Genomic DNA, 566916 nt, shown 5'->3' with positions numbered 1-566916 from the left:
ACTTATGCTTCTTCTGAAATATGCCCGGAACATTAATAAAAAAATTAAAATATTTAAAAATTTCGAAAAACATCGATTTTTTTTTTTTGTTTTCTTTGCTTATAACTTTAAAACAATTCGTTTTGGAACAAAGTCATAGAGTAGTAAAATAAAGATAATTGAATTTTGAATGATATACGACTGGTAAAAACTGTCTTAATGTATTACCCTTCCTGCAATATAGCAATAAATACAAAATAAGGGGGCAAAATAAGTCTGTTGTTATTCAATATTTTTTAACCACTTTGGTGGAACTTAGAACCTTAGTAATTCGCTTAGGAAATTCTTTGTAACATACTTAAATCGTGTACAAAGTTTCATTAAAATCGACCTAATAAATTTTGCATAATAAATTTGCAATCTAAATGTTTTTAAAAAAGTTCAAATTTTTTCAAATCTTTCTGAACAAAAAGTAGACCATTTAGAAGTTGGCTAATTTTTTTACATATAAAGAGGTGCTCTACCTATCTAATACACTTTACAGAACTAAAATCGGATTATTCAAGGGGCCCCAACAATGTTTTAAATTTATAAACAATTTTTTAGCTTATAAACAAATAGCTTTGTTTAGTAATAAAAAAATTAGTTTTTAGCAATGCTAATTAAAACCGATATAATTTGACATAAACTTTCAAATGCTGTCAGCAGAATTGCTATTTTATTTTTTAATCAAACGTTATTCGCGTTCAAAAATTGCAATTTCTCGATTTTTTGAAAGTTCCACCGCGTTTATCTCGAAAACTATGCATCCTACGAAAAAACTTGTAAAAACATTTTTTGCTTAGAATTACCCAAGAAATACAAAAAAATGTTTTATTTTGCGAAAAATTGTTTTTATGTAATTCCTTAAGTTCTTTGTTTATAACAATCTTATCGATATCCGGATCAACTGTTACCCAAAAAATTCGTGTTCTACGGGTCAAAATACATAAAAAAACTTGAGTAAGTCCATCTAAATAAAGGAGCCCGTAGCACCCCCTCCTGGCCACAGCACTAATTTGTTTATAAACCAAAAAATTGTTTATAAATTTAAAACATTGCTGAGGCTGCTTAAATAATCCGATTTCAATTCTGTAAAGTGCATTAGATAAGTGCAGTACTTCTTTATATGTAAAAAATTTGACAAATCTTTGTATTTTCTAGTTTTTGTTGTGCAAGATTTTAAAAAATTTGAATTTTTTAAAAAAAGTTTAGATTGCAAAATTATTATGCAAAATCTAGTAAGTCAATTTTAATGAAATTTGGTATACGGTTTTAGCACATTAAAAAAATTTCTAAACGAATTAGGAAGGTTCCAAGTCTAACCTAAGTGATGGAAAATCATTGAATAACGACAGGCTTGTTTTGCCCCCTTATTTTATATTTATTGTTATTTTGAAGCCAGGGTGATAAATTAAGACATTTTTAACCAGTCGCATCTGATATAAAATTTAATTATCTTTGTTTTATTCCCGTAGGACTTTATTTTAAAATGACTAATTTTTAAGTTATAAGCAAAAAAAGAATGTGTGTGTACTTTGTACGCACGTAAGAAGTTATACTTCTATTATATGATTTAAACGAAATTAATATACTCTTTATTTATATCTTGTTTAAATATTAAACTAATTTATACTTACTACTTCTCAAACATTTTTATTAGAACAGTGCCAAAAATTAAAATAATAAAAGGATAAAACACACACAAACACATTAAACAAGCCACAAATGATGTCTGAACATTAATTGTCGAAAATTTTTTTAACTAAATACGTATTTTCTGGAAATACAATTATATAATAAATATACTTACAATCATAAAATGTATTAAAAAAACAAAAAAGAAAGTTTCTATTGGGAATCGAACCAGCGCTGATAAGAGCGGTTGGTATTGGAATTCATTCACCTTCTCCGCTTAGCCACGGACACTATGTGTCATTATTTACGAAGATCGACTAACTAAACGGATTAAACTTGTGCTATTTTGATATTTTGAAAATTGATCAAATTATTTTAATTTTGAATTGAAATGATTTAGAATTGAAAAAATACAACAAAACATAGAGTAAGAAAACAATATATTAGGTGAATATTGATAGAAATTTTGATGGTAATCAAATTATATAAATAAAAGTATTACATACTATGTATTTTGGCAGATCAAATAGGTAGCTTTATACCCATGATACATTAACAATTATTACGTAGCTCTTGCTTTTAAAAACTATTTAAAAGTCACTACAATATTATAAACTTTTTTGTTTCTGTCCTCACAACAATAAAACTAATATATTATACATTTGTTTACCTTTACCTTTACCTCCAAACCACAGCTGCCATATCGGATAATTTTTGACATGCCATTTGAACATCCAATCAGAACAAAGTTATAATGCGCATGCGCCGGGCTGATAGGTTTTAACATATAAAAAAATCACCCTCTATCGCCGGTAAAGAAGTATAACTTCAAAAATTAAAAAAAAAACGAACTTTTTTGAAATTTTTAAATATTTTATTTTTTTATTAATGTTCCGGGAATATTTGAGACGGAGCATAAATCAATTATTATTAAAGAAGTTATCACCTAACTTTATCCTCAAAAATCTGAATGCCACCTCTCACATCCACCTAAAAACAGATCCTTACTGGTCTATAACTAAAGTTATTATGGATTATAAGATAATATTTATAGGTGCGACATATAGTCTGGGAAGATTATCTAAAAAAGCCATTTTAGGAGAAGTTATTTACCAGCTATTTTATTGCTGGTAGAGCTATTTTATTGCTGGCTTTAGAATTGCGTAGGTATATTAGTAATATACATAGGTATGCAAGGTCCGTAGAAAGTGTGATATTTTGTTTATAAACAAATTAGCCCTCCGAAATATGTTTTCAATTATCTGTGCACTCTATCGTCTAGAGTTGATATAATTCCTTTAAACTGAATTTTTATTGATTTAAGAACTTGGAGCCAAAATGATCCCTTCAGGCTTTCTAGGTAGGTATGCTAACCCAGACTTTCTATTGTTAATTTATTTATTTTAGTCTAATCGAATTTCCATTAATACAAAATAGACAATCTACAGAGCGGTTAGCATCTAAACATTCCGTATATGTATTTGGAACATAGGAGTTTTCTATTGGTTCGTTGCAGCACGCGGTAATATTTTAACCAATAGGCGGCGAGGTTCCAGATGCATATACGGAATGTTGGTCGGTCTCAAATTCATATACGGATTGTTACAATATCGTACACCGAAAAAGATAAGTCTTTTAAAAGGAGATTGATTTTAAAATACTTGTTACTGTATTATTAAATAAAAATAAAACAATTATAGTATTTCGAATGTTATTTGGTGCGAAATTCATATGCGGAATGTTAATTATTCGTAGACCAAAAATGGGACTTTTTATTAATCAGTTAAAGGAGACTGATTTTAGAATACCTATTTTATTGATGTATTATTAAAGCAAAATATAACAATGATTAGGTACCTATTTGGTGCAAAATTCATAAATCGGATGGTATAGATTTGAGATACATACATATTTCTTTATTTGACTATTTCTCAGAATTTTTAATGACTTGCACGTGTTGTTAAGTATGTTTAGATCTGTTTCAGCTATTCAATTTAATTCTGTTGAAGTTTAGGGCTGTGTGCTATCAGACGAAAATAAATGTTAACTTGGTTATAACGTTTGCGGTTGTGTTTTAAATATTATTTATTCTGGTTTATATACAGAGTCTGTAATTTGGAATAAATTCAATATCTCAAATACTAATTGTTTTTTTGAAAATTGCTCAGACCAGTCGATTAGTATTACAAATTGTCCTTTTTGACATACAATAATAATGTATACAGGGTGTTCCAATTTAGAGATATGACGTCATCGTTGATTTTCTTAAATGGCAACACTATCATTTTGATAGCCATTTTGATTGGGTGTATAAAGTTATACATAACTGCAAAATTTCAAATTGTTATTCCCTACCATATACAAGATAATAAAAAATAACAAAGTAATAAAAAATAAGTAATCAAATAATAATTGAATTTAATTATTTCAATTAAGCAAATGCTCATAATGTTGCCCTCAATTATTGTCAAATGGTCAGTTGGCAATATTATGAGCATTTGCTTAATTGAAATAATTAAATTTCATTATTATTTGATTACTTGTTTTTCATAACTGTTATTTTTTATTATCTTATAAATGGTAGGGAATAAAATTTTTTAAATTTTGAAGTTATGTATAACTTTACACACCCTGTCAAAATAGCTATTAAAATGCTAGTGTTGCCATTTAAAAAAATCAACGATGCCGTCTATCTCTAAATTGGGACACCTTGTATACATTATTATTTTATGTCAAAAATGACAATTTGAAATACTAATCGACGAGTCTGAGCATTTGTCAAAAAAACAATTATTATTTGAATTATTGAATTTATTCCAAATTACAGACATAACTTTGTTATTTTTTATTATCTTGTAAATGGCAGAGAATAAAAATTTGATATTTTGCAGTGATGTATAACTTTACACACCCTATCAAAATAGCTATCAAAATGACAGTGTTGCCATTTAAGAAAATCAACGATGACGTCATATCTCTAAATTGGGACACCCTATATAAATTATTATTGTATGTAAAAAAGGAAAATTTGAAATACTAATCCACGGGTCTGAGCAATTTTCAAAAAAACAATTAGTATTTGAGATATTGAATTTATTTCAAATTAGAGACTCTCTCTGTATTTATTTTGGTCTACGAATAATTAACATTCCGCATATGAATTTTGCACCAAATAACATTCGAAATACTATAATTGTTTTATTTTTATTTAATAATACAGTAACAAGTACCTATTTGAAAATCAATCTCCTTTTAAAAGACTCTAAAAGAACTTATCTTTTTCGGTGTACGATATTGTAACAATCCGTATATGAATTTGGGACCGACCAACATTCCGTATATGCATCTGGAACCTCGCCGCCTATTGGCTAAAATATTACCGCGTGCTGCAACGAACCAATAGAAAACCCCTATGGTCCAAATACATATACGGAATGTTTAGATGCGAGCGGCAATAGGGAAATTGTCCAGAGGAAAATAGACAGTACTGATTTGACATCAAAAACAAGATTTATGTTTAACTGATTTTTAATATAGTCTACTATTGTTAAAAATTATTAATATAGCGAAATGTTTAATTTTAGTATACAGGGTTGGTCGAAACTCGGAATGAGTATTCTCTGAGTTTTCTTAAATGGAACACCCTGTATTTTAGTATTTTATTGAAATAATATTTGATGGTACTTTTTTATTTCTTGCGCATCTCATATACCTGGCTGCTTTCATTTGTAAGTTATTTGTGATTCTTTAAGCCAAACATTAATAATTGCATCAAAAATACTGTTTTGAAAATAAATACGTATTAATCTATACTGATCCTTAATTTATTAATATTGGATAAGATATCAAAATGCCTACCGTTTTGTTCAAATTTTTGTCAAAAATAATAATAAAAATATACAATATTGCATCTAGTGGGATATGATTTAATGGCAAAAAATGTGCTTAAACATTTGATATTGTTCTGTTTTTATAGTTTCAGTTGCTTTGTTATCATTACTATGTAATATAATTTTTTCTAATGAGGAACTGATTCATATGGTTTTTCTGCTAGGAGAGTATAACAAAAAAGTGCTACTAGCAAGAGAAATTTACCGTCAGCAATTCCCTGACAGGATATAACCAAGAAGAAAAACTTTTCATAGTTGACTAGAACCATTTCAACAGACTGGATAAAATTAGAGTACGAGAAATTTTATCGAACATAAACTATATAGGCCAGGGTAATAAGACAAAAATATACCCTGTTCGTGACACTTCAGCAGCCAGGGTACTGAAGCGTTTTTTCGACAAGTAACACCTATGAGAACAAATTGTAACTATTTCCTGCGTAGGATCTGGCGGCCATTTTTATTTATAAACAACTAACTGTCAAAAAATAGCATTTTTCCCTTTTTTTTTTCAAGTCAATGGAAAACAGTGAAACTTATGATTTTTTTAGTACAAATATCTTTGAGATTATGGAAAAAGCTTTAAAATGACATATTACAAAGTTTGATATACTCATTTATTGTTAATATAATTGCGAAAAAAGTCGGAATTGCAAAAAAAATATTTTCGCAATAACTATTGTAAAAATTACTGTACAGGTTTGAAATTTTTGTCAAATGAGGGTTCTTTGGTGCTTAATACGTGATAAAAATTTAAAAGCGATTCATTTAATTGTTTAAATTTTATTCGAATTGTTTATCTCAGAGAGCATTTTTTTGCAATAACGTAAGTCAGAAAAAATGACTTTTAACCATCCCACAGGTGTCAAATGGAAGAGCATGAGCTATGTTTTCAACTGGTTTAAAAAGAGCAAATAGAAAATGCATTTATTAGTAATAAATAACTATGCAAAATATCGTAAATCTATCCTTATAAACATTTTGGATAACTTTTTCCAAAAAAATTACTTTTTACCCCTTTTAAGTGCACAACTACCAAGTAATGTTATTTATATCATAATTGAAAAAAATTGTAATAAATATATACTGGGTGGTGAATCGTAGAACGGACCATAGGAAACTCAATGTAAAATTCTAAACTGTTGAATTCCTGCTTCCCTAATTATTTTACATCAAAAGTCATGAGAGAATATTTGTAGAGGATTGAAATCTTTATTAAAATCAAAAGTTCATCGTTGAACGTTCATCAAAAGAATCATTGTCTACGATTTAAAGGCATTCCAAAATTTTTAAAAATATAATAAATTTGCACAGTAATTACAGTCGGAAAAATGAATATTACATATAAAACACACTGTATTTTCCTGTCACTGTGTCACAAAGAAAATTGCCCAGCGCAAGTTCATGTAATAATAATTATTACATGTACTTGCACTGGCCAATTTTTTGTATGACACGATGACAGGAAAATGTGTGTTTTATATGTTTGTTCATGGGTATTCTTTCATTTTTCCTACTGTAGGTATGTGTGTAAAAGTTAGGCTACACGTTACTATTTAACTGAGAGTGCTCACACCATTGACTGAATAAAAAATCTTTATTATTAATACTTTCTCCGCAACTGAGGGTATCTTATCAACTGTATTGTTTTTAAACAATAAATGATAAAATAAAAATATTGACAGTTTAAAAATGTAAAAATAATAACTTCATTGTGACACATGATTGCACTGTGTGTGGTCTAATTTTGGGCTGAAAAACTGAAAAATGTATTAAATTTTTACAAAATCTTGGAATATATTTAATTCGTAGAACAATTTTAATAGTTGTTTTCCATACAGATTTCAATCGTCTACAAACAGTTTCTAATGATTTTTGATGTAAAATAATTAGGGAAGCAGGAATTCAAGAGTTTAGAATTTTACATTGAGTTTACTATGGCCCGTTTTCGAATTCACCACCCGGTATAATTTCTTATATAACAAAATTAAAAGTTTATAAGGAAAGATTTACGATAGTTTTGCATAATTATTTATTACTAATAAATGCATTTTTAATTCGCTTTTTTTTTAAAACAAGTTGAAAACATAGCTCATGTTATTTCATTTGACACCTATGGAATGGTTCTAACGTCATTTTTTTCTGACTTATGTTACTGCAAAAAATGCTCTCTGGGATAAACAATTTGAATAAAATTTAAACAATTGAATGAATCGCTTTGAAATTTTAATACATATTAAGCACCAAATAACCCTTATATGACAAAAATTTCAAAGCAGTACACTAATTTTTACAATAGACATTACGAAATTAATTTTTTTTGTAATTCCGATTTTTTTCTCAATTATATTAACAATAAATGAGTAGATCAAACTTTGTAATACGTCATTTTAAAGCTTTTTCCAAAATCTCAAAGATATTTGTACTAAAAAAACCATAAGTTTCACTGTTTTCCATTGATTTGAAACAAAAAGGGAAAAATGCAATTTTTTGACACCTAATTGTTTATAAATAAAAATGGCCGCCAGATCCTATGCAGGAAATAGTTACAATTTGCTCTTATAGGTATTACCTGTCGAAAAAACGCTTCAGTACCCTGGCTGCTCTAGTGTCATGGGAAAAACCTTATTACCCTGGACTAATAATTAAGACATAGTCTGGGCAGATTATCTAAAAAAGCCATTTTTAGGAAAAGTTATTTACCAGCTATTTTATTGCTGGTAGAGCTATTTTATTGCTGGTAGAGCTATTTAATTGCTGGTTTTAAGATTGCGTATGTGTATTAGTAATATATATATAGGTATGCAAAGTCCGTAGAAAGTCTTATATTTCGTTTATAAACAAATTAACGCTCCGAAATATTTTTTCAATTATCTGTGCATCGGAAGATTTTAACTTTAAACCAAAAACACTCAAATAAAAATTGACCGCAGTTTATTTATGTACAGTAATATTTCTTCCGATTTCGTTCGACGAAAATTTTCCTCGGAAAATCCGGGTTTTTCTAACAAAATCTTTAATTTTCAACTAAAATTTTAGACAAGTAATTATTTATCAACAATTAAACACCTTGGCAACATGAAATATTCTTTGTAGTAGATTATATTTCCGGAAGTAGGCGACAATCTAACAAATAGTTTATAGACGCGGTGGTACCGTCGCGTCGCACCCGTTAGCGAAATTATTTCGATTCAATTTTTTTGCACATACTTACTCAAAAAGAGATCCTTATAACAAATACATAGGGTGCCGCGGTCAAAAAATTTTTTAAACATTTTTTTTTAAACTCAACTTTTTCACTTCTTATAATTTTTTTGCTTATATGGGTCATTCTGAGCAAAAAATGTCTGTTGAGATTTTTCTCTAAAATTGATTGTTGTCGAGTTATACGCGATTAAAAATTTTTTTTATTTAAATTTATGTGTCTCGGCTGCAATGGCCATTAGCCCAGTAAATGAACGGGATATTCGGCGATACCGTGTAATTTTCAGGGGCAACTCCCAATTGCATGAAAATTTGGATTTAGATTCTATTTATCCTCCACTTCAAAGTTGAAATTGTGCCGTTGGTTGCTTTTACTTAGGGGGGTGACAGTCACCCCTTCTCGGGGGTGAAAAAACATACGTTCAAGATAAGACCGGAAATGGACAAATTGACTGATTTTAAGCAACTTTGGTTCTATAGAGTTTTTTACCTAAGTCAATAATTTATTTTACAAAAAAACTACGTTTTCAGACGGTTTTTCGCAAATAACTCAAAAAGTAAATATTTTATCGAAAAAATATCCTTAGCAAAAGTGTAGCTTATAAAAAACCCAAAAAATGGTGTATCAGTAAAGTCTATCAATCAAATAAAAACAAAGTTGTAGCTCATGAAAAATACGTTCTTATTCGTCTAATTCCAAATCGAATATTTCAAGGTGAAATCACCGAAAAATTAAGGATATTATTTTCACTTTACAGGAAAAACCCATTTAAACTTTTTTAAAGTGTTTATAAAAAACTTTGTTTTAATTGTTAGCAAAAGTTTTAGCATTAAAAATAAGCGAGTTACGCTCAAAAGAAAGATGGCCCTCTTTTTTTGTAAAAAATCATGAAAATCTCGCTGTGTTTAGCTCCCCAAATAAAATAAATCGCTACCGCTTTACAATAAATTTACTTACCTATCTATTTTTTATATGATCTGTCAGTCTCACCGGTTTAAGGGGTTTATTTTTGAAGGGGTTATAATTGAGAAAGCTTGAATGGGTCACTAATTACGAGTGTATGCATATTTTGCCATATCTTAACCAATTTTTGTCTTACGGAGAAACAAAATGGAACTAGCATATTTATAATAGCAAAACCTACATTTTTTTACTCTTTAAGATTTTTCTTATCATTAACACTTTTTAAGTAATTTTGAAAAAATGAAATTTTTCAAAAATTTTTAGAAAATGTTTTTCACTGTAAAACCAAATGTTTTCAAAAATAAGCACCTCAAACCAATCAAACACAGATCATATAAACAATACACATACAGTTAAAATAGATGGTAAAGCCAAACGATTAATTTCATTTAGGGTGCTAAATAGAGGGAGGTTTTCACGATTTGTTTTACCAAAAAAAAGGGGCCAACTTTTTTTTTTCAGTGTAACTCGTTTATTTTTGATGCTGTAATCTTTTATAAAAATCAAATAATAAGAGTTTTTTCCATACTTTAAAAATGTTAATAAGGTTTTCCCGAAAAATGCTTCTTTCTTCGGTGATTTCGCGTTGAATTAGTCGATTTGGAATTAGACGAATAAGAACGTATTTTTCATGAGCTACAACTTTGCTTTTACTCAATTTGCAGATTTTACTGGTACACCATTTTTTTCGTTTTTTATAGGCTACACTTTTACTTTTTTTCGATAAAATATTTACTTCTTGAGTTATTTGCGAAAAACGGTCTGAAAACGTAGTTTTTTTGTCGAAAAATCAACATTTTAAATCGCGAATAACTCGAAAAGTATTGACTGACGTAAAAAAATTTATAGAACAAAAGGTGCTTAAAATAAGTCAATTTATCCATTTCCGGCCTTATTTTAAACACGCGTTTTTCACCCCCCGAGAAGGGGTAAATGTTACCCCTCAAGTAAAAGCAACCAACGGCACAAATTCAACTTTGAAGTGGAGGGTAAGTAGAACCTAAATCCAAATTTTCATGCAATTCGGAGTTGCCCCTGGAAATTACACTCCAAAAGGGTCATTTATTGGGCTAAATTAACACAATTAAAAAATTTGAAAAATGCGAAAATGGCCATTTTCAGGGCTTAATAACTCGATTAAAAATTATTATTATTAAAGTTAGAAAGTAACCAAATCAAAGTTTAAAACCCCTTCTTCAAGATCCTGTAGAAATTTTTGTCATTATTGTATTACAACGCTGTTATTTGTAATTATCACAATTAGCGCTATATAATTTTACAAAATTGAAATTGAACTATTCGAGTGGAACCAGGAATGTTTTAAAATCATAAAATAAACTAAATTAAGGAAACGGTATTAGAAAGGCCGCGGCAGGAAGCTTCTTTTAAAAGAAAAAAAGTTGAATTACGAGGACGAGGAGTGGAGTCTGATATACAACAGATCAAATTTGAATGGCATTTGCGACGAAATTATAACCAATAGGATGATAATCTTTACACCATTGCCTTTTTATTTCGGTCCATTTTCTACATACAAATCTTCATATCTTTACGAGACTCATAACATAGTTTATAATAATAAAAACGATAGGTATTACGCAAGAAAAATACCAAAAATACCAAAATTCCAATCATAAACGTAGTTGAAGAAAAAAGAATTTCAAAGTTTACAATCGGTATAGGTTAACAAATGTATTTTCGCGGCTTCCTATACAGCGTGATTGATTAGTGGGGTAAAGCTCAATTGATCCGCTTTAGTAATAGATGGTAATAAAAGTTGATAACAGAAATTGTAGATAACTTTGAGCTTCACATTATAAAATTGGTTAGAATGTTACAGGTTGTTCGATAACACATTGGCAGACCAAACTTATGTTTTTTTTGTGTTAATAGAACACCCTATATTTTATTTTATATTCGAAATCCTGTTAACTTCTCTATCTCAAAAATATAAAGGTTTGCTATGTTATACTGGGTATTTACAAAGTTAAAACCAATTTTGTATAAAAATCGTAACAAGTTCAACTCTCTGTATAAATATAAACAAGAATAAAAAACCGCTAAACGCCGTAAAAAAAAATGAGTGGCGCATACAATATTCCAGCTACGAAGATCTGATATGAATATTATAGTCCTGTCGCCAGGAGGTACAACGGCCTCCTTTATTCAGATGGAGTTACCCAAGCATTTTTTTTATGTATTTTTATCCGTAGAATACGAATTTTTTGGGTAACAGTTGATCCGGATGTCGGTAAGATTGTTATAAACAAAGAACTTGAGGAGTTACATAACAGCAATTTCTCGCAGAACAAAACATCCAGTAACAGGTGATCCGGATGTCGATAAGATTATTATAAACAAAGAACTTGAGGAATTATATAACACCGATTTCTCATAAAACAAAACGTTTTTTTTTTGTATTTTTTGGGTCATTCTAAGCAAAAAATGTTCCTACAAGTTTTTTCGTAGGATGCATAGTTTTCGAAATAAACGCGGTTAAACTTTCAAAAAATCGAAAAATTGCAATTTTTGAACCCGAATAACTTTTGATTAAATAGTAAATTACCAATTCTGCTTACCGCATTTGAAATTTTAAGTCAAATTATATCGGTTTTGATTATTTGCATTGCTAAAAATTTATTTTTTATTGTTAAACAAAGCTATAAACACATAGTGTTTCCCGTGCCTAATACATGCGTTTACATGCATGCTACGTAGAAATTGTCTGGCTTGCACTTGTACCTACTCTACCTACTCGTTCGAATTTAAATGATAGATCATTGAAAACATCACTCAAGCACTAGGTGTTTATAGCTTTGTTTAGCAATAAAAAAATAAATTTTTAGCAATTCAAATAACCAAAACCGATAAAATTTGACTTAAACTTTCAAATGCGGCAAGCAGAATTGCTATTTTATTTTTTAATCAAAAGTTATTCAGGTTCAAAAATTGCAACTTTTTGATTTTTTGAAAGTTCAACCGCGTTTATCTCGAAAACTATGCATCCTACGAAAAAATTTGTCAGGACATATTTTGCTTAGAATGCCCAGTAAAAAATACAAAAAAAAGTTTGGTTTTGCGAGAAATCGCTGTTATGTAACTTCTCAAGTTCTTTGTTTATAACAATGTTATCGACATCCGGATCAACTGTTACCCAAAAAATTAGTGTTCTACGGGTCAAAATACATAAAAAAAAACTTGGGTAAGTCCATCTGAATAAAGGAGGCCGTTGTACCCTCCCTGGCGACAGGACTATTACGTGGCGAGAAAATGTATTTTCATTTAGATGCAAAATAAAATTCTGGTTTTATTTTAAAAGACTTTTTCATAATATTTGCTAAATTTGAAGTAAACGCGCCACAAAAGAGTAACTTTGATACAGTTTAAATTTTGAATCCCTTGTGTGGCGCGTTTAATTCAAATTTAGCAAATATTTTGAACAATTTTTTAAAATAAAACTAGAATATTATTTTGCATCAAAATGAAAATACATTTTCGCGCCACGTAATATTCATATCAAATCTTTTGTAGCTGGAATATTGTATGCGCCACTCATTTTTACGGCGTTTAGCGGTTTTTGTCTTGTATCAGGAATTTTTCAAAGTTATTTATAAATTAAATGTGTGAACTTGAATGTAATGTTTCTCGATTACACGTTAAGCTTTATAAATGGTCGCCTTTGTCGTAGTATCTCCCAAAAATGATCTAGTGTACATTGAATGTACACTACATTTTTTTTCTATTCGAAATAAATTGAAAAAAATATTAGGATGGCCGGTAAATGAACTCGGATTGCCAGTTGCCCGATCAAATTTAGTGTCGTAGCCACTACAACTTCATAAACCATTTCGGGGATAATGGTTAATTGGATTATACTTTTGTAGCTTAAAAACTTCTAAACGGCTTAACCGATTTTGATCAATAGACATGAGTTTGAAACGTATTGAAAAGCATCTGATATATCTAAGGTCAACTATGATAACTGAAGGTATTACAGGAATTATTGAGCTTGAAAAACAGGTTTCCCATAGGAAATAAATTTGATCATACTTATGCCCACATAACAATTTCATGTTTTTATTAGATTCATAGAACATACTTTTCAGAAAAAGTATATACTGAGAATATGCGTAATTACCATTGCGAATGTGCAGAGCACATACTGAGTATATACTACATTACAGTACTTAAACGTTCTATGTATATACTTAGAATGTACTACCGCAATTCTTTTCAGTATATACTACGAATATACTTTTTAGAACATTCCAAGGGCGTGCTATAAACCTTCTATTTATATACTTAGAACGTACTACTGCACATCTTTTTAGTTTATACTAAGAACGTACTTTTTGGAATATTCCAAGGAAGTGCTATAAACCTTCTATTTGTATACTTAGAACGTACTGCTGCACATCTTTGTATTGGATGAATATGAATATATTTTTAAGGATATTCTAAGAAAGTGCTATCAAGTGCTATATTGCTCAGAAGTATGTTTTCAGCATCACCTAATCTCATCTTAGGTTCTACTGGTTCTACCAAATACCTATTATATTTACATATTTTAATGGCAAATGAGAATGTAGTTAGTACCTACATTCTGTAATATTACTTAAAAAGTAAGTACATATTTATAAATTTTAGTTTCTAAATCTATATAAACTATTATATTATAATATTTAGCTAAACTAAACTATGTATGAGTAATTAAAATTTATATACTTATATGTACTTACTTATATGTATTTATTAAATAATATTGAGTTACCAAAATAGATTATTTATATTTTGAAGCACCGCAAACAAAATAAAAGGAGATTATGTATGTTCTTTAGTCTTAGTACTTTATCATTAGTTTTCGTCCTTAACACTGCATTGCTTGGATACAAATAATGTCTATTTTCGATTTCATATTTTACCGTTGTTCAGGTAAGAAATGGTCAGAATAAGACAAGACGGGGTTAGGGGGATGGGGGATTATATATTGTGGAATAACAACATCGGTGCACCGGTGGTTATAGTGTTGCTAAACGGAGGGAAATTTCACTTTTTGCGGGAATTTTCAACAAAAAAGGTGATAAAGGGAAAAGTTAACTGAAAAGAGAATTTTTGTTCCAGTCCAAATTGTAAATTATTAAAAAAAATCAAAATATTTGAAAATAATTAAACATATTTTCTAAGATTTTGTAAACAGGAGGGAATTTTTTTATAAAAGTGGGAATTTTTAATGTTGACGGAAAAAGCTTACTCGACGGTTGGCAACACCAAAGCCGTGGGTTTTGGCCATAGATAAGGGGGTGGTTTGGCTTGGCATGCTTTGGTTCTGGAATGGCCCATATTGAATTGAATGTACCTAAATTCAAATTCCAACGATGTAAAAATACTCTTGATAAACTCGAAATAATAAATTTATTTCAATTATGAAAACAAATTTTTAATAATAAACGTTAATACAATTAATGTTTAAACTTTTTTACCATACAACAATTTTGAAATGAAATTCGTCCAATACTACCTACATACATAAATTTTATTAATTAATTAATAATTATATAATAAGAATAATTATTCTAAAATATAACGAAGTTGATAATCTATAAGGCTAATATTCATACTTCCTATACATACATATTATTTTTAAGATATTTTAAAAGTATCTACTTATAAGTATGTGTTAAGAATGTACTTTTAAGTATGTGCTAAGAGTATTCGATAAAGGTGTATTCTAAGAATAGTACATATCTACTTATAAGTATGTGTTAAGAATGTACTTATAAGTATGTGCTAAGAATATTCGATAAAGGTATATTCTAAGAATAAAGTTTTACGAATATTCCGAGTTACTACGTACACGAATGTACTCAGTATCTCCGGTACGAGAATATACTTTAAAGTATATGCAAAGAACATGAAATTTAGAATGTTTTTTAAGGTACGTGCTATGCTTGTACTACGCATATACTAAAAAGAATATACTCCGACGAATGTTGGTAGTATATGCTTAGAACATGATACGAACATCATTGTTATGTGGGTGAAGCCTATAATTCAAAAATTCGAATTTTCCCGGATATGAGGTGTACGTAGTGTGACCAACTAGCCCGAAAATCCGGAACATGGCCCGAATTACTGTCCCGGACGAAGCTTCCGGGCCATCCTAATTTTAAACGTTTAGGTAAAATTTTATTTTGAAATTTTGAATACGTTATTCTTCTAAGAATTCAACATTTTCTTCTCATTTTTAAGCAAATTCTAAGGTAATCAACATAAAACTGTTCTGAAGCTAATTTCTTATGGCATGTTTAACAATTATATTTTTGATGGGATTAAGCGACAATTGTATGATAATTACATTTTTACATTAAACTAAAATTATATTGACATTAAAATCCAATATCAGTTGATTTTCTAATTTTTTCTTTTTTGAGAACGATATCCGGATTGGAAGTCGAAACGTCAAAAACTAACAAAAATATAATTACCATTACAACCAATTATGGCTTAATCCCATAAAAAATATCATTGTCAACATAAAAATGGCCCGATTTTCATTGAAAAGTCCCGGATTTCAGGTATTCTTTTCAGCCTTGTCCCGAATTCCATTGAATTGGAGTTGGTCACACTAGGTATACACCGTTAGATGAGCCTAGAGCCCTTCTACAAACGGTCAGTTAAAGGCGCAATTTGTAGGTTGAAATTTTGAGTAATTGTCGAAAAACCAAAATTTTCAAAGTTTAGTTTTTCAGTTTTTCGGCTCTACTGAGCCGTGTGTATGTCTAATTCTGACGGCTTAGACAACGTTTGAAAGCTTAACTCAATACTATTGATTTGGTGTATGTGCGGTTCTTCTGTCTCTTATTGGGCAATCCAAACCACGTGACTTCTGGTTGGCACACAAAGTTACAGAGGATTTGTTTGTATTTATCTATTTTTCATTGTTTATCACTTTATCGTCGTATTTTGTCTATTTTGGATTCATTTGGATTTCGTTTGCTGTATTTTGTGAACTTTATAACCACACTGCAAAGTGATCATTTAAGGAAATTATTATTATTGGAAACTCAGATGTTGCGAGAAAGGTAGGCGAAACAATTTTTATTTACTGTTCATTTTGCCCCGATATTTATCAATAATGATGAATTTTGCAAGCAATAACATTATTTCTTTTATTGTTTTAGATATTTATGGAATCTGAAAATAATTGGGGATTTAGATCCATACGCAATTCAGTCGAAATTGGATTTTACAGTAAAAGTGCATTCCATCAAGTTACTATTATAGATATTTATACATATCTGGTAGAGTCTCACAGTTGCTACTCTAAGCAGCAGATGAAAGCATACAAAAGCCTTCAGGCACATAAATATTTTACAGCTGGATTTGTTTTGAAACTTGGAGTAAAAATTGTTAATGATTTCCTGATTTCCATATTATTGTTGGAAAGGTATGCCTTTATTTTATTTATTCACCATTAAGAAATATATGGCTAACAGTATTAGTGTCTTTTGGATAAATTGGTTCTAAATATTAGATTTATTTACGTTTATATATCTTTATGAAACCAGACATATCGTCGTCCTAATCTGTAAACTGCGTAACTCCATAATTCTCTGAAAATGATTTATTACTACCATCTATTTGAATTACTGTCATGATTGTTTGTTCTAAAATTATATTATATGAATGTCTCATTTCAAATAAAATATTCTCAATCATTGTAAAGGACGCAAATACTCTAATAAAAATAAATTTTTGTAGTTGAAGAATTTCCAAAAAGCTAAAATATTTTTTTTAGGTGAATCATTTCCAAAAAGCTAATGCTAAACGACTAAATGCTTGGGTGGGGTGATAGCCAGTTCTGATGACATAACAAATGCACATTGTATGCGTATGGCCAGTAATAGTGAAGTCTGCAGCCACATTGCAGCAATCCTATTTTTAGCTGAGTATGCCCACGGCAAGACAAACGAAGAAGAACCCAATGCATGTATATATGTTACAGCTACATGGTTTGGAGATAGCAACATATGCATTCTCTGATGAAAAACTAATGAGTTTTGAAACTATTCGGTCAGAGTGCTTGTTGCGCTCACTAAACGAACTGAAATATAAGACGGCTTTGGCATTGTGTTGCAGCGATATGAAAATGGTTATTCATTTTTAATTATAATGTACTTCTTCATCATGAATAATTATGTATTGGTCTTTTAAGTGTGTATTTATTTTTGTAATTAGTATCAACTTGTAATGATAATATACATTTATCGTTTAAGGTATGACTAAGTTTTGACTCTAAAATAAATGTTTTAAAAATCGAATCCTGCCTCTTTCTGTTAGTAACTACCCATGGATATCACAAACTTGTGCTAACTGATAGGTTTGTTCGTAGAACGATCAGCAACTCTTGCCAACCATCAGACACATGCGCATTCGTAGTCTATGAATGCTAACTGTTAACTGCACAACGCTAACTGTTAACTGCTCATGTATCTGATGGTTGGCAGCAGTTGCGAATCGTTTGTGTCGTACTACGAACAAACCTATTAGGTCTGGATCCCGTTTACCAAAAAAATTGATTAATAGCAAGCTGAAAATTTGTTAATAGCTTAACGGTGTCCAGTTGGACAAACTTTGATGTATCGTGACACTGGAACAGGGGTAGTTTTAATTGTGAAACAGTTTGGAAACTCAGATTTGGAACATCAGATTACGAAAACATCCCATATATTTTGTCGGACAGAACATCCAATTGATCTGTTACCCTTTTATTAAATTCTCATGCAAAAATCAGACTGCTATTACTAACCAACATGATTCCTGCCATTTGACATGGTCTTCGTGTTCTACTCATTAAAATGCCCAGTTGGTGATTTTTTTACCAGTCTGATTTTTGCATGAGAGTTTAATGAATTGGTAGCAAATTAATTGGAAGTTTTATCTGACAAATTACATAAATATTTTCGTAGTTTGCCGTTCCAAATTTTTAACCTGTTCCACAGTTAAAACTTCCCCTGTTCCAGTGTTCCCATACATCAAAGTTTGTCGGACTAGACACCGTTAAGCTATTAATAAATTTTCAGCTTGCTAATAATCAACTTTTTTTTTGGTATGCGGGATCCAGGTCTATATGGAATAAATAAATAATAAAACAAATACCCTGTTAAAACTGCATTTATTTTGAATGGAATGAAAAACACAATAATATTCTTTTAACAAAATAGGGGATAAATGTTAAAATTTAGTATTAATAAAGTTTTTCACATTGGCCTAAAATTAATGTCACTAGTTACGTTAGTAATAATATTAATAAAAACCATAATTGCTCTAGCATCAGTACCTCCGGTTTTTTGATAATATAGTTAGGTGAGGAAACATAAATGAGTTTCTAAGAGGGCTTTCATCGATTGTCATTTGTTTCGAGCTTCTGTTAGATGTTGTATAATCCGTGTATAATATTACCATACACGGATTATATGACGTATGACAGAAGCTCGAAACAAATTACTGTGAATGAAAAGCCCTATAGAGGGAACACGAAAAAAATTAACATTATCCGATCAGCTCGACTTCCACAGTTCACTACTATACAAGTTACAGACATGTTTTCAGCACTTAAAATCACCAAAAACGAAAAGTTTATAAAATAATTAATCTAATGAATGTCTTTAAATAGTATATTAAGCTCAAAATCACGACAAAAACAAATTAAAATTAACATTATTCTCATCAGTTGGACTTTCACAGTTCACTACTATACAAGTCACAGGCATGTTTCAGCACTCAAAATCACCAAAAACGTAAAGTTTATAAAATAGTTAATCTAATGAATGTCTTTAAATACTATATTAAGCTCAAAATCACGACAAAAAACAAATTAAAATTAACATTATTCTGATCAGTGGGACTTCCACAGTTCACTACTATACAAGTCACAAGCATGTTGTCAGCACTCAAAATCACCAAAAACGAAAAGTTTATAAAATAATTAATCTAATGAATGTCTTTAAATTCTATATTAGCTCAAAATCAGGACAAAGAACAAACTAAAATTAACATTATCCCGATCAGTTGGACTTCCACAGTTCACTACTATACAAGTCACAGGCATGTTGTCAGCACTCAAAATCACCAAAAACGTAAAGTTTATAAAATAATTCTAATGAATGTCTTTAAATACTATACTACCTCAAAATCACGACAAAAAACAAATAAGAAAAATCAATAATTACATTGAGTTTAGGTTAAGAACAGTTTTGTGTGCCAACCAAACATCACGTGGTTTATCTTTGACAGGTCGATGGATTGCCTAATTGAACCGAAGATATTCGTGGGCAGTCCGATAAGTACTTAGCCTACAAAAGAAAAAGGAAACTTTTGGAAAAGTGGCAATTTATTTCTCTACATAGCCTCCTTTTAGCTCGATACACTTGACCCAGCGATGCTCCAACTTCTTTAACCCGTCTGAAAAATACCTTTTCTCGAGGTCTGCAAATGAGGCTTCCGTGGCGGCGATGACCTCCTCATTCGACTTAAATTTCTGCCCAGCGAGTGTCTTTTTCAAGTTTGGAAACAAATGGTAGCCGCACGGGGCCAAATCTGGAGAGTACGGTGGATGGGGCAACAGTTTGTAGCACAATTCGACCAAATTGGCCATGGCGACGGCGAAGGTGTGAGCCGGTACGTTGTCATGGTGGAAGAGCACTTTATTCTTTGCCAAATGGGGTCGTTTTTTCTTCAATTCGGTGTCGAATCGGCCCAATAATTCGGCATAATAGGGCCCTGTGATCGTTTTGCCCTTCTCCAAGTAGTCGATGTAGATCACACCTTGTGAATTCCAGAAAATCATGGTTGTCACCTTCCTGCCGATTGGACAGTCTCCACCTTCTTCGGAGCACGTTCGCCGGGTGCTGTCCAATCTTTCGACTGTTCCTTGGTTTATGGTGTATACCAGCGAATCCATGTTTCGTCGATGGTTATGAAACGACGTAAAAACTCCTTTGGATCACACTTAAATAGAGTCAAACACTGCTCTGAAGTGGTCTCACGTTTGCGCTTATTGTCTGAAGTAAGCAAACGCGGCACCCATCGCTCCGACAGCTTTTTCATGCCCAAAATTTCATGTATAATATGACCTACGCGGTCTTTTGAGATGCCTACTGTGTCAGCTATCTCGCGCACCTTCAATCGGCGGTCTGCCAATACAAGATCGTGGATTTTTGTTACGTTATTCTCCGTGGTAGCTATTTTCGGGGCACCTACGCCTGGCTCATCAAAAACCGACGTTCGTCCACGTTGAAACTGATTAAACCAATTTTTGATAGTTGCCGTCGAAGGAGAAGAGTCATCGCACACAGCATCCAAGCGCTCTTTGATTTCGCTGCCTGATTTCCCTTCCAAAAACAAGAATCGAATCACCGACCGATATTGCTCTTTTTCCGTTTTATTAAAATCCGCAGACACGCTGAATTTCACACGCAATCACAACAATACTACAATTTCGATTTGGCTGAGATTTTGACATTAGCCGTCTACGAGAACGCAGTAAATGATAGTATACTTCATTTGCGATAGTGGCACCATCGGGCGGAGAGGCTAAGTACTTATCGGACTGCCCTAGTATATACCCCCAAAATATATGCCGTTTTGTAATTACAAAGTCCTATACCTGGCTTATGGGTGGTCAAAAGTCACAAACTACACCGGTTCTGAATCGACACTGACACCCTCTTCAAACACGGAAAAAAAAATCAGATCGGTTTAACTTTTCCACATACATACATACATACATACATACATACATCCACAAACATTGTCCCTTTTTTAATTAGAAATTGAGTCATATTTCTGAGCTTCGTAACTTTTGAGAGATATAACCGATTTTTAAAATTAGGCATGCGTTGGAAAGGTAATGATCAGTACTATCACAGGCCGCAAAGGTCGGACTTAAATTTTTGAAATTTTTGGGGACGAGAACGAAAAACAGACCCTAAATAGGAAGGGCCGTAAAATGCACACCCTTGGACCAAAATGGATGGTTGATATATGGATGGGTGAGTCTTTTGCTGAAGTTTAAGGTGGCATTTGGCCCAATTTTCAATTCAGTCAGATTTAAAAAATCGAAAATTTCGTGTACATAATATAGTGTCGCTTGTAGGGGGGTTGTGCGCCACTGGCGAGAGCTGCCGTTCTCTTGGGATTAGCACAACAGCAATGGTTTATTAATGTTATATTTTTTATTTATTGTCAAAATTTTCAAGAATTATGGACATTTTTCTTTATATCAAATACAGGGTGAGTCAAAACGCCAGTACATTATTTTCTCAGTAATATTAAATAGAACACCCTGTATTTTATATCATTATTGAAAAGTGACATTACCGTGCTTTAATTCTTATATACCATTCCCCATGTCAAAATTAATTAGTTTTTGAGATATTTTCATTATTTAGAGCAAATTCTTTTAGGAATCTTAGTTTATCTAAATTTTAAGTAAGCCATGACTGAATTGACAACTGAGGATTACTGATAATCAATCAATGTAACAATGCAGCAAGTAAAGATAAAAAAATAATTTTTTCTACGGCCGTGCTAAAAGAGCCACTTTCACGCACGCATTTCGTTTTCGAAAGTTGCATTTTCCCGCACGGCGTGCGGGAAAGTAAAATACCTTGTAATATGGCATTATAATATATTATAATACATGCCATAAACTAATATTTAGATACTATTATTTACTAATTTATTTCAAATTTATCTTATTGTGTTCATGTTTTAATGAAATTAGAGCGATTATTTCATTCATAGGAGATTCTGACCAATAGAAAGCTACAGAAATCTGAATTAAATCGATAATTTTTGATAATCTCCCGTCGTTAAGTATATTACGTCAGATGCCCTTCGTTGCTACGAAAAAATACATTCAGTGACATTAATGACAATTAATGTTTTAAAAATTATAAAGTGACGACTTTCAATCGTCAAATATTTATAAAAACTGTGTGTTTAATGGTACTTACATAAATAAATTACAATAAAATTTTGGTTTTGAACAGTTTTATTCATGAAATAATCGCGACAAATTGCACTCGACCTCTAAAATTAATATAGAATTTTTGCTCTCGTGACACTTTGAGATAATTTCACTCGCCTTCAGCTCGTGAAATTAAAACTGTCAAAGGGTCACTCGGAAAAAATTCAATAATTTCAGAACTCTTGTGCAATTACTACTGATTATTTCATTCATAGGAGATTCTGACCAATAGAAAGCTACAGAAATCTGAATTAAATCGATAATTTTTGATAATCTCCCGTCGTTAAGTATATTACGTCAGATGCCCTTCGTTGCTACGAAAAAATACATTCAGTGACATTAATGACAATTAATGTTTTAAAAATTATAAAAGTGATGACTTTCAATCGTCAAATATTTATAAAAACTGTGTGTTTAATGGTACTTACATAAATAAATTACAATAAAATTTTGGTTTTGAACAGTTTTATTCATGAAATAATCGCAACAAATTGCATTCGAACTCTAAAATTAATATAGAATTTCAGAGCTCTTGTGCAATTACTACTGATAATTCGATGAAATAAAATTATTTTGACATAATATTTAAAAGTCAGATCAATAGAAAATTACAATGGTTTTGAATCGTCGTCACGGAAACCAATATCGTCGTCGTAGTAACACATTATATTGAAAGTTTGGTTTTGACAACCTTGCCAAAGAATTAATTTGTGCATTTTCACTTCTAAATAAAAATTGATATAACTCTATTTTTTGTGGCTTTTTTCCAAACGTACGGCTCTAGAAAAAATATTGTTCCTATCTCATGCGGAAAGTGTCTTCCCCGCACTCGACTGCTTGCCCGAACTCCGCTATCGCGTCGTTCGTCTCAACGGCAGTCTGGTGCGTGAAAGTATCACTTTCCTCACTACTTAGGAAAATAACTATATTAGTAATACATTTTACAAAAAAAAAACACAACCACAACATGCAACATTTTTGAATCAATGTAGGTAAATATAACAAATAAAGAAAGAAAATTAGTAATAAATTTTACAAAAAAAAACACACAAACAGAAAATACAACATTTTGTGAAGACAATTAAACACTACTTTTGTATGTAAATGTAACAATGTAACAATTAAAGAATGAAATATAATTTATCAGTAATACATTTTGCAAAAAAACATGTATGAAAAAATTAGATGCTACTTTTAGTAAAATATTTTTAATATTTAATTACAATTACATAATGTGTTCAAAATTACCTCCTAACACATTTATGCACGCCTAAAAACGATCATTGAATGAGCTACTTACTCTACGAAGCATTTGTAAATTAACACCTCGAAATACACTTTGTATTTTATTTTTCATCTAATCCCTTGTTGTTGAAGGTATTTTATAAACTTCATTATTAACGTAACCCCAAAAAAATCAGTCCAGTTTATTAAATTCTGGTGATTTGGGTGGTCACGCTACTGGTCCATTGAAAAATGAAAATATCTCGAAAACTAATAAATTTAGACATAGGGAATGTTACCTAAAAATTAAAGTACGGTAATGGTACTTTTCAATAGTGATATAAAATACAGGGTGTTCCTTTAAAATTACTGAAAAATAATGTACTTTTGACTCACCCTGTATTTGATATAAAGAAAATTAGCAATATCAATCATTCTTGAAAATTTTGACAATAGGTACGTAAAAAAATATGGCTGTTTTGCTTATTTTTATTTATACAGCGACTTAAACTTTATCCAGATTTAGCCATACGGCTCACACTCCCTCTAAGGGAAAAATTTACTCATCCCAGATACCTTACTTACTTACTTAGTCCTAAGCCTTTCTACCTTTAGGTGTAAGGCTGGTGGAGTTGAGTTTGGCATTGTAGTCTCCATGCTTTCCGATCTTGCGCTAGGTTTCTTGCACTTTCCAATGTCAATCCCTTCTTCTCGACTTCTTTCCTGATTTCATCTACCCACATAACTCTTGGTCTCCCTCTTTTGTTTTTCCCCTGCACTCTCGTTTCGAACACTCGTTTTGTTAGCCTCTCGTTCGACATTCTACACACGTGCCCGAACCATCTAAGTTGTCCTTCTACTATTTTTTCATTGATTGGTTCTAGTTTTAGGTTTTGTCTAATTGTTTCGTTTCGTATTTTGTCTGTCCTTTTTCTGTTTGCTATTTTCCTCAGGAACCTCATTTCCATAGCATTGACTCTGGATTTTTGTCTCCCCGTCAATGTCCATGTCTCGCTGCTATACATGATTGTTGGTCTAACTACTGATTTAACGACTGCCGTTTTTACTTTTTCCGGTATCCCTTTTTTCCCAAAAAATGTTGTTTTCATAGTGTTAAATAAGCTTCCTGTTCGTCCCATTCTCTCGTTTATTTCCATGTCTTGTTTACCATTTGATTCGATTATTACTCCTAGGTATTTAAAATATTCCACTTGCTCTAGTTGTTTCCCGTCTAATTCTATTGCGTGTGTCTTCCTCGTATTTGAAATTATCATTGTTTTTGTTTTCTCTGTATTAATTTTCATATTTATGTTTGATAGTTCTTCTTCTAGGATTTCAAGATTGTTCTGTAAGTCTTCTCTGTTTTCTGCTATCAATACCATGTCGTCTGCAAATAGTAGCTCCGATAGTTGAGTCTGTTTCATTTGCCAGTATCCTAATGTTAGTTTTCTCATTCTTCTCTTGGCTTTCTTTATCGCTTCATCCAGTACCACTGAGAATAGCAGTGGACTCAGCACGCATCCCTGTTTGACGCCTTGACTTGTAGAAAATTCTCTGGATTCCTCGTTATTGGTTCTTACTGTATTTGTATTATTTTTGTACATATCCTTTATTACTTCTATTATGTGTCTGTCGACTCCCCTTTCTGTTAGTGTCTTCCAAACGTCCTTTCTTCGGATTCTGTCAAACGCCTTTTCCAGGTCAATGAAGCACATATGTATCTCTCTATTTTTCTTGATTACCTTCTCACTTACTTGTCTTAATGTGAATATTAGGTCTTGCGTGCTTCTGTCCTTCCTGAATCCACACTGTGTGTCTTCCATAGTTGTTTCTATTTGTGTTTTTATTCTTGTCTCTAGTATTCTTGCTAATACCTTCCCAGGGATACTTGATATGGTGATACCTCGGTAATTATTACAGTTTCTCTTGTCTCCCTTTTTGTGTATTGGTAATATAATGTCTTTCTTCCAGTCCTTTGGTAATTCTGCTCTATTTATGATATCATTCATTAGTTCTTTCATGCTATCCATTCCCTCTGTCCCCATGAATTTTATCATTTCCGGGGTGATATGATCCTTGCCTGGTGCTTTGCCCAGTTTTACTCTTTCTATTGCTTTCTCTAATTCCTCTCTTGTTATGGATTCCACTTGTTGTTCTTCATTCCTTTCTTGTATCTCCCCTATGTTGTCCTTGTCTACATGAGTTAGCTCTTTGAAATGTTCTCTCCATCTTTCCATTATTTGTTTTTCTTCTGTTAGTACGTTTCCATTCTTGTCTTTTATATTCGGCATCGTGTGCTCTTTCTTTTGTCTGAGTTGTTTTAATGCGCCGTAGAAGAGTTTTTGGTTTTCCCTATAATTTTTTGTCATTTTTTGTCCAAATATCTCCCATGACCTTTCCTTTCCTGCTTTCACCGCTATTTTAACCTCTTTCCATTTTTCTTTATATGCTTCGTAATCTTCCGGGTGTTTTGTGCTTAGGTATCTTTTCCATTTGTCTTTTTTGTTCTTTATTTTCTCTCGTATTTCTTCCGTCCACCATTCTGTTCTCCTCATGTTAGTGTTTGCTATTTTTGCTTTCCCGCAAGTTTCCTCAGCTGCTTTGATTATGCTGGTTTTTAGATATTCCCATTTTTTTTTCTATATTTGTATTTTTTGCCCTACCTTTCAAAGTATTATCTAATTTTTCTTGGAATTTCTTCTTATATATTTCCTCTTTTAATTTGTAACTTTTTATTTTTTCATTTACTACCTTTCTTCTCTTTTCTTCTTTTTCCTCTGTTGTTCTCATTCTCATTATTACTAGATGGTGGTCACTGCCAATCTCCGAGCCTCTTTTCACTTTCGTATCCTGTACTCTTTTCCATTTGTTGCTGCTTACCAAAAAGTAATCTATGATTGATTTTTCGTTTCTGCTGTCTTGTACTCTCGTGTATTTGTGTACTTCTTTATGTTTAAATTTTGTATTTGTTATAACTAGTTTATTCTCCATACATATTTCTATTATTCTTTCACCATTTCTGTTTAGCATTTCTTCTCCTTCTTTTCCCATGCACTCCTCTATTCCGCTGTTGTTGTTTCCGACTCTACCATTTAGATCTCCCATTACAATTATGTTTTCTTCCCCATTATCAATTTGCATTTGGAGCTCCTCGAAAAATTTATCTTTCTCTTCCTTTCTTGCATCTTCATTTACTCCGTAGGCTGTTATTATTGTCCATATTTCTTCGTCCATCAGTTTAATTTTCACCGATAATATTCTCTGGTTAACATATGTTTCTTCTATAACGTGTTGTAGTCTATTCGGTGCAATTATTATCCCGACTCCTTCTTTTGCTCTCTCTTTTGTATCCGCTCCTACCCAAAGTAACCAATATCCTTTGTGTATTTTCTTAAGACCTTTTCCTTTCATCTTCGTTTCTGTTATTCCTAGTATTTCTATTTTTTGTCTTATCATATCTTCTACCAGTTCTTCCTCTTTTCCATTGATGCTTCTCACATTCCATGTTCCCATTTTTATCTCTCCTTTTTTCTGCAATCTAGCTTTCCCCTTTTTCCTATTTTCATCCTTGTTTACCTTTGCATCATCTTTTTCCCTATCGCTTTTCCCATTCATTGCCTTGGTTGTCATTGTTGTGGGTCCGGTCTCATTATTTTCTTTTAGTTTTTTGAAGTCCCTTCCCCGATATTTCTGTGAGTTAGTATAAGTTTCTCTTTATTATGGTCCCATTTCCACTCCTTTCCATTAATCTCCAGTTTCATATATCCTATCTTCGTAGTATTACCTTTGTCTTTTTCTTCTTTTGCCATTTTCCTAATTTTTGCTTGTATTTCCCTTTCCTTTCTTGTTAAATCTGATTCTATATACACCTTTTGTCCCTGTAGATTTTTCAGTTTTCCTTTGTTTTTTAGTACACTCATCTTATCCGTTAGGTTTTCCATTTCTGCTACAAAGATTTGGTCGCCGATCTTCACCGCTCCTCTCAGTCTGACCTCTAATTTCAGATTTCTTCCTATGAAGTGTTCTACTGACTCCTTTACAGGCTTTCCGTCGGTAGCATCTAGTGTTAGGCCTTTTAATACTATATTATTTCTCCGTCTATCTTTTTCCAATTGTTCTATTCTATTGTTTGCCATTTTTAAACCTTCTTCCAATTTTTCGTTTTTTTCTTTCAGCTCCTTAATATATTCCATCGTTTCTTTTTGGTCTTTCCGTATGGTTCTTATTTCTGCCATCATTTCATCATTTTTCCACATAACTTCCCGCATCATTTTTATCATCTCTTCATTTGTGTCGTTGCTTTTATTCGGTGTTCGTCTCGTCAGGTTACTCTTTTCAAAATATAATTTATCTTCTTTTTATTTTTTCTTCTTAGATTCTTCGTCGCCACTATCAGATAGTTCTTCATTATTTCTATAGGTTTCCTTTCGGATTGTTCCTGTTCCGCCACTGGCCATTTTAAATTAAATGTTAACCTCAGCACTAATATAAATATTATTATTATACACTTAGAAGTTTATTTTTATTTCGCACAAGAACGCTTTTTAAGTTTAACGATTATCGATAACGATAGGTCTTTTAAAAAACCGGTGTTTTTATTGTGATAGGTTTCGAATTCGAAATTACCTTATCGCCAATACACCTGCCACACGACCTCTCGCCTCGCTTGCCAAACTCGAACTCCCCAGATACCTACGGTATCAAAAGTATTGAGCTCTGGTGGGACTCTTTCCATGTTATCGAGCCCTAGGTGACTTGGTATGCTGGAGTTTCTCCCAAAAATTTTCGTACGCATCTGGCCTTCGCGAGTATTACAGCTTTCTGCATGGTCTTATAAAGGTGTTCATTAAGACCCATCTTTTTTATGCTTTCGTGGAGGGTCTTCGGAATGACTCCAGTAGTAGGCATAATAATCGTTATCGTCTGGGTACTTTGCATTCTCCATTGCCTTCGTATTTGAATTTTCAGATCTCTGTACTTGGCGATCTTTTCAGTAAATTTACTACGTAGATTATTTTTGTTAGGTATCGCCACATCAATTAGTGTTGTTTGTCTTGTTAATTTATTAACTAGTACGAGATCTGGTCTACTATGTGCCACTGTTTGATCTGTGAGCACAGTGCGGTGCCAGTATAGCTTGTAGTTGCCATCCTCAAGCATACTCTCGGGGACGTATTGGCACTGCGTCATGCAGTTCCTTGTATTCAGTTGCAGCAAATGCCTGTCAGCCCCCTGTAATATGTTGGATGGTTTCTTGGGCTTGACATCCATATCGGCATCTGTCGTTTTGAACCTGAGGGTCTTTGATGATATATTTCAGGTAATTTCTGGTTGGTATAACCTGATCCTGAATGGCCAGTAATGAACCCTCCGTTTCAGGGAACATCTTTCCTGATGTCAACCAATAGTTCGACGCTGTATTGTCGACATAGTCTTGGCTGACCTCATTGGGATTTCGCCCGTGCAGAGGTTTACCCATCCAGGTGCGCATTTTTTCGTCTTTAGTGAGGTGGTTTATGCGCATTTCTGGTTCCCTCAGTTTGATCGGTGTTGTGTGGTCTACTGCGCAAATAGCACGATGTAAAGTAGATGTCTCAGCTTGCATCTGAAAATAAGTTCTTAAATTAGCAATTTGTTTATCTAATTGCTCACTTATATCCATAAGTTCTCTTCCTCCTAGATTCCGTGGTAATGTGTCGTTCTTTCTACTGCACTTTTGGGATGGTGTTTTTGTGCCTTTGTGAGGTGTGTTCGTACTTTTTCTGAAGATTTTTTATATCTGTTTTTGTCCACTTTATCTTCCGTTACTCGCGATAATTTTTTGTGATCGAATACTCGCGCACGGTGCAGAAGACCGGGTCCAAAAATATGGGTCAGCAATATTAAATATTTTTGAAAAAAATTTTTTTGCAAAATTGTGTACAATTATATTATTTAATGAATATATGATCATATAATTTTGTAGATATGCGTTTGTGTCAACATTATATTACTTTAATCAAAAGTAACTTTGGTCATCACCATCTTCATACGTTTCCTCGTCAGTCGATACTTCCTCAAATAATTTTAATAATCTTTGTTTCTCCTTTTCGTAATCCATATCTAAATATAAATAAATAAATATATAAACATTAAAAATAAGAAAATGATCTTAAATTACCTTACTAATTAAAACTTACTACTTTTAATTACCTTACTAATTAATAGGTGTTGCCTAATAACAAAAGTACAATACTCTTTTTTACACTGCACGTGGACTTCACACACAGTTGACTGATGACTGAAGAGGTATATGCAGCAGCAATTCAAAATCTCCACTACAAGCAGAGTTATAGGAAGTTATTTAGAGGGCCGGTCTCATACACCGGACTTCAGTGTTCACAATTTGTAACAGCGCACCTAGTTTCTTACAAGAGTTTATTCGTGGTAGCGGTGGTCTGATAAGTGGATTTGTTCCATTAAACTCTTGTACGGCACGAGACATTTCTTTTGCTAGTTTCTAGTATGGGAATCTCAGGAACCTGCTCATCAAGGATTTCAATACGGACTTGATCTAAAACTAGCACTTGGTTATTAATCTCCCGTTTGACTTCGCTTTTCATCGTATTGCGTCTAGTTTCTGGGATAAGGTTGTTTCTTATGATTACCCAGTATTAATCTAATACTCTTTGCTCCGATACTTGAATATCTGGGTAGTTCCTGCAAAATTCGGCATACAGCTGTTGTCTGTAGCCGATCGTTTCTTGACCGAGGTTTGTCACCTTATAATAGAAGCGCAAAATGCTTTCGTTAATGGACACAGTCCATTTCAAGCGCTGCCTCGGTCGTCTCGCTTGAGTGAGCTCCGGCTGATGTTACAGCGCAGCACCATCGGCGGGTGGAGCCCTTGTTGTTGTTTGGCTCGCTTGTGGTTGTGGTTGGGCTGTAGCTGATTGTATGACAGGGGCCCGTCACCTTAACACCCTGCCACCGACGTCCCGCATGCTGTCCAACGCCGGCTCCAGACGTGCCCTGGCGATCCTCAGGTAGCGATCCTAAACATAAATCAATATTCTCCATATTAATGGTTGTGCATTTTATACCTACTGCCAGGTGTCAGTTTTTGTTCCACGGCAAGTATCCCTGCTACTCTCTGGGTATTGGCGCTAGGAATACCCAGAAAGCATCCCCCATTCGCAGTGGACCGCGCCTGATAGAAGAACTGACCAAAAACTCCCACAGGCAAACTTTATTATTATTATTATTATTAACATTCAATAAGAGTAGAGGATTAGAATCCTATTATACTCTAAAAGCTAAACAAATTTTGGTACTTAGCTGTTTTACACTTAATCTGAATTACATATAATTAAATTAAAAATACAATTAATTATTATCGAGTCTATTCTTAAAACTATTTGTACTAGGAGCCATAGCGACATAAGCCGGTAATGAATTCCAAGCATGGAAAACCCTATTTGATAAAAAGTTTAACCTGATGTTGGTTCCGCAGAGTTCTATTCTTAGCTTTCTGGGATGGCCTCTTAACCGCTCATCTGTATTTATTGTAAAGAAATTTCTGAGTGAAGAATTCCTAATCTTTTTAAACTATGGTATACAGCCAACTATTGGGATTTTCCCATTGATTTTTTTTTTTTGAAGAAATTTCGTAATGAAATGAATTGAATGTTGTAATTAAGTCGCCTCTACGTCTGCGGGCGGATAACGGAACTAAACCCATGATCCTTACTTAAACGATCTTCATAATATGAGGGACGCACCAATGAATACGGGATCCGTGTTACTCGTCGCTGTATATTTTCCAGCATATTTACGTCACGCTGAAGAACCGGGCACCACACTGAATTAGCAAATTCTAATATAGGTCTCACATAAGTTATATACAATTTTGCCAAGGCTTGACTTTCAAAGGTGGTTTGGCCCGAGTAAAAAGAAGGGATCACCCCACCTCGCTCCAATGCCCCAGGCCATCCATTCCCCGCCCCCCCCATAGCACGCTGATGCGCGCTGGGGGCACAACTATCAGCCAAATGCTCTTTAAAATGGAATCCTGGGTAATAAGATTCCTTGTGGTGTCCTAATCGAGTTCAAAACTAGGCCAGCTTGAAGCGCTCTATGCCTTTATCTTCTAATTACTTATCCGCGGTACTAAAATTGCTTGCTTGGGCCCCAAGTCATTGCACCAAGCCCCACTGAGCTCGGTCCAATGGCTTGGAACTCAAGAATTCTTGTTTTTTGTGTTTTTTATGTTTTTTTTTGGTGGCTTACGCCTTTTTTTTTGTTTTTTGTATTTTTTTGTTGGCTTGCGCCTTTTCCTCTATTTTCTTACAGGCTGACTTTACCTGGTCGTGGTGTTGGACCTACGTTTGGGTTGCGTCTTTCTTCGGCACTTGGTGTTTCGAGCTATGAACTAACTACTACTTTCACGTTTACTTGTTCTTTTACTTTGTCACTCTTTGTTTGCTTTATTCGATTCACTTTAATCCACTATTTGCTGTTTAGGACGTTTGTGCTTCCATCGGTGGAAAGCGTCATACCTTAGCATCTCTCGCAGTATATGACTTGGGTGGTGCTCCAGCTCCGCGCATTTGACCCTTGCCTTATCTGTCATCATTTCGGTCACTCTCACCTGTTGTAGTTCTTTGAACAGGAATCTTTCCGCGACGTATCTTGGGACTCTGGCTGCTTCTCTTAAGCTGCTGTTGTAGACCGCTTGTATCTTCTTTTTGTGGGTGTTGCATACTTGCCCCCATGCGAGAGATGCGTATGTTAATACCGGTAATATTATGCTGTTTATTAATCTTAACCTCGTTTTTAGTCTTAATTTACTTTTTCTGCCTGTGAATCCTCTTAGTGTTGCTCTCGCCATGTTGGTCTTCTGGACTGTGGCTTCTACGTGTTTTTGGAAGGTTAATTAGCTTAGCTTCGTTTTTCCACTCGATGAGGTTGTTTTGCACCGTCAGCTGCTCTTCTGACTGTTGTCTTCCTTTCTTATATAGTACCGCTTGCGTCTTTTCGGAGTTGATTGCTATCTTCCATTTTATACTCCATTCCTCGATGTCGTTTAACGCTGTTTGCAGGTTGTTCACTGCTATGTCTACGTTTCTGTGTTTGGCCGCGCTATCGCTGTATCGTCGGCGTAGAGCCTCATAAGGGTACCTGTTGTTCTAAATACGTCGGCGGTGTATATTGTGTACATCAGAGGTGACAGGACCGCTCACTGTGGCACTCTAGCCTCCGGATTTCCGAGCTCGGACAGGACTTGTTTTTTCTGAACCCTGAAACTCCGACCGCCTAAGTACGAGGAGATCAGTCTCGTCATCGCCCCGCTGCTGTACCCATAACCTCGCATTTTGTATATGAGCCCCTTATGCCATACTGTGTCGAAAGCTTTGCTTACGTCCATGAATGCTGCTCTAGTGCACTGCTTGTCGTTGAATCCAGCTGCTATGTACTCAGTTAATCTGAGTACTTGTAGCTCGCTGGAGTGCTCTGCTCTAAATCCGAATTGAGCTTCTGGGATTATCTCTAATCTGTTTGTTTCCGTTTGCAGTCTGCTGAGAATAATTCTTTCCACTATCTTGCTGATCGCTGGGAGTAAGCTGATTGGCCTGTAGTTCTGCGGGAATGTGTGGTTCTTGCCAGGTTTTGGGATCATAATGACATGGGCCTCTTTCCATCTGTTCGGGAATATTTTGTATCTTAGTATCGCGTTCACTATGTTTGTAAAATACACTATAGCTCTTATGGGCAAATATTTTAGGGCTCTATTTGTTATTTCGTCTAGACCGGGCGCTTTTCTCGGTAAACTGTTTCTTACATGTTCGTTTATTTCTTCCGGTGATGTTGGGGAATGATGTCTTCTGGGTCCTCTGGTCTTTATTCTTGCTCTTCGACTTCTTCCATGAAGTCTACGTCCTCGTCTGGGTGGAAGTTTAACCTGCATTCACTTTCGAGCGTAGACCTCATCACCTCTGCTTTTTCTTCTATGGTATATACCATGCCATTTTCTCCGTGTAATGGGGGGATGGTTTTCTGTCACTTCTCATCATTTTCTGGAGCTTCCAAACATTTTTCATGTTTGAGTCTAGTTCTTCCATCTCTTGTACGAAGTTGTCCCCTTTTTTAGTGCGGTGTTGTCGAAGAGCCGTTTTGACCTCTCTGTTTAATGTGTTTGCCCAGGTTTTTCTACTCGGTTTCTTGTTCTTCTGGCTATTTGTTTCGCTCTGTTTTTTCCCTTATCAAGTCTTGTACTTCTTGTGGTATGGCTTTGAACCTTCCCGTGTGGATCTCGACTTCTTCCTCTGTTGTGCTGTTTCTAATTGCTTCTTGGATGATTTTTTCTAGCTCTAGGACTTTTCTTCTATTTTTTGAGCTTTATTTATAACTGGCACTATACTTATTCCTTCACTCACTAATCTTTTGTAATCCGTCCACTTTATTTTCTTTTTTATTCTTTTCGGCGGGTTTGTTTCTTCCCATGTTCCTAGTTCTAGTAGAATGGGGTTGTGATCTGTTGTTCCCTCGTTCAAGGTGATTAGTTCAGCTTGTAGTCCTAGGTTTTTAGCCACAGCGATGTCGATGTGGGTGGGAAGTACATTGCCTGGGAAATGTGTTGGTTCTTCTGGGCCCATTGCCACTATGTCTTCGTTATTTTCTATATATAGCTATTTCGTAGTCGTCCGTTTCTGTTCGTAGCTCTATCGTTCCAGTTGGGGGATCTTGCATTCAGGTCTCCTATTATTATCGATGTTTCAGCGATGTTTAGGAGCACATCTAGGTCATCGTCTATTAATGGGTCTCGCGGTCTTACGTAGGCTGATGTTATTCTGACTACGCCTAGCCTCATTTTCACTTCTATTGTTGTTGCCTCCATGTTTACAAGTGGTGGGGTCGTGAATCTTGTGTGTTTAATTCCGTTCTTGACTAGGATTCAAGTGATTTAGTTTACTACGGGTTTGCCTTTTTAAAGTCTTTAACTGAAGAGGTTGAGGAGTGGGGAGCTGTTTGTCTCTAGTTGGTCATTCAGAATTATATCTGTATTTTTTAATTTATTAATTTCCATATATTCTAATAAAGATAGCTCAAGTCCTTTGTTTTGAATACGCAGAATTTGAAACTCTTCATTAAAAGAATGATTATGATCTAGACGGTGAAGTGCGTATGTAGAAGTGTCTGTTTTGTCTGTATGAAAGCCTTTTTGTGTTCTGCTATCCGTTTGTCAAAGGTTCTGCCAGTTTGAGCGATGTAAGTTTACGGACAGTCACCACAAGTTAGTTTGCAAACACCACTCTCTAGTTGTTTTCTCTTTCGGCTCTTATTGTGCTTAATATACTATTTGCTTAAGTTGTTGGTAGTTCTGGAAGCTGGTGTTATTCCTTTCTTTTTTACGTATCTGGCTATTTTTGTTGTTATCTTGCCCCTATATGTGATAGAGCAAAAAGTACTGGGTTCATTCTGTGGTGGTGGATAGACTAATTTCAGGGCTTTCTTATGGAGTTTTTGGTTTAAAATTTTATTAATTGTTTGTTCGTTACAGCCATTGTTTACTGCTATTTGTTTAATGATGTTCTGAAGCCCTGAAATTAGTCTATACGCCACCACAAAAAGAACCCAGTACCTTCTTCTCTATCACATATACTGGCAAGATATTAAAACAAAAATAGCCAGATACACAAAAAGAAAGGAATAACACCAGCTTTCAGAACTAACAACAACTTAAGCAAAATATTAAGAAGAATAAGAGCCGAAAGAGAAAACAACTACAGAGTGGTGTCTACAAACTAACTTGTGGTGACTGTCCGAAAACTTACATCGATCAAACTGGCAGAACCTTTGACAAACGGATAGCAGAACTCAAAAGGGCTTCCAACAATAGAAAAACAGACACTTCTACATACGCACCTTCTAGATCATAATCATTCTTGTAATGAAGAGTTTCAAATTCTGCATATTCAAAATAAAGGCCTTAAGCTATCTTTATTAGAATCTATGGAAATTAATAAATTAAAAAATACAGATATAATACTCAATGACCAACTCGAGACAAACAGCTCCCCACTCCCCAACCTCTTCAGTTAAAGACTTTAAAAAGGCAAACCCATAGTAAACTAAATCATCACTAACCAAAATATCCCAGGTACTCGGCTGTTTCTCTATGCAGACGACACGACTCTGCTCTCAACAACCTCTCGATACAACCCAAGACTCCTCTTCAGAAGAGCCCAGGCTCTGTTGGACGGCGTCGGCGAATGGTGTTGTAAGTGGAGAGTCACGCTGAACGCGAACAAAACAACAACAATTGTGTTTCGCGCCCCTTCTGTGTCAAATAGAATTATAGCCAATGAAGACGACCAATATCCACTGAGACTGTTGGGAGAAAGGCTTGTTGTTAGCCCGACTGCGAACTATTTGGGAGTACTGTTCACCAGGACTCTCAATTGGAACGCAGATCTAAAGGCAACTTTAGATAGGGTAAGGAACAGGACCAGACTTCTCAACGCTCTCTCGGGAAAAATTGGCAAGACACACAAGAAGACTCTCATTCACACTTACAAGATCTTTATTCGACCCGTCATGGAGTACAAATCATGTATCTACTCTCTTTGTTCAAGACAAAAACAAGAGTGGTTGTTGAGGACAGAACGTAGAATCTTGCGTAGATGCAACTATGAGCACTGGCGATATCCCTCAAACGAAATCCATAACATCTCGAACACCCCCAAAATCACCGAGAGAATAAACTCTCTGAACAGGAACTTCACAATCAAAGTAATCAACGGCCCCCCTTCCGACACACAAGAATCTCTCAAATGTTTCTGTTCATCTTCCGGCCACGTACTCCACCGAAAGCCCAAACGCAAAAAGATTCATGTACCGTCCGCTCTAATGCAAACATGCATTGACGAACTCCCGGTGGAGTACGAAAACATCCTTGAGGCTACCCCGTTAGCCTACCGTACCCACCTCTAACATTTCCTCTTCCCTACCCCGAACAGGGAGAAGTTGGTTTTTTGCGGTTTCCCAACTTCATTGCACAATTATACCTGTTCGTCCCAAGAAAATAGCCGCAACTATTTTCTCCACTCGAACGCACACTGTCCACGCTGCGCTCAAAGCCACCTCCTGACCGCCGACGAGGGACGCAGGTTCGCCTGTCGTTGTACAATGGTTTCTAGGGAGACTGGTCGAGAGCAAAGCACGGACAGTACACGTAAATGTCTATGGAACCAACAACAATCCATCAAACTTTCTTCTCTGTTGACTTCTTAGCCTTCTGGACACCACCGTCCGGCATAACCCAGGATCCAAGAACACCAGGACACGGCGCTTGCCCCAGTGTGTTTTTCGGACTGTTTTGCTTTTGCTGCCAACACTACACATTCACTACAAACCCTGAAGAGGACAAAATCCTAAACGGGGAAGCACATTGAACGCATTTCTTCTAAGCATTATCTAGACAAGCAAATCAAACAATGTGATGATGATGTAAACTAAATCACTTGAGAAAGGCACTCTGTCGAAACAGCTGTAGTCACATAGTTATAATACATTTTGTGGAAGTATAGAAAACAATCCTTTTCAGTGTTTTACTGTTAGATAAAATGAACTTCCATCAAGTAACGGTCGAATCCATCAAATATTTATACAAAAAATAAGCATAAAACAAAAAATATTTTGACAGTGTTACCTCAAGGAATGTCTAATTCCGGTATTTTCAATCAAAATCCCGTTATTTTGATTGCCAACAATCACAGCAGCCATATCTCTCTCGATTGTTACAACTTCTGTCGTGAAAATGGAATATGTAGTTCTACTCTCTATCCCTTCACATACCTCGCATCGGCTGCAGCTTAAAGCACTATATATTTTGTTATTCTTACCAACAAACATAATAATTACCAACAACAATAATTAATCAAATGCTAGAATAATAAGTACAAGTGGAGTCCGCGAATCTTTACCCGTGCGTCATCATTTAAAGCATACGAAATAAGTCTATGATAAGTCGGAAATTAAAATTTATTAATCGCAACAGCAAGTCACTTGCTGTTGCGATTAGTAAATTTAAATTTCCGACTTATCATCGACTTATTTCGTATGCTTTAAATGATGACGCACGGGTAAATATTCGCGGAATCAACTGTATTCTTTACTCAAATTTCAATGCTTTCTGAATGAAATAAATGTATATACGAGTATATAATCAGTTACTCGTTTTACCGTAAGGTGTACGAGTACTGATTGTAGTAGGTGTACTGAATGAAGTAGATGTACTGAATGAAAAAATAACTAAAAAAAATTTGCTTAAGTGAGCGCAGTTCCACCTGCCGCCTATAACTCCTCCCAAGAGGAGCAAGAACTTTTTAGAGAAAGTAAGATAGCAGCCAGATCACCTCAACATACAGTTAAAGCTAAGCAATCAAAATTCAATATAGATGAAATCAAACAAATATTACTTGAATTATTTAAAAAAAAAGCCTGCTGCAGGATAATATGGAAGAAATAAGGAAAGAAATTAAAAACGATATCAGGGCAATGAAAGAGGGCATTATTGTTATCACTCCAGTTATTTATAGCGTTCTTCGCCTTCCAGTTCTCAGTTTCCAGCTTCGTCGGTCGTTCCATTCACCAGGGTGAAGATTCCTTTCCGACATTGCCTTCTGAATGCCGCCTAGCCAGGATTATTTCGGCCTTCCTCTCTCCCTTCTTTCCCTTGGCGTCGATTTTAAAATTTGTTTTGGCAGTCTGTCGTCTTCCATTCTTGATACATGGCCAGACTACATCAGTTGTCTCCTTTGAGTTTCGTCAACGATGGTTGACTTGACTCCCATTATATTGTTACACTTCTTCTATAGATCTTAATTGAACTCAACAGAAATTACAAACTGATAACTGCAAACTTCAAAATCTGAATTACAACCAATGAACTGTCAATACGGATGGAATAGGCACAAAGACAACTAATGCAGCCACGATACAAGAGAGAGGTCCTAGAGAGAGACAGACAAGGTGGTGGAAACTTTGACAGGCCGTGTAATTTGAGTTGCCTATATCAACTTAAATCGGGGAAATATAAAAGTCTAAATATAAAAGTAACATAAAAACATAATCAAGGACTTCTTCACTTTGTATAAAACAGTCACTAATTTAGTATTTAAATAGTTTTAAAATTATTTAACTCCCAAATACTTTAGGAAAGTAGGTATTTGTTTTGATAAATACAAATAACAATTCTGAAAAGTATCTAAACACCAAGTATGCCACTGTGTACTCTATTTATCCCCTAAATACAAAAAAGTGGTTAAATTTTGAAATATGTACTGCCAATCAGCATTAGGCCTTAGCCAAGTTAAAATATAAGTTATAATATTCAACGAACTGTAAATACTGATTCAATCGGGTCCATTTATATAGGCAACTCAAATTACACGGCCTGTCAAATTCTCCAACACCTTGTCTGTCTCTCTCTAGGACCTCTCTCTTGTATGTTGGTGTCAATCTTGCTTCACTATTTGAATGGGACATGGCCATTCCATCCGTATTGACAGTTCATTGATTACAACTGAACCTGTAAAATATCAAACACATATGTTTATACAGATTTATGGAGTTCTGCACGTCACCAGACATTTCTGGATTATTCCATGACATACAGAACATTCTCGTACGTCACTACTTCTTCTTTTACGTCAAGGGACTTTTTCTATGTAGGATCAATCTACGGAACTGTCATAACACTGCTCCCTCCTTTATAGTTATTCGCCTCGAATAACTGGTCTATCAGGGTCTGGTTGAAGCCAACAGGGTGGATCAGTTCCATGATATGGGGCTAATCTCTCGATTTGAACTTCTTTGGGTTTACTTCTAGCTGAAAACTGGATGCGGTAGACTAGATCATTTATTTTCTTCAAGACGGTGTACGGGCCTTCCCAATTTCGTTGAAGTTTCGGACAAAGTCCTTTCTTGCGTGTGGGATTGTATAACCATACTGGGTCATCTCTTTCGAAAATTGTCCCAGTAGCATGCATATCGAGCCTGGACTTAGCTCTATCACTTTGAAGCTTCAAACTTTTACGAGCAAATTCGTAGGTTTTTTCCAATCTTTCTTTTAAGTTTTCAACGTAGGTCAAGGATGAAGGTTCTTCTTCGAAGGGAGGCAATCTTCCGAAAATAAGATCTTGATGAAGCTTCATTTCTTTTTCAGTGATCATCATCAATGGAGAATAACCAGTTGCTTCATGTTCAGAACCTCTGTAGGCTAACAAGAACAGAGGAATTAGGCTATCCCAATCTTTTTGATTATCAGCAACAAACATTGAAAGATATTGACAAATAGTTCTATTATGTCTTTCGATCATTCCGTCTGATTGTGGATGGAGAGGCGTAGTTCGAGTTTTCTTAATACCCAAGATTTTCAATAATTCTTGCCATAATTCTGATTCAAAATTTCGACCTTGATCAGAATGCAACTCTAAAGGGACTCCATGTCTTGATACGACGTGTGTTATAAATGCTTCTGCTACTGTAGTCGCTTCTTGATTAGGAAGGGGTGCAATTTTAGGCCATTTCGAAAAATAATCCATTGCAACCATTAAGTACTTGTTTCCTCTCTCTGTCAGCGGGAGTGGACCGAGAATATCTACTGCAAGCCGTTCAAAAGGCTCTCCGGAAAGATATTGTGCTATTTTACCGCGACTTCTTGTTCTAGGGCCTTTTCTACCGTTACATAAATCGAATTTCTTACACCAAGCTTCTACATCTCGACGACAATTTATCCAATAAAATCTGTCTCGAATTCTGGCCAGTGTTCTTTTTACTCCAAAATGTCCTCCAGACAGGCTGCTATGAAGTTCTTGCAACACACTTTTAATGTGTGATTTTGGTAGTATCACTTGTTGAACTATACGTACTCCATCGGGACTTTCCCACTTCCGATATAACAGACCATTCGAAAGATCAAATAGGTCTTACTCCATTTTTAACCCATTCCCTTATGATTCTTAAGTCATTATCTTTCTTTTGACACTTCTTAATATTTTCCAGGGAAGTCTGATCATTATCTTCATCCTGCTCAACCGTAGTCATGCAGAGACTTACTTCTTCGGAAACACTCTCTTTTTCTTCAAGTCTTTTACAGTACTGACATTGTCGTTCAAAACAGGGTCGTTTAGAAACAATATCGGCATTGTTATGGAGACGCCCTTTTCGATGTACTATGTCGAAGTTATACTGTTGGAGTCTCTCTATCCATCGAGTTACTTGTCCTTCTGGCTTTTTAAAATTCATTAGCCACTGCAAAGCATTATGGTCAGTTCTGATTGTAAAATTTCTGTTATAAAGGAAGGTATGAAAATATTCTAGGGCTTTTATGGTAGCTAAGAGCTTTTTTCTGGTAACGCAATAATTCTTTTCTGCCTTTCCTATTGTTTTACTAAAATATGCAATAACTTTTTCTTCGTCTTCCTGTTCTTGTGATAATACGGCGCCAATTCCATGTTGAGATGCGTCACAATCATCCAACAGAAATTTTCCATCTTCTCGTGGATAGGCGCTGTTGTAAGTCGTTTTTTTTTTTTAATCTACGAAGACATTTTGACAATCCCGTGTCGTCAAATTCAATATTGTTTTCGGTTAGTCGATGAGAGGGCTTAGCGATGGGCCAAAATCTTTAATAAATTTTCGGTAATATGAACAGAATCCAAGAAAACTTCTGATCTCCTTTTTATTTCCTGGTTTGGGCCAATCTTTAATAACTGAAATCTTCTTTGGGTCAGTTTTAATTCCTTCTGCTGAAACAATATGTCCTAGATAGTACGCCTCTCTTTGAAATAGTGAACATTTCTTATAATTTAGCTTTAAATTGGCATTTCTCAATGTATAAAATACCTCGTTTAAGTTTTTATGATGGTCATCAAATGATTTGGACATAATCATTATATCATCAAGGTACACTAGACATGTTTTCCAGGTAAGTGCTCTTAAAAGCATCTCCATCAGACGTTCAAACGTAGCTGGAGCATTACAAAGATCAAATGGTAGAATCTGGAACCTGTAGAGACCACTTCCAGTTGAAAAAACTGTTTTGTCTCGATCATCAGGATTTACTTCTACTTGCCAGTAGCCGCTTTTTAAATCTAATGTTGAAAACCATTTAGCACCTGATACAGTGTTTAGTGTATCATCTATTCGTGGCAATGGATAACTGTCTTTTTGTGTAACTTGGTTTAATCTTCTGTAGTCTACACAAAAACGAGTAGATCCGTCTTTCTTAGTTACTAAGACTACTGGTGAACACCAGGGGCCCGAAGCTTCTTCGATGATATTGGAGTTTATCATATCTTGTATTATGTTTTCAACTTCTTTTTGTCTAGCAAACGGTAATCTCTGTAGGGCTTGACGAATTGGTCTTGCATCTCCAGTATCAATTCTATGTTGAACTAAACTAGTACGCCCTGTAGCTTTATCTGATTCAAAAATGTCGTATAGGTCTGGATCCCGCGTATGAAAAAAAAGTTGATTAATAGCAAGCTGAAAATTTGTTAATAGCTTAAGGGTGTCTAGTCGGATAAACTTTGATATATGGGAACACTGGAACAGGGGCAGTTTTAATTGTGGAACAGGTTAAAAATTTGGAACGGTCACACCACGAAAACGGCACATTTATTTTGTCCGACAGAACAGACTTAAACTCTTCGAACAGAGATTAAACTCTCATGTAAAAATCAGACTGCTATTTATTACCAAATGGGCGTTTGAATGAGTGGAACATGTAGAATATGTCAAATGACAGGAATTATGACAGGTGATAAATAGCAGTCTGATTTTAGCATGAGATTTTAATCTCTGTTCGGAGAGTTTAAGTCTGTTCTGTCGGACAAAATAAATGTGCCGTTTTCGTGGTGTGAACGTTCCAAATTTTTAACCTGTTCCACAATTAAAACTGCTCCTGTTCCAGTGTTCCCATATATCAAAGTTTATCAGACTAGACACCCTTAAGCTATTAACAAATTTTCAGCTTGCTATTAATCAACTTTTTTTTCATACGCGGGATCCAGACCTAGTAGTTCTCGTTTATAAATTCATAAATTTTTGCTAATTATTCAGTTGTTCAGTGATCAACATTTTTAATCAATTGTTTCGCGAAGTTAGCGTCAACTTGGTAACTTAAAGCTGTATTCATTTTCAAATATTTTCCACACTTGATTACCTTTTCTATTGGCGTCCATAATGCTATTTATTGTTCCTTCTTCAATTTAAAAGGCTTTTTAGACAAATTAGCAATTCTTACAGGAATCGTCTCATCTACGTTAACGAGGCATCTAGCTATCAAGATTCCGTCATTAACAAGTTCCTCGCTTTCCACAATGCCAAAATGTAGACCTTCAGGTTTTTAACTCAATCTCGCCAGGACAATATTTTCAAAATTTTAAGGAATTTCTGTATCTTCGGTCACTATAACTCTTACTTGAAGTATCGAGTCTTTAAAATTTAGGACAATTTTTTCATTCTCAATAAAAAGAATTTTATTTTGAAGATCTATGATAAATTTGTTCTGCATAATATCCATCCCAAGAACGCATTCATCTTTAATATCAGCTACAAGAAACAGGTGTTTTATTAAGGTGTTACCAATCTGTATGGTTGCCGTTATTTCTCCATGAATTGGAATAGTGTGACCTGAAGCTGTCTCAAGGACTAAGTTTGTTTAAGTGAACTGTAATTTTCTCTTCAGAAGTCCGGTACGAATAAACGATTTTGTTGCACCGGTATCAATGGGTGCGTTCGGACGACCATAGCGGCTGGCTGTAAAGTTCAGCGTCGGACGCTGAACAGTAAAGACGTGCCAGCGGAGCGGTGCAACAGCGAAGAGCAGCCGAACGAGGTGGGGGTAGCTTGACTGTGGACTTCTCAGTCCAGTTGCGGATGTAAGCGCAACACCAGTTGAGCGATACTCACTCTCCGAGGCGAGAAGGAGAGGCAAAGGCCGATTGACTGGATGCGGTGAAACTTAGGGAATTTGATTTTATTGGATTCTCTGAGACGCCGTAGCTAGACAACGGTTAGCATAAAAAGCAAGACGGGCTCTACTTGAGCCCGTCACGGGATTTCTACTGTGCCTCCGTAAGGGTATCGACACTGCAAGGTGTAGTTCTTTGGAATCTACATCGGGCAGCCCCGGCCCCTAGGTCAGTAGAACGAGAACAGCAAGAGGATCCCGTACTCAGTTCTGTCTGAGTACGTGAACAACCGCGCCACTGTGCAGGGAGCCAACCCTGAAGCCGACGTGGTGTCGGACCAGTCGGCAGACAAAAAGGCTTCATCAAAATTAGATAAATCCGTCCCCAAACCCCAGATGAATCGAGCTAGATCTCGATCACCCCCCCGTTCCATGGCGCCTACCCCGCCAACTTATGAGGACACACGTAAAGTGGGTTCAAACGTGTTTCAGAGATTAGGTTCGGAAGAAAATGATGGATACTCGTCCGTGGACGAGAACGCAAAAACCGATGGTTTTAAACTCCCCAAGAGCGAGATAAAGAAGGAAAAGTCAAAAATAAAGAAAGAGGAGAAAAAGAAAGAGAGCGACAAGAAAGAAAAGAAAAGCTCGGAAGTAGAGGCCATGGAGGAAGAAGTTCCCGATGAGGCAGGCAGAGGTACGACCAAAAGAGCACGGACATCAAAATCCGAGAGCGAAGATGAACCGAGAGACAAAGTAGCAATCCTAGAAGAAATAATAGAAACAATGAGGGCCAGGTTTCAAAATGCCGAAGAACAAATGGCAAAGAAAGAAGAAGAAAACGAGCGACTAAGAGCTGAACTCCGGAAGATGACAAACCGATTGGACGACCTGTTGACAGAACAGAAAGAAACCAGAAAACTCATGGAACAGATGCAACAACAGCTACAGCAGATTAAACCGAAGCCACAGCCAGCCTCTGACGTGAAGAAGCCACAGCCAAGCCCTGAAGATAAAAAGCAAAAACCAACTGCTGAAGAGAGATTAAAAAATATCCGAAACGAAGCTAAACCAAAAAACAAAGATTTCCCAGCGCTGAAATCACCGATTTCAAAGGAAGAGGCGACGGCATGGGAACTCCAAGCAGGCAACGCTATGAGGGCAAAGTCTCCCCAGATGCAAGACACCCCCAACCTGCCCCAAGGATCAGTTTCCCCAATCCATCCAGCTACGAGCGCAGGTGGCGACACGCCTGCCCCGAGACGTCCCAGTGTCTCAGAGTCAGAAAGTCGGATGGAAACAAACGAAGACGAAGACACCGCTGTGTTGCCTGAACAACAGGTAACACATCACCGAAAACCGCCTGTAATAAAATTACAGAGCGTGAGCGAGACAGGGGCCATCCTCAGCATCGCCCAAAAGAAAAAAATAATCACGATAAACAAAATCTCCAGGAGCGGTAGGGAAACCCTCATTCAAGCAAAAAGCCCCGAAGATTACAGAAGCATGGTCAGGATAGTGGAAGACTATGCAAAAGCATACGACGCAAAAGAAAAAACCAAAAGGCTACAATGGATAGCCTTCCCGTTAGACGAGGATAGAAAACCCAGAGTGGTTTTAAGAGGGTTACCAACGAACACCACAGAAGAGACAATAAAAGACGAAATGGCAGCACAATATAACATTGTCTGCCATTCGGCAAAAAACATGTCCACCAGAGCCGGTCCCAAGAGACAGCTTCCGATGTTCGTCCTGACTCTGGACCACGAAGACGTTGAGGGTGCAAAGCGGATAACCAACCTGTGCCATATGAAGGTCGTGGTAGAGGACCTACGAAAGGCAAACGGACCAACGCAGTGCTTTAACTGCCAGGGCTTCCATCACGCCCAAAACGCTTGCCACAAAGACCCAAAGTGTGTTAAGTGCGGTGAAGACCACCAAACAAAAGAGTGCAAACGTGTCAGAGATGTCAAAGCAACTTGCGCAAACTGCAAAGGCAGCCATCCAGCCAGCTACAGAGGATGCCCTAGGTGCCCAATATGGGGAAGACCACCGCCAAGGAGGCCACAACACCAACAAGCACAACAACAAAGACGACCACAAGCAGCCGGGGTTTCCTACGCCCAGGCCACACAAAACGCGCAAAACACCACAGCGATCCCAGACGAAGACTACATAGTCAGAATAGTGACTAGGGTAGTCAGAGAGGTGATATTGGGCACCAGGGAGGCACAGAAGTAATGGTGACAGAAAGGGGATACTTGAGGATAGGTTCCTGGAATCCAGGCGGTATTTCAACCAACCAAAACATCCTAGATGAACTCGTCAATAGATACGAGATGGACATCGTAGCAATACAGGAAACCAAGCTCACTAACAACTTCAACCTAAAGTTTCCTGGGTACGATGTTTACAGGAACGACCACACAAGAAGATCAGGAGGAACGGCCATACTAGTCAAGAAGGGAATTAAACACACAAGATTCACGACTCCACCACTAGTAAACATGGAGGCAACAACGGTAGAAGTGAAAATGAGGTACGGCGCAGTCAGAATAACATCAGCCTACGTAAGACCGCAAGACCCATTAATGGACGAAGATCTAGAGGCGTTCCTAAACATCCCAGAACCATCAATAATAATAGGAGACCTTAATGCAAGATCCCCCAACTGGAATGATAGAGCTACGAACCGAAACGGAAGATTATTAAACAGTTACATAGAAAACAACGAAGATACAGTGGCAATGGGCCCAGAAGATCCAACACACTTCCCAGGAAATGGACTTCCCACCCACATAGACATCGTTGTTGCTAAAAACCTAGGACTCCAAACAGAATTAATCACACTAAATGAAGGAACCACAGATCACAACCCCATTCTACTAGAAATAGGAACATGGGAAGAAACAAACAAACCGAAGAGAACTAAAAAGAAAATAAAGTGGACAAATTACAAAAGACTAGTTAGTGAAAGAATAAATATAGTACCAATTCTAACCGACCCAGAACAAATAGAAGAAAAAGTCCTAGAATTAGAAAACACCATACAAGAAGCAATTAGAAACAGCACAACGGAAGAAGAAGTCGAGATCCACACGGGAAGGTTCAAAGACATAACACAAGAAATAAAAGATCTTATAAGGGAAAAGAACAGAGCGAAGCAAATAGCCAGAAGAACGAGAAACAGAGTAGACAAAACCTGGGCAAATACACTAAATAGAGAGGTGAAGACGGCTCTTCGACTACACCGCAGCAAAAAATGGGAAAACTACGTACAAGAGATGGAAGAAACAGACTCAAACATGAAAAACGTCTGGAAGCTTCAGAAAATGCTAAAAAGCGATAGAAAACCCATCCCCCCATTACACGGAGTAAACGGCATAGTATACTCCATAGAAGAAAAAGCTGAGGCGATGAGGTCCACACTCGAAAGTGAATGCAGGCTAAACTTCCATGTAGACGAAGACGATGACTTCTTGGAAGAAGTAGAAGAGCAAGAAGAGGTACCAGAGGATCCGGAAGACATTATTCCCCCAACATCACCGGAAGAAATTAACGAACATATAAGAAACAGTTCTCCGAGAAAAGCGCCTGGTCTAGACCAAATATCAAATAGAGCTCTGAAATACCTTCCCAGAAAAGCTATAGTGTATTTTACAAACATAGTGAACGCTATACTCAGATATAAAAGATTCCCAAACAGATGGAAAGAGGCCCATGTCATCATGATCCCAAAACCTGGCAAAAACCACACGTTCCCGCAGAACTACAGGCCAATCAGCTTACTCCCAGCTATCAGCAAGATAGTGGAAAGAATCATCCTCAGCAGACTGCAAGCGGAAACAAATAGATTAGAGATAATCCCTGAAGCTCAATTTGGATTTAGAGCAGAGCACTCCAGTGAGCTACAAGTACTCAGACTAACTGAGTACATAGCAGCTGGTTTCAATGATAAGCAGTACACTGGAGCGGCATTCCTGGACGTAAGCAAAGCTTTCGACAGAGTATGGCATAAGGGGCTCATTTATAAAATGCGAGGATATGGGTACAGCGGGGCGATGACGAAACTGATCTCTTCGTACTTGGGCAACCGGAGTTTCAGGGTTCGGATAGGACAAGTCCTGTCCGAGCTCGGGAGCCCGGAAGCTGGAGTGCCACAGGGAGCGGTCCTGTCACCTCTGCTGTACACAATATACACCGCTGACGTACCTAGAACACCAGGGACCCTAATGAGCCTCTACGCCGATGATACAGCGATAGCGGCCAAACACAGAAATGTAGACATAGCAGTGACCAACCTGCAAACAGCGTTAGAAGACATCGAGGAATGGAGTATAAAATGGAAGATAGCCATAAACTCAGAAAAGACGCAAGCGGTACTATACAAGAAGGGAAGACAACAGCCAGAAGAACAGCTGACAGTGCAGAACACCCCCATCGAGTGGAAAAATGAAGCTAAATACCTAGGTGTCATCATGGACAAAGGATTAACCTTCCAAAAACATGTAGAAGCCACAGTCCAGAAGGCCAACATAGCGAGAGCAACATTAAGAGGACTCACAGGAAGAAAAAGTAAACTAAGACTAAAAACAAGGTTAAGATTAATAAACGGCATAATATTACCGGTATTAACATACGCATCTCTCGCATGGGGACAAGTATGAAACACCCACAAAAAGAAGATACAAGCGGTCCATAACAGCAGCTTAAGAGAAGCAGCCAGAGTCCCAAGATACGTAGCAGAAAGATTCCTGTTCAGAGAACTTCAACAGGTGAGAGTCACCGAAATGATGACAGACAAGGCAAGGGTCAAATTCGCGGAACTGGAGCACCACCCAAGTCACATACTGCAAGAGATGCTAGGGTACGATGCGTTCCACCGATGGAAACACAAACGTCCAAAACAGCAAATATTGTGAAATGGGAAAAATAGTGAAAACAGTGAACGGTTCGTAGCTCGAAAACAACAAGTGCCGAAGATAACGTAACACACGTAGGTTCAATACCACGATCACCTCAAGGTAAGACAGTAATAGAAAATTACAGAAGGGCGTAAGCCCCCAAAAAAATATATAAAATACAAAAAAGGCGTAAGCCCCCAAAAAAAAATAAAAAACCAAAAAACACTCAAAAAAACTCGAGCAACAAGTCATTGGACAGAGCTCAATGGGGCTCGTTACAATGACTTGGGGCCCAAGCAAGCAATTTTAGTTTCCGCGGATAAGTAAGTAAGAAGATAAAGGCATAGAGCGCTTCACGCTGGCCTAGTTTTTTGCATTCGATTAGGGTACCACATGGAATCTTATTACCCAGGATTCCATTGTGAAGAGCACTTGGCTACGATAGTTGTGCCCCCATCGCGCATCAGCGTGCTATGGGGGGGAAAGGGATGGCCTGGGGCATTGGAGCGAGGTGGGGTGATCCCTGTTCATACTCGGGTCAAAACACCTCGCTCCAATGAATTGTTACACCCGAATGTACTTTTTCGATAGGGTGGACACATCCCACAGGTCGGGTTGAATCAAATTGCTTGCTTGCTTGCAGCGGCTGGCTGTCAGCAGAAATCGGCTGAGTGGTTGTATCCAGCCGTGATAGGGAAAGCTTAGTAAATCTCTCAGCGGCTGACTTCCAGCGGTGACGTCTGACAGCTACTGCTGGCTCAGCTGTCCAGCCGCTGTGGTCGTCCGAACGCACCCAATAATAAGGGTGCATTTTTGATTGTCAACGTGGCGCTTAAGTAATAAATTCTGTTTATTTTTATTAAAAGTATAACTGCGAATTTGGGGGCTTTCGTTAGGTACAGCCGACGCCCGCCCCTTAGTGTCGACTTTTATTCGTTTCCCTGATCATTGCTTAGACATCTGTGGTCAGTTGTGGGGGATCGATTTCTTAGATACCTATCTCTACTAGTATTTCTTGTAGGACTATGTGATGCGCTTGTGGATGTCGATTTAGGCGACCTTCTGACCTCGGTATTTGGTTCTTTGCTTGACTGGGATCGGCATCTGCAATTGCTTTGGAAATGTCCCATTCTTCCGCAGTTAAAACATCGTCTGTTTTCATTTCGAGGTCTTTGTTGAATATTTTGTAGTATGCTTAAAATTTGGGATAAAATAGGTTGTTGATTATCTGAGGTTGTGACTTCTTCGGTTTCTCTAAATCTTATTTCTTTTAATTTTGGGCGAGGTCTGGAAATACTTTTTGCCGCTTCAAACTCCTGAATTGAGATTAGTGTTCCATTTAGTGAGTTGTGGTGTTGTAATCGGAGAGCCTGCTGCATTTAGGTATCATGTAGTCCATCTATGAAAGCCTGTATCACAATTTGTTCCAGAAAAACTTTAGGTGCCTGAGGGTACGCTAAATGCAATAATCTTTTTATATCGGCTTCGAACTCTTGCAGGCTTTCGTTATGTTTTTGATGCCTAACTTTCAGTTGACTCTGAAAAAACAGCTTTAGATGCTGCTGGCCAGGTCTTGTCTCTAAAGCTTGTACGAGCGACATATAACTAACTGCATCCTGAGGAAGAAATTGTAAAACAGTTGCAGCTTATCCTCTAAATGACACTACCAAAGAAGCTGCCATTTCTTTCTCAATCCATCCATTTGCTCTGGCTGCAGCTTCAAATTGGAAACGACACTTTTCCTATGCTGTTTGGCCATCGAAAGTAGGTGGTTTTAAAATTTTGGTTGTTCTAATTGCTGGTTCAACTATGTAATTTGATGAAGCTGTCTGTTCTGGTTCGATATTAGTTACTGAAATAATATTAGGCAAAGAAGCTTGGGTTTAAATATTTCTATCTAATTCAACTATTTGCCACTCTAAATTAAATTTAAAATCGTTATGTTGTTGCTTTATATTTTCTAAATCGTCTTGTTGCTGTTGTACTAGTCTATGGTCTAAATAATTTTGTTGTTCGTCTATTTTGTTTGTTAAATCAATCTTCAATTCGTTTTGTTGCTCTACAAGTTTATTTTCAAAATGGTTTTGTTGTTCCTCTAATCTATATATTCTACTAGTAATTTCACTTACGTCTAAAGTAAAGTTTTCGTTAAGTTGAGATAAACTATTTATTATTTTCACCTCTACTTGTCTACGCCTCTCCTCCTCTTCTTGTCTAAGCTTTTTCTCTTCTTGCCTGCGCTTCTCTTCATTTTCTTTCTTTTCTTGCCTAAGTTTTTCTGCATTTTCTTTCTCTTCTTGCCTGCGCTTCTCTTTATTTTCTTTCTCTTCTTGCCTGCGTTTTTCCTTCACCTCCCTACGGTGCTCCTTTCCTTCTTCCATTTTCAAAAACCATGCTGGTGGTCCGGACGTATCCATTTCTTTTTCTAATTTAGAGGATCTTGTATTTACCATATAAAAATTACTTAGATAATGTCTTCTTGTCCCACCGCAGTCACCAATGTTACACTTTTTCTATAGATCTTTATTGAACTCAACAGAAATTACAAACTGATAACTGCAAACTTCAAAATCTGAATTACAACTGAAACTGTAAAATGTCAAACACGTAATATGTTTATTTCTAGCGTTCTGGACGTCACCAGACATGTCTGGGTTATTCCATGACATCCAGAAAATTCTCGTACGTGACAACTTCTTCTTTTACATCAAGGGACTTTTTCTATGTAGGATCAATCTACGGAACTGTCATACCAATATTTCTGATTTAGCCATTGTGTATTCTTTCAAGACTTTATATTCTAGCCAGTCTTCTCCAGAAGTCCATTTCCGATGCGAGTAGGCGTCGTTCCAGGGATTTAGTAAGTTGCCATGTTTCGCATCCATAGAGCTCTATACTTTTAAAGATGAAGTTAAAGATGAGACGTTGTCTTTGATTAGATAGTTTTTTTGACCATAGCATCGGATTTAGGCATCCAATCACCCTTTTGCCTTTCACGATACTTTTCTCTATATATTTTTTTGGTGCGCCCACTGAGAGTGCACCGAGAGAGGACATACAGTATTAAAAAACAGATACAGAAGAATAGATCAGAAATGAAAAGTATAGCAGAGGAGATCACCCACTTGACGGAGGATTGGACAAAAGAAAAAGAAGAACTACATAGTAAAGTTAAAGAAATGGAAGACAGGATGGAAAGAAGGAAAAGACAAAAAATACAATGGATGCTGAAAATGAAGATATACTTTAGGCATGAAGGAAATAGTTTAACTGTAAACTCGCTACAAATTGACACTAAGCTTAGAAAATTAATATACAGGGTGCGTCAATGGAAACAGTTTACCTCGATATTTGGCAGTATTTATTAGATTTTAAGGAAATAAAAACACAGGTCGTTTTTGGATCTAAGGGGGAAACATTTTTACGGTACATACATCTGTCATTTGTCCACCTCTCCCTTTCACTTCCCTCAGCCCGTATTTTTAAATTGGGAATAGGGGTCGTGTGCTAGCTCATTTGAAAGACCCATTGAAATTCTCTATTCAGTAATATTAACATTGACATAATTATTTATACAGGATGTCCAAGAAAAATTAATTTGAATTAAATCAATTAACACAAAAAGAAGAATGTATGTAATTTATTTAACTCAAAATACATTCTACTGCTGACGTAAAACAGAAATTAATGTTTATTTGATAAATAAACATTGTTTGTATTCAACAAATTCAATATTCAACCTACCAAAAGGCAGATGGGTGGCAGCTTGAACATTGAAATTAAGAGAAAGACAATGTTTATTTATCAAAAAACATTCTTTTCTGTTTTGTGATAGCAGTAAAATGTATTTTGAATTAAATAAATTACATATATTCTTCTTTTTGTGTCAATTAATTTAATTAAATTTTTTTCTTGGACACCCTGTATAAATAATTATGTTAATGTTTATATTGCTAAATAGAGAATTGAACAACCTTTCAAATGAGATTGCACACGACCCCTATTCCCTATTAAATAAGGGGTGGGAAAATGGTAGGGAGAGGTTTGACAAATGACAGATGTATGTACTGTATAAAAATTTGTCCCCCTCAAATCATGAATCGACCTGTTTCGTCATTTCCTTAAAATCTAATAAATACTGCCAAATATCGAGGTGGACTGTTTTCATTGACCCACCCTGTATGTATTTAGCTATTTAAAACAACATTATCTAAAGTATGATAAATTATTATTAATTCTAAAAAAATTATGTATTTAACGTATTGGCGAAAGTTTTATATAATTTAAAAATGTCACCTACAATAATAATAATGGTAGGGGAGCAAAGTATGCTAAATGTGCGGTCACTCTAGCGTTATGGTGACCTATTGGGTTGTGAAGAGTAGCTCCTAAAACCAAAAAAGTTAAGTAAAGTTTTCCATTTTAGTGGGGACTTTCCATTTTTAGTTTAATTTTCCATTTCCAACAATCATTTTTTTTTTAGATAATAGCGCCATCTATCCATAATTCAAAAGAATGTCTCGAATTAGACTTACTTATTTTTACGTAAGGAATCCAAATCTGCAATAAAAAATGGAAGCTCCCATTTGAGATTTCAAAGTAACCCCCCACCCCACCTCCGTTAGGGGGTCGTTTTTGGCGCCATTCGATAGATCATTCAAAAATATTGAGTAAGTGTATTTTTCCGTTTTTCGATGATGTTCATTTCGCGAAATATCGCGTAACTCGTATTTAAAATTTTAAATTTACCCCCACCCCTCTCCGTGGGAACTCATGTCTGTCATTCATTTCGCGAAATATTCGCTTTTTTCTTGTGAAATTTTGGGACTCCAATCCATTTCCTTACGCCCCGCTTAAATCGTCCGATTTTTTAAATATACACTGTTTTGCATGTACTTAACTTACCTTATCCTAATCTGACGATTTCGAGTTTTTCTAAGGATACATTTTTTCGTCCCCCCCCCCCTTAACGAACTCCCCTGCGTTAAGAGCCAATATATGGCAAAGGTAGATTTTCAGTGTACAAGGTCTCTCCCCATGTAATACTTAATCTGACGCGCCCGAGTAACTGCAAAAATCCCCGCTTGGGCTCCCCTACCATAATACCTATACTTTTTTTGAGATGAGGTTGTTCAGTTCAGTAGATAGCTTCTAAAAACATAAAAAATATACGGAATGTTTATACTCAAATAAGTTTAAATACATTTAAAACAATAAGTTAAATAATCGAAAGTTGAGTCAGGATCAAATCTGAACCATCCTTTCTTTTCTTTTAAGTTAAATAAGTTTATATATCATTGTAATATAACACTGGCCTTGTTAAACTCTCACACTAAGTAAGATTCATGCATATATATGTCTACGTTGTTATTGTGTCTAAAGAGCTTTGTCGGTATTAGCAGAAGAGGTATTTTCACATTGGAGTTATTAGTGATTTGATACAAATTAGTAGTGTACTGTTAAATTAAGTCAAAGAAACATTTCGATATAAACAAACATAACTTTGTTATAAAGAAATATATTAATACCAAATGTTTGTATCGCAGTAAAAATATATGTGGGCCTATTTTTTACAGTGTAGAATTACCTTGCAAACGCGCATATTCGAAATGGCTTTCTTCGCCTATCGAACGGCAACCCGCAGTATACGTTGTGAAGCGGCGTCGCAACGGCAAGAGCGTCGGAATGCTTTTCGCATGGTGGGCGTACCGAATGCAATGTTTTTGACAATACGATTTTCTATCTCTTTTGTACGCATTGACTGGGACAATATCCTTCGCCCTCCTTGGGCTGCTTTGTGCCAAAATTAGATTTAATCGGTTTTTGTTGAGATTTTTTTTGAGACGTAACACGTTAACATATTTTTTGAGACATTTCATGTCCTTTTTTGGATTGTAAAGATTAATATTTTTAAGGTAAAGTGATGTATGATTAGGTAATTCTAGTTTTATTTTCATTATACTGCATTGAATATAACCTATTTTTCTTTTATATGAGGTCTAGAGTTTAAGCTTTAAGTTAAACATAAATATATAAATTAGTTAATAAAAAAATATATCCATTGCGGTATTTAAGTTAACTCTTCGTAAAATATGAAAAGCAGTTTAGCGTTATTATAATAATATATTGTAGCAGTATGACTAAACAAAAGAGAGATGCAAGACCACACTATAAATTCTACAGCAATTCGTGATTCACCTCTTTATACACGATTTAACTCCATACCTATTGATTAGACATTTTAAAGCTATATAATAATCACATTTATTATAGTCCAGAGATATAACGTTTTTGTCGGGACATTTGAGCAGCCAGGTTGCAAATACAGGTTTTCTGGGTACTATATACCTAATACATTATAAATACAAAAATGCCCGTCACAGTTCGAACGAAAATTTTAGTTATTAACAAAAAAGTATCAAAAATCGCAGATTTTTCGTTTAAATCTCTACAGGTAAAACAGGGTAATTAATATATTATTTTGAGCATTCACCTTTTAGTAGATGAGCAAAGGTTCAAAATGGCAGTTTTTGAATTTTGGTCCGATCATTTTTTGCTTCGCTAATTGAAAAATAAGACTAAAATTTCGAAAATAAAAAATTTGCTATAACTGCTGCGAAAATGAACTTAAAACTTTGAGATTACATGAAATGTTGAAACAACCAGTACATATCATACACAAAAAATTTCAAGACGATTCGTTAATTAGTTTAAATTTTACACAATTTGTTTATCCCAAAAAGCTTTTATTTGCAATGTTATTGTTCAGAAAATAATAATAATACAGCAATTCTATGGAAACCTCGTGAAAGAAGAACACTTATAGCCCAGGAACCGAAACTTTTCACCTCATAATTTTTACAAAATGAATCGATTTGCTTGAAAATTTGAGAATAAGTAGTGGATAGTCCAAGGATCAGAATCTATATACGATGCCGAAAGGCGCTTTTACCATGGGGGTGGTTGCCACCTGATCTCGTGGTAGAAATTGTTTATTATATTTTGGCTACAAAACTTGATAAAAACGTTCATTCTAAGCAAAAAATGCTCTATACATTTTTTTATAAAATTAATAGTTTTCGATTTATTCGCTATCGAAAGTGTTAGTTTTATATCGAAAAACATAGGCCCGACTGTACATTGGTGGCTTAAGCGATCGCTTAGTTGAACCGGGTTCAATTTTGAGCTTCGGTTGTTTAACTTCATTCGGGTTGTTCAATGCCAAGTTCAGTTAAGCCGAGGTTCATACAAATTTTGGTTAGGTTGGCAACGTAAGGAATGCTTATACAAAGCAATTCCCCTCAATTCTTGACATAAATTTTCCCGCCTAAAATAAATAGTTGTACCTATGTATTAGTTTAAATTTCTAAATTTTAAGTTAACAAATTATTCATGCAAAAGATTTTCAACCCTTCCTACGTTTGACAAATTGTATTGCTTCTCATGATTCTCTAGACAGTTAGATTTTCTAAATTTTTGGCTAATGCCATTGCTACTTCCTCTTCTTCATGTATAATGGCAAAGGGTTATTAAAAAGCATTGCAATATTGTGTAACTTTGATATTCTAATTAGCATTGAATGGGTCTACCGAATAACAAGTGCCATGTGGTTCGTTTTTAAGAAATCGAACAAAAACTGTTAAAATTATAATAATGGTAAATTTATACATTTTAAGGATTAGTAATTAATTACTTCAGCTTAGTACCATCTGCTTAATTTCAGTACTTAAATTACATCTCAACTGAACTAACTTTTCTTCGTTATTGATATTTTATGAAGTTTACGGTCTTTAAATGTATATTCTTCTTAACTATTCAGGTTTTGACTGGCTGATTGACATATAGTCCATGCCATTAAAAAAGGATTAATAATACCTACAGTACAGTTAGTTACAAACTGTATTAATAACTAACCCTTAAATGTATAAATTTACCATTATTCCAATTTTAACAGTTTGATTTCTTAAAAACGAATCACATGGCACTTAACAATTTTTATTCGGTATACCCATTCAATTGTGTCTATGCATTCTGCATTCTCATTGTGCCTCATTAAATAAAATTTCAGCTTGTGATGAAGGATTGCGTAACTAATGGTGTTATTAGGTTTTTCTTGACTCCGTAACCACTATCACCAACGAAGATACTAATTCAATCTTCACATTTTCTCTTCTCATAAATATTTAACTGTTTACAGCTATGATTTCAAATTTAATCAAAAATGTTAATATTTGCCTTATTCTAGGGAAGTAGGAATGGTATTTAAATAATTTTAGAATGTAAATTAATTTGTAATCATTATTAAATAAAGTGATATGTACCTATACATAAGCATGGTACAAATATAATTAATTTTAAATTTATTAATAAATTATGTACATTTAATTTAATAGATTAACAAAATCATTTTCTACATTTGCTTCAAAATCATCCACAAGTTGCAAAAAGGAGCCTGTTGCTTAAAACTGATATGGGTCCACTTCACTGCATAAAACATTACATAATTTAGGGCAATAAAAACCATGTTCTTAGAAGATACAACTTGGTTCTTGAAATGTCAATAACAAATTTGCCACTTGTTTTCGTTCTTACCTATCTGTTCGATTTTTTATTCTATGAGCAATAGTTTCATGCAAATAGTGAACAGCACAGCATCTTAGATATCCAAAATCTTTGCAAAAATTCATTATCATTCCATTTTTCAAAATGATTTTCTTTAATCCTACACTGCTTTCTGTGTTCTCCTTCCTTCTACAATATTTATCATTTCCAGAAAATCTTCATTACTAGTTAAAATTTTCAGTGAGGTTCATTTTTAAGGTGTAAATATTATGATTGCCGTTGACAATGACAAAAATGTGAGGTTAAAAATCCTTGACCCAGCGTTAAACTGCCGAACATCGACCGCTCAGCTGAACCCGGGCTTAAACCGAGTTCAAGAATTAAACTTTGTATGTACAACTCACTTCTTGTCCTGAACTCGGTAATGGCGCTTAGCCGGAGTTGAAGTTCGATTGTACAACCGGGCCTCAATGTTTTACCAATAGTTCTTGGGAATTAAATAACCTAAAATTTCATATTTTAACATTTTTTCGTATCTCTGATATTAATCTTTTTATTCTAAAGAAAATGGCATTTTTTACCAAACTACAAAAATTCGTCATCCGCTTTTAACTCCAGTTTTTTAAAAACCAATCATTTTAAGCCACTCAACCTTCTAGAATCTATTAATAATACATAAATAAAGAATGAATAAGACCAATGACTAAAAACACCGCTAACTTACATTATTATGCTTCCAATTGGATTTCTCCTTTTTTTTTCAAAAAAATATATTAATTTTTTAATTGTAACTTTTATTTTTGATCTCAGAAAGTTTGGTAAAAAATAATTTTGTAGGGTTTTACAAGATCTATAAGGGTATTATTATTAAATCTTTTAAAAGTCCTCAGTCGCAAAAAGAGATGACTTGAAAGGGTTGGTAAAGATGGCTTTTGCATGTTATTACAAGTTTTAATTGTCAATAGTTCACTGAATGTTTGCCGTAGAAATAATTTTTGGAAACCAGGCTCCTGGAAATTAAATAAGCTACAATTTTATTATTAAACATTTTTTCGTATCTCCGATGCTAATCTCTCTGTTCTGAAGAAAAAGCCATTTTTTTCTAAACTACAAAAATTCATTATTCGTTATTAACTCCATTTTTTTTAAAACGAATTATTCTAGGCAGGTCAAACTTCTAGAACCTATTAATAATACATAAATAAAGAAGACCAAATAAGGTCAATGACTAATTTGAATTAGGGTGGTGACTAGGGCGGTTGCTTCCAATCACTTTTTCGCTGAAAAAAATAGGGACTGAAAATATTTTCATTATAAGTCACTTAATTTTTGAGCTAGAGACCTTTTTGCTATTTCTGGAGATAGATATTTTTAAATTCTTTAAATTAGAATGAACAAGTTATCCTCTGCGAATGCAATAGTTTTCCCGTCTTTTGACTTTTATACTACAATATTTAGCATTTGACGAAGAAGAGCTAATATATAATAAAGTATAGTTCGATTACTATTGGGCTTAAAGAAAATTTAAAGGATGGTTTTGTTTATTTTTTCAAAAGGTACATTTCTGGTAAGTAAAGTAGTTTTGATGAAACGAAAACTTTGGAGTTATTAGTAGAAAACTTATTAAAAATATTGATTTCTTCGATATAAAACTAACACTTTCGATAGCGAATAAATCGAAAACTATTAATTTTATCACAAAAATATATAGAACGTTTTTTGCTTAGAATGAATGTTTTGACCAACTTTTGTGGTCAAAATATAATAAAAAATTTCCACCCCCCCATATGGGATGGCAACCACCCCCATGGTAAAAGCGCCTTTCGGCATCATATATATTTTGATCCTTGGACTATCCACTACTTAATCTCAAATTTTCAAGCAAATCGATCCATTCTGTAAAAATTGCGAGGTTTTGTCCTATTTTAAGCTTCATTACCTGGACTATTATGTGTTCAAAGTATTTAAAAAATCAATAAAAAGTAATTTTTATCATTCTGAAAACATTTTACTAAAGTAGAGTTATTTTTTGATTAAAAACAATTTGAATAGCTTTGTTAGTATTGACTGTAAACTCTTCGTCTAGTCTAGGTTAATTGCGGTCAAAGTTAGCCACTTTTATTATTTAATTCACAGTTGCTTCTATATACATAAAATTCTCCTGTAATAGTATTAGTTACCATACTCCTCCGAAACGGCTTGACCGATTTTTATGAAATTATACACGTATATCCTGTAGGACTAAAAATAGGTTTTAATCCATTTTTCATACCCATAAATTATAAGAAGGGTTGCCCCCTGACATATATTTTTATGTTTTTGGACAAAATTGTCTACCTTAATTTTATATGGTGTAGAATTAAAAAATACATACCGCCCTTAATTTTCACTCTTCTATCACCAACCCCTATTCTTTAATAGCCATCTTTATATTATTTACATCTATAAAATTCTCTTCTCACAGTGTTAGTTGCCATACTCTTCCGAGACCGCTTGACCGATTTTTATGAAATTATATATCTATATTCGGTAGGTCTTAGATTCGGTCGTAATCTATTTTTCATATCCCTGAGTGATAAGGGGGGTTCCCCCTAACATTTAGGTGGGGATATGCGTACAAAACTTACTCTACAAGACAACGAGTACAAACCAATTAAAAAAAATATCATTAAAATCCATAAACAAGCTCCGGAGATATTAATCTCAGCATAATATATATGTTTGCAGAATCAATTTCATTCTTTGAGTGCACGGATTTTAGTAATTCCCCTCCACCGACCATGAATCGATTTCGTTAGAACGTCATTTTTAAAGCTTTATTAATCACTTTGTTGAAGTTCAAAATTTACTTAAACTTTTACATATAAACTATATGTATACCTTGAACTTCAAAATGGCTCTAGTTAGGTTGCTTAATTGTTATAAACAAAGTAGCTCTGAATCAAGTAAAAAAAGTGGCTAACTTTGGCCGTAATTAACCTAGGCGAAAAGGTTTTTTTTTAAATTCGTGTAAAAATATCAGCTTTTCAAATCCCAAAGTAGTTTTAGTCTAGAGTCAGTATTAACAAAGTTATTCAAATTGTTTATAAGCCAAAAATGACTCTACTTTAATAAAGTTTTGTCGTAATGATAAAAATGACTTTTTAATGATTTTTCTTAGATACAATAAAAATATAACTATTCTTCTTTCACGTGGTTACCACAGAATCGCTACATCATTATCATTTTCTGAACAATAGTATTACAAAAAAAGCTCTTTGGGATAAACTAATTGACGAATCTTCTTAAATTTTTTTGTGCAATTTAATATGGACTGTTTGTTTTAAGTTTTCATGCAATAAGAAAGTCTTAAGGTAATTTTCGCAAAAGTTGTAGCAAATATTTTATTTTCGAAATTTTAGTTTTATTTTGAAATTTTCGAAACAACAAATGATCGAACCAAAATTCAAAAACTGCCATTTTAAACCTTTGCTCATCTACTAAAAAAGGATACTATAAATTATAAGATGTTTAGTTACCCTATTTTTACCTATGGCGATTTAAACAAAAAAACTGCCATTTTTGACACTTATTTGTTAATAACTAAAATTCTCGTCCGAACTCTGACGGGCATTTTTGTATTTATGATGTATTAGGTATACAGTATCCAAAAAACCCATTTGCAACCTGGCTGCTCTGCTCAAGTGTCCCGAACATGGTATAGTTTTGCCTTAATTCCCTGGCGTATTATTCTACCATTTTCTGGTTGCTTGTGTACAAAGATGTGTAATTTAATAATTCAAAGATAATATAAATACTTCTTATACACACATTATGTTTTTGATTAAAAAATACAATCTCATTTTTAAAAGATAAATGCTTTTGTAAATCACTGTTTTATTTGTTCTTTCTTCTTCTTTGCCCCATTCTATCTAATTTTTTACATAGGCCTTCCCTAAATATTTCCATATCTATCTGTTCTTGGCTGCACTTTTCCCATGAGTTCCTTGAGCTTTTACCGCCACCACCAAAACTTACACTCTGTAACTCTTTTGTAGACGAAGTTTTGTAGAATCTTGCTTCCATATGATGAACGCTATCCAGATGTAACCTCATACAGAGTGTTAATTTTGGTGGTGGCGGCGTATTGCTATGGAGTGTTATTTCTTTTAAATGAGATACCGAACTTGTGGAGGTGATTGGGTGAATGACAGTTGATAATATGTGCATTAAAAATATTTTAGAAGATCATGTTTTGCCATTTGCCAGCCCTATTGGATAACAAATTCGTGTTAATGCACCATGACGCAGGTCTTCATCTCGGTAAAATGGTGAATACTTACCTTGATGAGATTCAATCTAAAAATTATATTGGCCACCATATAGCCCATATCTTTAAATCGGATTATACCATTTGTATGATACTTCTAAACATCACATTCGGAAAAGAAATCCTATTCCTATGACATTGGGGGCAGCACAAAACGTTTTACTTCACACGTTAATTTCAAAATATGTATGCAATAATTTTGTCCATGAGTGTATATTTGTCAACGACTTCAATATTTTATATATACTTATATATTATTTATATTTATACTTATTCTGTCATTTGTAGGCCTATTTGTCATGATTTTTGTTTTACTCGTGTTCATTTTTGATCCTATCTTTTCTGATGTCTGTGCTAATTGAGTCAGCATTGTGGCTAGTTCTTCTTGGTTAATAGTAATAAGAGCAACATCATCGCAATATCTGAGGTAACTGAGTTTCTTTCAGTTTATGTTGATACCCACGTGTTTCCATTTTAGTTCTTTAAGGACGTCTTCCAGAGCAAAGGTGAAGAGTTTTGAGGATATTATATCTCCTTGTCTTATGCATCTATGGACTATTTGTTATGGGATTAGTTTTGTTTGTTTTATTTTCCCATATGACTGTCACAGCTGCTGTTTTATAGATGTTATGTACCAGTTGCCTGTACTTGGAGTCTATTCTGCTGTAATTGAGAGCTTTTCTATCGCCCTTATCTCGACTTTATCGAACGCTTTTTTTAGTATGAAAAACTAAACATAAATTTAAGTTTTATTCTTTTGCCTTCTCTATCAATAGTTTCATAGTGCGGAGATGATCTATGGTACTAAACCCTTTTCTGAAACCTGCTTGTTCAACTGGCTGATAACTGTTCATTTTATTTTTTAGTCTGCTGGTTATATGTAATTCTAATAAAGTGCTTTTACATTCAGTTCAGAGAAATAAGGAAAAAAATATCCTGTTGGTGATATGCCTATCATCATAATCGTCATCATTCTCTTTGCCTTATCCCTATGCGGGGTCGGCTTCCCTAATTGCATTTCTCCACACAATTCTATCTTGGGTCATATCAATGTTAATCCCCTTTACCAACATGTCTTGCGTTATCGTCTCCTCCCAGGTCTTCTTTGGTCTTCCTCTTCTACTCCTTCCAGGAATCTGCACTTCAGCTATTCTTCGTATTGGGTGATTAACGTCTCGACGTTGAACATGACCAAACCATCTTAACCTATGCTCTCTTTTGGCATCAATTGGTGCCACACCTATACTTCCCCTAATATACTCATTTCTAATTTTATCCTTCTTTGTCACTCCACTCATCCATCTAAGCATTCTCATTTCCACCACATGCATTCGTTGTTCCTCTTTCTTTTTCACTGCCCAACATTCAGTTCCATTCATCATAGCCGGTCTTATGGCTGTTTTATAGAATTTTCCCTTCAGCTTGATTGGAATTTTTCTGTCACACAACACACCACTCGCTCCTTTCCACTTCATCCATCCAGCCCTAATTCTACTGCATGCATCTCTATCTATTTATCCATTACTCTGTAATACCAATCCAGGTACTTAAAACTATTGCTTTTCACAATCATTTCACAATCCAAAGATACCATTTTATTTGTAGTAACTCCATATTTAAATTAACAATCCAAATACTCTGTTTTTGTCCTACTAAGTTTTAAACCTTTTTCTTCCAGAGCTTGTCTCCACTGTTCCAGTTTTTGTTCTAAGTCTCTTTCACTATTTGCTACTAACACTACATCATCAGCATACATTAGGCACCATGGAATACTACCCTGTAGTTTCGCTGTTATCTGGTCCAAAACTAATGAGAATAAATAAGGACTAAGCACCGAGCCTTGGTGCAATCCTACTTTCACCTGAAATTTATCAGTCTCTCCCACACCTGTTCTAACACTAGTCATTACTCCCTCATACATATCTCTCACAATCTTTACATATTCGCCAGGAACTCCTTTCTTATTGAGTGCCCACCACAGAACCTCTCGAGGAGCTCTATCATATTATGCTTTCTCAAGATCAATGAATACCATATGAGCGTTGGTCTCTATATTCCTGTATTTTTCCATCAGTTGTCCTACAATGAAAATTGCATCTGTTGTTGATCTGCCCTGCATAAAGCCAAATTGATTATCGGATATTTCGGTTTCTTCACGTATCCGTCTATCAATTGCTCTCTCCCATATTTTCATGGTGTGGCTAAGTAGTTTTGTAGCCCTGTAGTTTGTGCATTGTTGTATGTATCCCTTGTTTTTGTAGACAGGTACTGATATACTGCTTCTCCATTCGTCTGACATTTGTCCAACTTCCATAATTCTATTAAATAGACCTGCTAGCCAACTTATTCCTGTCTCTCCCAATGCTCTCCATACTTCCCCAGGAATATCATCTGGTCCGACTGCTTTTCCCTTCTTTATTTTTTGAAGCGCTTGAGGCACTTCCTCGTTTGTTATTCTGATAACCATTGTTAGTAACCATTCTGTTGGTGATATACATAGTTATAAACAAATCAAGATCAAAAACGGTAAATTTTCGCTTTTTTCGTCTATTACCAAAAAGTTAATCATTTTAAACAAATTTGAGAGTAAAAACTAATAAATTGTATAAAAAACTTAAATATGACGTTCGCTGAATATGTCCGTTATTATTGGTTGCTTAAAAAATTGCAAAATAATTCATAAATTTTGAGTTTTTATAAATATTCATAACATGTAAAAATTATAAATAGGTTTTTATAAATTATATAAAGGTTTTAAAATCACGCCAAATACCCCCTAAAAGAAAATGAAAATGTCATTATCTAAAAGTGAAGTACCCCAGGCGAGTAGGAAAAAACTTCCAAAATCTCGCAATAAACTGATAGTCTGTCCCACGAACTCGGATTCTGGGGGGGACAAGATTATGACAAGTAAACATACCAAACATAGAAAACCCTTAAAACTCAACGTCGCTACATATAATGCTAGCTGGCAACTGAAGAACGAATCACAGAGATGGAAGCAGAAGTGTCAAAAATTAAATGGGATGTGATAGACGTTAGCGAGGTAAAACAGTAATGTTTTAAAAATTATAAAATTAATGACTTTCAACCGACAAATATTTATAACAACTGTTTGTTTAATTGTACTAATTTGTACTTACATACATAAATTATAATAAAATTTTGGTTTTGAACAGTTTTATTCATGAAATAATCGCAACAAATTGCACTCAATCTCTAAAATTATTATCGAATTTTTTCCCTCGTGACACTTTGACATAATTTCACTCCCCTTCGGGTCGTGAAATTAAAACTGTCAAAGTTTCATTCCGGAAAAATTCGATAATTTTAGAGCTCTTGTGCAATTTTACTGTAATTTAAAGTAAAACTGGCGAATTCACTTTCTTAAAAATATTTATAGTGAGATTATCTTGCCAATTTATTCGAATAGTAAGTATTTATTTAATAAATAACTAAAATAAGTCGTATGTGACGTTAGTGAAATGGAGAAATGTCAGTTCATTGGTCGAATAACTTTATTCATAGAATAAACTACTATTTGTCGTTGGTGAAACCGGCCATTAGAGATTTTAATCAGACTTTATTTAGAGATTTTAATCAGACTAAAAAATATTGATTTTTACATAGTGTTTTATAATTTTATAATTGCTGATCTTGCTGTCCAGTACGTTCAAGTCTAGTCCAGCAATTAAGTCCAGAATGTTCAAGCGGTAGCCTCGTGTTGACTCCACGTGGTAGAATTTACTGGATGGTCGTTGTACTATAACTACTCCATGCCCTGAAGAAGTTTTGTAAGGGACGAACAAAACTTTTGGATTGGCATCTCCTGGAATTTCGTTGCTAGAATTTGTTTTTGTATCTGTAACATATACAAGGCAAATTATTTTAATAAAAATCTATACAGGAGTTAACTAAAAAATGGCCATGGCTATGGTTCCATAATTTTGGGTTTCCGTCGAAATTTGGAAGAATGCATAAATTTTTCACGTCAAATTGTGGAACTGTCATATTTTAAAAAAAAAATTTCGATATACACTGTGTCCGTAAAGTATGGAACAAATTCTTTTTTAGCTAAACAGAGCATTTTAATAAATAATCCTGAAACACGTCGATTTTTGATTTTAATTTACCGTATTTTAAAATAATATTCTAATATACAGGGTGAATTACTTTCGAGTAATGACGTCACCATCATTTTTTTTAAATGGAACGCCCCCATTTTGTTTCAATTTTAGGATTACTCTAGCTGAGCTGATTCCAAAAATGTATCACATGTTGATTCAAATTGGTACAGGGTGGACAAAAATACAATAGCTTTGTGTGTGTTCATAAAGTAACGCGTTAGTTAAATTAACAATATTATCAAAAATACTTATTGTATTTTTGATATTTTAATTAATTTTTGATTTTAATTAATTTTTGATATTGTTTAATTTAATATTTTAATATAATATCAAAAATTATTAAAATTTAATATTATGAGTACACACAAAACTATTGTATTTTTGTCCACCCTGTACCAATTTGAATCAACATGTGATACATTTTTGAAATCAGCTCAGCTAGAGTAATCCGAAAATTGAGACAAAATGGGGGTGTGCCATTTAAAAAAAATGACGGTGACGTCATTACTCGAAAATAATTCACCCTGTATAGTAGAATCTTATTTTAAAATATGGTAAATTAAAATCAAAAATCGACGTGTTTCAGGAGTATTTCTTACAATGCTCTGTTTAGCTAAAAAAGAATTTGTTCCATACTTTACGGACACAGTGTATATATATAGTCAATAGTCAAATAAATATAGTAAATTTCAAATATATCAATCTTAAATTGCTTATTGCCTATCTATTAATCTCTAGTGGTTATTCATATATAGTATTTATTAAGATATTCAAATTTTTCCTTAAAGAAGTTTTTAAATTTGGCTCTAAAGTCAATCTAAGGACTTAGAGTAGATATTTCTAATTATTTTAATCTTTCTATTTATCTATTCAAATCTTTGTTTTTATCTTCTTAATCTAGCTCTGATTCAATCTAAGGACACAGAGGAGTCTGATTTAATAATATCTCTTTCAAAAAAATTAATGTTCTTAATTCAAAGTAATATTAAAAATCGCTTACAAGATAAAGACGATCCCGATGTGCATTCCTTTGCTCCTGAAGACTTCTAACTTATTTTCTAACTGCTAAATCCCTCGGGTGAACTCTTCAGACGGTTTCCCTGGAGCTGGTTCTGGGAACAGTGGACAAACACTTAAAAGTGACGAGGATCTAGAAAGACTCTTCCACTTCCGTACTGACTCTGCTCCAGTTATGAATGTTCTTAGGAAAAACCCTTTTTTAAAAACTGAACTCACAAATTTAAAACTTTTATTTTCGACTTACAAAGATTTTAGTAACAACACAATAGTTCAGAGAAATAAGGAAAAAAATAGCCTGTTGGTGACACAACCCCCTCCAGGCCGAAACCAAATTTTTTGAGTAATATGGATATCTATAATAATAACCTATATATTTCCTGCAGCCGATTTTGATGATATACATAGTTATAAACAAACGAAGATCAAAAAACGGTAAATTTTCGCTTTTTTGGTCTATTACTAAGAAAATAGTCATTTTAAACAAATTTGAGAGTAAGAAACTCATAAACGGTATAAAAAAACTTCAATATGGCGTTTGCTTAATATGTCTATCCTTATTGGTTGCTTAGAAAATTGCAAAATATATCATAAATTTTGAGTTTTTATAAATATTTATAACTTATGTAAAAATTAACTTAGAACCTTCTTATTACACAGAATGCTGAAACTTATGGTGCTTAATTCATATCCTAAATTTCGAAAAAATTGGTCAAATAGTTTAAAAGTTATTTAATTTGATTATCCCAAATTTAGTTTTTTTGCAACACTGTAAGTCAGAAAATGATGAAGCTACAGTAATACTTTGGATAGTTTATGGAAGAAAGAAATTTACAGTATTAATTTAATTAAAAAAAATTACAAAAAATAATTATAAATATTGCAAAATTATTTTGCAAAAACATGTGAATTAAATAAATGGGGGGCTAACTTTGTCCCTAATTGTCCTAGGACAGTTGTTTTTCTTTCTAAATTTGTATAAAAATTCAGTCTTTGTAAATATGAAAAAATAATTTTTCTACAGGTAACGGTTAAAAAGTTATTCCAATTGTTTATAAGTAAACAAAAAATCGACATGTTCTTTCAAAATAATTTTACACTGTTTAAAATTATTTTTTGTCATTTATTTTTAATAATGGTAATAGTATAAATGTTCTTCTTTTATAAACTGTCCGAAGTATGATTGTAGCCTCATAATTTTCTGACTTGTAGTGTTGCAAAAAAATGAATTTGGAAAAAACAAATTAAATAACTTTTAAACTATTTGACCAATTGCTTTGAAATTTAAAATATAATTTAAGTACAAGAAGTATCAGCATTCCGTGTAATAAAAAGGTTCTAAGTTAATTTTTACATAAGTTATGAATATTTTTTAAAAACTCAAAATTTATGATTTCTTTTGCAATTTTTTAAGCAACCAATAAGGATAGACATATTCAGCGAACGCCATATTGAATTTTTTTATACGATTTATGAGTTTCTTACACTCAAATTTGTTTAAAGTGCTTAACTTTTTGGTAATAGACGAAAAAAGCGAAAATTTAGCGTTTTTTGATCTTCATTTGTTCATAACTATGTATATCATTAAAATCGGCTGCAGGAAAGATATAGGCTAATAATATAGATGTCCATACTACTCAAAAAATTTGGTTTCGGCCTGGAGGGGGATGTGTCACGAGAAAAATCTTATTTCTCTGGACTACAATAATTTAAAATCAGACTTTACTTTAATATTTAATCAGACTTTATTTAGAGATTTTAATCAGACTTTATTTTGAGATTTTAATCAGACTGAAAAATGTTTTATAATTTTATAATTGCTGATCTTGCTGTCCAGTACGTCGCAATTAAGTCCAGAATGTTCAAGCGGTAGCCTCGTGTTGACTCCACGTGGTAGAATTTACTGGATGGTAGCGGTCGTTGTACTATAACTCACGTTATCTCCCAAACTCTTTACGGCAGTACTTGAACATGCTTTCAAACAATTGGAGTGGGACGCCAAAGGAATAAATGTCGACGGTTAAAAGGCTCTCCCACCTACGATCCGCAGACGACATAGTTCTTATAACAGACAACTTAAAAAAAGTTAGAACTATGCTTACTGAGTTAGATGCCGCCTGTAAAAAAGTTGGTTTAAACATAAATTTTGAAAAGACACAATACATGACAAATCTGGTACCAAGCGAAAATCCAAAAGTCGACGTCAACGAAATAGCATTGGTCAATAAATATAAATACTTAGGGCATGAAACCCAAATTGCCAGGGACAATCAACTGCCGAATTACAGAGAAGGATCACCTTAGCGTAGACCGCATATGGAGCTCTATCAGACATCTTCAAGAGCAACTTGCCAAATTATTTGAAAAGAAGACGTTCATCCAATGTGTGCTTCCCGTCATGACTTACGGCGCCAAACATTATCGTTAACCCAGGCCACAGCAACGAAACTTAGAGTGGCCCAAAGAAGAATGGAACGGTCACTACTTGGACTGACTCTCAGAGACAGGGTCAGAAACGATTTTCGGATTCAAAAAAGCGTAAGTGTATAGATGATAAATGTATAACTTGCAACGTAACAGACGACGCGGAGCATTTTATCTTTAGATGCAATGCGTTTGCGTCAAAACAGCACACAATGCGGTCAAAACTAGGGGAGATATCACCTGATAACTTGATGCGTATCGCTATGGAAAGCAGATCTATCTATATCCGCAGATAGATCTATTCCGATGGGTGAGTTGCGGAATTTAATTGAAATAAATGTAATAAAAATAAATAAACAACGAACGGTAATATTCTATTTATTATTGTGTGTAAACAAGCAGTGTGTTGTTCACCTACATAATATCGACGCTCGAAGGGTGTGCCTTATGCAGACGCTGGTAGAAAACTGACCGGCTCGAAACGAACCCCCTACCGTTATGTCAAATGATCTGCGGTTTCTTAGATAAAACAGAGACAGCCATAAATCGACAAGCTTTATGGATTTCAAGAATTTTTGACATTAGGAGGCTGGGACATCGTAATCAATTAAGAAATGTTTCTTTGAAAGAAACATTAATCTTATACAATCTGTTCAACGTTTCGTTTAACATCTGCCCTGTGTTTACATGTGAATTTTGTCATTTCGTTTTGCGAAAGGTTATTAAAAGAATAAGAATTAAAATTAGCAGAAAATAGTAATTACAGCGTAATGCTATAAATCACATAACAAAAATCATGAAGGGAAAGTCCATAATAGAGAAAGCAATTGAGACAGCATGACAAAGATATGGATTTATATATGTATATGTACGAAATTTGGACACCCCTTAAAAATTTTATGGGGGCTTTGTTCCTTTAAACCTCCCAAACTTTTGTGTACGTTCCAATTTAATTATTATTGTAGTACCATTAGTTAAACACAATCTTTTAAAAACTTTTTTGCCTCTTAGTACTTTTTCGAAAAGTCAGTTTTTATCGAGATATGTTGAATATTTGTCAAATCCACCACATATTTGTATATGGTATATGGTAAGTACGATTAGGAGACTTGGTAATAATATGAAAATTTATTTATAATTTACATTTTTAGGTACATTTTGAACCATATTAAAAAAGAAGCCACATCTCGATAAAAGGTGCCTTATCGGAAAAATACAAAGAGGCAAAAAAGTTTCAAAAACGCTGTGTTTAACTAATGGTGCCGCAGTAATAGTTTAATTGGAACGTCCACAAACATTTGGGGGGTTTAAAGGCACAAAACCCCCATAAATTTTGTATGTAAACATATTAAAAAAGAAGCCGCATCTCGATAAAAACTGCCTTATCGAAAAAATACTAAGATGCAAAAAGTTTTGAAAATATTGAATTTAACTAATGGTACCACAATAATAATTTAGTTAGCACATACACAAAAGTTTGGGTGGGTTTAAGGGAACAAAACCCCATACATTTTTTATGGGGTGCACAAATTTCACTATAATTTTTCTTTAAGATGTTCCCGCCATAAGAATGCCACATGTCTATTTTCAATAAAAAATCTCTAACATTTTTCTATATATTAAAGAAAATCGATTTTCATTTTGTAATTTCAAAGGGCTGTAACTTTTTTTTGTGCATATTTGTACAAAGGTAAGTTAGCTTCATTCGAACTATTTTTGGTCCCAGATATTCTTTAATTTATGACCTATACTTTTGTTACACCCTGTATATACAGTCGAACCCGTTTATTGGAATAGCCTTCGTGCCAAGCAAAAATATTCCTATAACCGAGATATTCTAATATCCGATCCTTGGTGGCCAGTAGAAACGTTTCGGGATCAGAAATTTCTATTCCTTAAAGCGGGATATTCTTTTAACAGGTATTCTAATAAGCGGGTATATATGTGTATATATTTTTTTCTTATTTTTACGTTGATATTACTGATATTGCTATCTTGGAGGCCAACTCTTTTTTCTTAGCTCCACATGTCCATCACAGACACTAATAACATTTAAACTCCAATGTTATATTCATATTTTTTTTTCCCTCGGCTCCTTAACGCTTCTAGGTAAGAGCCGAGGCTGCGCAAGGCACTGCTAAGTTTCGTTCGCTAACTGAACACGTACGGGAGTGTCTTGACGAAGACGGGTGGTCTTAGTTGGTAGGCAGGGTAACAGGAGGGCATCCGTTTGCAGGATCTCCCTACACGGGGGAAAATGGACTCAGATGTTTTCCTCTATTCTAAATCCAACACACGCCAAGTATGGTACGGTGTTTAGAACATTTCCCACCCAAATAAAAAAAGGATCAGAAACGAAGAAATCAGAATAATGACAGGCGTAACAGATGTCATAGACGAGTAGCATGGCTGAAGTGGAATTGGGCGGGCCATGTAGCCAGAATGAAGGACGAGAGGTGGACCCAAAAAATTACAGTATGGAGACCAAGAGACGACAGAAGAAGTAGACGTAGACCACCTACACGATGGACAGACGACTTCAAAAGAACTGCTGGGAATTGGTTGCAGAAAGCTCAAGATCGACAAAACGTTAAGAAATTAGGGGAGGCCTATGTTCAACTTTTGATGCACAAGACTGGATGATGATGATGTAAAAATTAACATATAACCTTCTTATTACACGGAATGTTGAGACTTCTTGTGCTTAAATCATACCCTAAATTTCAAAGCAAAATTGATCAAATGGTTTAAAATTATTTAATTTGTTTATCTCAAATTAATTTTTTTGCAACACTATAACTCAGAAAATGATGAAGTTACAGTAATACTTTGGATAGTTTATGAAAGAAAAAAAATTGCGCTATCAACTTAATTATAAAAAATGACAAAAAATAAATTTGCAAAATTATTTTGCTAGAACATGTGAAGTAAAAAGGGGGGGGGCTAAATTCGTACCTAATTGTCCTAGGAGAATTATTTTTCTTTCTTAATGTGTATATAAATTCAGTGTATCTAAATATAGAAAAAAATATTTTTCTTCCAGTAACGGTTAAAAAGTTATTCTAATTGTTTTTAAGTAAGCAAAAAATCGACATGATTTTGCAAAATAATTGTACACTGTTTAAAATTATTTTTTGTCATTTTTTTAATTAAGTTAATAGTATAAATGTTCTTCTTTCATAAACTGTCCGAAGTATTAGTGTAACCTCATAATTTTCTGACCTATAGTGTTGTAAAAAAATGAATTAGGGATAAACAAATTAAATAACTTTTAAACTATTTGACCTGCTTTGAAATTTAAAATATAAGAAATTTAAGCAAGGAAGTCTCAGCATTCCGTGTAACAAGGAGGTTATAACTTAATTTTTACATAAGCTATGAACATTTATAAAATCTCAAAATTTATGACTTATTTTGCAATTTTATAAGCAACAAATAATGATAGACATATTCAGCGTACGCCATATTGAAGTTTTTTATATGATTTATGAGTTTCTTATTTTCAAATTTGTTGAGAATGCTTCACTTTTTAGTAATAGACGAAAAAAGCGAAAATTTACCGTTTTTTGATCTTCATTTGTTTATAACTATGTATAGTATCATCAAAATCGGCTGCAGGAAACATATAGGTTATTAATATTGTAGATGTCCATACTACTCAAAAAAGTTGGTTTCGGCCTGGAGGGGGATGTGTAATGAGAAAAATCTTATTTCTCTGGACTAATAATTTGTGAGCGTATTGAGATAGGTCTGTAGTTTTTTAAGTCTTTTTTGTCTCCTTTTTTTGAATAACATTATTGTAATACTCTCATTCCAATCGTGAGGTATTTCTACCTTGTGTAGACATCGATTAAATAGGAGTTTTAACTCCTCTATATTAGCTTGGTTTCATTTCCTTAAGCATTTCAGCAAGGATACCATCTGGACCGGTAGCTTTGTTATTTTTCATTTGAGATAGGACGGCTTCGATTTCATGTACGGTCTATATCTGGTAGAATTTTAGAGTTGACATTTTTAATTTTCCTTTTTAGATTTCTTTTTGTGTTATTACCAGGCACTTGTTTTGTGTCATATAATTCGCCATGAAAGGATTCTACTATATTTGTTATTTTCCTTGAGTCAATTTTCTCCTCTCCATCTTTGTTTTTAAGTGATATTATGACGTTGCTTCCTAGTGATAGGTTTAGATATTTTACTTCGCGATACCCCTCTATTATTTTCTCTACTTCTGTTTTGTTCTGTTTAATTATATTTTCTGATGTCTTTCCTCACTATTCTTTTAATGGTTTTGTTGAGTTCTTTATATTCTGTGCTGTATCTACTGTTTGTTGCTAGAAGTTGTTGTCTTGATTCCTTAAGTTTTCTCGTTTCTCTGTTTATTTTGTTGTTTATTTGTTTCGTTTTCTTAGCAACCTTTATTCCTGCTTGTGTAAGGGTATTCTTTAGTGTATGTCTGTTGTATCATTTAATATTAGGTTAATAAAACAGTAATTTTAGGAAAACCTAATATTACTGTTTTATTTATGGGTTCATGTATTTGTCAATACCTGGGTGATTTAAAAAAAAATGATCAAGTACATACATTGCTCGTCAGAGAAAACGGGTACCCCAAAAACTGGGTTATTTTTGATGTTTCGTATGGGAGCGTTCAAGTATTACGTAACGCAATTTTTGAGTATTTTTGACCCCCCCTCCCCCATGTAACGCACCGTAACGTTTTTATGTACCCCCCTCCCCCTACCTAAACGTTACGTAACACCCAAGTGGCCATTTGGACCTAAATGGAAAACGAGGTTGCGAAAAGTACCGGAAACTCGGTAAAAGAACTTTGTTATTATTTTAATGGCATTTGAGGTAATAATAAAAACTTACAATCATCATTCAGCCTTAAATGTCCACTGCTGAACATAGCCTCCTCCCCTCGTTTATAACCACGTCTATCCTGCGCCGCTCTCATCCAGTTTTTATTTAGCTTTCTTAAGTCGTCAGTCCATCTTGTAGGCGGTCGACCGACGTTTCTCTTGTCTTCGCTTGACCTCCATTCCAATAACCTTTTTGTCCATCTCCCATCTATCATTCTGGCAATGTGTCCTGCCCATCTCCACTTCAACCTGGCTAGCCTTTCGATAGCGTCAGTCACCTTTGTTCTTCTCCTGATTTCTTCGTTTTTGATTTTGTCTTGCAGAGTTATTCCTAACATTGAGCGCTCCATTCTTCTCTGCGTTACTCATAGTTTGGTAGCCGAGGCTTTAGTTAAGGTAAGTGTTTCTGATCCGTACGTCAAGACTGGGAGGACGCACTGATCAAATACCTTTCTCTTTAGGCATGTGGGCAACTCACTTTTAAAAGTTTCTCTCAGTTTTCCAAATGCTGCCCACCTAAGAACGATTCTTCTATTCAGTTCATGTGTCTGGTTATCCCTGTCACTCGTAATTTCATGTCCCATGACATGAAATATGTTCAAAACTTACAATAATAATCTTTTATTATTAATTTCACATTTACATTTACATTTTCCCCACTTGGCCCCATCCTTACATACATTTTTGGTTTCATTCTTTATTGTTCTTCTCATGCATTCTTCTATTTTATCTTTTTCAATAAAAGCTTAAAATAAAATAACATATTTATAATTTTAATATTTTATTTTGCTTAGTAAAAATTTTTGTATAACGAATAATATACGATGTTACCAGTAGTTTCAGAAAGATAGTGAAAAAAATGTGTAAAATTTTTGTTCTTCAACGCCCTGTATCGTGAAAACGCATGCCGTTACCAAAATTATTTAGTAAGCAAACCCCAATTATTTTTTAATTTTTCACCTATCCTAGAGATCGTGTTGCCTTTTCTGAAACACCTTGTATATATATAAGAAGGCACTTATGGAATAAAATTATTTCTGTCCTTGTTTTAAATAATTTTAAAAACGCTGGGACCCGTAGATTTTCATATATAAAAATGTGTGCTTTTTAAACATAAATTTAAATGTAGGTACAGGGTGATTCATGCATATACTGCATATACTGAAATTAAAACCCAATTATAGCCTCAGGTTTTCTTAACATTTTGTTTTTCGATTGATTCGCTTATGTTGGATAATACAAAAGTTAAGTACTTTAACAACTAGCCATGTTCCTCATCAGTACATGGTCTTTCTAAATAAGTGCGATAAACACTAAGGAGTAATTCTGCATTAAAAAATAATGACAGTATGCTTTATAATCGTATTTCCGCAAATGCTTCGTTCCGAGATACGGGATGTTGAATGTTTTCTTTCAAACTGACGCTTTATTTAATCCTTTAAAACCGGCTGAGATATACAAATAAAATTTGGTGGGTTTTAAGACGTAGGTATTGCACATTTTTTGACATACAACTAATAATTTTATATTTATCTTTGGCGTGCATACGGGTAATATGATCGGTCATATTACCCGTATGCGCGCCAATGGAAAATATAAAATTCTTAAGATAAAGGCAATTTTTGTTTTTATATTCTTGATAAAATTCTTACATGTATGTCAAAAAATGCGCTGTAACTGTCTCTTAAAAACTACCAAATTTCATTTGCTTATCTCAATCGGTTTTATGGCAACAAATAAATCGTCAGTTTGTAAGAAAAATTTCAACATCCCGTATCTCGGCAACGAAGCATTTGCGGACATATGTTTATCAAGCAAACGGCCATTATTTTTTCATGCAGAATTACCACTTAAATTTTGTCACACTTATTTAGAAACACCCTATACTGATGAAGAACATGGCTAGTTGTTAAAGTACCTAACTTTTGTATTATCCAACAAAAGTGAATTAATTAAAAAACGTAATATTAATTAAACCTGATGCTAGAGTTGTTTTAATTTTAGTATTTTTTAAATGCTATAATATTCCACAGGGTGTTGAAAACTTTGAGAAAAAAACACAGTTTGATTCGTACACCCGGTCCCGGTATACAATGAAAATTTACATTTTTAGCAAGAGTAATATTACAGCAGTATTGTTAAAGAATAAGGCTATGTAAAATGTAAAAAAAAATCACTTAAATCGGACAAGTTTAGAAGATACGAGACATCAAAAATGATTCATTTTTGGGGAGCCCGTTTTCTCTGACGTGCAGTGTATATATTTTTTGCATTGTTTATGTACTCTTTATCATCGACATATCCATTTAATTTGATAAAATCGATGGAGGTTCAACGAAATCGGAGGTGAAAACCTTCAGTGACTGCAGTAGGTGTGTTTTTTGATGATTAATTTTAACGGTTCTGGGTACATCCCATCTTCACCTGGATTTATTTGGACCTTATTTGTTTTGAGTCATTTGATGGCATTTTTAATTTGGGTTTACAGAATTTGTCATCTTTCATTGTTGGTTTCAAATATTTTTAGTTCTTCTCTTTATCGTTAAAAGTCTTTCAATATAGCTTTACGGTACTTTCAGTTTGTTTTCGGTCGACTCCAGCAATTTGCCATCCGTGTTCAGCGTGGGGTGTGAGGTTATTCTCTTGTTGGCAGATGTAAACTCATTTGCGTTAAACTACACAGACTACCTTACGCAGAAATAAAAATTTTATAATCCTTTTTAAATAATTATTTTTCTCTTCTTCTTCAGCCTGTTTGCATCCACCCCTGGACAAAGGCCTCCTCATGAGTTCTCCACTCTTCTCTGTTTTGTGTTATTTGGTGCCAGTTTCGTCCCATTTTTTCTTTGATGTCGTCTAGCCATCGTTTTTGTGGTCTTCCTCTACTACGACTGTGCTTGTGTGGTTTCCAATCTACAATGTTTCTCGTCCACCTTTCGATGTTTTGTCGTGCAACATGTCCTACCCAGTTCCATATTATTTGCGAAATTCTTCCAATTACATCTTCCACCTTCGTCCTTCTTCGAACTTCCTCATTTCGTATATGTTCCCTCAGAGTTACTCCTAACATAGCTCATCCGATCACCCCCTGTGTCGTTCTCAATTTATTGGCTGATACCTCTGTAAGTGTCATGGTCTCCATTCCATGGGTAATAACTGGTAGAATACAACTTTTGAATACCTTTTTTGAGATTTATTGGTATCTTTCTGTTTTTCAACACATAACTGAGTCTTCTTACTCAGGGCCGGATTTAAAGGGGGCAGGTTGGGCAGCTGCCCGGGGCCTCCACAAAACCTAAAACGTAAGAGGTGTTCATTTAAGCAGATATTGGCAGGAGATATAGGAATCAGCAATTCGACAATGTACGACAAGTATAATAAAAGGAAGGAGCGTAATAATACATTGCTCATGGTTATGTTTTTCAGCTTCCACTGGGCGAGTGTATTGCTTCGTTTAAATTATTATCTAGTGTTGGTATACATTTTAGCCACAGCGGATTTTGTTACTGGAAATATGTAGGTAGTAGGCTTATGGATCACGAAATGTCTAAAGCGAACCTTAATGCAGTGTAATTACCGTGCCTGTAGTGTGAAAGAATTGGAGTGTATTGATACTGAAATAGCAAAGCAGGCCGAAGAAATAGAGAACTATTGGAAAATGGTAACTCAAAAAAGAATGCTAGAAACAGTAGAGATGAAAACACTTCGAAAAATCGATGGTAAAATAGGGATTAATTACACAACATTAATAACTGGTTGAAAAACAGAAGAGTAGAATGGAACGACCACATAAGCCGAATGACAACAAATAGAGTAGTAAAGACAGCGAGAGACGGTTCCGCAATAGGAAGACGATCAGTGGGAAGACCACGAAAAAGGTGGAATGATAACCTACTGGAGGCACATAGAAAAACAGACAGAGTCATGTCTACACAAAAAGAAGAAAAAGAAGAGAAAAACTAATTAATGTTATAAGCTTTATTTGTGAACGAGGTTTGGGGAGTGCAATTAGAACGAAAAGATAGAATGTTTCGGAAAAAATCAAACAAGGTTATATTTTTCTAAAACTTTTTTTGTTAGTTTATAAATATGTTAAAGTAAAAAGTTCTACTCACAAATTTCGCCGCTAACTGTTTATTAATTGTTTAAACAATAACAATTTTTTTGTAAAAATAATGTTAAGAATATGGGTGAATTCAACATTTTAGTTTGATAAAAAATGTTTTTAATTTAGTTTTGATTATGCTGAACCCGAATCTGACATTACAATTTGCAAATTCAAAATGGCGGATTCAAAATGGCGGTTTTTTTCCTAAAAATCCTTAAAAAGTAGTTGTAAAATCCGAATTTTTTTTATAAAACGTGTTTGTTTGCATATATGTGGATATTTTTGAGAGCTTGCTGAACCTGAATCAAATTTTGATAATTTAAATTATAAAATGGCAGATCCAAAATGGCGGATAACTTAAAAAGTAGTTGTAAAATCATAATTTTTTTACAAAATGTATTTATTTCTACATATATTTATTTTTGAGTGCGTTGATAAACCTAACTTAAATGTTAACATTATAAACTATAAAATGGCGGATCCAAAATGCGGATTTTCTAAAAAGAACATAAAAAGGAACATTTTTCTAAAACATTTATTGTCTTTATTTTTAACAGGTTGTTGTATCTTAATTAAAGATTAAAAATTTAAATTTCAAAATGGCGGATTTCATTTTTAAAAGAAAAAGATAAACAAATAATTTTCACAATAATGTTAAAAATTAAAATGTATTAGAAAGAATATTAAAAAAAAAACAAATTTTCGATTAGAAGGACATAATTACATGTTGGAACATAGTTTTTAATTCCAAACAACTTTTCTTTATAAAAATTTTCGATATTGTGAAACATAAAGGTACTTTACTCTTGAGTGAACTTCATATTTTTTGACATACCTCGTACAAAATTAACAAAATTTGATATTTGATGGTTGCATCTTATGTTATATACGATTCGAAGTATTTTATGAAGAATAACTTTTTTTCGTAAAACTGATATTAAAAAAGTTATCAATAGGTTCCAAGTTACGCAGACACACTGTATAAGAGCTAAAAAAAAATTTTTGTTGAACATTTATTATTGTTGAAGCTTATTATTAAATGTATTTTAGGTAAGTTTTACAGAAAAAAGTTTTGATCACTCTGTATAAACATTTTTTCAGCTGGTAATTTTCGGTTTTTGTATTACATTTTTGTTATCTTTCTTAATTTTTCTCAAAAATAAATTGTTTATTATATTTTTAAACTAAAATAATGCATTATTTTTCAAAAGATTATATCCCAAGCTTTAAAAAAAAATAGCAAAAAAATTTTATTAGATTTATTCAAACTTGAGTAATACCGTCTTAAAATGGTGGTAATTCTGTAAAACTACGAAGTTTTCAAAAATTACATTTTTTGAGATATCGTATTATTAAAATTCGTATTAAATTTTTGAGATTTTTTTTTTGAATAAAACATCGTTTAGAAAGATGATTGAGAGTTAAGATGTGCAAATTTGAGAGTTTTATATGTAAAATTTTATTAGTTACACATTTTTAAATCATTTTTAAACAAAATTCATGTAAGGCTCATTTTCCGCCCACACCGTACTTATGTCCATATATTTTATTTTTTTTTATTACTACCATAAGATAGCCTATTTCATCTTCTTTCATGTACAATTTGTAAAATTTTTGTTGATCCATTAGTTAAAGAATTACATTAAAAAATCTCAACCGTGCACTTCTTCCAACGCTAGTTTACAGTGCGCCAATGTGTGTGAGAAAGGTGACTTTAGCGTTAAAAATAAAAAATTACAGAAGCTAGAGATTTAATTTTAGAAAAATCTTTATATAAGTTTTTTTTTGTAAAATTTTCTGGATTTTTCAGTGGTCAAGTCAGTTTTTTTCTAAAAATTATATTTTCGGAGTTATTTAAAAAACATCTAACTTCGCTGTTCATTTGTTTAATAAAAAATGAAGCACTCACTTCTCCAGTAGAACTTTTTGATATGTTGTTTATTAAACATTTCTTAATGAAATTACAAAATGTTTTATCTTGTTTGATTTTTTCCGAAGTGAAAATCTAAATGCACTCCCCTATTAGCATTTCGCGGCGAAAATGATTTGTCGGGTTCATCACAAAATGGAAATTATTTGGGAATATTCGAGTTGTTAGGGGAATATGATTAATTTTTGAAGCACCATTAATAAATATTCAAATCCTGGAAGCGGACATGCCAACTATCTTTCGTCAACCATATATGAGGAAATTGTACATCTGATGGCCCAAAGCGTATTAAATTAAATAGTTTTAAGGATTAAGAAGTCAAAATATTAGTCAGTTTCTCTTGACTCGACAACTGATCAATGGCATACCTATCAATTACCTATGATATTTTGTGACATAGTTTTCACTCCTGTTAAAAGGTTTACCATATTTTTTCCAAATTGCGATCACAAAGCAGAATATATATTTAATTATCTAATGACATTTTTTCAAGAACATGGTATCGATTTGAAAAACTACAGGAGAGAATCCTACGATAATGCGTCAGTTATGAGTAAAAAATACAATGGTGTTCAGGCTAAAATTATATTCTAGAACATATATCTTAGCGTTATGTATTCCTTGTTCCGCCCACTCTCTAAATTTAGTTGCAAAAGCTGCAGCTGAGTGTTGTCTTGTTGCTATGATTTGTTCTTTGATTTCTTAGAAGAACTATATTATGCATTTTTCATTTACTCTATATATAAATACATAATCGAATGTTTAAAAGCTGCGTCTTTAAGCGAAAGCAACGCAGGCCGTGGAAGAAATATTATTGTTAATAAAAGAGTAAATACTACGAGATGGTCATCTAGAGGTGATGCCGCAAAAAGAACTAGTTAAAGGTTATAATCAGATTAAAGCAGCATTATCCAAAATTTCAGAAGACGGTGAGCAAAAATTTAAAACTAGTAGCGATGCAAATGGTTTGTATCTTGAAGCACGACAAATTAGATAAACATGTGATGTACATAAACTTGAAAAAATTCGTGCTACATAATTTGTAAGCGCTCCGGCTGCTCTAATCATTAAGAGATTTTAGGGTGAGAGTTCATACAAAAATATTTAAGTTAAAGACAAGAAATTATTAATTTTTTTTTTGGGCGCCATTAATAGATCAGAATCTATTGCTATTTATCTATATAAAAATTACAAAAATGTTACGAAAAAAATGGTATCCCTTTGACTACTAATGGTACTTACCCTTGTTGTCTGTGGTAGGCTGCATTTCCTAATACAATAAGGATACATAGATGGATTGTGCGAACAGAAAAAGACGAAATAAGTTTTAACATAGTTACCATTTATTTAGATAGAAAATTGTCATTAAACTGAGTTGATTAGAAAAATAAAAAAAAATAAGTCTTTCGCGTTTCATCTTAAAAGTTCAAAAAAAAAGAAAAAGGAACGAAACAGTTTATCGCAAAATACCTGGTGATGATCCATTGTTGTTGAATTGCTGGAATCGGGTTAGCTCGCCAGAGTTGTGGATACGACGAAATCACTTTCACTTTTCACTTTCATTTTTAGAGTTAAAGTACTGTTACATAGTTGATATTATATTATACGAAAAATAAAAATTCCATAGTTCTTTTTGTTTTATGAAAAGAAAATAACTGCATTCATGATTATTAGTGATACTTCTCACTGACTTGATAATTAAACATATTTTATTTAGATCATTGTCTTTAAAAAAAATGGAACTGCGTTCCACGAAGATTGAATTAAGTGCGGTTTATATGATACATATTAAACGGAAGTCTTATCCGCAAATGTTGAACTGAGTTCTGTTTGAACGAAACATATTACACGCCGTACTAAGAAAACTATTATTTTATCGTACCGGACACAACACAGAGAATATACCGGTATGGTATTTAAGACAACATATCGCACTTGCGATTTTCACGACAGAATCTTTAAGATTCCATTTTGCCTATTTAGGCACAGACAAGAAAAAATGCAGGTCTTCACTGCATGACCGCTAGAACTTAATTGATTCCTTCTTGTCCTAATCTCGGACAAGATTCCTCTCTGCTCTCTATATTCACCTCCCTTTTTCACAGCTATCACCTAATTTTACCAATAATCATCATTCCGAAATTTTCGTACCAATCACATAGCTGGGAAATAATGTTTAGACCAGCCTTATTATGATCATACGTTTCTTTTTCGGCCAATCACCACGAGTGTCCTTTTTGTAACCGTTTAAGGATTCCCACGAAAGTTACTGCGTTGTAACCTTGTGGAATTCTGAGATTTCTATCACTCAAACACTTAGCAATCTTTCCTATTCTTCTTTTTATGAGGCATATCCTGTGCAAAGTAAATACTTTTAGGAAAGTTTTCTTCGAGCCCTAAAGTCTCTTTGTCATTTTACTGCCTGCAATAGCTAAATGACCAGCTTAGGCGTCTAGAATTTCTTAAAATATTAATCCTTCCGCTTTCTTGTGGGTGGCCTAAGAGAAACGCGTTGGGAAGTACATTTCGTCTTACTTCTATCTATAACGCAGAGACGGACTTTTGCGATATTTAGATTGTGATTCTTCGAGCCTGTTTCACTGCCTCCCCCACGATTTCAACTTCGTGCTAACCAGTTTGAAATCGGAAACGAATTAAAAAAATGAAACAGCAAAAAAAAATGAAAACCAACATTTGTTAGTCACCATATCGTAACATCGTTCAGAGGCCTTGGGCTTTCTCTAACGATCAATACATGTCTTACAATCTAGACATGGACGCGTTAATCATAACACAAAAAATTCACAAGAATACAACGACGCAATTCGTCATCGTAGACACAAAAAAAAATAAAAACACAAAAATAGGGCAAGATATGTTAACGTTTTTTCGGATGCATAGGTTTCTTTCAACCTAGACTAACACCACGAATAACATAAGAATAATGATGTCTTAGCATCATTAACGCCATAAAAAATTAACATGTTATCCTTGACTTGGATGCATAAAGTCTCTCATTCATGACTTATTCCAGAGATAACACAATATAATAACGCCATAGGCAGTTATTACTTACGGACAAAAAAAAAAAAAAAGGGAGTTACTGATAGTTCTAAGTTGGACCTTGTAATTCTATAAAGATAAGCCTGTAATTAGTTTATTGTGGAAAAATGGACACATTGCTTTTCAGAAACTTACTACTCTTTCAAGAACAGGGGGGATTAGGAAAATATTGATATTTTAACTTCGTTGTGGTAACCAGAACAAGCGATAACTGACGCGTATCATACGCCTATCATAGGAACATTTTCGGTGGGGTCAACTTAATGTAGGGTCATAGTCGGTAGAGTCTATTATTCAAAGTTACACAACCAAACGGAAGTTTTAGGAAATGACATAGGAAGTCATCACCTAAGGTCTGTGGCTAAATTGCGATTATGAATGGCTTCTCATTCCGACGAGTCAACTGGCGGGAATCCGCTCACTTCATCCCTAGCCTTTCTCAGTGTCTGGCCATCCATACCGTAAAGGGGGTTAGACAACATATTTTAATAGAGGGGGCTGAAATTCATAGGTCCTTGAAGTAAGAATAAACTTAGGCAAAACAAATAGGTTCTATTACGAACTATCACTAGTAACTGTATTAAGGACTTCTGATATCAATCTAGATACCAAAAAAAAATAAGAAACGATTTTCAAAAAAAATATAAAAAACATTTTCCCTAAGCTTAAGCTGGATTGCATATAAGCGAAGGTAGTATATCCTAGAAGGATACCAAAAAAATAAAAAAATAAAAAAATCAAACTTTTTATTATGTAAAAAAAAGTTTTACTTCTATATCGGACTAACGCACGACATAAAACATTTGAAGAAGGATTTTTAATATTTCCTTTCAACAAAACAAAAAAATTTTATTCTTATAACTAGGTAAAACAGTTCAAAGAACTGGGGTGTGAGCCAAACTGAGTTGCTCTGGAGATCAACGTGCGGAATCCCCTACACTACTTCCAGAGGCTCGTCTCCTTCGCGACAACATAAAATAAAAATATATCAAATAGATAAACATTGACCGCAGCGGGACAATTCCCTACTATTGGTCTACATCACACATCAAAAAAAAAGGTTGTCGAGACAGCTCTAAAAAATTTATGCGCGTCTCTCGTCCTGAAGGGAACGAGGCACTTGGGGACGGTTTTGCCGAAGCAAAGTTGTATTCAACGTACTACGTACTAGGGTATCAGTGCATTACTGATCCCACGCCAAAATTTGTTGGAAGAGAAACAAATCCCTTCCAGGAAAAAGTTCGCAATTTGCGCGACTTTTCCTTTAACACGGACCACGGAGGAAATGGGGTGTCGCTAAAAAAAATTACCGAAGTATTTAGATTATAATAGGCTTTCAGATCAAAAATTCATTTGTCCAAAATCATTTATTTGAAATCACACTTTCCAAAATTTAAGAATTTCGACTAATAAAAAAATTTGGTGCACAAAACACAAAAAAATTATTTCTCTCAAAAAAACTTTAAGCACCTGTACTAAAAAATAGAAAAAATCAAAAATATCTAAAAAATTATATTTAAAGTTGGTTCATATCGCCCTGTAAATAACGGAATATACATTTCTATTCGCTATCGGACAAATCTGAAGCATCTGACGAAACATTGACGGATGAATAAGCTTTTAAATCTTTAATATGCCAATTTCCAGCATTGGAACCATCTGGATTCCTAAGAACGTAAACTAACGAGGATAGTTTTTTAATTATGGTACATAAAATATATTTGGGAGCCAATTTTGCCATGAAATGTTTCGGGACGCTAGATAAAACCATATTTTTTCTCCAAACTTGATCGCCAACGTTAAACTGTACGTCGCGTTTACGCAAATTATATGTTTTTGCATTTCTCTGATATGCACGAGACAAATTTTTACGCACGGCCGTGAAAACTTCTTTTATTCCCGTTACTTCGGACGCGTAATTATCGCGATCACCCGGTAGGATTTCTATATCAACAAAATCATGGGGTATTTGACCGTAATAATTTCCAGACAACGGTACGTGTCTAGCGAAATTTAAAAATGCCGGTGAATATTTGGTTACTTCATGTTTCGCTGTGTTCATGGCTTGCCGAATTTCATGTATGTGTTTGTCCCAATCGCGATATTCGTCAATATAACTTCTGATTGCCGTACCAATAGTACGATTGCTCCTTTCAACAAAATTTACTTGGGGAGAATAAACCGCAGAGAACCAGATTTTTTGGACTGCATATCTCTCACAAAGATCTTTCATTATTTTACAATTTAAATTAGAGGCATTATCACACATAAGATGTTGTGGAACTCCAAATATGAGAAACACCTGTTCTTCTAAAAATTTACAGATATTTGAGGCAGTAGCCTTGCGAAGAGGATGTAACAAAGTGTACTTAGAAAACCAATCTGAGACCACCAGCAACCACGTAAAACCGTTTCTACTTCTGGTTAAAGGGCCTATTAAATCAACGGCGATAATTTGCCATGGGTATTCGGCTTTTTTCTCTTTACCCATTTTACCCATTTGCGCCATATTTGGTGCTTTTTGTGCTCCACACGTTTTGCAGGCACGGACATATCTAACAACATCTCTTCGCATTTTTGGCCAGTAATAATTTTCTTGGATTCGAGCAAGAGTTTTATAAACACCAGGATGGGCACAAGTTGCAGGATCATGACACGACTTAACAACATCCTCACGTTGAGGTTTGGGAACAAGGACTTTCCACTCGATTAAATTTGAATTAAAAGGAAGACAAGCCGGAATAAATTTGTATATGAGGTCGTTCTCTACTTTCCACTGTGGAAAACTTTCTGGGTTAGACAAAATCTTTGTACGCAAATCATCGTACCAGAGATCGATGCGATCAGTATCAACTTCAAGATAAGCAATTTGATCATTCTCATGAATCCTACTAAGTGCATCAGGCACCTTATGACATGCTCCTTTACGATGGACGATTCGGAAATCAAACTGTTTGAGACGCATAGCCCAACGAGCTAAACGGCCTGTGGGATTTTTTAAATTTCTAAGCCATAACAACGAATAATGATCAGTGATGAGGGTAAATTCAACACCATCTACGTAAGGACGAAATTTTTCAACAGCAAACAAAGCTGCAAGGGCCTCTTTCTCGGTGGTTCCATACGAACGTTCTGCTCTTGTCAAAGACCGACTAGCATAGGAAATCACCTTTTCTCCACCGTCTATTTCTTGAGTCAATACAGCTCCTAGACCGGTGTTACTTGCGTCACACTGAATAGTGAAGGGACGAGAATAATCGGGTTGTACTAGAACTGGGGAAGATACTAAAGCTTCCTTTATGGCGATAAAAGCATTCTCAGCTTCTGATGTCCAAACTATAGGTTCTTTCTTTTTCTTTCCTTTCAAAAGATCATTGATAGGGGAAACAAGGGTAGAAAAATCTTTGACGAAGCGTCTATACCAAGAACAAAGACCAATAAAACGTTTAATCTCCGTTGTGTTAGTTGGACGGGGATAATTAACCATAGTGGAAATTTTGTCGGGGTCCGACCGAAGAGAGTTATCACCAACGATATAGCCTAAATACTTCAAAGTTGTTTTGAAAAATTCATATTTGTCTACATTTATCGTAAGGTTAGCATCCTTTAGTTTATCTCGCACTTGTCCTAACAAGGCAACGTGTTCCTCAGCAGTGGAAGAACAAACAATAATATCATCCAAGTAAGTAAAAATAAAAGGTTCGAATTCTGGTCCAAAAATTTGATCTACTAATCTTTGCTGGGTTTGAGCACTATTACAAAGACCAAAAGGCATCACAGTAAATTGAAAATATCCACGGCCAACAACAGCAAAAGCAGTTTTTTCTCGCGAAGATGGATCAAGAGGGATCTGCCAAAAAGCTTTTTTCAAATCTATCGAACTTATATATTTAGCGTTACGCAATAATGACAAAGTTCGGTCAATATTGGGGAGAGGATATGTGTCATGACGAGTAACTTCATTAAGATTCCTGCCATCAAAACAAAACCTAAACTCGCCTGTCTTTTTCTTTACAAGCAAGACTGGACTACACCAAGGACTGTTACTCGGTTCTATAACTTTAAGTTTGAGCATCTCATCTAATTCGCGATTTAAAATATCTGACATGTATGGCGACATAGGAAAAGGACGTTGTCGAAAAGGCTTTGCGTCACCCGTATCGATAGTCATTTTGATCTTATCTGTTCTTCCTATACCATTCTTTTTGTCTACCTCTTGAAAACTATGGATGACAGCATCCGCTAGAGGTCTTAACTCGGCGGCAAGAGAATCAATCGAACACAAAGATTGTGGAAACGAAACATCGCCTTCAGGTTTTGAAGTTACTATCTCACAACAAGGATTTCTGACACTCCATTTATTTTGTTCGAAATTTATCGCTAAAGAAAATTTTGAAATGAAGTTACTTCCTAAAATAAAATTTATTGGTAGCGATGGCACTACAAGACAACTAATCACATGACAAATTCCATTCGCCACAAACGGCAAATCTACAATACCGGAAACCTTTTTACTCGATCCGTCGGCTAAAGACACATTCTGACTACACGGTAAATCGATCTCAATGTTGTTTCTCTCAAGAAAATCCAATCCCTTGGATCCGACTACAGTAGTGGAACACCCGGTATCTAATAAAAGCGTAAAGGGTTGCGAAAGAATTTGAATCTCCAAGTAAGGTCTGTTATCGAATGGCTTTGAAGCTATGACCGGAGATAATTTTGACGAATGTTTATAAAAATTTTTTACTGTACCTAGCCATTTGTACCAATCAGAGACATTAAAATTTTCTGGAAACTTATTATCGGCCGCAAAACATGAATGTTCGGGGTTTGAAATTTTATTGTGAACACTCTTACCGAACTTAAGGGTGTTGGTTATTCGTTTTTTGAAGGTTTGACACAGTTTGGGCATGTCCTTACCGTAACATTATCTGCGCCACATCGGAAACAAAAATATCTATCAAAACGCTGTTTACAGTCGTTGAAATTGTGCCCGCGTCTTCGGCAATTAAAACAAACGATCATCTTCGATTTATTCGAAGTACTTTTACTAGGGTTTTTCGCCTCAGAATTTCGCGGAGCCGAGCGATCGTCATTATTTTTAAAATTTGCTTTTCCGTTAGGAACATTGGCTTTTCTGGAGGGACCGGGGAACTCATGATTAACATAAGCGACGGACGTTTCCTTCTTGACACTAGGCACGACCACATTATTCTCTAGTTTACGAATAACAGCAGACAACTCCTCAACAGTATTGGTATCGACTAATGCAATCAACGGAATATATTCAGGGATAATATTTTGCCTCAAGTGTTTCACGATAGTTTTCTCTAAAGGCTGCACCGTCAGCCGTTTTGCCAAAGACATAACCTGTGCCTGAAATAAAGCGAACGACTCATTTTTCTTCTGCTTCCTGGATTTGATCTGGTTCCATAAATCCTCGTCGTAGTCTTGGGGAAGAAACGTAGCCTTCAAAAGACCAATCAATTCGTTCCATGAAGAAACGGTACTACGAACACTCCTGAACCACACAGCAGCGCTACCTGTAAATAACTCGACAGCTGATCTGAAAAGAACCTCTTGTCCTACATTACGGGATTCAGCCAGGTCTCTAACTTTTTCTATGAAAGGGAAAACTCCTTTAGAATCTCCACTAAACTTAATGTTCCAATCAGCTAAATTAGTTGGATGCGACACCTGAACGACGGGAGCTGGAATATTAACGACCGGCTGTGAAGGAATTATATTCGAAGAAACTAATGGCCCAACAGGAACGACTTTGTCATCTAATTGCCCTTCTAAAAGTAAACAATCTGCAGAAGCCTCTGCCTTATACTCTTCTTCTTCCTCAAATTCTACGGGTAACCTAGCTATTCTAAAAGATAAATGCGTAAGATGAGCCTTTGCCCTACGATAGACCGAATCTCTAACGTCTCCTTCGAAATCTCCAATTAAACTACGGATGTCAACAGCAGTTTCGTCTATCTGCTTCTTCTCATCGTTTGAATATTAACCTATTTTCCTCTAAATCAATAACGGCCTTTTTACTAAGTAATTTACGAAGCATTGTTTTTTTGTCACTAAGATTTTTCTTAGTCTTAACCCCTCGTATAAACAATTCATAATCAATTTCGTCATTTTTTAAATATTGAACCACGGAGGATTCCATTTTGAATTATATTCTCTCAAAAATTATGCAAAAAAAATTCAACAAAACTATTTAAACTTAAAATTTACTGTAAACTTGGAATTGAAAACTAGCAGTTATTATTTTATTTACCTTTGGAATTTTCTCTTTTCATATTTACATTACTATCTTATTTCTTATCTGCGCATCCATCGAAATTTTATAAACAGTATAAAATCTCTATTCAGACACCTTTAGACAACAAGGAGCCACATTTTAAATTAGTGCTGGGAAAAATACCATTTACGTGTAAAACAAAAAAAAGGAATGCAATGACGTTGTTTTTAAGTACTCGTTAACACGGAGCAAAAAGAAACAAAAAAATGACAGAAACCTCTAGGTGCGGTCGCCGTTTTATGAATAAAACTTAGGTTGCGTTAAAAATTAAAAAACCTTTATGTGATATTACTAATTAAGAGTTACATGAAAAACTTAGCGTTATTTTATGAATCAATAATGAGCAGAACAACGTTGACAAAATAAGAAAACAAACTAATAAGAATTAGACAAGAGATAGCCCCACATGTTGCGCGCCATTTTATGAAGCACGACAAATTAGATAAACATGTGATGTACATAAACTTGAAAAAATTCGTGCTACATAATTTGTAAGCGCTCCGGCTGCTCTAATCATCAAGAGATTTTAGGGTGTGAGTTCATACAAAAATATTTAAGTTAAAGACAAGAAATTATTAATTTTTTTTTGGGCGGCATTAATAGATCAGAATCTATTGCTATTTATCTATATAAAAATTACAAAAATGTTACGAAAAAAATGGTATCCCTTTGACTACTAATGGTACTTACCCTTGTTGTCTGTGGTAGGCTGCATTTCCTAATACAATAAGGATACATAGATGGATTGTGCGAACAGAAAAAGACGAAATAAGTTTTAACATAGTTACCATTTATTTAGATAGAAAATTGTCATTAAACTGAGTTGATTAGAAAAATAAAAAAAAATAAGTCTTTCGCGTTTCATCTTAAAAGTTCAAAAAAAAAAGAAAAAGGAACGAAAGAGTTTATTGCAAAATACCTGGTGATGATCCATTGTTGTTGAATTGCTGGAATCGGGTTAGCTCGCCAGAGTTGTGGATACGACGAAATCACTTTCACTTTTCACTTTCATTTTTATAGTTAAAGTACTGTTACATAGTTGTTATTATATTATACGAAAAATAAAAATTCCATAGTTCTTTTTGTTTTATGAAAAGAAAATAACTGCATTCATGATTATTAGTGATACTTCTCACTGACTTGATAATTAAACATATTTTATTTAGATCATTGTCTTTAAAAAAAATGGAACTGCGTTCCACGAAGATTGAATTAAGTGCGGTTTATATGATACATATTAAACGGAAGTCTTATCCGCAAATGTTGAACTGAGTTCTGTTTGAACGAAACATATTACACGCCGTACTAAGAAAACTATTATTTTATCGTACCGGACACAACACAGAGAATATACCGGTATGGTATTTAAGACAACATATCGCACTTGCGATTTTCACGACAGAATCTTTAAGATTCCATTTTGCCTATTTAGGCACAGACAAGAAAAAATGCAGGTCTTCACTGCATGACCGCTAGAACTTAATTGATTCCTTCTTGTCCTAATCTCGGACAAGATTCCTCTCTGCTCTCTATATTCACCTCCCTTTTTCACAGCTATCACCTAATTTTACCAATAATCATCATTCCGAAATTTTCGTACCAATCACATAGCTGGGAAATAATGTTTAGACCAGCCTTATTATGATCATACGTTTCTTTTTCGGCCAATCACCACGAGTGTCCTTTTTGTAACCGTTTAAGGATTCCCACGAAAGTTACTGCGTTGTAACCTTGTGGAATTCTGAGATTTCTATCACTCAAACACTTAGCAATCTTCCCTATTCTTCTTTTTTTGAGGCATATCCTGTGCCATTGATTATAAACACACACATAGATACCGTAAAATGGGGTGAGATTGATCTCCCGGGGTGACATTGATCATTTGTCGTTGTATCACATATACGTAGATACAACCGGCAACAATGTAAAATTGTTTCTGGGCGTGGCACTATTCATTTCTTGGATCTTGACTATGATCAGTTAGCGTCGTTGTTAGTTTGCAATTGGCATTGGGAAGAACTTCTGTGGCTTTGAAATTAGCCATAATTTTTGGCCTATTTTTATAGTTTGTGTACTTTTGATGGTAGAGAAAGAACAGAGGTAAGTTCGCTATTTCTAGTGCTATAAAATTGTTTTGTATGGTTCTGTAATAATAATTTTAAGTATCTAGCATTTTAACTAACGCCTGCTTTTTTAAGATGGCGGATAATATTGAATGGGGTGACATTGATCAAGTGATCAATCTAACCCCACGTTACGTACGTTCCATAAATTAATTTATAATTTTTGTCACAGATTTAAGAATATCAATCACAATGGGAAGAACGTACAAAAGACAATTAGGCAATAGAACGTATGGCAATTTTAATGAAGAACAAGTTAATCAGGTGCACGATGTATTGGAAAATGGATTATCGCTAAGAAAAGCCGCAAAAAATACAAATTGTCCTACGGAACTTTAAATAACAAGTACAATGGAAGGAAGATTAATAAAACGGGTGGACAATCTGTATTCACATAATATGAAGAAGAAGTAGCCATTTTAACGTGTGCAGATTAGGGATATCCTCTAAGTGCAATGGATTTGAGAATGTGCGTCAAAAGTTTTTTGGACAAAACTGGTAGAAGTGTATCTAGATTTAAGGAGAATATTCCTGGAATTGACTGGGTAAATAGCTTGTTGAAGAGACATGGAGGTACCTATTGCTGATAAAAGATTAGCAACTAATATTAAAAAAAGCCGAGCAAAAGTATCTCCGGACCTGATTAAAAAATACTTTGACAATTTACAACAAACGATTGAAAATGTTCCAGTTGAAAATATTTTTAATTACAACCGGTCCAGCGTCTCAGATGACCCCGGAAAAAAATTGTGCATCTACCGAAGAGTATCTACCTATGTCTGTCAGGTAAAAGGAGTTTTAGAAGGAGAAGAAATCGAAGTTCAAGGCCTTAAATCAGCAGGATCGAAGAAGATTTTCAAAATAATTAAAAATGACATATCCACTGTTCCCTTCAAGGAAGTAGTTGCCTTACTACCAGATCCAACACTTGAGACGATTTCTGATAGGATACAAAAATATTATTTTCGCGGAGAAATTAATATAAAAGAATGTTAAATCAAATTTTCTTTTTTTTATAAATTGTTCTGAATTACATTTTTAGTTGTTAAAATATGTTTTTTTTTTGTATAAATAAAAATAGTACAATAAAAATAGTGTGATCATTCTCACCCCGCATGATCAATCTCACCCCTTTGTAAACATTCGAAAAGCTGTCTGACCGAATTAGTCAGGGTTAAGATTAATCATATTCTATTTAAAAGCACTACTGTTTTATGCTATAAAATCATCATGATCAATCTCACCCCAGTCACGGGTCTAAGATTGATCACCCTTTTTTTATGAGATAAGTGGATTTTCTTAATAATTAAAACAAAACTAGTGTTAAATCACTACTCTTTAGATATTAATATAACACGTGAATTGTTTAAATATAGAACAGTAACAAAAACGTTTAAAATATAAATAAAATAAAGTTAAAATTGATCAATCTCACCCCACTTCACGGTACCTCACTCTAAGGTAAAAACGAATTCAGTGTTAAACTCCGCCTACTTACACCTCTTTACCCCTCAAGCCTAAGTACTACCTGACTGTATGGTGGCGACATTAATTGAAATCTTTGCCAAGATTGAAAAATAAATTTGAGTTACCTGCTCCAGCCATTGTCCAGTGCAATAGACGACAATATAAGGGTGGCATTCAGCATTTTCACAAATAATTTTAACGTGCTTGTAATCTATATTATGGAATTCCGATTTTACTTCAGAAAAAACGCTAAAAATTGATTAATGAAAACAGTAGAGGATTTTTAAAAATTATTTATTTATCAATACACTACAAAAGAATAACAAAATATAAAATACATAATAAAATTAGCAGTGATAAATTACATGTCATGTAAATTACTTTTTTGTAACTTTTCAAACAAATTAATTTCCAGAATTGATGCAAACTAAAATATTTCAAGCTAAGATACATAATTTATTTCCAGATTTAGTCCATTCACTCACGGTAAAATATTGCAAAAAACCTCCTAATTTTAAAGAATCGCTTGGATTGACATGAAATTTGGCTTACGCCTAGCTAAGATGTCAAAGAAAAACAAATGATGTACCGATGTGTGCTTTGGCCCTATGGTTCAGTATCACCCCTTCTCGGGAGTGAAAAAATATATGTTCAAGATAAGTTCAGAAGTGCCTAAAATCACTAATTCTAAGCAACTTTTGTTCTATAGAGTTTTTTCACTACGTCAATACTTATTTCGTGTTATTGAAAAATAAGTTCTTTTTCGTCAAATTCCATGTTGAATATTTCAACGTGAAATAATAAAAAAAATGAAGCACTTTTCGACGAAAACTCATTACAACTTTTTTTAAAGTGTTTAAAAAAGGTTTATTTATATTATTTTTGTTAAGTTTCTAGCGTCAAAAGTAAGCAAGTTATGATCAAAATATATTTGGTTCCTATTTTTTTGTTAAAAAATCGTGAAAATCACCCCCTAATTAGCATCCTAAATCAAATTAATCGTTACAACTTCACAAGATCACAACTTGCTTTACTCGTGTATGTATTGTTTCATCGGTTCAAAGTGGAAATTTTTGAAGTAGCTCTAGTTGAAAGGGCTTGAACTAGTCAAAAATCACGAGTGTATGCAAATTTTGAACAGCCACATCTTAACCAATTTTTGCCTTACAGAAAAACAAAAAATCCAAAATATTCAGAAAAGCAAAACCTACATTTTTTTTACTCTTTGTGATTTTTGGTGTCACTAATAAATTTTAAGTTATTTTGAAAAAAACATTTTTTTCAAAATAAAAAAAAATTGTTAAAAAATAAGCCCTTTGAACAAATGAAACTTACAGATCAGTACAAATAATACATAAGTAAAGTAACTTGGGAAGCGGTAACGATTAATTTGATTTAAAATGCTAATTGGGGGCTGATTTTCCCGAGTTTTTTTGACCAACTTTATTTTGAGCGTAACTTATTTTTATGCTAGAAACTTATTAAAAAACAAAAATGAATATTTTTTTGAACACTTTAAAAAAGTCGTACTGAGTTTTCCCCAAAAAGTGTAAACTTTTTTGGTTATTTCACGTTGAAATATTTGCTTTGAAATTTGACAGATATGAAACTATTTTTCATTAGTTACAACTTTGCTTCTACTGGGTCTAGAGAGTTCATACATACACCATTTTTTTCTCTTTTTAGAAGCTATATTTTTACTGGAAACCTTTTTTTCGGTAAAATACATATTTACTTTTTGAGTTATTTGCAAAAACCCACCTAAAAAGTGTTTTTTTTTTGTTGAAAAATGAACATATTTACTCGCAAATACCTCGAAAAGTATTATCTTGCTTAGAATTACTTTTCTTCTTTCCTATATGTATTCCCAAATTTCGTGTCAACCCAAGCGGTTATTTAAAATTTGGAGTAAAAACCGTGATTCAATGGTATTATTGGTTTCTATTATAGTTTTCTACTGTAGTTTTATAAAATAGTTTTAGCTATAGTTTTATAATAGTTAAGATTATATTTAGAAAATTGTATCATGTTGTGACTGGCTGTATGGCATTTACCAATGCCAATTAAATAAATAAATAAAAATTTTATAAAACTAGACAATAATACTACTATAACTACAGCTAAATTAATCGCAATAGTTGAAGTATTCAAATATCTACATTATTAATTTACCGAAAACAAAACCTAATATATAGCTATAAATTTTTACAAAATAACTGCAAATATGTAGGAACCTGGGTAAATAAAAACGATGACCAATATGTATCTATTAGAGAAATCAGGACAAGCATTGAAATTGCAAGACAAGCATTTATAAAAATGAAAAAAATGTTTGTTAATCGAGATCTTCCTCTGTAGCTGAGGATAAGAGCCTTAAGATGCTACGTGTTCTCGACTTTGTTACATGGAATGGAAAGCTAGACACTAAAAGTAGACAATATAAATAAGTTGGAAGCATTTGAGATGTAGTGCTATAGAGGGATTTTGAAAATACCTAGATCTAACGAGTTACAAATGCAAAAGTATTAAGAAGGTTACAATGTTACAAAAGGATTGCGATATGATAAAGAACATCAATACAAGAAAGCTGGATTTAGGCCAAATTACCAGAGGAGCGAAATATGAGATATTAGGCTCATAATGCAAGGTAAAATTAAGGGTAAAAGATCCATAGGTAGAAGAAGAATTTCCTAACTGAGAGACTTAAGAGAGTGGTATAGTTGCAGCTCAATAGATATTTTCAAAGCAGGCGCCAATAAGGTACGGATAGCTGTAGTGATGGCCAACCTTCGATATGAGAAGGAACTTCGACAAGAAGAAGAGGATATAAATGTTGTTCTGATAGTAACATTGTACTACAAAAAATTGACAATTTATCTAGAAAAGGCAATATAGAAGTCTGTGCAAAATAAGAAATTGTACAGAGGTGAACTAAAATCAATATGATTTACTGTTCGATCGCATACTTTTTACATTTAAAAATTATCTAAGGACTTTCTAGAATTAAGACATCGATGTTTTAAAAAAAAGTAGTGGTGAGTACCAAATACAATAGATTATTATCTTTCTTTGAAAAAATACCACAAATTCCCAACGTTCAAAATGAATAATGTAAGTACATACATATCTTGATAAAGTGACAGGGAATTTCCAACATATAAATAGTTGAAGGCCATTTGCCTAGGAACAATAGGTAAAAGCTGGATTAAACAGACAGGATTAGAAAGTTTAAAATGTCACTAATGAGATCATATTTAAAAACAAAGTAAATAAGTATATTTGAATGTTAATTCTTTTCAAACTAAGATCACAGTATAAAGAGGGAACCTCTATATACTGTGATAAGATTGTAAAATTAAAATATTGGGAAAAAAAGATATATATTTATTATTTCTTTTTCTGAAGAAGTACTTTCATTGTTGACAATATTGAAACATTTTATTATTATTAAAAGTCGAGAACAATTAAAAACCACGTTAATATTTATATGAAAGTGCTTTAAAAATGAAGGTATATGACTCTTGAGAAGAATTAATATTTTTTAACAAACTTGGTATACGACTCATAATATCTGACATCTGATTCTTTTATTTTTAGTTTTGAGACATGCAAGTTTTTATCAATAATACATTTTTCCCTAAACTTAATAAAAAAGTTTTCTATATGATTCCAAGATTTTAAGACATACTGATATTGTTTTCCTGATATTATAAAATACTTGTTAATATCTACTGTATATAGAGACTAAAGCTAATAGTGTAGTTTAACATACAGTTAAGTCCACGGTTATTTACCCGTGCGTCATTCATACCCGGCGAGATAAAACATATACTTTTTATCTAGCATCATTCTCTTCCACGCATGAAACTAAAGACAAACCAGCTACCGCCTGTTATTAAGTAAAAACACATGTTATTTTTATGAACGCACTAAACTCAGTACATTGAAAAGATCTAGGTAGAAAAAAAGACGTTTTCATATTTTAAATGCAATTTGTGACGTTTCTGGTTTGTTTACTTTTGTGGCTGTCAGTCTGTTGAATTTTTTGCTGTTTATTTGTCGAATTTTTGCATTTTGATGTTTGTTTACCTTTACTTTTATCGAAAATAAGTAATTTTCTGTGAATCTTTTCCCTTTTAGTTTTCTGTTTGCTTTCATTATCGTTATACCACTGACAAGTTTTAAAAAGTTTGATTTTTACCAAAAATTTTATAATTTTCCTTTTATGGTCTTCGCAGCTTTTAAGCCAATTAGTAGTTAATAAAATATGGTTAGTCACATAGGTTTCAATTTTTTCGAAAACTGCATTATCTACTTTAAATAAATTAAAAGCCTCGTGAAACTTTTCTAACAATATTGTAGTAATAGTAACAAACAAATCTGATGGTCTCTGAAGAAACTTTATTTCTTCATTTGCGCCATAATCTCTGAAAAGTAACATTAATTCGTGTTTCTGTAATAGAATTTTGTTGTCTTTTAGCAAGTCTTCCTGGCATTTACTACAATTCAAGTTCTTTATAATCTTATAGTAAATATAACCAGCGACATATGTAACAGCACACGTTTCTAAATTTGTTATGCTACATTTGCTGGAATGTGCCGTGCTTAAAATTTGGTTGTCATTATTTTCCTTTTGCATGTCTAAAGATTGTTCTACATGAACTGTTTGGGTTTCAATGGACTCGTCAGATATTTCGACGCTGGTTACTTCGTGGGTTAAATCTAAATTATCAGTTTGTGCTATTTCACAATTTCCATTGTCTAAAGCAATTTTTAGTTTAATATTTGTGTTATGCTTAATGGCAATTCTTAACTGACTAACACTAGGTGTTGGATTGTAACCACCCCGATTGCGCACAATAGAGAAAAAATTTTCTAGAGGATCTTGGTTCAGAAAAGATGTTAAAAGATATGACACATTATATTTTTGAAGTTCCTCCCACAAACATAAAACTGACAAAATTGTCCACTGAAAGCCGTGTAGACAGTGAATATTATTTCTCTCTTTCTGATTTTCAAAAACTTTAATTTTTTTAAAATATTCTAAACCTGCTTTTAAGTTTTCAGTTGACTTGCTTAAAGTTGACATTGGCTTTCTGTTTGGGTTACTATCACTACAATATTTGCTGTTAAGACCATCAAAAATATTATTTATAATTTTTAAAAATTCGGCAGTATGAGGAGCCGTTTTGGTGTGTAACTGGCCTACAGATTTTGCTGTTGATATTGCTGAGGCAACTGAGTTGGAAAAAATTTGGGCTGCTAATTTTACACGCATTTTTTGGAAATTATTAGGGTTTATGTGAACGTCTGTTATTTTCACCATGCATCGTGCTCTCACATTGGTTCTATCGATGTTGTATGTGTATTCAATATCTTGCCACGATATCTGGTTAGAATCGGCAAAAAACGTCAACTTTTTGTTAAGAAAATTATTTCTTAGACTTTTTAATAAGTGGGGTGTATCAAAAACAGTGAAAATCCTCTGATTTCCTATTTCTATTGCAGGCTGATCCTTACATGCGCCTAACAGCTTAAATAAAGCTCTATTATTAGATGCTTGATCACACACTAACACTTTTGGTATATACCCAATAGTTTGTAATTTTGAAACAACTTCAACTACAATGTTTTTTAAGTTGTCGCTATGTATTGGACCACCTGTAACAAAATAGCAAATCGGAATCTTCCAGTTATGTAGCAAGCCGCGCATCATGAAAACCAGACCTGTGTTGGCAAGTTTGTTTGTTCTTCCTAAAGCACCTAAATCTTGAAACCCTTCTATAATGTCATCTAATTTATTGTACTCCAAAGAAATTTCATCAAACATTAACACACAAATTTTTTCCAACTCATCCATTGTCTCTGCTTTTTTCTTCAACTTGTCAATTAAGGAAGTGTTTAAACCAGTTCTTAATTTTATGACACGCAACCAAGTTTGAATTGTTTTTACTGAAGGTAATATAAAGTTAAGAGATCTAATTAAAAATTTGTAACAACTAGGAGACTTATAATAAATGGCCAGAGCTAAATCCTTTTCATTGTGGCTCCATTGTGAACGAGTTTTGTGTGAAAACTGCATATTAACAAATGTGTGCACGTATTTGCTTTTATTTTCTAACAGTACCTGTAACATGAATTTGGTTGCCGATTTTTTGTTTTTTGTTGTTCTTCTACAACGCTGACTGTTCTTCTGACGGCACTTCTTCTTTAAAGCATTTACTTGTTACTCCAATTTTTTTACCTACTCCGTCAATTCAGTTTCAAGTTTTGTGGGCAAATTAATTTCAAAACTGGAAATATCACTGAGACTACTACTTGATCTCTTAGGCGATGGAGTTGACCTAACCATACAATCGTCACTTGTAGATCTTTTACGTTTCGTACCGCAATAAACATATGTAGAGCATACTGGTGGGATATCACCTAAAATAGGTGTAATCATTGAAATGTATGTGTAATTTTAATTAAAGCCAAACAAGCATCATCATTATTTCTGGAGTGATAGTAACAACGCATTCATATTTAAAAAAAAATCTCTTTTGATTTAATTGTATAAAAATATTTAAATCATTCAATATCCACTGATTTTATATAAAATATATTTTAATAGTAGTATTCTCATTGACAAAGCGCATTAGGCAAACATAAAAATATTTATAAAATTGAGTACTCACCTAAATCAGTTGTTAACTGTGTAAATTTTAGAGGAACAGCATTTTTCCTTAATAACTTTCTTTGGCCACTTTGGTAAATATGTTCCACTGCAAAATGATGCTGGCAAATTACCCTCTGTTTAAGGTCAGTGATATCCATCAATAAAATATCAATGTTCCCCAGTTTTTTTGCCAAATTTTTGTACGCTCTACGTCTTTCAGTGGAAATTTAAAGAAAGATATATTATTATTTGTTCCATCGTTTCTTTCAAAACATCCCGCGTAAACACACTTATGAGTTACAGAGGCCATTTTGTCTAAAATATGAGTCCTTTTTTTATAAAATTCCGCTCTAATTTGTCACAACACCTGCCTGTCACAGATAATACACCTATAGGGTAAGTTCGGCCCTGACACTACTCCTACCTCCTCGCAAGTCAGAGAGAGAATGAGAAATCTCGATACGGTTTTCGAGTAGCGCCATCTACTTGTTGATACGTCTTTCGGTTACCAAGAGGTGAGCTATCTATGGGTGTTTTTAATCAATGCCTGTGCAAAGTAAATACTTTTAGGAAAGTTGTCTTCGAGCCCTAAAGTCTCTTTGTCATTTTACTGCCTGCAATAGCTAAATGACCAGCTTAGGCGTCTAGAATTTCTTAAAATATTAATCCTTCCGCTTTCTTGTGGGTGGCCTAAGAGAAACGCGTTGGGAAGTACATTTCGTCTTACTTCTATCTATAACGCAGAGACGGACTTTTGCGATATTTAGATTGTGATTCTTCGAGCCTGTTTCAACCTATAATCGAATGTGTTTACTGGAAACAGAGAGGATCTTAGAAATGAAATCTTAGAAATGAAATCTTAGAGAAGACATTCAGCACAAGTCGTATTCTACAAGATAAAAATATTGACCTTAATTCAGGAGTGGCGGCACTTAGATCATAATAAATATCATAATAAAATAATTTATACAGTGAAAACGTGACAACTTTGAAAGATATGAGAATATCAGGGAAATTTAGGGCTCAAAATTTTATCGCTATTATAGATCACTTTATTAACTCTGTAAGTCAGCTTTCTGCTTATGAATCCATTCATTCCAATTTTGGGTTTTTACATCATTTGGAGAATTCAACTCTCAATGAAATTGTAGTTCACTCTCTAAAGCTTACCAACATCTCTATAGCAATGATTTAGATGAAAACATAGGTGTCGATCAGGTACAACCTGTAGAAATCTTCAATTCATTTAAAGAGGAAATCGGCTCGTCAAATATAAGCAAAGAAGGTTAAGGTGACTCTTCGTTTATATTTAGTTCTGATCCAAACTAACTGCAGTGGGTAGAGTTCATTCTCAAAACTTAAGTTAATTAAAAATCGACTTCGGTTTATGATCATCCCTCTATAATGAGCATTGAACACGATGTCTTAAAGCAACTAGACATGTCTAACATAACCAAGGAATTTTCTAATAAAATATCTCAAAAAGTACCCGAACTTTTACCATTCATCTTACTATGTTTATTTTTAATATTTTACTGTAACAAGTTGCAGCTCTTGTATTTTTTATTATTTAAAGATATATTTATAAAAGTAGATCATAACTTTTTAATGGTAGGAAGTAGGGTCACCACACAAATCTGCTCAGGGGCCCCCACTGTCTTAAATCCGGCTCTGTTCCTACTGCTGCCCAAATCATTCAGATTTTTCTAGTTATCTCTGCCGTTTGATTCTGTTTGCCTAGCTTGATCGTGTGACCTAGGTATATATACTCTTCGACACTTTCGATCTCACTTCCATCTAAGTCGATTGTGATATCTTGATTTGTCATCACTTTTGTGTTATTAAGTTCATTTTTAAACCGATTTTTTAGATTCTTGTTTAAGCTCCTTTAGCATGTAGATTAGATCTTCTCTATTGTTTGCTTATGACTACTATGTCATCGGCAAATCTTAGATGACTTAAAAATCTGTCGTCGATCTTAACGCCTCCTATTTAAATAATTACTATTACTAATAATATACTTGGCGAATTGATTTAGTGTCCGCAGTCATATAAACCCAAATAAACAAACAACAATAATATACATACACAATTTCTTTATTCAGTGCATACTTATGAAAATTTTGCGGTGTAAATAAAGGACGTATAATTTCTAAAATATTTTAATAAACATACACATAAAGGTAACTTGTGAGGCATACTGTCTTTATAATGAAATGATATCAAAGAACACTTTCCTTTTTAATAACGACGTAGCAGATTTACGTATTAACCAAGCAAAATGAACAGAAAATAAAAAGTAATTGGAAGTAGTGATTAGTAGAAATAATGGCACTCCTTGTCAGAGATCAATAATTCGGTATGATTCATTTTAAATGCATGAGAAATCATTAGTCTAGTTTCCGGGAAAATTGACTGGCGAAATACGGATAAAGGATATCGTGGTTGATTTCATTGAGGGATACTTCATAGATTTATTGAAATTAAATATACAAATGAACTAAAAAATATTATCACAATAACTAACACGTGGGTTATAATTTTCGATATAATTAAGGTAAAATTTTAGGTAAAATTGTGGCTTATTTGCCATTTGAATATACTTGATTATAATTAAGGTAGGAATATAATATTTCTATTATTTTAATAATTAATAATTGAGCTTAAAAACTTTTAGTTAGAAATTTATTAGGAAAATTTAGAACTTATAAAGAAATAAAATTTGTATTACCGAAAGAGCAATCGAACGATCAATGTTAGGCATTTCTCGTAGGGATCGAATTACGAACAAGTAAATAAGACAAAGAACAGGAGTGACAGATGCCACAGAAAGAATTATGACCCTAAAGTGGAACTGGGCAGGGCATATAGCTAGAATGTCGGACAACAGACGGACACAGCGAATAATACACTGAAGACTAATAAAAGAAGCATATCGAAGTAGAGGCGGTCCGCCAATAAGATGGTCTAATGACATAAAACGAATCGACAAAAATTGGATTCAAACTGCACAAAACAGAAATACATGGAAAAGGCTGAGGGAGACCTATATCCAGCAGTGGATAGATCCAGGTTGAATGATGATGATGACTAATTAAAAGTTGAAGGTAATATTAAAATTTCAATTAGCCTTCCTCGATTAAATGGTCTATATTCTATATGATTTAAATTCAAGAGATACAGCCGATCACAAATAGTACTGACGCAAAATAATCCATGTTGTATAATATTATAGATCTTTACTATTAAAGAGAATCGACGGAAGAGAGAGGTTGGTACAACTCTGCTAAGAGACGGACATGGTTATGACTAGAGCTCGGGAAATATGCACTTAAAAAACCCTAAAATATGCATGCAAATATGCACAAAAAACAGTTGAAATATGCACTAAAATATGCTTTTATGCATTTAATGCATATAAATAAAAACAACTTCAAAATTTTCTTGTTTTAAAGGTATATAAAATTATTTATTTTATGCCAATGGCCTTACCCTAATAGCACACGACGTCCTTTGGACGTCCAAAATAGGTCCATTTTTGGTCCTTACGTCCATGGACTATAAACGGACGTCCTTTGGACGTCCCATGTTGGACGTCCTTCGGAAGGAATAAATATGGACGTCCTTTGGACGTCCGACGTTGGACGTCCTTCGGGCGGAATAAATATGGACGTCCTTCGGGCGGAATAAATATGGACGTCCTTTGGACGTCCGACGTTGAACGTCCTTTGGACGTCCATACTGGACGAAATACGGACGTTTTATGAACGCTTATATATTTTATATTGGACACATTATTACGGGATCAAATAGCAAAATAATTCAATAAAATATTAACTTACGCGTTAACTTTACGTTAATGAAATACAGTCAAACCTGTCAGTAACGGCCACTAAAATGAAAGAACTATTGGCTGATATAGAAAGGTGGCCGTTATTGCCAGTTTTTGTAGTCTAGATCTACAGTAAAACTTGTGTTACTGGCCACCTGATAAAATCGGCCACCTGTACTAACGGCCAATTTAAAAATTCCCCAAACCAATTATATCTAGACTACAAAAACTGGCAATACCGGTCACCTTTCTATATCGGCCAATAGCTTTTTCATTTTTAGTGGCCGTTACTGACAGGTTTTACTGTAATTGGTTTGGGGAGTTTTTAAACTGGCCGTTAGTACAGGTGGCCGGTGTTTGCAGGGGGCCGGTAACACAGGTTTTACTGTAGTTTAAATCGAAAAGATTAAATCTTAATTCTAAATTGTATATATACAATTATTACAATTATAAACTATATATAGTTTAGTATCCAAAACATGTTTTTGATTTTATGTAATGTAATGAAAATCTTATTTGTAAATTATTGGTTACAACTGTTTAACAATAGGAAATATTCAAGAATAAATAAAATAAAAGTTTAATCCTAACAACACAAAACATTCCAGGAATGTAGGTACTACCGTTCTATTCCGTGAACATCTATCTGATTAAATTATGGGTGGAAAGTTACCACAAGATATTCTATGAACATAGTACAATGTCTTTCTGGAGGGGTAAAATTTTCCATTACAGGATTTTAAGAGAGGCCATTTACTATTCAATTTGCGTTCATTTTCAAATTTGCCGCGCGAGTATCTATGTAGCGTCACGTGGTCAGTGGCATTCATTGGTCATCACATTTCATATATTTATTTCATTTTCATGGATAACCGATAACCTAAAAATTTAGTAAAAATTTTGATTGGAAAAAAATGCATCGATAACTGTCGATAAGGGGGTATGGGAAATGGAAATTAGTGGCTTTTTTGCTGTACTGTCTGCCAGTTTTTGCTCTGGGCTCTGGCTGGATCTCTTGTTTAAACAATTTTGTAAGTATTATAAAATCCGTTTTCAATTTTCTTTATTCTTTATGAAACGAATCATTTATACATGCATATTATTACCTGTAAATAGGTACCTATTTCTTTTGATTTTTAATTGTAAAGAATAGAAAAATTACCGTTCATTTTAATTTTTTTTAGAATCAGCTGAAAGTGGCCTACAAAAAAAAACCAAGAAGGAAATGTATAGCCTTGTGGCTATGAAAGGCAAAAGAGAGATATAAAAAGTGTATTGGCTAGTTGGAAGAAAGTCCACATTGTCCATGCATAATAAGTTATTACTTTATCAACAAATATCAAGAAGATAGCAGGGTCACGAGCATCAACTTCATGAGTTCAAGAATATCGAGGAAATCCAGCTCCTCGATACTACTGGGCAAACTAGAAGATTGAAGAGGACAAATCCTTTTGAACTAGTTTGAGTGATAGGTGATAGTGAAAAACGGAGCATAGTGCTTGTGTGCTGTGCCTGTGTACCTATGTTAGAATAATAGTGCACGATCTTGTTAGATTAGATAAGAGACGCTATGGGGTAAGCTCTTCATTTTAAGAAACAGTAGTAATTTAGGTTAAATTAAAATTGCTCATTGGTCAGTTATGACCAGATTGTTTTTTTATGTTTGGCAAAAAGGACTTAAGTCAGAATTGCACATTGATAATGTTTTGATGATTTCTGGACCAGAAAAAAACTGTTGTAGATGTAAACTGTATGTACAGTAGAATCTACTACAGTACTGTAGAAATCATCAAAACATTATCGATGTGCAATTCTGACTTAAGCCCTTTTTCCCAAACATCAGAGAATTGTAATGTACAATAATTCTCCTATCTGCTTTTTCATGAATTTTGTAGGAGACGAAAAACCATTTTTAGGATCATCTGCTTTCACATGTAAATTTTGACATGTTTTGTAGTAAATAGATAGTTGAATTTACTACAAAACATGTCAAAAAATATATGAAAACAGGAGGTGACTATAAAAAAAGTTTTTAGTCTCTCTTACAAAACTCATGAAAAACAAATCGGAGATATGTCACATCGGTGACTATATCCAGGGAATGTCTAAAAAATATACTTTGATGTCCCAAGAACCAAATATAACCTACAGTCCATCTAATTTACTTATTGTTGCACGTCATTATCTACGCCAGAGATCTAAGTTGACATAGTTGCCAAAGTATAAAAAGATCCTGAATCCATTTTAAATCAAATTTATCACATAATTATTGTAAACGTGGATTATACAACAAAACAAATTAATATTCAATGTACATAAGTAAAAACTTAAGAAATAGAGAACAAGAATTAAGTTATAATCTTTTAAGATTTGCAGTGCAAGCGTTTTTGCACTGCATTGTTAATAATTAAAAAACGGCAACTCTTGGCAAAAAGCCGGTAGGTTTCTTTGTATAAGTATGTCTACAATAACAACTAAAAAAGTTGTCAGATACCTCGATTATTCCAAGTCGTTATAAAATTAGGTGAAATTTATATTTTTATAGTAGAGGATCTTTTTATAGTAAAGTAAATAATAAAAACAGTAAATATAATAAATAAAACAGATACTTATAGTAAAGAATATAAACAAATATGAAGTGTCATCACCGCAACTGTCAAATAAATGTTACCAATTTATTCTAAAATGTCACCTTCGTTCGATTACAGTTACAGTGTGATCCGAACAAATCTGCTTCATAAAAACACTTTATAATCTATTTATAGAAATTAAATGAAACATATTATTGTGTATTTCTTTAGGTTAACATTAATAGAAATCTTCAAATATTATTTCTACGCGTATATAATAAAATATGTCTAGTGGCTGTAATTCCAGTGTACTCGGCAAAGTGATTCTAAAAAAGAACACACCTACCGCCTAAATATTTCGTGTTGGTATCATGCGACGTCACAGGCTACGATGCGGATGACGCGCAACAGTTTTAGTAAATTAGACGAAGTATGTAGATATATACAGGGTGTAACAAAAATACAGGTCATAAATTTAATCACATATTCTGGGACCAAAAATAGTTTGATTGGACCTAACTTACCTTAGTACAAATGTGCACACAAGAAAAGTTACAGCCCTTTGATGTTATATAAATATTATATATATAATAGCACTAAGGGCCTTAGAGGCCCATGGCTTGAAAAGTTTGTTTTTTTTTTCTTCATTTTCACGTTTCTTTATGTACTGAGATCTTCTCTGGCTTGATATGTGATTTTTCTTCATTCCTTCCTGTTATTCATTTTTCTTTTCTGACCCTGTAGCACCATTCTTTCCAAATATTTTTCGACCTCTTGCTTCCATCTATTTTTCGGCCTTCCTCTTCTCTTTCTTGAAGTTGTAGTGTAGTTTAGTACCCTTTTTGGAGTCCTCGTGTTTGGCATCCTTTCAATGTGACCTCGCCATCTAAGTCTCTGTGCCTTTATCACTCATTTGAAGTTACAAGATGAAGTGATTTTTTCCAATATATCGAAAACTATTAGAGATTTTTTATTGAAAATGGACATGTGGCATTATTATGGCAGCAGTATCTTACGAAAAAACTATAGTAAAATTTGGACACCCCATAAAAATTTTATAGGGGACGTACCATTTAAACACAACGTTTTAAAAACTTTTTTGCCTCTTATTGCTTTTTCGAAAAGTCAATTTTTATCGAAATATTTTGAATATTTGTCAAATCCACCACATATTTGTATATGGTTAAGTACGATTATGGAGACTTAATAATAATATGCAGATTTATTTATGCTTTACATTGTTAGGTATATTTTGAACCATAGTAAAAAAGAAGCCAGATCTCGATAAAACGTGCCTTATCGAAAAAATACAAAGAGGCAAAAATGTTTTAAAAACATTCTGTTTAACTAATGGTACCTCAGTAATAGTTTAATTGGAACGTACACAAACATTTGGGGGGTTTAAAGGAACAAAACCCCCATAAATTTTTTATGTAGACATGTTAAAAAAGAAGTCGCAACTCGATAAAAACTGCCTTATCTGAAAAATACTAAGAAACAAAAATATTGAATTTAACTAATGGTACCACAATAATAAAATTGAATTGGAACGTACACAAAAGTTTGGGAGGATCTAAGGGATCAAAACCCCCATAAAATTTTTATGGGGTGCACAAATTTCACCATAATTTTTCTTTAAGATATTCCTGCCATAATAATGCCACATGTCCATTTTCAATAAAAAATCGCTAATAGTTTTCGATATAATCGAAAAAATCTATTTTCATTTTGTAATTTCAAAGGGCTGTAACTTTTTTTATGTGCATATTTGTACTAAGGTAAGTTAGGTTCATTCGAACTATTTTTGGTCCCAGAATGTGATTTAATTTATGACCTGTATTTTTGTTACACCCTGTATATACAGCCCATTACGCACCACCTTAAAAATTGGGCATTTTTGATGTCTCGAATTTCCTAAACATGTTGCATCTAAGTGATTTTTTTATAATATTCTAGCCTAGGCCCTAGGCTATAGGTTAAGTACCTCCTTATGCTTGTCATGCACGGGGAGCTATACTGTATATATTATATCACATCGCTCTCTATAGTAATGAGTGAGCCTGCACATACGGAACCATTTGTTTCCTGTCTGCAGGCTCACTCATTACTATAGAGAGCGATATGATATAATGTACATATATTACAGCATAGCTCCCTGTGCATGACAAGCTTAAGGAGGTAACCTATAGCCTAGGCTATAATATTATAAAAAAATCACTTAGATGAAACAACAGGTTTAGGAAATACGAGACATCAAAAATACCCCATATTTAAGGTAGTGCGTTAATTTCTTGGAGAAGTGTATAGTAATTTAATGTAAATAATGTAATATCCAATAATTGTAATTTAATATAAGATGTAATATAAGTTCCTTAAAAAATATATTTTTTATTTCCCACGACATTAGATGGATGTTCGGCAGCAAGACATTGGACCAAACTGGGATGTCCTATGAAGGCCCAATTGACGTCCACCGAATGTCCCTTCGGATGTTAAGTGGACCTCCATTGAACGTTTGGCAACGTGGCATTTGGACCAAAATTGGACGTCCTGTTAAGGTCCAATTCACGTCCCCTAGGACGTCCGGTTAAGGTCCAATTTACTTCCGAATAAGGTCCAATTTACGTCCGATTAAGGTCCCATTTACGTCCGATGAAGGTCCAATTTACGTCCTATTAAGGTCCAATTTACCTCCGATTAAGGTCCAATTTACGTCCGATTAAGGTCCAATTTACGTCCGATTAAGGTCCCATTTACGTCCGATTAAGGTTCAATTTACGTCCGATTAAGGTCCAATTTACGTCCGATTAAGGTCCAATTTACGTCCGATTAAGGTCCCATTTACGTCCGATTAAAGTCCAATTTACGTCCTATTAAGGTCCCATTTACGTTCGGTTAAGGTCCAATTTACTTCCGATTAAGGTCCAATTTACGTCCGATTAAGGTCCAATTTATGTCCGATTAAGGTCCAATTTACGTCCGATTAAGGTCCAATTTACTTCCGATTAAGGTCCAATTTACGTCCGATTAAGGTCCAATTTACGTCCCCTAGGACGTCCGATTAAGGTCCAAATTACGTCCGATTAAGGTCCAATATACGTCCCCTCGGACCTTAGATGGACGTCCAATGGACGTTCGGTAGCGCGACATTTGGACCAAAATAGGACGTATAAAGGACGTTCCTCGGACGAAAACGGACGTCCAATGGACGTCCCTAAAGTCCGTGAAGAACGTCCAATGGACGTCCATTGGACGTCCTTGTGCTATTAGGGTAGTTGTCGAGGCATTTAAGCTAAATAAGAAAAAATATTTAAACAAACTGGAACATGAAGTAAAAACCACTTCTATGTAAAAGGTATATTTACTAAAAATTTTTAGAATCCCAATGGATTCAATAAAATGAGTTCATCAGAACGTTTTCAAACCTATCGGTCCATCATCAGTGATCTAAAATCAAATAAGTAATCCCACTATTAAAATTGAAAAGATGGTTGAAATTGTGAAAGTTAAAAAATGTGGTTATGATTACTTACTTGAATACTTGCAAAATAGCCCCAGAACCAAACAATGGTTGTGATTATAAATAAATCTACATTATGTTGAAATAAATTTAAAATGGCTAAACGCCGATGTTCAAGGATTAAACCTCTGGGAACATGGTGAAACTCTACCCGAGGACCCAATCAACCATCTTCGGTCAGCGATGACTACTAAGTGTCAAAGCTATGTAAGGAAATGCTTGATGTGACATTGACAGTTAAGGAAGAAGGTAGTCGATTTTCTAGGAATTTTAAAAACAAAGTCATGATCCAGACGAAGATATGGTAAAGCTTTTAATACCTGAAATGGTCTGTTAATTAAATCTATTGTTTTTTAAAATTTAAAGATAATGTGTTTTACAAAATAAAATTATTTTAACTGTAGGTAACTACAAATTGACTGTATCAAATAAAATTAACCTGATCAAAAAATTACAATATGATAAAGTGAGCTTATTAGTAGTAATAACAGAAATAAAATTAAATAAGTGGTGTTATAGAAGAAGTTTTAAATTTTGAAAAGGGATATTATTATATCAAGAAATTTATATGTCCACAGCATGTGTATTGATGGTAGTATAGGTAGTAGGGAAATTATTGTTTGGATGTAGGTGAAAATTAAAAAATTTATATAGATTGGAGTTACGATAAAGTCAATCTGATAGTAGAAAATGTGATTCAGGAATGCAATTATTATGGAACAATTTTAATGAAATTGAGAAAATTCATGTGGCAAACTGGTGAATATGTAAAATTGATAATAAATAATTGTAGGATAACAGGTTGCCCAGTTGATACAAACTAAAATTTAATTAGTATAGAAAACAATAGGTGTAATGAATAAAATAGAATTAATAAAACAAAATTAAGAGAATGAATATTGTTATAATTTGATTAAAGAATGACTGAGTTTAACTGTGATAAATGAAATAAAGTGATGAAATGTTAGATGTGAAGATAAAAAATATATTTGGAAAAGGTCAAAGACAAAAAGCAAAGGAGTGTGATGTAGGGTCAAAGCATAGGTGAAATGAGTGAAAGAGAAAGATTGGAGAGTTGGGTATGAGGGTTGAACTGAATGAAGAAAAGAAATGAAAGAAGTGTGAAAAGGGGGTATGGTAAATTAATTAGGTTTTGATTAAGAGGAGTTCATGTGGTTAGTAATGATTAGTATGTGTAAAGGAGTTTGGAGCCAGTAAGGGAACGAAGAAGATAGTTGACAGTGGGTAAATAGGATGAAGAAGATAGCAGATAGGATAGGAAAAGGGAAGGTATAACAAAGTAATAGGAATTATGAAAATAATTGACGGTGAATGGGGACAAAATTGCGGTTAAGGGATGTTTGTCGGTTAACACAATTGGGACTTTTCTTTAGGTCTTTGACAATTTCCAAATCCTCGTATAAGTCTAAACGGAGTGTATTTTTTTGTTGAATGTTGTATATCAACTGGACCCCATCAGGAATCTTAAGTTCGTGTTTATTGACTTTTAAATGGTGTGAAAAAGCTGAAGTGGTATCTCTCTTACTGTGTTCTGCCGATCGGGTGAAAAGAGATCTATAAGTTCTACCAATGTAGGTAGCATCGCAGTCTGAACAAGAGAGTCTGTATACCCCACTACGGCTCATGTAACGGATAGGGTCTTTGGTGTTAGTTAAGCTTTTATTGAGGGTGTTATTGACTTTAAATGAGATTTTGATGTTATCACAAGAATTAGAAATGATTTGTTTGACTCTTTCAGATAATTTGGAGTTATTAAACGGTAAGGAGGCATAAATTGGAGTAGTTGTGGAAGATGATGAGAAAGCGGATTGTTGAAGTAACTTAAGTTCTCTTTTCTGTTGAAGTTTATGGATGATGTCTGGGTCATAACCATTGTTAACTGCAATTTGTTTGATGATGTTCAGTTCTTTGTTAAATTCAGTTGTAGATAGAGGAATAGAGTTTAATCTATGTATAAAACTACGAAATGCAGAAAGTTTATGTGAAAGAGGATGGTTAGAAGTGGAATGGATAACGTGATCAGTCTGTGTAGGTTTACGGTAGATACCAAAGTTGAAGTGGTCATCTAGTCTGGTAATAGATATGTCCAAGAAGTTAATGGAGTTAGAAGATTCTAGTTCCATGGTAAAAGTGATTTTAGGATGGATTAGATTGATTTTATGAAGTAAGTTGTGAGCTGAGTCGGAGTTACCAGATATGAGGACTCAAATGTCATCTACATAACGAAACCAATGTAATATCTCTGGATTTTTTGTGATATGATTGGATTCTAAATGATCCATAAAGACATCAGCTAAGAAAGGGGATAAGCAACTTCCCATTGCTAAACCATCTGGTTGTTGATAAAAGTTGTTGTTGAAGACAAAGTAATCTTGAGATAGGCAGATTTTGAGAATGTTTATAATAGACGAAGTGGTAGTGGAGGTCACCGAATTATTTAAAAGAAGCGAGTTGACCAGACTAATCGATTCATTTTTTGGGACTGAAGTGAATAAATTGCTAACATCAAAAGACAGCATGACGATATTCGGATTAAGATTGACAAGTTGAAGTTTTTCAACTAATTGGCGAGAATTCAAAACAGTAAACTGTGGGGTGAAGTTAATAAATTAATTTGAATAAAAAAAAAAAAAATTTTTAGTAAATATACCTTTTACATAGAAGTGGTTTTTACTTCATGTTCCAGTTTGTTTAACTATAAGGTATACAGCCAATCCAGGGAACTAGCCTTTTTAAAAAATATTTATTTTATGCTAAAATAAAGTCATATAAATTTTTATTGAAATTTGTACAACCAACATCATTACCTATATTAATTTATTTTGTATATTTATCATCATTGGTTGTTATTTATTATTACGATTAAAACTATACATTATTAAATATTTTTCTAAATTTCCTACACAAAAACTGAGCCGTATATCTCATAGTAATAATTGTTAATACACGGAAATACTTCTTTCTACTTCACATGAAGTTAAAGAAACAAACTTAAAATATTGTATAATTGAGGGATCTCCCTATAAAATTAAATTATTTTCACATTTCCCCATCTTAATAATATTATTTATTTGAATTATTTTTTGCTATCCCTAATTTTTTTTTAACACCCTGCAGAATTTTTGATACAATTTATTCGTTTCACCAAGGTGTTTATTTTTTTCATTTAATGAATTGATAATTTCAATACTTTGGTCTAAAGAAATGTTTCGCTTTTCTAATTTTATAACTGGCTCATCAATATTTACAAATTTAGAAAATTGGTTTGGATATGTGTCAAATTATTTTTTAATAACGGTTTTTTTAAAACATCCACACATTTTTATAGAACTTGAAACTACAAATGACGTCTCTAATTGCCTAAAAATTATCGGTTATCAAATTTACAGAATTTTACCATGTCCCCATATAGTTGTCACAGGTTCAGTTAGTAAGGGCACATTAGGTAAATCTTGATACAATTGTACTCGCTAAATGGCTTTTAAACAAGACTGTATCAAATATAAAAACATATTATGTATTTATATTTGATACAGTCTTGTTAGATCACTGTTGGACACTTCACACACTGGTTTATTTTTGCGTTGTAATAAATAGTCATGAGTAAGTCTTATATGGCCAATACGGAGGCGGGTAAGTATCACTTGTTCTCTTCTGTCTTTTATTTTTGGTTTCCAAATATGCGGGTGTTTGTTGATTTCGTATAGCCTTGGTAGGTAATGTTCCAAGTTTGTTACCATTTTTGAATAATTTTTTGTTTTAAGCGTGGTTTTAAATCGTATTGTACCAATATGTTACTTTCTTCGGACACAGGGTTAGTTGAGGCACTTTTAGCTAGTTTATCTACAGCTTAGTTAACTTGTTGAGTGGACTTGGATGTCGGATGTTCTTATTTGAAATAATGTTTTTAAATTCTTTTTTAATCAGAAGTAGAAGGGGGTTTTCACAATATAATTGAGTCAGTGGGGATAATGAACTTAGGGAATCTGTGATTATTATGCACTTTTTCCTGTTTTTGTTTTGTATTAACGATAGTGCTTTTAGAATTGCAAATAATTCAGCCGAAAAAATGGTTGTAGTTCACGGCAGTTTGAATACGTTGTAGGTATTGCCGTATCTGTTTAATAGTGTATGAATCTTTTGTTTTATGACGATTGTTGATATCTCTGATTTTCTTAGCTTTGTTAGACTGATGTCAATAGTAGGAAGAGGTATTGTCCATGGTGCAGGGATCTGGATTGAAGAGGTATCGTAAGTTTTTGAAAATTGGAAATTTAATTTGGATAAACATAATTGTATACGAAAATACAATGATCAATTTGATGTAATTGTTGAAATTTATTTGTAAATCGATCTGCGAAAACATTATCTAGTACTGGAATATTACGGTTTGATGACACTGCAGCTGCGTAAAATAGGCTCAGATATTGTCTTCTAAAACAAAGAGGAAATTTTTCAGTTTCCCAATAGAGACTTTGGATAGGAATTGTATAGTGAGTACCTAAAGAAATACTAGACAAGTATTTTGGATAGTATCCAGTGACTTGGAATGGTTTTTTTTGGAATAATTGTAAACAATGGATCCGTAGTCGAGTTTTGATCTAATTATTGATTTGTAAGTAAGTATTAAAATTGAATAATCAGCACCCCAGTTTTTGTGGGCAAGTGATCGTAGTAAATTTATACCGGGTAGACAGGATTATTTTTAGCTTTTGAATGCCTGTCTTCCAAGTTAACTTTTTATCAAAAGTCATAACCAAAAATCGGATGTCTTCTACATAATCAAGTTTTTGTCCGTTTAGATATAATTCTTTTATTTGGATTTGATTTCTCTTTGAGAAACATATTGTTTTTGTTTTTGAAGTGTTCAACTGAATTCCACTTTTGGCTGACCATTTTTCAATGTGTGTTAATGTTTTTGAATATGATTGTGAATTGTTGTTTTTCCTCTACAAAAAATAACTTGGTCATCATACCATAGGCTGTGGGTGAAAAAACTTGATATAATTTAGGAATTTTTGAAACCTACCAGGTGTTGTAAAGGACGATGGCAGGAATAACTTCTACTAAAATGTAACCAAAAATTTTGTGCGGTTTTTTATTTGTCGTTTTTCATTCGTTAAATTTGCAATTCTTAAAGATTTTTTTCTTACAAAACCTACAATTTGAGCTATGGCAAGTTTAATTTCGTTAACACGTTATTGCAAAACAGCCTGCGAAATGTCCAAAGTGGCCGTTTTTGCAATTGCATCATTTATTGTAAAAATAACTCTAATGTATTTTTTAAGGGTTTAAAATAAAGATCTTTCAATACTAAATTTTAAAAAATTTGTAGTGCCCGATTAGTTGACTTGTTGCTTATATATTATGACTTGTTTGTCCCAAGGGGTCAAATGTCGAAGGCTATAACTTTTTCAAAAAAAAAATTGTAGAGTTAATCTAAAATCCACTCTCCTTCTAAAGACTTATATTTTCGTATTCTGATGTAAATAAATGCGTATAACATTTTTCAACCTCTTATTTCGGGTTTGAAAATAAGGGGGCAAATATCGTTATAAACATTTAGAACTAAAGCCGGCCCTGTACATCCTATGAGTTTCTAACTTGCAGGTTAATGTTACTGTAGAAAAAATAAAGATTCAAAACCAAATAAAAATTTTTTACAACCAACTGGAGCCGAGATAATGGTTTTTGTTTTCTTAAATGGTAGTGACTTTATTTATAACAATTAAGAAATTATATCACAGTCATTGACCAAAGAAAGACTTATATTATCTTAAAATAAAAATTATTTTAATCGAAAATTACATTTAATCATGTATTAAAAATGATTTTTAAAGTGTAGTGGATATTTATTTTTGGATTACTTGAACCACCGCTTGGATTGATATTAAATTTGGCAAACACATAGATAACATGACAAAGAATAAAAATGATATTGGGCCTCTGTGGCTTCTGTCCCGAGGGTGAGTTTCACCCTTATAAATATGAAAAAATATATGTTCAAAATAAGTTCGGAAATGGATAAAACGTCGAATTCTAAACACCTTTTGTTCTATAGCATTTTTCATAATTAAAAATTAATACAGATTTACTTTAAAACCATTTTTTAAATAAGGCCTTTGAACCGATGATACTTACAGATCAGGTACATAATACATGAGCAAAGCAATTTGTGAGGCGGTAATAATTAATTTGATTTAAGATGTTAATTAGGGGGTGACTTTCCCGAGATTTTTGACAAAAAAAAAAGAGATCAACTTTATTTTCAGCGTATCTGCTTACTATTGATGCTATAAGCTTTTTTAAAAACACATATAGTTTTTTAAACACTTTAAAAAAGTTGTAATGAGTTTTCTCCAAAAAGTGCATGATTTTTTGGTTATATCACGTTGAAATAATTCTCTTTGAAATTTGACGGATATGAACCTATTTTTCGTTAGCTAGAACTTTGTGTCTACTGGGTCTAGAGATTTCATGCATACATCATTTTTTTCAATTTTGAATTTGCTATATTTTTGTTAAAACTCTTTTTTTCAATAAAATGCTCACTTTTTGAGGTATTTGTTAAAAACCGCCTAAAAACGTGTTTTTTTGTTAGAAAATGAAGGTATTTACTCAAAAATAGCTTGGGTATAAAATAAAGGTATTAACTTGGTGATAAAATTCTATAGAACAAAAGGTGCTTAGAATTAGACGTTTTAGCCATTTCCGAACTTATTATGAACATATATTTTTTCACCCCTTATAAGGCGCGAAACTCACCCCCAGGACAAAAGCAGACAGAGGCCCAATATCATTTTTATTCTTTAACATGTTATCTATGTGTTTGCCAAATTTCATATCACTCCAAGCGGTGCTTTAAAATTTAAAGCAAACACCGTATGTATTATAAGTTGCTAGCCGTTGCTAAGAGCAACCGACACAATAAAGCACAGTGGTAACAAAAATAAATCTCCACTACACTTTAAAAATTATTTTTAATAATTAAATGTAATTTTCGGTTAGAATAATTTTTATTTTAAGATAATATAAGTATTTATTTAGTCAATGACTGTGAAATAATGTCTTAATTTTTATAAATAAAGTCACTACGATTTAAGAAAACAAAAACAATTATCTCGGCTTAGGTTGGTCGTAGAAATTTTTTATTTGGTTTCGAATCTTTATTTTGTCTTCAGCAATAATAACCTGTAAGTTAGAAACTCATAGGATGTACAGGGGCGGCTTCAGTTCTAAATGTTTATAACGAAATTTGCCCCCTTATTTTCAAACCCGAAATAAGAGGTTGAAAAATGTTATACGCATATATTCACATCCGAATATGAAAATATAAGTCTTAAGACAGAGAGTGCATCTTGAATTAACTCTGTACGATTTTTTTTTCAAACAGCTATAGCCTTGTATATTTGACCTCTTGGGATAAACAAGTTATAATATCTAAGCAACAAGTCCACCAATCGGGCACTACAAATTTTTTACTACAAAGTTTAGTATTGAAAGATCTTCATTTTAAAGGCTTAAAAAATACATAAAGGTTATTTTTACAATAAATAAGGCAATTGCAAATAACGGCCATTTTGGACATTTCGCAGGCTGTTTTGCAATAACTTGTTAACGAAATTAAACTTGCCGTAGCTAAAATTGTAGGTTTTTTAATTTACTACAATTTTTTATTTAAACGTTTTTCTCTCAAATGAATATCCTAAGCTGCAAAATTAAAAATTCCTTAAAAATTGCAAATTTAACAAATGAAAACCGTCATAAATAAAAAACCGCACAAAATTTTTGGTTACATTTTAGTATAAGTTATTCCTGGCATCGTCCTTTACAACACCTGATAGGTTTCAAAAATTCCTGAATTGTATCCTGAAATCGACCTATTTTTAACCCACAGCTTGGACTATCAGCGTATAATCTACATAGCTTTAGCTGGCTTTTGACTTTGTGTTAAGATCGAATTTATTGCTACTAAGAATAAAGTTCTGCTTAAGTTTGATCCTTGTGGAATACCATTTTGTTGAATTTTTCTTTGGGGATATATTCCGTCAACTCGAACTTGAAATTATCTGTTTTGAAGAAAGTTTGAAATGTATTTTAAAATGTAACTCTTATTGACCAGTTGCTGGGAACTTTTTTGATTGAATATTTCCAAACTGTGTCGTATGCTTTGCTTATATCAAAAAATATTCCAACACAGTACTGTTTTATTGGGGATGCTTCGTGAATTTCCGATTCTAAATCAACATGGTTGTCTAAAGTTGAGCGATGTTTTCGGAAACCACATTGTTCTGGAATAATTAATTTGTTTGATTGTAAGTACCGCATATTATAGGGCAGTCAATGAGGGTATTTGGCTGCATCGATTTACTTGATATTTTCACACTAAGTAGGGAATAGCTCAAGAAACAAAGTCTACCCTATGCCGATGTGATCTTTTATCTTGGCGGTGAAATCTTTCCCACCCCTTCTCGGGGGTGAAAAATGTTTTGGTTAAAATAGCCACGAAACAGGCTAGAGAATCCAATTGTAAGCCAAAACTGTTCTATAATTATTATGTTAACAAGTTTAAACAAAGAACAAGATTACAAAATAAAAAATAAATACAAAATAAATAAATAAATACTATAAAATATTTAAAGGTGAAAATCATTTATCTTGTTTTTGTTTTCACAAAATCTGTTAACATTTATTTATCAAATATTTATGTTCTTTATACCAACATTTTTTTAACATTTAAATAGCTTTTAAATTTTTTATTTTTTATTTAACTATTGAAATCAAATTCAATTTACTAAAAAATATATGGATGCATTTATTCAAGGATATGAAGTAGTTGATAAAAAATCATGCATACTAGAATCAATGACAAACTTTAATACTTTAATTAATAATTTATTACAACCTCTTAATATTATGCATATGAATATAAGAAGTTGTAAAAAAAATTTTGATGCTTTTGTAATTTTTCTATCTGAATGTAAAACAAATTTTGATCTTATAATTTTAACGGAAACTTTTAAACAAAATGATTTGGACTTATTTCAAATTGAAGGTTATACATTAATATACAATTCAGGTACATTTAATAAAAACGATGGAGTAATGATTTATATAAAAAAGTATATTAACCATAAATACAAAATAGTAGATATAACAGTAACAAAACTAGTTGAGTTAGAAATTTTAATTAACAACAAGAAGATAATTTTAACAGCTCTGTACAGGTCACCAAGTACTTGTCCAACAACATTTAATAATAATTTAATGAATTACTTAAATAATATCAATAAATCCGATATTCATATTTTTGCAGGTGATATAAACATTAATCTTTTAGACTGTAATGAAGAATTCGTGGAAGAGTATAAAAGTATCATGAGTGAGTATGGATTTATATCATATATAAACGAATATACACGTCCCGCAAGTAAAACTTGTCTGGATCATTTATTTGTCAAATGTTCTTTAAATTTTGAGAATAATATTACATCTTATATTTTTAGATACCATGATATAACTGATCATTCACCTATAGCACTCAGTATTAATAATTTTAACAACACAAATATAAATGGCATGCAATCAAAAATGTTTAAATATTTTATCAATTACGAAAAACTAAAATTAGATTTAGAAAAAGAAAATTGGTTTTTAGTTTACTCTGAAACAGATGTTAATAAGTGCATGGAATGTTTTATTAAAAAACTACAAAATTATATAAACATTAATACTAAGAAAATAAAAATTAAACACAAAGAAAGATACAAAAAACCATGGATAACACCATCGTTACTTAGATTAATAAATGAAAAAAATAATTTATACAAATCATTAAAAACTCATCCCGATGATAAAAATTTACAGAACAGTTACAAAGTAAGTAAAAATAATTTATCAAAACGTATTCAACAAGCAAAAAAAACTTATGCAGAAGGGTTAATAAATACTAACAAAAATATGTCTAAAAATTTATGGAGATGCATAAATAAACTATGTGGAAAAACAGTTTCAAAAACAAACATAAAACTGATAAAAACACAAAATAATGAAATACTAACTAACAAAACAGACATATCAAATGAATTTGTTGACTACTATACCGATTTAGGAAAACGATATGCAGAAATGATCCCTGAACCAACTGAATTTCGAGAAATCATACTGGAAATAAAAAATAGTATGTACCTGTCTCAAACAACTGAAAATGAAATTGAAGAAATTATAAAATCTTTAAAAAATAAAAAGTCACCAGGGCACGACAATATTAGATCTGAAACTTTAAAAGAAATAACAAAACAGATTTCAAATCCCTTAACATACATAATAAATTCATGTCTTAATTTAGGAATTTTTCCAGATATATTTGTTTAGGCAATACGTAAAGTATCCTTAACAATAGTAACCTATACTTATTGTACGGTTATAGAGTATATTCCCATAGGTAAGCTGGTTAAGAGTAGATAACGATTTTTCATATGTAATTTAAAGTATTATCTGCATAAATGGCACAAAGAATATTTGCTACGAGAGGTATATGGTTCAAAATGCATACAGTATCACGACTAATAAGTTATGTTCACATACATGTAGAGTACTTACAGTTTTATTCCTTGATGACGTGTCACATCAGAGCTCTGATTGAATTCCATAATCCATTTGGTTCATTTGTAAGGCACTCACTAATACGCTAAATAAATCATCGTCGATAATACTGAGCAGATTGAATTATCTGAGCGGTATAAAACGATAGCAAAAAAAGCCGGTAAAATGCGGCCTTTTTACGAATAGCGGGAGCGTCGATAGATTAGAGATGATTCTCGTTAGGAAGCTTTTGACGATCTGCCCCGGCGAGGGGTTCAAATGCGAGTCTCAACAATAACCTGGAGTCTCCAGAAAGGTTACATAAATACTACTTGAATTTTAAGTAATCAGTAGTACAGGGGCGTAACTAATTATTTTAGTGAGCCGTGTATAATATATTTATTGTACATATTGCCGGGGGCGACAGGCGAGAGAGATGGCCTATATCACCTCGAAGAGAGGGGATTGGCAAAGATGTGCACAACGATAAGAAATGTTTGAAGAAATTAGAGTTTATATACACAAGGGGTAACAACGATAAAATGGAGGAAAACGATAAGTTTTCCCCCTAGGGATAGATTTTAATCTTCCAGGGGAATCACAGCGATTTTCGTAATACCACGAAGAAAATCACCGTGAGTAGTGTGAATCTTGACAGTACGAACTAGACCATCCTTACCAGGCAATACATCTATTACCCTGGCAGTTGGCCATAAGAGTGGAGGAGTACCATCCTCCTTCAACAGAACCAAATCCCCGATCTTGACAGGGTCAGTAGGGTCGGTCCATTTATTTCTTTGCTGCAGGAGGCAAAGATAGTCTTTTTTCCACAATTTCCAAAATTGCTGTTGAATTTTACTAATACGCTGAAAAAGATTCAACCTATTTTCAGGTATCTCTGAAACACTTGGTTCAGGGGGCGCGGTTAAACTTCTTTGAACTAAGAAGTGAGCTGGAGATAGGAAAGCGAAGTCATTAGCGTCAGACGACATCCTAGTGATGGGTCTCGAATTTAGAATAGCCTCGATTTGGCATAATACTGTGTTAAACACTTCAAAGGTGAAGTGGGAATTTCCTATAATTCGATAGAGGTGATACTTCACACTCTTTATTCCTACCTCATGGAGGCCGAATTGATGGGGGTTGCGGGGAACACCCATCTTGAAAGTTATGGAGTTTTGAGTACAGAATTCCTTAATCTGTTCCGAATTATTTTGATTTAAGAAAAAATCATAGAATTCGCGCATTTCATTTTTTGCCCCATGGAAATTTGTGGCATTGTCGCTCCAAATAATACTGGGCGTGGATCTTCTGGCAATAAACCTTTTCAGAGTAAGAATATAGGCTTCTGCGCTTAATCCTGTGACGAGTTCGATATGAACACATTTAGTGCTCATGCAAATGAAATAGGCTACGTATGCTTTGTAAAGCGGTGCCTTCCTCAAATGTGAGGACTTAATTAAGAAGAACCCCCCATAGTCCACTGAGACGACTTGGAAGGGTCTAGTGGGGAGTACACGATCGGGATGCATATCTGCCATCTGTTGAACAGAATTGGGTGTCATGAATCGGAAACAGTTTACACACTTACGAATTAAGCGTTTAATCTGTCTTAATCCGTCAATTGGCCAGTACTTCATTTTGACATACGAAAGTACTGTTTGCGCGCCTGAATGTAATAACTTATGATGAGCTTGAGTCAAGATTAGTTCTACAACTCGACATTTAGAAGGAAGTAGAATGGGGTGTTTTTGATTATACGATATGGGGGCGTGTCGGAGACGTCCTCCCACACGAATCAGCCCATCATTATGTTGTAGGAAGGGGTTGAGTTTACGAATGGCTTTATTGGTCACGAGTTTAGCATTTTTCAATTCAAGAATCTCTTTTTTAAAGTAGATACTTTGGATATACCTGATGATCGCGTGATCAGCGATCTCCATTTCGGGTGGCGTCAATATATCCGTATCTCGTGGAGAGTTATTTATTTTCTTTTTAATATTACTGATGAATCTAAAAAGATAAGCGACAATTCTTTGAATTTTACGAAAAGAAGAAGATTTAGCGAATAGATTTTCAAAGGTGTCGTTGAGTTCGTGATTTGTTGCTATGTTTGAGACAACTAACTTCCTTAATTCAGGAAGATCATCCTGAAAATGAGGAATTTGATGAAGAGAAAAATCGATGGGATTGTCTCTAATAAAGCTAGGTCCGCATAACCAGTCTTCGGTGGTCTGGGGATTATCAAAGACATTTATCCCTCTGGAAGCGGGGTCAGCGATGTTTTCGTGACTTCTGACGAAATGGAAATCACAAGGAAAAGTTTCCAACAAGGAATTGACCTTTTGAATTCTGTTTTGTACAAAAATGTTCCAAATGTGTTTTTTAGAAAGTATCCAAGACAAGGCAATTGTAGAGTCAGCAAAGAGATGAGATGAAGATATACTCAAATTTTTCTTGAAGATGTGAAAAAGTCTATGAGCCAGAGTGACTCCCAACACTATTCCACAAAGTTCCAATTTGGGGATGGTGAGTTTATTTTTTAGCGGAGAAATTTTGTTTTTAGAAGCGATAAGCCGCGACGATACAGAAAAGTCTGAGTATGTCGCTTTGAGATACACACAAGTGCTGTATATTTTTTCCGATGCGTCGGTGAAAATAATTAATTGAACATCAACAACTTTCTTTTGTAAAAGTAAGCATCGAGGTACCTTGACCTCTTCTATAGTTTTGAATGTCGATAAGAGGTTTTGCCAATTTTTCATAATGATGGGTGAGTCAATGGGTTGATCCCAGTCCAATTTCTGGGACCATATTTCCTGTATCAAGAGCTTAGCGTTCACAAGGACAGGGGATAACCATCCTAGCGGGTCATACAAAGTAGCAATGTAGGAGAGAATAGTACGTTTAGTAACAACATTAGCCAATTTGAAGATAGGAGTTTTAAACGAAAAGTGGTCGCGTTCTGAATCCCAGAATATGCCTAAGACTTTATCAGATCCCGTGAAGTTAAGACTGACTTCAGAGACGGGATTTAAATTGTGTTGAGACAGAAATTCTGAAGAACTGCAGTTCCACTTGTGGAGGAGGAAACCATGGGTTTCTAGCAAAGAAGTTAATTGTTCGAAAAGACAACTTAATTCATGAAGACTGTCAGCACCGCTGATCAGGTCATCCATATAGATAGATTCTTGCAGAACACTAGTAGCAAGTTCGTGGGTATGTTTGTTGTTGTCAGCGATGTGCTTGATAACTCTTTGAGCGATAAATGGGCTACTTGGGAGCCCGAAGGGTAATCTTTGAAATTGATAGCACCGTAAAGGCTGCTGAATATTGTCCCTAAAGAGAAAATTTAACAGAAATGTTTCAGTGGGACAAATGGCGATTTGTAGGAACATAGCCTTGATGTCGCCTACTAGTGCGAATTTAAACTGACGAAACTTAGCGAGAATGTCAAAAAGTTCATGTTGGACGACATAACCTTTGTCTATGACGTCACTGAGGGAGATTCCCGTAGACGATTTATTGTTTGGATCGAAAACTATACGAGTGGAAGTAGTAGAGTTGGATTTGAAAACGGGAAAGTGAGGGAGAAAGTAATTAGGTTTACCTGAGTCATTTAGCATTTTTAACGGCACTTGAATTATTTGTCCGTTATTGAGATATTCCGATATAATGTCCTGATATTTTTCCAATAAATCAGGGTTGAGTTGAAAACGTTTCTCGAGACTGAGAAAACGTCTTTTTGCCGAGAGAAACGAATTTCCCATGTCTATATCTTCGATAGGGAGTTTGAGATTGAGTGTGGACTCATATCGTCCATTGGGGAGAACATTAACATGTTTTACAAAATTAATTTCAGCGGGGTGATCATTAATGAGATCGGTGTTCTGAGGAGCGGCTTCTTCCAGCTCCCAGAATTTTTGTAAATGATCGGATAGTTCCTCGTTGGACACTACCGGCTCATTTACGGCGGAAGGAGTGTTATGAGAACAACAAGTAACGAGAGAGTTTGAATAAAATTCCAAAGCCTTTTTAGTATTTTTCGACTTAAGAGCAAAGTCTGGAACTGACCCTGATATCGTGTACCCGAGTAGAGTGCGTTGAAGAACGGGAAGACCTTTTCCCAAACGAATTATTTCAGGTTGAATGATATCGTTATACAGGTCTGCACCGAGCAGGATACCAATTGGGGATGTTACATGGAACATCGGATCACCTAATGGTATCTCTGAGGGTATGTTTAGTTTGCTCGCTAAAATAGAAATTTGAGGAAGCGGATTTGTTATCTTTGGGAGTACAGAGCACGAGATGTCAAAAGGAACGTCGTTAGCGACAGCGAAAATTGTTGTATCTACAATAGATTGAGACGAGGATGAGGTGGAGTTAATTCCGTTGACCCGTAATTTTCCATCTCTAGTGGTGAGTGACAGTTCCTTTACGAGGTCAGCACTAATAAATGAAACCTGTGAGGCCGAGTCTAAAAGTGCCTTTGCGAAGACCCTCTTGCCGCTAGGAGCGACAAGATAGACCTGGAGTGTGCTTAGTAACACCAAATGATTATCAAGCGAGGCTGCAGATAGAGCCATTGAATGTGGAGTCGAATTTTGAAGATTAACTTCCGTTTCAGGAGCTCTAACATGTGAGGGCCCCTGTTGTGAATTACCCTGTATATGGGAGTTATTTGAGATAGCGGTTTTATTATGATTATTTGAGTTGTGTTGGCCAACAGCCGCGGAAGGGTTACTATGACCCGTTTTGTCGAAATGGAGCAACGTGTGATGACGAAATTTACAAACTATGCAAGAGAATTTGGATTTACACTGATCGAGCATGTGAGACCCAAGACAATTAATACAAAATTTATTTTGTTTGACAAAACTAAAACGTTCTTTAGAATTCAACTGCTTGAACTGAGGACAAGAGTAGATCGAGTGAGAGTCGTTGCAATAGGAACATTTCTTAGGACCTAAGCGAGGCGAAAGGTTACTGGTAGAAGTGTCTGAGGCTAGGTGTAAAGAGTGTCTGGAAGTAGTAGTCGATTTTGGTTTTGATTGAGATTGAATATTCTCAAGATGAACAACGCGTGTCTCGATTTCCCCTAGAAAATGGACAAAATCAGGGGTAGCTTGGCTACCACCGGATTGGAACTCAAGAGCCCTAATGGTAGGTGCGTCGAGTTTCTGAGTAGCGATATGTATGAGAAGTAAATGCAAGAGATCTGAAGGGGGCCTATTCAAGTTCAATAGGGCCTTGAAATTATTTGACATGACCGTATGAAAATTTCTTAATTGTGAGTGATTTGCGTTTCCAGAAATAGGAGGCGCATCAAGAATTTGAGAGATGAGAGTTTTGATAAGCGATTTAGAGTTGGCGTACCTTTGTGTCAGGTTATCCCGGGCTATTTTGTAATTGTCACCTGTGAGTGGGATATGCTCGAGAAGCGTCAAAGGCTCGGAAGTTAGAAAACTTTTGAGGTAAATGAGTTTTTCCAGATCACTTAATGTAGTATCAGATCCTATTATTGTATCAAAGGTCTCAATGAATGAATTGTATTCAGTAACTAAGCCACTAAATGGTTTTAACTGAATACGAGGGAGGTTTACTGTTCGTTGCCTAGCCATAGACTGTGAGGTTAGAGAAGAATTAGGGTCAAATTGGAGGGAGGGGGTAGCAGTCACATTAGAACTTTCAATGACCTCTAACCTTTCTTCCAATAGAGAAATTGTATCCAAATATTTATCAAAAACCACAGAGGAATCAGTAGAGGGGGTAGGTTCCTCGGGGATCGTCTCCAGCACATTTTGAGCATCGCGGAAAAGTCCGTAAGAATGTTTGAGTTGTGAAATTATTTCACGAATTTTATATTTGTTTAGAGAATTAAGAGTTGTGGGAACCGAATCAGCCAACTTGGTTATATCAAGTTTTGCGGTGAGCCTCTGTCGGTTATATTTTGATCGGTCAGCCATGTTGCGAGAATGTGAGATTAGATAGATTATTTGCAAATGTCTAAACCTATAAATCGATGCGAAAATGAGAGAATATGTACAATATATTATATATTACACGTTTAATAGTGTGAGATTGGCTTAATAGTATCACCCTGTATGAGCGCAGATTAGTATATGAAATGCAAAACTATAAAATTTCAAAATATATGCAATTTTCCAAAATGGGTATTTTTCAGCAAGTGTGAGACACCCTTAACAAGTATTTAAATTAATTAAATTGAAGGAAAAAACAATTATTTATTTTCTATAGTTTTCTAGAAGTGTAAAATGAGCTTAAGCGAAGCTAAATGTAGCAAAAACTTACAATTTATGCAAGAAAACAAAATTATTTTTAATAATTTTTGTAACCTGTGAACCAGGCTTAATCGGATTCAAAATTATAAATTTAATTTAAATCAAAAGGTTGAACAAACAATGTTAAAATTATAACACCCGTACTATCAGCCAAGAAATGAGTACACTTTTTGTATACTATAAACAGAAAAATATATTTACGAAAATAAAATAATGTAATATATGCAAATATTTTTTCATACAAACAAAACGACTCCTTTATTTGAACAAAGCAAGTAGTTTCTGAAATTGCACGTGTAGACCGGGCTTAACAACCTACCAGCTATTGTAGAGACGTGCTGGGTTAAATACTGAGAATTTGAGTGCAGAAAGAGAGGAATATTTTATTTTTGTGCCGGGGCGGCGTGGCTTGGAAATTTCCAAATGCAACAGAAAGACACTATAAATGAAAAACCGTTATTCTCAGAATAGAGATTATCAAAATATGCAAATACGAAGGACCTTGAGGATTTAATTAATAAATAATTAATATGATACGGCTCGATGGAACAGAAATGTTTAGGCAATACGTAAAGTATCCTTAACAATAGTAACCTATACTTATTGTACGGTTATAGAGTATATTCCCATAGGTAAGCTGGTTAAGAGTAGATAACGATTTTTCATATGTAATTTAAAGTATTATCTGCATAAATGGCACAAAGAATATTTGCTACGAGAGGTATATGGTTCAAAATGCATACAGTATCACGACTAATAAGTTATGTTCACATACATGTAGAGTACTTACAGTTTTATTCCTTGATGACGTGTCACATCAGAGCTCTGATTGAATTCCATAATCCATTTGGTTCATTTGTAAGGCACTCACTAATACGCTAAATAAATCATCGTCGATAATACTGAGCAGATTGAATTATCTGAGCGGTATAAAACGATAGCAAAAAAAGCCGGTAAAATGCGGCCTTTTTACGAATAGCGGGAGCGTCGATAGATTAGAGATGATTCTCGTTAGGAAGCTTTTGACGATCTGCCCCGGCGAGGGGTTCAAATGCGAGTCTCAACAATAACCTGGAGTCTCCAGAAAGGTTACATAAATACTACTTGAATTTTAAGTAATCAGTAGTACAGGGGCGTAACTAATTATTTTAGTGAGCCGTGTATAATATATTTATTGTACAATATTAAAAATTGGAACTATTAAACCACTATTCAAATCTGGCGAAGAAATATATTGTCAAAATTATAGGCCTATAACACTCATCTCAAATATAGGCAAAATATTTGAAAAAATAATTAAAATAAGACTTACAAATTTTTTAAAAAAATTTAATATACTATCTGAATGTCAATATGGGTTTCAAGAGGGAAAATCAACGGAAGATGCAATCTGTACTCTAACAGCTAACATCTACAAAGCTCTTGATAATGCAAAACCATCTCTTTGTATATTTGTCGATTTAGCAAAGGCATTTGATACGGTTTCACATAAAATACTGCTGAATAAACTTCAAAAATATGGTATAAGAGGACTTGCATATAACATCCTAGAAAGTTATCTGCTAAATAGACAACAACATGTTTCTATAGATGGAGAAATCGGTAAAGGAAGAATTATATCTTACGGAGTACCCCAGGGAACAGTCTTGGGGCCAATTCTCTTCAATATTTATATTAATGATCTATTTAGACTGAATATCACAGGTAAGATAATAAGTTTTGCAGATGACACAGCTATTTTCTATGATGCAAATACATGGAATGACTTAAAACAAAAAGCTTAAACAGATTTTGCTACAATTCAAAAGTGGTTTCAGTTTAATAAACTTACCTAAATGTAGAAAAAACAAAATATATGCCATTTACATCATATGCTAATAACCTTCCAAATCTTGGCCCGTTAAAAATTGATGCAAAAAATGAAATTCCACATACATACGAAATTAAATATCTAGGTATAATAATTGATAAGCATTTACGATGGAACACCCAAGCAAATAATATAGTAAATAAATTAAGAGGACTCTTATCAACATTTAAATTTTTAAAACAATTTTTAGGAATAACTCATTTACGAATTATTTATTATGCACTTATACAATCTCAACTCACATATGGTCTTTTAGGATGGGGTGGAATACGCAATAATTACTTACATTCTATAAATATTATTCAGAAATGGATAATTAGAATTATATACGGGAAAAATTTAAGATATTCTAGTGAGCTGTTATATAACGAAAGTAAATTTTTAACTGTACGTAAATTATTCTGCTATAAAGCCCTTATACATATACATGAAAAAAAGATAATATTAAATTTTAACAGTCATGCCCATCAAACTAGATATATAAAACATAATGCAATTCTACCAAAATGTAATAAATCCATCCTCCAAAGATATGTTGGTTACATAGGGCCCAAATTGTACAATTTACTACCGGATAATTTAAAACAATTTAAAAATTATAAAAAACATAGGTATAAATATGAAATTAAACAATGGATTGGGAGCAAATCAACAAAATTTTGCGAAGAACTTATTAATGGACAATTCTAATAAATAAACTTAAGTATGAAATAAATATCGAAAATAAAGTTTACATCTATAGAGATTTTTATTATCAACTGCAACATTCCTTGAATTGATGGACACATTTATATCACAAATTACATATAGTAAAATTATTATATTTTTATTTTTTTCTTATTTAATATTAGAGTTTTTAGTATTTTTATAAATTCCCATATAACTGTATACATTTATACAATTGTTAAATATTTTTTGTTTTTGTTTATATTGTAAGTTAATATATTATATTTTTAAGTCTCACGCACAAGGGGTGCTACTTTTGTATGTATAATAATAATATATATACAAGGTAGCTCAACTTCAGTGAGTTATTTATGTTTATTTAGGTAGTAATCATTATGCTTTTTATTTTTTGTAAATCTTTATTGTTATTCCTAAATAAATATTAAAATATTATTATATTATTATTTTTTGAAAACTCAATATTTTTGAGTTATTCGTGGTTGAAAATTGGCCATTTTCATTGAAAAATGACACCTTTTCGGACGGATTTTTGCGAATTCCTTAAAAACTGTGCAACTAACAAGAAAACTACACAAAGTATTTCTGTAGGTATTCAAAAAACAAAGAGATTCGTTCTTCATATACCTTCTAGTTAAAATACAAAGAGGGATATGGTAGGTAAGACGAGTTCGTTTTTTTGCTGCATGCTTAAATCGGTGTATTCAACTTAAAATAACAGAGAGACGGTCGATTTTAGGTGTACAATAATACTAATAACGTTTCTAATGCTTGAAAAGACCTTTAAAATGAGCAGTACTAAATTTCTATTACATTCAAACTAAGCGAGATATTCTGCAAAAAAGTTAATGACTAATGTATTTTAAGAAAAAATGAGAAATATATTAACCCTTCATCCATCAGGATTTAAATACATCGTTTTCCTTCTACAATACTTTTTATTATAGTGTTATTCCTATGTACAAAAAGTTGGGGAGGTTTAAAATGAATGGTTTTTGAAAAAAATAAGATCAAATTATAGAGCGCATTTTTAACTTTTCTTAAAAATCTTCCTTTTTCTCCATGTAACTCGAAAATGATAAGAGATACGAAAAAAAGATAGCACACAAAAATGTAGGGTTTTTCAGATAAATTCCTTATTATTAATCATTACTGTATCTCTTACCATTTTCAAGTTACATGAAAAAAAAAAAAGATTTTTAAGAAAATTTAAAAATGCGCTCTATAATTGGATCTTTTTTTTAACCATTCATTTTAAACCCGTCCAACTTTTAAACATAGAAATAACACTACAGTGCTAGTCAAAAGTCCGTACCACCCTCTTATCCTTTGAACGGTTATACCTATAATAGTGAAATTTGGAGGGAGGAAATAAACGGACGTAAGCTTCTTAACTAGTCATGACAGGTGACGTAATAGTGACAGATGACGTTACAGAGCCACTGTGGCCGATACTTTTAAATGGGACCTTGTGGCAAGTGATACCTCGTTTGAAAGGTATTTAAAATACCTATTTAGTCATGCTAATTTTTTCGGGTTTAAGTTGATTTTGATTTTGATGCATACATTAAATAAATATAATATTGTAGTTTCGCATTTAATTAATAAAAATTCAAATGTCCTCCTACGGCTTTTTGTCAAAAAAGTTAACGTTTTTCAATTCTCTAGTAGTTTTTACGACAACATCAACCTTTTTGATAAGTAATCATAGACGGAATTTAGAATTTTTATTAATTAAATGCGAAACTACAATTTTATGTTATTTCATCTATTCAATAAAATTAACTTAAACTCAAACAAAATTAGTATGTCTGAATAGGTATTTTCAATACCTTTCAAACGATGTATCACTTCTCATAAGGTCCCATTTAAAATTATCTGTCACAGTGGCGCTGTAAAGTCATCTGTCATTATTACGTCACCTGTCATGACTAGTTAAAAAGGTTGCGTCCGTTTATTTCCTCCCTCTAAATTTCACTATTTTAGGTATAACAGTTCAAAAGATACGAGGGGGGAACGGACTTTTGACTAGCACTGTATAATAAAAGGTATTGTAAAAGGAACACGATGTATTTACATTTTGGTGGATTGGGGTTAAAATTACTTCTCATTTTTTCTTAAAATACATTAGTTATCAATTTTGTTTGGAGCATATCTCGCTTAGTTTTAATGTAATGGACATTTAGGGCCGGTATTTCAACAGCTATTTAAGCTTTTGCTTAGCTAAGCCTGTGTCAAAAGTTAAGCAGAAGCTTAAGCCAGCTGCCGTATTTTCATCATTTCCTTAACTAAAATGATGCTCAACTGTAACGTTAATTGGTTTGGTACCTCTGAATATGTCAAAATGCCAGAACAAACTGTTTTGAGGTAAAATCCACTACAGTTGACCATAGAGGTATATATTGACATAGAGAGAGTATCATTCGGAGCGAAGTGACGACACCATCTTTTTTCTTTGGATTAGTGCTACTTCACTCTTACACATAGTAAAGCTGCGACAGTATGATAAACGTCATTTAAGTCAGGAGAAGTACGAAGTTAGCTGATGTCTTTCCTGTTATTTTTATTTAGTCACTGACGTCACTGTTTACATTGACATTTATTTGTAAATGTTTTTAGACGAATATTCTGTTTGGTTTTGTTTTTTATTGTTAATTGTGCAGCGAAATTGTGATAGTAAATTAAATATAAAGTTGTTTATAGCCTACAGAACTGAATTATCCCATAGTAATTATCAGATTGTGTCAATTTGTTTGTGTGTAAAAAAGGAAAAACACTTTTCCTTGTGTTTGACCGACTTGTAGCAAGGGCTTTCTTGAGAAGCCTGTAAATTGCGGGAATAGGACAGACAGGGATAAAATCCTCACTTTTTACTGTTCCCAAGGCTATACATTTAAATGAATTTTATCCAAACAAAGGCAGGAACATTGGATAAAAGCAATAAAGAGAACAGACCGCAAATTAAAATATGACAGTATGCAGTAAACATTTAATAAGTGGTAAGTTTAAAGTAATTCAACTAAGTAATAAGTTCTTAAAATGTCTACAATAATAATATATATGTACTTACCAATTCGGTTCTAGTTTAGAACAAGGGTTATGTAAAGAAAATCATGCTTGACCATGTAAGATATAGATTACAATATGGTTAAATGCAAAGCTTAATAATGCCTTAATGCATATAGCCTGCCTAAACTGTCCTTAAATCTTCTTCTTCTAATGACACTACAACCATTTGTAAATCTTTGCCTGCTTAACAGCATTCTTCTATTCTGCCCTGTCGGCTACTTTCCTGCACCACTGCCTGATATTCATGGTTTTAAGATCCTTCTCTACATCGTCTATCCATCTGTTACAGGGCCTTCCTCTTGTTATATTTCCTTGGGGCTTCCATCTCTGACATCACAGCTCGATTATCTGACATTTTTTCTAAGCGACCAAGAAAGTTTAGTCTTTGAGACTTTACAAATCTAACAATATCTGCGCTCTGCATTAGTTCATTCAGCTTGTGGTTCATTTTAATTCTCCATGAACCATCTCTACAATGTGTTGGTCCAAATATGTTCCTTAGTATTTTACGCTCAAATATTCTCAGTTGATTTTCATTAGTGGTTGAGATGGTCCACATTTCACATCCATATGTGACCACTGGTGTAATTACTGTTGTAGATTCTAAGCTTATACTCACGATTCAGTAACAGTAACTTACTTTTCATTACGTCTTTGTATGCATAAAAACACTTCTTATTACCGATAAGAATCCGTTGTTATATTTCTTGACAGGTGTTGTTGTCATTTTTTATTATTGAGTCTAGGTAGGGAAAAGTGGAGGCATATTCGTAGGTATGGTTGTCTACCTTCAGATTCTCATGTGGATTCGACTTTGTGCACTCCATTTATGTATTTTTTTTTACTTTCATTAATATATAGACCAAACATAGCAACTTCCTGTTTCAGCTCTATAGCTTTTTCACTTAATACATTTTTGTTGTGGCTTATTATGGCAATTGTCCTTAAATAATGTTAAAATACTCTTGTGATATTTTGTCATATTTGTATGATATTTTTATGGTATACAATTTAGAGTTTTTATTTATGTATTTGTTGTTTTTAGGAATAAACACCAGCTATTTTAAATGTAGGAAAAGGAGAAACTGCTGGAACCTAATTTTACACAAATGTTTTTGACTATTGAAGATTTGGATAAACAACAGAAGTTACTTTGGGCTATAGCTATGTGCAGATTTATTTCCTTGTGGATTACTATGTTTATTCTTTTTAACTATACTTCCTATATTGTTTGTGAGATTAATATTATTATTTAATTGATTATATTAATATTTTGTAATAATAATCAATGCTTTGGTTTAACAAAATAGACAACTTAGAATAGAACAATGCTTTATTGTCATGGAAAATTGTACAATTTATACACAAAACTTACAGAGTCATAAAAAACAATAATAAACACAATAAAACAATAATAAACTAAAACAATAACAAAAAAAATGTTAGGATATAAAGAGACTAACGCTCATAATCGTATTGAAGGTTTTTATATCCTCTTTAAATCCTAACATTTACACAATGTGCTCATACCAGCAACAAGTTTTTATACTTGTGTAATATGAGTCCTATTTGAGAGTACCAGTAGTAATGCAATAGGTCTATAATTGCAGGCATTAGATTTTTCACCACCCTTATGAAGAGGAATAATGATGGCTGTCTTTAGGCAGCTCTAGAAATTTACCTTTCTGAAGGGGCTATCCTAGTGTAAAAGTATGAAATTCATATACTTTTTTGGGAATTTCTAAAATAAAAAGTACTGTACCAATTATTTTGAAAATTTGCATGAACATTTGTTATAAAAAGTACATGTGAAACAATTTTCATAAAAAAATATTGAAAATTAAACGATTTATTCGCCATCTACTAGCACCGTGAAAATAAAAACATAGCTCCACTGCTGCAGTGATTGGGAATAAAAGAGATCCTGAAACATAAAATACCAAAGTTATTATTGAAATATAGGTTATTTTCTATACCATCAAATAGGGATTTTTTTAATCGGATAAAAAATGTCAATTTGGAGGTTTTTGAAACTGAAAATGTTCTAGCTAATTTAAAAAAATTTCAACACTTCGTCATTTTTCCAAAAATCCTAATTGATGGTATAGGAAATAACTTATATTTCAATAATCAATATGTATTTGCAATTTTATAATTCAGGATCTCTATTAGTCCCAATCGCTGCAGCAGTGGAGCCATGTTTTTTATTTTCACTGTGCCAGTAGATAGGGCATAAATCGTTAAATTTTCATTATTTTTTTTTATGAAAATTGTTTTACTTGTATGTACTTCTTTTTATAATAAATAGTCATGCAAATTTTCAAAACAATTGGTACAGTACTTTTTATTTTAGATATTCCCAAAAAAAGTATGTGAATTTCGTTCTTTTACACTAGGATAGCCCCTTAAAAGAGTCATTAGTGGGATGAGGACTCCCAACACATTTTCTGGGAGATTTGAGACAATTTTTATGGATAGTCCATCAGTACTACAGGAAGATTTGCTTTTGATACTATTGATTGTTTGGATCAGTTCAGATTAATCAACTAGTCTTATAAATAATGAATTTGAGACCTTTCTTGAATTAGGGAGATAGGAAATCGGATCTTAACAAAATTGATCTCTTGTGACAAAATAGTTGATGTTATAATTTTACTCACATTAATAAAGTATTCATGGTCTGGAAGGGAAAATGTTTGAGCTTTGTGAGTTTGATTTCGAAGAAGATTGTTTATTATGGACCAAATTTCTTTTGCAACACTTTTAAAGCTTCTCAGATGATTTTGATAGTATAATTTTTTAGCTGATTTTTTAAGTTTTAAATAGATTGCCCTGTACTTAGTGATATATTCAGTAACAGAGACGTTGGTAGTAAATTTCTTGATGTACAGGGTTATTCACTTATATTTTGACCCCCCCCCCCATATATATTTTTGACATACAGTAGAACCCCGCAAATCCGAACTAACGGAAAGTGAAATTTTTTTTAAAAATTCAAGACAAAAACTTAAATACATGTTTATTAGGGGAGATATGCCTGAGACGGCATACTTTTTTTTTAATATTTTGTAATCGATAGAGTTAGACATGTAATAAAAATCAAAGTCAGTGCTAGGAACATTTACATAAATATAACATTATTTTTTAACAAGGTACATATTATAGTTTTTTTCTGAGAAAATAAATTGTAAAGTATTACATGTGCCATCTCACCCACATACATGTGGGTAAGATGGCATACCCTTGAAATAAAGGCACTAATCTCGACTCATAAGTCACAAATAATTTTTTTTGTAGTCTTGGGTACACCGGCACATTCGGAATATGACCACTTGCCACAAATTTGGCAAGGTTAGTCATTTGGCACATCTTAGTCAGGTTTTTCGAGAACGAGATAATGAAAAGAGGCCAATACAAAAAATGCAAGCAGCATCTTCCTCGTCACTTGTCTCAATATCGACGGAATCGATTTTGTCGGTTCGAATTCCTCTTAAAACGATCCATAACTGTAACGACAAACTTCAATCATATAACAAAATTAATGCAGTGTAAAAACGCATAAGGGTGAGATGGAATACCTATGCCATCTTATCCACCTGCTTACTATGCCATCTCAGGCAACATTGCAATCATACCGTTTTTTTAACCTAATTTTTCTTAAGCACATTTTTAAGATATAAATCGATACAGGCGTGATAGGCATGCATAAGGTAAAGGAACATCACAAAATTTAAAAACTTAACTCAGGTGTAAAGACTCGCGAATTATAATGTGATACAAAAAAGTCAATAAATATTTTGTCCTACTTAATTAACATTCCAAAGGCTACTGCTGTCAAAATAAAACTAACATGCATAAGTTCAACAATGTCGACAAATTTTAACTTGAGGAACTGAAAACTGTCATACTAGGCACCAAATTTGGAATAGTTTACGAAAAACGCGTGATTTGCCATCTCAGCCAGTATGCCGTCTCGGGCATACTTCCCCTATACAGAGTATAACCAGAAAATTGAACAATATTGGATTAGTAGGACTTCATTTAAAATTTCTTAAAAATAAATACGTAGGTACTTTATATGTAGTGCTTATAAAGGTTAAACATAAATTTACTTCGGTTTTCTCATAGTCAGGTTACCAGTTTTGCAGGAGAGCTTTGAATTACTGGTTAGGCTGAATTTCGAATAATCCGATCAGAATCCGAACAGGCTGTCCCCCCAATTAGTTCGGATTTTCGGGGTTCTACTGTATACAACATACTAGTGACGTCATCCATCTGGGCGTGATGACGTAATCAAATATTTTTTTAAATGAGAATAGCGATCGTGTGCTAGCTCATTCTTCTTTTTGTGTCAATTAATTTAATTTAAAAAAAATTTCTTTGGACACTCTGTATAATTAATCATGTTAATGTTTATATTACTGAATAGGGAATTGAATAACCTTTTAAATGAGCTAGCACTCGACCCCTATTCCCATTTAAAAAAAATAGTAGATTACGTCGTCACATCCAAATGGATGACGTCACTAGTACGATAACAGGGTGTTTGGTAAAGAATGGGCGATAGCTTAACCTTAGATTCCTGGGGTTAAAATAGTTCGATTTAAGCTAACTTACCTTAGTACGAAAGTTGATAATAACCGAGATACAGGGTGTCAAAGTTAAACTTTTATTTTATTTATTCTTGAATATTTCCTGAATATTTCCTAACACTAAATTTGGTAAGCGGGGGTTTTTTGGGACGAGAAATCTAAATTCGCCACCAAAAATGATATATAGCAAGATATGTTCTTGGAATTAGAAGATAGAAGTAGTCGATCTAAAAATATACTAATCTATAATGTTGATGAGAGCCAATCTAAGGTTACTAATGAGAGAATAGATCATGACAAGGCAAATACTCGAGAAGTACTAACGAAACTGGAGGTTGGAGCAACTGAGTTTAAGGTTTTGAGGGTATGACGTGGTAATAGCAGTAGTGACAGGCCAAGACCACTTAAGGTAATTTTTCAAAATAATACCACAGTGATTGCATGTCTTAAAAACAAACATAAGTTGAAGCCATCGAGCATATTGATTAAATCAGATCTTACTCAAATGCAACGAAATCATCTCAAGAAATTATATGAAGAACTTGATAGGCGTAGAAGAAATGGTGAATCAAACTTGGCAATACGATACAAGAATGGTAACCCGTTTATTTCAAAGGTAAAAGAACAAAACCACCAGAATCCAAAAAAACTCCCAAATGCGAACATAAGTATGAATAGTCTATCACTTTACTACCAAAATGTGCGTGGTCTGCGTACGAAGCTAAAGGACATATATTTGACATCCTGTTCAGCTATATATGACGTTATTTTCCTAACAGAGAGTTGGCTTGGTCCTGAAATTAAAAGTAATGAAGTTTTCTGTGATTTATATACCGTATACCGTCGGGACCGTGATCATATTTCCAGCGAGAAATCAAAAGGAAGTGGAGTGTTAATTGCAGTTAGAAGTGATATCAGTTCTTGTCTAGTGGAAATTGCCAGTTCAAATGTAGAACAGGTTTTTGCTGGAATTACTATTAATTGCATTAAATATGTTTTTGGCTGTGTCTACATTCCGCCCAGATCTAGATTGGATGTTTATTACAATCACATTGATACTGTAAAACTAATTATGAATAAGTATAAAGATTCTAAACTAGTATTATTTGGGGATTATAATCTACCAAATCTGATATGGGACGGTGAGACGACTGCTAACAATATAAGTAATTGATACTGAAATTTTGTTTTATGACGAATTCAATTTTTTTAGGATTAGGTCAATATAATTATTTTAAAAACCAGTATGACTCAATTCTTGATCTGTGTTTCTCTGATACTTATTTAAATCTAAAAAAAGCGGAAGCTTTAATGACGTGTGACAGGTATCATCCCTCACTTGAAGCATTAATATTATTTGATAATCAATATATCAGTTTGGAAACTAATATTTATTATAACTTTCACAAGGCGGATTATTGTGCCTTGAATAATTATTTGCTTCAGATCAATTGGATTGAGTTGTACTGTTTAGAGGATGTAAATGACATTTTACATGCTTTTTATTCCATTAAGGCTGTATGACACTATACATTTTCTTGTATCATTTCTAATATCGTTTCTGATATGTCAAAAAAATGCATCGTGTCATACACAGATACAAGAAACGATATCAGAAACGATACAAGAATTTGTGTCAGGCACAGATTATTGTACAAGAACTGCGCCAATTTCTGCGCAAAGAGCAAAAACGTAAAACCTGCTGGTAAAACATCTAAAATGTCATAATTACTTACTCATAATGGCGGCTGAAATGAAAATGGGATAATGTATTGATGAATTTATTTGTGTTTTTGTAGGTATTATTTATAAATCTTTTATTGATACTTAATATACCGTTTGGTATGGACTACTGTTCTACTAATAACCATATATTTAGCTCCTAGTAAAGTTCAAACTATAAATTTAGGTTTCATGGTGCATAATTTTTTAATAGACGAAAATACAATAGTTCCTAATTTGGATCAAACTGAAAATAATTCTAATGCAAATATTTTAGCACAAATATCAAAACAAAATAAAAACACAAATAATCAACCTCAGTCAACGTAAAATTCTGGTTAACATTAAAATGTTAATTATATAAAAGTTTATAAATTTTATAAAATATTTAAAATCAGCTGTGTCTGTAGATGCAGTACTACCATAACGTGACACAGGGTGACAAACAAAATTTCGACCAATCACGTGCCGAATTTCATACAATTTTCGATACAAGAACTTGCATAGTGTCATACAGGGCACAAATGTACGTACAAGAAATGATACAAGAAAATGTATACAAGAAACGATATCAGAAACGATATTAGAAATGATACAAGAAAATGCATAGTGTCATACAGCCATTATTTGGAACGCAATTGAACTTTTTGTACCAAAGATATCTATAAAAAGATCGAATTTTCCTGTTTGGTTCTCATCTGAACTTGAGAGTAAAGTCATTGCCAAAAAGATTGCGCATAAAAAATATAAAACTACAAATAAGTATCACCACTATATTGAATTTAAAAATTTGAGAGATGAATGCTCATCACTCACTGAGCAGTCTTACTATGCTTACGTTTCAAATATGGAAGTGAGAATAAATGAGAACGCTGGTGAATTTTGGAAGTTCATCAAAAATAAAACCAACGGACATGGTGCTCTCCCTGGCTCTATGTTTCTAGGTGAGGAAAGTGAGAATGACAAACAAAAAATAACAGAGTTGTTTGCGAAACATTTTGGTACTGTATACAGCACTTTTAATGGTAAATCTCTGGATAACCTGGAGAGTAATGAAATTTTCTCACAACAGATGGAGGTGGAAATTAGTAACCTCGAAGTCACTTTTGACAATTTACTGAATGTGTTGTTGTCATTAAATGTCAATAAAGGGGCTGGCCCTGATTTGATACCGAATTTGTTCCTAAGAGAAAGTGCAGTGTCCTTGTGTGAACCATTAGTATATGTTCTTAATAAATCTCTCCAGACGGGAATTTTCCCGAACAGATGGAAACATTCCTTTGTGTGTCCTATTTTCAAGGCAGGAGATCATAGTGATATCAAAAATTATCGGCCAGTTTGTATTCAGTCAGCCTTATCTAAAGTATTTGAAAAAATGGTTTTGTCAAGTTTGGATAATTGTTTTAGGAACTTTATTACGGACAACCAACGTGGATTTGTAGGCGGACGTTCTACTCTCACTAACCTCTTTTTGTATATCGATAGTATAGGTACAGCAATGGACAAGGGTTACGAGGTGCACTCTATATACACCGATTTCAGTAAGGCCTTTGACCTACTAGATCATAATGTCTTAATTACAAAGCTGAGAAACTCTGGTATCACTGGTTCTTTATTAGCTTGGTTTACTTCGTATTTGCAAGGAAGAACATTGCAAGTAAGATCAGCAGGATGTGTTTCTAATGGATTTGAAACCATGTCAGGGGTTCCGCAGGGTTCCCATTTGGGTCCTAAGCTTTTTCTGTTGTTGGTAAATGATATTGGTAGGAACTTTAAATCTGAATACCTGATATTTTCAGACAACTTAAAGATATTTAAATGCATTAGGTCAGAATCTGATTGTGAGGGTTTGCAGAGAGACTTGGATTCTTTAGTACATTGGTGCCAGGAAAATAATCTTAGATTGAATGCTTCGAAATGCTCATATATTATTTTTTCACGTAATAAGACCACCAGTGATTTTAAATACAAGATCGGAGATGTGGATTTATCTAGGGTTCAGGTAATTAAGGATTTAGGTCTGTTACTGGATAGTAAGCTAAGTTTCGTGGACCATTATGATGCCATTATTGCACGTGCTAATCGGACATTAGGGTTAGTCATCAGAATGTCATATGATTTTAATAATTTGTTTGTAATTGTGAGATTGTTTTTGAGTTATGTTCGTTCATTACTAGAGTATTGTTCAGTGATTTGGAGTCCAAGTTATGAGAATCACAAATATCGAATTGAATCGATTCAAAATAAATTCGTTATATATCTGCGGTATAGATTAGGAACTAGAGGAATGCAATTGAATTCCAGTCAGGTCATGCAGATGTTTCATTTGCACCGTCTAGAGGATCGCAGGCGATACTTTGACCTTAATTTCGTATTTAAGGTGTTAAATGGTATTAATGTTGCACCTAGCATTCTGGGTCGAATAGATTTTTATGTTCCAGCTAGGAATTTGAGAAGATGTCCCTTGCTATCCGCTAGATCGTGCAATACACATCATGCAGAAAATATGCCTTTAAATAGAATTGTTTCTAGTGTAAATGAGTTTCCAAATATAGACTTTATGAGAGTCACACTAAATGCTTTTAAAAGGACTATTTCACGTGAATTATTTTAATTTGGTTTTAATTTTTTGATGTCGTTAGTTTAATTGTAAGTAATGTAAGTTAACTTGTGTTCAATGTTTAATTTTGACTTTTAATTTTAATTGTAAAATGGAGTTTTCTGTCAATAAATATTAATTTAATATTTCCCAAAAGGAGCTAAAATTTTTATTATGTTAATATTTTTATTCAAAAAAGTATACTACATTCATCTCGCTAAACTTAACTGTGTTTGAGATAAACGCATTTTAAGTCTGTGATACATCATTTTTTTCAAAAACGAAAATTATAAACGTCAGATGGAAGTTGATTTAAAAAACGCGTATCATCAAATACCAATTCATGAATCTGACAAACCATGTACAGCTTTTGAGGAAAGTGGATGCCTTTACCAATTTTGTCGTATTCCTCTTGGGGTGACCAATGGATTATCATATTTTCAGAGAGCCATTGATTCTATCAATAAAAAAGAAAATCTACAAGGGGTTTACGCTTATTTAGATGACATAACAGTTAGTGGTGAGGATCAAGATAGCTATGATTTGAATTTACAGAAGTTTTTAAATGCCGTTAAAAAATATGGGTTAACTTTAAATCAAAATAAATGTCACTACAATCAAAAGTTATAAATATTTTGGGATATACAATATTGCACTTCTATGGACAGTAATTAATGAAAAATAAATTCTCATTGTTGAAACAGATACATGAATGAATTTGCTATTTCTATCATGCTGAGTCAATCTGGAAGACCCGTTACTTTTTTCTCACGTATCCTCACAGATTCTGAACAAAAAAAAATTGATGAATTTTCAAGATTTCCATGCTAAGATACGTCCAGTCAGACCGGGGGACTAGCTTGACTTACCAAGAATTTATTAATTACCTACACTCTAAAGGAATATCTTCAAGTAGAACAACACCATATTGAAGGAAATGGTTAAGTTAAAAGATACAATGGAGTTATATGGAAAGCAGTGAATCTAGCATTGAAAACCAGAAATTTAGACATCACTAAATGGAAAAATGTTCTATATACCAGATGCTCTGCACTCTATATGAAGTTTACTGTCTACAGCAACCAATTGTACACATCATGAACATGTGTTTACTTTTCAATGAAGATCAACTAGCAGAAATTCTATTTCTTCATGAAGGATTCAGACAAAGTATTACTAAGAAAATTTGTATGAATGAATAAGTTTGATCCTTTAGTTGAAGAGGATTATCTTTTAGAAGCCAATGCAGATTATGCCTTAATGCAGTATCCAAACAGAAAGAAAAGTACAGTTGCAACGAAGTACTCAGCTCCTAAAAGTGACCTAAAATTATTGAATCACAATAGTGATTAAGATGAAAATGAAAGTCCAAATAATACACTAAAGAATTCCACTACCAAATCAATATCAGATGAGACAGAAAATTTACCTGTTTAAGAACCGAATCAAGTCTCTGATGATAATCATGAACCAATATTAGAAAATTCAGATTTTCAATCTAGCCGTAAATAAGCTAGAACTAAAAATAAACTAAGATATTTCCAACATTTGGTTCAAAAATAGAAATAGGGCCGAATTAAATTATTTGGGTTATGTTGTCTTGTCATTTGTCATAATAATTAAAGAAAAAAGAAGAATAAAGTAATTCTCCTTATTTCAGTTGCCGTCCCGTACCCCCACTTAGTTTCATGTTATGTTTCTCGATACATTGTGCTAGAAAGAGATACCGCAAACCAGTCGAAGAGATCTTGTCGTCAGTGGTGGCGGAGTGAGGGCTCACTCTATGTTAATATATACCTCTATGCAGTTGACATTTAATTTTATCCTGTCATCTGTATCAATGTCATTTACTTCACTTAATTTTGTGTATGGTACATGTGTTGTTAGTTTATTGTCTATATTTTCTCTGGTTATATTTTTATTGTTATTTTGCATAAGCAATAGATCCGTCTTTGTAATTTTGTTTATTGGATATATTCCTTGGAATGTCAAATTGGGAATAAGTTCACTTTTGTAAAATAAATATACCAAGCATTGTAGAAATATAGCTATTTGTATAACAAGGGAGGAAAGTGCTACTTTTCCTCTCAAGAATGAAGTTTACTGCCCGACGCGTATCTGAGGGCAGTAATCATTCGAGGGAGGAAAATTCACTTTACTCCCATGTTATACATATGATTTTTCCACCTTCCTCAAATATCAAGAAATTTTTTCATTTTTAAATAATTTATTTATGTAACTAACTCAAAAAATTTATTAGAGCACTAAAACTAACAAATAGTATAACTGTCAACTGTCAAATACAAATCAAATTATTAATGTAAAAATTGTTAAATCAAAATAACAATTTACTGTTTTTACCATTCTGCAAAATACAGGGCCCTCTATAAATAAACGTTAAAATGTATAGATACTTACCTAATAGATAATAGAATATTGTATAGGACGTCAATAAGTTATTTCATCAATCACATACCATGACGTCACTTTTACTTTTCTTCCCTAAGGAAATAGCTATTTGTATAACAAGGGAGGAATGTGCTACTTTTCCTCCCAAGAATGAAGTTTACTGCCCGACGCGTATCGGAGGGCAGTAATCATTCAAGAGAGGAAAAGGCACTTTACTCCCATGTTATACATAAATATGGTTTTTCCACCTTCCTCAAATAACAAGTCATTTTTTCATTTTAACTTAATTTATTTATGTAACTAACCAACAAAATTTATTAGAACTAAAACTAACAAGTAGGTACAATATAACTGTCAACTGTCAAATATAAGTCAAATTATTAATGTAAACATTGTTAAATCAAAAAACAATTTACTGATTTTGACCATTCTACAAAATACAGGTTGTTTTATAAATAAATGTTAGAATGTATAGATACTTACGTAATAGGAAATAGATATTGTACAGGGCGCCAATAAGTTATATTTCATGAATGATATACAATGAAGTCACTTTTACTTTTCCTCCCTAGAGAGGAAAAGTACAACTTTGCTCCCTAAAATCAGGTCCGGAAAAGGATACTTTCGGTAGAGGTAGGTGGAAAAAAAATTTTAAGGTGCCTACACCTTCCAAAAGGAGTAAGAATTTTAACAATCGTTAATAATCCAATAATAACGTTATTACGTAAAAGATGGTTTTCAAAATAACTCTATAATTATTAATCTATAGAAATAACCTCAAAAAAGAAAAAAAAAACACATTTTAAGCAAAGGCTTAAGCCAACTCTCGCGCGAGCTTAAAATTATTTGATTTAAGCCTACGCTTAAGCCTTACATTGAAGTGGAAATACAGGCATATAAGCTTAAGCTCAGCCTTAAAGTAAGCTTTGGCTTAAGTGCGGTTGGAAATACCGGCCCTTAATATAGCTCATTTTAAAGGTCTTTTCAATCACTACAAAAGGTAGTGGTAGCATTATACACCTAAAATCGACCGTTTCTCTGTTATTTCAAGTTGAATACACCAATTTGAGAACGTACCAAAAACAAACTATTTTCACCTACCACATCTCTTTTTGTATTATAAATAGAAGATTTAGGAGGGCAAGTGTCTCTTTGTTTTTTATAGCTTACAAAAATGTTTAATATAGTTTTTTAGTTAGATGCATAATTTTTACGGTATTCCCAAAAAAACTGTTCGAAAAGGTATTATGTTTCAATGAAAATGGCCAATTTTCAACCACGAATAACTCAAAAAGTATTGAGTTTTAAAAAAAATATAGAACAGTTTTTGCTTAGAATTAGGTTCTCTAGCGAATTGCGTGGTAATTTTAACCAAAAATTTTTCCACCCCTTAGAAGGGGTCTTAACTTTTTAAATTCAATAGAGTTTTCTTGAGTTTTACGTCGTTTGAATTTATTAAAAGCTTTTTCGATTGTTTTAATGCTTCTTTCAATCATGATTCCACTAAGGTGCCGACTGATGTTTGTGATCGTAGTTAATTGTTCAAACGTTTTTATTGGCTGATTCTGTGATTAGTTTTGTCAGAGAATGTAACTTTTCTTAAAAATCTTCCTTTTTCTCCATGTAACTCGAAAATGATAAGAGATACGAAAAAAAGATATCACACAAAAATGTAGGGTTTTTCAGATAAATTCCTTATTATTAATCATTACTGTATCTCTTATCATTTTCAAGTTACATGAAAAAAAAAGATTTTTAAGAAAATTTAAAAATGCGCTCTATAATTGGATCTTTTTTTTTAACCATTCATTTTAAACCCGTCCAACTTTTAAACATAGAAATAACACTACAGTGCTAGTCAATAGTCCGTACCACCCTCTTATCCTTTGAACGGTTATACCTATAATAGTGAAATTTGGAGGGAGGAAATAAACCGACGTAAGCTTCTTAACTAGTCATGACAGGTGACGTAATAGTGACAGATGACGTTACAGAGCCACTGTGGCCGATACTTTTAAATGGGACCTTGTGGCAAGTGATACCTCGTTTGAAAGGTATTTAAAATACCTATTTATTCATGCTAATTTTTTCGGGTTTAAGTTGATTTTGATTTTGATGCTGATGCATACATTAAATAAATATAATATTGTAGTTTCGCATTTAATTAATAAAAATTCAAATGTCCTCCTATGGCTTTTTGTCAAAAAAGTTGACGTTTTTCAATTCTCTAGTAGTTTTTACGACAACATCAACCTTTTTGATAAGTAATCATAGGCGGAATTTAGAATTTTTATTAATTAAATGCGAAACTACAATTTTATGTTATTTCTTCTATTCATTAAAATTAACTTAAACTCAAACAAAATTAGTATGTCTGAATAGGTATTTTCAATACCTTTCCAACGATGTATCACTTCTCATAAGGTCCCATTTAAAATTATCTGTCACAGTGGCGCTGTAAAGTCATCTGTCATTATTACGTCACCTGTCATGACTAGTTAAAAAGGTTACGTCCGTTTATTTCCTCCCTCTAAATTTCACTATTTTAGGTATAACCGTTCAAAAGATACGAGGGGGGAACCGACTTTTGACTAGCACTGTATAATAAAAGGTATTGTAAAAGGAACACGATGTATTTACATTTTGGTGGATTGGGGTTAAAATTACTTCTCATTTTTTCTTAAAATACATTAGTTATCAATTTTGTTTGGAGCATATCTCGCTTAGTTTTAATGTAATGGACATTTAGGGCCGGTATTTCAACAGCTATTTGAGCTTTTGCTTAGCTAAACCTGTGTCAAAAGTTAAGCAGAAGCTTAAGCCGGGTGCCGTATTTTCATCATTTCCTTAACTAAACTGATGCTCAACTGTAACGTTAATTGGTTTGGTACCTCTGAATATGTCAAAATGACAGAACAAACTGTTTTGAGGTAAAATCCACTACAGTTGACTTTTAATTTTATCCTGTCATCTGTATCAATGTCATTTACTTCACTTAATTTTGTGTATATGGTACATGCGTTGTTAGTTTATTGTCTATATTTTCTCTGGTTATATTTTTATTGTTATTTTGCATAAGCAATAGATCCGTCTTTGTAATTTTGTTTATTGGATATATTCCTTTAAATGTCAAATTGGGAATAAGTTCACTTTTGTAAAATAAATATACCAAGCATTGTAGAAATATAGCTATTTGTATAACAAGGGAGGAAAGTGCTACTTTTCCTCTCAAGAATTAAGTTTACTGCCCGACGCGTATCTGAGGGCAGTAATCATTCGTGGGAGGAAAATTCACTTTACTCCCATGTTATACATATGATTTTTCCACCTTCCTCAAATATCAAGAAATTTTTTCATTTTTAAATAATTTATTTATGTAACTAACTCAAAAAATTTATTAGAGCACTAAAACTAACAAATAGTATAACTGTCAACTGTCAAATACAAATCAAATTATTAATGTAAAAATTGTTAAATCAAAATAACTTTACTGTTTTTACCATTCTGCAAAATACAGGGCCCTCTATAAATAAACGTTAAAATGTATAGATACTTACCTAATAGATAATAGAATATTGTATAGGACGTCAATAAGTTATTTCATCAATAACATACCATGACGTCACTTTTACTTTTCTTCCCTAAGGAAATAGCTATTTGTATAACAAGGGAGGAATGTGCTACTTTTCCTCCCAAGAATGAAGTTTACTGCCCGACGCGTATCGGAGGGCAGTAATCATTCAAGAGAGGAAAAGGCACTTTACTCCCATGTTATACATAAATATGGTTTTTCCACCTTCCTCAAATAACAAGTCATTTTTTCATTTTAACTTAATTTATTTATGTAACTAACCAACAAAATTTATTAAAACTAAAACTAACAAGTAGGTACAATATAACTGTCAACTGTCAAATATAAGTCAAATTATTAATGTAAACATTGTTAAATCAAAAAACAATTTACTGGTTTTTACCATTCTACAAAATACAGGTTGTTTTATAAATAAAGGTTAGAATGTATATATACTTACGTAATAGAAAATAGATATTGTACAGGGCGCCAATAAGTTATATTTCATGAATGAAATACTATGAAGTCACTTTTACTTTTCCTCCCTAGAGAGGAAAAGTACAACTTTGCTCCCTAAAATCAGGTCCGGAAAAGGATACTTTCGGTAGAGGTAGGTGGAAAAATAATTTTAAGGTGCCTACACCTTCCAAAAGGAGTAAGAATTTTAATAATCGTTAATAATCCAATAATAACATTATTACGTAAAAGATGGTTTTCAAAATAACTCTATAATTATTAATCTATAGAAATAACCTCAAAAAAGAAAAAAAAAACACATTTTAAGCAAAGGCTTAAGCCAACTCTCGCGCGAGCTTAAAATTATTTGATTTAAGCCTACGCTTAAGCCTTAAATTGAAGTGGAAATACAGGCATATAAGCTTAAGCTCAGCCTTAAAGTAAGCTTTGGCTTAAGTGCGGTTGGAAATACCGGCCCTTAATATAGCTCATTTTAAAGGTCTTTTCAATCACTACAAAAGGTAGTGGTAGCATTATACACCTAAAATCGACCGTTTCTCTGTTATTTCAAGTTGAATACACCAATTTGAGAATGTACCAAAAACAAACTATTTTCACCTACCACATCTCTTTTTGCATTATAAATAGAAGATTTAGGAGGGCAAGTGTCTCTTTGTTTTTTTATAGCTTACAAAAATGTTTAATATAGTTTTTTAGTTAGATGCATAATTTTTACGGTATTCGCAAAAAAACTGTTCGAAAAGGTATTATGTTTCAATGAAAATGGCCAATTTTCAACCACGAATAACTCAAAAAGTATTGAGTTTAAAAAAAAAATATAGAACAGTTTTTGCTTAGAACTAGGTTCTCTAGCGAATTGCGTGGTAATTTTAACCAAAAATTTTTCCACCCCTTAGAAGGGGTCTTAACTTTTTAAATTCAATAGAGTTTTCTTGAGTTTTACGTCGTTTGAATTTATTAAAAGCTTTTTCGATTGTTTTAATGCTTCTTTCAATCATGATTCCACTAAGGTGCCGACTGATGTTTGTGATCGTAGTTAATTGTTCAAACGTTTTTATTGGCTGATTCTGTGATTAGTTTTGTCAGAGAATGTATTATTTTTTCTGCCCCACGTTGGGCGCCAGTGAAACGAAAAAGGCGATGGACTACCCCAGCTAATTGAAATAATATTCGAAAATATTACATCAATCGTCCAATACAGCCCTCGTTCACCCCAGCCTACCTCAGTCACTCAGGTATGTGTTCGTCTTGTCCTAATCTTAGAAATGAACTACGAAAATTCGGAATGAAGCAAACAAAACAATATTTTTAACTAATCATGTTTATTGTTTAAAAAAGATATAATAAAAATGTGACTTATTAATTGCATTAACAAATATATTCAAATTCTTGCCAAAAACTAACAATTTGTAGATTATACTTATGGCTTTTGGTATCTGATGGTAACTTCTTGATGTCGAATGGTACTGCTGTTGACTTCTTGTAAACCTGGGCAGATATTCGACCCTAGGCTCCTGCAGCTGGAGATGGTGGTCGTTGCAGTCTGGATGATATGTCCCTCGTTCTTGTATCGCCGGCGATTTGAGGATGCTTGAAGCTCGCGGAGGAAGAAAAGTAGTTTTATTCCCAAAAACTATAAGATAAAGACACATATCAATCATCAAGAAGAAAACCAAAATTTGTCACGTCTGCCATTCTTTTAAGAAATAATCAATAATCAAAATAAAAAAATAATTTAATATAATGAGGAAGATAATGATTGTAATAATTAGAATTCTTAGTATTCTTACCCCAAGAGAAAGATCTTCTAGAAATAAAATGTTTTAATTTTGAAGCTGCTTTGCCTCTTATGACATTACCACCACTATTTTGAGAATTGAAATGACAGCGTGAACTGTAGAAAGGTAGGCATGTTCCGCATTAAGACAGATATTTACAGAGTAAGAATATACGGGGTACGTTCAGTATGTTGATTTAGATTTTGGATGAAAAAAGATATATTAAATAGAAGATAATAAAAGAGGATAATAAAAGATGGCGCCAATGATTTTTTAACGAAGAGAACAGGTAAAACAAATAGAAGAAAATTATTAATGAAATATTAAAGAAAATAAAGTAAAATAATTATTTAAAAATAAAATATCAAAGATGTGACGTTTGTAACGTTACAATATCTACATTTTCATTTAAATTATGCAGATTATTTTCAACATAATTTTGGAATTCTGTCCAATTTGCACCTTTATCTTCCATTTTGGTGGTTGTGGGGTTGTTGATTGCGGTTCATTACTTATTATAATAGGATAGTGATCTCTATCATATAGATGTGGTATCACATCCCAAGTAATAATATGTGTAATTGATGGTTTACAAATACTTAGATCTATAATGGAGACCTCGCGTGTTCTTATGCCAAAGCTCGTATGTTTTCCGTCGTTAAGGATATTTAGGTTGGCTTCTTCTATTATTTTTTTCCATTTTTCAACCTAGAGATGTAACTTTTGTTGAACCCCACAGCGGATTATGTGCATTGAAATCTCCAACTATTATCCGTGAAGCAGGTAATTGATTTAATAGGTTTGAAATTTCTTTTGAACCTGGTTCTGTATTGGGGGGAATGTAAATATTGGAAATTGAAAAAGAAATTGTGTCTGTGACTCTAATTCCAACTGCTTCGATGGTTGTTGTGACTTTTATTGGTTTAGCGTCAAAGTTTTCTTTTTCGCATTTTCTCGGTTTCTAAAGAAACAATTGAAGTTCTTTAAGTTTTGAGCTCTGTTATTTTAAAGTTGGTTTCTTGTAAACATATCAAACTAGGTTTATGTTTTGAAATTAATAATTTTAACATTTTGAATTGAATATAATACTCATTTATATTCCATTGAATCAGAGAGTTGAAGATGATATATTAATAAGTTTCTGTAGATGCGTCGCTGTTTAAGTCGGTGTGAACGTCTTGCTTTAATATTTTATTTCCTATTCTAGTGCATTCCTAATCTTATTTAAAAAAAAAGCATCGATTACGTCTTCACGCCCAGATGGATGACATCACTTATATGAAATATATGCAAAGCAATCGTAATTTAAAAATAAAAATCAACCTGTTTCGAGATTTTTCCCTAAAGTCGCCGGTTTACGAAATAATGAATTTATGCGTTATTTGAAGGACGCACTGTATATCGTACAATGCTCCAGTATACGTTTTCTGATATCTCCTAAAATATCTTTTTACTCATACCTTGGTTAGTTTTTAAGCTATGAAATGCATTACATACTGCAAATATCATTTTGTAGGTTTTAGGTCACTAAGATCATTTAAATTATTTTTTTAAACCCATATTTTTGAAAGGGTTAGTTGAAAGGGCTTGAATGACTCACTGATCACGAGAGTATGCAAACGATGAGTAGCCTGACCTCAACCAATTTTTGTCTTATATTAAAAATATACAAAACATCAAAACCTAGATTTTCTTACTCTTTAGAGTTTTCGCATCAATAATACTTTTTAAGTTAGTTTGAAACAAAAGAATTTTTTCTAAAAAAAAATACTAGATATAAAATCAATTTTTTTTCAAAAATAAGCACTTTGAACCAGTTACACTTACACTTGTTTCACACACTAAGCATTTTGACCATGCGATGGTTGAAATGTACATAGTGGCTCGAGAACTCATATGGAATCTTTCTCCCCACAGCGCTTGAAACGTTCGGTGAAGGGAGAAAGATCCCATATGATTGCTTGAGCCACTAAGTACATTTCAACCATCGCATCGCACGGTCAAAATTCTTAGTGTGTGTTTCGAGCGTTATAGATCAAATTATAAACAATAATTTGATCTATTTGATTAATTTCAGTTGGGAGTACCAATTAGCGGGAGATTTTCACGATTTTTTTACCAAAAACAGGACTACCTTTATTTTTGACCGTAACTATCTTAGTTTTAATGCTAGAAACTTTAATAAAAAAACAAAACAAAGCTATTTTAAAACACTTAAAAAATTATTGATAAGTTTTCCCGAAAAGAGGTACTTCATTTTTTATAATAGGAATCTATTTTTCATGAGCTACAACTTGGCTTCTACTTGATCCGTAGAGTTTAAATAACCATCATTTTTTCGCTTTTTTAGAATAAATTTTGGCCAATAATATTTTTTGGTAAGATAGATACTTACTTTTTGAGTTATTTGCGACCAACCGTCTAAAAACTTGTTTTTTTTATTGAAAAATAATCGTTTCCTCTCACAAATAGCTCAAAAATTATGGACTTGTGAAAAAACTCTATTGAACAAAAGCTGCTTAAAATTTAGTCTATTTATCCATTTCAGGGCTTATCTTGAACATAGTATGTTGTTTCACGCTCGAGACGGGGCGGCTTTCACCCTCTAAATAAAAGCAACCCTGCTAGAGGGTTAGAAAAACCTAATTCCAAATTTTGAATCAAATCATCGTGACTAAGAAAATTTCACTCCAAAACTATCATTTACTGGGTTACAAAAAATGGCGTTGCTAATACGGTATGCGCCAAAACAAAGGACACTGAAATCAGGAACCATGTGAAATATAATCGCGCCATATGAAACAAGTGACAATAGTTGTCATGGTATTTTTAAACATTGTTTATTCTAACAAACTGTCAAAAAGATTCGAAATGGTGCTTACAACGCAAGAAAAAATATTTATTATTGAGTATTAAGTATTTCCGCTCATATGGGAATGGACGATCAAATGGACCTAGTTTGTTAATGGTTGCCAATCAATTTCGAGAAGAGTTTCAGAAGCCTGCACCGACTAATAAGGACTTGTTAAGAGTCGTTGCAAAATTTTGACGAACAGGAAGCATTCTAACTCAACGCAAAAGCTGTACTGGTCGTCCAGTTACCGTGACAGCAAATGCGAATCAAGGAAGGCTATTTCAACAGGTGTTAGAATCACCAAAAAGAAGTCTACGCGGAACATCTCTAAAAATGAATTTGAGTGAAACGTCTACCCAAAGAATGTTTAAGAAGATTGGTGGTTTTCCCTATAAAATACAGATTGGGCAACACTTGACAAGACATGACAAGAAATCAAGGGTTGTTTATAGTGCTTCAGTCTTGGCAATGGTTTATGAACAACCCCTATTTTTTTCTAATGTGTGGTTTACAGACGACTATCACATCCATCTGAATGGATTTATCAATCAACAGACAAATCGTTTTCTTGGTTTTGAACGACCAGACAGAAGAGAAACCTCTTCGTAGTGACCGTGTAACAATTTGGTCCGCAGTGTCAGGTAATGGATTATTGGGCCCTTACTTCGTGGAAGACGACCGTAGAAGACCCTTTACACTAAATCAAGTGCGATATAGAGAACAAATTATTTTGACACCATTTTTTATTGATCTCAGACAGTTTTGTCGTGCCAAAAACCTACAGTTGATTACCCAATGGTTCCAACAAGATGAGGCTACTTGTCGTACCACGAGAGCATCCTTAGATCTGATTCGAGAAAATTTTGAAGATCGCATAATTTCCCGTAACACGAATTATCCTTACCCTTCTCATTCACTTGATCGAACAACTCTTGATGCTTCCGTATGGGGTATGCTGAAACAAGCCATTTTTACAGAAAACCCACCGGCAACTATTGGAACTTCGTGAAAAAATTTTGATTTTTTTCAGAAGAATGTAGCAGCCTATTTTTAATAACATGCTAAGCAATATTGTTAAGCGTTATGAATACTGCTTGGAAGGCAATATCGAGCACTTTGAACACATTTTGTATAGAAGCAAAACTTAAAATTCGCATTATTTGAAATGTTATTTGACATTTCATGTTTAAAGCTTTAGTTTTTCAGTGTCGTTTGTCTTGGCGCATACTGTACCAGCTAAAATTACTAATTCAAAATAACCCATTATCAAACCTGTTTTTACGAAGTAAAAGTTCAAGAATTGCAGTGCATCCAAAGTACCTATTAATAATATTAAATACCATCTCAGTTGATTACTTACGACTAATACACCACCGAAAAAATCGCATGAATTCCAAGTCTTATTGGGTCTAAATACGGTATGCAAATGGGCAAAATAAACAGTACTGAAATGCGTATGCGTCTAATTTGTATGTGCCATGCGACGAAACTTATTGAATGGTTTCCGAACGTCGTGATAGCATATGCGAATATCGTATTAATGTTAGATGCTTCAGTTAGATTCTCAGTTTTGCAGAAAAAATAATTTTTATCGTTGATTACCATTTTTGGTCATACGAAAAAGATCACCAAAACGGTCCAAGCTTGAAATCAGCTGCCGACGCATTTAGGCTTAATAACCAGATAACACGGTTTCTTGGATTCGAACGCCCCGACGTAATCCTCGAGTACCCCCTTCGCAGTGACCTTATTAAAATTTGGTATGCTGTATCCGCACATGGCATATTGGGCCCGTATTTCATTGAAGCAAACGATGGAACGCCGTTAACTGTTAATCGGGAGTGCTACAGAGAACAGGTTTTCATGCCATTTCTACATAATCTTCAGCCATTCTGTCGTACCAGGTACCTACCACGTAATCAACGATCGTTTCAGCAGGAGAGGGCAACCTGTCGCACGACTAGAAAGTCTTTTCAAATATTGCACAATCATTTTGGGAATCGCCTTATTTCGCGTGGCAGTGTTCCTCCATACCCATCGCACTCGCCAGACCTAATACCACCTAATGCGTATATATGGGAAATGCTGAAGGAGGCTGTTTTCAGATCCCTCGTCTGACCTTCTGAAATTGCGGACAAAGATTTAAGATTTTTTCGTGCCATTCAACAGCTTTAGTTTACAGAAATGATTGTGAACCTTCGTGAGCAATGGCGGTTCTAGCCCAGGGCAGTGGGGGCAGCTGCCCCCCAGTTTTTACAGGACCTTTGTACTATAATCTTCGTTAAAAAGGCACGTTATGTCTTGTTTATTTACCGGTTTTGTTTCCTTGCCCCCCCCCCTAGTTTTTTGGTCTAAAACCTCCACTGTTCGTGAACACTATGAAAAATGCTTTAAACTGAACAGAGAGCATTTTGGACATCTGTGTTGAATAATGTTTGCAAGGCTATATATCATATATTATACTAAATATATAAATAATTATAAACATTTTACTAATCATTTCTGTACTGTTTATTTTGTAAACCTTTGTATTATTTTAATTTCAACGCCATTGGATTTTAATTCATATTCATTCATCATTTCCTCTAAAATTGCTTTATAATTAGCGGAAAAGACGAGATCAGCTAAGTCTGATCTTACGGCGTAGAGTGCATCAATGTGGAACAATTCAATATAAAAACACAATCTTGTTCAAAACCTTGAGCTACAATAATTATGTTTTCTAATTAAATTGCCTTTATTATCCTACCTACTATTCTATCCATTGTCGATTTTACAACTCTACTGCATATTTATTAATTAATAAAATTATTAGGTTTATTTTATTTCCTAGTATTTTATTTGGATAGTAGATTTTATATTCTAGTAAATCGTTTGCAGTTACAAGTTCCTGATAAATTTAATTTAATTTTCTTTTTTTTATAACTCTTTATTCTAGGCTAATCTCCTGTTTAAACTTCGGTAGAGATGTGGGATGGTTTTTTGTGGGGTGTTTCCTTACATTTTCTTATTAGCTTAGTAATAGATAATATGGAAATGACAATAGAAGTAATGAATATAATACTGGGCGCTATCATCTACCAAAAAAAATGGAAGACAAAACAACAAAAAACTTTAGAAAAATAACTCAATGAAAAATTAATAAAATGCAAAAAATTATCACAATATACATATAAATTTACATAAAGATAAATAATATAAGCTACCTTATTCTTTCTTAATTAGTTGTTTCAAGAGGACAAAAGAACGGTGTTAGATAATCATTATTAACCAAAATATTAGCGCAAATGAATCAAATTTACTAAAAAATAAGAAAATAAAAAGAAAATAATATGAACGCCATTCATATGTTACAATGAAGATTGTGTCCAATTATTACATAATAAAAAAAAGGTTTATATTTAAATACTTTTGATACAAAAACATGGATAGTACAATTTTAATAATCTTAATGAAAAGTTTCAGCCAAACTCACAAAAAATACGAATGGCATTAGTATAATAAAGTATTTAGTATGATTTTTAGCACTTAAATATCAACTGCTTACAGGGAAAGACTTTAAAAGCCACTTTAACCCTGGAGCAGACGCGCTCACTTCTGTCACGTAAGCAGTTGCGCGTAGAGAAAAAATCTAACAATACGAATTTAAAACAAATTTTTATTTTATAATATTTTTATTTACTTATTATGTTAAAAATATCTATTTCCAACAATTTTAAATCTAATTGGTTCTCACCAAAGCCATAAGTTCTACAAAAAAAATTAAAAAATAAAAAAAACTTAAAAAACATATTAAAAAAATTCTCACGCATTACTAAAATTTTCCTCGAGGCACTTACGAGTGGAAAGTTATGTTGCAAAATTTTTTATAAACACATCACGGAAAAGGAAGAAATGTTAGATTTTTTCTAACGGTGCGACTGATTCCGGATTAGTCCGGTCAGTGATGTGACAATACCTCCTATCTGTTTTTTCATGAGATTTGTAAGATAGACTAAAAACTTGTTTGGGCCACCTCCTGTTTTCATATATTTTTTGACTTGTTTTGCAGTAAATTTAACTATCTATTTACTACAAAACAAGTCGGAACTTACGTATGAAAACAGGAGGTGACCTTAAAAATGTTTTTCGTCTCCTGCAAACCTCATGAAAAAAGATATAGGAGGTATTGTCACATCACTGACGATATATTTCAGAGAATGTCTAAAAATATACTGTGAATGTTCAAAGAACGTTCATAGACATTCATGGAATGTTCCAACAAGACATTTAGTCTAAAAAATATACTGTGAATGTCCAAAGAACATTCATGGAATGTTCCAACATTCATGGAATGTCCCAACAAGACATTCAGTCTAAAAAATACACTGTGAATGTCCAAAGAACATTTGTATACATTCATGGAATGTTCCAACAAGACATTCAGTCTAAAACATATACTGTGAATGTCCAAAGAACATTCGTAGACATTCATGGAATGTTCCAACAGAACATTCTAAGAATATTTAAAATGCTGACACAGCACTTTCCTGGTACTTTCCAGGGACATTCGTGTGCATTTGGGGACATTCCAGGAATGTTTTCAATGTCCTGTGAGTACCTTCTAGGAACATTCCTGGAATGTTTTGTGTTATTAGGGTACATGTCCAAATCTCAAAGATTTCAAACACTGAACTAATCTGGGGATATATGCTTCGACTTCATATATCATTTTTTCTATAATTACCTGCTGAGGTATCGTTTGACCCTTAAAAGATACTATTATGGTAGATGTAGGGATATACTCTATATTTCCATCTGAATTCTTAACTCTTCTATTAATTTTTTTTACATTAACTACCTCAAATTTATATCCATATCTAGGTTGAATTATATCAATTAATTCTTTCTCATCCAGGTCTTTATCAACTAACTTAATTACTCCCCTTTTTTGTATAAGGAATGTTGGTAAGTAAACATTATACTCCTTTGCTGCTAACTTATTGGAAATTATTAATTTATTTGCACTTTCAAAAGAATTAAGTTCGACTTTTACTTTATTCCTACCAATTACTGTTATTAATGTAATATTATTTTGTACCTCCGGCACTGTATTTAATATTATTCTGGCGGTCCCGATTCGGTGCAATTTCCCAAAATTACCGTTTTTATTTTCGATATATACGTAAAAAGGTCCGTTATCATTATTTGTGTACAGATTTTTTATGACTTTATCATTTTCATTTGTTGACATCATATAATTTTTCCCCTGTCAGGTGGTTCTGGCGGAATATTGAGTTGCATTTTAGTTTTATCAGCTATTATTTTATTATTATACCGTAAGGAGTAACGCCCACCTCTAGTTCCAAAATGTTTACTCCTATCTCTAACCAAATGTTTTTATTTGACAGTTGTTAAATATTATAGGTTGTCGGTTTTTAAAATAATTTAATTTTCAAAAATTTTTACTTACAGCCTCTTTTGCTTGTAAGTTTTGATTCTTATTTTCACTTTTTACTAAATTTACACTAATATCACACATTAAGTTCAAAAGGCAGTTCATACAAAACTAAAATTGAAATATAACACTGAGCTACTTTCAAACGTCTGTACTAATTGACAGTGATGAAGTGATTCATCCTAAAGCATAACACAATCATTATTTAACAAATCAAAACCAAATTTTACCCATATTAAAGTTTACAATATTTTTATATAATTTTTGACAATAAGGGGTATTTTACACCCCTAAAAATAATCAACGCCCTTGAGCATGATATAGAATATAAAGTAAAGGGTGAGATGATCCTAATCCTAAATTTTTATTTAAATCGATGCAAGTCGAAATTATTCTTTTAGGATAAGTAAATTTTTTATACATAGCTCCAATAAGGGTGGTTTTTAGGGTTGAAATATAATGGCAGTATATCTTAAAGCATAAAACAATCATTATGTAACTAATAAGATACAAATGTTGACAATATTAAAGTTTAAAATATTATTTTATAATTTTTTACAATTAGGGGTGGCTTTAACCCTTAAAAAAGCAAAATCGTAAAACAACTCAATATAGAAAATTAACTAGAGGGTAAAAGGAGCCTAATACCAAATTTTTGTAAAAATCGATGCTGGACGAAAAAATTGCGATGTTTTGCCATTTTTTCAGTTTTATTTCCTCGACTATTAATATTTTTTGTTCAAACTTGACACGCAGTTTACACATGTTAGGGTTCTTTAACTAGTCTTAACATATAGTTTTCCGCTATTACCAGAGGCGTGCTGTAGGGATATATACCTCATTTTCGCCCCTTTTTTTCCTCACAATCTACGCAACTGTCGTAATAATCATTTCAGCATGTTTCTTTGATTCCTTGTTACTTTTTACATAAATATCATTTTTTTTGTCTCATTGCGATAAAGTAAGTAGTTTTCAAGTTATTTACGTTTAAAGATAATGGATTCCATAAAACTATGTAGGTACTTTTAACTTTCAACTACATTCAATAAGATTATGTGTTTAAAATATATAATCTTATTACCTATATTAAAACGCAAATAACTTGAAAACTACTTACTCAATCGCATTGAGAAAGGATGATATTTACGTAAAAAGTAACGAAGAATAAAAAAACATGCTGAAATGATTATTAGGACAGTGGCGTAGATTGAAAGGGGAAAAGGGGCGAAAAGAAAGTATATATCCCTGCAGCACACCTCTGGTAACAGCGGAAAACTATCTTTTAAGACTAGTTAAAGTACCCTAGCATGTGTAAAATGTGTGTTAAGTTTGAACAAAAAATATTAAAAGGTGCTTTATCATTTTAGAACATTCGTAATAAAGAAAACAAAACAAAAGAGGAAAGATTAAATCAAATTAAAAAAAGTATAATAAATTATAAAATAAAAAAGAGAAAAAAATTAAAAACACAAAGAAAGTCTAAACCTCCGAGGTGTTGAACCGGGTTGAAGCCTTAGCGCTGTGTAACAAAAACTTATATATTTATTAGTATTTAGTATTAGCATTTAGTTTTTTGTCAATTTCATTATTTGTAAATTAATGTAAGTTGGTTAGGGCCATGAATATAGAGTATACCTGCTGGTCAATTTAATGTTTCCACCTCCTTTTTTTTTAATTTTTCGCTTTTAATTTATTTCGATATCTACCTATGTACAGTAGGAAAAATAAAAGAATACCCATGAACGAACATATAAAACACGCTGTATTTTCCTGTCACCGTGTCATACAAAAAATTGGCCAGCGCAAGTACAGCTGGTTCCTAAAAAAACTGATACGACTCTTAAAGCGTATTTTGTAGAAAATTCCACACCTGTAATTTTGAACCAATCAAAATACGTTATTTTGACAGATCACCATGGCAACGGAGGTATTTTATCGGAAATTTTTTGCTCGTGGGGTACCCAACAGCGAATTATAGTGGAAATTTTTTGACGTTTACAATAGAACATTTTTGACAGACTGGTTTTTATTTGTTTACATAATTTAAAATAAAACGCCAAAAAATAATTTTCTATCACTTGTAGTTAATCAAAACTTTGTAAAATTGAAGAATATACTATTTTCTATCTTGAAATGGTATTCCCATGCAACTACAATGAGTAGAAATTACGAATTTGAAAGCCTAAATAATTGCTGACAAAGCTATGGCGCGCTATTAATCTGTTCATGCAGCTTTGGATTTTCAAATGCAAATTTGGTGTGGAATTTTCTTACCGAATACCACGCGAAGTCAAATTAATATCCGGAATTTTTTTTTGATCATGAATATTTTTAGAAAATTTCCCTCGTCTGCGACTCGGGAAATTTTCAAAATATTCATGATCTCAAAAAAATTTCCGGAAATAATTTGACCTCTAGTGGTATTACTAGTGAAAATTCCACACCTGTAATTTTGAACCAATCAAAATACGTTATTTTGACAGATCACCATGGCAACGGAGGTATTTTATCGGAAATTTTTTGCTCGTGGGGTACCCAACAGCGAATTATAGTGGAAATTTTTTGACGTTTACAATAACAGAACATTTTTAACAGACTGGTTTTTATTTGTTTACATAATTTAGTTTTGACTCATTTTCTATCACTTGTAGTTACTCAAAACTTATGTAAAATTGAAGAATATACTATTTTCTATCTTGAAATGGTATTCCCATGCAACTACAATTAGTAGAAATTACGAATTTGAAAGCCTAAATAATTGCTGACAAAGCTATGGCGCGCTATTAATCTGTTCATGCAGCTTTGGATTTTCAAATGCAAATTTGGTGTGGAATTTTCTTACCGAATACCACGCGAAGTCAAATTAATATCCGGAAATTTTTTTTTATCATGAATATTTTTAGAAAATTTCCGGAAATAATTTGACCTCTAGTGGTATTACTAGTGAAAATTGAGCAGTGTATTTTAAAGGACAAAATTTGTTATTTACATACTGTCACTGTCAAATCTTAAAATTTGTCAGATAACTTATTCTATTCAACCTCAAAAAATGGCTCCACATGCTAGCAACAGAACTAAAAGCAAGAATTGTAACGAAATTAGAAGATGTTTGGTCACTATGTGCAATAGCGAACCATTTTAACGTAAGCAGAACAACAGTTTTAAAACAATTCTTACTTTAATATATTGTTCAGTTAAGTCGTTTGTTTTATTTCTTAATGATATTAAAAATATTAACAACATCAACCCTATTTTATGTAAAAACTATCATTTATATACTCTTTATAGAATGCAGGAATTCAAAATAATGTCAAAATTTAGACCTTAATAATTATTACAATTTATCAATTAACATGTAGCAGCTGTTTGTTGTTTTTTTGTTAATTTTATTATTTGTTTGTCATAATAAATATAATATACTGTCAGACCAGTGAAAATTTGATTGGCCGGTATTTAATACACTGGTCAAAATGATCAAATCTTACGAAGAGTCGTATCAGTTTTTTTAGGAACCAGCTGTACATGTAATAATTATTATTACATGTACTTGCGCTGGGCAATTTTCTTTGTGACATGGTGACAGGAAAATACAGCGTGTTTTATATGTTCGTTCATGGGTATTCTTTCATGTTTCCGACTGTATGTATATGCGTGCATAAGTATTTTACAGGTAGTAAGTATTATACATTGCCACCCCCTATAATTTGGTCCCTATAGATAATCTAATAATATGCAAAAACACGTCAAATTTATTTGTGAGGGGGACATTTTGTAGACCAGTTTTCAACTAAATTACATCAACCCTCTAGCGGAGGCGGACACTACCTCCAACTTTTCAAAATACCACATACCTTATATTTCTTTTCAGTAATTTGGAAAAATCTTGGACTCAATACTCTAAAAAAATTTTGGAGTTCTGAACTCGATACTTAATATCTTTACGGTATTAAGTACTTGATTTTTCCAAAAATACTCCAAAAAAATACTCTAAATACTCCAATATCCACAAAAAATTCAATTTGTAGTTCAATACTCCAAAAAAAGTTTTGGAGTTCTGAACTCGATACTTAATATCAGTATGGTTTCACTTGATTTTTCCAAAAGTACTGAAAATAAATCTAATGTATGTGGTATTTTTGAAAAGGTAATGGAACGATCTTTAAAATGAGGTATCACTCAACCCCCCTCCATTAAAGATTTTGGGGGTTGTGTCCGCCCCCGTTAAAGGGTTAATGTAATTTAGTTGAAAATTGGTCTACAAAATGTCCCCCTTATAAATAAATTTAACGTGTTTTTGTATATTTTTAGATTTTCTATAGGGACCAAATTATAGGAGGTGGCGACTTTTCAAATTGACACCTTATAATATGTGCGCACATGTACGTAATGTTATTATATTTGGAATAATGTAGTACACAGTTATTTATTATCTATCGTGGCTGAATGGATCAAGTAATCCAAAGCCAATAAGGAAAAAAACATAAAACACTCTGTATCTCGGTAAGAAATAGTATTTTATTTAAGTGTTTTGGGTTAGATCTTCGTATTTTTTGCTAAAGTTTCTCCATTTGCTTTATGGACAATTGGTAATGAAACACCCTGTATAAGTAATTCCATCCAAGTTATACCAGAAACTAGTTTTTTCCAAAATATATACTTCATTTATTATTTTTTTAATATGCAAATTATAATAATTACAACCTAAAGGAATTTTATCGTAAAATATTTTATCCTCATTTCAGTTTCCAGTATGCCGCAAGGTCAGAAGCCAAATCCCTTAATGAAACCATTCGTGGTTTTAGCTCTTCCTGGAATGTATTTGTTCTATAAGTACAATCAGTATAAAAGGAAACGAAAGGAGAATGCCACAAGACGCCTTGCTGAAAGAGAGTTGCTACATTTAAATAATAAAATCGTAAGTATAATATATTTATTCAAATTTAACTTCTGAGTCATTTTTAATTTTTATTTATTTAAAACTATTATGCAATATATTGGGTGTCAACAATAAACAAAAGCAATGACATCGACTAAGAACAAGGAGGATTTTACCCACTGGGAAAATTAAAGTGCAATATTTATAAAGTTGTACCTATAGGAAATAATTACATGTTATAACTGCTAAAGAATTACTTCACAAGTTTACTGTAAACTGTCCGGTGGTTTGAATCTCTTTAACCTACGCTGTTCTTGGGAATTGCCTTGGAGGTTAAGTGCAAACTGAATTTCATGATCCTCCAACTTGGTAATGTATGCAGCGCTACGTTTTTTGATGACTTTCTGTACCATATACATTTTAAGGTCTCAATGAGTAATTCTGTTGTTGATGTACCAAGGTGCATTAGTGATAGTTCTGAGGGTTTTCATTGGAAGCATTGGATGATTTTAATGTTGGAGTGACTGGCTGTTCCCCATAGTTCCAACCAATATGTTCAGATTGGCGTAAGTATTGCCTTATAGAGCAGCAATTTATTATCCAGAGACAATCTTGATGGAGGGCCCATTAACCGATACATATTTCTGAATTGGAGACCTAGTTGCTTTCTCTTGGTCCAGATATGTTTCCTCCCTATAAGACTTCTGTGCAAATGAATACCAAGATATTTTACCTCGTTGGCTGATGGTAATTGATGATTGTCTAAAGTTACAGGAGGACAGGTTTCTCTTCGTGATGTAAATGTAATATGAATAGATTTTCCATCATTGACTTTAATGTTCCGTTCCAAAAATAAATTTTGTCTAAGTTAGCTTGAAGGAGATGTGAGGCATAAATTGCGTCAGTCTATGAGTCAGACCTATTTTTTTAAATGGTTTAAATAATGTTTTAAACACATAAGGAAATGTTTTTTAATGTGAATTTTTTATTTAATGTTTTTCTTTCTGAACTGTTACATCAATATTCTTTATTTGGTGTTTCGACCTTATTAGTTACCATTAATTTCACTGCTGAAAATAGGTTAAATTTCGTTTTGAAAGCCAAACTTATTATATTATGTACCATAATTGAATCAATATCATCATTAATAATAATCTGTCTGCCACAATGATTAATTGGGAATTGTTATTTGTGCATATTGTAGTTTCATTTCTAAAGACTACCTACTTATATCTGAAAGTACAAAACAGGGAAGAAAAAATACTATAGAAGCTATAGTAGGGGAGGAAAGTATACTAAAATAAGTTAAGCAAAGTTTTCCATTTTATTGGGGACTTTCCATTTTTTAATTTAATTTTCTATTTTCAACAAACTTTTTCCGATTATAGCGCCATCTATCCATAATTCGAAAAAATGTCTCGAATAAAAGTTGCTTATTTTTATGTAAGCAATCCAAATCTGCAATAACACATGGGGGCTTCTATTTAAGATTTTAATGTAACCCCCACCCCACCTCCGTGGAAGGTCGTGTCTGGTGCCATTTGATAGATTTTTCAAAAATATTAAATAGGTGTATTTTTCAGTTTTTCGATCTGATGCTCATTTCGCGAAATATCGCGCGATTCGTATTTAAAATTTTAAATTTACACCCGATCCTTTTCCGTGGGGAGTCCTCTTTGATATCATTCGATATATTTTTGAAATATATTGAGCACGAGTTTTTTTAGTTTTTCGATGTGTCGTTCATTTCACGAAATATTCGCTTTTTTCTTGGAAAATTTTGTGACTCACCCATTTCCTTACCCTCATCCATTGGCTCAAATCGTCAGATTTTTGAAATACACAGTGTTTTGCATGTACTTAACTTACCTTATCTTAATCTGACGATTTCGAGTTTTTCTAAGGATAGATTTTTTTTCGCCCCCTCCCCCCCTTAACGAACTCCCTTCTATTAAGAGCCAATATACGGCAGAGGTACATTTTCAGGGTACAAGGTTTCTCCTCATGTGATAATCTTACGCGCTCGAGTAACTGCAAAAATCTTCGCTTGGGCTCCCCTACTATATATCTTTTTATTCAATTTTGTTTAGACTAATTTTAATTTGTGATAGGTGGCATACTCAATTTTGCTTAGTATAAGTACACATGCTTTTGGATTTGTCTGTATGCTGTAGTAGACAAGATTTAAGAGTTCACATGAATATTGAAATAGACAATAAAAAAACTCTTAGTGTGATTATGAAAGTGTTTCCGTAGAGCCAAAAACTTTTTGCAAAAGTATTTTAGTATACCTACTTATATGTTTAAATGTTTAAGGTTAAGGTTACTCAAATTTTGAAAAATAATACTCTATCCAAAAGAACTAACAGAATAACTCATTCTTACTTACTACGAAAATATTATACTTACAATTAAAAATAATAAAAAGAAATATTTTGTACCCGCTAAGAAATTCAATAATATATAGTTCAAAAAGTTTTGGGTGCTAACCAGCTCTTCATTTTTTCAGCAAAGGACCCAGCAGAAACCTTATGGGAAATGGCTCTCTGTCAAATTCTGTGAAACTTTGAGTTCTGGCAGTTCTTAATGTGTAGAACAAAAGACTCAATGGGCCTCTAGCTCCAAAAATCATGGTTTTAAGATATAAGCTTCTGAAGTTAGGTAATATGTACAGTGAGGCCTGAGTTGGAATAAATTCATTTTCTCGAGAATGGGTGACTCGAGAATTCCAAATCAAGTCGTTTTTTATTTTTTAATTATAATTTGTTCGCATATAAATCATGGTAGTGACGTCATTCATCTGGGCGTGATGACGCAATCGACGATTTTTTTTAATGAGAATAGGGGTCGTGTGATGGCCCATTCGAAAGGTTATTCAATTCTCTATTTACTGATATAAACAATCATTATATATAATTATTTATACAAGTTACCCAAAAAACTTTTTTAAATTAAATTAATTGAGACAAAAAGAAGAATGTATATAATTTATTTAATTCGAAATACATTTTGTGTATTTTTGACAATACCATTTGAACCATTTGATAAATAAATATTGTTTTCGCTTAAATTCAATATTAAAGCTGCCACTCACCTGCCTCTTAGCAGTTTGAACATTTCATTTAAGCGAAGAAATGTTTATTTTTCAAAATATCATTTTTTTCTCTTTTCTGACAGCAGTAAAATGTATTTTGCAATAAATAAATTACATACATTCTTCTTTTTGTCTCAATTAATTTAATTAAAAAAAGATTTTTCTGCATCCTGTATAAATAATTATGTTAATTTTTATGTTAGTGAATAGATAATGAGCCTTTAGAATGAGGTATCACACGACACTTATTCTCATTTAAAAACATCATCGATTGCGTCATCACGCCCAGGTGGATGATGTCACTAGTATGATATACTTATACTCGTATGCCAAAAAATTATAATTTAAAAATAAAAATCGACCTGATTCGGGATTTATCTCCAGAGTGGCCCATTCTCGAGAACATGAATTTATTCCAACTCAAACGGCCTCACTGTACATATAATTTCAGAGGCTTATATTATCTTAAAACCATTATTTTTTGGAGCTAAGGGCCCATTAAGTCTTTTTTTCTACACATCAAGGATTACCAGAACCCAAAGTTTCAGAGCATTTGACAGAGAGCCATTTCCCATTAGGTTTCTGCGGGGTCCGTTCTCGTAACTAGCTTTTGCCTATTTTTTCAGTCAATTAAATTTCAATAATTTAGGCTTCAAAGTTAAAAGGGATTTCTAAGATGCAGGGGTTTTATTTGTTTATTTATTTGTTTATTTGTTTATTTATGTTGCTATTTGTTTTATTTTTTTTTATTTTACCCTCTCTTTTTAGTGTTAAGTTGCTTAACACCACGTGCTGTGTATTACCTAAGTGTTCAGTTATCAGTACCGTTTTCCTCGTCATTCATTAAAAAAAATTATAAGTGAGTTTCACAGAGGACCGCTTTTATTTTCATGCATTTGTTAGTAATTTTGCTAAACCATAATATTATGTACAAACTTGGGACTTATTCAAAACGTGCTGCAAGACTGCCTTGGTTCTTAGTTTTACCTTAAATTTATCGAACCAGAGTACGATACATTTTTTAGCTATATTTAATTAACTGATTACAAAATTAAATATTTATGTACATATCTCAGACATTTCATTGCGAAATTTTCTCCAATACTATGTACGTAAATAATATACTCTTCATACGTAACGATAAAGTAAGTACCTAGTTTTCGAGATATTTGAAATTAAAAATAAAACGGCACTTTCAACTATTTGACATATCCTTTTCATACCTGCTTGGCAGAAAGTATATGTACTACATAGCCTACTAAATTATGTTAATTAAACAAACGTTTCTGGCTTTTACCAGATGTGTACGACGGGGGTTAGTGAATGGGTGATCCTTCACAAATTCTACGCCACTGGTGAAACTGCTATTTTAGCATAATTTTTAGATTCTCCAAAATGTACTTTTGATGTAAATAATACGCTCTTCATTCGTAACGATGAAATCATTAATTTTAGAGATATTTGAAGTTAAAAACAAAGGGGCATACAAGGGGCATTTCTTAGCGAGAGAAAGATAACAGAAGGTTAACTCTACATCAAACAACCCCCTGGAAGAATGGATCAACAACCAAGAGATAAGAGCGAGCATCGGAAAAGCTAGATCAACCTTTAACCGTATGGGGGACTTTTTCAAGAGCCACAACCTTTACCTTGATATAAAAGTAATTATCCTAAGATGATACGTTTTCTCTGTTCTTTTTTATGGTATTGAATCATGAACCTTGAACGAAGATATGTGCCGAAAATTGGAAGCATTTGAGATGTAGCTATTTCGGAGAATTCTTCAAATCCCGTGGACCAATTGGGTCCCAAATGAGGTCCTTAGAAGAATGGGGAAGAACCGAGTGGTACTTCTTCTTCTTAAAGTTCCCTCTCCTATCGGAGGTTGGATATCATAATGGCTATGGTCACTTTGTTGGCTGCTGCTCTGAATAGTTGTAATGAACTACAGTTAAACCATTCTCTAAGGTTCCTCAGCCAGGAGATGCGTCTTCTTCCTATGCCTCTTCTTCCTTGGATCCTTCCTTGCATAATAATTCTCAGCAACTCATATTTTTCTCCTCTGGTAATGTGACCCAAATATTCCAGTTTTCTAGTTTTTATACTTTTCATAATTTCTAACTCCTTATTTAAACGTCGTAGCACTTCAACATTGGTAATCCTTTGAACCCACTGAATTTTCAATATTCTTCTGTAACACCACATTTCGAACGCTTCTATTCTTCTTATGTGTTGTCTCTTCAATGTCCAAGCTTCCATTCCGTATAGCAATATAGAAAATATGTAGCATCTTAGAGCCCTCAATCTGAGAGGCAACTGAAGGTCTTTGTTTGTAAGCAGTGTCTTCATTTTTATAAATGCTTGCCTTGCAGTTTCAATTCGGACTTTAACTTCTTTGCTTTGGTCATTTTTGTCATCAACCCAGGTTCCCAGATATTTGTATGTCTTAACTTTTTCTATTTGGGTTTGCTCTATCATTAACCTTTCATTTCCATGTTCTGTTTTTGAGACAATCATAAATTTAGTTTTTTTCTTGTTTATTTTTAGTCCGTATCTAATGCAATAATCGTTAATTCTATTTAGCAATTCTTGTAGTGATTCCAGGGTGTCTGCCATTATAACGGTGTCATCAGCGAATCTTATGTTATTTACTATTGTTCCGTTTATAGAGATTCCATCACTTAGCTCCGCTATCGCTTCCTGAAATATGGCTTCACTGTACAGGCGACAGAACACAACCCTGTCTTACTCCTCTCTTTATATCAATATTCTCGGACTCCTGTTCTTCTAAGATATGTGCCGAAAATTGGAAGCATTTGAGATGTAGCTATTTCGGAGAATTCTTAAAATCCCGTGGACCAATTGGGTCCCAAATGAGGTCCTTAGAAGAATGGGGAAGAACCGAGTGGTACTATCCACCATCAAATCTCGAAAGTTGAAATACTTTGGATACATTATGCGAAATGAATCCAGATGTGTCCTCCTACAAGCCATCCTGCAAGGAAAAATATTTGGAAAGCGAGGTCCAGGAAGAAAAAGAACATCCTGGTTAAAGAACCTCAGAAGCTGGTTCAACACAACATCTGTGCAGCTTTTCCACGTTGCTTCAGATAAAGTGAAGATTGTCATGATGTTCGCCAACATTCGTCACGGATATGCCCATCAAGAAGAAGATACCTAATACATTAATCAAACATAGGTCTCCTCCCCTCGTTTCCAATCCCATCTATCCTGCGCCGTTCTCATCCAGTTTTTATTTACCTTCCTTAAGTCGTCAGTCCATCTTGTAGGCGGTCGACCGACGCTTCTCTTGTCTTCTCTTGGCCTCCATCATAATAACCTCTTCGTCCATCGCCCATCTGTCATTCTGGCTATGTGTCCTGCCCATCTCCACTTCAACCTGGCTATCCTCTCGATGACGTCAGTCACCTTTGTTCTTCTTCTGATTTCTTCGTTTCTGATTTTGTCTCGCCGAGTTATTCCTAACATTGACCGCTCCATTCTTCTCTGCGTGACTCTTAGGTTGGTAGCCGAGGCTTTAGCTAAGGTAAGTGTTTCTGATCCGTACGTCAATACTGGGAGGACGCACTGATCAAATACCTTTCTCTTTAGACACGTGGGCAACTCACTTTTAAAAGTTTCTCACAGTTTTCCAAACGCTGCCCACCCAAGACGTATTCTTCTCTTCAGTTCATGAGTCTGGATATCCCTGCCAATCGTAATTTCATGTCCCAGGTATTTATATCTATCTACGAGTTCTATTTCCTTCCCACCAATATTTATGTTCTGTTTGGGTAACAAATTTGTCATTATTTTTGTTTTCAAGATGTTTATATTTAAACCTACATTTTCTGTAACCACAACGAGTTCCTGTACCATCTCTCTTGCCATACCTAGATCCTCAGCTACTATGACTATATCATCGGCGAAACGTAAGTTGTTTAGGTATTCTCCATATATTTTTATTCCCTTTGTCATCCAATCCAAACTCTTGAAAGCATGTTTTAAGACCGAATTAAGAAGTTTAGGTGACATTGGGTCTCCTTGTCTAACCCCCCGTTCTATTTTTATGTGATTAATGTTAGTATGTAATTTAACAGTGGTTGTTGCCTGTAAGTATATTTTGTGTAATAATTTTGTATACCTATAATCTAGCCTGCATTTTTTAAGCGCCTGTAATATTTTGCTAAGCTCAACTGTGTCAAAGGCTTTATGAAAATCGATAAAAACTAGAACTAGAGGTTTACTGTATTTCACTACTTTCTCTATTAGGGTTTTTATACTTTGTAGATGGTCATTTGTTTCGTAACTTTTTCGGAATCCTGCCTGGTCTCTTGTTTGATAAGTCTCTAACTTTCTTTCCATTCTCTTAACTATTATTCGCGTAAATAACTTATATAAATGGCTGAGGAGGCTAATCGGTCTGTAATTCTCTAAATTGGCTTTGTTTCCTGCTTTGTGTAATAGAATCATAGTAGCGTTGTTCCAGTGCCGGATTTAGGGTACTTACGAAACTAGGCCAAATTACCCCGAGCGGCCCCCGATAACTTCACGATTATGTAATTAAAGCATAAAGCACATAATATTAATACATAACGTTTATTTTAACTTTACTTTTTAAAATTGGTACAATATTGGTACTACAAAAAGTGCATTGGTAAATCACATTGAACATTTTGACAGGCGACATTTTGCGCCTCTGCCCTTAATTGTTAAAATTAAATAGCATTTGTTTCATCCGGGGGAAAGTAGATACAGGTGGCAGCAAAAGACTAAAAAAAGCCGAGTTGAAAAGACATTATAAGTAAAGGAACAAGCAAAATAATATGGACTGTATAACAGTAATATAGGGTACGGTACTGAAAAATAAAAATATTAAGAATACCACAAATAAACTTTTAGATCGTTAAATTGTCACATTATTCTCTTATACTGAAAAACGTCAATGTCATGTTCTTAATTTGGATAAAGTGGGATTAGTGATTAACATTGACACTCACTCCACTCCATACTCATAATAAATATCATATCTAAACTCTAAACACTCACTTTTGCTGCAAAATCTTTAATCAAATCGTTAAGGGGATGGGTACGTAGTTTCGGCTGTAATGCTATTTAAATGGGATTAATTTTTTCCAAATCCTGAGAAAACTAATCAGTATTTTTGAAAAATTTAAACGCAGAATGAAAGGTTACGTTCTTACCGAGGGCCGAAAGTCCCTGAAAACTTCTGTAATGTTTATTTTAATAAGTTACAGGGGTGAAAAACTAAGAGAAAATGTGTGATTTTTAATTTCAAATATCTCGTTCAAAAGACTTTTTATTTATTCTAAGGGACTTTCGGCCCTCGATAATAACTTAGTCTCTCATTCTGCGTTTAAATTTTTTAGAAATATTTATTAGTTTTTTCAGAATTTGAAAAAAATGGACACCATGTCCGTGCTGATATTTTCCAAATCGAGCATTCGCTATCTTTGTCATACAATGCGTTGAGTCAAATAGAATATGATGACAAGACAGTGACAATTTTAAATATTTGACATGGCTTCGGGAATATTTTGAATTGTTGATTAAATAATATTGATAGTGTATTTGATAAATAATTGATTCAAAACGTGAACTTAATAAAAAGTGAATTGTTTGTTATTTATGGACGATCCAAGCAGAGAATTGACCAGGATATATTCTGTGATCCAAGTATTTTGTTGTTAAAGGTGTTCAAAATTGTAAGTGTTCCATAGTAACAATATATTAATAAATAATCACTTTAACACTTTTTCTCTTTTTTCGATTGAGTTATTAGTTTTGTTGTACAGTATATAAATAATTACAATCACTGAATACATAATTAGTGAAAAAATAATCATATTTATTAACTGAATTAATAATTTGCAATTATACAAGTAACAGTTATCCAAGAACATTCAAAAGCCATCTCTTTAAAGTTAACGATGACATTGTCAAGTAGTTATATTTGCATATCCATACCAGTGAGAATTTTACTACACGTAATTTGCCGTTTAAAGACAGAATAGCCGTAAAATAGTTGCGTATTATGTACCGATGACCTTAACGTCTAAGGCTTGAAAAAGCTCTTAGAATTTGAAACAAAACTAACCAAACTAGACAATCTAGAATCTTCGTCAATTTTTGATTCGTTTCAACACGCTGAATGATCTTTCTCCAGATGCATTAGATGTCATCATGCGTAGTAGATAGTTCAGAGAAATAAGGAAAAAAATATTCGGTTGGTGAAACAACCCCCTCCAGGCCAAAACTAAATATTTTTTGAGTAGTATGGACATCTATGTTAATAACCTATATGTTTACTGTAGTCCATTTTGATGATATACATAGTTATAAACAAATGAAGATAAAAAACGGTAAATTTTCATTGTTTTCGTCTATAACCAAAAAGTTAAGTATTTTAAACAAATTTAAGAGTGAGAAACCCATAAATCGTATAAAAAACTGCAATATGGCGTTCGCTGCATATGTCTATCCTTATTTGTTGCAAATAAAATTGCAAAATAAATCATTAATTTTGAGATTATATAAATGTTCATAACTTATGTAAAAATTAACTTAGAACGTTCTTATTACACGAAACGCTGAGACTTCTGGTGCTTAAACTACACCCTAAATTTCAAAGCAATTGGTCAAATAGTTTAAAAGGTATCTAATATGTTTATCTCAAATTAATTGTTTTTGCAACGCTATAAGTCAGAAAATAATGAAGTTACACTAATACTTTGGATAGTTTATGAAAGAATAAGATGATTTATACTATTAATTTAATTAAAAAAAATGACAAAAAATAATTCTAAATACTGCAAAATTATTTTGCAAAAACATGTGAATTAAAAAAAAGGGGGGGCTAACTTTGTCCCTAATTGTCCTAGGACAATTGTTTTTCTTTCTAAATGTGTATAACAATTCAGTCTTTCCAAATATGAAAAAATAATTTTTCTACGGGTAACGGTTAAAAAGTTATTATAATTGTTTATAAGTTAGCAAAAAATTGACGTGTTTTTGCAAAATAATTTTACACTGTTTAAAATTATTTTTGTCATTTTTTTAATTAAGTCAATAGTATAAATGTTCTTCTTCCATAAACTGTCAGAAGTCTTACTGTAACCTCATAATTTTCTGACTTAGAATGTTGCAAAAAAAATGAATTTGGGAAAAACAAATTAAATAAATTTAAACTATTTGACCAATTGCCTTGAAATTTAAAATTTAATTTAAGCACCAGAAGTCTCAGCATTCCATGTAATAAGAACGTTGTAAGTTAATTTTTGCATAAGTTATGAATATTTATAAAAACTCAAAATTTATGATTTATTTTGCAATTTTCTAAGCAACAAATAAAGATAGACATATTCAGCACACGCCATATTGAAGTTTTTTATACGATTTATGAGTTTGTTATTCTCAAATTTGTTTAAAATGCTTAACTTTTTGGTTATAGATGAAAAAAGCGAAAATTTACCGTTCTTTGATCTTCATTTGTTTATAACTATGTATATCATCAAAATCGGCTGCAGGAAACATGAAGGTTATTAATATAGATATCCATTGATACTACTGAAAAAATTTGGTTTCAGCCTGGAGGGGGATGTGTCACGAGAAAAATCTTATTTCTCTGGACTAAGAATGTGCAAAGCGGTGTCCATATTTTGCGGCCCCCTTTTGCTTGCGGCCCCCTTCTGCTTGCGGCCATAGTCCGCGGCCTACTCGGCTTAGTGGTAAATCTGGCACTGCGTTGTTCCAGTCTGTTGGAATATTGGCGTTGTGAAGGCAGATATTGAAAATGCAGATATTGAAATTAAAAAAAAAATTAAACTACTTTTGGAGTATTAATTTAATAATAACTTATTTGTGGAAAATATTGGAGAAAATTTCGCATAAAAATTTATCAGAAAATGTATGATTAAATTAATGAAAAATTACAACGTGTGTTATTAATACCGCTATAACTCGAAAATAAATAAAAACACAAACGAATAACAACTTATTATGAGTTTTTTGATTATTTAAACGTGTACATATTATACATTCTTAAATTTGGTGCGTTCCACTACTGCGTTTCCACTACCGTTTAAATATGGCTTGCGTGATCACCGCGTATATTAAATAAGAGGCAACAGTAGCGATCAACAGGTAGCAACAAACGCGGTACAAGATTGCGACTGTAATTTTAAATAATTTGTCGAGATATTTGGCACACATATTCGTAATATAACAAAGAATGGCGGTACAGAGCCCAATTTGAGAAATATATTAGTATGTGGAAATTACTCTCTAATTAAGTACAATATTTAAAAAAACAAACCTGTACCGCCATTAAGAAGAACAAAAAATACACTTTCTTCAAATAAACTTTTTTTTATCCCATGCATAGATTTTATGTCATTTTGGACCTACTAAATTTTTAATTTCTAACAAGAAATCGAACATATTAAAACTAATAACTAATTAGGCAACGTAGAGAAATTGTCACTGTCATTTTGACAAACCTGAGTCTGATTTTCTCTTATCTGTTCTGTTATCTTTATCGATATCTGTTCATTGCAGTAGTGTATAATTTTAAGAATTCGTTATTGTTGTTTCATACAAAAGTAGTGTTTATTTATAGTTAATTTATTATATTTTTGTCTAACAGAACTAGGTTGTTGGCCTATTTAAAAAATTAGTTTATTGTTAATTGTGAATTTTAGTTATATTATGTAGGTAGGTAAGTATATTAAATATACTTTTTATGTAAATATTTTTACGTAAAATTTTTACGTAAAAATATTTCGAATTCTAATGCGAGTATATCAAGTTTTAGAAGGATTTTTTATTCTAAAAATACTATCAATAGTTTAACAAAATGGGAAAAGTTAATCAAACGGAAAATAAAGTGAAGCTTTCCAAGAAAAAGTTCATTAAAAACCGTGCCAAAATTATGAGAACATCGAAATTTACCCTAAGAAGGGTGGAAACTAGTTAGAGTGCCTTTGGCGCTCTATGAACTAAATAAAATAAGACGGTTCTTGTTTCACTTCACAACGAAATGATTATTTATTAATATTATTTCGTGCAAATACCTATGTTAACATAAAAGTTTCACCCATTTTGGTTTATTTTTATAAACATTTATTTACTATTAACAAAATTGTTTTCTGTTACTTCCACTTAGAGCGCCTATGAGTTAATGTCACATTCAAGTTATGTCAAACAATCCCGAAGCACTGTTGCCAAAGTTTCGCAGACCTTACGAAAAAGGTATGATATACTATCTCCCGAAGTAATATTGATGACGCGCTACTGTATGCTCTTAATGTTTAAAAAGCGCACATTATGTATAAATATAATGAAATCGACGGGACTCGGCGTTTTTTATAATTTAAAAAAAAAAAGGACAGAAATAAGTTTATTCCGTAAGTTTCCTCCACACTGTATATAATTATATATTAATTTGCAGCAATTTATAGCAAAGAAGTATTTTAATAAAGTACATTCGCTTTGAAAATAAATTTTTCAGTGATTAATGTGTTTCAACCGTCGGATGGTGGTATATAACCGAAAATGCTCTTAAAAAAATTTAATCACATTCTAATATCTCCCAAGGTAGCTGTAAATATATTAAAGTTACGATGGTAGAGTGTATTACGTGGTATATATCTGTAGCTATTCCTCGTAAATTATGTTTCAAGTTCTATAAGTCACTATATTGATTCGCTTGAGACGTTTAAAATTTTATAAAAATCAATACACTATTAAGAGGAGAGCTGAAATATTTCAGATTGCGAAATTACTTGAATATCTAGAATTTAAGGGCTTAATGTGAAACAATGACAAGCCTCAAAAGGGTAAAAGTAAAGTGAGATATTTGACTTTGAATCTTAAAAAAAATACGATAAATGTCAGTAACAACTTTTATTGTTTTAGTTTAGATATATCGATGCATCATGTTCTATGGAACTATAGTTACAAAAATATTAATAAAATAACTCCAAACTTGAGAAAAAAATGCATTTATTTAAAAAAAATGTGGCTTGTTACATTATTACATTAACAATAAATTTCCAAAATCTTATTCAATCAACTATCTCGGCGACCTCATCAGCAACATCAGGGCTGGTATCTTCACGTAAAATATCGTAGAAGGGATGATATACTGAAGGTATATAGGGTAATAATGATCTCACATTTTCCTGTTTCTTTTTTGCAATCTGAATGGGCTCCATATACTTTTGTTGTAAAGCAGATACAGAAAGCTCATATGGACGTTCCTTCTTGGCAACTGTGACGGGATTGTAGGTACCATTTACAGAATGTTTAACGTAAAAAGCTTTTGTGTTATCACTCTTGAATAAAACTGAAAAAACATTGGAGAAATCCAAAGAATGTTGGTCATCAGTGCGAGCACTCTTTTTAATGTTCTCTAAGAGTGGTTGTACATTGACGAAATCTTCCTGCTTCATGACAGTTAAGCTGAAGAGCTTCTTCTTATTCGATTCTTTTACAATTTTATGCCACTTTTCAGTAAAGTACACAAGAGGAGCATACTTTCTATGTCGTTTTTCTATAAGAGCAAAATCCCTGTCAGAGGGAAGGTGAGTGTGTCCACTGACTAAAAAATGGTGTGTAATAGACTTAAACTTTTGTTCCCTCACTAGCTGGAACCATAAAGACATTAAAAGCCAGTTTTTGTTTTGCCCGGGACAATTATCCGTGAAGAAGACGAGATTCTACTTTACCTATCTTTGAGCTCAGAAATTTTATGAGTATTGATGCAATTTCATCACTTCCTCTTTTTGCAATGTTTTCTGTCCAGACAAACATGTGACCAGCGTCTTCCGTATAATCATGGATTCCTAGATTATACATAAATATTTTCTTGCAATAAAATGCAGGACCAGTGGTCAATTTGGGAATCGGTAACGCTTGCTGCAAGTCAAACGATAGAACACATGTCTTCTTATCAATTTTGGACCGGACTGTTTCGCTCTTCAATAATTGTTGCACTGCCTGAGCCTTACACTTGTGCAAGTTAAGTCTTGTTGTTAATTCACTATAATTTTTTTTTCTGATTTTGCTGACTCTACTTGGATATTAATTTCGTCGCACGTCTTGCAAGTGTCTGATTTTGGCAGCTTGAAGCCAATATTATACTCGGTACAGAATATCTTACGGTAAGTATGCTGTTAACTGGTTCAATTCCCGCTTCTTTACACCAAGGGACATATCAATCCGAATAGAGACTGGCTATACTCATGTTATAATCCAGGTAAATTTTATTCATGTTCTCTTGTCGACTGTAGTGACTTTGATACTTTGGGATCGAATGTATGTCGTTTTTAACACTTAATATTTCCGAATCAGGTATTTTGTTCGCACGGTTTGTATGCTTTCCTCTGTTGTCTCTTTCTGGTACTAGATTTCCGTTTATCTTCTTTCTAACAATATTATTTACTCTGCCCTTAGAAGCTTAAAGTCCATGGATATTTAAAAACTATTTTTACAGACACGTGTAGTTTCGCTATTAACATTAATGGAGTAGACTGCATGGCTCTTTCTATGCGATTCTTGATGTTTTTGCTTCTTTGGGTAGGACCTTTTCTTCTTAACAATATCTATACATCGGAATAAGTAGTTATTTTGTAACTCTCATGAACCAAGTTCCCAAAACTCATTAAAAATATTAATCTCCTGGCCTTGAAGTTTTTCCCTACACTTGTTAGTGCAACTGCAAGGCGGTCCCAATTCTCGACCAGGCACATTTTTCTTCATTTTGTCGCTTACATATGGTTGCCCTAAATTTCGTCGAATTTTTCTTTTTAATCTTGAATAACACTCTTCATTTCTTTGCCTCCAGCGACTTGTTGGAATTTTATCGGGTGTGTCTGGTTCTGTCCTTTTTCTTGACGGACCTTGTTCATTATCCTAAAACAAAATGCAATCATATAACAATCCACGTCACAATCCAATACAATAATGCTTTAATCTTGAATGATAATAATGTGACAAGCCACACTTTGGAAAATAATTACATACCTCTAAGTTTTCATCACTTGCGTCACTTTTAGATAGTACATAGTCAGGATCATAGTCACTGTCATCGAAAGTCGACTCAACTTCAGTATTTTTCTTACTAAATTCGTCAGAACTCACTGAATTATCCGAATCGCTCCCGCCCATGTTCGCCATTTTGATGTGGCTTGTCATTATGTCGAGTAGATATTAGAGAAAACTGGACCTATGCAATAATGTTACCATAAGTTTATCGCGCCATCTATTAACGAAAGGCTTTAATAATTTTATAGTGGCTTGTTATACTCTTAGTTTAACCGAAAATAACACTAACTCATTTTGAACCCATGTGTGGCTTGTTTCACATTGTTGTTGAACCCATTGTTTCACATTAAGTCCTTCAATTGTGAATTATTTTAATAAGCAGAGAAACAATCAAATAATGGCGCACTCATTTTTATTGAAGACTACATTAACTTTAATATAGAAAATATAATTGTACACTTAAGTATGTAACGTAACAAATTTATAAGATTTTTGACATTCTTTTGTTCATTCACATCTCTATAAATGTGATTTTGGTTGGATTTGTGGCACCATTTCTGTGACGCCCTCTCAGCATTTTACTTTAGAGAAAACGTAATGCAACGCCAGTGTAGAAGCTCCGCTTCAAGAACTGTCTTAGTATCTTAGTTTTAAAAAAGTATCCTACATTCAACAAAAAAACATATAATAAATAAAAATCCTAATCCCATTAATATAATAGTTTTCCATCCTAAAATTCCAATTTATTTGAAAAGGCATAACTGGATATAACATTTTTATTATTTTATTAATAATTGATAATTATTGATATTGAATATTTATGAAATATTTATCAGTAATCTGGACATATACTTTCAAATTTTTATTTTGAATACATTTTTGTCTAGGTTTAATATCATCTGTTCGAACAACAACTATTGTTACAAGTTCATCTGTTCATTTCCTGCTGTAGCTTGAACCCAGACTTAATGTGTTTTTCCATATGGCTTTTCCCCATTAGTAATAAGGTAAAATGATCCAAATGTAGTACTAAAAAAAATATTGAAATATATAAGTAAAAAAATAACAATACATCTGTTTTCAAATTTAAAATATATAATTTAATTAAAACCAAATTGTTCATCTACAGTATGCGGCAAAATAAAAAGTAGGTACTGAAATGAATTTTGAAATGTTATAGCCTTGCAAACATTCTCCACGACGACGCACGTTCTCGATAAAACAGATGTTAAAGATGCTCTCTGGTCAGTGGCGGATCTACGGGGAGGGAAAAAGAGTAAATTTCCCCCTCTAACACGATCCAAACTTAAAGAGAAAAAATGTTCAAACATAAAAATACAGGGTGTTTGATAAAAAATGGGCCATAGCTCAACCTTAGATTCCTGAGCTCAAAATAGGTCGATTTAAGCTAACTTACCTTAGCACGAAAGTTGATAGTAACCGAAATACAGGGTGTCAAAGTTAAACTTTTATTTTATTTATTCTTGAATATTTCCTGACAGGCACCGGATAACAACAGGAAATTTGATAAGCGGGGGTTTTTGGGGATGAGAAATCTAAATTCGCCACCAAAAATTATGTATCTCCTAGACGGCGCCATGTACGTCTTTCAGCGCTCATTTAATACGTTCAATTTTTTTTATCCCCCTCTCTACATACTTTTTGAATTAAAATTTTTATTCTCTTAATATTTTTACTTAAAAAAGTTATACTTCATTCATCTCGCTAAACTCAACTGTTATCGAGATAAACGCATTTTAAATCTGCGATACAATTTAATTTTTTGCAATCAATTACTTTTAATGGGAAATATGCCACAATTTTACCAAAAAATTGATTTTATTAACGTTTCGAAGCACAAATCTGGTTTCGTTGTCAAAATAAAAAATACTACTAAAATAAACAAAAATGTTGTTGCTAAGTAAAAAAATTCTTCTAATAATTTATTTAATCTGACTCATTTATATTGGCAATTCAGATGTATATCATACATTTTAAAGTAGAAGAACTTAAAGTGATATTTTTGCTAAAATTGTGGCTTATTTCCCATTAAAAGTAATTGATTATAAAAATGCCACAAGAAAATAGCTTCAGAACAACATTAATTTTTTGCATAATATCATTGTAGTTAGACCCGAAAAATAAAAAACCATAATAATTGTGCCAGTTCTCATATTTATGCCATTGCATCGCAAATTCCATTTGAAGAAATTTGCGATACATTTTTGTAAACTTTAGTCCTGCCGCCAGTGGGGGTACAACGGCCTCGTTAATTCAGATAGACTTACTTAAGTTTTTTTTTATGTAGAACACGAATTTTTTGGGTAACAGTCGATCCGGATGTAGATAAGATTATTATAAACAAAGAACTTGAGGAATCACATAACATATGTATTTTGACCCGTAGAATACGAATTTTTTGGGTAACAGTCGATCCGGATGTCGATAAGATTGTTATAAACAAAGAACTTGAGGAATCGCATAACAGCGATTTTTCGCAAAACAAAACATTTTTTTGTATTTTTTGGGTCATTGTAAGCAAAAAATGTTTTTACAAGTTTTTTCGTAGGATGTATAGTTTTCGACATAAATGCGGTCGAACTTTCAAAAAATCGAAAAATTGCAATTTTTGAACCCGAATAACTTTTAATTGAAAAATAAAATAGCAATTCTGCTTACCGCATTTGAAAGTTTAAGTCAAATTCTATCGGTTTTGATTACTTTCATTGCTAAAAATTAATTTTTTTATTGTTAAACAAAGCTGTAAACACATAGTGATTGAATGATGTTTTCAATGCATTTCTCATTTGAAATCCAACGAGTAGGCGCGCATAGACATTTTCTACGTAGATTAAGTAGGTACATTAAAACGCATGCATGCACGGGAAACACTATGTGTTTATGGCTTTGTTTAATAAATAAAAACTTAATTTTTAGCAATGCAAATAATCAAAACCGGTAGAATTTGACTTAAACTTTCAAATGCAGTAAGCAGAATTGCTATTTTATTTTTTTAGTCAAAAGTTATTCGGGTTCAAAAATTGCACTTTTTCGATTTTTTGAAAGTTCAACCACGTTTATCTCGAAAACTGTGCATCCTACGAAGAAACTTGTAAGATTATTTTTTGCTGAGAATCACCCAAAAAATACAAAAAAATTTTTGTTTTGCGAAAAATCGCTATTATGTAATTCCTCAAGTTCTTTGTTTATAACAATCTTATCGACATCCGGATCAACTGTTACCCAAAAAATTCGTGTTCTACGGGTCAAAATACATAAAACTTGGGTAAATCTAAATTAAGGAGGCCGTTATATCCCCCCCCCTGGCGACAGGACTAACTTTTATGGTTTTAAGCTATTTTTCGGGTGTAACTACAATGATATTATGCAAAAAATGATGTTGCCTCTCAGATTTAAAATTCGTTATCTCGAAAACCGTTGGGTTTAGCGAGATGAATATAGTATACCTTTTTTAAGTAAAAATATTAAGAAAATAAAAGTTTTGATTCAAAAAGCATGTGGAATGAGTAATAAAAAAATTGAACCTATTAAATGAGCGCTCTATGGCGTATGTGGCGCCCCCTGGGTAATACATCATTTTTGGTGACCAATTTAGATTTCTCGTCGCAAATAACCCACTCTTACCAAATTTCGTGTTGTTATCGCATGCCTATTAGGAAATATTCAAGAATAAATAAAATAAAAGTTTAAATTTGACACCCTGTATTTCGGTTACTATCAACTTTCGTACTAAGGTAAGTTAGCTTAGGTTAAGCTATGGTCCGTTCTTTACCAAACACCCTGTAAATTAGCTGACATGAAACCGAAACCACAGAAAGACAAATTTAAACCAATAAACAACAAGCTAGTTAGGAAAATTAAGTTTCTTAATGCCTATAAGTTATTATTTATGCCTTTTATTTAATCTGAGTCTACGTTTTTATGTTTTTTGGTTGATTTTTCATTAGAAATTTTCCCCCAAGGAAAATTTCCCCTCCCATTGAATTCTAGTCTGCAATTCTGAAAGGGCAGATGGTGGATATGTTTGACTCCTTAAGAATTCCCCATATGTACGCATCTGGTGGCGTTAGTTCTGGTCAGTGTCAACTCCCAAAATGACCGCGCAGAATTCGAAGAGACTCCCTGGCAGTGTAACAGGTTGTCTCGTCCTGCTGAAACCATTTTTGATTGGAAGTTTATACCGTTTTCGCGACTTTTACCGAAAATAGTACTCCAAGATAAATTTTTTTTCTGCAAACCTAAGAACCATCCTGAAGCACTTAACATTAACACGATATTCACATACGTTATGTCGATATTCGGAAACCACGCAATACGTTTCGGCACAATCCACGTACAAATTTGAGGCATACGCATTTCAGTAGTGTTTATTTTGCCGCATACCGTACTAGTAGCAACACATTTGGGATCTATCATTAACCCTCAATTGATATGGTGCTTTTTGTGTGACGTAACTAGTATGGTGAAGTTTTTTTTACTGGGTAATATTTTTAGAGAATGGGGGAAGTTTTCTTTAATGTTAGATTATTTATTATTAACAAAACAACAATATATAAGCTTAGTGGGCATCGTTTCATGATAAATAAAATTATTCAGACAACAATTTAAAATATTTAAAACAATTTGAAAAATATTATCTTAAAAAGGTAATTCATTTCTTTTCCATTAACCAAATCGTATATACAGTGCGCTGGAATAAGTGTTGCCCCCCTTATTAACTTATTTATTTTTAGCACATAAGCAAAACGCTTGGAAAGGTCGATTTTTAAAATAATCATAGTATATTATAGCATCAATCTTTCGAACTTTACGCTATCCCTCTTCAGGTGACAGGCATATCTTTGATTTTTTTAAATAAGAAAGTACATCATGTGACACCTCATTTAAAAGCTTTTGAAATACTGATTACAAAAATGTATAATACATACTTTAATCCTTTTTGATTTTGTAGGCGCAAAATTTCGGTCGAATTCTTTCTAAATGCATTAATTTTTTTCGAATCCTGAGAAAACTAATAAATATTTATGAAAAACTTAAACATATTCATAATGAAATATTACAGTGTTCTCAATGGTCGAAAGTCACTGAGAACTTCTATTATGTTTATTTTAATAGGTAACAGGGGTGAAAAAAAGAGAAAATTTAGTCTGATTCTTAATTTTAAATATATCATTAAAAATAAATTTTTGTTTATTCTAAGGAACTGTCTGGCCTCGGTAATAATGTAGTCTTTTATTCTGCGTTTAAATTTTTCAAAAATGCTTCCTAGTTTTCTCAGGACTCGACAAAAATGAATGCTTTTTAAACGAATTCGACCGAAATTTTGCGCCTACACTCTCAAACAGGATTAAAGTATTATACATTTTTGTAATCAGTATCTCAAAAGCTTTTAAATGAGGTGTCACATGATGTACTTTCCTATTTAAAAAAATCAAAGTTATGCCTGTCACTTGAAGAGGGATCGCGTCAAGTTCGAAACATTGATGCCATAAATTACTATGATTATCTTAAAAATAGACCTATACGAGCGTTTTTCTTATGCGCTAAAAATAAATAAGTTAATAAGTGGGTAACACTTATTTCAGCGCACTGTATAAAGGAACTATAATATTATATTATACTGGTTTCTGTAAGCTAGAAATATAATTCAGTAACACTTCAGATACCACGACTAGTCTGTCAATATGGCTATTTCTTTGCTCCCTAGAGGCTTCCTCGTAAATCAGATAACAATTATTCATATGTAGTTTTAGAAATAAAGTACAGTAAAACAAAAATAATTGGCCAAGATGAAACAAATATATACAACACTATACCATAGAAACATCATGTCATAGGTTATGCCATCAAACTGGGAAAACCAAATCAAGATGCTGAAATTAAAAGAAGAACCCAACTGATATGGGTCGCTTTCGGTGAACTAGCAATTATCTTGAAAAATTCATACTACCAGTATGTACCTACGGGTTAGAGAGTGTAGTCCTTACCACGAAATCTAAAAATCTAGGAATACCGCAAAGGACAATGAAACGAAACTTACATGGAATGTCATTAACAAACAAGATTCGAAACACCAAAATAAGACGTAGAATGAAGATCAGGGATCATAGTCAGCTATTATGATAATAGTTGAGCATGGAGAATCCTAAAACCGAGATTAAGATGAATGACAAAATGCAAGGGAAGATCTCAAGGGAGTTGGGTACACGTCATAAGACAGGCAAACGGTGGATTGAAATGGTGTAGGATAGAGACAGATGAAAATAATTGGTAGAGACTCATATTCCGGAATGGATGAAAAATATTTCATGAAGAGAGGTGTTCCAGTATAACTTCTAACATGTTATTTCTTAGTAAAAAACAACAGGCGTAATATCCTTATATTATTATTTCTGGAAGCAGCACCTTTCAAACCGGGTAATTAGTTGGTGGTATTTTCCGCTAAGGTAGCTTACCTATTGAGCTTATCGGTATACCTCGACCGCTTGTACCGATTTCGGCCATAAAAATAACTCCAAATTTTAACTATAGATAATTTGCCTACTAGCAATTTAAGATCATAAATAATCACTAATAAAATCACTCTTCATTTTTAAAGTATTACTTGATATTTACCGATATCACTTACATCATATAAATTATTTACTAGTCTCCTTTCTACTTCGTCGTGAGTCAAGGGTTTCTACATTTTTACTTGAGTACTTCAAATAAACTAAAATCTTATAGTCAAGGGCGCATCTGTTTTGAGATGAACGTTGAGAGGTGACTCAAATTTTTTTGCAGAAATTGCTTGAAAATAACTCAAATAATAATATTTGAGTTATCCTCCCACTCAAAATGGTCCGGAACATTGTTTAAATAATCAAAATGTCAAAATGTGAAGGAAAAATTCGATTATTTTATTGGTTTTTTTATTATAACTTTAAAACTATTCATTTCTGAGAAAAGTTCGACTGACATAAGAGTTGCGTAATTAAATTTTCTACAACATAAAATTGGTTACAATTTAAAAAAATAGTCACTCTTGTTGCAAAATAGCAATAATTGCGAAAAAAACATACAAAACAAGTATTCGCATTTTACGTTTCTCAACCATTTATGCTACACTTAGGACCTCATATTTTACCCAGAAAAACTTTATGATATAGTAAAACAACACTGTAAATTTCATTAGTTGATTTTTTTTGCTTATAGAAGTGTACTGTACCTTTCCTTTGCAATTTGCAAAATTAAAATCGATTAATTACCACCGCGCCGGCGTCAGGAAATTTTTTAAATAAACATTAACTTTGGTGCTACGCGCAAGACAGCGGTATTCGATTCACACAAGTTGATTTCCACCAAAATTTCTTCTAATCTTTATCTAATATATTATTTTCTTACTCTATATTTTGTTGTATTTTAATATTTTAATTCCACAAAAATTAAACTAATTTTACTATTGTTTGTGAAATATTGTTTAAAAAATTGCATATGTTTAAAAATAATAAACTTTTATTCTCTAAGTTAAAATATATGAAAAAAGAAAATTTTTGCTAAAAAAAGTGATATTTCAAAGGATAGAGTATGTGTTTTTATTTTGCAATAAACAAATTTATTTATTTATGTCGAAATGTAATAAAAATTAAAATGTATCAATCATTATTAAAGGTCGTTGGAATGCCCAATCAGAGCAAACTATCCGCTGTCCTGCGCGTAGCACCAATAATTAATATTTATTTAAAAAAATTTCTGACGCCGTGGTAGTTAATCGATTTTAATATTGCAAATTGCAAATGAAAGGTACAGTACACTTCTATAAGCTAAAAAATTTTCAACTTGCTATCTGCTTTATTTTCAGTCCTGTAACATTTTGAAAAAATGAATTTTTTTGCGAAAGCTGGATTGCAAAATCTATTTTGCAAAATCTATTGAAGTGATCTTAATGAAATCATTTACAGTATTGTTTTACTGTATCATAAAGTTTTTTTGGGTGCAATATGAAGGTCCTAAGTGTAGCATAAATGGTTGAAAAACGTAAAATGCGAATACTTGTTTTTGTATGTTTTTTCGCAATTATTGCAACAAGGATGACAATTTTTTAAATTTTTAACCAAATCTATATTGTAGAAAATTTAATTACGCAACTTTTATGTCAGTACAACTTTTCTCAAAAATGAATGCTTTTAAAGTTATAATCAAAAAACGAAGAAGAAAATCGAATTTTTCCTTCATTTTTTGATATTTTGGTTATTTAAACACTGTTAAACACAAATATTATTATTTGAGTTATTTTCAAGCAAATTCTGCAAAAAAATTTGAGTCACCTCTCAACGTCCAAATGTACTAATATTTTTACAGATGCGCCGTGGTCTAAATGATATTATGGTATCTTAAACCTACTCCGATCGTCTATTATTTATAGCAGCGGTCGGCAAAGTGCGGCTCCGGCGTCGCATGTGGCTCTTTGGCTCCTTAGGTTTAGGTGCCGCTCTGGCACAAATATCCACAAAAGCGCAATAATATTTTCATTAAAAAAAACTTGATAGGAAAAACTTATTCTGATAAATTAGATTTTATCAAACTTACAAACTTTAGCATTTGTCAAAAATCCTCTTAATGATACGATAACCGAGTTGAAATTATATGTTTTTGAAATTGGCATTAATAGCTTTTAAATAAAATTTCTGGATTTAAGAACAAGGAGGTATGGCGCTCTAAATTCGAAGATTTTTGTGTTGAATTGTGTTGAAAAAATGTTCACACCATAAGTGATCTGCTTTGAGTGACCTGGAGAAGGAAGACATGATCATTTTCAACGCTTGGAATAGTTTTAATGAATCTTAAGATCAGCTGGAAAAGCTAACGATTGCAATGAATTTTGCTCGAAAATTTTGTAAAAAATACAATGTTGCAGGAAATGAAACCTTACAAAACGAAATAAAATAGTTTCTACGATGATTAGAAACGAAGATATCTCTAAAAAAAACGAAAGAACACGTTTTAATATTTTGGGGGGTTATGGATTTAAAAAATTTTTGGTCGAATACATTTTGATGTAGAACATGTCGTGGTCTTTTTATTTTTGGAATATCGCTGGAAGCATTTTTCACTATCTCAACCGACTATAACCTTTAGTTTTATTTAGTGTAATAAACGTTTGCTGAACAAGCAGATTTGGCTCCCAATTTTTTTTAAATTGATGTAATGTTCATATTTGACTCTGGCTAAAAAGTATGCCGACCACTGGTCTATAGCATATTATGTCTATACAGGGTTAGGCAGATAAAGGGCCTATTAGAAATATCTCGAGAACTAAAGGTAAGAGAATCATGAAAATTGGAATACAGGGGTTTTGGGGAGTGAACTATATATTTAATGAAAATATTTGATGTCTTTGATACTTAGGGTTATACCGGAAGTTGACTGTTACTTCGTTTTTTTAAATGGGACTGTATATTTTTACATTTATGGATTCTCCTCGATTAGTTTGTTTCTTCACTTTTTTCTTAAAACATGAGGTTTTGTAATATTATACAGGGTAGTTTAAAAGGTAATTACGGTTTTTTATAAATTTGGTAGCAAACTTCACACCCTGTACAATTCTACTGATTTGATATCAAAAACTCCATTTATGTTCAAGTGATTTTTAATATAGTCTGCTATTATTTAAAATTTATTTATTTATTTAAAAGTGTTTAATGTAGTCTACTATTATTAAAAATTGTTAACTTTCAGAGTTAACGTGCGGACTATGATTCCGCTTGTCTAAATATTTGTCGATTTCGGACGATTAATTACGATCTCGGTCATGGCGTGCTCGCTAGCTTCAAGTAAGAGGATACTCTATTCAGTACTCTTGTGAGAATTGTCTTAGTGCGTTTAGTTCTTCTGCTATATTGACTTGCGGAACGTGAGTTCGTACGTTATACAAGTTTTCACAAATCTCCAGGTAAGATTCAATTACAAAATATTTTGTTTTTAGGGTAAATATAAAAATAATTATGTAATTTATAATTGGGAGTGATCTACTGATTACGTTTTCTGTATATTTGATTGATATTAACTTATTTTTGTCAAAGATTTTTTAAGATTAGTTTCGAAAAGCAACTAGCATATTTTGAAAAGCTGCATGCGGAATTTCTCTCTGATTCTGAGCCAGAAGCTAAACCTGACGATGATGATGCTAGTTTGGAAGGAGATTATGAATAAGTACAGGACCCCGATACCGACATGGAAGAAGACATTGAGAAGAGAATCTTAGAATCTTCGAAGACAGCAGCGAAGATTGACTTATTTCCGTTCATTCATGTATCTACTTTGCGCAGCTCAAACATTTGTTTTTTATTTAGTCATTGTTTAGATTCTTAGAAATAATTGTTTTTTATTTTTTTAATTTTTCGGTTTTTGTGATTTGTAGGACTCAAAATATGAAAAGGATATATCCGTTCACTTTTATTTTTGAAGCATGAGTTTAAGTGCCAGTTATAATAAATTTGTATGCAAATGTTTTTTTTTGTCTTTATATTTAAACAACTGACAAGTTCTTAAACCGTTTTTCCGAAAATATTTGTTTTTGGACCTTTTCTGGATGTGCGGACTGTGAGTCCGCACGTTACATTTTATGTACCATCATGCCACGTTATCTCTGAAAGGTTTTAATATAGCGAATTGTATAATTTTAGTATACAGGGTTGGTCGATACTCGGAATGAGGTTTTTCTGAGTTTTCTCGAATAGAACACCCTGTATTTTAGTATTGTAATGCATTGACTAGAGTAAACTACTCGACATCACTTGAAATGGTTAGGTGACACCCATTACCATGAACAAAATTTTATATATTTGTAACGTTTAAGTGGTTGTTTTTACTGTTTAACATTTATTTATTATTTAATTAATTTTTCATCATCCGAAGTTGCACTCCTGGATCCCGCGTACCAAAAAAGTTGATTAATAGCAAACTGAAAATTTGTTAATAACTTAACGGTGTCTAGTGGGACATACTTTGATGCACGGGAACACAGGAACAGGGGAAGTTTTAATTGTGGAACAGTTTAAAAATTTGGAACGTCAGGACATAATGGTGATTTTTGCATGAGAGTTTAATGAAATGGTAACAAATCAATTAGAAGTTCTGTCCGACAAAATACATGGAACGTTTCCGTGATCTGACGTTCCAAATTTTTAACCTGTTCCACAATTAAAAGATCCCCTGTTTTAGTGTTCCCATACATCAAAGTTTGTCCGACTAGACACCGTTAAGCTATTAACAAATTTTCAGCTTGCTATTAACCAACTTTTTTTTGGTACGCGGGATCCAAGTCTAGTAGTGGTACTTCTTTTTTATACTTTGACCATTAGCTCGGAAGATGACATTTTTGTCGAAATCGCTTAGCTAAGGACATGAAATATATTTACACACTTTAATATACTTTTTTCACTTCCTTCATTCATTCAAGTGTGTACAAAATGTATCAGTCTTTCAACTACTCTTGTTATTTTTCTCTAAAATTGACAGTTGTCAAGTTATATGCGATTTAAAATTTGAAAATCGCAAAAATGGCCATTTTCAAGACTTAATAACTCGGTTAAAAATTATTATTATGAGAGTCAGAAAGTGACTAAATCAAAGTTTAAAGCCCTTCCTACAAGATGCTGAAGAAATGTTTGTCATTATTTTATTACTAAGCTGTTATTGTTAATTATTATCAATGAGCGCTATGCACGCATTAGGCGGCTGTCAATGATGAGTGTGAGAGAAATACACCATTCCGGCAGGCCAATCGTGCATCTTACTCGCACTCACATTGACGGCCGCCTCAATACGCTCTTAGCGCTCTAAGCAAAGAGCTTGGTAATAAAATAATGACACAAATTTCTTCAGGATTATGTAAGGGTGCTTTAAACCTTGATAAAGTTACTTTCTGCCTTTTCTAATAATAATTTTTAACCGAGTTATTAAATCTTGAAAATGGCCATTTTCGTGTTTTTGAAATTTTAAATCGCAAATAACTCGACAACTATCAATTTAAGAGAAAAATCACAAGAGACCGTTTTTGCTCATAATGAATCAAGTAATCTACAAAAAATTTGTTGGAAGTGAAAAAATTAATTTTTTGAATTTGTTTTAAAAAAAATTATTAAACTATTTTCCGACCGCGGCACCTCCCGGCACCCTATGGATTTGTTATAAGGACCTCTTTTTGAGTAAGTTTGTGCAAAAAAAATCGAATCGGAATAATTTACCTAACGGGGACGACGATACAGTCTGGTCTAATACATAGAGTAGTAGTAACTAAAAAGATAAACTGCTGAATTAATAGTCCGAGACCATCTTAAATTTATAGGAAGCTGGTTTACCCAACACACCAGTTGAGAGTTAAAAATATGAATTCTATTATAATTTTTAAACACACTCAAAAAAATCGGTAATCAAAATAATCAATATAAAATATAGCATACAGTTCATCGCAATCCATTTTTTTAGTGCCTTATAGATTACCCAATTACCGCAAAGTTGGAAGTCACATTCGTATTTTTACGATTTTTTTATCTACTATTTTAGCGTAAATACATAATGGTTTCAGAAATTATTTTCTTGCGGCATTTCTACATTATTCTACATATAGGTAATCATTATGGGTTTATAAGTTCCGATTTTCAACTCAAAAATTGTTCTAAATCAATATATTTATAAAATATTAGATATTATATTTCGAACCTTTTTCATGTAGTCTAATATCCGAATCTAGGTCGACCTTCACCCATCTGTTTTCCGGATGAATCATTTTTTTATTATATAAATTTCATACATAGACAAATATAACTTGCATGGGTTGCCTATCAGAATCTTGCCGTAGCTATCTTTAAGGGCCCCCTTTAAGGTTTGAAATGAGTATTTCAAGCACATTTTGTGATATATTTTTTTGAAAGTATGGTAGAATTATTTTAGTGTTTTATTTTTAAATAATTAAATAAGCGTATTAGTATAATCTATAGAATATTAAAAAAAATCAAGGAAAAATGTTGAAAAATAAATACGCCAACGGTGACAAATTTTTAAAGACACCTCAAAAAACAATGTATTTTGCGGTGGACATCAGAACTCATCATCGGATCATGTTAAACAAAAAATTCAAAAGGATTTTATTAATTTAATAATGTTTTACTTTTGTTATCACTCAAAGTCAAAACAACGAATTTATTTTGCAAAAAAGGGTGAAAGTCTTGTTAAAGTTTTTGTTAACCCGAGATTGGTCGCTATATGAGATTTTCTCTCACGGTTTCAGAATATTGCACACAACTTTTTCCCTGGTAAACTACACATGCTGTAGTTTCTTCTAGTCTCCTAATTATACTTCTTCTACAATCGAATAGACTCGTCTGTTAGATGGTGGTACAGTTGACTTAGTATGGCCCCATTGTTAAGTCAGTGCGCTTGGGTATTAGTATAAATTTGAAATTTATATTGAAATATTAAAATTATTAAAAAACTAAAAAAAAAATAAAAGATGGAAGGAATGGGTGAATCTCCTGTCATCGGGTGAATGACAGGACGTGAAATGCAATTTAGATTTCCCTTGTCGAGTATTTCGCCACTCGTTATGCTTTATTTTTCCAACTTAAAAAGCTCAGAGGATAAATAATTTCGAATTTTATTTCCTGACTTATTAGACTTTTGATTCATAGATGGTGCTAGTAGCATCTTTGGTAATAATTTTGATAATTACCCGGAAAGGATGAAAGGATTTGATTTCAGTTCAGTGCCTCTACCCAGGTGCTCCGATGAGGAAACGGTTATTCCGAAATACGTATAAGCACATAGTAGAGGCTCTGTAAGTACAGTAATCAAATCTGAACCATCTTTTCTTTTCTTTTAATATCGTATTCACCTTTGGTGGATATTAAAGTAAATAGTTCGCTAAAATTATTATCGCGGTGAATGATAGGACGTGAACTGCAATTTAGATTTCCCTTGTCGAGTATTTCACCACCCTGTTATGCTATATTTTTCCAACTTAAAAAGCTCAGGGGATAAATGATTTCGAATTTTATTTCCTGACTTATTAGACTTTTGATTAAAAATATTATTATTTCTACATCTTTAGATTAGAGTAAAATGTACAAATGCATCAACAGTTACATTGTGTAAAGCTAATAATAACTTTATTATCTAAATTTAAAATAAATTTTGAAAATTTTATTTCGCAAATAAAGGCAAAATTTGGATGTGTGATACAAAAATCTTACGCGCGACCACTCGCGTAATAGTCAACCTAGCGACCAATACCGGGTTAAACAAAAAATAAGCGTACCACAAAAAATATCTCGACAGCGTCCCCTCACCAAAATTTGCAAAGAAAATATAAAATATAGGTATATATACAAAAAAGTTTTTGAGTTACAATGTCTACTCCGCGAAATTAGTCCGATATGTCAAATAACTCCGCGATCAAAAACATATTCCGGTGTGCATCACTTCACGATTTCACAGACAAAAAGGAAATTTAAAATAAAAGTTGACAAAACTTTAAAAGCGTTTTTCTCAAAACTTGTTTTTTGTCAAAAAGGCGGTAGACATTGTAACTCAAAAACTACTTAACCGATCCACTTGGAATTTTGCATATATGTAGACATTTCGTGAGACAACGCTGTCGAGATTGTTTTTATCTATGCTTATTTTTTGTTTAACAATAATTTTGTTGATTTTCACCTTTTTTGCAAAATAAATTAGTTGTTTTGGCTTCTAAATGATATAGTATGGTATAACTAGACCCAAACCCAGACATCCAAAGTAAAAGTTATCCTCCAACACCAAATTGTTCTATATGGTCCACATAATGTTCAGAAAAAAGTCACACCATTTTGAGCGTCGGGTTTGTGGGGGAGGGGAGAAATCGTACTTTTTACGTTTTTCGTCAATATTTCTAAAACTATGCGGTTTAGCATGAATAACCTTCTATACAAAAATGTTCTACATTAAATTTGAAATAAAAAATATGCATATCCTATGCATAATCCTTCTAAAATGAACGGTACCAAAGTTACGGATGTATATATATATATATATATATATATATATATATATATATATATATATATAATGTTCTTGAACTCCTAAGTGGAGCATAGAGCTTCAGTGAAAACGCGCCATCGGGTTCTATTTTGCGCTAGGGCCTTCACCTCATTCCAAGACTTTCCTTGACTTCTTATCTCGTCCATGATGGATCTTCTCCAAGTTTGTGCTGGGCGACCTCTTTTTCTCTTTCCTTGGGGATTCCACTCTAGGGCATTTTTTGCAATACTGGAACTATCTTTTCGGAGTGTGTGACCTATCCACCCCCACTTTCTGTATTTGATTTCATTTTCTACCCTCTTTTGTTGGGTCAGGTGTAGCAGATCTTCGTTTCTGATGGTGTTTGGCCAGAAAATACGAACAATTCTTCGTAGACATTTGTTAACAAAGACCTGCAATTTGTCTGTAAGGTATTTTGTCACTTTCCAGGTTTCACATCCATAGAGTAGAACAGACATAACATTTGACTGGAATATTCGGATCTTTGTCCTTGTAGTATATTCTCCAGACCTCCAAACAGGGTTAAGCATGCTGAAAGCTTGTTGAGCTTTTCGTATCCTCATACGAATATCGTCTTCTGTACCTCCGCTTTCTGTTATGACACTTCCAAGGTACGTGAAGTTCTCCACATTTTCAATCTGCTTGTTGTCGATATTAAATAGCGTGTTAAGTTACGGATGTAGTATAGTATAATTGGTCCAAAAAAAGGCCTAACCCAAACATCCAAAGTAAAAGTTTTCCACCAACACCAAATTATTCTATATGGTCCACATATCTTTCAGTAAAAAGTTACACCATTTTGAGCGTCCGGTTTGGGGGGGAGATGGGGGGAAAATCGGTAAATTAGTAGTTTTTTAAAGTTTTTTGTCAATATTTCTAAAACTATGCTTTAGCAAAAACAATGTTCTATACAAAAATGTTCTACGTGAAATTTAAAATAAAGAAGGTCCTATACATAATTGTTATAAAATCAACGGTTCTAGAGTTACGGAGGGTAAAATGTGGAGGTTTTCGATACTTTTTATATTCTTTGACAATTTATAGAAATTTTCTTTAACAGGATTGTGTTTTGTAAATAAAATTTGCTATTTCAGTGGCCGATGATATGTTAGTGATAAGCCCTTGAAGAAACGTCAACCTCACCACCCAAAATCATCATCAATTGCCCAGATAATATAAAAAGTATCGAAAACCTCCACTTTTCACCCTCCATAACTCTGGAACCGTTGATTTTATAACAATTATGTATAGGACCTTCCCTGTTTTATATTTCACGTAGAACATTTTTGTATAGATCAAAATGGTGTAACTTTTTACTGAACAATATGTGGAGCATATAGAACAATTTGGTGTTGGAGGAAAACTTTTAATTTAGATGTCTGGGTTAGGCCTTTTTGGACCAATTATACCATACTACCTCCGTAACTTTGGAACCGTTCACTTTAGAAGGATTATGCATAGGATCTTTTTTATTGAAAATTTAATTTAGAACATTTTTGTATAGAAGGTTGTTCATGCTAAACCGCATAGTTTTAGAAATATTGACGAAAAACCTAAAACACTACGAATTTACCGATTTCTCCCCCCCCCCTCTCCCCCCCCAATCCGACGCTCAAAATGGTGTGCCTTTTTTCTGAACATTATGTGGACCATGTAGAAAAATTTGGTGTTGGAGGACAACTTTCACTTTGGATGTCTGGGTTATACCATTATTTGGATCAGTTATATCATACTAATACCAAATAGTCAAAAATCGTTATAATTAAAAAAAACTCGACAACGTTACCTCTAGAAACTCATAAGCTAATAAAATATTTTTGAATATTTAGTTTAATATGATCCACCAATGAGTTCTGATGTCCACCGGAAAATCCATTGTTTTTTGAGGTGTCGTTGAAAATTTGAAACAGTTAGCTTATTTTTCAATATTTTCTTTATACCGAATATGCTTATTTAATTTAAAAATAAAATAATTCTACCACATTTTCAAAAAATTCAGCCCCCAAATGTTTTTTCCGATAAGCAGATGGGTGAAGGTCGATCCCTTACTGATATAATTTTAGTCATACTTACTTTGTATTAGGAAATCCCATGTAAGCATCCACAGTAAATTCGCAATGTTTGTTGGGACCTCGCCAAAGAGTACATCTTGATGCTGGAAATGCACGAGGATTAACAACTGATTCGGAGTATAATTTCCACGATCTTATATGACTGCATGCCACTAGAAAATATTTTTGTTTTAAGTATATATTAAAAAGTCCTGGTACATTATTTAACAAATTATACTTGTCTAAATAAACTTGCGTGCATAGAAATCGACAAACTTAAAAATTTGGTCATTTTTGATGTCTCGAATTTCCTAAACCTGTTGTCCGATTTAAGTGGTTTTTTTATTATTATGTTATAGCCTTATTCTTTAGCAATGTCGCTGTAATAATATTGTTGCTAAACAGGTAAATTTTCATTGTATACCGGATGTACGAATCAAACTGTGTTTTTCTCAAAGTTCGTAAAAAAGAATTTTATATTCACCATTGACCTGCATAAGGGTAATGTGATCGGTTATATTACCCGTATTCGTACCAATGGTGAATAATAAATTCTTAATTGTGTGTCAAAAAATGTGCACTAACTACGTCTTAAAGCCCACCAAATGTTATTTGCATATCTCAACCGGTTTTAAAGCAATAAATAAATCGTACGTTAAAAAAATCAACATCCCGTATCTCGGAAACGAAGTATTTGAGGATATAATGCAATTATCTAGTTCACTGTCATTATATTCTCATGCAGAATTATCCCTTAAAGTTTGCCATACTTATTTCAAAACACCCTGTATTGATGAAAAACATGACTAGTTTTTAAAGTACCTTACTTTTGTATGGTCCAACATAAGCGAATGAATCAAAAAACAGAATGTTGAGAAAACATGATGCTATAGTTGGGTTTTAATTTCAATATTTTATAAATGTCAAAATACCCACAGGGTGATGCGAACTTTGAAAAAAAACACTGCTTGATTCGTACACCCGGTATACAATGAAAATTTACCTTTTGGCAATAAGGCTGTACAATATTAAAAAAATCACTTAAATCGGACAACAGGTTTTGGAAATTCGAGACATCAAAAATAACCAAATTTTTAAGTGGGCCGATTTCTATGCACGCAAGTTTATTTAGAATAGAGATAACAGTAGCCCACTAAATGAACATGAAATACGGCGATACCATGTAATTTTCAGGGTCAACACCGAATTGCATGAAAACTTGGCTTTAGGTTCTACTTACCCCCACTTCAAAGTTGAACTTGTGCCGTTGGTTGCTTTTACTTGGGAAGTGAAAATCATCCCTTCTCGGGGGTAAAAAAAAACACATGTGTAAAAGAGAAAAATGTATATTTTTAACAAAAAAAATACACGTTTTCATATGGCCGTTTTTCCAAATAACTCAAAAAGTAAATATTTTATCGAAAAAAAAATAACCTTAGCAACAGTATACTTACTACTCCGTGGCGTTATAACCCTTCGTGGGTTTTAGCCAGAGATATATCAAGAATAGATCTGGCTAGGGATATGTTAAACAATGCATCGGGGTGTAACGCCGATATCAAGTACGGTGGTCTAGCTATATTTGTCTGTCATGCGAGTGTGAGCGTATCTACCAAGAGGTGGGAGTAATGGAACGACAGTTACACAGAGGCGACAGCCATCATATGATAGAGAGAGAAAGCTTAGCGCCAGTAGAGAGAGACAGATAGGATAAACCGAACCGACCTACTCCGTGTTACCCTATTTTTCGGAGTTGACCAAACCTATGTGTATAAGATCTTTGGTTTTAACCGACTCGACAATATGCCTCCACTGTTTTCTGTCTTGAGCAACCTCCATCCAATTCTCCACGCCCATCGCGCTTAGGTCTCCTGCTATATTATCTCACCACCGGAGTCGAGGGCGCCCGCGTGGTCTCCTTGCAGTTGGGACTTCCTTCCACACCAGTCACTGTTCTTTGGTCAGGTGTCCCGCCCTTTGGAGTCTTCTGGACTTTATTTCTTTTATGATGTTGGCGTCTGGGTAAATTTCTTCGAGCTCTTTGTTAGTTCTTATCCTATTTTTTCCTGATGCTTCATCCAGCACAGAACGAAAGATCTTCCTTAGGATTCGTCTTTCCCAAACAAGTAGTCTCTCTTCGTTTGCCTTTGTTATCGTCCACGTTTCGCTTCCATACATCACAACGGGTCGTATGATTGTTTTATAGACTTGTATCTTCGTACGTCTTGTTAGTTGTTTTGATTTTATAAGGTTTTGGAGGGCAAAAAGACATATGTTGCCGGCCTGTGTCCTGTTGTTTATTTCTTGTGATCCGTTATTGTCTTCCGTTATTGTTTCTCCAAGATACTTGAATTCTCTAACGCGCTTAAAGTTAAAGTCATCAATGGTGATGTTCTGACCAATTATGTCTCTGCTTTGGTTATTGCGGCTTATATACATATATTTCGTCTTGTTTTCATTGATTTGGAGCCCCATCTTCTCTGCTTCTTTCTCGAACCTCACGAAAGTCTCCTTCATCCTTAATCGTGTGTTACCTATTAGATCGATATCGTCTGCAAATGCCAGTAGTAAGTTTGGTCCTTCTCGATGAAATACTGTATTGGGATTTTCGATTCTTGCACTTCTGATTATGTGCTCCAGAGCTAAATTGAAGAGTTGTGGTGAAAAAGCATCTCCCTGTTTTAGTCCATTTTTTATTTCAAATGTCTCTGAGTATTGTTGTTCAACTCTCACCTTACATCATAACTGTTCCATACACATCCGTATCAACCTGACTAGTTTTTTTGGAAAGCCAAGTTCCTGCATCGCTGTCCACAGTCTAGCCCTGCATACTCTATCAAATGCTTGTTTAAAATCTATGAACATCTGATGAAGCTCACGATCAAATTCCCAGCATTTTTCTGTTATCTCTTTTATTGTGAATATCTAGTCAATAGTAGAGTGGCTTGGTCTAAATCCGCATTGATAATTTCCAACGATTTCTTCTGTGTATTTTTTGGTATAATTAGCTTGTATATAGAACTGTACAACGCTTCTCCTCCATGTTTTAAAGAAAAATTAAACAGGCCAAAGAATCCTGGTTCGAGAATTCATGTAAAGAAATAGAAGACCTCCAAAAAAAGCATGACAGTTTCAACCTCTTCAAGAAACTTAAATATACCTCCGGAATTAGAAAACAGAAAAATGCTTACGTACTTAAAACCGCAGACGGAAAAATTTGTGATCACGATCAACAGTGCAAAGAATAGGAGAGACACATCAGTGACCTTTTTGACGATGCTTCTCGAGACAATGCTCCAAATACTACCTGTGACAACCAATTAGACAGAGGTCCCAGTATACTAAAGTCAGAAGTCATAAAAGCAATACAACAAACCAAAAACAATAAAGCACCTGGACCAGATTAAATCCCTCTTGAGCTACTTAAACTTTTAGATGAGGAAAACATTACCTACTTGACTACTTTCTTTAACAAAATTTACAACGAAGGAAAAATACCAGATGATTGGTTGGAGTCACTGTTTATAACATTACCAAAGAAAAGCAGGCCCACTAAATGTAGCGATTTTAGACTAATTAGTTTTATGAGTCACACACTTAAGATACCTTTACGTATTATACAAAACCGAGTATTCCTTCTGTGCGAAACTAGAATGGGTAATAAGCAATTTGGATTTAGAAATGGTCTAGGAACTAGAGAAGCACTATTTTATATGCGCGTTCTATTACAAAAAAGTTGTGAATTCCGAAAGAACGTTTATTTTTGTTTCATCGACTTCGAGAAGGCATTCGACCGAGTACAACATGATACACTTTTCGATTGCATGCAGGCAGCAGGACTTGACCACTACGATATAAGACTGCTGAAATACTTATATTACAATCAAGTAGCCTCTATCCAAATTGGAGACAGTGGTACTGAAAAACTGCCAATAAAACGTGGAGTACGACAAGGTTGTGTTTTATCACCCACCCTTTTTAATCTGTACTCTGAAGAAATTTTTAGGGAGGCTTTGGATGACAGACAAGAGGGAGTAAGGCTAGGCAGAGAAGTAATCAACAATATTAGATACGCTGACGATACAGCCATTCTTGCTGAAAATTTAAAAGATCTTCAGACACTACTAAATCTAGTCAGTAAAGCAAGTTATCGGAGAGGCCTTAAAATCAACATTTCAAAAACAAAGTGGATGGCAGTTGGAAAGATTAATATAGATCAAGGTCAGCTTTCTCTTGATGGAGAGGAGTTAGAACGGGTAAATCATTTCAAGTACCTTGGCAGCTGGTTAAATGTAAATTGTGACTCTGATGAAGAGATAATAACTAGGATCGAAATATCACGAAAGGCTTTTATGACCTGGAAACCAGTTTTATGTAACAGAAACCTGTCGATGAATATTCGAAAGAAGGTACTGAAATGTTATGTGTGGTCTATACTATTGTATGGTTGTGAGATATGGACGTTAAAAACCACAATGCTAAACAAAATGGAAGCATTCGAATTGTGGTGCTATCGACGAATCCTACAGATATCGTGGGTTTCGCACACGTCCAATGAAGATGTTCTTCAAATGCTGAATTCAGAACGTCTGCTCATAAGCATCATAAAAAGGAGAAAAACAGAATACTTCGGCCATATAATTAGAGGACCTAAATACCATCTGCTTCGCCTTATAATACAAGGAAAAGTGGAGGGAAAGAGATGGATTGGTCGAAAGAAACTTTCATGGCTGCGTAATATTAGACAATGGTGTGGCTACACAGTAGAAGAATTATTTCGCGCAGCAGCCGATAGAGAGAGATTTCAGGAAATTGTAAACATGATGACGGCCAACTTCTGAATACAGACACCGCATCTAAAGAAGAAGAAGGGTATACCATCGCTACCTGGTGTCTTATTATTTTTAAGTTTTTTAATTACCTGTATTACTTCTTCGTATGTCGGGTATTGGTCTTCTATTTCAGCTGTATGTACTTCTGTGTTTGATGTATTTCTACTAGATTGGTCGTATAATAGTTGATAGAAGTATTCCTTCCAGGTTTTTAGGATTTCCTTGTCGTCAGTGGTAAGCTGCCCGCTGTCGTTTTGAAGGAAGTTTCCTGTTCTTGCTTGGTATCCGGTCTTGATATCTGAAACTCCTTTGAAGAACTGTCTCGCTTGTTTGTTCCTTTTTTTCTTCTATATCTCTGATTATTTGTTCCTAATACTCCCTCTTCTTCCTTTTCATTAGTTTTCTTGTCTCTGTTCTTCTTTGTTTATACATTTCATTGTTGTTGTGCGAAAGGTTTTGTAGCATGTTCCTTCTAGCCATATTTCTTCCTGTTATGGATTTCAGGCAATCATCATCGAACCATTTTTTTGTTGTTCTCTTTTTGTGTCCTAGTATTTCATCTGATCTGTTTGTCAGAGCTAGTTTTATATTTTTCCAAGCTGAGTCTATGTTGTTATAGTCCTCTGTCTGTGTTAGAGCTATTTTTATAGCTTTTGAAAGTTCTGTTCTGTCTCATTATCACGTAGAACTTCGGTATTCCATAACTGTGTTGGTATATTCTTGTGTGTTTTTTGGGATGCTATTCTTGTCCTTATCTTCGTTTTTACCAGAAGATGATCCGTGTCTCCAACAGCTCCTCTTAGGCTTCTTACGTCTACGCAGTTACTACCTCTCCTGGCATCTACTAGAACATGATCGATCTGATTTCTTGTGACGTCGTCGTTGGAGACCCATGTTTGTTTGTGTATTTTCTTGTGTTCGAACATTGTCGATTTTATTAGTAGGTTGTGGGACGCTGCAAAGTCCATTAACCTTGTTCCATTATCGTTACTGACATCGTGAAGACTATGGTTACTTATTGTTGGTTTGTACGCTGCTTCCTTTCCAATCTTTGCACTGAAATCTCCTAAGATAATATGCATGTCCTGTTTGGGGAGATTATTTATCAGTTCCTCTAATTTCTCATAGAAGTTATCTTTTACATGCTCTTCCTTTTCCTCTGTCGGTGCATGGGCAGCAACTAGGGAATAGTTATGTAGTTGTCATTTGAGTCTGATATAACAGAGTCTTTCATTAACGGGTTTGACAGTTAAGACTGACCCCACAAGACTTTCCTTGACTATAAAGCCAGTGCCGAATTGATGTTCCTGTTTGCTTCCGCTGAAAAATACTACTGATTTATTAGTTTTTAGTGTGCCTTCTCCAGTCCATCTAATCTCTTGTAAGGCAGTTATGTCCATGTTTCTGGATTCAAGTTCTTTGACCACCTGAGTTAGGGCTCCAGGCCGATATAGGCTTAGTACGTTCCATGTTCCTGCATTCATTGTCCTTTGTCGTCGCTTTTGTCGTCTTAAAAGATCCGTCCTTATCCGAGGCATGTGCTTCGTTTTCATAACTATGTTTTTTTACAAGCAACAGTATAGCTTATAAGAAAACGAAAATTATGTTTTAATGAAGTCTCTAGCCCCAGAAGCAAAGTTGGAGCTCATGAAAACTACGTTCTAATTCGTCAAATTCCAAATAGAATATTTTAACGTGAAATAACCAAAAAATTAAGCACTTTTCGGAGAAAACTTTTTAAATAACTTTTTTAAAGTGCTAAATTAAAAAAGCTTTATTTTTATTTTTTATAACAGTTTGTAGCATCAAAACTATAGCGAGTTACGCTCAAGATAGAGTTAGTCCCTCTATTTTGGTAAAAAAAGTTGTAAAAATATGGACCTATATAGCACCCAAATGAGTTTAATCATTACCGCATTAACATTTACGTTAGTTATGTATTTTTATATGATCTGTAAGTTTCACCAGTTCAAAGTGCATTATTTTGAAAGGGTTGTAGTGGAAAGCGCTTAAACGCGTCACTAATAACGAATTTATACAAACTTTCCACAGTCATATATTATATTAACCAGTGTTTTTTTTTTACAGAGAGACAAAATAAAACCAAAGAATTTATAAAACCAAATCCTAATTTTTGTTACTCATAATTTTTCGAATCCATCACTAATAATTTTTTAAAAGATATTTTGAAAAAAGGGAATTTTTTCCAAAATTTAAAAACATTTTTTTTTACTATAAAACTAATTTTTTTAATGGGCATTTTTGACCGGTCACACCTACGGATTGTATAAATATACAATACATAATATAATATATTAAGTGCCAACACTGTGAGTGAAGTGATAGTGTTACACAATGATAAACATTTACCGACTAGAGAACCACCCAATTATGTAAGCGTTAAATCTATTCGATAATAGTCAACAATTTAGACGCCTTAATAGACGGGGAGGCAGCGCTGAAAAATCTATTTGAATTTACTAAAGCTAGATTTTTCACAGTTGATTACTGTGAGTGTGTAGAGAAACATACTGCGGTCGGTCAAGCGAAACGTAGAACAGGGGTTACTGAGAGGGTATCAAAGTTGCTTTCCTACGAAGGTAATTATTTCCATTTACTAAGGATGAAAATCAGTACACACATTCTAAATTAAATATAAATAAAAGTTATTATAGTCGGTCAGCTGTATGACGGGACAGAGCCGGTCGGTCTGCCCCAATAGTCGATTGAGGAAATGAAGCATTTTGGCTCGCAATTTTTTCGTCTAGCATGGATTTACTTGAAATTTTCACAGAAGGTAGGGAATAGTTTAAGGACCATTTTCTATATTATGCCGCTATTATACGCTAAAACCTTGGGGGTGGTTGCCACCCCATCTCGGTGGTGGGAATTTTTTATTACATTTTAACCATGTAATTCGATGGAAAAACTGATTCTAAGAAAAAAATGTTTTTACATTTTCTTCGAACTAATATTTTTCGAGTTATTCGCGCTTGAAAATAACAGTTTTTCGACGAAAAAATCGACTTTTTTAGAGGGTTTTTTGAGAATACCTCGAAAAATATGCATTTAATAAAAAAAACTGTAGATATCAAAATTGTATCTTTTAGTAACACAAACCAAATTTTTTCCAATAATATTTTTAAGACCAATACAAACCGAGATACGGCATGTTAAAAGTTAGCTTTTTTCGTCAGATGCATAATTTGAAATATTCAAAGCCAAATAATGGGAAAAATTTGCATTCTTTCGAGGAAAACTTAAATAATCTTTTTTCAAGTATACAATTAGACCTTTAAAAAAAATAATAAAAAATTTCTAGCATGAAAATTAAGCGACATTAATCAAAAAAATGTCGGTACCTGCTTTTCTCTACGAAAAAATCAGTGAAAACAACCCCCTAACTACCTTCCTAATTCAAAATTGGTCTTCACCTTTGTGTAGTTCCTTTTATATTTATATTATCGATACACTCAAGGAGTTTGACCTATTTAAAATGCCTAATCTCACTGTGTACTGATTTTCAGCCTTAGTAAATTTATTTAATTATTTTCGTTGGAAACCAACTTTGATAAACTCTCAGTAATGAGACCCCTCAAAACTGATTTTGTAGGATTTTTAAAGACCTATAAGACTATGTAAATTAAATTCCGTAAGATGCCTTAGATTTTAATTGTGGTGGGTTTAAAGGGCTCGAATAAGGGGGTGTTTGCTGGTAAATAGAGGTTTTAAACAGCTATATCTGGCTAACTATTCACTGTAATGAAAATAAAATCTATGCACAGGGTAATTTTAGTCATTAAAAAGCTACAATTTAGTAGTATATAATTTTCTTCATATCTCCAGTATTTTCGGAGATATTTTGAAGTAAAAGGTGAAAAATACCAAATTGCAAAAAATCATTTTTTTTAAACTCCAATTTTTTCAAAATTAGACATTTTAAGTAGGTCAAACTCCTTGAGTGTATTGATAATATAAATATAAAAGGAACTACAGAAAGGTGAAGAACAATTTTGAATTAAGAAGGTAGTTAGGAGGTTGTTTTCACTGATTTTTTCGTAGAGAAAAGCAGGTACCGACATTTTTTTGTAAGTCGCTTAAATTTCATGCTAGAAACTACTTAATATTATTTTTTGAAAGGTCTAATTGTATGCTTGAAAAAAGAGTGCATTTAAGTTTTCCTCGAAAAATGCAAATTTTTCCCATTATTTGGCTTTGAATACTTCAAATTGTGCATTTGACGAGAAAAGCTAACGTTTAACATGCCGTATCTCGGTTTGTATTGGTCTTAAAGATATTATAGGAAAAGAATTTGGTTTCTGTTACTAAAAGATACAATTTCGATATCTACAGTTTTTTTGATTAAATGCTTATTTTTCGAGGTATTCTCAAAAAACCCTCTAAAAAAGCCAATTTTTTCGTAGAAAAACTGTTATTTTCAAACGCGAATAACTCGAAAAATATTAGTTTTACGAAGTAAATGAAAAAAATATTTTTTTCTTAGAATCACTTTTTCCATTGAATTACATGGTTAAAATGTAATAAAAAATTCCCACCCCCGAGATGGGGTGGCAATCACCCCCAAGGTTTCAGCGTATGATAGCGGCATGATATATAAAATGATCCTTGGACTATTTCCTACCTTTTGCGAAAATTTCAAGTAAATCCATGCTGGACGAAAAAATTGCGAGCCAAAATGCTTTATTTCCTCAATCGACTATTGGGGCCGACCGACCGGCTCTGTCCCGTCATACAGCTGACCGACTATAACAACTTTTATTTATATTTAATTTAGAATGTATGTGTTGATTTTCAGCCTTAGTAAATGGAAATAATTACCTTCGTAGGAAAGCAACTTTGATACGCTCTCAGTAACCCTTGTTCTACGTTTCGCTTGACCGACCGCAGTATGTTTCTCTACACACTCACAGTAATCAACTGTAAAAATCTAGCTTTAGTAAATTCAAAGAGATTTTTCAGCGCTGCCTCTTGGTCTATAATGGGAACGGAGCAAAATGCAAAATTTTGACGCATGTCAATATTTTCAATGTGTTTGTTTCAAATGTTTCAATGTTTCTAAATAGAACCTAAATCCAATTTTTTATGCAATTCGGTGTTGACCCTGAAAATTACACTCCAAAACGGTCATTTACTGGGCGGGCTATAGAAGGAGAAGTAAATGAACTAAAAGGGGGGTAGTTCCCTGGGTTGGCTGTATACCTTATAGGAGAAGTAAATGCTACAACAAAATATAGAAACCATATTTGGTATAATCACATTATTATTAATTATGATTATGACAATATAGTCCAAGAGATGGAAGCAAATTGTGCTCGTGATAAGTAATATGGAAAAACTATACGAGGATATGTTGAATTAGTTGTGTACATGACTTTTCCCAACTGGCGGAAACCAGAGTGGAGGACGAGGGTAGTTATAAAGGGTAAAAGTCACGGCTTTTATTATTTTTTTTTGTGACGCTCATGATCGAGATAGTGCACCAAAATTTGGGAATAAGTAGGTCATGACGTACCTAATTAAAATCTACAGGAGCGGAGCGCTGCGTGGCCGGTAAAGGGGTGGTGGCAGCGGTGAATATAAAAATTATAAGGGATTTTTTGTGACGATCGTGATCGAGATAATGCACCAAAATTTGGGAATAATTAGATCATGACATAGCTAAGTAAAATCTCCAGGGGCGGTACGCTGCATCTGAGAGGAACGTCACAAAAAACCACTTAAAATTTTTATATTCACCTTTGTCGGCCACGCAGCGTTCCGCCCCTGGAGATTTTATTTAGTTATGTCATGATCTACATATTCGCAAATTCTGGTGCACTATCTCGATTATGAGCGTCACAAAAGAAATAAAAAAATCCGCGACTTTGACCCCTTATAACTACCCTCGTCCCCCACTCTAGTTTCCGCCTCTGGGATTTTACTTAGTTATGTCATGGTCTACTTATTCCCAAATTTTGGTGCACCTCTCATTCTTTGGTGCATCTCAGTCACGAACGTCACAAAAAACCACTTATAATTTGTATACTCACCCCCGCCCCCACCCCTTTGTCGGCCAAGCAGCGTTCCGCCCCTGGAGATTTTAATTGGTTACGTCATGACCTACTTATTTCCAAATTTTGGTGCAATATCTCCATCATGAACGTCACACAAAAAATAATAAAAACCGCGATTTTAACCCCTTATAACTACCCTCGTCCCCCACTTTGGTTTCCGCCCGTTAGGAAAGTCATGTACACAACTAATTCAACATATCCCTATATAGTTTTTCCATATTACTTATCACGAGCAAAATCCGCTTCTATCTCTCCGACTAATATATACCGTGAGGAAAATTAAATACAATTTAAACGAAGCCATTACTGAAAACAAAAAATTAAGATACTTTGATCGCTAGCTGCTAAACCAAGTTTGCTACGACTTAAGCTGCCCAAACTACATAAGATGGATATTAAGAACAGAACATGTAGCAGTGAATGTAGCGAGGTTTATATTATGTTTTATATTTTTCAGATTGAATTGTAGATTTAATATTCTGGAGTATTACCTATTAACGAAAAATAATTACTTCCGGCAGTAAAGAAAGTCGGGTAATTCCAACAACCTGTTTAACATAACAGAGGATTTGCAAATGTGGAGCACTTAAAATGACATGACGAGCTCCCTAGTGTTGAAAATTACAACTATTTGCAATATAAACACTACATTTGCAAGTTTTCAAAAGTAAGTCAGTAAATTAGAATAAATAGCAAAAACTACGAATTAAATTCCACATAGTTTTCCCCATTATGTACAGCATTGCGTGACGTTTTACAGTAATCACACATCAGAATCCGAATTAGCCCAAATAACATAAAATTTGGGACGTGGGCAAAAATAACACTTTAACACGAAGTTGTTGATTAAACGTGTACTAAAATGAAGAGTCATTAACTATTGTGGGTTGAATAACTAATTAAAATTACAATTAATTATTATAATGTACCTACCACACATACGTACACATGCACACGCTCATATATATTTACAGTGTGGGAACCTATGAACGAACTAAAATCATTTGTCCTTATTTTAAAAAACTATAAAAAATATTGAGACACCTCTACTATCAAATATAAATGTGCACTTTTTAAACATAAATTTAAATATACAGATTAATTCTCGCAAGTCTAGCATAGGCCGTCATTTTAATTTTTAATTAAACACCCTGTATATTTTTTGTTTTTAAAATCTTCTTCAGCATCCAATGCACAATCTACTCTGCATCTGAAAATACTTAAATAAGGGATAACTTTAATGTAATAAAAGCGTTCTGGTAAAGTTGAGGATTGTGGGTTAGGCCACTGTGGCTCTGAGCGCCTTAATTTTCATATTACATATTACCGGGTCTCTATAATCTTACTTAACCATTTTCCATGTGGTGGATTTTACAGAAATGTTCAAAATATCTCGATAAAAACTGACTTATCGAAAAATTACTAAGAGCATAAAATCTGCATAAAATGTTTGTTGGGTGCACAAATTTTACTGGTACTTTTTAAGATATTCCCTACCATAAAAAGACACCATATCCATTTTCAATACAAAATCTAATATATCGAACAGTTTTCGCTACATCAGAAAATATCGATTTTAATTTTGTACCTTCGAAGGGCTATAACTTTTTTATGCACACATTTGTACTAGGGTAAGTTAGGTTCAATCGAACTATTTTTGATCCCAGAATATGTGATTGATTTTTATTACCTACCTTTTCATTAAGAAGGTGGGTGATTTGAATTACATTTTCTTTGAGTGCACAAAATACATTCCATACACCTATAATTTAATCGAAGATTTAATAAAATGTAATGTTTTTCCACCTTTCAATATATCCCACCTATTGTCTCTGAATAGCAAAAATTTATATGATTGTTTAATGAAATTTATCTGTGAAACTAAAATTAACCTCTAAACTTTTAATCCTGATAATTTGATATATTATGTACATATGTAAAAAGAAGAAGAAGAAGATGTATAATGGAAAAATGTGGTGAGCAACTTGGACAGTCCATAGTGGCCAGCTGCAGCTTTTGAACTGAGTAGAAAGCTGTGGAAGAGTTTGCTATGGAACTCTAAGGACCTCATTGCCTTCATGTATGAATAGAGACAAAAAATTGTGACTGGCTAATTGACACCCAAGTCTATGCCATAAAACAAAAAAAATACCTTTTCATTACACCCTATAGAGGTCGCTGAGGCGGTTCTAGATATGTATTCAACATTTATTGCCCCACCGATTTTTATAACAGAGTTACAGGGTGTTTTATCGAATTTTCCGTTTGCTTAGAAACGCCTTGTATATTTTTTTCATATTTGATACACTTGAAAAAGAATCTACACCTCAGTGAATACATAAAACAACTAGATACAACTGAACAAACAAACTACTCCCTATGGAAGGCTACTCGAAAATTAAAAAGACCCCAATACAATATACCACCATTAAAAAAAGAGCAAGGCGGATTTTTAAAAACACCAAAGGAAAAAGCAGGGACGTTTGCTGTTTGCAAATTACCTAAGAACTGTATTCATTACCAAGGAAACAACTGACCCCAACCAAGAGGAAACAATAAACCAAGCACTTGAAGAATCATACCAGCTAGAATTACCAGAAAAAAAGAGTCAAAAAAGTGAAATAAAGGCAAAAATAAGATTCAATGACAACCCTAAAAAAGCTCCAGGGTACGACCTAATCACAGGACAAATATTACAAGAACTTCCGGAAAGAAGATATACATATCTAACACAATTATTCAAGTAAATCATGAAAATCAGCTATTTCCCGCCACAATGAAAAGTAGCCGAAATAACACCCATTTTAAAACCATCTGAAAGGGTAGAATCATATCGGCCCATCAGTGTACAACCAGTGCTTTTCAAAGTGTTCGAAAATCTTTTATTAACAAGACTAACGCCTCTCCTAGAAGTCAACGGAATAATTCCAACTCACCAATTTGGATTCAGGCAGAAACATTCTAACATTCAACAAGTACATCGAATAGTAAACAAAATCCATAAAGACCTCGAAAGATCCAGATATTGCTCCGCCCTGTTCGTAGACATAGGACAAGCGTTTGACAAGGTACGGCACCAGGAGTTGCTCCATAAGCTGAGGAGTTGTTTGCCTCTAAATTATTACACACTACTAAAGTCATACCTTACAAATAGATGCTTTAGAATCAAATACGACAATGAAATATCAGAACTCCAACCCATAACAGCGGGTGTCCCCCAGGGAGTTGTACTGGGTCCTGTCATGTACCTACTCTACACTGCCGACCTTCCAACATCACCTGCTACAACAACAGCTACATTTGCAGATGATACTGCGATCTTATGCTCCAACAATAATCCACACATCGCATCAGAACTCCTACAAAATAACATAACTGAAGTCGAAAAATGGTTACAAAAATGGAGAATTAAACCAAATGAGCAAAAGTCGATGCATATAACATTTACAAGCCGTAGAGGAACCTGGCCACCTGTATGTATCGCAAACAAATACCACAGAAAGATTATGTAAAGTACCTTGATAGAAAACTGACCTGGAAAAAACCCATATTTTCCAAACGAAAACAACTGGACCATAAAGTAAGAGACATATACTGGCTAATAGGAAAACAATCCCAGTTATCAACACAAAATAACTTACTCCTGTACAAAGCGGTGTTGAAGCCAATTTGGACCTATGGAATAGAACTGTGGGGAATAGCAGCAAATTCTAATATAGAAATCATACAAAGGTTCCAATCCAAACTACCAAGGATGATTTTAAATATACCGTGGTATATCACCACCAACGCCATACATCGAGATGCAGAAATATCTTATGTAAAGGAAGAAATTGCATATCGAATAAAAAAATACAAGGACCGATTGCTGGAACACCCAAACCACTTAGCAAGGAACTTGATGCAGATGTGTACAGTGCGCAGGTTAAAACGTGAAGTGCCTAGTGATCTAGTGTGAGTCAAAAACAATGTATATAGTGCTAATTCATGATTTCCCAGAACCAATAATAGTTTAATAGACTAACATTAAGAGCGCCATATTAATGGGTATATTCGCCACATGTCAATAGTTTAACCGCCATAAATATTGCTTAATGCTTATTACTTTGTAAAAAACGGCAGATTGTAATAAATTGTAAATAACAAACCACCCAATTATTAATCACAAAAATAACCAGGCTCGGATTAACAAAAAATATAAAATTATTGTGACCCTGAAGCAACACCCTGTACATAGAAATTTTTAAAATTACATAACTAGAAAATTTAAATAGATTTATATGTATATTAATCTAAAAATGCTCAATTTGTTGCTTAGGCAACTGTTGCTCTGAGTGCCTCAATTATCAAGAAAAAGATAACAGAAGATCCAGTCTACGTCAATAAAACCCAAGTAGAAAGGTTGATGAACTACAGGTACCTCGGCACCATAATGCATGAAGAATGGACCGATAACCTGGGCATAAGAGCGCTATCGGAAAAGTTAGATCCTCATTCAACCGGATGAGGGTCTCTTTCACAAGAATCTACAGGTCGAGCAAGTCTCGTAAATTTCACGATTGCGAGCCACGCTTCACGCAACCGTGTTTGCGTACTTGTGTTTCGAGTTGCGTGGTCGTGCGGAGTTATATTTACCAATTCGCGCAATCGTACTTGAGACGCTGTGTCAGGTGAGGTGTTTGAAAATTTGTGTAACTTGATTGCTTGATTCTGTAGTGTGAAGGTGGTTAAACTTTTGTTTTATTTTTTTTTGTTTTGTGTTTTTTGAAGATAACACAGAAAATACAAGAGGGCAGCATACTTTGCAAAACAACTGTTACAATTTGAAATCAACAATTTGTTAAGTTGTTGTCTTGCAGGTAAAAAAAGTGACTTTTTAAAAAAATTATATCTTGGAAACTAAAAATTATTTTTATTTATAATTGAAACATGTAAAAGTATAGTACTCTCAAAAAAATTTCAGCCAAAAATATTCATTTTTGTAGAGTTGACTGCAATTTTTCGACAACAGCCCTTTTTTGCAGTGAGCAGCATAACAAGTCCAGTCTCATCTGAAATCAAAGTTTCTTGTAGTTTATACCTCTGGCTAGTGAATGAACAAAGGATTTTTTATTAGATGAGGTCATTTTTGTTTTATAAAAAAAACTACTTTAAAAATGAGAAAAATTGGGGTCAAAAATGTGTTTAAACTTATGTAAAATCTTCAAATTTCATTTTTTTTAATTCCTTCGTTCATATTCTAGCCAGAGGTATAAACTACAAGAAACTTTTTGATTTCAGATGAGACTGGACTTAGTTATGCTGCCAATGCAAAAAAACTTACACCTCTACAAAAATGAATATTTTTGGCTGAAACTTTTTTTGAGACTACCTTAAGTACTATACTTTTACATGTTCCAATTATAAATAAAAATAAATTTTAGTTTTCGAGATATAATTTTTTTAAAAAGTCACTTTTTTTACCCACAAGACCTATGTAACCCCTTAAAAAAATGTTTGGAAGAATATGTTTGATGGCCAAGATGCATACATATATTTAGAAGGAAAGTTCCTGATTTCTGTAGTATAATACATAATACCGAAGAGGAAGTAGCCCTAAGCGCCGGACTCCACTTGCGATTTGTAGTTGTGAAGATTGAACACATTCTTTCAAATAGAAGTCAATCCATGATTATTTAGTCACAAATGGATTGACTTGTATTTGAAACAATGTGTTCAATCTTCCTGATTACAAATCGCAAGTGGAGTGCGGCAGTAATAACACCAAAATATTCCATATAGGTCCATAGAAGGTACACAGACATTGAAAAATTCCTGGAATATCCCCGAAAACATGTTCCCTGAACATCCCAGGAAAATCCTGTGTCAGCATTTTAAACATTACCTGAATGTCTTATTGGAACATTCCATGAATGTCCACGAATGTTCTCTGGACATTCAAAATATATTTTGTAGACATTCCCTGGATATACCAGAAATAGAGTGATGAGCGCTCTAATAACCGGCAAAATAGCACAAAAGATGTATTAAGTAGTGAGATAAAAAGACATGAAACTAGTCGAGCTGGGAAATTTAGCGTTATTAACTTATACATTTAGATTGTATTGATTGTGTACCACCTTCAGACGTATCAGACGAGTTTGGAAACTACCACTGTCACAGTGACAGTTTTAGTTGACATACTCCTCCGATATGTGTAAAGGTGGGATCAATATAACGTAAATTTAAAGGTTAATTTCGCTAAATTTCCCAGCTCGACTAGTTTCATTTCTTTTTATCTCACAACTAAATATGTTGCCCATATTTTGCCGGTTATTAGGGCACTCATGACTGTACATCCTTGCTGATGTGACAATACCTCCTATCTGTTTTTTCATGAGTTTTGTATGAGAGATGGAAAAACATGTTTTAAGGTCACCTCCTGTGTTCATATGTAAGTTTTGACTTGTTTTGTAGTTCATAGATAGTTTAATTTACTACAAAACAGGTCAAAAAATATCATATGAAAACAGGAGGCGACCCTAAGACAAGTTTTTAGTCTCTCTTACAAAACTCATGAAAAAACAGATAGGATGTATTATTACATCACTGACGATATGTGGCCATACCAAATAATACATCCTTGATAAATATAAACATTTTTATTGAACAAAATCTTTTCATACATTTTTTTAATGCAATTTACTGATATTCCTAAATATTTCAAAAAAATGTGTCACATTTGCTTTGTAAACCTTTCTTTTGCCTTTCGTAGCCACATATTCCGTTTCCTTCCTGGTTTTTTGTAGACCACTTCTCTCAGCTGATTCTAAAAAAAATAAAATAAATGGTAATTTTTCTATCCTTTACAATTAACAATCAGAAGAAATATTATTTACAGATAATGATATGCATAATAATAATAGGTTTGTTCTAGCATCAGTTTGAAACCATCAGCGAATAGTGGACCAGCGCGAGTAGAGGGGATCGCACTGGTGACTGTATTATGTTCTTTTACTGACCAACTGTTTGCTGATGGTTTTTGACTAGTTTGACTGTTTGCTAGAACAAACCTAATAAAAATGAATATTTTGTATTTTGACAATGACATCTGATGTGGAAGTCAAAACATTAATAAAATTATTTTTTCAAGTTAACTTTCACATGCGGGTCTTAAAATTGTACTTTTAATACTTATATCATAAATAACTATTAAAACTATCTTAAGAGGAAACAGTATCGATCAACAGGTAGCGAAAATGTGTTCCAAGATTGCGGCTGTAATTTTGAATATTTTTTCGAGATATTTGGCACACATATTCGTAATATAATAAAGAATGGCGGTACAGAGCCCAATTTGAAAAATATATTAATATGTGGAAATTACTCTCTAATTAAATACAATATAAAAAAAATGAGCTTGTACCGCCATTAAGAAGAACAAAAAAATACACTTTCTTCAAATACAACTTTTTTATCCGATTTTGTGTTATTTTGGAACTACTAAAATTTTTTATTTCATTAGTAGTTCCAAAATTACACAAAATCTAGGCATCGGATAAAAAAGTTTATTTGAAGAAAGTGAATTTTTTTGTTCTTCTTAATGGCGGTACAGGCTCGTTTTTTAAATATTGTATAATTACAGAGTAATTTCCACATATTAATATATTTTTCAAATTGGGCTCTGTACCGCCATTCTTTATTATTTTACGAATACGTGTGCTAAATGCCTCGAAAAATATTCAAAATTACAGTGACAATCTTGGAACACGTTTTGGCTACCTGTTTATCGCTACTGTATTACCTTAAAACATTGTAATTTGCTAAACCAGTATATTTTACTCTACTACTACTCTACTAGCTACCTCATTTTCCACTGTTTCTAAAGACTTGTTTACATGGGTAGAGTTTTGAGGAGAGTAGAGTAGCGGTAGTACTCTACCAAAAATGGCTTGATACCATTCACATGAGGAGAGTACAAGTATAGTACTGATGCTAGTATAGTGAAACCGATTTTTGTATTTTTAAACACTCTTGATTATAAGTGCACCTTAAATTCTTAATTTTTTGCTTAAGCTCGTTTACTCCAAAGCCCCCTTTGCCATTCTTTCGACGATTTCATCCTCCGCAGCTTGCTGCAAACTTTTATTTCTGTAGTATACACTACCTAAATTCCATAAACACTGGTATCCGCCGTATTATAGCTCTACAAGTTTTAAAGTTTCATCTTCGGTGAACTTCATTTTCACTATTTACACAAAACACAATTCCAGCCAGAATGACAGCGCCCCCATGTACTCTCCTACCTACTCTATTCTGCCGTAATTGAGCGTGTTCCATGGGTAGAGTATGTAGCCGAGTAGACATTTTGGCAGTAGTGGTGGTCATAGAGTAGTTACTTTGCCATGGGTTGCTAGTCACTCTACTTTAACTCCAACTATACACTCTACCAGCTATTCTACTGTGCTGAGCATTTTTACAGGTAGAGTTACTCTACTCTATAAAGTACTTGCATCATTACTCTACCCGTGTAAACAAGTCTTAAATCTACTGAATGAAAATCTACTTAATCTTAATCTACTCTTAATGAAAAATGTCTAAAATCATTTACCCACCTAGTATTACTGTAGAATTTAAGACAGTCCAGTGCCTTATAAATAATTTCAATATGAATATTTTTTCCTTTAATTCTCCTTTGATACCACTCCATTTTAGATTTTGGGGAACTTATTTCATTGTGTTTATAGCCCATATTTATTGAAGGAACCCAATCTGGAGATTGTTATTATCGATTAAGTCGGCTGGTTTTCCTATAAGATTAAAATGTTAACATCTTCAAAAATCGTTACTGTTGTAATTGTAACTTACCAGATATAAAATGATTACAGCAGACAGGACAGGAAAATTTTCATTTCGCTAGTAAAACCTGTACATTGTATTGCATTTAACCATTGTTGTCTCTCAGATACCTTATTTAGTTCAGTTTAAAAGTGAACTTTATCACAATTACTTTGCATTTCACACTTCAAAACACAACACCAATGAAGCATATTATCTTTCTAAATTAATACTTCCAGAGAAAATGTTAAATTAATCTTTGTACAACACAAAATTACAAAGAAATACAACTAAAATTATCTAAAACTCATTAAGAACAGATAGAATAAGATGTATCTTTTACACCCAGTAGCCATATTGACATATTGATTTAATTTTGACAACTCCGCACGACCACGCAACTCGAAACACAAGTACGCAAACACGGTTGCGTGAAGCGTGGCTCGCAATCGTGAAATTTACGAGACTTGCTCGACCTGTAGATTCTTGTGTCTCTTTCATGAGCCGTAACCTCGTTCTTGGTATAAAAGTAAGAATGCGGCGATGCTACGTCTTTTCTGTCATTTTAAGGTGTTTAATCCTGGACCTTGAACGAATATATGTGCAGGAAATTGGAAGCATTTGAGATGTTGCTATAGAGGAAAATACTTAAGATCTCGTGGACTGATGAGTCATAAATGAGAAGGTTATCAGATGAATGAGGAATAACCGGGACCACTATCAAATCTCGAAAGCTACAATAGTTCGAACAAATTAGTAGAAATGTCTCCACATATGCCCTGCTATAAGCCATCCTGAACCGTTTATATATCGATTTATTGTCCTGATATCGATATATTCTTAATAGAATCGATATCGATAATATTGATACCGATTCTAATGGAGTATCGCAAACTAAAATGCATATAAATGTAACATTGTATACTAATGGGTACTGGCTATTGACTTTAAAAAACCGAACACCGGTTTTTGAAATAACCGGTTTTTTGACCGGTTATAACAGCCCGCAATTAAAAGACCGGTATAATCGAGAAAGGGTGTTTTGTCAATAACCGCCATCGCTACTATGTTGCAGAGACTGGTAAGTGTAGAGTCTACAGTCTACGTCTACAGAGTAGATACATATTAATCAACATTTTCGACTACAACTATTACTATTTTTACGTTAAAATCATCAACACTATATTTGGTTAATTTTACTAGTGACAATATTTTAATTGCTTTTCTTTTTAAGTCTTTACAAAACTTTTTTATTTCGTTTTCGTTCTTCTTTGAGGTTGGAGTTCCAATTTATTAATGGACAGTAAAGTTGTTATTGATGTTTTTATAAAAATTGCATATTAATTTCTTAAAAGTGAAAATAGTAATATTTTCTAAGTAAAACATGTCTTGTGTTTATGGTAATTAATTATTGCTTTAACATTTGCCTCACTAAATTTAGAATGAAATTGGCTTTACAAAGAGTTCCATATACGAACGACTGCCCCAGTCCGGCAAAGATCAGAATTTCTAATTTGGTTTTCCAGCCGGATTCGAACTCACGGCCCCTGAGTTTTTGCGTCTAGTAAGTTGGCGATCTTGCAACTGCGGGACCGAGGCGGTATTATAAATAAATTTTACTATACTTACACACTTGGTTAACAATTCCTTGTTTAACTATATAACTTGGTTGGCATCCAGGCTGTAAAGCTCGACCTCCATTGGGAAAAAAGTCGGCATGTCCAATCGCAATAGGAATTCCAAAAATTCCAGCATCTGTGTGGATAATATCAACGTATTCTGCTGATTCTTTTGAAAGCCTTTCTGATGAATCTAAAAATAATTATATTAAACTATTATAAATTTGCAATATAATACCGGGTGTCCACTTATATTTTCCCCCATTTTAACTGCCTATAACTTCTAAACGGCTCAAGATAGAAATATGCGGTTTTCGGTGAAATGTTTTATTTTAGTAAAAGTTTTGTCTGAATGGATTGAATTTTTTATGTAGCTTTCAAATACGAAAAAAAAATGGCGGATTTTTGAAAAAAACGTTGTTGACTTTTTTTTAATGGAACACCCAGTATATTTTTTTGTAAATTGAAAGAAAGGTCATTCACCTATCCAGCGATATAAAGTTTTTCAAAATCGGTTGTCAAATCACTGAGTAATTAATTTTTAAAATGAGGGGTGCAACGTGGATATCACATACCTAAATAACATAACTGAGCAAAATGATATTATGTTATGTGATTTCCACATTGCATCTCTCATTTTAAAAATTAATTGCTCAGTCATTTGGCAACCGATTTTAAAAAAAAATTATATCGCTGGATAGGTAAATGACCGTTTTTTTAAGATGCAAAAAATATACTGGGTGTTTTAATAAACAAAGTCAACAACGTTTTTTTTTCAAAAATCCGCCATTTTTATTTAAAAGCGATATAAAAAATGGTCACTTACCTAAAAACTTGAAAAAACGGTAATTTTTCTATCCAGCGATATAAAATTTTTTAAAATCGGTTGTCAAATGACTGAGCAATTAATTTTTAAAATGAGAGATGCAATGTGGAAATCACATAACTTGGTTAGTTATGTTATTTAGGTATGTGATATCCACGTTGCACCTCTCATTTTAAAAATTAATTACTTAGTGATTTGACAATCGATTTTGAAAAACTTTATATCGCTAGATAGGTGAATAACCTTTCTTTCAATTTACAAAAGAATATACTGGGTGTTCCATTAAAAAAAAGTCAACAACGTTTTTTTCAAAAATCCGCCATTTTTTAATTCGTATTTGAAAGCGATATAAAAAATTCAATCCATTCAGACAAAACTTTTACTAAAATAAAGCATTTCAGTGAAAAACGCATATTTTTATCTTGAGCCATTTAGAAGTTATAGGCAGTTAAAATGGGGGAAAATATAAGTGGACACCCGGTATAATAGGCCTGGTTGCATACAAAAAAAAACTTGATTAATAACCAGCTGAAAATTTTTTAATAGCGTAACGGTGTCTAGTCACCATAGTGTCCCATATTTGATGTATGGGAACACTGGAACAGGGAAAGGTTTAATTGTGGAACAGGTTAAAAATTTGTAATGTCAGACTACGAAAACGTTCCATCTATTTTGTCGGACAGAACTTCCAATTGATTTGTTACCATTTCATTAAACTCTTATACAAAAATCAGACTCGTATTTATCACCATCGGGGCATTTTAATAAATCCAACACGAAAAACATGTCAAATGACAGGAACTATATTGGTGATAAATAGCAGTCTGATTTTTGCATGGGAGTTTAATGAAACGATAACAAATCAATTGGAAGTTCTGTCCGACAAAATACATGGGGCGTTTTTCGTAATGTGACGTTCTAAATTTTTAAACTGTTCCACAATTAAAATTTCTTCTATTCCAGTGTTACCGTACATTAAAATTCAGCTTGCTATTAATAAACTTTTTTTGGTACGCGTAATTCAGGCCTATAAATTATATTGCAAAAAATGTTATTATTTCCTCGGAATTGACACAGTTATAATGGCTTCAAATCCTATAGCAACAGAAGCATCCGAGGTATTGCAAAATCATCTGACTGAACTAGAGAGCTGGCTTAAATTGTGGCGAGTACAAGTCAACAGTTTAAAATCCACACAAATAACATTTACTTTAAAAAAAGGTGTCGCGCCTCCGGTTTCTATAAATAACACTCCACTACCAGTCAATACCGCCGTAAAATACCTGGGAATCAGGGGCGTCATTTGGGCGTCCAGGGGGGTGCATTTGCCCCCCCCTGGCCCTAAAAAATGACTGAAATTTACAAAAAATACATCAATATTCATCATAACATCATATATAATGTATTGTTAATATGTATAGTGCTTGCCCCCCCCCAAACAAAATTTCAAATGACGCTCCTGCTGGGAATTCATTTAGATAGTAAACTTAATTGGGGCACCCACATCTGGAAGAAACGTCTTCAACTCGGCCTAATCTACAGGAAAATGTATTGGTACATGAGTAGGAAATCAAATCTTAGCCTGGAGAACAAAATTATGATTTATAAATGTATTTTAAAACCGGTGTGGCTATATGCAGCACAAATATGGGGAACAGCTAGTAATACCAACATTCAAAAACTTCAACGGTTCCAATCAAAAGTGTTGCGCCAGATCTGCAATGCCCCTTGGTATGTTACGAACCAGAGATTGCACCACGACCTACAGCTCCCAACAGTTAGCGAAGCAATATCTGCTGTAAATTCTAGATACAAGACAAGACTATCCTGCCATCCAAATCCACTCGCCACGGACCTGCTCAACATTTCTCATGAAAGACGATTAAAAAGACCTGACCCTTTGGACCTCTAGTACATCTGGACATCAGAGCAACAACAGAGTGCAGTGTCATAGTGCAGTGAAATAATCATGTTTTAGTTTTAGTGATTTTTAAACTTCTTTCGTATTTTTATTCATGTTCCTTAGACTTTTAATAATCATATTTTTATTGTCTGAACTGTCCACTATACTAAATTTTATCTATGTATTATGTTCCAAGTAATTGTTATGTCTTATTTTAAAATTATAATGTTATATGTATTACTGGGTGCTCGCCACTGGGCGGCTTCCATCTGTGTTATTTTTCAATAATATTATGTATTGCTTATTGTTTGTGATCAGACAGATTGCAATAAACGTTGGATGTTAAAAAAAAAAAATTCCTCGGAATGTACATACATTGTAAATCATGATTCTAGAGTGCTCCTCGTAACATTCAACGTGTCTTGGTTTGTTTTATGTCTAGTGCATACTTATTGTGATTTTAGTATAGAACAAAATTCATTAAAAAATAAAGGTGGTAGAACTACACCAAAGTTTACAGTTAAAAAAATAAAGTTAAAAAGATTGGCATTTCCAAAATATGCATTATTCCGGTGGAAACAAGCGGAAACAAACGCTTCCATAGCGTTTTTGCAAATTATCCAATATAGTTATAAAAAATGATTGCTGTAGTTGATAAACAGTTATTATCTTTTGTCATAGTTCTCCAATATCTGCTGACGATACTTGTGACTTAAATACTGCTTACTATTGCTACTTACATCATGTCACAAGTGTATGCATCAGGTGTTGTCAGATCAGATGAGAGAGCTGGGTACTCAACATCTGTTTAACTCGAAATTCCTTCATTTTCAAAATGTTCTTGATATAAATATAAGAAGCGCACAGCTGTACGGCTCGTTGTTCTATTCTGTTAACACCATTGCCTGCGCATCTGCAGGTTTCGCGCGTTGCAAAATTTTTGTAATTCTCTAACAAAATGTGTACTAATATTCTGTTTGTAACGCTTTTTTTAGCAGTAACTGGGTGCTGGTTTCATCTTCAATAAAATAAGTATAAATAATGCTATAGCACACTAAATGGTAACTCGTTAATTATGGAGTGGTTCTCTACAATATCATTTGGGCGTTTAAATCCAACAAATCGAGTTGTTTGCCTATTGGTATAACAGTTGAGATGAGTATAATTTTAGTACAAAAACCATATACATATGTATTTATCAAGACATCGACATATTCCTACACTAGACTCAACACTCTTTTATATTAAACTTCTCTTGCATGTTTACTCTTTGTCCAATTTGAATACTGTGAGGATAAACACCAACACGTTTGAAAAGTCAATGTGTGATTGCACGTTTACTTTTTGTCCAATTTGAATTCTGTAAGGATAATCACCAACAGATTTGAACAGTCGATGTGGTGATATTTCACTGATATTCAGTTTATGCGCAGTTCGTTGAAGGCTTCTACATTATTAGGCCGTTGACCAAATCACTAATTCCTTCGCTTTTGTGGCCGGTTTCTTAATTCCAGGACAAAAGAATGCCCAACCCCCTACCAGCTCGTCAGCCTAACGCCGTTGTTAACTGGGGGATTGCTTATACGTACTGGAAATTATTCAGTTCCTATATGCATTACTCATCAAAATAGATGTCCGCCTTCAATCATGTGAAGATGCAAATTCGGATTTTTCCTTCATCGAGACTTTTCAACATTTCCCAATCTCTCTTTATAATTTATATAATCGCATATAATGTGTATACGTATCATACATAACTTATCTGGTTCTAGAGAGAACCAGCTGAGTTTTTGGTAGTAGGATTCTCTCTGAGAGACAGCTGAATTATACACGTCCATGAAAACCCCTACTAAAAACTAAAGACTAAAAAATATAAAAGAAATTTCCAAATGTGTCAAAATAGCATTTGGAGAAAAATTGCAACTAAAATAGGGTTACCATACGTCCGGATTTCATCCGGACAGTCCGGATTTGAAATACATGTCCGGATTAACGTCCGGATATGAGAAATGTCCGGATTTTTCTCTTTACTAAAAAAAATGGAAAACGCTAAATCAAATGGTAGTCACAAGGTGATCCTACCTGGAAAGAGATGGAAGAGAGCGCTTTAACTAGTCAGCGTTGTACCGAATTCTGTCGATATGGATGAATTATTTGATGAGCGCTCGTCACTTCTCCAAGTTCTAAAAAAGCTGAAACCAAAATGGACTTTACTGACTAAAGAAAGAACCCCAAACACTTATGACAAATGGCAAGAAATATTTGAAGGATTTTCTAAAAGCAACGTTTCCTTTACGAATATTTTTAAAATAGGAGAATTCATCTTTTGTCTGCCTGGTACTTCGGCTCCTACTGAACGTATCTTTTCTATGATGAATTTTATATGGACGGCTGAAAGAGGAAGATTATCTCTGCCTGTTGTAAAGGAGCTTCTCAATATTAAAGCAAATGCTGTAATGTCACGTTACGAATTCCATGACAAAATAAAAAATGACAAGCCACTTTTGAGAAAAATGATGTCTTCTGAAAAGTACGAAAGAAGAACAGATGAAGAACATCCTATCCCTGGTCCCAGTACAAACTAAGCATTTCGCATATATGTAGGTACAATGTAGAAGTAGCAACACAGTCAAATTAACATTTTACATTTTTTACAACCCCTTGGACTACCCCTGTCCGGATTTGGCCTTAATAAATTATGGTAACCCTAAACTAAAAACATTGAATACAAATTCAAAATTATTTACGAGTTTTACCGGTGTATATTTCTTTTTGTTTTGTCGACGGGGTGTCGTAGTGTTATCGTCAATATAAAATAGGTTTTTTATGTCTCATGTTTTAAAGATGGAGATCAACCACATGTTAAATATTCATCTATGCTAGTGGAATTTCGACGGTTTAGGATTAGATTTCTTCACTCCTAACTATCACGCCACTCTGCTCGATGTTACAATCTCAAAAATATATGGAGTTTGTGTATACAAATTGTATGTCACTATTAAAGTGTAGAATAGGGTTTATATAGATCATCCCAATCCCTTTTTTCAGTGCGTCACAGATCATCAAATTCTCTCTAACGCATTACACTTGGAAGTGACAGAAAAAAAAACGTACCTCTGTGATTATTATACATTAAAATTATATAATTATATCTTACCTTGACGGGTATTTACAAATTAAAATGGATGTATACTTCATAGGGGAGTGCATTTAGATTTTCACTTCGGAAAAAATCAAACAAGATAAAACTTTTTGTAATTTCATTAAGAAATAAAACAAACTAAGTTATCAATCGAAGCAGCGCAGAAAACGACAATAAATATCGCCTCCGTACCACCAGATTGACAACAGGTGGAATACTTTCTTTGTTTACACCTCCTGAGACTTTTACAATTTATAAGTCATACAGGTGCCGAGAAAATTAAGATGAGAGAATTTTAAATAATAATTTAACCAGAGTATTATGCAGCTGCTGCATTTTCGTTTTGCAAAGAAATTGAGAATGTTTATACATTTTTAATTCATTTACTCTTTTGAGTATTAAGGAATCTTTCTTGTTGGAGCTTTACCATGCTGAGTAGATGAGTTGTGAATTATTTAAAATTCTCTCATCTTAATTTTCTCGGCACCTGTATGACTTATAAATTGTAAAAGTCTCAGGAGGTGTAACCAAAGAAAGTATTCTACCTGTTGTCAATCTGGTGGTACGGAGGCGATATTTATTGTCGTTTTCTGCGCTGCTTCGATTGATAACTTAGTTTGTTTTCCGGTAGATGGCCCTAGTTCATCCGTGACAGTTCTTTCTTTGCAATTCGGGAAGGCCCTAAGCTATGGTAAATGGTTAAAGCGGAGAGAAGAGGATATGGGTTTACTGATGAGGGGAAAAAGATCTCCGAAACCGGTATAGACTCTTCCTGCATTCTCCGCTTTAACCAGAGTATTATGCAGCTGCTGCATTTTCGTTTTGCAAAGAAATTGAGAATGTTTATACATTTTTAATTCATTTACTCTTTTGAGTATTAAGGAATCTTTCTTGTTGGAGCTTTACCATGCTGAGTAGATGAGTTGTGAATTATTTGAAATTCTCTCATCTTAATTTTCTCGGCACCTGTATGACTTATAAATTGTAAAAGTCTCAGGAGGTGTAACCAAAGAAAGTATTCCACCTGTTGTCAATCTGGTGGTACGGAGGCGATATTTATTGTCGTTTTCTGCGCTGCTTCGATTGATAACTTAGTTTGTTTTCCGGTAGATGGCCCTAGTTCATCCGTGACATTTCTTTCTTTGCAATTCGGGAAGGCCCTAAGCTATGGTAAATGGTTAAAGCAGAGAGAAGAGGATATGGGTTTACTGATGAGGGGAAAAAGATCTCCGAAACCGGTATATACTCTTCCTGCACTCTCCGCTTTAACCAAAGTATTATGCAGCTGCTGCATTTTCGTTTTGCAAAGAAATTGAGAATGTTTATACATTTTTCATTAAGAAATGTTTAATAAACAACATATCAAAAAGTTCTACTCGAGAAGTGGGTGCTTCATTTTTTATTAAACAAATGAACTACGAAATTATATGTTTTTTTAAATAACTCCGAAAATATAAATTTTAGAAAAAAACTGACTTGACCATTGAAAAATTCAGAAAATTTTACAAAAAAAAACTTATATAAAGATTTTTCTAAAATTAAATCTCTAGCTTCTGTAATTTTTTATTTATAACGCTAAAGTCACCCTTCTCACACACATTGGCGCACTGTAAACTAGCGTTGGAAGAAGTGCACGATTGAGTTTTTTTAATGTAATTCTTTAACTAATGGATCAAAAGAAATTTTACAAATTGGACATGAAAGAAGATGAAATAAGCTATCTTATGGTTGTAATAAAAAGAAATAAAATTATGGACATAAGTACGGTGTGGGCGAAAAGTGAGCCTTACATGAATTTTGTTTAAAAATGATTTAAAAATGTGTAACTAATACAATTTTACTTATAAAACTCTCAAATTTGCACAACTTAACCCTCAATCATCTTACTAAACGATGTTGTATTCAAAAAAAATCTCAAAAATTTAGTTCAAATAATACGATGTCTCAAAAAATGCAATTTTTGAAAACTTCGTAGTTTGACAGAACTCCCACCATTTTAAGACGGTATTATTCAAGTTTGAATAAATCTAATACAATTTTTTTGCTATTTTTTTAAAGCCTGAATTAATTATTTAACACTGAAACACTGAAACACTGAATTATTTTAGTTTAAAAATGAAATAAACAATTTATTTTTGAGAAAACTAAGAAAGATAACAAAAATATAATACAAAAACCGAAAATTACCAGCTGAAAAAATGTATATACAGAGTGATCAAAACTTTTTTCTGTAAAACTTACCTAAAATACATTTAACAATAAGCTTCAACAATAATAAATGTTCAACAAAAAAATTTTTTTTAGCTCTTATACAGTATGTCTGCGTAACTTGGAACCTATTGATAATTTTTTTAATATCAGTTTTACGAAAAAAAGTTATTCTTTATAAAATACTCTGCATCGTATATAACATAAGATGCAACCATCAAATATCAAATTTTGTTAATTTTGTACGAGGTATGTCAAAAAATATGAATTTCACTCAAGAGTAAAGTACCTTTATATTTCACAATATCGAAAATGTTTATAAAGAAAAGTTGTTTGGAATTAAAAACTATGTTCCAATATGTAATTATATCCTTCTAATCGAAAATTTGTTTTTTTTTTAATATTCTTTCCAATACATTTTAATTTTTAATATTATTGTGAAAATTTTTGTTTATCTTTTTTTTAAGAATGAAATTTCATATTTGTTTGATTGGATTCTACTTATTTTTCATTTAAATATCCGTCATTTTGGATCCGGCATTTTGAAATTTAAATTTTTAATCTTTAATTCAGATTCAACAACCTGTTAAAAATATAGACAATAAATGTTTTAGAAAAATGTTCTTTTTTATGTTATTTTTATAAAATCCGCATTTTAGATCCGCCATTTTATAGTTTTTAATGTTAACATTTAAGTTAGATTTATCAAAGAACTCAAAAATAAATATATGTAGAAATAAATACATTTTGTAAAGAAATTATGATTTTACAACTATTTTTAAGTTATTCGCCATTTTGGATCTGCCATTTTATAATTTAAATTATCAAAATTTGATTCAGGTTCAGCATGCTCTCAAAAATATCCGCATATATGCAAACAAACACGTTTTATCTAAAAATTCGGATTTTACAACTACTTTTTAAGGATTTTTAAGAAAAAATCCGCCATTTTGAATCCGCCATTTTGAATTTGCAAATTGTAATGTCAGATTCGGGTTCAGCATAATCAAAACTAAATTAGAAATATTTTTTATCAAAATAAAATGTTGAATTCACCCTTATTCTTAACATTATTTATACAAAACAATTGTTATTGTTTAAACAATTAATAAACAATTAGCGGCGAAATTTGTGAGTAGAACTTTTTACTTTAACATATTTATAAACTAACAAAAAAAGTTTTAGAAAAATATAACCTTGTTTGATTTTTTCCGAAACATTGTATCTTTTCGTTCTAATTGCACTCCCCTATCAGCATAGGGATTACGTACACTCGATACGCATCGTATCCGCCATGTTTTCCCGTAAGGCGCTATGGGAAAACATGGCGGATACGATGCGTATCGAGTGTACGTAATCCGGGCCCAGATGTATAATTGGTTGGCGATTACAATACTCTAAATATATAACAAATCAATAAGGCGAGTAAAGATAATTTGACACAAAAATAATTATCGATCATATTATGGCAAAATGACAATTGTAATTTCTAGGTTAGTATTTTTCAGCGACGTACCTAAATATAATATTTTATGTCATTGGTAAATATATTAGGACATTGTATAGTGATATTTGATTTTATATTTTTATTTATTTTTATATTAAAATAATTTGAAAAATGATATTCTGACAAATATTTGTATAAATATTGATGTTTATATAAATATAAATATTCCGACAAATCGCACCTTTAATAAAAAAGCGAAATAACTCCAAATTCATGGTTTTCGAGATTTAATCATAAAGTGAAATAACTAGACGAGAAGAACCTGTTCCGTTTAACAGCCAGGTTAAAATGATGAAAATGAGAGAGAGAAATGATTTTCCCGCTTTTTTTTACTAACGCTTTTGCACAAACCGGTACTCGTAAAGTGGTGGAATTCAGTTATACTCCGGCTGTGTTTGGAGGTAAGATATCCGATATTTTCAAAGAAAGTGATACAATACGAAACAATTCTGTGTTTTACTAACGAGTAAGTATATTATTTGCTATCGCTTTTTAGAAAAGTGTACTCTTTCAGATTTATTTCACTTTATTAGAAAACTAGTTGAAGATTTGTTAGTTCATTTATGAGTTAGTTCATTTTAGTAGAAATGATTTTTTATTATGTGCCGTATTATTTCAACTGTATGCAGTTTCTAATTAAAAATTTAAAAAATTACTAAAGTACAATAAGTATTATTTCAATATTCTGCTATTATTTTATTAGATAGGTAGTTAGAAACCTTCACGTTTTTGACTTGTTTTACTTTATTATAAAATCAACAATAATTATTGTAATAGTAATACTTTTAATATGCAATGGTTTGATGTTCGCATTGATACTTATGTACTTATTTTTTGATAATCAAATTTAATTAGATTCTTGTTGACTATCAGCTTCTTGTCTAACTAACCGGTATAATTTATACTATTGTTTTAGAGTGGCGTCTTCTAGTCTAGAGCACAAAAATACTTGGATTAGTAGCGAAAAATTCCTCATTGGATAATAATTCCATCAATGAAAAACCCGTTAATAATACATGTGAAACTACGGAAGAAGTAAGTTTCAATTTGTATTACTTTAATATATGTATAAATACACATTTTTTTATTATAGACTAAGGCTTTTACTTGTTTCTATCAAACAGTAATAGTATCTTACGTAATAATAGTAAACTTACGTATCTATGTCAAAAACTAAAAAAAAACTATCCCCGCTCGTTGTCTGAAAGAGCCATGTACCGAAAAGTGCAGACTTAAGTGCTCCGAGAATATCAATACAGCAAACAGATATGGTATTTTTTGCAAGTTCTGGGAATTGGGCAGTTTGCTAAAGCAAAGAGCATACATAAATTCTTGTATGGATGATATTCAACCTAAGTACAGGTACACAAACGCTGAGAATCCTAGGCGCAGCAACTAGGCTTTTCATTTTGTTATAAATGATGTCAAAATTAGAGTGTTCAAAAATCAATTTTAGATATTTCTGACCGCATGATTTTTACAATACAGACTAAGATTGATGCAAATGGTTTTGCACTGGATGATTTAAGAGGAAAACATGGCAAGCACAGAAAAAATGATCGCGAACTGATAACCGACATCAAGGGGCATATTAATTCTATACCAAGGGTTGACTCACTGCGTACGTGCTTCTACTTCAAGAGAATACGTAGAAGGCAGCAAAATCATTAAAGATTTATACAATGATTTTAAATTAGAACAAGAGCGGAACAATAAAAAAATTGGTACATATATTACCTATTATACAATATTTACGACTGAAGTTAATACCGGTTTCTTCCAACCAAAAAAAAAAGATCAATGCGATCTGTGTAATACCTACAACAATTCCAATGTTAATGAAAATAAAGACCTGGAGCAAAAATATAAATCAAATTTAGAAAAAAAAAACTGGAGTAGGGCTGAGAAATTAAATGACCGAAACAAAGTCAGCCAAAATGTAAGAGTAGCTAGCTGTGCTGCAATGTCATACAGTTCAGTCTTCTTCATTTTATTATAAATCAAAACTGAACTGTTACAATCTAACGGTGTCGGAACTGACAGAAAAATCTAAGCAGGCATATAAAAATGTACACTGTTATTTTTGATCTAAATGTGATGCAAAACGAGGCTCCTTAGAAATCGGTTCTTTCATATGGGCCTATTTAAAAAATATAAGTGAAGAGGGCGATGGTGAAAAAGAAGTCATATTCTATTCAGACAATTGCTGTGGCCAAAACAAGAATAAGTATATAACGTCGCTGTATTTATTCGTTGTGCACACGTTAAAAATTAAGAGAATGACACATAAATTTTTAATAAGGGGCCACAGTCAGAACGAAGCCGATAGTGTGCACAGTCTTATTGAGAAAGAAGTTAAAAAGAGCTTGAAATCTGGATCTATTTACACTCCAGACTCCAGACCAATATGTAACTTTAACAAGGAATGCTAGAAAATCGAACCCACCTTTAATTGTGCACGAGATGAATTACCAATCATTTTATGATTTAAAAGGTTTGCAAGAAGAATTTGGGTATAACTTTACGATTAATACTGAGGGAGAAAATGTTGCATAACTGAAACGAAATCAAAGCAATACAAGTGAACAAAGATAATCCTACATATTTTTTTATAGGACATCATACAATGATGAGACATAAATAGGTAGATGTAAGGAACAAACGAAAAAAAAATAGGATCAATAACGGAAATAGCACTTAAACCCGCCTATACAGAAAAACAAAAATCGAGTACAAACAAACGGAACGATTTGCAAGCATTGCTATCTAAAGGATTGATTCCTTCTTTTTACTCCCAATTTTATAATTCAATAATTTAATCGTTTTTTAATTCATAGTTCTAAGATAAACGTTGTGCCATATTTGAGAGTAGCCACACAAGTTCCTTAAAACAATCTATTTTATATTTTCGGTTTATTTTTTTATTATTAACATCTTTTCATTGTATTATTATAGTGTGACTTATGTTTTCGTTTAATTTTGTAATCAGGCAATTTTGTTAATAAAGATAAATAAACGAATAATCAGTATTTTATTATAAAGAAAACGAAAATTTATTTTGTGTTTAAGAAAATATAGAAACAACTAGGATTAATTCAGTGTCAACTCAAAGTTTTTACATGAAAACTGCAACAAACCTAATTGTTTATTTTACATGACAGTTCAATTAGCAATGAAAGAGCATCATGTAGAATTATTTCATCGGCGCAGAATATATGTTTAATCATAAAGTGAAATAACTATAAACTATCAAAAGAACAACACATTTGCACCCTTAACAATAGACGAGAGGATTAGCATTTACTAAAATCTAAGAGCTTACTAATTAAACTCTCCACACCAACCTTTAGAATTCCTCTAACCCGTATGATTTTTGTGAAATTCATTTTTAACCTGTACTGTGCAAAACTTAAAAACTTTGACTGCAAATTCCCACAAACTGTGTTTTTTGAGTTATTTCTTTTTTTTTTTATTAAAGGTGCGAAATGTCAGATTTAACTAAAATGTCATGTAATGATTTGCGACATTCTTAAAATTATATATGACGTCAAAATTAATGACGCACTAAAAAAAGAGTTTGGGAACCACTATACAGTCGAAATCGCTTATCGGAATACCTTTTAAAGGAATATCCCAGTTTAGTCCATGTATTGGGACCGCTCCCGTCTGGAAAAATTTCTGATTCCGTTTCTTTGTGGATTCCTATTCAAAAATGTCCCCTTTAAACAAATCTGAAGGGTGTCGGGCGGAATTTTTGGGCAGAAATTGTTTAAACAATTTTTTTAAACAAATATAAAGTGAGTTCGACTCTATATGAAACATAGCTTCAAAGAAAAACGAAACGAAAAATATTCAAAACGCATTTAATAATACAGAATATTGCAATGCTGTGGTAAATAAGGACAACATCAGTCAGTGATACTGAAAAAATAAAGAGGATAAATACATTGTATGCAAACAATGTAACAAGAATAAAATAATATAATTCTTTGACTCTATCTTTGCCCATGCATGAAATTACATATTCACGAATTACTTTTTATACTGGGTCTCTTTTTTACTCACAGAAACTAGTATCGCAAAATTAAGCCGCTTGTCCATAAAATCACAATAAGGTAAACAAAGATAAACAATACGGCATGTGTTTGATACCTTGTTCACTATGAATTTTGACGTTTATAATTTTCAGTGACAGTGCTTATTGGTTTATTGTTTATTTCGTTTTACAAATCACCATAAGTGAATACTTGGAGCACACAATGTTCAAAACCTTCCTTTTCAGACATATGGGTATGTCGATTTTAAATTTCTTAGGGTCGGTACTTTATGTCTCGATTAAACCCCGGTTAGTCCCGATTAAACCGGGGTTTAATCGGGACCTCTCTAGGGTCTCTTGCGTTGTAATAAATGCCATTATAATTATTATTATACTTATTTATAAATATAATAATACTTGTAATTGCATTTATTACAACGCAAGAGACCCTAAGAGGTCCCGGTCCCGATTAAACCCCGGTTAGCTAACCGAGGTTTAATCGAGACATAAAGTACCGGGCCTAACGCTCGGTTTCATAATCAACTTAAAGTGAACATTAACTTAAGTTTAATTTAAGGTTGACATTTACCCATATAAATTGCATTGATAAATGTACCAACTTAAAATTTAAAGTCCACTTTAACTGATTATGAAACCGAGCGTAAGTCTGTCGAAAGCCGCTGCATAAATACTTTGACTATCGATATTGATTCTCATGCCCTCCCACTCAATATCCTTAAACGTACATGTCATCAGATTGTAAAGAGTTTTAGTGAGATTTATCAAGAAAAAATTCCCAGTAGTTGTGTGTATACACAGGGCCGCCGAGAGGGCGGTACAGCCGGTACATTTTACCGGGGCCCGGCGATGTAAGGGGCCCGGCGTCGACCAGACCAACCAAAGACATAATTTTTCCCGTTTTTTTTTTGCTCTTCACTTTATGCCCATAATGCCTTTAATTATTAATACTCGGTTATATTCAATATATGACCTTTAATCGATTTGGTTTAAAATTTTAACAGCAACAAATCACAGGAGTCAAGTACTACAGTGCAGTCAGATAAAACTATGGTATGGATATGGAAATTAAAAATATATCAGGGCTTCTAGAAGATTTACAAAAAATCAGAAGAATCTCTGTTGAAGAATCTAAATTAGTTACCAGTAATTTTGGAATAAATCAAATATTGATGATTAATTTGTCTGGGCCTAGTAGTGATGCGACTGACTATTTCATTCATAGAAGATTCCGACCAATAAAAAGCTACAAAAATAAAAATTAAAATGATAATTTTTGATAATATGCCGTCAAGTCAAGTATATTACGTCAGATGCCCTTCGTTGCTACGAAAAAATATATTCCGTGACATTAATGACAATGTTTTAAAAGTTATAAAAATGATGACTTTCAACCGTCAAATATTTATAACAACTGTTTGTTTAATTGTACTAATTTGTACTTATATAAATAAATTACAATAAAATTTTGGTTTTAAACAGTTTTATTCATGAAATAATCGCAGCAAATTGCACTCGATCTCTAAAATTATTATCGAATTGTTGCCCTCGTGACACTTTATCAAAGTGTCACTCGGGAAAAATTCGATAATTTTAGAGCTCTTGTGCAATTACTACTGATAATTTTGAGCCCAACGCAATATTTCGCTGGGAAATATTTAATATTGTCATATAATTTATAAGCAATTTAACTAGAACATTTAATGCTGAAAATAAAATTCATTCGCTAATATTTAAAATTTTATGGATATTCCGAGATGAAGACAATATTAAAAAAAATTGATAGGTATATGTATTGCGCGAGTTTTATAAAGAAGACATCAGTGAAGAATTATGAAATTTTTTATTTGAGAGCGATATACACGGATAATATTGATGACTCTCAACTTTCTTCAATAGATTTGCTTAATAAAATAAACATCTCAAATTTGAATCGTTATTGCGTTAAGAATATTTTGCACATTACCGATGACATTCGCAGAAGCAGAAAGATCCTTTAGTTTTCTTTATCGCATAAAAAATGCTATGAGGTAATAGCTACAATGAAACAGGATCGGTTAGCTGCCTATCAACTTTGTGAATAGAGAATGATTTGGCAAAATCATGCCATTTTTCGAAAATTACAAACGTTTTTGACGATCAGAAAACTCGAAAAACACCTGTATTATAAATATTTTCACTATTATAAATATAATCAAAATTTAATAAAATTTATATTTGAAATGTTTGTTATTATTTATTATTAATAATTTTATTTCTATAAAAATCAAACATTTTTTTTTTCGCTCTTCACTTTTTACCGGGGCCCTCTCATCCCTCTCGGTGGCCCTGTAGTATACATACTGTAATTATTTAAAACGTTATAAGAGGAGTATAAAGACTTCTTTTTGTAATTGTATATTTAATTATTTTAATAAGATTATCCAAAAATATACGTTTTCGGTCTTATTAAACCACGGTAACTGATCCTTTGGTTTACATATTTAAATTTAAAAATTGATGACATAATGTCGATGATTTTTAAATAAAACAGAACTCTTTGAACCCTTACTCTAAAATGGCGGCGCTCAATCAAGTCGTAACAAAGCTTCAAACCAACTCAGAGTTACAGCCGAATTTTAGTTGGTTTGTATAATATAGCTCTGGTATGACCCGGTTTATTCAAATCATTCAATTACAATGCCATCTTCTTCTGAGGCTCTGTTATTTTTTGTTTCTTTTAATATCGCTACAACTTACTCGATGTTACTGTAACTTCTGAATCAAGAGATTATGAATATATTTTATTACTTTTATTACATTTCTTCTCAATAATTTAAAACTTTTATTTCGTTCAATTTCTTCCTGAACAGTTTCGGATTTGTATTTTTATACATCTGTTCCTATTTCATTTCATATTTCTTTGCTATTTCAACTCTAATATGCTTTGTCTTTTTTTCGATATATCTTAGTTTTTCAGTAAGCTCTTTTGTTTGTTGACTTATTTTATTACCTACTTTAACTTTTATTTTGTATTCAAGATCTTTCTCAACAGTCCTGAAAGGAATTACCTACAACGTCACATTTTTTTAAAAATTACTCCCTAAACACTGAACATACTTCCCATATTACATGTAAACATATCTGTTAAAATTCCAACTAAAATACTGAAGTGCACAGTAAAACAAACCAATATTTTTTATAGTGAAAACTTTAACTGTAAACACGAAATCCTGTAATCACGAAATGTCGATGTCAGTGGCGTGCTGGCCATATAAATGAATCGGTGCAATCACCGAGAGGCCGCGGCCTCTTGAGGCCGGTCAAATAGGTTCACAAAAAATTTAGATGTAACTAAAAAAATATTTTTTTAATTTCTAATCGAATGTTAATTTTGCTAATAATATTTATTAATAAACATTTAAAAAAAATTAAAAAATTTTTAATTGTAAAATACAGTAATTTAATTGTAAAATGTAAGTAGGTAATTAAATAAGACTATATACATAAATAGATTGCTACAGATAATATTTATTTTCATGCATACAAGTATAAAATATTTATTGTTTTCCAATTGTCTTCAAACATGTATGTAACTACTCTGCAGAATAAAAAATGTAAAAACGTCTTGCACATTTTTGACCGAAATATTGGAACTATGAAAAAACGATTTGATCAAGGCAATTCGTTTTATGATGATATAATCACTCTAAATCCTAGAAATGTTGATATAATAAAAAATGGTATACCTTTAACGGCATTTAAATCATTTACTGAAAAATTCAGAAATTGTTATCCTTCCATATCTGCGCTTGCAATTTTAGAGAAGAACTCGTGGATTTTGTTCAGTCTACATAAAATATAAAGGATGATATTATTAATCTAAGTGATAATGAACATTAAGTAGCAAATTACAATGTTGTTGATATCGTGAAAACTTCACCTCCGTGTGGTACTAAAAAGTAAAAAGTGTAAAGATTGTATAGCTTACTTTTACGCTGTTTAACATAAGTACAGCTTATATCAGTGTGCTTATCCAAATTTAAACAGTATATAAGCATTTATTAACTCTTTCAGTGACACAAGTATCTTGCAAAAGAAGCTTTTCAACGTTGAAATGCATAAAAAATCGGTTAAGAAATAACAGAAGATCACTTGGAAACATTTATGCTAATAGACTAGTAAGGATCTGTTTTTAGGTGGATGTGAGAGGTGGCATTCAGATTTTTACGGATAAAGTTAGGTGATAACTTCGTTAATAATAATTGATTTATGCTCTTCTCAAATATGCCCGGAACATTAAGGTGATACAGTAGCGATCAACAGGTAGCCAAAACGCGTTCCAAGATTGCGGCCGTAATTCTGAATAATTTTTTGAGATATTTGGCACACATATTCGTAATATAATAAAGAATGGCGGTACAGAGCCCAATTTGAAAAATATATTAATATGTGGAAATTACTCTGTACCTAATTAAATACAATATTAAAAAAACTAGCCTGTACCGCCATTAAGAAAAACAAAAAAATACACTTTCTTCAAATAAACTTTTTTATCCGATGCCTAGATTTTGTGTCATTTTGGAACTACTAATGAAATAAAAAATTTTAGTAGTTCCAAAATGACACAAAATCTAGACATCGGATAAAAAAGTTTATTTGAAGAAAGTGTATTTTTTTGTTCTTCTTAATGGCGGTACAGGCTCGTTTTTTCAATATTGTATTTAATTACAGAGTAATTTCCACATATTAATATATTTTTAAAATTGGGCTCTGTACCGCTATTCTTTATTATATTACGAATAAGTGTGCCAAATATCTCGAAAAAATATTCAAAATTACAACCGCAATCTTGGAACGCGTTTTCGCTACCTGTTGATCGCTACTGTTTCCTCTTATTAAAAAAAATAAAATATTTAAAAATTTCAAAAAATTTCGTTTTTTTTTCTAATTTTTTTGCTTATAACTTAAAAACTGTTCATTTTAGAACAAAGTCCTATAGGAATAAAACAAAGATAATTAAATTTTTTATCAGATGCGATTGGTTAAAAATGTCTTAATTTATCACCCTTGCTTCAAAATAGCAATAAATATAAAATAAGGGGGCAAAACAAGCCTGTTTTTATTCAATGATTTTCCATCACTTAGGTTACACTTGGAACCTTCCTAATTCGCTTAGAAAATTTTTGTAATGTGCTAAAATCGTACACCAAACCAAATTTCATTAAAATTGACTTACTAGATTATGCATAATAATTTTGCAATCTAAACTTTTAAATCTAAATTAAAATTTTTAAAATCTTGCCCAACAAAAACTAGAACATACAAAGATTAGTCAATTTTTTACATATAAGGAAGTACTCCACCTATCTAGTGCACTTTACAGAATTGAAATCGGATTATTCAAGCAGCCTCAGCGATGTTTTAAAGTTATAAACAATTTTTTGGCTTATAAACAAATTAGTGCTATGGCCAGGAGGGGGTGCTACGGGCTCCCTTATTTAGATGGACTTACCCAAGTTTTTTATGTATTTTGACCCGTAGAACATGAATTTTTTGGGTAACAGTTGATCCGGATATCGATAAGATTGTTATATAAACAAAGAACTTGAGGAATTACATAAAATCGATTTTTCGCAAAATAAAACATTTTTTTGTATTTCTTGGGTAATTCTAAGCAAAAATGTTCTTACAAGTTTTTTCGTAGGATGCATAGTTTTCGAGATAAACGCGGTGGAACGTTTGATTAAAAAATAAAATAGCAATTCTGCTGACAGCATTTGAAAGTTTAAGTCAAATTATACCGGTTTTAATTATTTGCATTGCTAAAAATTAATTTTTTATTATTAAACAAAGCTATTTGTTTATAAGCCAAAAAATTGTTGATAAATTTAAACGTTGCTTAAGGGCCCATTAAATAATCCGATTTTAATTCTGTAAAGTGTATTAGATAGGCAGAGAACCTCTTTATATGTAAAAAAAATTAGCCAAATTCTAAATGGTCTACTTTTTGTTCAGAAAGATTTTAAAAAATTTGAACTTTTTTAAAAATATTTAGATTGCAAATTTATTATGCAAAATTTATTAGGTCGATTTTAATGAAATTTGGTACACGATTTAACCCTTAACTACAGAGATCCGGTATTTTTTACCGGCGGGCATTCCCAAAATGTGGATTTCATGGTAACCTCACGACTTACAAGTTCATGTGTCTCTGTACCTCTCGGGTAGTTTGTATAACAGTGCTAGTCAAAGCGTATAGTGTTTATTGTCAATATTTTCTTTTCTAGCACACATCAAAAATCTTAACCGGTAAAAATTGCCGGATGTCTGTTTTAAGTAAGTATTTTTATATGAGTACTATATTTGTAAATCTGAAATGTTTATATTATTTTTTTGTGTTTTTAGGAAAAAAAGTAAAGAAATGGACTGTGGAAGTCATCCTGGACTTTCAATGAAGGTTAACTTTGACGATAAAAATGTTGAGGTCACTTTGCAAAAATGGAATTGCCATTTAATTCTGTGATAATTTTACCCCTTGCAGATTTTTTCTCATGGATGTAAAAATTTTTGTAAATGATATTTTATGTTTCCTTTGTGATTCTATGTTACGTTTATTTGTTAAAAAAAGTCTAAATTTTTGTTCATAGCATTTATGGCCGTTTTTTTCAATAGACCAAAAATGTTACCAAAATTCTGGTTTAATAGATTATTCTTCAAAAATCTTGTATTATATTATTATTAAAATCACTCATTTCACCATTTTCCCATATCTAGAGACTCCATAAAAAGTCATAATGCAATTTTTTTTTTGTTTTTTATTATTAACTTTATATTTTGACTCTATTTTATAATGACCGGTAAAAAATACCGGGGATCTGTAATTACGTGCTAATATTTGGATGTCTTTAGTTAAGGGTTAAGTATGTTACAAGTAATTTCCTAAGTGAATTACTAAGGTCCTAACTGCCACCAAAGTGGTTAAAAAATATTGAGTAACAACAGACTTATTTTGCCCCCTTATTTTGTATTTATTGCTATATTGCAGAAAAGGTAATACCTTAAGACATTTTTTACCAGTCGTATATCATACAAAATTCAATTATCTTTATTTTATTTTTCTACTACTTTGTTCCAAAACGAATCGTTTTAAAGTTATAAGCAAAGAAAGCAGAAAAAAATCGATGTTTTTCGAAATTTTTAAATATTTTAATTTTTTTATTAATGTTCCGGGCATTATTGAGAAGGAGCGTAAGTCAATTATTATTACTGAAGGTGTCACCTAACTTTATGTGCAAGAATCCGAATGCCACCTCTCACATCCAAAAATAGACGTTTTTTCGCAGATCCTTACTGGTCTATAACGGCTATAGAAAAAGAAGCTTTAAATTAGCTTAAAAATGATGAAATAATCTACGAATCTGCTCAAAAATTTACTTTATTGCGAAAATTATTGATCGAGAGTTAAGTAATTATTTTATAAAATAATTGCAAATTAATGTTTAGATTATTGTGTTGTATTAACATTTTAAATATTATTAAATAAAAGTATTTGCACTGTACTGGTATTTGTACTCTCTTGTATAATTGATTTACTAAAATACATAACTGAAAAATTCTCAAGATTTTATTTTACTTTTATCAAATTATGGTTTCTGCCATACTACATTCAATATTGTCATACATGTCCTTTACTATTTGTAAGATTGCTTATTCTTAAATAAAAAAATATAGCAAATTAAAAAAATCATTGAATTCAAAGTTTTATGTTTGATTTAAGAATAATTTATATATATTTTTTGATTTTATGAATAACGAATAAAATATCCTGATAATAGAAGGTAAAATGAGGAGGGGAGGCCGCTTTTCTATAAAATCACCGGACCGCTTGAAAAATTCCAGCACGCCACTGGTCGATGTGTAAATTTATAGCTGTCAATTAAAAAAAACTTATTTATATATTAATAAAAATGTATAACGCTATAAAAATTGAAGGTTAAGCGTGGAAATACAGTTTTCCAGATGGCGCGGCGGTGAGATGTATTGTTGCGTGTCTTCTGTTACGATCGTTAGCATGTGGCGGTAAATGACATCTGATACTTTATTATGATTTATTATTTTAAATAAACATGTAATTTGCATACTAGTCAATATACTAGGCAATATATATAATAACTTGCTACTACATACAATATATATTTGGCATCTATTAAGGTACAAACATAGTGGAAGCGGTTTCTGCTTACGGGCAAACAGCTCGAATCTGAGCGGTTATCGCGCGCGTGAATGGTAGCATTGTGAATACGGGTTGTCAGTTGTGTCTACAACTTCTAGCAAAATGTCGTTTTCTGATAACGATATGATTGATTTTGATTCTGTTTTGACTTAATTGAAAAGAAAAAAAGTTAGTCTACATTTTCTTAATCACGAAAGAATAATTTATAGAAAATATCATCATTAAATTTATTTCAAAACTTTTCAAAAATGTCCTTTTTTAACAGGTCAGAAAGGTGTTAAGCGAAGTTTTTGGGCGGAATTTGTTTAAACAATTTTTTTTAATAATTTCAAAAGATAATCTGTTTTTGATAAGAAAAATAGTAAATTTTTCTATTACTGCATGGCGAAATTCTAAGTTGTCCTTTTGTGCACCATTTTTCTTATACGTAAAATAGAAAAGCTATATCTGATAATGAAAGAATACTTTTTTATAATATTTCTTTCCCCTCTTTCTATGGGATAATCATGTAGGTGTTAAAGGAGTATCATTTTAGTCAATAAATAATTTGGACTATTCTATTGGAGTTTTTCTCTGTCGTTTTATTTATTTTCTTCATGTTTGTAAACACTGCAAATCTAACACAAGAAATATCTAGTACCTGACAGACACAAAAATAGACTGCAATAAGGTTACTCTTAAAAATAACAATAAAACACAAGCTCCATACAGTTACGCTAGCCGAGTCGAGAGGGGTAGAAGGTTACATACCCAGTCTGTATAAGCTTCTGACTTCCTTTGAACTGTATTCATCTACCGACAAACGATGGGAGACATTGCGCCGATCCAGACCGGTCATAAATAGAGGGTTCGATCCTCAAATTCGAAAGATTTGCCCAAGGATTGTAAATCACAAATTTTGAGGGAAATAACGCTATTTCACGTTGCGTTGATTCTCATCTTTAATTTCATTTTTTCCTATTACATCTTTTCTATTTTTCTTGGCGTGCCACGCCATGTTCCACTGGATCCCAGCTTTAGACTCGCATGCAGGCTGTGTTTTAAGTAATGGACGTTATGTTGCCTTTTAGTTAAATCCAACGACATCAACATTGTGTTGCTTTAATTTGAATCTATTAAACGTTTAAAATACAATTTCAACAGTTTTATACTATTTTATGAAAATATTTGAAGTATCTACTCAAGTTTTCACTGATGGTAATATTATGATAGGATCGAAAACGTTTTGAAAAAATGTTCGTTTATAGTTTATAAATTTGAAAAAATCAATATAGTTCGTTTGGATGTCTCATTAGCTTAATGTTTTTTAACATATATACATATTACATTGGAAGTTTTTTCTTTTGCTTAAAAGTTTTTTAACTATGGTAGATAGCCAACCACTGTGAACGAACTATCCATCCCATTTAAAAAGAGATAGAGAAATATTTTTGGTTTAGACAAATTACAGTTGTTGGCACTGGATCCGCGCTCCTAAAGTTTATGGATCTTTTAACTGACTTATGCCTTACAAAATCAAATTGGAATTGCCCAATTTCAAAATAAGCGTGTCGGAGTTTTCATTTCATATTTTTTTGTTTTTTTTTTTAATTAATTTTGACGTCCAACCTATTGAAAAAAACGCACCTTCCGTTCTATAATAAAAGCAAATTTTATAATTTCTTTAAAAATTGTTTTAAATAAATAAGTTGCCATGAAAAACTTAAGCTAAATTTTTAAACATCACATATTGGTTACCTTAGCGCTGTGAATTTTTAATGCCTTTATAACCCTCTATATCAAAAAAGAAAACTTCTGTTGGAGTGCAAGTAAAATGAAAGATATACTCCAACAGAAGTAAGGAATTAGGGAAGTAACTAGGGGGACAAAATGGGACAAGAATGAAGATAGATTGGAGGTAAAGAAGAGAGTGAAGTGGCTTCTACGTTGAGAAGCCGCAGTAGGGAAAATATTAAGAAAAAACTGAAGTACTTGTATGGAGGAATAATGAGATGTAGAAATAGATGAACTGAAATAATAAAAGTATGAATGGACAAATTCAAACTAAATAGAGTTGGCTAGCAAGAGATGCAAGAGAACAACTTGACACTCATGGAGGGATACGGCTCGTTTGCATGCCTGTCGAAGAACAGTAGCCCTAAGTAGATAATAATGATGACTAAAAGGTGAAATAATAAAATAAGTATAATATACTGAAAATGAATGAAGATGAATAATTGCTAAAAACGAACAAAATAAATAAAACTAATAAATCATGGGCGCCATGAAAATGATTTTCGATCATTCTCCCAGGTATCTTACACTGCTGTCAAATATTAAATATATTAAATAAATAAATATATGGAAATATAGGGAATAATAAGAAATGATATGCAAAATAAGTAAATATTTATTAAGAATAACTACTAGATGTTTGACAATCTCTGAGTTAACCAAAGTGCATATTATGTGACTCTAAAATGACATATGTTATACAAAGTTATATTTGAGATAACTACAATAATGTTATCTGTTACAAAATTACATAAGTACCTCTCACTTACATATAGGGTACAACTCTCATGAGTCTTCTACCAAATGGTTATAGTACGCTTGCTACGTACCACTAAATTGAAACCGACGAAGATGAAAATAATACAAATAAATAGGCCCAAGCCTCACTAAGAGAAAACACAATAATGAATAAGCAAAGTTAAATATACAAATGAATAAAAGTTATAGTAATGAAGTTAAGATAAATACCGAACCTATGACCTAAATTAACCGAGCAAATGCAATGAAATAAAGTAACGATGAGTTAAACGAACAAATGAAATAAAGCGAATAACAACAAAATATTTGGGAAACAAGCAAATAATAAAACCTAAATTTACATAATGACATTAAATCGACTAAATTACCAATAAAATATAAAACCTAATACCTTTTGGCAAATATGCCGAGCTCAACATACGATAACGCAGGTTTATACATGAGTTTGGGAACTTAATACCATAATATACAAATATGTTATATAAATAGGTAAACTAAATCTGAAACAAAATTAATAAACAGTGCATTAAAATAAAACATATGTGATAAACACACAATAGCTACTAATGTCACCCACTGGTAGTTCCCAAACAAACCCGAACGACTCCTAAATAGGTTGCTGGCGCATCCCCGGAAATGAGCACCAGGATGGAGCACCATGCCTCCTGTAGACATCATCATCATTTGGCTCTACAACTCTATGTGAGTCTTGGCCGCGTTTACTATTTCCCTCCATTGTTGTCGGTCCAGAGCAGCTATTTCCCACTGCTGTACTCCCATTTTGCGTAGATCGCTGGCTACTGCGTCCTTCCATCTCTTTCTTGGGCGACCAACTGACCTTTTTCCATCGGGCCTTTCCCAGAATGTGGCGTTTAGAAGTCTTTCGTCAGTTGATCTTAGTACGTGACCCGCCCATCGTATTCTGTTTGATTTAATGTAGCGTACTATGTTTTCATCTCCGTATATTGTCTGGAGTTCATCATTGTGTCTTTTTCTCCATTCTCCTGTTATCTCTTCTCTGCAAGGCCCATAGATAGTCCGCAGTATCTTTCTTTCAAGTACCAGTAATTTTGTTGTTTCTCGCTGATTCAGAGTCCAGGTTTCGCTTCCGTACGTTATTGTGGGACGAATTATTGTCTTATATACTCTTATTTTTGCTGGTCTTGAGAGTATTTTTGATTTAAGTAGGGTCCTTAACGAGTAATATGCCCTGTTTCCTGCAATAATCCTGGCTGCCACGTCCTTTTCATAGTTATTTTCAGATGTTATGATCGCTCCCAAGTACTTAAATTCTTTGACGACTTCAAAATTGTATTCATTAATTGTTACGTTTTGTCTAACCCTTGGTCTTGGGTTCTTCGTAACCACCATGTACTTGGTCTTGTCCTCGTTGACCTTAAGACCAACTTCCTTGGCTCCGTTCTCGAATAGGGTGAAAACTTCTTTTGCATCTCTGGTGGATTGTGCAATTGTGTCCACGTCATCCGCAAAGGCTAATAGTATTTTGATCCTTGGGCGGCAAATCCGTTTGTCAGTTGTGGCTGAGCTTTCCTTATTGCATGTTCCAGTGCGAAGTTAAACAGCAGGGGGGCGAGAGGATCTCCTTGTCTAAGTCCTGTGTCAATGAGGAATTCCTCCGACGTGTTGCTGCCAACTCTGATTCGTGCGGAAGCGTTCTCCGTGCTCACCTTTGCTAATCGTACCAGTTTTCCAGGTACTCCCATTTCTACCATAGTCTCCCACAATGCTTCTCTGCTAACAGAATCGTAAGCTTGTTTGAAGTCCACGAAGATTTGGTGTACATCGCGGTTGAATTCCCAGTTTTTTTCCAACACCTGGCGTAGGACGAAGATCTGGTCTATAGTCGACCTTCCCGGTCTCAATCCGCTTTGGTAGTCGCCTATTATTTCCTCTGCGTATGGAGTTAATCTTCTAAACAGTATTATGGATATAATCTTGTATGTTGTATTAATTAACGATATTCCTCTATAGTTCCGACATATTTGTTTGTCTCCCTTCTTGTGAATAGGTATTATATGACTTTCATGCCAGTGTTTCGGTATTTCTTCTCTTTCCCAGACCTCTCTTATAAGATGATATATCTCAAGATGTAGTTTGTCTCCCCCTTTTTTTAGTAGTTCCGCCTGTATGCCGTCTGGGCCTGGGGCTTTATGGTTTTTTAGGGACGAAATTGCGGACTTTACTTCAGCTAGTGTGGGCCCTGGTATTTCAGGTTCGGCTAACTGGTACTGTCTTTGTTGCCCTGTCGTTGTGGGGTTTTCTGTATTTAAGAGTTGCTCAAAATACTCTCTTCATTGGCGGCTTATCTCTTCGTCGTCAGTGAGTAATTGTCCTGCATCGTCTTTTATAAATCTTGGGCTGTTGATCGTGTTGCCCGTCATTGTTTTTATGTCCCTATAAAACTGTCTAGACTGACCGGTTCTATGTTCCTCCTAGAGTTGCTGTATTCGTGCTTCTAGGTACTGTTTCTTTTTTCTTCTCAAAAGTCTTCTCGTTTGAGTACTTACTCTGTTGTAGTCCTCCCTGTTCTCTTCTGTAGGTCGCGTTAGTAGCTCCAGCCTCTTGATTGCTTTCTGCTGTAAGCTTTGTTCGCACTCCTGGTCAAACCACTGGTTTTTCTTCTTGTTATTCCCCAGGTATTCTTGTAGACCCAGGTGCAAAAACGAAGAGGAGCCGGAATGCCCCCAAAAACTTGTTTCCCCAAGTGACTGCTGCCAGTGACTTATGGCTGGAGATTGGCCTCTCGGTGTTTCGAGGTGTTTTTTTAAGTCTTCACATGGGTGGCGTGTGATACGATGATTTTATGCAGAAATCCCAATATTGATTCCTTCCAAAGACTTCTGAAGAAGTTTGGTGATCCATCCTTCGAAATTCACACATTTTAACTGAACCGAGGTCTAACCTCTAAATTTGATCTTCACACGCCACCCATACCTACTAGTCGGATCTCCAGCCACAAGTGGCACAGAATTTCTCTGTTCCCCAAAATTCCGACTCGGAACACGAAGTCAAATTCTCCGATAGTTGCGTATAATACAAGTCAACCAGTGATACCAACATAATTAAGTGTGGCATCGTTGCACGAAATTATAAATATAAAAGATAATAATTAGAAATAGTTATTTACGCGAAAATTAAAGAAATTAATTAAGAGAACAAGAGAAAATAATTATAAAAATAATTAAAGCACTAAAAATGATATTATAACGGGTGGACCGTTACACCTCTACTGCATAAATTATTGCAAACATGAAATAAAAAATATTTTTATGTATTATGATTTTTATTAAGGCATACAAAAGGCAGTAAGTACATTAAAAATAACTTTTTAGTCCTATATATAAAAGTTTTTTTGAAAACCCGTATATGGTTTCATATGCAATCACTACAAACTGGAAGATTTTTTGCAAATCCATATATAGTTTCGCATGCATTATACGAACATATTTTAACAAAATGTTAACATACAAAAATACGTATTAGTTATGAAATTGTAATAGACAATTCCTTTTTTCATCGTAACACAAAAATACTTTACACTTTATACATTTGGTGTAAGTTTTTTTTGTACCTATTTGACACTGTTGGCGAAGTTTTTGCCATTCTGGCATGTGTGCAATGGTGTCTGTACGCACAGAATTTAATGATATCTCCTGATGTCTTGCGGGAGTTTTTCTTGCCCTTTTCGTTGGTGTTGGGTTCCTTCCATTGGTTGACACAGGTGGAGTTCCTTGACGACTAGACGTTGGAGTTCCTGGACTACTAGACATTGGAGTCCCATTTTGTACTACTGGACGACCTCTCTTTCTTGGTAGTGACTTTACAGATTTACATAAATGTTCAGAAACGGTTTGTTTAAAGTCAAATAATGGCATATAGCAATTTTCTTCATTTTTTCTACTCCAAAGTATCCAAGCGTTTACCACACATAGATCCAACATATGAAAAAAAATTCGTTTATACCATTTTCTTGATCTTAGTTGGACTCTGTAAAGCCCCAGCATCGAGTCTAATAAGTCCACTCCTCCCATAAGCTGATTATAAACTTCAACAGCTTGAGGGCATGGAACCTCTTTGTATGTTTTTTCTTTTCGGAAGAATCTACGTTTTGTGGTTCTAGGTTCACTACCAACGTAAGTTGATAACATATTTACTGGCTTGTTATCGAACCAATTTGTTAGACTTATGTTTACGTCTTCAACAAGGGCAGCTTTTTCTACAATGAAACCACGTTCTTTTTTCTTTAGTTCTTTTTCGGATGGGATTCCTGAATTCGGAACACGGTTTAATCGAACCGTACCTAAAGACAACAATCCATTTTTTGTAAGATAAATTTGCAATTTTGGACTGTTAAACCAGTTATCGAAAAATATTTTATGATTAACGTTCTTCGGCACTGTCTCTGTCAGTCTAGTGACAACATTTCCACTGACTCCTAAATCAAGCGCTCCACTTGGAAAAGTATTGCTTTGTTCACCAGCAAAAATGTCAAAGTCATAACTAAAACCTGATACACCACTAAGTACTTGATTTTTGTATCCCCATTTGTGAGGTTTTGCCGGATTATATTGTTTGAGGTGGTGCCAGCATTTCGTAGGAATAATTTGTTCGTCCACAGCTAGATGTTCCTCCTTGGGAACCAATAAAAGTCTTTGTTTAATCTTGTCTAATAGAGGTCGAATTTTGAACAGTTTATGATGGCCTGGATTACCAACAGGAACGGAGTTACTATTATCACTAAAATGAACGTTTTCCTTTATAATTTCCCATCTATTACAGGTCATAGATTCAAATACTTGTGGTTGACCTACAGTTGCACTCCAGTAAAGCCTCGATGATGGTAATTTCACCAATGACATAAATATTACAGTTCCTATGAATTGCTCCATTTCGTTTTCGCTAATATTGGCAGGTTTGTTTATGTTATCCTGCAGGGCTTTTATGTTTGATTTTTCAACAATCATGGATATTAATTCATTTGGAAACAAAAACAAGAAAAAATCTGCAGGAGTTTCTAACTCAAGGAAACATTCTGGCAGCTCTGTAACGCCTTTAAATGGATAATCACTTTTATTAAAATGCTTCAAATGACCTGATTTTCATAAAAAAAATTTAGGTTTCTTTTTTTTTTTGTTGACAATTCTATTTATACCAGAGCAACTAGGTAGATTTTCATCCAAATTACTTTGTTCGTCTATCACTATCATCAGACTGGGAATGACGTCTTCAGGAATATACTCATCATCCGAATCAGAACCTAATTCGTCTTCACTTAATTCTTTATTATCAGGAATATACTCATGATCTAAATCTGAACCAACATCGTCTTCACTTAGATCTCCATCATCAGGAATACAGTTAACGTATCTAGACGAGCTCTAAAAACTTCCCAGGGTCCATTCTGAAAACAAAAACCAAATGATAATTTTTCTATAAATGCTGTAACTAAAGTAAGATTGAATGCATTCGAAACCATTTATGGATTTTACGGATTTATACCAATTTAGACGGAATGCATACGAACCCATATATGATTTGATAATAGATGACATCATAAACCTACATTGTAAAGTGAAATATTCGATGTAGAAAAAGATTTATATAATAAAAAATAATACTTACTTTCTCCAGAAAATTGACTCCCACAAATAAATTCACTATTTCGATAAAAAATATTGCTTCAAAGTGGAGTGTTACACAAGCTACCGTACATTCATTACATATGTGTACGAATGAATGAGGTTATAACGATCTTTCTCTTGACTGGTTGGCAATCAAACATACAGATGGATAATATAATGAGTATTAGTTATGATGCCGTCGGAATTTTCTATGGGCAGTAGAATATTATGCATACTACAATACTTCGAAATTTTGAAACCACAAAAGGTTTCGTATGCGGTAGAGGGATAATATAGGCCTGGATTCCGCATACCAAAAAAAGTTGATTAATATCAAACTCAAAATTTGTTAATAGCTTAACGGTGTCTAGTCGGACAAACTTTAATGTACGGGAACACTGGAACAGGGGAAGTTTTAATTGTGGAACAGCTTAAAAATTTGGAATGTCAGACTACGAAAACGTCCTATGTATTTTGTCGAACAGAACTTCCAATTGATTTGTTACCATTTCATTAAACTCTCACGCAAAAATCAGACTGCTATTACTAACCAACATGATTCCTCTCATTTGAGATATTCTTCGTATTCCACTCATTAAAATGCCCAGTTGGTGATAAACACCAGTCTGATTTCTGTATGAGACTTTAATAAACTGGTAACAAATCAATTGGAAGTTCTGTCCGACAAAATACATAGAACGTTTTCGTAGTCTGACTTTCCAAATTTTTTACCTGTTCCACAATTAAAACTTCCCCTGTTCCAGTGTTCCCTGCCATACATCAAAGTTTGTCCGACTAGACACCGTTAAGCTGTTAACAAATTTTCAGCTTGCTATGAATTCAACTTTTCTTGGTACGCGGGATCCGATTCCTTTGCGCTACATTTTAAATGTGCTCTGTGAATTATAAAAAATCTCCGGTTCTATGAGTCGTGCAATAGTTATTTATGTACAAAGTCAGTAAAGTTTCTCTTTATGGAACGAGTCTGATATTATGAGCAGAGCGAGCATAGCGAGCGAGGCGAATAATATATGAGTTCGATAAAGAGTCTTTACTGACGTGGTGCGAACAAAATTTTATCGCCAACAATTTGATATTGGTTTTAACACTTACTTACAATTTACAATTTAAAAACTTTTTAAATTTTAGACGTCATAATAATTTCCTGACAGTGATGACAGACAACTTTTTATTACAATTGACAAATTGACAACAATTAGTTATCAATATTGAATAATTACTAAATCGGTAAAATTTTAATTTATTTTATATGAATATAATTACAAAATACTACAGACATTTCCTTGTTGACATAAATTTTATTGATAATATCGCCAATTGTGTACAATATTTTTAATAATTTAAGTAAATAAATTTTAAGTTCACTCAAATACTCGCCCTTCGATTACTGCCATAGACCACTTACATTTAAATCTCGGTTAATTTGATTAATCGTGGCAGGTAAAGTAAAATTCTTCTTTCAGTACAATAAAGTTTTACTTTACTGCTGCAAATGAGGGCAAATGAGTACAATAATGAATGACTTTAGTGACGGTTGGCGATAAATTTCTTTTTTTAAAATACGTTTTGTCATACCCTATCACCCATATAACAATGATGTTCGCATCATGTTCAAAGCATATACTACCAACATTCGTCGGAGTATCAAATCTGACGAAAAAGAAAACAAAATGGAATTGGGAACAAGAGCAAACCGAGGCTTTCGATCTCCTAAAATTTTTGCTCTATTCCGCTCCCATTCTAGCTGATAGTATCATGATAGTATCCTTCCCTATGTCCTTCGAACCGATTCGAGCAGTTATGCTCTGGCGGCATGTTTACTACAGGGGGAGGGTGAAGATGAGAGACCCGTCGAGTATGCTTCTAGACTACTGACACCCGCCGAACAAAATTACCACACTACCGAGCGTTGAGGCTCTTGCGGTTGTTTGGGCTGTCAAACGATTTAGAGGTTATCTAGAAGGCTCTACTTACACAGTACAGAGTGACCGTCAAGCGTTAAAATGGTTAATGTCTTTGAAGTCACCTACAGGTAGATTGGCCAGATGGGCCCTAGAGTTAATGCCATTTGATTTAAAGATCAAATACATTAAAGGCAAGAAGAATGTCATTGCTGACACATTATCGGGACCATCTCGTGACGATTCACTAATGGCCTCAGAAATTAACTATGTCACTATAGATTTCCCAACACTTAGCATAGCTGAAGTAAGAGTTGAACAATTAAAAGAACCCGATCTTGCCAAGAACATAAACAGTCTAGAAAATCTCTCAGAAGCAAGTGTAGATTTTAAGAAATAAACTGAAAGAGGTTTTGTGATGGTACATGGAATTTTATATAGGTACGCTCCTGAAATCGATGAGGACGAACCTCAGTTAGTTGTAGCCAGTTCTCGGATACCACACATCTTGCATGAATGCCATGATTCGGAAACGGCAGGATATTATGATATTGAGAAAACCTACCAACGAATAGCCCAACACTATTTTTGGGTTGGTATAAGACGAACCATCACCGATCATATACGCAATAATTGTATTGAATGTCAAAGGTACAAAGTCTCAAATCTTAAGCCCGCAGCTTGTCTTCAAACCCCTGCATATACTCTCAAAGATTTGAAGTCCTCTCCATTGATTTGTTTGGGCCTTTGCCCCCCCCCCTCCTCAGGGTTATACCTGGATTTTTGTCATAGAAGACACAGCCACTCGTTGGGTAGAGCTGTTTCCCTTAGAGTCTGCCACTGTTCTTGCCTGCGCAAAGAATTTAATTGATAAAGTAATTTTCCGCTATGGAGTTCCCCGCCGAGTTGTTAGCGATAACGGGACCCAATTCGTAAGTGCGGTTATGCAACAGGTAGCACATTGCCTGGGTTTTCAACAAAACCTGATCCTTGTGTATCACTTGGAATCCAACCCGGTCGAAAGAAAAAACAGAGATATTAAGACTCAGTTAGCTATTCTCACGAAGTCTGATCATACGTCGTGGGCGGACAAATTACCTAGTGTGCGTTTCGCGATGTGCGATTCGACTAGTTTTACCCCCGCATATCTTACGTTTGGACGAGAACTGCGAACTTCAGACGATGTTAACAGAGACTTTCGAGCAATAATAACAAACGAAAATTTCGTAACTCAAATCACGCTTTACTTACACACTATAAGTGACGTTTTAAGTGCCGCGCGCCAAAGACATGAACTATGCCAGAATAGGCGAAATATCGTCGGAGATAAAGTGCTAATAGACAGTCACACCTTTAGTGATTCGGCCAAGTCGGTTACTTGAAAGTTCGCGCCCCGACGCGACGGGCCTTATGTGATTACGAAGGTTATCTCTCCTACTACTTACCAAGTTTCACCTGCTGACAACTTAGAGACTTTTGTTGGAAAATATCACGCGTTAGCCCTGACTCATTACCGTTCGGAGGTCAGTGACCCCACACCACAACCAGTGCATGCAATCCGTAAGAGAGGTCGTTCACCGAAGATGGCTCCTGTAGATCTTACTCCCGCCACAGTATAAAGAGGGACAGTAGAACCACTCTCCGAAAAATTGGAAGTAACATCTTTAGTCGCGTATGGCGACCGCGCAATGTTCCCAGTCGCTTTTGCCTCACTCTCGCATTGCTAGTCGCATAGAAACGTACGGGTTTTAACAGGGAAAACCCGCATCCACCACTGGTCAATTACCAATTGCGTACTGCCGGTATTACTTCTTGAGATCAAAGTGCCGACATGGAAGAGGTTTTACTGTCCCTCTTTATACTGTGCTCCCGCTCCTGTGGAAATCACCGTCGATGAGTGTCCCGAAGAGGAAGCTCCATCTGTTAGCTTAGCTGCTGACCTACCGCCTCCAGAAGCTGCTAGCAGACGTCAACGAATACGAACCAAGAAGTCGTGTTCTTGTTGTTCAGATTCCATCACCACACTTGCCCCTCACGCGAGACGCGAGTGCGGTGCAAAGGGGGAGGATGTAACACCCATCTAATATCACCATATTGGGCTGCATAGCTCTGACTACCATACGCCAGCCTGAGAGAAGAGTCAATAATGACAGTTGACTTTTGGACAGTTGAAATATATGATTCTTAACCTACTTTTGTACACGTTGTAATGCTTTTACGTTTTCTCGAATAAATAGTTTAAATTTTGTCTGATTTTCACAGTTTTGTTAAATTCGGACCCAGGGAAACAAATCTCCCTTATAATAGGTATTTGGTAGAAATAGTAGAACCTAAGATGAGATTAGGTGATGCTGAAAACATACTTCTGAGCCATATAGCACTTGATAGCACGTTCTTAGGATATTCTTAAAAATATTTTCTTCCCATAAAAAGATGTGCGGTAGTACGTTCTAAGTGTATAAATAGAAGGTTTATTGCACTTCCTTGGAATGTTCTAAAAAGTATATTCTTGGTATATACTGAAAAGAAGTGCGGTAGTACATTCTGTATATACATAGAACGTTTAAGTACTGTAATGTAGTATATACTCAGTATCTGCTCTGGACATTCGCAATGGTAATTACGCATATTCTCAGTATAATATACTTTTTCTGAAAAGTATGTTCTATGAATCTATGTACTAAGAACATGAAATTGTTATGTGAGCAGATGGTGTATTTGGGTTTCTTGTAGAAACTAGGTAATTAATTGTTTATAAGGTGAAAAATTGTTTCTAAGGTACTTCAATTCTCATTAATTATTTGTAAACAAACAATTACCAATTAATAAAATTCTTAAAATATGAAAATTTGAGACATTACGAACATCATGAGACTAAAAAGTTCTATTTCCAACAAATAGAATTGCTTAAAAACTACTCAACCGTTCGGGCCTATCTTTTGCTTTTTTTAAATACATACTTCGTTTCCTGGGGTATAATATGGACTGTACATATACCCCATGTCGTATACAGTATTGTATATTTATTAAAACTACAAACCTGTAAGCGAATATTCTGGCAAGGCAGGATCAAGACCAGTTATATGGGGGATTTGTAAACCATGTCTAAGTAGCTTTCCTCCGATTCCTGCGACGTGGCTACCAAGACTAAAGCCAATTACATGTAAAGTTCTGATTGGAATTTCACCGCTGTCATGGAAAACTTCGATGAATTTCTTCAAACGTTGCGCTGCATGTTTGACGTTTAATACGGCTGTTTGGTACCACGGAAAAGTTGAAAGTTCGGACCAATCAAGCAAAATTAAATTGCGGGGTTCGGGACGAGTAAAATAAGCTAAAAGGAAGAAACAAAAAATACTTAAACAATCCCATATTTGTCCTATACAACACGCTTTCAGACTCTATCCTTAATTTAATACATGCATTGCTTTATACAGGGTGATTCATTAAGAATGTTCAATCTTTGAGATGTAGATTCTAGACCTCAAAATATTAAGATTTAACCCAAATCATTTAAATAGAATGTGGCTCGTTACTTAGTTACAGGGTGTTTTATTTAAAAATTTAATAACTATTTTTACCCAGGGCTTTTAAAATATTTGACATATCCTTGTCATACTTGGCAGAAAATATAGGTACTGTACATCCTACTAAATTATGATAAATAAACTTTTTTGGCTTCTACCAGAGGCATACAACAGGGGAAAGTGAATGGTTGGCCCTTTCCAAATTCTACGCCACTGGCGGAATTGCTATTTTAGCACAATATTTCGATTCTGCAATACTTTCTATGCAAATAATGTACTCTTCATTCGTAACGATAAAGTCATTAGTTTTCAATATATTCGAAGTTGAAAATGAAACGGCATAGCTATTTTGATTAATGTATTGTGCCCCTTCTTTTAACTTCAAATATCTCGAAAACTAATGATTTATCGGTACGCATGAAGAGTATATTATTTGCATAGAAAGTATTGGAGAATCTAAAAACTGCACTAAAATAGTAATTTCGCCACTGGCGTAGAATGTGGGAAGGGTCAATCATTCACTTCCTCCTGTCGTACGCCTTTGGTACTAGCCAGAAAGGTTTATTTAACATATTTTAGTAGGTTGTACAGTGTCTACACTTTCTGCTAAGTATGATAAGGATATGCCAAATACTTTTAAAATACTGGATACAAATAATTAATATTTATGTGATAGGGATGTTTGATTTAAAAATTTAAAAATTATTTGTACCCAGTACTTTAACAGTATTTGAAATGGCCGTATCATACTTGCCAAAAAGTGTAGGTACTACACACCTTACTAATTTATGTTAAATCAACGTTTCTGGCTACTACCCGAGGCGTACAGGGGAAAATGAATGGTTGAACCTTCCCAAATTCTACGCCACTGATGGAATTGCCATTTCAGCATAATTTTTAGATTCTCCAATACTTTCTATGCAAATAATATACTTATTATTAGTATCGATAAAATCATTAGTTTTCTAGATACTTGAAGTTAAAAATGAAGGTTCACAATACATTAATCAAAATAGCTGTAAAGTTTCATTTTCAACTTCAAATATCTCGAAAACTAATGACTTTAACGTTACGCATGAAGAGTATATTATTTACATAAAAAGTATTGGAAAATCGAAATATTGTGATAAAATAGCAATTTCGCCAGTGGCGTAGAATTTGGGAAGAATAAACCATGCACTGTCCCCTGTCGTACGCCTCTGGTAGTAGCCAGAAACGTTTGTTTATCATAATTTAGTAGGGTGTACGGCAACTATACTTTATGCAAAGTATGACAAGAATATGTCAAATAGTTTTAAAGTAATGGGTAAAAATGGTTATTAAACTTTTAAATAGAACACCCTGTAACTCAGTAACGAGGCACATTTTATATAAGTGATTTGGGTTAAATCTAAAGATTTTGAGGTTTAGAATCTACAACTCAGAGATTGGACATTCTTAATGAATCACCCTGTATAGGCCAGGCAACGAAGCAATAAACCTTAGTAATTTTGTGCAGTATGATGAATCGTCATGCAACTTTTTGCATTTGATTTGGGAGAATGTCAGGAAATTTTGTGAACTAAACTAATCTCCTGGAGGTGAAAATTGCGTTTTGGGCATAAGAAAAATGCATATTCAATGTGCATCTCGAATAGATGGAGAATGAATAATAATTTATAACTCGGAAAATATTCACAGAAACAAGATCAATTTTTATATTCGGGGGTTTTGGGGGTGGCTGAACACGAATTTCATGACGGCGATGGTCTCTAAGGTACCTGGTGCCCAGGGTGGAAATCGTTGCCCGGATTTTTATGTTATAATTTTATAATCATTCAAAATCAGTCAATAACCATTATTCGGGTGTCTCCGAGTTACCTGGTGCCCCGAGTGGAACCCGTCGGCTAAAGTTTTATGTTATATTCATTCATAATCAGTCAATAAGTATTACTCGGGAGTTTTAGGATAGAAGAGCACGAATTTTATGTCGACGATGTTCTCCAATGTACCTGGTGCCCAGGGTGGAACTCGTCGCCTGGAGTTTTATGGAATAATCATTCAGAATCAGTCAATAACCATAACTCGCCGATTTTGGGAGTCGCTGAGCACGAATTTCATGACGGTAGTCCGAAACGTAGACGGTAGTTTTCCAACGTACCTGGTAGACTGGTTCAGTTTGCATTTTTATTGAAAAACATAACTGGCTCAATAAAAGAGAAGGAAATATCTCTCAGACAGGCTGCAGAGAAAAATAGCATTTTAGGAGGTCAAAGCTGCAAGCATTCCCAATGCAAAGAATAAAATTTTTAATTCAAAATGCCATTCACTATCTGGTCAAAATAAAAATGATTAGTCTTCAAAATTTTAATTAAATAAAAAATAATACATCATCGATAATTTTATATATTTATCAAAATTGATCATTTGCTTCTCGCCACTGTCGATATTCACCGGTTATTGAAGAAAACTCTAATTTTAAGTTATTTTTTACAACATTGGCCAAAAGCTAATCTTATGGTCGTTAAAGGCCGGGCATTGTCGTTAGGAACCAGGGAAAATGGATATTCACGACAATGCCAATGTCGTGCAGATCCATTTTCCCTGGTTTTCTTGAAATTCGTGCTCATCGACCCCCAAAACCCCCGAGTAATGGTTATTGACCGATTTTGAATGATTATAACATAAAAGTCTGGGCGCCGAGATCCATCCTGGGCACCAGGTACCTTGGAGTCCATCGTCATCGTGAAGTTAGTGCCCAGCAGCCTCCGAAACCCCCGAGTAATGGTTATTGAATAATTTTGAATGATTGTAAAATAAAACTCCAGGCGACGACTGCCACCCTGGGCACCGGGTACCATAAGTTGTGCTCACAAGGAGGTTGCTCCGACCCTTGCTCCCTGGTATCTCTCGTACTGCTCGTACCATATTATCGATCGCCAGATGCATTATTTTAAATGCGAGCGTTCACCAAAATGAAGAGTAGGATACTAAGCTCTAGGTTACGATGCAATGGTCTCCGTAGTGAACAATCCCTTAGAGACCATTGCCGTCATTAAATTCTTGCTAATCGACCCCCAAAAACCGCAGGTATAAAAATTTAACACATTTCTGCACAAAATGCAATTTTCATCTCCCGGTGATCAATTTAGTTCACAAAATTGCCGAATTGCGAATGCAAAAAGTTGCATGATGATTCATCTTACTGCACAAAATGCCTAGGTTTGGGGCTTTTTAGTGCTTCGTTGATTCGCCTAATAATAAAAAACTAAATAATAAACTTTAAATTTATAATTATTTTTATGACGTTTGAGTGGCGTATTCATTATAAACGGACTGGTGCCAGTTGTTAAAATTACTTGAAACCTGTCATATAATAAGTATAGTCTGTTCGCTAAACTCAGACACAACTTTCTACATATTTTAGTCGGTAATTTTGCCAATTTTAGTAAAATGAGCAAAAAATAATTACTAAATAGTTAATAATCACTAAATAGTTAGTAATTTTGTCAATTTTTGCAAAATTGGCAAAAAGCAAAAAAATTATCGACTAAAATATCTAGCCAGATGCGTCTGAGTTTAGCGAACCGACTATAATTCCTACGTCTGAATTTTTTCTACTATTTATTTCAATTATTATTAGTTAGCATCCAGAACCATCATCCCTTTGCCCTTGTCTCTGGCAACTTTTCTCCATCTCTATCAAATCCATTAAAACTAGAGCATGCAAAAGAGTTAAAAAATTAGATTACAGTAATAAATAAGTAATCTTTTTAGTAACTCAACTAAGATATGATTTAAAGAGAAAATGAGTGTAAAGAATCTTTAAGGAGAATATTATACTGAGGAATATATCATATAAAACTCCGGGTGCTGTCTACTCACATGACTGCCGATTTGATTCCGGAGTGATATTATTATTGTTTCAGATATTGTGACATACTGACTTATCCAAATAGCTCTGACTCATCAATTCGATGTTATTTTTGCTCTTGTATGGGAAAAGCGGCATCTAATTGGAAAACAACTTCCTCAAAACCAAATGTTTGTGTACAATAGTGAAAATTACTACCCGTTGATATCTTTAGAGTGCCAGCTATATTCTGCAATTTCACTTTGCTGTCTTTCATAATAAGTTATAACTTTCGGCGTTCGTCGATGTTTTCGAAAATAACTCTCACAGTTGTCTTTTCAGAGCACTTAGCAACCTTGTTGTCTGTAGGACCGTTTAAATTCAGGAAACCATCATTTAATGATTATAATCGATAGAGTAGAGTTACATAGTGTTTGAGTCATATCTTAGTTTGTAAGGTATTTTTTCCCATCAAATAACAGTGATAAATAAATAACCGAAATTGCTTTGAATCCATTGTTTATAAAAATCACAAAAGTAGCTTCACTTCAGGCAGTTAAACTCGGTAAATAAACCTAATGACATAATGCTTTTAAAGGTTAAGACCACGGTTCTTAGATATTTAGTAATAACCATGGGTTGAGACTACCGAAACGTCATGGGCAGAGGCGTAAACTCATGACATGGGGATAGATCATTAGAGTCGCCATCTCATGGTTAGGCCTCAGGCATATTGACCGATATCATACATTCAGTTTTCACGAAATAGTCAATTTTGTAAGTAATATAAAATTTAAGGAAATTTTGTAATACCTTTAACGATTACAATAGTTTGTACTTTAAAAACATAGAAGGGAATCATTCTCGTTGGAACTTTACCGCGCTAAGCAGATGGGACGTGAATTATAAATTGTAAAATTCCCTCGTCTTCTTTAGTCTCAGCATCCGTCATAGCTTGCAAATTTTAGAAGCCTCGGAGGTGTAATCAGAGAAGGTTCCCATTGTTTTCAGTCTGGTGGGATGTAGAGTAATATTTTTAATATTATTTTATGTTCTATTAGATTGAAAACTTAGTCTTTTGCTAGCAGTTGCCGTTAGGACATCCCTGCCATTTCGTTTATTGCAATCCGTAACTGCACGCCGGGGTTTGTCGTGGTTGAGAAACTAATAAGTTTGGAAACCAGTAGAGGTGCTTGCTGCACTCTCTGATTGAACTAGAATATAATGTAGCTGTAGTTTCGTGTTGCAACAAAATTGAAGATGGTTATTTATTTTTGATTTACATGTTTACTCTGATTGGAGTACGAAGGGAACCATTCTCGTTGGAACTTTACCGCGCTGAGCAGATGGGACGTGAATTATAAATTGTGAAATTCTCTCATCTTCTTTAGTCTCAGCATCCGTCATGGCTTGCAAATTTTAGAAGCCTCGGAAGTGTAACCAGAGAAGGTTCCCATTCTTTTCAGTCTGGTGGGTTGTAAAGTAATATTTTTAATATTATTGAATGTGCTATTAGATTGAAAACTTAGTCTTCTGGTCTGGTTGGGTCAGAGAGAGCTGTATATGTGCCTCCTGATGAGAGACTAATAAGTTTTGAAACCGGTAGAGATGCTTGCTTCACAGTGCCGGCAAAAAAATCTTTACATTGCCAAATAAATCACCAAATTTGAAGACAATTTGCATGCGTTCTGTCTGCGCTTGGAGGGGAGGGTAGGGGAGGGGGATAGCGTACTTGCAACGGCAATTATCTGTAGTTTACGGACTGCTTGGCTCATTTAGGCCGATGCCACATTATGCGTTTTGAACGGATGCGGTGAAAACGCATCCGTTTCCAACGCAACCGGACCGACCTGTCACACTATGCGTTTAGTCTGGTGCAGGTAGTAAGCGCGTACCGATGACTCAAAACGCATCCGCTTCCAACGCAACCGGACCGATCTGTCACACTATGCGTTTTCACCGGATGCGTCGGAAACGCATCCGGTCAAAACGCATAATGTGGCATCGGCCTTAGGGTATTCTACGCATTTGCACTGTAAACAGTTGGCTTTGTGCGGGTAGTCAGTGTTAAACTTCTTCTCACTTACCCCGTAAAGTTTGAGATCGTCAAATTCTAAATTGAACTGACAAATATGGGTCGAAAGAAACTCACAAAAGAGGAGAAGATTTGTGCTTTAACATTACTGGAGAAAGGAGACTCTGTAATTACCGTAGCACGTGATATTGGTGCTTCAAGAGGGGCTATTTATCAACTGAAACGTTCCTTTATTCGGCAGTGTTAAAGCACGAACCTTCTCCTCTTTTGTGAGTTTCTTTCGACCCATATTTGTCAGTTCAATTTAGAATTTGACGATCTCAAACTTTACGTGGTAAATGAGAAGAAGTTTAGCGGTCCGTAAACTACAGATAATTGCCGTCGCAAATACGCTATCCCCCTCCCCTCCCCTCCCCTCCAAGTGCAGACAGAACGCATGCAAATTGTCTTCAAATTTGGTGATTTATTTGGCAATGTAAAGATTTTTTTGCCGGCACTCTCTCTGATTGAACTAGAATATAATGTGGCTGTAGTTTCGTATTGCAACGAAATTGAAAATGGTTATTCATTTTTGATTCAAAGTAAACCTTTACAGAAGAAGTTCCAAGAAAACTGTTAAATTTTATTAGTGGTTTCTAAGTTACTGTTCATTGTTCTACTTTTTATATATTATGTAGTTTTTCTGTCTGTTATACTCTCAAAAATATGCAAAACCTTTAGTTTTACTTACCATCTATTACGGTTCTTCCACTGTGCCCTGGTGAAGATTCGGAGAATCCATGAATGAATATTACAGTCGGTAAATTTTTATCGATACCTGCTTTTTCAGCATAACCTGATCGCATCTGTTGAATAGGTACTCCACTAGAAAATTTTCTTGAATATGCGACAAAGCGGATATCTCTATGAATGTTTACTGGACAACAATTCGGACAAAAACCTCTTGCAAGCGCTGTGAGTTTTAACTCATTTTCTCCTAAAATTTTAATGAAGTAACCATAAAATATTGATTTTTATCTAAATATTATTCGACAGGTGCTAAGTTTTTTCAACTACTATCCATTGCGGTGGTGCCAGAACCGTTGCCGTAACACCGTTAATGTCTACTATAGACGCAGATGATTTTTTTTTATTTAATGTGTCTCGATTGCTTATGGTCATTAATACGGGTATAGTTTACTGTTACAGTCGAACTCGCTTATTGGAATAGCCTTTGTGCCAAGTAAAAGTATTCCTATAACCAGGATATTCTAATAACCGACCATTGGTTGCTGGAATAAACGTTTCGAGACCTCATATTTCTGTTCCTTAAACTGGGATATTCCTTTAACCGGTATTCTAATAAGCGGGTTCTACTGTATACATAAAAAAGATTATATAGGCGATACATACACTTTTCTAACATACGTACACTTTTAGGTATTTAGCTAGGTTTTATATAGCTAAAACATTTGGTACGAACACTTAGTGGTGTAGCTGTAAAATAGGACACCACTGTGCATGGTTGGATTAGCTTTAATAAAGATTTTTTTTTATTTTAAAACCTGGTCCTGCCCTGGTCTGCTTTTTCATTGTCCAATAACTAACGTTGAATGTGGTCAAGATAATTAGATCCCGATGTTATGTTTGTAGGATACAGTTGGTTGCAGATGTTGTGTAATTCTTGCACTATCGGGTTTTTTGAACATGCATCTTATAGAAAGAATCGAGGAAAGATAATCAATACACCTCATGTGGTGATAGTTTTACTATCATTTGATTTGAGGTGTAGCGTTGCGGAGTCTGAATTCCTGAAGTATTTTATATCATTTGTGGTGCAAACACTGCAGTTTGTAGGTAGTCGCACAGGAGAAAATATCTCTATATTTAGCACCCTAACTAAAATTAATCGTTACCGCTTTGACATTTACTTTAAATGTATTACTTCAGAGAAATAAGGAAAAAAATGTCCCGTTGGTGACGCAACCCCCTCCAGGCCGAAACCAAATTTTTTGAATAGTATGAACATCTATAATAATAAACTATATGTTTCCTGTAGCTGATTTTGATGGTATACATAGTTATAAACAAAATGAAGATCAAAAACGGTAAATTTTCGCTTTTTTCGTCTATTACCAAAAAGTTAAGCATTTTAAACAAATTTGAGAGTAAGAAGCTCATAAATCGTATAAAAAAACTTCAATATGGCGTTCGCTGAATATGTCTATCCTTATTGGTTGCTTATAAAATTGCAAAATAAATCATAAATTTTGAGTTTTTATAAATATTCATAACTTAATTTGATTAAAAACAAATGACAAAAAATTATTCTAAATATTGCAAAATTACTTTGCAAGAACATGTGAATTAAAAAAAGGGGGGCTAACTTCCTGCCTAATTCTCCTAGGACAATTGTTTTCTTTCTAAATTGGTATAAAAATTCAGTCTTTCTAAATATGAAAAAATAATGTTTCTACGGGTAACGGTTAAAAAGTTATTCTAATTGTTTATAAGTAAGCAAAAAATCGACATGTTTTTGCAAAATAATTTTACACTGTTTAAAATTACTTTTTGTTTTTTTTAAGTTAATATGTAGTATAAATGTTCTTCTTTCATAAACTGTCCGAAGTATTACTGTAACCCCATAATTTTCTGACTGTGGCAAAAAAAATGAATTTGGGATAAACAAATTAAATAACTTTTAAAACTATTCCACCAATTGCTTTGAAATTTAGGGTATGATTTAAGTACCAGAAGTCTCAGCATTCCGTGTAATAAGAAGGTTCTAAGTTAATTTTTACATAAGTTATGAATATTTATATAAACTTAAAATTTATGATTTATTTTGCAATTCTCTAAGCAACCAATAAGGATAAACATATTCAGCGAACGCCATATTGAAGTTTTTGATACGATTTATGAGTTTCTTACTCTCAAATTTGTTTAAAATGTTTAACTTTTTGGTAATAGACGAAAAAAGCGAAAATTTACCGTTTTTTGATCTTCATTTGTTTATAACTATGTAATCATCAAAATCGGCTGCAGGAAACATATACAGGGTGTCCAGAAACTCTCCCGACAAACGAAGACTGGAGATTCTTCAGATAATTTGAAGACAATTTAACCAAATTCACCTAGCTCGAAAATGCTTCCTTGTATAAGGGAGATAGAGCCCTTTGAAGATGGCGTCATGGTATTAGTTTTGCTTAAATATCTCCAGAACGCTTCTAATTAGAAAAACGAAAACTAGTACACTTATTTATCTTGCAGAGATAAATCAATTACATCAATTACGAATTTCTAGTACCAGTCATAGGCGCCCGTTCTGGGTAGGGTATCGGTTATTTTATCATATAACTTTTTTTATCTTTAGTCTTTAACTTCTAAGCATTTTTTATGTTGGACTAGTAAATTGTAAGATATTCTAGTACTAAAAGGTACTCTTGCTTTAAGTCGGTAGGATGCACCGTTTTCGATAAAAATCAATTTGAAAATTTTTCGTTTGTTGAATTTGAAAGAAAAATTAAAAAAAACTATTTAGAAAAACGAAAAATGGTACGTTTATTATCTTCCAGAGATAAATCGATTCCCTTAGTTGCGAAATTCTAGTACCGGTCATATGCGTCCGTTTTGGGAGGTCAATGGTTATTTTATCGCATAACTTTTTTGTCTTTAATTTTTAAGCATTTTTGACACTTGATGATTAAATTATGAGGTATTCTAGTACTAAAAGTTACTATTACTTTAAATCAGTAAAATACACCATCTTTTTTTGACAAAAATTTTCAAATTTTTCTAGAAAACGGTGCATCCTATCGCATTAAAGCAAGAGTACCTTTTAGTACTAGAATACCTCACAATTTGATAATCTATTGTCAAGAAGGTTTAGAAGTTAAAGAAAAAAAAGTTATGCGATAAAATACCAGTTGCCTTACCCAAAACGGGCGCCTATGACCGGTACTAGAAATTCGCAATTGATGGAATCGATTTATCTATGTAAGGTAAATAAGCGTACCACTTTTCATTTTTCTGAATAACAGTGTTCTGGAGATATTTAAGAAAAACTGATTCCCAGACGCCATCTTCAAAGAGCTCTAGCTCCCTCAGAAAGCATTTTCGGCCTAGGTGAATTTAGTTTAATTGTCTTAAAATTACCTGAAGAATCTCCTGTCTTCGTTTGTCGGGAGAGTTTCTGGACACCCTGTATACTCCATTAAAATGTTGACATTTTTTAAGCCATACCTTGCATTTGTTAGAGGGGTCAATTTTATTTCTTTAATGTGTAGGGGGCATCCGTAGAAGCTTAAGTTTAAGTTTTTGGGGTCGCCACCCTTGTCCCCCGGCCGCCATCTTGGAAATGGGGTGCCAAAGAATTTCGCGCTATATCTCGTAAACTACCAACCCTATGGAAATCTAATACAACATAAAATGTAGCAAATTAAATTTTCTACAATTTTACTTTTATTACTTTTTATCGTCAAGTGACCAACAAAAAAGATATAAACAAAAATATGTAAAAATTTTTTACCAAGTTTTCTTTTGGAGGTTATAACTTTTTTCAGTTCATTTTAAAATAAAATAACACTATAGCAATTTTGTAGAGGGTTTTTCAGCGAACAATTTTCACTATCAAGTTGTTTAATTCTATTTATGTATATAGGTTTTACAGCGCTCCAAACTTGATCAGATTCTCGAATGCTCATAGGGATACAATAAAACCAAAAGGTAGGCTTAATTTTCTATCTACATATATATATATATATATATATATATATATATATATATATATATATATATATATATATATATATATATATATATTATTCATACAATTTATTATGATTTTAACATTCCTATGCTATTATTATTCTGTTTTTGACCTTTCTCCTTACTATAAAACTAATAACCCTAAGCATATATCGAAAAGGCCCAAGAAGTTGTTTGAGGACAAATTCGCCGGTTCAGAAGAAGAATGATGCAACCGCAAAATGCAAAATTATTAAGAAGAGCAAAGAAAGATTTTTGATAACAAAATCATAAAGTATGATCAAAATTAGCCATTCACCACACCGTGGTCAGGATCTCGAGATTTAAGCATTTTTTGGGTTGTACCGCTTGTATATGAAGAAACATAACTTTTTTCCTATTATATATTTTGTCTTAAAATTTTCCAAAAAACTTCTTCATGAATTATGTTTTATTGTTGTGTTGGTCTAAATTATAATATAAAAAGTTTGTCACTCAACTTTTTTAAGTAAACATGAAATTAAAATATGATGACAAAATGTTTAAAAATTAACAACTTCTTTTTTAATGTGTTTAAACATCTTGGACAAATTTCATTGTTATCTACATACTTCAGATATGACACAGTAAAATTTTCAAAAGGAAATATTTACGGCGACCAAATATACAGCGAGGTAAATTTGAAAAATCATCAAAATTGATTTTTGGATTTTTTGTATAAAATTTGACTTTTGAACATGTTCCACCACCTCTAGATAAAAATAAACTTCATATTCGGATTCAGCGACCACGAAAACATAAAAATAGACCAAAATTGCTCATTCACTTAAATTTGATTTTCGTGGTCGGCATAACGGTTGATGCCGCTCGCCTAATATATGGATAGAAAAATATTTTTCCACCTACCTCTACCGAAAGTATACTTTTCCGGACCTGATTGTAGGGAGCAAAGTTGTACTTTTCCTCCCTAGGGAGGAAAATATTTTTCCTCCCTAGGGAGGAAAAGTAAAAGTGACGTCATAATATTTCATTCATGAAATATAACTTATTGACGCCCTGTATAATATCTATTTTCTATTACGGAGTATCTATACATTTTAACGTTTATTTATAAAACATCCTGTATTTTGCAGAATGGTAAAAAACAGTAAATTGTTATTTTTATTTAACAATGTTTACATTAATAATTTTACTTATATTTGACAGCTGACAGTTATATTGTACCTACTTGTTGTTTTAGTTCTAATAAATTTTGTTGGTTAGTTACATAAATAAATTAAGTAAAAATGACAAAATGACTTGTTATTTGAGGAAGGTGGAAAAACCATATGTATAACATGGGAGTAAAGTGCCTTTTCCTCCCTTGAATGATTACTGCCCTCCGCTACGCGTCGGGCAGTAAACTTCATTCTCGGGAGGAAAAGTTACACTTTCCTCCCTTGTTATACAAATAGCTATATTTTTATTGTATTCCTATGAGAATTCGAGAATTTGGTCAAGTTTGGAGCGCTGTAAAACCTAGATAATAAATAAAATTAGACAACTTTATAGTGAAGATTGTTAATTGAAAAATCCTCTACAAAATCGCTATGATGTTATTTTATTGTGAAATGAACGGAAAAAAAGTTATAACCTCCAAAAGGAAACTTCTTACAGAATTTTCTCTTATTTTTGTTTATAACTTTTTTGTTGGTCATTTGACGATAAAAAGTAGTAGATATAAAATTGTATAAAATTTAATTTGCTACATTTTATGTGTAATTAAATTTTCTGTAGGATTACTAGTTTAGGAGATACAGTGCGAAAGCCCTTTGCACCACTTTTTCCAATATGGCGGCCGGGGGACAAGGGTGGCGACCCCAAAAACTTGATCTTAAGCTTCTACTGAACCCCCTTCTATAAAAAAATAAAATTGACTCCTCTAAGAAATGCAACCCTAAATGTAACATTTCAATTTGCTGTTATATGCTAGTTTCATTTTGTTTTTGTGTAAGAAAAAATTGGTTAAGACATGGCTATTCAAAGTTTGCATAAACTTGCGATTAGTGACTCGTTAAAGCCTTTCAACTATAACCCTTTCAAAAATTAGCACTTTAAACCAATGGAACTGACAGATCATAAAAAATTGATAATTAAAGTAAATTGTTTGTAAAGCGGTAACGATTCATTTCATTTGAGGAGCTAAACACGTGGTGATTTTCATGATTATTTTTACCAAAAAAATTGGTCCAACTTTATTTTGAGCGTAACTCACTTATTTTTAACAATAAAATTAAGGTTTTTTAAACAGATAAAAAAAGATCAAGGCAGGTTTTGTTTATATTTGATTCAGAGTTGGACCACCATCTCCATATAGCTATTTCAGCATCCTTATGCCTCATCGGTGAAGCTCAGAAGTCTCAACTCTGAAGGAAATACAAACAATTCTGCCAATTTAAGGCAAACCATCGCAATGCAATGAACCCACCTCTGAGACGCAATTCAGCGACATCTCTCGTATTACGAGGAAAACAACGAAAAGCCTCAGATGCAAAGTTTACTACCTTTTAAACAATTAGGATAATTGAAATAAAAATATAATAAACAATATTTTAAATCCAAGACTTTTCGTTAATAAACTGCTTTCTGACTGCATCCCATATCTCCGGATTTTACAATATATAATCACAAGAGACGACGAAAGTAGGAGAAACCAAATAGAGCACGCTTAGGCCACGCATTTACCTTCCCTTCGTCAAGGAAAAGGACCGAAAGACAGTTTCTAAATACTCAAACTGAGTAAAAATGAAAAAGATAAAAAAAGATCAAGGCAGGTTTTGTTTATATTTGATTCAGAGTTGGACCACCATCTCCATATAGCTATTTCAGCATCCTTATGCCTCATCGGTGAAGCTCAGAAGTTTCAACTCTGAAGGAAATACAAACAATTCTGCCAATTTAAGGCAAACCATCGCAATGCAATGAACCCACCTCTGAGACGCAATTCAGCGACATCTCTCGTATTACGAGGAAAACAACGAAAAGCCCCAGATGCAAAGTTTACTACATTTTAAACAATTAGAATAATTGAAATAAAAATATAATAAACAATATTTTAAATCCAAGAATTTTCGTTAATAAACTGCTTTCTGGCTGCATCCCATATCTCCGGATTTTACAATATATAATCACAAGAGACGACGAAAGTAGGAGAAAGCAAATAGAGGACGCTTAGGCCACGCATTTACCTTCCCTTCGTCAAGGAAAAGGACCGAAAGGCAGTTTCTAAATACTCAAACTGAGTAAAAATGAAAAAGATAAAAAAGATCAAGGCAGGTTTTGTTTATATTTGATTCAGAGTTGGACCACCATCTCCATATAGCTATTTCAGCATCCTTATGCCTCATCGGTGAAGCTCAGAAGTGTTTTTTAAACACTTAAAAAAAGTTTAAATGGAGTATTTTTTGGTAATTTCACGATGAAATATTCGATTTGGAAATGGACGAATAAAAACGTATTTTTCATGAGCTAAAAAATTTGCTTTTGCTGGATGTATAGACTTCACGAATATACAACTCTTTTCATTTTCTTCTAAGCTACATTTTTGCTAAAAATATTTTTTTCGATAAAATATTTACTTTTTGAGTTATTTGCGAGAAACCATCTTAAAACGTAATTTTTTGGTCGAAAAATAAACATTTTCAATCGCAAATAACTTATTTACTGGCTTAGTACGGGAAAAGTACTGACTGACATAAAAAACACTATGGAAATAAAGTTGCTTATAATTAGTCAATTTATCAATTTCCGGGCTTGAAAGTATGTTTTTTCAACCCCCGAGAAGGGGTGACTGTCACACCTCAAATAAAAGCAACCAGCGGCACTAATCCAACTTTGAAGTGCAGGTTGAGTAGAACCTATATCCAAATTGTCATGCAATTCGGAGTTGCCCCTGAAAATTACACGGTATCGCCGTATTTCCCGTTCATTTACTGTTGTAGGGGAGCAAAGTATGATAAATATGCAGTCACTCGAGCGCTTTGAGTACCTATTGGGTTGTGAAGAGTAGGTCCTAAAACCAAAAAAAAGTTTGGTAAGTAAAGTTTTTATTGTAGTGGGGACTTTCCATTTTTAATTTAATTTTTCCATTTCCAAGAATATGTTTTTTTAGATTATAGCGCCATCTATCCATAATTCAAAAAAAGGTTTCAAATTAAAGTTACTTATTTTTACGTAAGGAATCCAAATCTGCAATAAAAAATGGGGGCTCCCATTTAAGATTTTAAAGTAACCCCCACCCCTCTCCGTGGGAAGTCGTGTTTGGTATCATTCGATAGATTTTTGAAAAATATTGAATACGTATTTTTTAGTTTTTCGATCTGTCATTTATTTCGCGAAATATTTGCTATTTTCTTGAGAAAATTTGGGACTCCCCCATTTCCTTACGCCCGCTCAAATTGTCAGAATTTTGAAATATACACTGTTTTGTATGTACTTAACTTACCTTATCTTAATCTGGCGATTTCGAGTTTTTCTAAGGATAGAGTTTTTCGCCCCCCCCCCCCTTAACGAACTCCCCTGCATTAAGAGCCAATATATTATGGTAGAGGTACATTTTCAGGGTACAAGGTTTTTCGCTATGTAATAATCTGACGCGCTCGAGTAACTGCAAAAATCCCCGCTTGGGCTCCCCTACCACTGGGCTAATAGTAATCATCAAAGATACATATATCGTTGTCGATGTATTTTTGACAACGGTATTAGATGTAGGTTTTTCTGCATCATCATATGTGACATATTTGAAAAAAGACTTAATTATAAAAATTCATTGGGCAACAAGACGGAACTTAAGATTATAATAAAACCGCCTATATAAACCGCCTACAAAGAAAAATAAAAACCTTATAACCCTCACAATAGCACAGTTAAGTCGAAAATAAAAGTTACGAGTATAAATCTAAAACTTTTTCAAGATAACAAATTTATCGCAACCTATCTTTTTCCAGATAACACGCATAAACAAGTGATTATTAGTAAGGTTACAAAGGCACAAAAGAGCCCAGAATGGTGATGATGCCTAGAAATTTTGCAAAAAAAAATTGGGGTATGACCCAAAAATTCTGATTCAACCAATCATCATATATAGAGCAATGGTCTGTAGGATTAGAGTTGATCTAAAAATACGAAAACGAATTCTGCTAAGCTTCAAAAACTAGCTTTGCCTGAAATACCCAGTTCCTGCCATGGAATTATTAATTATTGATCTCACATATTTACTCATTTTAGTATAGCATCATAGGTCGTATTATAAGTACGAAGTACGAAAATAGTAAAAGAAAGTGAATCATAATTGAAGCTGCCAAACACTAAGCATTTTCAAAGCCGAAACTCACGCTAGGGTAAGATAGTAAGATGCGCCTAATCAAACTTAGACAAAAAAATATCGTTAACCGAAAATTGTTATAATAACAACTAGACAAATTGTCAAAAAATCTCTGAAATTACATATGATTAGTCCAAAATGGTAGGGAAATGAATAGAAAAAAACGATCAAGGTAAATTGAGGTATCTTTATCTCGATTCTGATACGAGGTGGGAAACGAAACTGTCGACGAAATAGCGACACCTTAAAATTTGGTACTTTACTCTTGTGCGAAATCCATATTGTTTGATATACCCACGACATAACCATGCAGAAGTTTTTATGAAGTACCTCTAACTTCTTCGTAAAATTAGGAATAAAATAGTTTCCCATTTGTGGCCAACTTAAGTAGACACGTTATTTTAATTGTATTTGCATATGAAATTATAAATACTTTTAGACAAAGGTTATAATATTTTATAAATTATCCATTTTTAAATCTATTTTCGTAAAATGATAACATACATCATTAACATAATTCAAAACAGTTTAACCTGTAACTGCTACCGACAAAAAGTTATGAAATTTTTACGGGTCACCTATGGTGAAATTTCTTATTAATATTTATCCACAAACGATCTGGCAATAGGAGATTTCCAATGAAAATTCGGAGCAGTTCCATTCAAGTAAAATTCCATCAATCAAAATAGCATTCGTGATTGTAAACATTTGAATATCACTGAAACAGCGCGCTGGAATAAGTGTTATCCACCTTTTAACTTATCGATTTTTAGAACAAAAATAAAATGCTCAGACAGACCGATTTTTAAATTGATCACAGTAAATGTCATGTCATAAAAGTTCCCTAACTTTGCATGCAAAATGTTAAAAACAGTTTTGTTTTATTATTAGTCATCTTGACTTCACTTTTTAAAATAGGAAAGTAAATCACGAATTATCTCTCATTTATTATTCTTTGAAAGACGGGTTTCAAAATGTTCATAAGTTTGGTGTCAGAATTTACGGATTCTAAGCCCGACCGCACATCAAAGAAACATGAAACGTAAATTACGTTTCATGGAAATAAACCACTGCTAAACAAATATACGTCCGGCCATTTATGAAACTCTCCGAAAATAAAAATGTGTCATGAGCATGAATCACACTCCTTTCATTGGTAGGCGGACTTTGAGATTTGTTTAGCAGTGTTTTAGTTTCATGAAACATGTTTTTCGTTTCATGTTTCATGTTTTTCGTTTCATGTTTCTTTGGTGTGCGGCTTGGCTTAGAGAAGCTAGAAACACATTGCATGTAATAACTATGGCATGGGAGCCCAAGCGGGGATTTTTGCAGTTACTCGAGCGCGTCAGATTATTACATGGGGAGAAACCTTGTACCCAGAAAATGTACCTCTACCATTGGCTCTTAGTGCAGAGGAGTTCGTTAAGGGGTAGCCGAAAAAAATCTATCCTTAGAAAAACTCGAAATCGTTAGATTAAGATAAGGTAAGTTAAGTACATGCAAAACAGTGTATATTTCAAAAATCTGACGATTTGAGCTGGGCGTAAGGAAATGGGTGAGTCCCAAAGTTTCACAAGAAAAAAGCGAATATTTCACGAAATGAACGACATATCGAAAAACTAAAAAACACGTACTCAATATTTTTCAAAAATCTATCGAATGATACCAAACACGACTTCCCACGGAAAAGGGTGGGGGGTAAATTTAATATTTTAAATACGAATCCCGCGATATTTCGCGAAATGAACATCAGATCGAAAAACTGAAAAATACACGTATTCGATATTTTTGAAAAATCTATCGAATCACCTACCCACGGAGGTGGGGTGGGGGGTTACTTTAAAATCTTAATGGGAGCTCCTATTTTTTTATTGTAGATTTAGATTCCTTACGAAAAAATAAGTAACTTTTTTTCAAAACATTTTTCGAGACATTTTTTCGAATTATGGATAGATCGCGCTATAATCTAAAAAAAGATTGTTGGAAATGGAAAATTAAATAAAAAAATGCAAAGTCCCCACTAAAATGGAAAACTTTTTTTAACTTTTTTTGGTTTTATGACCTACTCTTCACAACCGAATAGGTTCCCAAAGCGCTCGAGTGACTGCACATTTAGCATACTTTGCTCCCCTACCAATAGAAATCATTATTGAAACAGACAAATGGAAATGTAATTAAATAATAAAACTTATTTTAATGTAAGTAGATGGGAAATAAACTACTAAAAATCTTATACTTGGACCAAAACGTCAGAATTCGAATCGAAGGATCCACGTCCGCAGAAGTAGAAATTAGGAGGGAAATTAGACAAGGATGAGTATTGCTACCCCTGCTGATCTGTATTCCGAATCTATATAAAAGGCACTGGAAGATTACAAGAATGGAGTCAAGGTGAATGGCGTAAACATCAACAGCATCAGATACGCCGATGAAACGGTATTGATGTGACATGAATTCGACTTAATCAAGGATTCGACGTAAAAATAAAAATTAAGAAAACCAAAGTGATGTCAATCGGAAAAAAGGAAGAATGTACCTGAACCTTGCAGAATAAACGGTTCAATTTTAGAACAAGGAAGTGAAAATATAGTATGTCAAAATGTGTAAATAATGTATTTCTTTAGCTGAGCGTTTTCGACATAAACGTCATCATCGGAGCTAATGTTAAAATAAAAAAAAAGAAATCTTGTAAGAAAAAGAAGTACAAAACTCTTTTTTTTCTTACGTCAATTAGTAAAAAGTACCGCTACATTGAGGCATATGCGTGAGCATCTGAGCATCTGCCCCATATGTATGGAATGTGTTAGCATCTAAGGTGCTCACGCATATTCCTCAAAGTAGTGGTACTTTTTACTAATTGACGTAAGTAAAAAAAGAGTTTTGTACTTCTTTTTCTTACCAGAATTCTTTTTTTATGGTAGTATTACCTCCAATGATGACGTTTATGTCGAAAGCGCTCAGCTAAAGAAGTAAATTATTTACACATTTTGACATATTTACACATATTGAACGAACACATTAGTAGAATGGCAGATTCTAAGAAAGAAAAGATGGTGCAATAACTTTTAACAAAACAATTTAGGAGGCTAATATTGAAGAAAAAACAGGCTTTAAAGCCTACATACAAGAAGGAAGAAGAAGAAGAAGACATATTTTCACTTCCTTCATTCATTCAAGTGTGTACAAACTTATCAGTCTTTCAACAATTTTAGAACAGGACAATAAATTTAAGTACTTGGTGTGTTGGATCTATAGCATCCTAAATCCTGATCTAGAAATAAGATCGAGAGTAGAACAGGCCAGAAAATCTTTCGACATTTAAAAGACTGCTATGTGACTCTCGAATAAAACTTTAAATTCGACAACATTTATCAAAATGCTACGTCTGGTCAACTCTTCTATATACAGTAGAAACGTGGACGCTTAAAACAGCAACCGTAAATAAATTGGAGGCCTTTGAAATTTGGATTTACCGAAGAATCCTCAAAATTTCATGGATATTTCATACGTCAAACGAAGAACTGCTCTATAGAATGGGAAAAGAGCGAGAACTTTTCAACACAGTGAAAGTTAAAAAAACATCGTACCTAGGCCACATACTGAGAAACAATAAGAATCAATATGCTCAACTAATAGTGAAAGAAAGGATCAAGGCAAAGGGAGGACTAGAAAGGAAAAGACTCGTGGCTAAGAAACATCCATGACAGTGGTAAATTTTGAACAGCGATTAAAAACAGTTGAAGACAGACAAGAGTTTGCAATTGTAGTAGCCTATATTCATTGATGAGAGGGCGGGCACTGTAAGAAGAAGAAGAAAATATTGTCAAGGTGTTTATTATTTATTTCTTGACAGTAATAGAAATTCTTTAGTTTTCTCTCCTGTTTGTAGCACACCTTGATCATTATCAGAATATTTTGAGATACATAAAAAATTATTTAACCGATTTGGTTAACAGTTTTGATTGTGTATGACACAGATGCGACTTTAAATAACGTACAAGTGGAACTTCGACCTCTTTTGTAATGTAGCTCAGGTACCTTGTTAGTTATCTTCACCGGGCTCTCGCTCCATTCCCCATCCCCTGAAATCTCAACATCTCCAGACCATATATGTACGTACCACATGACCAAAGTAAGTAGTGATTTTTTCGGTCACAATTTTTCGAAACCTACTGGTAATGTGTAGCCGTCTAAGAATAGACTTGTTGATTCTTCTTGTCATCCGCTGTACTCGCAATGTTCTTCGCCAGCATAACATTTCAAACGCATCTATAGTACGTTTATTAACTTTCTTCAAAGACCAGAATTCAGATCCATATAGAAAAATGTGAAATACCATTGTTTTTGCTTTGTATTAATGGTAATGTTGTGGCTTTTCCAGGCTTTTTTATGCTTTTTTCATTACTTCCTTGACCATATCTGCCTTCCTTTTGCAAAGGGGGCCATATCTGCCTTCCAAGGGTGCCTAATGCAAAAATTGATTTACCACTACCATGTAATTGATTCTGACAATGTCGGCCTGGTTGTTATTTTTTTTATCTATGATCATAATCTTTGTTTTTGATTTATTTATTTACAGCCCTGCTAACTACTAGTTTTTAGTATCATTGATATGATTACCAACAAGCTAATTTATTAAAATATCTGTTACCTGTTATCTGTTGCGATAAATATTATACCTACAAAATATGAGGAATACCTATTATTTGTATAGGGTGTCTGTCCAAATATTTAGTACACTTTCAGACTAAACCACTGGTGTCTGACACCGGTGTCCGCCACCGGCAGCAAAGCATTGTTTTAAATGGACGACTTCAGACGAGCTCAACAATGCTTTGCTTTAATTGAACACCGGTGGCAAACACCGGTGTCAGATACCAGTGTCTTAGGGCTTGTCCATATGTGGGCGGTTTGCCAACATCGACTGCGCAGTTTACCTGTTTTACTTGATCTCACCCTAATGCCGCCTTTGAAGTTCCAACCTAATACCAAGAAAAACAGGAGGAAAACAGGTAAACCGCGCAGCGGACGTTGGCAAACCGCCCGCATATGGACAAGCCCTTACAGCTCGTTCCCATGAGGGCGGTTTGCCTACGTCGACGTCGCTGTGTCCTGAAAAACCCAATCGCCGCGGTTCAAGTTGCCAAGGAACAAATGGAATCGTACACATGCAACCGCTCCGTCGTCAAACCGCGGCGGTTGTAAGTTCACTAGGGGAGGAATGGGACCGCCAGTCAACAGCTGTCATGTGTACTAGACAAACGTCGGCTAACCGTGGCGTCAACCGCTGGTCAACGCCTGTATATTTACGAGCGCTTGTCTGAAAGGGTACTAAGGGCTTGTTCATATTGAGCGGCTGCATTTGTTTCTATGTTAACTTGAACCGCGGCGGTTGGGTTTTTCAGGTAAACCGCGACGTCAACGTTGGCAAACCGCCCTTATATGTACGAGGCCTTAGTGTTGAACAGACACAACATTTAAGGAGTTGCGGGAATTGGCATATTTTGGAATGATTTGGTTCTTCGCCATCTTACTAAAATATTATTATATTATACCTATTTTATTATCGTAACTATTGAAAAAAATTTCGCTTCGTTACTAAAAGAAATGTGTTGAAGGTAATCGAGATTACGGACAATATGATAAATCGCGCTTTTGTAATATTCCATCTCGTCTACCTACATAGGTTAAATCTATATTTAAACATTTTTATTTTGGAATTTATACTTTGTCTTCATAGAATTTTAAACTGGTTTTTAATCACATTCACAAAGGTGAATTTTAACTTTAGTAATTTTAGATGGACATGAAGACCAGCTCATAATACAGATCTGTTGATTGTGCCATAAAGGTTTCTAAGTGTTCTTATTTTGAACTCTTTCAATCAGAAACAACTTACAGACAATAGTAGTTTTAAAATATTTCATGTTTTTAGACGGCAAAGAAAAAGTTTATTTCTTATTTTTCTTTTTATGAAGATAGGCGCAAAAATTTCGACTCCAATGCTATTTAAATGCATTCATTTCGTAAAACTCCGACAAAGCAAAACACAACGGTGAACCATCCTACATCAAGACAATGCAAGGGCTCACACTGCTCAATAGACAATGGAGTTTTTATTGCTTCAAAACATCGAATTGTTAAACCATCCACCGTATAGCCCTGATCTAAGTCCCAACGACTTCTTTACGTTCCAAAGATCAAGAACTCAATCCCTGGGCAGCAATTCCAGTCGAGAGAAGAAGCCATCAGTGCCTTTAAAACAGTGATTTTGCAGGTGTCGATTGAAGACTGGAATAACTGTTTTACCAATTGGTTTGAGTGTATGCAAAATTGTATCAATCTTGGTGGGGCACATTTGGAAAAGCAATAAAATACCTTAAGTCTATATATTATTTGTCTAAATGGCTATATGCAAAACTAAAAGATAAAACGCGTAATATGTGGTGGATTTTAAATTTTAGATATCTCGATAAAAACTGGCTTATCGAAAAATTACGATAAAGAGGCAAAAAGTTTTAAAAACATCGTGTTTAACGAATAGTACCACAATAATAATTTAATTGTAACTCACACAAAAGTTTGGGGGAATTTAAGGGAACAAAAATTGTCGATACCCATAAAAGTCAGATTACTACGATGTTGTATCTTTCCTATACTGTTGAACGGAGTTGAGTCGTGGAATCTCACAGACGCCACCTGCAAGAAAATTGAGGTTTTTGAAATGTGGCTTTATTGTCGAACTCTAAAGATATCTTATACCGACCACATTACTAGTGAGGCTGTTTTGCTGAGAATGCAAAAAGAAAAAGAGCTGTTAATCAAAATAAAAACCGCTAAAATCGAATACCTCGGTCATATCATGAGGAACAGTGAAAGATATGGACTGCTGCAACTACTCTTGCAGGGAAAAGTAGAAGGAAAGCGTGGACCAGGAAAGCAAAGGATTTCCTAGCTGAAAAATCTACGTACGTGGTTCAACACCACCACTACAAATCTTTTCAGAGCAGCAGTGTGTAAAGTACAGATTGCCATGATGGTCGCCAACACCCGAAACGGATAGGCACTACAAAAAGAAGAAGGGAGCAAAGCCCCCATAAAATTTTTATGGGGTTCCCAAATTTCACCTTCAGTTTTTTTTAGATGTGCCTGCCATAAGAATGCCATATGTTAATTTTCAATAAAAAATATCTTACAGTTTTCGATATACATATTCAAAAAATACATTTTCATTTTTAACTTCAATGAGCTGTAAATATTTTTAAGCACACATTTTAGGGGAGTGCAATTAGAACGAAAACATGCATTGTTTCGGAAAAATTCAAACAAGCTTATATTTTTCTAAAACTTTTTTTGTTAGTTTATATACTTACATGTTAAAGTAAAAAGTTCTACTCACGGGTTTGGCCGCTAATTGTTTATTAATTGTTTAAACAATAACAATTGTTTTGTATTAATAATTTTAGAAATATCGTTAAATTCATCATTTTACTTTGATCAAATATGTTTTTTTTGTTTTTGATTTTATACTGAATCCGAATATGGCATTGCAATTTGAAAATCCTTATACAGAAGCTCTTATACAGTATGTCTGCGTAGCTAGGAACCACATGGAAAACTTTTTCAACGAAAACATTTCGTTTATAAATTCGCAAACGTGTGTGTGTTATTGCGTTGCCGCTCCTGCAATACGCAGATCGTATTTATCGAAGGATTCTTATGTAGTTTTTTCTTCTGAATCCAAATCTGAAAACGGCATTTCGATATTTCTAACCGTTTTCGAGATAATCGACCTCAAAATCTAAAATATGACGTCACAATCGTTTTATTTTCTTCCGACACACTACACGTCCAGCTGAAATCGTTGCTATTAAGTAGGCTAGTTTTTTAATTTCGATTTGTTAAGCAAAGCATATGTTATTTAGATTTGAGTTTGACACTTCGTGAGTGTCAAACTAAATTTTAAATTAAGTATTAATAAAACATCAATGACATTTGATACTGAATTTAATTATTATATAAAATTTGAGTATATTTTGAAAGTAATAATTTATTAACAGCTTTAAAAAGGTTTATACGAGTATACGGACTCCCCTTTATGATAAATGGACTGTTCCATTTTCTATGAAATTAAAATATAGTCGGTTCGCTAAACTCGACAAAACTGGCTAGTGATTTTAGTAGGTAATTTTTTTGTTTTTTACGAATTTTGCCAAAATTGGCAAAATTACTAATTACTTAGAATTAGTAATCATTTTTTTGCCAAATTGGCAAAATGATTGACTAAAATCACTAGCCAGTTGTGTCTGAGTTTAGCGAACCGACAGTATATGAAATAATATTGTTTGGTATAAAAATTATTGTCTGATATGTGCAATTACATCCTTTTAACGAAAAAAAAAATTTTAAGATGTTTCTCAAATTATGGGTACCAACAACATTTTCATTTATAACTCTTTTATTTTTAATTTGACGAAGAAAAGTTATTCTTCATAAAAAGCTCTTCATGTTCTAAGATTTATGATGCAACCATTATACAGCGTCTCCCGAAAAGATTGGTCATAAATTATACCGCACATTCTAAGGTCAAAAATAGTTCGATTGAACCTAACTTACCTTAGTACAAATATGCTCATAAAAAAGTTACAGCCCTTTGAAGTTACAAAATGAAAATCGATTTTTTTCAGTATATCGAAAACTATTAAATATTTTTTATTTAAAATGAACATGTATCATTCTTATGGCAGGAATATCTTAAAACATAATTATAGTGAAAATTGTCCACCATATAAAAATTTTATGGGCGTTTTGTTCCCTTAAACCCCCCAAACTTTTGTGTACGCTCCAATTAATTCATTATTGTGGTACCATTAGTTAAACACAACGTTTTTAAACCTTTCTTGCCTGTTAGTATTTTTTCGATAAGCCACTTTTTATCAAGATGCGGCTTCTTTTTAATATATTTACATAAAAATTTTATGGGGATTTTGTTCCTTTAAACCCCCAAATGTTTGTGTACGTTCCAATTAAACTATTATTGTGATACCATTAGTTAAACACAATGTTTTTAAAACTTTTTTGCCTCCTAACCTTTTTTTGTTGAGTCACCTTTTATCGAGAGCAACTTCTTTTTCAAAATATACCTAAAAATGTAAATTATAAATAAATTTTCAGATTATTAACAGGTCTATAATCATACTTAACCTTATACAAAATGTGTGGTGGATTCGACAAATATTCAAAATATCTCGATAAACACTGGTTTGTCGAAAAAGTACTAAGAGACAAAAAAGTTTTAAAAACACTGTGTCTAACTAATGGTGCCACAATAATAATTTAATTGGAACGTACACAGAAGTTTGGGGGGGTTGAATGGAACAAAACCCCCATAAAATTTTATGGGGTGCACAAATTTCACTTTAATTTTTTTTAAGATATTGCTGCCATAATAATGCCACATGTCCATTTTCAATAAAAAATCTCTAAGAGTTTTCGATATATGAAAAAAATCGATTGTCATTTTGTAACTTCAAAGGGCTGTAACTTTTTTTGTGTGACTATTGTATATAGGTAAGTGAGGTTCAATCAATCTATTTTTGACCCCAGAATCTGTGGTATAATTTATGACCAATCTTTTAGGGACACCCTGTATATAAAATTTTATTAATTTTATACGAGGTATATACAAAATATGAATTTCGATCAGGAGTAAACTACATTTATAGTTGATAACATTTAAATCAGGATGATATAATTGCACATTAAAACATAATTATTAATTTTAAATTACTTTTCATAATAGCAATTTTCCATATTATGAATTAAAATACGTAAATAAGCAAAGTTTTCGTTATGATAATGCTCGCATTTTCAGCTTGTTTATTATCAATTTACGAAAAAAAGTTATTCTTCATAAAATGGATAGTCAAAAATCTAAAACTCAACCATCAGATATCAGATTTTATCAATTTTATAGGAGTTATGTCAAAAATATGAATTTCGTTAAGAGTAAAGTGCCTTTATATTTCAGAATATCAAAAAATACTATTATGAAAAGTTGTTTGAAATTAAAAACTATGTTTAAATATACATTTTTAATAATAAAATCATTTTTAGGTAAAATTGTGGCTTATTTCCCATTTGAATATACTTGATTATAAAAATGCCACAAGAAAATAGCTTCAGAACAACATTTAAATATACAATTACATTATTCTAATCGAAAAAAAAAATTTAATTTTTTCTCAAATTACGGATACTCCTCATCATTTTATTTCAATTATGATAACTATTTTATTATCACTTTTACGAAAAAAAGTTACTCTTCATAAAATGCTCTCCCTGGTCTAAAATCTAAGATACAACCATCAGATATTAAACTCTTAATTTTATACGAGGAATGTAAAAAATATTAATTTTTCTTAAGAGTTAAGTGCCTTTATTATTCACAATATTTTAATTAGAAGGATGTAATTGAACACTAAAACAAATTTTTTAATTCCAAACAACTTTTCTTAATAACAATTTTCGATATTGTGAAATTTAACGATACTTTACTCTTGAGTGAAATTCATATTTTTTGGCATACCTCGTATAAAATTCATTAAATTTTATATTTAATGATTGCATCTTAGATTATATACGATGTAGAGGATTTTATAAAGAATAACTTTTTTTTGTAAAACTGATAATAAAAAAGTTATCAATAGGTTCCAAGTTACGCAGACATACTGTATAAGAGCTCAAAAAATTTTTTTGCTGAACATTTATTATTGTTTAAGGTTATTATTAAATGTATTTTAGGTAAGTTTTGCAGGAAAAAGTTTTGATCACTTTATATAAACATTTTTTTAGCTGATAATTTTCGGTATTTGTATTACATTTTTTTATCTTTCTAAATTTTCTTAAAAAGGAATAGTATATTAAATATATTTTATATCTAGAGTAAAATAGTTTAGTGCATTTTAAAGATTACATCCTTAGCTTTAAAAAGCAGTTATAAAACTGTAATAGATCTGTTCAAACTTGAGTAATACCGTCTTAAATTGGTGGTAATTCTATAAAACTAAAAGCAGTTATAAAACTGTAATAGATCTGTTCAAACTTGAGTAATACCGTCTTAAATTGGTGGTAATTCTATAAAACTAAGAAGATTTCAAAAATTACATTTTTTAAGACGTCATATCATTTGAATTAAATTTTTGAGATTTTTTTCGAATGAAACATCCTTTAGTACGATGCTTGAAAGGTAAATTGTGCAAAATTGAGGGTTTTATAAGAAAAATTGTATTAGTTACACATTTTTAAATCATTTTTCCACCCCCGCCGTACTTATGCCCATACATTTTATTTCTTTTTATTGTAACCATAACATAGTTTAGTTATTCTTCTTTAGGTTCAATTTGTAAAATCTCATTTGGTCCATTAGTTAAAGAATTACATTAAAATAACTCAACCGTGCACTTCGCCGTACGCTAGTTTACAGTGCGCCAATCTTTGTGAGAAGGGTGACTTTAGCGTTATAAATAAAAAATTATAGAAGATACAGATTTAATTTTAGAAAATTCTTTGTATAAGGTTTTTTTTGTAAACTTTTCTGAATTTTTCAATGGTCAAGTCAGTTTTGTTCTGAAATTTATATTTTCGGAGTTATTTAAAAAACATCAATCTTCGCAGTTCATTTATTTAATAAAAAATGAAGCACCCACTTCTCGAGTAGAACTTTTTGATATGTTGTTTATTAAACATTTCTTAATGGAATTACAAAAAGTTATATCTTGTTTGATTTTTTGCGAAGTGAAAAATCTATATGCACTCCCCTATTTGTACTAGACCTGCCATTTTGTTACACCCTGCATAATAAATGTTAGAAATAAAAAACGAAACAATACGTCCGAAAGCTTGACCCAGTTAGTAGATTCAACATTTGCGTTAGATTAGGACCATTAGGACGACTATATTTAGATTTGTTGATGTCAATCAGATTTAGTATCTGCCCAACAAATTTTATATAATAAGAATGTATTTTAAATGTGTTAAGTTTGTTTTCAAAAAAAGAAAAGGGGAAAAAAGTTCTTTCTACCCTAATCAATTCAATGGGCCTATTAAATAAAAAGAAGTCTTTGCTTTTACTTCCTCGTATTTAAGTATTTACTTAATAATAATTGAATAAAGCATTAAAGAAATGACTTTATTCAATTAGTATTAAGTAAATACTTAAATACTTGTAAGTAAAAGCAAATACTTCTTTTTATTCAATAGACCCATAGTAAGAAACTTAACGTCCCAGAATGTAGTGAAAAGAGTTTCAATTTACTAAGCTTAAAAGTTCAAGGGTCAACAGTTCGAATCCTGCGGCGATGGAAATTTTAATTTAAAAATGTTTCATAACGTCGGATCGGCTTTTCTTGTATATTAATTAATATTCTGTAGATATATGTAAAAATGTATGTACCGGGTGTCCCAATAAGAATGCAATACCTTTGCAAATAAGAGGTGGGGGTGAGTGGGAACCTTGTTATGAAAATATGGCTGTTGGTCTGGTTCTGCTAAATCGATTTTTGCAAACTTGGCCTTGTTGAAAACAGCTCCTTTTGTCAATGTTTCGTTATAATTTCGAAACAGCCTACTAAGTAATGCCAGCTAGGAGGCGCTATTTTTTTCAGAAATCTAGGTTTCTTTGGAAAATATTAAATACAAGTATGCATTTTTAATCGTGTATTACAAAATTAGACTAAATTACAAACAGAATAGCCAAAACCGCATGTCGATACTTTTTTCTATCTCGAGATATTTTAAGAAACGTGTAATTTTTAAATGTAACTAATAAAACTGTTATACTGTCCACGGTAAACGAAGTGAAGGAAATTAAATTGAAAACACGTAATGTGCTGTGGAAAAAAATTAGAGCGTGGCACTTACGGAGTGTCGACAGAAGTAAATACTTTTTATAGATTCTATTATATTCGATTCAGTTCGATTCCATTCGATTAGATTTAATTTTAATTAATTATATTATGCTTCTAATTTAATACACTCACCGACAAAATGAACCGCCCACCTTATAAATGGGTCTTTTTGGATGTCACGAATTTCCTAAACTTATTGTCCGATTTAAGTGATTTTTTTCATATGTTATAGCCTTATTTTTTAATATTGCAATAATAATATTGTTTTTATATAACAGGTAAATTTTCATTATATATCGGTTGCATAATTTAACAGCTGACCAGAACTCAGATTATTCGTTATGGAAGGCAACAAAAAGAATGAAGAGGTCAATTATTCATTCTCCTCCTATCAAGTTGGAAAACGGCAACTGGGCTAGAAGTAACGAACGGAAAGCAGAAAGATTTGCAGATCATTTAGAAAGCACGTTCAAATCCAACGGCAATGATGGTGAAGAACTGAGATGGGAAGAACCAATCCAAACGGAAGAAAGAATAACGTTGACATCAGTTAGAGAAGTATCAACAGAGATAAAAGAGAATATAAATCCTAAGGAAGCTCCAGGATATTATCTCATAACAGGAGAACTATTAAAAAATCTCCCAAGAAAGGCCATAGTTAAGCTGACAAACCCAATAAATGCTGCTTTTAGATTGAGATATGTTCCGAGACTCTGGAAAGTAGCCGAAGTCATTATGATCGCTAAACCAGGTAAACCTCCTAATGAGGTGACATCGTATCGACCAATATCACTCCTTCCGGTGATGTCAAAATTATTTGAAAAACTCCTATTGAAAAGATTAAAACCAATAATAGAAAGAAAAAATCTTATACCAAATCATCAATTTGTTTCAGAAATAAACATTCCACTATAGATCAAGTTCACCGAATAACAAATATAATAGAAAAAACATTAGAAGAAAAGAAAGTCTGCTCTAAAATCGTCTTTGACGTAGCACAGGCATTTGATAAAGTCTGGCATGAGGGTTTAAACTATAAACTAAAAACGTTCATGCCTATACAGTATTCAGAAATCCTAGAATCATACATTGCGAATAGATATTTCAGAGTTAAACAAGAAGAAGTGTACACCGATTTAAGGGAGATCAAAGTTGGCGTGCCACAAGGGAGCGTATTAGGTCCGGTCCTGTACCTATTGTATACGTGCGACATTCCAGAACTAGAACAGAACACTATTGCCACCTTCGCTGATGATACAGCTATACTAGCGATAGGAGACACTAGTGAAGAAGCGACTGATAAGTTGCAACTCTCAGTAAATACAATACATACCTGGACCAGAAAATGGCGAATAAAATTAAATGAGTCTAAATCGGCACACATTAACTTCACAAATAAAAAAATAGAAAATTTCCCAGTTTTTTTTTTTATGGCATAGACTTGGGTGTCATTTAGCCAGTCACAACTTTTTTTATTTTCTGTTCATACATAAGGAAGGCAATGAGGTCCTTAGAGTTCCATAGCAAACTCTTCTACAGCTCTCTACTCAGTTCAAAAGCTGGCCGCTATGGACTGTCCAAGTTGCTCACCACATTTTCCATTATGTGTCTTCTTCTTCTTCTTTTTTCATATGTACATAATATACCAAATTATCAGGATTAATAAGTTTAGAGGTTAATTTTAGTTTCACAGATAAATTTCATTAAACAATCATATATGTTCTTGCTGTTCAGAGACAATAGATAGGACACATTGAAAGGTGGAAAAACATTATATCCTATCTATTGTCTCTGAACAGCAAGAACATATAATTTCCCAGTTAGAATAAATGATACCCAAGTTCCTTATCAACATCAGCAAAATACTTGGGCATCACCCTAGACGCGAGGCTGCGCCGGAAAGTCCATTTCAAAAAGAAAAGAGGGGAGCTAGATATGAAGTATAAGAAATTGTATTGGATGATTGGAAAAAATTCAACATTATCCATTCATAATAAATTATCCATTTACAAACAAGTACTGAGGCCAGTATGGGTATATGGGTGCCAACTCTGGGGCTGTACCAAAGCTAGTAACCTACATATTATCCAGAGATTTCAAAACAAAGTACTAAGGAACATTGTTGATGCTCCTTGGTATATCCGTAACAGCAACCTCCACCAGGACCTGGGTATGGAAACTGTGACCGAAGTAATCAAGAGAACAGCAGCAAGTCACGAGCAGAGGCTGCATAGTCATGTGAATGTCGAGTCAATCTAGCTTCTTGACAACACTGAACTAAAGAGAAGACTCATGAGGACAAAACCATTTGAGTTAGTGTAAATGTGTAACAGTTTAGTGTAAAAGGCAGAGCATAGTGCTGTGATGTTATTGCATGTTAATTGTAGTGGATTAGTTGATAGATATAATAAGAGTAAGTCATAGGGTATTCCCTTAGATTTAGATTTAAATATTTGTTGTTATTAAGTTAGGTCAGAAAATAACTGATAATTGGTCATTTGTGACCAGATAGCAGTATGCAAACATCGTACAGGTGTTATAAAAAAAATATCGGTTGTACCAATCAAACTGTGTTTTTTTCTCAAAGTTCGCATCATCCTGTGGAATATCCTTGTATTTATAAAATACTCAAATTAAAACAAAACTATAGCCTCATGATTTCTCTACATTTTGTTTTTTGATTCATACGCTTATGTTGGACCATAAAAAAATTAGGTAGGTACTTTAACACAACTAGCCATGCTTTTCATTAACACATGGTGTTTTAAATAAGTATAGTAAACTTTAAGGGGTAATTCTGCATGAAAAAACAAGGACAGCTTGCTTTATAAACGTATGTCCGCAAATGCTTCGTTTACGAGATAGGGGGTGTTAAAATTTTTTTTCCGCTTTTTGCTCTTCTGTGAGCAAATGAGGAATCCAACGGGAAACCAGCTTGGGAAAGCATGAGTTGGGATTTGAGTATTTTATAAATGCTAGAATATTCCACAGGGTGGAACTTTGAGAAAAAACACAGTTTCATTGGTACACCCGGTATACAATAAAAATTAACCTGTTTAGCTACAATATCATTACAGTGATATTGTTACAAAATGATATAATATATTTTATCGCCAACCGTCACTAAAGCCATTCATTATTGTACTCATCTGCCCTCATTTACGGTAGTAAAGTAACACTTTATTGTACTGAAAGAAGAATTTTACTTTAGCTGCCGCGATTAATCGAGATTGAATGTAAGTGGTCGATGGCAGTAATCGATCATTTATTTTAATTAACTTACAATTTATTTACTTTAATTATTAAAAATATTGTACAAAATTTACGACATTGTTAATTAAATTTATGTCAAAAAGTGAAAGTAGTATTTTGTAATTATTTTCATATAAAATAAATCAAAACTTTACCTACCGATTTAGTAATTATTCAATATTGATAACTATCGATTAAAAATAGAAAGCAAAAATCGATTACATTGACAAAAAAGAACTGTTTTCAACAAGACCAAGTTTACAAAAATCAATTTAGCAGAACCGGACTTACAGCCATGTTTTTATAACAAGGTTCCCACTCACCCCCACCTATTATTTGCAAAGGTAGACTTAAACTTGTAAATCAAATATGCGCAGAATTTTATGAAGAATACAATGATCGGATTTCCAGTGCCCTTTCATTAGCCAAATTTTGTAAAACTTTGAGTTTTTAATTTTTGATATTTAATTACGCCCTCTAGCGATGGACTTACAATTATTATCAAAATAATTTTCAGGCTTTTCCCGAGGCAACTTTTGTTATAATTTTTTTCCAAAGCTGTAATATGAACGGTTCCTGAGATATGGTCGAGAGCCATTCTTATTGGGACACCCGGTACATATTATGTATTTTATGTAAAAAGAATATAGAAATAGAAATATAAAGAATATAGAAAGCAAATACAAGTCTCCATGAGGCCGATCGTTGCATTAATAGAAATCTATCTGTTACCAAAAAGATGTCTCTTTTGTCAACATTGTTCCATTCCTTCCAAAACAAACTTTTTTCTCCTTCGCTTTAATGGAAAACTACTTCAGTGAAACCTTACTCCGGACATAAAAGAACAGTGAAGTGCTTCCGCATATAAATGTAAAATATAATAAAGTCAAGATTTCTATGTAGCAAGATTGTTGTGTATGTAGCAACGTTGTGGTATTTTTATTAGATATATTTTATATACCAGGGGCGGGCAAAAGCTGGTCCGTGGGACGGATCCGGCCCTTTTGCTTACTTTATCCTACTCGTTGGAAAATTCTGCAAGCAATTATCTTTAATCACTTTTATTCGATTTTGCTGTCAACAGCATGGCTAAACTAGACGAGATGTTAACCAAACTAATGTAGCAAATGGGGACAATGCTAAATTTACTTACCGCGGTCGTTAGTAAATTAGCTTAATGACAGTCCAACCCAAATATAAAATAGCTATCCGAAATGCCAATTGCCTACAACTACATGCGTTAGAAATAAAAATCTTTCTCATTGAGCAAGATATTGATATAATGATGATCTCTGAATCACATTTTACAGATAAAAATTATCTTCGTATTCCGAAATACAAACTATACTTCACAAAACATCCAGATAACAAATCTTATGGAGATACTGCTATAATCGTAAAAGAAAACATCAAACATTACGAAAGAGAGACCGATGGCTTAACGTGCTCTCCAAGGCACGGTGAGACGGCTCGTATCATTTTTAGAAATGAAAAATTGTTTGTCTGTGGCAGGGCTCGAACCCACGTGCGCTGGCATATGAGGCCAGCGAGTATGCCGTTACGCTACGGCCGCTCACCATATAACAATGTCTGCCATATACCGCCCACCCAAACATAATAACAAACAAATACATTTTGAAGGTTTTTTTTACTTGAAAGGTTTACTTGAAAGGTTTACTTGAAGGTTTATACTTGGAAGAAGGATTTTTTTGCAGGATGTGACTATAATGAGTGACATGTCACTTGGGGCTTACGAATTACAACAATGTCTGCCATATACTGCCCACCCAATCATAATAACAAACAGATACATTTTTAAGGTTTTTTCTAATTAAAAGTTTATTTGAAAGGTTTACTTAAAGGTTTATACTTGGAAGAAGGTTTTTTGCAGGAGGTGACTATAATGCTAAACATGTCACTTGGGGCTCACGAATTACAACTGCAAAAGGAAGAGAACTAGTCACAAAAATGAAGGCAAATAATCTACAACAAATTTCTACAGGCGATCCAACATATTGGCCGTCAGATATTAATAAAATTCCAGACGCCATAGACTTTTGTATCACGAAAGGTATTGATAGTAAGTAATGTAAAGCAGAATCTAGTTTTGATTTATCATCACTCTTTAGTAATAATAAAGGTTCACTATCAGATTACAAATAAAGAAAAACAACTTTCTCTCTACAACAGCGGGACGAACTGTAACATATTCCGGGACAAATTAGATAGTTTAATTTTTAGAGATTTATCAGCAGTCGAAAACCTGACAAAGAATATTCAAGAAGCAGCTTGGTTAGCCACTACAAATTATGAAACACCCTAGGCAAAAGTGAAATATATCTCACAGTTAAAAAAAAATTTGGTGTCAAAAGACAATTACCGAAATAATGGCAACAGGCAATTACTGGTGAAAACAAGAAGAAACTTAATAAAGTAGCCAAAGAATTGAAACAACCAATACAAGAATAGCTAAACCAAGGCATTCAAGACTATCTGGAAAGTCTTACACCTACAGAAGCAACGAAATACTCTTTATGGAAAGCAACAAGAAAACTCAAAACGCAACAACTTCCAAATCCACCTGTCAAAAACTTCAATAATACATGGGTCAGAAGTAATAAAGAAAAAGCTGAAGTCTTCGCAAAGCATCTAAAAACGTATTTAAACAATTTACGTCCGATATATCCACCGCAGAAGAAAAAGAAATAATGGATAATCTAGATGCCCCATTTCAAATGGACTTGCCTCTACCTAAATTTACTGTAAAAGGAGTCAAACACATTGTAAAGCATGAAATCAACATAAAAAAGGCACCTGGATTCGATCTAATTTCTGAAAAAATCCTACAAGATTTACCTGAAAAATGTAACAAACTCATAACCTTATTTCAACGCAATGCTACGGAGTTACTTCCCCTGCACCTGGAAGGTTGCCCAAATCATCACGATCGCCAAGCCCGGAAAAAAACCGGAGGTCGTCTCCTCATACAGTCCAGTAAGCCTGCTCCCAATGGTATCCAACGTTTTCGAAAGGCTCTGCGCCAGTAGGCTCGTAATAATAATAAAGTTAAAAAAACTGATGGTCCATTGAAATGTTACAGTATTTCGGCCATACCTTGCATTTGTTAGAGGAGTCAATTTTATTTTTTTAATCTGTAGGAGCAATCACTAAAAGCTTAAGTTCAAGTTTTTGGGGTCGCCACCCTTGTCCCCCGGCCGCCATCTTGGAAATGGGGTGCAAAGTGGTTTCACGCTGTATTTCGTAAACTACCAACCCTACAGAAAATTTAAGAAGACATAAAATGTAGCAAATTAAATTTTCTACAATTTTATTTGTATCACTTTTTATCGTCAAGTGACCAATAACAAGAATATAAACAAAAATAAGTGAATATTTTTTAACAAGTTTCCTTTTGGAGATTATAACTTTTTTCAGTTCATTTTACAATAAAATAACATTATATCAATTTTGTAGAGGGTTTTCAGCGAACAATTTTCACTATAAAGTTGTTTAATTTCATTTATTTATCTAGGTTTTACAGCGCTCCAAACTTGACCAGATTCTCGAATGTTCATAGGAATGCAATAAAAAGAAAACGTTAGGCTTAATTTTCTATTTATATATTTGTTTATTGGCCTGGATCCCGCGTACCACAAAAATTGATTAATAGCAAGCTGAAAATTCGTTAATAGCTTAACGGTGTCTAGTCGGACAAACTTTGATGTACGAACGGGAACACTGGAACAGGGGAAGATTTAATTGTGGAACAGTTTAAAAATTTGGAACGTCAGATTACGAAAACGCTCCATGTATTTTTTCGGACAGAACTTCCAATTTATTTGTGACCGTTTCATTAAACTCTTTTGCAACAATCAGACTGCTATTTTTATCACCAATATAATTCCTGTCATTTGACATGTTCTTCGTGTTGGACTCATTAAAATGCCCAGTTGGTGATAAACACCAATCTGATTTTTGCATTAGAGTTTAATGAAATGGTAACAAATCGATTGGAAGTTCTGTCCGACGAAATACATGGAACGTTTTCGAAGTCTGACGTTCCAAATTTTTAACCTGTTCCATAATTAAAACTTCCCCTGTTCCAGTGTACCCATACATCAAAATTTGTTCGACTAGACAGACTAGACACCGTTAAGCTATTAACAAATTTTCAGCTTGATACTAATCAACTTTTTTTTGGTACGCGGAATCCAGGTGTATTATTCATACAATTTATTATGATCTTAATGTTCCTATGCTATGACTAAACTATTTTTGACCCTTTTCCCCACCACCCATGAGGTAGAGTCTGGAGGCGCGTTTTTTTTATGTTATCTTCAGTTAGTCCAATTAGATGTTACATTTTTTAGGCCATATCTTGCATTTGTTAGAAAAGTCAATTTTATTTTTTTAGTGTGTAGGGGGGGCCAGTGGAAGCCTAAGTTCAAGTTTGTGGGGTCGCCACTCTTGTCCCCCTGCCGCCATCCTGGAAAAGGGGTGCAAATGGATTTCGCGCTGTATCTCGTAAACTATAAACCCTACAGAAAATGTAATACAACATAAAATGTATCAAATAAATGTATCTACAGTTTTACTTCTACTGCTTTTTAACGTCAAGTGACCAACAAAAAAGATATCAACAAAAATAAGTGAAAATGTTTTAACAAGTTCCCTTTTGGAGGTTATAAATTTTTTCAGTTCATTTTTTAATAAAATAACTTTACAGAAATTTTGTAGAGGGTTTTTCAGCAAACAATTTTCACTAGTTGTTTAATGTTGTTTAATTTTATTTATTTATCTAGGTTTTACAGCGCTCCAAACTTGACAAGATTCTCAAATGCTCATAGGGATGCAATAAAAACAAAACAATAGGCTTAATTTTTTATTCACACAATTTATTATTATCTTAATATTCCTATGCTATGATTAAACTATTTTTACCCTTTTCCCCACCAACCATTAGGTAGAATCTGGAGTTGCGTTTTTTTTGTGTGGTATCCCCAGTGGGCCTAATCCACGGACAACTTATAGACAAGATATTATTATTTATTATTATATATTAAAAAAGGTCTATCATAGTTATTATTATATCATTTTTTTTTCGATGGTCTAGGCTGCGAGTTAGGATCTGAATCAGTATCCAAGGTGAATTTTTGTGGTATAATGGTAGTTAGCGTTGGCGTCATTGTCGGTAATTCCTCTTCCAATTCATTTTCTTCAATTAATGTTGAAATGTCCACGATGTTGCTGCAGCTTTCACCGTCACAATGAAGGCACACTCCTGAACACTTGAGGGCTGCTTTTCGGCAACCGCATTCACTTTCACAGTATCCTTTGCATCTGCAAAAACTAATAATTTCATAAGCTCGGGGGGTGGTGGAGGCTTGGAAGTTTGGATTGGTATCCAATATTTTCCATGCCTTTTTCAGCCCAATCTTTCGGATCACAATGTTTACCAAGCCATGACTGAATCTGGTGATACACTCGGAGACTGTGAAAATGGGTTGCATCTGATCTTGGAGGAAGGGAGGGGAGAATCGTTTGTATCTCAGGGTGTCCACAGAATCGTCTTTATTTCCGTCATATAAAGAGACGGTAAAACACTGAGTAAAGATGGCTTGAGTCTCTCACCGACAAATAATGTTGTTCGACTAGCTAACATAGGATGCTTCTGAAAAATTTTTATGAATTTTACTTTGCCCATGTTATACAGTGCTGACGCATCCTGAGAAGACACGGACAAAGAGCAAATTCTCTACAATTACGTCGTCATATCGCCGGTCCGGAATGAGAATGACGTAACTGCCAATTTTGTCAATTCCTGTTTATTGCGTAACTAACTTCTAAAATACTGTGTACAGATGATACAAAATCGACAAAACTGTAACTATGTGCTGAGCCACTACAGAGTAATTGCGTCGTTATTGAAATACGCGCCTTTTAAACCTTGTCTCAGATGAATAATGACGCAACTGTAAATAGGGTTGAAAATGGGGGGACTAAATTAAAATAATGAAATTCAGACCAATAGGAATGAAAATAAATGTCATCGCTATAAGAATAAACGGCATACGAAATATTTAAAATTAGTTTTTTTGTACAGAAAATTTTTAAGGTCAAGAATGACGCAAATGTAGATAGGATTAGAAATGGGGGGATTAAATTAAGATGAAGAAATTCGAACCAATAAGGATGAAACTAAAAGCCATCATTAAAATTAAACGCCATACCGATGCTTCGGGCGGTTACTCTTTATTTAACCACTATTTTAAATATTTAAAAAATTTTAGGTGAAGAATGACACAACTACTGTAAAATGGATTGAAAATGGGGGGTTAAACTAAGATAATGAAATTCGAACCAATAGGAATAAAAATAAAAACCACTATTGTAAGAATAAACGCCCTACTGATGCTCCTGGACGATTACTCCTCATTAAATATTTATTTTAAATATTTAAAAATCATTTTTTTGCTCTCCTGAGATTTTGCTTTTGCAGTATTGTCATTCTTATTCCGGACCGGCGATAAATAAAACTTGAAGGACAGTACAATTGTTGACGTACGCCCGTTTGGAGGCTTTAAAAAAATACATAAGATTGGTTTCTTTGGAATCATACGACTTTGATGCAGCAAGCGCACAACGGACGATGACAGCATTTGCATCAGATTCAGCCTGGTCGACACTAAAACCCACCTCTGATAGAGCAATCTTCAGAAGGCATATGAAGTTAGCTCTGTTCGTTTCATTACCAAGAAATGATTCTTGCGATAATGTTGGTACGGTGCTCTTATCAAACTGAACCTCTGTTGATTGGTGCTTTTTAGTGCGACGCAAGGGCTCCCATGACTTTGTTCCTGCGATATCGTGATTTTCGGAATAGCCATCAAATACTGTACTTGTAGATAATCCCAACCCTGGGAAATTTTTGTTGTTAAAAGAGGAATTTTTATCCCAACCCACTTTATGTATCAGAAAACCACCATCGATAAAAAAGTGGCTTCTATTTATAACAGGGTCTACTGGTGTAAAGGCATTAAAAAAAGATGATTTTTTTTTATTCTCATTCCATTATCTGTGAATAATGCCAATAGAAAAGGTGCAAAAATAGTTTAATATTTTTTTTTAGTTTAATAATAGCATAGGAATATTAAGATCATAATAAATTGTATGAATAAAAAATATATAGATAGAAAAGTTAGCCTAACATTTTGTTTTTATTATATCCCTATGAGCTTTCGAGAATCTGGTTAAGTTTGGAGAGCTGTGCAACCTAGTTTAATAATAGTTATTTATGATATAATTTTTAAAAGTACACGTTTAAGGCACGCATGTGAAAGTTTGCAGAATGAGCGAAGCGAATTCTGCAATTCACATGAGTGCCTTAAAAATGTACTTTTTAACACCTATATCAAACAATATTTTTTCTACAAATGTCTTATATATCGACAATTATAATTTATTCATTCTCAATTACAGGAAAATATCTACAAAAACTTTTGCTTGAACTCAATTTTTATATTTTTCTTGACATTACATCAAAACTGCCTATACTGTCAATAGGTAAATCATAACAACTATAGAATAACATTTTACTTTTATTGTTGTATATTCTAACAAATTTGAATAGTTTTTTCTACAAACGTGTTAAAAATGCAATAATACAGTTTAAATTAAATTTAAAAAAACCTTTTAAACCACCTTTTTCAAATTGCGCAAGTTGTACTATAAATGAAATATAAATATTTTGACGTTTCACAATTTGACAATTCAATTTTAACTGGAGTAGCTTAAAAATTTTAAAGCACTAGTGCCTTAATAGGCCTTGGGCCCGCATATACAATTATTATTTATGACCACACCGTTGAAACTTTTTGTACTTGTTATTTGGGTGGAGTCGGACAAATTTTGAGCTTGGCGCATTATGGTAGTGGGGCGTTTGTCTGTCAAGCGGTGACGAAGTTGTCAATTTTATGCAAGAAAAAAATTTATTACCACATTGGTCATTCTATTTTAATCAATGGATTTTGTCATATAAACAACGAAAACAATTTTGTCGGACAAAAATATTGGGGCATATGACGCGTCGGACACGCTAAATATGTCAAATTTATGAAAATAATAAATTTATTACCACATCGATAATTTTAACGGTATCTATCATAAAACCTTTTTACAATAATGTGGTAACCTTGTCGGACAATTTTCACGGGGCATATGCGCAGTCGGACGCGCCGAAGATGTCAATTTCCTGAAAATTTTTTATTTATTACCACAGATGTCATTTTTATTTTGTACTGTTCTTTTACATGTGTAATGCATATTGGATCACTTGTCGGACAAAAATAATGGGGCGTTTTGGTACAATTAAAATAAAAAGTAATTTTTATGCATACAGGGTGTTTGGTAAAGAATGGGTCATAGCTTAACCTCAGGTCCCTGAGGTTAAAATAGGCCGATTTAAGCTAACTTACCTTAGTACAAAGTTTATAATAGCCGAGATACAGGGTGTCAAAGTTAAACTTTTTTTTTTATTTATTATTGAATATTTCCTGATAGGTATGAGATAACAACATGAAATTTTATATCTGGGGGTTTCTTGGGTCGAGAAATCTATATTCCTTACCAAAAATTATGCATTGCCCAGAGGGCGCCACATATGCCTTTCAGCACTCATTTATTACGTTCAATTTTTTTTATCCCTCACTCTGTATAATTTTGACATTAAAATTTTTATTTTCCTATTAGTTTTACTTAAAAAAGGTATACTTCTTTCATCTTCCTAAGCTCAACCGTTTTCGAGATAAACGCATTTTAAATATGCGATACACCATCATTTTTAGCATAATATCATTGTAGTTACACCCGAAAAATAACTTAAAATTTATGAAAATAATAAATTTATTACCACATAGCTAATTTTAACGAAATCTACCATAAAACCTTTTTACAATAATGTGGTAACCTTGTCGGACAATTTTCACGGGGCATATGCGCAGTCGGACGCGCTGAAAATGTCAATTTCCTGAAAATTTTTTATTTAGTACCACAGATGTTATTTTTATTTTGTACTGTTTTTTTACATGTGTAATGCATATTGGATCACTTGTCGGACAAAAATAATGGGGCGTTTTGGTACAATTTAAAAAAAAATTAATTTTTATACATTTTTGACTTCATATTAAATTACGTATTTTTCGGCTCATATTACCCGTATGCGCGCCAATGGTGAATATTAAATTCTTAACTGTAGTTAAAAAATGTAGTTAATAATGTAACTGTAGTTAATACCCAAAATTAATTTTGGGTACAACTCTAAGTCATCATCATCATCATCATTTGGCTCTACAACTCTATGTGAGTCTTGGCGGCGTTTACTATTTCCCTCCATTGTTGTCGGTCCTGAGCAGCTATTTCCTATTGCTGTACTCCCATTTTGCGAAGATCGCTGGCTACTGCGTCCTTCCATCTCTTTCTTGGGCGACCAACTGACCTTTTTCCATCGGGCCTTTCCCAGAATGTGGCGTTTAGAAGTCTTTCGTCACTTGATCTTAGTACGTGACCCGCCCATCGTATTCTGTTTGATTTAATGTAGCGTACTATGTTTTCATCTCCGTATATTGTCTGGAGTTCATCATTGTGTCTTCTTCTCCATTCTCCAAGTTATACCCTTTTAAATTTTTTACTTAATGTGTGTAACAATTTTCAGCTAAATCGATCTAAAAATAACCGAGAAAAACTGTTTTAAAATTTTTTTTGATAATACCTCCTCGTCGATAGCCCAAAATAATGAAGTTTTCTGTTCGTTTGCCCCAACATTTTTGTCAGACAGTTACATGTTTTGGTTAAGAATATAATTAGTTGTAACTTACTACTTTGTCGGAAAAATGGTTGTAAATATAAGGGATGCACGAACCCAGCATAATTTAAAAGTATAGTTTATTAATAAACATTAAATTTTTTGTCCGACTTTGGATTTGCCCCAATATTTTTGTCCGACACTTAGATTTTTTGATTTGGAATATAACTACTTATAACCCGATTTGTGTCGGAAATTCTTTTTATTTCGAGAAAAAAAACTACAGAACTATGTTTGTCGTTGTTCAAAGAGTATGTACGCAAATATCAGATCACAATTTTTCTAAAATTTTCCCTCTTGTCGGAAATTTTTTTGGAAAAAATTTGACTACAGCTCTGCGTCTACCATTTTAAATGTTTTACTTAGTGTGTGTACCAATTTTGAGCTAAATCGATTCAAAAATAACCAAGAAAACTGTTTTAAAATTTTTTTTGATAATACCTTCTCGTCGATAGCCTAAAAGAATTAAGTTTTCTGTTCGTTTGCCCCAAGATTTTTGTCAGACAATTACATTTTTTGTTTAAGAGTATAATTACTTGTAACTTACTACTTTTGTCGGAAAAATGGTGGTAAAGATAAGGGATACACGAACCCAGCATAGTTTAAAAGTATAGTTTATCAATAAAAATTAAATTTTTTGTACGAATTTGGATTTGCCCCAATATTTTGGTCGGACACTTAGATTTTTTTATTTGTAATATAACTACTTATAACCTGATACTTGTGTCGGAAATTTTTTTTATTTCGAGAAAAAAAAACTACAGAACCATGTTTGTCGTTGTTCAAAGAGTATGCACGCAAATATCATATCACAATTTTTCTAAAATTTTCCCTCTTGTCGGAAATTTTTTTGGGAAAATTTTGGGTACAGCTCTACGTCATACCCTTTTAAATGTTTTACTTAGTGTTTGTACCAATTTTCAGCTAAATCGATTCAAAAATTACCGAGAAAACTGTTTTAAAATATTTTTGGATAATACCTCCTCGTCCATAGCCTAAAAGAATTAAGTTTCCTGTTCGTTTGCCCCAACATTTTTGTCAGACAATTACATTTTTTGTTCAAGAGTATAATTACTTGTAACTTACTACTTTTGTCGGAAAAATGGTTGTAAAGATAAGGGATGCACGAACCCAGAATAGTTTAAAAGTATAGTTTATTAATCTTCTTCTTTCTCATAATCCTTAGTGCCCTTCAGGGCGTAGTTTATTAATAAAAATTAAATTTTTTGTCCGATTTTGGATTTGCCCCACTATTTATGTCGGACACTTAGATTTTTTGATTTACAATATAACTACTTATAACCTTATACTTGTGTCGGAAATTTTTTTAATTGGAAAAAAAATACAGAACGATGTTTGTCGTTGTTCAAGGAGTATGTAAGCAAATATCAGATCACAATTTCTCTAAAATTTTCCCTCTTGTCGGAAAGTTTTTTAAGAAAATTTTGGGTACATCTCTACGTCATACCCTTTTAAATGTTTTACTTAGTGTGTGTACCAATTTTGAGCTAAATCGATTCAAAAATAACCGAGAAAACTCTTTTAAAATTTTTTGATATTACTTTCTCGTCGATAGCCTAAAAGAATTAAGTTTTCTGTTCGTTTGCCCCAAGATTTTTGTCAAACAATTACATTTTTTGTTTAAGAATATAATTACTTGTAACTTACTATCTTTGTCGGAAAAATGGTTGTAAAGATAAGGGGTACACGAACCCAGCATAATTTAAAAGTATAGTTTATCAATAAAAATTAAATTTTTTGTCCGACTTTGGATTTGCCCCAATATTTTTGTCGGACACTTAGATTTTTTGATTTGGAATATAACTACTTATAACCTGATACTTGTGTCGGAATTTTTTTTTTTTTTTCGAGAAAAAAAACTACAGAACGATGTTTGTCGTTGTTCAAGGAGTATGTACGCAAATATCAGATCACAATTTTTCTAAAATTTTCCCTCTTGTCCGAAATTTTTTTGGGAAAATTTTGGGTACAGCTCTACGTCATACCCTTTTAAATGTTTTACTTAGTGTGTGTACCAATTTTCAGCTAAATCGATTCAAAAATAACCGAGAAAAACTGTTTTAAAATATTTTTGGATAATACCTCCTCGTCCATAGCCTAAAAGAGTTAAGTTTCCTGTTCGTTTGCCCCAACATTTTTGTCAGACAATTACATTTTTTGTTTAAGAGTATAATTACTTGTATCCTACTACTTTTGTCGGAAAAATGGTTGTAAAGATAAGGGATGCACGAACCCAGAATAGTTTAAAAGTATAGTTTATTAATAAAAATTAAATTTTTTGTCCGACTTTGGATGTGCCCCACTATTTATGTCGGGCACTTAGATTTTTTGATTTGGAATATAACTACTTATAACCTGATACATGTGCTGAAATTTTTTTTAATACAAGAAAAAATACAGGACGATTTTTGTCGTTGTTCAAGGAGTATGTACACAAATTATCAGATCACAATTTTTCTAAAATTTTCCCTCTTGTCGGAAAATTTTTTTAGAAAATTTTGGGTTCCGACCCACGTCATACCCTTTTAAATGCTTTACTTAGTGTGTGTACCAATTTTCAGCTAAATCGATTCAAAAGTAACCGAGAAACACTGTTTTAAAATTTTTTTTTGATAATACCTCCTCGTCGATAGCCTAAAAGAATTAAGTTTTCTGTTCGTTTGCCCCAACATTTTTGCCAGACAATTACATTTTTTGTTTAAGAATATAATTACTTGTAACCTACTACTTTTGTCGGAAAAATGGTTGTAAAGATAAGGGATGCACGAACCCAGCATAATTTGAAAGTATAATTTACTAATAAAAATTACATTTTTTGTCCGACCGTCGAGTTGCCCCAATATTTTTGTCCGACACTTTGATTTTTTGATTAAGAATATAATTACTTATAACCTACTAATGTTGTCGGAAAAATGGTTTTAAAGGTAAGGGTTGCACGAACCCAGTATTTTTTAAAAGACAGTTTATTAATAAAAATTAAATTTTTTGTCCGACTTTGGATTTGACCCAATATTTTTGTCGGACACTTAGATTTTTTGATTTAAAATATAACTACTTATAACCTGATACTTGTGTCGGAATTTTTTTTTAATTGGAAAAAAAAACTACAGAACGATGTTTGTCGTTGTTCAAGGAGTATGTAAGCAAATATCAGATCACAATTTTTCTAAAATTTTCCCTCTTGTCAGAAAATTTTTTAAGAAAATTTTGGGTACAGCTCTACGTCATACCCTTTTAAATGTTTTACTTAGTGTGTGTACCAATTTTGAGCTAAATCGATTCAAAAATAACCGAGAAAACTCTTAAAAAATTTTTTGATATTACATACTTTCTCGTCGATAGCCTAAAAAATTAAGTTTTCTGTTCGTTTGCCCCAAGATTTTTGTCAAACAATTACATTTTTTGTTTAAGAATCTAATTACTTGTAACTTACTACCTTTGTCGGAAAAATGGTTGTAAAGATAAGGGGTACACGAACCCAGCATAATTTAAAAGTATAGTTTATCAATAAAAATTAAATTTTTGTCCGACTTTGGATTTGCCCCAATATTTTTGTCGGACACTTAGATTTTTTGATTTGGAATATAACTACTTATAACCTGATACTTGTGTCGGAAATTTTTTTTTATTTCGAGAAAAAAAACTACAGAGCGATGTTTGTCGTTGTTCAAGGAGTATGTACGCAAATATCAGATCACAATTTTTCTAAAATTTTCCCTCTTGTCCGAAATTTTTTTGGGAAAACTTTGGGTACAGCTCTACGTCATACCCTTTTAAATGTTTTACTTAGTGTGTGTACCAATTTTCAGCTAAATCGATTCAAAAATAACCGAGAAAAACTGTTTTAAAATATTTTTGGATAACACCTCCTCGTCCATAGCCTAAAAGAATTAAGTTTCCTGTTCGTTTGCCCCAACATTTTTGTCAGACAATTACATTTTTTGTTTAAGAGTATAATTACTTGTATCCTACTACTTTTGTCGGAAAAATGGTTGTAAAGATAAGGGATGCACGAACCCAGAATAATTTAAAAGTATAGTTTATTAATAAAAATTAAATTTTTTGTCCGACTTTGGATGTGCCCCACTATTTATGTCGGGCACTTAGATTTTTTGATTTGGAATATAACTACTTATAACCTGATACATGTGCTGAAAATTTTTTTTTAATTCGAGAAAAAAATACAGAACGATGTTTGTCGTTGTTCAAGGAGTATATACACACATTATCAGATCACAATTTTTCTAAAATTTTCCCTCTTGTCGGAAAATTTTTTAAGAAAATTTTGGGTTCCGACCTACGTCATACCCTTTTAAATGCTTTACTTAGTGTGTGTACCAATTTTCAGCTAAATCGATTCAAAAGTAACCGAGAAACTCTGTTTTAATTTTTTTTTTTGATAATACCTCCTCGTCGATAGCCTAAAAGAATTAAGTTTTCTGTTCGTTTGCCCCAACATTTTTGCCAGACAATTACATTTTTTGTTTAAGAATATAATTACTTGTAACCTACTACTTTTGTCGGAAAAATGGTTGTAAAGATAAGGGATGCACGAACCCAGCATAATTTGAAAGTATAATTTACTAATAAAAATTACATTTTTTGTCCGACCGTCGAGTTGCCCCAATATTTTTGTCCGACACTTTGATTTTTTGATTAAGAATATAATTACTTATAACCTACTAATGTTGTCGGAAAAATGGTTTTAAAGGTAAGGGTTGCACGAACCCAGTATTTTTTAAAAGACAGTTTATTAATAAAAATTAAATTTTTTGTCCGACTTTGGATTTGACCCAATATTTTTGTCGGACACTTAGATTTTTTGATTTAAAATATAACTACTTATAACCTGATACTTGTGTCGGAATTTTTTTTTAATTGGAAAAAAAAACTACAGAACGATGTTTGTCGTTGTTCAAGGAGTATGTAAGCAAATATCAGATCACAATTTTTCTAAAATTTTCCCTCTTGTCAGAAAATTTTTTAAGAAAATTTTGGGTACAGCTCTACGTCATACCCTTTTAAATGTTTTACTTAGTGTGTGTACCAATTTTGAGCTAAATCGATTCAAAAATAACCGAGAAAACTCTTAAAAAATTTTTTGATATTACATACTTTCTCGTCGATAGCCTAAAAAATTAAGTTTTCTGTTCGTTTGCCCCAAGATTTTTGTCAAACAATTACATTTTTTGTTTAAGAATCTAATTACTTGTAACTTACTACCTTTGTCGGAAAAATGGTTGTAAAGATAAGGGGTACACGAACCCAGCATAATTTAAAAGTATAGTTTATCAATAAAAATTAAATTTTTGTCCGACTTTGGATTTGCCCCAATATTTTTGTCGGACACTTAGATTTTTTGATTTGGAATATAACTACTTATAACCTGATACTTGTGTCGGAAATTTTTTTTTATTTCGAGAAAAAAAACTACAGAGCGATGTTTGTCGTTGTTCAAGGAGTATGTACGCAAATATCAGATCACAATTTTTCTAAAATTTTCCCTCTTGTCCGAAATTTTTTTGGGAAAACTTTGGGTACAGCTCTACGTCATACCCTTTTAAATGTTTTACTTAGTGTGTGTACCAATTTTCAGCTAAATCGATTCAAAAATAACCGAGAAAAACTGTTTTAAAATATTTTTGGATAACACCTCCTCGTCCATAGCCTAAAAGAATTAAGTTTCCTGTTCGTTTGCCCCAACATTTTTGTCAGACAATTACATTTTTTGTTTAAGAGTATAATTACTTGTATCCTACTACTTTTGTCGGAAAAATGGTTGTAAAGATAAGGGATGCACGAACCCAGAATAATTTAAAAGTATAGTTTATTAATAAAAATTAAATTTTTTGTCCGACTTTGGATGTGCCCCACTATTTATGTCGGGCACTTAGATTTTTTGATTTGGAATATAACTACTTATAACCTGATACATGTGCTGAAAATTTTTTTTTAATTCGAGAAAAAAATACAGAACGATGTTTGTCGTTGTTCAAGGAGTATATACACACATTATCAGATCACAATTTTTCTAAAATTTTCCCTCTTGTCGGAAAATTTTTTAAGAAAATTTTGGGTTCCGACCTACGTCATACCCTTTTAAATGCTTTACTTAGTGTGTGTACCAATTTTCAGCTAAATCGATTCAAAAGTAACCGAGAAACTCTGTTTTAATTTTTTTTTTTGATAATACCTCCTCGTCGATAGCCTAAAAGAATTAAGTTTTCTGTTCGTTTGCCCCAACATTTTTGTCAGACAATTACATTTTTTGTTTAAGAATATAATTACTTGTAACCTACTACTCTTGTCGGAAAAATGGTTGTAAAATAAGGGATGCACGAACCCAGCATAATTGGAAAGTATAGTTTACTAATAAAAATTAAATTTTTTGTCCGACTGTCGAGTTGCCCCAATATTTTTGTCCGACACTTTGATTTTTTGATTAAGAATATAATTACTTATAACCTACTAATGTTGTCGGAAAAATGGTTGTAAATAAAAAAATTTCAGGAAATTGACATCTTCGGCGCGTCCGACTGCGCATATGCCCCGTGAAAATTGTCCGACAAGGTTACCACATTATTGTAAAAATGCTTTATGGTAGATACCGTTAAAATTATCCATGTGGTAATAAATTTATTATTTTCATAAATTTGACATATTTAGCGTGTCCGACGCGTCGTATGCCCCAATATTTTTGTCCGACAAAATTGTTTTCGTTGTTTATATGATAAAATCCATTGATTAAAATAGAATGACCAATGTGGTAATAAATTTTTGTCTTGCATAAAATTGACAACTTCGTCACCGCTTGACAGACAAACGCCCCACTACCATAATGCGCCAAGCTCAAAATTTGTCCGACTCCACCCAAATAACAAGTACAAAAAGTTTCAACGGTGTGGTCATAAATAATAATTGTATATGCGGGCCCAAGGCCTATAAAGTAGCATTTTTAACGCTCCTATGGAGTGCTAAAAATTGCATTTATCTACTCTATGTCATATTATGTATAAGTTTTTAGTTTGTGAAAACTGTCATTATAAATAGCAGTGCGTGAAGATTTTAAAGTGTGCGTGAAGTAACAATGTATTATAAATGGGATTTACTTTTTCGTACACTTTCAATGGGTTTTTTGACACACTTTCATATATTCAAATATCCTACACTTTCGCGTTGTCATGGTGATGACAATATGAGCAATGACTTACAACAAAATTTTTGACAGTTTTGTGGTAGTTAGGATTTTTAAATGTTAAAGTTCTAAAAATTGTAGAATAGAAATGAATTCCAGTGACGAAGAGTTACAGTTTTTTTATGTGTTTATCGTAGATAAAATATTGTATGAATCTGTGCGTGAAGCATACTTCACGAACTGTTTCATAAATAACTATTTTAACACGGTTGTAGAAAAATAATATTAAAAAACCTTATACTGGAAATTGTTAGTTGAAAAACCCTCTACAAAATTGCTATGATGCCATTTTATTGTAAAATGAACGGAAAAAAGTTATAACCTCCAAAAGGAAACTTGCTACAAAATTTTCTCTTATTTTTGTTTATAACTTTTTTGTTGGTCACTTAGTGATAAAAAGTAATAGATATAAAATTATAGGAAATTTAATTTGCTACATTTTATGTGTAATTAAATTTTCTGTAGGGTTGCTAGTTTAAGAGATATAGCGCGAAAGCCTTTGCACCCCTTTATCCAAGATGGCGGCCGGGGGACAAGGGTGGCGACCCCAAAAACTTGAACTTATTCATCTACTGACCCCCCTACACATTGAAAAAATAAAATTGACTCCTCTAAGAAATGCAACCCTAAATGTAACATTTCAATGTACTATGATTCCAGATCATCAATTTGGATTTCGACAAAAGCACCGAACAATTGAGCAGGCACACAGATTATGGTAGGGGAGCAAAGTATGCTAAATGTGCAGTCACTCGAGAGCTTTGGGGACCTATTGAGTTGTGATTATTAGGTCCTAAAACCAAAAAAAGTTAAGTAAAATTTTCCATTTTATTGGGGACTTCCCATTTTTTAATTTAATTTTCCATTTCCAACAATCGTTTTTCCCGATTATAGCGTCATCTATCCATAATTCGAAAAAATGTTTCGAATAAAAGTTGCTTATTTTTATGCAAAGAATCCAAATCTGCAATAAAAAATAGGGGCTCCCACTTAAGATTTTAAAGTAAACCCCCACCCCTCTCCGTGGGGGGTCATGTTTGGTATCTTTCGATAGATTTTTGAAAAATATTGAACACGTAGTTTTTAGTTTTTCAATCTGACCTTCATTTCGCGAAATATTCGCTTTTTTTTTGAGAAATTTTTGACTCGTCCATTTCCGTACGCCCCGCTCAAACCGTCAGAATTTTGAAACATACACTCTTTTTGCATGTACTTAACTTACCTTATCTTAATCAGACAATTTCGAGTATTTTTAATATAGATTTTTTTTTCGGGCCCCCCTGACAACTCCCCTGTGTTAAGAGCCAATATATGGTAGAGGTACATCTGCAGGGTACCACGTTTCTCCCCATATGATAATTTGACGCGCTCCAGTAACTGCAAAAATCCCCGCTTGGGCTTCCCTACATCTGAACGGTATAGGCTAGCGGGAGGCACCCCCAAAATGACCAGGTACTGACCACGGAGAGGTGAATGGCCAATTTTAGACATATTGTATGTTTTTGATGGTGCTGAAAATGAAAATGAGGTTTATTTTGAATTTCATGTGGGGGAACATTGTCAAAATCGCAATTTTACCCCAAAAATAAAAAAAAAATAAAATCACGTTTTTTGCGTTTACCTCGCTACAACTCTGTTCCATTTTCATATTTTTTTCTTAAATTTTTACAATCTATAGCTCTAACATTTTGTGAAGACAACGGTATCTGCTTCAAGCTTTGATTCCTATGCTGATAAAGGTTATGAATTTTACAAAGGAAAAGGTGCCGATTTGTGCATTGCAAAGTTTAATCACAAAAGTTGGGTGAAAAAATTTAAAACTTATCTTATTAATCACGTTTATGTTAAAACATAGAGTACAAAGAAGTTTTCTGGAAAGTTTTAGTTGCAAATGTTTAATAGAAAAAATATGGCGCAACTATTAATATAGACGTTATACATCCCCAAAATAACGCTTATTTTTCGAGATACTGACCATGGGCGGTGAATGGATAATTTTGGTCTTATTTTATGTTTTCGATGGTGCTGACAATGAAAAAGAGGTTTATTTTGAATTTTATATGAGGGAACATTGTCAAAATCGCAATTTTAACCTAAAAATGAAAAAAAAAGTGAAGTCACGAATTTTTACGTTTAACTCGCTACAACTCTGCTCCATTTTAATATCTTTTTCTAAAATTTCTACAGCATATATTTTTCACCTTTTTGAAGACTATGAAGGCAACTGTAGTTTTTCAGTCTTTTCTTCATAAAAGTTATAAATTTAAAAAAATCAAAGGTGCAGATTCGTGAATTGCAAAGTTAAGTCGCAACAATTAAGTGACAAAATTTAAAATTTATCTATTTGATTACATTTATGTTAAACCATAGAGTTCAAAGAAGTTTTATGGGGAGTCTTAGGTCTAGATGTATTATAAAAAAATATGGTGCAACTTTTAATTTTAAGAAAAACGTGGTTTAATTTTTTTTTTATTTTTAGGCCAAAATTTCGATTTTGACAATGTTTTCCCACCTAAAATTCAAAATAAACTTGATTTTTGTTTTCAGCACCATCAAAAACATAAAGTAACACCAAAATGAGCCATTCACCACCAATGCTCAGTATCTCGAAAAATTAGCGTTATTTTGGGGATCTATAACGTAGATGTTAAACGTTGCACCATATGTTTTCTATAAAACATTTTGATCCAAAACTTTCCAGAAAACTTCTTTGTACTCATGTTTTATTTTTGAATTTGATTTAAAATCTATATTTCAAATTTTGTCAGTCAAATTTTGCGATTAAACTTTGCAATTCACGAATCTTCACATTGTACTTTAAAGGATTCTTAACTTTTACTAGAATAAGACGAAAGGCTTAAAGCAGAAGCTATTATTGTCAAAAAGTGAGCGATATATAGCGTACAAACTTTAGAAAAAAATATTAAAACGGACCAGAGTTGTAGCGAGCTAAACGCAAAAAACGTGATTTCATTTTTTTTTTTTTATTTTGAGGGTACAATTGCAATTTTGACTATATTCCCCCACCTAAAATTTAAAATAAAATTCATTTCATTTTCATCACGGTCAAAAACATAATCTAAGACCAAAATTAGCCATTCACCACCCATGGTCAATATCTCGAAAAATAAGGGTTATATTGGGAATTTCTAATGTCGATATTAAAAGTTGCTCTTTTTTTTTCTATAAAACATTTTGATCTAAAACTTACCAGAAAACTTCTTTGTACTCTCTATTTTAACATAAACTTGATTAAGAAGCTAAATTTTAATCTTCGTGACACAACTTTTGCGATTAAACTTTCCAAGAACAAATCCGCACCTTTTCCTTTTAAAAATTTATAACCTTTATCAGGATTAGAATAAAAGCTTGAAGCAGGTACCGTTGTCTTCAGAAATGTTAGGGCTATATACTGTAAAAATTTCAGAAAAAACCATTATAATGAAACAGAGTTGTAGCGAGGTAAACGCAAAAAGGCGTGATTTTTTTTTTATTTTGGGGTAAAATTGCGATTTTGACAATGTTCCTCCACATGAAATTCAAAATAAACCTCATTTTCGTTTTCAGCACCATCAAAAACATACAGTATGACTAAAATTGGACAATCACCCCTCCGTGGTCAGTATCTCGAGAAATAAGCGTTTTTTTTTTGGGTGTTCCGCTCGTCTAGTAAAAGATATTGCTCATCAGCCTTTTTGGGTTTTATCACAGGCATTTGACAAATTGTGGCATAGCGGCCTACAATTTAAACTGAAAGAAATATTACCCTATCCTCACTATCTACTACTAAAATCCTACCTTTCAGACAGACATTTCTTCGTGAAACAAGGGAGTGGACTTACTGCATTACTAAGATGAAAACTTTGACTTTTACTGCATTACATCCAATATATTCTGGCGTTCCTCAAGGTAGCTCTTGGGACCTATATTGTTCATCCTTTATACAGCTGATCTGCCAAGAACAAGAACCACCACTGTAGCAACATTAGCTGATGACACGGCAGTCTTGGCATCTTACACCAATCTGGCCTCAGCCTCAAAGAACCTTCAGACAAACCTTGGTAAATTCCAAAAGTGGCTAAATGGATGGTATATCAGAGTTAATGAAACGGAATCTACACAAGTGACTTTCACTTTACGCAGAGAAACATGTCCACCGGTAAAAATCAACGTCTGCCACCTCCCACAAGCTGACGATGCTAAATATATTGGCATGCATTTGGACAGACGTCTTACTTGGAAGAAACATATACAGATTCACCAAAAGAAAACAGCTAGGCCTTAAAATAAGCAAAATGTATTGGCTGATTGGACGCAAATCTAAATTATCATTGGACAACAAAATAGTGTTTTACAAGGCCATTCTCAAACCTGTGTGTGTGGACCTATGGTATACAACTTTGGGGAACCGCCAGTAATTCCAAGATTGACATCCTTCAAAGATTCCAAAACAAAGTGTTGCAAACCATCGTGGATGCACAGTTCTACATCCCCAATAGTGTCATTCTACAGTTCAAAAGTGTCTGTGCACCCTAACGTATTGGCCAACCGCCTAAATGTGCCCGATGTCAACGAAGTCCGTAGACTTGGACGCCTGCTGCCTGCCGATCTGTCTACAGGACTTAGATAAGTTTTAGCTTCTAAAAAATATAAACACCAATAAATACTCCCATTGTCAAAAAAACACTAAATTTAAATTTAGCTAGTTCTTTAAAGGAGATCACTCAGTGGAGGGATACTCTACATATCAATCTCACAATTGTCAAAGCAAACGCCTATTGCCCTTCCGGCATAATGCAAAATCCATTAGGGGTTATGAAAAAAACAAGATTTTGTTGAGCTCAACAGTATTAGTGTGAAATGTGTTCATATAATACTGTTCTGTAGTTATTTCTTTGTGACATTTATGTAATTTATTATTCTAATTGGGAAATTAGCCACCATTTAACTTGAAAAATGATTTTATTGACTTTTCGACTTCCACCTCGGACGTCGTTATCAAAATGGAAAATATTAATAAATTAAACAAAAATGTTGTTGCTTAGTAAAAAAATTCTTCTAATATTAATTTAATCTGACTGATTCATATCGGCAATTCAGATTTATATTATATAATGAGTTAGATTAAATTAAATTATTAGAAGAATTTTTTACTAAGCAAAAACATTTTTGTTTCATTTATTAATATTTTTTATTGTGATAACGACGTCCGAGGTGGAAGTCGAAACTTCAATAAAACCATTGCTCAAGTTAAATTTTGGCTAATTCTCTCAATTAGAATACTTTAAAATGTATAATATATGTCTGAATTGCCGATATGAATGAGTCAGATTAAATTAAATTATTAGAATAATTGTTTACTAACCAACAATATTTTTGTTTAATTTATTAATATTATGTAATTTGATAAGGACGTCGGAGGTGGAAGTCGAAAATAAATAAAATCATTATTCAAGTTGAATTTTGGCTTGGTTATTATACCAATTAGAATAATAAAGTGTTCATGTAAATAATGAAATATTTAAATACGGCAGTAATATAATTTCGAAAAGCCCTAACCATATCACTACTTCAAAGTATGCAACCTATGCAACATAAATATGCAAAATAAAACGGGGGTCGACTGACTATACAGTGCGTCCATAAAATAACGAATAAATTCATTATTTCGTAAACCTGCGAATTTGTCATTATTCTGGGCCTGATGACGTAATCGATTATTTTTTTAAATGATAATAGAGGTCATGTGATAGCTCAGTTGAAAGGGTATTCAATTCTCTATTCACTAACTTAAACGTTAACATAATTATCTATACAGGGTCTCCCAATACTTTTTTTAATTAAATTAATTGACACAAAAAGATGAATTTATGCAATTTATTTAATTCTAAATACATTTTACTGCTGTCAGAAAACAGAAAAATTTTTATTTGAAAAATAAACGTTGACTTTCGCTTAAACGAAATGTTCAAACTACCAAGAGGCAGGTGGGTGGCAGCTTTAACATTGAATTCAAGCAAAAAACAATATTTATGTGTCAAATAAACATTTTTTTGTTTTCTGATAACAGTAAAACGTATTTTGACTTAAATAAATTACATAAACAATCTTTTGGTCTCAATTAAGTTAATAAAAAAAAATTTTAACAACTTGTACAAATAATGATCTTAGTGTTTATAAATTATTGAATAGAGAATTGAATACTCTTTCAAATGAGCTATCACGTGACCCATATCTCTCCTATGGCGCTACAGCCCAAGTCGGACCCTGGTCTCCCCTAGCATCCGCCTCCAAATATCTCTTTCTCTGGCTGCTCTCCTCCAGTTGTCCACCCTCAATATCTCCTTAGCATCTGTTCTCACTTCGTCTATCCACCTGTTCCTTGGTCTTCCTACTGGCCAAAGTCACACCATAATTCCGCTAAGCGTTCTGCTAGGTGTTAGGTCGTTATCGATTCTTATAAGATGACCTGCCCAGCGCAATCTTTGTATTTTTGCATAATTTGCTATAGAGAGTTCTCTGTAATATTGATATAACTCGTGGTTGAACCTTATTCTCCATAATATACCATTGTCCCAAATGGGTCCCAGTATCCTCCTTAATATCTTTCTTTCAAAAGTATTAAGGTTTATTGTCTTTTCTGTCATGATCCACGTTTCTACACCATATGTTGCTATTGGCAGTATGGTGGTTTTATATATTTTAAACTTACGTAACCCTAATTACCATTTAAAAAAACCATCGATTACGTCATTACGCCAAGATCGATGACGTAACTAGTATGATATATGTATATTCCAGAAATTTAAAATTTAAAAATTAAAATCGATCTATTTCAGGATTTTTCCTTAAAGTCGTCGGTTTACAAAATAATGAATTTATGCGTTAGTTTATGGACGCCCTGTATAAAATTGAACGTGCACATCTCTCACTCTTCGAGGCAAATTCGTTTCTATCTCCTGCTTTTCCAAAAAGCGTCTGTGTGGTTAACCCGGTCGGTTCAGTCGCGTATGTTTTTTAACAAAGATAGTATTTGTCGACTAACAGGACCCCTTTTTTCTTCGATTTTACCCTTCATAATCATAATGAGCTGCAACAATTCGTACTTATCATTTTTAAGTGTATGCCCCAAATATGTTGTCTTTCTCCTTTTAATGGTAGTCAAACGTTCTTTGTCTCTTCCCATTCTGTGCAATATCATTTCGTTCGTAATATGATCGGTCCATGGGACTTTCAAAATTCTCCAAAAAAGCCATATCTCAAAACCTTCCAGCTTTTTCATTAAATTAACATTAACAGTCCAAGCTTCGGCGCCACAAAGAATTAATAGAGTGGATATAACATTTTAACAACCGATATCAAATTTGCAGATTGAGTCTTGTGTTACTGAGAAATTTCCTTATCTTCAAAAAGGCTGCTGTCCATTGCTCTAATCTTGATGGAATTTCCGATTTCGGATTTAGATCTTCCGTAATCCAGACCCCTAAGTATTTAATTTTATCTACGTGTTCAATATCTTCATTTTTTATCTGGATACTTGGATGACTTGATATAATGGACCATATTTCTTTAAAAATTACGTGATCTATTTTTACTGGGCACAAATTTTTCGCATTTCAATTTTCTGTACGTATCTTCGTTCAAGATTCACGATTTAACACCGTAAAAAGGGCAGAAAAGACATAGCATCGCCTCACTCTTATTTTTATATCATGAGCGAAGCTGTGGATCTTGAAGGAGACCGTCCTTCGATTAAAGGTGGATCTAGCATTTCTGATGAGCTTATATCCTTGTTGTTGGTGCATCGCCTTCATTAATGCCTTCATTAATTATGGCGCCGAGGTAGCTGTAGTTCATAACTCTTTCTACTAGGCTTTGGTTGACGTAGATTTGAACATATGTTATATTTTCTTGCTGAATATCATGAGGTTTGTGCTTTATATTTACAGTAATAGACAATTTTGGCAGACTGATCTGTGCTAGTCAAATTTTTTTTTATCGTCAAGTTAATACCATACTAAATTTACAATCAAGATGCAGTAGAAATAAACAAACCAAGACACTTTAAATGCTACTAGGAGCACTCCTGAATCATAATTTACAATGCATACATATTGTAAATCCCAAATCATGATTTCCAAAGTTTATACATTGTAAATTATGATTCGGGACTGCTCCTAGTAGCATTTAACGTGACTTGGTTTGTTTATTTCTACTCCATCTTGAATGTAAATTTAGTATAGGTTAGAAAAATAATATATTATGTATTAGCTATATAGGGCTTTTCATTCACAGTCATTTGTTTCGAGCTTCTGTCATATGTCGTATAATCCGTGTATATTAATATTATACACAGATTATACAACATATGACAGAAGCTCGAAACAAATGACAATCGATGAAAAGCCATATAGCTTGTAGATGCTTTAATATCAGCTTATAACGTTTCTCTGTAAATATATAAGGGTGGATTAACATATATGGACCCGATAATATATAAAAAAAAACTCCCCATTTTTTTATTTCATTATTTTTTTCAAGAAGTGAGGAAATACGAGCGAGATGTGGTATATAGAAAGTAAATAAACATGTGGGCCAAAAGAAGAAAGATAGAATGGAATCAACACGTAGAAAGAATGACAGAAAATAGAAAAGTACGAATAGCAAGAGACAAATCGCCAAATGGAAGAGATCATTGGGACGACCGAGGAAAAGATGGTCAGACAATGTCAATTGAGGCTAAAACCGAAGTAAAACAGGCATTGTGCCTATTAGCCCAGTAAATGAACGGGAAATTCGGCGATACCGTGTAATTTTCAGGGGCAACTCCGAATTGAATGAAAATTTGGATTTAGGTTCTACTTACCCTCCACTTCAAAGTTGAAATTGTGCCGTTGGTTGCTTTTACTTAGGTGGGGACAGTCACCCCTTCTCGGGGGTGACAAAACATACGTTCAAGATAAGACCGGAAATAGATAAATTGACTTAATTTAAGCAACTTTTGTTCTATAGAGTTTTTTACGTAAGTCAATATTTTCGAGTTATTTGCCATTGAAAATGTTGATTTTTCCAAAAAAAAAACACTAGGTTTTCAGACGGTTTTTCACAAATAACTCAAAAAGTAAATATTTTATCGAAAAAAATATCCTTAGCAAAAGTGTAGCTTATAAAAAACCCAAAAAATAGTGTATCAGTAAAGTCTATCAATCAAATAAAAACAAAGTTGTAGCTCATGAAAAATACGTTCTTATTCGTCTAATTCCAAATCGAATAATTCAAGGTGAAATCACCGAAAAATTAAGCACTTTTCGGGAAAAACCCATTTAAACTTTTTTAAAGTGTTTATAAAAAGCTTTGTTTTAATTGTTAACAAAAGTTTTAGCATTAAAAATAAGCGAGTTACGCTCAAAATAAAGTTGGCCCTCTTTTTTTTGTAAAAAATCATGAAAATCTCACCGTGTTTTGCTCCCCAAATGAAATTAATCGCTACCGCTTTACAAACAACTTCCTTACCTATCTATTTTTTATATGATCTGTCAGGCTCACCGGTTTAAAGTGTTTATTTTTGAAAGGGTTATAATTGAGAAAGCTGAATGGGTCACTAATCACGAGTGTATGCAAATTTTGAACAGCGATATCTTAACCAATTTTTTTCTTACGGAAAAACAAAATGAAACTAGTATATTTATAATAGCAAAACCTACATTTTTGTACTCTTTAAGATTTTTCTTATCACTAATACTTTTTAAGTTATTTTGAAAAAATGAAATTTTTCAAAAATTTTTAGAAAATTATTTTTTACTATAAAACCAAATGTTTTCAAAAATAAGCACTTCAAACCAATCAAGCTTACAGATCATATAAACAATACACATACAGTTAAAATAGATGGTAAAGCCAAACGATTAATTTCATTTAGGGTGCTAAATAGAGGGAGGTTTTCACGATTTTTTTTTCCAAAAAAAAGGAGCCAAGATTTTTTTCAGTGTACCTCGTTTATTTTTGATGCTGTATACTTTTGCAACAAACAAATAATAATCTTTTTTTCGATACTTTAAAAATATTAATAAGGTTTTCCCGAAAAACGCTTCTTTCTTCGGTGATTTCGCGTTGAATTATTCGATTTGGAATTAGACGAATAAGAACGTATTTTTCATGAGCTACAACTTTGCTTCTACTCAATTTGTAGACTTTACTGGTACACCAATTCTTTCGTTTTTTTATAGGCTACACTTTTGCTGACAATATTTTTTTGATAGAATATTTACTTTTTGAGTTATTTGGGAAAAACGGTCTGAAAACGTAGTTTTTTTGTCGAAAAATCAACATTTTAAATCGCGAATAACTCGAAAAGTATTGACTTACGTAAAAAACTTTATAGAACAAAAGGTGCTTAAAATAAGTCAATTTATCCATTTCCGGCCTTATTTTAAACACGCGTTTTTCACCCCCCGAGAAGGGGTAAATGTCTTCCCCCAAGTAAAAGCAACCAACGGCACAAATTCAACTTTGAAGTGGAGGGTAAGTAGAACCTACATCCAAATTTTCATGCAATTCGGAGTTGCCCCTGGAAATTACACTCCAAAACGGTCATTTATTGGGCTATATCTATAAAGTAGGAAGAACAGGAAGATTATTTTTTCAGAGGCAACTTATCCGGTTTTTTACCGGATATTACTTTAAAAAGAAAAAACCTGTTATAAACCGGACAAAAAAACAACCGGAAAACCCGATTATTGTGGAATGAAAACCCCGGTTGTAGGTTATAACCGGTAAGTTTTCCCATCCGTAACTCTTAATATGTAGGTACTGTTACAGATATTGGAGAAAAATACTGCTTAATAAAATTATAACACTTTTAATTAAAGAAAAAAGTTTGAGAGTTGTTACCGGTAAAATTAAACAGTTTTTGATTTTTTCACATAATTTGTCAAAATTTTGGTAGGGGAGCAAAATATGCTAAATTTCCAGTCACTCGAGCGTTATGGTTACCTATTGGGTTGTGATTATTAGGTCCTAAAACCTAAAAAATTTAAGAAAAATTTTCAATTTTTTAATTGAATTTTCCATTTCCAACAATGGTTTTTTCCGATTATAGCACCGTCAATCCATAATTCGAAAAAATATCTCAAATAAAAGTTGCTTATTTTTACGTAAAGAATCCAAATCTGCAATAAAAATTTGAGGGTCTCATTTAAGATTTTAAAGTAACCCCCACCCCACCTTCGTGGGGGTCGTGTTTGGTACCATTCGATAGATTTTTCAAAAACATTTTGAAAGTGTATTTTGCAGTTTTTTGATCTGATGTTCATTTTGCAAAATATCGCGGGGTTTGTATTTAAAATTTTAAATTTACCCCCTCCCCTCTCCGTGGGGGTCATGTTTAGTACCGTTCGATAGATTTTTGAAAAATATTAAGACGTATTTTTTAGTTTTTCCATCTGACGTTCATTTCGCGAAATATTAGCTTTTATTTTGTGAAATTTTTGACTCACCCATTTCCTTAAGCCCCGCTCAAATCGACAGATTTTTTAAATATACACTCTTTTACATGTACTTAACTTACCTTATCTTAATCTGACAATTTGGAGGATTTTTAAGGATAGATTTTTTTTCGGGCCCCCTGAACGAACTTCTCTGTGTTAAGAGCCAATATATGGTAGAGGTACATCTGCAGGGTACCAGGTTTCTCCCTATATGATAATCTGACGCGCTCAAGTAACTGCAGAAATCCCCGCTTGGGCTCCCCTACCATTGTTTGAGAATAAATTATTAAAAGAATTATTTTATATCTTCAAGTAATAGCGTGCAGTAACTACACGTATAAAATAATACACTATATAAAAATGTACGAATAATGAGCGAAATTGCTAATAAAGGAGAAGGCCAAGGTTAACACACTACATTAGGTCGTTAAATAAATGACATCTCGGTTATTAATAAAAAGTAAAAAATATCACTTTACGTTCCTATTAGCCCGATCAATGAATAATCTAACCCTAAAAATTAAAGGAAGGATGAAAATTTGGGAATAGCTAGTTGAAATTGTCTATTATTATATAAGCAATAGTTTACAATTCTATATCCCTCCACTTTTGTACAATGGAGGGAAATACCCCCTTCTCGGGGGTGAAAAAATATACATTTAAAATAAATTTTTAGCATGACTATTTTTTTAGGGGGCAACACTTAGATTCAAGAAGATTTTGGATTATATGCTTTTTTCGGTTTCGGATTGTTGGTTTTTGTTGACTGAGTTATGGTTCTAGGCCCTAGAGCCATAACTCAGGCAACAAAAACCAACATTCCGAAACCGAGAAAAGCATATAATCCAAAATCTTCTCAAAGCCAAAACCCTAAGCCATCAGCTCCATCATCTGAAAATCGACCCACTAAAACCGTCAGCAATACTAATCCACAATCATCTTCTGAAAACTACTTTTTTCCACAAAGATCCTACGCCAACGCCACAGCCATCACTAGAACACGAAACCCGAATATCACTAACTCTTTAAATAATCCCAAAGTCTTCGAATACTTAATCAAAAATCACCCTAAGGACCTCTGCAATCAGAGGAACTTCTCTCGGAAAATAAACGCCACACCTCTTTTCAATAAACGTATCCACTCATTAAAAGTCCCCCCGCATGGTTATTGCACATATGTGATTAATTCATTCCGTCAACGCAGAAGAGATTCAATCTCACATTCGTAGGTAAACAGGTCAAACTACGATTACGGTTACAAACCGTAACAAATCAATCAAAAATCAAACCGAAAGATCTCCAATTTATCTCTTCTGCATCACCAACGTTAATCTGGACTACAGCGAGGATGAAATCACTGCCTTGCTTACCGAACACGAAATCCCAACAGTTAAGCTCTGGAGAGTAAAATCTCTCAAAACTGGACGGGACTCGAAAGTAATCAAGGTACTGACCACCTCGTTGGAAAAGTACACCAACGCACTGAGCCAAGGCATCGCCCTCAATGGTATCATCCATTATGCCGAACTCGCATACACCTCCAACCCCGTAAGACCGTCCCCCAAATATTGCAGCAAATGCTGCACAAATGGCCACACCATCGCTGAATGCCGACAAAAAGCATTCAGCTACCCACACTCCGGTGAAAACCACAAGTCAAGCGCCTGTACAACTCAAGACCAACCCAAATGCCCAAATTGCAGAGGTGACCACACTGTATACTCCAACAAGTGCCCGCAAAGGCACACAATTCCTAGAGTATCCAACGAGATCAGCCACTTTCGACTGAGAAATCAGATCCCCCTTTCGACCTCACCACTGACATAAAAAACGTCATAACAATGCAAACAGTCATACTATTGAACTTATTTGAGATCACTGCAAATCTAGTATAGTCCAAGCTGTGGGTGAAAAATAGGTCGATTTCAGGTTATAATTCAGGAATTTTTGTAACCCATTAGGTGTTGTAAAGGACGATCCCAGGAATAACTTTTACTAAAATGTAACCAAAATTTTAGGAGCATTTTTATTTATGACGTTTTTATTTCTTAAATTTGATATTTTTAAAGATTATTTTTAATTTTGCATGGTAGGATATTTATTTTAGAGAAAAACTTTTAAAAATAAAATTGTAGTAAATTAAAAAACCTACAATTTGGGCTATGGCAAGTTTAATTTCGTTAATACGTTATTGCAAAACAGCCTGCGAAATGTCCAAAATGGCCGTTTTTGCAATTGCATTTATTATTGTAAAAATAACTTTTATTTATTTTTAAAGCTTTAAAACGAAAATCTTTCAATACCAAACATAAGAAAAAATTGTAGAGCCCGATTGGTAAACTTGTTGCTTAGATATTATAACCTGCTTATCCCAAGGGGTCAAATGTCGAAGGCTATAACTTTTTAACAAAAAATCGTAGAGAGTTAATTCCAGATCCACTCTCCTTCCAAAGAATTATATTTTCATATTCTGATGTAAATAAATGCGTAAAACATTTTTGAACCTCTTATTTCGGGTTTGAAAATAAGGGGGTAAATTTCGTTATAAACATTTAGAACTGAAGCCGCCCCTATACATCATATGAGTTTCTAACTTGAAGATTATTGTTGCTGAAGATAAAATAAAGATTTAAAACAAAATAAAAATTTTCTACGACATCTGAAGCCGAGATAATCGTTTTTGTTTTCTTAAGTCGTAGTGACTTTATTTATAACAATTAAGAAATTATTTCACAGTCGTTGACTAAAAAAGGACTTATTTATTATTTTAAAATAAAAATTATTTGAAACAAAAATGACATTTTATTATTAAAAATGATTTTCAAAATGTAGTGGAGATTTATTTTTCTTTACGAATGTGATTCATTGTGTCGGTTGCCCTTAGCAACGGTTAGCAACTTAGTACATTGAATCACGGTTTTTGCTCCAATTTTATAGCACCGCTTGGATTGACATGAAATTTGGGAAACACATAGATAACATATCAAAGAATAAAAATTATATTGGGCCTCTGTGTGCTTTTGCCCTAGGTGTGAGTTTCACCCCTTATAAATTGTGAAAATGTATACGTTCAAAATAAGTCCGGAAATCTATAAAACCAATTCTAAGCAACTTTTGTTCTGTAGCATTTTTTGATTAAGTTAATGCTTTTTGAGTATATACGTTCATTTTTCAACGAAAAAAAACACGTTTTTAGGCGGTTTTTGGCATATAACTTAAAAAGTAAATATTTTATTAAAAAAACATTCGTAGCAAAAATGTAGCCCATTCAAAATTAAGCCAAAAAAAATGGTGTACCCATGAACTCATTGGACCCAGCAGAAGCAAAGTTCTAGCTAATGAAAAATAGGTTCATATCCGTCAAATTTCAACGTGACTATTTCAACGTGAAATAACCAAAAAATGATGTACTTTTTGGAAAAAACTTATTAGAACTTTTTTAAAGTGTTTACCAAGATATTATTTTTTTTATATAAAATCGTTTCTAGTATCAAAAGTAAGCAAGTTACACTCAAAATAAAGTTGATCTCTTTTTTTTGTCAAAAAAACTCGGGAAAGTCACCCCCAATTACCAGCTTAAATCAAATTAATCGTTACCGCTTCACAGGTTGCTTTGCTCATGTAATATTTATATGATCTGTAAGTATCATCGGTTCAAAGGGCTTATTAAAAAAAAATATTTTAAAGTAAATCTGTTTTAATTTTTAATTTAAAAAAAAGTTTTTTTTTCAAAATAATTTAAACTTTATTAGTGTGACCAAAAATAACAAAGAGTAAAAAAATGTAGTTTTTGCTTTTCTGAATATTTTGGATTTTTTGTTTTTATTTGTCAAAATTTTTTATAAGGCAAAAATTGGTTATGGTATGGCTATTCTAAATTTGCATACACTCGTTATTATTGACTAGTTCAAGCGCTTTCAACAACAGCCCCTTCAAAATTAAAATAAGCACTTTAAGCCGATGGAACTTACAGACATAAACGACACATACACGAGTAAAACAACTTATGAAGTAAAGTAGGATTAATTTCATTTTTGATGCTAATTAGAGGGTAACTTTCCCGAGTTTTTTTGATAAAAAAAAGAGACCAATTTTATTTTGAGCGTAACTTGCTTACTTTTGATGCTACAAACTTTGTTAAAAAACACGTACATATATTTTTTAAACACTTTAAAAAGTTATAATGATTACTCTCCAAATAGTGCATGTTTTTTTGGTTGTTTCACGTTGAAAAAATTCACTTTGAAATTTGACGGAAATTAACCTATTTTTCATTAGCTAGAACTTTGTTTTTGCGAGAGTTCATGCATACATATTTTTTTTTGAGTTATTTGCCAAAAACAGCGTAAAAACGTGTTTTTTTTTGTTGAAAATGAAGGTATTTACTCGCAAATAACTCGAAAAGTATTAACTTGGTAAAAAATGCTATAGAACAAAAGGTGCTTAGAATTAGACGTTTTATCCATTTCCGAACTTATTTTAAACGTATATTGTTTCACCCCTTATAAGGGGTGAAACTCACCCCCAAGGCAAAAGCACACAGAGGCCCAATATCATTTTTATTCTTTGATATGTTATGTTATCTATGTGTTTACCAAATTCCATGTCAATCCAAGCTATGTTTTAAAATTTGGAGCAAAAACCGTGATTCAATGTACTATAAGTTGCTAACCGTTGCTAAGGGCAACCGACACAATCAATCACATTCGTAAAGAAAAATAAATCTCCACTACATTTTAAAAATAATTTTTAATAATAAAATGTAATTTTCATTTAAAATGATTTTTATTTTAAAATAATATAAGCCTTTCTTTAGTCAATGACTGTGAAATGATTTCTTAATTGTTATAAATAAAGTCACTACGGTTTAAGAAAACAAACACAATTATCTCGGCTTCAGTTGTATCGTAGAAAATGTTTATTTTGTTTTGAATCCTAATTTTGTCTTCAGCAACAATAATCTGCAAGAAACTCATAGTATGTACAGGGGCTGCTTCAGTTCTAAATGTTTATAACGAAATTTGCCCCCTTATTTTCAAACCTGAAATAAGAGGTTGAAAAATGTTTTATGCATTTATTTACATCAGAATATGAAATACAAAGTCTTTAGAAAGGGAGTGGATCAAGGACTAACGCTCTACGATTTTTTAAAAAGTTATTGTACAATAAATATATTATACACGGCTCACTAAAATAATTAGTTACGCCCCTGTACTACTGATTACTTAAAATTCAAGTAGTATTTATGTAACCTTTCTGGAAACTCCAGGTTATTGTTGAGACTCGCATTTGAACCCCTCGCCGGGGCAGATCGTCAAAAGCTTCCTAACGAGAATCATCTCTAATCTATCGACGCTCCCGCTATTCGTAAAAAGGCCGCATTTTACCGGCTTTTTTTGCTATCGTTTTATACCGCTCAGATAATTCAATCTGCTCAGTATTATCGACGATGATTTATTTAGCGTATTAGTGAGTGCCTTACAAATGAACCAAATGGATTATGGAATTCAATCAGAGCTCTGATGTGACACGTCATCAAGGAATAAAACTGTAAGTACTCTACATGTATGTGAACATAACTTATTAGTCGTGATACTGTATGCATTTTGAACCATATACCTCTCGTAGCAAATATTCTTTGTGCCATTTATGCAGATAATACTTTAAATTACATATGAAAAATCGTTATCTACTCTTAACCAGCTTACCTATGGGAATATACTCTATAACCGTACAATAAGTATAGGTTACTATTGTTAAGGATACTTTACGTATTGCCTAAACATTTCTGTTCCATCGAGCCGTATCATATTAATTATTTATTAATTAAATCCTCAAGGTCCTTCGTATTTGCATATTTTGATAATCTCTATTCTGAGAATAACGGTTTTTCATTTATAGTGTCTTTCTGTTGCATTTGGAAATTTCCAAGCCACGCCGCCCCGGCACAAAAATAAAATATTCCTCTCTTTCTGCACTCAAATTCTCAGTATTTAACCCAGCACGTCTCTACAATAGCTGGTAGGTTGTTAAGCCCGGTCTACACGTGCAATTTCAGAAACTACTTGCTTTGTTCAAATAAAGGAGTCGTTTTGTTTGTATGAAAAAATATTTGCATATATTACATTATTTTATTTTCGTAAATATATTTTTCTGTTTATAGTATACAAAAAGTGTACTCATTTCTTGGCTGATAGTACGGGTGTTATAATTTTAACATTGTTTGTTCAACCTTTTGATTTAAATTAAATTTATAATTTTGAATCCGATTAAGCCTGGTTCACAGGTTACAAAAATTATTAAAAATAATTTTGTTTTCTTGCATAAATTGTAAGTTTTTGCTACATTTAGCTTCGCTTAAGCTCATTTTACACTTCTAGAAAACTATAGAAAATAAATAATTGTTTTTTCCTTCAATTTAATTAATTTAAATACTTGTTAAGGGTGTCTCACACTTGCTGAAAAATACCCATTTTGGAAAATTGCATATATTTTGAAATTTTATAGTTTTGCATTTCATATACTAATCTGCGCTCATACAGGGTGATACTATTAAGCCAATCTCACACTATTAAACGTGTAATATATAATATATTGTACATATTCTCTCATTTTCGCATCGATTTATAGGTTTAGACATTTGCAAATAATCTATCTAATCTCACATTCTCGCAACATGGCTGACCGATCAAAATATAACCGACAGAGGCTCACCGCAAAACTTGATATAACCAAGTTGGCTGATTCGGTTCCCACAACTCTTAATTCTCTAAACAAATATAAAATTCGTGAAATAATTTCACAACTCAAACATTCTTACGGACTTTTCCGCGATGCTCAAAATGTGCTGGAGACGATCCCCGAGGAACCTACCCCCTCTACTGATTCCTCTGTGGTTTTTGATAAATATTTGGATACAATTTCTCTATTGGAAGAAAGGTTAGAGGTCATTGAAAGTTCTAATGTGACTGCTACCCCCTCCCTCCAATTTGACCCTAATTCTTCTCTAACCTCACAGTCTATGGCTAGGCAACGAACAGTAAACCTCCCTCGTATTCAGTTAAAACCATTTAGTGGCTTAGTTACTGAATACAATTCATTCATTGAGACCTTTGATACAATAATAGGATCTGATACTACATTAAGTGATCTGGAAAAACTCATTTACCTCAAAAGTTTTCTAACTTCCGAGCCTTTGACGCTTCTCGAGCATATCCCACTCACAGGTGACAATTACAAAATAGCCCGGGATAACCTGACACAAAGGTACGCCAACTCTAAATCGCTTATCAAAACTCTCATCTCTCAAATTCTTGATGCGCCTCCTATTTCTGGAAACGCAAATCACTCACAATTAAGAAATTTTCATACGGTCATGTCAAATAATTTCAAGGCCCTATTGAACTTGAATAGGCCCCCTTCAGATCTCTTGCATTTACTTCTCATACATATCGCTACTCAGAAACTCGACGCACCTACCATTAGGGCTCTTGAGTTCCAATCCGGTGGTAGCCAAGCTACCCCTGATTTTGTCCATTTTCTAGGGGAAATCGAGACACGCGTTGTTCATCTTGAGAATATTCAATCTCAATCAAAACCAAAATCGACTACTACTTCCAGACACTCTTTACACCTAGCCTCAGACACTTCTACCAGTAACCTTTCGCCTCGCTTAGGTCCTAAGAAATGTTCCTATTGCAACGACTCTCACTCGATCTACTCTTGTCCTCAGTTCAAGCAGTTGAATTCTAAAGAACGTTTTAGTTTTGTCAAACAAAATAAATTTTGTATTAATTGTCTTGGGTCTCACATGCTCGATCAGTGTAAATCCAAATTCTCTTGCATAGTTTGTAAATCTCGTCATCACACGTTGCTCCATTTCGACAAAACGGGTCATAGTAACCCTTCCGCGGCTGTTGGCCAACACAACTCAAATAATCATAATAAAACCGCTATCTCAAATAACTCCCATACACAGGGTAATTCACAACAGGGGCCCTCACATGTTAGAGCTCCTGAAACGGAAGTTAATCTTCAAAATTCGACTCCACATTCAATGGCTCTATCTGCAGCCTCGCTTGATAATCATTTGGTGTTATTAAGCACACTCCAGGTCTATCTTGTCGCTCCTAGCGGCAAGAGGGTCTTCGCAAAGGCACTCTTAGACTCGGCCTCACAGGTTTCATTTATTAGTGCTGACCTCGTAAAGGAACTGTCACTCACCACTAGAGATGGAAAATTACGGATCAATGGAATTAACTCCACCTCATCCTCGTCTCAATCTATTGTAGATACAACAATTTTCGCTGTCGCTAACGACGTTCCTTTTGACATCTCGTGCTCTGTACTCCCAAAGATAACAAATCCGCTTCCTCAAATTTCTATTTCGGCGAGCAAACTAAACATACCCTCAGAGATACCATTAGGTGATCCGATGTTCCATGTAACATCCCCAATTGGTATCCTGCTCGGTGCAGACCTGTATAACGATATCATTCAACCTGAAATAATTCGTTTGGGAAAAGGTCTTCCCGTTCTTCAACGCACTCTACTCGGGTACACGATATCAGGGTCAGTTCCAGACTTTGCTCTTAAGTCGAAAAATACTAAAAAGGCTTTGGAATTTTATTCAAACTCTCTCGTTACTTGTTGTTCTCATAACACTCCTTCCGCCGTAAATGAGCCGGTAGTGTCCAACGAGGAACTATCCGATCATTTACAAAAATTCTGGGAGCTGGAAGAAGCCGCTCCTCAGAACACCGATCTCATTAATGATCACCCCGCTGAAATTAATTTTGTAAAACATGTTAATGTTCTCCCCAATGGACGATATGAGTCCACACTCAATCTCAAACTCCCTATCGAAGATATAGACATGGGAAATTCGTTTCTCTCGGCAAAAAGACGTTTTCTCAGTCTCGAGAAACGTTTTCAACTCAACCCTGATTTATTGGAAAAATATCAGGACATTATATCGGAATATCTCAATAACGGACAAATAATTCAAGTGCCGTTAAAAATGCTAAATGACTCAGGTAAACCTAATTACTTTCTCCCTCACTTTCCCGTTTTCAAATCCAACTCTACTACTTCCACTCGTATAGTTTTCGATCCAAACAATAAATCGTCTACGGGAATCTCCCTCAGTGACGTCATAGACAAAGGTTATGTCGTCCAACATGAACTTTTTGACATTCTCGCTAAGTTTCGTCAGTTTAAATTCGCACTAGTAGGCGACATCAAGGCTATGTTCCTACAAATCGCCATTTGTCCCACTGAAACATTTCTGTTAAATTTTCTCTTTAGGGACAATATTCAGCAGCCTTTACGGTGCTATCAATTTCAAAGATTACCCTTCGGGCTCCCAAGTAGCCCATTTATCGCTCAAAGAGTTATCAAGCACATCGCTGACAACAACAAACATACCCACGAACTTGCTACTAGTGTTCTGCAAGAATCTATCTATATGGATGACCTGATCAGCGGTGCTGACAGTCTTCATGAATTAAGTTGTCTTTTCGAACAATTAACTTCTTTGCTAGAAACCCATGGTTTCCTCCTCCACAAGTGGAACTGCAGTTCTTCAGAATTTCTGTCTCAACACAATTTAAATCCCGTCTCTGAAGTCAGTCTTAACTTCACGGGATCTGATAAAGTCTTAGGCATATTCTGGGATTCAGAACGCGACCACTTTTCGTTTAAAACTCCTATCTTCAAATTGGCTAATGTTGTTACTAAACGTACTATTCTCTCCTACATTGCTACTTTGTATGACCCGCTAGGATGGTTATCCCCTGTCCTTGTGAACGCTAAGCTCTTGATACAGGAAATATGGTCCCAGAAATTGGACTGGGATCAACCCATTGACTCACCCATCATTATGAAAAATTGGCAAAACCTCTTATCGACATTCAAAACTATAGAAGAGGTCAAGGTACCTCGATGCTTACTTTTACAAAAGAAAGTTGTTGATGTTCAATTAATTATTTTCACCGACGCATCGGAAAAAATATACAGCACTTGTGTGTATCTCAAAGCGACATACTCAGACTTTTCTGTATCGTCGCGGCTTATCGCTTCTAAAAACAAAATTTCTCCGCTAAAAAATAAACTCACCATCCCCAAATTGGAACTTTGTGGAATAGTGTTGGGAGTCACTCTGGCTCATAGACTTTTTCACATCTTCAAGAAAAATTTGAGTATATCTTCATCTCATCTCTTTGCTGACTCTACAATTGCCTTGTCTTGGATACTTTCTAAAAAACACATTTGGAACATTTTTGTACAAAACAGAATTCAAAAGGTCAATTCCTTGTTGGAAACTTTTCCTTGTGATTTCCATTTCGTCAGAAGTCACGAAAACATCGCTGACCCCGCTTCCAGAGGGATAAATGTCTTTGATAATCCCCAGACCACCGAAGACTGGTTATGCGGACCTAGCTTTATTAGAGACAATCCCATCGATTTTTCTCTTCATCAAATTCCTCATTTTCAGGATGATCTTCCTGAATTAAGGAAGTTAGTTGTCTCAAACATAGCAACAAATCACGAACTCAACGACACCTTTGAAAATCTATTCGCTAAATCTTCTTCTTTTCGTAAAATTCAAAGAATTGTCGCTTATCTTTTTAGATTCATCAGTAATATTAAAAAGAAAATAAATAACTCTCCACGAGATACGGATATATTGACGCCACCCGAAATGGAGATCGCTGATCACGCGATCATCAGGTATATCCAAAGTATCTACTTTAAAAAAGAGATTCTTGAATTGAAAAATGCTAAACTCGTGACCAATAAAGCCATTCGTAAACTCAACCCCTTCCTACAACATAATGATGGGCTGATTCGTGTGGGAGGACGTCTCCGACACGCCCCCATATCGTATAATCAAAAACACCCCATTCTACTTCCTTCTAAATGTCGAGTTGTAGAACTAATCTTGACTCAAGCTCATCATAAGTTATTACATTCAGGCGCGCAAACAGTACTTTCGTATGTCAAAATGAAGTACTGGCCAATTGACGGATTAAGACAGATTAAACGCTTAATTCGTAAGTGTGTAAACTGTTTCCGATTCATGACACCCAATTCTGTTCAACAGATGGCAGATATGCATCCCGATCGTGTACTCCCCACTAGACCCTTCCAAGTCGTCTCAGTGGACTATGGGGGGTTCTTCTTAATTAAGTCCTCACATTTGAGGAAGGCACCGCTTTACAAAGCATACGTAGCCTATTTCATTTGCATGAGCACTAAATGTGTTCATATCGAACTCGTCACAGGATTAAGCGCAGAAGCCTATATTCTTACTCTGAAAAGGTTTATTGCCAGAAGATCCACGCCCAGTATTATTTGGAGCGACAATGCCACAAATTTCCATGGGGCAAAAAATGAAATGCGCGAATTCTATGATTTTTTCTTAAATCAAAATAATTCGGAACAGATTAAGGAATTCTGTACTCAAAACTCCATAACTTTCAAGATGGGTGTTCCCCGCAACCCCCATCAATTCGGCCTCCATGAGGTAGGAATAAAGAGTGTGAAGTATCACCTCTATCGAATTATAGGAAATTCCCACTTCACCTTTGAAGTGTTTAACACAGTATTATGCCAAATCGAGGCTATTCTAAATTCGAGACCCATCACTAGGATGTCGTCTGACGCCAATGACTTCGCTTTCCTATCTCCAGCTCACTTCTTAGTTCAAAGAAGTTTAACCGCGCCCCCTGAACCAAGTGTTTCAGAGATACCTGAAAATAGGTTGAATCTTTTTCAGCGTATTAGTAAAATTCAACAGCAATTTTGGAAATTGTGGAAAAAAGACTATCTTTGCCTCCTGCAGCAAAGAAATAAATGGACCGACCCTACTGACCCTGTCAAGATCGGGGATTTGGTTCTGTTGAAGGAGGATGGTACTCCTCCACTCTTATGGCCAACTGCCAGGGTAATAGATGTATTGCCTGGTAAGGATGGTCTAGTTCGTACTGTCAAGATTCACACTACTCACGGTGATTTTCTTCGTGGTATTACGAAAATCGCTGTGATTCCCCTGGAAGATTAAAATCTATCCCTAGGGGGAAAACTTATCGTTTTCCTCCATTTTATCGTTGTTACCCCTTGTGTATATAAACTCTAATTTCTTCAAACATTTCTTATCGTTGTGCACATCTTTGCCAATCCCCTCTCTTCGAGGTGATATAGGCCATCTCTCTCGCCTGTCGCCCCCGGCAATATGTACAATAAATATATTATACACGGCTCACTAAAATAATTAGTTACGCCCCTGTACTACTGATTACTTAAAATTCAAGTAGTATTTATGTAACCTTTCTGGAAACTCCAGGTTATTGTTGAGACTCGCATTTGAACCCCTCGCCGGGGCAGATCGTCAAAAGCTTCCTAACGAGAATCATCTCTAATCTATCGACGCTCCCGCTATTCGTAAAAAGGCCGCATTTTACCGGCTTTTTTTGCTATCGTTTTATACCGCTCAGATAATTCAATCTGCTCAGTATTATCGACGATGATTTATTTAGCGTATTAGTGAGTGCCTTACAAATGAACCAAATGGATTATGGAATTCAATCAGAGCTCTGATGTGACACGTCATCAAGGAATAAAACTGTAAGTACTCTACATGTATGTGAACATAACTTATTAGTCGTGATACTGTATGCATTTTGAACCATATACCTCTCGTAGCAAATATTCTTTGTGCCATTTATGCAGATAATACTTTAAATTACATATGAAAAATCGTTATCTACTCTTAACCAGCTTACCTATGGGAATATACTCTATAACCGTACAATAAGTATAGGTTACTATTGTTAAGGATACTTTACGTATTGCCTAAACAGTTATAGCCTTCGACATTTGACCCCTTGGGATGTACAAGTTATAATATCTAAGCAACAGGTTCTCCAATCGGTCTCTACAAATTTTCTTATGTTTAAAATTGAAAGATCTTCATTTTAAAGCCTTAAAAAGTAAATAATATTTATTTTTACAATAAATAATTTAATTGCAAAAACGGCCATTTTAGACCTTTCGCAGGCTGTTTTGCAATAGCATATTAACGACAATAAACTGCCATAGCTCAAATTGTAGGTTTTTAATTTACTACAATTTTCTATTTAAAAGATTTTCTCTAAAATGGATATCCTAAGCTGAAAAATTAAAAATCTTTAAAAATTTCAAATTTAACAAATAAAAAACGTCATAAATAAAAAAGTTCCTGACATTTTTGGTTACATTTTAGTAGAAGTTATTCCTGGTCTCATCCTTTAAAACCCCTGATAGGTTTTCAAAATTCCTGAGCTATAGCACGTTTTTCACCCATAGCCTAGTTAGTAAGCCAACTCTTTGAGCATTCATGCGTCATGCATGATCAAAGTAACAAGGTCACAATGGCCTTATGCCCCAACTACTAATCGCCCTCCCTTATGGATTTCACCCTAAGTGCAGTCAACTGCCAGGGCCTCTCGAAAAAGAGACCCCTCATCAATAATATCTTGTCGAAACATAACATACTTATTCTAGCAATAGCAGATACACTGTGTAAGCACGATCCATCTTTCGCAAGATATTCGACTCTTCATCGAAACTGCTGTCAGGTTTCACGCGGGAATGGTATTCTCGTCAAACACGGAATACGGCACAACATCCATACATTCCCACAAAATTTTCGTCCACCAGAAGTGGACTTCCCGCCAATTGACGTGCACATTCCCAACAACGAAACCCTCACGATAATCTCTTACTACAAGCACCCAGGTTAACCACTTAGTAGATACTTGTTAGAGTATTTTTTAACACTCAGCAAAGCGATACTGATGGGCGATCTGAATTGTAGACACACTCAGTTTGGTGATCACGGACAAAACGCCGAAGGCATCCGCCTCACGGATCTACTTCTAGACCTTCCTATATCGAGAAGCACCAATACTGAATACACGTTCTTGAACGCAAATAAGGCACCGATCAACGACCACATCCTAGTTACTAGTAACACTTTGGATAGGTTCGAGGATAGGTGCCACATAGGCGACTCAATAACGTCAGACCACCTACCTCTTCTTATCGACTCCGACATACTTATTTCAAAACAACCAAACCCTCCAAGAGCTATAATACATTATCGTAACGCTAACTGGACTGAATTCCAAAACTCTATCTCACAAAATCTTCCTTTGTTAGGCGAACTAGATATTAACGAAAGCATGTCTCAAAAATAGCTACTTTCCTACTCCTTGGAATGTAGCTAACACTATTATGTTACCAAAAAAAGGTAAACACCGTACCGACGTGGAATCCTACAGACATATCTCTCTTATAAACACTGTCGGAAAACTTCTTGAGCTATTCTTAAAAGAGAGGCTCAATAACTTTCTCGAAACCCATAACATCATCCCAAAATTTAAATACGGATTCCAAAACGGTAAATCAACTAAACATGCCATAGACTTCACTACCAAAGTTTCACAAACCATCAATGACGGTTCATTCGCCATAGCCACTTTGTTTCTCGTTCGGAAGCTAAGTGACATCAGGCTACCTTTACAATTCTCAAAAATGTACACTCATATCTCCACGATCGAACTGTTAGAGATAAAATAGGCGATCAAAAATTAACCCCCTTTACTCCACAAGCTGAAGTTACCCAAGGATCAGTACTAGCACCACTGTTGTACATAATCTACAACAGCGATCTCTCGAACCAAAACATCCCCGGCACACGGTTGTTTCTCTACGCTGACCACAACTACTTCATGTTACAATCCACAGAAGAGCCACTGATCCACAGAAGAGCCCTGGCTCTGTTAAAAACGGTTGAAGAATGGTGTTGTAAGTGGAGAGTAACACTAAACGCGAATGAAACAACAACTATTGTGTTTCGCGCTCCTTCTGTGTCACAACGAGTCATAAAAAATGAGTACGACCAACACCCACAGATTGATGGGAGAAAGACTCTTGCTCAGCCCGATTTTAATCTATTTGGGAGTGCTGTTCACCAGAACTCTAAACTGGTATGAAGACCTTAAAGCAACTTTAGATAGGGTAAGAAATAAAGCCAGATTTTCCCTCTCTCTGAGAAAATTGGCAAGACACTCACCAACACTCTCATTCACACTTACAAAACTTATATTCGACCCGTTATTGAGTATAAATCACGCCTATATTGTTTATGCAATAGACTGCAAAACCTGAAGTTGTTGCGAGCGGAACGCTGAGAATCTTGCGTGGAGCAAACCATAAAGCCGACAGATTCCCCTCAAATGAAATCCACAACATTTCTAATATCCCCACAATTATCGAGAGAATAAACTCTCTGAACAAGAACTTCACAACTAAAGTCATCAACGGCATCCTCTCCGGTACCCAACAATCTCTTAAATGTTCCTGTTCTTCTCTCGGCCACGTACTCTGCCGCCGAAAGCCCAAACGGAAAAAAATTCATCCACCGTCTGTTCTAATGCAAACATGCATTGATACATTGATACCCGGCAGAATACGAAGAAATCCTCGATGCTACTCCGCTAGCCTACCGTACACTCCTATACTGATCCTTTTCTTTCCCCCGGACAGGGAGAAGTTGGTTTTTTGCGGTTTCCCAACTTCATTACACAATTATACTTGTTCGTCCCGAGGAAATAGCCGCAACTATTTTCTCTCACTCGAACACTAACTGTCCATGCAGTGTCCAAAGCTAACTGCTGACTATGGTTTCTAGGGACTGTGGCCGACGGCAAAGTATGGACAGTACACACATATGTCACTCTGGAAAGAACATATTTTCCAACTCAAACTTTCTTCTCAAGTCTCTGATAGTCAGATGGACAAACACCGTCCAGCATCCTGCAAGCCACACTGCACTTTGCCTCAGCGTTTTCTCGGACTGTTTGCTTTTGCGGCCAATCCACACCAATTATTCAATTACACAACCTGAAGAGGACCACTATCCTGAACAGGGACATAACAATGTGTCCCTCACGTAATAAAACTATCCTTTACCTACTCCAAAACAGTACATTGTTACATACATAAAATGACTAATTCTAAGCCATTTTTGTTCTAAAGAGTTTTTTTACTCTTCGAGTTATTTGCGAGTAAATATGTTCATTTTTAATGTTTTTGAGCGGTTTGTCGCAAATGACTCAAAAGTAAGTATTTTCTCGAAACAAATATGCTTAGCAAAAATATAGCTTACAAAAAAAAATATGAAAAAAAAATTTTAAGAAGCTCTTTTCTTTAGTTACGAATGACTAAAATTAGAAATATGAAAAAATTAACCAAAAAGCAAAAAATAAAAAAAAAATCAAACTTGAAGGATTATGCGAAGAAAACTGTTAGACAGATTAAATATACAAAAATCTCACACATTCGTTAAACAAAACTGAAAAAATCTAACACATTCGTTAAAGAAACGCGTGGGGCGAAAACCGTTTATTCGATGAAGACGAGCCCCACGCTTTTCTTCAACAAATGTGTTAGATTTTTTTAGTTTTTTAACGAATGTGAGACATTTGTATATTTAATCTGTCTTTGAAAAAAAAATTTTCGCATCGAGTTCGAATTTTTTTTTATGTTTTGCTTTTTAGTTTATTTTTTTAAAATATTTTTATGTATAAACTTTAATGTTTATTTATGAAGCATAACGTAAAAAGTGAAATTATTATAAGTTCATATAATTAGCTATAATCTGTAAAAGTTTCAAGTTTCTTCATTGTAAAAAACAAGAGAATTTAAGCATTTTCCATTAAAATCGGTTTTTTTTGTTTCTGCGAATAAATATGTCTAAAAATGTTCATTCTTTTGCATTGAAGAAAAGGCAGTCACATTAACGTCTAAGGATTTGACCCAAACGATTCAACTAAAGAAAAGCGTTTAAAATGTAAAAAATATGGTGTATGCATGAAGTCTGTATATCCAGTAGAAGCGTATTTCCATTTTTTTTTTTCAAAATAACTTTAAAATTATTAGTAATACCAAAAATCTCTAAGAGTAATAAAATGTACATTTTGCTTTCCTGAATATTTTGATTTTTTGTTTTCCTGTTAGATAAAAACGTCCAAAAACAGGTTTTTTTTTTGTTAAAAATGAACATAATATTCATTCGCAAATAACTCGAGAAGTATTGACTTAGTGAAAAAACTCTATAGAAAAAAAGTATCTTAGAAGTAATCATTTTATCCAATGCCGGGCTTATTTTGAATCTATATTTTTCATTCCCAAGACGGGGTTGTGTAAAATGGAGGGGATGTGGAATTGTAATATTTTTCTTATATAATAATAGACAGTTTCAACTACCTATTCCCAAATTTTCACTCTTCCTTTATTTTTTTTTTGAGGTTTTCGTAAAGTTTTTTGTTCTTTGATAGTTCTATAATGTTTAACTGAATTTTGAAGTCTGCTCCGCCTCCTTAAAATTTAATTAATTTTTTATTTAGGTGTTATATTTGTAATTTGTAATATAATATGTAATATTTATAATATATATTATATTTATAACTTATATTACACCTTATATTTATAATATAAGGTTTTATATTTGTAATATAGTTTGTAATATAATAGGTGTAATAATTTGTAATGGATTACCATTGGGTAAATTTTAGTTTCTAGAAAATCTCAAATAAACATTTTTCGTGACGTCTCTTGCGGTTCTTCCCATCAAGTTTACATCATCTGCGTACGCCGCAATCTGCTTAGACTTATTAAGCAATAAATTTTTTGGGTTTATGGACATTTTTCTGATGACATATTTCATACAGATATTAAACAGAGTCGGTGCCAGCCCATCCCCCTGTTTTATCCCCTTAGTTATCTGGAAGGGGTCCATCAATTCATTTTGAACTCGCACTTGCGCTTTTGTGTGAGTCATGGTGGCTTGAACTAATTTTACCAATTTCCCCGGTATACCAAATTCCCGCATAATTACATATATTTTATCTCTATGTATGTTATCATAGGCTTGTCGAAAATCTACAAAGATTTGGTAGATATCTATGTCGTGCTCCCAGGCTTTAGCTAATATTTGTTTCACGTTCACGTTGAACAGCTGGTCAATAGTAGACCGTCCTGGTCTGAATACGGCCTGGTATTCTCCTATGATTTGTTCTGTGAAGTGGCTTAATCTTCGGTATATGGCTAAATCTTCGGTTTGTGATCCACGTAAACACCTTCTAACTCACACTAACTCACATTATACTGATTTACTAATCAATGTTTTAATAGTAAATTGCTGTGTGCAACTATACGCCAGTCAATGGGATTATTACCTTCGAATTCTATCCTACTGCATGGATTTTAATGAAATTTTGGGAATGGCCTCTACTTATCTCCTAATTCAAAGTCTACCCTATATACTATGGGGCTTTTATCTTGGGAACGGTTCCCACCCCTTCAAGTGGGTAGAAAATTTTTTGGTCAAAATTAGCAATAAGCACCTAATTCTAAGCTAAGACAACTTTATATTTTTTTTTTTTTCGAAAACTCAATGCTTTTTGAGTTATTCGTAGTTGAAAATTGCCCATTTTCATTGAAAAATGATACCTCTTCGGGCGGTTTTTTGCGAATACATTAAAAACTATGCATCTAACTAAAAAAACTATATAAAATATTTTTGTAGTTTATAAAAAACAAAGATATTGCTTCCTTCATAAATCTTAGTTATAATACAAAACGAGATGTGGTAGGTGAAATAAGTTTGTTTTTTTGGTGCATGCTTAAATCGGTGTATTCAACTTGAAATAACAGAGAAACGGTCGATTTTAGGTGTATAATGCCAGCAATACCCTTTGTAGTGCTTGAAAGGAACATTAAAACGAGCAATATTCAATGTCGATTATACGTATACTAAGCGAGATATGCTGCGAAAAATTGGTGACTAATGTATTTTAAGAAAAATGAGAACGATGCATCTAATTTTGGTGGATGAGGAGTTAAATATACTTCTTATTTTTTCTTAAAATACATTAGACATCATTTTTTTTTGCAACATATCTCGCTTAGTTTGCATGTAATCGACATTCAATATTGCACATTTTGGTAGCATTATACACCTACAATCGACCTCTTCTCTGTTATTTCAAGTGTTGGATACACCCATTTGTGCATGCACCAAAAACAAACTTACTTCACCTACCATATCCCTTTTTGTATCATAACTAAAATATTTATGAAGGAACGAATCTCTTTGTTTTTCTATAAGCTACAAAAATGTTTTATTTAGTTCTTTTAATTAGATGCATAGTTTTTAAAGTATTCGCAAAAAACCGTCCGAAAAGGTGTCATTTTTCAGTGAAAATGGCCAATTTTCAACCACGAATAACTCAAAAAGTATTGAGTTTTCGAAAAAAAAATAGAGAATAGGTTTTGCTTAGAATTAGGTTATCTAGCCAACTCCGTGGTTATTTTGTCCAAAAAATTTTCCACCCCATGAAGAGGTGGGAACCGCCCTCAAGGTAAAAGTGCCATAGTATATAGGGTAGACTTTGTTTTTTGAGCTATTCCCTACTGACTGTGAAAATATCAAGTAAATCGATATAGTAGGATGGAATTTGGAGCCAAATATCCTCATTGACTGCCCTACTAGTGCAAAAGTTTTTAATGTGCTCTACACATTCTCCAACCCGGCATAGAGGCTCGAAAACAACACAATTTCACGTCGCGTGTAGGCTACACTAACTTTTTGCACTTGTTGCATAAATAACTATGTTAAAGTTAATATAAAGGGTAAACCTAACAGTATCCAGCAATCAATACAATCGAGAATTTTATTATTTATTGGGTACTGATTTTTAAACTTGACACTGATATAAAAATGAGAAAATTAGTTTTCTGTAATCATAAGAAGTATTTATTTGTTATCGCATATCTTGAAACGGGTTTCAGACAAAATAATTCCCGGACAAATAATCTCTGACAAAATATCCCCATAAATTATCCCTGGACAAAAAAATCCCCAGAAAAAATCCCCTCAAAAAATACCCACAAAATAATCCCCACAAATAATCTCCGGACAAAATAATCCCCGGTAAAAAGATATCCACACATTTTACTACTATTTACTACTATTTAGTATTAATTGCTAATCATTATTTTCGTGCCGACAAGCGGTTTCATGGCGACTGCTATAACTCTCATGCACTGAGGCTGAAAATCATTTGTGTCGATTGCACTAGCGGGAAAACTTTTAGAGAAATATTTGGCAGCAAATATTTCTTGGGGATTTTTTGTCCTGAATTTTTTGTGGGGATATTTTGTCCAAAAAAATTTGTGGGAAATATTTGTACGGAATATTTTGTGGGGATTTTTTGTCCGGGGATTATTTGTCCGGAGAATATTTGTGGAGATTATTTCTGGGGATTTTTGTGGGGATTATTTGTCTAGGGATTTTTTTACCAGGGATAATTTGTGGGGAGTTTTTGTCCGGGATTATTTGTCCGGGGATTATTTGTCCTAGCTTCTTTGAAACATGTATCCTAAGTATGTTGCACATTAGAATTATCAGAATAATTGTCAAAATAATAACATGAAGAAAAGTTAAGAGCGTAAGCGTAAAATTTAGGGCCAATGCCTTTTAAATGCATCAATTGTTTCGAATCCTGGAAAAACTAATAAATATTTTTGACAAATTTAAACGCAGAATTAAAGATTACATTATTACCGAGGGCCAAAAGTCCCTTAAAATAAACAAAAATTTTCATTTAAATGAGATATTTGAAATTAAAAGGTACACTCAATTTTCTGTTTGTTTCTACCCCAACTTATCATAATGAAAATTAGAGGTTTTCTGGGACTTTCGGCCTTCAGTAATAATATAACTTTTCTTTCCAAGTTTAAATTTTTTAATAGTACATTATATACCGCGGGACTGAAGTAGTACATTTAATCCTGAAGGTAAAGTTTATGGCCCGACCGCAGGGAGGGCCATAATTTACCTGAAGGATTAAATGTACTTCAGTCGCAAGGTATATACGATACTTTTCGTACTTCCGGTATGATTTTATTAATTATTTCAATAATTTCAATCAGTTTTTTCTCTCTTCAACTCATTTAATAAACTGTCTTTAAAATAAGTTACCATAGTAACATTGCGTTGTGACAGTTATAATTTAGAAACATTGTCATTACTAGTGTCATTGTAAAGAAACATTGTTATTGATAATTATTGGTATCATGAGTGAAGAAGGTGTATCTGATATTGATAAAAGAGCAGCCGAAGTAGGTGAAGAATTGTTACCACCGAAATCTAGAAAACTATACGAGCAGCAGTACGATGCTTTTAAAAAGTGGTGCCGCTTAAAAAATGTGAGACAACCTACTGAAAATGCGCTGTTAGTCTACTTCGATGATAAATCAAAAGCGGTTTGTGCCTCAACTCTCTGGGCACATTACTCAATGCTGAAATCGGTTATTAACATTAGAGAAGATATTGATATAAGTAAATTTCCAAAATTATTAGCTTTTTTGAAGAGAAGAAATGAGGGATTTAAGCCAAAGAAGTCAAGAATTCTCACGTCTGAGCAGGTAGATCAGTTCTTACGGGAGGCTCCGGATGATAAATATTTAATGCTTAAGGTAAATTTGGAAATTTGTTTATATTCAGAAATTTTAAGAAATCAATTTTTTTGTAGGTTGCACTTATTTTGGGCGTTGCGGGAGCTTGTCGTGGAAAAGAGTTGGTTGATTTAGAAATCGACGATGTGAGAGATTTGGGCGATTCCTTCCTAATTGCGATTAGAAACACCAAAAATAAAATTGACCGAAATTTTGTGATCAAAAATTCAGAAAACAGTGCTATCAGTTTTGTGGCGATATTTCGGAAATATGTGGCATTGCGAAAGACAGGGACAACTCATTCAAAATTTTTTGTTCAATACATCAACAAAGAATGTACTACGCGAGTAGTAGGAAAAAACATGTTTGGTACAATTCCACGGCAAATAGCAGCTTTCTTGAAATTAGAAAATGCGACGTCTTATACGGGACATTGTTTTAGACGCACATCTGCGTCTTTGTTAGCTGATTCGGGAGCAACAATAGACGTGCTGAAGAGACATGGAGGATGGAAATCCTCCAACGTGGCCGAGGGATATATTGAATCGTCTATTAAAAATAAACAAAAAATTTCAGATAAAATATTTGGTCAAGTCGCCGATTCGTCCACTATAGTTATGCCACAGTCCTCATTCTCGCTTCCTGTTTCCGCAGGATCTTCGAAACAAACACCAGTTCAATATGAAAAGGACCTATCTGTTACTCGTCAGTTACCTGCTGCATTAACCCAGGAAAGACTGGTCAATATGACGAACTGTCACAATATTAATTTGAATATTAACGTTAATTACCATTCTAATTAATTATATTTTTCAATAAAATATCCCTTAAATTCGTTTGTTTGTGATTTAATCGTTCCGGGAGTTTCGTCAATATTTAATCCCGGAGGGATTAAATGTGACACTTTAGTACCTGTCACAAGGGAGTGAAGTTGTCACTTTAGGCCCGGAAGTACGAAAATATACTTATTAATTAATTTACACAGGATTCGAAAAAACGAATGCATAAAACGAATGCACACGAATGCAAAAAACGAAAAAGCATTGGCCCGAAATTTTGCGCCTACGCTCTTAAAATAAGGTGTCATTACTTAATATATTTTTTTTTTTTTTTTTTTATTAGAAAAAGAAGTCGCATCCACCAAAAGGTTATTAGCGACGGAACAAAATATAAATAACAAAAGTAAACAACTACAGGTTGTACAGAATGTTTATGGATTTTAGATAATTAACTATATTGTCGCAGGAATAGTTTTGACCTAGAGCCTGTGGTAGAGCGTTTGGGATCTTGTAGCGCTGTCTTTCTTGGTCATATTTACTACAAACTATTAAAAAGTGTTCGACTGTTAATCGGACATTACACTGATCGCATATAGGTGGATTACTCTTTGTGAAAAGGTAAGAGTGTGTTAACCTGGTATGTCCTAGACGTAAACGCGCAACCGCAATTTGTTCTCGTCTATTGCGCGACGATGGAAACCACTGAGACACATTATTTTTTATTTTATTTAACTTAGAATTAGATTGAGACCACTCATTTCGCCACAAACACAATACTTTATTTTTAAAATAAGCTTTTAAGTCACTGGAAACACACTTGTCTATCGGCTCCGAAAAATCACTTAAAATTGCCTCTCGTGCAGTCCTGTCAGCTTCTTCATTTCCTGTTATTCCGACGTGTGAGGGAACCCATACAAATTGAACGCTTCTTCCATGTTCATGAGCTTGGGAAAGCTGGTATTTTAGCAACTTTTCAAAAGGATGTTTCGGAAAAATGTGTTTTAATGAGTTTAGAGAGCTAAGGGAATCTGTTATGATCAGGGCTTTGGTGAGTGTAAGCTCGTTAAGAAGTTTCACAGCACGGTATATGGCGTAGAGTTCAGCTGAAAATGTGCTACATGCTGGGGGTAAACGAAAAAGAAGATTGTTTTCTGAAGAAACGATTGATGCCCCCACACCGTCTTCGAACTTAGACGCATCTGTGTAGATTTTATGGTAGTCGGGGTACTTATTTATGAGGTCCTCGAACTTGGAACGAATCAGAGAATGGTGTGTATTAGATTTATCGAAATACTCCAGAGATGCATCACAGGTTGGTAAATCGATCAGCCAAGGCTCGGGGTATTTAATATCCGAGGAGAAAACCTCCGGAAAATTAATGTTTAGGTTTTGAAGTATGGATTTAATTCTTTCGTAATATGGTTTTTTAGTATAGCGAATATCTTGGAATATGTTTACATATTTGTTTGTAAAAGTGTTTTGATATATTGGCTTTGAAATATTGCAAGCAACTGAGGCTGCATGTGATAGAGCGAGGTACATGCGGCGGTGATGTAGCGATGGTTCTCCTAAAAGAGCATAAATGCTGGATACAGGCGTAGTTGGGAAAGCCCCTAGGATTAATCTAAGACTTTTATTATGAATAATATCTAATGATTTCAGTAGAGATTGATTAGCAGTGGAATAGGCAATTGCTCCATAATCTAGCTTAGAACGTATTAAAGATTTATACAGGAGGAGTAGAGTGGATTGGTCTGAGCCCCAGTTTTTATTACAGAGAGATCTTAATACATTTAATCTTTTATTACAGGAAAGGATGAGTTGTGAGATGTGATTTTTCCATGTTAACTTTGAATCGAAGATTAAACCCAAGAATTTGTGGTGATCTCTAAACTCCAGCTGTTTCTCATACATTCTTAGGTTAGGAGGTTGTGGCAAGGGGCTTGAAGAGAATACAACTCCTATTGATTTTTCTATTGAAAATTGAAAACCTGTAAAGTTGGACCAATTTTCGAGAGTATCTAAAAAGTTTTGAAGAATTGACGACATTGAGGAAATATTTTTACCTTTAATAGATACCACTAGGTCATCAGCGTATAAACGAGCCTGTAAGGGTGCTTGAATGTTTTTGATGATGTCATTTATTGCTACCAGAAATAGTGTTGGACTGAGTATGGATCCTTGGGGTGTACCATTTTCCAAACTATAAATATTTGAAAAGATATTATTTATTTTTACTTGAAAAGATCTGTTATTTAAAAAGTTTTGGATGAAAGCAAGGCAGTGAACTTGAATATTCCATTTATGAAGTTGTCTCAAAATGTTGTACTTCCAAGCTTTATTAAATGCACGTTCTAAATCAAAAAATATAGCAACACATTTTTGGTTTGTAGCAAGAGCTTCATGTATTTCACTTTCCAAGTCTAAAATGTTGTCTGTGGTTGACCGATCTTTTCTAAAGCCATTTTGTTCGGAGATTAAGAAATTAGAATTTTCTAAAACCCATGAGAGCCTGGAGTTAACAATATTTTCTAGTAATTTGCAGATTGTTGATGTCAGAGATATGGGTCGATATGATTCTGGGTCATATTTAGGTTTATTAGTTTTTAGGAGAGGAATGACTATTGCATTTGACCAAATAGCTGGCCATTGGTGGTGAAGCCAAATTCTGTTGAATATGTTTAAGAGATACGTTATGGCTGAAGCAGGGAGATGTTTCAGAAATGCTGAAGGAATATCATCAGGCCCAGGACTAGAGTCCTTCAAGTTAAGAATAGATGAGTTTATCTCTTGAAGAGAGATGGGATGGTTTAATGAATTATTTTGTGCTTCAAACGGATAAATGGGATTTTGTTCGGCGAATTCTTTGGCTTTGAGAAAATTGGCGGTATACTGTTGATTCGATGAGTGGCCTTGATAGATTCTTCCAAAAATGTTTGCAATATCGCTGCTCGATGTTATGAAATTATTATTTTCTTTTAGCCCCGTGAAGTTATATGAAGTGTGTAAACCAGATATTTTCCTAACTTTGTTCCAGACATCAGAGAGGGGGGTATTGCTATTAATTTCCGATGTGTATTTGTTCCATGAAGATCGTTTAGCAGTTTTGACAGTTAGCTGTGCCCTTACTTTTAGCATTTTGAATTTTAATTTATTTTCGGGTGTTTTATGTTTTTTGTATCGGTTTAGGGCTGATTTACTTTCACGGATTGCTGTAGCACAACTGTCATTCCACCATGGTACAGGACATCGGCCTTTAACAGATTTAGATTTACCAATAAATTTGTGGGCGGCGCTTAAGATAAGTTGATTAAACTGCTCTACATTCGAGTTCACATCGTCTGTTATATCCAAACTGGAAATATTATTATCGATATATTCGGAGAATTTTTGCCAATTTGCATTTTTTATTCTCCACTTAGATATGAATATGGGACCTGATGAGGGATAATTATGGTTTCTAATTAGGATTGGAAAGTGGTCACTACCATATGTATAGGTTTGAGCATCCCAACTGAAACAATGAGCTAAATTTGGGTCGCAAAGAGTTAAATCGATGCATGAGGAATACCCTGTTGAAATATTGAACCTTGTAGGGCTACCATCATTAAGAAAATTTATATTAAGTTGATCTAAGATATCGGCAATACTTGAACCTCTGGCAGATGTGTGATCTGAACCCCAAATTATGTTGTGAGCATTAAAGTCGCCTAGAATTATACGAGGACGTGGCAGTTGCTCTAATAACCTGCAAAGGCTATCAGAACTTACTTGTATGTCGCAAGAAAGGTAAACATTGCAAATAGATACTAAACTGGTAGATGTGATTCTGATAGCAACGGCCTCCAAATCACTGACTATTGGAATTTGTACCGCCTCGATGGATTTGTTTACTAGTATCGCTACACCACCGCTTGCACGACTTGCATCTGTACGGTCTTTGCGGAAACAAGTGAAATGTTTTGAATTGTACAACTGATTGGCCTTTAAGTTTGTCTCCTGTAGACAAATAATATCTGGAGAATATTCAGATAAAAGAAGCTGTAGCATAGGGAGACGATGGAAAAATCCATCAATGTTCCATTGAAGTATCGAGTTGAATGTTGTTAACAGATTCGGAGTTAGATGATACTGAGCAATTATCTACAGAAGAGTCACTGTCTAAGTCAGAAATCTCTTTCCCTAAATGTTTATTAAGTTTCTTTTGAAGTTTTGTAAACTTAGTTTTTGTAGATCTATCATTTGCATATTGATAGCTGCTTTGTAAAAGATAGAGTAAACCAGGCATATCAGTTGTAAATTCTTTAACGACGCTAATAGTGTCGGGGGAGCCTTGGACATTATCAATCAGTAAGGACAATTGGTGGTAATTTAAAACGAATGGTGGGGTACGATTATCAATAAAATGTTCAAGAGTTTCCCGTGTAGATGGGACTTTAGATGAGCGCGGTTTTTTTGGTTTAGAAGATTTGGGTTTTGCAAACAGATTTTGTGATGAAATTGCTGAGTCTGAAGGAGGAGTATCGATCTCACCAATACTGCGTTTTATGGAAGAACTTGCATTTTCGCAAGTGCTATTAGAGTTTTCACTTGGATGTTGTGGCTTTATTACCTTTGGAAGTACTGGAGCAGACTCATTGGTAATGACAGAAGTCGAGCTTGAAGTTTTGATTGTAAGATTGTTTGAAATGGTTGTTTCGGAAAATTGTGGTGATGTATCAGTTTTATTGGAGTTTTCTGCAGTTGTATCTAATGGAAGAGGTGCTGATAGATTGGAGGATATTGCTTTAGGAGTTTGTGAAAACGGTATTGCCGCTGAATGTGGATGACTGAAAGTGTTGCTATGAGTAGGAGTGTTAGTAATTTCTTGGTCATGGAGATTTGTAGGTGTAGGTGATATGCTCGGATTTGATAATGCATAACTTGATGACTGCTGAGTGTTTGGTAACTTGTGTAATATACTTGTTGGGTCTGTTTGATTTGGTACTTCATTGTTTGAATCAATATGAGTTGATTCCGTTACTGAACTGTTATTGCATTGGGATGATATGTGTCCTGTATTTTTGCAAATAAAGCAGGTGAGTGTACCTTGTGACAAAAATATGCGGTAAGGTGTTTGGTCGAAATTTATTAGAATAGAATCTGGAATTGGTGATGTTATAGGGCTTACATAAACTTGCCTCCGAAAGCTCAATATGTGACTATATTCGGGAAGAGTTGAGCTGATTTTCAGAAATGTTATTGGGGAAATAAGCTTTAAACCAATATTCTGTAATTCTTCAACTAATACTTGATGAGGAATTGACGGGCAGACACCAGACAAGACTAGTCTTTCTGCTGGAGAGACAAGTCTCCGTGCTGTTACAATTTCGCCGAGTACTTCTATAGAGCCATGTTGTTGCATGAAATTATCTACTACGGTTTTGTTTGCCAAATACATGCAGATTCTATTATGAGATAATCTAGATGAAAAAATAATATTTTTTGGGTTGATTATTGTGCCCAACGGAATTAAATAATCCTGCAGTTTAGCATTATCGATACAACTAAATACAATTGCTTGGGTCTTACTCGGAAAAGAGTTTGAAGCGGCTGATGCATAACTGTTTGTGATATTCGAACGTTGATTTACTGGACTGGTTAGATCGGAAGGTGTGTTTACATTGTGTGAAGTCATTTTAGCTGCGGTGGCGAAAGCTTCAGTCCGGCTCTGGTAAGTGACAAACCAACCGCATGCTAGCTAACCTCACAAAATGATTGAACGTTGGTGTATATTTATTATTTGACGTTTTCTTTTCACAATAATAAAGTAATAATTACGTATAGATAACTTACGTAGTAGTATCTAGTAGATAAACACTTTAATTTTAAAAAACTATTTAATAATACCACTTGTTTTTAGTAAAAACTAGGAGTACAATATCAGTACAACTTCACCATACCTTGCCAGGGCCGGTCTCCACTTAATATATTCATATACATCGGTCTGTGATTTTTTTGTAAAATCTAGAAAATTAGATTTAGTAATCAACGCTCATGTTTCAAACGTTGTTGAAAGACGTATTCAAACTAATGCATAATATGTTTATATATGAAATCATCCAATTTTAGTATTATATAATAGGCGATTTATTGGATGAAAGCCAAAAACCCTCGGACGTTCTGTGAAGTCTCACCCATATTCCATCGATTGCACTACAAAAGAAGGACGAAAGTACTTTCTTTCCGTTTTACCAGGCAATATCCGCAGTAATTTTGTGTTGAAGGGGTGTACCCGATAAATCGATTTTTATCTTCCTGATTTAATAAAAAGGTAGTTTTAAATTTTAATAACGTTCCTAAAAGTTAGTCGCGTTTTTACAATAGTGAATTTAATTAATATTTTTTGTATTTTGACAACGGCATCCGATTTGGACGTCGAAACGTTAATTAAATCATTTTTTAATAAAATTGTGGCTTATTTCCAATTAAAAATAGTTAATTTCAAAAATGCCACAAGAAAATAGCTTCAGAACAACATGTACAATAGTAACTGTAACTGCAAAAACTAATAAAAAAATGGTTCTTAATAAAATAAGTATACAGGGTGTTTCATTAATAATTGTCCATATAATAACTGGAGAAACCTTAGCACAAAATAAGAAGATTTAACCTAAAATACTTAAATAAAATATGGTTCCTTACTGAGTTACAGGGTGTTGTATCTAAAAATTTAAAAATTATTTTTGCGCAGCATTTTAAAACTATTCGACGTATCCCTTTCATACTAGGCAGAAAGTGCGTTTACTATACACCCTACTAAATTATGATTATAAGCTACTACCAGAGGCGTACGACAGGGGATAGTGAATGGTTGACCCTTCTCAAATTCTACGCCACTGGGGGAATTACTATTTTAGTGCCATTTTTAGATTCTCCAATACTTTCTACGTAAATAATATACTCCTCATTGGTAACGATAAAGTCATTAGTTTTCAAGATATTTGAAGTTTACTATGAAACGGCACAGTTATTTTGATTAATTTATGATATGATTCATATGATTAAAATTTAAAAATTATTCGTACCCAGTACTTTAAAACTATTTGACTTATCCTTATTGTACTTGTCAGAAAGTGTAGGTACTGTACACCCTAATAAATTAAGATAAGTAAACGTTTCTAGCTACTACCAGAGGCGTACGACAGGAGATAGTGGCTAGTTGACCCTTCCCAAAATCTACGCCACTGACAGAATTGCTATTTTGGTGTAATTTTTTATTTTTCAATACTTTTTATGTAAATAATATATTCTTCATTCGTAACGACAAAATGGTTAGTTTTCGAGATATTTGAAATTAAAAATGAAGCGACACAATACACTAATCAAAATAACTGTGTCGTTTCATTTTTAACTTCAAAGATCTCGAAAACTAATGACTTTGTCGTTACGAATGAAGAGTATATTATTTTCATAGACAGTATTGGAGAATCCAAAAATTGATCTAAAGTAGCAATTACGCCAGTGACGTAGAATTTGAAAAGGGTCAACCATTCACTTTCCCCCGTCGCACGCCTCTGGTAATAGACAGAAACATTTGTTTAACATAATTTAGTAGTTTGTACAGTACCTATACTTCCTGTCAAGTATGAAAAGGATACGTCGAATAGTTTTAAAATGCTGAGCAAAAATATTTTTTAAATTTTTAGATAAAACACCCTGTAACTCTGTAAGGAACCACATTTTATTTTAAGTGTTTTAGGTTAAATCTTCGTATTTTGTGCTACGGTTTCTCCAGTTACTATATGGACAATTATTATTGAAACACTCTGTATAACTATAACTACTCTACAATAACGTCTATTATAGAGCTACCAAAAATAGCTTTATGCAAATTGGCAACGTGTTGTAACATTTTCCAAATCCTAATTACTAAAACTACTTGAGTGTTTTGTTAAGTATGCGACCGAAAAAATAAAAAAAAAACTTAAAACCAGATATTATAGTTATTAAGGTAATACCAAGGGTATTATAAGGATAATTCCTCTTGAGGTCAATGGTGCGTATCCTGAGGGCCTTTGGCCCGAGTGATATACGTTGACCGAAAGCGTTATTATTTATTATCCATAATATCCGTGGTGCCTTCAACGTTTAAGGTCCTACTAAATATTCTTTATATGCAAAAAATTTGATAGTGCGGCAGATTCGTGCAAATATTATAAGAATTGTGCATTTAACCTTTCAGTGCTAACGCATGGTCTCATAGACGGAGCTAACCTATTCATACCGATAATTAACGATCTATTTCGATATTCGGGCTAGGTCATTCAATAGCTTCGTATTTTATCTAACCGTTGATAGTATTAAAATATTGTTGAACGTAGATGCATAGTTCATTCGGTACACAAGATTTCGGTCTCAGAGACGGATGTTAGCTTTTGCGGCTGTGCAAAAGGTAAGGATTGTAACTTTTAGCGTTGTATTTTTATTGAATAAAATATTATTTTTTTTACTTTTTAGAAATAGAAATGAACTACGAGAAGTCGAAAAACAAAGTACAGTTGTTACTCATGTAATAAATTTATGTGCTTAGAACACATAAAGTTGTTATGTGTAGAATGTTCAGAAAAAGATTGACTTTTTTAAGTGTAAAGTTACTTCGTATTATTAGAATTGCTTAAGTATGGTTATTATAAGTGGATAATTTCATCTTTAGTTTAAAAATAACTCAGCAAATTTTTTGTTTAAATTAAGATTTTAGGGTTTTTTTCTCACTTTTTAGAATAGTTGCTTGTTTTTGTTAAGGAATTATTTTTGTCAAAATAAATGTTTATAAATATAATTTTTAAATAAAACTGCATTTATTTTAAATAAAAAAGTATTTAATAAAACCCTTGAAGTAATTAAATTTTAAAAATTTGTAAAATTTACAGTACTAGGGCATGTAAAAACATACGGTCCCAGAGACGGACGTTAGCACTTATGTCAAAATACTTCACGTTAGCATTGAAAGGTTAATGAGAGAAGCATATAATTTGGACCACATATACTACACATATAAACGTTCAAATTTAGATGGGAGGCCATGTTAGATTTTGCCTTTTACAAAAATGGCGGGGTTCAAAATGGCGACTATACATATGTGACTAATAGCGCGATGACTTTTGAACGAGACTTCAGATTTCAACCAAATTTGGTATATAGATTCTTTTTTGATGTATAAGATCGAGGTCTTGAACCGGAAGAACAGGTTTACCAGAAGTTGTGTTTTTCTTCCTGGTTTTTATGTAAGAATATGTTGTTTTTTTTTCAATTCTTTCACCCTGTATGTATTAATTTTTCAAAAACTTAATACGGCCATTAAGAAGACTGTAAAAATATTTTTTAGGAAACGAAGGGCACAGAGGAAAAACCCCGTTAGTAAATTTTTTCAAGAAATGGGCTGATGACGCTATCCAGTGGCTTCAAACGAATAGTTTTTAAACATTTTATTAGCTTTTGTACAAAACACCGTCTATCTACTAAACTCCACGTTAGACAATATGCGGCACTGGGGAAAAACCCCGTCAGTCAATGCATTTGTATGGAAGAACCCCATCAGTCAAATGACTCACGGGTTTAGCGTCCAGAATTGAAAAAACTTAAATGGTTGTTTTCTCGAAATTTACTTTTTTTTGACTGACGGGGTTTTTCCCCTGTACCCTTCAAATATCTTTAACTTTTTAGTTATGTTAATTACCATTTAATAAATGCAAAACGTATCTTCACATGTACCTATATGCGGCAGATTCGTGCACATATAAGAATTATTATGCATTTAATGGTAGAAGCATATAATTTGGACCACATATACTGCACATATAGAGGTTAAAATTTAGATACGAGGCCATCTCAGCTTACAAAAATGACGGGCATTCAAAATGGCGACTATACATATGTGACTAATAGCACGATAACTTTTGAACGAGATGTCAGATTTTAACCAAATTCGGTATATAGGCTCTTTTTTTGATGGATAATATCGAGGCCTTCAACCGGAAGAATTGGTTTAGCAAAATTTGTGTTTTTACTGTTTTTTTTTTATGTAAAAATATGTTCTTTCTTTTTCAATTCTTTTACCCTGTATATATTAATTTTTCAAAAAGTATTACCGGCGTTGAGAAGAGCGTAAAAGTATTTTTTAGGAAATATTTTGAACTCTTTAGTTATATTAATTACCATTTAATAAACGCATAACGTATCTTCACATGTAGGTACCTATGTGCGGCAGATTCGTGCAAATAATAATATAACAATTATTGTGCATTTAATGGTAGAAGCATATAATTTGGACCACACATACTACACATACAAAGATTCAAATTTAGATATGAAGCCATCTCAGATTTAGTCTTTTACAAAAATGGCGGTAATTCAAAATGAATCTGCCGCCCATAGGTACATGTGAATATAGGTTATGCATTTATTAAATGGTTATTAACACAACTGAAAAGTTCAAAATATATCCTAAAAATTATATTTACACTCTTTTTAATGGCTGTAATACCTTTTTGAAAAATGTATGTATACAGAGTGAAAGAATTGAAAAAGAACAACATATTTTTACATAAAAAAAAACAGTAAAAACACAAATTCTCGTAAATCGATTCTTCCGATTCAAGACCTCGATATTGTTCATCAAAAAAAGAACCTATATACCAAATTTGGTTGAAATCTGACGTCTCGTTCAAAAGTTATCGTGCTATTAGTCACATATGTATAGTCGCCATTTTGAATGCCCACCATTTTTGTAAAAGGAACAAAAACTGAGATGGCCTCGTATCTAAATTTGAACCTTTATATGTGTAGTAGATGTGGTCCAAATGATATGCTTCTACCATTAAATGCACAATAATTCTTATAATATTTGCGCGAAGCTGCCGCATATAAGTACATGTGAAGATACGTTTTGCATTTATTAAATGGTAATTAACATAACTAAAAAGTTAAAAATATTTCCTAAAAAATATTTTTACGCTCTTTTCAACGGTGGTATTACCTTTTTGAAAAATTAATACATACAGGGTGAAATAATTGAAATAAAAACAGCATATTTTTACATAAAAACTAGGAAAAACACAACTTCTGGTAAACCGATTCTTCCGGTTCAAGGCCTCGATCTTATACATCAAAAAAGGAAACTACATACCAAATTTGGTTGAAATCTGAAGTCTCAATCAAAAGTTATCGTGCTATTAGTCACATATGTATAGTCGCCATTTTGAATCCCCGCCATTTTGTAAAAGGCAAAATCTGAGATGGCCTCATATCTAAATTTGAACCTTTTTATGTGCAGTATATGTGGTCCAAATTATATACTTCTATCATTAAATGCACACAATTTTTTCACATATCGGCTGCACTATGAATGAGTTTTGAATTAATTAGTTTTCAAATAAGTATAATCCGACAAGTGAGTGCTGACGGCTTGCGCGTGAAACAAATTGAAAAGTGTAAGGGATTGCTCATTTCTATGGCTGTCATCTAGGAGTTTACATCGTAGTGAATAATATCTACTAACGTAATTTTCAGATACCAACTAAATTTTTGATACGACAACCACGCATTTGTGACACCCGCGATTAAGGTCACCCACCAGCTCTCGCTTGTCGGATTGTGCATTTACTAGCAATAGTCGTAACGTAATTGTGATAACCATAGTTTTACTTGGGTTGTTATTTGTCAACTTGATAGTACAGTCGAACCTGCTTATTAGAGTACCGGTTATAGGAATATTCCGGTTTAAGGAATAGAAATTTGTGGTCCCGAAACGTTTCTATTTAGTCCTTAATAAATGTATCCGCGTATAGGAATAGGTTTTAATTAATTAATATCGCTTAATCGAATATTATTCAAGTGGACAAACAACTTTTATTCATATTTGCCAAAAAAAACTAAAATTATGTCTGGGTTATTGTATTTTTCAGATAATAAATACTTTATTACGCACCAGTTGGACCCTTTTACGAAATACAACAGGCCATAAAATACCTACTTTTACTCGTCTCACAAAACTTGTAAGAATTTCTATGGACCGTGATAGTGTGACGTCAAAACGTCAAAAAAATTTCCAAATATTAATATAAAAATACCAAACAAAGCAACTGTCAATTCATTATACACGTGATTTGTGTAATCATTTTGAATTTTATTTTATTTTAACAATCATCTGCACATTTTTTCTAAAGACACAATCCTTGTTAGTCATATCAATCATATTGCTTTTAATTTTATAAATGTCCCTACACAAAATCAAGGATTTACACACTACATATAGCGTTTCTACTTACTGCGTTTCTTTAGGTTCTTAACTTGTACTATTTGGAAATATGGTGGGAAATATGCTATCAGCATTGATCACAATCGCGGGTACCCAACTCATTACCATTTTGTAAAAATTAAACATCCTACAAGCAATATCTATTCCAATTATAAAAACGAAAATAAACACCACGTGTAAATTGTTGACAGATTTTGTTTTGTTTGGAATAAATTTCAGAGTAGCCAACATTGATTTGACGTCCCGACTATCATGGTCCATTGCGACCTACCCCGTTGCAGTTATAAATTTTATTGGTTAATGGTTTATTGACTTCGACAATACAATGGCAGACAAGAATAGAAATGTTTTCTTTTATTGATAACCGCCCTGTCCATAAACCCGACATGAGTTTGAATATTTTAACAATCCGTTTTTTGCCTGCCAATGTGCCAATAATTGGCATAATGAATTATTCATCAAAACACAGAATTTGGCAAAATAAAGAACGAATATTTTTAAGAGTTGTTTCTTTTGACTATAATTTATCGGTTTTCGAAGATACTGAAGATTTAGAACAAAACAATGAAACCACCCAACTCAATATTAAAGCGAAAGATGAGGCAAAGGATGAAGATTTTTGCGATTTTGTAGATATTCCATCCAATTTGGCAAGTCCTAACTGTTTGTAATATTATAAGAAGATTTCTGGAGGGCCAATTCAATGTAATTTTTTCTAATTTGTATAACTTAAAAAGATTTTTCAAAAAAAAATGAGAAGTAATTTTGGCGTATACATTTTAAATAAGATAATATATACATGTTTACATATTGCACACATTTCATGCTTATTAATGGATTTATGCACAGAAAATGTAATTTGGTTTTTTAATAAAATAAGTTACACTGCTGTATCATTGACATAAAAGGACCTAAAACCATATTATAAACATAATGTAAATGTAGGTACATACATACATACATACATAGTATGTACTATTATTATGTAGGTATATTCAGTAGGTACACTTATTTCTACCAGCCATCAATGATCGGGTATTAGAATATCCCGGTTATAGGAATATTTTTGCTTGGCACGAAGGCTATTCCAATAAGCGGGTTCGACTGTATTTAACTAGCTATTTAAATTTAATATCCAAGGGTGTTATTTTGAAAAATAATAGGGAAATATATCATATTTAACTGACTTTGAAATCATGTCATTATTTGTCAAATAATATACCAGTCGAACATTAATAGTTATTTTCCTCACTAGTGGGGAAAGTGATACTCTCCCGCACGAGACTGCCGTTGACCCGAACGACGCGATAACGGAGTTCGGGCAAGAAGTCGAGTGTGGGAAAGACACTTTCCGCATGAGTTAGAAACAATATTTTTTCTAGGACCGTACGTTTGGAAGAAAGCCACAGCAAATAGAGTTATATCAATTTTTATTTAGGAGTGAAAATACACAAATTAATACGTTTTTTAACAAGGTTGTCAAAACCAAACTTTCAATAAAATTGGTTACCATGACGACGATATTGGTTTCCATGATAATCATTCAAAACTATTGTTATTGTCTACTGATTTGACTTTTGAATATTATGTCAAAATAATTATATTTCAATGAATATGATCGCGTTAATCTCACTAAAACATGAACACAATAATAAAATATATTTGAAATAAATTAGTATATAAAATGTAAATATTAGTTTACCGCAGGTAATGCCATATTACGCCGTGCGGGAAAATGCAATTTTCGGAAACGAATGCGTGCGGGAAAGTGGCTGTTTTAGCACAATATGAATTTATGTCTTTTTAATCTTTAACTGATATTTTAAGCTCAGTGATTAATTATTGTAATAATTAATTGTAAGTCCCTATATTAATTATATTGTTTATTATCCAATAATGTTTATCTAGTAGGGTAAAACCTCCAATTATTGGCACTGATTCATTAGTTTGCAATTTAATTAAATTTTTTTCACTTTTTGTAAAATATAGCGTTATTTAGGGAAATTATTATGTTTAGTAATTTGGCAACATTGTTGGTAATACATAACGGCACGTACTAATACACCATTGTTTATATAGGGTCTCCCTATATAAACAATGCTAATACTAATACAGTGGAACCTCGATAACTCGGATTAATCGGGACCGCGGCCGATCCGGGTTATCGAAAATCCGGGTTAGCCGGAGAATATGGTAAAAATTAATAAAATACGGTATACTTACAGATAAACTCCGTTAGAATTGAAATAACATGAAATATATATAAATAGGTATGCACAGTACCTACGACCTACACATCTAAATTACTAAAAACACGCAAACAAAAACGTAAGCAAACGGAAGCGAACAATATACAAGACTGTACTACACACAATACAGTCACAATCGATGTGATGTTATTTAAGAACAGTGAAAACTAAAGACCATTGTTTGAAAAAGAATTTTTTAAATAGGTAGTCTTTAAGTCTTTATAAACAATGCTGTTTGAAATATATAAAGGAATACTATGTACAGACAGGTGTCTGTTGTTTCTGCCGGCGCGGCGTGTGCCATGAGTCATTTTTACTATCGTATAGTTCAAATTACACAAATACACATTATCTCTCAAATATTATATTACATACATTTTTATTGCTGAAATGTGTATCTGATAATTAACTATGTATTTTTATAGGAAATAAGCCACAATTAAATTGAAAAATAATTTTATTAACATTTCGACGCCCAAATCGGGTGTCGTCAAAATACAAAATACTGAAAATCAAAATGTTTATCTGATGAAAATCGGTGCGGGTTAGCCGGACTTCCGGGTTATCGGGGGCCGACTTATCGGGGTTCCACTGTACTTAGTATAAATAAGGTATGGTATGAGTTCAGTTTGATCTGTGAAATAGGTTTGTGATTGTCTGTCTCCATCATCAAGGTAAGAAATTTGTCTCGATCTTTAACAGAGTAGGAATTTTAAAAATCGATTTAGTTTCATTTTTAGATAGTTGTTTTCGATGTTAGTTAAAACATGAAAGTGTATAATTAATGTTCTAAAATAAAAAAAAAAACGTTATATCATAAAAAAGAATGTGTGTGTACTTTGTACGCACGTAAGAAGTTATACTTCTATTATATAATTTCAACAAAATAAATATGCTTAATAGTTAAAATAGCAAAAATTAACAATAATTACCGAAAATTAACCAAAACCTAACAACACCAAAAATAAAAAAAAATAAAAAATAATGAATATGAATCGTCTGGGATTTGAACCCGCGATCTCTTGATCTCTGGTCCAATGCTATACCAGCCGAGCTGTCAAGCCCCGTGCTATTGACGTGTCGGATACAATTGCACATCACGGTGACAAATAGATCAAAGTGAAGTATAAAAATAGATATTTTATTATCTTACACCCGAGGAAGACAAATCCAAACACACAAAAATTATAATAAATAATACATTTATTAAGAACACTAATATATATTCTTTTAATGACTTATTTGCGCTGATACATACATAAGTAATTTTAAAGATTAGCAACGAACTACATAGTGTCTGTCTGCGCATGTGCCAGGGAATTATAAAATTTCACCCTCGATCGTAAAGAAGTATAACTTCAAAAAATATTGTGAAAAAATGGGTGCCAAGATTTAGAATGCATTATGATAATTTTTTCAAATATTGGCTCATGCATGCCAATTTTACGTTAATTGTATATTATTTTAGCTAATTTTTGGAACCGATAAGAATTATCAAAATTTCTTTAATTTAAGAGAAAATTCAATAAAAATGAATGTAAATACTTCTAATAAAAACAAGAAAAGAAGATCAGGATCTCATAAACGAAAAGTGAAACGAAAAATAAAGTTTATTAAACTTACGACTTTTGTTAGGTAAACATAAACGTGTATAGTCCCAGTCAATAGGCAATAAAGTTCAGATATTTAACAATAGAAATAGCTATTTGTGTAACAAGGGAGCAAAGTGCTATTTTCCTCCCAAAAATACTGTCCTACGCGTAGCGGAGTCATTTTTTAATTTTTAAATAATTTATGTACAGTCAAAAAAATGAACGAATACCCATGAACGATCACATCAATCACTTATTTTGTATTTGCTGTCTTTTTCTATAAATAACAAACGTTTGTTACGGAAAATGACAGAAAATACAAAATAAGTGATTGATGTGATCGTTCATGGGTATTCTTTCATTTTTCCGACTGTATATAAGCTCTGAGCTATGGATAATATCGAGGTCTTGAACCGGAAGAATTGGTTTAGCAAAATTTGTGTTTTCTTTTTCAATTCTTTTACCCTGTATATATTAATTTTTCAAAAATTATTACCGGCGTTGAGAAGAGCGTAAAAGTATTTTTAGGAAATATTGTGAACTCTTTAGTTATATTAATTACCATTTAATAAATGCATAACGTATCTTCACGTGTAGGTACCTATGTGCGGGAGATTCGTGCAAATAATAATATAACAATTATTGTGCATTTAATGGTAGAAGCATATAATTTGGACCACATATACTACACATACAAAGGTTTAAATTTAGATATGAAGTCATCTCATATTTAGTCTTTTACAAAAATGGCGGGCATTCAAAATGATTCTGCCGCCCATAGGTACATGTGAATATAGGTTATGCATTTATTAATTGGTTATTAACACAATTGAAAAGTTCAAAATTTTTCCTAAAAAATATATTTACATTCTTTTTAATGTCTGTAATACCTTTTTGAAAAATTTATGTATACAGAGTGAAAGAATTGAAAAAGGAACAACATATTTTTACATAAAAAAAACAGTAAAAACACAAATTGTCGTAAATGGATTCTTCCGGTTCAAGACCTCGATATTGTTCATCAAAAAAAGAACCTATATACCAAATTTGGTTGAAATCTGACGTCTCGTTCAAAAGTTATCGTGCTGTTAGTCACATATGCTTAGTCGCCATTTTGAATGCACACCATTTTTGTAAAAGGAACAAAAACTGAGATGGCCTCGTATCTAAATTTGAACCTTTATATATGTAGTATATGTGGTCCAAATTATATGCTTCTAACATTAAATGCACAATAATTCTCATAATATTTGCGCGAATCTGCCGCATATAGGTACATGTGAAGATACTTTTTGCATTTATTAAATGGTAATTAACATAACTAAAAAGTTAAAAATATTTCCTAATAAATATTTTTATGCTCTTTTCCACGGTGGTATTAACTTTTTGAAAAATTAATACATACAGGGTGAAATAATTGAAATAAAAACAGCATATTTTTACATAAAAACCAGGAAAAACACAACTTCTGGTAAACCGATTCTTCCGGTTCAAGGCCTCGATCTTATACATCAAAAAAGGAAACTATATAACAAATTTGGTTGAAATCTGAAGTCTCATTCAAAAGTTATCATGCTATTAGTCACATATGTATAGTCGCCATTTTGAATCCCCGCCATTTTTGTAAAAAGCAAAATCTGAGGGCCTCATATCTAAATTTGAACCTTTTTATGTGCAGTATATGTGGTCCAAATTATATACTTCTATCATTAAATGCACAATTGTTTCACATATCGGCTACACTATGAATGAGATTTGAATTAATTAGTTTTCAAATGAGTATAATCCGACAAGTGAGTGCTGGCGGCTTGCGCGTGGAACAAATTGAAAAGTGTAAGGGATTGCTCATTTCTATGGCTGTCATCTAGGAGTTTACATCGTAGTGAATATTATCTACTAAATTAATTTTCAGATCCCAACTAAATTTTTGATACGGCAACCACGCATTTGTGACACCCGCGATTAAGGTCACCCACCAGCTCTCGCTTGTCGGATTGTGCATTTACTAGCAATAGTTGTAACGTAATTGTGATAACCATATTTTTACTTGGGTTGTTATTTGTCAACTTGATAGTATTTAACTAGTTATTTAAATTTAACACCCAAGGGTGTTATTTTGAAAAATAATAGGGAAATATATCATATTTAACTGACTTTGAAATCATGTCATTATTTGTCAAATAATATACCAGTCGAACATTAATAGTTATTTTCCTAACTAGTGAGGAAAGTGATACTCTCCCGCACGAGACTGCCGTTGACCCGAACGACGCGATAACGGAGTTCGGGCAAGAAGTCGAGTGCGGGAAAGATACTCTCCGCATGAGTTAGGAACAATATTTTTTCTAGTATCATACGTTTGGAAAAAAGCCACAGCAAATAGAGTTATATCAATTTTTATTTAGGAGTGAAAATACACAAATTAATACGTTTTTTAACAAGGTTGTCAAAAACCAAACTTTCAATAAAATTGGTTACCATGACGACGATATTGGTTTCGATGATGATCATTCAAAACTATTGTTATTGTCTACTGATTTGACTTTTGAATATTATGTCAAAATTATTATATTTCAATGAATATGATCGCGTTAATCTCACTAAAACATGAACAAAATAATAAAATTTTGAAATAAATTATTATATAAAATGTAAATATTAGTTTACCGCATGTAATTCCATATTACGCCGTGCGGGAAAATGCAACTTTCGGAAACGAATGCGAGCGGGAAAGTGGCTGTTTTAGCACGGTCGTAGAAAAAGATATTTTAAACTCGTCAGATCAACTTCATAATCTAATTAGTTTCTTGAAAGATATTAAATTAATTAATAGAATATGCTCTTATGTCTTTTTAATTTTTAACTGATATTTTAAACTCAGTGATTAATTATTGTAATAATTAATTATAAGTCCCTATATTAATTATATTGTATATTATCCAATATTGTTGTCATAATGTTTATCTAGTAGGGTAAAACTTCCAATTATTGGCATTGATTCATTAGTTTGCAACTTAATTAAATTTTTTTCACTTTTTGTAAAAGTATAGCGTTATTTAGGGAAACTATTATGTTTAGTAATTTGGCAACATTGTTGGTAATACATAACGGCACGTACTAATACACCATTGTTTATATAGGGATAGTTGGTCAGCCTAATAGGGAAATTTGTTTGATTCAAATTGAGACAGTCTCCAGATGTCCCCACAATTTCTGTCAGGGTCGCAACGTCAAAACGCATAGACACCAAGTTGGATACGATCCTATTCATAACACCCCAACTCGCATACATATTAAGAAAAATAAATATATATATATATATATATATATATAGAAGAATATATTTATAAATTGAATTAATGATGTCATGCTATTATATACATTATAAATATATATAATGTATAGTAGCATGACATCATTAATTCAATTTCTAAATATACTCTTCTATATATTTATTTTTTTAATATGTATGCGAGTTGGGGTGTTATGAATAGGATCGTATCCAACTTGGTGTCTATGCATTTTGACGTTGCGACCCTGACAGAAATTGTGGGGACATCTGGCGATTGTCTCAATTTGAATCAAACAAATTTCCCTATGGGCTGACCAACTATCTCCTTATATAAACAATGCTAATACTAATACTTAGTATAAATAAGGTATGGTATGAGTTCAGTTTGATCTGTGAAATAGGTTTGTGATTGTCTGTCTCCATCAACAAGGTAAGAAATTTGTCTCGATCTTTAACAGAATAGGAATTTTAAAAATCGATTGAGTTTCATTTTTAGATTGAAATCGTTGTTTTCGATGTAGTTCTTAGTTATTACATAAAAGTGTATAATTAATGTTCTAAAATAAAAAAAAAACGTTATATCATAAAAAAAGAATGTGTGTGTACTTTGTACGCACGTAAGAAATTATACTTCTCTTATATAATTTCAACGAAATAAATATGCTTAATACAATGCTTAATAGTTACAATACCAAAAATTAACAATAATTACCAAAAATTAACCAAAACTCAACAACACCAAAAATAAAGAAAAATAAAAAAAATGAATATTAATCGTCTGGGATTTGAACCCGCGATCTCTTGATCTCTGGTCCAATGCTATACCAGCCGAGCTATCAAGCCCGGTGCTATTGACGTGTCGGATACAATTACACATCACGGTGACAAATAGATCAAAGTGAAGTATAAAAATAGATATTTTATTATCTTACACCCGAGGAAACCAATCCAAAGACACAAAAATTATAATAAATAATACATTTACTAAGAACACTAATATACAGGGTGTCCAGAAACTCTACCGACAAACAAAGACAGGAGATTCCTCAGATAATTTTAAGATAATTTAACCCAATTCACCTAGTCCGAAAATGCTTCCTAAGGGAGCTAGAGCTCTTTGAAGATGGCGTCATGTAATTAGTTTTTCTTAAATACCTCCAGAACGCTTCTATTTAGAAAAACGAAAATTGGTATACATATTTACTTTCCAGAAATGAATCGATTCCATCCATTGCGAATTTCTAGTACAACTCATAGGCGTCCGTTTTGGGTAGGGCAACGGTTATTTTATCGCCTTACTTTTTTGTCTTTAATTTTTAAGCATTTTTGACTCTGAATTGTTTAATTGTGAGTTATTCTAGTACTAAAAGGTACTCTTAGTTTAAGTCGATAGGATACACCGTTTGCTAGAAAAATCGATTTGAAAATTTTTCGTTCCTTGAATTAAAAAAAAAAGATACAAAAAAAAACTATTTAGAAAGATGAAAACTGGTACATTTATTTATATTCCAGAGATTAATCGATTTCATTAATGGCGAATTTCTAGTACCGGTCATAGGCGTCCGTTTTGGGTAGGTCAACAGTTATTTGATAGCATACCTTTATTGTCTTTAATTTTTAAGTATTTTTGACACTAGATTATTCAATTATGACATGTACGAGTACTAAAAGTTACTCTTGCTTTAAGTTGGTAAAATACATCGGTTTTTTTTTAATTTTTTTTTAACTTTTTTTTTCAAATTCCCAAAACTAAAAACTTTCAAATCGATTTTTCTAGAAAACGGTGTATCCTATCGACTTAAAGTAAGAGTAACTTTTATTACTAGAATACCTAGTAGTTAAAAGTTGAAGACAAAAAAGTTATGCGATAAAATAACCATTGCCCTACCCAAAACGTACGCCTATGACCGGTACTAGAAATTCGCAATGGATGGAATCGATTCATTTCTGGAAAGTAAATATGTATACTAATTTTCGTTTTTCTAAATAGAAGCGTTCTGGAGGTATTTAAGAAAAACTAATTAAATGGCGCCATCTTCAAAGAGCTATAGCTCTTTTAGGGAGCATTTTCGGACTAGGTGAATTGGGTTAAATTGTCATAAAATTATCTGAGGAATCTCCTGTCTTCGTTTGTCGGTAGAGTTTCTGGACACCCTGTATATTCTTTTAATGACTTATTTGCGCTGATACATACATAAGTAATTTGAAAGATTAGCAACGAACTACATAGTGTCTGTCTGCGCATGTGCCAGGGAATTATAAAATTTCACCCTCGATCGTAAAGAAGTATAACTTCAAAAAATATTGTGAAAAAATGGGTGCCAAGATTTGGAATGTATTAGGGTAATTTTTTCAAATATTGGCTCATGCATGCCAATTTTACGTTAATTGTATATTATTTTAGCTAATTTTTGGAACCGATAGGAATTAACAAAATTTCTTTAATTTAAGAGAAAATACAATAAAAATGAATGTAAATACTTCTAATAAAAACAGGAAAAGAAGATCGGGATCTCATAAACGAAAGGTGAGAAGAAAAATAAAGTTTATTATACTTACAACTTTTGTTAGGTAAACATAAACATGTATGGTCCCAGTCAATAGGCAATAAAGTTCAGATATTTAACAATAGAAATAGATATTTGTATAACAAGGGAGCAAAGTGCTATTTTTCCTCCCGAGAATACTGTCCGACGCGTAGCGGAGTCATTTTTTCATTTTTAAATCATTTATGTACAGTCAAAAAAATGAAAGAATGCCCATGAACGATCACATCAATCACTTATTTTGTATTTGCTGTTTTTCTATAAATAACAAACGTTTGTTACGGAAAATGACAGCAAATACAAAATAAGTGATTGATGTGATTGTTCATGGGTATTCTTTCATTTTTCCGACTGTATATAGGCTCTGAGCTTCGCTGTTGTCGCTCCTAGCGGATTACTGATTCAACTTTCACCGGTAATTTTTAAATTTATTATTTAATTGTTATCGCTTAATATTTACAACGCAAAAAAGTAATTAAATTGTAATAGATTTTTTTAACGTTTTTGACGTTCTATTGATGAAATATTAATTTCTTGCTTCGAATACTTTCACAATTATCGTGTAGATGGCACTAATATTAATAGCTTAATTTATAATTACATATTACTCAACATTAAAAAAACGTAAATTCGTATTTAAAACGTAAGTATATTTAAGGTAAAAATATATACCACAGCTTGGACCAACTAATATTTTTTATAACTAATGCTTTTAATTTTAATTCTAAATTAATCACTTTGACATTAATTTCCGGTAAACGTTTACAGACTTGTCACTACTGGCGCTCGCGAGTTTATAAATATCCCCTCTACGTACAAGCTCACAGCGTATAACTAACAAAATTTATTAGAGAACTAAAACTAACAAGTCGGTACAGTATAACTATCAACTGTCAAATATCAAAAGTCAAATTATGAATGTAAACATTACTAAATCAAAATAACAATTTACTGTTTTTACCATTCTGCAAAATACAATGTATTCTATAAATAAAGGTTAAAATGTATAGATACTTACGTAATATAAAATAGAAAATTGTATAGGGCCTCAATAAGTTATTTCATCAATGACACTTCCCGTAAAAGTTATGCCAACATTTAGAATTGTGTCAACATTCGTCTAATAGTCTAGTAGTCTAGTAGTCGTCTCGTTTTAAATGTGTCAGGTCTTGTCTCCGCCGTGTATGTCAATATAGGTCTAATTTCTGCTTTATAGATTCTTGCTTTTGTGTTTTGTCTTAGGTATTTGTTCTTCCAGATTGTGTTACTAAGAGATCCCGCCGCTTCACTTACTTTTAGGTTTGTTGTCGTACTTCCTCTTTAACATCTCCGTAACTGGTTATATCTATTCTCATATTTCGATTTTACATCGTAGTGGGTATTTAGATGTCATACATTTGATTTTGTCATACATTTGATTGAAGATGTGTGTTAATCTTTGGACATAGTCTTCTGTCTCGGCGATTAATGCGGCATCGTCTGCATAACATAATATTTGGATTTCTTTGTTCCCCATTCTGTAACCATGAACATTACGTACTGCTTCTATTATTTCGTCCATTATTATATTAAGGAGCAGTGAGCTTAATGAGTCACCTTGTCTGACTCCGCTTTGTACTGGTATAAACTGCGTTGGTTTTCCATTTATCTTTGCCTGTATTCGATTATAAAAGTAGCTGTTTTCGATAGTACGAGGAAGACCACGACGCAAATGAAGAAGTGGAAGTAAACCAAATTCGAGAAATACCTGACCTCACGTTTGAGGAGTTCATGGGGCTCATGTAAAGCGAGACATTTACCACTAAAGAAAAGCGAAATCTACTCGCACTTCCCGATGGCCCATATCATCCCGGACAGTATCAGAGACGCACGAGGGTTGGTATCCGCTTTTCGAAAGAAGTTTGGTCGAGTTGCAGAACTGTAATGCCAACGGCCAGCTCCTGGCAAAGCATTGCAACTCCAAGATGCATCACGTTACCTATTCTATCTGGTAACAAAAGACACTGTCCATGACCAAGCTACCTACCAAGATATATGGGATGCAATATTCCAATTGAGAGAGCACACAATCGACGTACAAAATATAGACATGCCAAAGATAGAATGCCGCCAATTAGACTGGAGAGTTGTCCGACATATGGTGGAAGAAATTTTTAAAGACACCGAGGTCCAGGTATTACTCTGCTAAAATCCGCATAGTTACTGGTGCGGAGCGAAGACAGTCCCTTGCCACTTTTATACAGCTGCAACTTGTAAAAGAGGGTCAAGTTGCAGATACCAGCATCCAGTTCGAGTCCCAACAAGATTCCAGAAGGAACCATCTCTTAAGGAGGGGGCAATGTGACGCTAATATACGCTCCTCGTCGTCAAATATTCAGGCCTATGTATTATAATTATGATATTGTAAACAAGGCCTTTTTATATTAGACGCTTCGAAGGTGATTTATTTTTTTACTTTTATTTCATTTATTGCTTTTATGGAATGTACTAGTAACTTCTTCTAAAGTTGTAAATGTTCTTTTCAAAGGGGGACACAAATATTCTTTTTGTTCTAGACCAATTGTAGATAGTATAAAGGGATTTTAAATGTTTGAGGGCAGTCTAAAATAAAAACTGTCTCGCGTATGTATTTTGATTGTATTCGATTTAAATACGTAAAGTGTTTGTGAATTAAAGGATTTATAAAGTAAGTCTTTATTTAGGTAATAATAAATAAAAGTCAATTCGCGTAATAATAAAATAGTCCATTGGAATGTTACATTTAGGGTTGCATTTCTTAGAGGAGTCAATTTTAATTTTTTTAATGTGTAGAAGGGGTCCAGTAGAAGCTCAAGTTCAAGTTTTTGGTGTCGCCACTCTTGTCCTCCGGCGGCCATCTTGGAAAAGGGGGTGCAAAGTCTTTTGAGCTGTATCTCCTAAACTAGAAACCCTACAGAAAATTTAATTACACATAAATGTAGAAAATTAAATTTTCTACAATTTTATATCTATCACTTTTTATCGTCAAGTGACCAACAAAAAAGTTATAAACAAAAATAAGAAAAAATTTTGTAAGAACTTTTCTTTTTGAAGTTATAACTCCTTTTCCGTTCATTTCACAATAAAATAGCATCATAAAGATTTTGTAGAGGATCTTTCAACGAACTATTTCCACTATAAAGTTATTTAATTTTATTTATTTATCTAGGTTTTATAACGCTCCAAACTTGACCAGGCTCTCGAATTCTCATAGGAATACCATAAAAACAAAACCTTAGGTTTAGATACTTTTCTATCTATATATTTATGTATTTTAATTTTAACATTCCTATGCTATTATTAAGCTACTTTTGACCCTTTTCCCTGCCACCTATGAGGTAGAGTCTGGAGGCTCGTTTTTTGTGTGGTATCACCAATAGACCTTATCCACGGACAATTTCTAGACAAAATAATATTATTTATTATTACGTCTTGAAAGAAATCTATCCTAGTTATTATTTTTTATTTTTAACGATGGTCCAGGCTGCGAGTCAAGATCTGAATCAGTATCCGAGGTGAATTTTTGTGGTATAATGAGAGTTAGAGTTGGCGTCATTGTCGGTAATTCATCTTCCAATTCATTTTCTTCAATAATTGATGTTGATATGTCCACGATGTTGCTGCAACTTTCACCACCACAATGGAGGCACACTGCTGAACATTTGAGGTCTGCCTTTTTGGCAACCACATGCACTTCCAATTTCCATTGCATCTGAAATAGATGAATTTAGTAAGCTCAGGGGTACTGGAGGCTTGGAAGTTTGGATTGGTATCCAAAATTTTCCATGCTTTTTCCAGCCCCAATCTTCTGGATCACAATGTTTATCGAGCCATGACTGAATCTGGTGATATACTCGGAGTCTATGGAATCGGGATACATCTTGTATTGGAGGAAGTGAGAAGAGATTAAATGCATTTTTTGTCACTGTTTTAGCGAATCGTTTGTATCTCAGGGTTTCTAGAGAATCGTCTTTATTTCCGCCATATAAAGAGACGAAAAACGTTAGTCCACAACAGTAAGTAAAGATGGCTCGACTTTCCCACTGACAAATAATTTTTCCCAGAGGTTTCTTACAAATAAAATTACCACCACTCATGACTTACCCTGAAGAGGACAAAATCCTAAACGGAGACACTCAATGTAAGCATTTCTACAAAGCATTTCAATCTTTACACGCAAATCTACACATTGAGTATATATGCGCGCTTACAAAAAACACAAAATGCTTATCTACTCACAAAAGTATAAATTTTACCCACAAGACTCTCAATAGTATTATCTTCTTCTTCTTCTTCTTATTCTTCTTCTTCTTCTTCTTCTTCTTCTTCCTCTTCTTCTTCTTCTTTTTCTTTTTCTTCTTCTTCTTCTTCTTCTTATTCTTCTTCTTCGTCTAGCCATTCACGTCCAAATCTGAACATAAGTCTCTTCAAGTCTTCATTTCCATTATTTTTGTTGTACGCTACTTGTAGCCAATTTTTCCCGGCAGTTCGTTTCAGATCATCTGTCCATCTCATAGGAGGTCTGCCTCTGGGTCTTTTGTGTTGGTATGGTCTCCAGGTTAGAATTGTTCTGTGCCATTTGTTTAGATCGCTCCTAGCTACATGTCCAGCGTATTCCCATTTCAATTTTAATGATAGTATTATCTATAAAACTCAAAATATTTTTCACAATTTTTAATACGACTTCACGTGGCCAAATAGGTAGCATAACTGTAATAGCCACTTTACACGATGCAAGTAATTGCGCAATTAATTGCACAATTTCTTGCGCAAGAACTTGTGCAATAAGTTGCAACTAACTTTCTGCAATAAAGTGATTACACGGTGCAAACAATTGCATAAACTGACATGAAATAGACAGAAACTTTGACAAAATAGCATAAATTTTAGGTTATGTTTGTTTTTACAAATTAAATGTAATTTTTTGAGTAGAATTATCAGATATTAGATTAAAGATGTTAGATTATAATTTGAGAAAATTATAATATTATGTATTAAGTATAACAAAATCAATTAATACCTAATCCAAGTATGTAATACATATTATTCATTTACAAAAGGAAACAAGTTGTAAGAAATAAAATAGTTTTTTTTAATCCCTATGTTGCATAATTAAAGTTATTCACCTGAATAATATTATCTGTGAAGCTTGAAATTGGTAAAAAGTTCCTCTAGTTTTGTTAATAAATTGTTTGGTTTGAAAATTAAGATGACAGAAGTTCAATGTCATCAAAATCTTTTATTTGTTGACAGCAGAAAAGTAAAAACAAACACTGTAGCCTTAAAAGTTACTAAAAATATAACCAAATTGCAGAAAAAATTGCATGAAAAATAGGACATGTTCTATTTAGCTGCAACTTATTCTTGCAGCAAGGAGTTGCAGCTTTTCTGTGCAATTCGCGTATGACACGATGCAATTTCTATTGCTGCAAGAAATTGTGCAATTAATTGCGCAATTAGTTGCATGGTGTAAAGTGGCTATAAGAATCAGTTAAGTAGAGGGGAACCGACTGTTGTGCCACCCAGTGGCGGCTCGTCAGAGGAGGCAAGGGAGGCTCAGCCTCCCCATAAATTTTTTACACACTCTACACTGTTTTGTTTATCATGAATCGCGAAAACAACAAGTACAACTCTCACTATTATACAACGTGTAAATTCCATATTATCACTAATTATCCATACGTACGGAGCATTAGCATTAGAACGCATGATCGCGTCTCAGTTTTATTACATATTATTGTAGACATGACCCTGGGTTATCCCGAGATGCATGAACGGAGCACGGAGCCGAGAAGCCTAACAGTCTCCGTTGCTAATGTTCCGTGCAGCGCAGCAGGCGTTTAAGGAGACCCGGTCTCCTAACAGTGGCATCTACGGTGCCATCACACGCTGCCCGGAGATATACCAAGGGAGGCAGAATAGCTTCTTGGCTCCGTTGCGTGATTGCGTGCGTCTCGGGACAACGGATTTTAGGGTCCTGACTAAAAATAATGAAAAATCTAAAAGTGCGAATTTTGTAATGAAATTTGGTATGTGGGGTTATAATAATATTTGGAATAACTTGCTCAAATAACTTTTTCCGATATCTCTAACAAAGCAAAATATCGGTAATTTATGGTATTTTTGAAATCGCAGTAGGCCGCGTTTAGAATTAAAAAAATTCAGTTGAGTATCTTAAAAAATTTGAAGCTTCATTATGTATGGACTGCAAAACTTCAAATCTGTATTTATTTTGATATGCGAGGTATCTATTTACAAATAGATGGAATTGTTAACAAATAAACGACACAATTACACAATTGTGTAACAATTAAACAACTTCTTGTGCCTTTTCTATGCTTAGGGTTCTAAGTTTTATAGTGGAGGGAAACGTCAAAAATATATTAATAATAGCATAAGAATGTTAAAATCGTAATCAATTGTATGAATAAAAAATATATAGATAGAAAATTAAGCCTAACGTTTTGTTTTTTTTTTGTATCCCTATGAGCATTCGAGAATCTGGTCAAGTTTGGAGCGCTGTAAAACCTAGAAAAATAAATAGAATTAAATACCTTTATAGTGGAAATTGTTCGCTGAAAAACCCTCTACAAAATTGGTATAATGTTATTTTATTGTAAAGTGAACTCAACAAAAGTTATAACCTCCTAAAAGAAACTTGTTAAAAATTTTTTACTTATTTTTGTTTGTATCTTTTTTGATGGTCACTTGACGATAAAAGGTAATAGGAACAAAATTGTAGAAAAATTAATTTTCTACATTTTATGTTTCATTAGATTTTCCGTAGGGTTAGTAGTTTACGAGATATAGCGCGAAACCCCTTTGCACCCCTTTTCCAAGATGGCGGCCGGGGGACAAGGGTGGCGACCCCAAAAACTTGAACTTAAGATCCTACTTATCTTCTCTACACAATTAAAAAATAAAATTGACTCCTCTAACAAATGCAAGGTACGGCCTAAAAAAATGTAACATTTCAATGGACTAAAAATCATTACACTATCCAATATTGTTTGTGTCAATGGCCATTGAAGCCGAGACACATAAATTTAAAAAAAAACAAATATTTGATTTAATTTGAAAACAATAACATACCAATAAAAACGACTGACAACGTGTATAAATTTAGATTTAGCTTTATTCTTAATGTATGCGCGTATGTGCCAAATTTCGGCTCCAATGCTTTTTAAATACATTCATTTCTTTCGAATCCTGAGAAAACTAATAAATATTTTTGAAAAATTTTAACGCAGAATGAAAGATTATATTATTACCGAGGGCCTGAGAGTCCCTTAGAATAAACAAAAAGTTTCTTTTGAATGAGATATTTGAAACAAAAACCACACTAAATTTTCTCATTCTTTTTTCACCCCTGTAACTTATTAAAATAAACAATAAAGAAGCTTTCGGTGACTTTTGTAATAACGCAATCCTTCATTCTGCGTATATTTTTTTCAAAAACATCTATTAGTTTTCTCAGGATTGGAAATAATGAATGAATTTAGAAAGCATCGGAGCCGAAATTTTACGCCTATTAAAAATGACCTGATCTAATTATTAAACAAGCTGAAAATGCGAGCATTATCATAACGGAAACATTGTATATTTATGTATTTTAATTCATAATATGGAAAATTTCTATTATGAAAAGTAGTTTAATAATAAAGTAATAATTATATTTTAATGTGCAATTATATCATTCTAATTTAAATGTTATGAACTATAAAGGTAGTTTACTCTTGATCGAAATTCATATTTTTTATATACCCGGTATAAAATTAATAAAATTTTATATATGATGGTTGTATCATAAATCTTAGAACATGAAGAGCTTTTTATGAAGAATAACTTTTCTTCGTCAAATTAAAAAAAAGAGTTATAAATGAAAATGTTGTTGGTATCCATAATTTGAGAAAAATCTTCAAATATTTTTTTCCATTAAAAGGATGTAATTGCACATATCAGACCATAATTTTTTATACCAAACAATATTATTTCATATACTGTCGGTTCGCTAAACTCAGACACAACTGGCTAACGATTTTAGTCAATAATTTTGCCAATTCGACAAAAAAATAATTCCTAAATAGTTAATAATTACTAAATAATTAGTAATTTTGCCAATTTCGGCAAAATTCTCAAAAAACAAAAAAATTACCTACTAAAATCACTAGCCAGTTGTGTCGAGTTTAGCGAACCGACTAGGTATATTTTAATTTCATAGCAAATGGAACAGTCCATTTATCATAAAAGGGAGGCCGTATACAGGTATAAACCTTTTTAAAACTGTTAACAAATTATTGCTTTTAAAATATTATACTCAAATTGTATTTTTGAACATCCTATTTATTTTATATAATAATTAAATTCACTATCAAATAGCATTGATGTTTTATTAATATTTAATTTAAAATTTAGTTTGACATTCACGAAGTGTCAAACTCAAATGTAAATAACCTATGCTTTGCTTAACAAATCGAGATTTAAAAACTAGCCTACTTAATAGCAACGATTTCAGCTGGACGTGTAGTGTGTCGGTAGAAAATAAACCGATTGTGACGTCACATTTAAGATTTTGAGGTCGATTATCTAGAAGACGGTTAGAAATATCGAAATGCCGTTTTCAGATTTGGATTCAGAAGAAAAAACTACATAAGAATCCATCGATAAATCTGATCTGAATATTGCAGGAGCGGCAACGCAATAACACACACACTTTTACGAATTTATAAACGAAAGGTTTTCGTTGAAAAAAAGTACATATAACCATTAAACGCGTAATTATATTTATTGTGGAATTGTGCAAGTAATATTTTTAATAGTTAAATTACCAGAATAAAAAAAACTTTTAATAATACGATGGTTATATTCATTCTCATGAATAAAATAATAAAATTCTACTTTATACACAAGTAATTACCAAATTTTATAATGAGTATTAAAACCGATTCATATCTTTGCTTCACACTGAAAAATGCGTTTATAAATATCTTCCTATGGTATAACTGGGCATAAAAATGGTTTTACACCATGCAATCTTTCATGCTAGGCAAGAGCCATGTAAGAATGAAATGCAAAAATATAATTTTTCATTGTAAATTTAAAATCCGTTTATCTCAAAACCGGTTAAGTTTAGCGAGCTCAATGTAATATACCTTTTTTAAGTAAAGATAATAGGGGAATAAAAGTTTGATCTCAAAATTAGGTAGAGTAGGGGATAAAAAAAATTGAACATATTAAATGAGCGCTGAAAGACGTATGTGGCGCCCTGTGGGTAACATAAAATTTTTGGTGGGGAATTTAGGTTTCTGGTCCCAAAAATCCCCCACTTACCAAATGTCGTGTTGTTATCCCATGCCTGTCAGGAAATATTCAAAAATAAACAAAAATAAAAGTTTAACTTTGCCACCCTGTAGTGTTGCCCAAAATCAGTCTTGGTCTTGCAGTCTTGGTCTTGTTCTTGCATTTTTACAAGACCAAGACCAAAACCAAGACCGCCTAATTTGAGCAAGACCAAGACCAAGACTTACCGTGCAAGATTTGAGCAAGAACAAGACTAAGCCTGCAAGACTCTTGCGTCTTGCAATAATTAGAACTGAGGGTCGTTTTATGAAGTATATTAGTTCGGGTATATTCTTAGGTAGTTACTCCATGAGAAGCAAAAAAATTTGTAAAATTGGACTTATGCGCCTTACGAACAATACCATAAACAAACATACATTCTTCGCTCTGAAATTAATTGTCCAGGTTTTGAGAATAGCCGCCCTCTATTCTCTATTCATAAATTAATGTATCGAAACTTTTTAAAAATATGTCATATGCTGATAAAAAATATACCTACCTAATAAGTAGTTCATTTTTTTCCTTAATTAGTTTTCTAAGAATTTAAACACCACAAAAATCATATCGATATATAGAATAATAAGACTACTATGTATATTTTTTCTGCTGAGTGTGACTACGATAACAAGACAGACTAATAACAGATAATGCCGTGCCGGCTATACCGTGTAACCAAATACCCAAATATTTAGTATTTAACGATATATATTATACTGTCTACGAGGCATTCAACAAAGAAATATTTACAGTGAAATACATGGAAAACAAAAGGACATTTATAAGCTGTTTTTTCTGTAGGTAGTTAAATTAAATTGGTCATTTGTTTTATCAATCGACGGTTCTTTTGTTACTCTTTGGTTGATATACATTATTCCAAGAAAATTAAAAACGGGTAATTTTTGGTGTCTCGAATTTCCTAAACTTGTTCGATTTAAGTGGTTGATAATTTGATTTTTTATTTATTTGATTTTAATGTTTGATAATAATACAGCCTTATTCTGTATAAATATCGCTGTAATAATATTATTTCTAGACAGGTAAATTGTCATTGTATACCGGGTGTATCAATCAAACTGTATTTTTTTGCTCAAAGTTCGCATCACCCTGTGGAATATTCTAGCATTTATAAAATATTGAAATTAAAACCTAACTATAGCCTCATTATATTCTTAACATTTTGTTTTTGATTCATTCGCTTATGTGGATAATAAAAAGTTAGGTACTTTTTTAACTAGCCATGATTTTCATCAATACAGGGTGTTTTTAAATAAGTATGGCAAACTTTAAGGGGTAATTCTGCACGAAAAATAATTTGACAATTTGCTTTATAAATGTATGTTCGCAAATGCCTCGTTTCCGGAATAGGGGGTGTTAAAATTTTTCTTACAAACTGACGAATTTATTGCTCTAAAACCGGTTGAGATATGCAAATAAAATTTGGTGTGTTTTAAGAGGCAGTTATTACGCATTTTTGACATACAATTAAGAATTTAATATTCACCATTGGCGCGCATACGGGTAACATGACCCGTTTGTTTAGAATTGCCCCTTAAAATTTGCCTTACTTATTTAAAAACACTTTGTATTTACGAAAAACATGACTAGTTGTTAAAATACCTAACTTAACTGTTATCCAACATAAGCCAATGAAAAAACAAAATGTTAAAAAAATATCAGACTGTAGTTGGGTTTTAATTTCAGTATTTTATAAATGCTAGAATATTCCACAGGATGATGCTAACTTTGAGAAAAAAACACAGTTTGATTGGTGCACTCATTAGTACCGATAAGTTATCGGGTACCTATACAACGACAATTTAACTTCTAGCAACAATATTATTACAGCGATATTGTTAACGAATAAGGCTATATTATAATATTAAAAAATCACTTAAATCAGACAACATGTTTAGGAAATTCGAAAATGACCCATTTTTAAGGAGGTGCCTTAATTCTCGGTTTGGTATTCGGTATCAAAATGAGAACTGGCATAAACATATGAAGGGCCAGGAGAAAGAACGATGAATGTCTATCTGCAAACATTTTCGGTAAAATGAGAAACAAAGTTACATATTCATTGTTTTTACCCCTTGCGTCCAATCTTGTGATTTTAAGACGATTATCATATTTATTTCCCCTTGTCCATTCACAGGTTGATAGTACTCTTTCAAAGCTAACAGATTGCACAAAAATCTCAAAATGACCAAATTGACATTCATCCTTTTTCCCTCTGACCCTTCATATTGTGCACATCTGTCACCGAATTGAATGTTTCTTAAATCACACATTGCCAATGGCAAATACTCGAAAAAATACGTAAGTTCCTAATAATAAGTTCCGTTAGTTGGAACATAGACACGGATCGCTTAGATCGTAGGTTCAAACCCCTCCCGGTGTCAGTTGTTTAGATATGTCTTAATTTGGTTGGTCTTTACTATGGCTGTGATACTAAAGCTTAAAATTGACCCTACTCTGTTACGTTGTTCTAAGATATGTAATAGGCTAATGAGCAACTGCGAGACTTGCAAGACTCTTGCTGCAAGACCAAGACCAAGACCAAGACCTGGAGCGCAATACCAAGACCAGGTGTACTGTCGCAAGATCAAGACCAAGACTCTCTAAGTCTCGTCTTGGTCTTGCATTTGGGCAACACTAGCACCCTGTATTTCGGTAATTATCAACTTTCATGCTAAGGTAAGTCAGCTTAAATCGACCTATTTTTAGGTCTATTTTTATTTACCAAAAATAATTAGGAAGTCGCCGGGATAGACATTTGACCTGTCAAAAAAAAAACAAATTAACAAAATGCAAAGGGAAACTAGGAAACTCATATCATCTGAAAATGACCTTTCGACATAGTAATTTATAAATGCAATTAATTAAACATTAAATTTACATGGGACAATTGCTCGGAGCTTGACAAATCTCAATCTGATTTGTTTATCTATTTATCTATTTGTTTATGTATTTTTGTATCTATGCTGTATTTAAAATAGTATTTTTCTAATTTAATTGATACATTGGGCATTAGTTGCTAATTTTAAGTAGGTATTGTTACTGGCAGTTAAAGTTTGCTTTTTGTTTTATTTAGGTTCGTATACTTGTTTACATTTCAGAGATTTATTATTTACTACAATTAGTACAGGTAATTTGGGGAGATTTTTTGTTAATTATAATTTATAAGCAGCCACTGATACTATTTGTAAGAAATGTTATTTAAATATATAATATTTATATGCATCCGATTTAAGCAAATCATGAATAATCTAAAATGTGCTCACATTAATTCTAGATCTTTAGTTGCTCATTTCAATGATGTAAAAAGGCTTGTTCTGGATAATGATTTGGACGTATTAGGTGTAAGTGAGACCTGGTTAAGTAGAGGTGTTTCTAATCATATTATTGATATTCCTGGTTATCAGTTTGTAAGAGTTGATAGAAATAGAAATACTACGGGTGGAGGTGTAGGAGTTTATTTAAAGAGTAATATAACGTATAACATTATACAATCAACAAATGAAATAGAACAGATATGGTTAAAACTTTCGTTTAAAAATGAAACATTAGCAATCGGTGTGTGCTATAATCCCAATGAAATATTTTATAAAACTTTTTTCGACTCTTTTGAAACAGTTGTATCTTCAATATTGCCCTTAGTAGATCATATACTGTGCTTGGGTGACTTTAATGTTGATCTATTAAACTTTAGCAATTATTCTACACAATTCGTTATTGATTTATTAAATGGTCTTGGGTTAAAACAGCTGGTAAATCAAGCAACAAGAATCACAAAATCTACATCCACCCTACTGGATTATGTGATCACATCAAGTGAGGATAAAATAATTTCAGTTGAAATAAAACATATTCCTGAAATAAGTGATCATGAAATGATAATGTTAAAGGTAAGTTGTGAGGTTAAAACCAATAAAACAAAATTTATTACTGGTCGTAACTTTAAAAACTTAAATTATAATCAATTTAAATCTGATCTGGAGTCCATACCATGGAGAAATATTTATGACCTCACAGATGTAGATAGTAAAGTAACTTTTTTGTCTGAAAATATTGTTACATTGCTTGATATTCATGTCCCAATTAGGACTTACAGGATTACAAAGAAATATGCTCCATGGCTGACTGATACGATTAGAGCTTTAATGCTGGATAGGGACAAAGCATTTTTAAGTTACAAAATTTCTAAAAATATTGCACATTGGAATAACTACAAAAAATTACGTAATTTAGTATCAGCAGTCACTATAAAAGAAAAAAAATCATTTTTTAAAAATATTCATGTTAGATCTGCCAAAGATATGTGGAGCAATTTAAAATATTTGATAAATGACGATAAGCATGAGAAAAGTTTTGATGTAAGTAGCAAATGGAATATAAATGACATTAATAAACACTTTATTGAAGTTATACCAAAAATGAAAGAGGACTTAGATACAAAAATGTTTTATCAAAACAATGTTAAAACTTATTTTAACAAATTGCTTAATTTTAAACCAGTCTCTGAAACTGATATTTTATATATAATAAATAAGATAAAGAGTAAAGCTGTTGGACATGATGGTATTAACATATTAACATTACAGATGTGTATTCCCTATCTTCTTCCGTATATCACGCATATTATCAACTTTTGTTTAAAACATTCTGTTTTTCCTAATAACTGGAAACGTGCGCATGTTATTCCATTACCTAAAACTAAAATTCCTAATAGTTTAAATGATCTTAGACCTGTAAGTGTTCTGCCAACATTATCCAAAATTCTAGAAAAGGTAATTGAAAATCAGTTAAGTACTCACTTAAATAAGAATAAAATTATTCCTTCTATACAGTCCGGTTTCAGGTCTGGGCATAGTTGTCTGTCTGCTTTAGTAAACATTACTGATGACATTTTCAAAGCTTATGATCAAAATAAAATATCAATTCTAATTCTTTTGGATTACTCGAAAGCCTTTGATACAATTAACCATGATTTATTATCCTATATTCTACAGTTCTCTGGGTTAGATGAAGGAGCAGTCGAGTTAATGAAATCTTATCTATCAAATAGATATCAAGCTGTAAAACTTCATCAAGAAATTTCTTCTTTTTTAGAACTTAACAATGGTGTTCCTAAAGGATCGATACTAGGTCCCATTTTATTCTCTGTGTATACATCAAATTTTCCTTCTGCTTTTTTGTCTTGCACTCAACACTACTATGCTGATGATACACAACTTTATATGTCATTTAATTTAGACGAGTGTGAACAAGCAGTTCATGCAATAAATTATGATTTATTAAATATGCAGATTTTTTCTCAAAATCATTGCCTAAAACTGAATGCGTCCAAAACTCAGGCTATTGTTTTTGGTAGATCCTCTCATCGAAAAATATTTTTAGAAACTTACTCAAATAAACTGCTTTTAGAAAATGGTAACTTAGTTTTTAGCAAAAAGGTAAAAAACCTGGGGGTTTGGTTGGATGAAGACTTAAGATTTACACACAATGTTAGTCTTTGTTTACAAAGAGCATACGGGGTACTTAAGCTTCTATACCAAAGTCGTAATATATTAAACAGTGCTACGAAATCCTTGTTGTGTGAATCTTTAATTTTATCAAAATTAAATTATTGCGATGTGCTTTATAACTCATGCCTTACTGAGACTGATTCTAGGAGAATACAGAAATTACAAAACTCCTGTTTGCGATTAATTTTTGGAATTAGAAAGTATCAAAGTATTAGCCATACTTTTACTTTAAATAAGTGGTTAAACATGAAAGACCGCAGAAAACTTCATGCTTTATGTTTCTACCATAAGATTCTTCGGGAAGGGGTACCTCCTTACCTATACAATAGAATAACTTATAGAACTGATGTCCATAACCTTAATCTAAGACATAGGAACACTCTCTCTTTACCACGTCACGTAACGCATTTTTTCAAACGCTCATTTTCTTTTTCAATTGCGAGTCATTTGAATAATTTTGATTATGATATTCGTACATTATCCGGACATAGTTTTAAGGAAAAAATGTTTAAATATTTGTTATCTGAGCAGTAATGCCAAGCCTACGATTTTTAGAGTACCTAATTTGCATACTATCTAGTAGTATCAGTATATGTAAGTATATTTATATACAAAATATAGTTTTTCGCCCTTCTATTAGGAAATGGGGGTTAGGTGGAAGAGCAGCTGTACATTGCTGTCCTTCAGTGATGTACAAGCTGAACCTCGCCCTACAGACCAATTAATATTTTTGTTTTGTTGTATAATTTTTGGAATACTAATAAAGACATTTATTATTATTATTATAAAGGTGGGACCTCTAATCCTGAAAATATCTTATACCAACCACGTTACTAATGAGGGTTCTTATTGAGAATGAAAAAAAAGAGCTGTTAACCACAATAAAAACACCCAAAATCGAATACCTCGATTTCTAGTCTATGACTCTCAATGCGTCCATCTCAAACGATTCCCTACAAAACAAAATTAATTTGGGCAAGCAATTATTTGTTCTGCAAAAGTTTTTCCGTGCAGAGACATATACATATATTACTGGTTGAATATTAATCGACGCTATAAAATTGCATTCAGACTCATCTACATACATAAAATAATTAATTTTATTTCCTCTCATTTACATGTGCTTTTTACTATGAAATGAATTTGACTAATAAAAGCTTTTTATGTTAATTTATAGTAGAGTAAAAACAAAAATTGGCCACTGATTACACATTTATAATAATTGACAATTAATAATAAATAATGCCATTCACATTTCTATAAATGACTACTGTTAAAAAAAAGTAACATACCAACGTGAACGGCAAGAAATTGACATGGATCCTGTAAAAGTTTTAACATATGAAACGGAAAAATTGAGTCATTGTTTAAGAAACTCAACGCTATATGGGAATTATTAAAACGTTTAATAAAAGCTGTCGGTGATAATAACTTAACTTCCTTTTTAATTGTGTCCAGTGGATGCTTTAAAAAATCGCGAAACAGTGAACATTCAGTATTGCACCACAAAACCCAAAAAGTGAACGCAAAAAATAGGCGATTAGTACCGAACCACATTTTCTACAAACTAACTTGTTACGTTGCGTTACGTAAAAATACTTTTTTACATATATGTGGTAAATGTGGTAATTTAGTAGGTCACTGGTTACTTAATAGTATTTTAATTAATAAATTCTAAGTTTTAAGTTAATTAATTCGCTATTTTGGAAAACCCCTAAGGATTTTGTAAGATAATTTTTAAAATTTAATACAAGTAATTGGACTTCGTGAGTTATTTCTTTATAAATTCTTATATTTCAGATGCCTCGAGTTTACAAGAGAAAAAGTGACAAAGTACGATGGAATTCTGAACAACTTAGTGCAGCAATAAATGCAGTAAATAATGGCAGAAGCGTCCGTGAAGTTGCAAGAAGTTTTGCAATTCCCAGATCTACAATTTAACTACGACTAAAGCGAAATGATACAACAGCTGCTTCTTGAGGTCGTAATTCTGTATTTACCAAAGAAGAAGAAGAAGTTTTGACAAAGCAGGTCATAAAGTTATCAAAACATTTTTATGGGATAACTCCTACAGAAATAAAAAAATGTGCCTATAAATACGCTGAAGAAAAAAATTACATCATCCATTTTCCAAAGAAAAAGAAATTGCTGGAAGGGACTGGCTTGATGGCGTCCTTAAAAGAAATCCAACTATTCGATTAAGAAAACCGGACGCGACAAATATTAACCGCATATCTGCTTTTAACAAAACTGAAGTAAACATATTTTTCTCTAATTTAAAATCCATATTGGATAAATAAAAATTTTCGGCATCCAAAATATATAATGCAGACGAGACAGGCATAACAACCGTCCAAAACACCGGAAAAATACTTGTTGAAAAGGGACAAAAGAGAGTCGGCTTTATTACAAGCGCAGAAAGAGGTCAAACAACAACCAATATGTGCTGCATAAGTGCCTCAGGAACATATATTCCACCTTTTTTTATTTATGCCCGCAAAAGGATGAAACCAGATTTAAAGAAAAATGGGCCATCTGGTGCAGTCTACTGCTGCTCGGATAATGGGTGGATAAATGAGCAAATATTTGTCGAATGACTCTAGCAATTTGACAGTGTTGTAAAACCTTCAAATATAACATATCTATATTATAAACAGCAAGCACACATACGCATTAACGAACACACATCAGAAGAGTTCGAAATTAAAAGAGGAGTGCGATGGCGGTGTGTATTATCACCACTACTATTCAATGCATACTCTGAAGAAATTATGAAAAGAGCTCTTGAGGGAGAAACAGCAGGAATAAAGGTAAATGGAATGACAATTAACAACATTAGATATGCGGACGATACTATCATAATAGCAGACAACCTTAAAGACCTTCAAAAGCTAACGAACAAGATAGTTGAGTATGGAGAATAATATGGATTATCAATAAACATCAAGAAAACTAAATTTATGAGGATATCAAAAGCCCAAAATAACGATGAAAGTCTGACAATTAAAGGTAAAGCTTTAGAACAAGTAGAAAACTACAACTATCTTGGCAAAATAATTAATCACACAAACGATTACTCCAAAGAAATCAAAGTTCGAATAGAGAAAGCAAGAACAAACTTCAATAAAATGAGAAAGGTACTTTGTGCAAGAGAACTGAAATTAGACTTGAGAGTTAGGTTGGCAAGGTGTTATATTTTCTCGACTCTGCTTTACGGGATAGAAGCATGGACACTTAACGCATCAACTACTAAAAAGTTGGAAGCATTTTAACTGTGGGTGTATAGAAGAATCCTGAAGATATCATGTACCGAGCATATAACAAACAACGAAGACATGAGAAGAGTCAACAAAAGACTGGAAATATTGGAAACCATCAAGACACAAAAGCTGCAGTACCTGGGGCATGTTATGCGTAATGAGAGATACAACATACTTCAATTGATTATACAGGGTAAAATCCAGGGCAAGAGAAGTGTAGGAAGGAGACGAATCTCGTGGTTGCGTAACTTGAGGGAATGGTACGGATGCACATCAACCGAACTATTCAGAGCAGCAGCATCTAAGATCAGAATAGCCATGATGATTGCCAACCTCCGTCGCGGAGATGGCACATGAAGAAGAAGAAAACCTTCAAAGGAGGATCCAGTTTTTTTAGTCGTCGACAATCACAGTAGCCACTGTACATTAGAGACATATAATTTCTGTAAAGAACGAGGAATTATTATGTTAACCATACCGTCGCACACATCGCATCGACTCCAACTGCTGGATGTAGCTTTTTGCTCTATTTACTACTATGAGCTATTTACTCACCGTTAAATCAGCGTATAACATTGAATGTAGCAATTACCTTCGAAGTCATCCTCATGAGCGTATGACGACATTCGAAATAGTTAAAATATTTAAAAAAAATTAATACGGTCGCGTAGCCACACTAGTCAAAGACATTAAAGGTTTTGAGAATACAGGAATATTTCCATATAATTCTGAAAATTTTACCGATGAAGACTTTTCTGACTTTGCTCCAGGTGAATCATTCATACAAGAAAAAGATAAAAAGACACTAGACCAAGAGAAAGAAAGTGGATTAGATAAGGAGAAGAATAATAAGGAAGTTAGGGGGAATAAAGAAAGTTCGACACATGACAAAAAGTTTGAAGTATCTTTTGTTGATATAATTCCACTACCAGGATGCTCAAAAGATGACTCAGTTGGAAATAAACGATCCAACCACAAAAGCAACAAGAAGCAACATTCCGAAATAATGACATCAACACCAATGAAGTTACTTCTAGAAGAAGAACAGCGGAAGAAGGAAGAGCAAATGAGAAATAAAGCCAGCAAAGGAAACCAGCCAGTCCTCCGCGAATAGTTCCAAAAAGAAATTGTATAAGAACACAGAAGATCACAGAAGATATATCATCTGAAGATGAGGATGATGACGATGACCGTGATAGGGACGTTAACGAAGATATTTGCACAATTTGTGGCGAACTCGGTAAAAACAGAGAACTATGGATCCAATGCAGCATTTGCGGCCAATGGGCACACAAAGACTGTACCAGTTTCGAAGGCAAAATTTACATTTGCGATTTCTGCATTTAATTATTTTTTAAATGAGGCTAATGGTGGCAATGGCCACTTTTACCCCTCTACAGCGGGTAAATATGGCCACCAGCAGAAGTCTGAAAAGCCGTTTTAATTTTTTTTTTGTTCTGTTTAAAAATTTTTCGTAAATAGAGTTTGAAGTACTAAGGTTTGAAGTTTTATTTACGTTAACAGTATAATGTTTAAAGCTATGTAGCAGTATAAATAAACCAAAATGCTTAGGCGGCCACTATTCCCCCCTTTCCCCTACTAGGTTTTCACCCAAAGTTGCCTAAAACAGAACCGGAAGTGGATATTTGAACTCTTCGTGTAACTTTGCGTCGTGATTGATATACGGTTTCACTGATTTTGGATCATTTTTGCTAAAGTTTCGGCCATAACTGTTTAAACAGAAGTGACTTCAAAACCGGAACTAAAGATTCAAGCTAGAATTTTCAATACGCTCCGATTGATATGTTACAAGTACTCTTTGTGCGACTATAATATGGCACTACGCTTAGAACTTTTTAACCGGAAATGACATAAAAACCAAAAGTATACATTTGTTCTCATCTTTCTGTTGCATATCGAATAATATACTGCTTGTACTATTCCGGCGACTTTAAAACAGTATTTTGGGTTGGAACTCAAAACTCAGAAGTTCTGTATTTATAGGTCAAATTTCTCATCTTTAATACCATTCTTGGGTTATAATATTTCATTCGACACCTCATATGTCATTATATCTGCATTAATAACGGAGGAGTTAGATTCGCTGACAGACAGTTATGAAACAGCTTGTTATCGTCTTGCTAAGGCGCGTCGAATAATATATTGATTGTACAATTCCGATGACTTTAAAATAGTACTTCCGGTTGCATTTCTAACACCGGAAGTTCTAGTTCAAATTTCTCATCTTTAGTACCATCCTTGGGTTATAAGCTTTCATTCGACACCTAATTTGTCATTCTACCTGGTATAATGACGAAGGAGTTGTATTTACGGACGAACAGACAGATGGACGTAAATAATTCAGCGTTTTTACAATTTTTTGAAAATTGGGTGAAAACAATATTTATTTTAATACTAATGTATAATCAACTAGTGAAACTAAATAATAATGAGCTATCAAAAAAAGTAATTAGAGTAGGTTGTTGCATGTAAATTTTTTAGATGAGTACTGTAATCACTTCATATGATTAGATTTATTATTTAGCGTTTTTGTTATAAACAAAGTCTATAGTATCCAATTATATTGTTATTAATTTTCTTAATAATGAAATCCGTAAAACTGATTCAAAATACTGCTTATTTAAATCTGCACATAAAAGAGTTTTATTTCAACCTGGCCATAGATAGTTCGTCCAAATATTTACGAAACTTAAAATCCAAATTCCAAATATCGTATATAATATAATATATCGTGAGGGGCAAAATTATGGAATAAATTCATTTTTTCGAAAATGGGATCAATCCCGAAACAGTATGATTTTTATTTTTAAATGTGGATCGAGTGCTACCTTATTTGGAAGGCTCTTAATTTTGTATTAAGTGATATAAACATTGACATAATTATTTATACAGGGTGGCCAAAAAAAATATTTATTTAAATTAATTGACACAAAAAGAAATATGTACAGTCCGTCTAATTTACTTACCGTTGCACGTCATTATCTACGCCAGAGATCTAAGTTGACATAGTTGTCAAAGTATAAAAAATCCCGAATCCATTTTAAATCAAACAGATCACGTATTTATTGTAAACGTGGATTATACAACAAAACAAATTAATATTCAATGTAAATAAATAAAAACTTTAGAAATAGAGAACAAGAATTAAGGTATAATCTTACGTTAAAGTAAATAATAAAAACAGTAAATATAATAAAACAAATACTCATAGTAAAGAATATAAACAAATATAAAGTGTCATCACCGCAACTGTCAAATGAATGTTTTTTTTTTTTTTTTTTTTTATTTAATGGCATTGACATTAGTCATTCAGCCAGTTGCAATAAACAAAATACAATCCTAATCCTAATACAAAATAAACAGAAACAATATAGTAACACAATAAATAATACAATACAATAATAATACAATAAAAACAATAATGGAACTCTGATAAAGTGATAAAACATTTATGACAAAAAAAAAAGATGCAAATCTGAACTTAAATCATAAAAAATCTCATGCCCGCGTACAAATCTTATAGGACTGTGCGTGTATCTGACAAGAAATCTATAATGATATTGTATATTTGTTGTGAGCCTGTAGCCAGCAAAGACTGTATATTGAATGGTGCATGCATATCAAGTTGAATTAAATTTTTATAGAGAGAGTTTGAATGCTGTTGAAACTTAGTACATTCAAAAAAGATATGATCAAGATCACCCTGCTTTCCGCAATGTTTGCAATTATTGTCTTCAATCACATTTATTTTATATAAATGACTTGGATAGCAAGCATGCCCAAAACGTAATCGATTTATTGTTGTTATATATTTACGTGTAGCTTTAAAACTCTTAAACCATGTATTTTGTGGAATCACTGGTTGTAAAGTGGTGTATCTTGTGGGGTTTGTTAAGCAGTAAAGATTCCATTGATCTTTCCATATCGATAGTTGGTTTCTTTTAAAAATAGTAATAACATCTGATACACATAAAGAATATGACAATAAAGTGCCTGATGTTATACTGGATTTGGCTAAGTAGTCTACATACTCATTATCTTTGAGTCCAATATGTGCCTTAACCCAAATAAATTTTATATTGAAGCCAGAGTCTTCTAACTGCTTTAACATATCCTTTATTAAAAATATGTAAGGATTACTAAATGTTTTGGGCAAAAAAGTATTTTTGATATTCTGTAAAACTGATAGGCAGTCTGAAAGAATTAACGTTTTTTTAGTATAAGAGTTTTTAATATATTTCAACGCTTCGAGTATGGCCAATGATTCCGCAGAGAAAATTGAAAACTCATTGGGAAGTTTGTACTTGAATTCGAATCCTGAGGGTAAAAAATACGCACAGCCAGACCCTTCTCCTGATTTAGATGCATCTGTGTATATAACTGTTGCATCACTGTAGCAGTTCAAAATAGATTTCAGGATATTGTTGCTGATTATGTTGTTTTCGTTGTATGTGGGTATTATTACATCAGTTTTATGGAAGAGAGCAAAGTAGTCTAAGTTTTTGTCTACTGTGTTTAATTCCTTTGAAAAAATAGGATTGTTCTGTAATGCAGTACATAAAGGCGGAGATGGTTTTTTAATCCAATACTTGTGAGTAAGATCTGATTCGTTAAGATGACATATACTGGAAAATAATTCGAAATTTGTAGTGTGTGCTTTAAGTACCCATTTTTCGCTTAGTAAATTTCTTCTAATCTCTAAAGGAGGCTCAGAAGCTTCAACATGTATTGGTTGTATAGGAGTAGATCTCATAGCACCTAAACAGATTCTCAAGGCAGAGTTTTGGAAAACGTCAATTTTTCTTAAAAGGTTTTTGGAAGCAGAACCGTAGAGAGTAGCACCATAATCTATAATGGATCGTATATAAGCTCTATAAAACAATAAAGATGTTTCAACATCGCAGCCCCACCACACTCTAGTTGTCATTCTAAGGAAATTAATACCTTTGTTACATCTATCCAGCATATATTGTATGTGTGGTTTCCAAGTTAGTTTTTTGTCCAGAATGAGTCCCAGATATTTGACATTATTTTTAAATGTAAAAGATTGATCACTAAGTAATACATCTTGGTTTATAGGAAGATTGTGTCTTGTAAAGACAGATACTGCTGATTTTTTAATTGATAAATTTAAGCCGTTCTCTAAGAACCATGGAAATAGGGAACTACAAACTGTACTTAGGTTTTGCATACCGTTTTCATATTTCTTGCTTTCCATATAGACACAAAAGTCGTCTGCATATTGTATGATTTTGAATGGGATGTTGTTTATTTGCATCTTATGTATGTCAGAGGTGTACAGATTAAATAAAATTGGTGATAATACTGAGCCTTGTGGTATACCGTAATAATTATGTCGAGGTCCTATTAGTTTATTATTATGATCTCTGATGTAAATTACCCTATCTGTATAGAAACCGATTATTGTGTTAACGAAAGCAATTGGCATATGAAAAAAATTTACCATTTTATGTTTTAAGGTTGATAAACAAACTGAGTCATATGCTCCTTCAATATCTAAGAATAGTGCTGCTAAGTAGTTATTTTTAGTTAAGATATTCTGTACATCTACAACAAGTGTTGTTAAAGCGTCTAGAGTTCCAAAACCTCTTTTGTAACCAAACTGGTTTACTGGAAGTAAATTTTTTTTTTGTAACCACCAATCTAATCTAAATTTTATAAGCCTTTCTAAAGTTTTAAAAATACAAGACAGTAAGGATATTGGTCTATATGAACTTACGATGTTTGGGTCTTTTCCGGGTTTAAGGATAGGAACAACTAAGATGTCTTTGAAAGAATCGATAACTATATTTTTTTGGATGATATCATTGAAGACATTTAAAAGAAGTTTTTTAGCAACATCTGGAAGGTTGGTTAACATGGGGTATTTTATATGATCGATACCAGGAGAAGTATTTATGCGGTTTTTAAGGGCAAAATCTAATTCAGTTTCAGTAAATGGTTTTAACAGGAAGTGATTATTTGAATGATGACTTTGTGTAGATCGTGTAGGTGAATTTTGAGCAAAAGGAGGACATACTTTATTAAAAAAGTCGTCTAATAGATTATCATTGAAGGGTTTTATACTAATAGATGCTTTTCGATTCATTTTGTTGGCCTGTGACCATATCTCCTTAGAGGAGGTATTTTTGCTTAAATTAGAACACCATTTAATCCAACTAGCTTTGGCTTTTTGTTTCAACTGCTTTTTAGTATGAGCAGTAACTTTCTGACAATTTAGATAATTATCAAGGCTTGGTGAACGTTTATACAATGCTAATGCTTCTTTTCTGTCATTGATTATCAGATCGCATTCTGGGTCCCACCATGGTGGAGGCGATCGATTTTTAGATTTAAAAATTTTGTATTGAGGAATAGATCTAATTGCAGCATCATTAATGCAATCTAATAGAAAACTATAATTTTGATAAGTATTGAAAGAGCTATTGTAGTTGGAAAACATGTTTTCAATTAAGGATGTATACAGGGACCAATTGGCTTTCTTGATATTCCATTTGCTTTTTGGATAAATTATTTCTTGTGAGGTGTTGGTTATTGAAAAATTCATAGATATAGCAAAATGTATAAATTTCTTTAACAAATGAATGTTACCAATTTCTTCTAAAATGTCACCGTTCGATTACAGTTACAGTGTGATCCGAGCAAATGTGCTTCATAAAAACGCTTTATAATCCATTTATACAAATTAAATCAAAACATATTATTGTGTATTTCTTTAGGTTAACATTAATAGAAATCTTAAAATATTAAAAGATGAAGTTTTCCATCCTAATAGCATTATTAATAATATTTAGAAAATATTAAAATATAACTAAAAGATTTTTAAATCGAAAACTTATTGGTCCATTTCCTTGGTAACACCTCCAAGGCTTCTAAAATTTGCAAGCCAAATGGATGCTGAAGCGAAGAAGACAAGAGGGAATTCAAAAAACTTACAATTCACGACCCCGTCTGTTTAGCTGGTAAATTCCAACAGAAAATGGACCTAGTTACTCGAAGGAGTAAAGACCAATATAAAAATAAAATAAAAATTTTATTTTTAATTCGAAAACTTATTGGTCCATTAACTTGGTAACACCTCCAAGGCTTCTAAAATTTGCAAGCCAAATGGATGCTGAAGCGAAGAAGACAAGAGGGAATTCAAAAAACTTACAATTCACGACCCTGTCTGTTTAGCTGGTAAATTCCAACAGAAAATGGACCTAGTTACTCGAAGGAGTAAAGACCAATATAAAAATAAAATAAAAATTTTATTTTTAATTCAGTTGCAATGCGAAGGCAAAACTTTACTTTTGAATTACTTTTTTACTTTTCAATTAGAATACGGAGCGCAGTCCAGTCCCTTGAATCGCGATTTTCGGCTCTTATTGGAGCCTTCATCGGAAGGAACGTAGTCTTGTTCTCCATATTCCAATTGATCCGTACTGAGAGGTTTTCCCACCCATTGCAGCTGAAGTGAAAATATTAGGTGTCACCTAATAGGCACAATATTAGTCACCTAATATTTTCACTTCAGTTGCAATGGGTGGGAAAACCTCTCAGTACGGATCAATTGGGATATGGAGAACAAGCCTACGTTCCTTCCGATGAAGGCTCCAATAAAAGCCGAAAATCGCGATTCAAGGGACTGGACTGCGCTCCATATTCTAATTGAAAAGCAAGATTGTTTTGCCTTCGCATTGCAACTGAATTAAAAATAAAATTTTTATTTTATTTTTATATCGGTCTTTACTCCTTCGAGTAACTAGGTCCATTTTCTGTTGGAATTTACCAGCTGAACAGACGGGGTCGTGAATTGTAAGTTTTTTGAATTCCCTCTTGTCTTCTTCGCTTCAGCATCCATTTGGCTTGCAAATTTTAGAAGCCTTGGAGGTGTTACCAAGGAAATGGACCAATAAATTTTCGATTTAAAAATCTTTTAGTAATATTTTAATATTTTCTAAATATTATTAATATTGCTATTAGGATCGAAAACTTCATCTTTTAATATTTTAGGATTTCTATTAATGTTAAACTAAAGAAATACACAATAATATGTTTTGATTTAATTTGTATAAATGGATTATAAAGCGTTTTTATGAAGCACATTTGCTCGGATCACACTGTAACTGTAATCGAACGGTGACATTTTAGAAGAAATTGGTAACATTCATTTGACAGTTGCGGTGATGACACTTCATATTTGTTTATAATCTTTACTATAAGTATTTGTTTTATTATATTTACTGTTTTTATTATTTACTTTAACGTAAGATTATACCTTAATTCTTGTTCTCTATTTCTAAAGTTTTTATTTATTTACATTGAATATTAATTTGTTTTGTTGTATAATCCACGTTTACAATAATTATGTGATCTGTTTGATTTAAAATGGATTCGGGATTTTTTATACTTTGACAACTATGTCAACTTAGATCTCTGGCGTAGATAAAGACGTGCAACGGTAAGTAAATTAGACGGACTGTACATATTTTTTGTTGTGTCAATTAATTTAAATAAATATTTTTTTTGGCCACCCTGTATAAATAATTATGTCAATGTTTATATCACTTAATACAAAATTGAGAGCCTTTCAAATAAGCTAGCACTCGATCCACATTTAAAAATTAAAATCGGACTGTTTAGGGATTGGTCCCATTTTCGAAAAAATGAATTTATTCCATAATTTTGCCCCTCACGATATATTATATTATATACGATATTTGGAATTTGGATTTTAAGTTTCGTAAATATTTGGACGAACTATATATGGCCAGGTTGAAATAAAACTCTTTTATGTGCAGATTTAAATAAGCAGTATTTTGAATCAGTTTTACGGATTTCATTATTAAGAAAATTAATAACAATATAATTGGATGCTATAGACTTTGTTTATAACAAAAACGCTAAATAATAAATCTCATCATAGGAAGTGATTACTGGATTTCCGTTGCAATGGGTGGGAAAACCTCTCAGTACAGATCAATTGGGATATGGAGAACAAGCCTACGTTCCTTCCGATGAAGGCTCCAATAAGAGCCGAAAATCGCGATTCAAGGGACTGGACTGCGCTCCGTATTCTAATTGAAAAGTAAGATTGTTTTCCCTTCGCATTGCAACTGAATTAAAAATAAAATTTTTATTTTATTTTTATATCGGTCTTTACTCCTTCGAGTAACTAGGTCCATTTTCTGTTGGAATTTACCAGCTGAACAGACGGGGTCGTGAATTGTAAGTTTTTTAAATTCCCTCCTGTCTTCTTCGCTTCAGCATCCATTTGGCTTGCAAATAGAAGCCTTGGAGGTGTTACCAAAGAAATGGACCAATAAGTTTTCGATTTAAAAATCTTTTAGTAATATTTTAATATTTTCTAAATATTATTAATATTGCTATTAGGATGGAAAACTTCATCTTTTAATTGCCAGATGACGCTAGTCACCTAATATTTTCACTTCAGTTGCAATGGGTGGGAAAACCTCTCAGTACGGATCAATTGGGATATGGAGAACCAGCCTACGTTCCTTCCGATGAAGGCTCAAATAAGAGCCGATAATCGCGATTCAAGGGACTGGACTGCGCTCCGTATTCTAATTGAAAAGTAAGATTGTTTTGCCTTCGCATTGCAACTGAATTAAAAATAAAAAATAAAATTTTTATTTTGTCTTAAAATATTATTTCTGCTCGTATATAATAAAATATGTCTAGTGGCTGTAATTCCAGTGTACTAGGCAAAATGATTCTAAAAAATAACACATCTACCGCCTAAATATTTCGTGTTGGTATCATGTGACATCACAGACTATGACGCGGATGACGTGCAACGGTAAGTAAATTAGACGAAGTATACCTATTTTATTTAATTCAAAATACATTCTATTGCTGTCAGAAAATAGAAAACATATTCATTGACAAATATACATTTAGACAAGCCGAAAACGGCGGGTCCGTTGTGAAAAATATTCCCATGAGATTTTTTTGCATAATCACATTCGTGAGACATCCCAGAATAAGGTTCAAAAAGTCGCTCACGTGAAAAATGGTTCAATTTTTTTTTTAACAATTTTTTTAATCAAATTGCAAAAATCAATATTTTTGGCTCGGACAAATTTTTTTAGGTTTTTTGGACCATTTTGGACAAAAAAATTTATCTTATAATTTCTCTCTAAAATTGATCTTTTTCGAGTAATAATCAATTTAAAATTTAAGACTCTTTTTAAGACTCTATAACTCGGTTAAAAATTATTATTATGAAAGTTAGAAAGTGACTAAATCAAAATTTAAAGCCTCCGCTACATGGATCCTGAAGAAATCTGTGTTATAAATTTATTACTAAGTTGTTATTTTTCATTAATAACAATGGGCGGTTAGATCGTATTGTCGCGGCTGCAAGTAAGATGCACAATTGGACTGCCGGAATGGCATCTCTCTCGCACTCAGTATTTACGGCCGCCTAACACGTGCATGGTGCTCATTATTATTACTTAAAAATACATAACAGCTTAGTAATAAAACAATGACAAAAATTTCTTCAGGATCTTGTAGGGGGCATTAAACTTTGATTTAGTCACTTTCTGACTTTCATAATAATAACTCTTTTAACCGAGTTATTAAGCCTTTAAAATCGCCATTTTTTATTTTTTTTTTCAATTTTAAATTGCTTATAATTAAAAAACGATCAACTTTAGAGAAAAATGATAAGAGAACTTTTTTATCCAGAATGGTCCAAAAAATCTACAAAAAAAATTTTCCGGGCCAAAAATATTGACTTTTGCAATTTGTAAAAAAAAAAATTGTTAAAAAAAATTTGGACCACTTTTCAAGTGGGCGACTTCTTGAACCTTATTCTGGAATGTCTCACGAATGTGATTATGCAAAAAAATCTTATGGGAATATTTTTCCCAACGAACTCGCCGTTTTCGCCTTGTCTAATTAGATGTTAAACCACTATAAATTAGATGTTCAAACTGCCACCCACCTGCCTCTAGCATTTTCTATATATTTTTTGCTAGCAATCCGCTAGCATCTCTTCTTCTTTCCATATATTTTTAATAGTATGTTTCCCTCAGCCTGCTTCCACTGTATTTTAAAAGTTCCATGTAAATTTCGTCGTTATCACAAGCTTTTCCATACTTGCTTACATTAATTGAGCTTTATTATGACTCCCTCTTATTCCCTCTTTATTTTTTTATCTTTTATTTACCTTTTTATACCTTTGTGTTTTTTGGTTTCTTCTTTAATATTTGTATAAAAAATCGTGTTTCTATTTGTTCTTTTCTGTTCTATTTCTTGCATTTTTTCGTCTACCCCATATTCTCTTATTCAATCTTATAATTGTGTTAGTCTTATAATTTTCTTAGTCTTGTAATTTTCTTTTTTATTCCTCACAGTTTTGTCTGTCTTTCTCTGTATCCGTCCTATAGGCTATTGATTATGTTCAAAATAAGAGAGCTAAAAGGAACTACAACGTTAATGGGATTTTATTGTCTTATATGGTCAATGGACTTCTATATTTGAAAAGACCTCGGAGTGCTACCATTAAATGGGTGCGTTTTTGAGAAAGTGGCGATTTAGTCCCTAGGCTCAGGGTGAATTAGGGTGAGTTCTATGCACTTTTGATACAAACACGTCTACAGGAAAATTGTTCCAGGTTAAATTTACTATCGAAATATCACATTTTAAAGTTAAAAATATTTTTTTTCAAAAATATATTCAAACGAAAAGCAAGAAAAAACACCAAAGAAAGCGATTTTGTTTTTTGCCCCATAACTTTTTTCCTCAGGGATATGGGTATATGCATTGCTTCAGCGAAAAATAATTTCAGTCCTTCCTCTTTAAAATCACGTATAGCAAAAGTCACAAAGATTTACATTTTCCGAAATAGGATTTTTCGAAGTTCGACCCTCACAGCATTTTTGGGCCATTTTCCCCATTATTTCGCAAACGTTGTTCGGTAACTTTTTTCTACACATTTCTAAGTATATGTAATGGTACATTTAGTAGAAATAGAAGTCAATTACCTTTACAATGGTCTAATGTATAAGGTTGTGAGGCCATTTTTAAGCAAGTTATGCTTTTTCAAAAATTTATACTTTTAATGATTTTTGATATTTTTTATGATTATTTTTTTTTAATTTTCTATTATGACTTTTTTTCAAGAACATTTAGGTATATACATTGTGGAATAAAAAAAGCTTATTTTATTTACTTTAAAATGGTGTATTGCAAAAAATTCTAGGACTATTTTTAAACAAGATATCCGTAGGATATCCAAAGGTATCCGTAATTTGAGAAAAATTTTAATTTTTTTTATTTTTTCAATTAGAAGAATATAATTGCACATTATAACATAATTTTTAATTCCAAATAACTTTTTTTAATAACACTTTTCGATATTGTGAAATATAAAGGTACTTTACTCTTGAGCGAAATTCATATTTTTTAACATGCCTCGTACACTATTAATAAAAGTTTATATCTGATGATTGCAACTCAGGTTTTAGATTATGCTGATCATTTTATAAAGATTTTTTTTCATAAAGTTGATAATAAAAAAATTTTCCATATATTATGGTTCCAACTTAGTGGGACCTGTGGCATCTGTATATATTATGTCATATTTTGAGAAAGCATATCTTGTTTAAAAATAGTCCTAGAATTTTTTTCAATACACCATTTTAAAGTAAAGAAAATAAGCTTTCTCTTTTATTCGACAATGTATATACGTAAACATACAATAAAAAAAGTTATAATGAGAAATTTAAAAATAATCGTAAAATATATCAAAAACCATTAAAAGTATAAAATTTTCAAAAACCATATCTTGCTTAAAATTAGTCGTACAGCCTTCTGCGGTAGACCATTTTAAAGGTAATTGACTTTTCTTCCTACTAAATTTACCATTGCATATAATATGTAAAGCTACGTAGAAAAAAGTTACAGAACAATGTTTGCGAAGTAACAAGGAAAATGGGCCAAAATCGCTGTGAGTAGCGAACTTTGAAAAATTATATTTTGGAAACTGTAAATTACAGAGACTTCTAAAAGACACCATTTTAAAGATAAAGGATGGAAGATTTTTTGTGTGAAGCAATGCCTATACCTACATCCCCATGGGAAAAAGTTATGGGGCACAAAACAAAATTGCTATCTTTCGTGTTGTTATTGCTTTTCTTTTGAATATATTTTTGTAAAAATAAAATAATTTTGACTTTAAAATGTGATATTTCGATAGTAAATTTAACCTGGAACAATTTTCCTGTAGACGTGTTTGTACCAAAAGTGCATAGAACTTACCCTAATTCGCCCTGTGCCTAGGGACTAATTCACCCCTTTCTCAAAAACGCACCCGTTTAAATGGTAGCACTCCGCGGTTTTTTCATATTTAGAGGTCCATTGACTATATTAAACAATAAAACCCCGTTAACGTTGTAGTTCCTTTCTAAAATACATAATCAATAGCCTACTAGGCCATTTAATTCTTGCATGCAACATTTTTGCCGTTATTTATTTACATTCGCCGTCATTCGTTTTTTGTTTTCTCCTGACGTTTGTCTACTAGGGTGGCGCGAAAAAAGTCAAGTTGATAATTCCGTGTCGCTATAGTACGGAAAAGTTGCGTTTGGTAATTAGAAGAAAAACAAAAAAAGAATTATTCAAATCGGACTTTATCTTCCGATCCCGCAAGGGCCTAAAGATTATGAAAAAAATGAAATTTTACCTTTTTTCAAAAAATTTTATATAAACTCCATGTACGTTTTATTTATCGCTATAGTAAAATGTGTTTACAGTTTTCATGGTTGGGTAATAAAAAAAAAATAGTTTCAAGCACTTAACGAATATCTTCCGTTCCCGCAAGGTCAATCAAAATCTATAAAAAAAAATGAAATTTTTGATGATTTTGATATATTAAAAAACATTTAGTTATCTCATTTTTCTGTTACATTGTGAAGCTTTTCGCTTGTTTAGATATTGTCTGACAATATATAAACAACCCAGAACACACAACGAGGTGGTGGTTGCACTTGTAGTCCACTCACACCCTTCTCTCCCACCAACCAATAAGTGTGTGTTTTTTACATTATTTACATATGTATATTTTTTTTATTTGTTTGTGTCCAGCTTTTAAACGCAAACTTTGTATTGTGATTTGGTGGTAAAATCTGGCAGCATGGACTATTGTAGATTGTAGATTGCAAAAGGGGTCGATTGGCCCAGTTGACCTTACTACACTGCGACCTATAAGATCTTTTGTGTATACCCTACATCTATATTTTAGTCAAAAAGGTCTAGGCTTCTAAGAAAGTCCATTATCCGTTTTGGAGCTAGGTTTGTAATCTGATCAGGATCAAGGAATACCTGTTCCAGATATTTATGGCGTTGTCGAACAATTACTCTGCAATTGCAGATAATATGTTCTGACGTCTCATCTGCCTCATCGCAGAATCTACATGTCCCACTGTCCAGTATGCCCATTTTACAGAGATGATATCTGAGTGAGCAGTGTCCAGTGAGAATTCCTGTGATTAGTCTGAGATCAGATTTCTGAAGCTCTAAGAGTAATTTCGCGTACCGGGCAGAGGTTCGTAATACCCTTTTTGCCTGTCTTTGGCCTGGAACATTTTTCCAGTAGGCTGCATTGAGTTCATTTTCATATTTTCGAACTTCTTCCATTATGCGGCTTTTTGGTATGCCACAAAATGGTTCAGGTCCGATGAAAGGAGTACAAGCTCCTTCCTTTGCGAGACTATCGGCAATCTCATTTTCGACAATTCCTTTATGCCCTGGCACCCATAGCAACGTTAGTTTGTTGCGACTTGCCAGTTGTTTAAGGGATTGTTTGCAATTCCAGGCTATTTTTGACTCGTAAATTGTGGACTTCAGAGCCTTCAAAGCAGCCTGACTATCAGATGCAATAAATATTCTTGCTGAGTTGAGGCCTTTCCTTAGGCACTCTTGAGCACAGAACTCTATTGCTAATAGTTCTGCTTGAAATATTGTTGGAGCATTTCCAAGGGCTGCGGATATCCTAATATTAGGACCTGTGATCCCTATTCCTACTCCTTCGTTTGTTTTTGACCCATCAGTATAGTAAGTGAAGGCACCTTTTGTGATTTGAGCGATTTCGTTTTCTGTCAACTCGCGGTCGTTAATAATAACATCTAACGCGAGTTCGAAATCTTGTTTTGCAGGCATTACGTCTGTAGGCATCTTCATGATTTGGGTTGTTCCAGCCCTTAATACCTCAAGATGTCCCGTTAAGTCACCGGGTTTTAGAGATTTATTCTGTGTCAGCCTATAGGCATTTTCTAGAGCGATCCTCTGTACATGTAAATGTAGTGGAGGAAGGTCTAGCATTGCCTCTAAGGCTGCGGTAGGACACGATCTCATTGCACCCGTGATCCCAATACAGGCAAGTCGTTGCACTTTTTGCAACTCGTTTATTGCCTTTTGCTGCTTTGTTTTGGTCCACCAAACCATCGCAGCATAAGTGATAATGGGTCTGACAACCGTTAAATATGACCAGTAGGTCATTTTTGGCTTCAGACCCCAGGTTTTCCCAAAAAGCCTACGGCACATCCAGAAAGCCCTTGTTGCTTTTGTGGTAATATGAGTGAGGTGTGCATTCCACGTAAGTCTCCTATCAAGGATGACTCCTAGGTACTTAACCTCTTCTGAGAAAGAAAGGGTTATTCCATTCATGATCGGAGGCTGTAATGTTAGTTTCCTCCTGTTAGTGAACGGAATAAGTGTCGTTTTGTTGGGATTGACTGATAGCCCTTCCCTCGAACACCAAGTGGTTATAATGTTTAAGGCCTGCTGCATGCGTTCGGCAATAATACCGTCATGTTTGCCTCTAACCACTATAACTAGATCGTCAGCATAGCCCAGAGCACGAAATCCTGCTCTTTTGAGCTTTGTTAGGAGGTCGTCAACCACTATCGACCACAGTAGAGGTGATAAGACTCCTCCTTGAGGACATCCTTTTACTGCTTTTATAGTAGTTGATTTGCCTCCTAGGTAGGTAATAATTTTCCTAGTGTTTAGCATGGATTGAATCCATTTAGTTATGGAAGGTTGGATACCTTTTGCTGTTGCGGCGGCGCTGATTGATTCATATGAGGTGTTGTCAAACGCACCCTCTATGTCTATGAATGCACATAGCGCCACTTCCTTTGATCCTATTGCCTTTTCTATGTCTTTTACGAGACAGTGCAAGGCATCCACGGTGGATTTGCCTGATTGGTAGGCAAATTGTTCTTTGTGAAGCGGTATATTTGTTAAATATTCGCTTCTTATATATGTATCAAGTATTTTTTCCATACTTTTAAGTAGAAAGGAGGTAAGGCTTATGGGTCTATATGACTTCGGCTCCTCTGGAGGGCGTTTACCACTCTTAGGAATGAAGCATACCCTAACCTCTCTCCACCCTTTTGGAATGTAGCCCAAGATGAAGCTCATCTTGAATATTTTGACTAGATGAGGAGTTAATGTATCAACGCCCTGTTGTAGCAGGGCTGAAAAGATACCATCCTCTTCAGGAGATTTGTAGGGCTTAAAGCTATTTATTGCCCATTTAATTCTATTTTTGGTGAAGATTTTTCCCGCTAGGCTTTTTGCAGCTCTTGATGTTCTGTAATTAGATTCATCAAGATTAACCCTTGGGTCACCTTCAATGAGTGTTGACCCAGGAAAGTGAGATTGTAATAAGCAACTCATGCTTTCCTCTATGGTTTCAGTAAACTCTCCGTTTGGCTTTTTTAGAAGTCCAATACCGTTTGAGTGGTCCTTTGAGATTACTTTCTGGAGGCGTACTGCTGGGGCTAATTCAGTTATCCCCTCGCAGAATTGCCTCCATGTTCTTCTCTTAGACCTTCTAAGTTCTTTATTGTGGGATGCATGGACCATGATTTAAGTGTGATGAATCTATCTCTTGATTGGGGCCCATGTACATTAGACATTAGACGATGCTTCTGTGACCAACTCTACGCACCGCTCGTCAGCTTGCGTGTAGCAGAGGTGGTTTTGTACATTTCAGTCTGGCATGTCGTCCGATGTAATGCAATAACTTTTATCTTCATTTGAAACTCTTCGAAGACGTGATGGAGGAGATAGTTTTGCAACATTTCAGTCTATTATTTTAGTTTAGTCTTGTGCTTCAAAAATTCAAGTAGTAGGAAGAAAGGAAACACATTAAAGGGCTAGGGCTAAGGAGAGCGTTAAACGCCAAACAGACTAAAGCCAAGGGCTAAGGTATTAGAAATTTCATTCCTCCTACTTTAAATTTTGAAGCACAGGACTACACTGAAATAATAGACTGGAATGTAGCGAAACTACCTTATGCACCAGTTCCTCGCAGAGTTTCAAATGAAGATAAATATAAGTTCCTGCATTACATCATGCCAGACTGGAATGTACAAAACTATCCATGCCACCTGCGGCAAGCTGTCGAGCGGTGCGGAAAGTTGGTCACGTTGGTTGCATCGTCTAATGTATGTGGGTCGTGGATCCCAATCAAGAGATGGATTCATCAGGGCAACACTTAGGCAAGCCGCACACCAACGAAACATGAAACGTTAAACATGAAACATGAAACGTAAAACACGTTTCATGAAAATAAAACACGGCTAAACAAATCTTGAAGTCCACCTATCAATGAAACGAGTGTGATTCATGCTCATAAAACGTTTATTTATTTAGCAGTTTTTTATTTCCATGAAACGTGATTTACGTTTCATGTTTCTTTGATGTGCGGCCTGCCTTAGATCAAGGTAAATGCTGCCAGATTTTACCACCAAATCACAATACAAAGTTGGCGTTTAAAAGCTGGGCACAAACAGATTAAAAAAATGTACATTTTTAAATAATGTAAAAAACACACACTCATTGGTTGGTTGGAGAGAAGGATGTGAGTGGACCTAGAAGTGCAACCACCACCTCGTTTTGAGTTCTGGGTTGTTTAAATATTGTCATACAATATATAAACAAGCCAAGAGCTTCACAATGTAACAGAAAAATGAGATATCTAAATATTTTTTAATTTATCAAAATCATCAAAAGTTTCAAATTTTTATAGATTTTGATTGACCTTGCGGAATCGGAAGATATTCCTTAAATGCGTAAAACTATCTTTTTATTACTCAACTATATAAACTGTAAATAAATTTTACTATAGCGATAAATAAAACCTACATAGAGCATAAATAAAAATTTTTGAAAAAAAGGTAAAGTTTCATTTTTTTTATAATCTTTAGGCCCGTTGCGGGATCGGAAGATAAAGTCCGATTTGAATAATTATTTTTTTGTTTTTTTTTTTTTTTGTAATTACCAATCGCAACTTTTCCGCACTATAGCGATACGGAATTATCAACTTGACTTTTTTCGCGCCACCCTATTTTCTACTGCTTGTTTGCAGCTTCTATTGATTTTTTATCTTTTCCCATTCTGACGTTATATCTCCTGCTTTTTATTATCCCCTATTTGCACTGTTACTTCTTCCCCATATTTCTTTCTAAAATCTGTATTATACAATTTATCATTGTTCCATTTTTTTGCTGGCTTTTCTCTTTCGTTTCTATTTTTTTAACTTTGTGTTTTATAATGATTGTGATCATATAGTGATCTCAATATAATATTCATAATAGACTCGACATGAAATAGTTCGTTGAGATCAGGTTGTTAAAGAGCTTTTAAAAATATCAAAATATACAGGGTGTTCCATTAAAAATAAAGCTTACGAACTCTTACGTGTAAATTTAAATTTATGTCCAAAAAGCTCAGATTTATATACAGAGTGGGCCAAAGAAAACAGTCCACCTCGATATTTTTTGAAGTATTCATTCGATTTTAAGGAAATGACGAAAAAGGTCAATTTTTGATCTAAGGGATACACATTTTTACGTTACAAACATCTGTCATTTGTCAACCCCCCTTTTCCACTTCCCCCCTTATTTGTAGATAGGGAATAGGGGTCGTCTGCTATCTCATTTGAAAGGTTAATAAATTATCTATTCAGAAATATTAACATTGACATAATTATTTATACAGGGTGTCCAGGAAAAATTATTTTGAATTAAATTAATTGACACAACAAGAAGAATGTATGTAGTTTATTTAACTCAAAATACATTCTGCTGCTGACAGGAAAGAGAATAAAATGTTTATTTGATAAATCAACATTGTTTGTTGCTTAAATTCAATATTCAACCTACCAAGAGGTAGATGGGTGGCAATCATGGATTGATCATTGACATTAAGCTAAAAGCAATATTTATTTATCAAAAAATATTTTTTTCTGTTTTATGAGAGCAGTAGAATGTATTTGGAATTAAATAAATTACATACATTCTTCTTTTGGTGTCAATTAATTAAATTAAAATTTTTTTTCTTGGACACCCTGTATAAATAATTATGTTAAGAGCAAACAGTAGCGATCAACAGGTAGCAACAAACGCGTTCCAAGATTGCGGCTCTAATTTGGAATATTTTGTAGAGATATTTGGCACACATATTCGTAATATAATAAAAAATGGCGGTACAGTGCCCAATTTCATAAATTTTTTAGTATGTGCAAATTACTCTATCACTAAACAAAATATTGGAAAAAGGAGTCTGTACCGCCATTAAGAAAGACAAAAAAATACACTTCCTTCAAATAAACTTTTTTATCCCGTGCCTAGATTTTGTGTCATGTTGGAACTACTACAAATCGATTTTTTTATAACAAGAAATAGAACGTCACTGACTTGGCAACATTTCGCGCCTATGTGTATAAAAATTATTATTTTTGATAGTATAAACGTCACTGTCAGTGTCGAATTACCGACGCACTGTTGCCTCACTTTTGAAAGTTCGCAGAACTTTGGCAACCTTGGACCGCGTTTTTTGCTACCTGTTGATCGCTAGTGTGTGCTCTTAATGTTTATATTACTGAATAGAGAATTGAATATCCTTTCAAATGAGCTAGCACGCGACCCCTATTCCCTTTTTAAAAATAAGGGTTGGAGGAAGTGAAAGGGAGGGGTTGACAAATAGATGTACCGTAAAAATTTGTCCCCCTTAGATAAAAAATCGACCTGTTTCGTCATTTCCTTAAGATCTAATAAATAATGCCAAATATTGAGGTGGACTGTTTTCTTTGGGCCACACTGTATAAAAATCTACGGGTCTCAGCGTATTTTATAATTTTCTAATACACATAGGTACAGCAGAAATAATGTTATTCCCTAAAGGAAGTTCCTCCCTATAGGTATGTATCCAGAAATGAAAAAATCTTTGCAATGCTCTCATTTCTTCTTTGTATTGTTTTTGTAGCTCTTTGATTTATTTCACATCACTATTTTTAACCGTTATCACTATCACTTAATCGCTATTTGTGAAATTATTTTCTCAAATAGGTAAGTTGCCGTTTAAAGAAACTTAGTTGGGAGATTTCTTTTTATTTTGGTAAACTTTTCATCACATTTAGTGACTCCTAGGGCTGGCTGTCCGAACGCTAATCAAGAAGTTGATTATAATCAAGTCCCCTTAACAACCATCAAATAACAAAATGCGTTGTTCGTACGCCAGTTAGTTGATTGTAATCAATTTTGTTGATAATCATTATAATAATTAACATAGTTGATTGATTTATTATTAATTATTAATTAACATAACAATTATTAACATAATTTATTAACAAATCAATTAATCTCATAATTGTAATCAATTATGTTTTCATCAACCCAATCGAAGTTGACATTGACAGTTGGTGACAATAATTAAATATTTGATAATGATTAGTTGATTCCATTTTTTATTAGCGTGCGAGTAACCGGCCCTTAATAAATTAAGTAAAAAATACTCAAGGAAACTATTGTTAAAAGAACAGATATAATCAAAGTGGGAAAAGATATAAGACAAGAAGATGTATTGCATCTTTTTAGAGGAGATGGCATATAAAGAAGAATAGGATATAATATAATAATATAAGATAATAAGATAATATATAATAGAATAAAGATTCACCATTTAGGATAACCAATTTAGTTTACCACTATTTGCAGTCCTTTGTTTACACTTTTTAGATATATTACAGTATAGTTGATACAGTCAGTCAAAATCTTAAGAGGGTGAGACAGGGATGCATAATTTCACCGCTGATATTCAATCTGTACTCAGAGCATATTTTTAAAGAGGCTCTTAAACATATTGATAAAGGCATCTCAATAAATAGAGTCAATCTCAGTAACCTGCGGTATGCAGATGATACAATAGTGTTTTCCAATACCATAGAAGGGCTGCAAAACTTAATGAACAAAATAACGAAAGCAACTAGAACATATGGACTAGATATAAACAACAGTAAAACCAATCTAATGAGCATCAGCAAGCAAAACATAACTGGAGCAAATCTGTATGTGAACCAAATGAGAATTGAACGTGTCCACAATACAACTACTTGGGAACTATAATCAATGAGTCGTGGGACAATACTCAAGAGATTAGATGTCGCATCGGAAAGGCAAAAAGTTCATTCTTGACTATGAGCTCTGCTTTCAAGAGCCATGACCTCACCCTAAAAACAAAAATAAGGCTCCTTAAATGTTACGTGTACTCAGTGCTTCTATACAGAGTAGAAACGTGGACATTGAAGGCAGAACCTCTATCGAAACTGCAGGCTTTTGAGCTATGGTTGTACAGGTGGATCCTGAAGATACCATGGACAGACAAAGTTACAAATGAAGAAGTACTACGAAGGATAAACACAACCGCAGATTTAATACTTGGGACAAATAATGAGAAATCAAGGCAAATACGAGCTACTCCAATGCATTTTACAAGGTAAAATTTAAGGGCCCCAGGACGAAGAAGAATATCCTGGCTTGCTAACCTGAGAGCATGGTATAGAAAGACCTCAACACAACTAATCCGTATAGCAACCAACAAAGTCATCATAGCCAGAATTGTCGCCAACGTTCGGAACGGACAGGCATCCTAAGAATATACATAGTTGATAATCTTGAGCCAATTGAAACAATTTTTTCTTAGTACTTACTAGGTTTCGTACTTACTATATCTATAAATAAAATTAGATTTTTTTAAATTGTTTAGCAAAAATATCGGCTTCAATGTATAGTATCTTTCTTTAAAAAGCATTATATCTTATCAAAAAGAGAGGTTTTTTATGGAGGGTTATGGAAAAGTTTTTTATTTTAAAAATTGTTTAAGAACAAATTTTGTTGGTATGTGTCAAACATTTATAAGTCTTTATTAACGAATTATGAGTCTTTATACATAAATCTCATCAAAACTAAAATTAAGTACCCTTTCAGACTACGACACTAGTGTCTTTGCAGCAAAGCATTGTAGAGCCACTAAAATCAGCCAGACACTCAAAAGTGGCTCGTCTGTAGTCGTTCATTTAAAACAATGCTTTGCTGCCTGAGGCGGACACCGGTGTCAGACACCAGTGTCTTAGCCTGAAATGGTACTAAAATGCTGTCTTAGTACCCTTTCAGAGTAGGACACTGGTGTCTAACACCGGTGTCCGCCACCGGCAGCAAAGCATTATTTTAAATGGACTACTGCAGACGAGTCACTTTGAGTGTCTGGCTGATTTTAGTGGCTCAAAATGCTTTGCTGCAATTAAAAACCAGTGGCGGACACCGGTGTCATGCACTAGTGTCTTAGTCTGAAAGGGTACTTAATCCAATAAATTAAAATGGTCAGTGTTAATAAGATTTTCTTTCAAATATTTTAAATTAAAAATAAAATGAAATTAAAAACTTACTGAATTTGTAGAATAATGTTTTGCACGGTTCTCCTATACTACTTATCACATCCAAGGGAAAAAATATTATATCACTTTTAAGAACTTCACCTATACCATTATTTTCCAAAAATGGTAAACTAATAACATTAAATGCCAGATTAACCACTCTAGACAAAAGTGACATAGTGTTTACACAAGAATAATATTTTAACAACTCTTGTTAGAGATCACCTACTAAGAATGAAACATACAGTATCCATAAAAACAACAACTAGGAAATTTTCAAAACCAACAATTAATATTGAGTTTCACCTTATATTATTGAAATCTTTTATGTAACGCTGTACGCTCGATGCACTTTGATGCGTATGTGTTTTAGGTCTGGATCCCGCGTATGAAAAAAAGTTGATTAATAGCAAGCTGAAAATTTGTTAAGAGCAAGGGTGTCTAGTCGGACAAACTTTGATGTATGGGAACACTGGAGCAGGGGAAGTTTTAATTGTGGACCAGGTTAAAAGTTTGGAACGTCAGACCACGAAAACGTCCCATGTGTTTTGTCGGACAGAACTTCCAATTGATTTGTTACCCTTTCATTAAACTCTCTTGCAAAAATCAGACTGCTATTTGTCACCTGTCATAATTCCTGTCATTTGACATGTCCTACGTGTTCCACTCATTAAAATGCCCAGTTGGTGATAAATAGCAGTCTGATTTTTGCAGCACAGTTTAATGAAAGGGTAACAAATTAATTGGAAGTTCGGTCCGAGCAAATAACGTGGTCCCAAACGTGTGACTTTTTCGTAGTCTGACGTTCCAAATTTTTAACCTGTTCCACAATTAAAACTTCCCCTGTTCCAGTGTTCCCATACATCAAAGTTTGTCCGACTAAACACCCTTAAGCTTTCAAAAAATTTTCAGCTTGCTACTAGTCAACTTTTTTTCATACGCGAGATCTAGACCTATTTATTTGTTCATGAATGAGAAGGTTTCGCTATAATATGTAAAATGCAGTTATTGTAAAATATTTTTATAATAAATACCAACGAGATAATTAGTTTTATTATCATTACGGACTAAAAAATATTTTTGGATATAAAATTGATCACTGTTTTATAAATACACTCACCGGCACAAAATTCCTCCACCCAAAATTTTTGATTCAGTTTGACAATCTACAACTTTCTTATTTGTACACCGATTTTCAAGATTTTTGCATCAGTTTGTAGGTACATGTATTGATGTCGTTTGTTATTATTCCGGTAACAAATTTTTTTTCCTTAGATCGCATTATACGGGGATGAATGGAAGCGTTGTATTTTCTCCTAATTTTAAAAAATTCTGTGGAAAAATTGGATGACTGATTTTGTTTCTTACTTCTTTTGTATTATCCTGGAGGTATCATTAAGGTTTTTTTTTAATTATCCGAATATCTCTTTTTATTAAGAGCTGTAAATAAAAATACTGCTTTCAAGGTGTTTTAATTTAAAACATCAAACGCACTAAAATTAACAAAACAAAATTAACAACAAAACAAAACAATTCCATAGCGGGTATGTCAACTTCTTGCAGAAACGACTGCTCACAATCTGTTTGGCATCAAATAAAGATGTGTTATACTTGCCCGGGAATAGCCCGATATTACCAGAGCCATAAATGTACCAAATTTTGTGGAAGCCTAGGATGACAGCGAATCGCTTTTTTTAATTCATCCCATAAATGTTCAATAGGACTATTCTAATCTGCATGCAGGCTATTCTAATCTTATCAATCGAACCTCTATTTTATAAGTCCATCAGTGTTTTTATTTGCAAAAAATGGTATAGCTCTTACAAGAAAAGGGTTATTCGGAAAATTCAAAAAAAAAATCTTAGTGATGCCTCCGGGATAATATGACAGGACTATGAATCAAAATCAGCTCTTCCTTTTTCCACAGAATATTTTAAAGTAAGGAGAACATACAACGCTTTCATTAACCCCTGTATAATGCCATGCAAGCAAAATTTTTGTGTTACCGGAATAATACCAAATGATACCAATACATGTAATACCTACAAACTGGTGCAAGAATCTTGAAAATCGGAGCATAAATAATAAGGCTATAAATTGTCAAACATAATCAAAAATTTTGGGTGGCGGAATTTTGTGCCGGTGATTGTAGATATAAGATTATTCACAAGTGTTAGTTATTTAGGTTATTTACAAATTTTTAATAAATATCGTATATAATATTTAAAAATTTTAATAAGTATTTGTCGCGAATTTTTTGCGTAAGTAAGTATAATAAGTGTAAGTCCGTCAGAAACGCACCATATTAATGCGGCGCGTGCCATGGCGACTTAAAAGTCGAGCCGACGAGCATTATTTACAATTAAAATATTGTTCTACTCTGGGGAAATAAGCAAGAAATAGACCATGTTCGGGACAATGAAATATCCAGGTAGCCGACAACTTTTTTAGTTATTGTAGACCTATAGGATGAAACCTACCTGTTTCCTGCCTAGAGTTCGAGTCCGATTTTTAATTATGTATTAACAATTTGGTGCAAAATACGCGATTTTTTCGATTTTTTGCATTCCATTAAAAGCTAAATAGTTGACATAAAATTACGATATTTAATTTTTTAGAACATTGAACAAGCTGCAAAGATCCTATTTTTGAATATTAAAAAGTCAATTTGTTCCATCGCAAATTGCAAAATAAATGAAAATCAATATTTGTTAATAACTATTACTAAATTTACCTTAGAACTTTAGGGTTTCACTCAAAGTTGGGTATTGGGGTACTTAACACACCCTGAAAATTTGAGACTGATCAGGGCCCAGAGCACGCCAAATAGAATTCTATTTTTCTGACGTCACAAAATAGAATTTCATAATGGGAGAATCGACGGTTGCTAGGCAACGTGACGTCACTAAAATAGAATTCTATTTGGCGTGCTCCCGTACCTGATCCATTAATTAGTTTAAAAGTTATTCTATTTGTTTGTCCCAGAGACCTCTGTTTTGCAATAACAATAAAGTCGCTGCCTGCATTTTTTTAAATGTAATAATTAAACCCTCGTCATTACAATCTTAATAGAAGTGGATAGCTCCCACTTGAAATTAGCTTTATTTGGGTATAATTGATACGATACATGTGATTTGATTGGTTTAGAATGCTTAGTTTGATTAAATCGAAAATGACATTATGTAATTAAAAAAAAGTGTATTTTCCTAAATAAACCTAAAAGTGTTCATAATATATGAAAAATGTTTCAAATATTAATTGTAGAATTTTTTTACTGAAAGTTTTGATTTTTTTGTTTTTGTATCATAAAGATTTTTAGGTTTATTTAAGAAATATGCACTTCTTTTTAATTATAAAATACTATATTATGCAACGAGCATTTAATGATGGTCATTATGAAGCGAGTATGAGGGATACGAAACGAGCCGCCTAGCGGCGAGTACAGAGTACGAGCTTCATAATGATAATTAAATGCAACACGATTTTTTCTATGATCACTCACAACAAAAATATATCCATTAATTTTGTAACGCAAACAAATTAATTAGTTTGTCAGTTTGACAGTTGGTTTACATTTGCGAACTGTCAAAGCGTATGTATTTGGCTCGCCATTGGTCACTACGCGTGTGTCACCTTTATCGCAAATGTCATATCGCGATCCTATTGGTTAAAAATCTGTATCGTAATGAAAATCTGTATCATAACGAAGTTCATTATGATACAGGTAGTGACATATATTGATATATTATAGTATGAGAATAGAAAAATGTCAATTTCGATTTAATCAACTATTTTTTCTAAACTAAGCATTTCAAACCGGTCAAATCACATGGATCGTATCAATTATACCTAAATAAAGTTAATTTCAAGTGAGAAGCTATTCATTTCTGTTAGGATTGTAATTAGGAGGGTTTAGTTTTTACATTTCAAAAAAAAAGCAAGCTGCGACTTTATTTTCGGCATCAGTGAGTTGGTTCTTATGCAAAAAAACTTTCATTAGAGCGCATTTGAAAAGTTTTTTAATGAACTTTAAATGATATCCCTTAAGTTTTTCGAGTTATTTGAGATTGAAGGTTCAATATTTCGAAGTTCTTCGAAAATAACCTTTCTTTAAACAGTAATTATTCAATCGTTACTAAGTTCATATAGGTTTTTCCGACGCAAGTGTCTTTTTGTTTTTTTTTTATTAGTTACATTTTTGTTCTTAATGATTTTTTCTATAAAATTAAAATTATTTTAAGTTTTTCATGAAAAACGGTTATAAACCGTGAATTTTTCAATCAAAAATGCATAGTTTCAATCGCAAATAACTTGGAGAGTATCAACTTAACAAAACAATTTTATGGCACAAAATTTACTCAGAATTGGTCAGTCTATCGACTTTCATAGTTATTTTGATTGAAAAAATTTTCATCCCATAAATGGGGTTGTTTTCACCCCCTGAAAAAAAGCCCGCTTTGGCGTAGGGTAGATTTTGACAAAGATTATAAATACTACCTGAATCCAAATTTTCAAGGAAATCGATTTTGATTCTCAAAATTCTACGAGAAAATTACTGTTGATTGGACTATAAACTAATTGATGGTTCGCGGTCGGTCTCAAATTTTGACAGTTTGTTAAGTACCCCAATACCAAACGTTGAGTGAAACCCTAAAGTTTTAATTTGAATATAGTAAAACTTATTAGAAAATATCAATTTTCATTTATTTTGCAATTTGCGAAGCAACAAATTAACTTTTTAATACTCAAAATCGGCATTTTGCAGTTTTCTCAAGGTTCTAAAATATTAAATTTTCTAATTTTATGTCAAGTATTTAGCTTTTTAATGGGATGGCTAAAATAACTAAAAAAGTAGTCTGCTAGCCCTGAGAAAATCGTTATTTCTCTTTATTATTCTGAAGCTTGTTTCTTATGGTATTTTAATATAGTTTACTCTTTTAGTTGTGAAAAGTCACAATTTTAATCTGAAATTAAGTTTATTTGACGTTTCGATCCCAATTCGAAAATACAAAAATCATAGTTATTCTTATGTATCATAATTCTTTAACACAACAGGACTAGAGAGCTGTACCAAATTACTAGACGATTAACAAAAAATGGGCCCAACTGTTCGAACATTGTAAGATCCAAGACAGGTGAATTACTTACTACAACGGATGACCAAGTAGAGAGATGGAAAGAGCACTTTCAGGAGATGCTAGGCACACCCAGGGATAACGCAGATGAAATTGTTGAACACCCGCAGAATATAGACTTGCATATATCTTGCGAGTCCCCTTCCAAAACGGAGATAATAACAGCTATCAAATCTCTGAGAAATTACAGGTCACCGGGAATCAATAACATTGCTGCCGAACTACTTAAAACTGACCCGCATCTAACCGCTGAACTTTTGCTCCCCATAATCCGAGAGGTGTGAGAAACAAACCTCATTCCAGCGGGCTGGAAAAAAGGTAACATTATTAAGCTTCCAAAAAAGGGCAACCTCACACTGTGCAAAAATTGGAGAGGAATAACCTTGCTTACCGTCATAAATAAAAATTTTACGACCATCATACATAAAAGATTAACAAACAAGGTTGAATTTCGAGCAAATCAAACAGGTTTTAGACCAGAATCTTCCTGCATACATCACATTAATACTGTGAGGGTAATAATGGAACAATCGGTTGAATGGAACACACCTCTATACATGGTTTTTGTTGATTTCGAACGTGCCTTTGACAGCCTATCTCATGCTGCTATATGGAAAATTTTAGAGCTAAGAAACTTTCCTCATAAAATAATTTCCATTATAAAGTCACTGTGCACTGAGGCGACGTGCAGCGTGACACACAATGGGATCAACAGTGACGAATTTGACGTACTTACTGGAGTCACAGGGATGTGGGCTTTTTCCGTTTCTGTTTAACATAGCTCTAGACCAGGTGTAACGATCCGAAATAAGTACATATACCTTTAACTTAAGAATATTTATTCCTCTTTTAATTCACACCGATTACTTGCATGACGTAATCATAATAATAGTGGTCACCGCGAGAAAACTTTTTAAATTCAATTTTCAAACAAATTCCATAACGAAAGTCATATTTCTGATCATCCACCGACTAACTGTCACTGTCTAATAAATCATTTTAAAATTTACTTGTGCATACAATCTGGTTTCACACAATAATTTTGGTAAGTTTTCATTAAATATTTCCTTTCCTTTCGGTTTAATAATGGCTGTCCATTAAAAAAAAACGTTTGTCTTACGGCATAAATTGTTACAGGTTTTGGAATGTGAAAAAGTCACAAAAAGTCCTGACTTTTTGGCCAGATTTTGCGAGGTAGCGTATTTTGTTAGGACGCTCTCGTTTTGATATGCCGTTAATTTGAGACCAATTCAATTTGAGACCGTCTAGTTTGAGGCCTGTGCGAATAAAGTCAACCATATTTTGATTGTTTTACATTTGCTTATCCTGTTGCTGAATTTCCACTACATACCCATTTGGAAACCTAAAGTAATAAATTTTATTTAATATTTCTCATCGATTCGGAATGTGACGACAGAATCCAGCTTATTTCGTGTTTTTTTTTTTGAAAATTGAATATTTAGTTTCTAAATAATTTTGTTAAGAATACTCTGCTACATAATGTTTTATTATTTCTTATTTGTGAAGACTAAGAAAGCTTTCCGGCGTCCAAAAATAAGTTAACTACATAGTAAATAATAATAATATCTTATTTTTGGTTTGATAAAATTATAATTTTTTTTGTTATTTAATTGAAAGGTAAATATACCATACTCTAACGTTATTACCGTTGTTCAATATTGCTAGTTTTTTTATACTTAATTCTATTCCAGATGATGAGTTGTATCTAGATGATACAGTAAAGGTAGGTAACTCCTAATAAATATTTCATATATTGTTTTTTAGTGTAATCTGACTATGTATACCATGTTTGTTCTGTGTGGTTTCCATGTTTCTCCTAGGTTAGCTGAAAGATATGGTGGCGCCCGCTGATGATTGGAAAATAAGACCTGACATCGATCGTTGTACTAATATATTTCTTTTTATTTGATTTTCATAGTTTGATCTGATAAACAGCATCACATCTCTAATAACATCCATAAGAATCCATGCCTATAATATCTGAGACTAGAGCTACCGTGGTATTTATATGTGTTAGCTTCCTGCAGTGTGTTTCTCATTTTTTTTATCATTGTATTTGAGTGAAATCTCACCATTCTGTGAATCGACACTCCAGTGTTGCTACACTTAATTTGACGTTCGAACGTGGGACTTATTCTGTAGAGGTGTGTGATAGTGTTTTTTTTTAAGTATAAGAACAGGTATACATAGAGATAAGAAAGGAACTAATTTTTTTTTCTTTCACCTTTTATTTTTTTTTTCGATAACATAACACCTTAGTAAGCACCAGGAACAGCAACAAAGAACCAATCTATTCAAATTTAGAAAAAATAGAGATCTTCTTTATGATAAAAATGTTGGTTGAATTTTTTTATGTAAACTGAATGATAGGAATAAACAATTCCAGATTTTCCGAATGTTAGTGTTTGTTTGAATCTGTCAACAGAATACCTCCAAGGGTAAACTGTGGATTGTGTCCTAATGATTGAGTGATTTTGCCTTTTTAGTGTATGTTTTTCTGGACAACAGTGTCGTGTCTGGTGGCATATCAAATATTTTGTTTTTGGCAGGTAATAACGAAGGCGTCGTGTGTTTGTAGTTGACTCAAATCTTTTGTCTGTCGGAAAGTTCTGAAAGTTCTTTTTGTGTGCATTTCCAGTTTAGAAAGAAAATTTCAAACATACCAAGGAGATCACGAAAATATTTATCTTGTGTCTTTGAGTCAAGTTACTACAAATTTATTTCCCCGATTGTGACTTAGTTTTTTTTTGTTTGCTTAAGTGCACACTATCGTTTTTTCGACGACTTAAATATATTGATTTGGATAAGAATTTTTTTCTTTTCTATCGAGATTTTGTTAATTCTTTTAACGATAATATGGAGTCCTCTATTATACCATATTTAAAGGTTGATGAGTTAGATTATGAACTTTTTATACGGGGAGTTAAAACTACAAGGAATGTTAGTGATAAAAAGACTATTCTTCGTAAACTTCTGTTAAAGAATTCTCCAATAGACATTGAAACCAATATTCTTCACTTTGACGATGAAAAGACAAGCATTGAAAACACTTTAGCTGATATTACCAACCTTGTTGATGAATTTGAAGGTGATGATAATGATTCTGTCTACCGTAGAGCTAAGGCTAGGTTTACCCATCTCGCTTATAGAATTGCTCGTCTTCCTAGTGTTTCAGCCGATGAAGTAGAATACAAAAATGAAGCTACTTCAAATTGCTTATTATATTAAGGTCAACTTGATGATAAGATTGTCTCTAGTCAACCATCCACTACCTTAGGTACTCCGATTAATCAGAACAATGTCGTTATCCCAACTCCAGTTGTACAGGTTTCTCATCCGATCAATCTTGCTGATTGGAACATCAAATTCAATGGTGATCCAAAAAGTGTATTCTCTCTCCCTGAAAAAGTAAAAGACATCTCAGAATCTAGGAATGTTTCACAGGAACTACTCTTTCGTTCAGCTGTAGAATTATTTTCTGGCAGTGCTGCTACATGGTTTAGAAGCGTTCGTCATACTATCACGAATTGGCTCGACCTTACTGTTTTATTAAAAACTACATTTCTACCGCATGACTATGACGAGGAATTATAGAGTCAGATCAAAACTACGAAACAAAAGAGGAATGAATCTTTTGCTTTGTATCAAGCTCAAATTCTGTCCTTGTCAAAACGTCTGACTACCTCTCCTATTGAAAAAACTCTAGTTAAATATATGAGACAGAATATTCTTCCAGAGTATATTCCCCTAATTGCCTTAACCGATACTAACACCATCGAGGAACTTTCAATAGTTATCAGAAAATTAGAAAATAATGCTCAGATTTCAAATGTTAAGAAAGAACCATCTTCTAATGTTGCTTTGGTTAGTCACCACCGTCAGACTAAACATTCTAATTTTAGGAATAAAAAATCCTCTCAAAATCAGGCTGAATCGAATCAGTCTTCTGAAAACCTTTTAAGTGGAAATCCCAAAAATGTCATATGTTTTAATTGTCAAAAACCGGGGCACATTTCCAGTGAGTGTAAACGAAAACATCAGCGTTACTGTTATCGCTGTGGCAAAAAAGATGTCACCATTCCAACATGCCCCAATAATTGTTCAAAAAACTAAAGAATGACACTACTGTGTTCGGTAGGTGTGTCTTTCGTAAGAGTAAAGAATCCGAACGAAAATGTCTTTCTATTTCGACTAACAAAAATTTCGATTCAAATGAGTGGTCCAAATGGCTCAATAACGTTAAAAATTTTTTAAACCAACCAAACCCACAAATAGCTCCAGTTATATATTCCAAACCGTGTGACAACCGACCATATCTAAAGATACAAATATTTTCTCAGACTTTTACTCTTCTGTTAGATACAGGGTGTTCTACCACTGTCGTAGGATCCCAGGGAATTGAATTTCTTCTAAAACATGACGTTCAGATTGCAATACCCAATCATAAGAGTGTATCGCTTGCCGATGGTTCTAGTCAAAAGGTAACTGGAATTGTAGATTTGCCGATAGTTGCTAATGGCGTATGTCACGTCATAAACTGTCTTATTGTTCCATCCTTACCTCTTACATTTATTCTTGGTAGTAATTTTATTTCGAAATTCTCTCTTTCGTTGAATTTTACTCAAAACACCTGGAATGTAAAAAATCGAGTATGTTTAACTTCATGTGATGAATCAGAAATGAATGAGTCTTTTGATTATTTGAGTTCTAATGAATCGTTAGATCCAGAAACGAAAAATCCTGCAGAAAAAGCTATACAGAGTTTCCAAGAAGTAGACAATAAAAATGGGATAGGTTTAACTAATAAGATCAAGCTCACTATTGACACTGGTGATGCCAAACCATTTCGGAAACGTCCTTTCCCAATGTCCCCATATATGGCAAAAATTCTAAATGATGAATTGGACGAAATGTTAAAACTTAACGTCATAGAACCTTCTAATAGTCCATGGTGTTCCCCAGTGTTACTGGTCAAGAAGAAGACAGGCGAGTATAGATTTTGCTTTGATGGCAGAAATTTGAACGAGGTCACCCGTCATGACACTTATCCTTTGCCAAACATCGATCGTATTTTGTCTCTTTTAAGAAATGCTAGATATATCAGTTCCATCGATCTTAAAAAAGCTTTCTGGCAAATTCCCCTTGATAGTGCTTCACGTGAAAAAATTGCTTTCGCTGTAGTAGGCCGTGGACTTTTCCAATTTACAGTCATGCCTTTTGACTTATGCAATTCTGCACAGACACAACAAAGACTAGTCGATCAAATTTTTGGTCCCGAATTCGAACCATATATCTTTACTTACATTGACGATATAATAGTTTGTTCAGCTACAGCCGAAGAGCATATAGCCCTCCTTCAAAAAGTGAAAGATAAACTCAAAGAAGCAAATCTTACACCATTAATGTGGAAAAATGTGAATTTTTTAAAACATCTCTTAAATATTTAGGTTACATTGTTGGCAATAATTCATTGAGATCTGATCCTGATAAGATAACTGCTATGGTCAATTATCCTCATCCGACTAACACCACGGAAATAAAACGTTTCATTGGCTTGTGTTCTTGATTCTCTCCCATTAATGACTTACTTAAAGGTAAGAAGAAAAAGGAACTTGTATCTTGGAATCCCGAAGCTGAAAAACCTTTCTCTCTGTTAAAGAAGCTTTAATATCTTCTCCTGTTTTGGTACAACCTGATTTCTCCTGTCCGTTTACTGTTCAATGTGATGCTAGCAATACTGGTCTTGGTGCTGATTTAACCCAAGAAATTGATGGCGGAGAAAAGGTAATCGCTTATGCAAGTCGTTCTTTAACTAAGCAGGAACGTAACTTTTCCACGACTGAGAAAGAGTGCTTAGCCGTGTTGTTTTCGGTTGAAAAATTTCGTCCTTATATTGATGGAGTCGAGTTTACTATCATAACTGATCATTACTCTCTTTTGTGGCTAACGAATCTTAAGAATCCGACTGGACGTTTATCTCGTTGGGCGATGCGTTTAAAACAGTTTGGTTTTAGAATTATACATCGAAAAGGAACTTCCCACAATGTACCGGATGCACTTAGCCGAACTCATGAACATTTTGAAATTTCCTATCTTGAGGTAGATACCGATCGTATCGATCCCTGGTTCGATAATCTGCGTTCTAAGATCCTTGATCATCCAGATGAATTTCCACAATGGAAAGTCGAAGACGATCTCGTTTATAAATTCATACCGTCTTGTTTACTGTTTAGTTCGAATGTGTTTGAGTGGAAAATATTAGTGCCCAAACCTCAACGTCGTGATGTCATCAATTCATGCCATGAACTACCAACATGTGCACACCTCGGTGCTTACAAAACTCTTGCACGTATCCGAGAACGTTATTACTGGCCGAAGATGCGCCAAGACGTTGTAAAGTATGTTAGATCTTGTAAGACTTGTGGAGCTCAAAAAGCCCCTAATACTGCTAAAATTGGAAAAATGGGTCGTAAAAACAAGCCGATTTTCCTTGGCAAATCATTGCTGTAGATTTAATAGGTCCTTTGACTCGTAGTAAAAGTGGCCACTCCTGGTTACTTGTAGTAGCTGATTGGTTTTCTAAATTTACTCTATTACATCCTTTGAAGAAAGCTACTGCTTCGAATATTTGCAATTTTCTTGAAAATCAAGTTTTTCTCATGTTTGGAGTTCCTCAGTATCTTCTTTGTGATAATGCCCCTAATCTTAATTGTAAGATCATGAAAGATCTGTGTGATCGTTACAACGTTCAAAAAATATGGTTTTCCGCAGTCTATTCCCCTCAGGTTAATTTTGTCGAGAGAAGCAACCGTGTCATCGGAACTGCTATTCGTTGTTATGTAGAAAATCACTGTGACTGGGATAAAGAAATCCATAAGATTCGTCAGGCAATAAACACCGCCAAGCATGAAGTGACTCAATTCACTCCAGCTTTTTTAAATTTTGCTCGACATGTACCCATCTCCGGAAATTATTACGGTCGAATGCCAAATGATCTTGTTGATTTGGAAATTGTCCCAGGTGACCGTAGATCATATGCCTCTGAAGTTAAAGGTTTGTCTGAAGTTTTCTCTTTTGTACGCAAGAATATCACCAAAGCTTATGAGCGCAATGCGAAGACGTACAACCTGCGCAAGCGTGATGTCCAATTTAGTGTTGGAGATAAAGTATGGAGAAAGAATATGGCTCTCTCCAGTGCACCAAAACAATATATGGCAAAACTTGCTCCTAAATATGTGTTATGTACAATTGTGAAGAAATTTTCTCCTCTAATATATGGTTTGAAAAATCCTGATGGATCTAATGCTGGCAAATGGCACATAAAGGATTTGAAAACATACTATCCTGATAATGACTCAGACGACGAACCGAATTCGTCAGATACAGAATAAAAGAAAGTTTTTCTTTATGTAATACTGTACCGAGTGTATGTATCTATTGGGACCGTGCAAGTTCGGCAAAGCGACCCCTATTTCTACGCTCTGTACTATTATTCGCACTTTTAATTATATTGGCCAATTATATTAGTCCTGGTTACTGGATAATTGTCAAGGCCATAGTCCAAAAAAATAATAAGAAGAAAAAATAAGATTCAGGTTATGTTATGAAAACATCAACAATTGTATGTAGTAAATAAAATTAGTTATTAAAATGCAGTACTGCAAGCAAAATACAATTAATTAAATTTACCTTTATATAATAATTGCATATCATATCAATATTGTGGAGCAATATATAATTTTTCTGCTTCATTGACAGAAGGTATGAAATATACGTCAATTTGACAATTTCAATTGACAATATGAATTATTTAAGATAGTTGCAATATTTCTCCGCGACTCGCGCAGGGTCGTTTCTCGTTTCTCTTTCCAAGTACTTGCACACCGCGAATAAACTTCTCCTGTTTTAATTACTTATGGCCAGTGTGTCCTTTGTGACCATTTTTATTTTGTAACGATTTTGTTTTTCTTTTGCCAAATAAATCCAGACATCCTGGATCTGTCTTATCTGGTAATTGCGAGAGAAAAAATTTATAATTGTGTTGTTTTTGCTTTGAGTTCGGCAACCATACATAACGCTGTCAGATGTGTATACTATATGCATGCTGGTCGTTTTTGGTTTATGCCTCTACTGTGTATCACAATGTTAATGATATGTAGGTTATATATCATATATCTCTTGTGCAGTTTGTTTTAATCTTGGTGTGTATTGTTAACAATCTACCTTTTTGTTCTGGTTAATGATGGATGTTAGTGTCAGTTTCATGAATATTGGTTAATGGTAAATTTTTGGCCGACATAACGTTTTTTAGATAATAGGTCTAAATAGTCAACACGTGTGGTTTGTGATTTCTCTTTCCCTATATAGAGAGATTTGAGATAGTCATGGGGTCACAAAAACAAAATGATGTATTAGTAAATAATGTAGTTAATAGTAAATATAGTAGTAGTCGTAAATATAGTATTTTTTATTTTTTTATGGGAATCGTTTATATCCTGAATTGTAGTAAACAGTACCTACTGTTCTGATATGTATTCTATCATATGAGTACTAGTTCGAATATTGCAGTTGTACTTTACCCTATAGACTAGAAATTTTGACTCCTTGCATTCAATATTTTTCTCATTCTTTCTCATTTTGTTACTAGCGTTCAACGGATGTCTTGGATAGCCAGGCACGGAGAAGGGCTAAGAAAAATGTTAGCAGATTTCCGCCAGCTACTTGTCGGAATGATAAGTTTTTCAGATATACCGTACCAATAGTAATTTTTGAGTATCCTGATTAACTTTAAGTTATGTAACCTAGGATTTTAGACCCTCATTGATTTTGAGCTTACCGAATTTGACCCTCACCAAAAAGTCCCTATTACAGGCGTTTGATATGCGTTAGTTATCACCAGTCCTAAGGAAACAATAACTACCATCTATCTCATATGCAAGTGTGTCATCCCGTATTTCTAATGTCTAACCTTTCTCCAGTATAACTCAATTCTTTTGTTCTCGAAAAACTAGTAACGTACCCCCATGTCTGGATTTCATGGTTTGTTTCTTTTATGGCCATGTTCCTACTTCTTGTTTTTTTTTAGTTTACTCATATAACATTTACGCTGTGAGTGAACGTAGAAATGTGAAAATATGTGACTAAGTGCGCTTATAGACGTGAGGATAAATACGTATACCTCAAGTCGAGAGATATAATGAAAATCTCTATATGTCAAGCCACAAAGGCTACCATTCTCCTTCCATTTTAGTGTAATAGTATGGTCGTTTGATTAATTTTATCTAAATTTTCTTTGGATGTATGAAATTGTCTTGTTCGTTTCGTTACGTAGGTTTCCACATCCATAGTCCGATCTAAATCGCGCTAGCGAGCTTTAGTTCGTGGAGGAGGTTGTGTAACGATCCGAAATAAGTACATATACCTTTAATTTAAGAATATTTATTCCTCTTTTAATTCACACCGATTACTTGCATGACGTAATCATAATAATAGTGGTCACCGCGAGAAAACTTTTTAAATTCAATTTTCAAACAAATTCCATAACGAAAGTCATATTTCTGATCATCCACCGACTAACTGTCACTGTCTAATAAATCATTTTAAAATTTACTTGTGCATACAATCTGGTTTCACACAATAATTTTGGTAAGTTTTCATTAAATATTTCCTTTCCTTTCGGTTTAATAATGGCTGTCCATAAAAAAAAAACGTTTATCTTACGGTATAAATTGTTACAGGTTTTGGAATGTGAAAAAGTCACAAAAAGTCCTGACTTTTTGGCCAGATTTTGCGAGGTAGCGTATTTTGTTAGGACGCTCTCGTTTTGATATGCCGTTAATTTGAGACCAATTCAATTTGAGACCGTCTAGTTTGAGGCCTGTACGAATAAAGTCAACCATATTTTGATTATTTTACATTTGCTTATCCTGTTGCTGAATTTCCACTACATACCCATTTGGAAACCGAAAGTAATAAATTGTATTTAATATTTCTCATCGATTCGGAATGTGACGACAGAATCCAGCTTATTTCGTGTTTTTTTTTTGAAAATTGAATATTTAGTTTCTAAAGAATTTTGTTAAGAATACTCTGCTACATACTATTTTATTATTTCTTATTTGTGAAGACGAAATAAAGCTTTCCGGCGTCCAAAAATAAGTTAATTACATAGTAAATAATAATAATATCTTCTTTTTGGTTTGATAAAATTATATTTATATATATTTGATATATATGAAATTAAAGATAAATATACCATACTCGAACGTTATTACCGTTGTTCAATATTGCTAGTTTTTTTATACTTAATTCTATTCCAGATAATGAGTTGTATCTAGATGATACAGTAAAGGTAGGTAACCTCTTAATAAATATTTCATATATTGTTTTTTTAGTGTAATCTGACTATGTATACCATGTTTGTTCTGTGTGGTTTCCATGTTTCTCCTAGGTTAGCTGAAAGATATGGTGGCGCCCGCTGATGATTGGAAAATAAGACCTGACACCGATCGTTGTACTAATATATTTTTTTTATTTGATTTTCATAGTTTGATCTGATAAACAGCATCACATCTCTAATAACATCCATAAGGATCCATCCCTATAATATCTGAGACTAGAGCTACCGTGGTATTTATATGTGTTCGCTTCCTGCAGTGTGTTTCTCATTTTTTTTTTATCATTGTATTTGAGTGAAATCTCACCATTCTATGAATCGACACTCCAGTGTTGCTACACAGGGGTGGGCAAAAGCCGGCCCGCTGGCCGGATCTGGCCCTTTTCCTTACTTTATCCGGTTGAGAAATCCCGCAAGCAATTTTTTTAAGAAGGTACGCGCACAAATTCGGGCAAATGCTTTCTATATGCATATTACAAAGGGCCGAAAAGTCCCTGAAAACTCCTATAATGTTTATTTTAATGAGTCACAGTGGTGAAAAAAGAGAAAATTTAGTGCGATCTTTAATTTGACATATCTCATTCAAAAGAAACTTTTTGTTTATTCTAAGGGACTTTCGGCACTCAGTAATAAGGTATTTTTTTATTCTGCGTTTAAATTTTTCAAAAATATTTATTACTTTTCTCAGGATTAAAAAAAATGAATGCATTTAAAAAGCATTGGTCCGAAATTTTGCGCCTACGCTCGTAATCTCTTTTAAGCGATTTTGTTGAAAACAACAGTAGGTATTAGTGTTCGTAGTGTTCATATAAATAATGAATCTGTATCTTCTGCTTTTCTTAAAATTGTCTGTGTTTAACCCGGTCCAGGCGCGAATATTTTTCGGCCACGGCATTTGTCCTCTACCAGGACCCCTTTTCCTTCGAGTTTACCCTTCATAATCAGCTGCTGCAACAACAACGTACTTATCATTTCTAAGTATGTTCTCCTTCTTCTTGCTGTTTTTCGCCTTTTATTGAAGGTCAAAAGTTCTCTAGTCCTTCCCGATTCTGTGTAACACCATTTCGTTCGTAATATGATCGGCCCATGGTATTTTCAAAATACTCCTAAAAAACCACATCTTAAAAGTTTCCAGATTTTTCATGACGTCAGCATTAACAATCCAATGTTTTGCTGAAGATGGGGAAGGAATGCGAAGTCATAAAAACCACACAAAATCTAGGCCACATAATGAGAGGGGAAAAGTACTCCCCGCTAAAGCTCATAATCCAAAGAAAAATTTTGGGAAAGAGAAACGTGGGACGTAGGAGGATTTCCTGGTTGCGAAATTTAAGGAAGTGGTACGGGTGCAGTTCAATACAATTGTTCAGAGCTGCAGCCGACAAAGTTGAGATTGCTGTGATGGTAGCCAACCTCCGATAGAAGATGGTACTGCAATAAGAAGAAGAACAATCCAATAAAGAAGAATAGAGTGGACATAACATTTTTATTATTATCCCGGTTTTTCATGGCGTTCTCCGCCTTCCGGTTTCCAGCTTCGTCGGTTATTGCATTGAAGCACGACAAATTAGATAAACATAATGATATACACAGACTTGACAAAATTCGTGCTACATAATTTATTAATGCTTCGGTAGCTCTAGTCTCAGAGAATTTAGGAAGTGAGTTCTTACAATAATATTTAAGATAAAGAAAAGAAATTATTAATTTTTGGGCGCCATTAATAACTTTAAAACTATATGACTATATCGAAATGTAATAAAAATTAAAATGTATCAATCATTATCAAAGGTCATTGGAATGCCCAATTAGAGCAAACTATCCGCTGCCCTGCGCGTAGCACCAATAATTAATGTTTTTCTACGACCGTTTAATAACATGCTCATTATTCGCTATTTTTTCATAGATAATAGCACCCATTACTGTACCCGTGAGTAATAATTCATTACTCACGGGCTGAAGTTACTCACGGGTCATTACTCACGGGCTGAAGTTAGATTCAAGTAGCGCATGCCACTTTTAATATTAATCGTATATAAACTGCAAATAAAATTACTTAAACTTGTTTATTTAATACAATAATTATTGTAATTTATACCAATAATTAACTTCGAAAAATTTTTAAATGAATTTTAACTGTAACAATGTCAGTATATTTTTTACGTTTATATCTTGTTTACTAAATATTTTGACGTTTATCATTTAATTTAGTGACAGTGACATTAGCGTATTTTGTTTATGTTAATTGGAATTTATAACTAATATTGTGTTTGTTTTTCAAGTTATATTGTGTTAAATATGTTATAACATATTATGTATAGTTATATTATTATATTATAATATATATACCTAGTTAAATGTAAATATACATTATAACTATATATGAAATACGTCCACCGACAACAGCCATTTATTAGATTCACTGACAGTAGGTACAAATTAAAGCTTATAATTTTTCGAAAACGAATAGAACTTATATTGACTATTTCTAGTTGTATTTTTACAATAAATAAGAATTTAGTAATAATAGGCAACCAATTTTTCAGCCACGTACTAGGGGTAAATAGCATTTAGGTAATTTTGTAAATTATTATAATTTAAATCTAGAGTAGTTGATAATTAAATTTTTTATAATTAAAATAAAAAAAAGTTCGTAGAAAAAGTATAGTATTCTACTCGCATGTAATGGCTATTACTCACTCTGATGAATTACGACACTCGCCTACGGCTCGTATCGCAAACTTCGTCATCGTGAGTAATAGCCATCATTACATGCTCGTTGAATAATATACTATTATTTTAAAAAATTCCTGACGCCGGTGGTGTTAATCGATTTTAATTTTGCAAAATTGCAAATGAAAGGTACAGTACACTTCTATACGCAAAAAAATGTCAACTTGCTATTTGCTTTATTTTCAGTCCTGTAACATTTTGAAAAAATGAATTTTTTTTTTGCGAAAGCTGGCTTTCAAAATTTATTTTGCAAAATCTATTAAACCGATCTTAATAAAATTTACAGTATTGTTTTACTGTATCATAAAGTTTTTCTGAGTGAAATATGAAGGTTTTACGTGTAGCATGAATGGTTGAAAACCGTAAAATGCAAATACTTGTTTTTTTATGGTTTTTTCGCAAGTATTTCTATTTTGCAATTTTGCAATAAGGGTGACAACTTTTAAAATTTTTAACCACTCCTATATTATAGGAAATTTAATTACGCAACTTTTATGTCAGTGCAGCTTATCTCTGAAGTGAATACTTTTAAAGTTATAATCAAAAAACGAAGAAAACAATCGAATTTTCCTTAATTTTTTGACATTTTAATTATTTAAACAATATTCCGGACCTTTTTGAGAGGGAGGATAATTCAAATATTATTATTTGATTTATTTTCAAGCAATTTCTGCAAAAAAATTTGAGTCACCTCTCAACGTCCAAATGTACTAATATTTTTACCAATGAGCCCTGGTCTATAGTATGTTTTACAAAAGGGATCCTCACTAGGATTTCTCTGAGAGCCTAATAGTTTGAATGAAATTTTATAAATAAATAAATTTGTTTATTGCAAAATAAAAACGCATACTCTATCCTTTGAAATAACACTTTTATTAGCAAAAACTTTCTTTGTTCATATATTTTAACTTAGAGAATAAGAGTTTATTATTTTTAAACATATGCAATTGTTTAAACAATATTTCACAAACAATAATAAAATTAGTTTGATTTTTGTGGAATTAAAATTTTAAAATACAAAAAAAATATATAAAGTAAGAAAATAATATATTAGATAAAGTTTCGAAGAAATTTTGGTGGAAATCAACTTGTGTGAATCGAACACCGCTGTCCTGCGCGTAGCACCAAAAATTAATGTTTATTTAAAAAATTTCCTGACGCCGTGGTAATTAATCGATTTTAATTTTGCAAATTGTAAATGAAAGGTACAGTACATTTCTATAAGCAAGAAAAAATTCAACTTGGTATCTGCTTTATTTTCAGTCCTGTAACATTTTGAAAAAATGATTTTTTTTTGCGAAAGCTGGATTGCAAAATTTATTTTTCAAAATCTATTGAACCGATCTTAATAAAATTTACAGCATTGTTTCACTATATCATAAAGTTTTTTTTTGTGAAATATGAAGGTCCTAAGTGTAGCATAAATGGTTGAAAAACGTAAAATGCGAATACTTGCTTTTGTATGGTTTTTTCGCAATTATTGCTATTTTGCAACTAGGGTGTCTATTTTTTAAATTTGTAGCCAATTCTATGTGATAGGAATTTTAATTACGCAACTTTTATGTCAGTATTACTTTTCTCGGAAATGAATACTTTTAAAGTTATAATCAAAAAACGAAGAAAAAAATGAAATTTTTCCTTCATTTTTTGACATTTTGATTATTTAAACAATGTTCCGGACCTTTTTAAGAGGGAGGATAACTGAAATATAATTATTTGATTGATTTTCAAGCAATTTCTGCAAAAAAATATGAGTCACCTCTCAACGTCCATCTCAAAACAGATGCGCCCTGGACTACTAGTATAAATATCATCTACGTATCTCCACCAATATATGAACTGTTTGAATACGGGATGTTTTGAAATCGTTATTTCTAGATGTTCCATAAAAACATCTGATAGTAATGAGCTTAGAGGATTGCCCATTATAAGTCCTGCACAGTTGTTTGTGGATATTTGATTATTAAATTCAAAGTTGCCTGATTCTTACAAATTTCTATAAGGTAAAAATTTCGGATGCAATAATTGGATTTTTAATATTATGCTCTAGAAGATTTTTTACAAGAACAAAAGTTTCTGTAGGAGAAATACTAGGAAAAAGATCTTTTAAGTCAAATGAAATTAGTCTGAAGTTGTTGAGTAATTGAAAATATTGTATTTTTTTAACTAAAAAATTCTAAAAAATATTTAAAAAAATTAAATTTAAAAATTAAACCATTAAAAAAAGAATCCTAATATATTTCATTAAAATACAGGTGCAACATAACAATTATTCCATAGCATTAAAAATCGGAAAAAGTTTCCGATGTTTCTAAGAATTAGCAGGGCTGCTTTATCCATTAGGCAATATAGGCAGTTGCCTAGGGCGGCACATTATGAGAGAGCGGCAAAAATACTGTACAAAAAAGATTTGTATATAAAAATTATGGATCTAGGTTGTGTCATTAAAGAGTATGAAGCTCTTTCAAATTACTTTACCGCAAGGAAGCCAAAAAATTGTGCCCAAATAAAACATATAAAGAAATAAGAAGGAGAAATTAAATTTGACGAAGGGGCCGATGATGAACTATACTTTTCAGCTAGGGATAAAATGAAAATCCACACATTCTATGTTATAATCGACACTGAGAAGAGACCTGAATAGACGTCAGGGCCTCGATTTTTGACCCTTCGCTTCGTTATCGAACGTATTCGCTTCGTATACTAAACAGATACGAAACGAATACGTTCGATAATAAAGCGAAGGGTCAAAAATCGAGGCCCTGGAATCTTATTGACTTATTTATCAAGATTTTCGTGTTATTAACAGATTTGCCAAAATTAAGCAATGAAGAAATATTAAAGAAGCTGAAAATCTGATACAAAATAAAGACGACCAAGATACATCATTCATACATGAATGCATTCACTTAAAGGGTCATTTGGATACCACAGTAAAATCACCAAATGACATATCTTAATATTTAAAGAAGAGTTAGTGCAGTCACTGAAGGTGGATATGAGCTATTACCTCCGATTTCATTGAACTTCCATCGACAATTGGTGAGTGGTTAGAAGATATCTCAAGGAACAAAGGTGACATGGTGTCAACTTGCGCTTTTACCCTGGGGGTGGATGCCACCCCTTCTCTTGGCTGTAAATTATTTTATTAGAAATATCCCCAGAATTCGATAGAGGGACAAATTCTAAGCAAAATTTGTTACATAAAGTTAATAAAATAAACTTTTTGAGTTATTAAAGATTTTTATTTTTCGTGAGAAAAATGCATGTTTTTACCGATTTTTCATAAATAACTCGAAAACTATAAGATTTTACAGAAAAGTTATTGCCATAATTAAAGCTAATAGAAACCGAAATAAACTCCTTACTGGAAAAACCTTTTAATGTTAACTAAAAGTGAGTTATATGTATGTAATTGAATGTATATTTCTTTCGGCGAGTACGCAAATCTAAGTATACAAGCTTAAATAACGGGAAAATGATGCATTTCATAACATAACCTTATTAAACATTTGTAAAAGTAGATAGAAATATCTATCAACTGAGCCCCCGAATAAGTTGATAGCATTAAAATTTATGCGCCAAATATTTTTCAAAATTTACCTTTTAAAAATTTTTCCAAAAAAGATATTGTTTTTTTTTTTAAATAACTCCGTTAATTCTTACGATATCAGGTTTGTCTAAAAACCATTTGAAAGTTAATTTTAATTGCTATTAAACCACATTGAATTTAATCTTTTAAACCCCTTACTTTTTTTTAAATAAAAGATTAAGCGGTCCCGGTTACATGGTTCTCGCAGCAAAATTTAAGCTTTTAACGTTTCTATCTCGGTTATTTTTTACCCTTTAGAAATAGTAAAAAGGTAAAATATTTGATAGGGAAAAAACTAAAATTTGGTTATACATGTATCACTGTTTACGTATATTGAGTATTTTTGGAGTTATTATCAAAAGAAAATGAAAATTACGGTAATTTTAAAAATTCTGATTTTTTTAAATTACATATTTGTTTCAAAAATATGCATTCTAAACCGGTCAAAATTGTTGAAATCATTACTTATGCTAATATAAAGAAATTCTTCTAAGGATTACTATAAATTTTGATTTTTATGGAAATGTTTTATTTTTCATATTTTCCTAAAAAGTTCTACAGGGTTCTCTTATTTTCATCATAACTTGCTTAGTTGTGATGCTATTAACTTCTACTGTAGCTCATGTGATATGTACTCCGAAGTCCTTTGGCAAGTGCTTAGCGGATATATTTGATAAAATGCATCGTTTTACCGTTATTTAAGCTTGAATACTTAGATTTGAGTACTCATCAAAAAAATATGCATTCAATTGCCCATAATTAACTTTAAATTAACATAAGTTTAGATTTTTTAGTGAGAAGTGTATTCAGCTTTTTATTATCTTCAATTTTGGTAATATGTAATAACTATTTTTGTAAAAGCTTACAGTTTTCGAGTTATACGTGAAACAGCTTTAAAACATGCATTTTTTACGAAAAAATAAAATGTTTGATGTTTAATAACTCAAAAAGAATTAATTTATATTATTAACTTTATATAACAAATCTTGCTTAGAATTTGTCTCTCTATCGATTTATGGTATTATTTGTTTCACCCCCACGTAAAGTGGTAGTTTTCACCACCACTGTAAAAACGCAAGTTGGCATCATGTCGCATTTGTTCCTTGAGGTATCCTCTAGTCTAACTACTCACCAATTTTCATGAAAATCGATTGAGGTTCAACGAAATCGGAGGTGAAAACCTTCAGTGACTGCACTAAGTGGATTGAATGATATTTTCCCTAATTTTGACATTGCTTCGCACATTTATTTGTGCTTCCCAGTTGCCAACGTGTCCACTGAAAGGTCATTTTCGAAAATGTCAAGAATTAAAAATAATTTTCCATCAAGTATGACGCAAGAACGTGTTAACAATTTGTAGATTTTGTCAAGGACAAAATTTTTTTGAAAAGTCTTTTTTTGAAAAGAAGTCTCTGATGTGATCGAACTGGAATGACAATTTTTTCTATTATAGGTATATAAACATCGTAGTTTAAATCCATTTTTAGTGTATTCTGATTTAAATAAAAATTTCTGCAATTTTTTTTTCGCAAAAATGGTACATGTTTGAAGGGCGGCTACTAGAGAATTGTCTAGGGCGTCAATTGACCTAAACGCGGCCCTGAGAATTAGTTGAAAGACTAATAAATTTTGTACACACTTGAATGAATGAAGAAAGTGAAAAAGGTGTATTAAAGTGTGTAAATATATTTAATTTCCTTAGCTAAGCGCTTTCGACATATGTCATCTTCAGAGCTAATGCTACAATAAAAAGTTAAACTAATGAGTAAAAATATGTGTAAGTACAAATTTTTTTAACTTACGTCAACGTATAAAAAAGTACCACTACTTCGAGTTGTAGGTGTGTGCATCGTATTAAGAAAGTTGATCTGTTGTGCAACTCCGGATGATGATTCTGATTAATTATACTTCAAATAATCAAATAATCTTTCATCATCCGGAGTTACACAACAGACCAACTTTCTTAATAGGATGCACACACCTACAAATCGAAGTAGTGGTATTTTTTATACGTTGACTTAAGGTAAAAAACTTTGTACTTAGACATCTGTTTACTCATTAGTTTAACTTTTTATTGTAGCATTAGCTCTGAAGATGACATATATGTCGAAAGCGCTTAGCTAAGGAAATTAAATATATTTACACACTTTAATATGCTTTTTTCACTTTCTTCATTCTAAGAATTAACTTATGGAAACTTACTCAGATATATATGTATGAGGTTGTATATTTAGTTACTCAATATGATATTATAATGACCATAACAACAAATTGAGTCGACTAATTGAGTAATTATAGTTATTAAATTAATATATAACCCCTCTGTGGCGCAGTGGTAAGAGCGCCTACCTTTGAAACGAAAGGTCGGGAGTTCGAATCCTACCAGGGGCAGAAATTTTTCATTTATTATAAATTAATAAATGGAAAATAGTTTCTGTCCTTGTGGGATCGGTACTCACCGGAGGGACCGCAGACGTTCGGAAACAATTAGCGTCTCTTTGAAAAGACAATGACGTCGACTTTGCAAAGTAACAAGACACTTACTCAACACACACACTACACATTACTCCCCTGACTTAGTAATAAGTTATACAATTACGTGGCTAAAGGTTCTAGTTCTAAACCAAAGCCAGAATCATGGAAAAAAAATTAATATATTATCTGTTGTAAAATATTGTTTATGTTGATAGAATAGTTAAATGATAGAAATATACTACAGCTGAACTAACACAAAATATTATCCACCAATATATTATTTGATTCCTTAACCGTAATTTGATAACAAAAGAATGATTGTTTATTAAATTGCCTTCATTATATTTATTAGCTTAAGTGGTTGTTAAACGTATTTTATTTAAAACAATGATTACCTGTTTAGGCCGGACAGTATCGTCGCCACCGCTAGCGAAATTATTCCGATTCGATTTTTTTGCACAAACTTACTCAAAAAGAGGTCCTTATTACATATCCACAGGGTGCCGGGCGGTGCCGTGGTCGAAAAATTGTTTAAACAATTTTTTTTAAACAAATTCACAAAAATAATTTTTTCATTTCGAATAAATTTTTTTTTAGATAAATTGGCTTATTCTGAGCAAAAAAGTTCTCTTGTTATTTTTTTCTAAAATTGATTGTTGTCGAGTTATATGCGATTAAAAATTTGAAAAATGCGAAAATGGCTATTTTCAAGGCTTAATAACTCGATTAAACATTATTAATATGATATTCAAAAAGTCACCAAATCAAGTTTCAAATCCCTTCTTCAAGGTCCTGAAGAGATTTTTGTCATTATTTTATTAGAAAGCTGTTATTTTTAATTATTAACAATTAGCGCTATAGTCCAGGATGCATCGTCGCCCCCGTTAGTGAAATTATTCCGATTCCATTTTTTTGCAGAAACTTACTCAAAACGAGGTCCTTATAACATATCCACAGGGTGCCGGGCGGTGCCGTGGTCGAAAAATTGTTTAAACAATTTTTTTAAACAAATTCACAAAAATATTTTTTTATTGCGAACAATTTTTTTTAGATAATTTGGGTTATTCTGGGCAAAAAATGTCTCCTGTGATTTTTCTCTAAAATTGATTGTTGTCGAGTTATATGGCCATTTTCGCATTTTTCAAGTTATAAGTCGCGTATAATTCGACAACACTCAATTTTAGAAAAAATCACAAGAGACATTTTTGCTCAGAATGTCCCAAATTATCTAAAAAACATTTGTTCGAAGTGAAAAAATTATTTTTGTGAATTTGTTTAAAAAAAATTGTTTAAACAATTTTTCGATCACGTCACCGCCCGGCACTCTGTGGATATGTTATAAGGACCTCGTTTTGAGTAAGTGACTGCAAAAAATGGAATCGGAATAATTTCATTAACGAGGGCGATGATAAATCCTGGACTATAGTGCTAATTGTTAATAATTAAAAATAACAGCTTTCTAATAAAATAATGACAAAAATCTCTTCAGGACCTTGAAGAAGGGATTTGAAACTTGATTTGGTGACTTTTTGAATTTCATAATAATAATGTTTAATCGAGTTATTAAGCCTGGAAAATGGCCATTTTCGCATTTTTCAAATTTTTAATCGCATATAACTCGACAACAATCAATTTAAAAAAAAATTACAAGAGACCTTTTTTGCTCAGAATAAGCCAATTTATCTAAAAAAAAAATTATTCGAAATGAAAAAATTATTTTTGTGAATTTGTTTAAAAAAAATGTTTAAACAATTTTTCAACCATGGCACCGCCCGGCACCCTGTGGATATGTTATAAGGACCTTTTTTTGAGTAAGTTTGTGCAAAAAAATCGAATCGGAATAATTTCGCTAGCGGGGGCGACGATACTGCCCGGTCTAGTTAGTAAATGATATTTAGGGAAAGACTTGTAAATTTTATTTTATTACTAAAAAAATCAGATTATCGAACAAAAAATTCGTAGTCTATGCATGACTTTGTTGATAGCTGCTTTAAATAAATGCACAGTCATCACTCATCATTGACACCGTCTGTATAATATTCTTCAGTGACAGTGTCCTTCGACGTTCTTTAGTTTTTTTTTACTCTATGTCTTGTGGAATTTGCATACCAATATGAATGAAACGAATACCTATGTGCCCTAAGTTTTGCTGAGAAACTCAGCTTTAGGATGAGCAAACTAAAACAGGAATATACAAAGAGTGGAATAAAAATAAACCTAAAGAAAATTGAATAGCAAAGAACGGAGAATACAGAAATAAAACAGCTGGAAATAGACGATGGTAAACAATTCAAAGGAACTGACAAATACAAGTATTTAGGTTTCATAATATCAAACAAAGGAACAACTGAAGAAGATAAAAAAATAGACTAGGACAAACAACTGATTGTATACGAAAATTGAACTCGGTACTGAGCGATAAGAACATCAGTATTAACACAAAAAGAAGAATATGTAACACTATGAGAAGAAGTATCCTGACCTATGGGTGTGAAAATTTAATAATAAATAAGAAAACCCAAAAATAAAATAAGACCAACAGAGAAAAGAGATCGAATTCCTAAGAAGTAGCAAGAAGAGATAGAATAAATAGAATAGAGATTAAGACAGGAATGGAAATAAACTCAGGTATAATAAACTATACAGAACAGAAGAGACTAACCTGGTACAGACATGTCAGAAAAGCAGACAAAAAACGTTGGATAAACGGAATAACAGTGGAGGCCGATAGGAAGAAGGAAGAGAAAATTCGAATCTGCCATCATCATTCTCTCTGCCTTATCCCTATGCGGGGTCGGCTTCCCTAATTGCATTTCTCCACACAATTCTATCTTGGGTCATAGCAATGTTAATCCCCTTTACCAACATGTCCTGCCTTATCGTCTCCCCCAGGTCTTCTTTGGTCTTCCTCTCCTACTCCTTCCAGGAATCTGCACTTCAGCTATTCTTCGTATTGGGTGATTAACGTCTCGACGTTGAACATGACCAAATTATCTTAACCTATGCTCTCTCATTTTGGCATCAATTGGTGCCACACCTAGACTTCCCCTAATATACTCATTTCTAATATTATCCTTCTTTGCAGTGGCGTACTGAGCATGGTTCCGCGGGTCCCGCGGAGCCAGGGCCCGGGCCCCCCAGGGGCCCACTTTAATACGATTTTCAAAATTATTTCCTCTGTTCTCTCTTTTCCGGTTTTTCCTATTGTTACTCGCAGGTAGCTAAAGGTGCATACAGTTTCAAATTTATGGTTCTGTGTTATTAGATATTTTTCTGAGTTGTAGTGTCGTCCTTCCCTATTGTCATGTATTTTGTTTTGTGCTGGTTTATCTCTAGTACCTATTCTCTTCGCATCCTTATCTTCTAATTTTCCTACTGCTTTATTAAGTGTCATCTTCGTCTTCGCTATAATGACTAGATCATCTGCATAATAATATGCTACCAGTTGAAATTGATCTCTAATAATGTTTTTGTTTGCAAAGTTTGTCCTCCTTATTATTACTTCTACTTCCAATATTATAAGGTTCAATAGTGTCGGGGAGATAGAACCACCTTGTTTCACGCCGTTGTTTATATTGATCTCCTTAGAAGTTGTTCCGTTGAAACTGTTACTTGCTGTGGTGTTCTTAGGCTCACTATTGCATATTCTTCATTTTTCTGGGATTCCAACATTCTCTAGCTCCGATTGATTGTATCAAAAGCGCTTTTGAAGTCTATAAATATTAGGTGCATTTCTCTGTTATGTTCTCTCGATTTTTGAATTATTTACTCTGGTTTTTTTTATGTATTTCTCATTCTGCGTATTTTAATAATTCCACTGCTATTTCATCTTCTCTTGCTGCTTTTCAATTCCGTTTTAATTTGTTTTTGTACTTCTTCTTCTGTGGAAATTTTTACTTCGCCGTTATCTTGTACGACCTTATTTCTTCATCAGAATGTGTTACGTTCCGACTAAATACCATTTTTTCGTAATATTCTTCCCATATTCTGCTGATCTGTGATATGCACGTCTTCAAATACCGTTTCTCCTTTTGGTTTCTTAGTTCTCTTGTTGTATTTTTGGTTGCTCTGACTTTTTTATAATCTTTTATTTATGGCTTTTTCTGTCTTTTTCAATATCCTCCTCAATACGTTCAATCCACTCCTCAAAACGTCTCAACACGTTGGCCTTCTCGCTATTTTGTATTCTTTCATGTTTTGTTCTGACGGGTTGTTGATTCATGTCATTCTGGCGGAGTTATTTAGTGTTCTGTCTGGTTCGCAGTCTTGATCGTACCTACGTAAATTACATATTCATGTAATTTACGTAAGGCCTCCTTGGCAGTGGTGCACCCAGGGTTGGTTTTGAGGGTAACGCCCCCCCCCCCCCCAGGTCATATGAAAAATATACAGTGCTAGTCAAAAGTCTGTACCCCCTTCTTATCTTTTGAACGGTTACACCTATAATAGTAAAATTTGGAGGGAGGAAACAAACGGACGTAAGCTTCTTAATTAGTCATGAAAGGTGACGTAATAGTGACAGATGACGTTACATAGCCACTGTGACCGATAATTTTAAATGGGACCTTATAGCAAGTGATACCTCGTTTGAAAGGTATTCAAAATACGTGTTCAGCCATACTAATGTTTTTGTGTTTAAGTTGATTTTTATTTTGGTGAATAAATTATATAAATATAATATTGTAGTTTCGCATTTAATTAATAAAAATTCAAATGAACGCCTATGGTTTTTTTGTCAAAAAAGTTGACGTTTTTCAACTCTCTAGTAGTTTTTACGATAACCCCAAGGAATCATAGGCGGAATTTAGAATTTTTATTAATTAAATGCGAAACTACAATTTTACATTTATTTCGTTTATTCATCAAAATTAGCTTAAACTCAAACAAAATTAGTATGACTGAATAGGTATTTTCAATACTTTTCAAACGATGTATTACTTGCCATAAGGTCCCATTTAAAATTATCTGTCACAGTGGCGCTGTAAAGTCATCTGTCACTATTACGTCACCCATCATGACTAGTTAAGAAGCTTACATCCGTTTATTTCCTCCCTCCAAATTTCACTATTATAGGTATAAGTATAACCGTTCAAAAGGTATTAGGCGGGGTACGGACTTTTGACTAGCAATGTATAAAAAATAGTAGGACTATTTACATAACTTGTCTTTCACAAGCAATAAAAAAAAATTGGTGCCCAAGGTTTTGTTTTGGTACGCGGGATCCAGGCCTTAGATGTAGAATATTCTTGAGTTTCATTATATAGTTATAAAAACGGCTGGAGTAATGTGATCAGTCATGTCAGTATGAAAAACGATAGGATTAATATTATTTTACTCTTTTAAATTAGCTTCAGTTTTTATATGATGATTTATATTTAATGTTTATTAAAAACTTTTGATATACAATGTGTGTATTTATTGGATGGGGCCCGCATTCCAACTGGAACAAGGGCCCGTGGATCTATCAGCACGCTACTGCTTCTTTGTCACTCCACTCATCCATCTAATCATTCTCATTTCCGCCAGATGCATTCGTTGTTCCTCTTTCTTTTTCACTGCCCAACATTCAGTTTCGTACATCATAGCCGGTCTTACGGCTGTTTCATATAATTTTCCCTTCAGCTTCATTGGAATTCTTCTGTCACACAACACACCACTCGCTTCTTTCCACTTTATCCATCCAGCCCTAATTCTACTACATGCATCTACTTCTCCATTACTCTGTAATACCGATCCTAGGTACTTAAAACTATTGCTTTTCACAATCATTTCACCATCCAAAGATACCATTTTATTTGTAGTAATTCTATCTTTAAATGAACATTCCGAATACTCTGTTTTTGTCCTACCAAGTTTAAACCTTTTTCCTCCAGAGCTTGTCTCCATTATTCCAGTTTTTCTTCTAAGTCTCTTTAAGTCTCTTTCACTATTTCCCATTAACACTACGTCATCAGCATACATTAGGCACCATGGAATGCTACCCTGTAGTTTCGCTGTTATCTGGTCCAAAACTAATGAGAATAAATAAGGACTAAGCACTGAGCCTTGGTGCAATCCTACTTTCACCTGAAATTTATCAGTCTCTCCCACACCTGTCCTAACACTAAGCGTTACTCCCTCATACATATATCTCACAATCTTAACATATTCGCCAGGGACTCCTTTGTTATTGAGTGCCCACCACAGAATCTCTCGAGGAACTCTATCATGTGCTTTCTCAAGATCAATGAATACCATATTATGAGCGTTGGTCTCTTTATTCCTGTATTTTTCCATCAGTTGCCTTACAAGAAAATTCTAAATAGATGGGTATAAAAAATGGCAGAAATAAATAGTATTTTAAGGATCTATCCTTACATAAATGTTTTTCTGGTTATTCTTTGGTTTCAGAATTCTACGAATTCATAATTTCAAGACGAAGAACATTTCTCCTTCCTCTTATTTTAAGAGAATCTCTTGTTTTTTTTTTTAAGGTGTAGCCGTATGATTCCGATGTCCAACTTTCATACCAGTGCTTGGCGGATCTTCCGGGTGATCTACTGGCATATTTGGGGGATCTTCTAGGGGTGTCTGCTGGTGTTCAGTTTCCCTTTCTTTGCAATTATTGTAAGTCTCTTATCTTACCACCCATTCTATCAAGGTAGTATCTCCATGCTCTTTTTCTGACGTTAAACCATTTTACAACGTCTTGGATGCTACACAGCATCTTGATTCGTTGCTCCTCACAAAATGTTTAAATGTTTTACCACTAATTAATTTATCTTAGGGTCTATATTCTTTCGTTCTTATTTGTTGCTTAGTAGTGGTTGTTTAGGCTCGTGATTCTGTGACTTAGCTCATAATAGGTATTACAGAAGTTTTGTAAATTCATGTTTTGCTTTTGTTTTTCAATATATTTTTGTTTCTCCATATTACATTGCAAAGAAATATATAGATACATCGTGTTAGCGCTGTTTCGCATTATAATAATTTTGAACGTGCTAGGGTTTTCTCGTGCGATAGTTTTGTCGCATTTGTCCTTTTCACATAATAAGAATTGTGTCGCACGAAGATATTTTGCTGTGTTGTTTGGCATATTAGTTTTATTTACACTTTGTGGCTGAGGTAGGTAAATGATATGATGTCTGATATGTATCGTTACGATGTATCATTACAAATGGGTATTTTTTGTCCATACTTTTGTCCTAATGTACTATAATGCGTTTTTAATTCATTTGCAATTTCAATTTTGTCATTTATTATTTCTTATGTTTTTAATTAAAAGTCTTAATTTGTTTTTATAATCGTTGTTCTACTAAGTTATTTGTGGCATCTTGGATTAGCTCATCTAATGAGCTCATACAGTCTATGTAATAAACTATTCTAAATTGAAAATAAGCCACAATTTAACAAAAAAAAAATTATTTTATTAACGTTTCGACATCCAATTTGGGCGACAAAAGTTTAATAAAATCATTTTTTTAAGTTAAATTATAGCTTATTTCCCATTTAGAATAGTTTAATACAATAATGCCACAAGAAAATAGCTTCAGAACAACATTACAATCCATGTTTTTCATGTACAGAATTTAAAAGACCCTCCGTCATCCACTCGTTTTTAAATGTTGTTCCCCTCGTTTTAAATGTTGTTTTTAGATAATTTCACACAAGACGTGACGGCCGCCCTACTCCAGTCTTCACCGAGTCGTTTACCCCATAAAACTAAATATATGTAATATCGTAGAATAAAAGGTGTAGTTATATGGAGCGAAATCAAATTATAGCGTTGTGGTTACTTTATCGTCGAAGAAAGAGAAATAAGAGGAACCGAATTCATTGGGTCTATCCTATTAACGCAAAAAGATACGATTTATATATTTTATATTCACACATATTGATGGAACACCCTCTATACTCAACATTAATTACAACTATGTAAAATAAAGTTTATTATAATATACTTAGCAGTTTTAATTACTGTTGTTATCAGTAACATATAATTAATTTTGCTGTACTTACCAAATGTGTTTTTTTTCTTTCACCTAATTCGTCAAATTCACTAGGGTAAGAACAGAACAAGTGGGTCGCGGTGGAGGTGAAGGTGGAGGTCGCGGTCGATGTCGATATTCATGTAAAACAAACACATTGTAGTGAATGGAAGAGAACAGAGCAGGTAAGTCGCGGTGGAGGTTTAGCGTACATCGGTGCTTTTGAAAATAAAATGAGTTTGTTTTACATGGATGTCTACTGCGCGGCCTACAAGGATGCTTCCCTGTGATTGGTCCGTTCGAAGCCAAGTTGTCATTACCTGAGCTATCTGAGTTGATACTTTTTATATAATGCCTTTTTTGTTATCAGTTTATTTTTGAATTCCTAAAGTAATTAAATTCAATAAATTTTTGAAATATGAAGGAGGATCTGATTATTTACAGCTGAGATTTCATCACTATCATCACTTGACTGACACAACATCGCAAAATCACAGTCTCTTTGTCATTCAAATTTCATTAAACTACTTCACTTGACAGTGGTTCTAGCTCGACTGACAGCGCAGGTGACCTCCTTGCTATGTGCTGTCGACATCGACCGCGACTTAACTAGTAGCATCCACCGCGACCTACACCTCCACCTCGACCCACTTGTTCTGTTCTTACCCTTTTAAGTGCAGGGCATACACCATTTCAAGCATTTCTCGTCAAGTTTCTATCTTTATAAATATATTTCTATTGTTTTGCCCCAAAGAACAGGTCTCGCTTCAATTAAGGTTATTAATATTTCACTATCAATCTAAGACAGCATAATATAAAATATATGCACCTAGTTCAAACAGCCACAAAGTGTAAATGAAAATAATGTACCAAACAACCACAGAAACTACCTTCGTGCGACTGAACGACAGTATCATATAAAAGAATGCGTTAAGTCCCCTATGCTACTGGGTGCTTAAAGACGTCACTGCCGTCTGTTGTTGTAAGCGAGGGACGGCATAAACACGGCGACTTCGCCGAACGTTCCAACCACTGTCTAGTAAGAAAGGCTCCATATGATTACATGCGCCACCTTTGGAATGTCGCCGTGTGTTCTAACCTTCGCACGTTTAAATTCCCATAAATAATCATATTTCAGTTTTTTGCCTCAATTTAAAACCAATACAGTAGTCTGTGTAAATTGTACTCATCTTTAGATAATATCACCAGTTCATGAGCATAGACAATTATTGTTTCACTTTATGTTTTGACTTAATTTGTTTGAAAATGAATCGTGACGCATGGGAAAAGTTAAAGCGGACGAATGATATCTTCACTTTGGAACCGCAAAAAGGACGCAAAAAGTTTGCCGCTCCTGACCTCGGGATTCCCTTTAAAACGCTCCCCGGGGAGAGAAAAAAGGAAAACATCAATTTACCAATAATCTGTGTGACGTAAAAAAAATATTGTTATAAGAAATGTAGCTGAGATAAACAAAAATAGTTAAACAAATATTTTTTATTAGCAATCTTTGTGTAGAATGAACCATTCCCTCAAGCAACCGGCGATTTTGAATGTGCTACGCGTGAAATCAAATTTTTTGTATCAATTCGATAGTAAAAATTAGGTATCTTCTGATAAGGGTGTCCTATCGAGAAAAATCAAAACACTTCAAGACCTATAACATGAAATTTAGATTTTGAGCTTTAGTAACAAAAATGAGGCCTTTGAAATATACCTAAAAACGCTGAGCTCAAACTTTCACATTACAAACGATCTAAAACCTTTGAAACTGGTTTTTTTCGATTGCATGTACGATTTTTTGAAACTGCACATATTTAGCTACGAATACTCATATTTAGATCATATTTGTTGCCAAAACTCAATATCAAAATTTTTTATAATAGGTTTTGAATATTAACTCTATTATAGGCTCTAACAGTGAAAATTTCGAAGGGACTGGCCAATGGAAGTGATAAATTATTGTATTGATCTCGTGAGAATCGAACAAATGGCAAAATATCGCGGAACGTTTATTATTTAACAGCTTTATGTAAACTGGCTTCATTTGTGTCAAAATTCAAACATTATTTACAAAATCTGCACTCATCACCTTCAACACGCATGATTTTTGTCAATAGGACACTCTGATTAAAAGATATCGATTTTTTACCGAGGAGTTGATACAAATTATGTGTAAAAAAATTTATTTCGCGCGTAATTGACATTTAAAATCGTTGGTCGTGTTATGTTGGTATTGTTACGTTGTTAGATTGCCATGGTAATCTTGCGGGGGTTGAATGTCGAGTTGAAACACTGACTCTAAACTTTATAACTTTATTTACGATTTACAACATCAATCAACATAAGGTTACTAAGATGTTGTTTCGCGGGGTAGTCCTTTAGGACACCCTTCTCGCAGGACGGCTCACTAGCATAGTAACGATCTGAATAATAACAATACTACAATGATTCCATATCAATCCCCCTGTGGGCTATTTATATTTCCTTATAATTTGAACTTTGAAAAGTAAAACTATACGTGATCGTCTACGAGGTTATACAAGCAAAACTGTCATAATCAGCCTTCGTTTTGTTTGCATATTTAGAAACAATATCTTTTGTAACAACTGAAATTATTTAAAATTATATACACCTTTTGATACATATTATATTATACCGTAAGTTTTTTTTCCCTTACTGTACACCTCCCATCGGGGAAAAAAATGAAAGCAATGGAAAACCTTTGCTCTTCATTTTTCCGTTCGCCCGTTTGGTGTTAATTACCTACATAGCTCGTTTTTAATGAACACAAAAAAAATCGTCTACAATTATTAATTCCGTGAGTATTAAGTAGTCTTCTTTCTATTCTCACTTAGTCAATTTTTCACTTTACACTTTGCACTATTGGTTACCCCTGTACCTCTTATTTATCTAATCAGTATACAGCTTAACATTGTTCTTATGAATTACTAAGTTTTTATTGTTTTTATTTATGATAACATTAGGTGATCTATCTTCAATAACTGTATATGGGCCTGAAAACAAAGGATCTAGTTTTGAAGTTGACTCTTTCCTAACTAATACCTTGTCTCCTTGTTTATATGTTACGGTGCTTGTCTTGGCATCGTATCTTGCTTTACTAGCTTGTTTTGTACTTGTTAGCGTCTCTCTGGCCTCTTTTGTTGCTATTTGAAACCTGTATCTTAGCTCTAAAGGGTAGTCGTCAAAATTATATAGTGGTTCCACTTCGTTCTGTAGATTTGTCGGTAGTCTACAGGTTTTCCCGAATACCAATTCAAACGGTGTGTAACCTGTTGCTGAATGTACTGAAGTATTATATGCAAAGCAATAATATTGTACCCATGTACTCCAACTTGTCGGGAATTTCGACAGTTGTATTCTCAGATACGCATTTAAATGCTTATGAGTATTCTCTAACGCTCCAATTGTCTCGTGGTGGTATGCTGCGGAGTTTAGTTGCTCTATTTGCAGCAATACGCATGTTTCCTTAAACATTCTTGCCATAAACTCTGAGCCTTGGTCTGTTACAATCCTTCTGGGTACTCCATACCTCAAAATGAAATTTTCTACCGATGATTTGGCTACTGTTTCGGCTTCTTTATTCTTTATTATATATCCTTCTATGTATTTGCTTAATTCGCATTGTAACGTCAATATATATTTGTTTCCATTGTCATCTTCCTCGAGTTGGCCTACAAGGTCTATGAATATCGTGTCAAATGCACTTGTGGCTGTCGATGTGATATTCATGGGTTGTCTGTTTATTTTCGAGTGCTTGTGCCTTTGGCAGTCATCGCATCTTTTTACATATTCTTCGACATCTCTGCGTAATCCGTTCCAGAAATAGAAAAACTCCAAATCGTCAGATTAAGATAAAGTACATGCAAAACAGTGTATATTCCAAAATCTGACGATTTTCACAAAAAGTTTGAAAGTTTCACAAAAAATAGCTGATAGCCAACGATACCAAACACGACCCCCTCACGATTGACTTGACTTGATTTCGATATCTTTAGGTTTGACTTGAAATCAAACTTTTCCTAACAGTTTGAATTTTGAATATCATATTGCGCTATGTGTTTATTTCCAATTCTAAGTGAGAGCCTTTCGTTTTGACTTATTTGGATAGGTCTGAGCCTATACACTGCTACTCCACAAATTAGTTATAGTTCATGCATATGCTTGGCTTGCTTGTTGCGTTCATTTTAAAGTGTGTGCTTTGTGCGATAATGTCTGAATCTTTTTCGGCTCAGAATACTGTGACGCCTCACGACCCGGCCTAATTATTCTCGATGCTTCCCGGGGTTACGAGTAAAGGCCAGACCTTCCAGAGCGATTCGAGGCGACCGCTGTCAGAGTATTTAAGAACAGGAATTCGAGCACAGGCCAGTCAGTCAATGAACGAGCCGCGACGCGTGATATAATTTGTTATTTTTATCTTTTACGAGCATAACAATGTTAAGGATTATATTTGCAGCATTTGACCAATTGAGTTGTTCCCGTTACTAGATTTTTATCTAGGTGGAACAAAAACTACAAGAACTACAATTTTTTGTTTAAGTTAGATATCGTTTGTTTTTGGTATTGTTTTAATTTCGAACTCGAGCATTCAAATTGTTTAAAATAAAACAAAATGTTTAAAGTAGGTTGCTGTAATGCAAGATCATTAGTACCTTCATTGCAAAATATTAAACAAATAGTTTCGGATAATTCTTTAGATATTCTTTTAATATGTGAAACATGGTTGAAATATAGTATTGTTGATGACCAATTAAATTTTAATAATTATAAATTATACCGGGCGGATAGAAATTGCAGAGGTAAAGGAATATGTATATATGTTGGAGATGGATTGCGTTGTGAACCACTTATAAGTAGGCAGGATTATATCTGGGAACAGTTATGGATTAAAATTACGGTTCATAAAAAAACATTTGGAATAGGTGTAATATATAGACCTCATGAAAAAAATTTAAATTCTTTTCTGGATGAGTTTGAAAATAGTCTAATTGATATTGGACCAACTGTAGATGAAATAATTTGTATGGGTGATTTTAATTTAGACTTGTTTGACTATGACAATAGTAGTGTTAAGAATTTTTATTCAATTTTAGAATCACTGAATTATTGTCAATTGATAGACGTTCCTACTAGAGTCACTGCTACATCTGCAACACTTCTAGATTATGTAATAGTACAAAAAGGAGCTGCAGTGGAGGGGGGTGTCATACATCATAACATCTCAGATCACTCTATTGTTTATTGTAAGGTAAATGTAGGTGGTACATCGCAACAATCAAAAATGTGTACATATAGAAGCTTTAAAAATTTTAATCAAGAATCCTTTCAGGCTGATTTGTTTAATACTTCATTTTTCAGAATATATGACCAGGAAAATATTGATGCAAAAATATCGTACTTAGTTAATTGCTTAAATAATTTATTTGAGAGACATATTCCCATAGTTACCTCTACAGTCACTAAAGCCAGAGCACCATGGATGACATATGTCATCAAAATTATGATGAACGAGAGGGACAAAGCTTTAATCAAATTTAAAAGGACTAGATTACAGAGACATTTAGATTTTTATAGACAAATGCGTAACTTTACTAATCGGGATATTGAGAGAGAAAAAAAGGCATACTTTATACATCAATTCAATAATAATTCATCAAAAGAAATGTGGAAGACACTAAAGTTGAATAAATTTCTTCCCGATAAAAATAAAAATATTCCAGAGGATTTAAAAAAGCCTAACGATCTAAATATTTTTTTTATAAAATCTGTTCCTAATAAAAAATCACCCCAACATCTTTTAAATTTTTATAATAATAATAGATTACTCAATGAAAACTTTAAATTTAAGGAAATTAATGACTTGTTTGTTTTTAAGACCATAACAGATATAAAAACGAATGCGAGAGGGTGTGATGGTATAAATATTAAATTAATTAAACTTTGTTGTCCTCATATCGTACCTTACATTACACATATTATAAATTATTGTTTAACAGAGAATGTCTGTCCGGCGATGTGGAAGAGGGCAGTTGTGAGGGTATTGCCGAAGAAACAAAATCCAAAAGAAATGAAAGACTTGCGAGGTATCAGTATTTTACCTACTTTATCCAAAGTATTGGAAAGAGCTATGGAAATTCAAATAAAGGAATATATACAAAAATTTTCTCTTTTACCTGATGTTCAATCTGGATTTCGCAAAGGCTTTAGTTGCGCAACTGCACTTTTGCATATTGTCGATGACATACTTACGGCTATAGATGACAGAAAATGTACTATATTGATTTTATTAGATTTTAGCAGAGCTTTTGACACTATTAACCATGAATTAATGATAAGCATTTTAAAGTATTTAGGATTTTCCTATGATGCGTTGTTACTTATAATAAGCTATTTGGAAGGGCGACAACAGCATGTTAATATAGAAGGTCAAAATTCAAACTCTTTGAATATTAATTCAGGAGTTCCACAAGGCTCAATATTGGGTCCTTTATTATTTTCTCTATATACTTCTAATCTTCTCTCTAAGCTTCAGTCATGCCAAGCTCATTTATATGCTGATGACACTCAGCTCTACTACAGTTTCCCAATCGAAAATTTAAAAAACGCTAATGATCTGATTAATGCCGATTTAAAAAGATTTGTAGAAGCTGCTTTAAACCATTGCCTATGCATCAATTCCAGTAAATCAAACATATTAATATTTGGGCCAAAAAATCAAAGGGAATTAGTTTTACCATCAATCCAAATCCAAATTCAGGATTCAATTCTTGATGTTGTTGATGTGGCAAAGAATTTGGGTGTATTAATGGATTCAGAGTTAAGATTCGAAAAACATATAAATAAATTGATACAGCGTGCCTACGCTTCAATTAAGATTATATACGGTAATCGACATTTTCTACCATTTAATGTTAAGAAAATTTTGTGTGAATCTCTTGTACTTTCAAATTTTAATTATGCTGACGCTCTTTACGGTCCTAATTTAGCCACTCACTACAAGAATAAAATTAAAAAAGTTCAAAATTCCTGTCTAAGACTCATATTTGGCATTCGCAGAAGACAAAGAGTTTCACATAAAATTAAGGAAATTGAGTGGCTGAATATGGAAAATAGAAGGGTACATCATACAGTCTGTCTTTATCATAAAATAATTCTAACAAAAAAACCGTCTTATCTTCATCGTAAAATCACGTATCGAACGGACATACACAACTTAAATATTAGATATAAAGGTTTGCTGGCAATACCGAAATTTAAAACAGAGATATTTAGAAGGTCTTTTAGGTATCAGGTATGTCATTTGTATAATTCATTACCATCAACAATAAAAGTATTAAACATTGGGCAGTTTAAATCCAAATCTAGAGACTATTTGTTTATTTCTCAATCATAATTTTGGTTCTGGACGAACATAATGCTCGAGCTCGAATAAATTGGTAAATGAAACGAAATTATTGTTGTTTTTATAATGGCACTATATAGATAAGTTTTTTTTTTTTCTTTTTCGGGTTAAGTGGAAGAACATTTTCTGTAAATGGCGACATTTCAGAAAATGAACTTCGCCCTTTATTTCTGAAAATAATATATTATGTTTTATATAACAATGTACATTTCTATATTGAAGAAATAATAAAGACGATATTATTATTATTATTATTATTATAATTGTATTCGAATCAGATTTAATGAAATGTATATATTAGTTATCGAAGTTATTATGTTTAGTTAATTAAATCATAAATTTGAGTTGTAAATAAATTAGATGTGTTAGTTGGTGTTATTTGTAATTATTAAAATAAATAAGTGATGTAAATAAAATAATATAAGTAAGTCTTCCTTTATTTAAATTAAACTTAGTGCCTAAAGATATAAATAAATAAAATAGTAGAGTCAATCGCGTAACAAAATGGTGCAGAAGTGAGGATACTTGAAATAAATATCAACGTAAATTTTCGGTTTAAATACAGTGTGGAACCTTTAAAAATAAATTAATATAAATCGTAATAAATAAAGTGTGTGATCATGTCTACCTTGTGTAAGCTAAAAATTGCAGACCTGAGACTTGAATTGGAAGAAAGGGATCTGAGTTCTACTGGGAAAAAGGCTGATCTGGTCGAACGTCTAAAGAACGCTCTTCAGGAAGAGGGTAAAGATCCAGAAACCTATTTGTTTGAAGACAAGCATGCTGCTGTGATCTCGTCGATTTCGAAGGTTTCGACAGACATTACATCGCTAGAGAACAAAGTTTCGACAGACATTACATCGTTAGAGAACAAAGTTTCTAGTGAAATTTCCCAAGTTTCCTCGGATGTTTTGAAAGTTTCGACAGACACTGCATCGTTAGAGAAGAAAGTTTCGGGTGATATTTCATCCCTTGACAGCAAAATGACTAACGAGATCTCTAGGGTCACTTCGGATTTTGACGACAAGATATCGTCCATAAAATCTACTTTTGAGGAAAAGATCAAGGAATTAGAAAAGAAAATGGAGGAAACGGAAAAAGCAGACAAAGGGATGGAACCCATCTTAACAGACATTAAAGATGATGAAACCAAATACAAATAGGAGCCACGGTCGATAGTTGAAGGGAGTGTAGGTCATGCTCGTGTTAAGGTGCCAAATTTCGACGGAAAGTCATCATGGAACAACTACATGAAACAGTTCGAATCAGCGGCCAGAGCGAACGGATGGTCCGAAAAAGAAAAAGCTGTAAACCTCACTATTGCTCTTCGAGGCGACGCTTTGGATGTCCTCCAGACTATAGCCGTAGAGGAGACAGATGACTTCGAGCAGCTTAAAAAGAGACTGAATATGCGATACGGGCACGAACATTTAGAGCATGTCTATCAGTCGCAGTTTAAAAATCGAAGACAAAAGAAAGATGAAGCTCTTCAAGAATACGAGGTCGATATTGCCAGGTTGGTCCGATATGCATATCCAACAGCTCCCGAAGACATGATGGAAAAGTTGGCTGTTCAAACATTCATTGATGGCCTTCGTGATCATGAAATGCAAAGAACACTGCGATTAGCTCGTCACAAGACGCTGGTCGATGTCTTGTCTGCCGCCCTCGAATACGAATCAGCTACCCAGGCCTCTGGCGGGTACAGTAAAGTTAGGACCGTGAAAGAGGAAGAGGATGAAGACAAACTGGACCAGATTGTCAATATGATAAAGGGTATTTCATACAAGAAAACGAAGACCATAAGGTGCTGGAATTGTGGTGAAATGGGACACGTACGGAGTTCATGTAAGTACCCTAGGTACAATAACAGTCTAGAGACTCACCAGCAGGAAAACTAGAACGGGTCGGCCTTAGGGGGGCAGCTTCCACCCGCAACTTTTCCAAAGACCCTCTCATACTAACAGCTTCTTTGAAATGTCGTGAAGATAGTGTATATGTAGATGGAGAAATAAATGGTAAAAAGTATACATTGTTGGTGGATACCGGAGCGACCAGAACCATTATACGACCGTCAGTTATAAACAGTCATAAGAAGCTCTTACCAACGCGGTTGCGACTGCGGACTGCCACCGGTGAAAATGCCAACATCCACGGAGAAATCCAGATACAATTAGGGATTGGAGCAGAAAAGTTCGTCCATATTGTCATAGTTGCAGACATCGAAGAAGATGTTATATTAGGAATGGACGTAATGAATTTGCATGGATTTCAGTTGGATTTTAAGAACCGGGTAATCAAAGTTGGCAACGAGGAGGTATTTCTTCATCCACATGATGACAGCACTGTGCTAGCAGCCATTAAAGAAGATACAGTTGTGCCTGCGAGTAGTGAAACGATCATTGTAGCGCGGCTATAGGGAATTGTGGAAGAAGGAACACCTGTTATGATGGAGCCATGGAACCACGACGAGGAGGTTGGCCGAGGAATCATAATTGGAAAGGAATTGGTTACTTCTGCTAAAGAAATTCCCGTGAGATTGATTAATGTCAATGACTACCCAGTGACCATCAAGAAGGAGACAAAAGTAGGAACTTGTGTACCCGTGACGTCCATAATCCGTCAGACGACAACATCAGATAATTCCAACGACAAGTTCGACCAAATGGTTGCAGTTGCAGGCCAGTCTTTAAATCAAATGGAAAAAAGAAAATTAAGGGAATTTCTTAGGCAATATCGTGACATATTCGTACCGAAAGGAGGAAAGACAGGAAGAACGACAGTTGTCAAACATAAAATTGACACTGGTACCGCTAGGCCAATTCGTCAAACAGCTCGACGATTACCACAGGCAAAGAGAGAGGAAGCTGAAAGGATTGTTCAAGAAATGGAGAAAGACGGGGTGATAGAACTCTCTACGAGCCCATGGGTCTCTCCGGTGGTCCTGGTCAAGAAGAAAGATGGAACCACGAGGTTCTGTGTGGACTACCGTTTGTTGAACAATGTTACCAAGAAAGATAGTTATCCTCTGCCTCGGATCGACGACACGTTGGACACATTGGCTGGAAGTAAAATGTTTTCTACGTTGGACTTGAAGTCTGGATATTGGCAGGTAGAAATGGATCCAGTGGACAAGGAGAAGACGGCCTTCACAACAGGATCTGGATTATGGGAATTCAACGTTATGCCGTTTGGACTCTGTAATGCTCCTGCGACATTTGAGAGGCTTATGGAAAATGTGTTGAGAGGGTTATCTTGGAAAACGTGCCTGGTGTATTTAGACGACATAATCGTTTTGGGGGAGACGTTTGAAGACCACCTGAAGAATTTAGAAGACGTTTTTAATCGACTTAAAGCTGCCCAGTTAATGTTAAATCCCAAGAAATGCCAGCTATTTCAAAGTAAAGTCAATTATTTAGGACATATAGTCAGCAAAGAAGGAGTGGCCGTGGATAAGGGAAAAATCGATTCCATTAAGGAATGGCCTGAACCAACTGATAAACATCAAGTGAGAAGTTTTCTGGGACTATGTACTTACTACCGGAGATTCATTAAGAAGTTTGCAGATATTGCTAAGCCATTAACGCGACTTACAGAGAAAGCAAGGGATTATTGCTGGGATGGAGACTGCCAAACGGCCTTTGAAACTTTGAAGAGGCATTTAATTACAGCGCCAATATTAGGGTATCCACTGCCAGAAGGAGAGTTCATCTTAGATACAGATGCAAGCAATGTGGGAATTGGAGGAGTGCTGTCGCAGATCCAAGGAGGACAGGAACGAGTCCTTGGATATTTTAGTAAAGTACTTTCAAAACCTGAACGAAATTATTGCGTCACGAGAAGAGAACTTCTAGCAGTAGTAAAATCAGTGGAACACTTCTATCAATACCTCTACGGAAGGAAGTTTCTAATCCGAACCGACCATGCCGCCCTTAAATGGTTAATGCAGTTTAAGAATCCAGAGGGTCAGATAGCCAGATGGATTGAACGACTTCAAGAATATGATTTCAAGATCGAGCATCGGGCCGGAGTTAGCCACAGGAACGCCGATTCTCTATCTAGAAGACCGTGTCCAGCAGAATGTTCCCATTGCAACAAAACAGAGTCGAAGGAAGCAGCAGTACTAAGAACAACAGTGGTCAACGACGAGTGGACGCCTACCAAGATCAAGGAAGAACAAGAAAAAGATCCAGTTTTAAAGAAGATTCGAAAATGGAAAGAAGAAAATCATCGACCATCTTGGCAAGAAATATCAAGCCTAAGCTCAGTAGTTAAGACGTATTGGGTCCAGTGGGACTCATTTATCTTGGAAGACAGCTTGCTTAAACGAGTGATGGAAAATGATGATGGTTCAGCGAGGAGAACACAGTTGGTGATTCCAAAGAGCAGAGTAGCCGAAGTACTTCGTCAGTTACACGACAGTCCATCAGGAGGGCATTTTGGTGTAAAGAAAACCCTTCAGAGAATTCGGGAACGATTTTATTGGATGAATAGTTGTGACGATGTGAAGGACTGGTGTAAGAAATGTACTACCTGTGCTACAAGTAACGGACCCTACCGGAAAAGAAAGGCTCCTATGAGACAGTACAATGTTGGAAGTCCGTTTGAGAGAATAGCTTTGGATATTGCAGGGCCATTTCCAGAAAGTGACAATGGATGCAAATACATGCTGGTGGTAATGGATTACTTCACGAAGTGGGTGGAGATCTACGCAATTCCAGACCAGAAGGCCGCCACTATTGCAGATGTGTTAATCAAAGACTGCATCAGCCGATTTGGAGTACCTCTGGAGATCCATAGTGACCAAGGAAGGAACTTTGAGAGCGATCTATTTCAAGGAATCTGTGATAAACTAGGCATGAAGAAGACAAGAACTACGGCCTATCACCCGCAATCGGATGGAATGATGGAGCGTATGAATAGGACAGTCGGCAAGTATTTGACAAAGATGGTGTCCAATCATCAACGAGACTGGGACCAGTACCTTCCGTTCTTCGCAATGGCCTATAGATCTGCTGTTAATGAATCAACGGGCCAAACACCAGCAAAAGTCCTATTTGGACGTGAGATGCGTCTACCCTGTGATCTAGAGTTTGGATGTCGACCTGGAGAAGATGTTGCTGTTGAGGATTACGTGAATGAATTACGAAGAAGAATGGACGGATATACATGAGTTGGTCCGGTCTAACCTTCAGATCGCTAGCGACCGCATGAAGAAACGATACGATACCCAAGCCGAGAGGGGATGTTTTAAGGAGAACGACAAAGTCTGGCTTTATAATCCAAAGAAGCGAACAGGTTGTTCTCCCAAGTTGCAGCAGTTCTGGGAGGGTCCGTACCTCATTGTCAAGAAAATCAATGACGTTATCTACCGAATAAGCAAGATTCCTAGGGGAAAGCCGATGATAGTCCACCATAACCGGTTGGCGCCGTACGAGGGAGACCACGACGTAGATGAAGAAGTGGAAGTCAACCAAATTCGAGGAATACCTGACCTTACCTTTGAAGAGTTCATGGGTGCCTACGGAGGTACCGGTAAAGCAAGACATGGTGTTACCACTGAAGAAAAGCGAGATCTTCTCGCACTTCCCGATGACTATTCGCTGGCCCATACCATCCCGGTCAGTATCAAAGACGTACGAGGGTTGGCATCCGCCTTCCGAAGGAAGTTTGGTCGAGTTGCAGAACTTCAATGCCAACTGCCAGCTCCTGGCAAAGCATTGAAACTCCAAGATGCATCACGTTACCTATTCTATCTGGTAACAAAAGACACTGTCCGTGACCAACCTACCTACCAAGATGTATGGGATGCATTAATTCAATTGAGAGAGCACGTGTTGGAGTCCGACGTGCAAAAGTTAGCCATGCCAAAGTTAGAATGCAGCCAATTAGACTGGAGAGTTATCCGAAATATGGTAGAAGAAATTTTCCAAGACACCGAGGTCCAGCTGTTAGTCTGTTGCAATCCGCATAGTTACTGGTGCGGAGAGAAGACCGTCCCCTGTCACTTTTATACAACTGGGAGTTGTAAAAGAGGGTCCAGCTGCAGATACCAGCATCCAGTTCCAGTCCCGACAAGGTTCCAGGAGGAACCATCTTTTAAGGAGGGGGCAATGTGACGCCTCACGACCCGGCCTAATTATTCTCGATGCTTCCCGGGGTTACGAGTAAAGGCCAGACCTTCCACGGCGATTCGAGGCGACCGCTGTCAGAGTATTTAAGAACAGGAATTCGAGCACAGGCCAGCCAGTCAATGAACGAGCCGCGACGCGTGATATAATTGTATTCGAATCAGATTTAATGAAATGTATATACTAGTTATCGAAGTTATTATGTTTAGTTAATTAAATCATAAATTTGAGTTGTAAATAAATTAGATGTGTTAGTTGGTGTTATTTGTAATTATTAAAATAAATAAGTGATGTAAATAAAATAATATAAGTAAGTCTTCCTTTATTTAAATTAAACTTAGTGCCTAAAGATATAAATAAATAAAATAGAGTCAATCGCGTAACAATACATACCAGAACAAATTGAATCTGATTTTGAAGGTGTAGGTCTTGATCCCTATAAAAAAAAAGTTGATTAATAGCAAGCTGAAAATTTGTTAATAGCTTAAGGGTGTCTAGTTGGATAAACTTTGATATATGGGAACACTGGAACAGGGGCAGTTTTAATTGTGGAACAGGTTAAAAATTTGGAACGGTCAGACCACGAAAACGGCACATTTATTTTGTCCGACAGAATAGACTTAAACTCTCCGAACAGAGACTAAACTCTCATGTAAAAATCAGACTGCTATTTATCACCTGTCATAATTTCTGTCATTTGACATATTCTACATGTTCCACTCATTAAAACGCCCATTTGGTCATAAATAGCAGTCGGATTTTTGCATGAGAGTTTAATCTTTGTTCGGAGAGTTTAAGTCTGTTCTGTCGGACAAAATAAATGTGCCGTTTTCGTGGTCTGGCCGTTCCAAATTTTTAACATGTTCCACAATTAATACTGCCCCTGTTCCAGTGTTCCCATATATCAAAGTTTGTCCGACTAGACACCCTTAAGCTATTAACAAATTTTCAGCTTGCTATTAATCAACTTTTTTTTCATAGGGATCCAGACCTAATACCCACTGCAAAAATTAAGAGAAAAAATCTGTAGCCGAAACAGAATTAATTAAGAAAAAGAAATATACTGATTTATTTGATGTTGCGACAGGCAATAGAAAAACAATGAAAATTGCAAAGTGCATATTACGTAAAAATAAAGAACAGCGTTATAAAGTGACAAATAGTGGAACTAGTTCTTTACAACGACATCTGATGCAAAGTCACAAAAAATTCATTGAACCTACTCTGTCAAAATATTGTGTTGTTTCTTCATACATTTTTGTTGAAGTAGATTAAATCACACTTGGTACGATCAAAAAAACCATCCAACGAGTTTTTTTTGTAATCTAGTAGTAACACTCAAATAAAAAAAAATATAAAAAAGTGAATAGAATGCATAAAATTATCAACGATTACCGATAAAACGGAACTTGCCAGCAATCAAGGTTACGCGTAAATAAATCATTTCCTTGAAGTTACGAATTCTATTTTGACTAAATCGTTTCCCGTATTAAGTTACTTTCATAATATGGGACTCATTGTATTTTTAATTTTGTTATCTTAATTAGCAACTAACATTTCTATCTCGACAAAAAAGCATATCTACAAATTAAATTATTTTTCAAACTCTTTCAAATTAGTTTGACAAACAGTTTGAATTTTCAAACCTGTAACCATTGACCAGTTTGACTTGACTTGAATTATTTGTCAGAAGGATTGACTGCGGTTTGACTTGAAATTAAGTCAAACTCAAGTCAATTTCAAACATTCAAGTCAAACTTGTGCAACTCTACACTCTACACGTACCTATTCAATATTTTTTAGAAATCTGTCGAATGACACCAAACACGACCCCCGCGAAGGTGGGGTCGGGGTTACTTTAAAATATTAAATAGAAGCCCCTATTTTTTATCGCAGATTTGGATTCCATACGTAAAAATAAGTAACTTTAATTCGAGACATTTTGCAGAATTATGGATAGATGGCGCTATAATCGGAAAAAACAATTGTTCGAAATGAAAAATTAAATTAAAAAATTGAAAGTCCCCTCTTAAATGAAAAACTTTACTTACCTTTTTTTGGGTTTACGACCTAATCTTCGCAACCCAATAGGCCCCCATGGCGCTCGAGTAACTGCAAATTTAGCATACTTTCCTCCCTTACTATTACGTAAAATTAAGTTACTTTGATTCGAGACATTTTTTCGAATTATATATAATAGGAAAAAAACGATGGTTGAAAATTGAAAATTAATTTAAAAAATGGAAAGACTCCCACTTTATGGAAAACTTTACTTTTTTTTGGTTTTAGGACCTAATCTTTACAACCCAATATATCCCCATAACACTCAAGTAACTGCAAATTTAGCATACCTTCCTCCCCTACTATAAAGGTTCTAGGAATTTTACAAAAATAATTACCGTAGCCAAAAGCACGATACCCACATATCATAATAGTGATTAATATACAATTAACATTAATGTAAGTACAGTTATAACCTTATAGAAAAACACAATAACTTACAAAATAAATCAAAAAATTTACTTTTTTATCTGATTTGACCATTATGACAACTGCTGGTTTTTCCAGTATTATAGTAGTAATTATAAAACAGTAACAATAAAACAGTAGTAATTATACTATCGATCTTTTTAGAAATAATTTATTACAAGAATTATTAATCCATTGACTTTAACAAAATTAGCTTAAAGCTGCTATGTTTATCACTGATTTGCAGATCAAATATACATTTCTAGCCAAAAGTCCACTCCTCCCTCATATCTTTACAAACGGTTTTAATTATACAGTCGATCCCGCTTATTGGAATAGTCTTCGTGCCAAACAAAAATATTCTTATAACCGGGATATTCTAATAACCGATCGTTGGTGGCTAGCCGAAATAAATATACCGAATATGCGTAATGCTAGTACATACTTGGAATAGCCGTCGTGCCAAGAAAAAGTATTCCTATAACAGGAATAACCGATCATATAAGCCTAGTAAATACGTTTTGGTACCTCAAATTTCTATTCCTTAAACCGGTATTCTAATAAGCGGGTTCAACTGTACTATGTTATCATGTATATGTATATGGTTGTAGGTCTTTTTATGTCAATAATACAGTAGTGTAACTAGTACCTATTTATTAAAAACCAAATTGCATTATAATATAATGTGGATGCATACAGGAATTAATGAAATGTATATGTTACAGTTCAAGTTGATTATCCAGTTGGAGTTGACTCCAACTAGTTGGAGTCAACTCTAACGGCTGGTTTCAGTAAAAGTTGATTATAAATATAAAATGAAGATTTATATTCAACATTTACTAGTAAAAGTAGACTCCAACTAGGAAAAGTATACTCTTCCCAATGCCATTTAGTAAAAGTTGATTCTGGTTCACCCAAACAGCCGATTCTAGAAATTACATGTTACTGAATATGTTCAAATTAGTAATTAGTCTAGGCTGTATCGTCGCCCCCGTTAGGTAAATTACTCCGATTCGAATTTTTTGCACAAACTTACTCAAAAAGAGGTCCTTATAACAAATCTACTGGGTGCCAGGCACTACTTGATCGATAAATTGTTTAAACATTTTTTTTAGACAAATTCACAAAAATAATTTTTTCACTTCGAACAATTTTTTTTAGCTCATTTGGGTTAGTCTGACCAAAAAAAGGTATTTTGTGATTTTTCTCTAAAAGTGATTGTTGTCGAGTTATACGCGATTTAAAATTTGACAAATGCGAAAATAGCCACTTTCAAGGCTTAATAACTCGGTTAAAATCCATTATTAATTATTATGAAAGTCAGAAAGTGACCAAATCAAAGTTTATAGCCCCCTCTACAAGATCCAGCAGAATTTTTTGTCACTACATATTTGATTACTAATCTTTATCTTTAATTGTTAACAATGAGCGCTAAGTTCGTATTAGGCGGCCGTCAATGGTGAGTGCTAAAGAGATACACCATTCCGGCCGTCCAATGGTGAATCTCACTCGCATTCGCATTGACGGCCGCCTCAATACACGCTTAGCGCTCATTGTTGATAATTAAAAATAATATCTTATTAATAAAATAATGACAAAAATTTCTTCAGGATCTTATAGAGGTAGCTTTAATTTTTGATTTTTTTGGTTTCTGACTTTCATAATGTATAATATCGTATGGCATTTTTGCCTTTCGTACAGTTCCGGCGTCAATTACATCTTTAACCCTGTTTCAAGTAACTAGTGTCGATGTACACTAGCCCAGGGGGACCGACGGCTTAACGTGCTCTCCTAGGCACGGTGAGACGGCTCGTGTCATTATTGGAAATGAAAATGGTTTGTCTTTGGCAGGACCGCAAATAATGATATGTACCACCAGTGGTACATGTATACCACAGATTGAGAACCGCTGCTTTACATAATATGAGATAGAGGAGATAAAAATTATTTTTGTGAATTTGGTTAACAAAAATTGGTTAAACAATTTTTCGACCGCGGTACCGCGTGACACCCTGTGTATTTGTTATAAGGATTGTTATACGGATGTAGTTCTTTGAGTAAGTTTGTGCAAAAAATCGAATCAGAATAATTTACCTAACGGGGGCGACGATACAGGCTATACTAATAAGTAGTTGAAACGGTCAAAACAAAGAAACGCACACTCATCAAAAATGCACTTGCGATTCTCGTATAATCAACATTTACTGAATCGATCCAGGAAGAGTCAACTCCAACTAGTAAAAGTTGATTTAAATTTTTAAAATCAACTTTTACTGCTCGTTTCAGTTGGAGTTGACTCCAACTAGTTGGAGTCAACTCTAACTGAGAATCAACTTGAACTGTAACATATACAATATATACCTAGATATCTAAATATTTTCTTATTAAAATACATATAAAAGAGTTACTTATTTTGTCTTGAAAAATAATAGGTAATTGTACTTGTTTTTTTTTGTTACATAAACTACTAATCAGTTGCTGCTCTAAATTATAAACATTACAAAAATTTTCATTGGATTGACCCTCCAGAAAACTTCCTACCTACGAGCGGTTAGGATAGCAGAGTAGCTGTTTCTAAAAGTTTTTTTATAACAGGCAAATGGGTGGCAATATGTAAAGAAATTTGCAGACAAATGAAATAATTTTATGACCTGTGTCGGCTAATGATTGAATTCGTACTCATAACAAAGTAATAAAGTGTATTATTTGACAAACCTGGTTTGTCCTTTGGTTTATTCCATTAACCGGGATATTCCTATAAGCTGTACTCTAATAAACGGGTTTGACTGTCATAGTGAAATTTAGAGAGAGGAAATAGAATGTAGGCTTCTAAACTAGTTACAACAGGTGAAGTAATAGTCATAGATGGCGTTACAGAGCCACTTTTACCAATAATTTTGCATTGGCCAAGATTGCCAAGACTCAAAGGGCAATGGAAAGGCAGATGTTGGGTATCATGCTAAGTGATAAAAAAAACACATGGATCTGAAATTAAACCAAAGTGAAAGACGTAAACAAACACGCAGCTACTCTCAAATGGAAATTTGCAGTACACAACAGAAGACAAAGAGACGGAAGATGGAATTAAGCGATAAAGCACTGGAGACCTTGGGACCATAAAAGAAGAAAGGGCAGACCACAGATGAGATGGTCGGCTGATCTAAAAAGATACGCAGTAACCAGATGGACATGATTAGCACTGAACCGAGAAGAGTGGAAAAAATAAGGGGGTCAATTTGTACAATAGTTATTTATGTACACTTTCCGTCATAAAAAACTGGTACACTTTTTTTCCCAGTGTAAACCTGTGTTCAGACTGGATACAGTGGTTCGTTAAGCACTTCGTTGTTGTCATCACACAAAACGGAATTGCACTAAATCTAAATAAAAAAAAATAACATTCAGAAATGTATAAAGTTTTTAGATAGATATTATTTTTATCATTAAAAACAAAAAACCATATGTAATAAATTTAATAACTAGCGAGAGGGTTGAGTTAATGTCCAAAATGTTTGAAGAATCTTTAAATAACTCATATCAATACAGTTTTTTGCTACACTTTACCAGAAACCAATCACGCCTCTCGATTTGACATTAAACTATTTTCAAATTGAAATAGTTTGAAAAATTAAAATAGAACACGAATTAATGTATGGCTACTTAATTAAGATGATGGAAAATTAAAAAATTAATAGGGGAATTTTTTAGGATGCATGTTTAAATAAATGTGACTGACTGATCGAGAATGCTCGACGTTGTTTTAGTTTTTAGTACCTATACTAAAAACTTGCGGTCTGTCGCACAGCCCTGCTTTTAGCTAGTTTGATATAATACACATAGTTTCAAAAGTTATGCATCACCCCTCGTATTCACGATTTTCACACTTTTATAAATCCGTATCTTTGTCACATATTTAATAAGCCTTTTTTATAAAAAATATACCTTTTTTGGTTTTTTATTTTATTTCAATACCCATTTAATTGACCTGGTTTTTTCAAGGTGTACACAATTGAAAAATTTATTTTGGTGAAATTTTTGAAAACGTGATTAAAAATTAATCGTACTTTAATTTCTGAGTTGGACCGTATAAGAATTATCGATTTAGTTGAAGAAAGCCATTCACAGCGGTTCGTGGAGGAAAGAGTGGGTGTTTCTCAGACTGATGTCTCACGGATATGGAATAGGTTCCTGGAAACAAACTCGATACGGAATAGAGTAGGTCTGGTTGACCCCGAGTTACCAATGATCGACAGAATAGATATATCAGAATTTCCAACCGTAGAAATTCTTCTATGTCTGTACCAGCCCTCCAAAGAGAATTCAGGCATGCTACAGGAGTCAGAGTATCGTTGTCTACAATAAGAAGAAGAATTTTAGACTCAGGTTTGAAGAGACGCCGACCAATAAGAGTTCCTCAGCTACAACCTAGATATGTTTTGGACCGCATCCAGTGGGTTCAAGAACACATATAGCTCCCCCAACGGTTTTGGAATTTTTTGCTTTTTTCAGACGAGACCAGAATGTGTTTAAATAGTGATAACCGACGAATTCGTGTGTAACGAGAGCCAACAAGAACTGCATAATTAGCCACACACGAATTCGCCGGTTATCACTATTTAAGCAGATTCTGGCCTCGTCTGAGAAAACCACAAAATTCCAAAACTGTTGGGGGAGCTGTATGTGTTCTTGAGCCCACTGGAGGCGGTCCAAAACATGTCTAGATTATAGCTAAGGAACTCTTATTGGTCGACGACTCCTCAAACCCGAGTCTAAAATTCTTCTTTTTATTGTTGCCAACGATACTCTGACTCCTGTAGCATGCCTAAATTCTCTTTGGAGGTCTGGTACAGACATAGAAGAATTTCTACAGATAGAAATTCTGATATATCTATTCTGTCGATCATTGGTAACTCGGGGTCTACCAGACCGAGCTCTATTCCGTATCGAGTTTGTCTCCAGGAACCTATTCCATATCCGTGAGACATCACTCTGAGAAAGACCCACTCTTTCCGCCACGAACCGCTGTGAATGACCTTCTTCAACTAAATCGATAACTCTTATACGGTCCAACTCAGAAATTAAAGTACGATTCATTTTTAATCATGCTTTCAAAAATTTCACCAGAATAAATTTTTCAAATTTTTACATCTTGGCAAAACCACGTCAATTAAATGGGTAATCAAATAAAATAAAAAACCAAAAATGATATATTTTTTATAAAAAAGACCCATTAAATATGTGATCAAGATACGGATTTATAAAAGCGTAAACATCGTGAATACGAGGGGTGATGCATAACTTTTGAAAATATGTGTATTTTGGTTGAACTGGCAACGTTGCCCTAGAAATTAGATTGACACATGAGACAAGATCAACTTACACAACTTAAAAAAAGAACGATTTTCGGTTATAAGAGTTGTACCAGTTTTTTATGACGCTAAGTGTACCAAGTCAGTAAAGTTACTCTTTATCGAACGAGTCTGATATTATGAGCGGAGCGAGTGAGGCGAATAACAGACGAGTTCGATAAAGAGTCTTTACTGACATGGTGCATACAAAATTTTATCGCCAACAATTTGACAATTTGATATTGGTTTTAATACTTACTTACAATTTACAATTTAGGAATTTTTTAAATTTTAGACGTAATAAAAATTTCATGACAGTGATGAAAGATGACTTTTGCATGATGGCCGCTTTCAATTTTTAATCGATAGTTATCAATATTGAATAATTACTAAATCGGTAAAGTTTTGATTTATTTTATATGAATATAATTACAAAATACTACAGAATTTCACGTTTTTACATAAATTTAATTAACAATGTAAATTTTGTACAATATTTTTAATAATTAAAGTAAATAAATTGTAAGTTAACTCAAATAAATAATTGAGTACTGCCATCGACCACTGACATTAAATCCCGATTAATCGCGGCAGGCAAAGTAAAATTCTTCTTTCAGTACAATAAAGTGTTATTTTACTGCCGCAAATGAGGTCAAATGAGTACAATAATCAGGCCTGGCCCCAGGGATGGGCGAACTGGGCGGCTGCCCAGGGCGGAAAATTTAGTTGCGACAAATTTTAGAACACACCCAATTTTTTAAATTAAAGAAATAATAAATTATGTTTTTAATATTATAAAAAATCAATATTATGAATATGATTGGCAAAAATGCAACTGTAAAAAGGAGAATTAAATAAGTCAAACAATATCAATTCCAAGGTTCATTCGACGGGAAATCGACAACACCGCCTTTTTCTTCCTCGCATAAGAATTGTGGGTTCAGAACTACCCCTCCCAGGATATTATTAAGTGTTTAGTGTTATTAAAATAATTGTGTACGTGCAGTAATGGATGGTAGAAAACGTCTTTCTGGTAGTCAGTACAGGAAAAAGGGGGCAGAGAAGTAGATTGAGACAAAAAGGCTTAAAATTTTTATAGGTAAATTTTTAAAACCCTTACACACTGATGCTGAAAATATTGCTCAACCTAGAGAACATACAGCGGTCGCCGCTCTTTTTGAGTCTTTTAATATTCACCCAGACCTAGGCCTGTCATCTGCATTTACGTCTGATGCCGCCCCCTCTCAGTCCAACGACAGTCATCTAGCTAGGACAATCATCAGCATACACGTCTGCTGCCGCTCTCTCTCTCTCTCAGTCCAACGACAGTCATTTGGGACAATCATCAGCATCTATGTCAGCTACTGATGATACTACTACTGTCACAGGTAACAATGTTATTATTGATGTGATGACTAAGTGATGCTTTAACTTTTGATGAGTCAAAAGATCTAAATTATGCTGATCTAAAAGATGAACTCAAAGTACTTTCCACGATTGTGAAGCCCAAGAGTACACCTCTAGAGACCCTGAAAATTATTAGAGAGTATGATTTTGATTTCGCACCCAACTTAGTGTTACTTTGAGGATTTTATTAACCCTACCAGTGACAGTAGACTCTGGAGAGAGAAGCTTTTCAAACCTAAAACTAATAAAAAATTACTTAAGATCAACTATGTCCCAGGAACGTTTGAGTGCTCTAGCGACAATATCTATTAAACACGAAATAGCTGAGTCCTTGGATCTTGGAGAATTATTAATTGATTTTTTTTCCCGTGCCAAGGAACGAAGAGTTCTACTTACTTAAAAAAGTAAGTGTGTAATAATTATTGATATGGATAGAGAGATTTTGGATATTAAAAGATGTTAATTTATAGTAATGTAGTAAACTTTCATGAAAATATTGCAAATAGATGTGTTTTTAAGCGTGTATCGTTCAAATAAAGTGGAAAATGGCGTATTAAATAATTTAGCACAAAGTAATATAAACATAAAAATACAATTGTGGTTTAAGTTGGCCATCGCTGAAGGAAGGTGGTGAGTCATGGACCTACCAAGGGGGAGGGCGCGGCGGTCGCCAATCTTGCCCAGGGCGGCAAAATCCCTAGGGCCGGGCCTGACAATAATGAATGAATTTAGTGACGGTTGGCGATAAATAACTTTGTAGAAATGAGGGGCAATAGTTATATACAGTTTGTCTAATTTACTTACCGTTGTACGTCATTATCTATGTCAGAGATCTAAGTTGACATTGTTGCCAAAGTATAAAAATATCCTGAATCCATTTTAAATCAAATAGATCACATAATTATTGCAAACTTGGATTATACAACAAAACAAATTAATATTCAATGTAAGTAAATAAAAACATTAGAAATAGAAAACTAGAATTAAGTTATAATCTTACCCTAAAGTAAATAATAAAAACAATAAATATAATAAAACAAATACTTAGGGTCAAGAATAAAAACAAATCTAAAGGTTCAATACCGCAACTGTCAAATAAATGTTACCAATTTATTCCAAAATGTCACCTTCGTTCGATTATAGTTACAGTGTGTTCCGAACAAATGTGCTTCATAAAAACGGTTTATAATCCATTTATACAAATTAAACGAAACATATTATATTGTGTATTTCTTTAAGTTAACATTAATAAAAATCTTCAAATATTATTTCTACGCGTATATAACAAAATATGTCTGCTGACTGTAATCGCAGTGTACTCAGCAAAAGGATTCTAAAAAAGAACACACCTACCGCCTAAATATTTCCTGTTGGTATCATGTGACGTCACGGGCTATGACGCGGATGACGTGCAACGGTAAGTAAATTAGATGGAGTGTAGAAAAACAGATTCTAACGTCCGCCTCTGGTTAGTTGTCAGAAATGTTAAAGTTGACGTAAAATCAACTAAAGAATTGAAAAACGTCTACATTTTGACAAATAACCACAGGCGGACTTTACAATCTTTGTTAATTAAAAAGTGCAAAACTATAATTTTAGTATTTATCTATGTATTCATCGAAATCAGCTTCAAACAAAATTAATATGTTTAAATAGGTACGTTCAGTACCTTTCAAACGAGATATCACTTGCCATAAGGTCTCATTTAAAGTTATCGCTCACAGTGACTCAGTAACGCCATCTATCATTATTACGTCACCTGCTATGACTGGCTGAGAAGCGTACGACCTTTTATTTCTTCCCCTATATATATATATACCATTCTAGTGACGTCATACATTTGAGCGTGATAACGTAATTGATGATTTTTTAAATGGAAATAGGTATCGTGTACTAGCTTATTGGAAAGGTTACTCAGTTCTTTATTCATTGATATAAACAATAACATAATTAATTATACCGGGTGTTCAAAAAATATTTTTACAAATTAAATTATTTGACATAAAAAGAAGAATGTATGTAATTTATTTAATTCAAAATACATTTTACTGCTGTCAGAAAACAGAAAAAATGTTTATTTAACAAATAAACATTGTGGTAGGGGAGCCCAAGCGGGGATTTTTGCAGTTACTCGAGCGCGTCAGATTATCATATGGGGAGAAACCTGGTACCCTGCAGGTGTACCTCTACCATATATTGGCTCTTAACACAGGGGAGTTCGTTAAGGGGGCCCGAAAGAAAAAATCTATCCTTAAAAAAACTCGAAATTGTCAGATTAAGATAAGGTAAGTTAAGTACATGCAAAAGAGTGCACATTTCAAAAATCTGACGATTTGAGCCGGGCGTCAGGAACTGGGCGAGTCCCAAAGTTTCACAAGAAAAAAGCGAATATTTCGCGAAATTAATGACAGATCGAAAAACTAAAAAATATGTGCTCAATATTTTTTAAAAATCTATCGAATGATACCAAATACGGCTTCGCGCAAAGAGGGGTGGGGGGTAAATTTAATATTTTAATTACGAATCCCGCGATATTTTGCGAAATGAATATCAGATCGAAAAACTGTAAAATACACTTATTTAATATTTTTAAAAAATCTATCGAATGGCACCAAACACGCTCCCCCACAGAGGTAGGGTGGGGGGTTATGTTAAAATCTTAAATAGGAGCCCCCATTTTTATTGCAGATTTGGATTCCTTACGAAAAAATAAGTAACTTTTATTCGAAACATTTTTTCGAACTATGCATAGATGGCGTTATAATCGGAAAAAACGATTGTTGGAAATGAAAAATTAAGTTAAAAAATGGCAAGCGCCCACTAAAATGAAAAATGTTACTTAACTTTTTTTGGTTTTAGGACCTACTCTTCACAACCCAATAGGTCTCCAAAGCGCTCGAATGACTGCACATTTAGCATACTTTGCTCCCCTACCATTGCTTTTCGCTAAAATTCAATGTTCAAGCTGCCACCCACCTGTCTCTTGGTAGTTTAAACATTTAATTTAAGCTTTTGTTTTTTTATTTCTTAAATAATGTTTATTTATTACAGAAATATATTAATGTTTATTATTTCTTAAATATATTAATATTTAAGAAATATAATAAAGGTTTAATGTTTATTTATTTCTTAAATAAACATTTTATTCTGTTTTCTGACAGCAGTAAAATATATTTTGAATTAAATATTATATTACATACATTCTTATATTTGTGTCAATGAATTTAATTTAAAAAAATTGGACAACCTGTATAAATAATTATGGTAACGATTATATTAGTGCATAGAGAATTTACTAACCTTTCAAATGAGCTAGCCCACGACCTCTATTCTCATTTAAAAAATCATCGATTACGCCATCACGCTCAGATGGATGACGTCACTCTTAGGAAATATATGCCAAAAAATCATAATTTAAAAATAAAACTCGACCCGTTTCGGGATCTTTCCTTAAAGTCGCCGGCTTACGAAATAACGATTTTATTCCTTTCATTTGCACCATACTGTATAAAAATAGTAAACAAGACATGAGACTATTACCAATAGCTACAGTTGCAAACACTCAGAACTACGTGTCTAACTTTAAACATACGAAGCAAACTTACATAGAGAAAGACTCAATAAACTCAATGAAAACATCGGAACTAAAAAACTGATTCATAGTCGAACATTAGAGCATCGTCCACTATTTTACTTTAAAACAGAAATATCTAAAAAATCTGAGAACAAACAGAAACGAAACGCGTAGTATAGATTTAATAGAAGAAAGATCTTGGATATAACATTACTCAAAACTTTTAACTGAAACAAGATCGCAATTCACAAACATCAGTACAACAATATATGAGGTGGAATACGATGAAGACGCAGTAGCGTAACTAGTCTGACTGCGCCCCCATGCAAGTATTCCCTGTGCGCCCCTAATCGTATACTCATTTTCCAGAATATCAATTTTTTGCGCCCCCTAAGGCCTACGCCCCAATGCACCGCATTGGTTGCATTGGCGTTAATACGGCACTGTGAAGACGATGAAATAACTGTACAGCAAATTGAGAATGCAATACGAACCCTGAAAAATCGAAAGTCATGTCGACCACAAGGTATACCGAACGAATTACTAAAATACAGCCCAAAAGTGTTATGGAAATTACTGGCGTATGTTTTCACCTTATTCTATAAAGGACTTAACACTGATAAGTGGACAAAAGCACATATTTACAACATCTACAAAACAGGAGATAGAACGAATTGCTCAAGTTACAGGGGGTTAAGTGTCATAAATTCACTCTCAGGACTCTATGGAAAAATAATAAAAAATAAAATTGAAAAAGAGATGAGAGATGTAGACGAACAAAATGCTTTCGCACAAGCAGATCCTGTATGGACAGCATATTTTCTCTAAAGCAGATTATTGAGATAGGATTAGCCCACATCCTTTTAATTCATGTAGTCTTTATAGATCTGACAAAGGCATACGATAGTGTACAATATAGTGTAGCACTGACTAAAAATGGAAAAACAAGGAATAAGTAATTATGTAGGTAAACATTAAAACTGGAAACAAATTAACTTAATAAATTTCTATTAGTAAGGGCCTAAAGCAATATTGCTGCATAGCACCTCTTCAAAATATATCTGAATGAGATACTCTTAGTGTGGAGAAAAATGCTGCAATATGGGCATCCCAATAGAAGACGATAGATTGTACACGATTACATTTCGCTGATGACCCAGCCAATATAGCTGAGGACGAGAGTGCTATAGACTATATGCTTAAAAAACCCTAAGAGAAGTCTCACAATTAACGGGGCCTCACAATTAATATACAAAAGACCGAGTACTTAGTTGTAGGAGAAAACCTAGAAAGTCTACTAATTGAAATGGAAACTATAAAACCAACAGGAAATTTCAAATACTTGGAGTCCAAATAACATCAAAAGCAGAGAGTAACGAAGAAATACATCCCTGGATTGGCCTAGCAAGATCAGACACCAGACAGCTGCTATTGTGGAATAATAAAATAGCAAAAGAAAATAAAAGAAGAATTTATAAAACAATAATAGAAAGTATTGTGTTGTACGGCGCCAAATTCTGGGAAATAAACCAAAGAAACAAATCAAAAATTAAGGCCATAGAAATGAACTATTGAAAACGATCTTACCGGATCACTAGACTTGATAGAGTGAGAATCGAAGATATTAGGGAAGAAATGGAAATTGACCTAGACCTAATAGACACGATCGAAACCAAAAGACTTAATTGGTATGGACACCTTCAGAGAATACCTGAAAATAGATATCCAAAAAATACAAAAATGGACTCTGCCCACTAGAAGAAAACTAGGTATATCAAGACGATATTGGAGAGAAGATATCAAAGATGCAATGATCTCCAGTGAAAACACTGAAAATTAGGATGTGAGAAGTGGCGCCAGATGCAGAAGACTCGCTTATTATATTATATAAATAGAGATATAAGGCAATCAATTTAGGGGATTTTGTATTTATGTAGGTAGTGTCTAAAATAATGCCAGTCAAACTCATTAGCATAACAGTAGTTTAAAACCAACTACCAACTACCACAGCACAAAGCATAAAGAAGAAAAAATTACGATTCCGCCAAAAGACCTGGATCGTGATCCCACAAAATCAAAAACAAATTTTGATCACTCGAATATCGGAATTACAGAAAAATATAATAGACTATTTATAAATTAAGTACTTACCCATTTCAAAACTGTAAGTTGTGCATGTTCCCTTCATACTTTTTAAATTTTCAAATAGAAAATACGAATTGTCATTTCTTGTTAAGTTATTACCTTGTAATTCCAAAAACGGTGTATTCAGCAAATGTAACGCAATGCCAACTACTTGAGTTAACCACGACATTTTAAATTCTAATTATTGAAATGTTAAATAAGTCAAAGAGTTAAGTAGATTGAAAAGATTTAATATAGTTTTCACTTCTAACCAAAATCGTATTTGATATTTTCGGCAGCGGAATCTATTATGCGATACTACCACGCATTGTCTGTACTCGCCTATTATAATATGCTTGTTTATCGAGAGTAAGAAGCTACTGTCAGACATGCACACAAATATCATTAGTTGTTGTTGAATTCAATATTACGTTTAATTAAAGCAAAGACGTATTTCAAAAGGGATTAAATGATATCATAGCTTTTGCCATTAACAAATTCAGCTAAAATGAATAAAAACGGTTTATAGGGGAGTGCATATAGATTTTCACTTCGGAAAAAATCAAACAAGATAGAACTTTTTGTAATTTGATTAAGACATGTTTAATAAACAATATATCAAAAAGTTCTACTCGAGAAATGGGTGCTTCATTTTTTATTAAACAAATGAACTACGAAGTTTGATGTTTTTTTAAATAACTCATAAAATATAAATTTTAGAACAAAACTGACTTGACCATTGAAAAATTCAGAAAATTTTACAAAAAAAACCTTACGTATAAAGAATTTTCTAAAACTAAATCTGTATCTTCTATAATTTTTTATTTATAACGCTAAAGTCACCCTTCTCACAAACATTGGCGCACTGTAAGCTAGAAAAAGACATAAAATGGCGCAAAAGACATAAAATGTATGGGCATAAGTACGGTGGGGGCGGAAAATGAGCCTTACATGAATTTTGTTTAAAAATTATTTAAAAATATGTAACTAATACAATTTTTCTTATAAAACCCTCAATTTTGCACAACTTACCTCTCAAGCATCTTACTAAATGATATTTCATTCAAAAAAAATCTCAAAAATTTAATTTAAATGATATGACGACTTAAAAAATGTAAATTTTGAAATCTTCGTAGTTTTATAGAATTACCGCCATTTTAAGACGGTATTACTCAAGTTTGAATATATCTACTATTACAGTTGTGTAAGTGCCTTTTTAAAAGTTTAGGATGTAATCTTTAAAATGCACTAAATTATTTTACTTTAGAAATGAAATAGACAATTTCTTTTTGAGAAAATTAAGAAAGATAACACAAATGTAATACAAAAACCGAAAATTACCAGCTAAAAAAATGTTTATATAAAGCTATCAAAACTTTTTTCTGTAAAACTTACTTAAAATACATTTAATTATAAACTTCAACAATAATAAATGTTCAGCAAAAAAAATTTTTTTAGCTCATAAGTATGTCTGCGTAACTTGGAACCTATTGATAACTTTTCAACGAAAACTTTTGGTTTATAAATTTGCAAAAGTCTGTGTGTTATTGCGTTGCCGCTCCTGCAATACTTAGAGCAGATGTATCGATGGATTCTTATGTAGTTTTGTCTCCTGAATCCAAATCTGATAACGGCATTTCGATATCTCTAACCGTCTTCGAGATAATCGACCTCAAAATGTAAAATGTGAATTCGGTTATTTCCTACCACGCACTAAACGTCAGCTGAAATCTTTGATTAGGAAGTAGGCTACTTTTTTTAATCTGAATTTGTTAAGCAAAGCAAATGTTATTATTTACATTTGAGTTTGACACTTCGTGAATGTCAAACTAAATTTTGAATTATTTAGCTATTAATAAAATATAAATGACATTTTATAGTGAATTTAATTATTATATAAAATAATATGTGTAATAAATGTATAAAAATACAATTTGAGTATATTTTAAAAGCAATAATACATATTATACTATATTAATAATGAATCAGTAGAAACGATTATATTTAAATTTGGTAAATTATAACTCCACTCGACCAGCGCACACACAACTCGAAACACAAGTACGCAAATACGGTTGCGTGAAGTGTGGCGCAAAGCCGTGGAATTTACGAGACTCTCTCGGTCTGTAGAGCCAAGTAAAGTTCATCAGTAAAAAGTATCTTTATCATGTATGTATTATTATTTATTTTACAATATTGGAAAATTGTTATTTAAAATGTGGTTTGGAATAAAAAAGTATGTTCTGATATATGAAATTACATCCTTCTAATGGAAAAAAATATTTGACGAATTTTCTCAAATTATGGATACCATTTTCATTTATAACTCTTGTATTTTTAATTTGACGAAGAAAAGTTATTCTTCATAAAAATCTCTTCTTGGTCTAAGATTTATGATGCAACCATCATGAATCAAATTTTATTAATTTTATACGAGGTATGTAAAAAAATATGAATTTCGAGTAAAGTATCTTTAAAGTATCTTTATAAAATAATGCTACATATAATCAACGAGAGACTAAAAACATTCCTTCAAAGAGAAATTCCACAAGAGCAAACTGGGTTTACCAAAGGTAGGGGTACTAGAGAACACCTGTTAAATATAAGACAGATAATCGAAAAATCTAGGGAATTCAATAATCCACTGTACATATGCTTTACAGATTATCGTAAGGCGTTCGACAGGGTCAAGTGGAGACACTTATGGCAAATACTAAAAGAAGTGGGCATACCCCAACAGCTTATTTCGCTTATAACTGAACTATACGAACACACTACTGGATCAGTTAAAGTGCTTGACACACTTTCAAACGAATTTCATCCAGAACGGGGTGTCAGACAGGGATGTATACTATCGCCACAATTATTCAATATATATGGAGAGCATATTATGAGAAGAGCACTTGAAGGATGGGAAAAAGGCATCTCAATAAATGGTCATAAAATAAACAACCTACGTTTCGCAGATGACACAGCCCTTCTTGCAAATAGTCAAGCAGAGTTGATTGATCTTATACTACTGGTTGAAAACGAAAGTCAAATATTTGGTCTGCAATTAAATATATCAAAGACAAAGATCATGATAGTGGATAGACTACATAACAATCATCCACATATAACCACAATTGATCGATTTGAGGTTGTGAACTCATACTTATATCTGGGATCATTAATCACAAACACAGGGTCACTACAGGAGGAAATAAAACGTAGATGTGATCTAGCAAAAGTCGCCAAGAGCGTTAAAGATGAGATGAGGTTGATCAACTGCTTAATATTCCCAATACTGACTTACGGATGTGAATCTTGGACTCTGAGAAATTCGGAAAGAAGAAAGATTGACGCCACTGAAATGTTCTGTTGGAGACGAATGCTACGAATTCCTTGGACCGACCATAGAACAAATAATTCGATTTTAAGGGAGCTAAAAGTTAGCCAACGGCTCTCCAGTAAAGTCCATCTCCAACAATTAAGGACATGTTATGAGAGCCAACACAGAAAACATGGAAAGACTCATTATACAAGGAAAGGTGGAAGGCCGAAAATCACGAGGAAGATTCCAATAACATGGATCGATCAGATTACAGGAATATGCAAAAGACCTATGCATGAGTTAAAAGAAATGACGAGACAGAGATCTTTGGAGACGGACAATACACGACATCACGTCGACCACTACATTCCTTCCGGGGGGTTAGGATTGAAGAGAGAGAGATCTTTATAGTTCACAACATTTAAATTAGAATTGCACATTAAAACATAATTTTTAATTCTAAACAACTTTTCGTAATAGCAATTTTTTTATATTATGAATTTAAATACGTATATAAACAAAGTTTTCGTTATGATAATGCTCGCATTTTCAGCTGGTTTATTATCAGTTTTACGAAAAAAAGTTCTTTTTTATAAAATACTCTGCATCATATATAATCTAAGATGCAATCATTAAATATTAAATTTAATGAATTTTATACGAGGTATGTCAAAAAATATGAATTTCACCCAAGAGTAAAGTATCGTTAAATTTCACAATATCGAAAATTGTCATTAAGAAAAGTTGTTTGGAATTTGGAAAAAATTTGTTTTAGAGTTCAATTACATCCTTCTAATTAAAATATTGTGAATAATAGAGGCACTCAACTCTAAAGAAAAATTCATAATTTTTACATACCTCGTATGAAATTAAAAAAGTTTATTATCTGATGGTTGTATCTTAGATTTTAGACCAGGGAGAGCATTTTATGAAGAATAACTTTTTTCGTAAAAGTGATAATACAATAGTGATCATTGTAATAAAATGTTGATAAGTATCCGTTTTTGAGAAAAAATTTTAAAAAAATTTTCGATTAGAATAATGTAATTGTATATTTAAACATAGTTTTTAATTTCAAACAACTTTTCATAATAGCATTTTTTGATATTCTGAAATATAAAGCTAAGTTACTCTTTAACGAAATTCATATTTTTGACATTCGTATAAAATTGATAAAATTTGATATCTGATGGTTGAGTTTTAGATTTTTGACTATCCAGAGCATTTTATGAAGAATAACTTTTTTTCGTAAAATTGATAATAAGAAGTTTTCCATGTGGTTCCTAGCTACGCAGACATACTGTATCTGTATAAGAGCTTCTGTATAAGAATTTTCAAATTGCAATGCCATATTCGGATTCAGTATAATCAAAAACAAAATAGAAACATATTTGATCAAAGTAAAATGATGATGAATTTAACGATATTTTTAAAATTATTAATACAAAAAAATTGTTATTTTTTAAACAATTAATAAACAATTAGCGGCCAAATCCGCGAGTAGAGCTTTTTGCTTTAACATGTATAAAAACTAACAAAAAAAGTTTTAGAAAGATATAAGCTTGTTTGAATTTTTCCGAAACAATGCATGTTTTCGTTCTAATTGCACTCCCCTATTATATTATTTTCATATCTTTTCATATACCTACCTAATTTTGTTATATGGCCCTTTTATAACTGCAATAATATGTCTACGGTAACCTTTTTTTTCATAATATTTCACTGAGTATATCTTTTAACTCTGTCAAAAGCTTTTTATTGTTGATCAATCCAATACGTATTTTTATTGTAGTCACTGCGTTTTTCAATTATCGTATTAAGGTGATATTCTGCAGATTATTCTTCTTCTAAAAGTGCCTATCTTCTAGAGATGTTGGCGACCACATTGACCCATCTTATTCTATTTACGGCAGCTCGAAATAGATCAGTTGACGTTAGACCAGTCCACTTCCTAAGATTGGCCAGCCAGGATATACGTCTACGTCCAGGGCCTCTCCTGCCCTCAATCTTGCCTTGTAGAATCAACTGCAGCAGTCGGTATTTTTCATTACGCATAATGTAGCCGAAGTAAGCCAATTTTCTGTTCTTTACGTTGTTAATTATTTCTTTGTCTTTTCCTAGCCTCTGGAGAATAGTTATATTAGTTGTGTGGTGTATATATGAGACCCTCAACCTACGTCGGTAGCACCACATTTCAAACGCCTCTAACCGTTTTATGGCATCTTCTGTCAGGCTCCAGCTTTCAACTCCGTATAGGAGGACACTAAAGACGTAACATCTAAGAATTCTTATGCGTATATTGATACTTAAAGACAAGTTGCAGAGAATTTTCTTAAGACTGTTAAAAGAGCTTCTGGCTTTTTCAATACGAGTTTTTATTTCGTAGCTATGATCCCAAGTATCCTTAATGTTGCAGCCCAGGTAGCATATTTTCTGTACTCTCTCTAGAGGTGTATTGTTTACTGTAATTTGGGCGTTTATGTTGGTGTTTTTACTAATGATCATTATTTTTGTCTTCTTACAGTTTAGTTTTAGGCCGTATTTGTTACATGCTTCTACAACATTATCCATGATCCTTTGGAGCCCCTGCGCACTATCCGCCAGCAATACTGTATCGTCTGCATATCTAATATTATTTATAAGTTGTCCATTTACTGCAATACCATCTTCTGATTCGTCCAAGGCCTCTCTAAAGATGTTTTCAGAGTATATGTTAAATAATGTTGGTGACAGTATGCAACCCTGTCTGACTCCTTTTTCAACCGTGAAGATTTCGGACAGTTCATTTTCGAATCGAACTGTTGCTTTTTGTTGGAGATATAAGTTTGAAACGAGTCTTATATCCTTAACATCGAGTCCTGATGTTTTTAGGATATCGATTAGTTTTCCATGTGGGACTTTATCAACTGCCTTCTCGAAATCTATGAAACATGCATACACATCGCAATTGACATCCCTGGCTCTCTGTATTAGAACTTGCAAGCTGAAAAGTACTTCCCTCGTTCCGAGTCCTGATCTGAATCCAAATTGAACTTCACTCAGCTGTTCTTCTAATTTGGTGTATATGCGCGAGTGAATGATAGTAAGGAGTACTTTAAGTACATGGTTCATCAAACTAATTAATCTATGTTCTTCACATTTTCTAGCGTTGGCTTTTTTGGGAAGTGGAATGAATATTGATAGTAGCCAGTCTTTTGGTAAGTAACCAGTCTCGTATATGTTGTTGAATAACTTCGTAAGAGCTGTAATTTGTTGTGCCTCTAATAGCTTTCAAATTTCACCATGCACCTCATCAGGTCCTGGTGATTTCCCATCTTTAATCCGCTTAATGGCCATAGTTACTTCTTCGTTTGTTATTTCTGGGCCATAGGGATTGTCTATTTCATACGGACTTCGTGCAGCATCTTCGAATAATTCTTGCATATATTCTTTCCATCTTCTTAATGTATCTTCAATTGTAGTCAAAATTTGACCTTCGACGTCTACGACTATGCCTATATTGCGTTGTTTTCTGATGTTCTGTACTTCTTTAATCTTTTTGTGCATATGGAAATCGTCATGTTTGCGTTGTAGTGTTTCAATTTCTGTACATTTCTCCATCAGCCATGCTTCTTTTGCCCCTTTTATTTCTCTTAGTATACTCTTATACAACTTTTTGTATTCATTGTCATTTCTACCTTTTAATTTCCTTCGCTCTTCCATCATCTGCAATATTTTATCTGTCATCCATTCTTGCTTCTTTTCTCTTTTTGATTTAAGATATTCATGCGAAAGTGTGTTGATAGATGTCTTAATTTCGTTCCATTGTTCTTCTACGCCACTAGGAGCGTCTTCAACTATTTTCGCAAAATTCTTATTAATCTCTGTTTTTACTTTTTCCTGGATGCTATTTTCTTTCAGTAGTTTTATATCTATCTTGGGTCTTACTTTCTTTTGAATTATTTTGAGTCGCATGTTGATATTTGCAACTAACAGACTATGATCTGAGAAGACATCGGCGCCTGGATATGTTTTTGTTGAGGTGACAGAATTTCTAAACCTTTTGCTTATGTTAATAAAATCAATTTGGTTTCTTATGATTTTCCCTGGGGTATCACCGGGTGCTTTCCATGTATAAAGCCTTCTTGGATGTAATTTAAAGAATGTGTTCATTACAACCATATCCGTCTCTTGGCAGAATTGTACCAGTCTTTCTCCTCTTTCGTTTCTTGTGCCAAGACCATATGACCCCACAACATTCTCGACTGTACCTTGTCCTATTTTGGCGTTGAAATCGCCCATGATGATAGTTATCTCATGTTTTTTTGTCAGCTTTAGAGAGTTTTCTAGAGTCTGGTAGAAATTTTATATTTCTTCTTCGGTTGATTCGGATGTCGGTGCGTAGACCTGAATGATATTTATATTAGAGGGACTTGAATTAATCTTCAATAGCATAACTCTATCTGATATGGGCGTAAATCCTATTACTGCTTTGGCTATTTCCCTTTTTACTATCATCGCTACGCCATTTCTGTTTCTTGTTGTGTCATCTCCCGAATAATAGATATGGTGTTCACCTATAATTTGTATGCCAGAATTTGGCCATCGAACTTCACTGCATCCTAAAGTATCTATGTTTAGGCGAGTCATTTCTTGAATAATATTTGCTGCCTTGCCTGCTTGATACATGCTTCGAATGTTCCACGTACCGATCTTTTTCACTTTTGGGACATTATTGGCTGACCGGGGGATTCTTAGCACCCTCTTCCCATTTAAGGGTTGCCCGGGACTGAGGGCCGTTTGTTTTGGGTTTTCAGCCATTGTGGTGTCCTAAAGATATCCTTATGGATCTTTAATGTGGTAGTCATCCCGTGGCTTTCCACATCTCAATGCCCTTGGCTAATTTAGCTCATCCGTCTTCGGAGTCAATTTCCCAGCTCCAGGGCAATGAAGTGCCCTACCAAATGTCAGTTCTTCCACCCGTAGCTGTTGACCAACAAATGGGAGATTACTTATACCGGTAATCGTTCGGTTAGTAGAGGGTGTAGTAGCAGGAAATATAGTGACCCGTCTGCCTTCGGAAACCTAATCGCCATTCGGGGTCGGAAGAAACAAGAGTTAGCCAAGAGAGGCTGATAGGAAAGATTGAAAGACATTTCACTCAAGACAAGTTGAAAGAGAGTAAAATGTGAAGGCCCTTATGATCCGCCAGGTGCGTTTCATAAGCGTATGAGTATTAATACATTTTGTGTTCCCGCTCATACTTCGGGGTGTTGACTACAGACTGTATGGCTCGTCCAGCATGCCATAGCATGGAGGATGGGGTACACGACATTTTTACAATGTAGATACTCCAACTCCATGGCCTGACCCAGGCAGATTATTAGTCTATCGTAAATCTATTTTGTTCTTTCAGTATAGACAATGGTATTTAGCACAAAATAAATCGATTTTTAAATACAGCACCTATAAAATCGCAACTTTTTGCATTGTGTTCACGATAATGTCAGAAAAATACATAGTATACAATAAAAAAAATGGGTGAAAATTCATGCTTGCATTTTAAAGTGCATAAAGTGCATCCGAAAATGCACAAACATATCAAATTAAGTGCATGAAGGGCCATATTTTGTTACTCGGGGGTATTTGGGGTCGCTGAAGACGAAAACGCCATCAGAACCGACCCCCGGTGCAGCTGGTGCCCAAAACCCTCCAAATACCAGAAGATAATATTCCTTGGCACTTAGCAGTGACCTTGGGCACTAGGGGGTCTAGGAAGTCAGTTTTGATTGAGTATTCGTATTCAGCAACCTCAAAAACCGGCTATTAATCTGTTTGCATGCCTTCGAGGAGGAAAACCTTCGAAACTCCAGAAGATGACGTGCTTTAGCAGTGACCGTGGGCACCAGGTACTTTAGAGGCCAGTTTGATGGCATATTCGTTTTCAGCAACCACAAAAACCGCCCGAATAATCTACTTGCATCAATTTAATGCCGATACCCTCGAAACTCCAGAAGATGACGTTCCTTAGCAGTGACAATGGGCTCCAGGTGCTCTGAAAGTAGGTTCTGATGGCGTATTCGTGTTGTGACTTGAAAAACCTCCAAGTAATTTGTTTCCATCAATTTAGTGCTGATAACCCTAGAAACTCCAGATGACGTGCCTTAGCAGTAACCCTGGGCACCAGGTGCTCCGAAGGTCGGTTCGGGTGCTGTGGTCGTATTCAGCGACCCCAAAATACACCGAGTTACAAAATTTGGTCCTTAATAAGCATATTGTGACATTTACTGTTTTCCTTGAAAAAGTCTTATTTTTATTTACACTTTTGTTATTTTGACATGTTTATGCTCTTTTGGATGCATTTGATGCACTTTAAATGCAAATCTGGAACTAGGAGATGAACTACACTATGTCTACATGGTGTTGTTTTGAATAAGTTCCTTTATTCCACTAATTTTATTGGTAAGATTATACAAATTGGTTATATATTATCAATAAAATGTGGTCGTATCAATAAAATAAAGTATTATACATTTTTTAATCAGTATTTTAAAAGCTTTTAAATGAGGTGTCACATTTTGTACTTTCCCATTTAAAAAAATCAAAGTTATGCCTGTCACCTGAAAAGGGATCACGTAAAGTTCGAAACATTAATGCTATAATATACTATGATTATGGTAAAAATCGACCTGTCCGAACGTTTTGCCTATGTGCTAAAAATAAATAAGTTAATAGGGAGGGGTAACACTTATTCCAGCTCACTGTATCTATGGGTACACGTCGCGTCGCATGGGTCACGTGGGTGAAACAGTTACTTTATAGTGAAGTTTGGCACAGCAAATAGTGACAATTCTGTTCCTCAATGTGTTGCTTGTTTCAAAACGCTTTCGAACCAAAGCATGAAGCCTTCTATGCTGATACCTCACCAACACACAAGTCACTCTGATTTGAGTGGTAAGCCAATCGGATTTTTTAAAAGAAAATCTACTTTTTTAAGAAAGAAAATAAATGCATGACTAGCAAATACTGATACTAACTTTACTGGATCAGAAATCCTTTTGAAGGAACCTCACCAAATGAATTGGAATTACAGGAAACATTAATCGACATAATAGAAGACAGTTCTACAAAAGACGGTTTTAAAAAGAAATTCTTAATTGACTTCTATATTGGGTCTAAATCCGAGTATCCAATGTTCTTCCAGCAAGCTATGTTGTTTTTGATGCCATTTGTACTAGTTACTTGTGTGAGAATGGTGAACTATTGTATATAAAAAATAAATGTAGAAATCGACTAACAAGTGTCGAAGAGGACTTAAGAATAAAATTAATTCCAATTACTCCTGCAGTTGCCCACATAACAATTTCATGTTCTTAGTAGATTCATAGAACATACTTTTCAGAAAAAGTATATATGGGCCATTCCACGAACATACGCCTGTTTTGGATTACTTCGACAACGAATATTTTACTGTGCAACATAAGAAGTACGAAAGTAAATGGCGCTAATAATTATTCCAATAAACAACAATGTAATTTGCAATTTACTTTCGTTCTTCTTATTTTGCACAGTAAAATATTCGTTGTCGAAGTAATCCAAAACAGGCGTATGTTCGTGGAATAGGGTACCTATACTGAGAATATGCGTAATTACCATTACGAATGTGCAGAGCAGATGCTGAGTATATACTACATTACAGTACTTAAACGTTCTATGTATATACTTAGAATGTACTATCGCACTTATTTTCAGTATATAGCAATAATATAGTTTTTAGAACATTCCAAGCAAGTATTATAAACCTTCTATTTATATACTTAGAATATACTACCGCACATCTTTTTAGTATGTGGGAAGAATATACTTTCAAAAATATTCCAAACAAGTGCTATATTGCTCAGAAGTATGTTTTCAGCATCACCTAATCTAATCCTAGGTTCTACCAAATCATATTTACATATTCAAATTGCATACGAGATTGTATGCAATTTGTATGCAATTGCATACGAGATTGTAATTACTACATTTTACAATATTACTTAAAAAGTAAGTAGGTACATATAAATTTTAGTTATTTGTATAAATATTATATAGGTAAGTATATATTATATTTAGATATTATGTGCATATCAAAATAAACATGCTGAATATATAAATATAATACCTAAGATATAAATATTATATAATATTTAGTGAAACTAAGCTATAACTAAAATTTATATATTTTGTACTTACCTACTATTTAAGTAATATCGAGTTATTAATATGAATTATATGAATTATATGAACAGATTATGTATGTTCCTAGTCTAGTTCCTAGTATACTTTGTCGTTCGTCTTCCTCCTAACCTAACACAGCATCAAGCATAGATTGGATACAAATACAAATGCCTGTGCACTGTGCCTGTTTAGTGTTTGTGTTTGCGTTTTTATTTTCATAAAACCTTTGTTAATTCCAATGCAGGGAGAATGAGAAGGGTCATTTCCATTATTCCGTTTGCATTATTCTGATCTTTTACGATCTGGTAATGGTGTATTCTTTTATAAACAGCAATTGCATGTATCTAATAAATTCCAACGATGTAATAATACTCATGGTAAAATCAAAATTAATTTTTAAACTTTTTTAACATACCTACAACTGAAACAATTTTAAGAAATGAATTCGTCCGGGATAAATACATACATAAATTTTATTAATTATTCTAAAAATAATAAGTTGATAATCTATAAGGCTAACATTATTCTTCCTATACATACATATTCTTTTTAAGATAATTTAAAAGTGAACTCTAACGCGAGAATTTTACTGTCATCGTTGCATTTGGTTGTCTTTTTAAAGACAGATCACATGCTATGATGTTTTTGTGACGGATATTCTTGCGTTGGGATTGATTTCATGTAATCGAATGAACTATCTTTTAGTAAAGTCGTCCCAGGAACGCAACTCATAAATATTGGCAACATCATTTTAAAGTCTTCTACTTTAAAATGTATAATATACGTCTGAATTGCCAATATAAATGAGTCAGATTAAATAAATTATTAGAAGAATTTTTTTACCTAGCAACAACATTTTTGTTTATTTTAGTGGTATTTTGTATTTTGACAACGAAACCTGATTTGGGCTTCGAAACGTTGATAAAATCATTTTTTTGGTAAAATTGTGGCTTATTACCCATTAAAAATAGTTGAATTTAAAAGTAAAGACGTACAAGTATGTGTTAAGCACATACTTTTAAAATATATTCGATGAAGGTGTATATTCCAATAATATACTTTTACGAATATTCCGAGATACTACGTACACGAATGTGCTCAGTATATTCGGTACGAGAATATTCTTTAAAGTATATGCAAAGAACATAAAATTTAGAATATTTCTTAGGGTACATGCTATGCTTGTACTACGCATGTACTAAAAAGAATATACTCTGTCGAATGTTGGTAGTATATGCTTTGAACATGATGAACATCATTGTTATGTGGGTGACACTTTAATCACAGGCAAACTGCAACATGCTTGGTATTAATCTCAACACACAATAATTATTAATGTTGATTTTTGTTGATGTGACATACTACTGATACTAAATATGTTTCTAAAAAAATAGGATCGCGGGTGGGGGTCCTGCCCGGGCGTTTGGTTGGTACGCCAAAATCTTAAAAATATTTCAAGTGGTACGCAGTTGCTAAAAGGTTGGGACCCCCTAATCTAAAGAACCTAAAATAATGTCTACCCGTGCCGAAAAAACTGATTTTTATAAATTGTTTAAAATTTTTTTACTAAATGTAGCAATAACTACGAAATTAGGGCATTTAGGTATAGGGAATATTATATGAAAAATAATCAGTATCCCTTAAGAATTCCAAAACTTAAAAAATATACAGGGTGTTCCATTTGAAATAAGAAAGTTCAGTAGATTTCTACAAAATGGACGATTTGACAACAATGTAATTACCACTATAATATCGGCCGCATTAAAAGACCCTTACCCACCAAAATCTATAAAAATCCTTCTAGCGGTTCCCGAGAAAATAACGTGTTGCCAGATTTTTTCGCAACCATGTATATTTTGCAACTTGTGCAACTTGTGCTTTGTTGTTTATTGTACTTTCTCCGAATTTGATAACTAGATACGTATAAACTGCTTGTCAAAAGTTAGGAATATAGAAAATTAGGCTCATTTTCATATTTGATTTTTTCGTGAACAGATTAACGGATTCCGCTAATTTTTTTTAGTATTTTAAATTTTTCTTTAGTATTTACGCAGTTGTGCAAAGGTTTACTTAAACTTCTTTTTTGTACTTACCGGGTGGAAGAAAAAAATATTTTTCTTATGTTAAGTTTGAGACGCCCTGAAGGGAGGACAATGTACAAATGTGAGTATACATCAGAACCGTATTCTAGTTTTATGTTTTGTGAACATTTTGCTTTTTGAATGTCCTTGATATCTTTAGTAATAAAGAAGATGGGTGGTTTTACTCTTTAACATGTGTTTTAACTGAAACAAAACTAAATTAAAAATAAAAAATAGCAGTTAAAAACAGAAAGGCACATAAGGTAAACAGTTCTTATCAACACCTGTAAGAGTTATGTGTCCTCCAGGTAAGCGGTATGCACAGCGCAACATAAAAAAAGACGAGATTATTTAATGGAGGCTCTGTAATGTTTTGGCGTGGAATTTCCTTGAGAATAAGTTACGGATTTGGTGTCTACGTGAAGGCTCTTTAATAGAATAGAATAGAATAGAAATATGCTTTATTGTCAATGAAAATTTTTACAATTTTATGGACAAAGCTTACATACAGTCAAAAGAAAAATAATATCAACAAGAAATAACAAATAACAACTACAATTCAATAAAATTAGATAAATCGTCAATATACAGTAAATAAGATATAAAACCAAAGACAAAAACAATTAATTGCAAAATTTATATACATTGCAAATTGAAAGTTGAACATACTTACAACAACTAAAATACAACATTAGTAATTGACAGTTTAAGCTACTGCGTATGAAACCCAATTTTCTTAGTTATTCATTAAGAAATTCTTCTATTGAATAATATGGTCTTTCAGATAGATAGGCTTTTGTCAGTTTACGGAATTTTGGGAAAGATGTTGCAGATTTAAGTTGTAAAGGCAGATGGTTGTAAAGTTTTTTTGCGAAATATAATATAGATTTCTTTACTAACTCAGTGCATGGGATCGGTAAATAAATATCAAAGATTGAATTTCTGGTGGAGTAAAGATGATTGGGCCTTGCTGGAAAGGCATGAAGGTGTTTACGAATTAAACAAACCGTTTCTAGAATATATAAAGATGGAAGTGTTAAAATTCCGTGATTCCTGAAGTAACTTCTGCAATGTGTAGATCTTCTGAGGCCAAACAGATACCTTATTGCTCTTTTTTGCAATTTAAAAATAACCTCAAATTGAGCAGTTGTACTAGAGCCCCAAAAAGGAAGACCATATCGAAGGTGAGACTCGAATAATGAAAAATATGTTATTTTAGAAGATGCTAAATTGAGTTCCCTTTCAGACAGATCTTATTGCAAAGCAAGCTGAGGCGAGTTTCTTACTTAACGAATCGATATGAAGGGACCATTTGAGGTTGCTGTCTAAAAAAATACCAAGAAATTTTACAGAATCAACGGTACTGATCTGACTGTTATTAAGAGGCAAAGGTTGAAGAGCTCCTTTATAGGATAATGCTACTGTTTTATCTACATTAAAAGAGAGTAAATTAGAGTCAGACCAGGTCTTTATCGTCAGTAGATCCGAAGTTATAGTTTCATGAAGAGATGCTATAGTTGAGTTGCTCCAAGTGATACTGATATCATCAGCAAAAAGAAAAATTTTCCCATCGATTTTTAAATTAGTGATGTCATTTATAAAGATAAGGAACAGAAGAGGACCCAATACTGAACCTTGCGGTACTCCACATACAATGTTTTTGAGACTAGAGTCAGTATCATTTGCTCTAACTAGTTGTTTCCTATTATTAAATACTGAGACATTATCATTACACAAATCTTTTTCTTTAAACACTCTGTTCCTTTCGCACTACATGTAGGAAATAGATATGGCCTCCTCACGTATCGCATGTCGTAAGTTATAACACATATTAAAGAGTAAAACCATCTAGTTTCTTTGTTATTAAAGATAGAAAAATTAAAAAAATAAAATATTCGCAAAACATCAGACTACAACATAATATTGATGCATATCCACCTTTGTGCCCTTTTCTCCCTACAAGGTGTCTCAAACTTTTTATTTCGGTTAAAACACATGTTAAACTACCAAACCGTATATTTTTGTTTTGTTTCTAACGATATCACGGACATTCAAGAAGCAAAATGTTCACAAAATATAAGACTACAATAAGATTCTGATGTATACTCACATTTGTACCTCATCCTCCCTACAGTGGGTCTCAAACATAACATAAGAAAAACATTTCATTTCTTCCACCTGGTATAAGTACAGAAATTAAGTTAAGTAAACCTTTGCACAACTGTGTAAATTCTAAATTAAAATCTGAAATAATAAAAAGAAATAGCGGAATCCGTTGATCTATTCACGAAAAAATCAACTATGAAAATTAGCACAATTTTCCATATCCCCAACGTTTGATGAGCAGTTTATCTGATATTGCTGTTTTTCCTACTCTAGCGTCAAAACCTTCACTTACTGCAAGTTGGTCATTTTTTTTTTAATTGTATTTATTTGTTTTTGTCATTTTTCGTACAATTTTTCTATTTTCTTCATTTCCAATTCTTCGGGAGCGTGTACTCCTACCGTTGCCAAGTACTCTTGATTTTCTATTATTGCACTTATAGTCCAGAGTAATAAGGTTTTTCCCATGACACTCGATCAGCCAGGGTACTGAAGCGTTTTTTCGACAGGTAATACCTATAAGAGCAAATTGTAACTATTTCCTGCGTAGGATCTGGTGTCCATTTTTATTTATAAACAATTAAGTCTCAAAAATGGCATTTTTCCCTTTTTTTCAAATCAATGGAAAACAGTGAATCTTATGGTTTTTTCAGTACAAATATCTTTGAGATTATGGAAAAAGCTTTAAAATGACGTATTACAAAGTTTGATATACTCATTTATTGTTAATATAATTGCGAAAAAAGGTCGAAATTGCAAAAAAAAAATAATTTCGCAATATCTAATGTCTAAATTAGTATACAAATTTCAAAGCGACTCATTTAATTGTTTAAATTTTATTCAAATTGTTTATCCCAGAAAGCAGTTTTTTTGCAATAACATAAGTCAAAAAAAACATGACTTTAGAACCATTCCACAGGTGTCAAATGAAAGAACATGAGCTATATTTTCAACTTGGTTTAAAAAAAGCGAATAAAAAGTGCCTTTATTAGTAATAAATAATTATGCAAAAGTATCGTAAATCTTTCCTTATAAACTTTTTATTTTGTTATATAAGAAATTATATATATTTATTATAATTTTTTATCAATTATGATATAAATAACATTACTTGGTACTTGTTCACTTAAAACAGGGTAAAAAAGTTAATTTTTTTGGAAAAAGTTATCCAAAAAGTTTATAAGGAAAGATTTACAATACTTTTGCATAATTATTTATTACTAATAAATGCATTTTTTATTCGCTTTTTTTAAACCAAGTTGAAAATATAGATCATGCTCTTTCTTTTGACACCTGTGGAATGGTTCTAACGTCATGTTTTTTTGACTTATGTTATTGCAAAAAAATGCTCTCTGGGATAAACAATTTGAATAAAATTTAAACAATTGTATGAATCGCTTTGAAATTTTTATCACATATTAAGCACCAAAGAACCCTCATTATGTCATATGTCATTTTAAAGCTTTTTCCATAATCTCAAAGATATTTGTAATAAAAAATCATAAGTTTCACTGTTTTCCATTGATTTGAAGAAAAAAGGGAAAAATGCCATTTTTTGACAGTTAATTGTTCATAAATAAAAATGGCCGCCAGATCCTACGCAGGAAATAGTTACAATTTGTTCCTATAGGTATTACTTGTCGAAAAAACGCTTCAGTACCCTGGCTGCTGAAGTGTCACGAACAGGGTATATTTTTGTCTTACTACCCTGGCCTATTATAACTATGTTTCTATTCCGCTGTATATATCATTAAATAATCGTCTAAATCTTTTGTTCATTTAATAGATTTATTCAATATGAAAATGAATGCAATATATTATTAAAATTACAATTAATAGTACATTAGGTAATTCTACATATATAATTATACTCTTAATTCATTAAGATATATAAACATACTAAAAGATTATTTAAAGATGTTTTCTATTTTAGGAAAAGCTACTAAATAAACTTGAGGAGACAGAGCCAGAATTAGCAACATGCCAAGAAGAAGAGGTAAGATCTGTTTACTTAAGCTAATGAAATGTTGCTGTTAATTAACAATACTTATATTTATATTTAAATAAACATGTTTTATAGATTTAGAAAAAATTGATTTAGGTATTAGTCGAGGAAACGAAGCATTTTGGCTCGCAATTTTTTCGTCCAGCATGGATTTACTTAAAATTTTCACAGAAGGTAGAGAATAGTCCAAGAATCATTTTCTATATCATGCCGCTGTACGCTAAAACCTTGGGGTGGTTGCCACCCCATCTCAGGGGCGGGAGTTTTTTATTACATTTTAACCACGTAAATCAATATAAAAAGTAATTCTAAGAAAAAAATGTTTTTTACGTTTTCTTCGTAAAACTAATATTTTTCGAGTTATTCGCGGTTGAAAGTAACAGTTTTTCGACGAAAAAATCGACTTTTTTAGAGGGTTTTTTAAGAATACATCGAAAAATATGCATTTCATCAAAAAAACTGTAGATATCAAAATTGTATCTTTTAGTAACACAAACCAAATTATTTTTAAAAGACTAAGTTTTCACTCTAATGGCATATAACATATCCCACCAGAATGAAAACAATGGGAACCTTCTCTGGTTACACCTCCGAGGCTTCTACAATTTGCAAGCCATACGGATGCTGAGATTAAGGAAGATGAGGGAATTCTACAATTTACAATTCACGTCACATCTGCTCAGCGCGGTAAAGTTCCAACGAGACTGGTTCCCTTCATACTCCACACAGAGTAAATGTAAATAAAAAATGAATAACCATTTTCAATTTCGCTGCAAAACGAAAATACAGCCGAACCATATTCCAGCCCAATCAGAGAGTGCTGCAAGCACCTCTACCGGTTTCGAAACTTATTAGTCTCTCATCAGGAGGCACATATGCTGCTCTCCCTGATCCAACCAAAACAAACCCCAGCGTGCAGTCCCGAATTGCAACGAACGAAATGGCATAGATGCCCTAGCGGCAACTGCTAGCAAAAGACTAAGTTTTCACTCTAATGGCATATAACATATCCCACCAGAATGAAAACAATGGGAACCTTCTCTGGTTACACCTCCGAGGCTTCTACAATTTGCAAGCCATACGGATGCTGAGATTAAGGAAGATGAGGGAATTCTACAATTTACAATTCACGTCACATCTGCTCAGCGCGGTAAAGTTCCAACGAGACTGGTTCCCTTCATACTCCACACAGAGTAAATGTAAATAAAAAATGAATAACCATTTTCAATTTCGCTGCAAAACGAAAATACAGCCGAACCATATTCCAGCCCAATCAGAGAGTGCTGCAAGCACCTCTACCGGTTTCGAAACTTATTAGTCTCTCATCAGGAGGCACATATGCTGCTCTCCCTGATCCAACCAAAACAAACCCCAGCGTGCAGTCCCGAATTGCAACGAACGAAATGGCATAGATGCCCTAGCGGCAACTGCTAGCAAAAGACTAAGTTTTCACTCTAATGGCATATAACATATCCCACCAGAATGAAAACAATGGGAACCTTCTCTGGTTACACCTCCGAGGCTTCTACAATTTGCAAGCCATACGGATGCTGAGATTAAGGAAGATGAGGGAATTCTACAATTTACAATTCACGTCACATCTGCTCAGCGCGGTAAAGTTCCAACGAGACTGGTTCCCTTCATACTCCACACAGAGTAAATGTAAATAAAAAATGAATAACCATTTTCAATTTCGCTGCAAAACGAAAATACAGCCGAACCATATTCCAGCCCAATCAGAGAGTGCTGCAAGCACCTCTACCGGTTTCGAAACTTATTAGTCTCTCATCAGGAGGCACATATGCTGCTCTCCCTGATCCAACCAAAACAAACCCCAGCGTGCAGTCCCGAATTGCAACGAACGAAATGGCATAGATGCCCTAGCGGCAACTGCTAGCAAAAGACTAAGTTTTCACTCTAATGGCATATAACATATCCCACCAGAATGAAAACAATGGGAACCTTCTCTGGTTACACCTCCGAGGCTTCTACAATTTGCAAGCCATACGGATGCTGAGATTAAGGAAGATGAGGGAATTCTACAATTTACAATTCACGTCACATCTGCTCAGCGCGGTAAAGTTCCAACGAGACTGGTTCCCTTCATACTCCACACAGAGTAAATGTAAATAAAAAATGAATAACCATTTTCAATTTCGCTGCAAAACGAAAATACAGCCGAACCATATTCCAGCCCAATCAGAGAGTGCTGCAAGCACCTCTACCGGTTTCGAAACTTATTAGTCTCTCATCAGGAGGCACATATGCTGCTCTCCCTGATCCAACCAAAACAAACCCCAGCGTGCAGTCCCGAATTGCAACGAACGAAATGGCATAGATGCCCTAGCGGCAACTGCTAGCAAAAGACTAAGTTTTCACTCTAATGGCATATAACATATCCCACCAGAATGAAAACAATGGGAACCTTCTCTGGTTACACCTCCGAGGCTTCTACAATTTGCAAGCCATACGGATGCTGAGATTAAGGAAGATGAGGGAATTCTACAATTTACAATTCACGTCACATCTGCTCAGCGCGGTAAAGTTCCAACGAGACTGGTTCCCTTCATACTCCACACAGAGTAAATGTAAATAAAAAATGAATAACCATTTTCAATTTCGCTGCAAAACGAAAATACAGCCGAACCATATTCCAGCCCAATCAGAGAGTGCTGCAAGCACCTCTACCGGTTTCGAAACTTATTAGTCTCTCATCAGGAGGCACATATGCTGCTCTCCCTGATCCAACCAAAACAAACCCCAGCGTGCAGTCCCGAATTGCAACGAACGAAATGGCATAGATGCCCTAGCGGCAACTGCTAGCAAAAGACTAAGTTTTCACTCTAATGGCATATAACATATCCCACCAGAATGAAAACAATGGGAACCTTCTCTGGTTACACCTCCGAGGCTTCTACAATTTGCAAGCCATACGGATGCTGAGATTAAGGAAGATGAGGGAATTCTACAATTTACAATTCACGTCACATCTGCTCAGCGCGGTAAAGTTCCAACGAGACTGGTTCCCTTCATACTCCACACAGAGTAAATGTAAATAAAAAATGAATAACCATTTTCAATTTCGCTGCAAAACGAAAATACAGCCGAACCATATTCCAGCCCAATCAGAGAGTGCTGCAAGCACCTCTACCGGTTTCGAAACTTATTAGTCTCTCATCAGGAGGCACATATGCTGCTCTCCCTGATCCAACCAAAACAAACCCCAGCGTGCAGTCCCGAATTGCAACGAACGAAATGGCATAGATGCCCTAGCGGCAACTGCTAGCAAAAGACTAAGTTTTCACTCTAATGGCATATAACATATCCCACCAGAATGAAAACAATGGGAACCTTCTCTGGTTACACCTCCGAGGCTTCTACAATTTGCAAGCCATACGGATGCTGAGATTAAGGAAGATGAGGGAATTCTACAATTTACAATTCACGTCACATCTGCTCAGCGCGGTAAAGTTCCAACGAGACTGGTTCCCTTCATACTCCACACAGAGTAAATGTAAATAAAAAATGAATAACCATTTTCAATTTCGCTGCAAAACGAAAATACAGCCGAACCATATTCCAGCCCAATCAGAGAGTGCTGCAAGCACCTCTACCGGTTTCGAAACTTATTAGTCTCTCATCAGGAGGCACATATGCTGCTCTCCCTGATCCAACCAAAACAAACCCCAGCGTGCAGTCCCGAATTGCAACGAACGAAATGGCATAGATGCCCTAGCGGCAACTGCTAGCAAAAGACTAAGTTTTCACTCTAATGGCATATAACATATCCCACCAGAATGAAAACAATGGGAACCTTCTCTGGTTACACCTCCGAGGCTTCTACAATTTGCAAGCCATACGGATGCTGAGATTAAGGAAGATGAGGGAATTCTACAATTTACAATTCACGTCACATCTGCTCAGCGCGGTAAAGTTCCAACGAGACTGGTTCCCTTCATACTCCACACAGAGTAAATGTAAATAAAAAATGAATAACCATTTTCAATTTCGCTGCAAAACGAAAATACAGCCGAACCATATTCCAGCCCAATCAGAGAGTGCTGCAAGCACCTCTACCGGTTTCGAAACTTATTAGTCTCTCATCAGGAGGCACATATGCTGCTCTCCCTGATCCAACCAAAACAAACCCCAGCGTGCAGTCCCGAATTGCAACGAACGAAATGGCATAGATGCCCTAGCGGCAACTGCTAGCAAAAGACTAAGTTTTCACTCTAATGGCATATAACATATCCCACCAGAATGAAAACAATGGGAACCTTCTCTGGTTACACCTCCGAGGCTCCGATTGGGCTGGAATATGGTTCGGCTGTATTTTCGTTTTGCAGCGAAATTGAAAATGGTTATTCATTTTTTATTTACATTTACTCTGTGTGGAGTATGAAGGGAACCAGTCTCGTTGGAACTTTACCGCGCTGAGCAGATGTGACGTGAATTGTAAATTGTAGAATTCCCTCATCTTCCTTAATCTCAGCATCCGTATGGCTTGCAAATTGTAGAAGCCTCGGAGGTGTAACCAGAGAAGGTTCCCATTGTTTTCATTCTGGTGGGATATGTTATATGCCATTAGAGTGAAAACTTAGTCTTTTGCTAGCAGTTGCCGCTAGGGCATCTATGCCATTTCGTTCGTTGCAATTCGGGACTGCACGCTGGGGTTTGTTTTGGTTGGATCAGGGAGAGCAGCATATGTGCCTCCTGATGAGAGACTAATAAGTTTCGAAACCGGTAGAGGTGCTTGCAGCACTCTCTGATTGGGCTGGAATATGGTTCGGCTGTATTTTCGTTTTGCAGCGAAATTGAAAATGGTTATTCATTTTTTATTTACATTTACTCTGTGTGGAGTATGAAGGGAACCAGTCTCGTTGGAACTTTACCGCGCTGAGCAGATGTGACGTGAATTGTAAATTGTAGAATTCCCTCATCTTCCTTAATCTCAGCATCCGTATGGCTTGCAAATTGTAGAAGCCTCGGAGGTGTAACCAGAGAAGGTTCCCATTGTTTTCATTCTGGTGGGATATGTTATATGCCATTAGAGTGAAAACTTAGTCTTTTGCTAGCAGTTGCCGCTAGGGCATCTATGCCATTTCGTTCGTTGCAATTCGGGACTGCACGCTGGGGTTTGTTTTGGTTGGATCAGGGAGAGCAGCATATGTGCCTCCTGATGAGAGACTAATAAGTTTCGAAACCGGTAGAGGTGCTTGCAGCACTCTCTGATTGGGCTGGAATATGGTTCGGCTGTATTTTCGTTTTGCAGCGAAATTGAAAATGGTTATTCATTTTTTATTTACATTTACTCTGTGTGGAGTATGAAGGGAACCAGTCTCGTTGGAACTTTACCGCGCTGAGCAGATGTGACGTGAATTGTAAATTGTAGAATTCCCTCATCTTCCTTAATCTCAGCATCCGTATGGCTTGCAAATTGTAGAAGCCTCGGAGGTGTAACCAGAGAAGGTTCCCATTGTTTTCATTCTGGTGGGATATGTTATATGCCATTAGAGTGAAAACTTAGTCTTTTGCTAGCAGTTGCCGCTAGGGCATCTATGCCATTTCGTTCGTTGCAATTCGGGACTGCACGCTGGGGTTTGTTTTGGTTGGATCAGGGAGAGCAGCATATGTGCCTCCTGATGAGAGACTAATAAGTTTCGAAACCGGTAGAGGTGCTTGCAGCACTCTCTGATTGGGCTGGAATATGGTTCGGCTGTATTTTCGTTTTGCAGCGAAATTGAAAATGGTTATTCATTTTTTATTTACATTTACTCTGTGTGGAGTATGAAGGGAACCAGTCTCGTTGGAACTTTACCGCGCTGAGCAGATGTGACGTGAATTGTAAATTGTAGAATTCCCTCATCTTCCTTAATCTCAGCATCCGTATGGCTTGCAAATTGTAGAAGCCTCGGAGGTGTAACCAGAGAAGGTTCCCATTGTTTTCATTCTGGTGGGATATGTTATATGCCATTAGAGTGAAAACTTAGTCTTTTGCTAGCAGTTGCCGCTAGGGCATCTATGCCATTTCGTTCGTTGCAATTCGGGACTGCACGCTGGGGTTTGTTTTGGTTGGATCAGGGAGAGCAGCATATGTGCCTCCTGATGAGAGACTAATAAGTTTCGAAACCGGTAGAGGTGCTTGCAGCACTCTCTGATTGGGCTGGAATATGGTTCGGCTGTATTTTCGTTTTGCAGCGAAATTGAAAATGGTTATTCATTTTTTATTTACATTTACTCTGTGTGGAGTATGAAGGGAACCAGTCTCGTTGGAACTTTACCGCGCTGAGCAGATGTGACGTGAATTGTAAATTGTAGAATTCCCTCATCTTCCTTAATCTCAGCATCCGTATGGCTTGCAAATTGTAGAAGCCTCGGAGGTGTAACCAGAGAAGGTTCCCATTGTTTTCATTCTGGTGGGATATGTTATATGCCATTAGAGTGAAAACTTAGTCTTTTGCTAGCAGTTGCCGCTAGGGCATCTATGCCATTTCGTTCGTTGCAATTCGGGACTGCACGCTGGGGTTTGTTTTGGTTGGATCAGGGAGAGCAGCATATGTGCCTCCTGATGAGAGACTAATAAGTTTCGAAACCGGTAGAGGTGCTTGCAGCACTCTCTGATTGGGCTGGAATATGGTTCGGCTGTATTTTCGTTTTGCAGCGAAATTGAAAATGGTTATTCATTTTTTATTTACATTTACTCTGTGTGGAGTATGAAGGGAACCAGTCTCGTTGGAACTTTACCGCGCTGAGCAGATGTGACGTGAATTGTAAATTGTAGAATTCCCTCATCTTCCTTAATCTCAGCATCCGTATGGCTTGCAAATTGTAGAAGCCTCGGAGGTGTAACCAGAGAAGGTTCCCATTGTTTTCATTCTGGTGGGATATGTTATATGCCATTAGAGTGAAAACTTAGTCTTTTGCTAGCAGTTGCCGCTAGGGCATCTATGCCATTTCGTTCGTTGCAATTCGGGACTGCACGCTGGGGTTTGTTTTGGTTGGATCAGGGAGAGCAGCATATGTGCCTCCTGATGAGAGACTAATAAGTTTCGAAACCGGTAGAGGTGCTTGCAGCACTCTCTGATTGGGCTGGAATATGGTTCGGCTGTATTTTCGTTTTGCAGCGAAATTGAAAATGGTTATTCATTTTTTATTTACATTTACTCTGTGTGGAGTATGAAGGGAACCAGTCTCGTTGGAACTTTACCGCGCTGAGCAGATGTGACGTGAATTGTAAATTGTAGAATTCCCTCATCTTCCTTAATCTCAGCATCCGTATGGCTTGCAAATTGTAGAAGCCTCGGAGGTGTAACCAGAGAAGGTTCCCATTGTTTTCATTCTGGTGGGATATGTTATATGCCATTAGAGTGAAAACTTAGTCTTTTGCTAGCAGTTGCCGCTAGGGCATCTATGCCATTTCGTTCGTTGCAATTCGGGACTGCACGCTGGGGTTTGTTTTGGTTGGATCAGGGAGAGCAGCATATGTGCCTCCTGATGAGAGACTAATAAGTTTCGAAACCGGTAGAGGTGCTTGCAGCACTCTCTGATTGGGCTGGAATATGGTTCGGCTGTATTTTCGTTTTGCAGCGAAATTGAAAATGGTTATTCATTTTTTATTTACATTTACTCTGTGTGGAGTATGAAGGGAACCAGTCTCGTTGGAACTTTACCGCGCTGAGCAGATGTGACGTGAATTGTAAATTGTAGAATTCCCTCATCTTCCTTAATCTCAGCATCCGTATGGCTTGCAAATTGTAGAAGCCTCGGAGGTGTAACCAGAGAAGGTTCCCATTGTTTTCATTCTGGTGGGATATGTTATATGCCATTAGAGTGAAAACTTAGTCTTTTGCTAGCAGTTGCCGCTAGGGCATCTATGCCATTTCGTTCGTTGCAATTCGGGACTGCACGCTGGGGTTTGTTTTGGTTGGATCAGGGAGAGCAGCATATGTGCCTCCTGATGAGAGACTAATAAGTTTCGAAACCGGTAGAGGTGCTTGCAGCACTCTCTGATTGGGCTGGAATATGGTTCGGCTGTATTTTCGTTTTGCAGCGAAATTGAAAATGGTTATTCATTTTTTATTTACATTTACTCTGTGTGGAGTATGAAGGGAACCAGTCTCGTTGGAACTTTACCGCGCTGAGCAGATGTGACGTGAATTGTAAATTGTAGAATTCCCTCATCTTCCTTAATCTCAGCATCCGTATGGCTTGCAAATTGTAGAAGCCTCGGAGGTGTAACCAGAGAAGGTTCCCATTGTTTTCATTCTGGTGGGATATGTTATATGCCATTAGAGTGAAAACTTAGTCTTTTGCTAGCAGTTGCCGCTAGGGCATCTATGCCATTTCGTTCGTTGCAATTCGGGACTGCACGCTGGGGTTTGTTTTGGTTGGATCAGGGAGAGCAGCATATGTGCCTCCTGATGAGAGACTAATAAGTTTCGAAACCGGTAGAGGTGCTTGCAGCACTCTCTGATTGGGCTGGAATATGGTTCGGCTGTATTTTCGTTTTGCAGCGAAATTGAAAATGGTTATTCATTTTTTATTTACATTTACTCTGTGTGGAGTATGAAGGGAACCAGTCTCGTTGGAACTTTACCGCGCTGAGCAGATGTGACGTGAATTGTAAATTGTAGAATTCCCTCATCTTCCTTAATCTCAGCATCCGTATGGCTTGCAAATTGTAGAAGCCTCGGAGGTGTAACCAGAGAAGGTTCCCATTGTTTTCATTCTGGTGGGATATGTTATATGCCATTAGAGTGAAAACTTAGTCTTTTGCTAGCAGTTGCCGCTAGGGCATCTATGCCATTTCGTTCGTTGCAATTCGGGACTGCACGCTGGGGTTTGTTTTGGTTGGATCAGGGAGAGCAGCATATGTGCCTCCTGATGAGAGACTAATAAGTTTCGAAACCGGTAGAGGTGCTTGCAGCACTCTCTGATTGGGCTGGAATATGGTTCGGCTGTATTTTCGTTTTGCAGCGAAATTGAAAATGGTTATTCATTTTTTATTTACATTTACTCTGTGTGGAGTATGAAGGGAACCAGTCTCGTTGGAACTTTACCGCGCTGAGCAGATGTGACGTGAATTGTAAATTGTAGAATTCCCTCATCTTCCTTAATCTCAGCATCCGTATGGCTTGCAAATTGTAGAAGCCTCGGAGGTGTAACCAGAGAAGGTTCCCATTGTTTTCATTCTGGTGGGATATGTTATATGCCATTAGAGTGAAAACTTAGTCTTTTGCTAGCAGTTGCCGCTAGGGCATCTATGCCATTTCGTTCGTTGCAATTCGGGACTGCACGCTGGGGTTTGTTTTGGTTGGATCAGGGAGAGCAGCATATGTGCCTCCTGATGAGAGACTAATAAGTTTCGAAACCGGTAGAGGTGCTTGCAGCACTCTCTGATTGGGCTGGAATATGGTTCGGCTGTATTTTCGTTTTGCAGCGAAATTGAAAATGGTTATTCATTTTTTCAAATTATTTTTCTGTAGTATCTTTAAGACCAATGCAAACCGAGATTGGTCATGTTAAATACCAGTTTTTTTCGTCAAATGCATAATTTGAAATATTAAAAGCCAAATAACGGAAAAACTTTGCATTTTTCGAGGAAAACTTAAATAATATTTTTCAAGCATAGAGTTTACCTTTTCAATCTTTAAAAAAATAATAATACAAAGTTTCTAGGATGTAACTTAAGCGACTTATAATCAAAAAAAGGTCGGTACCTGCTGTTCTCTATGAAAAAAACAGTGAAAACAACCCCTTAACTACCCTCCCAATTAAAAACTGGTCTTCACCTTTCTGTAATTCCTTTTATATTTGTATTATCAATACACCCAAGAAGTTTGACTTATTTGAAAGGTCCAATTTCAGAAAGATTGGAGTTTAAAGAAAAATTGATTTTTTGCAATTTCCTGTTTTTCGAAATTTACTTCAAAATATCTCCGAAAATACTGGAGATACGAAAAAAATGATGGACTACTAAATTATACCTTTTTTAGTAACTAAAATTTTACTGTACACAGGTTTTCATTAGAGTGAACAGTTAGCGAGATATAGCTGTTTAAAACCTCTATCTACGAGCAAACACCCCCTTATTCGAGCCTTTTAAACCAACCCCAATTAAAAACTAAGAGATCTTACGAATTTATTTTACACAGTCTTACAGCTCTTCAAAAGCACTACAAAATCGTTTTTTAAAAAACTTTTTGTCGCCAAAAATGAAGGAGCCACGTTAATAAATCGAATTTTTTTTTTTGGAAAAATTCGAATAGATCGCTTATGGATCATTTTCAATGTATGTATAATACGACAGAACCGGTTCGTATACTGGAAGATGACTAAAAAAACTATTTGTATTTGTATTAGTACATATATATTTGTACATTCATATTTTTGTGTAAATAAATGTTTTTGTATTTCTTTAATTCTACTTTTTTTTTCTGTATAGAACTATTAAATTATCTACTTATAAAAATTGTAATGTTATTAATCGTGGTTTTTAAGGGTTGAAATATTACGACATTATATTCTAAAGCATAAAACAATCAGTAATTAACCAATCGAAACCAAATTTTACCCATATTAAAGTTTACAATGTTTTTATATAATTTTTGACAATAAGGGGTAGTTTACACCCCTAAAAATAATCAACCCTCTTAAGCATGATATAGAATATGAAGTACAGGGTGAGATGATACTAATCCCAAATTTTTATGTAAATCGATGCAAGCCGAAACTATTCTTATAGGATAAGTAAATTTTTTATATATAGCTCTAACAAGGGTGATTTTAAGGGTTGAAATATTATGATAGAATATCTTAAAGCATAAAACCATCATTATGTAACTAATAAGAACCAAATGTTGAAAATATTAAAGTTTAAAATGTTGTTTTATATTTTTTACAATTAGGGGTAGTTTTCACCCTTAAAAAACCAACAGCGTACAACGGCTCAATATATAAAATAAACTAGAGGGTGTAATGAGCCTAATCCCAAATTTTTGTACAAATCAATGCTGGACGAAAAAATTGCGAGGTTTTGCCATTTTTTCAGTTGCATTTCCTCGACTATATATTAATTTTTTAGTATTAATATAATAATAATTATAATAGTGCAGTCAATAAGGGTATTTGTCTCCGAATTCCGTACAAATTCATCAGGTTAGTTGAAATTTTCACAGTAAGTAGGGAATATCTCAATAAACAAAGTCTTACCATATGCCGAATACGCTTTTATCTTGGGAGTGGTTCCCATCTCTTCTCGGGGGTAGAAATTTTTGGTCAAAATAACCCTAGAAGTCGTCTAAGCTAAAATTATAATTTTTTTTTGAAAACTCAATAATTTTTGAGTTATTCGTGATTAGAGATTTGACATTTTTGTTGAAAATTAACAGTTTTTGGACGGTATTTGCGAACAACTTCAACACTATGAATCTAACGAAAAAAAGTGCAAAACACATTTTTGTAGCTCATGATGAAGCAAAGATATTTACTTTTTACAGACTAATTATTTTGAATTGATGTGATTAATATGGTTCTATAGTTCTTCAAATTTCCTTTAAAATAGTTTTTATACGGCCGTGCTAAAAGAGCCACTTTCACGCACGTATTTCGTTTCCAAAAGTTGCACTTTCCCGCACGGCGTGCGTGTAACTAAATTTTCCCGCACGGCCTGCGGGAAAGTAAAATATCTTGTAACATGGCATTATGATATATTATAATACATGCAATAAACTAATATTTACTAATATTATTTACTAATTTATTTCAAATTGATCTTATTGTGTTCATGTTTTAATGAAATTAGCGCGATTATTTCATTCATAGGAGATTCTGACCAATAGAAAGCTACAGAAATCTAAATTAAACTGATAATTTTTGATAATTTCCCGTCGTCAAGTGTATTACGTCAGATGCCCTTCGTTGCTACGAAAAAATACATTCAGCGACATTAATGACAATTAATGTTTTACAAATTATAAAAGTGATGACTTTCAACCGTGAAATATTTATAAAAACTGTGTGTTTAATTGTACTAATTTGTATATACATAAAGAAATTACAATAAAATGTTGGTTTTGAACAGTTTTATTCATGAAATAATCGCAACAAATTGCACTCGATCTCTAAAATTATTATAGAATTTTAGAGCTCTTGTGCAATTACTACTGATTATTTCATTCATAGGAGATTCTGACCAATAGAAAGCTACAGAAATACAAATTAAACTGATAATTTTTGATAATTTCCCGTCGTCAAGTACATTACGTCAGATGCCCTTCGTTGCTATGAAAAAATGCATTCAGTGACATTAATGACAATTAATGTTTTAAAAATTATAAAAGTGATGACTTTCAACCGTCAAATATTTAGAATAACTGTGTGTTTAATTGTACTAATTTGTACTTACATAAATAAATTACAATAAAATTTTGGTTTTGAACAGTTTTATTCATGAAATAATCGCAACAAATTGCACTCGATCTCTAAAATTAATATAGAATTTTAGAGCTCTTGTGCAATTACTACTGATTATTTCATTCATAGGAGATTCTGACCAATAGAAAGCTACAGAAATCTGAATAATTAAATCGATAATTTTTGATAATCTCCCATCGTTAAGCATATTACGTCAGATGCCCTTCGTTGCTACGAAAAAATACATTCAGTGACATTAATGACAATTAATGTTTTAAAAATTATAAAAGTGATGACTTTCAATCGTCAAATATTTATAAAAACTGTGTGTTTAATGGTACTTACATAAATAAATTACAATAAAATTTTGGTGTTGAACAGTTTTATTCATGAAATAATCGCAACAAATTGCACTCGACCTCTGAAATTAATATAGAATTTTTTCTCTCGTGACACTTTGACATAATTTCACTCGCCTTCGGCTCGTGAAATTAAAACTGTCAAAGTGTCACTCGGGAAAAATTCAATAATTTCAGGGCTCTTGTGCAATTACTACTGATAGTTCGATGAAATAAAATTATTTTGACATAATATTTAAAAGTCAGATCAGTAGACAATTAAAATGGTTTTGAATCGTCGTCATGGAAACCAATATATATAACCCATTATATTGAAAGTTTGGTTTTGACAACCTTGTCAAAGAATTAATTTGTGTATTTCACTTCTAAATAAAAATTGATATAACTCTATTTTTTGTGGCTTTTTTCCAAACGTACGGCCCTAGAAAAAATATTGTTCCTAACTCATGCGGAAAGTGTCTTCCCCGCACGCGGCTGCTTGCCCGAACTCCGCTATCGCGTCGTTCGAGTCAACGGCAGTCTCGTGCGTGAAAGTATCACTTTCCGCACTAATTAGGAAAATAACTATTTTAAACGAATACGGTATGCCTAAAATGGACGGAGCTATTCTAAAAAAACCAAACAACTTTTTTTTCACTTTTGGAGATTATACGAATTTTGGAGCAGACGAGAATGGAAACTCTGTATACGTACCGACTAATTACTTTTCACAGAAACTGGTGAAAATAACTGTTGGAAAATTGGCATTTTTCGTACCTACATTAGATGATTTGGATGAGAACATTAAGAGAGTTTATTACTAAATTTAAATTTGGCTAGGCGATAAAGCTCTCAATCCAATTGATAGGAGGTGGAATAATGCTAATGAATATTTGCATCCCACAAAAATACATAAATATCTGAGCCGCAGGAATTACTAAAAATATTTTTTTGCATTAGCACAAGAAGATGCAGCGCGTCATGCACCTGAAGAAAGATCGTGCTTTTTTGTAACGCTACACGTGGAGGATATGCAGGTGCTCCAATCTTTGACAAAGATTAGGAAGGGACGAATTGAATGACAGTGGTGACAGTGATTTAGATTAGAATGAATTAGTGATATGACTATGTTTTTCTTTAAAATGCTTAAAAAAATTTTACATATTTTTCTATAAATCTTTTATATAAATTTTGTTTTTTTTTCTACAAAGATGATTTTTTTCTACGTATCTTCCACCATGAGATTTTAAGGGATGTAAAATTACAAAAAGTTTTTTTTGTAAATGAGAAAAAAGTATCATAGTAATTAAATAATGAGATAAATAAATTATGTTTTCAATGTGTTTTTTGTTTTAGAAATGTAGGGATTGTTTTTAAGGGTTAAAAATTAAAAGAGCGAAAAATAACATTGATCCAAAATACCGATTTAAAATTGATTTAAATTAGGTATTAAAGTAATTAAAAATATTTATAAATCCATTTTCTCCACGTTTTTTCTATAAAAGAATATTTCTAAAAAATATAATTAGCAAAATTTAGCAACGTGAAATAACTGAAACATGAAGCACTTTTCGTGGGAAACTCATCAAAACTTTTTTAATGTATTTAAAAACAGCTGGTTCCTTTTTTACTTTATGTACCTATGTATTGTTTATATGTATGATCTGTAATATTGACCGGTTCAAAGTGATTATTTTTGAAAAATTTTGGTTTTAAAGTAAAAAAATGTTTTTTAGAGAACTTAAAAATATTAGTGATACGAAAAATCTCAAAGATTAAGAAAATGCAGGTTTTACTTTTTTGAAGATTTTAGTTGTGTTGTTTTTCTGTAAGAAAAACATTTATTAAGATATGGATCTTCAAAGTTTGCTCGTGCTTAGTAACTCGTTCATGCCCTTTCAATTACAACTCATTTAAAAAGAATTATTTAAATGATCTTATTGCCCTTAAAACACCTACCAAATGATATTGTAAGCACTTTATAGCTTAAAAACTGAGTTATATTAGGTATATAATATATGTGTTAGCACATAATATGCTATTACCGTACAGATACGTACAAATAGAAAATTTTGCGACACATTGAAAGAGCTAGGCGTTCATGATGTAGTGAGATGGACAAGAGCACAACGACGCATGCCCTCCTCGTTGGTCACGTAGATCGGATGGACCCTGAACGTATGTCGAAATGGGCGAACACACCGAAACCCAACACCAAACGAAGACCCAAAAAACGCTGGACGGAAGGGCCGCCCGAGAACTTTATCGTACCGATCTATTATCGTTATCGTACTAGATAACAAAGTTAAACATAACAAAGTTACTCATTATTTTGATATTTTAGAGACACCTTGTATACTTGAAAATATTTTATGGTTCTACGCATCATTAATTCCTGCATTTGGGAAAATGTTCGATGCCATATTTCGGGGACATACTATAGATTATTGCATAAATCAATAGAATATTAGTCATACTTTTATTTCAAACTAGTTCATTTTTCAGAGAAATTAATAGTTTACAATATTTGCATTTTCATTATATTTCTATTACGCCAGTCAATGCGCGAGAGTAAGAAAAAGATATTACCTCCGAATTATATCCTACTGCATCGATTTTAATGAAATTTTGGGAGGAGCCCAATCTCCTAATTCAAAGTCTATCCTATATACTATGGCACTTTTATCATGGGGGCGGTTCCCACCCCTTCTCGGGAGTGGAACATTTTTATTTTCGAATTACATGGAGAAAAAGGAAGATTTTTAAGAAAATTTAAAAATGCGCTCTATAATTTGATCTTATTTTTTTAAAAAACCTTTCATTTTAAACCCGTCCAACTTTTTGAAGTAGAAATAACACTATATTAAAAGGTATTGCAGAAGAAAAACGATGCGTTTAAATTCTGGTGGATGAGGGGTTAAGTATGTACTTATTATGTATGTACGTATTTTTCCAACATGTTCGCTACCAAGGGAGTATTTAAGTTTCATCCTCATAGACCATAGCTATTTAAATTGCCATTATGTGTAGTGGGATCCCCGGCTCACAGACGAGACACTGGTCTATGGGAAAACTCAATCTGGCTCATATATGAGTCACTTGGTAGCAAACAGGTTAAAGTACATTAGTCATATATTTTTTGGCACCATATCTCGCTTAGTTTGAATGTAAACGACATTTAACGGTGCTCGTTTTAAAGGCCTTTTCAAATACTACAAAAGGCGTTGGTAGCATTATACACCTAAAACCTACCGTTCCTCTGTTATTTCAAACTGAATACACCAATTTTAGCATGCACCAAAAAACAAATTTTTTTCAGCTACCTTATCTCTTTTTGTATTATAAATAGATTTACGAAGGAACGAATCTGTTTGTTATTTATAATCTAAAACATGTTTTATACAGTCGAACCCGCTTATTGGAATATACTTCGTGCCAAGCAAAAATATTCTTATAACCGGGATATTCTAATAACCGGTCATTGGTGGCTAGGCGTAATAAGTGTACCGAATATACTTAATAATAGTACATATTATGTTAATATGTATATTTATATTGTTCTAGGTCTTTTTATGTCAATAATACAATAGCGTAACGTATTTATTAAAAAAACCCAATTACATTATATTATGTGGATGCAGTGCTGTTTTTGTAACAATATAGGTTCCGGTACGCAATGTTCCGGTGGGTCTGGGAAGTGTTCCTAAGGGGGTCCGTACCCGGGAATTTTTTTTAAATTTAGCCTAAATTAGGTAATTTTAAAGCTATTTGGGAGCAAGGAAACAATTCAGGAATTTGTCTATAGTTTTGTTGTTTTTTCTTATTTTTTGTTCCAAGAGGTACCGGTACGGCGTACCGGCGCGTACCGTCACAAAAACAGCACTGTGTGGATGCATACAGTAATTGAAATGTATGCAATATAAAGATTATGTAAAAATTTTCGTAATAAAATAAATAATATACTTAATAAGAAGATTATTTATAGTCTTGAAAAATAATCGGTAATTGTGGCTTGTTTTTTTTTTGTTACATAAAATACTAGTCACTTTTGTTGCCCTGAATTATAAAAATTAGGAAAATTTACAATGCTTTGGCCATCCCGAAAACGTTTTATAAATTTACAAGCGACAAGGATGGGCGAACTGTTTCTTAAAAATTTTAACAGGCAACTGAGTGGCAATATGTATAGTTTGTAGACAAAGGGAATTATTTTACGACTGAATTTGTCGGTAAACGATTGAATTGGTACTAATAACAATGCAATAAAATATTTATTACGTATCTGACAAACCCAAATAATATAAATAAAACAGCACTGCTTACAGGCCTTCGAAGCCTTTGGCTAGAAACCATAGTACAAGACATAATTGAAATTTTTGGGAAATTTGAAATTGTAGGTAAAAATTTATTCCTTGACCTGAAAAATAATATTCTTATAAGCGGTATTGCTTTATTAATACGTATTCCAATAAACGGATAAATTTATTCGGGAGTAAATGGAAACGTTTCGGGATCTCGAATTTATATTCCATAAACCGGGATATTCTTATATCCCGTACTCTAATAAGCGGGTTCGACTGTATAGTGATTTTAGTTCGATGCATAATTTTTAAGGTATTCACAAAAAACCGTCCGAAAAGGTGTCATTTTTTAAATGAAAATGGCCAGTTTTCAACTACGCATAACTCAAAATGTATTGAGTTCTCAAAAAAAAAGTATAGACCAGTTTTTGCTTAGAAATAGGTTCTCTAGTTACTTTCGTGGTTATTTTGACCAATAAATTTTCCACCCCCTTGAAGGGGTGGGAACCGCCCCAAGATAAAAGCGCCATAGTATATAGGGAGATTTTGTTTCTTGAGCTATTCTCTACTTACTGTGAAAATATCAAGTACATCGATTTAGTAGGATGGAATTCGGAGCCAAATACCCTCATTGACTGCCCTATAATAATGCTCTGCTATGATCGCGTGAGAGAGGACACACACAAGATTATAGCAAAATTTCTATTTACTGTAACTTTTCGAGTATTTGAGCTACAGCAACGAGTTTTATAAATAGGTAATTTTGCATTCTTTTAAAATATGTAAACATATACAGGGCGGATCTAAAAAACTAAGATTTTTTTTTCATTTCCGGTTCAACCGGAAGTTATATTTTAAGTAAAATTTATTGTGATAATAGATAATAAAGTACCATATATGTCTGCCAAATTTCAAATTTTAGTTTTTATTACAGAGGAAGTTACGGGTACTCGAATATTTTTTTATAAAAAATTCATAACTTCCCTCCTATGGGGAGTTAAAAATTTGAATAATGTCATTCAATTTACCGCTAGGATATCAAAAATATATCAAAAAATAAACAAATTCCTTGGAGCCATTTTTGAGACACTCTAGTTCAAAGTTGTGTCAAATTTTGACCCCTTAAATATAGGCAACCCATAACTTTTTCTGAAAAACGATAATATTCTTCTTATAGCCCCATCTTTAGGCTATATAACGACTTTTTCAAATTAAACTTGTCTTAAACAAGTTTTTAGATAGGTAAGTAAGGAAATGTATCGGGTGGGCGGTCGGCCATGTTGGCCGCCATTTTGAATTTGGAAATGTCAAATTCCGTATTTCTATTTACCTATTGATGAGCTAACTTTGCATTAATTTTCATTCGTTTCGGTCAAAATTTGCAAAAATGGGCCCCAAATAACCCCCCTATTTCGGCCCCCCTTTGAGAGGTTTTTTTTAAAGCTTAGTTTCTCGACAAAATTCTCTCAAGCTTACTCATACCGAATTTCATCGAAATCGGTCCAGTAGTTTTTACTGGGCGGTGGCGACATACGTACGTACGTACATATTTCCTACATGTTTTTTTATTTGCTTTTTAGAATCAGGGGGACCCAGAACGTCGAAAAAAAGTGAAATCTGAAAAAAATTTTTGCATGATCCTATAACTTTGTCTATTATACTACGTATGTAGTACGATAAAGTAAAAACGATGGTACGAGAGCTGGAGCTCCGAATCGCAACAGAGACTGTAGCAGAAGAAACAGGACATAGTCCTGTCAAAAGAAGAAGGAAATTTGTCAAGCTAGTCAATACTGCAATATAGTTTTGTAAGGACTTGCAAGAGATATCCCGCTAAATAGATTTAAAGAAGTTTAAAGAACCGGGGAACAGTCGCGCTCTTTTCTGTCACGTAATCGCTCGCGCGTTAGATTTTATCTAACAGTACGTATTTAAAACAAATTTTAATTTTATAGCATTTTTATTTACTTGTTATGTTAAAAATATATATTTCTAACATGAGGGATATACGAAAACGGACCAAACACTAAATTTAAAAATTTAGAAAATACAAAGAAACGGAACAAACATTCAATTAAACCACAGGATATAATTTCGCTAGTACGTCGGGCTAATTTTTGCGCAAAGTGGCTACAACTGTTAATTTATGGGTAATATAGAAATCTTTTACATAATATGTGTAGATACCTATCTGAGTACAAAAAGACTATTAGACACAATGCTAAAAAATTATACTTGAAAATTTTGATCTACGTTATCAGTCGCGTCGTTAAATTTTATCTAACAAGAGTCAATCTACTTATATTTAATTATGCTGTCCGGTACCCTTGAACATGTGCATTACTACATTCTTCTTCGAGGCACTTACGAGTGGAAACCTATGTTGCCAGATTTTTCATCGAGATATCACGGAAAAGGATAAAATGTTAGATTTTTTAAAAGTAAAAGTCAAAGTTTTCAACCTAATAAACATATTTTTCTACAACCGTGTTAAAATAGTTATTTATCTACTCTATGTCATATTATGTATGAGTTTTTAGTTTGTGAAAACTGTCATTATAGATAGCAGTGCATGAAGGGTTTAAAGTGTGCGTGAAGTAACTATGTATTTTAAATGGGATTTACTTTTTCGCACACGTTCAATGGGTTTTTAGCACACTTTCATATGATCAAATATTCTTAAATTTCGCGTTGTCATGGTGATGACAATATGAGCAATGACTTACAACAAAATTTTTGACAGTTTTGTGGTTTGAAAGTAGTTAGGATTTTTAAATGTCAAAGTTCTAAAAATTGTAGAATAGAAATGAATTCCAATGACGAAGAGTTACAGTTTTTTTATTTGTTTATCGTAGATAAACTATTGTATGAAACTGTGCGTGAAGTATTTTTTGCGAACTTACGCGATGTATCTAAAAATCACGTGCGTTCGCAAAAAGCATACTTCACGAACTGTTTCATAAATAACTATTATCTACTCTATGTCATATTATGTACAAGCTTTTAGTTTGTGAAAACTGTCATTATAGATAGCAGTGCGTGAAGGATTTAAAGTGTGCGTGAAGTAACAATGTATTTTACATGAGATTTACTTTTTCGCACTGTTTGTAACTTTCGAGTTGTCATGGTGACAATCCTTAACTTTTGCGTTGTCATGGTGATGACAATATAAGCAATGAATTACAACAAAAGTTTTGACAGTTTTTTGGTTTGAAAGTAGTTAGCATTTTTAAATGTCAAAGTTCTAGAAATTGTAGAATAGAAATGAATTCCAGTGACGAAGAGTTACAGCTTTTTCTATTTGTTTATTGTAGATAAAATATTGTATGAGACTGTGCGTGAAGTACTTTTTGCGAACTTAAGCGATTTATAGCACTCGCTCCGTTGTCGCTCGTGCTCTAAAAATCGAGTGCGTTCGCAAAATCATACTTCACGAACTGTTTCATAAATAACTATTTTAGCACTCTTTACGAGCGTTAAAAATGCTACTTTAAGGCACTAGTGCTTTAAAATTTTGAAGGCACTGCAGTTCGTATTGATCGTATAGGCAATTTTAATGTAATGTCAAAAAATATAAAAATGGAATGTCAGTAAGTTCAAGTAAAAGTTTTTGTAGATATTGTCCTGTAATTACGTTTGTAGAAAAAATATTGTATAATATGCGTGTTAAAAAGTACATTTTTAATGCACTCATGTGAATTCAGAACTCGCTATCGCTCATTCTGCAAACTTTCACATGCGTACCTTAAACGTGTACTTTTAACATTTTTATCATGAATAATTATTTTCTACAACCGTGTTAAAAATGCAATTTTTAGCACTCCATACGAGCGTTAAAAATGCTACTTTAAGGCACTAGTGCTTTAAAAGTTTTATGGCACTGCAGTTCGTATTGACCGTATAGGCAATTTTGATGTAATGTCAAAAAAATATAAAAATGGAATGTCAGTCAACTTCAAGTAAAAGTTTTTGTAGATATTGTCCTTTAATTACCTTTGTATAAAAAATATTGTATGATATGCGTATTAAAAAGTGCATTTTTAAGACACTCATGTGAATTTCAGAACTCGCTTCGCTCATTCTGCAAACTTTCACATGCGTGCCTTAAACGTGTACTTTTAACACTTATATCATAAATAACTCTTAAAACATTTAAAAATATTCAAAATATTTTTAAAAGATATTTAATTGAAAACTTATTGGACCATTTTCCTGGTAACAACTCCATGGCTTCTAAAATTTGCAAGCCACATGGATGCTGAAGCGAAGAAGACAAGAGGGACTTCTAAAAATTTGCAATTCACGACCCCGTCTGTTCAGCTGGTAAATTCTAACGGAAAAGGGACCTAATTTTTATTTATTGAACTTTGAAACATTATTGATTTATTTCTAAGGCGGTACGAAGTTCGCCGGGTCAGACAGTTCTAATATAAAATAAAAATGTATACCATTTTTATTCAGTTGCAATGCGAAGGCAAAACTGTCTTATTTTTCACTTAGTACAGAGAGCGCAAACCAGCACTCTAATTCAACGATTTTCGACTCTAATTGGTCTGCTGTTCTTTGTCCCAAGTGACGAAACTCAGAGAGCTTATCCTCGCATTGCAACCGACGTTATGGAGTAGGTGCTTAGCGACATCTGCTAAATGAAAGTCAAAGTTTTCAACCTAATAAAAATATTTAAAACATTTAAAAATATTTAAAATATTTTTAAAAGATATTTAATTGAAAACTTATTGGACCATTTCCTGGTAACACCTCCATGACTTCTAAAATTTGCAAGCCAGATAGATGCTGAAGCGAAGAAGCTCTCGGAGTGTCGTCACTTGGAGCAGAGGACAGCATACCTACGCCTCTCTGATGATGACTCCAATTAGAGTCGATAATCGTCGATTTAGAGTTCTGGTTTGCGCTCTCTGTACAAAGTGAAAAATAAGCCAGTTTTTCCTTCGCATTGCAAATGAATAAAATGGTATACATTTTTATTTTATGTAAAAATTTTTCTAACGACGCTACCGATCCCGTGTTAAAGACTAAAGGCGGATATACATATGCGCTCTGCTCGGTGTGCGAGCGGCTCGCGCGCAGCGTATTCGTCAAATTAGTACGTGTTTTCAAGTGACGCACAAACGGCACGCACACGGCGCACCACGATCTAAATTCTGTCGGTTTTTCAACAAACGCTTTGATGGTTCGCAATACGTATTTGGACGGGTTTGCGAGTGGTTTGTTGGTTTTGGCGCGCATGAGTTGAATATTTGTTAGTAATGGAATGGTCGAAACCGTCGGAAGGAAATATCTAACTTATTGATGTTTACCGTGGAAAATCATTATTGTGGGATCCTCAATAAAGAACCATTTAATTTAAAGAAACAACTTAAATCCGATCTGAACGGAAATAGAAGCTGAAATAAAAAAATTTACATGCAGACCTTTTTAAAAAATGTTAGTTCATTGTTGTACTAAAAATAACATGTATTAAAAATAGGATTTACTATTTTATTTGGGCATAAGCCACAATTCGAGTTTGAAATCAAGTTTACTTGACCTTTCGACTTTCACTTCAGAAATAGTTATCAATATCAAAAAAACATTCATAAGCAGATATATATATATATATATATATATATATATATATATATATATATATATATATATATATATATATATATATATATATATATATATATATATATATATATATATATATATATATAATATATATATATATATATATATATATATATATATATATATATATATTATATGTCACCGGAAAGCGAAATAGGTAACGCACGACTTGGAGAACCAATAGTTTTCTAACTTCGTGTCTGGTGAAGCAACGCAGTTGAAACAAGCGGATATATTATTATAATTGTGTCACCGGAAAGCGAAAAAGGTAAGGCACAACTTGGAAGAGCCTATAGTTTCCTAACTTCGCTTCTGGTGAAGCAACGGAGTTGGAACAATCAGATATATTATAATTGGGTCACCGGAAAACGAAAAAGGTAACGTACAACTTGGAAGAGCCAATAGATTACTAACTTCGCTTCTGGTGAAGCAACGGAGTTGGAACAAGCAGATATATTATAATTTGGTCACCGGAAAACGAAAAAGGTAACGCACAACTTGGAAGAGCCTATATTTTCCTAACTTCGCTTCTGGTGAAGCAACGGAGTTGGAACAAGCAGATATATTATAATTGGGTCACCGGAAAACGAAAAAGGTAGCGCACAACTTGGAAGAGCCAATAGATTTCTAACTTCGCTTCTGGTGAAGCAACGCAGTTGGAACAAGCAGATATATTATAATTGGGTCACCGGAAAACGAAGAAGGTAACGCACAACTTGGAAGAGCCTATAGTTTCCTAACTTCACTTCTGGTGAAGCAACGGAGTTGGAACAAGCAGATATATTATAATTAAGTCACCGGAAAACGAAAAAGGTAACGCACAACTTGGAAGAGCCTATAGTTTCCTAACTTCGCTTCTGGTGAAGCAACGGAGTTGGAACAAGCAGATATATTATAATTGAGTCACCGGAAAACGAAAAAGGTAACGCACAACTTGGAAGAGCCTATAGTTTCCTAACTTCGCTTCTGGTGAAGCAACGGAGTTGGAACAAGTAGATATGTTATAATTGTGTCGTCGGAAAGCGAAAAAGGTAACGCACAACTTGGAAGAGCCTATAGTTTCCTAACTTCGCTTCTGGTGAAGCAACTGAGTTGGAACAAGCAGATATATTATAATTGGGTCACCGGAAAGCGAAAAAATGAACACAGGGCTTGGAAGAACCTATAGTTTTCTAATTTGGTTTCTAGTGAAGCTACGCAGTTGAAACAAGCAGATACATTACAATTATGTCACCGGAAAACGAAAAAGGTAACGCATGACTTGGAAGTACCTATAGTTCTCTAATTTTGTTTCTGGTTGTAGGAACAAGCAGATATATTATGGTAGGGGAGCAAAGTATGCTACTCGAGCGCTTTGGGGACCTATTGGGTTGTGATTATTAGGTCCTAAAACCAAAAAAAGTTAAGTAAAATTTTCCATTTTAGTGGGGACTTCCCATTTTTTAATTTAATTTTCCATTTCCAACAACCTTTTTTCCGATTATAGCGGCATCTATCCATAATTCAAAAAAATGTTTCGAATAAAAGTTGTTTATTTTTATACAAACAATCCAAATCTGCAATAAGAAACGGGGGCTACCATTTAAGATTTTAAAGTAACCCCCCACCTCACCTCCGTGGGGGGTCGTGTTTGGAACCATTAGATAGATTTTCAAAAATATTGATAAAGTGTATTTTGCAGTTTTTCGATATGATGTTTATTTTGGGAAAGATCGCGGGATTTGTATTTAAAATTTTAAATTTACCCCCCACCCCTCTCCGTGGGGGTCAAGTTTGGTAATTTTCGATAGATTTTTGAAAAATATTGAACACGTAGTTTTTAGTTTTTCAATCTGACGTTCATTTCGCGAAATATCCGCTTTTTTTTGTGAAACTTTTTTACTCACCCATTTCTGTACGCCCCGCTCAAATCGTCATATTTTTGAAATATAGACTCTTTTGCATGTACTTAACTTACCTTATCTTAATCTGACAATTTTGAGTATTTTTAAGGATAGATTTTTTTTTCGGGCCCCCCTGAACGAATATATGGTGGAGGTACATCTGCAGAGTACCACGTTTCTCCCCATATGATAATCTGACGCACTCGAGTAACTGCAAAAATCCCCGCTTGGGCTCCCCTACCATTATATTTTTGTGTTGCCGGGAAGCGAAAAAGGTAGTTCCCGAAATGTTCCCAAACTGTGGCTTATTCCACATAAAATAGTAAACTGCATAAGATGACACAAGAAAATAGTTTCAGAACAATACCAAAATAAGATGTAGTAGAAGTACAGGACAGAGACATGATTATCTACAATTACTAAACGTTCGTAAGTTTCCTCTGGATCGTCAAAATGAAAAATTTTAACAAACAATAACCGCGCCAAGAACTCGCGGCGCTCACACGGCGCGGAGTTCGTGGCGCGGATATCTGTCTCCGCCTTTACGTGCATGTGCATATTCAGAATATGAGATATGAGTCTTTCATAAAGTTCACAACTAGAACAAATAATGCAGTCATGTTATCCGCGCTCATGCCAACAACTCGTTCTTTAAAGGAGCATTATAAAAAGGGTACCTATACTTACCAACCCAGTTATGGATGGGGAATAAAACAATGGATCTACTTGACTGTAGTTGGACTCATATTGTAGGAGTATTAATCCCAATCAACTCCAAATCAGCCAGCGACCGAGGAGCTCTTAAAAATGATTTTTTGTATTCCGCATTGTAAAGTTCCGCATGTATACGTGCAGCGAAGACAACTGCAATAATAGGTCTCAAATAATGGATAACAAAAGGATGAAAAAGAGGCCGAAAATGAGAACAAGGATTAAGTTTATATGAAAAGGAGTGGGGATGAAAAGGAAGAGGAAGACAAACATGAAGAAGAAATTGAATTAGATTCAATACATTTTATATTTCATAACATTATTGTTTTATAAATAAAAAAATTAACGTCCTTATAATAATACTAAAAATACTTATAAAGTACCTACTTATAATAATAAAAGTACTAAAACTATTCGAATTTCTCCGCAAGGGGTGATTTTTATAAGGGTAGAAATTATGTGGGTAGTAAAATTAAAGGCTTTATTTCTATAAAGCCTTTGACACGGTAGAATTTGGCAAAATCCTGGAAGCACTACAAGGATGCCGCATTGACTACCGATACACAAGGTTAATTTACAATACATACAAGAATGCAACTACATATGTCGGTGAAACTACATAAAAACACGGATCATATCCCAATCGACAGAGGAGTCCGACAGTGATATACCTTATCGCCTAATCTGTTTATCGCAATACTCGAATATGCTTGTAAAAAACTTAACTGGGAAGAGAGAGAGGTCTGAACATTGAAGGTAGAAGATTAACAAATTTGTAATTCGCAGACGACATAGTTTTTTCTCTGACACCCTCAAGGAGTTATGTACAATGTTACATGAACTTCAGTTAGTGTGTGCCAGTGTGGGTCTTAAAAACATCTCCAAAACAAAGTCCATGACAAACCTGGTACCTAGCGGAAATTTCAATATTGGAGACAACGAAGTAAAGCTGGTGGAAAAATGTACATATATACAAAAATTCCAACCTGTTTTACTTTTACTGGACAGACACTAATTAGGTTTTTTCTTTAATGTGAATGGTGAAAATATAAGAGCAGAGGCGCAAAATTTAGAGTCAATGCCTTTTAAATGCATTCATTTTTTTTTAATCCTGAAAAAAGTAATCAATATTTTTGAAAAATTTAAACGCAGAATGTCTTTTCTTTCACTTCTGTAACTTATTAAAATAAACATAGAAGTTTTCAGGGACTTTCGGCCCTCGGTAATAATATAATCTTTCATTCTACGTTTAATTTTTTCAAAAATACTTAGGTAGGTACTAGTTTTCTCAGGATTCGAAAAAAATTAATGCATTTAAACAGCAATGGATCAAGATTTTGCGCTTACTCGCTAAAATAGTGAACATTATCTTGTTAGCTAATTATATTCTCCATACTTGTTTTAGTGCGTGATTTGCATCAATGCTAAAGCTACAATGCAAACTGCTCCTTGTGGACATCTTGTTGTTTGTAGAAAATGTTTCGTCAAAACTATCCAGATTGCTGTATCTCAAAGGCTTCTTCCTCTGAGGTGTGTGATTTGTAGGGCGAAAATTTTACGGCTTAAGGTAAGTTCCAAATTTCATAAAAACATACTTTTTGTAATTATACTTAGTCAAATCTTTGCTGACCTTAAACTAACTATCGAACAATAGATTTGTTTCGTTTATTACAATGGTATTAACAATGGCAATATTGTCAAACAACTTAAAAAGAAAGAAAAGTGAACGACGCTACTACTATGCGTCAAATGGAAAAAAGAAAAATCATGAGAAACGAAGAATTTACCACAGTTGAAAAACTTAATGAAATCAACAAAGTTCAAAGGCTGTAAGACGCGACATTAGAACATACAATTAAAACCAAATTAAAAAGATAATAGAAAATAACAAAAGTATGAAGGTTCTACGTAAAAAACGCGAAAGTGGGAAAAACCAAATGACGGGGTTTAAAGACAAGCAGACTTTATTAGTATGACAACAGATACTGAACATATCCTAAAATTAATTAAGTATTTTCTATGGGAAATAAGCCACAATTTTACTAAAAAATGAATGTATTAACGTTTCGAAGTCCAAATCGGGTTTCGTTGTCAAAATACAAAATACTATTGTATTTTGTATTTTGACAACGAAACCCGGTTTGGGCTTCGAAACGTTAATAAATTCATTTTTTAGTAAAATTGTGGCTTATTTCCCATAGAAAACATTAATTATAGAAATGCCACAAGGAAATAGCTTCAGAACAACATCCTAAAATTAGTTGAACTGTAGTTGACTTCTACCATGTACTGTATAAAAACCAAAAAGAATTGAATTTAGACTGGGATGCTGTACTAGATATACTAAAAACTAAAAAGGGTATCGTAAGTCAAGGATGATTCTGAACTACTACCGGATATCACAATGGACGAAATAAATCTAGCCTTGAATAAAATATAAAACAATAAGTCCCCTAGTGAAGACTGTGTGGTTGCCGATGCAATTACGATTGGTGATAACTATTTACTCAAGAAAATTAGAGATCTGTTTAATCTCTCTCTTTTTAACAGCACTATACCAGACAAACGGTATAACACCTTAGTGATACTAATGCACAAAAAGGTAATACAGCTGATTTGGACAACTACCGACCAAGTACTTTACTGAGTCATCTCTATAAACTTTTCACAATAATAATCACCACTAGACTGGAGATGGAGAACAAATTAGACTTGTAAGTAGAACATTTTTAACAATATAACCAATGGCTTTCGTAGTGGATTCGGAACAAATAACCATCTTCAAAGTGTTAAGAAGGTAATTGAAAAAATCGATTGAGTACAATAGGCCAATTTTCCTTACCTTCGTGGACTTCCATAAGGCCTTTGATATCGTTGTATTAGATACAGTCTTGAGTGATTTACATGTATGCCATATCAATTATCGATATACTAAGCTAATATACATCTATAAGAACGCCATAATGGTAGTGAAGCTGCACGAGAATACCAATCCCATATGAATTGGCAGAGGAGTACGGCAAGGCGATATTATGTCACCTAAGCGGTTTATCACTGTTCTCGATACGGCTTTAAACTGCTTGATTGGAGGGAGAAAGGTACCTAGATAGATGGACAAAATCTAACAAACTTGCATTTTCCAGACGATGCAGTTCTACTGGCAGACAATTTAAAAGATATTAGAATAATGTTGCAAGACCTGCAATAAGTGTGTCCTCAGGTTAGGTTAAAAATTATATTAAAAGAGATGAAATTAGAAAAGGTGGGAAATTTAGTGATAGAAACCTATAAATTGACATTATATTGATAGTTTCCCTCCTTTAGAGGTATTGTAGGTGAATACGGTTCGAAAACCATGAATTTGACTGAGTTAACGCGATAAATAACTTGAATAAGATGCTGGTTAAGTGATTACAACGTGTGAAAGATATTGACTTTATTCGCTCTAAGACACTAAATTAAACAATAAAATATAAGATAAGTCCGTTACACTTTGAACCGTCTAAAGTTTTGATAAACACGACTACTTTGAAGAGATTATGATGCATGCTAAGGGATTGTCTCATCCATATGATTTTAGTCGACACATATGCTTCACGAACCTTTCTTGTGCGAATGAGCTGGGCGACTGACTTTATCGTATGATGATATGTGGATATATGGGTATAAAACTACCACGTTGCCACGTCATAAAAAAGACAAAAATAAAAGAATAAGAGGGCATAAACATGGCCCCCGCCTTGGCAAACACTGCCAACAAATACCGCTAAACAACTGTTCAAATATCTTAACTAATTTAGTCCGAAATAGGCAACGGACACACTTTGGCGAAGGAACGAGTACTAATACCATTGTCTGTCTTTATCTTAAAAACTCGTGCTACACCATCTCTGCCGCGAATCAGTTCAATCACGCTACCTAACTTCCACCTTAATGGAGGCAAATTGTCCTCTTTAATAAGCACTAACGCGTTTTCCGTCACTTCACCATAAGTAGTAGTCCACTTGGTACGCTTCTGTAGTTCGGAGATGTATTCCTTGTTCCAGCGTTCCCATATGTGCTGGGAAAGCTGCTGGATATGTTAAAACTTCGAGAGACGATTAACTGGAATATGACAAAGATCTGGATCTGGATTGGTCGTAAGTGGTCTTCCGATGAGAAAATGTGCACCAGTCAAGGGGGAAGGATCATTAGGATCACAGGATAAAGGATGAATAGGTCGGGAATTTATTATGGCCTCAATTTGCACAAGCAACGAATAAAATTCCTCGAACGTTAGGTGGGCATTTCCCAAGACTCTATGTAAATGATGCTTAACTGTTCTTACCCCGCTTTCCCACAAGCCGCCAAAATGAGGAGAATACGGAGGTATGAAAGACCATGAAATATTATCCTTTAGCAAGGATTCTCTTATCGCTGGAATGTGCTGCTCTAAAAACTCTTTCAAAGCTCTCAATTCCGAACTAGCTGCTATGAAATTGGTCCATTATCGAAAACCATCTTTTGAGGCTTGCCTCTACACGCAATAAATCTTTTAAAAGTCAACAGAAATTATTCCTTAGATAATTCGGTAACTAATTCTAAATGTATGGCCTTCGTACAGAAACAAATGAATAAACACCTATAACTCTTTATTAATCGGCAACCTCGACCCTTTCTATTGCGAAGTAAGAAAGGTCCCGCATAATCCACACCGGTCACGATGAACGGTGGACCACCTGCGAGGTGGTTTCCCATTATTGGTTGAATGGGCTTAGATTTCAAACGAAAACCTTTCACACATTTATGCACGGTACGCCGTGCTAAATTTCTACCCGATATGGGCCAAAAAGTTTCTCTTACTGTAGAGAGCAAAAGTTGAGGACCCGCATGCATTAAGTCCTTATAAAAATGATTAAATATTAAAACCGTAACTACATGATCTGCCCCTAAAATGATTGGGTGCTTTTTATCATACGCAAACTCCGAATGCTTTAAACGACCGCCTACTCTCAGAATGCCCTGACTGTCAAGAAATGGAGATAAGTTTATGAGCTTACTGTTTTTCTCCAGAAGCCTTATCTGGCTCGAAAGACCAAGTTCGCTAGAAAACGCTTGTGCCTGGCACATTTTTAAAATTCGATTAAAAGCAGAATTTATTTCTTGCGCCGAAAGGGGATCGGAAGTCTTTTCTTTGCTTTTACAAAGGTGAATGAATCTGAACACGTACGCTGCGGTTCGTTTCAACCGCGAAATATTAGAAAAGCGCTCAAACGAAAATACTTCCCCATTGTGTGTTGCGTCCAGCTTGTTAACAAAAACCTTTGTTTTTTCGCTCTTCGCTGATTTCAGCAGACGCAACTTGTAAATTTGGCCATTTATCAGATTCTTGCATGAGCCACTCGGGTCCATGCCACCATAAGTTGCATTCCATTATTTTTTCTGGCTCCACCCCTCTGGACACTAAATCTGTAGGATTATCTTTACCAGGAACATGTCGCCATTGCACAAATGACGTGGTTTCTTGTATCTCGGCTACGCGATTGCTCACAAATGTCTTCAATAAATTAGCCGGAGTTTTCAACCAGCTGATCACAATTGAGGAGTCTGTCCAGAGGTAGCATGCGTTAAATTGTACATTTAATGACATTTTGACCTTATTGGTCAAACGCGATAAAATGATTGCTCCGCAGCGCTCTAAACGCGGTAAGGTAACGGGTTTTTTACGGGCGCAACCTTGTTCTTCGCACATAATAAAAATGACTGTGATCTACCTAACGTATCGGTAGATTTTACGTATATGCAAGCGCCGTATACTCTTTCAGATGAATCACAAAATCCATGCAGTTCAATATTGACCTCACGAGAGCATATGACGTGCCGCGGTATTTTTAACTTATTTAAGTGCCGTAATGCGCTCCTGAATTGTAGGTAATTGTTCGCTAAATGCTCGGGTATGGGATCATCCCACGAAAGACGCTCCAGCCATAGCCTTTGCAGCATAATTTTCGCGGTAATTGTACACGCGCCTAATAGACCCAAGGGATCGAAAATTTTAGCTATTTCCGATAATAAAATTCGCTTCGTCACGGTACGACATAGAGACGAATTTATACTATAAAATTAAGTATCCGATTGAGGTGAATATAAAAAACCTAAGGTTTTCGCGTTTTCATTTTCGCCGAATTGAATAACCGAGCCCGCGGCAGTAGTATCCTGAATATCTCTTAATACATCCGGTTCATTTGAATAAAATTTACGCAATGTGAATCCTCCTCTCTTGAGGACCTCAAAAAGTTGCTTACAGGTTTCGCGCGTCTTTTGCTTTGAATTAAAACCCGTTAGTATATCGTCCACGTAAAAGTCGGTCCTTATAATGTTAGCAAGGTCCGGATTCTTAGCTTCTAACTCCTCACCTAATGACATTAGACACTTTATCGATAAGTATGAAGAGCATTTCATCCCATGCGTCACTTTGCAATTGAAAAACTTCAATAGCCTCTTTCAGACGATTTCGCCACAAAATGCATTGCAAAGATTTCTGCTCGTCTTCAACCAACACCTGGCGGTACATCTTTTCTATGTCGGCACTCACCACGTATAGATGGGTTCGGAACCGCAATAAAATGGAGAGTAGATCATTTTGCAGGGTTGGCCCAGCCATTTGAATATGATTTAATGAGACGCCGCTTGTTGTTGGAGCGCTACAATCGAACACGACGCTCAAACATGTGGTCAGAGAACTTTCCTTTAGAACTGGATGATGCGGCATAAAGTAAAGTGTGCCCTTTTCGCTAAAGTCTGTTACCGCTTCCGAAACTTTACACAAACTTTTCATCTGACCTAATCCTTTATAGTCTTTACTTAATTTTCGCTTGAGATTTAAAAAACGATATTTCGCTTGCCGAAAAGAATCTCCGAGTGAACTTATCGGTTCCTTGAACGGTAAGGATCCTATGAATTTTCCCGCTGCATCGCGTCTTACGGTATTCTCGAAATGTTTCTCGCACGCAACTTCTTCGCTTGAGAGGGCCGGTTTTTCGCTAAAAACCTCTTCTAGCTCCCAGAACTTACTTAACTGCTCTGTGAGTTCCATGGTGTTGACAAAATTACACTTGGTTGTTCTGTTTCTCATTGAGTTATTTCGGGTAGAGTACGGCCCTGCTATGATCCAACCAAATGAAGTTTCCTGCATAAATTCTTCCCTAAACTGATTCTGTTCGTGACAAGTATTTTCCAGAACAGATCACTTCCTATTAATAATTCGACCCGTTGTGGTTCACAGAAGTAATCATCCGCTAACTGCAAATGGTTGGGTGTTCCTAGATCGCTAATATCTATTTTAACCGCTGGTATGAAGCCTGTAATTTTGCGGAATTATGAAACAGTTTAGCATTGTACAAAAGTTCGTGTTGCTACGGGATTGTACGTTTATTGCGCACCTGAAACGAACGGGAGATGACGCGTTGTTTATTCCTAAGACATATATGTCTACTCTGCTTCGTTTAATTTGAAGTCTATCGCATAAATTTTCCGGGATGAATGAGCTCTGCGAGCCGCAGTCCAGCAGCGCTCGTACCGCGTATGAATTGCCTTGGCCATCGACAATATTGACCAATACTATAGATAATATGCTCTGTTCCGGGATGGTCTTGTTGCTAACAGCAGAAGGCGTCAAATTCGTAGTGTTTAGAGGGCCTTGCATATCATCTACCGCTTGATTTTCGCTCGCGTTTACTACAGGTTGTTGCATTGAAGGTGTGTTTCGCTCGCTTGACCTATCGGGGCGCAAATACTTGTGGTGCTTAGAAGAGCACCGTTTACATGTTGATTGTTTACACGGCCTGTAGTAGTGTCCCACCTTGAGACAATTCGTGCAAAGGTTCATCTTTCGTACTTTATTGAATCTTTCCTTCGATGAAAGCCTTAAAAATTCGCCGCATTGATAGATAGCATGTTCCCCTTTGCACATAGGGCAACACCTCGCACTATCTGTATTGTTTGGAGTGTCCTGCGATGAGTATAGACCGCGAGTATTCTTCGAATGTTTTGTATTTCGCGGATATGCGCCCGCTTGGGAATTATTTCGCGTATTCTATTTTTCCGCTTGATTTGCCTCAATTGATTCTAAGAAGTCCGCTCTTGATTTTAAAAACGTCTTAAAATCGTCAAAACTGGGTATATCGTTGCTCGTTTTGCTGTTATCCCACGCGCGTAAAATAGATGTGTCAAATTTGCTCGAAATAATATGAATGAGGAGAATATCCCAAGATCCTGTAGGTAGGCCTAGTTGCTTGAATGCGTATAAATATTTTGAAAAAATGTCAACTAGTTGCCGCAATCTACTAGATGACTCTTTATTTATCGGTTCTATATTGAATAGTGCATTAACGTGATTATATATTAATAGTCTGTTATTGTCGTATCTTTCCCTGATTAATTTCCACGCAATCGCGTAATTTTCCGCAGTGAATTCCAAAGTTCGTATAACTTGAGCCGCGCCGCCTTGTAGAGAACTTCGTAAATAATGAAAGCGCTTAATATCATCTAAGTACTTATTCTCGTTGACCAATGACTCAAAAATATTTGCATACTCTAACCAAGTATTCATATCTCCATTATATCTTGGGAGCTCTATCGGTTTGAGCTAGATACAGTGACCCGCGTATGAATTTTTAGAGCGCTCACTAGCTTTATCGCCCCCATAGTAGCGGATGATTTTCCGCGCAATCGCTACTAAAGAAGAATGCTTGTTATAAAATTCTTCCCGCTCAAGAATTTCCGTAGCTAATTGATCTGCTTGGACTGAAGTTTCGATTTGATCCTGAATTTCATTAAATTCAACTAAGCTCTCGATACTATTCAACATTTCGATTGTCTGTAAAACTTCTAATTCAGAAATGATGTCACCCTTTTTTATCTTGTCATGTAATGGAGAAATATATTTATTAAATATTGTTAATTTGCTCTTACAGCTCCCTCGCCTCCTGTGCGCAAACTTTCCATATCGCAAATGATTGTTTAACAAATTGCTAAAGTAATTTATTCAAAATAAAAAACCCAAAAATGATTATTCGATAGAATGACAATGTAATTTATTCAAAATAAATCCGCAAATGATTAATAAATGAAATGCTAATGTAATTTGTTCCAAATAAACCCGCAAAATAGTTATTAAATAATGCTAATGTAATTTATTTAAGATTACCTACCAAACGTTCATGTGGAATCTCAGTCGTCGAAAATACAAAACAAGCCCAAAAATCAGGTAATAAATTTTAAAGGAATTCTCACCATGGTTTCCAGAATACTGTTATCAAAACCACAACACAGATAAACAAGTGTTCTTAACGCTCGAATTTTGAGATAAGAAATACGATACACATCTGGATCGCATTAGCCGTCGCTCGCCGCTCGCAACGTTGCTTAAGATCTGCAGTCGCCCAGTTATATATTGTTATTGTCGCACTTAAAAGGCCCGTTCGAAAAGTCCTTAATCTTCTTCTTTCACGTTGAACACTTAATCTGACTCGATAGGACCATGAATACGGTTCGAAAACCATGAATTTTGCTGAGTTAACGCGATAAATAACTTGGATAAGATGCTGGTTAAGTGATTACAGCGTGTGAAAGATATTGACTTTATTCGCTCTAAGACACTAAATTATAAGATAAGTCCGTTACACTTTGAACTGTCTAAAGTTTTGATAAACACGACCACTTTGAAGAGATTATGATGCACGCTAAGGGATTGTCTCACCCATATGATTTTGGTCGACACGTATGCTTCACGAACCTTTCTCGTGCGAATGTGCTTGGCGACTGACTTTATCGTATGATGATATGTGGATATATTGGTATAAAACTACCACGTTGCCACGTCATAAAAAAGGCAAAAATAAAAGAATAAGAGGGCATAAACAGTATGTCAACTAAAACTGTCAATGTCAAAGTAGTAGTTGCCAAAATCGTCTGATGGATGTAAAGATGGAAAGCTATCAATATAATGACAATTTATAGGTTTCTATCGCTAAATTTCCCACCTCTTCTAGTTTCATCTCTTTTAATATCACACCGTATTATGTTTTTCGTTTGTTCCGTTATTTTTCCGGTTATCAGCACGCTCATCACTGTATTATTTATTATAGACTGGACCAATTCTTCCAACATCAGCAAGTGGTTATTCAATCACTTCCAGAGGATCTTCAGTACCGCAATCCGATAGCCTTTATAGTGTCAGTAGTGGTGAATCATCCATATCTTTCGCATCAAGTTCTTCCAATAACAGCAACAAAGGTTAGTGACGTCACTTGCTTATGATTTAAGTACATAGCCCAGAATTTACTTTATAGTTTAGTCCAGGCTTTCTTAAACTATGGGTCGCGACCCCAAATGGGGTCGTGTAGCAAAATTCTGGGGTCACGAGAGATTTTAATGTTAAATATTTAAATTCATGATTTTATAACATATTTTATTATGGGGTAGCCAGGAAACTAAAATCATAAATGGGGTCGTGTGTGAAAAAAGTTTAAGAAGCCCTGGTTTAGTCCAACAAATAAAATTACAATACATTTAAACCAAAATGTCATCAAAATGTACAGATTGAAACAAATTCTAGGTATATCAAAGTTTAGGTAAAAGCAAAAAATATTTTAAGAAAGTATGTGATTCATATAAGGAAATTATTACCTATTTAAATAATGAAAAATAGGTCATTTTGGAAAAAAATTTACTATTTTTAACTGTTGCGAAAATTCATATTTTTATGAAGGAGTTTGCAATTTTTTCTGCAAAGCTGAAGGAAGGATTTAAGTCTTACTAAATTAAATTAGTCCCTTACTTTATTTAAATAATTACAAATAAAGCTGGAAAAACAAATTTTTATTTGCAAAAAATTATTATTTGCATTAACTAAGCAATATAAAATAAAATATAAAAAAATGGTTAAAAAATATTTAATAGTTTATGAGATATTTAATTCATTTATTTTTTTTGTTTGGGTTTATATGACTGCGGACACTAAATCCATTCGCCAAAATTCATTTATTAAATGTTACTATTTTCCAAATTGCAAAAACGCGGTTGTTGCCGATAGACTATACACTTTTGTAAGGGTCCACTTTTGTAAGGGTTTTTTTTTTATGTAGATATATTTTCGATAAATGCAGTAAAAAATCAAGTTTAAATGAAACTTCCCACCAAAATGGCGCTTAAAAATTATTGTAATTTGTTTATAACTTTTGATATTCGTGTTCCTAACAATTTTTATACATTAAAAAAAGGTTTTCTATGACAATTTTTTATCGAGATTCAAATTTTAAAAATTCAGAAAAAATACAGTAGACGCCCCCTATAACGAGAACTGAAATGGCGGACTAATTACCTCGTTATAAGTGGATCTCGTTGTATCAGACAACAATAATATTGTGCATATATATGAATATATAGTTTTCTAAAACATTAACTTCCTATAGTAAAGCCATTCGGAGCAATATAATAATGCTAAATAAGAATGCAGGAAGAAGTTTATTATAGGCGGTGGACTTTATTACAGCACTATCCTCGATAACCACACAGATGTTGGTGATTTTTGTGTACAGGCAGTCGGGGTTTTTATTTATAGCCATTACAGCGCCAAAAACAGGTAATAATAATCATACATCTCCAAGTGGAGCAAAGGGCACCTTGCGGTGATTCAAGTAGCAGTATGCGGTATGATGGTGAGGTTGCTAGTCCTACGCATCATCTGTTGAGTTTCGTCCAATTTTGTTTACTAGTTTTCTCCACTCCCTTCTGTTTTTTGATATTTTTTGCATCGATATAATGCAAAAGTATAAGATGGTCTACCCTTTCTTCTTTTGCCTTGAGCATTATAATGTAGAGCTTGTCTAGCAATATTTGTTGCCGGTTTTCGTAAGGTGTGTCCTATCCACTTTCATTTCCCATTTTTAATTTTATGTTCTATCCTTTCTTCATTTGTTATTCTCCACAATTCGTCATTAGTGATTTTGTTTGGCCAAAATATTCTCAGTGTAATACGTAGGTACCTGTTAATGAAGGATTGTATTTTCTGAAAGAATTCTTTATGGAGTTTCCGTGGTTCTGCTCCATATAACAGGACATACTTTACATTAGTTTCAAATAATCGTAGCTTTGTTCTTCTGCTGATGTTTGTCGAGGCCCATATCTTGCGTAAAGAGTTGAAAGCGTTTTGTGCCAAGCTTATTCTTTGTGTTATGTCCTTTTCTGTGCCTCATGTTGTGTTTACCAGACTGCCCAAATAACAGAAATCTTTTACTTCTTCTATTTGTTTCCCTTCTAAATATATAATTATTTCCGTTCGTTTCGCCATTTGATAATATTTTTGTTTTTTGGGATTTATTTTTAAGCCGGTTGCTTTTGCTATATTGTTCAATCTGGTAATTTTGTTTTGTATGTCTTGTCTGTTTGATGTTATGAAGCATATGTCCTCAGCAAACTGTAGATCCTCTAGTTTTTTAAATAGTGACCATTGTATACCTGTTTTTTTATCTTCAATTTGTTTCATTATCCAATCTATGACTATTATAAACAACGTCGGTGACAAGGCACACCCTGTCTTACTCATTTTTTGATGCTTATTTGTTGGGATAGTTCTCCTTCATGTTCAACTCTAGCAAAACATTTGTCGTAGAAAAGCCTTATTACTCTTATATATTTGTCTTGTATTCCATAGAGTTTTAATATCTTCCACGTCATATTACGATTTATTGAATCAAACGCTTTTTTGAAGCCTACAAAGTTAATATAAACTTCCTGATTCATTTCCGCTGATTGTCCCAGGATGATTATTAGGGTATTAATATGGTCAATACAGGAACTGTTCGGTCTGAATCATATTTCGTTAATTCTTGATTTTTTATTTATGGGATGTTTAATTCTCTCCAATATTATTCTGGCCATTATGTTGGTAGCTACAGTGAGAAGAGTGATTGGTCTCCAGTTTTCGAATAGTGTGAGATTTCCTTTCTTTTATAGCTTTATTATAACTCCTTCACTCCAATTTTTTGGTATCTTTTCCTCGATCAAATTTTTTTTAAATAGTAAGTAATACATATCCACTGAGAAGTTTAAGTGTGATTTAATAAGTTCTGCGGGAATTCCATCAACACCAGCCGCTTTGTCGTTTTTTAAAAGATTTACAGCATACCTTATTGCGTCCTTCGTAAATTAATCTTTTCTAATAATTAATGTTTCGTCTCTCTCTGTTTCTTCCATCTCTATTTGTGATTCAATTCCTTCTTCATAGAGTTCTGCGAAGAATTGTGTTCATTTTTGTGCGATTTCTTTTTGAGTTATGAGTGTTTCTTCTTCTTTTCTTATTAGTTTCGTTCTTTGCTTGTTCTTACCCCCTTTAATTTCTTTTGTTATTGAGTAAAGTGCCCTTGTGTCATGTATTCTCACTGCTTCCTCTGTTTTTCTGCCATTTGTTCCATATACAGCCTTTTATCTGTTCTATCTTGTTTTTTAACTTCTTTTTTTGTCGTGTATTTTCCCTGTAGTTCTTTTCGTTTTATTGGGTTTGTTGTTCTCATCAATTCGGTTTTGATTGCTCTTCTTTCCTTGATTTTTGTTTTAGTGTCCAGCATTATCCATGGTTGATCAGCTTTCCCCTTGTACCCTAATATCTCTTTCCCTGCTTCCATGTACGCGTTTTTATATATTTCCCATATACCTTCAATGCTAGATTTTCCTACTTGTTCCAAGTTTCCCACATGCCTCTCCAACGTTTCTTGGTATTTGTTTGTTATACTAGAGTCTTTTAATTTATTTGTATTGAATTTTCTATGTTTTTGTTTGATTTATAGTTAGCTCTGAGGCTAATTTTTATTTGTGCTCTCACTAATTCGTGGTCTGATGCACAATCGGCTCCTCTCATTGCTCTCACATCTTGTAAGGAATTTTTCCACTTCTTTTCAATGAATATGTGGTAAATTTGGTTCTTAAATTTCCCTCCTGGCGACGTCCGTGTAGTTTTATGGATACCTTTATGTTGAAATAATGTTCCCCCAATCATCAAATCATTTGTCGAGCAAAGTTTTATTAATCTCGGGCCATTGTTATTCCTTTGTCCCATGCCATGATTCCCCATTACATGTTCCTTTCCATTATTATTAGATCCTACTTTGGCGTTCTAATCCCCCAAAACGATTTTTATATCCCGTTTGTATGTTTTTTGTATTTTTGCTAGCAACATATACATCTGGTCGTAGAACTCTTCCATGTTACATCTTCTTGTTGATAGCAACAAGGAGCATACACATTAATTATTATTAAGTTTCTAAATTTGCTTCGAAATCTTCCCCATATAATTCTCTCAGAAACATTTTCCCACTCCACCAAAGCTTGGGCCGGTGCTTTATTTTACATTAATGCCACCCCTTTTTCTTTGTCTGAGTTTATATCTTCCTTGCCAGGAAAGATGACAGTAGTTCCACACTGTATTTGGATTCGTCCTGACCCATTCCATCTAGTTTCACTGATCCCTAATATGCTTATGTTGTATCTACCCATTTCTGTTGCTATCTGATGTGCTTTACTTATTTCCGTCATTGTTCGTACATTCAAACAACCTATAAATATGTTTTCTCTTGTATCAATTTCCCCTTCTATTGATATCCAAGTTCTGTTTCTGTTTCTTTTTTCTTGCTATTAGCCCTATTTCTCCCCACCTTGTCTATTTTACTTGTTTACAAAACCATACTCATATCCGTTTCGCGCGATGTTGCCTCCGTATGTTGTTCTGGTTTTAATCTTAGTTTTTTTGCTGGATGGGTTACTATTATCATTTTTTCTCTTTGGTCATTTTCCCTGTGTGGGGATCTATCACTCCTTGTTCTGGCTCTAATTTTATCTATGGGTGTTTCTAGAATATTTTCCTTTCTTCTTTCATCCGTTGGAGTATTACATGTTTTGATTTCTTCTATTCCGTATTCATCTCCGTTTATTATTAGCTTGTCATGTTTAATCTTCGCATTATATCCTTTGGCTCTTGCTTCTTTCATGTGCTTTAAAAGTATTTCTCTTTGTTCCAAGCTGGTTTTTGGGTAATCCTCATTCACGAACCATTTTGTTCCTTTTAATTTCCCGCTTGACTTTAGGATTTCCATTTTTTTACTTCCACTTGTTAGCTCAACAAGGACCGGTCTTTCAGAGTTGTTAGTTTTACCGCCTAATCTTCTAATTTCTGTTGTCTCTTAGTCTGCTCTGCAATGTACTTCCTTTTGTTCATGACTTCCTGCACTTTGTTTGACAACATTTTGGTATCTTCATTTTCTGTTTCTTCAAGACCGTACATAAGTTTTTTCTCTTCACCTCTCTCTCTCGATTTTCTCCATTCTATCTCTCTGTTGGTTTATTTCTTGCTTTAGTAGCATATTTTCTCTTTTGAGCTCCTGGTTTTGATTTCTTAATTCTTAAGCACTTCTTGGATTCGATCCAATTTTTGTTCTATCCTTTTATCCCTTGCTTCCATTCTGTCCAATTTTTCTCGCAAATATTTTATGAATTTTTCCATGTTATTACAAGTTTTAAAAATTCAGAAAAAATACAGTAGACGCCCTCTATAAGGAGAACTGAAATGGCGGACTAATTACCTCGTTATAAGTGGATCTCGTTATATCAGACAACAATAATATTGTGCATACATATAAATATATAGTTTTCTAAAACATTAACTTCCTATAGTGAAGCCATTCGGAGCAATATAAGAATGCTAAATATTGTTTCCTCAACAATAAGGCTTCGCCGTGATAAATAATTGTAAATTTTCTTACAATATTTAATATAGGTCGATAAATAAACAGAACTGGAAGAAGTTTATTATAGGCGGTGGATTTTATTACAGCACTATCCTCGATAACCCCACAGATGTTGGGGATTTTTGTATACAGGAAGTTGGGGTTTTTATTTATAGCCATTACAGCGCCAAAAACAGTTAAAGATACATAATTTTACGGTTTCATTTTTCCTCATTATAACCAAATATGCCTCGTTATAGAGGTTTTACTGTTCAAAAGGAATTTCATGGGACGTGTAGTGTACCTCGTTATAAGCGAAACCTCGTAATAACCGTGTTCGTTATAGAGAGAGTCCGCTGTAGTAACATTAACAATTAAAACAAATTAAATATCTCATAAACTATTGAATATTTTTCAAGTTCTTTTCCATTTTAGTGGTACCATAGCGAAACTTATTCTTCAAAATATAGCTATTTGTATAACAAGGGAGGAAAGTGCTACTTTTCGTCCCGAGAATGAAGTTTACTGCCCGACGCGTAGCGGAGGGCAGTAATCATTCAATGGAGGAAAAGGCACTTTACTCATATGTTATACATGGCTTTTCCACCTTCCTCAAATTAATAACAAGTCATTTTTCATTTTTACTTAATTTATTTATGTAACTAACCAACAAAATTTATTAAAACTAAAACTAACAACTAGGTACAATATATCTGTAAACTGTCAAATTTTTAGTCAAATTATTAATGTAAACATTGTTAAATCAAAATAACAATTTACTGTTTTTACCATTCTGCAAAATACAGGGTGTTTTATAATTAAACTTTAAAATGTATAGATACTTACATAATAGAAAATAGATATTGTACAGGGCGTCAATAAGTTATATCTGATGAATGAAATACCATGACGTCACTTTTACTTTTCCTCCCTAGGGAGGAAAAGTACAACTTTGCTACCTACAATCAGGTCCGGAAAAGTATACTTTCGGTAGAGGTAGGTGGAAAAAATATTTTTTCTACAAACGTGTTAAAATGCAATTTATCTACTCTATGTCATATTATGTATAAGTTTTTTGTTTGTGAAAACTTTCATTATAGATAGCAGTGCGTGAAGGGTTTAAAGTGTGCGTGAAATAACAATGTATTTTAAATGGGATTTAATTTTTCGCACAGTATTAATGTATTTTTTGGCACACTTTCATATAATCAAATATCCTTAACTTTCGCGTTGTCATGGTGATGACAATATGAGCAATGACTTACAACAAAATTTTTGACAGTTTTGTGGTTTGAAAGTAGTTAGGATTTTTAAATGTCAAAGTTCTAAAAATTGTAGAATAGAAATTAATTGCAGTGACGAAGAGTTACAATTTTTTTATTTGTTTATCGTAGATAAAATATTGTATGAAACTGTGCGTGAAGTACTTTTTGCGAACTTACGCGATGTATAGCACTCGCTCCGTTGTCGCTTGTGCTCTAAAAATCGCGTGCGTTCGCAAAAAGCATACTTCTCGAACTGTTTCATAAATAACTATTTTAGCACTCTATAGGATCCTTAAAAATGTCACTTTAAAGCACTGGGTGCTTTAAAAATTTTAAGGCACTGCAGTTAAAAGTAAAATGTCAAATTTTGAAAGCAAACAACAAAATATTTATATATATTTTCATTTATTAACATTAATATTAATTGTGAATAAATTTAATTTAAACTGAATTATTACATTTTTAACACGTTTGTAGAAAAATATTGTATGATATACGTGTTAAAAGTACATTTTTAAGGCACTCATGTGAATTGCAGAATTCGCTTTGCTCATTCTGCAAACCTTCACATGCGTGCCTTAAAATTGTACTTTTAACACTAAGGTATATAATAAATAACTATTGTGGTGCATATTTTTAATGCAAGTAATAATTTTTTGAAAAATTTGAATTCCAGCATAATTATTCTATATTAAGTTAAGGGTCAAATTTAATTTAGTAAATGTTATATCTTCAGCTTTGGAGAAAAAAGTCTCAAAAACCTTCATAAAAACGTCAAATACTGCAGCAGTTAAAAAAGCAATGTTTTTGCAAAAAATGGCCAATTTTCATTATTTAAACAATGATACCCTAATATACAGGGTGTCCCGAAAAGACTGGTCATAAATTATACCACACATTCTGGAGTCAAAAATAGTTCGATTGGACCTAACTTACCTTAGTACAAAATATATGCTCGTAAAAAAAGTTACAGCCCTTTGAAGTTACAAAATGAAAATCGATTTTATTCAATATATCGAAAACTATTAAGGAGTTTTTATTGAAAATGGACATGTATCATTCTTATGGCAGGGTCATCTTAAAACAAAATTATAGTGAGATTTGTCCACCCCATAAAAATTTTATGGGGGTGTTCGTTCCAATTAGTTTATTATTGTGATACCATTAGTTAAACACAACGTTTTTAAAACTTTTTTGCCTCTTAGTATTTTTTCGATAAGCGAGTTTTTATCGAGATTCGGCTTCTTTTTTAATATATTTACATAAAAATTTTATGGGAGTTTTGTTCCATTAATCCTCCCAAATGTTTGTGTACCTTCCAATTAAATTATTATTGTGGTACCATTAGTTCAACACAGTATTTTTAAAACTTTTTTGCTTGGTAGTTTTTTTTTTGATAAGTTACGTTTTATCGAGCTGTGCCAAGGGCAGCTTTATCCATTAGGCTATATAGGCAGTTGCCTAAGGCGGCACATTATGAGAGGGCGGCAAAAATACTGTACAAAAAATATTTGTATATAAAAATTATGGATCTGGGTTCTGTCAATAAAGAGTATGACAGAGTCTTTCAAATTACTTAAGGAGTAATCAATATTTCTGTTTTTCTAAAGTTCTGCGAACTTTCAACAGTGAGACAACAATGCGTCGGTAATTGGACACTGGCAGTGACATTTATACTGTCAAAAACAATAATTTTTATACTCATAGGCGCGAAATGTTGCCGAGTCAGTCACGTTCGATTTCTAGTTATAGAAAATCGATTTTTAGTAGATCCAATGTGACACAAAATCTAGGCATGGGATAAAAAAGTTTATTTAAAAAAAAGTGTATTTTTTTGTCTTTCCGAATGGTGGTACAGACTCCTTTTTGCAATATTTTATTTGCCACATACTAGCATATTTCTGAAATCGAGCTCTTTACCGCCATTCTTTATTATATTACGAATATGTTGTGTGCCAAATATCTCGACAAAATATTCAAAATTACAGCCGCAACCTTGGACCGCGTTTGTTGCTACCTGTTGATCGTTACTGTATGCTCTTAACGCAAGGAAGCCAAAAAATTGTGCCCAAATAAAACATATAAAGAAATAAGAAAGAAAGAAAAAAGTAAAATTCATTTTGACGAGCTTCTCAGCTAGTGATGAGATGAAAATCCACACATTCTATATTATAATCGACACTCTGATAGGAGACCTGAATAGACGTCTGGAATCTTATCGACTTATTTATCAACGTTTTCGTGTTATTAACAGATTTGCTAAGATTAAGCAATGAAGAAATTATTAAAGAAGCTGAAAATCTGATACAAAATAAAGACGACCAAGATACATCATTCATACATGAATGCATTCACTTAAAGCGTCATTTGGATACCACAATAAAATCACCAATTGACATATCTTAATATTTAAAGAAGAGTTAGTGCAGTCACTGAAGGTGGATATGAGCTATTACCTCCGATTTCATTGAACCTCCATCGATTTTCATGAAAATTGGTGAGTGGTTAGAGGATATCTCAAGGAACAAAGGTGACATTGGGTCAACTTGCGCTTTTACCCTGGGAGTGATTACCACCCCTTCTCTGGGGTGAAAATTATTTTATTAAAAATATCCTCAGAATTCGATAGAGGGACAAATTCTAAGCAAAATTTGTTACATAAAGTTATTAAAATTTTATTACACAAAGATTTTGCAAAAAAGTTATTATTACAAAAGTTGAAGCTAATAAAAAATGTAATAAACTCCTTACTGGAAAAACCTTTTAATGTTAACTAAAAGTGAGCTATAGGTACTTAATTGAATGTAAGTATATTTTTTCGGCGAGTGCCCAAATCTAAGTATTCAAGCATAAATAACGGGAAAATGATGCATTTTATATAAAACATAACATTCTTAAACATTTGTCAAAGTACTTAAAAATATCTATCACATGAGCCCCGAACAAGTAGATAGCATTAAAATGTGTGCACCAAATATTTTTCAAAATGTATCATTTACAAATTTTTACAAAAAAGTTATTGTTTTTTTTAAATAATTCCGTTAATTTCTACGATATCAGGTTTGCCTGAAAACTATTTGAAAGTTCATTTTAATGGCTACTAAAACACGTTGAATTTAATCTTTTGAACCCCTTACTTTTTTAAAAATAAAAGGTTAAATGGCCCTGGTTACATGGTTCTCGCAGCAAAATTTAAGCTTTAAACGTTTCTATCTCGGTTATTTTTTACCCTACAGAAATAGTAAAAAGTAAAATATTTGATACAGAAAAAAGTAAAATTTGGTTATACATATATCACTTTTTACGTATATTGAGTATTTTTGGAGTTATCAAAAGAAAATGAAAATTACGATAATCTTATAAATTCTGATTGTTTTTAAATTAAATCTTTTTTTCAAAAATATGCATTCTAAATCGTTCAAAATTGTTTAAATCATTACTTATGCTAATATAAAGAAATTCTTCTATGGATTACTATAAATTTTTATTTTTTTGGAAAATAATAAATTTTTATTTTTCACTTTTTCCTAAAAAGTTCCAAAGGATTTTCTTATTTTCATCATAACGTGCTTAATTGTGATGCTATTACCTTCTACTGCAGCTCATTTGATAGGTACTCCGAAGTACTTTGACAAGTGCTTAGCAGGTATATTTTATAAAATGCATCGTTTTCCCGATATTTAAGCTTGAATATTTAGATTTGAGTGCTCGTCGAAAAAAATATACATTCAATTACCCATAACTCACTTTGAATTAACATTATTTTAGTTCTTTAAGTGATGGGTGTATTCAGCTTTTCATTATATTCAATTTTGGTAAAAATAACTTGTTTGTAAAAGCTTACAGTTTTTTAGCTATACGTGAAAAACAGCTTTAAAATATGCATTTATTTACGAAAAAATAAAATTGTTGATCTTTAATAACTCAAAAAATATTGATTTATAATAATAACTTTATATAACAAATTTTGCTAGAATTTGTCTCTCTATCGATTTATGGTATTATTAAAAAAATTTTCACCCCGAGAAGGGGTGGCATCCAACACCACGGCAAAGGCGCAAGTTGGCATCACGTCAGCTTTATTGAGGTATCCTCTAACTCAGCGGTTTCCAATGTTTTTTAGCTTGAGGCACACTAACTTAAAAACTGGTTCAGCCACAGCACACTTGGATAAATAATCTCTATAATGATAGTGAGTATAATCAAATTTCGCGGAACACCTACAGGGACTTCAGGGCACACCAGTGTGCCATGGCATACTAGTTGGGAACCTCTGCTCTAACTACTTACCAATTTTCATGAAAATCGATGGAGGTTCAATTAAATCGGAGGTGAAAACCTGCACTTAGTGAATTGAAAGGTATTTTCCCTAATTTTGACATTGCTTTGCACAATTATTTGTGCATCCCAGTTGCCAACGTATCCACTGAAAAATCATTTTAGAAAATGTCAAGAATTAAAAATAACTTCCCATCAAGTATGACGCAAGAACGTGTTATAAAAATTTGTCGATTTTGTCAAGAAAAAATTTTTTTTTTGAAAAGCCTCTTTTTGAAAGAAAGTCTCTGATGTGATCGAACTGGAATGACAATTTTTCTGTTAAAAAAAATGTTTTTAAGTATAGGTATATAAACATCTTAGTTTAAATCCATTTTTAGTGTATTCTTATTTAAATAAAAATTTCTGCAATTTTTTTTTCGCAAAAATGGTACATGTTTGAAGGGCGGCTACTATAGAATTGTCTAAGGCGTCAATTTACCTAAACGCGGCCCTGGCTGTGCCTCCTTTTTCAAAATGCACCTAAAAATGTAAATTATAAATACATTTTCAGATTATTAACCATATAGAAATACTCTATAATCGTGCTTAACCATATACAAATATGTGGTGGATTCGATAAATATTCACAATATCTCGATAAACACTGGCTTATCGAAAAATTCCTAAGGGGCAAAAATGTTTTAAAAACAGTGTGTTTAACTAATGGTGCCACACTAATAATTAAATTGGAACGTACACAAAAGTTTAGGAGGGTTTAAGAGAACAAAACCCCCATAAAATCTTTATGGAGTACCAAATTTTACTTTAATTTTTATTTAAGATGCTGCTGCGGTAAGAATGCCACATGTCCATTTGCAATGAAAAATCTCTAAGAGTTTTCGATATATGAAAATAAAATTGATTTTCATTTTATAACTTCAATACAAGGGGCTGTAACTTTTTTTGTGTACACTATTGTATATAGGTAAGTGAAATTCAATCAACCTATGTTTGACCCCAGAATCTGTAGTATAATTTATGACCAATCTTTTCGGGACACCCGGTATATCATATAATTTCTTGAAAATATCCTGTGTTTTCATCTAAACTTTGATATAAAATTTATTCCAACCTGTACGGAATTACATTTTGATTGCTATTCATCTGAGTTGCTAATTCTTACTCAGCGTATACTCAATATGTCCGAATCCGATAGAGGGGATTAATTATAATTTTATTGCCAATGACATTCTGCAGAGCGAAGTAGGTAAAAAAATACATAACTAAAAACAGGGATCACTAGATAAATCACGAGACATACAAAAAAACATTAAAATAGGTAAGAATATTAAAATACAATCAAAATCAGACTAGAGGACGAGAAAGTGGTAAAAAGATTAATTCCTCCATGAATCAAATTAAATACAATAATATAAACGAAAAAGTTTTAAGAAAATGTGGATCCACAAATTATATTCCTAGATCAAGAATATGATAAAAATGCCCAAGACAATAACGAGGGACGCGCAAAAATTGATTTAAAAAATTATTAAATAAAAAATAATTTAATTTAAATTTTTTAATACTAAAAATAGCAATAACAAATACATTGGTCTTAGAAATTAATAGTTTAAATGTACCATTAAATTATTCTCTGAAATTTTCTCTTTCCAACGATATATGTATAACACATATAGTAGAAGATATCCATGGCTACAAAATTACTTTTTTTTACATCCGCACTCAACTTACCGTGTACCGGTCAACGGCGTATACAGGATGACCCAAGGGGGGTGGGGTTAAAACTTATGGATTAAGCTCAAAGTACATCCAAATGGGGTGCTTTAACCCCCAAAACCCTTCTTGGTTGACCCACTGGTACCGGTAGCTTTCTTTATAGCATATTAGAGTGTTTTATATTTTTGCAATTTCCCGAATACTAGGTTTTTTAACTTTTGATGTCAAATATCTCGGGATCCGTAGATGATAGCAGGTACAAATTTTTACAGTAGTTGTAGATAGACAATATCAAGTCCCGCATAAAGTTTTATTGAAAAATGTACAAAAACAAGTAAAATAAAAAATAAAATATAAACATTTTTGGGTTTTTTTGTAAGAGTAAAAAAATTTATTTAAAAAATAAATGTTTTAAATAAATGGGTAACATTTATTTTAAAGAATTTTAAAATAAATGTTACCTTCACTCTAATTTTACAAAAATCTACGCGGTACTAAACAATCATATTTAATTTCAAAATAAAACAAAAATTAGGTCTCTAAGTGCTTTGCTCGCAGAGCTATGCGACATAATGGGACTTCGGGTGCCCTTATTGTTTAACAACATTAAAATAATATTTCACTGATAAACAATTTTTGCTTGTTCTTTCCGTATACCTTTTAATATGAATAAGTTTTTTTTATATAGTTCATTTAGTTTTTAATATTAATTCACATTTCACTATTGGCTATTATTTGTGGAAGCAACTAAGGTTAAAATTTTCTGTTTTAGAAAGTGCTCCATGTTGCAGTGGTCGATGTCTAGGAGCATATCCTAGACAACCTCATACAGGAGCGATTAAACGTTCTCAAGAACACGCAATGAAAATAAAAATACAAGATTATTGCAGGCCTGAGAAAAATCATGTTAACCGTCTACCTCCAATAAAAGAAATGCCAGGACAAAGTCCTCTGCATACTGCTCCTCCGGCTTCTACAAGGATCAGGCAAGTAAAATGTCAATGAGTGTATGCTTTTCTGGCTGTACCTTTTAAAAAATTTTCTCGATTTTGTTTAGTCATAAAACCTACAAATTAAAACAGAACTATAAAATCAACTGAAACCTTTAAGTACTTGTGAGTCTAAATAACAACAAAAGCAGAGAATAACGAAGATATACATTGCATAATTGATCAAGCAACATCAGCCACTACACGGGCTATTGTGGATGATAAACTTCAAAACATCAAAACTTTAGCAATATGTATTCCTACCTATTACCTACCAATTAATCTGTGCAACACAATGATAACCATCTTACCATGCCACCTTACCTAATCAAAAAATTTTAAAGACATACCCGTAGTTCGCTGTATACCATAGCTTTGAAAACTTACGATTGAAGTAGAACACTTCCAATGTAAAATGGTATAATATTATAATTTTTAATAAAAAAATGTTTTAAAATATCCAAATGGATTTATAAAATTCAAAACGTTTTTAGTCCTATCGAACCATCATCAGTGAGAACGTCTAGGCATCAGCAGATGGAACTAGCCACAGAATGGGGTCAAAAATCTTATAAATTACATAATCAAATTATTAGAATTAATTAACAAAATGACACGTCTATGTTAAAAGATAATATTTATATTGTTAAGGAGAGTATACAGATCTCCGCTTGAAAACCAGGTAACAAGTTGGTGAGAGGTTGATCGTCACTTATTATTATTATTTACCAGCGAACCAATGCCATCTTACTTTGTATTTGCAACATTACTGGTTTAAAAGTGAGTCTCATTCCTGAGAGTATTCTTAAGTCATACTTCTCTACTGTATTTAAAAAAATTTGAGTTTCCTTTAATACTTTTTTACGATATGCGTAGGTACTTAACCCTTTGAATGCTGATAACGCCTAAAGACGTCATACCGTTACTATTGTCAGGTGCGCATGACGGCTTCAGACGTCATATGCAGATATGCACAACATACGTTTAGAGTTTAGAGTTTAGAGTTTAGAGTTTAGAGTTTAGAGTTTAGAGTTTAGAGTTTAGAGTTTAGAGTTTAGAGTTTAGAGTTTAGAGTTTAGAGTTTAGAGTTTAGAGTTTAGAGTTTAGAGTTTAGAGTTTAGTATTTTCAGTCGTACTGAAAAACTACCGATAAAAAGTGGAGTACGACAAGGTTGTGTTTTATCACCCACCCTTTTTTATCTGTACTTTGAAGAAATCTTTAGGGAGGCTTTGGATGACAGACAAGAGGGAGTAAGGCTAGGCGGAGAAGTATCAACAATATTAGATACGCTGACGATACAGCAATTCTTGTTAAAAATATACAAGATCTTCAGACACTACTAAATCTAGTCAGTGAAGCCTTAAAGTGAAGTTATCAGAGAGGCCTTAAAATCAACATTTCAAAAACAAAGTGGATGGTAGTTGGAAAGATTAATATAGATCAGGGTCAGCTTTCTCTTGATGGAGAGGAGTTAGAACGGGTGAATCATTTCAAGTAGCTTGGAACTTGGCAGCTATTTAAATGTAAATTGTGACTCAGATGAAGAGATAATAACTAGGATCGAAATATCACGGAAGGCTTTTATGAACTGGAAACCAGTTTTATGTAACAGAAACCTGTCGATGAATATTCGAAAGAAGGTCCTCAAGTGTTATGTGTGGTCTATCTTATTGTATGGTTGTGAGACATGGACGTTAAAAACCACAATGCTAAACAAAATAGAAGCATTCGAATTGTGGTGCTATCGACGAATCCTAAAGATATCGTGGGATTCGCGCACTTCCAATGAAGATGTTCTTCAAACGATGAATTCAGAACGTCTGCTCATAAGCATTATAAAGAGGAGAAAAACAGAATACTTCGGCCATATAGTTCGAGGACCTAAATACCATCTGCTTCGCCTTATAATACAAGGAAAAGTGGAAGGAAAGAGATGAATTGGTCGAAAGAAACTTTCATGGCTGCGTAATATTAGAAAATGGTGTGGCTGCACAGTAGAAGAATTATTTCGCGCAGCAGCCGATAGAAAGAGATTTCAGGAAATTGTAAACATGATGACGGCCAACGTTTGAATAAAGACACGACACCTAAGGAAGAAGATTTTAGACCAGGGCATTTAGAATAAAATAAATCGATTTTCAAATAAAGCACCTAGAAATTTACATTTTGCAGTGGGTTGAGGATGACGTCAGGAATAAAGTGTACTGTACAAAAATGGGTGGAAATGTGACTTTAAAGTGCATAAAATGCATCCAAAAGTGCATGAACATGTCAAAATAAATATAATATTAAGGGCCATATTTTGTTAATCAGGGGATTTGGGATCACTGAACACGAATACGTAATCAGAACCTTTGCATCGAATTGATGCAAACAGCTTACTCGGAGGTTTTGAGATCGCTGAATACGAATAAGTTATGAGAAGCGGCTCCAGGAGCATCTGTTGTCCAGGGTCACTGCTGAGGCACATCATCTTCTGGAGTTTCGAGGGTTTTCGTAACTAAATTGATACAAACAGATTACTCGGTGGGTTTTTGGGGTTTCTGAACACGAATATGGTATCATAACCGACCCTCGGAGCACCTAGTACCGAGGATGACTAATAGGCACGTCGAGTTTTGGAAGTTCGAGGCTTTCCGGCACTAAATTGATGCAAATAGATTACTCATGGGTTTGTTTTTGGGGGTTGGTGAACAAAAATACATCAGAACCGACCTCCAAAAACCAGAATCTCTCAAAATTCCTAAACATGACGCGCATATCAGTCACCCTAGGCACTAGGTGTTCCAAGGGCCGATGATGATGTCATATTCATGTTCAGCTGCCCCAAATTGTGTAAACCATAACATCTTGACTGACAAATTACAGCACTATGGATTTAGGGGAAAGGCTTTTAAATGGCTTAAATCATATCTTAATAAAAGAAGTCAGTTTGTAAGGGTTGACACGAAGACGTCTTCTTGCATGCCATTAGAATGTGGGGTACCTCAGGGTTCAGTTCTAGGCCCTATATTGTTTCTGATATACATAAATGATATCTCTAGTCTGAACATTAAAGGTAAAATATGTCTCTTTGTAGATGATACTAGTATTACTTGGAGTAACACGGATATTATGGATCTTCGTAATACCATAGCTACAGACCTAGTCACCATTAAATCGTGGTGCGACTCGAATCTCCTTTAACGTTTCTAAAACCAAAGTCCTACCTTACAACAGTATGATGCAACCTTTAGTACTTAATAACAACAGTCTAGAGGTAGTTGAATCGGTGATGTTCTTAGGGCTTATTGTGGATAAGTCTCTAAAATAGAACTTGCACATTGATGCCTTACACAAAAAATTAAGTTCTGCTTGTTTTGCGCTAAGATCAGTTGCTACGGAAATGAATTTGTCAACATCTAGGACCGTTTATTATGCCCTTTTTGAGTCTCATCTTCGGTACGCCCTTCCATTCTGGGGTACGTATTGTGCGACTCAATTTAAGCGTATTTTTAAACTACAAAAGAGAGCTCTTCGTTACTCCCTGAGACTCAATATCAGAGTTCATTGCCAAGAATTCTTTAAAAAATTTAAAATATTAACTCTTCCTTCTTTGTTTGTTTTTGAATCCGTTTGTTTAATCCGCAAACATGCATCAAAAGGTCCAGAGAGACCCACTCACAACTATCCCCTTAGAAACGTGGAGCATAATCTTTATCTGCCAACCCCACGGTCTGAGCTGGTTAAGTGCTCTATACTATACAATTCGAGAAAAATGCACAATCACCTGCCATCTAACATCAAATCTATTACAGCATTTCCCGCTTTTCGCAAGGCCTTGAAAGCTTATTTGCTAGAGAGAGCTTTTTATACAGTGAATGACTTTTTTATAAACGATTTGAATTCAGCAAATTGACTTGAAGGATTATTACTTTCGAGTACTTTTGTACATATTTGCAAAGGCATAGAACTTTTGATTTACTTTCCCTTTCCCTTTTCCTTGTTCGCCTCCTTTTTGCTCTGACGTTGTATACATATTGTTTGCAAAATTTTTAATTTTTTAATGTGTACTTAATAACTGTAAAATTATATTAAGTAGTATAACTCACGCCATTTACTTGGTTTCTGTTTTTGTTTTGTCTGTAGTTTTTTATTGTTTTTTATTGTATTTTTTTATTTTGTATAAGCTTTGTCCACAAATTGGTAAAATTTTATGACAATAAAGCATACCTTACTTACTTACTTACTTACTTACAAAACTTCCCGAGTAATCTTTTGTATTACTTTAGTGCCGAAAAATCACGAGACTCCAGAAGACGTGCCTCAGCAGTTACCCTAAATTCCAGCTGCTCCATAGGTTGGTTCTGATGACGTATTTGTATTCAGTCATCCAAAAAACCTCTCTCTGAGTAATCTACATACTTGCATAAATTTAGTGCCGAAATTCCTCGAAACTCCAGATATCATGCCTTAGCAATAACCCTGGGCACCAGGTGCATCTGTGGTCCGTTCTGATTGCGTATCTGATCTTCAGTGCTGAAGCCATAGCAATTTATGAGGCCCTGCAATATTTTAAAGAATCAGAAGGTATATCTGCAACAATTATTTCCGATTCACTCTCTGTTCTTCTTGCTATTCAAACTATAGATTTTCCCAATAAAAATTCAAATATTTATATCCTAATAATTAAGAAAATCATTTTTAAAATTAATAAAAATAAAAGGAGAGTGAACTTTTTATGGGTTAAGGCTCATATAGGACTAACGTATAATGAATATGTTGATAGTTTGGCTAAAAAAGGTATTGAGTATGGTACTTCAAAGTTTTGCATATCTGATTAGTTAACACTATTAAGCATCGAGTTAAAAATCAGTGGGGTCAGTCATGGCAAGATCTTTGTAAACAATCCAAATCTCAGTATTCACTGATTCAACCTTCTGTTCCAAATATATATTGGTTTAAAAATTATGTAGTACCTCGAAGATATATAACAACATTAATCAGAATGAAGTTTAGACATGCATGTTTCCCTCTACATCTAGCAAGAATTAAAGTTTTTGATTCAAATCTTTGTACTGAATGTCAGAAGGTGGGTGATTTGAATCACACTTTCTTTGAGTGCACAAAATACATTTCATACACCTATAATTTAATCGAAGATTTAATAAAATGTAATGTTTTTATACCTTTCAATGTATCCTGTCTATTGTCTCTGAACAGCAAAAATATATATTATGATTGTTTAATGAAATTTACCTCTGAAACTAAAATTAACCTCTAAATTGATTATTCCTGATAATTTGATATATTATGTACATATGAAACAAGAAGAAGAAGAAGATGTATAATGGAAAAATGTGGTGAGCAACTTGGACAGTCCATAGCGGCCACCTGCAGCTTTTGAACTGAGTAGGGAGCTGTGGAAGAGTTTGCTATGGAACTCTAAGGACCTCATTGCCTTCTTTATGTATGAATAGAAAACAAAAAAGTTGTGACTGGCTAATTGACACCCAAGTCTATGCCATAAACCAAAAAAAAAATGTTTATGTACTTTAGGACGCATTTTATGCACTTTAAAGTTCCCACCCATTTTTGTATACTTATTGAAGTTTCTACCTTACACAATACAAAAAGTTGGAAATCTCTAGGTTTTGTATTTGAAAATCTATTTTTTTTTATCTAATGCCTCGACAACTAATGGCAATTGGCATGGTAGGTACGGTGAATTTTTGCTAGGTACCTAGTGTCATGTGTAGTGTGTGTGTTAAATAAGTGTCTTTTTACTTTGCAATGTCGACGTCATTGTCTTTTCAAAGAGACGCTAATTGTATCCGAACGTCTGCGGTCCCTCCGGTGAGTACCGATCCCACAAGGAGAGAAACTATTTTCATTTATTAATTTATAATAAACGAAAAATTTCTGACCGTGGTGAAAATCTATTTATTACGGTGTTTTTAGTGCTAAATGTCCTGGTCTATTTGTTTGACTTTGAATGAAAAGAGTTGTCAAATAAAAATGTATACCATTTTTATTCAGTTGCAATGCGAGACCAAAAATGTCTTAATTTTTACTTAGATTAGAGAGCGCAACCAGCACTCTTATCGACGATTTCACCTCTTGTTAGAGGCTCTTCAGAGAATGCATAGGTTGCTTTCTCTATTATGCCTATGCATTCTCTGAAGAGCCTCTAACAAGAGGTGAAATCGTCGATAAGAGTGCTGGTTGCGCTCTCTAATCTAAGTAAAAATTAAGACATTTTTGGCCTCGCATTGCAATTGAATAAAAATGGTATACATTTTTATGTTATAGTAGTATTACTCAGTGGAGTAACTAGGTGCATTTTCCGTTGGAACTTTACCAATCTGCAGACGGGGTTGTGAATTGCATAATGTAGAATTTTTTCCCTTTTGTCTTCACTGCAGCATCCATTTGGCTTGCAAATTGTAGAAGCCTTGGAGGTGTCACCAGGGAAATGTACCAATAAGTTTTCAATTTAAAAATCTTTTAGTAATGTTTTTAATATTTTTCAATATTATTGATGTTGCTATTAGGATTGAAAATCTTTGAAAAGAGTTGTCTTTCTATTGAGTACGTAGATAAAAGTGTCTTTATAATATCTGTTTAGATTCATAATTATGGATGAAGCAATTCCAGGGCCATCTCGACCAAAACACTACAATGTAAACGCAGCGAAGAATCGAGTTATTAGTATCCAGGTTGAGTTAGGGATATTTCGTCAGCAATGAAAGGGTTACAAAAGAAAATATTGTATAAGTTTATTACTGTACCGATTTTTTATTGCTTGTTAGTTTTTTTCTAGTTGTTCATAACTGGTTATTTTTTTAGATGTGCACAAAAAATTGTAACTCAACTGGAATTACCACTTATGAGAAGAGGTCATAAATACGAACGGATCCCGCAAGAAGATGACGCCGAAGTTCCTGTTTCTGTTAAACCTGTTGAAAAGACTAAAAGATGGTGGAGCGACAGAACAAAAAGTGAAGAAAAAATTGACAACAAGAAAAACGAATTAGTTGAAAAACATATGGAATTGAAGGAAAGGTTAATGAAGGCCGAACAGTTAACGGAAGCTACTAGTACAAACATTAAAGATGAGAAGCTATAATACAGTTAATAATCAATATTGAGAATTTTAAAAATTTCATACAAAGCGATTTACAATAATCAAGTTGCATTCTGATTATATTTAGAAGTAAATTTTCGTTGTATAACATAGGATGTAGTTACAAATGTTCGTAAACGAGAGTAGCAATAATCTACCTTATTTTGAAAGTAGTTTGAAGTTTTGGACGCTATTAAAGCTGTCTAAAAACAAAATATATACGCTTATTAAAAAATCAACGTAAATATTGAATTTTTTTTAAACAGTGAAAGATTAAATAAAACTCTAAGGCTTTGTACATATGCGGACGTTTTCGCCGCGTTTTACCTAATAAACCCTTAACCCAGTGTTTTAAGTTACCGAGGAGCAAATGGTATCGTACCCATGGAAGCGCGCTTTACAGGGCCGTTAGCGCTGGCAAGGCACCTGCATCGGTACAAAGCCTAAGCATATAAACCGTGTGTATTTAAGCTGAGGTTTTATGTTTGCAATTATCCGTCCCATAGTTTTGATGACGTCGATTATTATGTATTTCAGGCAAATTCTGCAATTTTCCTTTACGTAAATTTTTTGAAATGAAAACTTCTTTAGGGACGTTGTGCGATTTTTGGATAGGGAAAAAGCATTGAATTCACGACCGTCATTGCGACCGTCATCGCTTATGCTATATATTATTTGTATGTATTATATAAATTGTATAGAATATTTAAATTTAACATAGATGTAAAACCTATTTTAGGATGGGGAAAAAAAGATTGATTTCGCGACCGTCATAGCGACCGTCATCTCTTCGACGAAATAAATTTTGTACGTATCTATATTATGTGTATCTATACATAAACTGTATAGAAGTATTTAAATTTAAAATAAATGTAAAACCTATTTTTCGATAGGGAAAAAGGATTTATTTCGCGACCTTCATCGCGACCGTCATCTCTTTGGCGAAATAAATTTTGTACGTATATGTACTGAAGTGAAAACTTCTTTAGGGACGTTGTGCACTTTTTGGATGGGGAAAAATTAGTAAATTAGCGACCGTCATCGTTCCGACGAAATAAATTTTTGAAGTGAAAATTTCTTTAGGGACGTTGTACACTTTTTAGATAGGGAGAAAGTATTAAATTAGCGACCGTCATCGCGACCGTCATCGCTTCGGCGAAATAAATTTTTGAAGTGAAAACTTCTTTAGGGACGTTGTGCACTTTTTTGATGGGGAAAAATTATTAAATTTGGATGGGGAAAAAGTAATAAATAAGCGACCGTCATCGTTTCGACGAAATAAACATTTGAAGTAAAAACTTTTTTAGGGACGTTGTGCTCTTTTTGGATGGAAAAAATTATTAAATTATCGACCGTCATTGCGACCGTCATCGCTTCGACGAAATAAATTTTTTAAGTGAAAACTTTTATAGGGACGTTGTGCACTTTTTGTATGTAGAAAGAGTATTGAATTAGGGCCGTAATCGCTTCGACGAACTAAATATTTAAAGTGAAACTTATTTAGGGACGTTGTGCACTTCTTCGATGTAAAAAAGTATTAAATTAGCGACCGTCATCGCTTCGATGAAATCAATTTTTAAAGTGGAAACTTCTTGAGGGGCGTTATGCACTTTTTGGACGGGGAAAATATTATTAGCGAACCTTCATCGCTTCGACGAAATAAATTTTTGAAGTGAAAACTTCTTGAGGGACGTTGTGCACTTTTTGGATAAGGAAAAATTATTAAATTAGCGACCGTCATCGCTTCGACGAAATAAATTATTTAAGTGAAAACTTTTATAGGGACGTTGTGCACTTTTTGTATGGAGGAAAAGTATTGAATTGAGGCAATTGTGCACTTTTTCGATGTAAAAAAGTATTAAATTAGCGACCATCATCGCTTCGACGAAATAAATATTTGAAGTGAAAACTTCTTGAGGGACGTTGTGCAGTTTTGGATGGGGAAAAAGTAGTAAATTAGCGACCGTTATCGCTTCGACGAAATAAATTTTTGAATTGAAAATTTCTTTAGGGACGTTGTGCACTTCTTGGATGGGGAAAAAGTACTGAATTTGCGACCGTCATCACTTCGCTGAAATAAATTTTGTACATATATAAATTATGTGTATGTATACATAAATAGCATAGGGCATACGCATCGCGTATATCGTATATTATATAAGTATAGCACTTCTTTTAGGATGGGGTAAAAGCATTGAGCTCATAATTTATATACTATAAGAAGTTTTCACTTCTGTCGGCACTCCCACGAGGGCCTTTAATTTTTTTTATTATTTTTTACATAGCAATAAGTTTTGTCTCTTACTTTTCCCAATAACGAAGTAGAATGTAATAAGTATCGTAGCAAGTTATATTTTATAATGTACAGTTGGTACAGTACAAATCCCGATGCTCGTCATTATCTACGTCAGAGATCTAAGTTGACATCATCATCATCATCTGAAATTGACTTCTCCTCGAACCAATGACAACTATTTCGGTCTCTGACTATACATAGTAGACATCTTCATATATTATTTCTACGAGTATATATAATAAAATATGTCTCCTTCTTCTTCTTCACGTGCCATATCAGAATTATCCGACGTTGGCGATCACCATTGCGAAGGCTTCTCGATCTTCTGCAATATGGAATAGTTGTCCTGCATTTGATATCTGAGTCCATTCACGAATGTTTTTTAACCAAGAAACTTGTTTTCTTCCTACACCTCTACGGCCCTCGATTTTGCCTTTAAGGATCAGTTGTAATATTTTATATCGACTTCCCCTCACTATATGTCCCAGATAAGACATTTTTCGATGTTTAACAGTCTTTAGCAGTTCTCTATCTTTGTTGACCTTCCTTAGTACTTCTTCATTAGTTTTTCTTGCTGTCCAGGGTATCTTCAGCATCCGTCTATGAATCCACATTTCCAATGCTTCAATTCTGTTCATAATCGATACTTTTAGCGTCCACACTTCTGCACTATACAAAAGTACGGACCAAACATAGCACTTTACCATTCTTTGTCTTAGTTCTAAACTGAGATGATTATTGCAAAGAAATGACTTCATTTTCGTAAAAGTGGTTTTAGTCATTGCTATTCTACGCTTTATTTCTATGTCTGGATCTAGTTGGTCCGTTATCACAGTCCCCAGATATGTCATTTTGTGAACTTTCTCAACTTGGACTCCGTTTAATTGAAGCTTTGCATCGGGATGTGGGTCACGACTAAACACTAAAAATTTGGTTTTGTTTGAGTTTATTTTAATGCCAATTTCCTCTCCTACCTCGTGAATACGATCAAGCAGAATATATGTCTAGTAACTGTAATTGCAGTGTATTTAGAACAAAAGATATTCCAAGAAGGAACAAACCTACCGCTTAAATATTTTTTGTTGATATCATGTGACGTCACTTGCTATGACGCTGATGACCTGTATCGGGATTTATACTGGACCAACTGTATACGCAAAATATTTAAACCAGAGAAAATGGCGAATCATCAGTAGGTACTAAATTAAACATTGTTTTTCTAAACAGTTCATAAATTGTTCAGTAACTAAAATGTATCATATTATTTAGAGTAAGTTGTTTTAAAATGTACCAATTTTTGTCTTTTCAATCTTGAGAAAAAAACTCACTTAATTGGATACTTTTGTACTTGCTAAAACGTTGAATGCAATCTTTGCAGATATCTTGCCAATACACCATTATTTTTTATATCGATAATATTTTAGGCCGCATTTAAAAATTGTTTTTAATTTCAAGTGACGTCACTGACAGCTATTTCAAACTTCAGCTAAAGCTAGTTAAATAACAATATTCTGCCTATAATAAGACTTATACTTCGGTAACTGAACTTCCTAATTGACAATGAAAATTTAACAACTGCTAGTGTTTGATATTTGATTTCATTCCGCGACAATACAAGCTTTGTAATATTTTTAAAGTTTTTAATATGATATTGTTTTAATATAGATTTAATAGGAATTTTAAAAGCCCGAGAATAGATTTTAAATTATTAAACTTATCCTGTTATTGTCAATTAGAATTTAAGGAGTCAATACCATTATAATATTGTAATAAGTACTACAATTTTGATCTCGGACTAAAACGATTGCAATACTACCTTTAACTGTAAAAATGGCATTAACAAGGTAAATCAAAGTTATATTTGTATAACTTATGAATATTTACGTATATATTGTATTTATAATTTTCTCTATATTAGTTTGGTACTTAGTCATATCAAAAACAATAGTGCTCAAGGAAGATTTCTGTTCTCTCTTCTGGTTTTAATAGAATAACATATTTTAATACAGTAACTACATAATCACTGGTCGTATATACTCTTAAATAATGAGTGTTTGAAATTTTAGCGAAACTCGAAAACAAAACGAAACTTAACCAAAAAATAATCACTTATTATTACATAAGAGCTCTAAAATTACCGATTAGTAATTCTTTGATAGTTTTAATTTCCCGACCCGAAGTGGAGGAAAATTACGTCAAATTGTCACAAGGGCTATACAAATCGATGATTTTAAAAGCTCGAATGTAATTCGGTAAGATTATGTCATGAATAAAACTGTATTTTTCAATCATTTTAACTAAAACTAATATGATATATTGGCCTGAATATTTGCTAGATCTGTTCCTTTTGACAAGTTGTAAAACATTCATTGTTTTTAATGTTACTGAATGTTTATTTAATTTTAAATTTGCGCAACAATGAACGACATATGTCGTGCTACTTGACGACGGGAAATTATCAAAAATTATTGTCGGTATTAATATCAAAAGATAGTGAGATTAAATTGAAGTTAATGCGACAATTTTCCAAAACTTGTTGCCTGGCAATAGACACGGGAGCCCGCAGGGCTCGAGTGACTATTGCCAAATGGCAACAAGTTTGAGAAACAAACTGGAGCATTATTTTCCTAGTTATTCTTATTATCGTGTGATATTCGAAAGATTATTGTTTAATACTCGCATACAAAATTAAAGTCTTTGTAAACAAACATTCAGTCACATTTATGACAATTAATGTTTTACAACTTGCTAAACCTGCTCAAAGTTAACACCATGAGTAGGTTTAGCAACAGACGAAGATATGAATAAAATAATTATTGAAGAATTATTTAAAAATACAGTTTTATTCGTGAAATCATCTTACCGAATTACACTCGAGCTCTTAAAATTGCCGATTTGTATTGCCCTCGTGACAATTTGACATTAGATGCAGAACTAAAAGTTAGTTTGGTTCATTTTCTTAAATGTCACATTCGTCAAAACTAGAAAATTCGTTGTAAACAGAAACATGATACTTAAATTTATTTTCAGTATAATAATGTAAGTAGATTATTCCCAGTATAATAATAATCTGATTGGACAGAATCAAACACGTGATGAAAAATCTTACTACACGATTGGAATCATTAACAAACAATCGCTGAAATTTTTATTTTTGTATATTGGTAAAAATCTCTATGAGTGAAATCATAGCTGAAGTTTTCATTTTTGTAGGTTTCTATTGGTCAAAATATTTTTATGAACGACATAATTCATTTTAATTAAACCATTTTTTAAACTACAGAATATATTACCTTATCTATTTGATCTTAACCACACGTCCCTGCTAACTTCACAATTTTGAACTTTATTGTTACTTTTTAGGAAACTATTCGTGAAATCAAAATAAAATTTGGGATGCAATTATGCACTAAATCGATAAAAAGAATAAGAAGAAACAATATTATAAAAAAAAAAGACAAAATGTGGTATAGTTCATTTCGCCGATTTTGCAGATAAGCGAAATCATACTCGATGCACATTAACGGCCGGTTGTTCGAACGCTAATCAAAAATGGAATCAACTGATCATTATCAAATATTTAATTACTGTCACCAACTGTCAATGTCAACTTTGTTTGGGTTCCTGAAAACATAATTGATTACAATTATGAGATTTATTAATCAATTATGTTAATAATTGTTATGTCAATTAATAATTAATAATTAATTAATCAATCATAATTAAATTATTATAATGATAATTAACATAATTGATTACAATCATCTGATTAACGTACGAATGAGGGGTGTTGTTATTTGATGGTTGTTAAGGGGACTTAATTATAATCAACTTCTTGATTAGCGTTTGAACAACCGGGCCTTGAGTTACATATTATCTGTCTCTGTCAGATACAAACAAGTTGTGAGCGGCCGTGGAGTAACGGCATATTCGCTGGCCTCATACGCCAGTGCACGTGGGTTCGAGCCCTGCCAAAGACAAACCATTTTCATTTCGAATAATGACACGAGCCGTCTCACCGTGCCTCGGAGAGCACGTAAAGCCGTCGGTCTCCCTGGGCTAGTGTACATCGGCACTAGTTACTTTAAACAGGGTTAAAGATGTAAATGGCGCCGGAACTATCCAAAAGGATCTCCCCGGCAAAAATGCCATAAGATATTATTATATTATACAAACAAGTTAGAATTTTAAACGCGTATGTAACTTTTTTTTAATTCAGCACCTGGACACAATTTAATGCTAAAAAATCAGTTAATGCACTCTCAAATTTTGGCGGTTCCAATTTTGTAATCCATTCCTGAGACAAAAATTTTGAATGCGCAAATGACTAGAAGAAAAATGCGCACTGTTGCAAGACTTAAAATATTATATATTTTAATTAGTTAAGAAAATAATATCACATTCACAATATATAATAATATTAATAATAAGAAAATAAAGTAGTAAAATAAAGCATAGACATTCTATTTGGTTCAAATAAAGTCATGAGAACTTCCTCAAGGATAACCTCAAAATATTCATGAACATCAAATGACGATAACGACCAAACACAGCAAGCTGTCATTCATCTGTGCGAAGGTCTAAAATTTTTGATGCGCCGCGTCGTCACCAAAATGAAACAGAGAATAAAGGATTTTCACGGATGAGTTACCCAACTGATTCTTTAGCATTATACTGTTTTACTGGCATAGTTTTACCGCTAAATATTTAGAAAATATTCAATACCGATATTAGCCGTCATGTATCTACGGCTCGTTTTTAAAGGATTTCAGTTTTAATTAAATAGCGGTACTTTATGTTGTCTAAATTGTCGTTCAATATCTTCATTAGTAGGCGTGAGGTCAATTATAATAATTATGGTGTATATTTAAAATTGATTAGTTGCGTCTTTTGTAACTTAACCTTCCATTTTTTGGTGTATAAATATCTATTTTTTGGTACAAATTTCTAATTCCATTACAATTGATTAATTTTAATTTAGAAAATAGATTTCTCTCTACTATTTGATTAAAAGTTTCATCTTACTTTTATAGATATCGATTAGTTTCCTGTTTGGTACTGTGTCAAATGCCTTCTTCGAAATCAATAAAACATGCATACACATCGCAGTTGGCATCCCTGGCTCTCTGTATTCGAATTTGCAGACAGAATTGTAGTGTTTCAATTTCCATGATACATTTGTCCATCTGCCATGCTTCTTTTGCTCTTTTTATTTGCCTTGGTATACTCTTATGCAAGTTCTTGTATTCACTGTCATTTCTACATTTTAATTTCCTTCGCTCTTCCGTCATATGCAATATATTTATCTGTGATCAATTTCTTCTTCTTTCTTTTTTTGATTTAGGATATTCGTGCGAAAGTGTGGTAACAGATGTCTTCAGTTCTTTCCACTATTCTTCTGTACCTTTAGTAGTGTCTTCAACTATTTTTGCAAAATTCTTAATAATTTCTGTTTTTACTTTTTCCTGGATGTTATTTTCTTTCAGTAGTCTTATTCGCTGTGTGCAAGTACTTGGAGGGGATACGAGAAACGATCGTCCGCGGGTAGCGGAGAAATCTTGTAACTTTCTAAGCTTATTTCTTAAATCATTCATATTGTCAATTAAAATTGTCATATTGACATATTTCATACCTACTGCCATTGAAGAAAATGGGATTTCGCAAATGCTGTGTTACAAATTGTAAAAATACAACAAAAAATTGTCAATTTAAGTTCTATTCGTTTCCAAATTCTAAGCACAAATTAATACAAAGAGAAAAGTTTATTTCCATCGTAATAAAGCAGAATTTTATAATCAATTTGATTCAAATAAGTGTAAATTTTAGTTTCATTATACCATAACCCTTACTTCAAGTTCACCTTAACTTAACACTTCAACCTCAAAATCAATTTCATTGTTTAAATTTTATTTTCCGTCGACCGTCCATTTATGATCAATTTTAACACCCTCAAAATCATTGATTAATGACCGCTATTAATGAATGAATTTCATTGCTTGCATAAATTAATTAAACGCTCTGTGATTGGCAGTGGCCTGTGGTGTAGGCAACCAAACATATACCTATGTATATTCCCACTAAAAAATTTAAAATCAAGTAGCCGCTGTTAGTACTATCTGTCATTGTATGTCATTATTTACTTTATTGTTTAAAATTCTGTGTATTTGAAAAATAAAAAGAAGGATATATCTTTATTTCTGAAAAGTACGGTCGTCGGAAAAGCTTTTTAACGAACTCGTGAATTAAAATGGCGATTAACAATCTCGAACATTAACGCGCTCGCTCCGCTAAAATATCTCAATTGTTAATCGTTCTTTTTAATACACTTGTTGGTTAAATAACTATTTTTTGACATTTAAAAAATTGCTGAATATTTCTTCAAGTTCAGGTTCTTCTGAAGACCGCCCAAAAGTTTACAGGGAAAGAATTAATTATTCAAACCAATATGATGATGTATTATTTGTTTCTTTGAAAGGTTTGGATTGACAATAGATACAGTCACGCCCTATATAAAACGAACCCTAATTAATGTGTATTTTAGGTTGTCATTATGAAATCGGGCATTAATGTTGCAATTATTAAAGTGAATTTAATTAATTGTATTTTACTTGTAATACTGCATTATATTATTTAATTTTATTTACTACATATAATGTTTACTTTTATTAAACACAACATTAAAATTAACAACCAAAGTGATAACAAACTGAATGAAATTATTACATAAGCAGCAGAACAACAAGGTTTTAGGTCGGGAAGATCATGCACTGACGCTATATTTATAATGAGGCAAGTTCAAGAGAAATCGTTAGAATACAACAAACCGACATAATATATTTATGTTTCGTGTACATTAAGAAAGCATTTGCCAGGGTCAAATTAAAGGACCTTATCCATTTGTTATACTGAAGAGAGGTACCTCTAGGAATAATTAAAACGATTGAAAACAACTACCAGCACAACACAATAAAAGTAACAGTAGAAGATGAAATAACTGACCCAATTGAAGCCGGCAATGAGATAAGACAGGGGATTCCTTGAGTCCTTTATTGTTCAACCTGATCACGGATGAAATAATAAAAAAGTAAGAACTAAAAAGGATAACAAATGGGAGAAAAACAACTTAAAATAATCTGCTATGCAGACGATGCAATACTGATCTCTCAAAATGAAGATGATTTACAACGTACGCTGCAATAATTTAACATAACCGCCAGAAAATTTAACATTTTTATTTCCACAAAAAAGACAAAATGCATGATTATAAAGCAAATCCAATAAGATGTAAATTGGAGCTGGAGGGTCAGATAATAGAACAAGTGATGGAGTTTAAATGGATCTACCCCAAAATCCCGACAGCCAAAATCACGACAGTCAAAATCCCAACGGCCAAAATAGCGACTCGCCAGAATCCCGACAGGCCAAAATCCCGACACGCCAGAATCCCGACACGCCAGAATCCCGACACGCCAGAATCCCGACAGGTTTGATAAGTTCCTTTTTAACATATAATTACATTTATTTCTGGTTTTTTTATAGCCATCTGTTTTTTATTTTTTGTTACTAAACAAAAGTATTTACAATTTAATATGAACTAATTTTCTAAATAAAATTTCATGGGTATATGAATTAAATTATTTCTTTGCCAATATATAGTCCAATAATATATGTATACTGAATTCAAGTTTACTTTCATATAATAGATATTATCATGTCATTTACAACCTTCTATTTCAGTAAGTATAGCTTTTATATTATAAAATAAAGTGTTTAATAATTTTTTCTTTTAAAATACATAATAATTATTACCCGTATTTATTAGTAAGTAATTCATTTTCTATTTCAATACTCTATAATATGATTTGGTTTAGCCTTTGAAAAGTAAACAACAAATATTCAAAATGTAGTGGTCGGGATTTTTGCTTATGCGAGGATTTTTGCATGTCGGGATTCTGGCGTGTCGGTGTTTTGACCGTTGGGATTTTGGCTGTCGGGATTTTGGTTGTCGGCAGGGCCACTTTATCCATTAGGCACTATAGGCAGTTGCCTAGGGCGGCACATTATGAGAGGGCGGAAAAAATACTGTACAAAAAATATTTGTATACAAAAATCATAGATCTGGGTTTCGTCATTAAGGAAAATGAAGCTTTTTCAAATTACTTTACTGCAAGGAAGCCAAAAAATTGTGCCCAAATAAAACATATAAAGAAATAAGAAAGGGAGAAAGGAATATTCAATTTGACGAGGAGGCCGATGATGAACTAAACTTTACAGGTAGTGATGAGATGAAAATCCACACATTCTAGTTTATAATCGACACTCTGATAAGAGACCTGAATAGACGTCTGGAATCTTATCGACTTATTTATCAACGTTTTTGTGTTATTAACAGATTTGCCAAAATTAAGCAATGAAGAAATTATTACATAAAGAAGCTGAAAATCTGATATCTACAAAATAAAGACGACCAAGATACATCATTCATACATGAATGCATTTACTTAAAGGGTCATTTGTATACCACAATAAAATCACCAATTGACATATCTTAATATTTAAAGAAGAGTTAGTGCAGTCACTGAAGGTGGATATGAGCTATTACCTCCGATTTCGTTGAACCTCCATCGATTTGCATGAAAATTTGTGAGTGGTTAGAGGATATCTCAGGAACAAAGATGACATGGCGTCAACTTGCGCTTTTACCCTGGGGGTGGATCCCACCCCTTGTCGTGGGTGAAAATTATTTTATTAAAAATATCCCCAGAATTCGATAGAGGGACAAATTCTAAGCAAAATTTGTTGCATAAAGTTATTAAAAGAAATCAAAATTTTTTGAGTTATTAAAGATCAAAAATTTTAACTTTTCGTTAGAAAAATGCATGTTTTTAACCGACTTTCCATAAATAACTCAAAAACTATAAGATTTTACAAAAAAGTTATTATTACCAAAATTGAAGCTAATAAAAAATGAAATAAACTTCTTACTGGAAAAACATTTTAATGTTATCTAAAAGTGAGTTATAGGTAATTGAATGTATCGTCGTCGTCACGGCAAAACTCACTAAGTCCACTTTTGTTAAAATTGAGTTAAGTGTCCTGATCGATTCACAATATCAATTTTCATAATCTGGCAGAAATAACGATGTCCTAGAAAGTACTTAGAGATGATTTCCTAAGTCACTGAATACACATAAGTCCAAAATTACCTTTTTGTTGCCAGGTAGAAGTCACTAAATGTTCGTTTTCTCAGATATGTTATTTTGGACTTAGTGAATTTTGCCGTGACGACGACAGTATATTTTTTCGGCGAGTACCCAAATCTAAGTGTTCAAGCTTAAATAACAGGAAAATGATGCTTTTTATTACACAAGCTTATTAAACATTTGTCAAGGTACTTGGAAATATCTATCAAATGAGCCCCCGAACAAGTTGATAGCATTAAAATTTATGCACCAAATATTTTTCAAAAGTTATCTTTTAAAAAAATTTCCAAAAAAGTAATTGTTTTTTTAAATAACTCCGTTAATTTTTGCGATATCAGGTTTGCCTAAAAACCATTTGAAAGTTAATTTTAATGGCTATTAAACCACGTTGAACTTAATCTTTTAAACCCCTTACTTCCTTAAAAAAATAAAAGGTTAAATGGCACCGGTTATATGGTTCTCGCAAAATTTAAGCATTAAGCGTTTCTATCTCGGTTATTTTTTACCCTACAGAAATAATAAAAAGGTAAAATATTTGATACAGAAAAAATGAAAATTTGATTATACATATATCACTCTTTACGTATACTGAGTATTTTTGACGTTATCAAAAGAAAATGAAAATTACGATAATTTTAAAAATAATGATTTTTTTAAATTATATCTTTTTTCCAAAAATATGCAGTCTAAACCGGTCAAATTGTGCTAATTTAAAGAAATTCTTCTAAGGATTACTGTAAATTTTAATTTTTGTGAAAATGGCGTATGTTTTATTTTTCACATTTTCCTAAAAAGTTCTAAAGGGTTCTCTTATTTTCATCATAACCTGCTTAATTGTGATGCTATTAACTTCTACTGGAGCTCATTTGATAGGTACTCAGAAGTTCTTTGACAAGTGTTTAGCAGGTATATTTTATAAAATGCATCGTTTTCCCGTTATTTAAGCTTGAATACTTCGAAATACTCGAAGAAATACTTCGAAGTACTCGTCGAAAAATATATACATTCAATTACTCATAACTCACTTTGAATTAACATTAGTTTAGTTCTTTAAGCGAGGAGTGTATTCAGCTTTTTATTATCTTCAATTTTGGTAATACAGTGGAACCTCGATAACTCGGATTAATCGGGACCACGGCCGATCCGGGTTATCGAAAATCCGGGTTAGCCGGAGAATATAGTAAAAATTAATAAAATACGGTATACTTACAGATAAACTCCGTTATAATTGAAATACGACTATACTATACTAAATTTACAATCAAGATGCAGTAGAAATAAACAAACCAAGATACGTTAAATGTTACTAAGAGCACTCCCGAATCATAGTTTACAATGTATATTCATTGTAAATCCCAAATCATGATTTCCAAAGTTTATACATTTTAAATTAAGATTCGGGAGTGCTCCTAGTAGCATTTAACGTGTCTTGGTTTGTTTGTTTTTACGGCATCTTGATTGTAAATTTAGTATACACACAATATGGTCACAATCGGAAAGATGTTATGTTATTTAGGAACAGTGGAGACTAAGACCATTGTTTAAAAAAGAATTTTTTAAATAGTCTTTTAGTCTTTTTTAAACAATGCTAAGACAGTTTGAAATAAATAAAGGAATAACAGGTGCCTGTTGTTTCCGATAATCCGAAACAATGAATGTCGCTCTGCCGCCCTGTGCAATGAGTCATTTTTACTATCGTATAGTTCAAATTACACAAATATCTATTATCTCTCAAATATTATGTTACATACATTTTTATAGTTAAAATGTTTGTCTGGTGAAAATCGGTCCGGGTTATCGGGGGCCGACTTATCGGGGTTCCACTGTAATAACTTTTTTGTTAAAGCTTATAGTTTTTAAGTAATACGTGAAAACAGCCTTAAAACATGCATTTCTTACAAAAAATAAAATCTTTGATCTTTAATAACTCAAAAAGTATTGATTTATATTAATAACTTTATATAACAAATTTTGCTTAGAATTTGTCTCTATATCGATTTATGGTATTTAAAAAATAATAATTTTCACCCCCGAGAAGCGGTGCCATCCACCACTACGGTAAAAGCGCAAGTTGGCATCATGTCACCTTTGTTCCTTGAGGTATCCTCTAACTACTTACCAATTTTCATGAAAATCGATGGAGGTTCAACGAAATCGGAGGTGAAAACCTTCAGTGACTGCACTAAGTGGATTGAAAGATATTTTCCCTAATTTTGACATTGCTTTGCACATTTATTTGTGCATCCCAGTTGCTTTGTCTGCTGAAAGGTCATTTTCGAAAATGTCAAGAATTAAAAATAATTTCACATCAAGTACCTATGACACAAGAACGTGTTAACAGTTTATCGATTTTGTCAAGAAAAAAAATTTTTTTTGAAAAGTTTTTTTTTATGAAAAGAAGTCTGATGTGATCGAACTGGAATGACAATTTTTTCTGTTATAGGCATATAAACATCGTAGTTTATATCCATTTTTAGTGTATTCTTATTTAAATAAAAATTTCTACAATTTTTTTTCGCAAACTTGGTACATGTTTGAAGGGCGGCTACCAGACAATTGTCTAGGGCGTCAATTGACCTAAAGCGGCCCTGGTTGTCGGGATTTTGGGCGCCACCGAGTTTAAATATCTAGGCATCACACTATCTAGTTACGGAAGTCTCGAAACAAAAGTGGAAGTTCAAATGAATCGAGCAAACAGAGCCGCAGGTTGCCTGAATGACACAATATGGAGAAATAAAAATATCGTAAAAGAAATTAAAGGCAAAATTTACAAAACAGTCATCAGACCAATATTGACATACGCGGCAGAAACACGACCCGACACAGAGAGGACAAAAAGATTGCTCGAAACAGCGGAGATGAAAACCCTCCGAAAAATCGATGGTAAGACTCTATGGGACAAAGCTAGAAGTACAGATATACGACGGAGATGCAAGGTGGACAACATTAATAACTGGGTAAGAAACAGAAGAATAGAATGGAATTACCACGTAAGCCAATGACAACAAATAGGAAGGCGAGAGAGAGTTCCTCAATAGGAAGACGATCAGTGGGAATACCACGAAAACGATGGAACGACAACTTACTAGAGGCACATTGAAGGGACAGACAGAGTCATGTCTATACAAAAGAAGAAGTAGAAGAGGAATGTTTACCTTTTAATAACACAACCTCAATCTTACTTTTTCTTCTTATTTCTTTTTTGGTCTATGGCCTTGACAATTATCCAGTAACCAGGACTAATATAATTGGCCAATATAATTAAAAGTGCTAAGATTGTTTCTGATTTATGACACTAGGTGTCGCTATTCCGAACTTGCACGGTCCCAATACCCAAATATTTTGGGCCTCATTTTCTTATGAATTATTTTGAGTCGTATGTTAATATTTGCAACTAATGGAGAAGACATCTGCGCCTGGGTATGTTTTTGTTAAGGAGATATACTTTCAAAACCTTTTGTTTATGTTGATAAAATCAATTTGGTTTCTTATGATCTTCGCTATGATATCACCGGGTGCTTTCCATGTATAAAGACATGTTTCTTGTGCCAAGACCATATGACCACACAACATTCTCGACTGTACCTTGTCCGATTTTGTCATGATAGCATAAAAACGCCCCCATCATAACAGTTAGTTTATTTTTGTTTGTCAGTTTTAAAGATTCTTTTAGTGTCTGATAGAAATTTTGTACTTTTTCTTCAGTATATTCGGATGTCGGTGCGTAGTACAGAATGGGCGTAAATCCTATCAGTGGTTTAGCTATTTTTCTTTTTACTATTATCGCTACGCCATTTCTGTTTATTATTGTGGCATCTCCCAAATAATAGATATTTTCGTCTATAATATTATTCCAGAATTTGGCCATAGACCTTCACTGCATCCTAAAATATCTATTTTCAGACGAGTCAGTTCTTGAATAATATTTGCTGCTTTGCCTGCTTGGTACATGCTTCGAATGTTCCACGTACCGCTCCTTTTCACTTTTGGCACATTATCGGCTGACCGGGGGATTCTTAGCAGCCTCTCCCACTTAAGGGGTACCCAAAACTGAGGGCTGTTTGTTTTGGTTAGCTCTGCCGTTTTCAGAGTCAATTTTTCAGCTACAGGGTAATAAAGTACCCTATCACTTGTCGGTTCTTCCACCCGTAGCTGTTGATCTACAAATGGGGGATTACTTGTGCCGCTTATCGTAATCGGAAGATTAATATATCTAAATATTTGATGTTAGGTAAATTATGCGCACTGTTTTCCGCGGTATCAACGCGAGGGCATTAGCGCTCGTATGACAGCTCCCGTAATGTTAATGGTAACGTTTAAAGTTAAAGTGAAAATAACTTTCAAAACTTACAAGAAATCAATTAAACAGATAAAACACCACGCGATGGGCTTGTAACCTTACGATCTATCAACGATAAATGGAGCACTATTCTGGTGACAATTTGAGAATGTGTGCAGTTAACAGGAAATACTGTGGCGGAATAATTAGTTTAATTTAAGATGGATCGACATAGCAGTTTTTGCCAATAAAGTATATTTTTCGCTTTTTAGCGAAGCCTAAATAATAAAATTATTTTTAATAAATCATCCCAAATTTCGGCATATACAGATGATGTGGGCCTAGTTGCCCGCACAACAAGCAAGCTAGAAAAAATGTATGACACCTTATCAAATGCTTCAAAAAATATGGACCTACAAATAAACGAGGAGAAAACTAAGATGATGGCATCAACACCCAACAATAGAGCCAGAAACACCAGTTATCAATTCATTGTTGATAAATCTACCTTTGAAGTGGTGGACAAATTGACATACTTAGGCTCCCTGATTACCAAGAAGAACGTGATGACGGAAGAAATCAAGCGAAGGATAATCCTAGCAAACAAATGCTATTTTGGACTGAGTAGACATATGAGAAGCAGAAACTTAAGCCAAAAATCAAAAATAACATATACAAAACCCTTATACAACCAGTGTTGACATATGGATCGGAGACAGGAACCATCTCCAAGACAGATGAAAACCCTCTGCTTATATTTGAACGAAGGATCCTGAGAGGAATATTCGGTAGCATCTGTGAAAATGGTGTTTGGAGGAGAAGGTACAACTATACCACAAGATATACCACAGATATAAACATATATTTGGTGGTAAAAACGTAGTATTTCTTATAAGAATAGGAAGACTAAGATGGGCAGGACATCTCGCAATATCACAGCAGAACAACCCTCCTAGAAGAATCCATATGTCACAACCTGTGGGAAGTAGAAATAGGGGTAGGCCAAAGCTCAGATGGAAGGATGGTGTAGGCGAAAAGTAGGCGTGTAGGTGATGGGAAAAAATAGGCGCAGCAAATTGGCAACGGCTAGCAATGTATAGGACTGACTGGCGTAATAGACTTGGGAAGGTCGAGGCTCTTTCATAGGGCTGTAGCACAACTGATGATAAACTATTAAAATCACACAAACTGGAGTTAGCAGGTTTACAGTTTTTAACAATGATAATGTTATAAAAGTTCAAATCTGTTAGAAGGTATAATAATAATAATCATTGAGGTGTAAGTAGATCAAATCTACTCATGTCAATGAAAAATGTCCATTTAAAATAAAAAATTTGAATCATAAATTAATCTTTATAATTGAATGAATTGTTGTCAATTAATATTTCTTATGTAATGAAGTAATAGGTTAAAAGGAACACAAGATAGAGAGGAGTGGCAAAAACTTAGAGGGGCCTACGTTCAGCGGTGGACAGTTTAGGTAGGCTTACCATACGTCCCAGTTTGACCTGGATGGTCCCGTTTTGAGATCCCTGTCTCGGAGTTCAGGCAGGTTTGCATTAGCGTCCCGTTCAAATTTGAATAACCCCGACACCCCAGCCATTGTACAAGTGCAAGCGCAAGTGCCACTGCAAGCTCATCTGCCACAACATCGTTTTTCAAAAATGCCGAACCCGTAAAAAATGAACTTTCCGTTGCTGCTAACGAAGCTACTTTTGCATTCAATAGTTTTAAAACAGCTGGTTGCTCCTAAAAATTAATATCGAAGCTGTTTGAGCCCAAATTCGGGTCTGCGCATATGTGCGAAGCGAACATCACGGAATAATCTCACCGATGCATGGCAAGAGATGAACTACACAACGAGCTAAAAGGATGCAATTTTTTGGGCTTTTCAACAGATACATCAAACAGACATGATGTTAAATTTACACCGATAGCTTTCAGGTATTTTTTAACTGAGAGAGGTATATCTGTAAAGTTACTCGATTTTCGATCTGTCACCGGAGAAACGTCTGAAATCTCGGCAAATCACATAATGTCGATAATCAAAAACACGAAATAAAAAACAAGGTGACTGCTTGCTGTGGTGATAACTGTAAAACTGTAATACAAATTGGGGGGGGTAAACAGGCGAGGCACCAACAACGTCTGTTCTAGGGGCTCAAGGAAGATCTCGGCTTCAACATAAAAGATGATACGTTGCAGCGCCCACGCATCGTTCACAATACAATCCAACATGCAATTGATGGTCTTCATGCCGAAAAAGAGGCTATCGTTGTAAAAATATACAAATATTTTTGTATAAATACCGCACGTGTTGCAAACTTTTGTTTTGAAATGAAAGAGTTTTGTGAGAGAGCTGACATCGAGTACAAAAAAATTAGAGACACATGGAAATGCAAGATTTCTGTCTTTATTACCAGCTGTGGAAAGAATGCTGCAGCTATACGAGGGCCTGAAATCATTGTGACGGTTGGCTCCTTAGGACGACAGACTCGGTAAAACACAAATTAAAAACAAAGTAACTATATTTAGGATATTTATATACAGTTCAAAATAAATAAAGTAAAATATAATTATATCTTCTGCAAAGGAAAAATAACATCATACTTATTACGGTCATAAAAACATAACAATTTAAAATAATACAATCCACAACACGGTATCTACCATAGCAATCACGCTACACAAAATCAATCTATCTATACACTCAGACTCGTTCGTAGCCCTCAATCAAACATCTACCCATCGATACGGTTCTCCGTCAGGCCACCACTGCGGTGGCGACTACCACTCACTGCGGTTTCGGTTCCGATGGAACACCTCCTCATTACAGAGCGCGCCCACCTCGGCAAAGTTTCAACTCAACCCGTTGCATATCTGCCATTCATTCTCCTCGCTCGTGTTAAATACACTCTCGGTGCCATCTCTCCTTTTGTTTTCGCCTAGTGGTGGTATGTAGGGGGGCTGCGTCTTATTGAACACTCGTTCTATCTTCTGCGGTTGACCTGTCGAACGCCGGCTGTAGGCATTATATCATTACGTCATATTTTCTTGCTTAAATAAACTGCCCTCTCGCATTGCGACAGTTTTTCACAACAGAAATTGGAGCAATTTACTTTTGATTTGTGCTAGGGCAGTTAAATATATTCAACAAAACCACTGAGTCTATGAAGAAGACTAACTCAACTGCGACAGATGTAGGTAGGTATGGAGTTGACAAAGTTAAAAACTAATCTTCAAAACAGGATGGAAAACAAATTTCTTCCACAAGCAGCTAAACAACTCTAAACTAAATTGCAAGATTCCATAAATGTTGAAAACTTCATCAGTGACGTTCGAGCTATTTATGAGCACTGCATTTATTATTTAGAATTGCGGGAAAGAACTTCGACGGAACCGAAGATTTTGAGTTGATCTACTTGAAAAATGAGCTTAACTGGAATGAAATCGAAAAATCAGCAGAAAATATAAAGAAAATGCAAACACCTCAATCGAAATCCCAAATAATGATTGATGAGCTATTTGATGAGATGTTATTGGTAAAAGGCTTATTCCAAAATTCTAATGAAGCTAGTTACTCTGAGAAATGGGTCAAGCTATTCACCAATTTTTACAAGGAGCATATTTAGGTGCCATTTTTTTATACACTGCATTTTTACAATCTACTCTATATACAAAGTAATAAGTAAATGGTATGTAAGTCAATTAACATGAGTTAGGTACCGTCCAGTGACGATTCTGTAAGCATTATTGTGGTAGATCGTCTGGCCATATTCTCTTCAGTCTTCTTTCAGCAAGTGGTTGGGTGAATAAATTATTTATCAATTCGTTGGTGTGGTCAGTGGTGCGATTTTTATATTTTATTGAATGATTCTTTATTAAGTACTTGATTAGTGGGATGTCCAGATCATTGTGAAGTGTCTGGTTGGAAAGGTACCATGCAGCTTTACTTATCATATGGAGTATTTTGGACTGGAATGTTTAGAGTATCTTCGTATTTAAAGGTTTACTGCAGCCCCATAGTTCTATTCCGTATGACCAAACTGGTACAAGTATAGATTTGTACAGAAGCAGCTTATTGTCAAGAGATAACTGAGACCTCTTGTTAAATAGCCAGTTCATATTTTTTTAGTTTAAGATCTAATTGTTTACGTTTAGTTTTAATTTGCGTTTTCCATGTGAGTTTTTCATTCAGATGCAATCCTTTGACAACTGGTTTGATGAGAATCGGAGTATTATTTATAGAAACTTGAGGACATGCAGATTTTCTGGTTGTAAAAGTAATTTGTACTGATTTTCTGGCATTAACATTTATTTTCCATCGCTTGAGCCAGTTTTGTAATTGGTCTAAATGATTTTGTACTTTTTATGATGCTACATTAGGTTCGACATCCACTGCTAAGATTCCCGTATCATCGGCAAAAGTAGCTAATAACGTATCATTTCTGGTTGTAACGTCGGCTGTAAATATCAGATACCGAAATGGGCCGAGAACGCTACCCTGTGGTACGCCAGATTGGATGATGTGGTAATTTGAGAAGTTATCTTCAATTTTAACTTGGAAGTATTGGTCACTAGGATACGATTTTAGAATAAAGTATAGTTGGTCTATTAGGTGTAATTTCAGTTTATAGAGGAGACCTTGATGCCATACCCTATCAAATGCCTGTTGTATATCGAGAAACACTCCAGCGCAAAACTTTTTCTCTTCCAGAGTTGTTTTAACTATATTTACTATTCTGTGGCATTGTTGGATGGTTGAGTGTTCACGTCTAGATCCGAACTGGTGTTGTGGTATAATTTCGTTTATGGGGACAACTTGCTCGATTTTATGTAATAGCAGCCGTTCTAATACTTTCGACATTATTGGGAGTAGGCCTATAGGGCGATATGAATTTGCTTGTGTTGTGGGTTTACCAGGTTTCGGAATTATAGTAATTTGAGCTAATTTCCATTGTATTGGAAAGTAGCGAAGACGTAGTATGCTGTTGTATATTACTGTTAATAACACCACTGCTTTTCTCGGTAGCTTCTGAAGTAATTCTCCTGTTATCAAATCATAGCCAGGGGCTTTCTGAGGATTTAGCATTTTTATTTGTTGTCGAACCTCTGTCGGCAGACGTGGTTTTTTATTTGATGACATGGAGTTTCGAGGTACCTTTTTATATCGTCATCTTCATCGTCATTGTTTTCTGGTGCTGAGAATACAGTTGCAAGGTGCTCTGCGAATACTGTGATTTTTTCTTCATTTGTGCGGGCCCAGGTCATATCTGTTTTTCTTAAAGATGAATTTGTTACTGTCGGTCGTTTAAACTTTTTGTAGCTTTCCATATAGAGTGGTCTTCACGTGAGAGGTTCGAAACATAAAACTGGAAGGAGTCGTTTTTTTCCTCATGTAGTGCTCTATTTATTCTATGACTTATCCTATTAAGATACGTTTTATTTAATGGATTTCTCGTTTGTTGCCATATGCTTCGAGCCCTTCTTTTTTCTGCTACAAGTTCTCTTATATGGAGGGGAATATTATGGTTTTCTTGCACATTTCTTTGACGCTGTGGTGTTGCTTCCCACCCTGCTGTTTGTAAAACTGTTGTTAAAAAGTCTACTGCTTTCTCTACCTCTTGGTTTTCCTTTATCCTAATATCTAGTCTAATACTTGTATTTACAGAATTGTGGAAAATATCCCAGTTTGTTTCTTTAGTTGACAGTTTGAGTAGTAATCTTTTCCATATTATGTGTGTGCTTAAAGTTATTATTATTGAAAAGTTATAAAGTTTTTATCATATTATTATAAAATATATCTATTACAGTATTAAAAAGTTATCATTATTATAAAACCATTGAATCTATGGAGAAGACTAACTCAACTGCGACAGATGTAGGTATGGAGTTGACAAAGTTAAAAACTAATCTTCAAAACAGGATGGAAAACAAATTTCTTCCACAAGCAGCTAAACAACTCTAAACTAAATTGCAAGATTCCATAAATGTTGAAAGCTTCATGAGTTACGTTCGCGCTATTTATGAGCACTGCATTTAGTATTTAGAATTGTGGGAAAGAACTTCGACGGAACCGAAGATTTTGAGTCGATCTGCTCGAAAAATGAGCTTAACTGGAGTGAAATCGAAAAAGCAGCAGAAAATATAAAGAAAATGCAAACACCGCAATCGAAAACCCAAATAATGATTGACGGGCTATTTGATGAGATGTTATTAGTAAAAGGCTTATTCCAAAATTCTAATGAAGCTAGTTACTTGGAGAAATACGTCAAGCTATTCACTCATTTTTACAAGGAGCATATTTAGGTGTCAAATTTAAAGAAAAAATGTGGAGGTATATGTCTACCCGGTACTTCAACGTCAGTGGAAAGAATTTTTTACAGATGAAAAAATGTGATCTGATGATTGAGGAATACGTAGAAGCCTTGCTTACGTGTAAATTCAACTTGAACATGTCATGCAGTGAATTTTATGACAAAATTAAGCACGACAAAAATATTCTGAGGAAAATGCTCTCTAGTGAAGATTATTACGCAAGCGTGAGCAAATAATAAAATTTTCAGTGTTGTTTTTACTAATTGCTTTTTATCTCTTTTTCTTTTTGATACATAATATATTCACATTTATTAATAGGTTTTCAGTTCTTAATAATTTTGATTGCATTTGGAATATGAAAAATACAAATTAAGCGAAAATCGTGGGACTGCGTCCCATCTTGGCTCTTCGTAATTGGTAAGGCTAAGTTTGGGTTTTTTATAGTACATTAGAATGGAGCAATAAAATTTCCCTATTATAACTATCGAATAGTTATGGTTAATAATTTGTTAATCATGATATTGGCCAATCTTCATCTCAGCGCATGCAATTCATATTTTTTCAACTAGTCGAATTAAGGAAAAAGATGTAAAAAATTTTACAGGCTATAAATATATTGTTAATTGAATCAGTAAATAAAGTATATCCCCATTTAAGTAATCCCGTATCAAACGTAGAGAGGATTACAGCATGACAAGCTATGGTGGTTTAAGTTAGTTGAGCTACCTAAAAATCCTTCAACCAGCTGTTACATATTTTAAAAAGGATGTAATTTTTGACGTTTAACCGTTGATTGATAAATATACAATTTTATTATTGTAATACAGTTGTAAAATCTGAAACAGTTATAATAATTTTACAAAATACGGTTTATTTGAAGATAATTTTAAAATGCGAAGTTATACACTATCCTTAACTTTTTTATAAAATGTCTAGATCTCCTCCGACAACGGAGAATTCGAATGACGGAGTGTACGTTGATCATAGTATATATCTAGAAAAAGAGAGAGAGAGAGAGAGAGAGTGCGTAGAATAATATCTATATATTATATGTTACGGGTAAAGTCAGGTAAACGGGTAATTCTACGATTACCTGAGTAAAGTCAGAAGAAGTGTTGCCCAAAATCGGTCTTGGTCTTGCAGTCTTGGTCTTGTTCTTGCATTTTCGCAAGACCAAAACCAAGACCGCCTAATTTTAGCAAGACCAAGACCAAGAGTGACCCTGCAAGATTTGAGCAAGAACAAGACTAACCCTACGAGACTCTTGCGTCTTGCAGTTAGTACCGAGTGTCATTTAGGTAGTATAATATTTCAAGTATATGCTTAGATACATAGAGACTCTATGAGACGCAAAAAAGATCTAACAAAAATTTGTAAAATTGGTCTTATGCGCATTACGAACAGTACCATAAGCATACATAGCGAATCAAAATATCTATTAAAATAACATTTGCCACATTTGATACGTACTCAGAGGTCATAAGTACAATATAAAAATAAAACAATTTGAAAATTCATTCCTAGCAGACGATTTCTTTGCTCTGAAAGTAATTGTCCAGATTTTGATAATAGCCGCCACAACATTTTAAAAATATGTCATCTTAGTTTAGCTGATAAAAAATATAATATTATATAAAAATTTTAGCGGCCTAAGTTATTAGACTAAACATTGTTTGTGCTGAGTGTGCGATATCGGTTAAACAAACCGAAAATTGCTGATAATGAGCGGCTATTTTCGACTAACAACTATCAAACAACAGTCTACTTCTATTATATTTGAACATAATGAACAATAAGTTTCTTTCTTTGATATGCCATTCTTTCGGCGTTTATGAAACCGACACATGTTGCTTTGTTAATCGCGAGACAGATTATGTTACCTTTTCAGTCTTCGGTATGCTTATCTTTGATAAAGGAATTTAAACTCATCATTCTTTTTAAATACGTAGCAGACTACAAACAAAAAATTAACAGTTTAAATTTCATTGACACTTGATTGATACAAGATGAAGTCTCTATTTTCACGCTTTTATAAATTACTGTAATAATTGTAGTATTAATGTTATTCAAAAGTAGGTAACGAAACAAATTAACAGATAATTCCGGCTACCCTATAAACAAGATACCGAAATATTTAAAGTAACGAAGTAACGGTAGGGTATTGGACTATTGGACTAGGGAAAGTAACAATATCCTTTAGGTTACGTTCACTACGAAGACCATCGCATGGTATCCTAGCCTAGAGCATATTATCCCTCTCTTCAAATTCGTGAATTCTGGCATTCAAAATAATGCATTTATTTTACATAGCGATCGATAATATAGTTTCGATTGCCAGGTAAAATAAATGCATTATTTTATATGCGAGAATTCACGAATATGAAGAATGGGATACTATGCTCTAGGTTAGGATACCATGCGATGGTCTCCTTAGTGAACGTAACCTTGGGTATTGGAAAATTTGGATAGTAACGAGTATAAAGAATTGTATTATATACTTTATATTAATTCTTGGTCAAAAAATTAATATAAAGATAAAGTAACAATAACGTCAAAGCAATTGCGTACTGTTCTGTAATTTAATTTGATTTTTTATTTAAATAAATGGCAAATTGTGTAACTCTTTTATTCCACTTCATATAAGGTGGGGGTCGATCAATCCCTTTCTAGACTGATAATGGTCTTTGAAATACAGTCAACTTTATGTCATTAATTTGTTTTTTTGTATTTTAGCCATGTTTTAGCACATGTAAGCTTATTAAATGCAAACGTTTATTAGAACAGACTGACTCCCGTGGGCCATGGATAGCTCAGTTAGTTAGAGCATAGGCACGGATCACTTAGATCGTGGGCTCACACCTTACCCAATGTCAGTTTAGACATTTATTAATTTTATTGGTCATTACTATCGCTATGTTAATTCAAGATTAAAATGTACCCATTCTGTTAAAGTGTACAGATTCTAAATGAGCCGATGGGGGGATGGCGTCTATGCGTCGTATTATAGTCGGTGTAAAGAGAGGACGTATTCGAAATAATGATATAACAAATAATATAACATTTGTTATTTCATGATTTCGAATACTTTGTCTCTCTTACACCGACTATAATACTGAGAATAGACTCCATCCCCCATCGGCACTTTTAGAATCTGTGAAATGTACGATATTTTGAGATCTAAAGTAACGCTTAATAAATAAATAGCAAAAGGCTAATGGGTAACTGCGAGACTTGCAAGATTCTTGCTGCAAAACCAAGACCAAGACCAAGACCGAGAGTGCAAGACCAAGACCAAGACCAAGGCCAGGTGTACTGGCGCAAGACCAAGACCAAGACTGTCTAAGTCTCGTCTTGGTCTTGCATTTGGGCAACACTAGTCCGAAGTACTCGTCAGATTTTGTAAAATAAATGCAAATGTAAAGCTGCTGGAAATATTTGTAACTCCAAATGCCACAGCAGCTTGACTTGTTTTAACAAATAGATTATAATTTTTGTTTCTGCATTATTTATAGTTTTTCTTTCTTTACTTTTGTAAAATGCGTTTTTTTTTAAATTGAGATATTTTTCAAACAGTGACGGCCTTGTCATTACTAGTATACCCAATTAGGCATTTAACCAAGAGGCAGTAGGTAGAATGTGTTTTACTCGAATAAAGCCCGAAATTTGAACTATTTAATTTATATTTCTGACTTACTATCGGACATTATTACACATACATACCTCGCGAGTACTTCGCACGTTACCCGGGGAATCCTATAATTAACCGTTTACCTAACTTTACCCTTAACATATATGTGTATATATATACATGTGTATATATATATACATGTGTATATATATATATATATATATATATATATATATATATATGTATTATATATATATATATATATATATACATGTGTATATATATATATATATATATATATATATATATATATATATATATATGTATTATATATATAGACCTATACTTATATATAGTGAGGGGCAAAATTATGGAATTAACTCATTCTTTCGAGAATGGGAGAATTTGAAATAAAATCCCGAAACAGGTCGATTTTTATTTTTAAATTATGATTTTTTGGCCTATATATATCATACTAGTGACGTCATCCATGTTCTATTTTCTGACAGCAGTAAAATGTATTTTGAATTAAAGAAATTGCATACATTCTTTTTTTGTGTGTGAATTAATTTAATTCCAAAATTATTTTTTTGCCACACTGTATAAATAAGTATGGTAATGTTTATACTACTGAAAATATAATTGAATAGCCTTTCAAGTGAAGTATCACACGACCCCTATTCTCATTTAAAAAATTATCGCTTACGTCATCACGCTCAGATGGATGACGTTACTAGTATAATTAGTGTGACCAACTAGCCCGAAAAATCCGGGACATGGCCCGAATTACGAAGTCGTGTCCTGGCGTCCCGGACAAGGCTTCCGGGCCATCCGAATTTTAAACGTTTTGGTAAGGTTCTATTTGGAAATTTTGAATAGGTTATTTTTCTAAGAATTCACATCAAATTGAATTGGTGGGACGAAAAAAGTCGACAATTTCTAGAGAGTAATATTCAAATACCACATCCCAAATGCATATATTTTATATGGTGGTATTATATTTCATCGCAAGACAAATATGATTTTAAGAAACAAGCTACAATAGTAAGAAGTAATCAACATAAAAATGTTCTGAAGCGGTTTTCTTTTGGCATGTTTGACAATTATATTTTTGATGGGATTAAGCCACCATTGGTTGTAATGATAATTACATTTTTATATTAACTTACGCTTATATTTACATGGAAATCCAACATCAGTTTATTTTCTAATTTTTTCCTTTTTTAAAAACAATTTCCGGATTGGAAGTCGAACCGTCAAAAACTTACAAAAATGTAATTATCATTACAACTAATTGTTGCTGAATCCCATCAAAAATATCATGGTCAACATAAAAATGTTAAATAATAAATAAAATGCTAATATTAAAGTTCTATATTAAAAAAAAATAGCCCGATTTTCATTGAAAAGTCCCGGATTTCAGGTATTTTTTCAGCCTTGTCCCGAATTCGACTGAATTGGAGTTGGTCACACTAAGTATAATGCATATGCCTAATTCTCATAATTTAAAAAAAAATGACCTCTTTCGGGATTTCTCTAAAAATCTCCCATTCTCGAAAAAATTAATTTATTTCAAAATTTTGTCCCTCTCTGTATGTACACTCATTATTGTGGAATAATAGAAATGGCAGTTAGCATATTAGCAGAATATTATGTGGCCAATTTAGATCATTAGAATAGTTGTTTTTAAAACCGAAGTCCTAGTTAAAAAACCTAAAATGTTAAGAAATAATGAAATCATAAGAGGACAGGAAAAAAATAGATTTGACACATTTCGCCTTTAATTTAGACATACGGTGTATAAGTTTGATCACTCTTTATCCAGGGTAAGTCGTGAGGAACTGTGTATACCCCTACCTCATACGGAGACTGTAAATGACTATTAAAAAATAGCTGCTCCCATTGTTTAATAGTATCCAGGGCAGGTTATTAATTTTGACTGAAATTGCTACTCGTCATAACTTTTTAATGTTAACTTCGATGTGTCACATAGCTTGGTTAAACTTTACACTGCTGCCACATAATCAACTGATTTAATCAAACTAGAACACAATCAGCTCTGATTTTAAAAAATATTTCATTTTGTTCTTAGAAAATATTTCACCCTGTACACGGCTTTTGAAAGCGCTAATAAGAATTTTACAAATTAGATAAATATGCAATAAAATGGCATATTTTCCCGCACAATCACTTTTTTAATTAACAAAATCAAATTTTACTATCAATTAAAAGTTTTACAACGTAAAAAGTATAAAAAATGTAAGTTTTCTTATAATTTAGGTATAAGTATCAATATTTTATCACAGCTCGTGCTATACATTTTATATATGTAATAAAATCCATTTCGTCAATTTCCAGAATTTCAAAAATACAAGTACCTAGTGTTGAATAATACTGAAATATCGCCCAGTATAATATTAGTTTACTGATTTACATGTAGTATTATTTTATTGTCGAATGAAAAATAAAATTCAAATTTAAAAAACCTGCATTATGTATGGTGGTACGTTTGTTTTTAAATTTTTGAAAACAATATAAATAATGTAAAACTAAATTAAACAAAAATATTATAATGTACATCACTAACTTCTCACCATTTTTATTAATGAGAAAATGTAATTGAAAGAACAAAGAAAGAAACATGCCCTTTATTGTCACTGAAAATTTAACAATTTTATGGACAAAGCATACATAGGGTCAGAAAATAACAATAACAAAAATACACATTTGCGGTAACTTTTCTTTAATAAAAAAATACACTTTATTAAAATTAGATAAATCGTCAACATCATAAAATAAAATATAATGAAAGTAAAACAAAAATAATATATAGCAAAATTTAAATAAATTGCAGATTGAACATACTACAAATATATAAAATACACATTAGGAACTAAATACGTCGCGCTGTTGCGCATGCCACCCAAATATACAGTCCGTCTAAGATACTTACCGTTGCACGTCATTATCTACATCAGAGATCTAAGTTGACATTGTTGCCCAATTACAAAAAATTCTTGAATTCATTTTAAATCAAATATATCACATAATTTTTGTGGAAGTGGATTATACAACAAAACAAATTAATATTCAATGTAAATAAATAAAAACTTTAGAAATAGAAAAGAAGAATTAAGTTATAATCTTACGTTAAATTAAATAATAAAAACAAATACTTACAGTAAAAAATAAAAACAAATATGAGGTGTCATCACTGCAAGTGTCAAATAAATGTTACCAATTTATGCCAAAATATCACCTTCGCTCGATTACAGTTAAGGTGTATTCCAAACAAATGTGCTTCATAAAAAGTTTTATAATTAATGTATACAAATCAAATGAAACATATTATTGTGTATTTCTTTAAGTTAACATTAATAGAAATCTTCAAATATTATTTCTACGCATATATAATAAAATATGTCTAATGGCTGTAATTCCAGTGTACTCGGCAAAATGATTCTAAAAAAGAACACACCTACCACCTAAATATTTCGTGTTGGTATCATGTGACGGCACGGGCTATGACGCGGATGACGTGCAACGGTAAGTATATTAGACGGAGTATAGATAAAAATACTTTAGTTACTTGCACCGGGTGTGAATGGTGAGCCAATAAGAATGGCTCTCTGCCATATCTCAGAAACCGTTTATAGCACAGTTATGGGAAAAAAAATTATAACAAAATTTGCCTCGGGAAAAGCCTGGAAATTATTTTCATAATTGTAAGTCCACCGCTAGAGGGCGTAATTGAATATCAAAAATTAAAGAATCAAAATTTTAAAAAATTTACCTAATAAAAGGGCACTGGAAATCCGATCATCTTATTCTTCATAAAATTCTGCGCATATTTGATTTTACAAGTTTAAGTCTACCTTTGCAAATAAGAGGTGGGGATGAGTGGGAACCTTGTTATGAAAAAATAGCTGTGCTGTAAGTCCCGTTCTGCTAAATCATTTTTTGCAAACTTGGTCTCGTTTGTAAGAGTTATAATTTCGAAACAGCCTAATAAGTAATATGCCAGCTAGGAGGCACTATTTTATCTGTTTTAGAATTTCTTTGGAAAATATTAAATACAAGTATGCATTTTTAATCATGTATTACAAAATTTGACCAAATTAGCAACAGAATAGCGAAAACCACATGTCGATACCTTTTTTCTATCTCGAGATATCTTAAGAAACGTATAAATTTTAAATAAACTGATACTGTCACCGGTAAACGAAGTTAAGAAAATCAAAGTGGAAACAAGTAATGTGCTATGGAAAAAATAATACGTGATACTTGAGGAGTGCCGACAGAAGTGAATATTTCTCATAGATTCGATTATATTCAGTTCGATTCAATTCGATTCCATTCGATTAGATTTAATTTTATTTAATATATATTATGCCTATAATTTAATATATTATATAATATAATATAATATATGGTTTGTCAAACGTAGCAAAGAGTTTGAAAATCTTACAATCGCCATGCGGCGTTAAGACGATTGTGAAACTTTTAAACTTTTTGCTACGTTTAACAAGTGTACTAGTGATTTTACCCGTTAATTTTAGGATTAACAAACTTTCAGAAATTTTACTTTAAATTTGATAGTGACTTAAATTGTTATTAACTAAAATAAATAAGATGTTTAAAAATACAATTTGAGATTAAGTGGGTCGAAAGGAATAATGTAATGAACAACTTTAAAAAGGTCACTTTTAGGTAAAGGCCTCCCCGTTAACGTAATTATCTAATAATAAATGAACTCTTCCATGCATTGTTTACAATTAAAATTTACACGAAGTACTATTAAGTTTTTCGCCAAATTGAAAAAAATATTGGTTACTTTAATAAGAAAAATGATTTAAAGCTTTATGTAACTTTATATCTATTAATCCTAATGTTAACGGATAAAATCACTTGTATATTGTGTATTAAATTAGGTATATATTGTAATATAATATATTAAATTATACGCATAATATATATTAAATAAAATTAAATCTAATCGAATGGAATCGAATTGAATCAAACGAGTATATTCGAATCTACAAGAAGTATTCACTTCTGTCGGCACTCCGCAAGTGCCACGCTCTAATTTTTTTTCCACAGCACACTACTTGTTTCCACTTTGATTTCCTTAACTTCGTTTACCGGTGACAGCATCAGTTATGTTTAAAATTTACACGTTTCTTAAGATATCTCAAGATGGAGAAAAAGGTATCGACATGAGGTTTCCGCTATTCTATTGCTAATTTGGTCTAATTTTGTAATATAGGATTAAAAATGCATACTTGTATTTAATATTTTCCAAAGAAAACTAGATTTATGAAAAAAATATAACAGCGCCTCCTAGCTGGCATATTACTTAATAGGCTGTTTCGTAATTAAAACTCCTACATTGATGAAAAAGAGCTGTTTTCAACGAGACCAAGTTTGCAAAAATCGATTTAGTAGAACCGGACGTACAGCCATTTTTTCATTACAAGGTTCCCACTCACCCCCACCTCTTATTTGCAAAGGTAGACTTAAACTTGCCCAATCAAATATGCGCAGAATTTTATGAAGAATACTATAATCAGATTTCCAGTGCCCTTTCATTCGGTAAATTTTGTAAAAGTTTGATTTTTTAATTTCTCATATTCAGTTACGCCCTCTAGCGGTGGACTTACAATTATGAAAATAATTTCCAGGCTTTTCCCGGGACAACTATTGTTATACAATTTTTTTCCCAAAGCTGTACTATAAACGGTTCCTGAGATATGGCCGAGAGCAATTCTTATTGGGACACCCGGTACATAGAGGTACTGAATTTCTTAGTTATTCATTAAGAAACTCTTCTACTGAATAATACGGTCTTTTAGGGTTTAGTCATTTTATGGAATTTGGGGAAAGATGTTGCAGATCTAAGTTATAAAGGCAGATAGTTGTATAGTTTTTTTGCGGAATATAACATAGATTTCTTCACTAACTCACTGGACGGGTGAGACTCACTCACTCACTGGACATTCAAAGCTTGAATTTGTGGTGGAGTAGTCATGATGATTCCTTGCTGGAAAGACATTTACGAATTAAGCAAACAGTTTCTAAAATATATAAAGAAGGAAATGTTAAAATTCCGTGATCTTTGAAGTAACTTCTGCAATGTGTTTTTCTTGTGAGGCCAAACAGATATCTTATTGCTCTTTTTAGTAATTTAAAAATAACATCGGATTGGGCAGCTGTACTAAAACCCCAAAAAGAAAGGCCATATCGAAGATGAGACTCAAACAAAAAAAATTATTCTGTTATTTTAGAAGATGCTAAATTGATTTCCTTTGATACAGATCTTATTGCATAGGACTATTTTCTTACTTAATAAATCGATATGAAGGGACCATTTGAGGTTGCTGTCTAAAAAACACCAAGGAATTTTATAGACTCAACGGTATTGATCTGGCTGTTATTAAGAAGCAAGGGTTGAAGAGCTCCTTTATAAGATAATGAGTATCCTATCTTATCCACGTTAAAAGAGAGTAAATTAAAATCAGACCAGGTTTTTATTATACTTAAGTAGATCAGAAGTTTTAGTTGCACGAAGAGTTGCAATAGTTGAGTTGCTCCAAGTGATATTTCCATTTGCAAAAAAATTTCCCTTGCTTTTTAAATTATTGATGTCATTTATAAAGATAAGAAAAAGTAGAAGAACCAATACTGAACCTTGTGGTACCTACTCCACATACAATGTTTTTGAGACTATAGACAGTATCATTTACTCTAACCAGTTGTTTCCTATTATCTAGGTCAGTAATATTGGAATCAATTCAAAGAAATACTTCGAATTCCGTAGAAATTTAGTTTTTTATCAAAGTATCGTGATTTACACAATTAAAAGCATAGTAGCCCGATCAGGGAACGCAAAATAATTTTACGAAAACCTCCAAAAAATAAAGGAAGGATGAAAATTTGGCAATAGGTAGTTGAAATTGTCTATTATTATATAAGAAAAAGTTTACAATTCTACATCCCCTCCATTTTACAAAAATTGGAAAATACGGGGTGAAAAATTTTTTCTCGGGGGTGAAAAAATATACGTTCAAAATAAATCCGGAATTGGATAAAATGACTAATTCTAAGTAACTTTTGTTCTATAGAGTTTTTTTACTAAGTCAATACTTTTTGAGTTATTTGCGAGTGAATGTATTTATTTTTAACCAAAAATGAACAATGTGTTCATTTTTTTGGACGGTTTTTTGGAGAACTCAAAAAGTAAGTATTTTAGCGAAAAAAATATTCTTAGTAAAAATATAGCTTATAAACAATTGAGAAAAAATGGTGTATGCGTGAGGTCTGCAGACCCAGTAGAAGCAGAGTTGCAGCTAATTAAATGAAGGTTGTTATTCGTCAAATTCCAAATCGAATATTTCAATGTGAAATAACCAAAAAACGGAGCAGTTTTCGGGGAAAATTCATTACAAATTTTTTAAAGTGTTTAAAAAAGGTTTATTTTTGTTTTAAAAAAAAACTTTTAACATTAAAACTAAGTGAGTTACGCTCAAAATATTGTTGGTCCCTTTTATTTTTTGGTAAAAAATGGCGAAAATCACCCCTTAATTAGCTTCTTAAATAAAATTAATCGTTACCGCTTTACAAGTTACTTTTCTTATGTATTGTTTATATTATGTATAAGTTTCATTGGTTCAAAGTGCTCAGTTTTAAAAAAAATTGGTTTTAAAATAAAACATTTTTTTTTATTTTGAAAAAAAACCGTAATTGTTTATGGAATTAACTTAAAAACAATTAGGAATACCAAAAATCTCAAAGAGTAATAAAATGTATGTTTTGCTTTTCTGAATATTTTTGATTTTTTGTTTTCTTGTTAGACAAAAATTGGTTATGCTATGACTGTTCAAAATTTGCCTAAACTTGTGATTAGTTACTCGTTCAAACCATTTTAACTACAGCTTTTTCAAAACGAAGCACTTTGTACCGATGAAACTTACAGATCATATAAATAATAAATTGACAAAGTAACTTGTGAAGTGGTAATGTTAAAACGTATATGTGATGCTAATTAGGGGGTGATTTTCGCGATTTTTTTACCAAAAAATAAAAGGGACCAACAATATTTGGAGCGTAATTAACTTACTTTTAATATTACAAGTTTTTTTAAAAAACAAAAATAAACCTTTTTTTAAACACTTTAAAAATTTTAAATGAATTTTCCCCTAAAAGTGCTCCGTTTTTGGGTTATTTAACATTGAAATATTCGATTTGGAATTTGACGAAGAAGAACCTACTTTTCTTTAGCTGCAGCTCTGCTTCTACTGGGTCTACAGACCTCATGTACACACCATTTTTTTCAATTTTTGATGGGCTACATGTTTGCTAAGAATATTTTTTTCGCTAAAATACTTACTTTTTGAGTTATCTCCAAAAAACCGTCCAAAAACATGTTTTATTTTGTTAAACATGAACATCTTCACTCGCAAATAACTCAAAAAGTATTGACTTGGTGAAAAAACTCTATAGAAGAAAAGTTGTTTATAATTAGTCATTTAATTCCGGTCTTATTTTGAATGTATTTTTTTACCTTCGAGAGGAGGGTATTCCCCTCCATTTTTGTAAAATGGAGGGGATGTAGAATTGTAAACTTTTTCTTATATAATAATAGATAATTTCAACTACCCATTCCCAAATTTTCATCCTTCCTTTATTTTTTTTGGGGGGGTCAGATTGTTCTTTGAT

At 33.5% G+C, this 566916-nt stretch overlaps 1 protein-coding gene and 4 long non-coding RNA genes across 5 annotated transcripts; 4 read left to right on the top strand and 1 right to left on the bottom strand.

The window, feature by feature from the left end:
* Positions 1 to 15464: 15464 nt before the first annotated feature.
* LOC126887994 (uncharacterized) lies at positions 15465 to 18035 on the top strand. Its single transcript, XR_007699328.1, has 2 exons — positions 15465 to 17161; positions 17513 to 18035. It is a non-coding gene; the product is annotated as an uncharacterized LOC126887994 (long non-coding RNA).
* An 86064-nt stretch (positions 18036 to 104099) lies between these two features.
* LOC126887993 (uncharacterized) lies at positions 104100 to 105920 on the top strand. The gene is made up of 2 exons (XR_007699327.1): positions 104100 to 104652; positions 104806 to 105920. It is a non-coding gene; the product is annotated as an uncharacterized LOC126887993 (long non-coding RNA).
* Positions 105921 to 132068: 26148 nt separating this feature from the next.
* LOC126887992 (uncharacterized) lies at positions 132069 to 133573 on the top strand. The gene is made up of 2 exons (XR_007699326.1): positions 132069 to 132174; positions 133290 to 133573. It is a non-coding gene; the product is annotated as an uncharacterized LOC126887992 (long non-coding RNA).
* A 78807-nt stretch (positions 133574 to 212380) lies between these two features.
* On the bottom strand, positions 212381 to 215055 carry LOC126887991 (uncharacterized). Its single transcript, XR_007699325.1, has 3 exons — positions 214602 to 215055; positions 214349 to 214543; positions 212381 to 212562 (listed from the first exon to the last, which is right to left on the bottom strand). It is a non-coding gene; the product is annotated as an uncharacterized LOC126887991 (long non-coding RNA).
* A 10687-nt stretch (positions 215056 to 225742) lies between these two features.
* LOC114334013 (uncharacterized) lies at positions 225743 to 532484 on the top strand. The gene is made up of 7 exons (XM_050656931.1): positions 225743 to 225751; positions 226713 to 226811; positions 476013 to 476075; positions 502768 to 502929; positions 511490 to 511637; positions 525155 to 525368; positions 532201 to 532484. The coding sequence occupies exons 1-7, from the start codon at positions 225743 to 225745 to the stop codon at positions 532478 to 532480; spliced, it is 975 nt and encodes a 324-aa protein (XP_050512888.1). The 3' UTR covers positions 532481 to 532484.
* The last annotated feature ends 34432 nt before the right edge of the window (positions 532485 to 566916 follow it).

This window comes from Diabrotica virgifera, chromosome 7 (assembly GCF_917563875.1).
Source record: "Diabrotica virgifera virgifera chromosome 7, PGI_DIABVI_V3a".
NCBI classification, from domain to species: Eukaryota; Metazoa; Arthropoda; class Insecta; order Coleoptera; family Chrysomelidae; genus Diabrotica; species Diabrotica virgifera.
The sequence above is the reverse complement of the archived record's forward strand: the minus strand, read 5'-3'. Positions and strand labels throughout refer to the sequence as shown.

Coding starts and splice junctions, on each gene's coding strand:
- LOC114334013 (XM_050656931.1), top strand. Junction 226,812..476,012: donor CATGTGAAACTACGGAAGAA/GTAAGTTTCAAT, acceptor TTTCTATTTTAG/GAAAAGCTACTAAATAAACT. Junction 511,638..525,154: donor TTCCAATAACAGCAACAAAG/GTTAGTGACGTC, acceptor TTTCTGTTTTAG/AAAGTGCTCCATGTTGCAGT.